The sequence below is a fragment of the Pholcus phalangioides genome, unplaced genomic scaffold (genome assembly GCF_987345545.1).
Source record: "Pholcus phalangioides strain wild (caught in Gottingen) unplaced genomic scaffold, Ppha-v1.0 ptg000011l_1, whole genome shotgun sequence".
NCBI lineage: Eukaryota > Metazoa > Arthropoda > Arachnida > Araneae > Pholcidae > Pholcus > Pholcus phalangioides.
In genome coordinates, this window is record NW_028301604.1 from 30,109,666 (window position 1) to 30,572,276 (window position 462,611).

Consider the following 462,611-nt stretch of genomic DNA (forward strand, 5'->3'; position numbering starts at 1 on the left):
ACAAGCTATTTGAATAACGAGCACGTTGGCAGAAAGAATTAAGCTCGTTAACCAAAGTTCCACTGTATCAGAATTATATGCAAACTGCATAATCATATAAAAATTTAATGTTATAAAATGTACCATGTGATGTAAACTGAGTAAATATTATATGCAATCGAATTTTCAGAGACTCAGCATGCATAGGATTTTCTCAGGGGCAGGGGATTCTGCATTTTTTTTCTTCCTGGGGAAGAGGGGGGGTTCCATTTTCTTGTGGAAAACAGTCTAAAATTGTTGATTTGTGTAGAATAGACAAACACAGCAAACAAAATGGGCAAGCTTGTCCTGTATGCAAGAGGTCCTGGGTTCAATTCCTGGTGGAGTGAAACAACACTTTTCTACTGTTCACCTTGGTATAATATCCAGAAAGCCTATTGATTTCATGTATCTTAACTGAACAAAAAATCCTCATCCAACAGAAAAACAATTTTATATAGATTAATGAACTTATTTCTGATTTTCAAGAGAGAAACATTCATTTTCTCATTTGAATACTAGAAAATGATAGTAATTGAGTATTTATAATAATATGATGAAGAAATTTCAATGTGTTATGGAATTTTTAAATCAGAAGAAAAAATCGCTTTGCCAGCTGGTCTTCTACATACAGTCAAATCTCACTGCAACAATATGCATATAACGATAAAATTAATTGTTATATCGAGATTTCAGATAAATCATTCTACAATATTTTTTGAAATCTTGTTTGTAATTGTCTTTAGTCTAATTTTAAACTCCTCCAGATACAATGATGTCATTTACTGCAATAAAATCCCCCCCAAAATGTCAGTTGTCTCCTTCTAAAATAAAGCTCTGGCACAGACAGTTACGTATTTATGGGGGTATTTAGTAGGCTGTAGCTCAGGGTGACAGGTTCAGAGGGGTGGCAAATTTGAGGAATGAGTGGATAAGAAAACTAATAGAATGGGAGAAGGGCGAAAAATTTTGCTGAAACATGAAATAAGTCCGCCTATGCTATGACAGTAAGGGATTAGGTCAGTGAGTGACCAAAAGGACCTAGACAGTTTGCAAGCATGTGAATGACCAAAAGCTTGAGGTAAACTGGCACAATTCTAGTTACGGTTTCATCTGCTGAAAGGTCATTCAACAAGCTGGGAAATTTATTAAAAACATGGCAAAGAATTACAACAAGTCAAGAACGACTCAACAACTTGGCAATAATGTGCATTGGAAATGAATTTGTCATGCATACTGATTTTTCTAAAGTAATTGATAAGTTTGCAAACGCAAAAGTTAGAAAGCATAACATATGAATTTTATTTATTATGTGTGCATAAATACTGTATATATATATTTATATTACTTGTTGCATTATTTACAATCTTGAAAATTTGATTAGGATATGAATTTAATAATTACGGTATAATACTTGAAAAAATGTCAAATTATTCATAATTTTCATAGTATCTCATTATTTATAATTTTGATATATTGTATACTATTGCACGCGCGCACACACACACACTATAGCTCTTGAAAACATTTATTGGCATCGTCACCAAAAATGTGCCTTAATGGAATGTAGCAATAATATAGCAATGAATAATCAGAATAAACTATGTCTTTTATCATATATTTTGTTTCATAAGTAAACCTAAACAGATTCAAACCAGGGCTTAATGAATCCCAGGTGGCAGATCACCATGGTGACTAGAAAATCTGTATCGGCCTCTGAAATTTCATACGTGTGATTGTGTAATTTGGAGTCCAAGAATAACAGTTTTCTGATTTCTTTCCAGTGTGTCTTTCCACATATGAAGAGGCCATAAGGTGCCAGAAATGTAAAAAAAAAAATATTTAGGAATTTTTTTCACAAGTAAAAATCATGCTTATCTCCTAGGAAATTCCGCTGGTGTCTAAATATTTTCTCGATTTGTCAAGCCCTGATGTAAACTACTTTTTATTTTATTTAACTATATTACTATATTATGTTCTCCTCCTGCAAAGGGATAAAGGATTGTGAGTAGGGGTGGGAGGAGGTGAATGCAAAAAATCCTGGCCTGGGGGCCCGGCACTAGCATGTGGGGGCCATGCTTTTCTGCCTGACATGTTAAAGCTAGAACTATCAAGAATAGTGCAGCAAGCGAAGTCACGGTTTGATTGCTATTGCCAATATTATAGCAAAAAAGCTGCGGGTCATGAGATTTTCGGTCTTCCTCGTTATCATTGTGAGCTCAGTGGCGGATCCGGGGGGGGGCGATGGGGGCGATCGCCCCCCCCCCAAGAGCCTTTAAACAATAGGTGAAGGGGCGATCGCCCCTCCCAAGAGCCTTCAAGCAAACATAACTCCAGTTACCTCACTTTTTTTCTTTATTAATCCTTAATTTTTTTAATTAATTTCCTTTTTTTCTCAAAGTTCCTTTCCCTAAAATTTGTTCCCCAAGTTCCACCTTGAGATTTCTTCTGCTGGTAAGGTCGAAAAAATAAAGAAGTCATAGACAGAGGAGGGTCAATTGTATTCCCACCAAGGTTCTACAGGGATTCCATACGATTCGGCTGTCACACTACCTTTTCGCTTACCCCCTAGCGCCTAAGGGCTCGTGTAGAGAGGCAAAAAAATTTACACCCTTCAGTTTCTTTTTTTTAAAATTCAGTCCTGAAACCCGCAAGCTTGACGTGGATCAAAAAATGACCATGTCTTCGAAAAAAACTGTTTTCAGTAAGCAAAAATTTTAAAATTTTAAAATAAATGGATGTTAAGAAAATTAATTCTATTACTTTTTGTAGCACATCTGGGGTTTTCCCAGAGAATGAAGCTGCATTCGCTTACGGATTCACTGATAATGACATTAACGGGGGGTTCCCCCACAGGGTGAGGATAACAGGGCTCAGGACGATTCTTATCATTTTTTGATTTTCACTCTACAAATTCACTATAGTGGGGCCTAAAAGTATGAAAAATCTCAGCAAAGCCCCCCCCCCTCCTCGAAAACGTAGCTCAAAAGCCCTGCGCCAGAAGGTGAGCATTTGAACACACATAGCTTCTCTATAATATCTATGAAAATATAGGCCTCGGCCCCATCTAATAATTAAAGCCTTTGTAATTTGAAATAAGTACCTGGATTAAACATTATAAGTGGATCGCGCGTATAATGCTTTTCCAAAAACCGCCATAAAATCGTTTTAAGCGGAAAAATGCTTTGAACGGGAAATATTAATATTTCCCGTTTAATGACTGAACAAGCACGGTTTACTTCACGCCGGCTGTTATTTTTGCGGTTTATGTCCGACAAAGACTTTTATTAACTTTAATTATCTTACCCAGCGTCCCCTAGCAAACTCTCGTGGGACGGACCTTTTAGTCATTTACATGTTTGCACCCTGTTTTGGTCACACACGTGTTTGACGCTGGTTTTGGTAATTGTTTCGTTACTTACACGCGCTCTAGACAGCGGAAAAACGCTTTGAACGGGAAATATTAATATTTCCCGTTCAAAGTGTTTTTCCGCTTGCAACGTCTCTATGGTCTGAGCATTAGTTGAAGATGGAACCACGAAAATGAATCGCACTAAGCGGGAAAAGGTTCTAAGAGCAGTGCCGCAACCAGATGCTTGGTCAGCATCTTGGTGTCCCTTGTAATGTTAAAGGGCAGGTAAAAGGTTGAAATTCACGCGCCCCCCCCCCTCCGGTCCAGCGCCTGGGGCACCAAACCTACCTCCTCTTCCCATGTTTCGGCCTTCAGGAACGTTATAAGTGGAATCCATTATATAAAATTGATTGTGTGGTGTCGGATGTTCTGCGGGAATTAAATTTAACCACCATCTTTTCAGACGAAAAATCTGAAAATTAATATTGTGCACTTGATAATCATAATTAAATAATAATGAAAATCATTCCAATTTGCATGAAAGTAAGCTTTTGCTATTTAACGTATCTGTGGCGAAAAACTGTTTTTGAATAGGTTTTTGACAACCATATAGTCTGCACAAAATTGAATAAGAAATTTATTATTTTAAATCGCGCAATATTAGAATTTCATTAGGAAGTTTTTTTACTCTTAAATTTTTCTTAATTATGCGGACAAATTAGTACCCACATATTTTATTGAAATATGCGTCAATTATTTCTTGTTATCGAAAATAATGTATACGCCCTGGGCTATAGCCCATTTAGTTCTGTAAATAGGACATTGTCTTCAGTAACAGGGCATGAGGATGGTTAAAATCAGTGTTGCAAAAAAAAAAAAATTGAGGGGAAAAACTGAAAAATTACCAGCAAAAAAGAAAAGGCTGATGGAATTCAATTTGTCTAGAACTAATAGAGATATGAATTATTATTATTTTTTTTTCAATCAGTAGACTCTCGCTAATCTGGCACATATCACACCAGGGTGTACTGGGTTAACGAAATCGCCGAATTACTGCAGATTGATTGAAAAAGTCCATTTAAATAACAAACTTCTGCTCATAAACATGTGCGCACTATGTTTTCCTCTTCTATGCTCGGAGAAAACCAGCCTAAAAACACCGGATTACTGGAGGGATTATTGAAAGTGACTCTATACGTAGTAGGATGGGAAACTTTATTTGAAGACAAAAATGGGTTTCAGACGCAAAATATTTTCATAAATCGGGTATACAAAGCTGGAAATTTGTAATTTTTTAAATTTTATCGTCTCGTTTGAAAATTATAAGTGATAAATGAGGAAGTTAAAGGTATTATTTGTAAATACAGACATGTCATAAATGGGTGTTTTATTGTGTGTGTTACTTATTTTCATTTTAAGAAAGGATACAAGTTTGGTGTGCTATAAAATTGTTCACAGAAAGAAAAATTAACTGTCTAGAACGTGAGTAACTAAAAGAAGACTGCTTAATGTTCTCTACACCAATCGCCAAGTCCTCGAAGCGTATACGTGAACACGAAAAGTTGCTGGAGTGAGTGTAGCTCGGCTTTTGATGCTTGAGTTTCCAGCAGTGGTTCCGAACCTTTTCAGTGCATACGCCAAGCAGATCATGAGTAAATACTAAACAAGGTATTGAGCGAAGCAAGAGGGACCACCTTAGGGACCCCATGGATGGAAACAAAGTCCCTTTGGTCGGGTCCAGTGCCGAGTGGGGAGTACTGAGCTGATATGAATTAGTACGAGACAAGCAGAGCCAGTTGAGGGCCCCACATGGATCTGCCGGCAAATAGATAGAATTCTCTATCGAACGAGACAGACCACAGAGGGCTCACCTGGAATCACTGATGTAAACAAAGCTCATTTGGCCGATCCCATCACCGGCATTCAAAATCTGAACAGGGAAAACATCTACCCTGTGCTGTACTGAAACCGAAACTGCCTTATCACGGACCCTACATATGAGAGGACAAAAGCTGCGCCGCATAGGTTCAGCTTTTTATCTGAAGCCATGAAGTCATTTAAAGTTTGAGCGGTCACAAGAATTTTTCGCAAGCTCGGTGCGACCCGTTACGAGTAAGGGGGCTGTCGGTGTGCGCGTAGTAGCCTACCTATTTATTTGATAACTACTTTGTTGTTGTGCGTTAAGTTCATGCTCCCAAGGGTGGAGCTGACAGGGCCGGGGACGATTCTCATCATTTTTTTTGTTTTTTTAAGCTATAAATTAACTATAAAGGGGCCCATGAAAAGTCTGGTCTGGGGGCCCACTAAAGGCTTTGGCCTAGGGGCCCGCTCTAGGATGTGGAGGCCATGGTCAGGGCTTTAGATAATTTTTTTTTCCTTCAAATGTTCAAGGATCGTCTCTCTTAAACGAGGTTTCTTGTATCCAAGTTAGCTTAGAATTCATTTCCTCTGGTTGACCGAGATCCTTATTTTATTCATATTAATTTGCCTAATTGTTATCATAACGTCACAAAGAGAAACGTTTAATACTTTCACAGGGATCAAAAAAATTAAATTTAAACGGAAAGTATCTCTGTACTTTGACTTGAAAAGCTGGAAAAAAGCATTTATCGAATACATTCGGATGAATTTTTATTTGTGCGCATTGTTTTGTCCGGTTAACTGTGAGCCTTAATTTTTAATTTTTATCAAGCGAAGGAGGAAGAAGTAGTATTCTAGGAACATTTTAAAATACCAATTCTTCATACGCTTTTCATATTCTGCTCTCTTTTCATCTGCAAAGTTTTTATTTATTTGTACAATTGCTCATGATACTGTTAATAAAAAAACATTTTTAACTGGTAATGTGCATCAGAATTCCTTACAATGTTTATAAATATAACACACATTATTCAGTCTGCACCTCAAACTTTTTTTTCGTACGGTATTTTTTGCGAGGGTAGCCGGCACAAACGTTCAAATTTATTATCAAAAACAGCTTATTCATAAATTGTAACACCAGTTGCTGCAAGCAAGTTTTTAAATAAGTATGCTGCATATTGAAAAAATATAATTTTTATAAATATAAATTTTAATTTAGATTTAATTTTTAACTGCCTTCAATTTTTAATTAATTTTTATTTTCAATTAAAATTTAATCGTAATTAATTTTAATGTTAATTGTAATTAATTTTTTAAATGAAAATTAATTGAAAGTTTTAAATAATTTTAATTCTTAATTAATTTTTTATTAGTTTTTTTATTTTAAGTACGTTTGGCACCTGCGGACACTAGGTTGGGTCTCACCGATCGACATCTTCATTGTGAAAAATCGCCCCCCCCCCCAACACATCACCCTGGATCCGCGCCTGTGTGAGCTCAACCCCATAGAATTGATATTGAGTAAAGTAAAAAAGAAGGAACAAAGAAAAATACCACTTTCAAATTAAAAGATGTGAAAAATCTCGTTCATCTAGCCTTGGAAGAAATTTTCCCTTCCCTTTGGCAACAAGCACATTGTTGAAAAAGAAGAGGAATTTTGGATTGTAGATAGCCTGATAAAAGGCATGTTGGAGCAACAACAACAATTAATAATTAATAGAGAATCTGATAGTTTTACAACTTTAAGTGAGGATTCCATAGAATAAGAATCCGTAACAAAAGACTACATCATGCAAACAAGTGGCATCGACATATACCATTCGGGTGGGTGAACGACAGAAATTTCGGCAAGAAAAGTAAGTAAAAGAATTATAAATTTTTCTATATCATTATTTGGTGCCATTCCAGTATTAAAACGTGAAAACTAGATTAATAGGAGTTAATCTGCTTGTTGTTAAATCATTTTTTTGATTGGCTTAAAAAATTTTATTTAAAATCAATTTTTCCATATAAATTGAGAAAAAAAACAAAATCCCTGAGTTTTTGAGAGCCATGATTAATATACAATATTTTGAAAATATACGTTGCTTTCATATTATTGTTTGGAATTGTTTTTTATAAATAAATTTCAGCTGAGAAAAGGGAAATATTGCAGAAAAATATTACTATGTTTTTGAAATTTTTAGCATTACATACGGCACACCAATGAAGAGTAAGTGACACACTGATATAAGAGTTATTTTTTCTATATTTTAAAACACTTTTCCAATTAAAATAGTAATATTTAAAAAAAATCATGCTTTAATTTCTAAAAGTATCAACAGTTTTTTTTTTTCATTATTTAATTATTACTAACTTACTGTACAATTTTCTTACATGTATTACATTACACATAAAAAAAAAAATTTCAGTGAGACTGGTGGGAATCAGTCATACCTTACCAACGCTACATCAATCAATAGGTCATACCTTACCAACGCTACATCAATCAATAGGTCATACCTTACCAAGGCATCAATACATTGGTTGAGGCTTGTGTTACCATAGTTAAATCTATATTTTTATAAGTTCTGGTCCAACCTTCTGTTTCTACGTGTAAAACAAAAACTAAAAACTTTTAATGTGAATTTTCATTATAGTACCTTTCCAAAATAGATGGTTACTTGTTAAATCAAACTTTCTCGTAATTCACCACTTTCGCCCCTTTATAAAGTTATTTTTTTTATTCTGTCCTTAGAGGTGATGTTACACCTCGTGTGTGACTATCATGCTATCATTTTGTGAAGGAACAAAAAGTAAAAGTTGTCTTCACACACAGTAAGATTGTTAGATAATAAGATATTTGCATTAAAATAAGGAGTGGATACTTGAAGAATAAAACCATGAATTTCTATTAAATTTTCTCTCGCAGTTGAATAATTTTTCACAGTAATCAAAACATCACTGAATATTTTTATAAAATACGAAAATAGATATTTGCATACTTTTCTGCATTTTTTTTGCACATTTTTTGCCAGAAATGGAAATGAAAGTTGATTTGAATTGATATTGTACAACTTAACAAAAACATTCATTGTGTTCAATAAGTTATTTGGTGATATTGCCTAAAATGTGTTTCGTAAAATTCACTGGAAACAATCCTTTCTGCATACTTCCATCTTTATAACCCATCAGCCAACCATCTTCCTAAAAATTGAAATAAAAATCTCATGTAAAATACATTTACTATTTTTCTCCACTCCAATGCATATACATACGGAACATGCTGGAAAATTTCTAGATATAGGTGTTTGAGCTTGTGCTGGCATCTCGGCCCCAAGATCAAACATACATAAAAGGATAAACTTCACAACTATTAATGGTATATTAAAAATAAAAAGAATATACAGTAATACCTCAGCTTGCAAATTTTTCGGCTATCAAAGACAGTTTTTGGAATTTTTCGGCCTCTGCTAATGGTTATTTTTGTTGATATGGATCCATGTGCTAACATAAAACAGCCGCGTTGTGACCTGAATTTTAGCACCAATCATCATCATAATTACTCTGTCACTTGAGACAGATAGTTATTATGTAGTATGATATACTAGATTCATGTCCATCTCAGAATCTTTTTCCAGAAGTACCACCACTTCTGTTCAAGTTTTTGAACCATTTCATATAAAATTAAAGGTTCAGCATTGGAAAAAAAAGAGAAAGAAAAGAAGCATATGTTTCCAGGGCATATGCTTCTTTTCTTTCTCTTTTTTTTCCAATGCTGAATCTTTCATTTTACATTTTAAATTAAGAGCATATGTTTTTAGTGTGTAAATATCTGTTACAAGACGGAGTAAGGGTGCAAGGATCGCCTCAGTTCAGTCATGATCGATCACGTGATAGGAACTTGGATCCTCATGATGAGAGTCCAGCATGCAGCTTTCAATTACTCATATTATATCTAGAACTGGGCATTTCGTATGAGACAGTAACAAGTTTATGGTGAGAGTAAATGAGATGAGTGGGAATACAACATGCAGCAGAATAATTAATCTTGGGTGATCGCTATAAGAGACAGCTCCACTGGATCAAATGTTATCGATATTTAAATCAGATTGCCACCCACCTGAATGAGGAATAGACTGTCTGTATATAGACAATGCAATGCACACTTCACCGTATGAAATTGAGGAGCCGCAAACTCATAAGGGTGACTTCACTGAAAACAAGTCATTGCATTGAGCATTTTTCTAAGTAAGAGTAATGAACTTATAATGGGAATTTCTAGGAGCTATAGTGACAGACAAACACAGTGAACAGACTATCTGCAATTAAGAGTAAATAACAAAATGAATAGTGCTGAAAATATGGTGGAGCCTGCTTGAAACTATGATACAACATGCCAGATTGAAATCGAACAAATTCACTGTGATTTGATTATGGCATAATGCAGAGGCGTCTTAACACATATACACTGCTCAAAACAATTAGGGGAGCAAGCAAAAAAGTGAAGAAAACCGTGCGAGACAGCCACGTATTGGCATACAATGCATAGTACACGCGTATCAATGCGCAATACAGAAAAAAGACGTAAAAAAATTTGGAATTAAGCTTTAATTCTTTGAAAATATGGAAAAAACATGAAAAGATGATTTAGGGCAACAATTTGGTACATGTAAACGATAAAAAAAAGTACTGTTTAGACATGATGCATGAGTTTTAATAGGGCGTGTGGTCTCCTCGAACAGCTAAGACTGCTGCACACCTGTTTGCCATGGATGCGATGAGGTTATCGATCAGACTTTGGGGAATACTGTTCCACTCCTCAAGAAGTGCAATCTGCAAGTCTCGGACAGTAACAGGCAGCCTTGGTCGCGCAGCAATGCGTCGTCAGGATTCAGGTCAGGAGAGCACGCTGGCCATTCCATACGCTGTATTGTTTCAGCTTCAAGCATGTTCTCCACCAGACGAGCTCTATGCGGTCGGGCATTATCAACCTGGAAAACAAAGGAATCTCCAATGGCTCCAGCGTAAGGGATGACATGAGGTCGCAGTATCTCGTCTGCATACCTTCGGGCCGTCAAAGTGCCATTCCGAATGATATGCAGTTCCGTACGTCCGCCTATGCTGATTCCACCCCATACCATCCAACCAGTTCGTCTGTATTGTGACCTGACGAACGAATGCGGGGTTATTTCGAGTGCCCCTGTCCCTCCATACCAGAACACGTCGGGTGTCACACTCCAGACTGAATCGGAAATCGTCTGTAAACAGCACTTGGCTCCAGTCATGTTGCTCCCAATCTCGATGTTCAGCAGCCCATCTTCTTCGGGCCGCACGGTGGCGTGGGGTCAACGGAATGCAGGCCATTGGCCTACGTGCATAGAGCCCTCCCTCATGAAGCCGATTACATGCTGTTTGGCTGGACACCCTTCGTCCTGTTGCCAAGAGCTACCGTCTTTGCAGCTGCATAGCATTCTCTGTTCTGTTTCGACGGGCTGTTAACTGTACATACCGGTCATCAGTTGCTGTAGTGGCGCGTGACTGACCATGCCCTGGTCGACGTCTAACATTTCCTGTTTCTTGGAATCGATTCCACAGCCTTGCAACAACACTTCTGGCGACTCCAACAGCGTCCGCGACACTACGTTGTGTTTGCCCGGATTCCAGTCTGCCTATAACACGCCATGCCATGGGTTCCGGTAAATCACGTTGTTGAGACATCCTCAAGTCACCTTGTCTCAAAAAAAAATACTGCGCAATCGAATTTCACAGTTACGGCAGTAAAACAGACGTTTCTGCAACATTCCGATTTCTGCCCTTATCTCCTTTTTCTGGTTTTTGACGTCATGAACTTTGATTTGCATATGAAGTTTTCTTCTTCCGTTTCCTGCTAGGCTTTAAATTATGGATGATTCATTTTATGTTACTTATCGGTATACATCTTTGCGTAATTTTGTTAAAACCATGTGCTCCCCTAATTGTTTTGAGCAGTGTACTTGACTCGAGAAGAAATAACTATGGAATTTTTTTGCCCAATGGTCAAATAAAGTTGTTCTAAGAAAAAAAGCCTCTGATATTTCGCTCCCATACATTTTATCACATTGAAAACATTTGCTTTGATTGATTTGAAAAAGACGATTAGTATAAATGTAAGTTTTTGAAATTCTTTGGAAAATAAATAATTTTCCCATCACTTTGTAGATGGGAAATGTATGAAGAACGTACTTTATGAACCCAGGGTCTAGACTAGGGGTCTTCAACCCGTGGCCCGCCATCGCCATTTTGGTGGCCCGCCAAAACATTTGGATCGATTGACGCAACGTTCAAAAATAAGGTAAAATGCAGATTTCAACCAAAAAAAAGTGACCCAGCTTCATGTAGACTTATAACAAGGGCAGACTGATCAGTGTACAGTATTTAGCTTTTTAATAAAGCCTTTAATGCAAAAGAAACCACACCATACACTTCTTCACCATAAATAACTTTGAGTACATCCTATCCACCTTGAGTGGGAGAAAGCAGAAATGAACCGAATTTCCATGGTATCATATTTCTCGGGTGCATGGTTGGGAAAGGAGCAGATGAATGTTCTTGATTGGTTGGAAGAAGGATTTGTACAATATTGGTGCAATGAATGAATGAATACCAGAACTTTACCACTGGACTTATGCCGTTGCCGAGATCTCTTCTAGCCCAGCTTCGTGGCAGAGTCTGGAACACTTTATTTTGTGTCAAAAAAAACAAAAAAAAATAAAACATACAAACTTTTACAACATATTTTCCTCAAACAATTGGGTACTGTCGCGATTAACAAATTTTGTGGTGATTACAGACGAGATGGAATTAAGAGTTGGAGAAGTTTCGGGGTTTAGTTAAGATGAATGTACATATATTAGGATGGAGGTATGTTTTAAAAGCAATTGAGCCCCCCCCCCCTCCCCCATGCCATCTCATCTGTTATCTTACACTTGCCATACTATATACACAGGATACAAAAAGAAAAAGAAATGAGAATCTTATTGTGAAATAAGAAAAAAAATATATATATATATATATATATATATATATCCATCGGAGCGAGTCATCTAGCTTAACACCTTATTGGTGAGCAGATGGGTTTGATAACACAATATTGGTACAGTTAATTTACTTGTGTTTTTGGTCTTTGAAGTCTTTTAGTTTTTAAACGAGTGCATGATGGCGAACCGTGATAGCAAAAAAAAAAAAGTTGAAGAAAAAGTGAAATTTTTTCAGGAAAAGTGGTCATCCCTTTATTTTTTCGTCAAACACAAGGCTAAAGCAGTTTGTCTCGTTTGCAATGAGAGCGTAGCCATGATGAAAGAATACATTATTAAGAGACATTACGATACCAAGCATAGTGAAAAATACTGTGGATTGAAAGGACATTTCCGAAGTGAAAAATTTGATGAACTGAAATCGCAACTGAACTGTCAACAGTCACTATTCTTCAGAAGAAATGAACTGTCTGAAAATTGTGTTCGTGTTAGTTATATAACAGCAATAAAAATTGCGAGACGTGGGAATCCCTTCGTTGGTGGAGAATTCGTTAAAGAATGTCTTCAGTCTGCAGTTGATGTGCTTTTCCCATCACAGGCTCAAGCTGTTTCAAACATTGTTTGTCTGGTGTGACAGTAGCAAGACGCGTGGAGGATCTGTCAGCAGATGTATTCAAGACCTTCTAATCCAAATGTGGGGAATTTTTGTTTTACTCAGTAGCTATGGATTAATCGATGGATGCAACAGATACCACACAAGCAGCCATTTTCATTCGTGGTATTGACAAAAACTTCAAAATTGTTGAGGAGTTAGCTAATGTCGTTGCACTTAAGGATACCAAACGAAGTTTTGACTTATATTCAAGTTTGGCAAAAACATTGGCCAAATATGAGTTGGACTTAGGGAACATATCTGCCATAACTACAGATGGCACTCACTGTATGACCGATCAGAAGAGACAGGGGTAATCACATTGTCAGATGACGAAAAATTAATGCTTCAGCGCCTGTTTTCCTTGAAGTAGGAAATTGATGAATTCATGAAACCCAAAGGAAAACTTATTGGAGAGTTTCAAGATTAAAAAGTGGGTGAGAGATTGCGCATTTCTTGTTGATGTTACTGGTCATCTGAATGATCTAAACTACCATTTACTGGGAAAAGACCTACTTGTCCATAATCTTTATGACAACGCAAAAGCGTTCAAAACTAAATTAGTCCTTTGGGAACGTCAATTGCAAAACAAAAACTGCATACATTTTTCTAAATTATTGAAGTTGGTAAGTACTTCTGCAACTTGGAAACTGGACGATTATGTACAGTGCATTTCAAATCTGAGAATGGAATTTTGGAAGCAGATTTTCCAACTTCCGAGAGAACGAAATTACTATGAAAATGTTTTTCTCACCATTCTCAGTCGATATCGAAAGTGTTCTACCAGAGCTACTATTAGAATTTTCAGATTTGCAATGTGACTCTGCAGTTAAATGCAAGTTTTTTGAAATTCCTTCATTAATTGATTTTTATTCTAAGTATATGTGTCCTAAGAAAAGTATCCAGAAATATGCAAACATGCATTGTTCACGTCTTCTATATTTGGCAGTATATGTGAACAGTTGTTTAGTCGAATGAATTATACAAAATCAAAAACTAGAACATGTCCCTGACTGATCGCATTTGGAGGATACTTTCCGAATAGCGACAACCAAATTTACCGAAAATTGAAGTTTTAGTCAAGCAAAAACAACGTCAAGTTTCACATAAATTTAAAAATTAAAAGATACTAACCCCGGCCCTGCGAACATAGTTCGCCATACGGGGTTCCCCAAAGGGAGCATTTATTTTCTCCACAAAAAAAATCAACTTTACATCTTACTCCAGGGAGCAACGATTAATTTAGAAATTACATCCACTCGCATTCGTAATGTAAGTAACAAAAGACTTTTTTTGATTTGGTGCATAATTAATTCAGCATATACATGTATAAACAAAAATCATCCATTTTCATTCTGTTTCATACAATATAAAAATACCTAAAATAATTGTTCTTACTCCAATTCAGCTTAATTTTTTAAAAACGAAAATGCTACGTAATGGAATCACAAAATATGTAGCGTGCGTCGCATTTTAATTTGTCGTATCTGAGCGTACGTAGGATCAACCTTTGGCAGGGGTGCAACAAACTGAGATTGATTGGAGGCACAAGAAATCTCTGAGAAAAATTTAGATTTAACAACTTTCGAAAGTATTTCAAGTAACAGAAATGTATTAATGTAAAAGCCATTTTTGACACTATAATTTGAAATGTTTTTAAATCATTCAAAAAATTGATATTTGTTAAAATTAATTGAATGTTTAATTTTTTAAAATATTTTGAAATATATTTAGTTTGTGACATATCTGGGGGAGCCCCCCTACGCCATTAATGAGTGGCCCGCAGAACGTGACAAATTTTTTTTGTGGCCCTCGAGCGCAAAACATTGAAGACCCCTAATCTAGACATTCTAGGAGCTTAGCTTTTTTATCTGCATGTTTGAGACATAGAAACACAAATAGGACAACATTGACTTGAAGCTTGCCAGTAGTGGTGAATATTTAGCTTTGCCATGCCCCCCCCCCCCCAGGACAACATAATCATGATACAATATTTAAAAAAAAGTCTCAAAATCTTATTTTTTCATTTTTATCATCTTATTTTTTAATTCAAAGTTCATTAAATACAGCACCTTATAGGCACTGAACCTAGAGGGCTCAGGCCACCAAGTCCCTTAACTCTTTAACTACCAGAGGGGTGAAAATCTATGGACCATAGAATTTCAGAGAACTTCTTCGAGACAAATTTCTTACCCCCATATTTATTTCTCCTATTCTTCTACTACACATTGTAGAACCTTTCTCGACAATGACCGGATTACTGGTAGAAAGCAAAGTATTTCAACACCCTCTTCTCTGACCAAACAAAGCAACAGAGTATGGAAAGAAGATTCATATGTCTTAACACAGTAAATTCCCTGTGATGCCAAGTTTTGGCTACTTATGCTATTTGCCATCACCAACTTCGCCATCAACAACATTTTGTGACAGCAGAAATTGGATTAAACTTAATAATCGATAAAGTTTTATGAATCTGAGTGTACAAAATACTTTAGAAAGAAGATCTCTACAAAATATTCTTCGACCTACTCTTTTTTTAAACAGAATATGTATCAAGACAAGATGGCGAAAATGAGAGAAATTGTAAAGCTTAAAAATAATCCCTAAACTAATCACTTTCAGAATAGTGTGGACATTATCTATTCAAGAAGATTGCAGATAACTAGTAGCATGTCTGTTAGTAGAAGACAGAGTTTAGACTATAAAACATCCCACAAATATTTTATCCTTATTTATCGCACAATGGAACTCAATACCAGACGCATTGGTGGTAAAAAAAAAGTGCCCTGGGAAATACACGAGAATGAAGGAAGATTTTCTCTAATTCAACACCTTTGCATTTCTCAACAAAGTACTAATAAAGATGTTTAAATTACATGCCACTTGGGGTCGGCTAACTTTTCAGTCCAAGGAGCCCCAAACTGTCCTTCACAATAACTCAAAACTTATTCAGGAGCCAAAAAGTTCTTTTTCTTTTTTTTACAAATAAACTACACTGTATTATTCTTTTTTTAGATTTACTAAAGAGCCACGTGTACATACCCACAGAGCCGTAGTTCTCCACCCCAATCTATGAATCAATAAAAAATAATCCTCTTTTTTGAAAAGAATTTCAAATGCTGTGTTTTCAGATAAGTAAGAACCTCCCAAATTCCAATCGCAGTAGGAAATCATTCAAATCACGTTGAAGCCAAATCTTTCTATTTTCAAGAAGTCTTTCTTTTGCAAAGTCCTGCTCAGGGGCGAATATTCTCCTCGATCCAGCCCCACTGGTTTTGATACAAACAGAATGAGAGCTAAAAATGAAAAAAAGATATCCAAACACGCCACAAAGCAACAGGGTAACAAACAGCACACCTATGTGAGAGCCACAACCCAAATTCTGCTATTGTTATAAGCATATATGTATTTGGATAGTATAGGTCAGGCTAATTTTTCTTGGAACTCACCTGTATAAAAGCCCTTACTTATCTTCTCATACATCTATCGCCCACTTTGTGATAGTGAATTCTTCAAGCATCTCAACCTCTCTGTTAAGTGGATCAGAGGCTGAAAATGTTGGAGACAAGGAGTGGTGTTTATCAAAATCTATTGTAGTTTTCTTATCACTAATTTTAAGCCAGCAGGGCAGTGTTTCTCAAAGTGGACGTTGTGGCTGCTAGGGGTGTTGCCAACCTTTTGTGAGGGGCGTCACGATGAGCTGGAAATACAGATGTGTATGTGTGTGCATATTTATGCTTTGAAGTGGTTCTTTTATGGATGTACAATATCTATACTAAACTATTTTGAGAGCCACAGATGAACTATGAACAGGGCAAGGGAGGCACGAGCATGACCCCCACAAGGGTAGAGCTGACAGGGCACCAGCCTTGGCGTCCGGGATGATTCTTAATTTTTTTTTTCACGCATAAATTCATCATAAGAAGGCCTGTGAATTTCTTGGTGTGCCTATGTTTTGCTAGAAAAACACAAACAGCTAGAAAAAATATGGAAAGATCGAACTTCGGTAATCTTAGTTTTAGAAATCATTTGAAATTGTACGTAAGTTAATTAACAATAACGACAGTGATGCGCAAATACAATAATATTTAGTTGTCTTTTTTGACATTGATTCCTTCAAAATCTAATGGGTCTGATGTACAGTACATCTGAATTTAGACATTCATTAAGTGTTTCATAAAAGAATGTCTGAAAATAAAATTTTTTTAATTTTTTAATTACAAAAAAAATTAAGATTTTCTGATGTATTAAAATTAATGTTCTTTTTTTCTATTGTACTAAGAAATTCTTCGATTACTAATCAAACCTATAGCTAGATAACAGATCTTTTTACTAGTTTCAAACAAAACGAAATAAACTTTCAACAAAAATCAGAATGTTGGCGAAATTTCAAAAAATAGTAACCACACGATTTTCTAAAAGCTTATCTGAGGTATTGTCATTGTCAATAGTCATTCTTTCAAAGTATAAATGTAGTTGTACAATAATCCTCTTTCTTCGACAAGAACCCAGCGCAGAAGCCGTCAACAACCTGTCACTGCGTCCCGCCCACGGAATAAAAAAGTGTGAAATGCCTATCCCCCCTACTTCAGTCGGCTCGGCCAGATTGGCCGGATATACACTATCTACCAATAAGTATTTGGACACCTATGCAAATGACGATATCTGCGGTCCTGAGATACGTCACGCCCTCTGCCGGTATATATAGTGTAGGAAACAACATCGGCATTAGTCGCATGCAAGATGCCGCACAGTTCGGAGCTCTCTGATTTCGAGAAAGGTATAATTATTGGGTATCACAAAAATGACCGATCCTTAAGGGACATATCTAGCGAGCTGAAGTACCCAAAATCGACAGTGGCCTATGTGATTAAGAAGTGGAAGGTGAGCTGTGATTGTCGGAATTTGCCCGGAGTCGGCAGACCAACAAAACTGAGAGATAGAGACTGCTGTCCAGAGAAATTCAGAAGAACCGCACCCAACCGAGGAGTTTCAACAGGCATTCGGGAGTATTGTTTCAATGATTACCATCTGTAAGGAAGCACATCTGATTGGTTTTCATGGTCGTGCTGCTGCCCATAAGCCTTTGATCACAAAGTCCAACCACGTTGCTCGGTTAATGTGGTGCAAAGCACATTGAAATTGGACCGTAGATCAGTGGAAACTGGTTCTTTGGAGCAACGAATCAAGGTTCACCCTCTACCGTTTGGATAGCAGGGTCTGGGTCTGGCGTCTGCCTGGAGAACGTCTCCTGCCAGAATGCATTGTGCCAACAGTCAAGTTCGGCGGAGGTGGAATTATGGTCTGGGGGTGTTTCTTCTGGTATGGACTAAGACCCTTGGTCCCCATTCATGGTAAGCTCAACGCCGATGCCTACTGCACTATTTTGGATGACAATGTGCTTCCTACGTTGTGGCAGTTTTACAGGGTGGACCCCTGTTACTTCCAGGACGACAATGCCAGCTGTCATACTGCGAGGTTAACCAAGGCTTGGTATGGTGCCAATGGGGTTCATCGAATGGACTGGCCTGCCCAGACCTGAACCCTATCGAGAACCTCTGGGATGAGTTGGATCGCCGAATTAAGGGGTGCCATACCCGTCCAAAATCGGTGAAGGAACTGACGTGTCTTTTCCAAGCCGAGTGGAAGAAAATACCACTAGCCGTCACACAAGGACTTGTGGAAAGTATGCCCCGGAGGGTTCACGCTGTAATTGCCTCTCGTGGAGGCTCTACCAACTATTGATTTTGAATAAAGTTAGTTTTTCTTTTCTATCACAGGTGTCCAAATACTTATTGGTAGATAGTGTAGTAGGGAAAGAGTTAATAATTCATGAATATGCAATGAAACCCCAACCTGCATATACCCTTGGGGGCTGTGTATACAGACGTCTTGCAACCCTAGACCTCTCCATCCCCATTTTCTTCATATCAGAGCTTCTACAGGACCTGCGATAAAATATCCTTTCCGAAACAAGTTCCACGCTTAGAGAAGGTAGAGGCTTCTGTACCTCCTCTAAGGTTCTGCAAGCTAAGCAAATGACGCTGGGTCCAGACCCACCATGCTGAGAGAGAGAACCACTCAAAAACTTATTTTTAGCACACAGCACTAGGCGATTTTGAGAGAAAAAATGTTTTTGCACATTTGGACAAAGAGTAGATCAGCGGGTTTAGACCTGGCTTTACAGATTACCTTCAGTGCACAGACAAGACAGATTGGTTCAGATTTGTTCTTCTCTCAAACTTTTTCACATGGCTATACGAATTCATCGTTATAGTAAAGATCCATGCAATTTTAAAAAAATACGTAAAATACCACAAGAAACAATGTTTTTTAAGACTGATTTCCGTAGTATAGAATGCATCTCCCGCAGCTTCATAGTTTATTGCGGCCATCCGTAAAAACCACGGACGATTCGTAGCAGTTGGCAACTCTGCAAATGGATCATCTACAAACTCTAATGGGTTGTGTCCATAGGTGCAAATTTATTATAAATTATAATATATTTATAAATTATACAGCTGACTGGAATTACTTTAATGACGCAAACATATACAAATATACACAACATGACACAAACATATACAAATATACACAACATGACACAAACATATACAAATATACACAACATGACAGATACATGGAAAACAGGTACTATCATAACGATGTGGCGCGAACTGACTAAACGCCCATAGCAGTGATAAAATAAAATAGCATAGAAGTGCCATCTACATATCAGACATAAACTTCACCACATATACATGACATCTCCTTCCTTTCTTAGCATTACAAATGTCACATAACCGAAGTCGGCCTGAAGGTTTTCTTTTTCTGGTGGATATACAAAGAACGCAATGGGTGAGTAGTGTCAGCTTAACACATGATGGTACACCCCATCAGTCTCATCCATCTTGTTCCCAGCCATGTATGGCCGTTCCTCCACTCCAGGTTGGCTGTCAATACTAGTGTGAGAACTTGAAAAACAAAACTGATCATTATTATTATGAGTAGCAATAGACTTTTCTTTCATTCAAACTGATCAAAACTCAGGTCTATCGCCATCTATGGGCAATTTATTACCTAGTGAGTTCTGCCAGAAGTGTAACTGTGTGTGTATCTAACAGTCTGAGTGCGTATGTAGTGTTGTGTTTGATTTTTCAGTGCTGCCATCTATATTTCAGAAGTGAAGTGAGTAATGTGTTATGATTGAATTACATTTGTACTGTTTGTAGGTCTGTTAAGAGAATTTTTTAAAGGGGAGATCGGCTCACATTAGCGCCGTCACTATGACCACTTAACCAGCAGCGGTAGCAATAGACAGGTCTCCCAAAAAGGCAACAAGAGGCAGCACATCTGGAATATTCTCTAGTTCGTCCTCTTGTGACAGCTTCTCCACATTTCCAGATTTGGTCAACATGGTGTCTCCAGATTTCAAGTCCCACTTGCATGCTGTATGACTGGAACTGTACTGAACAGAGATGGTACCCTAACTTCCATTTTTCAACACCACAATAGTTCCTAACACAGCAAATTTTTCTCCCGCTTAAAGGGTAAGTCCAATCTGGTGCGAATCTCTATTTTCCAAAACAACATACTTTGCTTTTCACCAGTTAATGAGTGTGGTGTAATTCTGTACATCTGTAAGAATTGTTACAATCTGCTATGAAGATCCAATTCTGTACGTAAGGTCGATTTTATTGAATGGCTTGATCATTCTTTCAGCTTGACCTGGGCCGGATTTAGAAATGTTGAGACTCAGTGCAAAAAAATATTTGCGCCCCCTACAAAAAAATTTTATGTAGTCTCTCCCTGATTTATAAACTTTTTGAGTTAAGAACATAAATCTTGAAGGGGAAAATATTGTTCAGAAAGAATTAATTTTACTACATTCATTTGTTTATTATTTCAGGAACGCATTGACAGTTGGGGTCATAATCAATAGAGCCCGGAAGTTTAGGTACTAAAAATGATCAAAATAGGCAGGCAAAAGGGCACTAAAAGTACCTAAAATAGGCATTTATAATTTGTGGAAGCAAGGAAATATAACTACAAACTAAGGTATTAAGGGTCAAAAAACTAGCTGAAAAATTGGTTTGCACTTAATCCGCATACTGCTTCAATTAAAGTTTATAATAACTGCATTATTATCCAGGTTAAACTGGTTTCAAGCCCAAAATAAAGTATTTGAGGTCGGTCGGGTCAATTCCAGGACTATCGTTACCAAACCTGGAGACCGTAAAGGAAATTATCTGTGGGACTCCTTCGAGATGGGAATAATTCTTATTCATTCAATGTATTATTTGAAAAACCACTACAGTTGAAACATAGCTACCTTGTTTTATTGATGTAAAAAAAATTGACTTGTTTTTATATTACCACATATGTGGGACTCCTTCAAGCATGGGGCCCTGCGTGGCTGCATCTGCACACCCCTAAAGTGACTCTAGTTAATTTAATCGAATATCAAAAAAATAAATGTATGTAAAATAAATAGCCATGGTTGTTTGCAGTGCATTTTATGGTGTAAAAAAAAAATCAAACAACGTGGAGGCCCCCAGAGCTTTATCTTCTCCTACCTCACCCTGTGCGAGTCGTGATGTCAACTGATGACCTCTTGGGACAGTCAACAGCATGGCCCCCCACATGGGGGCTGACAGGGCCCCAGCTCTGGGACCCGGAAGTCAAGTGGGGCATGCATAAAATATGCATAAGTGAGAGAAGCATATAATGAATAGCATTATATTATATCTTTGACCAGGAGTGTGAAGAAAACCCTCTTATAACCGAGAGAAAAGTGAGAGGGTGTATTGGTAAGAGATCACTGTACCTAGCTCAAATTGTTTGAAGGATTGTTCTATAAATATTGAAATTACTCCGAAAGGAAAAATATTGATTTTTCTAGTTAAGTAAATTTTTCTAAATTTTTTTTTATAAAATTTCATTATTTCCAACAATATTGCAGAATAGTATGAGTATACTTGCTTGATGAGCTTCAAAGAAACTGATAAGATGTGGTAGATATCTTATCTGAGAGAAACTAAGGATAAATTTGACACTGTGTATATTCATAATAAAACTAAGTGAAATCTTGATATAACGATATTCTGTGGATGAAGAAAAATATATCATAGTAGAGCTGTTATCATTAAATTGAAAGACTTTGACATTGAATACTGACCACCAGGGCCACAACTAGATGCTTGATCATCTGAGGCAAACACACATTTTATCACCCCAATTTAATGTTCAACGAGAGGTTAAAAGGTGAGATTTGCACCCACTTATAGCCCTATGACCATGGACCACCAGAAACTTCCATACTATAAAATGATTTACTGCACAGCCCTTTTGTGTACTACACAGAAAGTAGCTTCGTGGCAACTTAATAAACACTTTCGAAAGGTAGATAGCGCAAAATACCAATACTTATCAAACACGATCGAAAGAACAAAAACTGTAGAAGAATTAAAAAATATATAGCAGGGGAATTTCGAGCAAAATATTAAAAAATATATCTTTGTATACTGGTTTCAAATTTTATAAAACAATATCGTTATAGAGGGCATTTATTGTAATGAAGGATATCGCTGTATCGATAGTTGAACATTATACTTGACAATTCAAAAAAAGATTTACAAAATATCATTGTAAATGTATTTATCATCGAGTATCGTTGTAGCGAGGTTTTACTGTATATACGAACTCTGTAGCGTACGTAGGATTTTATCATCAGGGGACCATAGGCGTAATAGACTTCGAAGTCTGGGGGGGGGTGGAGGCCTGATGATACTGTCAATTCATATATACATACATTAGATCAGTCGACTCTACCTTTGATGCTAGGGGAGCAATGACCTCCCCCATATCTCCGCCCATGGGGGGAGAACATTCACTCAGCATTTTTTCCTTTTCGAACGAGGTTTCGTTTTTTTTACTGCAAAAATAAACCATAACTCAGCTCCAGGGGGGGGGGGGGCTGATGGGGATGAACATTTTTTGGAGGGTGAGGGGGCCTGGGGGCCCAGCACTAACATGTGGGGGCCATGGTCGTCAATCAGATGTATATACACAACGCAGTCCAATGCCTCAGCGAGACATATAATGTGAAACGTGTGGAGAAACAAATTTCCAATTTTCTTCTGCTTTTCTGATATGGGCTGCGTTCATCTGAAACAAAGTCATTCATGTCTATTACCATCTGGTCAAAGCAATGTTAATGCATGGCAACACCAAAAAAATTCTCTATTTTTCAGATCAATTATTTGCATTAAAATGGGGAATGCTTTCTGATTAAAATTAAAACTGAGAGTTGGAAAATTTTTTAAATAATCATTTCTTTTGTTCTCAATGCTCTAAATATCCAAGTTTGCATATTCTGGCCTCTGAAATGCACCAATAAATTTGAAGCTGTGTAAAAAAATAGGTATTTATGGCAGAAAAAGTTTTTTTATGACAGATTTATTATGACTTTGTTTTCACTCTCAGAAATTTTTACACACAGTAATAATTTTGAAGGGAAAGCCATGTGAATAAATAAGAGCATGCAGGTTAATATAATACTTTTCAATGTTGAAATGCTCTATTTAACTCTTTGCTATTCAATGCTTAATTCATCTCCACACACCTCCTTTCTTGCACTTCCAAAAAGTGTCACCTATCTATACAAATACAAATGCAACGCCACAACAGGCAAAATGCACAACGAGGTGGCTGATAAAAAGATGCCCATAAAAATATGGATGTCATATGTTTCAAAAATACAGCAACCCAATTAAAAATGCAATTAACACAAATTATAAACAATATATACACATGATAAAATATTATGCAATGCCCATAAAGAATACTTATGGTTGTCTTATTCTAAGAATGGATAGCTTCTCGATTTACCCCAACATGTTTATCGTATTTCTTTTTAAACGTGTCAATTGTGTTACAATTTACTACCTCCGGGGGTAAGCTATTCCATTTATTAACAGCCCTATTAGAGAAAAATTCCCTACGACACCATAACCTTGCATTGTCCCTCACCAATCGATACTGGTGTCCCCTTGTAAAAGCAGTCGATTGGCGGTGTACTAAAAGTTCATGGTCCATCCTATCCATCCCATTGAAAATTTTGAACACTTCGATCATATCTCCTCGACACCTGCGTTCATCCAATGTAAACATATTCAAAAAATGAAGTCTCTCTTCATAACTCAAGCCCTGTGTGCCAATAAGGACACGCGTAGCTCTTCTCTGCACCCCTTCAACCAAGTCTATGTCCCTCTGTAGGTATGGTCTCCAAAACTTTACAGCATACTCCAGTCCAGGACGAACTAAGCCTCGAAAAAACGGAAGAATGACTTTAGGAGAACGCGAAGAGACCTTTTTGAAAATGAGACCAAGCATTCTATTCGCTTTTTTGACAACCGCTGAACAATGTTCAGAAAACTTAAGTCGCTCGTCAATGAGAATTCCCAAATCGGTGACTCTAGTTGCATCCGGGATAGTGACACCATTCAACTCGTAAGAGAACCGTGGGTTGTTCGAACCAAAATGAGCGACCATGCACTTATCTACGCTAAACGTCATGCTCCATTCATTTGCCCATGCTGCAATCTTGTTTAAGTTGGTCTGGAGCAACTCCCTATCGCTTTCATTCCCGATTACCCCCATTAGCTTCACATCATCTGCGAATTTGCTAGTAATTCCATCGATACCCTGATCGAGTTTGTCGATAAAAAGTGAAAAAAGTATGGGGCCAAGGACACTTCCCTGAGGAACTCCACTTGTGACGTCTGTCCAACCAGAGAATTCCCTGTTCACCATAACTCGTTGCGACCTATCTCTTAACCACGATTCTATCCAATTCAGCAAGTTGCCCCCAATTCCAATCTCGTGTAAACGCTTCAAGAGTTTGCCATGTTGGACCCGATCGAATGCCTTCTGGAAATCAAGGTAAACAACGTCGACATTTTTGCTCTTACCCAAAGCCTTAGTCACGTAATCATAGAAACAAAGGAGGTTAGTTACACATGACTTCCCGTTCCTGAACCCATGCTGATTATCCGACAATACATTATTCTCGTCTATCCACTTCACAAACTGCCTTTTGATGATAATTTCCAAAATTTTCAAGAGGAAGCTCGTCAAACTCACTGGACGATAATTAGACACCACTTCTCTACTACCCTTCTTAAATATCGGAACAACGTTAAAAGAGAGACGTTGGAGAAGATGGTTTCTGAAAAAAAATTAGGTTCTTTCTCTTTTTTGTTAGAGATCTTTATACTCTTTATCAACATTTTTCAGAATGACTTTTCTTTCATTAATCTATTCTCCCAGCATTAATTTGGATTACTTGTTCATCTTCCGACAAATGCCTCTTTCAGCTAACACCATAATAGAAGAATCTCTTGTGTGGTGCTGTTTGTCTCCGGAATGTTCTGACTGCTCATTTTTGTATACTTATATACAAGGGCGTCGGAAGTGTTTCGAAACTGTGGGTGCTCGTCTTTAGTTTTGTATCGGAAATTTTAATTTCTGGATCAATTCTGGGGGTGCTTGAGCACCCTCAGCACCCCCGGCTCCGACGCCACTGCTTATATATATGTTCTCTATACCAGGATAAAGTTTCTCACAGAATTCTTGATAGTTACAAGGCTGGTTAGCGGAGCCCTTGATGATAATGAGGCTGTTCTACCGAACTCAAACAAATTTTTGTATTTTTAATCCAAAAAAAAGTGTGTCCCTACTGCTGCCCCATCATAGCCTCAGGGCAAAATGAAAGAGCCCAGGTGGTACCTCTTAATTTACATATTTATTGTCATAAATCATTGTGCGAGATCTTATCGTGGAAGCTCCTATTGAACTGAGTTCCCTGCATCGCCCCCACAGGAGTGGGTCTTGGCAGGGCTCCTGTTGGGGAGGGGGAGCTCAAGATAATTCGCATCAGATGCGATTGTTTTTGTTTTTCACACTACAAATTCATATTGGGGACATCAAAGATCTCAGCCTATGGTCCTACTGCAGAATGTGGGGCCTGTGGGTCTCCATGCCGTTGCCTGGTTGAACTCATTGTTGAGATTCACAAAGTTGGAGACCTGTCAGCCTATTGGGAGGAATATCCACAAATCGAGAGCTTTGATTATAACCATCAGAAAAAAAACAACCACACAAGAACTCTGACATATGGCTTTACTGAAATAATCATGATGCAGAGATGCCACTGAACTTTCGGGACCCAGGTTATTTGAAAAATCTGGGTCCTTTTTGAAAGTGGGTCCCTTTCAAAAAAAAATTTATCTTCAAAAAAATTATGCCCCCCCCACCCCCATAATTCACTGGTATCTCTATGAATTTTCTTCCAGTATGCCCCAGGTTTTTGATCACCCGCTTATATTTCTTTGTTGAGACTGAGCTGTGGGTCATGTTCCGGGTAAGAGAAGAAGGTATCTGTGAATCAAGTATAAAATTCATTTCTAAAAACATGTTCTATCCAAAGGTTCATTTACTTTCATTGTCTACTAGTAGGAAAAAGAAGCTCATTAGCACTGAGAATTTAATGTATGGAATTCCGAACACGTAATAAATCTAAAACAAATATACAGTTGACCCCGCTTATAACATTTCTCCCATTTAGAATGTATGAACTTATTTTCGTGGTCCTAACAATAAGTAATTCTCATTGAGATTTCCTGTTTAAAGTGTTTTCCTATTTATAACGTTTTTATGATGGTTTTTGAAAAACGTTATAAGCAGGGTCCACTTTAATTAACAGTTGAAGGCACACATTTATATATTTACTATTAATCAATGTATAAATTCCCTTCCGATTGATTTTACATTTGATTAAAAATATCTTAGCATTTTCAATATCTTCTGATCAAATTTAAAGCAAATTAGATTCTCTCTCAGACACTTATCTTCTCATTCCCTATTCATACTTTGGTTTCCCTGGTAAAATGATTTTATTTTCCTTCCCCGATGGTCCACCATGCTGATCTGTTGCCATTTAACTGTCACATATTTTAACACCTGAATATGGAAGCTATGTCATATTTGTGTTGGAAAAACTTAACAGTGTGCTTATGTGTGTGTGCCCAGCATTTAGCATGTTTTGTGTCCAGTAGGTGGTGCCATCTATCTAGCGCCGCAACTAGATACTTTCACAAACGGGGCAAGTACACATTTTGGAGGGTGAATTCGGTGCCCCCTATAGGCCAGAGCGCAGGACACTAGGCCCGCCTGCCCTCCCAGTTGCGGCCCCGAATCTATTCTCTAAACTGATAATGCGTGCATTTGAAGTTCAATGTATGCATATTTGTATTGTAGGTCTGTGTGATCGCTGTGGCAACCAGAAGTTTTTTTCAAAGGAATAGCCAACTCAAAATTTGAAATCTTTAGAAAATCACATTTTTAGCCGATTACCATTGCGCAATCTCAAGTTTCAAACACGGATTTTCACCAAAAGGCAAAATTTGGGGGGGGGGTTTATAAGGGGCCTCTTCTTCCCCCCCCCCCAGATCAAAAATTGAAAATATTTTTGTAGAGAATTAAAATATTGGAATAAGATCAGGGCGGCTATATTATAGTACATGGCCTTGGCATCAGCTACTCTGTCGTCTGCATGCTCCGGTTTGAAGGGAAGCGAAAGAAAACACGAGAGAGAGAGTTAAGAGAACATCGGCAAAACGTGCGGCGCACGACACATTTAACTCCTCCAGAAGCAGTGGGCCAATCATGCCCGACGTAAAGAGCTGTCGTGAGGCGTATTGCGCTCTGTAGGAAAAGTCATGCTGCTTTTCTTATCGGTGAATGGACGGCGTGTCACGCTGGGCGAATTACGTTGCGCGCAGCACAGGAAACCTGCTCCTAGGAAACCCCGGCTTTATTCTTCAACAACCCGCGTGTATATCAATACAGTACAGTGTACAAAGTAGTAAAACCAGTTTTTCAAGGTCGCGCGATCATGATACATGGTAAAAAGAAAGGGAAAAAAGTTGGGGAGGTTTTTCTCTCTACTTTTTTCTTCTTAGAACTAGGAAAGAACGGTCCCGAAGGACGCGTGAACAAAATTTTTCCGCGTCCTTTTCCGAAATTCCAGGTATTTGACGCGTTATAACACGTCAATGGCATCTCTGATGATGCTAATCATTGAATCATGGGATGTTCATCTGAGTTGCTGGTGAATATCTCCTGAGTATGAAATCAACCATCTATCCTCAATGATTTAAGTGAGCACTATGACCCCCTACAAGGATAGGAATGGCAGGGCTCTAGCACAGGACCTGGGACAAATCTAATTGTTTTTGTTTTTTTACACTGTATATTCTTTATAGAGGGGGCCTCACCAAAGATCTGTCTTGATTAAGATCACCAAAGATCTCAGTCTTGATCAAGATCACCACAAAGACCACAAACAATGATCAAGAAGTATAATGACTTAATTGGCATACACAAGATCAGCCTTTAGAGGGACACATTCGGTTTGAGGAAGCACAAGGAATCTCTCCCAGAGAAATTCTGAGCTACTAACCTTCAAAAAGCATTTTAAATTAACCAAAATTCATAAAGATAACATACAGTATAAAAGTATTTTCTTTAGATATTTTATTTTTTTACTAAAATATTTGAAAATACATAATTTTAATTTTCGAACGTCTTGGGGAGGGCACGGGTCCCCCATGTTCTCTCCTACGTACTACGCCTATGGTCACAAATGTATAAACTCAAGGCTGTTCCTTCGCTAGAATATTTTGCTGCAACGTGTAAATAAAAAGGTAGGAAAAACTTATCTTTATACTTTATGCGTGTATAGCAGGCCATTTTATAAGAAATTTAAACTGGTTGGGCACTAGAAAAAAAGGCACTCGAAGTGGAGTAAGCTCCAGTGTCTTCGTACAAATGACATAGCAGGCAAAAATTTCAAACTTTGATAAAATAATTATTAATTAAAAATATTAATGAATTATTAATTAATAAAAGTATTAATTATAACTTCCTGCAGAACAGGGAGGACAGCGATGTGCAAACTTAAAAAAAAACAGCAAGAAATCTATCAGAAGTTTGCAGAGCCTGCTGCAATCAAAAATTATAACATGAAAAAACATGCAAGGTAGAAAATTATTACATGTAAAAAATGAAGCAAGGTGAAATTGTATGCAGAACATTGGAGTATAACATTTGCCAAAATAGATACATGAAGGTACGCAAAAAATGCACTAAATAGGCAAAAACAAGAATGTGTGTGGCATGACCAGAGAGGGTTGCGTGGTGCTGGCATTGATTGAAAAAAATATAAAAAACATAAGCGAGGTAGAAAATTATTGCATGTACAAAAGGATGCAAGGTGAAATTGTACAACACATGCAGAAAAATTATAACGTCTTTCAAAAATAGATTCATCTCTTTATAGAAAACAACTAGAAACCGAACAAGCAGAATTAATTTTAATCATTATTTGGATGATCATAAGTCTCGCATTTCCCGGAATATTCCTGTATTTTCACTTGATTTAATAATAGACTACTACTATTACTAGTATACAGGAAATTTCTTTGAAAAAGACAAACAACTAGCAACTAGATGGTTATTTTTCCATCCAATGGCCAAGAAAAGGGTCTGATCTAGTTGGAAAAAGTTGTCAACACTGTTCTAGCTTGAGCAGGCACTAAAGAAACACATGCAAACACTGAAACTTTAGAATGGAAAATAAAAACAAGAAAAATTTCTACTTTTTTTCTGATGTTAAAAAAATGTAGAAGTTGATTTCTATCTATCCTTTTTCAACGATAAGAAAAAATTCAAAAAGAATACAACAAGAGATGAAAAACAAATATTCAATAAAAAAAAAATATATATATGAACAAAAAGTAATTTTCAAGGAAACAGTTATTTTCCGGATATTATGCTGAGGTGAACTCAGAAAAAAAAGTCATCATGCCTCTGCTGGGATACGAAACCAGGCCCTCTTGCATACCGGGCAAGCATGCTACCGTCTACACCACTGGAGACATGACCCTGCCTTCCTTATTTCACGCACTGTGGCGTGAGGCGCTGAAGTAGAGACATTAGTAGCCTCTCTTGTGTAACACATTTGCGAATAATAAATTCTCAACATGAAATTCCCGGTTATAATCTCTCAAATTTCATCTTTTACATAACACAGCTTCGGCTAAAAAGGCGTTGGCATATGATACCCCAGGTCTTAATTGATATTTTTTTTATGGTTTGTTATTACTATATGGCCCTGCTTGAGAGAGACCATTGACTAGCTTCATCACAAAGAGATACTGTCACCGACACATCCTCCAAAGACAGACAAAATGCCATTCTTTCCTTCCCCCCACCCAGTGGCGGATTAAAGTGAGTCGAGGCCCCAGGCGCAAAAGAAAACATTGGGCCCCTTAAATTAGAAAAAAATTGAATTTTGTGTTTTTTCGGGGCCCTTTAGAAGTTGGGGCGCCCGGTGTGCCCGCCGTTAAATCTGCCTCTGCCCCCCCCTCTAATTTTTACAAACATTTGAGATTCAATAGTAACAGAATCACTTTTCAAGTATTGTATACTCACATAGTGGGGTTCAGTATACACAGAAACACTGATAAAACCGTAATACAGTGGAACAACTCGTTAATACAACTCTCATTTATACAGCATTTACTCATTCATTATACACGTTTGGCTTCGGTCGCAGTTTATTCCTATACATATTAACGTTAGTATATTTAATTTATCAGATGCACATCAATTAAACGCTGTTTTCATTTCAACTGGAACCCCGAAACTCGGTAAAAGTTTCATTTCTGTTAATAGGATTCAAATTTTTTTTGTAGGTAGCAAAAGACGTCACTGAAATGAATATTTTTACGAATATTATCGCCAGAAAACCCATAATTTTTAGTATGATTGTAAACGGATACATAAATATTCAGCAAGCTGATGACCCCTTTAAACTGGGCTCTAAAATGGTTTGTTTATTGTAAGTTTTTGAGAACTACAGAAACGCGGCGAGCCATAAACAAAATAATTTACATTTGTCATTGTCGAAAGGCAACTATACTCTAGTTCGTTTCAGGTTAACTTTGCAGTGAAGAGAAAGGTAGAGAGTGTATTCTTTCGCCGCAAAATATAGTTTCCATATATCAGAGGTTTACGATTTACCCTTTATACAGAATACTTCAATTTTTTCTATGATTTTGGAAAAAATATTGAAAAAATATCATTTTGAACTGATGTTTATTCGTTTAAAATTTTTAAATTAGAAAAAATATTGGTTACCATTATCAAAAATCCATCACAATGCCAACAACATTCTGGCGCGATATCCTAGAAATTTTCTCCGCCAATATATCACGTCGTGTTTTTTTTTCGTTACACAATTATATACCATATATATATCTTTTATATCGTTATTTGGTTGGATTTTCCATATAACGATACAATTTTTCTTTCAGTTTTACATGCAGTTATAGGCTTACATAAACACCTTGTGATAAGCTATGTTGAGCTCTCCCTATAAATTTTGTGCTGAGCCCCCAACCCATATTCACGAATATACACAATACCATACACCATTCCTCCTTTTTGGACGACTAGGGATTTCAGCCCCCTCAATATTTTTTTCATGTCAAACTGAATGATCATGGGCAAGGTCATAGAATGCCGTCTTGGGGGCCCCATTGAAAGGTTGCAAAATAAGTATACATATTTACAGGCCCGATTATGCACCTTTTTCTATCCTGAGCCTCACCCGTGGGCTATCAGAGCAGGGGTTTTTATGTTGTTCTCTGAAGTAAATTTTTGTATAATATTATGTATATTTTATATGAATTATATTTTCATGTAAAAATTAAACAATTATTGAATTTTGTCATGACAGAATTCAAAATCATTGTGTCCCCCTTTCCCCGAATGCAAGGGGACATGCTTAAAATTGTTTAAAGTATGTGCGTAATAGATCAAATATGAACACGGAAATTTATTTGAAATCTGTATACTATATACCTATTTGAAATTTTACATGCTATGAGTTGACTGAAACTTGACTAAAACTTCAACACAATGATAATTGGCTGTATAAAAAATATCGCTCTTTGGTCTTGGCACACTATTCTATACAGTGTTAAAATATTTCATCAATAACAATGTAACTCCTTTTGTCACATTCCTTACTCTCTAGGTCACTCATGCTTGCACACTCTATGTTGCTCTTTTTTTTGCCTCACAGCCTAGTTCATTGCTCTTTAAGCCAATCCCATGCTTATACACTCTAACAAACCTGATCCCTCTTCTCTATAGATATCACTTTTTCATTATTTGCATGCTTGCACACTCTCTAGGTTATTCTATTCATCCCTTGCTCACTCATTTAGTTACTCACTGACTTTTTTTTCCTTATTTTCGGAGTCACTCCCATGCTGGCATACTCTCAAGATAAATAATTTTCAGAGTTGTTATTTTTTTTAAATCAATTTATTTGATTTAAATCAGATTTTTTTGGTTTAAATCACAATTTTTTTTTGATTTTATTGATTTTTCAAACAAAATATATAAAATATATATATTACTAAAACATTAGTCATTAATTTATGCTTTCTTTAAAGAATATAAAATTAAAGAAATTTAAACTTACACAAAAGAGTTATAGATATACTGCCCCGAAAATAATGAACCAATACCATGCAACTAATCGCACAAATAATAACAAGATCCAATCACAATATATTTATTCTCAACAAACAATAGTTTAGAATCTATGCTACAACAATAATGGATCATAAAACAACAATTACAATAATTCATTCTAAAGACATCAATAATATAACCATTCCTGTAATTAATTTAAAAATACATGTGAATACATACTGTTCGTGAATTCTGTGTTCGTCAACTAACTGATTTTATATGTTTGGATCTAAATATATGTATATTTTCTTTGTTCAGATTAAAAATATCTAAAAATATAGGCCTATATATGATATTATAAAATATTAACCAATTAGTACTTTAACAAGGCTGTTGCATAATTGAATTAACTCTCTAATTTAACATATATTGACCCACTGGAAGGACTATCAGTCCCTTGGGGTCACAGTGTTTGTATCATCATAATGTTACTTTTCGTGGAGTTTATTGTTTTGTGTTTTTCTCAGTTTAATTGTATGTTTTATGTGTTGTGTTCAGTCCAATAAAAAAAAAAAAAAAAACAATGACTACTTAAAAAATATTTGCAAACTAAAGGTAAAGAATTATATACGTGTGAGATATTTCGGAACATTTTATTAAGAAAAGGGGAAAAAACACTTCTTGAATAGATAGATATCTTACATCAAGTATTAAATAATTTAACCCTGCGTGAATATTATTGTTCATTTGTTTTAGTAGAAACAGTAGTTTGAATGCTTTGTCTACTCTTAATCTGTTTCGCTATTTGGAATGAACTGCACCCTGAAAAAATCCTTCAACACAGGCATCAATGATTTGGCTGTAGTTAGCATGTTTACAGAACGCATATCACTCTCTGTAATTGTATCTTTACCTAAAACATTATAAAAACTATTCCATCACTCAAAATCAGACATTGTATCAACAAACTTAAAGTTAAAAAAAAAAATTTTTATCGGGAAATGGTTCCGAATTTCCCAAAAACTTCAATGTGATTGCCAAGGAACTAGAGCCACATTTACAGAGGGGTTTATCATAGTATAAGATATTGTTGTGCCAAGAGAAGTTGAAAATTAGACTATAAATCTTGATTCCAAACAAGATTTTTAAAAATATCGTTATTGAGGGGATTTATTATGTTGAGTATCTTTGACAAAAGGTTTCACTGCTGTTATGATCAAAGTCATAACATACTTTATGTAAATTATATTATAAACTGAAGAGCCAAAAAAACTGGTACACCTGCCTAATATTGTGTAGGGCCCCCGCGAGCCCGCAGAAGTGTCGCAACACCACGCGGCATGGACTCGACTAATGTCTGAAGTAGTGCTGGAGGTAATTGACACCATGAATCCTGCAGGGCTGTCCATAAATCCATAGGAGTAAGAGGGAGTGGAGATCTTTTCTGAACAGCACGTTGCAAGGCATCCCAGATATGTTCAATAATGTTCATGTCTGGGGATTTAGGTGGTCAGCGGAAGTGTCTAAAATCAGAAGAGTGTTCCTGGAGCCACTTTGTAGCAATTCTGGACGTGTGGGATGTTGCATTGTCCTGCTGAAATTGTCCAAGTCCGTCGGAATGTACAATGGACATGAATGGGTGCAGGTGATCAGAGAGGATGCTTACGTACCTGTCACCTGTCAGAGTCGTATCTAGACGTATCAGGGGTCCCATATCACGCCAACTGCACACGCCCCATACCATCACAGAGCCTCCACCAGCTTGAACAGTCCCCTGTTGACATGTAGGGTCCATGGATTCATGAGGTTGTCTCCATACCCGTACACGTCCATCAGCTCGAAGCAATTGGAACCGAGAGTCGTCAGACCAGGCAACGTGTTTCCAGTCCTCAACAGTCCAATGTCGGTGTTGTCGGGCCCAAGCGAGGCGTAAAGCTTTGTGTCGTGCAGTCATCAAGGGTACACAAGTGGAGCCTTTAATGATTTGCGTCAGTCATCGTTGGTCCCGTTCTTGCATGATCTTTTTCCGGCCGCAGCGATGTCATAGATTTAATTTTTTACCGGATTCCCGGTATTCACGGTACACTCGTGAAATGGTCATACGTGAAAATCCAAATTTCATCGCTACCATGTCCCATCTCTCGTGCGCAGACTATAACACCACGTTCAAACTCACTTAAATCTCGATAACCTGCCATTGTAGCAGCAGTAACCGATCTAACAACTATGCCAAACACTTGTTGTGTTATATAGGCGTTGCCGACCACAGCGCCGTACTCTGATTGGTTCCATATCTCTTTATTTGCATACGCATGCCTGTACCAGTTTTTTTGGCTCTTCAGTTTAGATATATTAATATGTATATATACATAATATATATATTATAATGTTATAAAAATATTTGAAAATATAATATTTAAATTGATAATTAAAATAATTTTATTCAATTACAACAGATAATTTTTCATATCTGAAAAAAATTGATTCAAATCAGTGATTTAAAACAAATCAGTTGATTTAAACTGCTGATTTAAAGCACTACAACCCTGATCATTTTGTCACACACTCACCCGATTTCTTGCTCTCTCCAGGTCACTCCCATACTCACACCCTCTAAATCACACTTTTTGTTACTCCTATGCTTGCACACTCTTTTTGCTTCATAGAGACTTAGTTCCATAATCTCTTGGTAGAGTGGGAAGGGACTCCCAGTTGACTACTTGACCAGTCATTCCTTAAATTTGCAGCCCCTTTGAAATTTTCGCCCTGAGCTACAGCCCACTTAGCCTCTTTGTGAATACGCCATTTGGAGGTACCTTACCAAAGATTCCTGTCTAGGGACCATCTTCAAGATGTAAACAGAGGGGCATGCCTACTTGGTGATGTTGAAAATATTTATTAGCCCATTAATAGCCTCTGATATACTAATCTGGACCCATAATCGCTCAGGGCAGGATTTTTTATGTGGTTCTGTGTAGTATATTTCTAATGTAAGTGAACAGTGATTACATTCTTTGTCAGCTCCCCTTTCCACTCTATATGCAAGGGGCTATGATTAAAATTGTTCAAAGTATGTACATGAAATATTAATAAGCAAATGTATACTTTGACATTTTTATACTACATGTACCTATTTGAAATTTTTCTAGGAGTTAAACATGACACAGTGAAACTGTGATACAATGATGATTTCCTATATAATGATACTACTTTGCTGTCATGTCGCACTATTTCACCAATAAATCATGCGCAACGGTAAGTATTTTTCTCTCTTTGAATACCATTAAATTGGAATTTTACCTTTTATGATATTTTATTATTTTAAATAAAAATTGTATCAGAAAAAAAGAAATCAACATGCATTCTAATCTGTTGGAAACTGATGTTCAACTGCCACAGGGGAAAATGCGGTTAAAATGGTAAACTTGTATAATACAATCTTGAAAAAGAGTGAAAATTAATTATCAAATATTTTTAGTATAGACAATTCCTACAATAATGATGGCCTTGCTTTGCTGAAATAATCTATATTTTCACAGTTCATAAAACCTTGACATGAAAAGTCCAAGCATAGGTCTCCATACACAACTAACAAAAAATAAAAATAATTTGAATTCTACACAAAATGTTTTCGAAGTGGTGCATTTTTTTTATAGTTTATGTGTACAATTACAGACTATTTATATCATTTGCAATAAAATAAGTGTTAAGACACCAACGACCAGACCACCAAGAATAAGGCATGAAAAATACAAAAATTTGTACTTTTTGTGTATTTGCCTTATTCATTGGTGTCTTCTTAATATACTTGGGCAAAGTTGATCAACTCTTCCAAATAAAATAAGTACAACATTTGAATATTGATTAAAACCTGTTTTGTTAGGTCACAAATAAGAAAGATTGAATTTTATGTGGAACTTCTATAAGCTTCCTTGCTATAGTATAAATAAGGCACCTACTCAAATTTCAGGATACAATTTAAAGAATATTCATTAGTACAGTATAAATGTGGTTTTTTTTTAAATTAGTTTTTCCTGTTGCAACTGTGCTTAGGTTTTTGAAAATGTTATTGTGGAGACTTGAGCAAAAATTAGTGGAGCTTCTGCATTAATTTTCATTTCAAAAAACCATGTTTTGAAAGATTTAGAGTGAAAATTAATTATCAAATAATATTTTTAGTATAGACAATTCCTACAACCTGAAAATTAGTTTATCAAATGAACAGAACATTGCTTTAAATCTTGACCTCTACACGAGATCAAGATTTAAACCAAGATTTGAATACATTATTGTATGTGCACACACACACGCACAGTTTGTAATTTTTTACTACATTTTGAATTATTTTCATTCTATAAAACTGAATTTTGTTCGGCTAAGAATCATCCAGTAAATTTCGGCCACTGTTTAGAAAGTCCAAATCAATCCAGAAATCAGATTTTTTTAACGTGAAGCTCAAGATGAACACCCGCTGATGCAAAACATTTTCAACATACTCATAAAATATATTTCTCTAATCTAGGCTACTATCAAAATATTCTCAATGTTCAATAAATTAAAAGAAATGTATTTTCAATGTTTTATAGATTTTGTCTGAAACATAAAATATTGCTGAAAATTTTTGCTGGCATGAAGCACCCTATTCCATCTGAAATAGTGTGTCTGTATTTAAAAAAAAATTATCAATATTTGAAAATATCTCTTTAAGAACTTGTATATGGAGCAATATTAAATCATGTCTAATAATTCTATTTGTGCTTGCTTTATCTTTGCTCTCTTCATTTAATCCCCAGAAAACTGGAACCAGTTTTATTTGAACACGTCATATAAAATGCTTTTAAAATTATTGGTGGTGTGTTCAAATGGCCTGAATTTCTAGGATTCTGTACATACATAGTGTGAGGTAAGTACACCAGTAATAGGCTTCTTTTTTCAAGTTTTAAGAAATATATTAAAAAAAATATGAGAAAACTCTGTGGCTTTTTTTACCATATACCAAGCTATATTCTTTCAGTTGCCGTTTGGTGTCCAAGCTGGTTTTGAAAAAAAACCAGGTGGAAAAAGGATGCCAATAATCAGTCAAAGCAACACATTTCATTTTGCACTAAGAGTAATAATTTCATATTTTAAATACAAAATCAATTGTGCTTTAAAGACATTAAACAAATTGCACATGAAGTTGAAAGGGTGGCCTACTCTAGGGTCAATCATTTTCACATTATTCAAATTCTATGACATGTGACATTGTAATCAGGCCTACCAATCTTGCTGAAGTGATACCCTCCTCTGTGAACAATCTTAAATACATTTTTGCCTTCAAACATACTACATCTTTTAAGAGAATTCTTTTCTATCTACATACAGATATTAAGACAAAAAAAAGAATGAGACAAAATTCCTGCAGAAGCAACTTCTTGAATGCTTAAATATAAAAAAAATGAAGCTTAGAGGAAAACAGAACAAGCAAGAATTGGAAAAGGATAAATAAAACAACTGAAAATAAAAATTAAAGTAGTTTCATGTGTGTGTTTGCGTCCCTTTTAAATGTAAAAACAAAAGCTCTCTCAAAAATACATATAATTATATGTGTGTTTCAAGAAATAAAAGAAAAATAATTGCTCAAGGTTTCTGAGATCGACAGGAAATAATAGGCGTTTTGTTCATGTGCAAAATTATGTGTATACGTAATACGTCCAAATATTATTGCATTATTTCCACAGTTGACATCGAAAGAGCAGCACATTGTTTATTCTTTGGATTAAAAAAATCACCTGTGAAAGAATGCAAAGTGGTCAAATTGTCATTTTAAATTATTATAGCAGAGACCTATTCCACTTATAATATTTTTCAGTGATGTTTCTTTTTACAGTTTTGTCAAGCCTATTGCATATTTTTCATTGTTTTCATTCATAACTGGGTGGCCATTTACTACTATATGGACTGTAAATATTATTTTATTTATATAATTCTTAGAAGTCAAAATTTTATCTAGTAACAATAGCAGATGAGTTTGAATTATAATAAAAAATTATTATACAAATAATTATTTCAAATATTAAAAATAACATTAAATATTCTGAACTGGCTCACTATTGTTACATTTACTTTTTGTAACAGTAAGTTCTATTTTTTACATTCAGAACACATAAGAGTTTTGTATAGTAGTATTATAGAAACTGAATTCTGAACTTAACTAGAACTTATGCATCAGAGTTTTTCAACTAGTGTGCTACATGAGAATTGTAGTTGTGCCATAAAAATTTTTTAAGGAAATTATCAGATTATTTTTAAAAGAAGTCTGAAAAAAAAGCCACAGATATTGATTATACAGTATCTAAGTACTTAAGTGCGAGGAATTTAATTCTTTTTTTCAAATTAGATGTATGCGTAAAAGGGGAAACTGGGCAATTGAGAGAAAAAAATCGTTTTTTTTTTTTTTAAATATTGGCCATGGTTCATTTCTGTTATCACTTAATGGAAAAATTTTCAAGAATTGCACAAAAAAAAAAAGGCATATAGAAATACTTCTGTTCTCGTTATCATACGTTATTATATTTGTGGAAAGCAATCTTTTCTGCATTTCATTTGATACTATGGAACACAGAAATCTATTACAAATAATAAATCTCACAAGAAGATATTTAAACCTATCCCTGCACAACATTAAACCTAGCAAAAGTAGACATTGTAAACTGTATTAACTTACTTTGATTTAACTTAATTAAATTAACAGCAGAATGGCTGAGTTTTTGAATTTTAATTTATTTTTTGTGACCGATTATAGTAAATAGTTATTTAAACAAATTTTATGACAATCATAACAAAAATTTTTTTTTCTATTTTATTTGAATTCAAGTGTGCCGCAGGATGAAGAAAGGGCAGACTTGTCGAAATAGAAATGTGTCAACATGTTTTATATTGTAATAACATAAATCATAGATAACGTAATCGTAAACAGCAAACTATGTCGACAAATGTATGGCATTTTTTGTGTCACATATACTTCGACGCCGGGTTCGCTACGTCGAACTTTACAGACAAATATATGCCATTTTTACGCAGAACGACATTGGTAAACGACGTCGAGCGGTATCAAAATCTCTACGTCATTCTATATTGATGTGCTACTGGGGATGGTTTCAGGTCCTACTTTTTTTAATTATTTATGTTTTACCATGTTCATGGTCTCCAGTAGTGGTTTCCGATCACAGAGAGTGTTGACACGAGTCTCGTCTTCTACTCACAGCAGGGGCCACCTGTTTCTCCAGATGCCCCTTACCTTCTAGTGTCCTATAAATAAGTGGGTTTAGGCTTTCATGTTTTATGTGACAGTTGTATCTTTCTTTTCACCGGAGATAGTCATGCTAAAACGTTCTCTGCTCTTCCATTCCTGAATACTATATTTTTGGTTTTTGAGTACTCGCTGTAAACAAAACTGGATAAGAATCATCCATAATAACCATGAGCAGCCCATCAACCACAACAAAAGGCTAAAACTGTCATGAAAACAAGTGGCATCGACGTATATCGTTCGGGGGAGGGGGGTGAGCGACGGAAATTTCGGTAAGAAAAAAAAAGAGTAAAAAATTCTAAACTTTTCTGTATCATTATTATTATTTGGTGCTATTCTTGCATTTACATGTGAAAACAGAGTTAATCTGATTTTTCTCAATTTTTTTTTTGATTGGCCCCAAAAATTTTACTTAACGTCATTCTTTTCCACATCAATTGAAAAAAAAATTAAAAATCCCCAAGTTTTTTCGAGAGTTATGGTTAATATACAGTATTTTAAAATTATACGTTGCTTTCATATTTATTGTTTGTAATTTTTTTTATAAATTTCAGCTGATGGAAAAAAATATTGCAGAAAAATATTACTACGTTTTTCAAAATTTTTAGTGTTACTTACGGCACATCAATGAAGAGTAAGTGACACGCTGATGTACGATAATTATTTTTTCTAAATTTTAAAGCATTTCTAATCAAAAAAAACAAATGATTTCAAAATCCTCACTTTAATTTCTCAAAGTACCGGCAGTGCTTTTTTTTTTTTTATTTCTATAATTATTACTAATTTACTGTGCAATTTTTTATACACTCATTAGTTACACGTGAAAAAAGATTTTTCTCAGTGAGATTGGCGAGAATTGGCCATACCTTACCAAGGCCGCGCATCGATAGATTGGTTAAGAGGCTTTTTGTTCCCATAGCAACTAGTGATGCGGTTCCCTCGTAGCTTCCCCTTCACTGCAAAGTTAACTTGAAAACAGACCATACTTCTTCTTCGCGTACTACATGTTCCTTCTGAGTTTTTGCCATTGTGTTAGTGCTTCGTTTCCCAGTGTTATTCCTGAAGCATTTGCGACTGGTCTGCTGGTGAGAAACAAGTACAACATATGAGTTCGTTCTTTTTCATTTCCAGTAGAATTTCCTTTGGTTTTGGTATCTTGCTAGCTAGCTGGCTGTGTAGAATCAGCTTTTATCAATTTCAGAAAAAAATAAAGCCCCCCTTCTCTCTTGAACGTAAAAAATGAAAATTTCGACAAAAAAATTCTGGATCTATGAAAGAGTGAAAATTGTGAAGAAATTAAATACGTCAAATTACTTTTGGAGACTTGCAAAAAAAAAATATATATATATAATACAAATTAATCCGTAAATAATTGTTCACAGAAAATCTTACAAATATGTTTTAATGTTCTTCTTTTTTGTCATTTGTAAAATAATTGTACGAATCCTGAAGAGAGATTAAAGTAAAGGCAAAGTCATCATTTGGATTAAATTTATCAAAAAATCATAATTTCATGATCTTTCTTTGTTTTCCTCATATTCAAATAACTTTTAAGCATAATCCGAAAGTTAAATAAAAATTATGAGAGAATCAGGGCTAAATAAAAACTATGCCATGATCTGGTCTCTCGAAAGTCGTATAAAACGGGGTTCTCTCTCTCCAACTGTATTTCTTCATTCCCCTCTCTTCGGATCTGGAGAGCACCCAATGTCCGAATTTGAATGGACTTGTGCTACTACACTGATGTTTATCTATCTATATTGCTCACAAAAATAGAATGTTTTAACCCCTGCATCTGATGACAACCCGGTAACTTTAGATCCTTTCTACTCCCAGGTTTATATAACTAAATCGTTTTCACTTTAATGAGCATAAAAAATCAATCAATGGTCATATCCTTCGCTTCGGCCATTTTTCACCTGTTCTTTGTCTGACTTTTCATGAGAGCAAAAGACCTATTCCAGAGAAGTCGGTCCCGAGAAATCTTATCGTTACAGTTGAACTTTCCTTTTCCTTCTTGAAAGAAAAGACAAGTCATAAAAAATCAGTCTCGCGAAATCCAATGGTGAAATCTTTTTGTGTGAGTTTTTTCTTCGACTCCCTTCATATTAGTAGAGTTTGAAGTTGAAGCTGCTTCAGGAAAACAAGAAAAAGGCTTTGCCCCACCAGTGGTCATTTTTTATCTTCACTAGTGGGGCAAAATCTCCACCAGTTAACATGTAAAAAAAAGGCTTGGTGTATAGGAAGCATATAAGCAACATAACGCGGAGAATGACAATTTTAAAAACTAAGAAATGAGAATGATTCTAGGATTTTCAGTAAATAAATTTTCTTTGGATTCAGAATGAATATATTAATTTATTAATTTTGATGTTATCTCATAAAAATTATAGAAAACATTTATGATACTTGTGATTGAATAAAACTTTTCTTCAAATTATTTTCAGTAAATTTTACATAGAATTTTAATGTGTTATATGATATATATGTGCTAATTAACTCATTTAATCCTTTGAAGGGCAGACATTTTTCGAAAACCCATAGGAAAAAATGGAAACAGGTGCATCTGTAACGTATCGTGATCCGATACCTCTATGTTAATGGTGATCTTGTTATGTGGGAAATTCCTCCTTATTTTAGACCCCCAAGGACCTCTCAGCTACCGGAAACCACCCGAGGACCCACTGGCATACTGGTAAGGGCCAGAGTGTTCGCTTAGTTTGGCAGGTGGGGTCTTTCGGCTGTCCAACGAGAACGGGCCGGAGGTCAAGCTGCTGATGTCCTATATAAATAAATTTCCCTCATTACGGCAATGTCACTATTCTGATGGAGAGATCTGGTTCCAATTCCCGTATAGTTGGGACGAAGGTTTGTCTTAAAATATTTTATTATTTTTCATTAAGGAACCTCCCAGGGGTGGTACTACAATGTCTCGTTGCGTGGAAAACTTAGTTGTGCTCATTTGTTTTTGGCGGGGGCTGCAGACCTCTGTCGGAACACTTCATATATTTTTCAGTATTGTTTATTCAATGTTGACAAAGTCGGGAGAGTCTGATCAGCTCTCCAGATTGCGTCATGTTGCTAGGTTTCCGATATAATATTTTCTTTGTGTGTTGTTTATTTTTGAAAATGCATGAATATGCAAACGTGATGTTTTTGTGGAGGCGGAAAGGCCTTACGAGGATGTGTGGTCCTAAATTTTTATAAAATTTATGTGTATAAATTCTTCCGTCTTTGGTTAGTCATCTCTCTGCCTTTGTAATACTCATTCAAATAAAATCCTCTAGTTGGGCGATGGTCCATTATACAACCACTTCATTCAGCCTTAGGCTGGGAAAATTATCCAATAGTTTGATCATTAGGGGCTGTTCAAGTATTACGTAAGCAAATTTTTTGCCATTTTCGACCCCCTTCCCCCCCCCCGTCAGCAAAAGTAAGCAAAACGCTGACCCCCTCCCTCCTCTTGTCAGCAAAATTTCGTCATCAGCTCTGCCCCTCTGAATCCTAACTCATATTTTCATAAAGGGTGGTTGATGACGTAAGCATTATCCAAACCTCCCCCTTTTGTCATCAAAAGTCAGCAAATCGGAAACCCCCCATCGATGATGATGCAATACTTGAATGACCCCTTATGTGATAGTTCAATTGTCTAAATCTGTTTCCCAGCAGGTCCAAAATCGAAAAATTGTTTTATTTCATAGATGCAAAATCTTGTCGAAATGATGCCAGACGAAAAATAAGAAAGGAGCTGTCCTTGTCAAGGGTATGTACAATAACGTTTCATTTTGTTGATCCAGCCCTCAACTGAGAGGCCCCCTTGGTATTGACTCAGCCCTCAACCAAGAGGCATAGGCATAAACTTGTATCCGGCCCATGGGCCCGAGCCCACCCCCCCCAACATTTTTGAAGAGCCAGCTTGGTCCCCCCACCCCAAAAAAAATTCGAGTGGATATGTTTCTCACACTTGGCTCAGAAAAAACTTCTAGACAAAAAATTTCGGTAAACAGTAGAAATCATCTGCTCGAAATTTTATTTTTTACTTTTCTTTCTTTAGAATCTCAATGCACTTGTTCTGTGACAATAGTAGTATTATCTCGGAATCACCCCGGCATCCATCCATCCTAAATTGCATCCTCCCAGAGTGCTGTCTGAAGGTACCTCTAGAGGTAACTTGAGGGAATCCTTTCTCTTGTTTGTACTGTCGGTAAACTCAAGAGCATCTCATCTTCTTTTGTTGAGTGTGACCCTTGGGGATGGCGACATGCGACAACAGAAAAAAAGAAGAAAAAAAAGGGAGGAGGTAAAGTGAACAACGATTAAGACATGAAGAAATTAACATTGGGTGGGGAGAGAGCGCTGAAAGTTGCAGGCCATCCCATATATAAGGGACTGAAGCGCATACGCAGGAAACGGGACGCACTGCATTGTTTTTCTAAAAATTATTGGAGGGAGGCTCAGCCCTCCTTACAAAATTTATTGGGGGGTGGGGGATCAAATATCCTACACTCCTAGGTTCCAGTGCCTTTGATGAGGAATCAAATAAATAATAGTAAAATTAAATTAAAACACTAAAAAAGAAAATAAGAAATTAATGGGAAATTTCAAAGCCCATGAGTCGGGTACCATTGCAGTCTAATACTAGGAATATGAAATTTCCTCCTTACAAATCAGGAATTCCCAAACTCTGTTAACAGCACTCTTAGAAATTTTAAATATTTGAAGTAATGTTGAAGGGAGGTTAAAGAGTGAAATTTGCGCCCCCCCCTCCTGGACACTTGACCCCCAGTTGCAGCCCTGTCTCCAGTACCCTAACACTTAGGTAGCCATGGCCGGAACTAGGGAAGTAGGCAGTTTTCACAGGCGGAAATATTGAGGGGGCTGCTAATTCTGGGGGGGGGGGGGGGATGGGCAAAAAAATACCGTTTCGATCGATTTTTTCAGTTGGAGAGGGTGAAAAAATCACATATTCTTCCCTCCACGACTAAAATGATCCTGTTCCCGTTGGACCGAGTTTTTGGACTGAGATCTTTCGTGAGGGCAACGATTTTTCTCAGGGAAGTACTTGGAACCTGTCATAGGCGTAAACTTGTACATATTGGGCGAATAGGATCAAGACCCCCCCCCCCTATTAATTTTGGAGAGTTGGTTCAACTCCCCCCCCCCCAACAAAAAAAATCGCATGGATACGTTTTCCACACCTAGACTCGGAATAATCATGTCACGGCAGTATAGTGTGTTTCGGCCTTTATGCGAAGCTGTGACGTAAAAAGTGGCGATTTTTCCACAAAAACTTTTTCCTGGCCATCTTTCAGGATGTGACTTATTTATCGGAAATTACTGTAATTTTTTCTATGTGCCATTGTAAATTAAATTGGGGAATTTCTAAAAAGTATGTAGTACTTCTTAGTTATATTATTCAAAATTGTGTTTATTTCAAAATGAAGAATTATTCTCAACGTTTAAATAGGGTTCCTCTTTTCCCGGTCAATTCATTTTTAAGTATTATAAACACATAAAATTTTATAACATTTTATATGTATGAGGGGGGGGGGATAATTTTTTAAAAAGGCTGTTATATTCACTTCGACTTATACATAAAACGTTTTATAAAACGTTTTGACTCTGCCTCTTGAACGTCGTATAAACGACTGTAACAGAATTGTAAAGTTGCTCAGTTGAATAGATGAAGTGAACATAAATATTTAAATTATTTCAGTTCAATTTTTCAGGCCAGTGCTTCAACCAAGGCCAATGAAAACAGTTTTCAGTATTATTACTTTAACTCTTTGATTCACTAAATTTATTTATTCTTTTTACACCGCTGTAGTGAATCGCCTGGCATAACGGAATCGCTTCGTTTTATCAAAAAAATCATTGCATGGAATAACTTCACGTTAGATCAGGGTGTCAAAACTTTTCTCACCTGAGGCGCCCTTTTCCCCTATTCAATTCTTATCCGCGAGCTCCACCGGCTCTCCAGAGCTGTTTAACAAAGAATATTTCCGAAAACCTCACACCATGACAAAGGTTGGAGCTGCACAGTTTGAGAACACGTGTGTTATAGGAATAATCTTTGATGTTCTAAACTGAAGTTAAACGTTTGGATAGAAATTTTGTTTTGTGTAAAACACGTTTCAAACTGGTTCGTCATGTGTAAAGATTCTACAGTAGTTTCATTTGGTGTAGTATACTTGCTTGCTTGGTGAACAACGAAACTATAGAGATGCGGTGGATATCTTATCTGAGAGAAAAAATTTGATACTGTGCATATATATCTATATATATAATTGATTTGCTGTCTGTGTGTATGTTCTCTATACAAATCCACAATTTTAGATCGATCATCACCAAAATTTGGATACATACCAAACAGGGCCTGGAACGGACGATAGGCTACTTTAAAAGTTCGTCAGAGAAGGGCAGATACCCGAAATGGACGAAAAATCGTCGGGCAAAGCGACTTTTTTTTTTTTAAGCACGCAGAAGTGCCGCAACACGACGTGGCATGGACTCGACTAATGTCTGAAGTAGTGCTGGAGGTAATTGACACCATGAATCCTGCAGGGCTGTCCAGAAATCCGTAGGAGTAAGACGGGGTGGAGATCTCTTCTGAACAGCACGTTGCAAGGCATCCCAGATATGTTCAATAATGTTCATGTCTGGGGATTTTGGTGGCCAGCGGAAGTGTCTAAAGTCAGAAGAGTGTTCCTGGAGCCACTTTGTAGCAATTCTGTACGTATGGGGTGTCGCATTGTCCTGCTGAAATTGTCCAAGTCCGTCGGAATGTACAATGGACATGAATGGATGCAGGTGATCAGACAGGATGCTTACGTACCTGTCAGAGTCGTATCTAGACGTATCAGGGGTCCCATATCACGCCAACTGCACACGCCCCATACCATCACAGAGCCTCCACCAGCTTGAACAGTCCCCTGTTGACATGTAGGGTCCATGGATTCGTGAGGTTGTCTCCATACCCGTACACGTCCATCAGCTCGAAGCACTTGGAACCGAGACTCGTCGGACCAGGCAACGTGTTTCCAGTCCTCAACAGTCTGTGGCGCTGCTTGTCTTGTACAATTTTTATATTTTTATTATATTTTTTATGCCACTCACTAGCTAGGCATTATCTAGCGTGTTCTTGTATTGGAGTACAGTCTGGCTCCAACTGTCGACCGAACATGTCGTAAAAAGCTCTCTCTCTCTCTCTTCTATTAAATAACTAAAAAAAAAAAAGGAGTCATGACTATGTTTCCGAAATAACAACCAGACACATCCACCAGCACTAGCATCACCATAGTACTGGTGACCCGCGTTAAAGCAGATGTTTGACAGCCACGAACGCGAAGACGAAAACAAGTACTCTTTCTCGCTTTGTAATATGTGACTTGCTGCATTTTTTTCCCCTGCGTGTGGTGCGTTTGCTGACTGATTGAGGGGGCATCTCCTTAATTCTCTTCCTGGATTGTGCTGAACTTTTTTTGGATATGCCGAACGCTACCGAAGAAACAGGTATGTCTTCTGAATTAGAACTTTCGCGTGTTTCTTTTCGCGCGCCTTCGATTTGGAAATCCGATGTCGATCTTTGGTTTCTTCAGATTGAATCAAACTTTAAAATAGCCGGAATTACTGATCCTAAAATGCAATTTCACTGTGTTGTGACAGCTCTAGATGTCAAAGTGTTGTCATATGTTAGTGATTTGATCAGTTCTCCTGTTACGGATGATTCTTACAACCAGTTAAAAACACGCATTTGTCAACAGTTTTCACTGTCGGAAACTTCCCGCTTATGAGTTCTACTCCAAGAGCTCACTCTTGGGGATAAGCGACCTTCTCAGTTGTTGCATGAGATGCATACATTAGCTGACAAGAAAATTTCAGATGAGGTGCTTAAAACCCTTTGGTTACAACGTTTGCCTATCCATACACAGCAGATACTTTCTGTTAGTAAGGATACATTGCCGGATTTAGCAGAAATGGCAGATAAAATTACCAAAGTCACTGGGCACACACCGACTATTTCTGAGGTCAGTCGTAACGAAACCATCAGCTTGCAATCACTTCAAAGTCAAATTTCGACTTTGACCGTTGTTGTTGACCGCTTATCCCGCTATAGAGAGAAAAATTTTAGTAAGAAGGAAAGAGTTCGTTCAAATTCTCGGTCTAGAGAGAGGTCTGGTAGTGATGGTACACCCAAACGTAAACCTTATTGTTGGTATCATTTCAAGTTTGGTCGAAAAGCATCAAAATGCATTAAACCCTGTGATTGGTCAAAAAACTAACTGGCCCATCTGTTTTGGTGACAGCAGGTGATGGCCGGCATTTAGTTCGCCTTTTTGTTCATGATCGAAAATCCGGTACTGGTTTTTTTTTAGTGGACACAGGCGCTAGCATTTTGGTTTTCCCACGAGATACACAGGTACATAAAGCAGCAGATACAAACTTTTCGCTATACGCAGCTAATGATACTAAAATTTCTACGCATGGTTGCAAATCTTTATCAGTGGATTTAGGGTTACGCAGACTGTTTAGATGGTCCTTCGTTAAAGCTGATGTTAATCGCCCGATATTAGGTGCTGATTTTTTAGAACATTATGGTCTATTAGTTGACGTAAAAAAGACTCGTTTGATTGATAGTTTGACTTCACTTGCAATCAAATGTAGCAATGCCAGTTGCACTACATTAGGCTTAAAGACCATTTGTGGAGATTCGCCCTACTTGAAAATTTTATCTAAATTTCCTAATCTAACGAATCCATCTATGCTTAGAGCTACTTCTAAAAAACACTGCGTTACACATTGCATTTCTACTAAAGGTTCTCCTGTCTTTACCAAAGCCAGCAGACTTTCTCCAGAAAAACTTGCTATTGCAAAGCGTGAAGTTCAAACGCTAATGGATCAGGGTATACTGAGACCTTCAAAAAGTCCATGGGCAAGCCCGATACACATTGTTCCTAAACGTAATGGAGAATAACGGTTATGTGGGGATTACAGAAAACTTAATTCTATAACGTGTCCAGACAGATATCCTATACCACATGTTCATGATTTCAGTTAAGGTCTGCAGGGAAAAAACATTTTTTCTAAATTGGACTTGGTTAAGGCTTATCATCAGATACCTTCAGATTCTGAGTCTGTTGAAAAAACTGCCATTGTTACCCCATTCGGACTTTATGAGTACTTATATATGTGTCTTGGATTGTCTAATGCGGCACAATCATTTCAACGGTTCATAGATATTGTCTTAAGAGACTTGAACTGTTATGCATATTTAGATGACCTACTAGTTGCATCAACAACAGAAGAAGAACATCTTAGAGATCTAGAATTAGTTTTTGAACGTTTAAACAGTTTTGGTATAATTCTTAATCCTGATAAATGCATATTTGGGAAATCTGAGATAGAGTTCTTAAGATTTTTGGTTAACAGCAACAGCATTTCTCCTTTGCCAGAAAAAGTCGAACCACTCTCATTTTTTTCTCGAAAGTTAACGACAACTGAAAAGAACTATAGTACTTATGATCGTGAGTTGCTTGCTGTTTATAGTTCTATTAAACATTTCAGACACATGTTAGAAGGCAGACCATTTACGATCTACAGCGATCATAGGCCTCTAACTTATGCTTTTCACAAAGTCAATGATAACAGCTCTCCCAGACAACGTCGTCATTTAGAGTATATATCACAATTTTCTACGGACATTCGTTACATTCAGGGTGAGCGAAATATTGTACCGGATGCTTTTTCCAGATTGTCTGAAATTAATTTACCTGACTCGATTGATTACGCAGCTATTGCTACTTCACAGAGTACAGACGCCGAATTAGCGGCCCTCCGACAACCAGGTGGGGTGCTCGATATAAAACCTATAAAATTCTGTCCTCAGGGTACAGAACTTTTTTGTGACTTATCCACTGGAACTATCCGTCCCTACGTACCAGAAAAGCACCAATATCACGTGTTTACGGTCCTTCATAACCTCGCCCATCCAGGCATTAAATCAACTGTAGACCTTATTCGTCAACGATTTGTGTGGAGTTCAATTCGCAAGGATGTCACACGATGGACCAGGGCGTGCATCGAGTGTCAACGTTCAAAAGTGCATCGCCACACTCGATCTCCCATCGGTGCATACCCTTTGCCTCAATGCAGATTCACGCACATTAACATCAACATTGTTGGTCCTCTTCCTCCTTCTCGGGGTTTCACCTACTGCCTTACCTGTGTGGATCGATACACCAGGCAGGTGGGTAGAGGCTTTCCCGATGGAAAACCAAAAAGCAGAAACTGTCGTAGAGACATTCTACTCTGGCTGGATCAGCAGATTCCGAGTTCCGGAATCGGTTACCACCGATCAAGGGAGACAATTCGAAAGTGATTTGTTTCGCGCATTCGTTCGTTTTCTTGGAACACAGAAAACATGCACGACAGCGTATCATCCGGCCTCCAATGGCATCGTTGAAAGGTTCCACCAGCAGCTCAAAGGTGCCATACGCTGCCATGCCACGGAACGTTGGACTGAAGTGTTACTTACCATACTTCTGTCCATCCAAGCCAGCATCAAACCGGACATCAACACTTCTGCTGCTGAGATGGTTTACGGATCACCATTGCGCTTACCTGGTGAATTCTTCCGTAGTTCCGATCCTCAGCCAACACAGCCGGAATTTCTACGTGCTCTATGAGATTACATAAACACTTTACGTCCGATCCAAACTTCAAGGCATGGGACTCACAACGTTTTCGTTCATAAAGAACTTGCTGTTTCTTCACATGTGTTCGTGTGGCTGGACACCGTACGAAAGCCCCTTCAACAACCATATTTGGGGCCATATGAAGTGATTGAACGATCTCCAAAAGTATATACAGTGAACATGAAAGGCAAACTAACGAAAATCTCAATAGACAGATTGAAACCAGCATTTTTGCTTGATAGCACTTTTAATGAGTAATCATCGTTCACTGAACCAAAACAGCCTTATGTAACTTGATCAGGGCGTACGGTTTGTATAAGAATTCCTTGATATTATTCGTATTTGCATATTTTTTGAAATTAATATTATTATTTTCTTGCAACATTTTTTGAAAATGAATATTATGTTTTGTAAAATTTTCATTTTTCAATTTTCTTATATGTATATACGTCTATTATCTATTCTAGTAATCGTTTTTGCATATATGTACATTTACTAATTTTTTTACCATTCGTAATTAATTTTTTGCTCGACTATTAATTTGTGCATATGAATATTTCATTACTTTAAAAAAAAATTTCGTATTGCGTATTTTTTGCAATTTTCGAACAAATTTTTTTTTGCACATGTCAATGCTATATTAGTTGCCATAACTATATTGTCATATCTTCGTAACTATTCAATCACACAGATGTCACTTAGTTTATCCTTTGAATTTTTCACCTAAGTGACTATCTAGCAGTCTTGCAGGAAATTGATAAATTTTCCAAGTTTATTTCTCACCATCCTATTTTCATTGAAATCATTCATTTCCATACACAAACTGTCTTTGAATATTTTGTGTATAATAATATCAGGAGTCTGAAGATAGCAGTTCCTTGAGACAAATCGGTGGGCCATGATCTGGTTAAGAGGAGGAGATAGCAGTCATTCTGAAGATTCATTACTCTGGAGATGTTTTCCACTTGTCAAAATTAGCCATTTTTGGGAACTGGCTGACGATTTTAACAGACCAATTTTTGGGGTCAAAAAATCAAGCTTATTTTCTATACTTTTTATTCTTTATCACTTGAAGAAAGGTGTTCGTTATCAATATTCAATTCAAGAATCCCACAAAGTTATTTTCTTTTCGTTGTAAAATAATGTTATATTTGTCTCTTGATATTTCAATTATGATTGCCTGATGTACCAGTATAAAACTTATAAAAACATAATGCAAACATGTAAATATTTTTAGAATAAAAATTCAGTTTACATATATTGGTATAATTCTTTACAGAGGCGTCAATTTTGTTTGTTTGTTTGTTTGTGTGTGCATGCGAAAAGTTATTATGTATTCTGAATAAGCAATACTTTCTGAGGATATGCTTATCACATATTACATATCAGTTGTAGGCCTATATTTGTTGAACTAAGGTCCATGGTTACATTTTCTGTTTGTGTGGTTTCTTGCAACATATTTTAATATACCAATCTTGTATCATGTTACTATCTTACAACTACTTAGAGACTTTTTTTAAAAAATTAAACAGAAGCTTTCATGCATTAAAAAAAAAAAAGACTATTGTAAACCATCTTCAGCTGTAAAATCACAGATATTATCAGAGTTTAGTGATGGAAAGGCGATGAGGGGCCAATAATTTAAATAAGGGGCCATAGTCATCCCAATCCAATTCTCATGGATAAAATTGAGCGCACAAACTTTTTCTGGACTCCTGGCAATTTTTTCAAGGGTGAGACTGGATGGATTATCGATTTGACATGATAGTAGCACTTCTCAAAAAAACTTGTCTTGAAGTAAAGTTAAAAATGAAATGATTTTGGATTGAAATTTTCATTTGAATGAAAAAAAAATCTTTTTAGTGCTTGCAAAGTATGAAATACACACATAGTTTGCCCGTAAGTTTCCCCCCCCCCCCAATACAGTACTATGCTTTGCAGTAGTCAAATTATTTTTCAAGGTCATGAAATACTGCAACTATGGAAGATGGTGGGAAGGGAAGACGTTGTGCTGAAATATAGAGAGGTTTTTGAAAAACATGATCTCTTGGAAAGAATTTTGTGGCAAAGGGGAATAAAATTTTTTGGCATCCTTTTCTGAAATTCCAGGAATTTGAAATGTTGAGCACGTCATTAGTAACACTGATACATACAAGGTAAGTATAAAAATATTTTAAAGAGCTTCAAGTAGGTAAAAATAATAATAAATACAAACAAGAGATATTTTGTACAGAAAAATAAAAATATAAAAATACACCTTTGGAGTAAACTTTTTGAAATAATTTTAAAAAATTTGATTTTTGATCGTTTAACAGTCTTGTATCCTCTGGATGAAAAATTACTGACACAAGTTATTCAAAATAATAGTATAACTAAAAATTATAATTTGAAAATCAATAATTATAAACCTAAATGAATTATCAACATGCTTAAAACTCAATTTCAAATGTAAGGGGCCCATTCAAGTATTACATCATCATTGATGGGGGAGGGGTTTCCGATTTGCTGACTTTTGATGACAAGGGGGGGAGGGGGGTTGGATAATGCTTACGTCATCAATCACCCTTCATGAAAATATGAAATATTCTTAATTTCATCTTACTCGGTGCACCAAAAACGAGAGAAACCTTTCGGTAGTTTGTGGGCACTTGAAATAACATTCTCCCCTATTGATAAGTGCCCTACACAGCCACTTTAGTAATCTCCAACTATCCCACAGATTCTTCAAGTAATCTGGAAATGTGTCCGGGCCACGCATTGTTGTGCCATGCATCACTCAAGTGATTCGTAATTATATGCCACGGATCACTTAAATAATCTGAGAATGTGCCGCGGGTAACTTGAGTAATGTAGAACCGCACTGGGAGCCGCTTAAGTGCTCTAAAATCTAAAGTCACAGATCGCTTAAGTGTTCTGGAACTGTGTCCTGGGTCATTTAAATGATCTGAAAATGTGCCACAGGCCGCTTAAATGTTCTGGAATTGTACCACGGGACACTTAACCCTCTGACTGATCAATTTGTGGACCGAAATTGCTTCAAAAATTGTGTAATTTTTTTTCACTCAAAAAGTGAAGTTTGAGCGGTAATACCACGTGCCTTCAAATGCCGCAATTTAGTGGACAACTAACAACATCTGTTGGCCGAAACGTCTAATACTGTATATAATTTATTTCAGTGGTTAAACGGGGAAAAAACGGGATGCGCTCCTCAATAAAGGAAGAAAAACACATGCCCGAGGAAATCACGGGATGAGCAGATTTTGCTACATTTGAGTTGCCCGTGGAAATCGCGGGATGAGCAGCCAGAGGGTTAAACAATCTGTAGATGTGTCACTTAGTTCATTTTTTTTTAAAATTAGGTTTGAGGAAAGCAGGCCACATCAGATAACCCTCACGGCCATATTTGGTCTGCGGGCAAGGGCCTTTATGCGATTTATCATTGTATGGCTTAGAGGGTAGGTCAAGGGGAGAGGTGGTCACAAATGGCTAAAAAATTGCTTACATAATACTTGAATGACCCCTAACCGAAAAACAAAAAGTGTAACTAAAACTAACTTTCTGCTCAGGATCATCAAAGTCAGTAACATTTATAATATCACCGGGCTCAAAAGATAACTCATCTGCATCTTCAGCAGTGTACTGGAAAGTAGCTTCTACCTAAAACGAATACATATATTTTATTTCTTTCATGTTCAAAATGGCATGAAAAAACTGCATAAACATGTTCGAAAGAGAAAATTTCTTTACATTTACAATAATCCCATTCACAGAAAATTTATGTAACTCCTTGTGATAGAAACCAATGATGAAACCCATCAAATTAAAAAGAATTCAATGCTTAACTGCATATGGACCTGCAAAGTTTTGGATAAATCATACAATAATGATTACATAAAAAAGACAGTGCCACATAAAAACATATACAGGGTGCATAGGTAAGAGGGAATATGACATTTTACAGGCACACCGTTGGTCCTTGAAGCATAATTTCAATTACAAAAGTTATTCAAATAATGTAATTACTTAGATAGTAGAGTAGAAATGGCATTAATAAGTCAGGGGGTTGTATAGTTAATAAAATAAAATAAAATAAAAATAACTTCTTATACCGTCCCCGTGTGCCCAAAAACCCAACTGCAAAGTTGTTGCCATATTTTTCTCCTAATGACAATAAAAAAAAATCCACATTTCCAAGTGCAATATCTACTGAGATATTCAAATTCAAAAAATGGAGGAAAGTTGGGAAAAAAACAGCATTAAATGCAGGTGAAATGGTTTTCCTGCATTTAATGCTGTTTTTCCCTCAACTTTCCTCCGTTTTTAGAATAGGAATATCTCAGTAGATATTGCACTTGGAAATGTGGAATTTTTTTATTGGCATTAGGAGAGAGAGGGCAACAACTTTGTAATTGGTTTCTTGAGCACAGGGTGTCTGTATAAAAAGTTAACATTTTTATATAATAACTGTAGAACTCCTTGCAATATGAACAGCATATCCGAATACTATACATTATTTGGATGCTTTTTTCAATTGGAAGTATGTCTCTAGCACCAATGATTCACCAGTAGAATACGATATGCCCTGTTACCTATATATTCCTTATATATTATTATTACACCTTATATATTCTAGTGTTATGTCACATTATTAACTTTAGTCTTAAGATACATTTTATCAAATGCTCTGAAAAATTAAACAAATTAAGTTTAAAAAAACAACAAATTTATGCTTTGGAAAAACTATACAAAAACCATGTAATGTTATGAAAATTAGTATCTTTAAAAATATGACATTATATTATACATATTATATTCAGGGCTCCCACTCCAAAAATTAGAAAAAGTAGGATGAGGGAGGGTACCCTCAGACCACATAAGCATATTATAATTTAAAAAAAAAAAAATTTGAAAAATTTATAAATTAAATTTTTTCCCCCATAGCACCATTTCAGTATCCTGTAAGATTGGCTCGAGGCAAAGCAAAATGACAGAAATGATTTGGTAAAAAAACAATTTTTGGCCAAAATAGGGCATTAGCAAGCACACATAATTCTTTTCTGTCTCTCCTCACAATACACAGTATATTACATTATTTTTCTGGAGTCTGCCACAGTCAAGTCTGTCAACTCTCTTCAACAATGCACACAGCAAATTATGAAGACATGTTTTTTAAGAATGACCCTCTTTGAGACCACTTCCAAAAACACAGTGCAAAATGTGTAAATGGCAATGTCTGATATAAATCAAAGTGGACTAGATGGTTTTTCTGCATTGTTCATCCCTTTTTTTCAAAAGGATTTGTTTAAATTTTAGTGTTCAATGTCAGTGTCATTTCAATGTCAACTTCATTTTTGACAAATGAAGCACTTTCATTTCTAGCTCTTTGCTGCGCATTGTTTATACCTCTGCACATGTCCTAAAAATACATAAGACAACTGAATGCTATTGGGTATCATCAGAGTCACAAAACCTTGAATAGGTCTATGTATCCAACTGCTTTGTTACGCAAACTGTTGTTTCACCTATACACAAAATGTGCACCATAATTTTGAACGATGAATATTAGTTGCTGTAGTTGCATGAAGTAGTAAATATTTTTTTTTTCACCCAGGCGGAAGTTTTTAATCACTACTCTACTTATTGAACCTCAAACTAAGAAAAATTAATAAAACACCAAATGGTCCACATACACTGCCAAATAAGCTGAAAAACGATACAATTTCTGCTCTGGCAGAATCATTAATTGAAATCTACTACATTTGTATTATTTGGCAGTATATTGATAATTCCCTCCTCAATTAAAATCAATTATAAGAATTTTTTTCATATGTTTTGGTAAAAAAATAGGATAAAAACTAGAAAGAGTAAGACAAAACTGAGAGAGTAGGACATTTTACCAAAAAGTAGGAAAAGTAGAATGAGTGGGAGCCCTGTACATTGTATGACATTATATTGAAAATATGACATGCAAATAAAAATATGAATACCACGCCACAACAGGCAAAATGCCATATACACATGATAAAATATTATTCAATGCCCATAAAGAATGCTTATGATTGTCTGACAAGAATGAACTGTATGAACAGCTTCTCGCTTTACCCCAACATGTTTATCGTATTTCATTTTAAACATATCAATTGTGTTAGAACAACCTATTAAAGAAAAATTCCCTGCGACACCATAACCTCACATTGTCCCTTACCAAAAAAGCAGTCGATTGGCGGTGTACTAAAAGTTCATGTGGTCCATCTTATCCATCCCGTTGAAAATTTTGAACACTTCGATCATATCTCCTCAACACCTGCGTTCATCCAATGTAAACATATTCACAAAATGAAGTCTTTCTTCATAAATGTGCCAATAAGGACACACGTAGCTTTTCTCTGCACCCCTTCAACCAAGTCTATGTCCCTCTGCAGCTATGGTCTCCAAAACCTTACAGCATCCTCCAGTCCAGGACGAACTGAGCCTCGAAAAAGCGGAAGAATGACATCGTTAAGAGAACGCGAAGAGACCTTTTTGAAAATTAAACCAAGCATTCTATTCATTTTTTTCACCACCGCTGAACAATGTTCCGAAAACCTGAGCTGCTCGTCAATGAGAATTCCCAAATCGGTGACCCTAGTTGCATTCAATTCTCCTGATGATGCCAACCACAAGTGTTGGGGAAACGTTGAGAACTTTAACGGACGACGGTCTTCGAACCCGAACAAACAATTTTCATCATAGGACATTTTGTTTATGAACTTAACGTAAGGCCCCGCATCTGCTGCACATTTCTGATATAAAATTTATTAAATGTTTATTTTTAATTTCGGAAATACTTGATAAATGCTCAATTATGCTTATCAAATGACTACCAATTTTAAAAATGATATGTGGTTAATAGACAGTTGATTATCATGTGATGGAGTAGGCCAATCTCTTGGAAATTGTGTTTTTTGAAACGAAAATGAACATACGCATCGTATCTCTCTCAGTGTAAGTACCACCAGTCTCTAAAATCACGTTTTTCAAAATGTAGACAATGCGATACTTGTTCCATGAAATAAGGGGATTAATATAACATAGCAATTAAAATACTGTGTATATGTAAAAAGCACCACATGTCCATTTTCGTCAATATTGAGATAACGCTATTAATTTGCTGTCTTTTCGTTACACTATACACATAGGTATAGAACAAGTTTTATTTCAATAAATAACAGATATTCACTTTAAAAACACTTTAAATGGCTCTCTTGTAAAATTTCCCTTTTGGCATATGGTGCCAATTATCTCAGATGTACAGAAATAATTGAAACTGCAAATGTAAAATGTAAACTGTTCACCTGTCGTGTTTGTTACTCATCTGAAAAACAAGTAAGACAGGACAATATAAAGATTGCAGAGAAAACATGATTTAATTGTTGTCCCGGTACTTAGACCAGGATGTGAGTCTACTTCATGTGGTTTTGCACTCAAAATGAAACTAAAATACAATAAATATTCCTTTTTTACTTTAATTTCTTAAACGAGCACTAGCTCAAACGTTTTCAATTTATCGATGTACGTAGTATCGTATAAAAAAATATGAGTCTTAGCCTCATTAAATACAAGTATAACAGAAGATTCAAAACTACCTAAGATTTAATTTTGGCAATTGTTCATAAATTATCAGTAAAAAAAACTCACAAACTACAAAACGTATGAACTTATCAGAAATGAGTAGCTATATTTGATATTCACTTACTTTGTTTTCGTCAGGAAAGTGTAGAATGAAGAGGAGTTTTTTCCAGTTTTGTTGGTAATCCTGCGTTTATAATCGAATGTAATTTTTGTAATACTGTATACAATTCATAAAAATGTGGGTTCTGCCAAGCGCCACATTTGTCCCCCCCCCCCTTTTTTTAAGGAAAACGTCATGAGGAGAACTGTTCTTATAGAAATTAAACAGAATCGCGTGACCCACCAACCATTCTGTACCATGATTTCTTTATATTCCAATTAGTGACTGCAAAAAGATGTTGTTCTGGATTGACCAGCTTCATCCTATTTCGATTCTCAAACAAATTAAAAAAATCATATTGTAATCAAATTCTTTTATTCGATTTATAGCACTGTTTCTATCATCCAGATGGTCAATCATAGCCCAAAGACTCTCACCAAAGTCCCGACCAGTGCCAATAAAAGCATCTTTGTTGCAGAAGATTCTCATATGGTGGGCGTCGTTGAAATCAGTAGAATGTTCTGTCTTTTTACTTTCAAAGAGAGCCGAAATTGAGCTATTGAAATGTTCATTGTGTTATCCAACTATGGATAGCTTCTCAGTTTACCCCAACATGTTTATTGCATTTCTTTTTAAACATGTCAATTGTTAAAATTGATTATTCCACGGGGTAAGCTATTTATTTATTCACAACCCTATTAGAGAAAAACTCCCTGCTACACCACAACCTAGAATTGTCCCTTACCAATCTATAATGGTGTCCCCTTGTAAAAGCAGTCGATTGACAGTGTATGTATAATTCTTATTCATCCCACCCTGTTCATCCTGTTGTAAATTTTGAACACTTCAATCATATACACCCCCCCCCCCCCGGACACTTACACTTTACATTCTTCTAATGCAAAAATCTTCAAAAAATGAGGTCTCTCTTCATGACTCAAGCATCGTGTGTCAATAAAGACATGTGTAACTCTTCTCTGCACTCCTTCAACCAAGTCTATGTCCCTCTGTAGGTATGGTCTCCAAAACCAAGCACAGTCCAGTCCAGGATAAACTAAGCCTCGGAAAAAGCGGAAGAATGACTTTAGGAGAATGTGAGTAGACCTCTTTGAAAATAAGACCGTGCATTCTATGCTTTGTTGACCACTGCTGAACAATGTTTAGAAAACCTAAGCTGCTTATCAATGAGAATGACCAAATCTGTGACCCTAGTTGCATATAGGAAGCGACACCATTAAAGTCTTAAAAGAAACGCGGGTTGTTCAAACCAAAATAAGCAACCATGCACTTGTCAATGCTAAACGTCATGCTCCATTTATTTGCCTATGCTCCAATCCTGTTTAAGTTGGTCTGGAGCAACTCCCTATTGCTGTGATTGCCAACTACCTCCATTAGCTTCACGTCATCTGCAAATTTGCTAGCAATCCCATCGATACCCTGATTGAGTTTATCGATAAAAAGTAAAAAAGTACGGGGGCCAATGTCACTTCCATGAGGAACACCTTTTGTGATGCCTGACCAACCAGAGAATTCCCTGTTCACCATAAGTCGTTGTGACCTATCTCTTAACCACGATTCTATCCAATTCAGCAAGTTGCCCCCAATCCCAATCTCGTGTAAAAACGCTTCAATAGTTTACCATGTTGGACCTGATTGAATGCCTTCTGGAAATCAAGTAAAACAACATCTACATTTTTGCCCTTACCCAAAGCCTTAGTCATGTGATCATACAAGCAAAGGAGGTTAGTTGCACATGACTTTCTCTTCCCAAAACCCATGCTAATTATCCGAGAATACATTATATACAATGTATATTCTCGTCTATCCACTTCACCAATTGCCTCTTGATAATACTTTCCAAAATTTTGGAGAGGGAGCTTGTCAAGCTCACTGGACGATAATTGGACACAGCTTCTCTACTACCCATTTTAAATATCAGAACAACATTAGCAAGCTTCCAATCCCTTGGGACGATACCCTCAGCAACACAACTCTTGTAGATCTGTGTGACTGGCCCTAACAATTCATTAGCACATTCCACGAAGAGGACCCTGGGATACATATCATTTGGTCCTTATGCTTTGCTTGCATGTACATTTTGGGTTTTACAAGATTTAGGGTTAGGGTTAGATTTAGGGTTTTTACAAGATTTAGGATTTCCACATCTTCTACTTGAATTTCATTAAGGATTTTGCTACCCTATGCAACACCCATATGTTGAGTATCATTTTCTCTATTAAAAACAAACATGAAAAATTCATTGAAAACACTACACGTACATACATTGCTCTCTACCCTATATCCTCCTATTGAGAGGGGGGCCAATTGTCCCCTTACATCCATTATTGACATATCTGAAAAATGATTTTGGGTCAGAGCCAATGTTAACTGCCCACCTACCTAGATTCAACTTCCTTTTTACTATCCCTTATTAATTTCTTCAATGTCATTCTTTTATCATTAAACAAAGACAGGTCACCTCCCCCACTTTTATACTCTCTGAATACTTTATTTTCAAGATAAAGGTTATGCATGCTATCCTTGAACCATAAGGGGCACGATGTACAAACACAATTGTTTCGAACAAAGGGTATGACGTTGTGCAAAACAGAGGACAGCTATGTACTAAATTCTTCCCATTGACTTAATACCCCAACTGATTCCAACCAGTTTTTGAAAACTGATGCTAACCTTCCTCTCAAAACACCAAAGTTAGTTCTCCGAAAACAAGGAACTAGTCTTTTGTTATCAACCTTACCCGAAGAAAAGTTACAGTGAAAACTGATGACATGATGATCACTGGAAGAAAACTCGTCACCCACCAAAACATGTTCAACAAGATCCTCAGAACTAGTAAGAACCAAATCCAAAATAGCAGTACCCCTAGTGGCTTCTGATACATGCTGATGCTAAAAATTATCGAGCACCAACTTAAGAAAGGGATTTTCTTAAGTTGGAAATATTTATCTCCAGCTGAAAGATTCTTCGAATCTATACCCAGGTAATTGAAATCCCCAAGTATTACAACCCTTACACTTACACATGTAGGAAATTTCATCATGAAGTTTGGTGATGTAGTTTGGATCCCTATTCAGCGTGGATTGTAACAAACCCCAACAATAAGTTTATGACGTGTTTTGATTTAAAACTCAACCCATATAGTTTAAATATCACTTCTCTTCTCTGCACGTTACACTCTCTAGCCTTCAAACATGATTTCACGTATATCAACACTCCACCCCCTTTCCTATCAGATCTATTTCTCAAAAAGTATCGTATCTTGAGATGTGCAAGAAAGATTCATCCCTATCTTTTGCCCAAGATTCTATAATGGCTATAAGATGCAGGCCCTCCACAGCTATCATAGTTTCTGAAAAATCTTTCTTATTACCCAAGCTCCTGGCATTTATTAGCACACATTTTGAAAAAACTCGGAAAGAACATGTAGTATGCAAAGTATGGTCTGTACATCTAGTACAGTTGCTTTTCGACAAATGTAAATTATTTTGTTTATGGCTCACAGCGTTTCTGTAGTTCACAAAAACTTACAATAAACAAACCATTTTAGAGCCCACTTTAAAGGGGTCATCAGCTTGCTGAATGTTTATGTATCTGTTTAAAATCATACTACTAAACCAGACATGCACCTCGTCCATATTCCTCAGTGGAACCTCTCACAAATTGGTACATGTTTGAATGTGTGTGTATGTACAGTGAACCTTCTGTGAAGTTTGTTTCCGTGTAATGCTTGTTATGGGTAGTGCTGCCATCCAATGTTGAACTATATCAGACCCGACACCATTCGATATCATTTACCGATACCTTTCAACGTAAAAATGGCATACATTTATCGACATAGTTTGAGGTTCTCGATTACGTTATCTGTGATTTACGTTATTAGAATGTAAAACATGTCGACACAGTTCTATTTCGAGAAGTCTGTCCTTTCTTCATCCTGCGGCACACTTGAATTCAAATAAAATAGAAAAAAAAATTTTTGTTATGATTGTCATAAAATTTGTTTAAATAACTATTTACTATAATCGGTCACAAAAAATAAATTAAAATTCAAAAACTCAGCCATTCTGCTGTTAATTTAATTTAACGTTAAATCTGAATAAGTTAATACAGTTTACAATGTCTGCTTTTGCTGGGTTGAATTTTGGGCAGGGAGAGGTTTAAATATCTTCTTGTAAGATTTATTATTTGTAATAGATTTCTGTATTCCATAGTATCAAATGCAGAAAAGATTGCTTTTCATAAATATAATAACGTATTATAACAAGAACAGAAGTATTTCTATATGCCTTTTTTTTGTGTATAATTCTTGAAAATTCTTCCATTAAGTGATAACAGAAATGAACCATGACCAATATTTTAATTATTGTTTTCTCTCAATTGTTCAGTTTCCCCTCTTACACATACATCTAATTTGAAAAAAAAATTAAATTCCTCGCACTTAAGTACTCAGATACTGTATAATCAATATCTGCGGTTTCAACATAACATGGTGCGTGAAGTGTAATAAATGAATAATTATACCATTGTATGCCTGTTGCTCTCTGCGGCGAGACTTTTTAACGGGAGATCGGTTCACATTTGCACCTCGAAGTTTGGAACAGCAGAAAACCAACTTCAGCTGATCACCACTGCAGCAACGGTGGGGTTTGAACCTGGATCCTCGCGATACGAGTCCATCACTATGACCACTCGACCAGCACAGTGACCATTTACAATCATACTAAAAATTATGACTTTTCTTGCAATAATAATGTTATGAAGTATAGATATTTGAAAAGGCTTGGTTAACTCATGCAAGGTTCGCGTGGCATGTGATTGTAATAATAGAAGAACGAGATTCTAAACGGATTTCGACAGTAGAAGTCGAAGAGAGAAGGGATATGTTTGGAAGGCTGCTCTACTTTTAGCAGCACTTTTAGTTCATGTAAATAAAGGCGGTTATTTGTTCTCAAATCCTTGTTTCTGTGAGTGCCTACCCATATTCAAGTCCTCGGCGAAGAACCTGGGAGAGATCCGCGAGACGGGACGAATCTGCTGACAAAAGGTTCGATGAGCAGGCCCGTCATTTAGGGGGGGGGATACACTAAAAATGGTGTATATATATATACAAATATATATATACATTGAGTACATGTGTTTTGTCCCTTTCCCCCTGGAAAAAGTTGAAATGACAGCCCTGTGTGTGTGTGTGTGTGTCGATGAGTGACCAGGAGGTGCGACGTGATGCAACAATATTCATAAAAACATTCATTTCAGTGACATCTTTTGCTACCTGCAAAAAAAAATTTAAATCCAATTGACAGAAATGAAACTTATACCGAGTTTCGTGGTTCCAGTTGAAATGAAAACGCAGTGTAATTGATGTATCTATGCAACGTTTGCCTTGCATTCCCCGGTTCTTTATCAATTTTACCCCAGTGATCATTGAATGGATGAAATAATGAATGTAACAAGACTTTACTAAATTCTAAATTTTTATTCTATTAACTATTAGTATAACTTTAACAAAACAATTATCATAATTAGCCCTTTCTCTGAGACATTACAATGAGATAACAAAAACAGAACGCTCTCACGGCTATGTCCAGGTATTCGCATATTAGTTCACATCGTCCGGAGGACAGTCCAAGATGTCTCAGCCAATCAGTGGCCTTCTCTACATCACGGCAGGAGATACTGCGACACCAGGTTCAGACGATCATGCGTTGAGGCTACAGGTCAGCCACTGCGTAGGAAACTGGAGGCGGACGTCCAGGGGTAACCAGTCTGGCCACTAATCAATTCGTAGGTGACAGGATCACGACGAGGTTAGACTATCACATGAAGTTAAGGGATGAGACGAGGGAGGTGCCAAAGGCACACCTTCCCAAATTTAACACATTGTTTTAACTGAGAGACAATCTGACTCACACCTCAACTGGGCGTGATGCCTGAGTGATGAAGACAGGAGGTTAGTCGGAAGAAGTAGTAGGTGTTCGTGCAGATCTGTCTGGTTTTTATACAGGAGCATTCCCACAATGCTTCATGAAAGAACCAATCACAAGGTCGAAGGTGCGGTATTGAGCTTGCGTCCAATTTACATAACTTCATGAGAGAGAAGGAAATATAGTAAAAAATATAACACAGAATCTGGCAACCAAATATAACAAATTGGAGATCTGGCCAGGATCCACAACTCTTAGGCCTATTGCACATTGTATAAGCTCATGACATTAGAGACCGTGAGATGGTCCTAGGACCCGACGAAGGAGTGGAGGTAAAATATATTGCACATTTATATAACACTTTGCTGAACATTTACATTATATTGCACAATTTATTCGATATTGAGTTTGATGACGACTCGACGCAGTTCCCACCGATGAGCCATGGGAACCCCCCAGAGGGAAAGAGAAGGTAACTAGACGAGTTATTGGGATCTCTGACATGGATGTAAACCGAAATTTATATGGGATGTTGGCAGCCCGACCTCTGACCCCATTCTCGCCCGACGGCCAGGATACCCCACTGCCCAACCATCAGACTAAGCGAACTAACTGGCTCGAACCGGATCGCCAGCGGAAGTCTCGGGTGGTTTCCGGTAGCCAACGAACTCTGGTGCCTAAACAAGATTAGATGAACATTGAGATTGTAAGAGTTCCCAGGTCATTATGTTACATCTAATAAATTAAATATTTTAACATTAATATGTATAGGAATAAAGTGCGACCGAAGCTAAACATGCATAATGAATGAATAAATGAGTAAGTGTCATATAAATGAGAGCTGTATTAATGAATGTTCCACTGTACTGTGGTTTTATGAGTGTTTCTGTGTATACTGAACCCGACTATATGAGCATACAATAGTTGAAGAGTGATTCCGTCACTATGGAATCTCAAATGTTTGTAAAAATTAGAGGTGGGGAAAGGGGAGAATGGCATGGCATCTGTCTTAGGGGGTGTGTTGGTGACAGTATCTCTTTGTGATAAAGCTAGCCAATGGCCACTCTCAAGCGGGACCATACAGTAATAACAAACCATAAAAAAATACGAAGACATGGGGTATCATATGTCAACGTTTTTTTAGGGGAAGCTGTGTTTCATATGATGAAATTTGAGATGATTATAACCAGGAATTTCATGTTGAGAATTTATTATTTACAAATGTGGACTTGTGTAAAATTACATTTTGTTCAGATTTTTTTAAATTGAATATTTGTTTTTCATCTCTTGTTGTGTTCTTTTTGGATTGTTTTCTTGGTATCAATGAAAAAGGATAGAAATAAACATCTACATTTTAACATTGGGGAAAAAAGATAGAATTGTTTCTTTTTATTTTCCATTCTAAAGTTTCAGTGTTTGCACGTGTTTCTTTAGTGTCTGCTCAAGCTAGAACAGTGTTGACAACTTAGTTATATTCCAACTAGATCAGGCCTTTTTCTTGGCCATTTTGATGGAAAAAATACCCATCTAGTTGCTAGTTGTTTGTCCTTTTTAAAAAATTTCCTGTGTACTAATAGTCTATTATTAAATCGAGAGAAAATACAGGTGTGTTCTGGGAAAAAAAGAGACGTATGATCATCCAAATAATGATTAAAATTAATTATGGTTGTTCTAGTTTCTAGTTGCTTTCGATAGAGATGAATCTCTTTTATGAAAAATTTATAATTTTACAACGCTATACAATGTAATCTTGCTTCCTTTTGTACTTGCAAAAATTTTCTACCTCGCATATGTTTTTATATTGTTTTAATCAATGCCAGCACCATGCAACCCGCTCCGATTATGCCGCACACTCTCTCGTTTTTGTCTATTTAGTGCATGTTTTGCGAACCTTCATTTATCTATTTTTGCAAATGTTATACACTCCTGTTCTGCACATGCTATACAACTTCAGCATGCATCGTTTTGTACACGCAATAATTTTCTACCTCGCACATGTTTTTTAGATTGTTTTGAATCAATGACAACACATTGTGTCATCATCCCCATTGTGCGTAATTTTTGATTGGAGCTCGTTCTGTAAACTTCTGATAGATTTCTTGCTATGCTTTTTTCCAAGTTTGTAATGTTATGCATTGACACAGAGATATAATTAATAATTGTATTAATTAATAATTGTATTAATTAATAATTGTATTAATTAATAATTGTATTAATTAATAATTTATTACTAATTAATTAAAATGTTAATTTTATTAAAATTTGAAATTTTCACCTGCAATGTCATTTGTACAAACACAACAGAGTTTACTCCGCTTCCAGTGCCCTTTCTTTCTAGTGCCCCACCAGTTAAAATTTCTTATAAAATGGCCTGCATGAAACTATTTTAATTTTTATTTTGAGTTGTTTTATTTTTATTTATTCTCATTTTTTTTCCAATTCTTGCTTGTTCTGTTTTCTAAGCTTTATTGTCTCTTTATTTTATATTTAAGCATTTGAGAAGTTGCTTCTGCAGAAATTTAGTCTCATTTTTTTTTTGTCTTAATATCTGCATAAGTGGATAGAAAAGAATTCTCTGAAAAGATATAGTATGTTTGAAGCCAAAAATGTATTTAAGATTGTTCACAGAGGAAAATACCACTCTAGCAAGATTGGTAGGCATGATTGGAATAATGCCACGTCATACAATTTGAATAATGTGCCGCTGTAGTGGTCGAGTGGTCATAATGACGGACTCGCATCGCGGGGACCCGGATTCAAGCCCCACTGTCACCACAGTGGTGGTCGGCTGAAGTTGGTTTTCTGTGGTTCCCAACTTCAAGGAGCAAATGCGAGCCGGTCTCCCCATTAAAAAGTCTCGCCACAGAGAGCAACAGTCCTACAAACAGTACAAATATTCAGTCACTACACATCACTCACTTCACTTCTGAGATATAGATGGCAGCACTGAAAAATCATACACAACACTAGATACGCACTCAGACTGTTAGGTACACGCACTTACACTTCCGGCACAACTCACTAGGTAGTAAATTGCTTATGGCAATAGACCTGAGTTGTGCTCGGTTTGAAAAAAAAAAAAAAAAATTTGAATAATGTGAAAATGATTGAGCATAGGAGCACCAAACGGCAACTGAAAAGAATATGGCTTAGTATATGGTACAAAAAGGCTACAGAGTTCTCTCAAAACTATTGAAATATATTTTTTAAAACCTGAAAAAGGAAACCTATTACTGGTGTATTAACCTCACACTAAATACGTACAGGATCCTGGAAATTCAAGCCATTTGAACACACCACCAATAATTTAGAATGCATTTTATATGACCTGTTCAAATAAAACTGGTTCCAGTTTTCTGGGGATTAAATGAAGAGAGCAAAGATAAAGCAAGCACAAATAGAATTATTAGACATGATTTAATATTGCTCCATATACAAGTTCTTATTTTCAAATATTGATAAATTTTTTTAATATAGCTGCAAGTAAGATGACAAGACTTTTTATTGCAGATGGAATTGCCTGCCTCATGCCAGCAAGAAGTTTCAGCCATCTTTTATGTTTCAGACAAAACCTATAAAACATTGAAAATACATTTCTTTTAATTTATTGAATATTGAGAACATTTTGATAGTAGCCTACATTAGAGAAATAATATTTTATGAGTATGAATCACAGGTTTCACTGACTCAAGCCCCTCTTCCAACAATATTTCAAGAAATCTTGATAATTTTGAATAAGTATATATTGAAATGTTGAGCTGGTGTCCCACCAATATCTTTGATAACTTTATGCCTATGGTGTGAAAAATGCACATTCTCTAACATCAAAATAATTTCATAGACCAATCTCGTGAATACCACAAAAAATAATAGCTACTGATATATTTGCACTGGAACAGGGATGTTGGAAATGTTATGCATCAGCGAGCTTCATGTTAAAGGAATCTGATTTCTGGATTGATTTGGACTTTCTAAACAGTGGCCGAAATTTACTGGATGATTCTTAGCCGAACAAAATTCAGTTTTATAGAATGAAAATAATTCAAAATGTAGTAAAAAATTACAAACTGTGCGTGTGTGTGTGCACATACAATAATGTATTCAAATCTTGGTTTAAATCTTGATCTCGTGTAGAGGTCAAGATTTAAAGCAATGTTCTGTTCATTTGATAAACTAATTTTCAGGTTGTAGGAATTGTCTATACTAAAAATATTATTTGATAATTAATTTTCACTCTAAATCTTTCAAAACATGGTTTTTTGAAATGAAAATTAATGCAGAAGCTCCACTAATTTTTGCTCAAGTCTCCACAATAACATTTTCAAAAACGTAAGCACAGCTGCAGCAGGAAAAACTAACTTAAAAAAACACATTTAAACTGTGCTTATGAATATTCTTTAAATTGTATCTTCTTTATTGTGACCTAACAAAAAGGGTTTTAATCAATACTCAAATGTTGTACTTATTCTATTTGGAAGAGTTGATCAACTTTGCTCAAGAATATTAAGAAGACACCAATGAATAAGGCAAATTTTTGTATTTTTCATGTATTTGCCTTATTCTTGATGTCTGGTCGTTGGTGTCTTCTTAATACTTATTTTATTGTAAATTATATAAATAGTCTGCCATTGTACACATAAACTACAAACAAATGCACCACTTTGAAAACATTTTGTGTGGAATCCAAATTATTTTTATTTTTTGTTAGTTGTGTATGGAGACCTATGCTTGGACTTTTCATGTCAAGGTTTTATGAACTGTGAAAACATAGATTATTTCAATGTTTCATGGCCATATATATGATATGAGGGTTATTCCACAACTCGGCAATATTTCCTTCTTGGCAACCTTGTATAGCAATCAGCTGCACAATCACACTCAGAGGTTAATCTTTCAATGCATGAACTTCATATATACTGTGCATCTAAATTATATTATGAATTATATAAAATTACCATCATTATTGTAGGAATTGTCTATACTAAAAATATTATTTTATAACTAAAATTTTCACTCTAAATTTTTCAAGGTTGTATTATACAAGTCAACCATTTTAATCACATTTGCACCCATAGTAGTTGAACATCAGTTTCCAACAGATTAAAACTCATATTGATCCCTTTTTTTCTGATTTTAATCAAGTGTAATGATCACTTATTGCACGATTATTGATGATTATGATTAGTCTAATCCAAGGAACAACTTCTGACTAGTTCATAACTAATTATATGGAAAGGTTATCAATCACATTTCTAATTGTTTCAATTTATTTAGAATTTTATTTAAAATAAGAAAATATCATAAAAGGTAAAATTCCAATTTAATGGTATTCAAAGAAAGAGAAAAATACTTATCATTGCACACGATTTATTGGTGGAATAGTGTGAGACAACAGCAGAGTAGTAACACTATATAGGCAATTTTTTTTCATTGTATCGAAGTTTCACTGTGTCATGTGTAACTCCTAGAAAAATTTCAAATAGGTATATGTGGTATAAAAATTTCAAATTATACATTTGCTTATTAATATTTCACGTACATACTTTGAACAATTTTAATCATAGCCCCTTGCATGTAGAATGGAAAGGGGAGCTGACAGTGAATGTAATCACTGTTCACTTACATTAAAAATATACTACACAGAACCCCATAAGAAATCCTGCCCTGAGAGACAATGATCAGAGGCCATGATCTATATATAGTTAATGGGCTAATAAATGTGGCCAGTGAGAGACAAAAAGAGTTCATTGTTATTGATGAAATATTTTAACACTGTATAGAAGACTGTGCCAAGACCGAAGAGCGATATTTTTATATAGCCAATTATCATTGTGTTGAAGTTTCAGTCAAGTTTAACTCATAGCATGTAAAATTTCAAATGGGTATATAGTATACAGATTTCAAATAATAAATTTCCATATTCATATTTGATCTATCTATTACGTACATACTTTAAACAATTTTAAGCATGTCCCCTTGCATTCTGGGAAAGGGGGGGCACAATGATTGAATGAATTCTCTGTCATGATATAATTTAATAATTGTTCAATTTTTACATAAAAATATAACTCATATATATACTTACATAAAAATATAATTCATATAAAATATACATAGTCTTATAAAAAAATTCACTTCAGTGAACCACATAAAAATCCCTGCCCTGATAGCCCATGGGTGAGGCTTAGGATGCAAAAAGGTGTAGCTGGGGCAAATGGGGCCTCACAAAAAAATATGCATACTCATTTTGCAACCTTTTAAAGGGCACGCCCAAGAAGGCACGCTACGACCTTGCCTATGATTGTTTAGTTTATATATATAGGCTAATAAATATTTTTTCACCATCACCAAGTAGGCATGTCCCCTCCCCCCCCACATCATGAAGCTGAGTCCCTCTGCCAGAATTTTTGGTAGGGACCCAGCTGAAACTGGGTAGCAGAAGTGCCAACATGACATGACAAAAATATTTAGGGGCTGAAAATCCCTATTCATCCTGTACGCAGCAGGAATGGTGTGTGGTATTGTGTATATTTGTGAATTATATGGGTTGGGGGCTCAGCACAAAATTTATAGGGAGAGCTCAACATGGCTCACCACAAGGGTGGGGCTGATAGGGCCCGGAACAAATACCATCATTTTTGATTTTTCCATGCTATGAATTCACTATAGAAGGGCCCTACCCAAGGATGTGGGTCATAGGAGCTTAAATAACCTCAGCTCCCAGGTTCCGGCATATATGGCTCAAGCACCGTGACACAACCCTTATTTACCTTTTTTTTCACACTGTAAATTCACTACAGAGGGGCCCATTTTAACCTGGCCTAAGGGCCCGCCAAAGATCACAGCCGAGCAGGAGGGAACAGATTTATGAATTTAAATAACAAAACAATAATAATGGTAAAAAAAAACATTGACAATATCTTAGAAAATTTATTCTCTAGTTCAATATAGCAATACTAAAATAATGCTTACCTTTTCTCTAAATGCTGTCTTCAACGTCAACTATTTTGGAATTGCCGGCCATCGCAGCTTGTAATTAACGCTGTGCTTTCCTCTCTTCCAAAATGGCCGTCTTTGTTAACACTCACTGACAGGGAAGACAGGGGAGAGAGGGAAACACATCGTGAGGGCCTATACCGTTCTTGGTTGTTGTCTGTCATTATAAATGGCAAGTGAGACGTGATGATGGGCAAAAAATTTGGATTATTTCAAAAGAAACTAATTATTGTATAAAATATTCTCCTGCGAAACGAAATGCTGTAAAAATGAAAGTAAAACTATTTTAGAGAAAAAATGAAGATATTTTGGCATATATTGAGTGAATACATTTTTACTATACCGTTCGGTAAAGGACACGTAAAAATTTCCGACCTCTTTCCAACGCTCGGTATTCATTTGATGATCCGACGCTTTGACGATACCGTTGTACTACTGGGGGTATTCAATAACACTAAAATAATAGGGCCCAAATGAAAAAAAAAATTAGAGAGTACCCGGGAAAAGGTATACACTGTTTGCTAACACTAACGCCCAAAAAACCCATGAAATTATATCAAAGAAGCGGGAAACAAAGAATGAAATATTTCCTCCTAAACGAACACATGAGCAAAGAAATTGATTATCGACAAAGAAACAACGGTCACAAACCTGACAAAAGTACAATGAAAATGAAATGAGAGCAAGAAATTAAAATTTAAGTTGATCAAAAATACACAATGGAAAATAAAATAGTTGAGAGTAATAAAAAACACTTACCTTGCAAATCCAGCAATGGAAGTCATTCTAAAAAACCAGTGACAAAATAAAACTAAAGAGAATAATTAAACTCACAGACATGCCACAATTGGCTTAAAGCTTGTCAGTTGTGATGAATGTTCAGTTTTGCCATGGGAGGGGTACTCCCAGGACAACATAACCATAGTACAAAAAAAGTAGTCACTCTAAAACTTGTTTTTTTAAATTTTAATTCAAAGTTCATTAAATTCAGCACCTCACTGGAACTTAGAGGACTCAGACCACGTGAGCCCCCATCCCGAAGCAACGTTCCGAGGTTGCAGAGTTACTTAGTAATTCATGAATATTCAATGCAATCTCAATCTACATCTGCGCCGCCCTTGTGAGCCATATATACGGATGTCTAGCAACCCTAGACCCCAATCCCTGTTTCTTTGAATCAGAGCTCCCACGTCACCTATGACAAAACATTCTTTCCGACACAAGTTCCATGAGCTCAACCATGCACTATGCAAATGAAGCTGGGTCTACACCCGCCATGCTGAACCATTTAAAAACTTGGTTTTAGCCCACAGCGTGTGGCGGTTTTGACAGAAAACAGGTTTTTGCACATTTGGGCATCGAGCAGAGCGGCAGCGGGTTAGACATGGCTTTACAGATTGTCTTCAGCGTACAGACAAAACAGATCGACTCAGAGTTTGTCTTCTCTCACATGCATATACGAGTTCATCGTTATGGTAAAGATCGATGTAATTTCATAAAAATAATAAAAATAAGTAAAACACCACAACAAACTCAAAGATCAAATTTTTTAAACTGATTTCCGTAGTACTGAGAGTGTTTCCCATATAGCTCCGTAGTTCATTGCGGTCATCCGTAGAAACCACAGACAATCCGTAACAGTTGGCAACACTCCGAACTCACAAACTAGAAAAATAAAGAAAACGCCACAGAGTATGACCCAAAAAATAAAGAAACACGCTAATTAAAATTCACGAGAAAGAAGAAAAACACAATGTCGCAACCAACATGACAGATAATTCGTCGGTAATCCCTTGGCAACGGTTCTGGATAAAACTACTGCTATTGGTCAGTGAGCGGAGTACAATAAAAGAACACCCAATCCCTACCGCAGTCAAGATGACAATGTTTTAGTAGTTAAATATTTTATGAGATGAACAATAATCATGATCTAAGGAAGTCATAATAAAAACAGTTTAAAATGCTAGTAATTACAGTGGCCACATGATTTTACAAACCTACACAAATTATCACTTGACATTTTTTTTGAAAACTAGTCCTACAGCCCGAAAAATACCCCCTTTTTTGTCTTTCTCATTCCCAGTTTGTAAAAATGAGTGACCACTGTATAATGTATTTATGAATTTTTATAAAAATGATACTGTAGTAAAATATTTGTATTAACAAATCTGAGATTATTAATTTTTTGTCTGAGGAATGTAACTGAATAAGCTACTTTATTTTTCACATTTTTCATTTTTAACAAGTGTTACATTTTCTGGCATAATGTGGTGGTGCATTCACCACTGTACGGGTGTCCCTTGCTTTAAGTGATTAATTGATTCCATAAGACAAAATCATGTAAAGTGAGTTGAAATTTAACATAGGTAACATAAGGATAGTAGTGTTTCTTCAGAAGGAAGAAAAAAATAAACTCTATTCTCAGAAGCAAAAAATTTTATGAAAGAGAGAATTCATTAAACTTCTGAAGTTTGTTGATTTTCTATATGAATGAATTTAATTAATCATCCGCTGTGGTGGTCGAGTGGTTATAGTGATGGACTCGTGATGCGAGGATCCGGGTTCGAACCCCACAGTGGTGGTCGGCTGAAGTTGATTTTCTGTGGTTCCCAACTTCAAGGCGCAAATGCGAGCCGATCTCCCCGTTAAAAAGTCTCGCCACAGAGAGCAACAGGCGTACAAACAGTACAAATATTCAGTCACTACACATCACTCACTTCACTTCTGAGATATAGATGGCAGCACTGAAAAATCATACACAACACTAGACACAATTATTTAAAAATTTTAAATATTTAAAATTATTTTTAATATTTATTTTTAAAATGTTTAACCTTTTAATTTTTTTAAAACTTTTATGTGGTGGGTTGTGGCGGGTTGGTAAGTGTAGGTAAGCGTAGTTGGTAACGTGTAGTGGTGGGTTGGTAAGATACGGGGTTAGAGATGGGAAGAGTTCAGGGTACATGGGTTCAAACCTGCCCTCCTACAAGTAATTACAAGTTGCCGCTGTGGTGGTCGAGTGGTTATAGTGACGGACTCGCGATGCGAGGATCCGGGTTCGAACCCCACAGTGGTGGTCGGCTGAAGTTGGTTTTCTGTGGTTCCCAACTTCAAGGAGCAAATGCGAGCCGATCTCCCCGTTAAAAAGTCTCGCCACAGAGAGCAACAGTCCTACAACGATAAATCATTCAATCATAACACTTCACTCATAGTTAGAAAAACTGGTGGCAGATGGCAGCACTACACATAACAAGCATTACAGAGAAACAAAAAAACTTCACGTCAGGTTTCACTACACGTACACGCACATTCCCGCATGTACCGATTCGTTGGGGGTTCCGCGGGGGGGGGGTGCATGTGTGGTGTAGCAGTATTGGGTAGGGCCTCCAAAAAATGGCTCAGGGATCCATGATGTTCTTAAGTCAGCCACCTCGTTGGGCAATCTGCCTGTTGTGGCATTGTATTTGTATTTTAAACTTCTGACGCTCCTCAATCAGATGCTGGATTAACTATTCCTGGTAAGTATAGATTTTTGCTCTCCTGAAGAGCATGGGGTGATGATATGCTGATAGTTCTTTTACTGAAACAGCCAAGATTCAGCTGACTGACAGCAATTTTCATTTTGGCTATAAAGATTGTAGCAAGACAGAGAACCCTGAATATACTTACAAATGTAAAAATTCTAGTCTCATCTACATCTTCAAATCTAACTGGTTTTTACATGACTTTAATTTGAAACCTTGTTTCAGATTGAAAATCATTAGAATCAAACTCCACACCAAATCTCACAGGTTTTGAGATTTTTTAAATTTCAAAACAAAATTATGTTAAGCATATTCATACGAAGCAAAGGATATCCATTTTTAAAAAAAATTTCAATCCTATGACATATCTCATTCCTAGCGAGTTTGATCTGTTTGAACCCTTTAATTATTTCATGTTACCTAATAAATAATGGAATCAGCAGGTGAGATCATATCTAATGCTTGTTCTAAAGCAAGTCATATTTGATTTTAAGTTTTATCTGGATCTCTCCAAAGCGAATATGCTGAAATCTGTGACGTACGAACAATCAGTGCTACTGCAGAAAAATCTGGTAGAATTTTAAGGAAAAGTATAGAAACACTATTACTTAATATATTGGGAATTTTTACCACAGAACATTTCCAGTCAGCCAAGAGCTTGTTACAGAACAATGTAAAACATTCTGCTTTGGGGATCTGAACATAAATTTATCCTAATTTGCTGATAAAACCATTTACATAACACCAGGAGTCTGTCTAGCCTTTTTTCTAAGGGTTCTGTTTTTTTTTTTTTTTTAAATGTCCAAAATAACAGCTAACGTAATACTGACTAAACTGTGCCACCTCATTTTATCAATAATTTACCAACTTATAAGAAAAGAAACCAACATGTGCTATCATGAAACAACTCTGCATTTTTTTATTTTATATAAATTTTGAAATAAGATTATATTTTAAATTATATGCCAAGGAATAAAATCAAGAATCGCTATGTTCACTGAAAAATATATCAACATTGCTATTTTTTTTTTAGTCTATTCCAGTTCTTAGTCTTTTCAATTCATCTGAAATCCTAATCCTGAATTGTTCCTTACCAATCTCAATACTGGTATTACCTCGTAAAAGCACTGGTTTGACAATGTGTTAACAACTAATAGTCCATCCTATTCATCCCACTAAAACACTTCAATAACTCCATGACACTCGCAACCTTTCAATAATAATTTTTAAAATATTTTATCTCTCCTCATCAAACAAGTTCTGTGTACCAGCAAGCGTCTCTCTCTATACCTCTCCATTGCACCGCCCTTGACTAAGTCTATATCTCTCTGTAGGCATGGCCTTCAAAACAGTATGGCATATTCTAGGCCAGTATGAACTAAGCTACAGATAAGGAGAACTTTGTGAGGATGTAAATCGACCCTTTCAAGTATCAAACCAAGCATTTTATTTGCTTTTCTGACAACCACCAAACAATGTTTAGAAAACCTAAGTCACACATTAATGAGGGGGAATTTAAAAATCAGTTTACTTCCATACGAAATAATTTTACCACCCAGCTCGCAGATGTAATCTTATTCATAATTATTATTACTATTATAATTCAAATAGGTTATTCAAACCAAAGTGAGTAACTACGCACTTGTCAATGCTGAAAGACCCGATTGATTTATTTGTCCATACTGAAATAATATTCAAGTTGGTCAAAGCAGTGATTCTCAACCTTTGTTTTGCCATGTCCCCCAAGCATCATGTAAAATCCTGAAACCCCCTTCAAGAGACATGGGAGGAAATTGGCCCATGCAATTCTCCCTCCCCCACAAATGACAGAAAATTAAAGAAAATTTGAACAAAAATTTAAATATTGGAAAAATCCTCTAAATGCTGTTTCCATCAATTTCTATAAATTTAAAATACCTTTTGAAGGTTAAAACTCAAAATTTCCTTGGAGATATTTTCTATGCTCCTCTCAAACCTCAAATTTAACCTGTGTGCCCCTAAAAAAAGTAGGTCCCGCATGTGCTTGTTCCCCCTTCCACAACATAGTTCTTATTATTCAAAAAGAGAACATCTATCCATGTGCAGCAAGCTCAAAAGACAGTTAAATTAGTCTAAAACAAAGGTTTTAAATCTTTCAGACATTGCAGGCCAGAACAATTTCCACAAAGCTAATAAGTGATACTCTGGTATCTTGATTCACAGAATGGCATATTAACAGGGAAACCTAATGAAGCCCAGGGTTCCGAGTCAAACAGAATATTCTGCAGCACATAATTATTAGAGAATTTTATTTATTTTGAGACTTTTCACCAAATATGGATTTTCATTAACTCTGAGAAATTATTTTTTCATCAAATGCCCCATTAAAACTCAAATTTCCTCTTCTAAATCAAAGACCCCCTCCCTGTGGGGCATGGGCCCCATGTTGGGAACCACGGTCTAGCGCACAACTCCCTATAAATCAAATTCTTGACTACGCTCATCAGTTTTACATAATTCACAAACACTCAGACATGCCAACTTTGCATGAAGTCTCTCAGTAGTGATGAATGCTGAGCTTCATATTCATAGTAAAATTGAATATGATGTGGAACTAGTACATGTTCTACTAATATCTCTGTTAGCAGTTCTAGATCTACTCTTGATGACTCCAATAAAAAAATGTGATTTTTGAATTTTAATTGAAATTTCATATAAATAAAGCCCCTATTAAGCACTGGAACCTAGGAACTCCGGTCAAAAATGAGCTCCTCCTCTCTTTTCTCCAAACAACTTTCCGAGGTCGTTGAGTTCCTTATATAGTAATTCATAATTATTCAATGTGTATACATGGACGTCTAGCAACCCAAGACACCCTTAATCCAAATACTTGACTAATAATCTGTTGCCAGATACCAAAAAGAGAAATAAATAAATCTATAGTTTGTCCATATAATATATATATATATATATTATATATTTACATATTAATTTTCATTTAAAAAATTGTTTATAAATTGTTTATAATATTGTTTGTTAATTTAAAAAAGTTGTGTGAAAAATAAACATGAAAGCAAAATGTAAACAAATTAAGTTTTTATTGAAATTTTAACAAGTTTCTTTGTACACTTAATTTTTTTAATTGCGTCTGAATGAGGAACAGAATAAGGTGCCTTATTATATTTCGCTCCCCTGATGAAAACCTGGTTACGCCACTGATTCTAACACTCTGGGATTGTAGTTATATATTTTTAGATAATGTCTACTTGTGGAACTTGCAATGTATCTGAGAACACGTTTGGCTTTCACCCAATCTTGTTTTAAAGGATTCTCTAGCTTACGTGATAAAATTCCTACACCGCATGCTAGGTCAGGTCTGGTGCCTTCTTTCTTTTTCTTTCTTTCAAACCGAGCACAACTCAGGTCTATTGCCATAGGCAATTTACTACCTCGTGAGTTGTGCCGGAAGTGTAAGTGCGTGTACCTAACTGTCTGAATGCGTATCTAGTGCTGTGTATGATTTTTCAGTGCTGCCATCTATATCTAAGAAGTGAAGTGAGTGATGTGTAGTGACTGAATATTTGTACTGTTTGTAGGACTGTTGCTCTCTGTGGCGAGACTTTTTAACGGGGAGATCGGCTCGCATTTGCGCCTTGAAGTTGGGAACCACAGAAAACCAACTTCAGCCGACCACCACTGTGGTGACGGTGGGGCTCGAACCCGGGTTCCCGCGATGCGAGTCCGTCATTATGACCACTCGACCACCACAGCGGCTAGGTCTGGTGCCTACCATAAGATACACGATAACTACAACTACTTGTCTGTAAGGAAATGATTCATCTGCTTGTGATTCAAGACCATTTTCTTTTAACGGCTCTTTCAAAATAGGTGTATGAACTGGTCTACAATTTTCTCCACAAAATTTCTTCAACATCTTCTTTGCATATGTTTGCTGGCTAATTTTGATGTTTCCATTGGAAAACTTATTAATTTTCAATCCTAAGAAGTATGTTGTGGTTTACTAGCGACTTTAAATTTCATTTTCAACTGTTTAATGAATTCCTCAGCTTCTTGATCAGTAGCTGCGACTAGGCCATCATCAACATATAGAGCTACAAGTAATTTTCTGTTATTATGAACTCTAATGTACAAACAATGATCAGCTTCACTTGCTTTTTGAATCAGAGTTTCAACAAAAAAATCTCCAAAACAATTGTTCCAGCAGCAAGGAGCTTGCTTAACACTGCACTTGAGTCTTCACACATTGTTTGTCCCATCATTATAACCTTCAGGTTATTGCATATAGATGGTTTCTTCTAGATCACCACATAAAAATGCTGTAGAGACATCAAACTGAGTCAAATGCTATTTCTAACTTGATATGATTATCGAGCGTATTGTTCTCAACTTGGTTACCAGACTGAAAGCTTGATTGTAATCAATACCATGACATTGATTGAATCTTTTGATTACAAGTCTTGCTGCCTTGCTTTATATTTGTCAATGCCACCATCTGAATTCTTATTGATACGAAACACCCACTTACAAGGTACAGCTTTCTATCTTTTAGGTAATGGCTGTAGAATCCATGCACAATTTTCTCTTAAGGAATTGGTTTCAGAGTCCATGGCTTTGTTGCACAATGTACTGTCTGCACAATTGACTAAATCTTGGTAAGTTTCTGATTCATTTGCATCAGTTATGAAGACATCTGCCAACATAACATAGTCTTCAAATATTTAAGGCTCTTTTAACTCGCTTGTTTCTGAGCTGTCTTTCAGCTTCCTCATTTTCATCTTCTATGCTACAGCTGTTTTTCTCTGATTCTTCATCATGGGTATGCTTTCCCTCATTTGAAAGTTCTTGATCATTTCCTTCAATTGAAAGTGTCACTGTATTTTCAATCTGTAAGGGCTTCTCTTGAAATACCACATCACGACAGCAAATTACACACTGCCTTCCTTTGATATAGATGTGATATTTTTCATCTCCATTGTATCCAATAAGATATTTATTTTTTTCCCTTTTTATCTATCTTCTTTTTTCTTTGAGTTGGGATACGAGCATAGCAGACTGACCCACCGATACACATTATGCCTTATTTGAGGCTTCTTTTTCATCCATAGCTCAAATGGACTAAAACTGTGTGAACCAAATATTTTCCAGTCTTGTTCAAAATATAAGCTGAAATGTTGATAAACTCAGCCCATAGGAAAGTGGGAAAGCTCATTTCCTTGTTAAAGTACTTTTGAGAGTTCTTGCCATCTCAACAAGAGTTCTGTTCTCTCGTTCACTACTTCAATTTAATTCAGGAATATAAGGTGCAGTCAATCTGTGAATAATTCTATTCTTCTTGAGAATTCTTTGGACTGCTTGGTTGTCTCTCAATACTTGAGAGACCATTTCACACCACATATGGGTGACCATTTCACACCGCATTACTCCTGCAATGATTTCTTGCATATTCACACCCAAATGTGGTGTGAATATGCAAGAAATAATTGCAGAGCAATTTTCAGATGACCAAATTCATGCGAGTGAAGCCGCGGGTTACAGCTACTATACCAATAATCACAATTCACTTCTGCAGCAAAAACATCATCTATGGCTAAGAGAGTCATACTAACAGCAGCAGCGGTATTGCCATTCTTACTTTGATATATTATGGAACAACTTGTACTGGGTTTCTGTGGTTTACCATCTGCAATCTATTTTTGACAGCTCTTGACCCAATGTCCTTTCTGATGACAGTACTTACACCTACTGTATTTCTTATTTAAAGTTGTGCTTTTTCTTTTCTCTGCTGATGATGTTGGGTATTCTTCTATTTGAAACTTGCAACTATAGTGCTTCGTGACCTGATTCACTTTCACTGATGTGTGTCTGTCCTTAATTCCAGCTCAGGAGAACATAGTTGTCGTTAAATCATCAGCAGTTCTTTTTTCTTCACTCAGGAGTAACCAATTTGATTTGAAAGTATGATAACTTTGAGGAAGAGCATCAAGTATCTTTCACATCAGCAGCATCTGCGGAAGCCTGGTTTCTTGTTTACTTTCTAAACCTTTGTTAAGCTCATTCCACAAATTCTTTAATTTGGATAAGTTTGCTACCATGTCCTCAGTTGATGACCACTGGAAGAACTCTAAACAAATGTTGTACAGTTGATTTTCAGATGTGGCTTCAAATAGCTTGTGTAACTATAATACGCTGTTGCTAAAAAAAAATATCAACAGAGAACTCCTTATGGATCTGTTGTAAGGACATTCATGTCCCTGGAGGTCAAAAGTGTGTGTTGTATATACTTGTATAAATACTTTTGTATGTGTTATATAGGTTTGTATATAGTATAGATGTGTATACATGATGATGTACATACTTCGTATTTGTGTAATTAAAATAATAATAAAAAATTAAAAAAAAAAAGCTCTAGCCATACATCCCTAGCGCAGTCAAATCCCATCACTTTATGTAATGTGTCCTCTGCCATTGACTTTGTTAGAACCATCATAGCACAGCTATTTGCTTTATTGTACTCCAGCAATTCAACATTGTACTGACTTACAATATCTGCTGATAGTCTTCTCTGGTAGTTGAATTTTCTCATTGACTACATCTAAGGCCTCACCATAGAAACTTAATGCAAATTTTATCCTATACTTCCTTAGTGTCCAGTCTCCTTTGCCACTCAATGACTTGACTTAAAGCCAGCTTCTATCCTTAGGAACTACTTCACTTGTAGGCTTCTTGACTGGAGTTGAGCTTAGGAAATCACTGTTCACTCACTGACACACAGCAGATCAGAATGCAGTAGCCCATAACCTGATAAAATCATAACCTGTTGGGATTATAACCCACTGGTGTTTCCTTTTCACTAATGATGTGCGGGAGAGTAAATAATCTTAACTAGAATAATCAATTGTAATGAGACACGTTTATGAGAGATTTAAAGACCAAAAATAAGAGACAACATTTGTTTTTGTTTACACCTTGAAAAGCCATGTTACTTGTACTGTTGCCAAAACTCTGAATCTAAATACTTAACCAATAATCTGTTGCCAGATACAAAAAACAAAAATAAACGAAAAATGTTTGTCCATTAACATAATATTCTAACAATAAAGACCTATAAACAACTAATGCGACTGAAACACTCAAAAAGACACTATGTGATTCTATTGGTTGGTTCAGAAACTTGGCAGAGGGCAAAAATCATCTTTTTCAAAAACTGGCAAAGTTGTCTCATTGATAGTAGTAATCTTTTTCTACATGGTCATGTTGTGGTCATTTTTGTTGTACCTCCATGCAAATAACTATCTAATTGGTGCTGAGGTACTTTTTGCATTATTTAGTAGTTATTTACACTAAAACAACTAATGTATTATATAATTCTATATATTTAATATTTAACTTGAAAACAAACTGTACAATAAAAGATCAATTTCAATCAATTTAAAATTATCTAACAATTCAATCAATTTAAAATTATCTAACAATTCAATCAATTTAAAATTATCTAACAATTCAATCAATTTAAAATTATCTAACAATTCAATCAATTTAAAATTATCTAACAATTCAATCAATTTAAAATTATCTAACAATTCAATCAATTTAAAATTATCTAACAATTCAATCAATTTAAAATTATCTAACAATTCAATCAATTTAAAATTATCTAACAATTCAATCAATTTAAAATTATCTAACAATTCAATCAATTTAAAATTATCGATAATTTTATTTTGAATTGGAAACGAGAAAACCAATTTCATTTATAATTGTAATCAATTTTAAGAAAAGCTGGTATTTGGCTACAAAATTAACCAAACATTCAGTATTTAGTTATTCAGCTAAATCACTATTCATTCCATCTCTAATATCCATCAATGTGTAAAAATGAATTGTTTCCCCTCATGCCCAAGTTTCTGTAATTGCTATGAGATTTAAGTACTTTGCAGCAATCATGGCTTCTAAAAAGTCTTTTTATTAGCCACATGCGTCTTGCTTACCCAAGCTGTTAATTTGAATACACATTTTAGTTTGTCATGTGGTGTGTTGTTGAACAAGATATCCAAATCAGAATTCAGCAAAATCCCCTAAATTTGCTCAGTCATTCAAGTCAGTATTATATATTTCCCCAGTTTTACTCTCATCATTTTCAACAATTACTCCAAATTCTTTTCCAACTGGTCTGGGAGTAGAAACATAACCTGAGCCAGTCACAAATATCTCACACAATCTACCTGTTTTAGTGAACCTCATCCCAATGAAGCAACCTATGAAACAAAAAAGCTCCAAAAAGGTGCCCTAAAGAGAAAAATATATTTCAGACCTGCACTGAACTAACAAATCCTTCCCCTAGACAGTTTTGGAGTCACTGCCAGAAAACAGCCCCATCTCCATCTGAGTAGATGTCTAATTGTCTGTATTCCAACAGATTTGGCAAGATCTGCCCCTATCAGATTTTTTCCAACTCACTAAACTACTTCCCCCTATAACCTAAGTGAAAAACGTTTCCAATGGTTCTCTGCTATCTTTTCCCCAGGAAGACTACAGTGCTCGAAACCCCAGAAATCCCTAAGCCCCTTGTTACCCAGTTCCCTGACTATAGAATCCCAGATAATTACATCCCTAGCATCATTATAGTCATCCCTATTAACCTTATCAATCACCAAATGTGGTTCAATTTCAAACAAAATCAGTATAATATAAATAATTTAACATTAAATTGAAAATAATTTTAAATATTAAGTAAAAAAAAAAAAATCGTTGAACACAGTGATATATCAATTAAAAAAAAATATCATTACAGTCAGGTTTCACTGCATGTGCATTTGTTCCACTGAGTTTAACTCAGTGGAACAAATTCTTTAAGAAAAAGAATATTATTAATTAAACAGTTACCTGATAAAAAACTCCAGATGGTAATTGAATTTTACATGTTTCTCCAAATGAGGAAGGCAACTCTATTTCTCCTGCTGCATTATTCCTCACTGGATTCGATACCTTAAATAAGAAAGAAAGAAAAAAACTAACTTCAACTACTCATCAAGTACTTCATCTTAATTTGAAACATAGGCGGAGATGGACTTGCAAGTCTGGGGAAGCACGGTCATTGCTGGGGGGCACGATGATGATGTCAGTTCATATATACACAGACATGCCAACTTTTGAAATCCAGAAATCCGGAGATTCTCCTGAGAGGGGTACCCCCCCCCCCGACACTCATAGACTCAATAAGAAAAAAAGTTCATAAAAAAATTTTTTTTTTAATAAATTAAGAAAAAGTTACATTCTCTCCCCCCCCCCCCTCAAGAGAAGAATTTAATCGCATGTCAGTCTTTCCATGCAGAATAGAGAAATCACATCTACATAATGTTCATAAAGTATAAGTTTCCTTTCGTGGATGCTATCAGTGATTGATAATCTTGGGTATATGAATTCTTAAAAGCTTTATATTTAGCTACATATAGCTTAAAGTTTTATATTTTCTTTCCAAAGATGTTTAATCGGAAGAAACTATTAAAAAAAATTCAAATTACAAAGCTGCAGATGAAAAAATGTGTTTACCGCATGGCTGTTAATGCAATACAATAACGATTATACAGGAATTTCGGCAACCAAGGTCATGCCCCTGATAAATGATTGCGCTAAAACGCTACGGAAACGAAGTCGCATCTTTGCCAGTTGCTTAAATGCGGTCACAGAGACTTTTTTTTACGGCTGCTCGATGGAAATGACTACGGCTGTTCTCTATGGCTGTTTTCCCTAACGACGACGGTAATCATTGATGCCATGACAACGTGAAAGCTAGCGTAAAATCTAATTTTCTGCCAAAATCCGGAGGAAGGATGAAAAATCCAGAGTCTCCCGCCTAAATCGGGAGAGTTGGCACGTCTGTATACATTAGATCAGTCGACTCCACCTTTGACGCTGGGAGGCATTGCCCCCCCCCCCCCATATCCCTACCCATGATTTGAAAATAAAAGGAAAGGTCGTAAAAAACACCACAATTACTTTAAACAGGTTCATATGCAGTATTTATCATGTCCTGGCTAAAAATGTGTGTCTCAGATACAAAAATCTTGTAGTTGTAGGCCACAGAGTACAAGTTTGAGTGAAGACAGAATGGTTCGAAAATTGTCTTCGATGCAAAAAATTACCTTGGATGAAATTACAAAAACTGCTGGAATGAAAATTTTAAAAGATATAGTTCATAGAAAGATCAGTGAAGGAGGATATTTGATTCATAAAGGAATGACCAAGAAACTGCCTATCACAAGAAAGCAGACTGAAATGGGAGAGAAATTGTGTGTGTTACAGCGGTTTTTGTACACCAAGATTTCACTGTATTTTGTCTTCTAAACAAGCTATGCAAAAACACATTATTAAATACAGATTTTGAGCATTTTCCTCAAACAAACTTTTGGCATCCACTGTATACCTTTAACCCTTTGAAGGGTAAAGCATTTTTCCAAAACACATAGAAAACAATGCAAACTAAAAAACTACCTAAAAACGAGAGAATGACTCTTAAAGTCATTCTCTCGTTTTTCCGAGGCTTAGTTCATCTTGGACAGGAGTATGCTGTAAGGTTTTGCAGACCATACCTAGAGGTACATAGACTTGGTTGAAGGGGTACAGAGAAGAGCTACGCATGTCCTTTTTGGCACATGGGGCTTGAGTTGTGAAGAGAGACTTTTTTGATTTTTACATTGAAAGAATGCAGGTGTCGGGGGATATGGTCAAATTCTTTAAAATTTTCAACAGGATGGATAGGATGGACCATGAATTATAAATACAACATCAATCAACTTAAAAAACAAGGGGACACCAGCATGGCCCCCACATCCTGGAGCAGGGCCCCCTAGGCTGGGATCATTTGAGGGCCCCAGTCAGGCTTCTCACAGGCCCTTCTATAGTTAATTCATAGCATAAAAAAGCAAAATATGATGAGAAATGCCCCAGGGCTAGAGCCCTGTCAGCCCCACCCTTGTGGGGGCCATGGACACCAGTATAGATTGGTAAGGGACAATTCTAGGTTGTGGTGTAGCAGGGAGTTTTTCTCTAATAGGGTTGTGAATAAATAAATAGCTTACCCCGAGGAGTAGTCAATTCTAACACAATTGACATGTTTAAAACGAAATGCAATAAACATGTTGGGGTAAACTGAGAAGCTATCCATAGTTGGATAACACAACCATAAATATTTTTTATGGGCATTGTATTATATTTTATCATTTATATATATTCTTTAGTTTTTATAATTGCATTTTTAATTGGGGGGGGGTTGCTTTTTTTAGAAGTATATGTCATCCATATTTGTTATGGACACCTTTTTCTCATCCACCTTGTTGGGCATTTTGCCTGTTGTGGCTTTGTATTTGTATCAAATATGGATATTTGATACAAATCAAATATCCAATACTCAATTTCGAATTGAGATAAACTATTTGAATACTCTTGTGTGGCAAGGTTATTAGTTAATATATCTATATTTAAATCACCTATATTATGCTATCAGATTTCAAATTTTTTAGCAACGATTCTAACTCAATATTAAAGTTCAATATTGTAGAATTATGGGAGTGGTAAATTGATAGTAATGCAATTTTCAAATATTTTGAATATAAAACAATGTTTACCACAGTTAACAAAGGTGCATTAGTTGCTAACTGCATAAAATATGACGATTTACACATATATGCAACTATACCTCCTCATCTATCATTTTCTTGGCAACAGAAAAATGAATCAAAGCCCTCAATTTGATATTGATAAATATGTTATTAGATATCCAGATTTCTGACAACACCAGTATTGATATTTGATTTATATAAGACAACAAAGCTATTAAATTATCAAAGTTTGCACCCATACTCTGAATATTAACATGAAAAATATTATAATTGCACTTACAGATTGTTGACTGGGTTGTTGAAAAAACTTTCAAATCACCTAGGGCAATGGTTCTCAACCTTTTTTGACTCGCAGAGCCCTCTTTAGTAAAAAATTCTATGGCGGAGCCCCGTAGGCTCATTTTTTAATTATCCATCAAAGTTACTGATTTATTTTTAATATTTAAAAATATTTATAATTTTTTTTTTTTTTTTTTACTGTTTTTTTTATTTTCCTAGAGTGGCCGCGGAGCCCCTGGGGAATGCTCAAGGAGCCCCAAGGGCTCCACGGAACACCGGTTGAGAACCGCTGATCCAGGGTATTAATAGTAACACAAGTGGATTGAGAAGAGTCAACAATGTCTCTCGGTCAGTACATCAATAACTGTAACTCCTCCTCAGATGTTAATTGAAAAATCCTGGGTGCGTTATCAGCTCTCAAAAAGTTCTTTTCTCCTAAGTGCAGCAGTATTTTAAGTTGTGATCAAACTTGAATTTTCGCGAGCAAAAAAAAGTACACAAGGGTGTCTAGAAATCTCATACTTAGCTCAGAGGTGTTGATTTAGCAATCTTTCAATTTGTTTAGTATGTTGATTTCACAATCTTTGAATTTCTTTAGTATGCTGATTTAGCAATCCTCCAATTTTTTTAGTATGTTGTCTTGGGTGACTTTAGATGTAAGCTGAATGAGAGATTATGGGTTTAGATCTCTCTTTGTTGAAAGTGGGTACTCGATGAGCGGCTACTGTATTATCGACAATGTTGGTGTTTGCTAAAGCATCCATTTTTGCAAAAACTTGATGTATATTTTAATCTTTTAATTCAGATACATTTGAAATTTATATGTTTATATGTTCATCCACCATGCTTCAGTTCAATCGTATCCTGGCATAAATATTGCAATTCTTTTTTTAATTCAAAATTTTTGGCTGTGAGAATATTGTTTTCAGAAATCAAGTCCTTATTGATATCTTGAAGAGATTTGACTAGTTTTTTCAGCTCACATATAGTATCATTATTGAAATCAATAATTTTCTGAATTTCTCAATCTGACTTGAAACAAACTTCTTCTCTTTGTTCTGTTGCACAATTATCTTGAGAATATTGTGAGATGATTCCACTTAGCCATTATAAGGTTTTGTTGTTATGGTAGTCTCCTGGAGGCAGCTCACGCATGTTCATTTTTTGCCTAATGCCATGTTCATGTTTTCAAAACCTAGTCACTGATGCCACCGCATAAGAAATGGTACTCTGGTTTACACTTCGAGCACTGCATTTGATTGGAAGGTACCACAATGTCTTCTGAGCATGCCTTGCAAAGCATAGTTTATAAATGATAATTACGATTTAATCAAAGCAAATAAATTATGATTACAGTAGACACTTGTTAATTCAGCACATATCAGACTAGCCTGGTTATTGAAATCGTGGGATTACTGGAAGTCAATTGAAAAAAAGACAATTTAAATAACATTAACTACTACGTACAGATACAGAGTGATATGTTTTCTCTCTCCTATGCTCAAAGAAAATCTCCCCTAAAAAATGCCGGATTACTGGATGGGCTGGATTATCTAGAGACTACTGTATTTGCCTCAAACTTAGACTTTAAGAGAGGCAATAAATAAAATCAAAATTTATTTTGCCCCCCCCCCCCCTGCTTGAAGGAAATCAAAAATTAAAAACGTATTTGTAAAAATAAATGTTAAAAAAAACACAAACATATTTTTTGGTATAAATTCTGTATACCATGGGTGGCTTGAGCCTCGGGGCAAAAGTCTCACCATGCGAGACGACATTGGTTACGCGTCACTATGGCGTATAAGCCGCTTCAGTGAAGTGATCCCAAAAATTCGCAACTGTGTTCCTAGCTAGATAAAATGCATAAAAAATTACTTTTCTCCGAGAGTCATTAATGCGCTATAGTTCGAGTGTTTTTACAGACATGAAACTCATTCTCTCTCTCTCTCTCTATAAACTTTTCTGCAATTATATTTCTATTTACTCCTGATTTAACACTTCCCTAAAGCAGTAAGAAGCCATCCCTGTTTATATGCTGCTACAATATTATACAAATACAAATACAAATACAAATACAACGCCACAACAGGCAAAATGCCCAACGAGGTGGCTGATAAAAAGATGCCCATAAAAATATGGTTGTCATATGTTTCAAAAATACAGCAACCCAATTAAAAATGCAATTAACACAAATTACAAACAATATATACACATGATAAAATATTATACGATGCCCATAAAGATTACTTATGGTTGTCTTATTCTAAGAATGGATAGCTTCTCGATTTACCCCAACATGTTTATCGTATTTCTTTTTAAACGTGTCAATTGTGTTACAATTTACTACCTCCGGGGGTAAGCTATTCCATTTATTAACAACCCTATTGGAGAAAAATTCCCTGCGACACCATAACCTTGCATTGTCCCTCACCAATCGATACTGGTGTCCCCTTGTAAAAGCAGTCGATTGGCGGTGTACTAAAAGTTCATGGTCCATCCTATCCATCCCATTGAAAATTTTGAACACTTCGATCATATCTCCTCGACACCTGCGTTCATCCAATGTAAACATATTCAAAAAATGAAGTCTTTCTTCATAACTCAAGCCCTGTGTGCCAATAAGGACACGCGTAGCTCTTCTCTGCACCCCTTCAACCAAGTCTATGTCCCTCTGTAGGTATGGTCTCCAAAACCTTACAGCATACTCCAGTCCAGGACGAACTAAGCCTCGAAAAAGAGGAAGAATGACTTTAGGAGAACGCGAAGAGACCTTTTTGAAAATGAGACCAAGCATTCTATTCGATTTTTTGACAACCGCTGAACAATGTTCAGAAAACTTAAGTCGCTCGTCAATGAGAATTCCCAAATCGGTGACTCTAGTTGCATCCGGGATAGTGACACCATTCAACTCGTAAGAGAACCGTTGGTTGTTCGAACCAAAATGAGCGACCATGCACTTATCTACGCTAAACGTCATGCTCCATTCATTTGCCCATGCTGCAATCTTGTTTAAGTTGGTCTGGAGCAACTCCCTATCGCTTTCATTCCCGATTACCCCCATTAGCTTCACATCATCTGCGAATTTGCTAGTAATTCCATCGATACCCTGATCGAGTTTATCGATAAAAAGTGAAAAAAGTATGGGGCCAAGGACACTTCCCTGAGGAACTCCACTTGTGACGTCTGTCCAACCAGAGAATTCCCCGTTCACCATAACTCGTTGCGACCTATCTCTTAACCACGATTCTATCCAATTCAGCAAGTTGCCCCCTATTCCAATCTCGTGTAAACGCTTCAAGAGTTTGCCATGTTGGACCCGATCGAATGCCTTCTGGAAATCAAGGTAAACAACGTCGACATTTTTGCTCTTACCCAAAGCCTTAGTCACGTAATCATAGAAGCAAAGGAGGTTAGTTACACATGACTTCCCCTTCCTGAACCCATGCTGATTATCCGACAATACATTATTCTCGTCTATCCACTTCACAAACTGCCTTTTGATGATAATTTCCAAAATTTTCGAGAGGGAGCTCGTCAAACTCACTGGACGATAATTAGACACCACTTCTCTACTACCCTTCTTAAATATCGGAACAACGTTAGCCAGTTTCCAATCTCTCGGGACGATACCCTCAGCAACACTACTCCTGTATATCTGTGCGACTGGCCCCAACAATTCATTAGCACCTTCCCTGAGAACCCTGGGATAGATATCATCTGGTCCTGGTGCTTTGCTTGCACATACATTTCTTAGAAGATTTAGGACCTCCACGTCTTCCACTTGAATATCGTTGAGCGTTTTATTACCCCATGCAACACCCGTATATCGAATATCATTATCTCCATTAAAAACCGACGCGAAAAAGTCATTGAAAGCACTACACATGCCTACATTGCTCTCTACTTTTGAGCCTCCTATCGAGAGGGGGGCCAACTGTCCCCTTACATCCATTATTGACGTATCGAAAAAATGATTTTGGGTCAGAGCCAATGTTATCTGCCAACCTAGATTCAACTTGCTTTTTACTATCCCTTATCGCTTTCTTCAACAGTCTTCTTTTATCAGTAAACAATGATAGGTCACCTCGTCCACTTTTATACTCTCTGAATGCTCTTTTCTTTTCAAGATAAAGGTTCCGCACGCTATCCGTGAACCATAGAGGGTGTGATGTACAAACACGCTTTTTTCGAACAAAGGGTATGACGTCGTGCAAAACAGAGGACAGCTTCGTACTAAATTCTTCCCATTGACTTACCACCCCTACTGATTCCAACCGGTCTTTGAAAACTTCCGCTAACCTTCTTCGCAAAACATCAAAGTTAGTTCTCCGAAAACAAGGAACCAATCTTTTGTTATCAACCTTACCCGAGGAAAAGTTACAGTGAAATCTGACGATACGATGATCACTGGAAGAAAACTCTTCCCCCACCGAAACATGTTCAACTAGATCCTCAGAACTAGTAAGAACTAAATCCAAAATAGCAGTACCCCTAGTGGCTTCTGATACATGCTGATACAAAAAATTTTCGAGCACCAACTTAAGAAAGTCTCTTTCATACTGATTTCCAGATGAAAGGTTCTCCCAATCAATACCCGGGTAATTGAAATCCCCTAGTATGAGAACCCTCTTTCGCTTACACATGTAGGAAATTTCATCGTGCATTTTGGCGATGTAGTTTTGATCCCTATTCGGTGGATTGTAACAAACCCCAACAATAAGCTTATGACGTCTTTTGTTCTCAAGTTCAACCCATATGGTTTCAATATCACTTCTCTGTACGTTACACTCTCTAGCCTTCAAACATGATTTCACGTATATCAACACTCCACCCCCTTTCCTATCAGATCTATTTCTCAAAAAAGTATCGTATCCGGAGATGTGTAAGAAAGATTCATCCCCATCGTTTGCCCAAGATTCTGTAATGGCTATAAGATCCAAGTCCTCCACAACTATCATAGTTTCTAAAAAATCTTTCTTGTTACCCAAGCTCCTGGCATTTATTAACACACATTTTAATTTGCCCGGTGGTTTGTTGTCAATCGAGAAGCCATCCAAGTCAGAGGTGGGTAATTCCCCGTCAGTACTGTTGTGATTATCATTAACTAACCCGCATTCCCGACTACGTGGTCTGGGAGTAAAAAACCTGACCTAAGACTATCGTAAACCTCCCAGACCCCTCTCTTATTTAGATGGATCCCATCCGAACGAAGCCACCTATCGGTAAATGCGGGAAGCTCCAAGAACGTGACCCCAAGTGAGGAGCAAATGTCCTTCAGGCCTATATTGAATTGGTGGATCCTACTCCTATATCCCCTACTACCCCTTGGCAGCACTGGAATCACTGCCACATCTGAACCCCCCTCCCTAGCGGATAATAGTAAATCCCGGTACTCTGACAGAGACTCACTAATATTCGCTCCTACCTGATTTGTTCCCACCCACAGAATCACCCGCAAGGGCAACTTTCGGCGATGAAAAACGTCTCGAACGTTGCCAATCTTCCCCCCAGGAAGACAACAGCGCTCGAAACCCCGAAAATCCCTACACACTCGGTTCCCAAGTTCCCTAACCATAGAATCGCCGATGATTAAACCCCTATCACTATCCCCCTCTACCTCATCCACGACCACCCATTCGCCCTCTAAAATGTCGTTGTTCGTGGAGATTGCTTCTTCATCAACAGGTGGCTCGACGACCAGAGGGTCCGTTATAACCGGACCCTCTAGCACCCTAACTTTTTCCCGTAAAGCTTCGACCTCGTGTTCCAGCCTTTTTCTATCCAAGCACCCCTTACAATTGAAACTATCAGCTACTATACCCCTAGACCAGGGAAACCTCCCGTCGCAAGCTCTACACAACACTAGTCGAGGTCGAGGCATACTAACACTATTGCTAAAGCTAGATAATAATAATAATACTTAACAATACGAAAATGAGAAACGTTAACTGGAAATTAAAATAATGTAAAATACATTACTATGCAAAATATACGTAAGAGATTATACGAAAAAATTACGTAAAGTAGAATGCTCAGCACTAAATCACGAAGAATAAAATAAATATGTATATAAAGAATACAACACCCTCTAAAAAAAGTATTAAGCTACGAAGTACAATTTATACTTATTAGAATTACAACTCTAACTAACTATCGACTCTAACTAACTAACAACTTAGCTAACTATCTCAAAACACTAACACTACAACAATAGGCCCAAATGGAAGGAAAACAACGTTATTGAGAGTACCCGGGAAAAAGTATACACTGTTTGCTAACACTAACGTCCAAAACCTACGAACTTATATCAAAGAAGCGAGCGAACCTGGCGAAAAAACAACGAAAATGAAATGCGAACGAGAAAAATAAATATAAGTCGATCGAAAATACACAACGAAAATTTAAAAAAAAATGAGAGCAATATAAAAAAAAAAACCACTTATCTCACAATCCAACGTGCGCTAAAAAAAAAAGAAAATCACCGCAGAATATGACCCAAAAATAAACAACACGCTAAGTAAAACTCACGAGAACGAAGAAAAACACAAAGAAAGACACAAAATGGCGCACTGGCGTGTCGGTGAGCGGAGCGCGATAATAGCACGTCCGTTCCCAACGACGGCGAAGACGATTAGGGATTTAGGGAGACGATTATATCTCTCATCTATTTACTTTTCGGCTCCAGTACTTAATAAATTAAGTTTTTATTTCTCGTGATAAGATACTTTAGTAATAATTTCTAATAATTCATTATTGGAATGTTATATACACAAGAGTCATAGTTTTTCTTTATAATTAGTTTTGCTACAAGCCTAATCTATGAAAATATTTTATTACGTAAATCTTTGAATTTTTATACAAAATGTTTTTAATGGTTACTTGCATTTAATTATGATAGGGTAAGGTAATTAACCAGTCAGATGACCAATTAATTTCCCCTTTTTAAAAGTTTGAAGCTAATAAAATGAATTTTCCTGATTAAAATTTTTTATGAATACATTTAAACTGACTTCCTCATTTTTTTAAAATCACCAACCAAAAAAATTATGAGAATTTTAATAATTACTAATTAATTTTCAAAAATTGAAATAATTAGATTAAATATTGGCGCAACGGCATATGCTGTCATAACCATCTGACTGGTTAAGGTAGATGGATACTTTCGGAATAGCATACAATAATTACAACCTGAAAGTGTTGACTGTGAAGAGGCCAACTAAAATTAGGGTCTTTAAGCAGACAGTCGAGCCATCGAAGAGTAAATTAAATTTCAAATAATTTGGCAAGCACCAACCAAATTTATTGTGGAGCTAATCATAACCAATTGAATTAGTATTTAGTCATGCCAGAGCACTGGTTATAAATTTTTTCTACAATTGAGGGAGGGGGAACAACAATTAAAATGAATTTTTTTTTCAGTGGCAGCTCAAATGAGGTGTGACTCATGCAGACCCATGGAGCCACAGAAGGGGCACCACATCAGAGTTCAGGAAAAAAATAATTAGAGTTTGAAAATTTTTCCTAAGGATGCAATGAAAAAGAGGTTTGGCTGTTCTAGAAATTTTCACGCAGTCAGGTGCACCAACTTCAGGATAGTAACTAGCTTGGGCACCGAATACATCATTAATTTATCATCATGAAAATTTATACCGCAGTAAAATATTTCATTTCGTACTTTGAACAGGGCCGTAACTAGGGGAGAGCAACTGCCCCGGGCGCAGTTTTAGGTGGGAACAAAAAAAAACATTACAAAATTATCGAATTTTAAAGTTGTGGGGGCGGCAAATATCCTAGTTACGGTCCTGCTTTGAATAGTGATAAAACAATTGAAATACATATAAGGAAATCGTCGGGGAAAATGAATTTCACATGCAATATAGAATTATTAGCATTTTACATAACCTTTTCTCGTCAAACTTCATTGGATTCAGCTTACGCACTGCTTATTTTTCAAATAATAGGATTAATAATTAAAATTAGAATACACAAACTCACCCTGATGTATTTTCATCGAAGAAAAACTTTTCTTACACACTCAAACACAACATTTTCATCTGTAAATCTATCGATTCAAGTCCGGTAATTAAGAGAAATAACACTCTGCCGTTAAGTTTCGAAACAAGATCCTATGAGAAACAGTTTCTGTACGAAAAATCTACAAAGATATCGCTGATAACAGTTTCGTTTAACATCAAATTATATATATGAATCTTACCACTAGCTAGTGAATTTGCCTGTTGGAAAATCCAAATAAAAAATGCCTAGATCTTCGATAGAGTAATTATGTTTGTACTTCATCTTCACTGTTCACACCAATGGTTTTCAAATTGTGCATTGCGGCTACTAGGGGCACCGCGCTGAGCCATCGATATTTATGAGCAGCGGTTCGGTGCTTTGAAGTGATTCTTTGTTAGACTATTGTGGGGAGCTGCGAAAGGGGCAATGCCACTATATTGGCAATCATTCTGGCCAGCAGTAAACATAGGTAGTGCTGTACTTTTACTCGCTATCTAACATGCAAAAAAAGACGACAACGACTAAGGCAATTAGCACAATGCCGTTGTGTAGGCACAACCATGCAAATAACATCCTAATAACATAAAGAATTGGCCATTGGCAAAATCGGACAACCAAAAAAATCTCACAAGCTTCTACAGCTGGTTGTCGGCAAACTTCAATGATCGTTTAATAGCATTTTTAACGTTGGGGAAAAATAAAAGAACTTCGGAAAAAAAAGAAAGAGGAATATCAATGGTTTCAAAATCTTTATTACCTTTCCTTCCTTGGAGTACATACCATTTACCCCACACTAATATATCCGCTGCTACTTCTGCACCCAAGGGGATGTCGGTCAAACTGAAAAACCCTGTCTTTGCATATGCTCTTTGGAATTCCTTCACTAATTGTAATAGCCACGAGCACTTTCTGATGTTATCAGGGTTTGAAACTGGAAGCTGTTACTTCTCCCATGAAATGTAAGTTTAAGGAGGGAAAAAAAATGTTTCCCATTTCAGAAGAAAATTATTTCTTTTACGAAATGATTTCTTTTACGGCCCCCTAAATTATGCGGCCAGGTGCGACCGTACCTTTCGCAACTGCCTAGGTCTGGTCTGCTTCAACAAAATGGAAAGTGAAAAAACAAATTTGCTATACATTAATGTAACGAAGTTTATTTACATAAACAAATTGAGATATAAAGTTTAGATGGTTCTAAAAAGTGCACGTTGCGGTTCCTAGTCGGTGTCACTGTGACTTTGCAACATTGATACACGCCTGTTTCGTGCTCTAAATTGATTTCTTTCAGTACTTATAAAAGGCAGAGGAGAAACGATGGCTAGGACCAGGGCCCCCACAAGGGTGGGGCTGACAGGGCTGCAGCTCTGAGCCCGGGACGATTCTCGTCATTTTTTTAATTTTATTTTTTGTTTTTCACGCTATAAATTCATTATATAGGGGCCCGTGAATGTCAGGTTGTGGCCACCCGCAAAAGATACCATTCTAGGGGCTGGCATCTTTTGCGCCTTCACAATCTCATGGCCTCCACATCCTGGAGGGGCCATGCACGAGGGAGCCGTGGTTGGCAAACCACTTGATATAGTATAATTGGAGCTATTGCTTACCTAGCTGCTTCAAATGAAAGAAGGTCCAAACACTCAGAAGACTTGCCTTGATGAACAGTCTAAAGCAGCGGATCTTAACCTTTATCTACTCGCAGCCCTTTTTAGAATATAATTTCTATGACGGAGCTCCGTAGATTTGTCCCTTTTATTTATCAAATTTACTGATTTATTATATTTTTTTTCGAGTGACTACGGAGCCCTTCCCAAAGTGTACATGGAGCCCCAAGGACTCCGCGGAGCACCGGTTGAGAACCGCTGGTCTAAGGAAATAAATGCACGCACAATTGCACCACTGTCAAGACCTTATAAGCAAATTATCCCATATTTGCCGGCATAGGCGTATGCTGAATTTTCTCGAGGGGGGGGGTTCAGATTTTTTTCCCTTCAGGGAGGTTTTTTCCTGCAAAATAACACTATAATCTTAGCATGGGGGAGGGGGTTTATAACCTGAACCCCCCCCCCCCGCCTTGCATACGCCAATGTCTGCCGGTATCAGTCATAAACAAGGAGACAAATTTTCCTTAAAAAATCTTTGCAGGCATTCATTTATTCGATTCAAACGTGTGTCTGGATCGCCCCATCAATGCAGAATTTCATTTATTGTAAAATACTTTTCCCTGAGATAAAGGAAGTACGCCTGCATGCAGGGCCGCAACTTTGTCACCCAGGGCAAGCTGGAATTTTGATACCCCCTTGCATGTAGAGAAAACAGTTAAAGAATGAATTCGGCGCCCCTCCTGGTTCAGCACCCGGGGCACCAGTTCCGCCTGCTCCCCCTAGTTGCATCCCTGCTTGCGTGGACAGAATCGTTAAAAAAAAAGCGGGTGTGGGCTCCAAAAATACCCATCGTAGGTGCCTGAAAAGGTGTGTCACAAATAACCACGGCCGGGCTTAGGAATATCGCGGCCCGGTGCAAAAAAAAGAAAAAAATTGCGGCTCCTTTAAAAGAAATATATAATTACTCCCCAATTTAAGAACTTCCCGAGTTGTGAACCGAAGTATTTTGGCAGTCTTGGTGTTACAGCATGCAACGAAAATTGTACAGCCAGTGTGATGGAGATCAAAATCAGGATGTTGAAGGGAAAACAATGTTGACAAAAAACTTTTTATTTTTATCATTATATTCCTTTTCATTATGTACTAGAAAAGGGATCTGGTGTCCCGGGTGCCAGATCAGAGAGACCACAAATTTCACCCTTTAACCTCTCAATATTAGAGAGGAGAGCCAAAATGCGAGCTTCCCCCAGTTGGCCAAACATCTAGTTGGGGCCCTCATTGGAAATATTGGGAGGGTTCAAAAATATTATATATTAAGGTGAGGGGTTTGATCTCAATACAAGTTTACGCATATGCTCTTCGGAATTCCTCCACTAACTGTAATGGCTATCAGCGCTTTGATGTTATTGGGGTTGAAACTGGAAGCTGTTTCTTTTCCCAACAAATGTAAGTTTCACGGGAAAAAATTAAATTTTTTTCACAAATATTTCCCATTCCAGAAGAAAAAGAGTTTCTTTCAGGGAAAATTTCGCCCCCTCCTAAATTTTGCGCACCTGCCTAAGTCCGGGCCTGCAAATAACCACTGCATAAGTAGAGCAACATGACAGAACAAGACGTATAAGATTAAGAAAAAAATATTTTTTCATTTTTTGATAGGTTTTTGTTTATGGGAAAACACTGGGTGCTCAAGCAGCAGCAGCCCCCGGTTCTGACGTCCACACCAAAACATATGCATCTGGATACCCTCCATCCCTTAGGAAAAACAGGGAAAAGAGACAGAAGCAGAAATGTGAGAAAGTTGGGGGAAGAGATGTGTGGGAGCACTACAAGTAAAATGTTTGCTGTATCGGCGCCTAAAAGCTCTATCAATTGTGATGGCAACGGGGACTCCAGCAAGATTCAAGACTCATAGAGAGAAAACAGGCAGTTTTTCCTTTAATTTTTTTTTTTTGTGTTTGATATTTACGGGAAAAAAAAATCAGAAATCTATATAGGAGATTTTTATTCCTGAATCAATTCTGTGGGTGCTCTGCCCCGTTCTACAAGAGAGTGTGGGTGCTCGAGCACCCACAGCACCCCCGGCTCCGACGCCACTGTCTGTATATATTGGTCTTATAATAAAAAAATCTTCTATTCTTCAGATATCTTATAAGAACAACTCTTTTGAACATGATTGAATGAAGCAAATTGAGAATGGTTTCTTAATGGCCATGGTCGCAACTAGGGAGAAGCAGGCAGCAAGTCCCAATTTCCATATAGGCAACATAGGCATTTAACCAGGGCCCATGTTTTAAGATGGCCTCCCAAATTTATAATAGTATATATTTTACAAGGATGACGTCACTCTCCGTGTAACAATAGTTGGGCACCTTTGGGGAATTCGCACACCTGCCTTTATCTCTTATTTTTGGGACATGTTTATATAGTTGTAATTGTATAATTTTTAATAGAATTTATGTTTTCTTACCTTTTATAACAGTGCACGGTTGATTAAATTAGTCTGTGATATTTTCATTGCTCATAGTCTGGAAAAATGTGAGATCCTGATCACATCGCCATTTTAAATTTTTGTTGCCATTTTTATTTTGTGAAAGTTCCTATAAAAAATCTATTGTCATTTCTTTATGCAAATTGGATGTTGTATTTTCCTATTGGTTGTGCTCTGATGTGTATTTTTCTGAGATGGTCGGTCCCAGGAGTTGGATCGTTCTGCACTTCCTTTTTAGGTGTAAATACCCGGAGTCACTTCACATTCTCTCGCATTCAATCTCGTTTTCAACTCAGTATACATCACTTAAGGTGAAGGTGGTCGCCTTTTGGTGAATCGTCCATAGTATGAAATAACTCGTCTCACTGGTGCTCGGCACATCGCCGGCTGGTTCCGGATCTTATCATGCTTCCTCTCTAGTCATCCGTTGCCACTGCCATCGTCCCGGTTCCTGTCATCGCTGGTCCATCATTTGGCTTGGCATCGATCATCTCTTCCGACCGCTTGATCGTCACCTCGGCTCTAGCTGTTGAGCCTGCATTTCTCGCTGCCACGTGGAGTCTCTGCTCGTGACCTTCGCTCCCATCAAGGTCAATGACATCATGGGTCGTGAAAATTCCAGATCGTCAAACTTCAGTTGCCGGACTATATTAATGAGTCAACAGACTTGCATAGAGATTTGTATGAATTAGAGAAATAATTTTGTTCTATTAATTGTAACCTAGTTAATTGTTAAAAGTATTAATAATTTTACTCATGTTAAAATCTAGAAATTCTCTTGAAATCATTTGTCTCTCTTTTATAGTGTATCGATTGCACCGATTTCGCCAAATCAGAATCCTGGGTAGTTATGCTGGGTTGTCACATCCGCTACCATACGAAGGTTTTAACAACTGGCTGTTGCAAAGATATATTTTGGAAATAGAGAAAATTCAACTGCCCCTGTGGGGAATCCACGTCCTTTCACTTTCCGGGTGAACGCCCTAGACCAGCGATTCTCAACCTTTAGAAATCCACAGCCCGGTTGAATTCTTTATTTTGAGGGGAATGCCCGGTCACAAACATAACTAATAGTAAATAAATTGGGAAAAATGAAACGATGAATCACTCACGGCCTGGTTTGACTGATGCGAGGGCCCGGTATTGGGCCGCAGCCCGATGGTACAGAAACACTGACCTATACACACATAAAGCATATGTTCTATAGGTCAGTGATTCTCAACCTTTGGAAACCCGCGGCCCGGTTGAGTATTTTTTTTCGAGTGGAAGGACCTGTAATAAACAAGACAAATGGGAAATAAATATGGAAAAATTAAACGATGAATCACTCACGGTCCGGTTTGACTGATGCCAGCACCAGCGCCCGGTACCGGGCCGCGACCCGGCGGTTGAGAAACACTGGCCTAGACCACTAGACACCGAATCTCTCAATCGGTCGCAATCGATCTCTGTAGTCTAGTGGTCTAGGGCATTCACCTGGAAAGTGAAAGGACGTGGGTTCGATTCCCCACAGGGGTAGTTGAATTTTCTCTCTTCCCAAAATATATCTTCGCAACAGCCAGTGTTAAAACCTTCGTATGGTAGTGGAGAGTGACGTCATCCTTGTATAAGTCGGCATCTGGTGACAGCGTCAGCAGTTGTGAGCTTGGCCCGAGTCTGGTCCGGCCATCCATGTACGGTCCCTTTCAGTGTACACAAGCTCCAAGGAAAGATTGAGATATTTGGTGACTCTGTAGTCTAGTGCGTTCACCCGGAAAGTGAAAGGACGTGGGTTCGATTCCCCACAGGGGCAGTTGAATTTTCTCTCTTTCCAAAATATATCCTTGCAACAGCCAGTTGTTAAAACCTTCGTATAGTACATATTTTACTCAAATTTTTATAAATTTTATTACATCATATTATTTCCGAAGTACCTATTATTAGCACACCTACCCTATTAAAAATACAATGCACCTATTGGAACAATTAACTCTATGACAAAAAATATGTTTTAATGTATCATAGTCAGGTCCTTGGTTTAAAGAGCAATTTAAAGAATAAATAGACAGAAAATAAACCATGTTTACCACCAGGTACATCCCAAGCATCCACAGCACCATGGGAGATGATTCGTGCATCCTTCGCCCAGGATGTGGTCAACAACTAGAATACTACGTTCATAAATTGGAGTTAATAAAAGCTAGTGGAGGCAAAGAAATGTAGATTGTCTGAGAAGAAATGTAGATAATAAATACCAACACCTGCTGTGATGCCACCTGGGAATATGATTGTCAATAGAAAATGAATTACTGTTTGGGTTAGATAAGACAATTGAACAAACAACATTATTTGAACCCAAAATTGTTGTGGTTCTTTTGCAATTTTGGGTTCAAATAATGTTGGTTGTTCAAATGATTGTTAAAGTTGCATCCTAATGATAACTGATTCCTGACAGATTTTGACTATCAAATAATCATTGACAATTCAAGTAGATGATTAAAAAATTAGCTAATTAACAATTCAATCAGCATGACAGGATGCTTTGCTATCATGGACAGAACTTTAGTCCGACAGAACATTTGCAGAACTTTATGCACATCTGATCTTGCAAACACTTCCATTCGAACTGTAACAATTTCCATCCTTGATCAAGGTTGGTGACACAATGACACAAATGTTAAATAATACTAGAGCTTTAGAAGAGACATTTCTAAATGTTAAGACAGCATCATTGACATTATATTACCAATATCGAACTGTTCTAGAGAAATATCATTCTTCTTATTAAAAAGGATAAAATCATCAGTTCGCTCAAGTTTTTTACAAGAAAAACTGTCACCTGTCCTTATGTATCTGATCTTGCAAACACTTTCAGACAAACTGTAACAATTTTCATCCTTGGTCAAGGTTGGTGACACAATAACACAAATGTTAAATAATACTAGAGTTTTAGAAGAGACATTTCTAAATGTTGAGACAGCATCATCGACAACATATTAGGGGCCATTCAAGTATTACATCAGCATCGAGGGGGGGGGTTTGGATTTGCTGACTTTTGATGACAAGGGGGAAGGGGGTTTGAAGGTTGCTTACGTCATCAACCACCCTTTTTGAAGATATGAAAAAATATTCTAAGCTGCTGACAAAATTTTGCTGACAAGGGGGGGGGGGGTCAAAAAAGGCTAAAAATCTTCTTACATAATACTAGAATGGAGCCTTACCAATATCAAACTGTTTTGGAGAAATATCATTCTTCTTATTAAAAAGGCTAAAATTATCAGTTCGCTCAAGTATTTATAAGAAAAACTGTCATCTCTACCTTTATTGTGTATTGAAGCTGAGATAACTCAAAAATCTAATTTTTATGACATTATCAATGATTTTGCTCATATGAGTGTGTGTAAAAAGCATTTATTGTAAGATATTTCATGGAGAATTTTACATTACATTTTTCATTTAAAAAATAGTGCATATTCTTTTTTTGTTGTGTTTACAAAAAAACATGCACTGCATTTCATGACGTACCAAACCTCTTCAACCACAGTTGAGGGGGGGGGGCAATATCTCTTTGCCAGGGGCCCCATAAAATCAAAGTCAAGCTCTGCAAACAAACATCTATGACATATGCAAGAAATGTTCAATATGTTGTTCAATTTTTTCAATTTCAATTTCAAATTTATTTTACAATTTGTGTGAATACATGTTATATGATATTATTGGCAACCAAAGAGACAAATGTCCCATACTGGTTGTTACAATGAATAGGTTTAAAAAATATAATACAGTGATATTATTTTCAGATATATGATGGGAAAAAAATATAAAAAAGATAGTAGTTACAGATAAAAATAGTACAATTAACAAAAAATAAATATGTTAAAAAATTGCAATATAAATAATAAAGGATATTCTCATGCAACGGCGGAGGTGCTAAAAATTACATATGAATAATATCAACATGAGTTCTTAATGTAGACTTAATATTGACCCGAAATACACAAAAGAAAAAAAAATGTAAACAACATATTAACGATATACATAATAAATATGGAGCCAACACATGAATTTGTACAGGATTATGGGAGGCGATTTAAAGATATGATTTAATTAAGCATAATGTTAGAGGATGTAATCAGAAATGGGACTCAATGTTAATGAGTTCGAGCAGGTAAAGTTTGAGTCGTTTTTTAAAGGAAGTAAATGCAGTAGTGTCAGTGATTTCTATGTTGTCCATCATGTTCTACTAGGAGGTGGAAGTGGGAAACTGCATGTTCAATAACAGACCCAAATTGTGTCGGTGCATCTTGATACACAACTTGTGTGTTGTGCTATCCACACACTGATGCTGTTGAAGTGCTGAAATGATGTGGTTGTGCAAAAGAGATAATGCTGGCCAGTGACAGAGCCTACAGGACCAATCTACTAAAAAAAAGGGGGGAGGGGCAACAATAAATTCTGTGATCACAACAAGCAGTAATCTTTGCAGATTGAAGAGGTAATGGTTGCAGTGGAAATGGATTCTCTTTAGCCCATATTCTGTAATTATTTTTTTTTTATTTGCAAAAACAAACACAAAATACATATAAAAGACAGAACAAAAGCACATAGAAAGAACAACACATGAACACAATAAATAGTCATATTGGACCCCAAGGGACATAACGTCCTTCCAGGCAGCCCTATGGATTAAATTATTATATTTTGCCGCCGTTTTTTTTTTCTAAGTACCGTACGTTATGTTAATAAATGTTATGTAATAGTATATGAATATTTCAAAAATTTATGCACACTAAAAATTTGAATTGTGAGATCTGAAATTGTTGAATCACGATATTTCTTGTATAAATAATTAGTCTATGAAATGAATTTTCCTTTTCATTTCACAAAACCTTCATATATACACATACATACTCACATGACTACGTACATGCTCATAGAGATACACATATACATATATATTACACACATATACATATATATTACACACATATACATATATATTACACACATATACATATATATTACACACATATACATATATATTACACACATATCCTTTTTATTTATTTTTATTTTCTTATTATTTATCTTATTTTATTTTTGTATCATGACATCATAATAAATGTTTGTTTATTTCAGCTATGATTAAATTATTCCAATATTTCCCATTGATGTCACTATTTATATTGTATTTTATGAAAACAATCTTAAAATATATTTTCGTAATTTTGTACACTTTTTGCGTACATGAAAGCATCATATTTATTGTTACAATTATGAGCTGTCGACTGAAATGAATTCATTATTTTTGGAGCAGTAAACAAGAAACATTTTTGAAAAAGGTGTTTATTTGTTTTTGGGACTTCAAATTCATGTTTGATTCTTGCCGAAGTTCTGTTTGTTTTCTTCTTTAACCAGTTATTGTTTTTGAACACAAAATTTATAAGTCTGTAAATATATACCTGTCTAATGTCCAATGTATGGCAATTGATATTGTTATCGTGCGTGTTACATGTTTGTATTATTAGTGTTCTTGCTTTGTTGTAAGTGTTATTTAATGTTGTAATATTGGTTAGGTAAGCCCCACCCCAGGCACATAATCCATAGGTTATAATTGAATAAATCCATGCGTAAAAAATGTCTTTTAAAAAATCTCCATCTATTAAATATTTTAATTTATAAAGTAAAACTATATAAAATCGGATTTTATTAGTTAATTTATCACATTGCAAGTTCCATTTTAAATCGTCCTGTATAATAACTCCTAGGTATTCATATTGGTGCACTCTTTCTATTTCATGACAATTGCAGTTCTGTTGTGTTTGTTGTTGGCAAGTGTGAATTTTAATGGAGATCTCGAAATTGGAGTTTATGTTTCTTGTTTTAATGCATTGATACTGGGTTTTGTGTACGTTTAATTCGAGTTTGTTTTCGGTCATCCATTGATTAATATATCTTGACAGCACCTTGCAGATAGAAATCTTCTTTGTCTTCCACATAATGTTAATTTGCCCTGGTTGAATATTGTAATCATTCTGCGAACGAATTCTCCCATGGTTGATGAGTACAGAGCAGTCTATCAATACATTTTTAAGTTGTTTTGTTTTTTTCCTTCACCAAACAAAACTTCAATGCTTCAGCAGTATTCATGCACATTTACAAGTCATTCTGACCAGTGGTTCTTATTTTGGAGCAATTTGAAATCAGAACTTAATTATAATCTCTTGTGTATATATTATCTTTAAAGTGCATGATTCAGTTTCTTCATAGAATAAGGCCCTCCTCACACGGGGAAACTAAAGTTCGGCAACTGATAAGAGAAACCGTCTCCTGAAGACCAGTACGTATATCGCTCTAGACGCCCTCAAACGAGGAAATTAGCGTCTTGGCGACAAAATATCGAACGCGACTCAGTCACTTGGCGACTGGCATGCTAGTCGCCGCCAACTTTTGTTGAAGAAACTAGAAACTGCCTTTAGCATTCCTTCATATTTCCGTCATGCGAGTTTGGACTCATATTGAAAAACAATCCAGAGTATATATATATATAATGAATTATCAGTTGAAAGGATATAATGAAATTTCTTCAGAATTTCAGTTCACAGGTAAATACAAGATTTCTTTATTTAAATTGATATTATTTTGAAATTATAATGAAATCAGGGGCGTCGGAATTGTTTCGAAACTGTGGGTGCTCGTCTTTAGTTTTATATCGGAAAGTTTAATTTCTTAATCAATTCTGGGGTGCTCGGATCCATGCCACAAATTACCGTGGGTGCTTGAGTTTGCACCCCTGGCTCTGACGCCACTGAATGAAATGGTAAACCAGGACTGTCATTTCAACTTTTTTCGGGGGGGGGGGTGCAAAGAACATATACTCACTGTATGTACGTATATATACTATTTATAGTGTATTTTTGAAAGCCGGGGGGCAATAGCCCCCTGATCCCCTAGATGACGGGTCAGTGGTAAACACATGGGCCCACCCGGGCACTCCCCCGCGGGGACGATTTCAAAAGAAGATGGAGCATCACAAAAATTATATCTGGTAAAAAATTTCAGGAATAACCAAAAGAATTTGCCAAGTAGGATCTCAGAAAAAAAAAATACCTGGCTGGGAGCCCCCATGTTGCTCTTAAGACGGCCCTGGATAAGAACCTGCAGAAAATACTGTCTACTTTTACATGTACCTAAACAAGCACGTGTTCCACAGGGATGGTCCCTGATTTTCCCCCTTGCTTGGAATGTCTGTAATCTAGGTCACGTACACGCACATCTGTGTGTGGGAGTATTCGGGGAAAATCATTCCCTGAAACATAAACAATTCATGTGTTGTTTGTCTCTAGTTTTGCCTATAGTTTATTTTTTGCTTCTGGGAACCAGCTTTCGTCGTTTCATCTCATGAAACTACTTAAAATTCTGCGTGACAATATTTTAACTAATAAACAATAAAAATATATTAAATCCAACATATATAGGTACTGAAAGGCACATTTATAGAGGGAAAAACAGACGATTTTTTTTCCAAATGAAAAGAAATTATACTAAAAAATTATCTAATTTTTACCATTTTATTGTCATTTCAAAATGATATCAATTTAAGTAATGAAATTTTGTATTTACCTGTGAACTGAAATTCTGTAGCAATTTCACATTTAATATAAATTATTTTTTTTATTTATTTGTTTCGATTTTTCCTAACCCGGTTAACAAGATAGTACCGGAAGATAAGAAGGGAAACTACAGACTGTGCTGTTTTTACTCAGTTTCCCGGGCTTTGAATATTTTTTTAGTTGCGCCGTGTGAGGGAGAACGGGCAACTCGACTCGTTCTAGTCAACTCAACTCTCAAGTTGAAGCAACTCGAGCTCGATTTTAGTTTCCCCGTGTGAGGAGGGCCTAACTAATTGAAGTGTGAATCACTTGTTCATTCAAAAATATATATAGCTGATTATTTTTCACACATCACTTACTACACACAAAGAGTCTCAACTAACTTGAGGTAATGGTGATAGTATAACAAAAATTAAGGGAATATTAAATCTGATGGTGATACAATAGATGCGCTGCTGCTTATAGAAAAAAAAGGAAAATGTCTGCAAAGTAATGAAGTACCCTATACTGGTCTTTGTCCTGTAAAGCAGTGGTTCTCTTGGCGGGCCACGGGATATTCCAGGGGGACCACAGATGGAAATCTCGCAAAAGGGGAGCCACAGCTGCTTATAGGGGGGCCACAAAGAAATGTGGAAAATGTGTGTCTAAAAACATTTCATTTCCAACAAAAAAAATACATAGAATATTTTTCCCATTACTTCTTTCCCTGTTAAAGTAACATTAACACGAGGTGGGAGGGGGGGAAAGAAAAAGTTTTGCATGTATCTGGGTGGTTTTACAACATACGTTATGGGGGCTGAAACAATGTACCAAGGCACAAACAATAAAAGTAGCTTTGCACGAAAAGTGTCTTCCTTTTTGGGAGGCTTTGCTTCAGAGGCCTTTGCTCATGAAATCATTTAATAAAATGGAATTTCAGAACCCCCAGAATAACTGTAAAGAAAGGAAATTCTCCAGAGACTTTTCATACAAAGAAGCTGCCATTTGAAAGGCAAATAAAGATTTTTTGACCATTCATTGACATTCTTTTGGGTGCTGGTTTTATGGTGATTGCGTAGTAAATGTAATCCTGGAAGAAGAGGGGTAAAAAATAAAAGTTTGTCAATATGAGGGGATATTATGGAACATCTTTTCCAAGCAATTACAGACAGATAGCTGTAAGCATAGATCTAGCATAGGACAAACTCTCCCCAGCCAGACACTGGGTAGTCTGTTGGAGTCAGAAAATCAAATAAAGAATGACTGCTATATGCGTGTTTTTTTAAAAAATGAATTTTGAGTATGGGTGCCAATCCATTGCCTCTGCCAAAACTGCAGAAAAGAAATAGTGGTATACTATGAAAGCCAAAGAAATCGAATTCCCGTTACCGTAATAAGAAAAATAAAAGGAGGAGGAATGGTGCCACCTGTCTTTAAGGGATATTTGTTCAAACCCCCTCCCCCATACCCGCTAACGTACCTAGGCTAGCCAATATGGTCCTTAAGGCAGAGTCATAAATACAACACAAAGAAATAAAAATAATTAATTTGGACCTGTGATTGGGTGGCAGGATAGTTCAACGCCTACTATAAGAATTTGAGTAGTTAAAGATGAAATTTAGTACTTGAGCAAGTCTCAGATAATCTTATTAGTTTAACGAAAACAAGCAAATAGTGATTTGTGTGTGTGTGTTTATGTGATTTGTCATAAACTCATAAGAGATTGTGCAACATCATTATAAGATTTCGAGACGAATGTATATGTGTATATATATATATATGGTGTAATTCTATTGAATATGACATCTGCAATCTAAAAGAAGGTAAGACATTCTTGTATTGCTTTTTTCTCAATTTTAATTTAAAATACGAAATAAGGACTTTAACGGAAATAGTCCTGGAATTAACAAATTTTCAACTTGACAGATAAATCTCTGGTGCTAGGTTGCCACAGTGACTAGAAAATCGGTATTGGCGCCTAAAATTTTCTGTATGTGATTGATAAATTTGAGTTATGAATGACACCATTTTTTTCTGATTTCATGACAAGTTTATCTTTTACGATAGGGATGGGTCATTAAGTTCTAGCAAAATGAAAAAAACAATTTAGTACCATTTTTTTGAATAAAATATTATACTTCACTCTTAAGAAAGTTGGCTGCACCGAAATTATTTTTTTATTTGCCAAGCCCTGGTTATTTAGTTAGTAGAAATAAAAATTTAAAAAATAGTTACACACTTTGCTTTTTGGATTTGCCATGATAAATTAATTAATGTGTGTTTGTTCAGAGCCTGATCAAGTTCGCGTGGAGTGTGGAGCTTGACAATATAATTTGGGAACTATTCACCTCTATACTTATACGCGAAATACTCATCAACGTGAAAAATATGTATATCCAGTGGCATAGCCGGGGGGGGGGAGCGATTGCTCCCCCAATCAATATTATGTATTATGCCTACATTGGAGCCCATTCTTATAAATGACTTTTGATCTTTAAAAAAACTTGAAAAATATTGACTTTTTCATTTTCTACCTTCATTGACTAAAATGATGAGTAAGGAAAAAATCTACATTTATATTTGTGCCTCTTGCAGTTTCACAGTGATTGGGTTTGTGCTAATCCTTAAGAGAAGGAAAAAACAGTGGAGGTTTTCATTACCATTTTTGACAATTGCTCTCAAGCTCTTCATATGGAAGCATGTTCAGATCAGCCTCTGTTCCCCACCATTATTAAAGGGCAGAATCTTGCCCACTTCTTTTTTTTATTGCTATTGGTCGTTCTTGATAGAGTTCCTAGAAATACCTCTCATAGGTATGAGGATATGACGTTCACGAAATGCTCATTCTGTTCTGAAGGGCCACCAAGAGCATTGACTAAGGTGCCTTTTGAAGAAATTAGAAACGGGAACCTATATTGGACAGAACATTGAACCTATGAAGTAATGGCTAAGATTCAAGCTCCAAGAAGTATCACCTTTTCTTTGGGCACCTTAAGTAGATCTTGAGTTCCTAGAGTTTCTAGGCTAGAAATATCACTTTGTGAATGGGGGACTTAGCTAGGTTCATAACGCCTAGAAATGCCACGTTATCTGCAGGTAGTCTGCCTTAGCAAGAGCTACTAGCTTGTGTATAGGGCAGTGTCAAAGACTGAAAAAAAGTGGAAAACAGCTATGAGCTTTGGAGCCTTAAAAAACCCAAGATTTTGGAGCACAAAAGGGGTTTCTGGAGGAGTTTTTCTTGAAAATGGGTTAATAAAAAACCTATAATCTTGGGCCAATAGCGCTCTGATATGTAGAGAAAATTATTCTTCTATATCTGTACGACAATATATTGTACTATATTATATATGGTGATAGTACATAGTTTTATGTTAAAATGTGACTTTTTCAGAAACATTGCCCTTTTTCATGGTGTAGTTTCTCATTTCCAAGAATCACTGTTTGTTTCATCATTATGCATATACAGCAGTGTGTCGAATCGGCGAAATTATTCCCTGCAAAAATAGCAGGTGTGTTTGTTAACTCATGACATGTCTCCCCTCCAATTAATCGCAGTATTTCTTAAACTTTTGGCATCCGTGGCCCTCCTCCCGACTTCGTCATCATTTATCTGTGACTGCCCAGAATAGCCTGACGCAGGGGTTCTCAAACTTTTTCCACACGAGGTGCCCTTTTCCCCCATTCAATGCTTATCCGCAAGCTCCGCCTGCTCCCTAGAGCTGTTTAACAAAAAATATCTTCGAAAAACCTTTGTACGAAGATTGGAGGCGCACAAGGGTGTCGCGGTGCACAGTTTGAGAACCCCTTGGCGTAATGTAAAAAAAAACCCCCACTACAAAGAACTGAATGAGCACGCATCAATACACCAACACGTTGAGACGTTCCTCAAAAAAGGGTGACGATGAGCCACAAGCACATACACTTTGAGAATCCGTTGAATATCTCATAAATAAAATAATAAAGACGCACTATGTGTATACTCATCGCTTTTTAAAGCAGAATTCCGGGCGTTATTTGTTTCTTTATTTCCCACAACAACACATTGGTGGTCTACGCAGGGCCGTCTTACGACCATCAAAGTGACTTTAAGGCCCTCTACCTGTTCAGAAATTCCTGCCTAACAGTTCACTCTCGAAAATTTTAACTGGATCTCATCCTCATGAAGTCTCTTTTGCACTTGGACTGGGCTTGGAATTGTCTACGTATTATGAGGAAAGTTTAAAAGTAACTGAAGATACATACTTATACTATTTCAGAAAAACAGAAAGTGTCAACGAAACGTTGAGAGTCTACTCTTAAAAAATTATCTACTGTTTTTCAATTAGTGCTTATCCGAGGGCTTACGATACTTTCTAATATGAACTATGGCATCGTGAGATTTGCCTACTTACCCGAAGGCCCTCTGGTCAAATTACGAGGGGGAAAATCCAAGAACTTATTAGTCCAGAGGGTTTTCAAACTGTGCGTCACCAACCTTTGTCGGGGGCACCGCGGAGCATCCCGAAGGTTTTTCAAAGAGAATCTTTGTTAAACTGCTCTGGGGAGCCGCGGCCAAGCATTGATTAAAGAAACGGGGCACCGCGGATGGAAAAAGTTTGGGAACCCTTGCGCTAGTCTGTACCATTCATTACTAGACATATTTCCATTCGTCTGATTTGTTATAAAAAATATGGAATGAATTTATTTCACTAGAAATAAATATACATATACTATGCGCAATGCCTTTTTAAGTTCAACTTCGAGCTGAGAGAGAGAGAGAGAACTCCCCTTTAAATAGTATCTCCAAAGGAAGCCGGTAGATAATAAAGCATAAAAATATTTCAATCGATTCATACACCTGCCATTTTCACTTCGATTCAGAAGATGAGCAGTGGCATTACAAACACGCCTCAGAGATACTTAAACAGATTACGGACACATACGACAATTTCTGGCGCACACTGATTAGTTTGAAGCAGTGGTTCCTAAACCTTTTTGGATTCAGGCCCCCCTCTGTGCTTCTGCAATCTAGTAGTATGTGATAACCACTGCGATCATGTGGGCATCATGGTGGATTCACCCCAGTTTGAACCCCACTACTGGCACATTGGCGGTGACCAGAGTAAGTCTTTTTTTTTTTTTTTTTTCAATTTCTAGGTATGAATGCTAACCATTTTTCCTTCCTCTTTGAATCTCAATATATAGCATCTCATTTCACTAGGATGTTTTTTTGAATACACGTTTCTATGTCTGTATTTGTTTATTTAAACTTATGTTGAGCTTGGAATTTTAATTTTGATAATAGCACTGGAATAAACAATTCTGCAGTCTGATTTTTTTTTGCGGTATAAACTTAGATAACAAAGCTGTCATTATTGCATTTATTTATTTATTTTTTATTTTACAAGTTTTATTTTCTCAGCAACTTTTTTTTTTGTATTTTTTAACTACATTGATAAGACTATTGACTAATGCCTTTTAACCCTTTACACTGCAGAATAGCAATAAGCTTCGTTATGATTTTCAGCAGTAAATGAGTATATATAAAGTAATGAAAAAGTAATGGGTATAGAGCAGTTTTTTCAAAGTGTGCGTCACTGTTTCTAGAGGCATCTCCAGCCTGTATGTGGGGTGTCATGGTGACATGGGCGGAGATACAGAGGGGCGTGGGGGCATTCAGTGCCATCTTAAGGCATGGGCCCACCCGGGCACAACCCGGGGGCCTCACAAAAAGGAGATTCGGTTGAAATTTTCTAGAATTCACGAGGTAGGGCCTTAGGAAAACCAATTGACCTGGGGGCCCATGATGGTCTTAAGACGGCCCTGGGGGCATTGACCCCCCAGCATCAAAGGTGGAGTCGACTGATCTCATGTATAAATGTATATATGAATTGACATCATCATCATCGTGGTCCCCCCAGACTTCCAAGTCTATCTCTGCCTATGTGTGGCGAGCTTGAGATATTGATTTGTGCACCTATTTATTTTTTGAAGACGTTCTTTTATACGGGAAAATATCTATTAATCTATCCTGAAGAGCCGGTGACGAATCATGAATTAGGCAAGGAGCAATGGTTGACAAAAATTTGTGAACTATTGGCATAGGGAAAAGTGTTCCACTGAGAGAGGGATTAACTTTACAAAATATTTGGGCTTGCCAATGCTAAAATAAGGAGGCAAGATATCTTGTTAATGCCACTCAAAGGGTTGAGATCCGTCTGAAATCAGCGATAAAATGTACTGTCTCAAGTCTGTTGCTGTGACTACCATTGTAGTATTGAGATTCTATGATGCTGATTTTATACTCATGCTTAATGGACATATAGAATGTATGGGAAAGTCCCTTGGACCTGAAATGACTTGCAAATAAAAAGAAAGAGCTACAGCAATGCAACTCCTTACCATGGGCGGAGATACAGGGAGGGGGGAGCAAGCCCCTCAGTGTCAAATGTGGAGTGGGCAGATCTAATGTATATGTGTATATATGAATTGACATCATCGTGCCCCCCCCCCCCCAGACATCCAAGTCTATCTCCGCCTATGCTCCTTACACGGAAAGGGTCCCACTGATGTCTTCAAAAATTATAATTTAAGAAAATCGCTTTCAGTGCAATATTTGAGCTATGTTAAAATGGTGATTGGTATGATTGGTATTGTGCTGAGCAATACCATTCAAATGATTGGTATTGCTTTAGCAACATGAGCAAATATGTTCTGGCTTCCCTGTATCTCGTAAGAGGCTATCAAACCTTGTCATTTACAATCGATTTCAGAGAAAACATTGTTTTCACTGTCGATCTGGTTTCAAATTTATCTCTCAATTCTTGAAAATACTGTAATGATTTACTCTTCTTGTCTTTATGAGACGATTCCAAATGCTTCTGCAACTTACACGGACACATGCTTTCATTGGAAAGCGTGTTAATACATAATAAATGCATAGGAAATGTTTTTTCTTGTGGTGATGGAATGAATCCATAGCCAAGATACTCGACTGAGTATTGTTAAAAAATTTTTTTGCTGAGGAAGCCATGGGTAATCTAAAAAAAATTATTCACTCAATATAAACTAATTTTTAGTTTGTCTGAAACCACAAAATGAAACAAGGAATTTCATTTTGAAAACCGAAACCAGTGAAGCTAAGAAACCTTCCTCTCACCCAATTTTCTGTGATTTGGGATGTTTGTCGACTTCTTCGAAAAACTTTTAACCCATTACCATTTTTGATTCTTATTATTTTAGAAAAATGGGAAAAAAATTCCCTTTTTAATTTAGTGCATATAAAAAAGGAACGGTTGTTTTTTGTAACAAAAAAAATTAAAAACTGCAATTCCTTAATTAAATAATCACTACATAATTTCATTTTGACTTGTGAAAATTATTGGACCTAATTTTTAGTTGAGCAGGGGTCTTCAACCTTTCAGACATGGCGGGCCAAATCGAAACTTCCCACAAAGCCTGTGGACCACCAACTCGTAATTTAATGCTATCTGATTAGAAGTGGCAAATTAGGTCCCAAGTTAAAGAGGGTCAAAAATAATTGAAGATTATTCATTTATTCTAAAATTATTTATTTTATCATTTAATTCTTATTAATTATTCTGAAGTCTTTGATTAATTACTGTTTCAACTAACTTATTCTGAGATTAATTTCAAGTTGAAATCATTTTAAATGATTATGTAATTATTTATTTCAATAATTCAAAAATTATTTTCCTTCTCAATATTTTTTGAAATTATTTCTTTCAAGAATTACACAATTATTCTTTTATTGATTGTGAAACAATTGATATCAAATTACGAAATTATTTCTCTCATTGATTTACAAGTTATTTTTTTTTCACACATTTCGAAATTATTTGTTTCATCAATTCTAAAGTTATTTCTTTCAGTAATTATATTAATATTAATTAATATTTCTTCAGTAAACGGTATCAATAATAGGCCAGTATTGAACAGTATCGGTTCTTTCTTTTAGAAAACCATTAAAAAGCTGCTGGTGTTAATCTTAGAGGAGGTCTCAATACATCGTATCTGCATTATAGAAACCAATCTGCAAAACAAACAAAAGTAAGACCTTTTTAAATGATAAATGTGCTTGAAATTATTTTATTTATTTTTATATTTTCATTGAGATATATATATATGAGGTGAGGGGGTGGGGATAGTAACTTTCAAATAAGTTTCAGGTGTGTGATTTTCACATTTGTGCAGCTAACTGTTTTGCGGCCTCTTCAACGTCGTATGAATGAGGTTCCACTGTATTGATTAATAGTTTACTAACAAGCAAATACAAAAATAAATAAATAAATGCAATAATGACAGCTTTGTTATCTAAGTTTATACAGCAAAAAAAAATCAGACTGCAGAATTGTTTATTCCAGTGCTATTATCAAAATTAAAATTCCAAGCTCAACATAAGTTTAAATAAACAAATACAGACATAGAAACGTGTATTCAAAAAAACATCCTAGTGAAATGAGATGCTATATATTGAGATTCAAAGAGGAAGGAAAAATGGTTCGACGTTTGTTTTTCCATTTTTCCCGACTTCTGGCAGTGTGAGGGATAATTTGTGAAAAAAAATACATAAATGACTTCAAATAAAAAGAAAATATACACAACGTTTTAATTATCGCCATGAAGTTATCATCTAAAACAGTGTTTCTCAATCGCCGGGCCACGGCCCGGTACTGTGCTGTGACATCAATTGTACCAGGCCGTGAGAATATATTCATTACCCTTTCATTTTTCAAACATTTCCACGAATAACTAATTAGTTTATTTCACTATTATGGTACATATTATTTTAATTTTTCAGCCTAAAAATCATACAAGGGGAAAGATGAAAAACCCTCCCAGAACAAAGGCTTTCAGCCGCAAATGTAAATTATAAGAATTCAGAGGATCCCTCTTCCCTTGAAAATCTTTATCGCACTAAAAATCCTTCATTTTGTTGAAAGGCCCAAAGGAAGGGAAACATGTCTCTGGTCCTCCCTTCCACCTCGAAACTAGTATTTTAATTGTTTTTTTTTTCTTTTCGTATTTTTGAGTATCCGTCTTCATGAGACCCAAACAATACAGCAGGGGTGGGAAATGCTTTTCCATACTCTCCGTCCCTTTTCCCCGAAAATATTCTACTGCTTTAGGGCTCTCTATGTTGACAACCAGATGACCCTGTTGTTTGCGCGTTCACGGTTTGCCATTGTCTGCACCACAGAAAATGACCTGAAGACAATAATGCCATGAGAAAACTTGTTATCCCACGTTCCTTGGAGACTAGTAAAACATCTGTGCTACTCGCCAAGCTGCTGAACTTCAAAGGGGAATAAGCTTCTTTTTTTTCCTCGGAACCAAATATTTCTATAGGGAGAGGAAAAAGTTGTTTTGCAGACCCATTCAACACATGCGTTCACTTAACAATATTGAAGCTGTTGGTCTCTTTTTACTCAGCGAAAAGAGAGCCGCTGATAGCATACAATTAGTGTGCGGCTAAAATTCCCTGGCTGTTCTCTTGAACAGATATACAGTATACCTACCACATGAGGGGGAAAAACAGCAAGTGTACAGCAATACGAATTCCTATGGTCTCCCGGGGCAAGCGCACATTTTGAGGCCTCCTTGTAATGTTGAAGGCGAGGTTTCAGAATGAAGTTTGCGCCCCCCCCCCTCAGGTCTAGCACCTGGGGCACGAACCCGTCTGCTCCCCCTGGTTGTGGCCCTGGCTGGACTTCCTATGGTGTGTAATTTTTTTTTCTGCTCAAAATGTCAGTCGGATGACCAGCCGCATGTAGAGAATCGAACCATTCCTTGCCATTCGTGTAAGATTGAAATATTTATGTCAGATAGCAGTAATAACAAATTTGCTCTATTGGAATAATGAAACGCTCCCATGTGAGCAAAAAAAAAAAAAGCTTGAGATTTGTTTTTTGCAAAGTTCAAAGATTTCAGAAGGACATATTGATGAACTAGATTCTACCCCATGTAAGTTTGCTTTTATCTAAATTACATTTTTTTTTTCTTTTGTGTAATTAACTGTAGAAAACCCATCCGCTGTCGTTTAAACTGGGAATGTTGCCAATAATTTTCAAGTTCAACCCCTAAATTTGGTAAAATTGTTGTGCAGACGTCGACGCCCGATTTCCGTATGGTCAAGTTCGGCATTTGACCCCACAAGCGTAGGACGGACATGGGAACAGCCCAGGGCCTGGGACAATTACCATAATTTTTTGGGGTTGTTTTCAAGGTGTAAATTCACTACATAAGGGCCAGTGAAAAGTTATGCTTGTGGGGGGGGGGGGGGGCAGATGCGAGTAAAAGTCAGTTGAGGCCTCGGGCGCAAAAGTAAATACTGGACCCCCCTTAAATTAGAAAAGGTGTAACATTTGGGTTTTACGTGGCCTAAGGTGTGCGCCTACCCTTAAATCCGCTTCTGCTTGGGGCCGTCAAAAATCTCAGCCAGCGGGAGGTGATGTGAGCACCGTGCTTTGTGGGCCCCTGCACTCACAGTAAACTATTGGAGGCTTTCATGAATTCCGAAATTACTTCTTGCATTAATTCTGAAGTTTCATCAATTCTGGAATTATTTCTGTCGAAAATTTTGAAATTCCCCCCCCCCGGTAAATTCTGAATTTTTATTTGTGCAGGAATTATTTCTTTCAATTATTTTTGATCCATCAAGTCCAAAATTTTTATCAGTTTCAGGATTTTATTTTCTCTCATTAGTTTAAAATTACCTTCAGTGCTGAATTTTCGCCAGTTTTTGTGTTAATTTATTTAATTGTGTATTTAACAATTTTTGTATGGATATCTCAGAGCATTTTTGTATATTTTGAAATAATGGATACCGATCCCTTCCCCCCCCCCCCAAATATATAAAATCGGGTGAACATTTTTCGTGTCCGAAACTATTGAGACGCACCGGGCCCCTTAGGTAAGTGCAAGAGTGCCATCAAAAAGAATGGGGCCCACCCAGGCACAGCTCGGGGGTTCAAGAGAAGAGGAGCCTCACAAAAATTAGATCTGGCTGAAACTTTCGATAATTTGCCTAATAGGGCCTCAGAAAAATCACTTGACCTGGGGGCCCGTCAAAGATCTTAACTCAGGCAGCGTTGGAGGATGTGTGGGGGGCCACTTATCTCAAACTTTTTCCACCCGCGGCATCTCTTTTCCTAATCACGCTTATCTGCTGCTCCTCAGAGCAGTTTAACAGTCTCTTCGGAAAATCTTTGCAGGGTGCCGCGGCACACAGTTCGAGAAACCCTGCATTATGTAATTGTTCTTTCTGTTTTCAATGTAAGCTCCCCCAATATTCTGAAAGATTATACTCATATGACCAGCAACGTTACTGTGTGGTGATGGTTGTCAATTTAAATTATCGGAGAACTTGAAACGTGAATTCAATCAACAAAAAATCCAATCCAATCATTGATTAAAAACTGTAAAATGCATACGATAGAACTATTCGATTTCAGAATACGCATTAGCGTGGTTTTAAAGAATTGATGATCAAAACCATCATTGATTGATGATTGAACTCATTTTCCACCACTTTATCGGTTTATAATAGATTTTCAAAGTTTTATGTGAATATTATGAGGAGGCCACAGGGCATCTGTCCCAGAGACATTTCGAATTCATTACCTTCAGAAAACATTTTAAATTAACAGAAATTGAAAAATATAGCAAGTAAAGATATTTTCTTTCAATATTTTAATTTATTCAAAAAAATAATTTTAATTTTTGATTGTCTTGGGCAAGGCTGTCTTTAGAGCATCATGGGCCCCAGGGCCAAGCGATTTTTTCGAGATTCCACCTGACACATTCTCGAAAATTTTAACTGGTTCTCATTTTTGTGAGGTCCGCATTCTCTTGAGGCACAGGTGGTATTGACGGCACTTGACGGCATGCACTGTTCTTGGGGCAGACACGGGACCCCTATACCCCCCTCCTGCATAGGTTTGTTACATTTTGCTGTAGTAAAAATCTTACCACTACTACTAAAGTAGGTTGAAGAATGGGTCATCGCTAAAATCAGATTCGAAAAAAAAACGGGACACCCTACTTCAAAAAAGGGATGTATGGTCAGACAAATATATATGCAAATATTATGGCCTGTACAGAGAAATGACTCACATATACTTTGAGCAACACCAATCATTTCTGACTTCCGGAGTCCCTGACTAGATATCACAACTGATAGCCAAGGAAAACAAACCTCACACTATTGGGGAATCCCTGATTTTGACAGCAGTGTTGGTGGTAATTAAAACTGTCATGAACCAAAATGCTCATGAAGTTATTGAATCCATCCCTTTGAGCAATTCAACAGTGTCAAACATAGGCGGAGATTGACTTGGAAGCCTGAGGGGGGGGGGCAAGGTCATTATTCATGGGGGGGCACGATGATGATGTCAATTCATATATACATATATTTGCATATATACAGGATCAGTCGACTCCACATTTGACGCTGGGAGGGGGGGGGGGCAATGCCCTCCTCCGTATCTCCGCCTATGGTGTCAAAACGAATTAATGAAATGGCAGAAGATGTAGAAAACCAACTTGTCTCCCAGTTGAAAACCATGAAATTTGCTTTGCAAATTAATGATGAATCAACATTACCAGGTCACACAGCAATACTGATGGCCAATGTTAGGTATTTGCATCATAACAAATTGATAGTTTAATGAAATCAACAAAAACCGTAAATACTTTTTGGCATTTTCTACTTAAAATTTTTCGTAGTACAGTATCCAGGGTGAAGATAACATCCAAAGTCGAGTAACTCTGTCTAAAGCCAGTCTGAAATTCCGAGACAATATTCCGATCCTGAAGCCACTCTGTTAAACGTTTATATAAAATAAAAGCACAGTTCTTAGAACAAGATGAGAGCAAAGAAAGATTGCGATAATTGGATGGTTCAGATTTTGAGCTCTTTTTATATAGGGGGGATACCAGGTTCATTTTCCAGTCAGGATCAACTGGACAACCGTTGAAGTATGCGCTAAATAAAGACAACAAATTGGGCAATAAGCAATGTGTTTAAAAAAAATTCACCAGGGACACTATCAATTCCAAAAAATCTCAAAAAGGAGATTTTCCCTTATGCAATGAATCTAGGGCATCTATAATCTCGAACTCCCCCTCTCTAAGATATAATCACTCCAAACCTGACATGACTTAAATATTCTATATCCAAGATCCTCGCCACGTCTGCAAAAGAGTGCAGAAAAGTAACTTACCCAGTTTAAGTAAAAAGGTACAGCATTATTCTCTCTAAATCTGAAACTATCAATAAATTTCCAAAAAAGTCTAGTATCAGACAATACAGCTGGGTCATTCAAAATCTGATCCAAAAAATCCTTTTTTTTTTTTTTTTTTGCCAGGTTTCTTCGTGAATTAAATTCGATGATGGCCTCACTCGAGTTAGAAGTGTGCATAATGTTTAAGGCATGATTGCGATCTTTGAGGGCCCCCAATCACTCTTCATCAAACCATGCAAATTATGAATTTTTTCGAGAAACCATTCCGAAACTCTCCGCGAAATATGTGATCGCGTGTTTGAGCCTATCCCACCCAGCAACTCCACTGTCAACACTGGGGAGAAACAGTTTTAAGTGACCAATGTACTGGTCAGGCACCTCTTTACTCCAGAAATAACGCGGCCTCCAGAAAAATTTAGATTTCCCTTCTCCCTGTTCTCTGGAACAACTCCAATAGTAATGGAAAATGATCCAATTCCGATAAATCATGAGCTTTAAAAGATTTTACCATGTGTTTGTTTGCATCCCTTATTCTCAGCATCAATATACATAGTTTTTATTTTTTTTGCATCATATTCTCTGCATCAAGATACTCTCTATAAATATTTCATATAGCTGTTCTTGTGGACACCAAGCATTGTGCCTGGCTGTTTAGCTATATTTTCTGCCTCATGTCATGTTGAGGGAGTGCTTGACTGGTGAGGGAGGACTTGTTCTGTCTTGTCACCGACTGGAATTTTTCCAGACACAACCACGTTGTTGTTTTCCCGACACAACCACGTTGTTGTTTTCCCAACACAACCACCATGTTGAGGGAGTGCTTGACTGGTGAGGGAGGACTTGTTCTGCCTTGTCACCGACTGGAATTTTTCCCAACACAACCACGTCCTTCGGGAAACTATGCCAAAATAACTTCGGTGTAAGAGCCTGGTAGTGTTTGATTTACTTTATACAAAAATTGCCACGTTTTTAAGACAAATAAATTCAATTGGTCGAATGGTCGACGCGTTTCGGCTCTTCAATGGAGAGCCGTCATCAGGACCTCGTGGTCAGAACTCACACGAATGAAGAGTGATGTTCTGACCACGAGGTCCTGATGACGGCTCTCCATTGAAGAGCCGAAACGCGTCGACCATTCGACCAATTGAATTTATTTGTCTTAAAAACGTGGCAATTTTTGTATAAATTAAAACCAGGCAAAGTTACTCATTTTTTGTGATAATATTTGATTTACTTGTTTAATTCTCCTCCCCTGTATTGTATGTGTATCACGTTTACTATACTTTTATTATATACCATTATTTTCATAAATAAAAAAAAAAAATCAAACATGTTTACAAGCAAAACATTTGAACAGCTATTTTCTAACGGGTAAAGTGGGGGGGGGGGGGTAGAGAGATGAATTATTGTCATAAGGGGCCACAGAAGTGCAAAAATGTTGAAAGGGGGCCATGGGCAAAATAAGGTTAAGAACCATTGCTGTAAAGCCTGTTTACATGAGTTAAGTAATTAAGTAAACTAAATTTTGTCATCAAGTACTTTAGTACCTATGTCCCTATTAAGTACCTATTAAGGCCCATTTACACAGGTCAAGTTGGTAAGTGATTAAGTGGTTAAATAGACAAGCAGGATAGAATCCAGTTCATTTTTTTTATAAGTAGGCACTCAGGGCCAGATTAACCCAAACGAAGGCACTAAGCACTCAAGTAATTTTGGTGCCCCCGTCCCTTTCACTTTTTATCTTAATGCATGGCACCTTACGACAGTTATATCTGTTCACAATTTTTGTGTGCAAATAGGCTATTTGGAAAGCAGGTATTTTAAGGTGGGGTAGGGTGGCTGGGTGTTTAGACAAAGTGAAAAATTTTTTGCACAAAGCTTACGGTGGCATGGCTCGGGAGCCTGAAGTGTCTTAAAGGCCCCATAGCAATTTGATCTGGTTAAAATTTTGGGGAGAGTGAGTATGCATATTGGGGGAGCCAGATATTTACAGCTGTGTTGGGGGGGGGGGAGGAGGGGGAGGCTGAGAAAAATTTGTTTTACCCGGGGGGCCTATGATGCTGTTGACAGCTCTGGGCTTACTTTATAGAAATAAAGCGAAATCTCAATCGAAAAACTAAGCATTAATGTGAATTCTTGTTTGCAATTAACTCAGTTTCTCTGCTTATGTGTCACTCGCAGGTTCATAACTAGAAACAAAAATGTACTTGACATCACTTAGAGCAGGGGGGTCTGTACCCATTTTGGCATCCCCTCCTCGTGATTTTTAACAGAAAGAGAGTAAACTTGACGCCCTTTTTAGTCCAGTGCCCGGGGGACAACCCCACTTCCGATTAAAAACCTTCAATTATACATGTTCCTAAAATTTTAGAATTTCTACTGGATGGTTAAAGCTGGAAAAAAAATATTTAAAAACAATGTAGGATTGTACATTTAAAGGGAGATGAAGAATTATACATTTAGAAACAATGATTGGATCATTTTTGTGATGCACCCCATTCTCCTGATGCCCTAAGCAGGTGCTTATTTTGTTTAATGCATAATACGGCCCTGTAGGCACTATGCACATGTGCCAGAGGGTTGCCTTGTATTATCCAATGATCGTTACAACTTAATTACTTACGCTGGGACAGACTAAAATTTAGTTAACTACTTAATCACTAACTTGTGTAAACAGGCCTTTAGGGGCAGCTGCTGTCTTTATCGAAAAATAAAACCACCTGCCTTTAGCAGGTGAAATGATGAAGTCACTGCCAGGGCCGGTCTTAGAGCTAGCGGCGCCCGGTGCAAAATCAGTAGTCAGCGCCCCCCCCCCTCCCCCAGGTGCGGATCCAGAGTGATGTGTCGGAGGAGGCAATTTTTGCTAGTCATTATTGTCAGGGGCGGTCTTAGGGCAGTGCGACCAGTGCAATTGCACCGGGCGCCAAATGAGAAGGGATGCCGAAACACGTTAAATATACATTAATAGATACATTTTTATTTTAAAAAAATAACTATACATGAATAATGAACAAGATAAGAATTTTTTTTTTTTAAAAACAAAAAGGTTTGAGTGTATATAATATTACGGTTAGTTTTCGAAAAGAAAATAATTGATGGGCAGTACAATAGCGATTTTGGTCAGATAAAAATACTCTCTCTCTCTCTCTCTCGAGCTCTTTTTGTTTACCCCTGCAGGAGTAAACACTGCCCACTGTAAGAGGGGCGCCAAGTCTGAGGTAGACAAGGCGAAAAAAATTAGGGGTAATGATTTCTGTCCCCTTCTAGTAGGAGCGCCAAATCCGGCATAAAAGGGTGAAAGAAATTACAGAAAATTATTTCTGCTCGCTTTAGGAGGGTCGTTATATCCGAAGTGGAAACGCAAAAAAAAAAAATTAAGAAAACTTATTTCTCTGCCCTCTTTAGGAGGGGCGCCAAATCCAAGGTAAAAGGCCAAAAGAAATTCAACATGATATGTTATGACATAAAATATCACTGCTCCTTTGAACGCATCAAAACGAAGGGATTGAAACAAACATGTTTTTTCTTCTAATTGGGGAGGTCAGGGGGCCCAAAAATAGGTCTCACTTTGGTAAAGATTTTGTTTCGAGCCACCCCTGAGTGCAACGTATATGTGTATCGAAAATTTCAATAAACAGTAAATATACACAACTGAACATCTTTTCGGAGTTTCATGGATCTTGTTCTAGATACCCGGTAAGTAACGGTAAAGCCTCCTATGAGAGAGTATCTCTGTCTAGGAGGCCTTGGTAAGGTGTGGCCGCAATGGGACTCTAAAAAAGACATCTTTTCTCTTTCAAGAAACTAATGTGGAACACTTCCTTGGCCCCATACTTTTTTCACTTTTTATCAATAAACTCGATCAGGGTATTGATTGGGATGATGTGAAGCTAATGGGGGTAATCGGGAATCAAAATGATAGGGTGTTGCTCCAGACCAACTTAAACAGGATTGCACCATGGGCAAATGAATGGAGCATGACGTTTAGCGTTGATAAGTGCATGGTCGCTCATTTTGGTTCAAACAACCCACGGTTTTCTTACGTGTTGAATGGTGTCACTATCCGGATGCAACTAGAATCACGGATTTGGGAATTCTCATTGACGAGCGGCTTAGGTTTTCTGAACAATGTTCAGCGGTGGTCAAAAAAGCGAATAGAATGCTTGGTATCATTTTTAAAAAGGTCTCTTCGCGTTCTCCTAGAGTCATTCTTTCGCTTTTTCGAGGCTTAGTTCGTCCTAGACTGGAGCATGCTGTAAGGCTTTGGAGACCATACCTACAGAGGGACATAGACTTGGTTGAAGGGATGCAGAGAAGAGCTACGCGTGTCCTTATTGGCACATGGGGCTTGAGTTATGAAGACAGACTTCATTTTTTGAATATGTTTACATTGGATGAACGCAGGTGTCGAGGAGATATTATCGAAGTGTTCAAAATTTTCAATGGGATGGATAGGATGGACCATGAACTTATAGTACACCACCCAATCGACTGCTTTTACAGGGGACAACAGTATCGATTGGTGAGGGACAATGCAAGGCTATGGTGTCGCAGGGAATTTTTCTCTAATAGGGTTGTTAATAAATGGAATAGCTTACCCCCGGAGGTAGTAAATTGTAACACAATTGACACGTTTAAAAAGAAATACGATAAACATTTGGGGTAAATCGAGAAGCTATTGTACTTAGAATAAGACAACCATAAGTATTCTTTATGGGCATTGTATAATATTTTATCATGTGTATATATTGTTTACAATTTTTGTTAATTGCATTTTTAATTGGGTTGCTATATTTTTGAAATATATGACATCCATATTTTCATGGGCATCTTTTTCTCAGCCACCTCGTCGGGCATTTTGCCTGTTGTGGCGTTGTATTTGTATTTGTATGTTGAAAATTCAATTTGATTTTTTTTTTCAAACCGACTTTCAAGAAGGGCCAAAAACCTCAATATATCAATATAAATTCAATCAAAATGAAAATCTGGCAATCCTAGTGAAATTTTCGATTTTAATATTTGTTGTGTTAGTTTTCCATAAGATTTATAAGAATTTTAATCATCTTAAAGTCATTTTCAAGGTAAGTCATTTCCTCGACGTTAATCTTAAATAAGAATTAAACAAACCCTATCGAATTTTGCTGCTTATAATCCGCAGATGCAAACTTTGCTAGTTTGAGGAAAAAAAGACACCATGTATAATCCGCAGCGGTATATCACCCACATGAGAAAATTTCATTTATCAGTATAAAATCGCTCTCGAGGAGGTGGGGGGTGTTGTTTAACACGGTTTTGTAGAGAAAATGTCAATTTTTGTACTGGCATCTACCCAATCTATAAATATAAAAAACAATTTTTTGTTAATAAATTTTTAACGTAATAATAACTAATGAAACCTCTCTCTCGAAAAAAAATAAAGCCGCGGATAAGACACAATGGTTTATCCCCACTAAGGACGCTTCAAAGTTAAGACTCTTCTCATGCAACTTCGATGAAATTCATTACCAACGTTTTGTTTTTATTTCAACGTAATTTCTTTTTAAACGTATAATCTACGGACTATACGCAGCAGAATAGGTAGGTTAATTGGGAATATAGGTCAATATATATATCCATGGAAATATGGAAATAAAGTAGTGTACCTTACATATCCAAAACAAGGAGGGGAGGCAGCGGCAAATCCATTTTGCATAAGAAAAATTTTGGATATGTATCTTCTTATATTTGAAATGGTTTTTTTGAAGCTGATGAAATATAGAGTTAAATGCATATTACGGTAGATGCATTGAATCGGTAAAGCATAATCACCAATCGCCTCGGTAAGTTTGATAAATTTTGCAACATTTATCACTTTTACCGGCGATTATGCATAACCCTTGAAAAAGAAGCAAACCTCACACGTTTATGCATACAGGATCTAACCCTGTATGCGCAAACGTGCGAGTTGCTTCTTTTCACTTTAGATATTGTTTTTTTAACATCAGGGATGTTCAGCCCAAACTTCAAGAATTGTGCATTATTGTTGAAATTAAAGCTGAAGTCCCCGAGGTTAAAAAAAAAATCTACAGAGAAAAAAAAAACCCTTTCCAATGCCGTCTTAATGCTCCACCTGAGAGCGGCCCTGAAACCTCAAGTCGTCACGAAAATGAGATCTAGTTAAAAATTTCTAGAATTTACTAGGTAGGGCCTCAGAAAACCACATGGCCCAGGGGCCCATGATGCTCTTCCCTGCCCCTTCCCCAGGTCTGTTCCTCGGGAGCAGTCTTTTCTTGGAGTCTCCTTGAAATGGTTATGCTCAGAAAAAGGAGGAGATACAAGCGCCTTCCCCAATTCAGCTGGTTGCACCGCCCAAGTTGCCTCAGAATAGTTACAGGCTTTATTAGTTATAATTACGTTAACAATTTAATTACAAAAACATATATTTTTTAAATATTTATAGATGGGGTCGATGCCAGTACAAAAATTGACATTTTCTCTACAAAACTGTGTTAAACTACCCCCCCCCCTCTTGAGAGTGATTTTATATTGATAAATGAAATCCGCTGTGGACTATACATGGTGCCTTTTTTTCCCCACACTAGCAAAGTTTGCATCTACGGATTATAAGCATCAAAATTTGATAGGTTTTGTTCAATTCTTATTCAAGATTAACAGAAAAAGATGACTTGCCTTTTCGAAATGACTTTCTTCAAGATGATTAAAATTCTTAAAAATCTTATAGAAAACTAATGCAACAAAAATTAAAATTGAAAATTTTACTAGGATCACCAGATTTTTATTTCGATCAAATTTATATTGAAGTTTTTGATCCTTCTTGAAAGTCGGTTGGCATACCTTGTCAAGCGATCTCAACATTGATTTGTGATTACGACCTTCCAGCATCCTTCATTGGCTGACCGATCACTCCAAAGCAGGGCTCTGTCACCAAAATATCCCCTCGAAAATCCTATCACCCCCCCCCTCCCTATTTAAGAATTTGAAGTGTCAACAGTCTCTCACAATACGTATATACTATTATACGTATATTCACTATTGTTCTTTGTTTTTTTTTTAATTTAAACGTCAATCAATATGGCCCAACCCCACATGAAAAAGTTATAAAAAAACGGGAAATAACAATCGTTTTATATTCCTATCTTCTGACTCGACAGACATGCCTGTGTCCAGTTTCCTATAGTATTGGTTCTAACTCTATGATTACTGTCGACTTCAGGGCCGCTACTAGATATATTGTCACTCGGGGCAAGCCGGCATTTTGGCGCCCCTTGTAATGTAAAAGAAGCAGTGTGAATTCGGCACCCCCTTCTGGTTCAACACCCGGGACACCAGACCCGCCTGCCCCCCCCCCCAGTTGCGGCCCTGGTCGACTTCTCCACTTCTACAGAGCGAACTGTTCCAAAAAAAAGAGTTAGATCCATGGTTCTATTATTTTGAATTTGCTCAGTTAATCGTAACTCTGGTCGACTTCTCCACTTCTACAGAGCGAACTGTTCCAAAAAAAAGAGTTAGATCCATGGTTCTATTATTTTGAATTTGCTCAGTTAATCGTAACTTCCAACTGTTCTTTCTACATCTCCTTTTAATGGCAACAGAAGACCCCTCAATCTGCTTCTGGAAAATCTCACATTTTTCTCTTTCATATATTGTCTTTCCATTTCCTAAAACATGGTCATAAAAATCCCTCTGGTTCCCGAACTTCTTTTTTTCTTGTTGCCAATCCAAATGTTTTCCAATGTGTTTTGTATCAAATATGTTTTCCACTGCACCTCAAATTGTAATATATAAGTTTAACTTATAAGTACTGGCAGCTAGATTAAGTTCACACAATGATTCGTATTCCAAAATAATATATAACATAGTGGAAAAATTGCATGTTTTAATAAACTGGCACACTATTTAATTAATACAAATACAAATACAACGCCACAACAGGCAAATTGCCCAACGAGGTGGCTGACTCAAGAACATCATGGATCCCCGAGCCATTTTTTTTGGAAGCCCTACCTACTACTGCTACATCACACATGCACCCCCCCCCCCCCCGCGGAACCCCCCAACGAATCGGTACATGCGGGAATGTGCGTGTACGTGTAGTGCAACCTGACGTAAAGTTTGTTTCTGTGTAATGCTTGTTATGTGTAGTGCTGTCATCTGCCCCCAGTTTTTCTAACTATGAGTGAAGTGTTATGGTTGAATGATTTACCGTTGTAGGACTGTTGCTCTCTGTGGCGAGACTTTTTAACGGGGAGATCGGCTCGCATTTGCGCCTTGAAGTTGGGAACCACAGAAAACCAACTTCAGCCGACCACCACTGTGGGGTTCGAACCCGGATCCTCGCATCACGAGTCCGGCACTATAACCACTCGACCACCACAGCGGCTAATAAATCTATTTGGTGAGACATACCATCGTTCTTCCACCTAGTACCTTACCAAGGTGCAAAATAATGCTGTGAAGCATATTTTAGGGACAACGATCGCAATGGAATAAAGCAATACATATTTTGCACCTCAAAACTTTTTTCTCAGTTTCAAAAACAGAATTGGGGGGGGGGGGGGAGGTCATGATTATGGAATCTGATTTACAAAGCTGTTTAAAAAAATCAAATTGAATTTCCAACATACGTTCCTCATTAGTTTCTTGAATGGGAAAAGACGTCTTTTTAAAGTCCCGTCATACTGTCTAGGAGCCTCATAGGAGGCTTTGCCGTTACTCACAGGGTATCTGTAACAAGATCCATGAAACTCCGAAAAGATGTTCAGTTGTGTATGTACAGTTTGTTACAATTTTCAAGTCCACACACGTTCCACTCAGGGGCGCCTCGAGACTAAATCTCTACAAGAGCGGGACCTATTTCTGGGCACCCTGACCTCCCCCAATTAAAAAAAAACTTTTGTTTCAATCGCTTTGTTTGATGCGTTCAAAGGAACAGCGATATTTTGTCAGAACATATGTCAAATTTTTTTGCCCTTTTACCTCGGACTTGACGCCCAAGGCCATAGTGAGGGGGAGGACTTGGGGGGGTCTGGTACGCCTCTGAAATTTGAACAAATGACCAAAAGAAGGGAAAAAGATGGCCAAATCTATTGTTCTATCACTTTGGTTCTCCCCCCCCCCCCCGAACGAAATTTCTGTCAGTTCTCTCTAACAGTGGCCTGTTGACGCCACTGCTAGAGAGGGCACAAATAAGTTTTCCTAATTTTTTTTGTGTTTCCACTTCGGATATGACGCCTTTCTAGAGCACACGCAGTACCATCGAGCTGCCCCTGGTTGAACTAATAGCAAAGTCTGGAGTTTCGTTTGAGTCGGGAGACTGGCCCGTGATTGGGGGTGCCAAAGTGCATGGGTTTTCTCGTGTGAGCACATTTTTGTTTCTCCTGGCAGGTAGGAATGAGGTCCAAGTACAGGATCCCTATTTAAAATAGTCAGCACATTATAGGTTTTAATTCATTAATTTTTTAAATATTTATTCCACATTTTTTTTTAAATACAGTACTGTGTTGGCGATTCAATTCTGCGTTTTTAATACAAGTCTGGAAAAGAGAGGCATGAATGGCCTTCAGCTCAAAATCTTTCCCGCATGAAAAGACACCTTCAATTCCTGTAATACTCCCCACAACACAGGAAAACACTTTTGCTCTCGTTAGTAGAAAAATTGGGTGACCGAGGGCGATTCCTGCATTATTTTTATTTTTACAGCACGACAAAAGAGAAAGAAATTGCATCTTCCCCGAAATCTCTTTCAGAGGCAAACGAAAAGAGTTCAAGAGAGAGAGTGTATGTGTATTTTTATCTGACCAAAATCGCTATGTACTGTACGTATATAGGTGCACTGCCCACCAATTCTTTTCTTTTCGAACAATAACCGTAATTATGCTTTCAAACTTCCAATTTTTTTCTGATCTCTGTCATTTTTCATGTATATTTTAGTTATTTTTTTAAATACGTATCTTAAAGATGTTTTTCTAATAAAGTATATCTAACGTGTTTCGCACCACTTCTCATTAGGCACTGCCCTAAGACCGCCCCTGGTCACTGCTGTTTCTTCTATGCGGAAAATCAAAAGTGCATATAAAGGTGTGATGCAATAATCATTCATGACCTTGCTGAAGAGAGAGCATCAGAAAATATCCCAAGGTTTAAAAATGTGGTAGGAATGAGAAATTTTGGCTAAAAAAACCCACTTGGTTTAAACCAAACCCTGCTATAAATAAAATAACCATGCTAGCATAAGTACCATAATTTTCTGCTTTTGATCTGCAAGAGTGTAATCAGCTCATGCAAATTATCTTTCTTTCGAACCGAGCATGACTTCTATCTATATAGAGTCGGCCCCCCGTATTCGCGGTTTCCATATTTGTGGTTTCCGTATTCGCGGTTTTTTTCCTTCATTGGAAATTTTTTTTTGGAAACACTCAGCAATCGTCATTCACGTGTTTTGTTTACAAAATTTGAGTTGTGTGTGTTTAGGATGGCTCATTTTTCAAGTGTATTGATAATGCTTCGGAAAGACAAAAAAAAGTGAAAGGTTTACAAGAATAATTGGATATATTGACTATGCTTGGCGAAAGTAGGTCAATCGCTGCTGCTGTGGCCCACCATTACGGAATCTACGGTGAGATATATCAAGAAAAAGGAATCTGAAATTCGTTCAACCGTGGATGTAGCTACACCTGAGGCAGACAAAACTTTGCATCACCTACTGGATCCATGTGTTTCTCGTACAGAAAATGTTGTTTTTTGTGCGTACAAGACTGCTACAAAAAAGGTATTCCAATTGATTGTAATATAACAGAAAAGGCAATAATATTTTACGCTTCTATAAAGGGAAGGACTGGTAAAACGTCTATTTCATCAGAATTTTATGCAAGTAAAAGTTAGTTTTGATAGGTTTAAGAAACGATTCAAATTACCTAATTATTGCTGGCGATCAAGCCTGTGCCGACCAGGAGGCAGCTAGAAAATTTCTAAAGACTTTGCAGAAAATTATTGAAGAAAAAAGTTATGCAACTCAGCAGGTGTTTAACGTTGACGAAACTGTACTATTTTGGAAAAAAATGCAGCAAGAACATTTATCAATCAAGAAGAAAAGAGAGCGCCTGGTTTGAAGATAGACTTACTATGACTTCAAGATAGACTTACTATGTTGTTTTGTGCAAATGTGTATGGGTACATGGTAAAGCCCACCGTAATTTTCAAATCTGCGAATTCGCGAGCATTGAAGAGAAAGGATGTCAAAGCTTCTAGTATTTTGGATGAACAATAAAAGGGCTTGGACTACGAAAGCACTTTTCCTGGATTGGTTTAAACTGTGTTTTGTTCCGGAAGTCAGGAGGTACCTTGCGAGTGGAGACATGTCATTCAAAGTTCTTTTGATACTGGATAATGCTCTTGGACAACAAGATGTCAATGTGTTCAAAGCTGATGGTGTGGAACCCCTTTATATGCCTCCTAATTAACATCTATCATTCAGTCCCTTGATTAGGGGGTAAAGCGAACATTCAAGGTTCACTATACACGCCACTCAATGGAGATGATTGTACATGCAATAGAAGATGCAAATCCATAAAATGTCTTGAAGGTATGGAAGAATTACACCATCACTAATGCCATTACTGTCATAACTAGAGCCGTGGCAGCTATTAAGTAGAAGACAAGTTCACCGATGCCTTTATGGTACGTCCTTCATATGCAGAAAAATTAATAGAGGAAGCCTTGTCAACATATTCCAACATACTTGATGATATGAAGAAGAAACATCAAACAGAAATCACAATATCCTTTCAGAAAGCATCGCCAACAACCGCTGCACCCTCTTTTACATTTCCCTTCTACCTCTGCGTCACCCTGCTCTTCTCATGATGTTCAATAAACGAGGTAAACAAAAAAAAAACTCTATGGTTTCCGTTATTCGTGAATTTCCATATTTGCCGTCACCCCAGGAATGTAACCCCAGCGAATACGGGGGGGGGGGGGGGCGACTGTATATCGTCACAGATAATTTACTACTGAGTGAGTTGTGCTGGAAGTGTGAGAGTACCCAACAGTCTGAGTGCATATCTAGTGTTGTGCATGAATTTTTTAGCACTGCCATCTATATTTAAAATTGTGAGTGAATTGTAATAATTAAATATTTGTACCATTGCATATCTGTTGCTCTCGGTGGCCATACTTTTAATGAAGAAATCAACTTGAATTCTCGCCTCAATGATTGGAACTATGGAAAAAAAGTAAAAGTTGTAAACTTCAGTCTACCATCACTATGCTACCTGTAGGAACTGAACCTAAGTCCTTATAGTGCAAGCCCATCATATTACCACACAGTGGCACATGAAAACTACTGGAAGCTATCTGTCTGGGCAATAAGTCCGTAGAAACTTCAAAAATTCATAAAAACTGGAAAATAATCGAAATAAAAAATTGTTTGCAGGGTTCGCATTGCTAGGTCACAGGAATTTTTTTAAGAAAGGAAAAAAAAACTAAAAAAACAGCCAATAGGTGGCGCTGATGTACACAAGTCAAAGAAAAGATACACAAATAATGAACAGAATGCCCCAAATTGTTTATTACAGCACTATGTGTTCCACATGATCACCACAACAGAAAATAACACATTGCAGGTGAGTCACAAATCCAGCAACGGCAGAGTGCAGCAGGTCCAGATGTATACATGACACCTCTCGTCATATTTCAGTTCTGACAGAATGGATAGACCGGATCGATACATCCGGGATTTCAAATATATCCATAACCAGAAGACCGCTGGTGTCAAATCTGGATACCGAGGAGGCCATGGGAACCTGCAATACCTGTTGAAAGAAGAAGAAGTGTCCTATGATGAACGAACCTGCGAACCTACACCACACTGCCACTTTCGGGGAATGCAATGGTTTCTGCGTGTACTCATGTGGATTAGACATCGCCCAGATGTGACAGTTATGGGTATTAATGTCGCCATGAAGCAAAAAATGAGCTTTATCTGTCCACAAGATGTTAAAGACCCAGGTGGGATTCTGTTCGATTTTGGAGAAAGCCCATCTCATAAATGCTTCCCTCTGTACGGTATCCGCTGGAAAAAATCCATGGCACGACTGCAGTATGTACGGGTACAGGTCAAGGATTTCATGAATAATATTGCATACTGAGAATGGTGGTAAGCCTAAGCCTCTGGCAGTTTCATGAGCACTGCTGCTCCCTGTAGCTGATTTGAACGCTAAAGCTTCCATTTCAGCCAACACGTGGTGAACGTTGCCTTCTTTAAACATGGTCGTCCGGCTCTTACACGATCCTCCAGTGTTCCAGTTTCCTCAAACACCGCTGAACAAGCTTTATGAGGCCTGTCACTGTTATAGGCTTTTTTCCTGCCCTCACATTCTTCTGAACCCGAATTTATACAAGGCAATGGTCGCTGATTCTTGGTGCACGCAAATCAACTTCACCAACAAAGCTTTATCCTTTGCACACAGCATCCTTGTTCACATACACGGTTTATAACAGTAAACTGGTTATGGACTAGGAGTGCAAGTTCTTATGTGTGTATATAACCATCTTATTTGCATATTTCCACCAAAGTTGCTCGTACCAGCGCCACCTATTGGCTGTTTTTCAGTTATTTTTCCTCCTGTCTTAAAAGAATTCCTGTGACCAAGCGATGCTAACCATGAAAACCGTTTTTTATTTCAGTTATTTTTCAAATTTTTATGGACTTTTTGCCCACCCTGTATTGTATCATTGCCTAGCCGAAACCACTAAAGCTATGAATATCAAATTTGGTCAAAAGTTTTGTTTCATGCCGTAAAGACTCACTAAGAAGGGGTTTTTTGTAATTCGACCCCTGGGGGGGGGCAAAAAAGGGTTCAAAATTATAATAAGAAAATCATGCCAAGCCAAAACTGCTGAAGCTATATTCATGAAATTTGGTCAGAATTTTTATTTCATAACGTAGAGATCAACTAAGAAGGGTTTCAAGGAAATACTTTCTGGACATAATGCTGAGGTGAACTTGGAAAGGAAAGTCATCTTGTCTCCGCCGTGACTCTCGAACCCAGGCCCTCTCGCATACCAGGAAAGCATGCTACCATCTACCCCACTGGAGACACGACCTTGCCTTCTATTTCCTGAAGTTAAGAGAGGCTACTAATGTCTCTACTTCAGCGCCTCACACCACAGTGGGTGAAATAAGGAAGGCAGGGTCGTGTCTCCAGTGGTGTAGATGGTAGCATTCTTGCCTGGTATGCAAGAGGGCTTGGGTTCAAGTCCCAGTGGAGACAAGATGACTTTTCTTTCTGAGTTCACCTCAGCATAATATCCAGAAAATAAATGTTTTCTTGATATATCTTGGGCTGAGAAAGAGCCATCTATCTCTCTTTAAGAAAGGTTTTTCTGTCTACCCCTAAGGCGGCCATAAGGGAGATCAAAAGTAACATAAGGAAATCATGCAGAGCCAAAACCACCGAATTCATGAAAGTTTTCCAGAAATTTCATTTCATAACAAAGACCAACTAAGAAATGGTTTTCTGAAGTTTGCCCCCTAAGGGGTTCACAGGGGGGTTCAAAGGTAGCATAGAGAAATAATGCTGAGCCGAAACCGGTGAAACTACCATCATCAAATCTGGTCAGAATTTTACTTCATAACGTAAAGATCAACTAAGAAGGGGTTTTCAAACATTCGGCCCCTAAGAGGGTCATAAGGGGGTTCAAAGGTAACATAAAACAATCATGTGAAGCCAAAACCGCTGAATTCATGAAATTTGGTTAGAAGTTTTATTTTATAACGTAAAGACTAACTGAGACGGGTTGTTTTCTAAATTTGGCTGCAGGGAAGGGGGTGTCATAAATGGAGTTCTGAGGTAGCACTGAGAAATCACGCCAAGCCAAAACTGCTTAATCTATAGTCGTTAAATTTGGTCGAAAGTTTTATTTTATAATGTAAAGACCAACTAAGATGTTTTCCAAAATTCAACAACTAAGGGGTTCAAATTTAACATATAGAGATCATGCCAAGCTGAAACGGCTGAAGCTATTCGTGAAATTTGGTCAGAAAATTTGTTTCACAATGTAAAGACCAACAATGAAGGGTTTTTCAGAAATTCGACCCCTAACCGGGTCATAAAGGGGTTAAAAAATAACAGATATCACGCCGAGCCAAAACCTCAGAAGCTATTATCATGAAATCTGTCAGAAGTTCAGTTTCATGATGTAAAGACTTACTAAGAAGGGTTTTTTTAAAATTTGACACCTAAACATTTGACCCTCTAAGGGTGTCATAAAAAGGGAGTTTCAAAGCTAACGTAGAAATCATGTCAAGCCAAAACCACTGAAGCTATTAATGAAATTTATTTGAAGTTTATTTCATGATTCTTAATTTCTGGAATTCGACCCTTGAAGGGTCTTTAAATGTGTCATTTTTGGAATTTGGCCAGAAATTTAATTTTATGACTTAGACACCAACTAAGAAGTGGTTTTTCGAAATTCGACACCTAACGAGGTCATAAGAGATTTCAAAGGTAACAGAGAAATCATGTAGAGCAGAAACAACTCAAGCCATATTCATGAAATTTGATCAGTGGCTTTATTTCATGACGTAAAGACTGATTAAGAATTGGTTAATTGAAATTGGACCCCTAAGGGTGTCATAAGGTAGTTCAATAAAGGAGAGGGTCGTATTCAAAAATCCTGTGGAACCGAAATAGCTGAAGCCATAATTATGAAATGTGGTCAGTACATTTGTATTGTAATGTAGAGACTCATAGAGAAGGGATTTCTGAAAATTCATCCTCAAGGGAGGGACGAGGGCTTCAAATGTTATATGGAGAGGAATCATCGGCAAGTAATTTTCAGATTATGAAATGCACACAAATGAAGCCGTGGGTAACAGCTACTATATATATATTTGAGCACAAATATTTTAAATCAGATCAAAGAATTTTTCAAAATAAAAACATGCAAATAATATATATATATACACATATAGAAAAATGTACATTATGAAAAATTTATTTTTGTTGAAATATATATATATATATTTCTTGTATATTACAATAAAACAAGTAAAAATATAATAAAAACTATAAAATTTAAGAAAAAGGTTCAGAATTTTCAGAAATACTCAGCCACAAATACAACGCCAATACAGCTAAAGTTTTGTAAATTATCCTTCAATTTTACAGGCCAATGTTAAGGGGGTGTGTTTAATAGCTAAGTATGTCATATAACCAAAAGTGCACTGCATGTATAAATCCACCATCTGTTGTTTAACTCAGTGACATGCATCACCTCCTCAATATAAAAAGTTCAATAAAAATAATTGCTTGTTATTCTTAGTTTTATTTAATGTTTGCAATCATTTCATTCATTTCCATAAACTGTCAAATGAACTCAAAATTTAGGATAAGTGATAGTAAATAAATTAAAAAAAATAAATACTTCTATATCAGCTTCTTGACCTTGACTTTCTTCATGGGAAATACATGTAGAACTGTCAATTACATTATCATGGCATGCTAGAGCCTCAGAAGAAAGATACTCGCTAGATGAGGATCTATTAGCTAGAAATTGTAATAAATATGATACACTGTTTAAAAAAAAAATACTGTAAAAACATAAATTGTTAAAAACATTATGTAAATACTGTATATATTCATTTACAAGATGATTTATTTCCTCTGCTTAAGGATCTCCAAAATAGAAAAAAATTAAAAGCCTATGTATAAGCTGGCATAAAAAAAAATACAAAAATTTAAGAAAAAAATATATAGTTCTAAGATGTAAAACTTCAGTTTAGGAGTGTTTTGCAAGATGTATGATTTTTTCCTACTGGGACAAACGTGATTTTGTACCTCCGGCAACTTTAAAAATCCAATAAATTTTAACGGTGTTCTTCATTTCCAGCTAAAACTGTGCTGTCCCCTAAATTTTTCCACCTCAGACAGTTGCCCCGCCTTCCTCTAGTTCCCAGCCCTGGCAAGATAAGCAAATTTTTGAATAAATTTTGACTCGAAATAGCAATATCTCGCAGCACTCTAGAGGATAACTTGTCCATGAGAGGTTTTGTGTATTTATGTTGAGTGCGAGTGTCATATGATCACAACTAAAAAAAAATCTGATGGTGCACTCTTTCTCTCAATGCGGGAAAGGCCACTTCAACAAGTTCAATGATGGGATTAAGCATTTAGCTGGGCTCCTTTTAAAATTTCAATTCATGAAAGACCAATAAAAATATATGTATATCTGTATTAATAAAAACCTTCAATAGTTTAAGGGCCCTTGTTTGACATGGGGCCCCTTTCCAAGTCACATAGGCACAAGCCTAGAAAGACTGTCTTTCCCTTTTGATGTGCATTAATGCCAACAGGCATTTCAAAGTGAAGCCGCTGCTGTTTTATATCATTCTGAAATTACTCAAGCATTCAATATAAAATAACTTAAAATGGGCTCTTTTTATCATTTCAATTCATGAAAGACCAATAAAAAAATATATGCATATCTGTATTAACCCATTTGCATCATAAGCGCATATTTGTGCGGAATTTTCCTGGCCATTATCACCAAAGTGCATATATACATGCTAGTTTTTTATGCATAAGAACAAAACACTAATACAATTCAAATACAATGCCACAACAGGCAAAATGCCCAACGAGGTGAATGAGAAAAAGATGCTCATAATAAATATGGATGTCATATACTTCAAAAATACAGCAACCCAATTAAAAATGCAATTACAAACAATATATATACATGACAAAATATTATACAATGCCCATAAGAATATTTATGGTTGTCTTACTCTAAGTATGGATAGCTTCTTGATTTACTCAAACACATGCTTATCATATTTCTTTTTGAACGTGCCGATTGTGTTACAATTTACTACCTCCGGGGTAAGCAATTCCATTTATTAACAACCCTATTAGAGAAAAATTCCCTGCGACACCATAAATTTTCATTGTCCCTTACCAATCGATACTAGTGTCCCCTTGTAAAAGCAGTTGCTTGATGGTGTACTAAAAGTTCATGGTCCATCCTATCCATCCCACTGAAAATTTTGAACACTTCGATCATGTTTCCCCGACACCTGCGTTCATCTAATGTAAACATATTCAAAACATGAAGTCTCTCTTCATAACTGAAGCCCTGTGTGCCAATAAGGACACGCGTAGCTCTTCTCTGCATCTATTCAACCAAGTCAATGTCCCTCTGTACGTATGGTCTCCAAAACCTTACAGCATACTCCAGTCCAGGACGAACAAAGCCTCGAAAAAGCAGAAGAATGACTTTAGGAGAACATGAAGAGACCTTTTTGAAAATGACACCAAGCATACTATTCGCTTTTTTGACCACTGCTGAACGATGTACAGAAAACCTAAGCCACTCGTCAATGAGAATTCCCAAATTGGTCACCGTGGGTTGTCGAACCGTGGCCAAACCAAAATGAACAACCATGCACTTGTCAACGCTAAACATGAAGATCGATTCATTTGCCCATGCTGCAATCCTGTTTAAGTTTGTCTAGAGCAACTCCCTATCGCTTTCATTCCCAATTACCACATTAGCTTCACATCATCTGCAAATTTTCTAGCTACCCCCAACGATCGAGTTTATGAATAAAAAGTGAAAAAAATATGGGGCCAAGGACACTTGCTTGAGGAACTCCCCTTGTGATGCCAGTCCAACCAGAGAATTTCCTGTTCACTTAACTCATTGTGAGCTATCTCTTCACCATGATTCTATCCAATTCAGTAAGTTGCCTCCAATTCCAATCTCATGTAAAAGCTTCAAGACTTTACCATGTTGGACCCAATCGCATGCCTTCCGGAAATCAAGGTAAACGATATCTACATTTTTTCCCTTACCCAAAGCCCTCTTCCTGAACCCATGCTGATTATCCGACAATACATTATTCTCATCTATCCACTTTGCCACCTACCTTTTGATAATAATTTCCAAAATTTGAGAGGAAGCTCATCAAACGCACTGGACGATAATTGGACACAGCTTCTCTACTACCCCTCTTAAATATCAGAACAACATCATCAAGTTTCCAATCCCTTGGGAGGATATCCTCAGCAACACTACTCCTGTATATCCATGCAACTGGCCCCAAAAATTCATTAGCACATTCCCTGAGGACCCTGGGATAGATATCTCCTGGTGCTTTGCTTGCACATACATTTTTAAGAAGATTTAGGACTTCCACTTGAATATTCTTGAGGATTTTATTACCCCATACAACACCCATATATCGAATATCATTATCTCCATTAAAAACTGACACAAAAAGTCATTGAAAGCACTACACATGCCTAAATTGCTCTCTAACCTAGAGCTTCCTATCGAGAGCGGGCCAACTGTGCCCTTATATCCATTATTGACGTATCAAAAAAATGATTTTGGATCAGAGCCAATGTTATCGGCCAACCTAGATTCAACTTCCTTTTTACCATCCCTTATCGCTTTCTTCCACACTCTTTTTTTATCAATAAACAATATGTCACCTCATCCACTTTTATACTCACTGAATGCTCTTTTATTTTCTGATAAAGGTTACGCACGCTATCCGTGAACCATAGAGGGTGCTTTTTTCTAACAAAGGGTATGACGTTGTGCAAAACAGAGGACAGCTTCGTACTAAATTCTTCCCATTGACGTACAACCCCAACTGATTCCAACCAGTTTTTGAAAACTGATGCTAACCTTCCTCTCAAAACACCAAAGTTAGTTCTCCGAAAACAAGGAACCAGTCTTTTGTTATCGACCTTACCCAAAGAAAAGCTAGAAAAAACTGACCACACAATGATCACTGAAAGAAAACTCGTCCCCCACCGAAACATGTTCAACAAGATCCTCAGAACTAGTAAGAACCAAATCCAAAATAGCAGTACCCCTAGTGGCTTCTGATACATGCTGATGCAAAAAAGTATAGAGCACCAACTTAAGGAAGTCCCTTTCGTATTGATCTCTAGCTGAAAGACTCTCCCTATCTATTCCCGAGTAATTGAAATCCCCAAGTATTACAACCCTCTTACGCTTAGACATGTAGGAAACTGACCAGTACTTATTATATAGTTTGGAATCAAAACTTCAATTATAATCACCCTGTATATAGCTGATTATTTTTCATAAATCTGTTACTACTACTATACAGTAGAAACCCAATTAACTGGGCCTAACAGTGAAAGTATATAAAAAAACTATTGAATATTAAGACTGGGAGATATATAGGAGATGTGCTACTTCTTATGGGAAAGAAAATGAAAATGTATGTGAGGTAATGTAACTACTAGTACACTAGTCTTTGTCCTTTAGGGACAGCTGGTGTCTTTATTGGATTATAGGACCACCTGTGTGTGCCCCTAGCATGATGGTGTCACTACTGTTGCTGCTTCTTTGTGAAGGAAAAAAGAAACCCTGTGACATAATACACCACTACATTTAGATGTGTGATGCAATCCTTATTCATGAATTTGCTAAAGATAGAGCATTAGAATGTAGCCAAAGGTTAGAAAATGTGGTAAGAATGAGAAATTTTGGCTTCTGTATATAATAACTTTAAATAACTAAGATACTTCATATAAAAAAAATATATATTTTCAGGCCACTTTTATGAGACTTTTTGAAAAAACCTACTTATGGCAATGTTTTTAAAGACAATTGGCAACGTCCCTTATTTTATAGTAATTAGGTCATTTGAATGTTTTTTCCCCCATCAAATTTTTGTCCACTTTGATTTGTAGCTACCTTTTATTTCCCCACCCTTCATCCCTTTTTGCATTAATTAACAAATTTATCATAAATAGCATTTTTGGGCTGCAAATTACAGATATCCCGTATTTAGGGAATGCGCGAAATTATCTCAATTTCGCGCATTTTCCTTGACGAGGTATAATGAATCTAAGTATGAAATTACAATTTTTATTTGCGAATCCATATGGATATTAATATAATATCAATTACAACAATTGAATAATTTTCTATCCAATTAAAACTGAATTATCAAGCCTGCCTGTGAACCCACCTACGCCATTGTTGCGGACCAGAGGTTGAGAAATGCTGTTATAGATATACATCTTTCAAGTTCTTTAAAAATTTTAAGCCTAAATAATCAGAGATTCCCTTATACATGTTAAAATATCTAATTATTAAAATTTCATGATTGTTTTCTAACCTGATGTATTTTCATTGCCAACTGCTTACATTATAACACAAAAGGAATATTATTTTTGATAACATAACTTTTCAATTAGGTTCAAATATGAAATTCTCTTAGTTATTTTTTTAATGTTGAATATAATGACCTTCCAATATAATGTCTGTTTTCTGTGGAAAAATGAGGGTCATTATAACGAATGTGGACTGTGTATGTATGTATGTATATATATTACATGATGTGATAAATCTGTGATTATGCTTTGTAGTTAAATTTTCCCAAATTTAACACTTTTACCAATGATTGTGCATAATTCCTACTTGAAGTTGGTAAGTATGATGAATATGGAAGAAATCATGTGGAAATATCACTTAAATTCAACCATTTATCAAATTCTCTCGTACGTGATGTGTGCACCACACATCTTTTGCCATAAAAATTTAATTAAATGAAAATAAGTGTTATATAAAGATAACAATGCATAAATTATTATCAGCATTGTAATGTTAGCTTTCTTCACATTTATCAATATTTTAATCAACATCACTGATTGAATCCATCATCCTAGACTGAAGTTTGAGCAAAATGTTCAGTAAATTTAATTAACTGACAATTTATCGTATTTACCAATATCAGCAGGAAATTATACATAATCATATGCTCAAAATGCTAAGTAATTATGGGTAATATAACAGGCAATTATGAATAATAACTGTATTTATCATATTAACATATTATAATATTTTAAGAGAAAGAATGATTTCTGTAGTATTGACAGTATTTCCCTCAGCTCCGTAGTTGAATGCGGCTTATCCATAGAAACTATGGACAGTTCATAGAGTCGTCGTTGCGAGATTGGTCACAGCAGGTAATGGTGAATGAGGAATTTTCTGATTGGACAGGTGTTAAGGGTGGAGCCCCTCAGAGAGGTATCCTTGATCCCATTATTTTTCCACTTTTTGTCAATAAGCTCGATCGGATATTTATAGGTTTGTGAGCAGGTTAGCAGATGACATGAAGGTTATGGGGATAGTTGGAATCAAGGAAAGAGGGAGAGGCTCCAGACGAGCTTGAATGTGATTGTAGAGCGAGCTAATGGTTGGAGCATGACCTTTAGCATTGACGAGTGCATGTTCGCTCTTTTTGGTGCAAACGACCCACGTTCCACTTGCAAGTTGAATGGTGGTGTCATTCTGGTGGCAACTGGGATCACTGATTTGGGAGTCCCCATTGATAAGTGGCATGGGTTTACTGGACATTGTTCAGCAGTAGTTAAAAAAAGCATACAGAATGCTCAGTGTCATTGTGAATTTACAAACTAAAAAAAATATGATAAGAAATCAATTTTAATCTTTCCCAACTTTGGTGGGGCATGATGAGGATATCAATACACATATATTGTAATTTATGTTTTTATGCAATATGTATGCATTGTAATATATGTTAAGGTGAAATCTGAAATAGATTTAATGAAGTTGATGTTGAGTCAGCATCGATGGGTGGGGGAGGGGGTTTCGGGTTTGCCGACTTTTGATGACAAGTGGGGGAGGGGGATTGTGTGATGCTTATATATCAACCACCCTTTATAAAAATATGAAATATTTTTAACTGCATCTTACTTGGTGTTCCAAAAATGTGGAAAAGCCTTTCGCTAGTTTGTGGGCACTTGAACCAACATTCTCCCTATTGATAAGTCCTCTACAAAGCCACTTTAGTGACCTCTAAATGTTCCATGGATCTTTTAAGTGATCTGGAAATATGTTCCAGCTGCTTAAGTGCTTTGGAAAACTGTCCTGTGCATCACTCAAGTGATCCGTAATTATGCTGCGGATCACTTAAGTAATCTAGGAATGTGCCGCGGGTAACTTTAGTGATGTAGAACAGCACTGGGGGCCACTTAAGAGCTCTAAAACTGTGCCACAGACTGCTTAAGTGTTCTGAAAATGTGCAACAGGCTGCTGGCTGCTTAAATGTTCGGGAATTGTGCCACAAGTCACTTAAGTGTTGTGTAAATGTGCCATTTAGTTCATTTTTACAAAATTAGGTTCGTGATGGCTGGCCACATCAGACAACTCTGAGGGCTACATTTTGTCCACGATTTGGCATGGGAAGGGTCGAAATGAATATTTTTTATAAATAAATTTTGAGTTCTTAGTCTTTGAATAGCATTGAAATTAACAGAAATTGATAATTATAACATAACGGTATTTCCTTTCAAAATTAAAATTTTTTCTTAAAATATTTTTTGCAGAAAAAAAATGTTTATCATGGGGGGCACGAGTCCCCTATCCCCTCTCCCCGTACATCTCTTATTCTTATCCCAATATGTGTTGCGAGGTGGAGGGGCAGAGCTAACAAAATTTTGCTGACAAGGGTTTTGCTGACAGAGGGGTTGCGGGGGATCGAAATGGCTAAAAATCTGCTGACGCAATACTTAAACAGCCCCTAAGCAACTCCATTTAATGACGTTCAACTGTATTCATTTGCAATTCGTTCATTTTTGCAGCACCACAGTCGTTTTATGGTCACAATGGTTTATTCAAATGAGGTCTAGTAAAACCAATAACAAATGAGAATTAGAACCCAGTCTTCAGTGATGTCAAAGCTGGGATGCTGTGGGTGACCAAACACCAATAGTAACTTGTGATATGGGTCTCCGCACTCCCAGAATCGATTCAAAAGTTTAATTTCCTATATAATGCTCAAGATGAGCACTCACAGGTTCGAAACACTTCCAATGTCCCTGCCAGTCCTGTTGAACTGAACATGTTCATACATGTAATAGCCACCTTAGCCGTTAGACATTCATTCATACATAGTGCATATAAACCAATAAAATTCAATTTTTTGGAATAGTTTTAAAATATTTCTCAGGTCAGCATCAATTTTCTTACTTTTGGGTAACCATCAGGCTGTTAAGACCAGACGTGATCCAGGCTCTGTAGTAACCACCAGGCTGGTCATTTAAAGTGATTAGATAAAATAAAGTTCTATTTGGCACAACTGTGTACATAAATGGTAACAATAACATTTGCTGATGATAGTCATTATTTATAGTGCTTAAGACGACCAAACTTTGACTAATACAATTAATCAAGATTTAATTGAAATGCGCAACTGGTTTTCAGCTAATAAATTAACTATTAATGTACCCAAAACTAAATTTATCTCTATTTTCCATTGCTTAATAACCCTCTACATAATATTGATATTGTTTTCCATGATTCCAACTGCTCCCTTAACGTTTGTCATTGTAATCCTCTTGAACAAGTACATTCTATATTATATCTTGGTATTTATGTTGACTAACTTTAAATGGAATTCTCATATCACAAAACTTCACAGCAAACTTCGTTATTTGTTGTACAATTTATTCTACCTCAAATTTTTATGTCAATTCCTCTTTCCTTTTAGTTTTGTACTACTCATTTTTTCACTCTCAACTACTTTATGGTTTAACTGCCTGGGCCAGTGACTATATTATTAACTTATATCCTTTGATCACTTTGCACAAAAGAATAATTAGACAGATAACTATATAACAATTATAGTACTCTATCAATAGAACTTTTCTGATATAAATAGAAAAGTTCTAATAATTTTTTAAGAGGTGTTAACAACTTTAAAAGTTCTCTCTAAATATTTTACCACTTCGACATCTCTATTTCTTCAAATCAAGTTATTTTATTTAAAAAACAACATTCTTTACCTCTGAACACTTTTCATTCTTCTGCAAGAGTCAGCTCCACCTATTTCAATAAATAATATTGAAGAGTTTTTAAGGATAAAAAATTTCCCTTCTATAACTTCCTTCTTCTCCCTTACTAGATTTCGACTTACTTTACATTTTAAATGAAATTTCTTTTTTTTCTACAATCTGAATATTATCACCACATGTCTGCGACCACAATGACCCATCAATTCATATTGTGTTTAGTTGATTTTTTTCTTCCTTTCTGTTCACACATGTTGCGTTAATTTTTTCTATCTTTTTATTTATTTATTTAAATGCTTTACATGCTTACATGATTTATACCAAATTGTAATTTGTGATTGCCAGTAAGGGCCACATTTGGCTTCTTGGTAATTTTTTTTCCCCATATTTCTCTGTATTCCACATTTCTCACTAATAAAGTATTGTATTGCTTTGTAAATAAAATTGTGATTCACACGGTCAAATGAAATACTGTACCAAATGCTCTCTTGTTTTCTGGTATTAGATGCAACACATTTAAATAGTTCAGCATAAATCACACTCAGCACAAACTGTACACATCAAAGTTGTAACTGCCCTACTTTATATAAAGTCTTTTCTTGAAAATACCTTGGAATATATGTTGACTCAAATTGCAAATAGAAAACCCATATTGTACATCTAACTGAAAAGCTTAGATATTACCTACATAGGTTTCATCACATACAAAATCTCGTTAATATTTCTTTTCGACATTCCATATACTATGCTTGGGTTCAATCATTACTACTGAACAACACATGCACTTCATCCATATTCCTCTGCTGAATTGAAAAAAGAATTGGTACATGTTATGAATCTAATGTGATGTATGTTTCTCTGTAATCCTTGTTATAGTGCAGCCATGTATTTTTTGAACTACAAGTGAAATATAATGATTGAAGATTTGTACCATTGTAGGCCTGTTACTCTCTGTGGTGAGACTTTTTAATAGGGAGGGTGGCTTACATTAACCCCTCAAAGTTGGGAACCAGTTCAATCACTGCTACTATTGAACAGTACATGAACTTCATACACATTTCTCTATGGAATTTTTAACGAATTCGTACATGCTGGAATCTGTGTGTACGTATTGTGAACCCAACGTGAAGTTTGTTTTGGTGTAATGCTTGTTATGTGTAGTGCTGCCATAAATTTTTCTAACTATGGGTGAAGTGTAATTGAATAAGTGTTCTGTTGCATGTCTATTGTTCCCTGTGGCGAGATTTTTCAATGGAGAGATCGGCTTGCATTCGCCCCTTGAAGTTGGGAACCACAGAAAACCTGTTCAATCACCACTGCAATATGGAATAAATATTTGGGGATGCAACTATAAAACCAATCTACTTCAAATCAAGGCCGAAACTAGGGGGAGCAGACAGGTCTGGTGCCCCGGAGTGTCAGACCAGAACAAAAAGGGGCACAAATTTCACCCTTTAACCTCTCTTTCAACATTACAAGGAGCACCAAAATGAGTACTTGTTCCAGCTGACCAAGCATCTAGTTGCAGCCCTGCTTCCAATCAGGCAGTGGTGTAGCCAGGTTTCGATCCATGGTGGAGGGAAATTGTGAAGGGCGCCATTTTTTTGTTCGTGCTCAAGGCGCAAAGTTAAAATTATGCATTAGTGGAAAGAACTTTAAATTTCCCAATTTAAAAAAAACAAATTTATTTTGTTTTTAGTTGTTTTTTTCAAATTAAATTACCTTTCAATTGATTAATGTATTTTAATTTTTTAATTAATTTAAAAAAATGTAAATTCCATTTTATGTACTTATACAAATGCAAACACCAAAAACCACTGGGAAGTCACCCTAAAAGGTAGTTTGGAAAAAATTTAGATTAAAATATAAAAAAAAAATGATAGAATAAAATAAAAAGGGGGAAAAAATATTTTCTCTCTATCTAAAATTATTCCAAGATATTAAAGTACAGAGAAATCTTCATGCTTCCATTTAATCACTTTTATCATGTTACACTCTTATTGTAAGCACGTATCACATGTACACTACTTCTACTCAATCATGCATGTACTTCCAAGAAATTTCTTTTATGGAATTTCTAACAAATTAATGCATGCTGGGAAGTTCTTTCTTATATTATGCGTGACCATAATGTATATATGATGTTATAGTTATGTATGATTTCAGTTAGAGAAGTTTTGCCCTTTGCCTTCCATATTAGAAATAAAACTGGCAGATGCCTGAAGTTTCGTGTTATGCAAATACCACAGTAAAAGTCTGCCTGCTCTCTGCGGGAAGGCTTTCCAAACAAAAGATCGGTTAGCATTCGTACCTAGAAATTGAAAGGAAAAAAAAAAAAAAAGACTCACTCCAGTCAACCACCACTGTGCCACTAGTGGGGTTCAAACTGGGATGATGCCCACACGATCGCAGTTGTTATCACATACTACTAGATTGCAGATGGACAAGCAGAGGGTGGCCTGAATCCAAAAAGGTTTAGGAACCACTGCTTCAAACGAATTAGTGTGCACCAGAAATTGTTTTATGTGTCTGTAATCTATTTAAGTATCTATGAGGCGTGTTTGTAATGCCACTGATCATCTTCCGAATTGAAGTGAAAGTGGCAGGTGTATGAATCGATTGAAATATTTTTTGTTTTATTATCTACTGGCTTCCTTCCTTTGGAGATACTGTTTAAAGGGGAATTCAGCTCGAAGTTGAAAAATTTAAAAAGGCATTGCGCATAGTATATGCATATTTATTTCCAGTGAAACAAATTCATGCAATGACATTTTATAACAAATCAGAGAAGAATAGAAATATGTCGAGTGATTAATGGTTCAGACTAGCGAAGGGGTTCTCAAACTTTTTCCATCCGCGGTGCCCCGTTACTTTAATCGATGCTTGCCCGTGGCTCCCCACACAGAGCAGTTTAACAAAGAATCTCTTTGAAAAACCTTAGGGATGCTCCGCAGTGCCAAAGGTTGGTGATGCACAGTTTGAGAACCCTCTGGACTAATAAGTTCTTGGATTTTGCCCCTCGTAATTTGACCAGAGGGCCTTCAGCAAACCTCACGATGCCATAGTTCATATTGGAAAGTATCGTAAGCCTTCGAATAAGCGCTAATTGGAAAACACTAGATAATCTTTTAAGAGCAGACTCAACATTTCGTGGACACTTTTTGTTTTTCTGAAATAATATGTGTGTGTATCTTCAGTTACTTTTAAACTTTCCTCGTAATACATGGACAATTCCACGCTCAGTCCAGGTGCCTCAAGTGCAAAAGGGACTTCATGAAGATGAGATCCAGTTAACATTTTTGAGAGTGAACTATTAGGCAGGAATTTCTGAAGAGGTAGAGGGCCTTACAAAAGTGCCTTTGATGGTTGTAAGACGCCCTGCTTAGACCACCTATGTGTTGTTGTGGGAAATAAAGAAACAAATAACGTCTGGAATTCTGCTTTAAAAAGCGATGAGTATATATATAGTGCATTTATATTATTTTATTTCGGAAATATTCAACGGATTCTCAAAGTGTGTGTGCTCGTGGCTCATCGCCACACTTTCTTGAGAGATGTCTCAACGCGTTGGTGTATTGATGCGTGCTCATTCAGTTCTTTGTAGAGGGGTTTTTTTTAATTAATTAATTTATTTATTTAAATACCAAGCTACAGAAAACCATCCAATTACAGCAAGGTTGACCTAAATATTGTAAATATAATAAAATCAAACAGAAATGAATACCAATACACAGATATAAAATACATAAAACTGAAACAAACACTAGTCAATACCAAATAAGTAAAATTAAGGCTATATAAAATCACCAGATCAATTAAAAATGAATATAAATAAATAAAAACACATGGTGATTAAAAATAAAATGAAAAATGAATAAACAAAGAAAAAGGAAATATTTTAACAGTCAAATACAAGATATCATTTAAAGAAAAAAAAATTGCTGATCATTCGGAGAGAAGCTCTTTGAATTTACCAATAGGTGTTGCAAATATATCAAATTTGTCAGGTAAACTATTATACAAAATACAAAATCTGTTTATAGCACAAGACAGACCAATCAATGTCCTAAAGTGAGCTACATGAAATAATTTATTTGACCTGGTGTTGTACCGTGTGACCAAGAATCCTATTTTAGATAACAGAAAAGAACAATCGATATTACCATTAACTAACCTCCAGAAAAATTTCAAAAGAATGAAATTTCTTCTCTTTTGGAGATTGGTAATTAAAAAAGTTTGTCTGAGAAAAGTTGTTGAAATTGTAATGTCATATGCTCTAAATTTCTTAAAATACAAATATGGCATAAATGAATTTTGCATAATTTCAATATCATCAATAGCATTATTGTAATGAGGATTCCAAACAACAGATGCATATTGAAGTTTTGATAGAGTTGAAAAGAACAATCATTGTATCCAAATTGGTGAAATCTTTAGTTATTCTTTTAAGCCAACCGAGTTTGCGATATGAATTACTACAAATGTCGTTACTCGATACACCAGTGGTAAATGTGGGTTAATTTATCTTGAACAATAGAACAAGATTCAAAATTTACAATAAAATCAAATATTTTAAAATCATCAGCAAATAATGAACAATTATGAACAGCAGCCGAAAGGTCATTAATAAAAATGAGAAACAATAGAGGTTCAAGAACAGACCCCTGAGGGACTCCAGATGTTGCACAAAATCTATCACTAAGAGACGAGCCAAAAGATACAAAAATCAATCTGTTTTTTAGATACGAAGCAAATAAATTGCAAGTATCATCGCAGAAACCAATTTTTTTTAGTTTGTACATTAATATAGAGTGGCTAATACAATCAAATGCTTTTGCGAAATCTGTGTAAATTAAATCGAGTTAACTTTTATTAGCTATGGCTTCAACAATATGGGTATTGAGGGAAAGAAGATTGGTAACCGTAGATCTATTTCTAACGAAACCATGCGGATTTGGGGAGATACAGGTCTTAATTTGAGCATATATTTTATCATATAAAATAGACTCAAATATTTTAGATTATATTTAATATTTTTTGATAGACAATTTTATGTCTATCACCTTTTTAAGAATTGGAACGATTCTTGCTTTCTTCCATTCATCTGGAAAGATCCCATTTTTAATAGACATATTAAAAATTAATAAAAGTGGATACAGCAAATGCTCAGCACACGCCTTAATAAAATATGGAGGTATACATCAATACTTCTGGAGCTACTCCCCTTCAATCTTTTTATACTACAAGGAGATAAAAAGAATATTGACATCATCAGAAGAAACAGGGAAGTCGTTGTTTAAAGCAGAAAAATGATTGTGATCATCTTCAGAAGTTGTGAAATTCGATACAAAAAACTTGGTGAAACCATGAGCAATCAAGGTGTCTGTTGATAAAACATTGTTTTCGAAATACATATACTTAGGTGCATTCTTATTTTTTTTTGTTACAATAAGACCAAAATTGTTTTGGGTTGAATCTGAGAGCTGCTTCAATATTATCGATATATTTTTTATGAGCTTGTGTTACATAAAGTTTAACCTTAGCTCTATAACATTCATATTTTACTAGATCAGAGATAGTATTAGTCATCAAATACCTTTTACGAAATTTCTCCTTACGTTTGATATTGTAAATAATACTCCTATCACACCAGGGAGGATATTTTAGAGTAAAATTCTTTCTTAATGGTACACTCGTATCAAAGATTGTAAAAATGTAGAAGTAAAACATATGAACAGCCTCATTGACATTAGTGCACAAATGTAAAAAATTCCAATCAAAGTGACAAAAAAAATTATACAAGGAATGAAAGTCAGCTTTTTTAAAATCATAATTAAAATCCTTAACTCCCTTGATAGGATGACGCTGAACAGAAAGTTTATCTAAAGATATCAATAATGCTGGATGGTGGGTGTCCTCTTTTATAAGTGAAAATTCCTCCCTGTTGACTGACACAGAAAAATAAGGCATTGATACCAGAACCAGATCCAATATCCTTCCAAATGAGTTAGAGATAAAATTACATTGAATAAAGGAATATTGTTGCATGAAGTTGAAAAGACTAGAAACATATCTCGATCGACCATCATGCAAATCATCGAAACTAATACCCCAATTAATTCCAGGAATGTTAAAATCCCCAATTATAATTAAATTGTGCTTATCATCATTGTAAAATTTATCAAAGATATTATACAATTCACAATAATACTGAAAGCTACAAGTTGGCGAACAATAAACACAGCACAAATATAAGATTCTGCCACCATTGCAAAATATCTTAACACAAGTTATCTCCAAGATACAATCAAGAGCAATAGAACTAACTTTAAATTTATTTTTTGCTGCGATAAGACCACCACCACCTCTCGAGCAATTTAGATTACTGCATGATCGGTCACAGCGAAATACACAGTATCTATCATCAAATATTTCACTATCACATATATCTGATATAAGCCAAGTTTCTGTTAGACATATAAAATCATGGTTGCTGGAAAGAACTGAATTTTTAAAAGATGATAATTTAGTTCTAAGGCCTCGTACATTTTGATAATAAACATATCTTCTCTAGTCAATTATTATCGTTTGATCTCTGTTCCAAGTCTGAATTAGTGTCCACATTGGCCGACTTTTCAATTTGAGATGCATGTACTTTCCCATAAAAGGCAGAAATAATGGAACCTTCAGGCCAGAGCTCACCATTTAATAAAATGTTAATGTCATCTTCATTAGCTTCAATATGGAAGGAGGCGTATGATTTATATTTCGTTTTCATCTTGGTGCATAAGAAATTATTAAGGTTATTAGAGAATTCAAGAATCGAACAATATCCTCGGTTGTACTATCGGGACTTAATCTGGATAAAAACACAACTGATTTCTTAGAACGATTAACCACTCCTTTAAGAATCGAACTTTTACTATTTAAAATTGGCTTGTTAGCTCGAGGTGTATTATCAACACCAGAAGCTACCTTAGGCTGAGTTGAATTGTTCCGATTAAATGTTGAGGCATCAGCTTGTTGTCTATTCCATAGTGTGTGGCCGGAAGTAGCATAACCAGGTACAGAGGTTATATCTTGTAACGATTGCGGCGACACTTTCTTTGAAAAAGTCTTAGAGAGAGTCAGACCCAAGGAAGATCCACCAGTCACTTCAGTATTGGATGACAATTTTGCAACTTCCATTTGAACCGTTGGAATGATTTCAGTAAGTTGTTCAACTTTGCTCAGTCGGTTCTCAATTCTAAGAAAACAACTTTTGATTAAGTTCGATAAAGCAAGAAAATTAGAGCTGACATCAGCAGGAAAATTACCACCACTATTAGCAGAAAAAAAGATTGATTTTTCCGATAAATGCGCATCTTCATACATCTTACTCCGATTCGGCACACTGCTGTATATGCATAATGATGAAACAAACAGTGATTCATAGAAAAGAGAAACTACACCATGAAAAAGACAATGTTCCTGAAAAAGTCATATTTCAACATAAAGTTATGCATTATCGCCATATAATATAGTACAAATATAGACGACTATAATTTCATCTCCCATTCTCTACATATCAGAGCTCTATTGACCTAAGATTTCAAGTTTTTTATTTACCCACCTTTAAGAAAAACTCTTCCAGAACCCCCTTTTGTGCCCCAAAATCTTGGGTTTTTTAGGGCTCAAAAGCTCATATCTGTTTTCCACCTTTTCCTAGTCTTTGACACTACCCTATACACAAGCTAGTAGCTCTTACCAAGGCACCTGCAGATAACATGGCATTTCTAGGCACTATGAATCTATCTAAGTCCCCCAATATATAAAGTGGTATTTCTAAAAGTTGAAGCTGTACCTAAGGTGACCATGGAAAAGGCGATACTTCTTGGAACTTGAATCCTAGCCATTACTTCATAGGTTCAGTGCTCTGTCCATAATAGGTTCCTGTGCCTAATTTCTTCAAAAGGGACCTTAGTGAATGCTCTTGGTGGCCCTTCAGAACAGAATGAGTATTTCATGAATGCCATATCTTCATACCTATGAAAGGTATTTCAAGGAACTCTACCGAGAATGCCCAATGGCAAGAAAAAGTGAAAAAGGTTGACGGCCCCCTGGCCTAGGGCATTCACCGGAAAGTGAGAGAATGTGGGTTCGATTCCTCGCAAAAGGCAGCTGAATTTTCTCCCTTTCCAAAAATTCATCTTTGCAACAGCCAGTTGTTAAAAACCTTTGTATGGATAGCGGAGAGTGACATCATGCTTTCATAAGTCGCCATCTGGTGGTTCTATCAAAGTTCACAACTGCTGATGCTGCAGTTGTGAACTTGGCCAGAGTCAGGTCTGGCTGCCCATGTACAGTACCTTTCAGTGCCCATGAGCTCCAAGGAAAAATTGAGAGATTCGTTGCCTTTATAGTCTAGGGCAGTGGTGCGCAAAGCGCGGGTCACGAGGGGTCGTGAGAGATTCTCCAAAATAAAAATTTCTAAATAAGAAATTCATTTTTATTTTAAAATACGTCAAAACTATAGAATGCCTTTATTTAGCCGAGCTAATTACCATGTAATAGACAATGTAATTTTAACAAATTCTAACTGTGCAATGATCAACATTCTTGGCTCTGTCATGCCAAACCCCAATAGCACAATGGTGATGGAATACCAATCATTAGAAAGAGGTCAGAAATTTCTACGTGTCCGATATCGAATGATATAGTAAAAATGTATTTAATAAATGCCAAAATATATTGATTTTTTCTCTAAAATAGTTTTACTCTCATTTTTACAGCATTTCGTTTCGTAGGAGAATTTCCTATAACTAGTTTCTTTTGAAATAATCCAAATTTTTGCCCATCATAACGTCTCACTTGCCATTTATAATGACCAAGAACGGTATAGGACACGATGTGTTTTCCCTCTCCCCTGTCAGTGAGTGTTAAAGCCACTTGAAAGTTAATGCAGCTTTGGTGAGCGTCAACAAAGATGACTATTTTGGAAGAGAGAAAGGCACTGCATTAGTTACAAGCTGCGAAGGCTGGCGATTTTATTGTTTTTAAATAAATTATAATGTTAAAAATAAGGATTAATATTAAAATATAGAGACGTGAGATCTGAAAGACCAAATAGTTGACACTGAAGACAGCATTTAGAAAAAAGGTAAGCATTATTTTGCTATTGAACTAGAGCAGTATTTCTCAAACACTGGGCCCTGCCATCATTCATTCCGGGCCACGAGTGATTGGTAGTTTCCTTTCTCCCCCCCCCCCTTATTCATTTGTCGATAGTGGTGTTTGACCAGGCTTTTTCCTTCAAAAAAAAAATGAAACCGGGCAGCTGGCTTCCAAAGGTTGAGAACAGTTGAACTAGAGGATAAATTTTCCAAGATATTGTCAATGTTTGTTTTTTTACAGTCGTTTTTTTGTTATTTAAATTTATAAATCTGTTCCCTCCTGCTGGGCTGTGATCTCCTTAGGTCAGGTTAAAATGGGCCCCTCTGTAGTAAATTTACAGTGTGAAAAAAAGGTAAATAAGGGTTTTCACGGCGCTTGAACAGTATGTGCCAGAACTTGGGAGCTGAGGCTATAAACTAAACAATCATGGGCAAGGTCGTAGCGTGCCTTCTTGGGCATGCCCTTTATAAGATTGCTAATTAAGTATATATATTTTTTATGAAGCCCCATTTGGCTCAGTGCCTCTGCCTATTTTCAGTCCCGATTATGCACCTTTTTGCATCCTAAGCCTCACCCATGGGCTATCAGGGAAGGGGACTTTATGTGATTCTCTGAAGTAAATTTTTGTATAAGACTGTATATTTTACATGAATTATATTTTTATGTAAAAATTGAACAATGAATTTTGTCATGACAGAGAATTCAATCATTGTGCCCTCCTTCCCCAAATGCAAGGACATGCTTAAAATTGTTTAAAGTATGTACGTAATGAATCAAATATGAAAATGGAAATGTATTATTTAAAATCTATATACTATATTACCTATTTGAAATTTTACATGCTATGAGTTAAACTTGACTGAAACTTCAATACAATGTGATAACTGGCTATATAAAAATATTGTTCTTCGGTCTTGGCACACTTAGTGTTAAAATATTTCATTAATAACAATGTAATATTCCTTTTGTCTCTCACTGTCCTCATTCCTAACTCTCTAGGTCACTCTCCATGCTTGCACACTCTCTAAGTTGCTTTTTTTTTTCCTCACAACCTAGTTCATTTGCTCTTTAGGTCACTCCCATGCTTATACACTCTAACAAACTAACCTGATCCATAGGCAGAGATAGACTTGGGAGTCTGGGGGGGGGGGACGCACGATCATGATGTCAATTCATATATACATTAGATCGATGGAAAGTTCAAGCATAGGTCTCCATAAAAAACTTACAAAAAAATAAAAATTTGAATTCTACACAAAATATTTTCAAAATGGTGCATTTGTTTGTAGTTTATGTGTACAATTACAGATTATTTATATAATTTACAATAAAATAAGTATTAAGAAGACACCAACGACCAGACCACCAAGAATAAGGCAAATACACAAAAAATACAAAAATGTGTACTTTTCGTGTATTTTCCTTATTCATTGGTTCGTTATTGCATGTGACGCATCAGAAATGGGAATCTGGGCTTCCCTGGGGCAAAGAAACACTGAAGGGAGTATTATGCCTATCACTTTTGCAAGCCAGAAATTGACCCCTACTCAAAGTCGCAGGGCAGCAATTGAATGAGAGGCATATGCAGTTATTTGGGCATTAAAGAAATTTCAGACATGCATATTTGGTTCCACCATCCAAGTCTACAGTGATCATAACCTGTTAAGATATATAACAGAGTGTGCTCCACACAATGCCAAATTGCAAAGGTGGTTATTAGCATAGAATGTTTCAACCTGGGAGCATATATATCTGCTTCCATAGCTTAGATGGTAGAGCACTTGTCCAGCAAGCGAGAGACCGGGGTTCGAGTCCCTGTGGGGGCAGTGATGAATTTTCTTCCTTGTAATCTTCATCTCCACAAATAACCAGTCTCTCAATGAATCTTGTATTGACAAGTGGAGAGGAAATTTCTATATGCATAACCATGATGGTTATGAAATGTGGAATGGTATTAGCATATATTATTATTATTTGTATTATGTATCCTATATATATTTTTTTTGAAGGAAAATAATTGCATTATGTTGTACTTGCACATAGTATGTTCATATTGGAATGAGTGATGAGCATTACATTGTGTAAATCTTTCATGTGATGGCTCGACTCCTGTCGATGGTTTGTAGGGCCAATAGTGGTTGGCATGAACCCTCAGTGTTAAATAATTTGGACACAGATAAGGGATTTGTTCCACTAGAACTTGAAAGGAACTATCTTGGAGGTTCTGTCAAAGGGACACTGATCACTGCTACATGTCATCAAAGTTGATTTGTTGGTGGGTGTTTAACCGAGCCGACAAAATTTGGGATGGGGGTGTCACGTACTGGGATGCACCCCTCCCCATTTCATGACATTGTCTTTCCCACGAGAAAGAAACCTCACAGATGGCTAAGGGGCCAAGGTCAAGACGGGGGACCGGAGAGCGGGGGTGGAAGAGAAATGAAAGAGAAAGGAAAAGAAGAGAGAGAAGATGCTTGATTGCAGTGGTCAGAGAAGGATACAAAAGATGAGCTCTCAAGGAGAGAAAGTACAGTTATGTAAGATGTGATGAAAGGATACTGATTAAATATTAGACATTATTAAACTACATCGGATTTTTTATTTAAATGAACCAACACCGGCATTGGTGAAAAAGATGTCCGGCACATTTTCATTCTATAAAACTGAATTTGTTCGGCTAAGAAGAATCCTGTGAATTTCGGTCACTGTTTAGAAAGTCCAAATCAATCCAAAAATCAAATATTTTTTAACATGAAGCTCAAGATGAACACCCACTGATGCAAAATATTTCCACATCCCTATTCCAGTGCAATTGTATCAGTAGCTATTATCTTTTGCGGTATTCATGTGATTGGTTAGATTATTTTGATGTTAGAGAATGTACATTTTTCACACCATAGGCATAAAGTTATCAAAAATATTGGTGGGACGCCAGCTCAACATTTCAGTATACACCTATTTAAAATTATCAAGATTTCATGAAATATTGTTGGGAGGGAGGCTTGAGTTAGTGAAAAGTTGCACCTGTGATTCATACTCAGTAACCTATATTAGAGAAATATATTTTATATCAAAATATTCTCAATATTCAATAAATTAAAAGAAATGTATTTTCAATGTTTTGTAGGTTTTGTCTGAAACATAAAAGATGGCTGAAATTTTTTGCTGGCATGACGCACGCAATTCCATCTGCAATAAAAAGTCTTGTCATCTTACCTGCAGCTATATTAAAAAAAATTATCAATATGTGAAAATATCTCTTTAAGAACTTGTATATGGAGCAATATTAAATCATGTCTAATAATTATATTTGTGCTTGCTTTATCTTTGCTCTCTTAATTTAATCCCCAGAAAACTGGAACCAGTTTTATTTGAACAGGTCATATAAAATACATTTAAAATTATTGGTGGTGTGTTCAAATGGCCTGAATTTCCAGGATCCTGTACGTACTATATAGTGTGAGGTAAGTACACCAGTAATAGGCTTCCTTTTTCAAGTTTTAAAAAATATATTTCAAAAGTTATGAGAAAACTCTGTAGACTTTTTGTACCATATACTAAGCCATATTCTTTCAGTTGCCCTTTGGTGTCCAGCTGGTTTTGGAAAAAAAAAACACACAAAAAAAAAAAAAAACAGTTGGAAAAGGATGCCAATTATCAGTCAAAGCAACACATTTCATTTTGCACTAAAGAGTAATAATTTCATAGGATGATATTCTAAATACAAAATTGATTGTGCTTCAAAGACATCGCACATGAAGTTGAAAGGGTGGCCTATTCTAAACTCAATCATTTTCACGTTATTCAAATTGTATGACGTGCCATTGTTGCAATCAAGCCTAGCAATCTTGTTAGAGTGGTATTTGCCTCTGTGAACAATCTTAAATACATTTTTGCCTTTAATCATATATACTACATCTTTTAAGAGAATTCTTTTCTATCCACATATGAAGATATTAAGACAAAAAAAGAATGAGACTAAATTTCTGCAGAAGCAAATTCTCAAATGCTTAGATATAAAATAAAGAGACAATGAAGCTTAGAAAACAGAACAAGCAAGAATTGGAAAAAAATAAAAAAATAAAAAAAATATAACTCAAAATAAAAATTAAAGTAGTTTCATGTGTTTGTGTCACTTTTAAATGTAAAAAAAAGCACTCTCAAAAATACATATCACTATATGCATGTTTCAAGAAATAAAAGAAAAATAATTGCTCAAGGTTTGAGACTGACAAGAAATAATAGGTGTTTTGTTCATGTATAAAATTATGTGTTCTGCATAATATGTCCAGATATTATTGCATTATTTCCACATTTCAAATTGGAAGAGGGGAACCTTATTTATTCCTTGGATAAAAAAAAAAATCACCTGTGACAGAACGCAAGAAAGTCAAATTTTCATTTTAAATTATAGCATACCACTTATTGTAATATTTTGCATTGATGTTTCTTTTTTACAGTTTTGTCAAGCCTATTACATATATTTCATTGTTTTTATTTAATATCTGGGTGGCCCCTCACAGGTATATGGACTGTAATATTATTTTATTTATAGCTTAGCAGTCAAAATTTGATCTAGTAACAATAACAGATGAGTTTGAATTATAATAAAAAAAATTATTATACAAATAATTACTTTAAATATTAAAAATAACTGATTAAATACTTTGAACTGGCTCACTATTGTTACATTTGCCTTTGTAACAGTAAAGTTCTATTTTTACGTTCAGAACACATAAGTGTTTTGTATAGTAGCATTAATAAACTGAATTCTCAACTCAACTAGAACTTATGCATCAGAGTTTTTCAACTAGTGTGCTACATGAGAATTGTAGTTGTGCCATAAAAATTTTTTAAGGAAATTATCAGATTAATTTTTAAAAGAAGTCTGAAGCCGCAGATATTGATTATACAGTATCTGAGTACTTAAGTGCGAGGAATTTAATTTTTTTTTCAAATTAGATGCATCTGTAAGAGGTGAAACTGAGCAATTGAGAGAAAACAATAGTTAAAATATTGGCCATGGTTCATTTCTATTATCATTTAATGGAAGAATTTTCAAGAATTGCACAAAAAAAGAAATACCTCTGTTCTCGTTATCATACCTTATTATATTTGTGGAAAACAATCTTTTCTGCATTTCATTTGATACTATGGAATACAGAAATCTATTACAAATAATAAATCTTACAAGAAGATATTTAAACCTATCCCTGCCCGAAATTCAACCTAGCAAAAGCAGATATTGTAAACTGTATTAACTTACTCGGATTCAACATTAAATTAAATTAACAGCATAATGGCTGAGTTTTTGAATTTTAATTAATTTTTTTGTGACCGATTATAGTAAATAGTTATTTAAAACAAATTTTGTGACAATCATAACAAAAAATCATTTTTCTATTCTATTTGAATTCAAGTGTGCCGCAGGATGAAGAAAGGGTAGACTTCTCGAAATAGGAATGTGTCGACATGTTTTACATTGTAATAACATAAATCATAGATAATGTAATCATAAACATCAAACTACATCGACAAATGTTTACATCGAACAGTGTAGGGTCAGATATAGTTCAACGTTGGATTCGCTACGTCAAACTGCGTCGATAAATGTATGCCATTTTTACGTTGAACAATGTTGGGACAGATATAGTTCGACGTTGGATTCGCTACGTCGAAACGGTATCAAAATCTCTACGTGGTTCTATATTGATATGCTACTGGGGACCACCAATAGACAGTGCCTTCATTTCCAGCCCATCTCATTAATGGCAGTAAATTGCAATATAGGGATATGGCCAGAGTTGGTGCTTGGTGAAGTAGTATATCCAAAACTAAATAAGATATGTAGAACTTAGAGATTCACTTTTGCAACTTACCTAAAAGAAATTAGTGATCAAGATCCAGTTGATTTGCAGTTTTGTTATTGAGTCCATATGAAATAAATAAAATAAGCAAGAGATATGTACAAATTTTATGTTGAATGGAAAAATCAAAGTTTATTAGCACTGTGATGAAGCTCTTTATAAGTCGTTAATTTGAATTAGCTGATAACATGTTCCCATGTTCAGGGTCAAACCATTTTTGTTGTCAGGAGAGGTTCTAGAAGTACCTTTACTGCCTTTGCCTCCCCAAGACTACTGATGCCCCATAACATGGTGTCCCTGAACATCATTCCCCACTTTGTGCCCTACTGGTTACTCTTGAGGGATTTGCTGAACTTCCTTTCAATGTGAAGGGAAAGGTAAGTTATGATGATTTGGAAAGAAGGTAGGAAATGACCTACAGAGCATCCACAGGTAAATCAGAGGGACTGGGAGATAATAAATATGTTGATCTGACTATTGCTCTTTTTACCCTCCACCCACACAGCAACAGTGGTGGAGGGTAAAAAGAGCAATAGTCAGACCAACATATTTATTATCTCCCATCCCCAACCCATTCCCTCAGCACATTAGAGAGACTCTGTATCTTGTCAAGATCTCTGGGACCTTTAACAGTGACTGAAGTTGCATCTTAGTGCATGGGTAGGGGAAAAAAAGCAAAAGCCAATACATGTATTTATTAGCCCCACCCAAGAAGAACCATCAGAGTACTTTCATGTAGGCCATTATGGGGGCAAATTGTTCCAGGAAAACACCCTTCCCATACAAGAGTTGAATGTTTCAAGTAGACGCTTGCACCCATCCCACTAGAAAACTTGTGGGGCAACCAGGGGCTTTGTACTATGCAATGCTACCCCCCAAACCCATCCTACAAGGAAGGAAAAACAGCTGTATAACAAGTATGCATGAATCAAGATCAACTGGAATTTTTTTCCCTCTCCACTATCAACCCAAAACAGCTATCACCTGACACCATTCTTTTTTTTTTTTTTAATTCTTAGGGAAAAAAGCAGCAGGATTTTTATCTTTTATTGTGTGCCCAAACCTTTCAGCGGATTTTTCAGTGACAAGAAAAAAATAGAAACTTAGAAAAGTTTTTCTAACAGAGATTTAAGATCCTCCTGGATTTATTTACATATATCTGATGTATAAAAACGGCTTCCATAATATTGGGGGTTCTTTCCTTCACTCCATAGTTTAGTAAGTTCAACCGTAGAAACTGTGGACAAACCATAGCAGTTGGCAACTCAAGAGCCCAAAAAAACCCAACATAAAACACAAAAGAGGTTATGGAAGAATTTTTCTTAAAGGTGGGGGAAATAATAAAACCTCTAATTTAGGATAAATAGCACTCTGAAATGCAGAGAATGAGGGAGGAAATTACAGTCATCTTTATTGTATGATAATATATTGTAATATATTATAAGTTGATAATGCATAATTTTGGTTTGAAAATGTAACTTTCCCAGAATCATCACCTTTTTTTTGTTGTTACTCTTTTCTTTGAATCACTGTGTGTTTGTCTCATCATTATGCATATATAGTAGTATGCTAAGTCTGAAAAATTATTCCGTGGAAAAAGTTATGACCTGTAAGTTTGTCACAACTCATGACACATATATTATATCCCCCTTCCAATTAATCCAGTATTTATTGAACTTTTGGCACCCATGCCCCCAACTTTGTCATCATTTATCACTGGCTCCCTGGAATAGCCTAATGTAAAAAAGAACCGCTTCAAAGGACTAAATAAGCACACATCTCAATATACTAATGCATGGTGACGCCCCTCAAAATAGGTTGGTGATCAACCCAGGTGCTATCAGCATGATGCAAACTTTGAGGATCCATTGAATATTTCCAAAATAAAATATAAATGCACTATATATACTCATCACTTTTTAAAACAGAATTGTGGTCGTTATTTGTTTTTTTATTTGCCACAAAAACACATCAGTGGCCTACACAGGGCCATCTTACAAGCATCCAAGTGATTTTTCTGAGTCGTCCCCTATCTGTTTAGAAATACCTGCTTAAAAATACACTCAAAAATTTTAATAGGTTCTTTCCACGGCATTTGGAATCTTAATGAAGCCTTTTTTGCACTTGAGGCACATGGACCAGGCCCGGGTGTGCAAATGAATTATGTGTGAAATTTATAAGTAGCTGAAGATGCATATGTATACTGTTTCAGAAAAACAAAAAGTGTCACTGAAATGTTGAGTCTACTCTTAAAAAATTACCTAGATCAGCGTTTTTCAATTAGCTCTTATATAAGGTCTTATGATACTCACTAATATGGACTTTACTGCCGTGCAGTGTGCCAGCGCTTACCCAAAGGTCCTATGGTCAAACAAATGTAACATGAGGGACCTGCAAATTGGAGGCAGTATAATGGGGGTCTACAGATTGCTGGTAGGAACAACGCAGAGAGTCGCCATCTACCTCAGATATTGTGACAATTGTGCAATATAATTTTCATTTAGAAATGTTTGTAAATATAATTATACCTGAAAAGAGCAATATTTACTTCCATGCCGTTGGTGAGCCATGGCTCACTTTTACGGTCAATAGCCTAATATCATGAGATTCTTCATATTACAATAGGCCATATGTTGTAGACTCCAGCCAGGTCTTCAATGTTCCCGTTTTTAGTGTTTCCAGATTCCATATGTAATAGTTGTGCCATAATATTTTATTCCGTCTAAATATGCAAATGAGAAGTTGTCTGTCAAAAGATTGTTAATTTCACAGTGCTGCTGATCCTACATCCTGATTCACGATGATGGATGATGGGAAAGAGCTCCCTCAAATACCAGCAGTGCTGGGAACAATCGCATTCAATTCATCTCAGTATAACGTAGTCTTTCTAACCTAGTTCTTTCCTAAGGCACTTCGTTCTGCGAGAGCTGTGCTCTGAGTCACACTTCTTCTGTCACCATGTACTGCTGATCTAGTGACATACTTCAGCACCATTCCAGTTGTCTGGCCTTTCTTCCTGTTCACCCCCTCACTGCTGGTCTGGATTTTTCTTCATGTGAAAGTAAGAAGCGATACATTCTCCTCGTCGAAGCGTGCTCGCTGGTAGCATCAGATTCTACAGCATCGCTCCTGGACTCGCCAGGGCGCCATATGTGCTGGACTAAACTCCCTTGATCTGATCATGAAAAGCTAGTTGTAACGGATCAGGATGCATCCTTCTCCATTACTTAGTTTTGTTATATGGAAGACAATCGAATGTTCAGACCCAAGGTGTAATATGACGACCTAGGATGCTTCACAAATTCCAGATTCTCATTAAATTTCCAGTTTAAATCCCAGGGACTGCTCAGCAACTGGAAACCACCCGAGTTAATCATTGGCATTCCAACTCGGGACAACTAAGTTTGCTAAGTCTGGCAGTCGGGGTGGAGTCTCCCGGCTGTGGGGTAAGAATGAGACCAGAGGTTGGGCTGCCGATGTCACATCTAAATTCCGTTAACACCTGTGTGGGGATCCTGGAGGCTTGTCTTGTTACTTTCTTCTCCCGATTGTAGGGTCCCATGGATTTACTGTTGGAGACCCCACAGAGTCATCGTCTAACTCAAGGAAAATGTGCAATGTAAATTTAAATTATGTTTTTTGCAAATATTTTATACGTGCAATAATTCTACCTTCACGCTGTTAGTGGGCTATGAACCACCTTGCGTTCAATAACATCATGAATTCTTCAATGAGCAATACGCTCAGTATTATAGACTCTGGCCAGGTCTCCAATGTTTTCATTTTGAGCCGCTGTGGTGGTCGAGTGGTCTAATGATGGACTCTCATTGCGAGGTCCTGGGTTTGAACCCCACCGTCACCACAGTGGTGGTCGGTGAAGTTGGTTTTCTGTGGTTCCCAACTTCAAGGCGCGAATGTGAGCCGATCTCCCCTTTAAAAAGTCTTGCCACAGAGTGCAACAGACCTACAAACAGCACAAATTCAATCATAACACATCACTCACTTCACTTCTGAAATATAGATGGCGGCACTGAAAAATCAAACAACACTACATACGCATTCCATAGCTGCCAACTTTTGAAAATGAAAATTCGGGAGATTTTCGCGCAAACCCGTATTTTATGCTAAAACCACTCCCTAATAAATACAATAGGGATTTTTCCAAATAAAATAGGGATTTTCCAAACATAAAAGTTAAAGCGTAGGGAATAAAATCCCTACTGAAGTCAAATTGAAATAGGGATTTTTTTACACACATGGAAGTTAAACCCTTGGGAATAAAATTCCTAAGCAAAAAAACAAGTGAAATTGGAGGCCAAAACTTCAATGATGTAAAAATAAATATTGTGTTCAATCAGAAACGCCGTGAACGAACATTCTGCGCGAATGGCCCCAAAATCATCGGAAGATGAAGGAAAACACCGTCAATTTTTGAAGAACACTGACTTTTTGTGACACTTGCTTTTTTCATTTCACGAGTGATGATGGCAGTCTTTCCATGACCGATGTTTATGTCCGTAACACAACTTGTACGAAAAGGAAAAGTCGGCCCTCTTCTGGAACGTTTGATGAAAGGAAATTTATCGGAATAATTATCTTTAAAATTGATTAAATATGTTTTTGCTTATCATTATGCATGCTTTGTTATATCGCACGTACGTACTTCAACAAAAGAAATTTTGACCATATGCGCGTCACTAGAATCTTCAATTATTATCCAGGACTATTGGCTGCTAAGCCATTTCCCTGCACGATAAGACAAACAACTTTCTTGTTACCATCAGAGGGTTTGTAAAACTTCCTTAAAAAGGGAATTTCCCCATTTACGACGTGTGACGTCATTTCGAAAGGGGAAAAAAAAAGATGCTTCATGCCCCACAAGAAATTCCTTAGGGATTTTTTTTATAAGCGGGGATTTTTTTTAATGAAGTAGGGAATTTTAAGGGACAATTAGGGATTTTTGTGATTTTCGTAAAAATTCGGGAGATTTAAGAACTTTTCGGGAGGTCGAGCGATGAAGCTAAAATTCGGGAGATTCCCGAAAAATTCGGGAGACTTGGCAGCTATGGCATTCAGACTGTTAGGTACACACACAATTCACTAGGTAGTAAATCGCCCATAGATGGTGATAGACCTGAGTTGTGCTCAGTTTGAAAGAAAGAAAAAGAAAGTTTTTATTTTGAGTTATTGCCAGATTCCATATGGCATTATTGTACAATATTATTTGACGCTGTATGATTATGCAAAAAATTATTTTTCTGTATGAATATTTTAGTTTTTACAGGGCAGCCAATCCCACTTTCTGATTGGTTGTTCTGACAAAGGATGCTGGGAAAAATTTCCTTCAAATACCAGCGGAACACTGGAAACAGTCACACGAATCGGTTCAAACAACTATTTCAATTTACTAAGGTGCTTTGCCCAGTAAGGTGTACGCTAGGTAGCACCTCTTCCCTCACCATGTATTGTTGATTTCGGTAAAAATGTATCAGCACCGCTTGGGTCGTTTGACTTGTACATCTGGCTGTTGCATCATTGCCTGACTGGAACAGGATCATGCGTCCTCCTGTGTATGGTGAGAACTTGCCGCTGACAACCAGGTCCTACCGATGTTGTTCCTGGGATCGTTCATATTGAATAGACGCCAAAGAAGCATCGCCAGGAGATGCTCAACCTGGACATTTGTGACTGGAAGTTGTGGTTCCTGTGATGTAGGAACAGTAAAAGGTGTCTAGACGGACTGCACCGGTGAGAGCCAGAGATGTGTTATAGTGCGTCAAATATCCGGAATTTCCGAAAAAGGACAGATAAAAATTTGGTTCATGCTTCCTCCAGGATGCCTTCTTTCCTAGTTCCAAGAAGAAAAATGCAGAGAAAAAACCTCCCCAACTTTTTTTGCCCTTCTTTTTACCGTCTATCGTGATTGCACAACCTTAAAAAAATGGTTTGACTACTTTGTATAATGTACTGTATTGATATACACGTGGGTTGTTAAAGAATAAGATGAATACCTAGTTGCTTCCCTGAATGAGGGGCTGTGTACAGAAGTTTAAAATTTCAGAGTTCTTATTCCCCTGCAGATTTTCTCCCCCCTGGTTACATACCGGAAATTACAGTACTTTCGCGGATATCTGCCGGCATTCAAAGACGGCGTCTATACGGCGTAAATTCGCCTTGTTCTTACAAGATTGCGAACGCACATTTTTTGAAAAAACAAAATTTAAACAGGCATTCCAAATCCTTTAAAACATTTTCCGAGAGATCGTTCAGAAAAAAAAACTGAATCTGCAAAACTCTCCCTTGAATATCCACAGTTTTGTCATCTAGCTGCTATGTGGTAGTCACCATTTCGCATCGCAAAATTCACAGGCGTGCACTCAGAATCCGCTTTTTGAGGGGCACAAGGATCTAATTCTTCACAGAAAGTTCGGGTCACTTACACTCAGAAACAATTTTTATTAAAATATAGTATAAGAACATATATTTTTTCCAATATTTTAATTTTCTACAAAAATATTTTTAACTTTTGATTTTCTGATCAATCTATAAATTCCTTCTGATTGATTTTTCCATTTCATTAAAAAATCTTAGCTCTTTCAATATCTTTTGATTCCCTATTCATATAAATCCTTGCAAACCAAGAATCCATTTCTTGGGGAGCATAGATTCTTGGTTAGCAAGGATTTATATGACTACGAAATCCAAAAATATTGAAAGAGCTAAGATTTTTTTAACGAAATGGAAAATCAATCAGAAGGAATTTATAAATTGATTTATTAGTAAATGCATAAATGTGTGCCTCTAACTTATAATTATACAAATACAACGCCACAACAGACAAAATGCCCAACGAGGTGGCTGATAAAAAGATGCCCATAAAAATATGAATGTCATATATTTCAAAAATACAGCAACCCAATTAAAAATGCAATTAACAAAAATATTTTTAACCTATAATCCTTATCCTACTTATAATGTTCTTCAAAAACATTGTAAGCATGAAAACACCTTAAACGCGAAATCTTAATGAGAATTACTTGAAGTTGGGACTGAAAATAAGTTGTACTAAAACATTCTAAATGGGAATGTTATAAGTGGGATCGACTGTATATCTGTTTTAGATTTATTACATTTGTTAAATTCCATATGTTAAATTCTCAATGTTCGCCTTGAATGGCTTCCTTGCAAGCTTTTCCTACAAGCAGACAATCAAAGTAAATGAACCTTTGGATAGAACATGTTTTTAGAAATTAATTATTTATTTGAATCACAAAGATACCTCCTGCTCCCACCCAAAACATGGCTCACTGCTCTGTCTCAATGAAGAGATATAAGTAAGTGATCAAATATCTGGTTCATGTTGGAAAAAAATCATAGATATACAAGTGAATTATGAGGGATGAACCATACTTTTTTCCTCAGATAATTTTTTTCAAGAGAGACCCACTTTCACTTAGGACCCAGATTTTTCAAAGGGACCCAGGTATCCCAGGACCCAGCATCGTAAATTAGAGTACAGTGGCATCTCTGGAGAACCAACCATTTTGTTGAATCTTTTGTTGTTAAAAAAAATTTAACATAATACTGTGATAACCGAATTAATGAAATGCTTTTGTGTGAAGAAAAAGCTTAACTTAAGATAACTGAATAAATGTTTATAGGTGGGAAAACAGTCTATTTCATTTTTGTCATTCCTTTGATGGAATATATGTTATGAAATAGAAAAATAAACTGGGTATGCAAATGGGTTGTTGCATAAATTTGGGGGCTCAACCGATCCCAACTCATTTTTGTGGATGACAATTGTGAAATTCCACTTGTTAACTTAAATTTGAATTTCTGATCGCATTGCAAATTTAAGAATTGAATCTCTTTTTAACGAAAATGATCACAGGTATTCCCTTTTGAAAAATGTGTTGTTGGTCAAGGCGAATGTTCAGATGAGTCTAATCTGAACTTAATTTTTTATTGTACTTGTTTAATGCCGGTTATAAGGACTTTTCCACGGTTTTACGATCTTTTACGTGAGGGGGGCGTGCCTGTCAAAATTATTGTATTTAATGTGTATTTTGGGGGTAGGAATTGTATTTCATGTATTTTTTGGAGGGAATAGTAGTGCATTTCATGTATTTTTTGGAGGGAATAGTAATGCGTTTCATGTATTTTAAGGGATTGAGATTTTTGATATATTTGTAATAGTTAATGTGATATTTTGTGATATTGAGATTTTTTGTGTAGTAGTAGGGCAGGGGGTGAACTATCTCTGCAGTCCTTAGTAACTACTAGTCCTAATGAACGGTCGGAGGACTGAAGCTAAGGACCGCTTCAACTACTAGTAGTTAAACGGTACTATGAACTACCAGTCCTTAAGGTCACGTGACATGAAACAGTAGTTAGAGGGGGGAGGAAATTTTTGGTTTCGAGAGTAACAGATCTCTAACCAATCGGGATGCCGTTTAAAGCCTACAACTACTACTAATTATTTAACAATCGTTTTTCCGCAGTGGGTGGTGGCAGTGATTTCATGTTTACAACTGATTGTAAACAAACTTTTTTTTCCGAGGGACTCCATACATTTTTTGTCACCCGTGCTTTGCAATTTTTCTACTCTAATATCGCTAGCTAGTTTAATTATTTTGTAAACGTATCAGGACGTTGCATTTTTCATCTTGTGACTTTTTTTAGAATAAGATTCAGTATTTTTCTTGTCCGAGGTCATGGACCCCACTTTTGGATACTTGAAAAAACGAGTATCTGGGACCCCAACAGAATATAAGTGGGTACTGATAAAACCATCATCTGAAAAAAAAATTCTTACAACAAAATGTAATATTTTAAATTAAGGTTACCATCACTAGTTGAGCCTATGGTCGTAGTGTCTTTTCGGGGCAGACTTTCCCTCTTTTTTTTGAATGGGGGGGGGGCTCATATTGAAAGGGTTATTATGCAAAATTGTAGATTTTTGGGCCCCCATTCGACTCGGGGGCCCTACTTGAGGCCCCAGCTGAATACTATTTTTAATATTGAGTGCCACTTTTTTTTAAAGACCAATTTGTTAAACGATTTTTTATTATCCATTTTTATTCCTTTTAAATTCATTAAAACAATGAATTGCAAATTCTTTTTGGAGCAACTAAAATATTAAATTATTGATAATTTATAATTAAAAGAATTAACTGCCTATTTTATACTACTGCATATTGTAGTTCTGTATTTTAAACTAAGGGTTTTTCCTCAGTATTGAAAAATATTATCAGAACATGATTTTCTATGAATGAGCACTTACCTGTTAATGCACACAAGTGAATACTTCAATATTTAAAATATATATACGTCTATATTAAAAATCTTTCAATTTATCTCTTTCATATTTAGCTTCCAACAAATAATTTCACCTGATAACTTTTATTTGACAGTATATTTCATTTGAGTTGATTAGAAGATGAATGATTGAAGTTGATTAATAGAAACATGAATTAAATAACAACTGGCACATATGATTTGTCATACAAAAACATTTTATTTCAAACATGTTCATAGAGAGTTATCATAATCACAATTTATTGGTTCTTTTCTTAGAAATCGCACTTTTCAAGAATATAGTTTTTTGAGATTCATAAATTTTCATCTGCATCTTCAAATGTTGATTTACCTGAAATTAGAAAGAGGAAGAAAAAAAACCCTTTTATTATGCTTATCAATCTTTAAATGTACTGTATATTTTATTTCAAATTATAACACAGTCTTTATTTGTATAAGTAGAGATAATTCATACGCGCGCACACACACACACACACACAATAGCACTTTGTCGACATTGAGTCGACTCACCACCATTTTATCACAGTAGGATCCAAAATGTATCAACTGTGTTTTGCAAGGGAGGCCTGGCATTGCACACATATGCACATGTTCATGTCCAGATGTATTTACCTAGGGCTTGGCAAATCTTAAGAGCCAACATTGCAAAAAAAAATTCATACTGACACCTAAAATTTCTTATGCAGATCATAAAATATTTGGAGTTTATGTCTGAATCTTCCAACATGTGAAGATCATCACTAAGTGCTGAAAAAGTTTAATATAATTTTTTTTACTTTGGATTATTTCTCCTAAAAATATGCTTGGCTGCCAAAAAATTTGGCCGGCGCCTAAAATGTTTTTCAATTTTCGAGCCATGTTTCTACCCTAAAATTTTGGTCAGACAGATGAAGTGAAAAAACCTATTGTCACGCAGCTTACTTATATTTTCACTCTACTTTCAGCTTTGCTCTAAAACACATCCTTAGCAACCTCTTGAGGATCGGGGAACCCCTATTTAAATTAACATAGAAATTTTGCAGAGTTGTATGCTCTCGCTAGTTAAAAAGTATGATATTATTTGTCGTCAAGTATATTAATTGTTTTAATATTTCCATTCACAAAATTTGCTCATCAGTAAATATGATAATAACTTTTTCAAAGAATTAATATTTCTTTTCAGTTAGCAAAGCTTCTAAAGGTTTTTTTAAGTCCTCCCTCTCATTTATATAGCCAAGACAAGTTTTTTAACAGTACATGTTTCTACTTGCACTGGTCGAATTTTGAGTGGTACAGGTAGCCATTAAGAAATCGTCTAACTTAATTTGCTCAATTCAATTATGTCAAAAAGAGTTGTTCTTTCAATAGTATCTGAAAAAATTATTATAAAGATAATTACTCATAGCAAGATATTTCTCGAGAGAAACCAATATGGTATGGACTAAAAACAATGCCACCTTCCCCCCCCCCCTCTTGCTTATTTTGTTTTTGCACATATAAAATGTGTCGCTGAAATTACAATAATTTCAGAGGGAAGTATGTTTCTGTTAAGTTTTATATTGAGAAATATTCAAGTGATTGTACAGTTTACAATTTTTATGAATTTTCTCAACTTAAAATTGAATGTGTATAAAATAGGTTATTTTTTAATCATGGTGCAACATAAATAAGACACTGAAATACAACATTTCATAATAAACATGTGAATTTGTGTAATACAGCCTCCCCAAACACTATTATGACTATAATCTAATATAACGTCAAAATTCTATGGGTGGGATGGTGGTGTTAAATCGGAGTTCGACTGTATTTGTTCCACTAGGGTTGTTGATACAAATGAAATCAGTGAAAATGATGATTGTTAAAATTTATGTCATTAAATCATGCATGGAAATATTTTATTTTACATGAAAATAATAATAGAAACTGTTGCTCAAAGTCAAATACAAAGAATTAAAATTACCTTTGTTTGCTCTGGTAGAATTGTTTGGTAACCTTGAAAACCTTCACATAACTTCGTAGGATCGTAGCTACCTACAGCCAAGTTCCTGGGAAACAAAATTTTTCAAGAGTTAGGAAAGTCTCACAAATGTATATACAATATATCAGCTGTTTACTAACATTGTTAAAAAATAAATGCTTGTTAAAAGTTTAAAATATAACATTTTGAGATGTTATGGAACTGAAAGTTCTTAAATATTCGACATGGGAATTTTTTTTCTGTGTTTACCTGTACACAAAATCAAAAACAATTTTTGGCAAAAAATTAAATTTGAACACACACAGCAAGGCCATAACCCAAATACTGAAGTGGTAATACGTTTCGAACACTAATCTGCTTCCTCTCATTATAATGTATATACCTCAATAAAAACTGTGCCTGAAATTCCAACTTTGTTTTTTAGTCCCATTGTATGAATTTCATTTTTTATATCAACAAAACAATATAATGATTCCTTATTAAATATTCCTCATCTCAGAGCGAGTTACAGAGTGCAATTTTTCAAGAAGTGGCACATGATTTTTTTCTGAAAATTCAACTTCCACTAAGTATTACAATATTGTTCATTTGAACAGTTCAAAATATCAAATCTATATTTTAATCCTTTACACTAAATTTAGTGCATGAGTTTTACAAAATTTAATATTTAACATTACTGCCAATTTTTACCATGCTTTATTTCAATTTCACCATTACTCATCACAAAAAAATAATTACAATTTTTGTCATTTAGGTGCTATAATTAATTATCAATGAATTGTAGCGCATTAGTTACTTTGTGCATTGAAGGGAGGTTGATCTAAAACACAAATTTTAAATTTCCTTATTTATAGGCGATTATTTATAGCATAGTCATCCAAGCACAATTTTTATTGTGCCAACAATATTCAAATTATTAATTTACACACATGCTCAATTTATTTAGACATAATTTTTCATTAAAAAAATTAATACAGCAAAAAAAATAGAATGTAAAATTTCAATCTGATATTATGGTCATTGCAGATTCATGTTTCATTTGCCATGTAAATATTTTCAATACAATCCAAAATATACATGGGGTATTTGATATTTTCCAGCATTACCAAGTGGGATCCACTGCCCTGTTGATTGTGTGACATTATGTCCATTTATATTTTTAAATAACCCATTTACCGAGCCAAAAAATTTTAAGACTATTTCTAAACACTTTTCTTATATAGTGCGATAGCAATAAAATAATTCTTACCTCAGTAATGAACATGCTAGCACTTCGTCGTGGCTTCGATCGCTGATGTCAACATACACGTATACCATAGGTTTTGGAGGATATAACGATGAATCACTTCAACTTTGATGACACCGATGATATAATCTAAGTGTTATTTGTCATTATTATCGTATAAAATTGTTTAATTCGAAAAAAAAACAGCATATTTCATCGCTAAATATCACAGCGAGAGCTCGCGGCCAGGGGCGAAATTTCCTCTTTTCCAAGATGGCTGCCGTAAACTACTTTTCTTGCTGCTTTACGACTGGTGCTAGGCAGTCCTTAACAGCGGTCCTAAGTAACTACTAAAAAAAGTCCTTAGCTTAGAGATAGTATCGAAAAGTTGAACTACTGGCCAGCTAAGGACAAATCGGCGCTTAACTACGTTTTTTCGGCTAAGGACCGCAGAGATAGTTCACCCCCAGGTTCCTAAGAGAGTATATTTTCCTGTGATAAATGTATTTCATGAGGGAATCAATAATTTTAGTGTAGTTCATGAGGGATTATTTATTTAGTATATTTCATGCTTTTTTGGCAGGTTTTTCCTCCTCTTGGGGGTATTTAGATTGTTAGGAAAAAAAAAGGATTGTTCTACAAATTCTTCTTTTGTTGGCTTGGGGTAAATGTAATATTGCTATTAGTCCCCTGCGGAAATAGTCCTTGATCTAGTCATTTTATATATTTTTGATTTTATTCTCTCACCTTTATTTTGTCTCCAGGATTGATCTGTGAGATTGCATGCTGCCGATTGGCCGTCATGTTTACATTCTGAGTATTGCTAGGTTTCATGTCATAATATGCAATATTTTTCAGTATGCAAATTAGTCTTATTTCACTGTCGGCAATGTTATTTGCCGCTGGGATGGTGCACCATCGAGATGGGTTTCCCTCAAATAACAGCGCTGTGCTGGAGATGATCTCACTTCGTAGACCCCAGGGACCACTCAGCAACAAGAAACCACCCAGAAGTCTTACTTGTTGGTATTAAGAGCGCACAAGCGCATGCAAATTGAACTCGTCAGATGACATCATATTTTTCTGTTTATATATATCTTGTTTTTGTGAAGACAAATGTTGGTTGTTATGATAATATGATGTGATGATGATCTGTTAAGCACGGATGTTTTTCATCGAATAAATGTTCCTAGACTTTTAATCATTGATGAATGTTTTCTTTAACCACGACCTCATTACTGGCATACCATCACGAGCCAGAAGTCTGCATAGTATTACGGCCGTAGGGTGGAGTCTTGTGGTTATTTAATGAGGATGGGACCAAGGTCAGGCAGCTGATGTCCCATCTAAATTCATTTCCCATGTAGCATTTCATTTGTTGTTATTTTTTCTTTGAAGGGTTCTCCCGCGGGAAATATCGCATGGTCTTGTTGAATTTTGTTCTAAATGTTATAGTTACTTGCTTTCGGCGGTTGGCTGCAGACTTCCGTCTCTCAGAGTAGTTGTTTTTATATTTTTCTTATTCAATATATATTATCTTGAATGGCATAATTGGGGAGCCTGGACAACTCACAATTACATTTTTATTTAGCCATCTTGAAAAATTGTTTTACTTCAGAAAAACTGTTTTGTATGTAAATTATGTGATTGTGATGTCAGAGTTTTTATCGGGAGACAAAGTGTTTCCAGTGGACAACTGGTCTTAGAAAAAGACTGCTTTAAAGTGCATAAATACTCTTCTCTTGCTCTCATTAATCACAGCTAGTTTAACTATTTCTCATACTACTAGGACTCACACTGCTACTTAGGTAGCTTAACATATCATTCCAGACTTAGGACATTTAACTAATAATATAATATGTATATATAATATATATAACATTATGTTATAAGAGTTAGTTTTTTTATTTCCAGCGCGGGTCTGGTTGAATTTATCTTAAATGAAAGTCTGATAACCTTGTATCAAGTCTGGGCTGCTATTTCCCAGTGAATTTGTGGTGACAAAATACGAGAGGTTTCCCGATGAAGTTATCAACATGTCGCTGACCGAGGTGTCCAGTTCTCATCCATCATCTGGCGTTGATCTGACTAAGCTAACGAGTGCCTTTAATCGATGATCGCAGGGAAATCTACCTGAAACCGGATGTTAATGATTTGCCTTGAACAATGGGACTCAATTCCTTGATTTGTTCAACCAACGTGGCTGGATCTCCACTGTGTTCACAACTAGAACACCGCCTTGGTTTACGACTGGAAATGTGATATTCTGCTGCATATAGACTTCCATTGGTGACACCCACCCACTTCTACTTACACAAATTTTTGACTTGATAACTTAAATGTAAAATTGTTTTTTAACAAAAAATTCAGAGTTAAATTGTTAATGTACAATTACCAAACTGTCAAATGTAATAAAGTAATCAATGTGAAAAGAAACTTGTTTCTATTTCCTTCTTGTTGTCTACTTTAAAACTAAAGTTATTTTGAACTGGGCATGTAACCCGGAAGACGTAAAAGGCGCCTTGATGGGCTGCACTGGTGAGATCAAACTTTTTTGCTGAAATTTTTCGTGCTGATAACTTAAAAAAAAAAAAACTTTCCGTGATAAATCAAGTTTCAAAAATGTTGCGTTGTGTAAAAATCTACATCGAATACATTTTCTTTGAATAAATGTTATAAGTGGAAAACAAAGTCGTCATTCATTATTGTCGTCCGCTAATGAATAAATGTTGGGTAAAAAAAAACCGATAAGGTACTGAAATGGTACACAATGAGGGGAAAAACCAAGAACTCTGTAGTCTAGGGGTTATAAACTGTGCACCGCCAACTTTTGTCAGGGACACTGCAGAGCAATGTCACACGACAAAGGTTTTTCGAAGAGATTCTTTGTTAAACTGCTCTGGGGAGCTGTGGATGGAAAAAGTTTGAGAACCGAGAACCCTTGTGCAGTTTGTATATACCATTCAACTCGCTTGATATATTTTCATTCCATGATTTGTTATAAAACACTACCCATGAATTTATTTCACTAAAAATAAATAAATATACGGGGTGATTATAAAAAAACTATCCCGACACATGGGCCCCTAACTATCATACCATTCACAGAAACTGAATGAAATTTTGGCATGAGGTATTTTGAGGTATGCGCTCAAGAATGATATGGAAAACAACAGTGTCACTCAAACAGTTACGGTTACAGTGAGAAAATTTCGAAAATATCAAATGGCAACACCAAGTTTTTTGTATTGGAATGCGATCTCCATACTGAAAAACACTAAATAGCGTTGGAATGGCACCTGTAGCACGAAAATCCCCGGAGCTAGGTAAGGAAAAAGTAAAAAGGACTTTGCCGTGCACCAGAGCATTAATGTTCGTTTCATTCGTCACACCGTTTCTTCAGCTGAGATCCCAGCCTGATTAGTCCTCCACAAAACGAGAAGAAACCAAGAAATGCAAATTTCGGGTTCTACGTAAGACACAGTCATGACTGACGTCGTCACGCTAGGTGAAAGAAAAGGCACTGCAAAATGCGAGCCACGTATGTTGCTTTCTGCCATTCCGAACAAGATGTCGCTTTCAGGGAAAGAACGTGGGGAAATCATAAAGATTTATTACCTGAATGGACAAAATGCCACAGAGACATTGCGTGTTTACTGCAGAAACCATGGATTACGGCGAGGCCCGTGCACTGTCAAAGCTATACGGGACTTGATTCATAAATTTGAAGAAACTGGTTGCACATGCGATCGACCTCGGTCTGGACGACGTTCCGTTCCCGTGGAAGCTGTTGCAGAAGTTCATCAGACGATAAGCACAGTTCGTCCCGCAAGTGCACGTGGTGTTTCACGTGTTCTGAATCTGCCGAATTCAACTGTCCGCAAGATTCTGCGCTCTGTTCTAAACATGTTTCTGTATCGATTTCAGCGTGTCCAGATGTTGGAAGCGGGAGACTATCAATTATGGCTGGATTTTGCGAATCAATTCCTTATCAGGTACGATGAAGATAGCAGCTGGCCTTTACACATTCTGTGGACAGATGAAGCGCATTTATCGTTAACTGGTAACGTGAATTCGAAAAATCGTGTGCACTGGGCAGACAATAATCCACATGATGTGCTTGCACGTCCATTACACGAGGAAAAAGTGACTGTGTGGTGTGGTATAACGAGTACGTTCATCCTCGGCCCTTACTTTTTTGAAGAGGTTACTGCCGGTGATCTGCAAACATATACAGTAACGAGTGCTCGCTATCTGGACATGTTAACTCGTTACGCGATTCCCGCATTGCAACAGCAAAATGCTCTATCTGAAGTTGTGTGGATGCAAGATGGCGCTCCTCCACACGTAGGGTCTTCAGTCAAACGTGTCTTAAGTCAACAGTTTGGTGACAGAGTTATCTCCCGTCATTTCCCATTTCCGTGGCCACCAAGGTCTCCTGATCTCACACCAATGGATTTCTGGCTGTGGGGATATCTGAAATCCAAAGTGTATCAGTTTCGTCCGCAAACTGCATCTGATTTGAAAGATGCCATCAGAACTGCGATTCAATAGATTCCTATTGCCATGGTACGTGCTGCAGTGCTATCCACCATCATAGCAAAGTGTCATCGTGTGTGAAGGAGGTCATGTGGAAAATTTGTGAAACACAATAAAATGCTTTATTTTATGCTGCTTCTCTGTCCTTATTGGTTGTCCTCACTTTTAGCCTATCTACCGCCGGTGATTTTCATGCTAAAGTTGCCGTTCGAACGCTATTTAGGGTTTTTCACAATGGAGATCACATTCTGATACAAAAAACTTGGTGTTGCCATTTGATATTTTCGAAATTTTCTCACTGTAACCGTAATTGTTAGAGTGACACTGTTGTTTTCCATATCATTCTTGAGCACATACCTCAAAATACCTTATGCCAAAATTTCATTCAGTTTCTTTGAATGGTATGATGGTTAGGGGCCCATATGTCGGGATAGTTTTTTTATAATCACCCTGTATATACTGTGCGCAATGACTACTTAAGTTTTTCAACTTCGAGAAGTACCTTCCTTTAAACAGTTTCTAGAAAGGAAGCCAGCAGACCAGAAAACAAAAATTATTTCAATCAATTCATCACCTGCCACTTTCACTCTGATTCAGAAGATGGGCAGTGACATTTTAAACACCTAATATGCCTCAGAGACATACTTAAATACATTATGAGCACATATGACAATTTCTGGAACACACCAATTCGTTTGAAATTACTAAGCAGTGGTTCCTAAACCTTTTTGGATTCATGGCACCTTTTACTTGTGTGTCTGCAACCTGGTAGCATGTGATAGCCACTGTGCGATTGTTTGGGCATCATGATGAACTAATATCACAATGAACCAGGTTTGGACCCTACCAGCAGCACATTGGTAGTTGGAGTGAGTTTTTTTTTTTCAGTTTTCCAACTTTGAGGCATGAATGCTATAACTGGTCTTTCATTTAAAAACTTTTCTTGTAAAAAGTAGGCAGGCTTTTAACATTGTATTTACGTAACACAAAAAACTTCAGGCATCTGCCACTTTTACTTCTAATATGGACAACCAGATGGCAAAAACCTCTCAAATACAAAAAACACATAACTTTGACATCATAAATATGTTATGCATACTATAAGAAAGAACTCTCTGACATACACCAATTTGTTGAGTGAGGGAGTAAGCTACTGAGTGAGTGACCGACCGAGCTACTTAGCAAGTGATTAAGTGAGTGAGTGAATGATATAGTGAGTGAGTGATCCTAAATATATGGCAGAAAGTTTTAATAATGACTTGATTAGAAGAAATTTGTATGATACGGAAGAAATTGCTGTTGCACAATACAAGAGAGTATATTCAACAATTCCATTAACTCTATGTTTTACTCAGAAACTTCTAATGAAACATTAAAAGGAATAATAACAGAATTAAAAGATAATAAAGTAAGGGGATACACGATAAATTAACCTCCTAAAAAATGCTTAAAATAATTTCCTGTTATCACATTGATATTATAAAAAATGATATTGTGATCATCAGTAACCAATGGATTTTTTTTTTTATGAACTAGCTGTTATCCGCGACTTCACTGGTGTGGATTCTGCAATCTCAAATTTACTCAGTGATAATTCCCCCCTATACCACTTGAACACCACCTCGTGATCCCCATGGGTGATGAACTTTCAGAAATCCTGTCTTGGTGTGTATCTACGTACATCTATATATTGTATATAAAATAACATGTTCGGACTGATTCATCATCGCCGAGCCAAAACCACTGAAGCTATAAATATCAAATTTTGTGAATAGTTTTGTTTCACGACAGATTCACTTTCTTAGTGAGTTTTTCCATATTCCACCCCTTAGGGGTGGAATGGGTCAAAGGTTCAAAGGTTATATGAAGCAATCATCACTGAGCCGAAGTTGCTTAAGCTGCATAAATATGAAATTTAGTTAGTACTATATTTTATAATGTAGATACACACTAAGACGGGATTTCTGAAAATTCATCAGTGCCATCTTAACGCATGGGCGGCACGGCCCTGGGGCTTCAAAAGAGGGGCCTCACAAAAATGAGATGCGGTTGAAATTTTCTAGAATTTACCAGGTTGCCTCAGAAAAACCACTTGGCCCGAGGGCCCATGATGCTCTCAAGATGGCCCTGGGGGTCATGAGGTGTTTAAGTGTTACGCGGGGAATCATCGCTGAGAGTAATTTTGAGATTGCAAAATCCACACAAACGAAGCCGCGGGTAACAACTGGTTATAAAATATAATACTTATACTAAATTTCATATTTACGGCTTTAGCGATTTCGGCTCAGTGATGATTGCTCTATATAACCTTTGAACCCCCCCCCCCTCTCCCCAGAGGAATGAATTTTGAAATTTGACAATTACAGTTTTCTTAGACTTAAAACTAACATTCGATAATGCTGATTAAAATATTCTAACAAATAAAAACACTTCTGAGCAGGCATACAAGGTAATGTTACTATGTTGGTTTAAAACATATTGCTACAACAGGAAACAAACTGCCATAATAAATGGTATAACACGGATCGGTCCTTGGGCCATTATTATTTCCAGTTTATATTAATGATTTATGTAAAATGAAGTAGAACGGTAAAAAAATTAATCAAATAATTACATAGTAACTAACTCACATATTCACTAGGTCACAGACTCAGTAGCTCACTCCCTCATGGTCTGACTTACTCGCTTCTTGAATCAGTAACTCAATCGCTCACTCCCTCACTACTGACTCACATGGAACTGTTGTCAGTGAATTTTCCAGACACAGGATAAAATATATTTTAAAAAATGTTTTTTTCCTGAAAATCATTTATAGTTTGAATTTTACTGACACATAGGTGCCGGAACCTGGTGGCTCAGACCATTTCAACTCCTCAAATAAATTTTGTGGAGGGGATAAGCGCGCCACCCCCCCCCCAACTAATAATTAATAAATATAAAATGTGTGTAAAGCATTGGCAACTTTCAATCCCCAAAATGTTTATTTCATGTTGGGGTGCCTCTGACACATTTTCGAAGTTTTTCTGCTTAGAAAAATTTCAAATTCTCCTTTTCCTTGATTTAGTGCCCGAGCTGCCCTTGCCCAGAAAGTTACATTTATGGATAGCAAAAAGGTTCCAAAGTATTTTTGCATAAAGAATTTTAGATATCAGTGGTTCTCAAAGTGTGCATCGTGGTTCCTAGGGGTGTCGCTGTGAGTTTGTAACATTGAGACATGTGAGTACCGTTCTGTAAAAAAAATTGTTTGTCTTTTTCTGAACTGTTCTAGAAGGCCACGGAGAAATGATGGCTAGGACAAACAGGGTTGACAAACTTTTGAGAACTACTTGATATGGTATAAATGGAATTATTGCTTACCTAGTTGCTTTTCAAAAAGATGGTCCAAACATGCAGAAGAAGTCTTATCTTGAACAGTTTAAAGGAAATGAATGGCATAAATGAAGAAGCCGCTCTGTCAAGATCCATAAGCAAATTATCCCATATATCTGTCAGTATCAGTCACAAACAAGAGAAATTTTTCTTAACAAAAATCTTGCATTTTCTTTGGGCATTCAATTGGTCTTCTCAAATATGCTTCTCAATCTCCCCGTCAATGCTGAATTTCACTTATTGTAAAACACACTTTTTCCCTGAGGCAAAGTAGGGACTTCTACGAGACACAAACAAGAAAAAAAAGAGGATGTGTGTGTGTGTGCGCTCCCTCTTTCTCTACAAAAAACCTTCATAGGTGCTTGACCATGAAAATAACTATGTGATACGTGCATAGACAGAACAAGCCAGACTGAACAAGATGTATAAGTAAAAGAAAAATTTTTTTTAGTTGTTTTACGAAAGCAATCAGTAAAAGCTTTCCGTTTAATGTGGGTGCTCAAAGCAGCCACAGCACCCTCGGTTTCCAATGCCACTGCTAAAAGATATGGTGTCTGGATACCCTCCATCCCTTAACACTAGGTTTACCAACATTTCTTATATACCTATCTCTACGAACAAGGGTCAATTTGAACCATGACAAAATCACACATTTTCTTTAAAAAACAAGCTATATACTACTATATAAACGTACAATTATAAACGAAACTATGAGATATGTGTACATAAAATATATAATACTTAACATTATATTACATTAATTCTGCATATGTTTTATAGATGTACTTAATTTCGCTTACACATTTTCTGCAAACAGTCTTTTTACATTCTGTACAGGTGTTGTTGGTTTTGTTTCTGTTGCACTATCAGATTTGGTAAGCCTTTCGTCCTTGCTTTCCTGATGCTTATCTCTTTTCTGCATCAGGGTTTTTCAACACAAACACATAGTACATAAACAGAGCCAATTTCCTGGCATTAATGCTTATTTTACTAATGTGTCAAATTGGCCCGTATCGGTAGAGATAGGTACACACACTACATAGAAAACTTCAAAATTAGAAGGCTTTCAAAAGGCAAATTTGGATACGTACTCATTTTGTTGAATGAATAGAAGTCAGTACAAGTGACAGCAAAAAATCTAAATGGTTTCTATAATTTCACTCATGAAATTTGAAATGGGTCAAAATGATCCAGCTAGTAAACATGGTGTTGAGCAAAACCTGAGAATACAAGCAAAAATTGTGAGAAAAAAGGGTGGGGCCTCCTTTATTGGTGCCTAAAGGCTATATCAGTTATTTTGAAACCAGAGGCTTTAAGATTTCAATATGCATAAGAGGGAAAAAGGCAGTTTTTTTTTTTAATTTTTTTTCTTTTTCATGTTTGATATAAGGTAAAAAATGAGAAATCTATGTATGAGATTTTTATTTCTGAATCAATTCTGTGGGTGCTATGTCCTTTCTACAAAACAATGTGGGTTCTCGAGCACCCACAGTACCCATGGCTCTGACACCACTGTTCTTCACATTATAAATTCAGTACAGAGCGCCCCCCCCCCACCATGAAAACTCTGGCTTGGGGACCCACCAAAGATCGCACAGCCTATAGGCCCTGGGGCATATTTCACAAATGCACAGCTATTCCATGATTACATGTTTTGTTTTCAGTGAAGAGCCTTATTCAGCCAATGACATTGCTTCTTGGTTTACGATAATTCCCACTATCATAATATTGCATCATCTGTTGTGCTTTCTGTCAAAAGGCTTCCTATTAACATTATAACTTTGATTAACACTCTGTATGCCACACAAAAATTGTTTAATTTGTCTAAAGGAAAAATAAAAATTCCGTAGTTGATGGAACTGAGTAATGGAAGTAGTAATACATTTCAAAAAAGGTAAAATTTTTATCCTGCAGTGGACTTCACTAAAATTCTAGCACAGGAAATAGCAGGCCAACGCATGTGCCATGTTGGCCTTTTTGTAGCGCTGCTCACTGTTATTCTACTGTAGGCTCCCTTTGGACTCTTCCTTTTTTATTATTAGAGTGCTTTGAGTCACTTTTCTGTCTTTCTTTTTTTAAAATAACTAAAAATAGCTTGTTTTTTTTTCAGAAAGTTAAAATTCAGATAAAAACAATTTCCAGCATAAAAATTGATGCAAGAAATGGATCAAGAACTGCCTTAGGGCCATGTTCTCACCAAGAAATGGAGTTTGCCTGTGAGAAGTGAAATTTAATTATTTGTGTGAATTTTTTCAAAATCATATTTGTGATAATGTTTTAAATAAGAACAAGAACTAAATGAAAAAATGAAAATAAAAAAATCAGTGAGAAATAATAGCACATGACATCTGGCGCCATTTTTTTGTGTTCTGTTTAAGCATAAAAGTTAGTGATTTTAAAATATGAAACACTCCTTTCTTTAATGTTTGCTTTAGAAGAGATGATACATAAGTAGAGGATTTCTGATTAACAGAACTAGTTGAATCTTGAATTAATTGTGAATTAATTCTGAAACATTTCTGATAGCTCACATTTTCTGACCCAAGTTTGGCGAGTTATTGCTATATTGTAGATATTGCTATAGCTGTTTTATTGATGTAATCATAATTTATTTTATGTATTGGGGGAAAATAACATGTTTAAATCACAAAAATGTTCATTTTATTATTTTTAACTAATACAAGGTGAATTCAAATTAACTGAAAAAATCGGCTCTTAAATCATGCTTAATTTCTTTTGTGAGCTTTGGTGACTTATCGCTTATATATTGAGAGTAATTGGCTCAAATTACATCTTCATTAAAAACAATTCTAGTGGAATTATAACCAAAATACCCAGTATTAAAGTATATATCACCAAAAAAAAAAAATGTTTTATATGTTTAGACATGCAGAATGAATTAAATTGCACAGTATGGTAAAAAAATGTACCATTGATGCCACTCTTCATATGCTTAAGAAAAGCTCAAGTTTGTTCTTTTGCTCATCATTTCTTATTTGTTCACTTGGGGGAGGGAAGAAATCTTGGTTGGTTGGGCGATGACTACAGACAAAAATATATATGTTAAAAGGAATCTTGGTGTATTGTTTTCATGAATATTTATTGTAATATAGTTATACTTTTATACATTTATTTAGAGATTCCAAAGGTTAGTTTACAGACCTGCCAACCTTGAAAATGCAAAAGTTCAGTAATTTTCTTACAAAAATCCTGTAATTTCCTACAAAAAATCCCACAATTTTTCCAAAAATTCTGCAATTTCCTACAAAAAATCCCACAATTTTTTCCAAAAATCCTGCAGGCTTACCGTAATTTCCTGAGCATAATATGTGGAGAGAACTACTAAATGTAAAATTAGCAAAATATGTGTATATTTTTTATAAAATAACAGACTGTGTGGATGGATGCAACATTTAGTAAAAGCAACATTTTCTCTTAAAATCACAAAATTTTCCCCCAAATTTCTCAAGATTTCACTATAAAGGAGGGAATAAAATTTACTCACGCAGAGATTACAGGACATTTTTTTTATTCTCATTTTTCAATGCTTTAAAGTAAAATGCCAAAGTGCAACTTATTGCAGCTATGTACTTTCATTCTTGAACATGCATACTTATTGGCAATTTCACTGTCTGGAAACATTTCCTTAAAAAGCACACTGGCATGCTCTGCACAAGATAATGATAAATTATGTTCCATAATGGATGATGTAAATAAACACACTGCATGGATAAAAGCATCAGCAAAATTAAATTTTTTGTTACTTTCAGGGATCTTACAACTTTCCACGTGCTTCTGTGTATAAACACGTTTTATACAACATTCACTTTGCCCCTTAGTGTGCTACAGAAAAATCACAAATGGAGCAGAAAGCAAACTGCTGGACCTTCCTTGATTCGATTATGCAAGGATAATCTACCGTGAAATATTTCTTGAAAACACACCGATTATTTTCGACCAGTCATTATGAGATCTAAAGCCAGGTTTTCCCAGGATTGGGTTTTCTGTGCCACACAACGTGATTCGCCTAGCATGACATGCTGTCCACTCACTGATAAAAACAATAAGGAAAGCAGTATGACTGTTTTCCAACAGAGTGCAATACAGCTTTAAGTCAGATGTGATTGGTCTACTGCTTCTGGAGGAGTCAAATGCGGCATGTGCGTTTTGCCGATCTCTTTATTTTTTGGTGTTTTCTTTCCCTTCACTTCAAAGCGAAGTATGCAGACGACAGAGTAGCTGATGCGAGGGCCATATATTATATAGCTGCCCTGAGCCGATGGGCCCAGCTAGGAAGACACAAATGCATAACGTGATTATGTAACATGTTTTTGCCAATGCGAAATGGTCCAATTCGGTTCTCATGTGGTGCAAATACCTACTCCTAGGAAAACCCAGCTTTACACACCATAATAATAATGGAAAAACAATGATTCCAATTGAGTTAACAGGTTTGAGCGTGTGTGCGTGACCATGCTTCAAAATATCACCATAAAGGTACCCTGGAGCACAGGGTACCTGTACCGGGTACCTTCACAGGGTCTTAGACCTAGTAGCGCCTGGTGCAAAAACAGTAGTCAATGCCCACCCCCCCCCCATCAGGCGCAAATCCAGAGTGATGTGTCAGAAGTGGCAATTTTTGCTAGTCATTTTTGCTACTATCCCATAAAATACGGGACAGATTCATTCTACCATATTATCAGACTCTAGGTGTGGTGATCGTCCCCATCCCCACCACTTGGTTGGATATTAAGGGATGAAGAAGTTGGAAAAGCTTCTTCTAGAGAATGGGATTACTGCTATTTAACTAGTAAACAAGCATAAAACCCAAACTTGTTTGATTTAATTATGAGATTTAAAAAACATTAAAAAAGCAAAATGTGACATGTTCATGCAGGATACTCATCACAAAGGATTTATCTTCATCATACTTATTTGAATTTAAATTTATTATATAATTGATGTAGTGCACGTGCAACTTCCCTTGTGGGAGTTGCTTGCCCGGTTCAAAATATCCAGTAATAAGGTGGCAAACGACAAGTGGAAAATGATTGCAAGTAAACTTTTGCATGAAATATTTATTAAATTCAATATAAAGTTGGTCAATTTTAACAGTAGACTAGTACAACATGGAGCCCTCTATTTGGCATTAATAGAAAGATTCTGGCTCACCAATTGATGATCATCAACAGTCAAACTTTTATGCTGATCAGACATTCTATGTTGTTAGTCACTTCGACGTAGCTTTTCCCCGCATGTATTAGTGAAGGTCTCTCGGTTGAGAGCCAGATCGTTTCGATCAGCACCAGGGGGCCTCTCGGTTGAGAGTCAGATCTATTTCAGAAGTGGCCTCTCGGTTGAGGGCCGGACCACCTTGATCAGCTCCAGGGGGGCCTCTCGGTTGAGGGCCAGACTACTTTGATCAGCTCCAAGGGGCCTCTCGGTTGAGGGCCAGACCACTTTGGTGTCACTTACTATATGTAGCCTTGACAAGGCCAGCTGCTACGTCTATCATCAGCAATGAAGAATTTTGACTATGAAGATTAATTTATGCTTTCGATTCCGGACCTGCCGGGAAACAAATTCAAATACTGCAAACTATTTCATTTCAACTAATTATCAGCTTATTTTCCCAGCCCTAGGCCAATGGATACGGCAGCACGACGGTGAACCGTCCTACTAGAGGGCTTCAGTTGAAAAGAACAAACAAAGGATGAACGCGGTGTGAGAGACAAAGAGGGAGGAATTTATACTCCCATTTCACAAGAAGTTTGGGACCACATGTCCTTGCAAGGCCTTTTCGCCTCAACAAAAATATCGGATTTACATATTCATGCGTCACTATATTATAAACATTACAATTGAATTATTACATAGGAATCTGGCAACATGACACAATCCGGAGAGCTGATCAGACTCTCCCAACTATGTAAACAATAACCAAACAAGACAAAAAGAAATGAAATGTTCCAACGGAGGTCTGCAGCCCCCCGCCAAAAACGAGTACAACTCTATGTTTTCCATACAACGAGACTTGTAATAACTCCCCTGGGAGGTTCTTTAATAAAAAATAAAAATATCTTACCGGACAAACCCTTAAGCCTCGCCCAACTATACAGAATCTGAACCAGACCCCTCCACGAAAATAGCGACATCGCCGTCATGTGGGAAATTAATTTATGTGGGACATCAGTAGCCAGACCTCTGGCCCGTTCTCGTTTGACAGCCGAAAGACCCAACCCGCCGACTGCCGAACTAAGCAAACATTCTGGCCCTTACCGGTTTGCCAGCGGGTCCTCGGGTGGTTTCCGGTAACTGAGAGGTGCCTGGGGTCTAAAATAAGAAGGAATTTCTCACATAACGACAAGATCACCATTAACGTAGAGGGATCGGATCCCGATACGTTACACACGCATCACGTACGGGAAAGCAGATAATAAAAGTGGTTAAATTTAAGTGAAATTATGTATGATTTCTTCATTTGAAATTATCCCTTTCAAACCCAGTACTAAGAAACAGAAGCACCGGGCCCTGCAACTTGGGCATGCCTGTAACTATTCTGAGGTAACTTGGACGGTGCCCCGAGATGAATGGGAGGGGAAGGGCGGGCTTGTAACTCCTCTTTTTTCTGAGCATAACTATTTCGAGGAGACTCCAAGAAAAGACTGCTCCCGAGAAAGCACGCTGCAGCCCTTGGAAGGGGCAGGGCCGTCTTAGGAGTATCATGCCCCCCCCCTCCCCCACAAGCCAAGTCGTTTTTCTGAGCCCCTACCTGGTAAATTCTAGAAAATTTTAACTAGATCTCATTTTCGTGAGACCCTCTACTCTTGAGGATTCCGGGCTGCTCCCGGGTGGGCACCATGCGTTAAGACGGCACTGGGAAAGGGTTGTTTTTTTTTCTCTGTAGATTTTTTTTTTAACCTCGGGGACTTAGTCTTTAATTTCAACGATAATGCACAATTCTTGAAGTTTGGGCTGAACATCCCTGATGTTAAAAAAAGAATATCTAAAGTGAAAAGAAGCAACTCGCACGTTTGTGCATACAGGGTCTAAAAAGATTGTATGATCACCGGTAAAAGTGACAAATGCTGCAAAATTTACTAAACTTACCGAGAAGATTGGTGTTTGTGAGACTTGTACAGAGCGGACTATTCTGAAAAAGAAGTTCGATCTATGGTTCTATTATTTCGAATTCGCTCAGCTAATCTAACTTCCAACTATTCTTCCTACATCTTTTAATGGCAACGAAAGACCACTCAATATGCTCCTGGAAAATCTCGCATTTCTCTCTTTTCAGATGTTATCTTTCAATTTCCTAAGAACTTTTAGTTCCAGAACTTCTTTTTTTCTTGTTTCACGGCGCCAATCCAAATGTTTTCCAATATTTTTTGTATCCATTATGTTTCCCAAATGTTTTCCACTGTGCCTCAAATCGTAATTAATATATAAGCTTACCTTACAGTTACAGGCAGCTAGATTAAGTTCACACTATGATTCGTATTCCATTCGTAGTGGAAAAATTTCATGTTTTAATAAACTGGCACACTATTTAATTAATAAATCTATATGGTGAAACATACCATCGCTCTTACACCTAGTACCTTACCAAGGTGCAAAACAATGATGTGAAGCATATCTTAGGGACAACGATAGCAATGGAATAAAACAATACATATTTTACGCCTCAAACTTTTTTCTTAGTTTCAAAAACAGAAGTGGGGGATCATGATTATGGAATCTGATTTATAAAGCTGTTTAAAAAAATCAAATTGAATTTCCAACATACGTTCCTCATTAGTTTCTTGAAAGAGAAAAGATGTCTTTTTAGAGTCCCGCTGTGGCCACACCTTACCAAGGCCTCCTACACGGAGATACTATCTAGGAGGCTTTACCATTACTCACCGGGTATCTGGAACAAGATCCATGAAACTCTGAAAAGATGTTCAGTTGTGTATGTATGGTTTGTTACAATTTTCAACACAAACATACATTGTACTCAGGGGTGGGTCGAGACAAAATCTCTACCCGAGCGGGACATAATTTTGGGCCCCTGACCTCCCCAATTAAAAAAAAAACAACAACAATTGCTTTTTATACCAGATCTGGTGCTCCTACTGGAGGGGGCAGAAATCATTTCTAACTTTTTTATGCCTTGTCTACCTCAGATTCGGCGCCCTTCTTACAGTGGGCACAAATAATTTTTCCCAATATTTTTTGCCCTTTCATTTCGGATTAGACGCCCTTCTAGAGCAATAGCCAGCGAGCTGCCCCTGGTGGAACTAATACAAAAGTCTGGCGAGTCGGGAGACTGGCCAGAGTGCATGGGTTTTCTCATGAGCACATTTTTCTTTCTCCCCGTGTGACAGGTAGAAACAAGGCCCAAGTGCAGGATCCCTATTTAAAATGGTCAGCAAATCATAGGTTTTAATTCACACACACACACATTCATTGGTTTTTTATATATATATATATATATATTTTTTTTTCGAAATACTGTACTGTATTGGCAATTAGCTTCTGCGTTTTTAACAAAAGTAACACAAGTCAGGAAAAAAGAGCCATGAAAGGCCTCTTTGGCTCAAAATCTTTCCCACATCATAAGACGCCTTCAATTCTTGTAATACTCCTCACAACACAGGAAAATACTTTGGCTCTCGTTAGTAGAAAAATTGGGTGACCACAAGGGTGATTCCTCCATTATTTTTATTTTTTACTGCACAACAAAAGAGAAAGAAATTGCTTCTCCCCCAAAATCTCCCGCAGGGGTAAACGAAAAGAGCTCAAGAGAGAGAGAAAAAAAGAATGTGTATTTTTATCTGACCAAAATCGCTATGTACTGTACATATATAGGTGCACTGCCCATCGATTTTCTTTTTTTTTTGAAAAATAACCGTAATATTATATGCACACATACCTCCAATTTTTTCTCATCTTGGTCATTTTTCATGTATATTTTATAGTTATTTTTTTAAATAAGTACCTTAAAAATATTTTTCTAGTAATGTATATTTAATGCATTTCGGCGCCCCTTCTCATTTCGCGCCCGGTGCAACTGCACCAGTCGCATTGCCGTAAGACCGCCCCTGCTGGAGCACAGCCGACCCTGGAGTAAGGATTGTAAGACATCTCATAAGCACCCCTATTCTGGTATTGCAATTAAAGTGTGGATAACAAAGATTCCTGTAGAAAAAAGAAAAAAACTGTGTTCGAAGATTCGTTTACCGAAAAATATTTTGATTATTTAATAAAAATTTCTATTATTTAACCCAAAAAATATTTTTATTTTTCTTCGATTTTTTCCCTCTTCATCAAACCCGGCAATATGTAATTAAAATCTGGAAACCCTGTAAAATTTTAAAAAATCTGGCATTGCCAGACCAAATCCAGAGAGTTGGCAGGTCTGAGTTAATTAAAGGCCTATTAAGAAAGTCTCGGATGAATAATTATGGGTATTTAATAACCATGCATTCATTATTTTTTGCCACAACTGTAGTTGTAATTTTCTCAATTTACAGTTTTTTTTATTTTTTTATGGCTCATCCAAAGTGTTAATTTTAAATATATATTCATTTTATTTCATTTTCTTCCAGATAAATCACTGTTGAATCACACAGCTAGGAGAAAAGAGCTATACATTATTGTTTATGTTCATATCAGCAACTTGTTTGCAATAAAAAGTGGTCAAATAAAATTCATAATTTCCTGATCTGTTATTGAAATTCAAATTTTAAATCGTCACGCATCAGCTTAGTTGTTGAATACATTGTATCAAACTATATGTATTGTTATGAATATGATAGTTGTTAAGGATTGCTTTCATGAGTTGTGTGTATTATGTTAGCATAATTTGTTTAAAAAATAAATTTATTTATTGAGTTTATGGCTTGAAATAATTGAGCCTATTTGTTTGTGTGCATTATTCAGCAGTTGAAATATATTGAAGAAAATTCTAGTGAAATTACAGAATCATATAAGCTAAAATTTTCATGGAATGGCAGAAATAAATTTCTAATATATAGAGGCATAGATGGTTGTCTCAAAGTTATTAATTACTTTTTCCCATCTATGCATTTTTAATGACTCCAAAGTTATTTCTTTCATTTAATACAGTAGTACATAAAGTAGAAACTAGAGCATAGTTTCCCAACCTTTTTTGTCCCATTGCCCCCCACCACAATCTAACCCATAGGATCCTATGTTATACCTCCATAGCTTCTACCACCCCCTGGAACATTCCACTGCCCCCAGGGGGTGTTAACGCCCACTTTGAGAATCAGAGCTAGAGGATCTTATGGGTTTGCTTGGGGGGAGCAATGCGAGAAAAAAACTTGAAAAGGGAGTGATGGACCAAAGTTAGGAAACTAGAATTTAATCTAAATTTTCATTTCTGTAATCATGTCTTTTTTGGATGTCAACTCACTCCCCCCCCCCCCCCCCCCCACCTTTTAATTAGGAATCAAAAAGTTTTTTTATACTTATATATTTCAGCATTCTATCATTTTTGCTAAAATTTGTTTAAATTCAAAAGCAATACAAAACATTATTGCTTAGGAGTGTTTATTGAATTTTACATCGTAATTGCAAAAACTGCATTGCCCCCTCGAGACAACAGTTTTAAAATATTTTAAAAACATAATTAATTTTTCAAATTCTTTTTATTTTTCTAAATATCTTTCATATATATAAGCATATTTTTTTTTCACAGGAAATTCTGCTAGGTTGCCATGTTAAGTTTCAGACGCAATGTTTTTTTGCTACTTGGCATCATTTATGAGGCAGTAATCAGTGCAACAACCCTATAGGATCCCAGCGAAAGAACAAAATGGCTGCAGACTCGAGCCTGCTATCCCTATTCTAGTTGCCTTAACTAAAATTATGCTTTAGGTAGGTAGCAGTCTTAGCCCCTGATCTGATAACTGAGTTGGTGTAAGTGATACTGACCATGAACCTGAAGACCAAAGTTTAAGTCCAGCTCATTCATTTAAAGTATATTTTTTTCCCTCCTTGTCTGAAAATGATTTAAATCTTTTATTTTTTTAGCTGATACATTACAATATATTTTGCTGTAACTTAAAATTTTAGCATATAATTAAATCAATTAAATATTATCACAATAACATTTAGAAAAAATTATTAAGACCAGTATTCTAAAATATTCTGATATTTTAAATAGATGTTCAAATATTTTATAGCTGTATATGATTATTAACATGCATGCAGGGCAGTAGCGTACCTTTTCTGGACCTCCTTGAAAGGGTTATTATGAAAAAATAAATGTATATGTTTGTGGGGGCCTCATTCAGTTTGGGGCCAGAATTGCCCCAACCTAGTTATAGCCCTGCATGCACAATATATTTTCTCATACTATAATTTATCTGTTTATTTTCAGTTGATTTGCTATCAAAAAATGCATTGATAAATTGGAAACATTTTTTACTAAGATTTGCAAAGATTTTCTATTACATTTTCAGAAATTTGAAACCGTGATCTGCCTTTAGCGGTTTGAATATTTCAGTTTCTGTTCTCCACACACAATGTTTAAATTTGTTCATTTAAAAAATAAAATGTTTTATATTACACTGAAAATAGTGTGATTGCACATTTTAAATGTCTCGTGGAACAGTGATTGAAATATCTACATTGTTTGCACTACTGTTTTTCTGCGATCAGATATGAAAATTAAAATATAGTAGAGTTATGCAAATTATTGCAGAGGCCGAAGCAACAGGATTGGCTGTGTTGTGGAAAAAATCATGTAACTGCGGAATAACGGGGCATTTACTAAAGATGCGGCATAGGAATCATATCCTTTCACTGGAAATCAATACTGTTCCCAAGAGAACTTTCGACTGCAGTGGTTGGGATACTGTGAAAGGTCTGGACAAGCAAAGAAAAAAAAGAAGAAATTTTTTGTTCATCCAGTCTAAATAGCTTTTTCTCCCCACCCATATAATGTTTGCCCCCAGTGTAGGCTGGCTACACATTGATACATAACATTGTTCTTTCCTGTTGCTACTCATGCATATATCGCTTCCCCCCCCCCATCAAGTAGAAAAGAAAAAAAGAAAGAGAAAAAAAATATTGAATTCCACACCTTCTTAAAGCCTAGATTTTAGGGGAGGGAAGGTCTCTAAAGAATCCTAAAAAATCTGTGACCTTTCCTCAAATTGTGCGACTCTTTCGTGAATTCTGCAACCTTTTTCTCATTCCGTGACTTTCCCGTGATGGTAGACTGTAAATAGTTGGGAACTCATATGGAATTTGCCAAATCCTCCTCTATTGTTAAATTTTTTGAACATGTTATATATTTGCATTTGTGTGTTTTTATAATAGAATTTGTCATACATTGTCCTCTTACCTTTTATAAGACGTGCACAATTGCAATCACTTATCTCATTATTTACAGACTAAGAAATATGCGATCTTGATCCCATCACCATTTTGATCATTGTTGTTGCCATTTTAGTTTTGTGAAATCGCTATAAAATTCAATATCATTGTTTCAATAGGTAAAATGGGTGTTCTGCTTTTCTATTGGTCACATTTTATTATGATTTTTTTTTAAGATAGTCTTTCCTTGGAGTTGGATAGTGCCGTATTTGTTATTTCAGGTATAAACACCTGGAGATCTGATGATCACTTTTACGTGTCTTCCGTCCATAACCGCTCTAATGCTTAGCTGATTAGCTCTTGGTGAACTGCCCAACCAACAAAATTCCATTGAAATAATAATCACCAAACTTCACTTCTGCTAGGCACATCCCCTAGCCATCTTATCTTCTTGCGCTCATTAGCTATGGTTCTAGTCATCCGCTGTTCTACTTGTTGTTAACTGTCATCCCAGCTCCACTGTTTCATGTATTATTTAACTTTGGAAACAAATAAAATATTTGGAAAAAAATTTGCAGGTCTACTGGTTCCCCGTTTCGCTACACCCACCTATAATACTGAGCCTCACCAGATCGTCACCTTGTCCATAGCTTAATATAAAAAACTCCCCAAAACAAAATAGCACTATTTCAGTATCCTATAAGATTAACACAATTCAAAGCAAAATGACAAAAAAAAATACTTGGTAACAAAAACAATTTTTGGCCAAAACAATGTACTAGCAACCACAGATAATTCTTTTCTGTCTCTCCTCACAATATATCTATGTCAGAGGTAAAGGACCCATGTCGCAAAAGAGCAGTTTAAAGTTTGTAGTTTTTGTTATGTTTCTTTATTTACAGCTTGCTTATTTATGAATATTTTTCAATAATCCTTTGTACACTTATTCTTTAGACTATTGACTTTCAAATTATAATACTTTAGATTTTTGGGTGTCTTAACTTTTTAATTTAAAAAAATGTTTAAAAGAAAGCGTATGGACATGGTGCCGTCTACCTCAAAGTTAAAAATTAAAAGAACTAATACCTGTGACATAGTGCCTTATGCTTCTATGTTTGATTGTTGAATAAAAATGCATTCTATCATATGAAAAATTGATTTATTCCATTCTCACAACAAATAATATTCATTAAATAATATTAATAACACCAATGCTTAAAAAATGTTGATTGGTATTAAAAAAAAGTTTTTACATCAGTCAAAAACCCAAAAAAAACTTAATTTTCCTGAACACCCGAGTAATCTCGAGCGTTGGTAGATGTTGGTAAATTCTTATAGAAACCATGACACACAAAAGGTAGAAATTGCAACAATATCAAATCTTCATATTTTTGCCCAGGCCCATAACTAGGCTGAGGAGACTGGGGTACTGCCCCAGGGTCCTTAAAAAAATATACATTTATTTTGCATAATAATAACCCTTTTGGGGGGGGGGGGACCAAGAAAATGTCTGCCCTGGGAAGGCACGTCAATTCCGTTTTTGCCTAGAAATTGGTAACAAGTCATTAGTGATGGATAGTAAAGCTTCAGGCCATCTAATGAATACTTCTGTGGGATCTTATTAAATCAAATTCTTTGAAGTCATCATCCAAAGAAGTTTTAAAAAACAACTTTCCAATATCATCTTGACGCAGTGCTGTCTTAACGCACGGGCCCACCCGGACGCGGGGGGTCTCAAGTACAGAGGGAACCTCGTGAAAAATTAGATCTAAAACTTTTGGGAGTAAGCATGTATATTTTGGTAAGCAAGCATTTCTAACCAGGTACGGCCACACAAAAATCTCCATGCCCGAGGGTCCATGATGCTCTTGAGACAGCAGTGTCTTGCTGCAACTGAAGATGAATACATTTAAACATTAAAATATGTGTTTGTCAGTATAATTATTTATCAGCTGATAAACAATGAGTTTAGTTGCTTGGAAGTCTTGGAGTTCCACATTGTGTACTGTGTATTTGGTAGATGTTTAGCATCAAGTTATTACGAATCCTAAGGTATCTGTATTGTCATGTATGATGGGATTTTTTTACCCTTTTCTTTCTATTCGACCATGAACCATGTCAGTTTACATATGGGTGTGGCTCTTTATGAAAACCTTTTGATCTATTCATTGAATCTGTGGGTAGGTTTTCCAAATCTGAAAAAAAAACTAACAAGATACTTATTCTTATTATACCCATAACAATTATCTGTCCATATGATAATTTCTTGAATGATAGACTAAGTTATCACACTATTTTCCCTTTTTAACAGACACAAAGTCATTGCTCTTCTGTCATGAGTTTCTTTACTATCAACCCACATGATGCAATGTGCTGATGAATTAGAGGAATCATAAATAGTAAAATTTCAGCATGGGGAAGTGAGGCATTTGCCCACCCCCACCTCGATTATTGGGCCCAACAGTTGAATAACATATTCACTGACTAAATAAATGTCTTTGACCCAGGTTACAGATGCCTCCTTCCTCTTATGTTTAACTTGGACCCTGACATACACGCACAAACTTTTCAGTTCGCGTGGGCCATATCATAATGAAAAAAAGTGATAAAATTGATGCTGGAATAATTTCTGCATAGTTACGGGGCCTCAAACAATAGTGCATAGTTATATCTACAAACAATGTATGACAATTTTTCCAGATGATGCTGTATCCTTTGTAAGTATACATAGAGATATGAGGCTTCAAGCGTACTTGGTACCCTTTGTCTCTAAGAAAAATGTGACATGATGCCTTTTATGAAGTAAATATGTCTGGAATTTTTTATTGGAATAGAACTTAACATCCTATACCTATGTGTAGAGTAACGAAAGTACAGCAAATAAATAGTGATATCTCAATTTTGTAAAAAAGTACATGGTGCCCTTTATCTCTGGCATAGAGATATATTACACATTCTTTTTTTTAAATCTTCCAAATTTCAGTCTGTCAACTATCTCAATAATGCACAGCAAATTATAAAAAGACATAAGTTTTTTAATAATGATGCTCTTTCGAGACCACTTTCAAAAAGCACAGTGCAAACTTTGTAAATTACAAGGTACAATGTAAATAAATTAAGGTGAACCAGACGGTTTTAATCTATTGTCCATCCTTTTTTCAAAGCGATTTGTTTACACTTTACTGTTCTCAATATGCCAGTATAATTGTTTTCAACAAATGAAGTACTTTCATTTCTACCTCTTTGCTGAACATTGTAAATATTGTTTATGCCTCTACATGCTCTAAAAATAAAGACGACAACTGAATGCTATTGGGTAGCATCAGAATCATCAAACCTAGAATAAGGATATGTATCCCAGTGCTTTGTTATGCAAACTGTTATATATATATATACACACAAAATCTGCACCATAATTTTGAATGATGAATGTTACTGTTCAAGACCATGAAGCAGTAAATAAAAAATTGTTTTTTCCATCCAGACAGAAGTTTTAATGACTACTCTACTTATTGAACCCGCTAACTAAGGAAAAGAAAAATTGAAGCAAATGGTACAAATACAACCCCTAAATAACCTGAAAAACCATACAATTTTTGATTTGGCAGAATCCATAGGCACTGAACCCTAGGGACTGAGGCTCTTCAACCCCACCCCCCAGTAATTTCTGAAAAAAATACGCAATGCACCTTCTCTCCCCTGCATATGCATTTGAGTCCTGTATATACAGGATGACCAGCAACTTCAGAGCCCCTCCCCCCAATATTTTCATGTCTGCACCTTTGGCACAATCATTAATTGCAATCTATTAAATTTGTATTATTTGGCAATATACTGATATGTAGCCAAGTGGGCAATCACCTCATGGGATATAATAAATGCCCCGTTGTGTGCTATAGCATTTTTAGGAGGTTTGAAACAAAAGTTTTTAGTAGGTATATCTATGGCTGTTAGATTAAACTTTTTGAGAATCAGCTTGATCTTAAGTGAGACCATTGAGTAGAAAATTCAGGAAACCAGCAAGAGAAATCACTTTGGAAAATATTACTGAGAGGCCCCTCAATGAAAATGTAGTTATACCATACGATCCAATGGTCTCACTTAAGATCAAGCCGATTCTCAAAATGTTTAACCTACAGTCATAGATGTGCCTACTAAAAACTTTTATTTCAAACCTTCTAAAGATGCTATACCACAGAATAAACAATGTGTGTGGGGCAATAATTTTATTCCATGCTACGATTGCCTGCTTGGCTACATAGGACAAACAAGGAAACCCATAAAAACTAGATTAAATAAATATGCTTGATGTGTTAAAAATCAAGAATTTGAAAAATCTACCATCGCCACTCACTGCTGGCAAGAGGGCGATAAATTAAAATTTCAGGAAGCGAGATTTTTCCACAAAGTAAAGTCCACGGCAGATTTAGACTTCTACGAAGGCACATAAATTCAGACCTTCAAAAATAAATTAGTAAACTACAATAAATCAACTCCATTGATTGCTAAGCCACTGCTTAAATTCATTATGAGCGGGAATTTAAAGAAAATTTGAATAGACCAATCGGATAGCTCCATTTCGCAAGCAACCAATCAGGTTGTGGCAAAACACTTATACACAGGTGCTTTACTTCATTCTTACCACAGCGTTTGACTTAAACGGACGTACAGTTTTTTGTTCCGCTGAACAACCAAGATTGAAGATTTGGTAATGAATCCAAGTTGGATACTCGGTCTGCGCAATATTCTTAACCTCTGAAGAGGACATCCATAGCATATCAAAATGCATAAGGAGTTTTTTAGTATTTCTTGGTATTTGCCTTATTCGTTGACGATTTTTTGAGAATATATTCATTATTCCCTCCTCAATTAAAATCAATTGCATGAATCTTGTTGATAGGATTTGATAGAAAAGTAGAACAAAAACCTAGAAAAAATGACAACAGTAGGACATTTTACAAATAAATAGGAAAAGTAACACAAGTGGAAGCCTTGTATTATTTCATTTATTATGACAGATCTGTAGCAAATTTTATAGAAACTTACATATATATTCAATAAATAATTACCTTCATTACCACCTGTTTCCTGGGGTGGATCAGACACTGCTATGGCTAAATCACTAAACACATAAAAAGAAAAAGCAGGAAATAATTTAAAATAATCATACAGTTCATACAGGATGTTATGTAACAAAACAGTGAATGAACTTTAAATGATGAATTCAACAACAATACAGAGATACTGCCATTAACAAATACCTCGGCTAACAAATTTTTCGACTAATGAAGATTTTTTAGCAGTTTCTCTGCCTTGTCTAACAAATATGGATTTGGCTATTGAACATTTCTGTTGATATCAATGCAAAGGCTAACTTTAAACTGCGGTGTCGCGAGTCAAATGTGCGCATGAATTAAAATGAACCCAATGAATTACTGCCACTCAAGCTAGATTAATTCATGCCTTTCCAGAAGATCCTATGTTTCTTTTTTAAGACAAGAGAAAATGCATTCAGATAAAAAACAGGAGGGGAGCCTAAACTTGAATGTTTTCAGTACATACAATAAGACATTTGATGCCAAACTAAATGGTCTGAACAATTCTAGGAGCTTATCTTTTCCATCTGTATATATGAGAGAAATGAATTGACAAACTACCCCAAACTTTTTGTTCACCAATATTTTTGAAACCTACAGAAAATTTTTGACTATACTTGAGACAAACTATAAACTTAAAATGTAACAATTTAGTATTCAATGAGATATGGGCAATCTAAGCAAATGACAATCTAATTACAGTCTTCACTGTAACTTTTCTTCGGGTAAAATTGATAACAGAAGACTGGTTCCTTGTTTTTGGAGAACTAACTTTGATGTTTTGAGAGGAAGATTAGCTGAATTTTTCATAGACTGATTGGAATCAATCGGGATGGTAAGTCAATGGGAAGAATTTAGTACGAAGCTGTCCTGTTTTGCACTATGTCATACCCTTTGTTCGAAAAAAGCGTATTTGTACATCGCACCCTCTATGGTTCACGGATAGCGTGCACAACCTTTATCTTGAAAAGAAAAGAGCATTCAGTGAGTATAAAAGTGGACGAGATGACATATTATTTGTTTACTGATAAAAGAGTGCTGAAGAAAGCAATAAGGGATAGTAAAAAGGAAGTTGAATTTAGGTTGGCAGATAACATAGGCTCTGACCCAAAATCATTTTTAGATACGTCAATAATGGATGCAAGGGGACAGTTGGCCCCCTGTCGATAGGAGGGTCATGGCTAGAGAGCAATGTAGGCATGTGTAGTGCTTTCAATGACTTTTTCGTGTTGGTTTTTAATGGAGATAATGATATTCAATATACGGGTGTTGCATTTTGTAATAAAATCCTCAACGATATTCAAGGAGAAAACGTGAAGGTCTTAAATATTCTAAGAAATGTATGTGCAAGCAAAGCACCAGATGATATACATCCCAGGGTCCTCAGGGAATGTACTAATGAATTGTTGGAGCCAGTCGCAAAAATATACAGGAGTAGTGTTGCTGAGGGTATCGTCCCAAGAGATTGGAAACTTGCCAATGAGGTTCCGATATTTAAAAAGCGTTGTAAAGAAGCTGTGTTTAATTATCGTCCAGAGAGTTTCATGAGCTCTATCCCAAAAATTTTGGGAATTATTAAAATTCAATTGGTGAAGTGGATAAACAAAAATATATATGTATATAATGTATTACCAGATAATCTCACCATGGGTTCAGGGAGGGGAAGTCATGTGTAACTAACCACCTTTGCTTCGGTGATCATGTGACAGACTTTGGGTAAGGCTAAAAATGTAGATGTTGTTTGCCTTGATTTCCAGAAGGTATTCGATCGTGTCCAACATGGTAAACTCATGAAGCGTTTACATGAGATTGGAATTGGAGGCAAATTGCTGAAATGGATAGAATCATGGTTAAGAGATAGGTCACAACGAATTATAGTGAACAGGGAATTCTTTGATTGGACAAGCATCACAAGTGAAGTTCCTCAAGGAAGTGCCCTTAGCCCCATACTTTTATCAGTTTTTATCGATAAACTCGATCAGGGTATCAATGGGATTGCTAGCAAATTTGAAGATGACGTGAAGCTAATGGGGGGTAATCGGGAATCAAAGCAATAGGGAGTTGCTCCAGACCAACTTAAACATGATTGCAGCATGGGTAAATGAATAGAGCATAATGTTTAGCATTGACAATGCATGGTTGCTCATTTTGGTTCGAACAACCCTGGTTCTCTTACAAGTTGAATAATGTCACTATCCCGGATGCAACTAGGGTCACCGATTGGAGAATTCTCATTGATGAGTGGCTTTTTTAGGTTTTCTGAACATTGCTCAGCGGTTGTCAAAAAAGCGAATAGAATGCTTGGTCTCATTTTCAAAAAGGTCTCTTTGCGTTCTCCTAAAGTCATTCTTCCGCTTTTCCAATGTCTACTTCGTCCTGAGGTTTTGGAGACCATACTTACAGAGGGACCTGACTTAGTTGAAGGGGTACACAGAAGAGCTACGCATGTCCTTATTGGCACACAGGGCTTGACTTCATTTTTTGAATATGTTTACATTGGATGAACGCGGTTGTCACGGAGATATGATCAAAGTGTTCAAAATTTTCAACGGGATGGATAGGATGGACCATGAATTAATAATACACCGTTAATTGACTGCTTTTACAAGGGGACACCAGTATCGATTGGTGAGGGACAATGCAAGGTTATGGTGTCGCAGGGAATTTTTCTCCAATAGGGCTGTTAATAAATGGAATAGCTTACCTCCGGAGCTGGTAAATTCTAACACAACTGACACGTTTAAAAAGAAATACGATAAACATGTCAGGGTAAATCGAGAAGCTATCCATACATATAATTAGACAGCCATAAGTATTCTTTACGGGCATTGTATAATATTTCATCATGTATATATATTGTTTGTAATTGCATTTTTAATTGTGTTGCTATATTTTTGTTATGGCCATCTTTTTCTCAGCCACCTTGTTGGGCCACTCGCCTGTTGTGGCATTGTATTTGTAAAAGCATTTATAACTTAATTTATCTCGCACTCTCAGCTGTTCGCAATGAGCTCATGTATGTGTCTTTATACATATATCATGTGTGGCGTCACAAGTGGAGTTCCTCAAGGAAGTGTCCTTGGCCTCCTTACTTTTTTGACTTTTTATCAATAAACTTGATCAAGGTATCAATGGGATTGTCAGCATATTCGCAGATGATGTGAAGCTGATGAGAGTTGCCTGGAATCAAAGCGATAGGGAGTTAAAACAGGATTGCAGCATGGGCAAATGAATGGAATAGCATTGACAAGTGCATGGTCGCTCCTTTTGGTTTGAACCACAACCACGTTTCTTTTACTAGTTTAATGGTGTCGCTATCCCATATGCAACTGGGGTCACCGATTTGGCAATTCTCATTGACGAGCGGCTTAAGTTTTCTGAACATTGTTCAGCGGTGGTCAAAAAGGTAAATAGAATGCTTGGTCTCATTTTCAAAAAGGTCTCATTGCATACTTTTAAAGTCATTCTTCCGTTTTTCCGAGGCTTAGTTCATCCTGGACTGGAGTATGCTGTAAAGTTTTGGAGACCATACCTACAGAGGGACATAGACTTGGTTGAAGGGGTGCAGAGAAGAGCTACGCATGTCCTTATTGGCACACAGGGCTTGAGTTATGAAAAGACTTCATTTTTGAATATGTTTACATTAGATAAACGCAGGTGCCTGGGAGATATGATCGAAGTGTTAAAATTTTTTGATAGGATGGACCATGAATTATTAGTACACCAAGGGCATAGCGAGGGGGGGGACTTGGGGTCTGTCTCCCCCCCCCCAGAAATATGAGAAAATGATCGAAAAAAAGGGAAAAGATGGCAAAATCTATTGTTTTATCATTTTGGTCCCCAAACAAAGTTTCTGGCTACACCCCTGTAGCACACCGTCAATTGACTGCTTTTACAAGGGGGCACCAGTATCGCTTGGCAAGGGACAATGTGAGGTTATGGTGTTACAGGGAATTTTTCTCTAATAGGGTTGTTAATAAATAGAATTTACCCCCAAAGCATAATGTTTTGTGATGTTCTGCAAGGAGCCCTCAGCTGACTGAAAATGTTCTGCGTTAAAAATTCACATATACATAATAGCGTTTTTCTACACTCTTCTTAAAATTCTTCCAGATTGTTCTGCAACAGCACTGGCTGTTCTGCAACGTACGTCGCACATTTCGACATATTCTGCTTTGGGGAAATTTACTACCTTCAGGGGTAAGCTATTCCAACACAATTGGCACGTTTAAAAATAAAAAATATGATAAGCATGTAGGGGTAAATCGAGAAGTTATCCATACTTAGATTAAGACACCCATAAGAATTCTTATGGGGCATTGTATAATATTTCATCATGTATATATATTGTTTGTGATTGCATTTTCAATTGGGTTGCTGTATTTTTGAAATATATGACATCCATTCTCAGCCACTTTGTTGGGCGTTGTGACGTTTTATTTGTATGATTTTTAATAACACATACAAAGGAAATATAAATTTTATTTTTTCATAATTTGGTTGTCAAATATATAGTGCAACTTATATAAAAAATTCCAGTTTTTAATCTTTCAAAAAATCCTTTATAAATACTAAAAAGCACTAAGAAAAGACAAATACCGGCTGAAGGTGGAAATGATCAACATCATAGTTTGATAGAGAATTTACAGAAAGATGAGAAACTGAATAACTTTTATTTTACATTATATACACAACCCAGCTGGGTTCCTAGGTGTTCTCTATGATGTAGACATATCATTTCAGTGTCTCACACTCACGCGGATGGGAAAGGAATCTCCTAGAATGTCTAGACCACTCAGTTTGATGCTACGAGTCTTGCACCGAAAGAACGTATGCACTTGAGCATCCAAGTATAGGTTTTTTTTCTCCTTTTAATGCATTTTTTGTTTAATTCATTTAATCACTCATTTCACACAAAATGGCTCAAAAGCTTTCTGGAAGAGAAATAAAGGTACAGGTGGAAAGTGATTTTCAGGCAGACATAAATTTATCAAGCTAGTGAGATGATGATGCATGAAAATTCAGCTTACAATGGTTGCACGTTTTCTGAGTGCATGCATCCACATGAACTAAAATATTCATTAGCTAACGTAAAAGTATCACAGAAAATATCTTCATCAGCAAAAAAAATTTGCAAGGGGAAACATTACTGTATGTGTCATACCACTTGTGTTTTAGACCTGTTGAGTCTTGGTTTGAGCTTTTTTTTCTGAAAGACAATTTATTATCACTTTTTACTCATAGCTCAAGCCTTGTGTGCCCACAAGAGCATCCACAGCTCTTCTCTGCACCACCTCAACCAACTCTATAGGTATGGTCTCCAGAACTTTACAGCATACTCCAGTCCAGAACAAACTAGGCCTCTAAAAGTGGAAGAATGAATTCAAAAGAATGCGAAGTGACCTTTTTTGAAAATGAAACCAAGCACTCTATTCGCTTTTCTTAACTACTGCTGAACAGTGCTCAGAAAACCTAAGCCGTTCATAAATAAGAATATCCAGATCGATGAACCTAGTTGTAACAGGAATAATAACACCATTCCGCTCATAAGTCAAACGTGTGTTGTTCTAACCAGAATGAGTGACCATGCACTTGTCAATGCTAAATGTCGTACTCCGTTCATTTGCCGGTGTGACAATCCTAATCAAGTTGGTCTGGATTGGTCCTTATCGCTTTGATTCCAGACAACCCTCATCAGTTTCACATCTGTGAATCTGCTAACAATCCCATTGATACCTTGGTCACGTTTATTGATAGAAAGTCAAAAAAAGTATGGGGCCAAGGACACTTCCTTGAGGAACTCCACTTGTGATGCTTGTCCAATCAAAGAACTCCCTGTTCACTATAACTTGTTGTGACCTATCTCTTAACCACGATTCCATCCAATTCAGCAAGTTGCCTCCAATTCCAATCTTGTGTAAACGCTTCATGAGTTTACCATGTTGGACACGATCGAATACCTTCTGGAAATCAAGGCAAACAACATCTACATTTTTAGCTTTACCCAAAGTCTGTCACATGATCACCGAAGCAAAGGTGGTTAGTTACACATGACTTCCCCCTGCCTGAACCCATGGTAAGATTATCTGGCAATACATTATATACATATATATTTTTGTTTATCCACTTCACCTAGATTGCCTTTAAATAATAATTTCCAAAATTTTTGAGAAAGAGCTCATGAAACTCTCTGGACAACAATTAAACACAGCTTCTCTACAACGCTTTTTAAATATCGGAACTACATTGGCAAGCTTCCAATCCCTTGGGATGATACCCCTCAGCAACACTTCTCTTGTAAATCTGGGCCACTGGCACCAACAGTTCATTAGCACATTCCCAGACGCCCCTCCTAGGATAGATATCATCTGGTCCTGCTGCTTTGCTTGCACATACATTTTTTAAAAGACACAAGACCTCCACATGTTCCACTTGAATATCGTCGAGGATTTCATTATCTCATGCAACACTCGTACACTGAATATTGTTCTCTCTATTAAAACCTGAGACAAAAAAAAATCATTGAATGCACTCTAGACATACTTGCTTAACTCTCTACCCTGGACCTTTTTAATGAGAGGGGGCCAAATCTTCCCTTTATGTCCACTATTGATGTACCTGATAAATGAGTTTAAGTCAGTGCCATCGTTATCTATCAACTTAGATTCAATTTGTTTTTTACTATCCCTTTCTTCAATGCCCTTTTTTTAACAGTAAACGATGACAGGTCACCTCGTCCACTTTTATATTTCCTGTGAATGCTTTTTCCTTTTCAAGATAACGATTATGAAGATCAAAGACAATATAAGTATATGATTTTCCAAGGGACTTATATTCATCCAGTGCAGATCCATGAAAATCATACTAATGTTTTCTTGTATTATTAATCATTTTATATATATGTGTGTTTGTACACATACGGCATATATTGGTTTGCTCCCATGGTTTTCAAGCATGTGGTTATTTGCTTCTCTCAATAATATATAACTTTATATATTATTAATAATATTCATATTTTCCATATATGTTTTAACCAGAGTTTTTCACTTTGAAGTTTTTTCTTGTGTGAATCCAAGGTATTGCAAATTTTTGGTCACAAATAGATGAATTGCTTTTTTTTATTACAGTTTTACGATGAAGAATGATTTGAGACTGGGTTCCATTATATCTAATATTTCTTTGAATTTGTCTTATCTTAAACCAATCTGTATTTCTGAATAGAAAGAGTAGTAGTCTATAAACATGTTTTACGGACATTGAATATATAGTCATTTATTTGGATATTTAATGAATGAGTATTATGTGTGATTATATTTATAATCAAAACTAGGGCGGTGCGACCGGTGCAATTGCACCGGGCAGAAAATAATAGGGGGCGCCGAAAGAAGGTAGAAAAATTATATTCACATAAATAGAAAATCTTTAAAGTATTTAAAAACAAAAATTATTGTACAAAATATATAACCCAGTAGCACAATGATATAGTACAATATGTGGACCATATCGTTATAGATCGAAACGTCAGAGGAATATCAGATGTCATAACTATGATATAGAACGATCTCGTCCTATATGGTGCAAATTATTTATGATATTAATTGATCAAGTCTTTAATTTTTCAGTTGAATAGGCATTTGATTCCATGTGAATAATCTTTACTTTGAAGGACAACAACTTGGAATAATAAAATATTTTGATATAGTTTGAAATACATAGATGTATATCGTGAACCTGACAAAGATCACGATATCAGATTCACAATATCAACCTGATATAGATTTATCTTAGGAGACATAGCTCTATATCCTGAACCTGACAGATCTATATCATGAACCTGACAAAGATATATATCAGACACACAATACGCTAATATATCAACATATTTTGTGTGCCTTCAAATAAAAATATTGCCTTCAAATAAAAATATTGCCTTTGAATAAAAATTTGGAGAAAATTTAGTAAGTATATAATTTTTTGTTTGAATGGAAATTAAAGTTTGAATGAACAATTGTTCATATGAAATTTTGATTTTAATAGGATTAATTATGTTTGATACATCAAAATCATTTCATCAGTTTTTTTATGGGCATCTTTTTATCAGCCGCCTCGTTGGGCATTTTGCCTGTTGTGGCGTTGTATTTGTATTTGTAATTGAATCCTTACTGTGCATGTTTTACATTGAAGATGTTGGTATTTTAGAAGCAAGAACTTATCCCCCGTAGCTTTAATTGCCACTTTATAATTGCACATAATTTTTAATTTAGAAAAATTTGCTCTTGTTTTTGTTGTGTTTTTCTTAAATTTTTTTTTTTTTTTCGTTTTCATTTTTTACCATACTTTCAGGATTTTAACTTTTTGTGTTGCGTATTTTTATTTTTTTTATTTTTTATTCTATTAGTATAAAAATTAATGATTTTAAATAAATTAATATATTACATAATACATTAATTTGTCTTTCTTGTGTTTTTTGTATTATAAATAAAATTTCCTTAATTATAATATAATTTTTTCAATTATCTGCCTCTAGATGATAAATATGTCTCACATTTTTTTCTTTTGTAATTTTTGTGCATACATGAAAATGATAATTTGATTGGAAATACAAGTAAAAAAACCATTACTTGTGAATTAATGTTATAATAATAATTTCCAGTCAGTGCTATTGTGGTGGATTGGTAAGATATGGAGTAAGTACTTGGGTTCGAACCCACCCACCTATAGGACGACTACAGATTTTATTTCATTTGAAAGGGTGCCATCTATCGTAAAAAATTAGAAGTATTTGCATATATCACATTCACGATATATATCTATTTATCTCTGACTTTGCCTTTTTTAGCCAGAATGATATCGTAGCCCGATATAGATCTATATTGGAAACTGAAATTTTATGATACAGATCTATATCTTTGTGCTACTTGGGCATAGAAAATAACAGTGAGAGAAAAGTTGAAGGTTCAAGTGTACAGGGTGGGCAAGGGCGTAGCCAGAAATTTCATTCGAGGGGATGACCAAAGTGATAGAATAGATTTGGCCATCATTTTCCCTTTTTTTTGGTCATTTCGGGGAATGCCAGACTCCCAAGCCCCATCCTCGCTCCGGCCTTGAGGGTGGGCAAAAAGTCCATAGAAACTTTAAAAATTCATAAAAACCGGAAAAATAACCGAAATAAAAAACAGTTTGCAGGGTTAGCATGGCTAGGTCACTGAAATTTTTTTTTTAAGACAAGGAAAAATAATTCAAATAACAGCCGATAGGTGGCGCTGGCATACACAAGTCAAAGAAAATATACGCAAATAACAAATAGAATGCCTCCAAATCATTTATTACAGCAGTAAGTGCTCCACATGACCACCACCACAAGGGATAACACATTGCAGGCCAGTCACAAATCCAGCAACATCAGAGTGCAGCAGGTCCATATACACGGTTTAAAACAGTGAACTGGTTGAGGATTAAGAGCACAAGTTCTTATAACCGTCTCATTTGCATATTTCCATCGAAGTCACTTGTACCAGTGCCATCCATCAGCTGTTTTTTGAGTTATTTTTCCATTGTCTTAAAAAACATTCCTGTAACCTAGCAATGCTAACTCTGAAAACTGTTTTTTATTTCAGTTATTTTTCCAGTTTTTATTCATTTTTTGTTTCATTCATTCAGTTTTTATTCATTTTTTGTTTCATTCATTCAGTTTTTATTCATTTTTTGTTTCATTCATTCAGTTTTTATTCATTTTTTTTCATTCATTCAGTTTTTATTCATTTTTTTTTCATTCATTCAGTTTTTATTCATTTTTTCTTTGTTTCTACAGACTTTTTGCACACCCTGCATATGCTATATAAAGACGATTTAAAAGAAAAAGAATCTATGATAGCAGTGCACATGGGGGGGGGGGGTGTGTGCGTTCAACCATTCCAGCATCTACTGTATACCAATTTTAGTCAAGAGAGAGTTCTGTGTTTTTTCTCTTGAGATATATGTGTGTGTATATATATATATATATATATTTCTTTTTTTTTTTGAGGTGATGGCCAGACAGGCTGGGTTGTCCAGGAGTTGTTTACCCCATCCCTTCCCCCTTAAAATTATAGAATTCAATTGCCAACACAGTATATTTTTTAAATACTGACATAAGAAATACTTTTTCAAAAATGAATGAGAATAAAAGTAATTATTTGTAGAGGGATCTTGTGCTTGGGCGTCGTTTTTCTAGCTGTCTCATATTGGCAAATCATGCATTTTGTTGTCCCAAATTACTTAGGACTGCTGGTATGTCTCCTGGATCACTAGATTTTCCTAGGGCATGCACGGCATGTACATGGGCAGAAAAATTATAACAAACCACACATTCGCAACTGAACATGTTTCAGAGTTGCATAGACAGAAGTTCCAGATACCCAGGCCCAGAATTAATCTGGTGTCTAAGCAATGCCACAACAAGGAAGGAAAGTTTACTCTGTTGCCTGAGGCCAGGTTTCATTTTAGCAACCCACTGAAAGTAATTTTTAATGGGAGAAAGTGCTACTCAGTGCTTTTAGTTGTCCAGTGCCCAGGGTGCTAGATGCCCCTGTGCCTAAGTTGTTGCCATACTGGGCCTGAAAAATAAAATTCCTCTTTTTTCTATGAAGAAACATATGAGAAATTTTTGCTAAAAATCGAATTTGATTTTTTTTGTAAAAGCTGCGTTTGGAAGCCAGATTCCAAATTACAAACCCCTTCCCAATTCTGTTTATGAACAAAGGAAGAAGTCTGAGGTGAAAAATAGCGCTTCATAGAATAGTTGTTCCAAAACTATGCTCCACGGCATTATTCTGCTCTTTGGTAAGCTGAAGTGGAGGTGTACGATACGTCTCACCAAATAGATTTATTAATTTAATTGTGTGACAATTTATTAAAACGTGTATTTTTTCTCCCATGTAATGCATATTGACTTGAAATTAATCAAGCTTCATTGTAGTTTGTTAGGTAGGCTTATGTTGTAAATTGAGGCACCATGGTAAACATTTTCATACACAAAGGGTATCACGGACCAAAAAGAAGTTTGGGAACTGAGGCGATTTTTACGACCGTGTTTTAGGAAATGGAAACACATAATAGATAAACTATAAAGATAATATCTCAAAGAAATGAAGGACTTTCAGGAGAAGATTGGGTGGTCTTTTATTGCCATTAGAAGGAGATGTAACACAGTTGGAAGTTACAATTAGCTCAGCTTTGTATGAATGCCCATAGATCGAACTCCCTTTTCAATACTAATCATGTTGAGGGCTGCGCGAAAGTTGACAATAGAAGTCATTTTTCCTTCAAAAGTGAGGGAGAGGTTGATAACCATCGGTTTAGAACAATACTATAGTGAGATAGAGATACAGCTATGCTGAAAGGCAAGGGCGTAGTGGGGGGGGGGGCAGACTTCTGAGTCCCCCCCCCAGAAATGTGAAAAAATGACTGAAAAAAGGGAAAAAGATGGCCAAATCTATTGTTCTATCACTTTGGTCCGCCCCCCCCCCTGAACGAAATTTCTGGCTATGCCCCTGCTGAAAGATAAGAGTTAAAAATGATTGTAGTGTCCTATTTGTTGTGACTTTGAAGTGGGGTTGGGCTATTGTTCGCTGTTCATATACCAAAAAAAAAGTGCTATGTATCCATTATAAGAGACCAATTTCTCTACCATTGGCACTTTAAACTCATAAATGGGGGGGGGGGGGGAAGACACTTTTGAGGGGAAGTTTTGTGACAGCCCTGTTGGGGTGGTCAGCCAATGATTTTTTAAGTGTCATGGTAAACACAAAGCAATGCATTACAAATTCTTGACCAAGACTTATGGTTGCTTAAAAAAAATATATCAACCACCTTTTTCAGGAGGGGCATAATGGTTTAACATGAATTCAATGGATGTGAAAATCTGGTGCTCAGTGGTCATTGTGAAATTTTCATTTTTATCATTGTTGTATTAGTTTTCTAAGAGTTTAAAGCTTTTTTAGCATCTTTTGAAAAAGGATTGGACCCATCACAATTAGACTCAAAACAATGGTTCATTACAATGAACCAGACCAGAGAGTTCCAATGGTTAAGCTATCGCAGAGCCTTTGATGACTACAAGACTTCCTCTGAAACCAAAATCACCTCATATCACTAGATGGTTTTTGTGTAAACATCAATAAAAACTTTTACAGCTTATGATATTCTGGAACTAGAGAACGCTAGAGAAGCTCTCACAGAGTCCTATATAGAAACTAACAGACGTCTAAAAAAAGGTAAGTTTTTCGTTTTTTATCTTCCCTTGATGTGAATCTTGAATATGAATTAAACTGAACTACCGTATTTTCTTGCGTATAACCCGCAGATGCAAATTTTGCTAGTTTGAGGGGAAGGAAATACTGTGAAGTCTGTAGCGGGGCATATATCCTGCATGAGAAAAAAAATTCTATTCATCAATTTAATCTTGAGGTATAGAAGGGGTTGTTTGTATCGTTTTCGTAAAAAGCAAAAATGTCTATTTTTCTATTTATAACTATACGCTATAGATAAATATTTAAATTAATTTCAAAAATATTTATTTCAATTCCAACTTCTAAGAAAAATATTCGACAGATAAAAACGGTATAGTAACGGTATACAATCTGCAATAAGAAATTCCGTAAAAAGAAATTTTTAACGTAAATAAAAATAAAAAATCTGCGTAAGAGAAATTTCAGGTATAAGTATCTTCTTAGAGGTGAAATGAGGTATTTTAAAGCTGATCAATTTTATAATAAAATATTGTGGTAAATGTGATAAATCGGTTATTATAAAACTGCCCCACCCCTTAAATTTTGCTGCCCAAGGAAGTTGCCCCTCTAGTTCTGTCACTGGCAGAACATGTAGCTGTGGCCCCAATAGCTGATCACAGTGCATCACTTAGAGAAAAATTTCTTAAATCTTAAAAAATGTTTTGTCAATTTTGTCTTTTTTAATGATAACATTTTTTTTGACAGGGAATACATCCTACCTTTTGATTTCTGGCAACAAGCTTGAGTTGTGTGAGCTTTATGAAAAACATTGTTCACAAAAAATTCAATAACATTGGAAGTATAATTTATTCATAAATGAATGATGTTGCTTTCATTCAAAGCATAAAGCGAAGCATGTGATAAATAGTAATTGAATTTGCGCTAACGCATGTCCATAACTTGAATGTGGCAGTGACGATCGTAGGGCGGCCAGACTAGTGACATTTGGCACAGCACGCCAAATGTCAGGGGGGGCGTCGAAATAAGTTGAGAAAATCATGCACCCCAAGTTATTTATTCAACAGCATGAACCACCTACAAGGGTGGGCTAACAGGGCTCCAGTGTCGAGACGATTCTTTCAATTTTTTTCTTTTCGCAATATAAATTAACTATAAAGGGAAACCGTAAAAAGTTTGTTCTGGGGACCTTGCTGCTGAATGCGGGAGGGGCATGGGTTACAGCTGCGGTTTTAGGGCAGTGCAACCGGTTTAATTGCACAGGGTACCAAGTGATAGTGGCGATAAAACGCATTGAAAATTTCAAAATAACAAATGTTTGAAAATTGATTTTATTGTTCAAGAAATTATCATGAAGAGAAATAAGAAAATAATAAAAAGAGTGAAAAAGGAAGAAATTAAAAGTTCACCTGTATTTTACATCAATATTAAAAGAGAATTTCCTCCACTTTGTGCATATTGCAGATCCCGGTAGCTATAAAGTTAACCGTTTAAAGGCTGAACTATGAACAAAGTCACTTATTGTTTTAAAATTTGAAATTTGAGGTCCTTTTGCGTGCCTATGCATAGACTAACTTTGAAATTTGAAGAAAAAAATTTTTCTTTGTTTTTCACGATGTTCCATAAATGGAACATTGGCACTTGGGCAGAGGTGAAAGCGTAAACTGGTATCCCCTGTATTCTAACGATTATTTACTTCTGGAGTACAGTTATCACACGAAATTTTCTACTACAAATTCAAATTCGCAACACATACTGGTTGTTTTAACATAAAAATGTGTGTGTGCTGAAAATTCAAATTTTTTTCTAATGTCCGTGATAAAAGAAAAAAAACATTTGATGGACCCGTTTGTCACATTGGTAGCATTTAAACGGAGTGTTTTTTCGGCAAACCGCACACCATCCTTTCGTTGCAGACAATATGATGGCCATCAGATGACCTGACATCTTTTTTTCAGTTGACAACGTGAACCTGGATAAATAATTAACCCCTCCTTCATTTGTAGAAGGTTTAATTCTCACTTCTCTTCAAAATTCCATATGTGAAATACAATCCGCTTCTCGCAACTCTGAATGAATTATCCAATGTGCTGTAATGGTCATATGGCAAATTTTTTCCAATGGAATCCAAAGAAGAGATTTTGATTGGATTCTAGAAAGAATTTTTTTTATCCCATGTAATAATTTTTTTTTTCTGATCGCTCAAAACTGTCTTGCCTTTTCTTAAAACCTGAGGGTTGCACTTGCGTTTTGCTCCTTTTTTCCGCCCTACATCTTTTGAAGAACACATTTCAGGAGTTTTCTAACACCTCATCCTCGTTGTTGCAAAATTACATAGCATTTCACATGCAATAGTTTGAACAGTTGATACTACTGTAGATCATTTTCAACAATATCATCTTCATCCATGATGTTCCCATTTTCATTAGCACGTAATTGACATATATCTGCATCCTGTAATTCGGAATCTGAAAGAGTTTCTTAATATCCTACAGCTTCTTCTAATGTAAGATACCTTTTTGATATGGTTACACTCAGCTGAACACAACAAGACTATCTAAGATTGTCAAACTTGGTTCGATTAGTCTGAAGTTTGCAAAAATATACATTTCTAAGAATTCAAGAATAAAAAAGTACTCACCCAATATAAACAATCCACCCCAGAAAGCACATTCCTCTGTCATATTACCCAGAATTAGTCCCTATACACATGACAAATGATGACAACCACCCTGGGGTTATAACGGGCAAATCGAAGCAGCACACTGCACATTAGATATCCCTAGAATCCTGCTCTCTTGAAAGGCCAATGTTCCATAAATGAAACATGCATTTTTGAATGCGCATAGCTCTTTAACGTTTAACAGTACAAAGAAACTAATTGATTTACTTTAATTTATACATTAAGTGGTAGAAACCCACAAAATAATTTACAATTCACTTCAAAATTGAAATTTTGGCAAATTTTTATCGAAATGGCAAAAAAATGCCCAAAAAATGTCAAATTTCAAAATTCTGTCAAAAATGTTTATATCAACCCAAAAATTCCGAATTTATTTCAAAAATACTTTGAACTCTCGTCTATATACGATAAAAAACCTGAAATGTTTGAATCAATTTTTATCTTTTTGTAAATAAAAAATATGTTCCATTTATGGAACATTGGCCTTTAAACGGTTAATTCAACATGGCCCTGCATGAAGTTTGAAATTAATTTAAAAACATTATTCCAGATTTAATGAAAACCATTTCCATAATTAATGGAAAATGATTCCAGTATTGAAGAAAAAAAATTCTAAAATTAAGGTGAAATAAAATGAATATTAATGATAGAAATGATTCGAAGATTAATTAAAATTTAGACTTGAAAAGAGTGAAATTTTTCATAATTTATAACAAATTTAGGGGTCCCTGTTTAATTTGGGTCTTTGGGAGCAGGCCCTGTTGTCCCACTTGTTTAAAAGATATGGACTGGTAATAATGATGTCGAAAACTAAACATTTTTTTAATCAGAAATATTTAATAAATGATTTTTATATTTGTCAATTTGACCAGTTGGTCGCAAAGTTGATAGTGTTGTAAATTTTTACTCGTTAAGGTTTTTGGGTCGGAAAAATTTGAGAGAGAATCCTTGTCTTAACAATATGCTGAGATGATTTGAACCTATGTGGTGCATAGGGAAATATTTTTTATGATTGATGTTGGGCACCCTACAGAGCCGTGAATCCAAAGATCTGCAACGAGAAAACCACAATAAGTCTTGAGCTATCTGGTGAATAATAAACTATTTTGGTAATAACTGAAAGCAGTGAACATACAACTAGTAATTTGGAAGTAGAATCTCAAATAGAAGTAGATTCAAGATAAAGGGGCCAACAGGCTCCTATACCATAATATATAAGTAATACACATTGTATAATTTATGACGTGGAATCAAGGACATCTGCGTGTTAGATATTTTTGAAAGTAAGGATTAGTATCCTCACACACCCTATTTTAAAGGTGACAAACTCAGCGACCTTGTCGTAAACAACTGGAAGAATAATAACCCGTTTTGGTATATACACTTGCATAGCATGTTAATAATATTGTAACCTTAAATATAATGTAAATAATACATATGAGTAATTCAAATGTGAATGCCCAGCACTGTGAACGAAGGTTCTGTTTGATTAGATTATTAATGTCGCAGTGGAAGCTCTGTGAGTTTTCACCTGTGTGTGTGTGTATCGCATATTCAGTAAAAAGAAAGGGAATCAAAACTGTCCAGCCAGTGCTGGGCAGTTGTGGTTTTTTCGTTTTATATATTTTTTTCGCTTCCTGCCACAATGGAGGTGCTGTATACAGGGTGATTCAGAAAACATGGGAAAAACTTTAAGAGGTGATAGTACACACCAATACAAACAATTATCATCAAAGAATGCATGGTCTAACATGAAACGGCCACTCTGCAAACATTAAAAAAGGATTCCTTTTGAAATTTATTGAGAGGAAAAGATCACCATGCACGCAAATGTAACCTTGGGAACACAAAACCATATGCAAATCTGCATCACAGTGAATACAGAGCACAGATGCCAGCCCTGTGAAGTTATTCCGGAATCCAATCGCGTCAGGACCGCAACTAAATGTTTGGTCACCCGGGGCAAGTACGCATTTCGGTGCCTCCTTGTAATGTTGTTGGAGAGGTTTGAGAATAAAATTTGCACCCCTCTGGTCCAGCACCCGGGGCACGAGACTCCCCCCCCCCCCAGTTGCGGCACTGGCAATCGTTGTAACAGTTGTAACGTACGAGATAATGGCGCACTTTAGTAATACTGAAAATACAGACATGCATTGCATTTATGGAGCTGCAAACAGAAATACCTCTGTGGTACTTATATTTTTTATATATTGTGTATCTAGACCAGTGAGTGGTTCCCTACCTTTTCCCATCCTGCACCCCCAGAGCAATGCGACTTACCTTCCCACACCCCCTTGGATAATGCATTTTTTATCTGTTAGAATATTTAGCTTTTTCTTCTGTAATTGATAACATGAATTACCCAATAATTTATTTCTATGCATTTGTTTATATATTGCTTAGTGTCTTTTCTGCTCTGTGTGTGGCTAATATTTAATTGACTTAATTTTTTTTAATTTATTCAAAAACAAAACTAAAAAACTCACTATTTAAAATTTTTTTTTTGAGATTTAGAAAAAACAGATTAATTGAACAGTTCTTCACCCATTGATTCCATCTGCAACAACTATAAACTAATGTTTCTTTGACACTTAAAGGAATTTTTTGACGTTTTTCCTGAGTTGTGTTCACGGCGGTATCAAATCTAAGCACAGCATGCTAATAACACGAGTTACTAATGTAAACAGACCGCGAAATAGTTTAGGTAAATAATGCTATTTTTCTCAACCGAAATTGGAAAACAAGTACAATAGCTAATCGAAAAAGAAACTTTTATAACACAAAATTTGTATGACACATTACTGTTAGCAGAACTCTGAAGATCAGGCATTAAAATATTGGTATGATTCATATTTTATTACGATATGAAAAATTCAATTTTTATCATAATTTTAATTTTTCGGAATAATCAGTCAACATGCAATTTTTTTTCCATCTCGTAACCCCAAAAATGCTCTCCTGCACCCCCGGTTAAGAACCACTGATTTAGACCATTCCCAAATCTCTTCCACTTCAACATGCCATCTTCTTCTTGCTCCACAAGTCTTCACTTTTTTTGAAATCCCAGGATGTAGTCTCCGGCCCTTACATGCCAATGGGAGCACGTGTAATTTTTCTCCCTAGTCATTGGGTTCAGCTATCCATTTTAGTCAAATGACTTATACGTTACATCGAGTAAATAGCTGTCTTCATGGAAAGAACGACACGAGTGATTCAATACTTGCGAGCCTGGGGCAAGGAGGGCACTATTATAAATCTATGCTAACTTTTTCCAACACAACCCTGCTTCTTTTGAGGTAATGCTGTAAGAAATGCTGAGTTTACTCTTTTGTCGATAAAAATTAAGGGGGCACCAAAAGTGAAACAGACCCTCAAGTGACGAAGTAAATTTTCGTTTCAAGTTGCGGCTTTGAGGGTGATGCAAAAGTTAATTGCTAACAAGCACTTGCGTTAATGCTCAGTTTTTAGGTTGATATCTCACTAAATTTTTATAAAGTAAGCAATGAGCCATTTGAACAGTATCAAAGGCTACCGGGCAAAACAAATTTTTCTGAGGTCTTCCCTATCTAGCTATAAATACCTGTCTACCAATTTGCATACTTACTCCCTGAAAAATTTTTATCGGATCAATTGTCACGAGGCCTGCCCGGCCACCTGCCTCTCGAGCTGCGGCATCACTGGTTTTCGAGCAAAATGGTTTTTCTGAATCCCCTCCTCCTTTTCCACCTAAAAATGCATGCTTATTAATATGCTTACTTACTTTCGAAAATTGTAAGCACATCTAATTATCATGAGGCCCCAGGCCATGCGTTAGTTACAGGGACACCAAAATTACTTGAGTGCCAAGGGCCTTCATATGGATTAATCCGGCCCTGCCATTAACTGATCAACATCTTTGGAATTTAGAAAAACCATGGTGAAGAAAACAAAAGCTCAATGCTCTGTACTTTGCAACAATTAGCAATATATGGCGATCTATAGTTCTTTCATTAATGAAGTAATTACTAAACTTGAATTACTTAACCTAGTAACTACTTAACTTTACTTAAATTACTTAAGCTAGTAATTAATAAACTTGAAACACAAGCTAAAAATATAGTGTGTTCAGTCTATATAAATCATGTGAAAAGTACTTCATGTTCATACATAGCAAAGTTCACTACAACAGCGTGAAACTACCTATGTATATCCTTGAAAGACAATCCCATTCGGGGGGGGGGGGGGGAGAGGGCTACGTGGATCAATCTTTGGAAGGCCACAAAGGGCTTGGGTCACAATGAATTTCTTGAACAAATTTTGAATTCTTAGCCTTCAAATAGTAATGGCATTAACAGAAATTAATTATAGTAACAAGGACTAGGATTTCTATGCCCTAAAGACGAACCATCATTTCTAATAGGTTATCATGTATCAGCATATACATATCAGCAATGACGTTTCATCTTTAGGTCACAAAAATCTAAGCCCTAATAATAAAAAATAAAGATATTTGAATTTTTTTTTTTAAAAAAGTATTTTTTTGCATAAAAATTTCTTTTTGGACCATATGGAGGGGGTGGTGGGAGGTGGCTTGTACCCCTCCCCATGTACGTCTTAGATCCAAAGCATTGGGATGCCAGGGGGGCAAAAATTGCTAAAAACTTGCTGGCATAATACTTGAAAGACACCCCTTGGGCTGGGTTTTTTTTTCAGAAAAAAATGTGGTGCTTTCAGATTAAAGTTTCATTTTAAAATTTGTGTATTTAAAAAATTGCTGCACATTTAAGTGCTTTAAAAATGCATATTTTGAAGTGATTTTAAATAATTTTTTTTAGCAAAAATGTGATACCAGAGTAAATAATTTCTTTGAATCGCAAACACACACTTTTACCTCTAGTCGCCGAAAAAATAGGAACACCCTGCTACTTACCACTAATATCATGTGGGACATCCTCTGGTTTGATGGCAGCAGACATTCTTCCAAGCATGAACTCTAAAAGTTGCTGAAACCTTTGAGGCGGAATATTAGCACATGTTAAGGAAATGGCAGCTCTTAATTTCCTCAGATTAGAAGGTGGTGTTTCAAAGCTTTTAACAGACCTTTCAACCGCATCCCACAAATGCTCAATTGGGTTGAGATCGAATGACTGGGGGGCCATTGAAGCAATTGAAGCTCTGAATCATGTTCCTCAAAACAATCGAAGATAATTCCAGCCACGTTGGTGGGTGCATTGTCTTGCTGAAAATGGCCATGATCATCAGGATATTGCGCCACACACGAATCCTTATGGCCATAAATGGGTGCCCGTGGTCAACAACAATGTGAAGCTAGGCACTGGCACATTGAGGGGATGTTTCAATGGAAATAAGCATGCCAAGAAAATGCACCTCAGACTGATTCCACCGCCACCAGCTTGAACAGTTGTCATGTAGCATGCCGGAGCCATGGCTTCAGGTTGCTTATGCTACACACGAATCCTGCCATCAAAATCATGGAGAAGAAATTTTGACTCATCAGACCAGCATGGGCAGAGATACAGGGGGGGGGGGGTCCAGTGTGAAAGAGAGTGGGCAGATCTAATGTATATGTTGTGTAGGAATTAACATCATCATCATCGAGCCCCCCCCCAGCAATAATGACCTTGCCCCCCCCCCAGACTTCTGAGTCTATCTCCGCCTATGCAGACCAGACAACCTTCTTCCATTTATCAAGTGTCCCAATTCTGGAGTTCTCTAGCCCACAAAAGCTGTTTTCTTCCAATTTGCAGCAAAGGGACTGTTGTTGGTCACCGGCTATTAAAGCCAATTCATTTTAAGATCCATCTTGTAGAGCATACGGATATGCTTTGCAATGATCATGAGTTGTATTATGCTGCAATTAGTTGTATTGTGCTGCAATTAGTTGTGTTGTGCTGCAATTAGTTGTGTTGTGCTGCAATTGGTTGTATTGTGCTGCAATTTGTTGCATTGTAGCTCTTCTCTTGCTGCACACAATGTGGGTCAGTCACCTGGCACCTCTTTCGTTCACAAGCCATTTCCACCCACTATTCTGCATTTTGCGTGAATTTTTTTGGCTTGGTTGCCATTCATTGAAGACTCGAGAGATACTGTTGTACGAGAAAAGCCAAGAAAGTTAAGAGACTTCTGAGATACTGGAAATGCCCCTTCTGGTACCCACAATAACGTCGCGTTCAAAGTCACTCAAATCTTGTTTCCCCCCATAAACAGGCGAATTGCAACATTAACTCATGCTTCTGACTAAGAGAAAGCTTTTTATCAGTAAATCTGGTTTATGGTTTATTATGTCAGTGCAAGTGCTGCACAGACGAGTCAAAGTTTAAGTGAGGGGTGCTCCTAATTTTTTGGCCACTGAGTGTATAATGCTTATCTACTTTTTTTTAAATACAAGTATTGAAATACAAGATTCACAAATTTAAATGTATTGCAAGAAAACACAATTAAAAATATTACCATGGACATTAATTAGTTTAAAAATGTTCCTAATATAAAGGATATGTATCCTCTTCAAGCCTGAGCCAAAACTAACCATTAAAAGAAATTTTTTCGATTAATTTATGTTTATTGCATGGCAAAATGCTCTTTAAAAATAAAAAAAAATTTTGAAGAAAAAAATTAATTTGGGTTGATATCTTTGACCATTTGAGTTAGGTGCCCTTATGCAAACCTGAAGTCTTAACTTGAAAAAAGAATCATTAAAAAACCATTTAAAACAAAAGTACATGTATGTGTACCTCTGGAAGCTAACAGTATACATAATATGCAATAAGTATATACATAAAACTTTTATATTAATTATGTACAATACAGATTAATTTATCGATTAATTATGCATAATACAGATAGGATTAATTTTTGAAACCCTTGTGTGATGAAGCCTCTGTAATGAAGTGAACCAATGTATGAAAACTTAATTTTTATTCAAAATATGTTTATTTAAAATTATTATTTTGTAAGTTCCATATAGGTACATTAGACTTTCGTTAATTCAAATAGAAGGAACATTGGAAAAATAAAATAACCTCATAATGAAAGGGAAAATAACTTTGTGGGAGTCCTGAATTGAACATTAAAAGTAACACATATATTTATTCCTTCACTGGATTTTTCAGGACGCACATATAATATAAGCCCACCCCCATCGTTTCTACATTTAACACGGGGAGAAACTAAAAATGTGCGCTCTCTCTCACGAGAAAACCCATGCACTTTGCCACCCCTGATCGCTGGTAAGTCTCCAGACTTTCCTGGTAGTGGAATCAAGGCCAGCTCGGTCATACTGGGTGTGCTCTAGAAGAGCGGCAAATGCAAAGTGAAAGGGCAAAAGAAATTACAGGAAATGATTTCTGCCCACTTTAGGAAAAGCATCATATCTGAAGTGGAAAACACGAAAAAAAAAATTAGGAAAACTTATTCGTGCCTGCTCTAGAAGGGGTGCCAGTTCCGAGGTAAAGAGGGTGAAAAAATTGAAAAATGATTTCTGCCAGCTCGAGGAGGAGCGTCAAATCCAAGGTAGAAGGGCAAAAAAAATTCTACATGATATTGTTATGACATAAAATACCGCTGTTCCTTTGAACGCATCAAAACAAAGCGATTGAAACAACTTTTTAATTGGGGGAGGTCAGGCAGGCCCGTAGCCAGAAATTTTGTTTGGAGGAGGACCACTTGCATTTCGGGGGGGGGGGGGGGACCAAGTGGATGAACAATATTTGGCCACCTTTTCCCCTTTTTCAGTAATTTTCTCACATTTCGGGGGGGGGACTACACCCTCAAGTCCCCCCTCTCTACAGCCTTGAGGTTGTGGTCAGGGGCACAAAAATAGATTCTGCTCAGGTAGAGATTTTGTCTCGAGCCACCCCCGAGTGCTACGTATGTATGTGAACTTAAAAATTGTAACAAACCATACATACATACACAACTGAACATCTTTTTGGAGTTTCATGGATCTTGTTCCAGACACCAGGTGAGTAATGGTAAAGCCTCCTATGAAACTTCTGGACAGTATCTCCATCTCTGAGGCCTTGGTAAAGTGTGGTCACAATGGGACTCTAAGAAGACCTCTTTTCCCTTTAAAGAAACTAATGAGGAACTTACGTTGAAAAAAATTCAATTTGCTTTTTATTTTTAAACAACTTTGTAAACCAGATTCCACAATCTCATGACTTTCCTCTCCCTAATTCTGTTTTTGAAACTAAGAAAAAAAGTTTGAGGTGCAAAATATATATTGCTTTATTCCATTGGGATCGTTGTCTCTAAATATGCTTCACTGCACTTTTTTACACCTTGGTCAGGTGCTAGGTGGAAGAGCGATAATACATCTCACCAAATAGATTTATTAATTAAATAGTATGCCAGTTTATTAAAACATAATTTTTTCACTACGCTATATATTATTTGGGAATACGAAAGAATGTGTGAACTAAATCAATCTAGTTGCCTGCAACTGTAAGGCAGGATTATGTATTACAATTTGAGGCACAATGGAAAACATTTGGATACATAAAGAGCACCGCGAACCAAAAAAAAAGGTTCAGGAACTAGAGTGATTTTTATGACCATGTTTTAGGAAATTGAAAGATAATATCAGAGAGAGAGAGAGAGAAATGTGAGATTTTCCAGGAGCAGATTATTGGGTGGTCTTTTGTTACCATTAAAAGGAGATGTAGAACAGTTAGAAGTTACGATTAGCTGAGCTTTGCATGCCCCCAAAGATCGAACTTCCTTTTCATAATCGTTTGCTCTGTAGAAGTGGAAAAGTAAAAAAGTTTTCTTTCTTTCAAAACTGGAGGTGGTTGATAATCATCGATTTAGAACCAATACTATAGGAAGCTGGACACTACCATGTCTGTCGAGTCAGAAGATAGGAATGTAAAATGATAGTTATTTCCCCATTTCTTATGACTTTTCAAGTGGAGTTGGGTCATCGATTGCCGTTCAAATCTAAAAAACAATAGTGTGTATATACATATCCCGACAGGCTGTTGGCACTTCAAATTCATAAATGGGGGGATGGGGGGGGGGGCTGGGTGATAGAACTTTCGAGGGAATATTTTGGTGACAGCCATGCTTTGGGGTGGTTGGTCAGCCAATGAAGTATGCAGGAAGGGCGTAATCACAAATCAATGTCGAGATTGTCTGACAAGATATGCCAACCAACTTTCAATTCAAGAAGAGCCAAAAACCTCGATATAAATTCGATCAAAATGAAAATCGGGTGACCCTAGTGAAATTTTTGATTTTAATTTTTGTTGTACTAGTTTTCTATAAGTTGTAAGAATTTTAATCATCCTAAAGAAAGTCATTTTGAAGATAAGTCGTTTCTTTGCTTTTCTCTCTCCTCCATGTGAATCTTGAATAAGAAATAAACAAAACCTATCGAATTTTCCTTCTCATAATCTGCTGATGCAAACTTCACTAATTTGAGAATAAAAGGCATGATATAGTCCACAGCATGAACCGCATGAGAAAATATAATTTATCAATATAAAATCTCTCTCAAGGAGGAGGTATGTCTGTTGGTTTTGTAAAGAAAATGTGTTTTTTTGTACTGGCATCTATCCTATCTACATTAGTGTATTTACAGGGGAACTAAGCAGACTATAGCCCAGGGCGGCAAATTTTGGAAAGAGGGGGAGAAAAAAACCCTTTTTTAAAATTCACATTTAGTAAATATGTGGAAGTGCCATATATCATTTCTATCATAAATAATATATAATTATTAAACCATATTGTTTATTTTTTGCTTTTTCCACACAGACTGTCGTTGAAGTAAAAAATATATTCTTGTCTAACCTTTCTATTTACATTGTTATTCACCGCCTTCCCAAATAGTATTGTCACAAGTAGAGGTGGGAGGGTAAGTAGGCATCCAGCAAAGCAGCACTCATTTTAGATTACTGAAGGTGTAGGAAAAAAGACAAGAGTTCCGTCGACATCCCCTAGAAGAACAGGGGTTCTTGACCTTTTCAGCCGCGACCTAAAATCAGCAACAAGATCAGCTTCACGACCCTTGTGACTTTGTTTTTCAAAATTAGTGAAAAAAGAGGCGCAATAAGTGCATTTATAACAGGACTGTACGTGGATTTGTACCGACTCATCACGAAAGCCCCTGCAAATCACATTTGGGTCGTCATCCATAATCTCAAGAGCCCCTGGCTGTTAGTGGATTTGTACAACACATCTTGCAAGTCCCTACACAACAACTTACGGACATCACTCATAGCTCAAGAATCCCTGGCTGTAAGTGAATTTGTTCGACCCACCTCGGAAGCCCCTGGCAAGCAAGTCCTGGTAGTGATCTACCACTCAAGATCCCCTATCTGTTAGTGGGTTTTTGATCACCTCAGAAACTCCTGCCAATCAAGTCTGGGTTGTGACCCATAGCTCGAGTCCCTGGCTTAGTGGATTCGTACGACCCCTCTCAGGGACACCCCTGCAAATTACGTTTCAGTCGGGACCTCATAGCTCAGAGTCCTTGGTTGTTAATGGATTTGGACAATGACCCATCTTGGGAGCCTGGCAACCCAAGTTTGGGTCGCGACCCCTAGGTTAAGAACACCTGCCCTAGAAAGAGGGGGTTATCTTCTTTGGAGGGCTATCTATGGAGAGGTTGGTGCAGTGGTGAGGAAGAAAAAAAAGTAAGAGGGATCTTTCTGTGACTGGAAGCTGCTGCCCCCTTCCCAGCTGACCACAAAGAACCTTTCAACAGCTCAATTTTGGCTCTCTTTGAAAGTAAAATGACAGAACATTCTACTGATTTTAACGACACCCATCATATGAAAAAGAATCTTCTGCAACAAAGACGCTTTTATTGGTGCTGGTCTGGGCTTTGTTGAGTTTTTGGGCTAAGGTTGACCATCTGGGGAAACAGGCTGGGGGGGGGGGAATAGAAACAGTGTTGACTGGCTATAAATCGAATGGATGAATTTGATTACAATACAATTTTTTTAAACACTTGTTTAGGAACCGAAATGGGATGAAGCTGGTCAATCCAGAACAATATCCGTTTGCAGTCACTAATTGGAATATAAAGAAATCATGGTACAGAATGGTAAGCGGGGTCATGCGATTCCGTTCACTGATCCTATAAGGACAGCTCTGCTCATGTGACGTTTCCCAGAAAACAAGGGAAAAAAAAAGAACAAACGTGGAGTTGCAGAACCCACATTTTTATGTGTGTGTGAGAATTGTATACAAAACTACATTCAGTTATAAACGCAGGATTACCAACAAGAAAAATGGAAAAAAAGCTCCTCTTCATTATACATTTTCCTGACAAAGCAAATATCAAATACAGCTATTCATTTCTCGTAAGTTCACACATTTTGTATGTTGTGAGAGTTTTCTTTAATGATAATTTATGAACGATCACCACAATTCAATCTTAGATAATTTGTAATACTTGTATTCAATAAGGTGTATATATATAACACGCATATTTTTTTTATACGATACATCGATAAAATGAAAAAAAAATTGAGATAGAGCTCATTTAAGAAATTAAAGTAAAAAAGGAATATTTATTGCATTTTAGTTTTATTTTGGGTGCAAAGCTACATGAAGTTGACTCATATCCTGGTATTAATACAGGGACAACAATTCATGTTTTCTCTGCAATCTACTACAGTCGAATTTCGTTTTAACGAATACCGTTATAACAAAAATCTTGTTTTAACGAATACCGTTATAGCAAAAATCTTGTTTTAATGAACACTTTTCTAATCACCCAGATAAGTTTGCATAGGAACAATGAGAGACCTGGAATTCCTTTATAACGAAATTTCTTTTTAACAGTGAATTCTCGTGTCCCTTGGAGTTTGTTATAACAGGATTCGACTGTATATTAGGGGGAGGAAGGGAGGCTTCTGACCCATGGACCCTATATAAGTTTTTGCCTATGGTAATTTGTAGTATAAATAATGTGAGTCCTATTGGCCTATAAAACACTTGCTAATTTTTTGCCTAGTCTTAATCTTGAAAAAAAAATGTATATAAGTTATATATATTTCGTGTAATGCAATATTTTTCTATGAATTGGGACTAATAAAGAGGCAAAGGGCAGTAACCTAGTGTTTCAGAAGGTACCAAACTGACAGTAACTCTTGCTGTCAGTCAGCTACAGTAAACTCTTAATCATTTTATTAAATGTACGAGTACATCAGTATTTTGGTAAACGTGAAGGATCGATACATGCTGAGGGAATGCACTGGATGTTAATGACGAAAAGTAAAAATAGTAAAAATAATTTATGATCTAATTTTCGGTAGAGCTACTTACAATTGTATAAATAAAACTTCCACGACATTTTTCTATTTAATGCCCTCAAAACCCCTTATGTTAGCTCTTCTAGGGCTCTTTCAGGGTTCATACAAAATTTTCAAAATGAAAAGTAAGGAGTTTTTAAGGAGTTTCAAGCAGTTTTTAAGGAGTCGTGGCAAACTTCGTAACTTACAAGTTTTACAGCAAAAAAAAAATGGGCGGGGCACATATGCAAATTTATTTTTAATTTGCAAACAAACTTTCCCTCTTCTCAAAAATATAGATGTAGAAGTGGTTCAAAAATTACAAGTTTTGATTTGTTACCCGACATCATAAGAATTCATAAAATAATCAATCCACGTACATGCTTTCTGTCATCACCAAAGTGTTCTAAAACCTTCAAGTGTTAGTCAAAAATATAACTCATAACAGCATCACATAAATTATAAAAATTCTAAAAGTGATATTCATTCCCCCTCCAATTATTCAAAATAAAAACCACAGCTGACAAAGATTTTTCTTCAAGAGAACACAAATTTGAACAGTAACAGAGCATTATGATCAAGATTAGGTATTGAGAAGTGCAGTAAGAAAGAAGAGAGAGAGTTGCAGTAGTAGATAGTATTAAAATGATTTAAAGAAATTGGAAGTGATGTACTGAGTTTGCAATAAATTTTGTTTTTATCTTGCTTGAGCGGTGGCCACTTCTGCCAGAGAGAGATACAAATACAACGCCACAACAGGCAAAATGTCCAACGAGGTGGCTAAGAAAAAGATGCCCATAAAAATATGGATGTCATATTTCAAAAATACAGCAACCCAATTAAAAATGCAATAATCTGCAGCATAATCACGGATCACTTATATGATGCGCGGCACAGCTCCAGAGCATTTGGATCCGCTAAGTATTTGAAGATCACTAGAGTGGCTCTGTAGGGGACTCAATAGGAAGAATGTTAGTTCAGGTGCCCACAAACTAGTGAAAAGTTTTACTCGTTTTTCGCGCACCGAGTAAGACGCCATAAAGAATATTTCATATTTTTTATAAAGGGTGGTTGATGACGTAAGAATCATCCAACCCCCCCCCCCCTCCACGTCATCAAGTCAGCAAATCGAAAATCCCCCATCCATGCTGACGTAATACTTGAATGACCCTTAACATAAAGATACCTGAAAGTTATTTTCTGAAGGTTAAAAGGTTAAAAAAAATGGGTTCAGCTATAGCGGCTGATCGGCTCGTCCTCCCCCCTCCCCCCTCCTGCAAAACCAGACGTGGCTCGGGCTGTCACTTTTAAAAGCCGGGTTTTACTAGCAGGTTTTCTATGCCGAGCGCAACGTGAATCACCCAGCGCAACACGCCGTCTATTCATCAATATGAAAAGCAGTACGACTGTTTTCCTACAGAGCACAATACGGCTCACGACAGCGCTTTACATCGGGCGTGATTGGCAGACTGCTTCTAGAGGAGTTAAGCGTCGTGTGCCGCGCATTTCAGCGATCTTCCCTTCATTTTCGTGTTGTGTCTCTTCCCTTTAAACCGGAGCATGCAGCCGATAGAGTAGATGACGCCAGGGTCATATACTATATAGCCATCCTGAGCCGATGCGCCCCGCTTGGAAAATGCAAATGCGTAACGCCATTATGTAACTCATTTCTGTCGACACGAAATGAGCCAGTTAGGTTCACGCGGCGCAAAAAGCCTACTCCTAGGAAAACCTGGTTTCAGATCCCAGGAGAGATAAACCAATTTTCTCTCTCATGGAATCTCTTGTGTGTGGATAGAGCCTGTTCCTCTTTTTTTTTTTTTTTTTGCCTTTTTATTTACGGCAACCAATCTGTGAAACAGATTTGCTTTCCCCACTGGACTTCAGTTTTTAGCATTTTAAGGCGCGGCGGCGAAAAGATACGCTTTTCGTCGTCCCTTAACTCAAATTTTTTTTTTTCCTTTCTTCTTTTTCAGTAGCGAGTTGTAATGTGAATAAAACACGTCAAAAAAACTGCAGAAAGCAGTGACATTTTGCGGTTTCTCGGAATTTTCGTAGTGAGATATTGGCTGTAAGCAAATAGGAAGGAGGGATAAAATAGGAACAGTAGGAGAGAATTGCGGTAAAAAAAAAGACGATTGCGGCGAAAGTAGGAAAATAGTGGGATAAATAGGAAAGCTGCGAGGTCTGCACTCAGTATACTGCGTAATATAGGAGGTTCGAGACATCGTTTCGCCGCATAAGTAAAAACTTGAAAAAACTTTCTCACCACTGGGCATGGGGAAATTTTCGGCTACTGGTTCAGCGGAGTGATGTCGTTCTACGGACCATCGATTTCCAACGCTGACCAGTTTGCGACATAGGCAGGAAAACACGTCAAAACTAGCTATTCGGTAAAAAATCACATTTTTAGAAGCAAAATCGTATAATCGTATTAATTTACTAAATACGACAAAATCGTAATGGTTGGCAGGTATGCACAACCATTGGATGTTCCAATCCCATCCCCTGCTTTCACATTTCCTATTATAAAGGGGGAGCGCGTTTTTTTTTCTCTTTTCTTCCTCTTTATATTCGGGGGAAGCTTCCTCTTATTTTTCTATGCAATGCTATTCATCACCATGGGGAATGCCTATTCTAAGAAAGATCATCCCTTCAGAGAAAAAAAAAAAAAAGACTTTTTCAGGCGTGGCTGCAAAAAGTAAGGAGTTATAAGGGCCCTTCCAGAGGGAAATGAAAAGTTAGGAGTTTTTAAGGAGTTTGTAAGGATGTGCGAACCCTGTCTATGGAGGTCATGGCCCATGTTGTTATATAGCAGGGGTGCACAAACCTTTCAAGTTCACAGGCCAGATAGGCGGCGATATGGTTTTCCCCTCATAAGCAAGAAACTGGTGTAGCTATTGCGTTGTGTGTATTGATAACTTTCTTCAGGAACCCCTTGGTGGGACACATAAGGCTTGCGACCGGAGGACGAGCACCCCTTGTTATATATCAATCATTATGAATCGGAATAGGATACGAATACAGGACAGAAAATTAAAATTTAGGCGCAACAATATACAGTACTGCTTTTTGTCTTTGTTTACGATTTATTAGTAATGGCATGAGAGGGGTAAGAAGTTAGACTGAAATGGGAGGGGGCGGCAAAATTTGTATAGCCCAAAGGCGGCAAAAACATACATACGGACCAGCTTAAATAGGGGGCAGAGCTGACAAGGACGGGTCAGAGTTTTGCTGACAGGGGTCGGGGCAAAAATGGCTAAAAATCCACTGACCTAATACTTGAATAACCCCTTATCTCAGCAAAAAATAAATTTTGAGTTAGTTCTATTGCTCTTGATGGTAACTTGGAGATTACTTGAGTTAAGAATTTTTGCAATGGTGATAAAATTTTATATGTATTGCGTTTATTGTTCACCAACTTGTAGCTTCCGCATTATTGTGAATAGTACAATTGAATGGAGAAGTAGTTTCAATGATCTTTAGAAAAACTTCTGTCAAGTGTCATCCTACCACAAAAGTTAAGGATTTTAATTATAATTTTAAAAAAGCTGCCTTTATTCCTTGCATAACATTTTCCTTGCTTTGATTGAAATTTTTTACATTTGTGTACTAATGTCAATGAGGCTGTTCAAATATGCTTTACTTCTACACTAATACAATTTTTGATATGTACTTCACTATGGTAGGTACATACCAATTTTTGATATGTTTGACTCGAGCCAAAGCAAAATGACAGATATGGCTTGGTTATGAAAACAATTTTCGGCTAAAACCGTGTACTAGAAACAACAGGTAATTCTTTTCTGTCTTTCCTCACAATATATATATAGTGAAACCTGTCCAAGATGGACACTGTACGATGTACGAGACGAAAACCTGTCTTAAACGGAACAAATATATAGTCTTGTGAATAATTAATGCCTTTTCAATCATAGGAAACCTCTTTAAGATGGAAACTGCCTAATGTGGAAATGGAAGGAATATTTAGTCTGTAGGTACAAAACCTGCTAAAATAGAAAGAATTTTTGGCCAAGTACAAGTTTTTGATCTTTGGATGGGAAGAAAAATTAATCGTTCTTTTCCCCCTTTTGTTAGATGAACTCTTTTACTTCTTGCAAAAACAATAAATGCTTATTATATATCTGAACTGGTTCTGGGGGTTGGGCTTGAGAGGAAGCAGATTTACTACTCAAAATTTAGTAAAAGTTTGTTTAGCATTTCATTTAAAATGGAAATGGTGACTTTTTTAAAAACACTCCTATTTCTTGGAAAAAATTGATAATTTTGGGAGAGTAATAAGCAAGGGAGACCGCTTAGTCCTATGGCCATAGGGTGGGGTCATGTGGTCGTTTGACGAGGACGGAACCAAGGTCGGGCGGCTGATGTCCCACCAAAATTTATTTCTCATGTAACATAACATTAATTATTATTTTGTGTGGGGATTCTCCCGGGGTAGATGTCACATGGTCTCATTGAATTGTTATTATATTTTTTACTTATCTGTTTCGGCAGTTGGCTGCAGATTTCTGCCGGAATAGTTATTTTGTTATGTTTTTTTTTTATGACATGAATGTCGCTCTCCACTTGTTAATACAAGATATACAGAAGACTGGATGTTGTGAAGATATTTATTATTAGAGATGTTAATTTTTTTTTTTTAAGGAAGGAAAAAACTCATCTCTGCCTCTACCAGGAGTCGAACCTGGGTCCCTCGATTGCCGGACAAGTGCTCTGACCACTAAGCTACAGAGGAGATAGAGATTTTCCTTCGCTAGAGCGTATATATGGCGTATATAGAGGCAGAGATGAGTTTTTTCCTTCCTTAAAAAAAAATTAACATCTCTAATAATAAATATCTTCACAACATCCAGTCTTCTGTATATCTTGTATGTTTTTTTTTTGTTTAATGTGTTTAATATGAAAGGTGTGATCATAGAGCCTGGCCAGTTTGTCCGATTACATTTTGTGTTGCCATTTAGAATCTTGAAACTTGTTTTTGTATGCAAATTATTTTCTGTGCGATGTTAGAATTTTTATAGAGAGACGGAGTGTTGCTGGTGGATGAATGGTCCCAAATTAATACCAGTTTGAGTTGTATAAATACGCCCCTTTTGTTTTCACTAATTGCATTTTAACTCCAATAACTTCGTGTTTGTTAGCTCAGAACGATCAGTTGAGGTCATTAAACTAAAAAAAGTCATGTTATAACTTGAATAACTCTTGTTCTGTATTTCCCGGCTGGTTCGGTGAAATCAGTTTTATCACGAAAGGTTTCGTAATGAAAGTCTAACAACTTTTACGAGTTTTACGGCATCAATCAGCTCATTATCGGCCTGCTCTGGATGATGAAACCCTGAATGGATTATTGGTGAAGGAGTCGACCTACACCAATTTACTAATTTCCAAGGACTTTCATCTCTAATCTCTGGGAGACCTTCGCCTGGTGCTGGCTGCCTGTGATTTGCTATAAACTCCGGAACTTTGTTCTTCAATTAGCAGTACTAACTTGGATGGATCTGCATCATGTCTACCCTGGTCTGTGACCGGAAGGTGATGTTCAGCAGAACATGGACTTCCCACGGTGAGAGCGAACCATATCTACTAAATTCAAATTTCTGAACTGAAAGACAAAACTTAAATGTAAAATTGTTATTAATGAAAAATTGAAGGTTAGCCTGTTAATGTAAATTTACAAAATAAATCTAGGTGTAATAAAGCAATTGAAGCAATACAAAACAAAACTTGTTTGTTTATTTTCTGCTTGTTGTCTGCTTTAACTGGATAATTCGAACCAGGCATATAACCCAATTAAGGTTTGTTACACAGTGAATAAATACATAAAAGCGCATTTTCTGATGGTATTAATAATGTTGATGTAAAAAAGATGAAAACAAAAGCATAAATTTGATTACACGTAATGATAATTTTGTCACTCGATATAACGGTAATCTACAACAATATTTTTTCTTAGTCTGCAGAATATTGATATATCGAAAAGTTTCATTGAATTAAAAAACTTTCATGTTTGACAAAAGTGTTCATTCTATTCCTATTCAGGAGAACATTTTATATTGAAGTTTAAAGCGCATTAAATATGACATTTCAAATGTAGAGTTATTTGAGACAGCAAACATGAAAAACATAATATGCATGTCTCTGTTTAACACTCGTTGGTTTATAGAAGTTAGGGTAATGTTCTCAAAACTTGATTTTTGTAAACGATAGAAATAAATCCCTGAATATATTTTTATGTGCACCTCGATAAAATGGAAACCTGTCTGAAATAGAAAATAATTTCAGTCTCTTGACCTTCCATTTTATATAGGTTTCACTGTATTACATTCTTTTGTTGAAGTCTTTCAAAGTGCAGAGTCTGTGAACTATTTGACAATGCACAGCAAATTATGAAGATGTACGTTTTTTAAGAATGACACTCTTTCAAGACCAGTTTTCATAGCACAGTGCAAAATTTATAAATTACAAGGTCCAATGCAAATAAGTCAAGGTGATCTGAAAAATTCACCAACGAAAAAGGCAAATAAAGGAAATTACGAAAATTCCTTATGCATTTTGACATGCTATGGGTGTCGTCTTCAGAGGATAAACTCTCACAAAATTGGGGAGATGGCCATTTATATATGGATAAGTTTGAGAGTATTGAACGTCGTGCCATTCTTATTTTATCGAAGATATGTGGACGATACGTTCATACTTTGGGATGGTTCCAAAGGTGATTTAGAACAATTATTACTCATTATGAATGACATAGACCCTCACGTTCAGTTTACAGCTGATTTTGAAACAAACAATGAACTTTCTTTCTTGGATGTATTAGTGACTAAACAGAAATCACATTTCCGAACTTCTGTATATCACAAACCTTTCTCGATCTCACTACCACCTCATTCTAGATCGTCTCATCCCATGCAACAGAAACTCTCTGCATTTTGCACATATGAGATCATTATGCACAGAGCATTTAACACCTACTCAGATCGGAACACACTAGACTGTGAACTAGAAACCATAAGAGCGATTGCTAAAGACAGAGGGTTTAACACTAAAATCATTGACAAAATGAATAGAAAATTCATGAGACCTACAAGAGGAACTACTTTAGAAAATATCACAAAGCGACCACTTAAAGAAAGTGTAGTTGTACCATAGGATCCAACAGTGTCACTCAAGATCAAACCAATTCCCAAAAAGTTTAACCTATTTACCATAAATGCACCTACTAAAAACTTTAGTTTAAAAATCCCCCAAAGATGCTATACCACAGAATAAACAATGGGGCATTTATTACATTCCATGCGGTGATTGTCCTCTGGGTTATATCGGACAGACAAGGAGACCCATAAAAACTAGATTAAATGAGCACACTCGTTGTGTTAAAAATCAAGAATGTGAAAAATCCACCATCGCCGGCAAGAGAGCCATTGATTCAAATTTCAGGAAGCAGTAGTTTTCCATAAAGTAAAGTACACGACTGATTTAGACTTCTATGAAGGTACATATATTCAAGCCTTCAAAAATATATTGGTAGACGACAATAAATCAACATCCCCGATCATGGCTAAAGTTCATTATGAGCAAGAATTGTAAGAAAATTCAAATAGACCAATCAAATAGCTCCATTTCACAAGCAGCCAATCAGGACAGTAGAGAAGACCTACAAGCAGATGCTCAGCTTCATTTTGATCACGACGTTTGATGTGAGCAGTCGTATATTTTTTGTTCCACTGAGCAACGGAGAGTTAAGGTTTGGTACTCAATCCAAGCATGATCCTCGGTCAGGGAGAGAGTTTATCCTCTGAAGACAACACTCATAGCATGTTGAAATACATAAGAAGTTTTCGTAATTTCCTTTATTTGCATTTTTCGTTGGTGAATTTTTCTGAGTATTATATTAAGCAAAGTTTATCTATTCTTCCATAAGTCAAGGTGAACCGGACGGTTTTACTGCATTATCCATCCTTTTCTTAAAGTGATTTGCTTACATTTTAATGTTCAATACCAGTGCAATCGTTTTTGGCAAATGAAGCACTCATTGCTAGCTCTTTTCTGAGCATGGTAAATATTGTTTATGCCTCTTCCTGCATTAAAAGTACAGAAGACTATTGGGTAGTATCAGAATCACCAAACCTAGAATAGACCTATGTAACCAACTGCTTTGTAATGCAAACTGTTATTTCACCTATATACCAAATGTATATAATTTTGTATGATGAATGTTAGTTACTGTCCAAGACCATGAAGTAGTAAATACAAAATTATTTTTTCACTCCAGACAGAAGTTTTTAATGACTAGGCTACTCATTGAACACTCAAACTAAGCAAATGAAAAATTAATATACCACATACACCCCCCTCCAAATAACCTTTAAAGCAATACAATTTCTGCTTTGGCAGAATCATTAATTGCAACCTACAAAATTTGCAATATTTGGCAACATACAGATGATTCCCTGCTTAATTGAAATCAATTACATGAATTTTGTTGATAGGATTTAATAAAAAAATTAAAAAAAGCAGGACAAAACTAGAAAGTAGGACATTTCACCAAAAAGTAGGATGAGTGGGAGCCCTGTATCCACTTTTATTAATTTCTAATATGTCTGTTAAAAAATTTGATTTTTCCAGATAAATGAAAGAAAGCAAGAAATCGTTCCCATTCTTAAAAAAGTTGATAAACATTATATTGAAAATTATAGAGTATTGGTTATATATTATAGTGGCCATTCCATGTCACCCTTAGCTAAAATTTTTGAATTTATTGTATATTATAAAATCTATGATCAAAATTAATACCTGCATCTCCCCAAATCAGCACGATTTCATTAGAAATATATCTGCAGCTAGAAAACATAGTACTAGTAACTATATAATACTAATTGATGCTATAAAAATATGTTCAACTCATTTTCACGTATCTATTGACTGAATAGATGTAAGGATGTAAGCAAATATAGAAAGAGATTAAGAAATGAAGGCCACTCACTTTAATCTATTTAATATGCTGAATATACTTTTCATATTCTGGAGTTTCTCGACTTGTACTCGGTAGTTTTTTGTATTTTTTTTAATCAGTTATTTTAGGTTAGTCCGTGATTTCGAAACTAATTTCTGATTTCCATACATTTTTTTTTCTCCCATTGAAACTGTTCTTAAATAGTAGTATGGGGCGGAGTAAAGAAGCTGATGTTTACTAGAAAAAAAAAGTACTGTTCACAGTGGAGACAATAAATTTAGGTCTTGTCTTCCAAAACTTCCATAAAACTCAATTTGAAGCTTAAATCATTACTAGTTTTCATTGAATCCAATGGTGAAGAATTTAACCAAAATATTGATTCAAATATTTTTACATATGCTCACTTATTTGAAATGTTATGAATAGGAACATAATTTATATGACATTCAATCAATTTAGTTGAATAAATAGAGTTAAATTGTGAACCTGTAATAAAAATTTTAATCAAATTTTGATCAGATTGACTCAACTAAAATTTTAAACTACAATTAACAACTGATTGATTAACCAACCCGATTAATCAGACCCACTCCATTTGTTATATCTTTCACCCATATGAAACATCATATCTAACAATAATATATACAGGGTGGGCAAAAAGTCCTACAGCAGTATGTGTTCAAAAAGTATTACAGCAGTATGTGTTCCACATGACCACCATCACAGGGGATAAGACATTGCAGGCGAGTAAAAAATTCAGCAACGGCAGAGTGCAGCAGGTCCACATAGTGCACCAGGTTTACAATGGTGAACTGGTTGTGAATTAGGAGTGCAAGTTTTTATAACCATCTCATTTGCATATTCCCACCAGTCACTCATACCAGCGCCACCTACCAGCTGTTTTAAAGTTTCTACAGACTTTTTGTGTGTGCCCACCCTGTATAACTTATAACATTGGCACTGATATTTTACAGAGAAGATATTCTGCTACTGACCTGGGTGTAATTTATAGCTCTGATTTTACATTTCATGATCATATTAATGACATTTGCTTAAATTCATATCACAAACTTGGCTGGCTTAAAAGAATAACCAAAGATTTCAACAATTTAGATAAAATGATTGTTGTTTTCAATTCTATAATATGATCAAACCTTGAACATGCATCAGTTATTTATAATCCTCATAACAGTAATTTATATCAATGATATTGAAATTAAACAAAATGCATTTATGCGATATTTGTATTTTAATAAATTTATAGAACATATGATATTACAATTTCAGCAACTTTTCTCCAACAAACTTTTATAGTTGCCAGTCTCCAAAAAGAGAAGAAATTTCATTTTTTGACATTTTTCTGGTAGTTAATGGTAATATGGATTGCTATTTTTTCTATTGTCTTAACTAGGATTCTTGGCCACACAGTACAACAGGTCAAATAAATTATTTCATATAGCTAACTTAAGGACTTTGATTGACCTTTCTTGTGCAAAAAACAGATTTTGTATTTTATATAATAGTTTACCTGAGGAATTTGATACATTTGCAACACCTATTGGTAAATTCACAAAGAGCTTCTTCTCTCCATTTGATGAGGGATTTTTTCTTCTGTAAATGACTTGTCCTATGTGATTTTGTTAACCATTTTGTTTTTTATTTATTTATTTTTATGTTATTCTAATAGACATGTTTTTATTTTATACAAAAATTGCCACGTTTTTAAGACAAATAAATTCAATTGGTCGAATGGTCGACACGTTTCGGTTCTTCTCTTCAATGGAGAGCCGTCATCAGGACCTCGTGGTCAGAATTCACACGAATCAGTCGTGGAGGGGTGATGTTTACATCTGGTCGTCCGACCAATTGAATTTATTTGTCTTAAAAACGTGGCAATTTTTGTATAAATTAAAACCAGGCAAAGTTTCTCATTTTTGTGATAATGTTTTTATTATTTTTTTTTTTATTGGTCTGGTGATTTTATACATCTTCATAATTTTTCATTTCTTATTTTTTATTAACTTGTGTGTTTGTTTTTATTTATTATATTTTATATCTGTGTACTTTCGTTTTATCTCATATGATTTCATTGTATTTACATTTACACCTTACTGTCATTAGCTTGTTTTCTCAAGCTTGGCATATTCAAATAAATAAATAAGGCAAGCTAATAGGGGCTAAAGCACTGAGGCTGATAGGAATGTTATTTTTTCACACTATAATGTACTACAGAAGAGCAGCCAGTGAAAAATTCTGGTCTAGGAGTCCTTTGAAGACCTCAGCCTAAGGACCAAAAAGGCCTCTGCAAACTGAAATTACTTGCATTGGTAGAAAAATTGAATCAAAACCTGTTCTTGGCGCAAAAAAAAAACCAGACCTCTTGAGAGGGAATTTTGAAAAATTCCAGAAACTTGGATTATTTGAAACCTCAGAATTTTGAGACAAATTATTGAGCCTCTACTGTAATAAGCATATATATGTATTAAATATACTGGTTGTATGAACTAATATTTCTGATGCATTGTTGTAGCAATCATGTATTTTAACAGTGCGAAGTCCAAGGACAGTTATTAACTGATTCAGGTTAAATTTTTATAAGTAAATTCATTCCATTTGATAATTACTGAAATTCTAAAATATTCCTTCCTAATAACAAATATTGACTTAAATGAACCATGATCACATTAAAATTATGATTACCTTTGCTGTATCAGTTTCTTGGATGAATAAACACCTTTCTCATTTTCAGCAGCCAATGCTTCTACAGCATCATTCAAATAACCAAATATTTTAGATACTTCATTATGGAATGTTGCTTCAGCAATAAAAAGGCATTGTAGATTTGACGCTAGAAATGATATTCGGCTGTAAATATAAAAAAAATAAAAACTATGTGAATCTAGAGAAAACATGTCCAAGGATGCTAAATTTCAGGGAGGATAAGCTTAATTCTTCACCTTGAATAGCTTAAAATATGGCGCACAACCACCTCAAAATAATTCCCTTGAGCAACGATTCACACATTTGCCAGCACTCATACAACTTATGAAATCCATCTTCACATTCACCCATTTATACCTTGTAGGTGTCAATGTAATAAAGGCATGTTACGTCACCACACCTCGTATTTAAAAATGTGGTTAACTACTCACTATCTGCTTTTTGCTTATACCAGTGATGGGCAACAAAGCAGGTCTTACACCAAGTGACACCCTGTGCAAAGCCAACAGTCTGCAGCCCCCACCCTCTCTGCACAGATCCAGAGTGATGTGTCAGAGGAGGCGATCTATTGCTAGTCATTACTGTTCTATAAAATACACGAATGGAATACGTTCTCTCATATTATTAGGCTCTTTGTGGAGTGATCGCTCTCATCCCCCCACCCCCACTGGATCCACTCCTGCCCCCACTTCTTCCTGGTTGGCTACAAAGGGACAAAGAAGTAGATAAAACTTTCTTCCTAGAAAGAGATAACTGTAACTGTAAAAGCATAAAAACTAAGTTATACTCATTTTTAATTAAGAGATTTAGAAACATTTAAAAAACAAAACACATTTACATAGGATAAGAATACTCATCACAAAGAATCTATCTACTTCACACTTATTTAAATTTAATTTTTATGGCAAAATATGTGTAGTGCATGAATCAGCTACAGGCTAAATTGATAAGTGGTAAAATTAAAGTAACATTTAGGTATAATTTTTCATATTTATCGAACTTATCTTCATTTGGGAATTATTGCTTTCAGACCCAGTACAAAGGTGGGAAATGTTTTTTCTCCTGTAGATATTTTTTGTTTAACATCAGGAACTATAGCCTTAACTTCAATCATATCACTATCACACACAATCCTTGAAATCAGGGCTGAATGTCTGAAATTAAAAAATATCTATAGTGAAAAAAAAGCAACCTGCACGTTTGTGCATACTGGATATGAAAGGATGTGCATTCCACATCAGCTGGTGCAACCATTGATGTTCTTTGAGATCTTTGTGACTCATGGTATTCCAGATGTCATTGTCTCTAACAATGGAGGCCAGTTTGTTTCTTCAGATTATACACTTTTCGTGCAGGAAATACTATATGACAATTGCTGATTTTTCCCAGAAAGCCTTCCAGTAATGGTCAAGCTGAGCAAACCCTCAAAAATTCCCTTCGATTAAAATCATGAGTGGAACCTAAAAGAAAAGATTGGCAAGCTTCTTGTTTCAACAGCATGTGACACTAATAACATCCATTGGGGTGCAAGTCCTTTCGAGTTGCTCATGGGAACATAACTAAAGACTGTCTTGGATAACCTACATCCAGACCTGACTTCCTAGAGGAAAGACAAACAGGAAATTGATACTGCTAAGAAAAATGGAAATCGTTTTTTGCCAGCCTTTGTTGCAGGTGAACCTGTGTCGGTGAAAAATTATAGACATGGTCCAAAGTGGGTTCCTGCAACTGTGTCAGAACCAATGGGTCCTGTGCCACATCGTGCAGTTACTGAGGACTGCAATCTCGTAAGGTGACATGTAAACCAGATGTTGCAGCGTGCATCTGCCATGGAACCTTCAAATGGAAATCCAGCGGAAGAATCAACAGTGCCTATAAAAAAATGTACTGGTCCTCCAGCTGATGTTCCCGAATCTGTCATACTTGCAGAAAGTGTCAAGACAGCTCCCCCATCCAGTGGATCCATGCCCGTGCCCAAGTGGCGCAGTGGTAAGATGCTCATCTTCCAGTATAAAGGTTATCGTCAAGGTCCAAAGGTTCAAATCCAGGCAAAAACATAAGAAACAAGTTCTCTACGTGTTGACAGTGCCATCTTAATGCATGGCCCGGGGGACTAAAAAGAAGAGGGGCCTCAGTAAAATGAGTAGTCGAATATTTCAAGAATTTGCTAGGTAGGGCCTCAGAAAAATCACTTGGCCTGGAGGCTCCATGATGCTCTTAAGACAGCCCTGCACGTTGAGCCTGGGGTAACCACTGATAGATAGAGCCTTCTTTTCCCACCCAACTCTGCTGGTTGGAAATTGACATATGGCAATATATGGCTGGAGATGGTGTGCAGTAAAATAAAATAGCAGTGTGGTTCCAGACCCTCCGATAGTGACTGTGTCAAGTGAAAGACCCAAAAGAAAAATAGTCTAAAGTGGTTGAAGGAATTTGTCACACTAAGGGAAGGGGTGTTGCGATCTGGCAACACTCCCAACTAATTTGCATATCAACATATCTGCAGCTACTGCCACATTCACCTTGAATCATATATATTATAGTCAAATGTGAATACTTCTGCTCAATTACCTAACTTAACTATACACTTGTTATCATGTTAATCACATAATAAATTCTAGTCAATGGCCAGCAGGCCCTTGCTGTGTTTTGACCATTCCCCCACTACAGTAATTTCCAACTGTTGTGTACCTCCTTTTAATGCAACAAAAGACAACCCAATGTGCTCCTGAAAAATCTTGCATTTCTCTCTCTATATCAGATGTTATCTTTCCATTTCCTAAACAAGGTCATAGAATAACCCTAATTCTCCTGAAGTTTTTTTTTTGTTTGCGGCACTCTTTCTGCATCAAAATGTTTAACACAGTGCCTCAAATCCCAACATAAGCCTACCTTACAGTTGGAGTACAGCTAGATTGATCAAGTTCAACACAATGATTCAAATACAAGTACAAGGACACAACAGGCAAAATGCCCAACGAGGTGGATGAGAAAAAGATGCCCATAACAAATACGTATGTCATATATTTCTAAAATAAAAAATACAATTACAAAAACTAAACAATATATATACATGATAAAATATTATACAATGCCCATAAAATGTGTTTATGGTTGTCTTATTCGAAGTATGGATAACTTCTCGATTTACCCAAACATCTTTATCGTATTTATTATTGAACAACTCAATTGTGTTAGAATATACTACCCCGAGGGTACGATATTCCATTTATTAACAACCATATTAGAGAAAAATTCCCTGTGACACAATAACCTAGAATTGTCCCTTACCAAACGATACTGGTATTCCCTTGCAAAAGCAGTTGATTGATGGCGAATTAATAAATCATGGTCCATCCTATCCATACTGTTGAAAATTTTGAACACTTCGATCATATCTCCCCAACACCTGCGTTCATCCAATGTTAACATATTCAAAAATGAAGTCTCTCTTCATAACTCAAGCCGTGTGTGCCTACGAGGATATGCGTAACTCTTCTCTGCCTCCCTTCAACTGAGTATATGTCCCTCCGCAAGTATGGTCTCCAAAATCTTACAGCATACTCAGCGAACTAAGCCTCAGAAGAGCAAAAGAATAACTTTAGGAGAATGTGAAGACACCTTTTTAAAATAAACCCAAGCATTTTATTTGCTTTTTTATCACAGCTGAACAATGTTCAGAAAACCTAAGCCCACCCGTCAATGAGAGAATTCCCAAATTCGTCACCCTAGTTGCATCCGGGATAGTGACACCATTCAATTCGTAAGAGAAACGTGGGTTGTTCGAACCAAAATGTGCGACCAGGCACTTGTCTACACTAAACTTCATGCTCCATTCATTTGCCCATGTTCCAATCCTGTTTAAGTGGGTCTGAAGCAACTCCCCATCACTTTGATTCCTGACTACCCTCATTAGCTTCACGTCACCTGCAAATCTGCTAACAATCCCATTGATACCCTGATCGAGTTTATCGATAAAAAGTTATGGGTCAAGGACACTTCCTTGAGGAACTCCACTTGTGACGCCTGTCTGATCAGAGAATTGCCCGTTCACCATAACCCGTTGTGACCTATCTCTCACAACCACGATTCTATTCAATTCAGCAAGTTGTCCTAATCTCGTGTAAATGCTTTAAAAGTTTACCATGTTGAACATGATAGAATGCCTTCTGGAAATCAAGGTAAATAACATCTACATTTTTAGCCTTACCCAAAGTCTTAGTCACATGATCATCAGGTTAGTTACACATGACTTCCCCTTCCTGAACCCATGCTTATCATCTGACAATACAATATATATATTTTCGTCTATTCACTTCACCCCCCCCCCCAAATGCCTTTTAATAATAATTACCAAAATTTTTGAGAAACAGCTCGTCAAACTCACTGAACAATAATTGGACACCAACTTTCTACTATCATTTTTAAATATCGCAACATTAGCAAGCTTCCAATTTCTTAGGATGGTACCTTCAGCAACGCTACTCCAGTAAATCGGCGTGACTGGCCCCAACAATTCATTAGCAACATTTAAATTATCAAACAATATCATACGGAAAAATAACATTTTAATAAACTGCCACACTACTGAAGTAATAAATCTATTTGATGAGATGTATCATGCTCCTTTACCCAGTAGCTCACCAAGGTGCAAAATAACTCTGTGAACCAATGTTTTGGGAACCAGGGTTGGTAAAAAAAGTGTTTTTTGAAAAAAAACCAAAAAACCCGGTTTTTTGTTTTAAATAGTATTACATTAAAAACAATAAAATTTATGAAAAATCATTCAAACTTCTAACAATTAAAATAAAATGTTAATTAATGTAATTAATGCTATTCTCATATTAATCAATCAATAAATATTTCTTACATTTTAACAAAAACCAGCTTTTGCAATTTAATTATTTTTTGCTTAACTCAATAGATTACTTATGTTTGAAAAAATTCTTTTGATGTTATTATTAATCATATATACAGATGTTTTCTCCAGTTAATTTCAGTATGCTTAATTAGGAAGCTATTTTGCAAAAACTATAATAAAAATTAGGTGAATATAATGTATTTAATGAAGCATAAATAATGCAGATTAATTAGCGATGATTTACGATATACAGAGTGATTATAATTAAGGTTCTGATTTCAAAACATTATAAAAAAAGAATGATTGTCAGAATGACTTGAAAATTGACATGAATATTCCTGAAGAAATGGAATTTTATTAAGTAAAGTTGAAAAAAATACTTAAAAATATAAAATTAATGACATCCAACACGTGGGAAATTTCTTACAGAATGGAAACGATAGCCAGTCATGGCAAAATGATAACTTAATTATAGCATTACACGATTACATAATTCACGAAAACATCACAAAAAAGTGAAGTAATCAAGCAAATAACTATAACTTACTCAAGAAATGTTAAATATGTTGTCCACAGCGTTCTGCCTATGAGGTGAAAGCACAAAAATTCTTGTTCAACAACAGATCAGAGTATGCCATGGTCATGATGTGGATGCACTTGCAATTAACCTTTATTAAACCAAACGCGCCCCCACGTTATTATTCCTGAGGAACTTCTAACATGTAGGTGATGCGCTGAAGCTTGCAATTCACCAAAGTTTGCAATCTGACCACTGTTCATAACATTTTGAGGTACCCCCCACAGCCAGAAGTTGCAAGGGTTACAGTCAAGTGAACTGACGGCCGGCCAGGTGTCATGCCATCCTGTTATTGTCAAAATGGGTTTTCAGCAGCTGCTTTGCTGGTATTGCAATGTGCATCTTGATAGAAAATGTTCTATCCACACACTGATGCTGTGGAAGTGCCGAAATGATGTGGTTGCACAAAATAGATTATACTGCTGGCCAAGTATAGCATCATCTACTTACACATTTTGCACTTTTTTTCTTTTATGAAAGAAATTTCCATTGCTTCAGGAGTACCCATGCAAATTTTCAAGTCATTCTGACCAGTACTTATTGTATAGTTTTGGAATCAAAACTTTAATTATAATCACCCTATATATAGCTGATTATTTTTCATAAATCTGTTACTGCTATACAGTAGAACCTTGATTAACTAGGCTTAACCATGAAAGTATAAAAAAAAACTGTTGAATATTAAGGCTGGGTGATATACGGTGTGAGATGTGCTAATTCTTATGGGAAAGAAAATTAAAATGTCTGTGAGGTAATGTAACTACTAGTACACTAGTCTTTGTCTTCTATGGGACAGCTGGTGTTTTTATTGGATTATAGGACCACCTGCAACTAACATGATGGTGTCACTACTGTTGCTGCTTCTTTGTGAAGGGAAAAAGAAACCCTGTGAGCAGAGGCGGTCTTAGGGCAAAGCGACCGGTGCAATTGGAAAAATAATGGGGGGGGGGCGAAATGAGGTAGAAAAATTAGATTCACATAAATGGAAAATAATCTTTAAGGTATTTAAAAAAGAAGAATTATTGTACAAAATATACATGGAAACCAACAGCGAGGAAAAAGAAAGAAGAATCTGAGCAGTGCACATGGGGGGGGGGGGGTGTTCAACTATTCCAGCGTCTACTGTATACCAATTTCGGTGAAGATAAGATTACACAACACTCGTTTTTTCTTCAAGCCCCTCCTGGAGATACTGGACAGTTTGTTTCCTCTTTTGTTGTCCCTGTACTCATGGAAAAAATAAAAGAGAATGGAGTCGTATCCCTCCATCACCCCATTTTTCTGCTAACGAGAAAGAGTTTCCCCCTCCTCAATGGTTTCTTGTGTTGCAAGGAGTCGAGAAAGTTGTGGGTTTTTTTCCCTCTTGAGAGAGATTTTTTTTGTTTTTGAGGTAATGGCCAGACAGGCTGGACCATCTGGAAAAAAGTTCTCCCAATTACGCAATCCAATTGTGAACACAGTATCTTTTTTAAATATTGACTTAAGAAATATTTTTTAAAAATGAATGAGAATAAAAATAATTATTTGTAGGCCCTGTTTGAATATAGGGATTTTGCGCTGGGCGCCGTTTTTCTGCCCGTCTCACAAGAACAAATTAGAAAAAAAATGTCTCACGTTAGGAAATCATGCATTTTTGCATCGCAAATTACTTAGGACTCCTGGTATGTCTCCAGGCTTACCAGACTTTCTTAGTGGATCAGGGCATGTACGTGGACAGAAAAATTATAACATACCACACATTCACAGCTGAACATCCTTTGGAGTTTCATAGACCGAAGTTCCAGGCACCCAGGCCCAGAATTATCTGGTGCGTAAGCAGGGCCGCAACTAGGAAGGAAAGTTAACTCTGTCGCCCGGGGCCAGGTTTCATTTTAGCGCCCCACTCAATATAATTTTTAACAGAAAAAAGTGTGACTCAGGGCCCTTAGTTGTCCATCGCCCAGGGTGCCAAACGCCCCTGCTCTCACTTGATTGCGGCCCTGTGCGTAAGTTGTGGTTATACCGGGCCTCAAAAATTAAATTCCTCTCTTTTCTTTCAAGAAACTAATGAGGTAGTTTTGTTAAAAATCCAATTTGATTTTTTTTAATAGCTGTGTTTGGAAACCAGATTCCAAATTAATAACCCCTTCCCAATTCCGTTTATAAACAAAGGAAGAAGTTTGAAGTGAAGAATAGCGCTTAACAGGATATTTGTTCCAAAACGATGCTCCACGGCATTATTCTGCGCTTAAGTAAGCTGGGAGGGGTGTATACGATATGTCTCACCAAATAGATTTATTAATTTAATTGTGTGACGATTTATTAAAACATGTATTTTCCTCACATGTAATGTATATTGCTTTGAAATTAATCAAGCTGCACTGTAGTTGTTAGGTAGGCTTATGTTGTGAATTGAGGCACCATGGTAAATTTTTTCATACTTTTCACAAAGGGCACCACGGACCAAAAAAAAAAAAAAATTGGGAACTGGGGCGATTTTTATGGCCGTGCATTAGGAAATGGAAACACGTAATAGATAAACAATAAAGATAATATCTGAAAGAAATGCAGGATTTTCAGGAGAAGATTGGGTGGTCTTTTATTGCCATTAGAAGGAAATGTAAAACAGTTGAAAGTTACAATCAGCCCAGCTTTGTATAAAGGGCCATAGATTGAACTCCCTTTTCAATACCCATCATGTTGAGGGCTGTGCAAAAGTCAGTAATAAAAGTTATTTTCCCTTCAAACGTGAGGGGGGAGGTTGAAAACCATCAGTTTAGAACAAATACTATAGGGAGCTAGATACAGCTATGCTGGAAGGCAGGAATCGAAAACGATTGCAGTGTCCCATTTTTTATGACTTTCAAGTGGGGTTGGGCTATTGTTCGCTGTTCAAATGCCAAAAAAAGTGTTACGTATTCCATTGTAAGAGACTAATTTCTCTACTATAAGCACTTTAAATTCGTAAAAGGGGGGAATACACTTTCGAGGGGATGTTTTGCGACAGCCCTGTTGGAGTGGTCAGCCAATGATTTTTTAAGCGTCGTGGTAAACACAAATCACGCAGTTCAAATTCTTGACCAAGACTTGGGATTGCTTGAAAAAAAATATTTTTTGGGGGGCCGAATTGTTCAACATGAATTCGTTGGATTTGAAAATCTGGTGCTCAATGATCGTAGTGAAATTTCCAATTTTATCGTTGTTATATCAGTTTTCTGAGTTATAAGCTTTTTTTAGCATCTGTTGAAAAAAAATGATCGGACCTTTACAATTAGAAATTAGACCAGAGACAATGGTCCGATGCAATTGACCAGACTAGAGAGTTCTACGGTTAAGTTAACGCGGAACCTTTGATGTCTACAAGACTTTTCTTCGGATACCAAAAATCGCCTGATATCACTCTAATATATGTAGATGGTTTTTGTATCAACATCAATGAAAAATTTTACAGCTTATGACATTCTGGAACTCTAGAGAAGCTCTCACAAAGACCTTATTGGAAACTAACAGACGTCTGAAAAAAGGTAAGTCCATTTTTTATGTTTTTTATCTTCCCTTGATGTGAGTCTTAAATAAGAATTAAACTAAACTACCGTATTTTCTTGCGTATAATCAGCAGATGCGAATTTTGCTAGTTTGAGGATGGAAAAAGTACTGCGAAGTTCGTAGCAGGGGGTATATCCCCCAGGAAAAAAAATTCCATTCACCAATTTAATCTTGAGGTATAGAAGGGGTTGTTTGTATCGTTTTTGCAAAAAACAAAAATGTCGATTTTCCTATTTATACGCCATAGATAAATTTTCAAATTAATTTTAAAAATATTTACTTCAATTCAAACTTCTAAGAAAAATATTCGGCAGATACAAACGTAACGGTATATAGTGTCCTCGATAAGAAATGAATTTTTAAACGTATATAAAAAATAAATCCGTATATAATATATGCAGAAAAATACGGTAAGTTTATATTGTTATTTCCATGGAAAACAGAACATAAAGTAGTACCTCACATATTTGAAACAAAAGAAAGAGTGGCAAATCCGTTTCGAACAAGATAAATTTCAGATATAAGTATCATTGTAGAGGTGAAATGAGGTATTTTAAAGCTGATAAAATTCATAATAAAATAACTTTATTTGGAGTCCTCCAGAGAGTATATACAGTTTTTTCAGCTTCTGTGCATCGGTGGTGTTCTTCAGAAACATGTAAAAACACTCACTGTTAAACCTCTGAGTGAAACACGATGGGAGAGTCACACTGACAGCGTCAAAGCTGTCCGATTTCAGACGAAAGAGGTATATCAGGTGCTGATGGAGATATTGGAAATATCTGATCCAGGTATGCGGCATGAAGCCTGCTGTCTAGTCGAACAAGTTTCAGATTTCCAATCTTTGGTTTCGCTTTGCGTATGGTATGATATACTGTTTAAAATACACGGCATAAGCAAAACTTTCAAATCAAAAAACATCAACTTAGCTGTAGTCAATACCTTGATTGAAGGAACATTAACTAGCATTTCGTCTTACAGAGAAGACGGATATGCTGAAGCAAGAAAAAAGGCTGACGAGATAGCAGAATCTTTAGAAATAGAAGCAAAATTCTTTGAAGACGTACGAGTTAGGAAGAAAAAGTTGTTTGATTATGAATCACCAGACCAGGGAGCAGTGAAAACTCCAGAAGATAAATTTAAACATGAATTCTTTTACCCCACATTAGATAAAACTTTTGTATCCTTACAAGAGCGCTTTATGCTATTGAAAGAACATTATGCCTTGTGGGGATTCCTTTATGACAGTTTCTGACAAATGAAAATTTAACTACCCGCTGTAGAGCATTTCATTTAGCTTTGCAAGGGGACAACGATGACATTAGTGGAACAGAGTTGGAGCACGAACTCAGAGAATTGAAACATTTTATTTGTCCGGGTTTGCCTATCCAAGTTCTCCAATTCATCAAGGAATCCAATCTTCAGGATTGCTTTCCCAATATGTGGGTCGCATTGCGGATTTTATTGACCATTCCAGTGACCGTGGCAAGTGCCGAAAGGAGTTTTTCTAAACTGAAACTCATAAAGACCTATCTGCGTTCGACGATGACAGATGATAGTCTGTCTTCTTTAGCAATTCTGTCTATTGAGAACTCTATTACACATAACTTGGACTTTTCAGTGTTGCTAAAAAAATTCGCCGAAGCAAACGCTCGTAAAGTAGCTTTTCTTTGAGTTCGTATTATATAATTATTTTTTTACTTTGTATTATATAATTATTTTTTTACTATGTATTATACATTATTTTTTACTTTGTATTATATATTTTTTACAATAATTTAATTGCATATTTCATTATGTATTTTAGTTGTTTATTTCATTGAGTACCTTAATTTTATATTTATTATGCAGTTATATTTTTGTATTCCATTTATGAAGTTGTTTAGTAGGTTAATCGAGTTTTAACTTTTCCTAAACTAAGCACAATCTATTTTCGGGAATCAGAATTAAAAAAAGTAATTACAGCCTTTGTGATTAATTATTGTGTATATTTTGCGTAAATGTGTCTTTTTAAAATATTTATATATATTTGTTAATACTAGATTAGTACATTTTCAATTTTACTAAATCTCCTAATTAATTAAGTATCACTTAGTTTTAATGGTTGCTAAAAAGTTAATTACAGGAATCCTTGTATAAGAAGAGGGCTTGACCAACTTCGTCCCTGTAACTGGAGGGGGGGGGGGGAGCGCCAACAGTAGATTTTGCACCAGGCACCACTTGGTCTAAGACCAGCCCCGCATGTGAGATAATACACCACTACATTTAGATGTATGATACAATCCTTATTCATGAATTTGGTAAAGATAGAGCAGCAGAATGTAGCCAAAGGTAAGAAAATGTGGTAAGAATGAGAAATTTTGGCTTCTGTGTATAACTTTAAATAACTAAGATACTTCATATGAAAAAAATATATATTCTGGCCACTTTTATGAGACTTTTTGAAAAAAACCACTTATACCATCTTATGCCATTTAAAGATATACCATCAAAATGTACCCCAAGAATATAAAATATGGTAAAAATGAAATATTTTGGCTAATAATGAACCAATATTATATTTTTCAAGGAAAAAAAAATATATATTTAGGCCACTTTTATTTAATTTTTTGAAAAAAAACCATTCGGTTTTAACCAAGGTTTAAAAAGTTTAAATCACATTGGTTTAAATTGGTTTAAACCAAACAACCCTGGAACAATGATTCTATCGAAATAAAGCAATATATTTTTTTCCTCAAACTTTTTCCTTTATTTAACAAACAGAATTGGGGGTGTTGTAATTAGAATCTGGCTTACAAAGTTATTTAAAGAAAAATCAAATTTTATTTTCAACATAAATTCCTCATTGGTTTCTGAAAGGAAAAACATGTATTTTTTGTGGTCTGGTATGGCCACACCTCGTAGCTGGTCAATTTGTCACATTAAACTCGTCGGGCCTCAGTTTGTCGTGGTACAAATTTGTCGCAGTACAAATTTGTCATAGCTCCAATTCATCACGATACAAGTTTGTCACATTGTCATTTCGTTGTGACGTCAGTTTATCACAGAATCAATTCGTGGAAAAGTTAATTCTTCACTGTACATGTTCTACGCGATCTTTTATTACGTGAAATTAAAAAAATTAACAAAAATATACACGCAGTTTACTAAAAATAATTATTTTTTGTCATTGTGGAAAGGTCATCGAAATTAAAATTTCAATTGATGTTAATATTCTATTATTTAGTTATTGTAATTACCATATCAATTACATTTAAAAATTTAACTGTACATAAAAATTTAATTATATTTCAAAATTTTGTTATTAAAAATAATTTTATATGTTAAATACACTCATGTCCATAAATTAAGGATAATTCAGAATCACACGGAAATCGAAATCTAAAGTAAAAATTTCACCTGTAGAATTCACACACACATCTGCAAGAATGATATGCAAATTTCAGGAAGCCACCAGATGATGCCGATAGTACCTCACAATGACGAGAGTGTAAGAGGGGGGTATATAAGGATTGGTGGCAAAGAAGTAAAATTGTTTACAAGAGTTCTGTAAGGCGCTCAGTGTCATAAGCGAATAGTTATGACACAGAGGACGCATGTGGATGATTTTTTTCGTGGTAGAATTATCGGCCGCCTGGAATGTGGGCGTACTCAGATGGAAGTATCCGAGGAACTTGGAATTGCCCAAAGTGTCATCTCTAGGCTTTGGCAATGATTCCAAGATAACGGAAATGTCAGTAGACGTTACAGTACAGGTCGCCCCCGAGTTACAATGCCGAATGAAGACCGGTATTTTGCAGTAACTGCCAAAAGAAGCAGACGGAGCACAGCATCCGACCTGTCTCGTCAGCTATCTGCAGCCACAGGTACCACAGTTTCAAGGCAAACCGTGTACAGACGTTTGGGAGATATTGGTCTATATGCTGGCAAGCCTGTCAGATGTGTTCCGCTCACGGCAACTCACTGTCAGCAGCGATTAGCCTGGAGTAGAGAACATGCAATGTGGACATCGTCACAGTGGGCTTGTGTGATGCTTTCCGACGAGTCCAGGCTTAGCTTGCAGTCTGATTCCCGTCTGACTTTCATATGGAGAACGCCAGGTACCCGTTACCACCAAGACAACATCATTGAACGACACCATTACGGTGGTGCAGCATTACTCGTTTGGGGTGGAATTATACTGGGTTCTAGAACAGATCTGCATGTTCAAACCGGAACCGTGAAAGCCCAAATTTATCGGGACATCATTCTGGAACAACATGTATGTTTGTTTAGGGGTACCATGGGAGCAGAATTTGTGTTTATGGATGACAACGCCCGTCCTCACCGAGCAAACATTGTAAACGAATGCCTTGAATCTGAGGATACAACCCGTATGGAATGACCAGCATTCTCACCTGACTTGAATCCGATAGAGCATGTGTGGGACATGCTTGGCCGACGAGTTGCAGCCTGTCAACCACCTAATACAAGTGCACCGGAACTTCGGAGAGCATTGCTTGCTGAGTGGAGTGATCTTCCCCAAGATCAGATCGATAATTTGATACTCAGCATGCCTAGGCGTTGTACGGACTGTATTTCATCGCATGGCATACAATGTATTAACCATCATACCAACCATGTAATAGTAAGTTTTTGTAAAGGAGATATTTTTTACAATTGCTCCAGGGAGCAAAAATCGTAGTTTTTATGAATGGTATCATACATACACCATCGTTTTTGTTCTTTATCTTTTGTTTAATAAATGGGCTTTATGAATAAGTAACGTTTGTTTTGTTTCTGAACCTTTATTTGCCGGAGCTGGCATTATCCTCAATTTATGGATATGAGTGTAATTGATTTTTGCTATGATAAAATTTGAATATTATGTGAAAAAATTTCGATGTTTATGATATTCCCCAAATAACATTGGAGCCTCCCTTTAACTGTAAACTCTATTCGCCCCATTAGCCTTAGAGTTTCTGCCCCCCCCACTTCTGAGAATCACCAACATTTACCAATACAGTATCTCCATAAGAGCCTGAAATATTTAATTAATATTTCAATTCAATTAACATTTAATTTTCACCGTATAAGCTGCACTTTCCACTTCCTGTCAGGATTTCCATTTCTCGCGGCAAAGGGTGTTGGCGAGCACTCCAAGATAATTAATTGGGATTAAATAAATTTTGAAAATGTAACTTTCACCAAATAATCCGCACTTCCCACTTTTTGTTGGGAGTTCTAGTTCTAGCAGCGAAAAGAGTTGAGCGCAGATCAAGGGTAGAAATGTACAGTGCTTATGAATGGCGATTTGATGAAGCTTTCATAAGGCTCACAAAATGAGCACGGACAAAAGCCATGTAATCGCCAATAAGAACGACAACTATAGGTCAGTCGCATATCTTTGGCTGGCTTATTTGAATATTTTCCACATAGTTTTCATTGCCGTCTAAGTATTTGGTAGTGAAGGTTGGTGTGCTTGGTTGAATTTTGCAGGGGCGGTTGAATTTTCTGTCATTCCTAAATATATCTTTGCATCAGCTAGCTATTAACACTAGATTGCCCAAGGAAGTCATTTTGACTGCTTTTTAATTTCAATTAGAAAACCAATTATGTATATAATGACACAATTTCTTAGAATTTTGTGACTTTTTGTACAACATATAAATGCGTTTATCAATAATTGTAGTTACCTCCCCCCCCTTCATTTCCGGTATATATATAATTTTAATAAATATTTATTAAAATTAATAATAAATATAAATGTTTATTATTTTAATAATAAACATATTTTTCTGTTGGCAAAAATATGGAACATTGCAAAACCGAACTTGGAAATGATATACTGGTTTGTGTGTGATTCAAAGTTTTTCCAGAGTAATTCATGTTCGAAAATTATAAAAACTTTTAATGCAATTGAATGAATTAGCCTTTTATTAGCCGTCATCCTTGGCCAGTCAAAGGTGCAGACATAAAGAAAATATTGAGGGGGGGGGCTGAAAATTGTCATTTATTCTGTATATAAAGGATTCAAACCCGTACGCAGGAGGAGGAATGGTTCATTGCATTGTATATTCATGAGTTATTAGGGTGGGGAGCTCAAATGGCATCAGCCCCCAGGTTCTGGCGCCTATGGCCGGAATGTTTGAATAGTATTTCGGCATAATAATACAAGGTGATTTGCAATGTACATTCTATTGCAAAAAAATAATTTAAAAATAAGACTTCGCAGCTGTTATCCTAAAACTTAGATACATTGTCGATAAAAAATTCCTCAAAGATGCATTGATATATTCAATAGTGATTTATGGAAATTGTGCTGCGAGGGGGGCCACATTGATCGCAATTTATTAACTTGATGTACGCCCCCTTGCGGCAAGAAATGAAAATCACCACAGAAAGCGTGAAGCGTGACTTATATGGAAATTACATTTTCGAAATTTATTTGAACCCAACTTTTAATCTTGGTGTGCCTCCCTAACATCCCTCGCTGTGAGAAATAGAAATACTGACAGAAAGCGGAAATGCGGCTTATACAGTGAAAATTAAATTTTAAAATTCTATTTGATCCTATTTATTATCATGGTATGCTACGCAATGCCCCTCACTGCTAGAAATGGAAATCCTGACCGGAAGCGGCAGACGCGGCTTATATGGTGAATATTAAATTTTCAAAATTTATTGAATCACAAGTCATTTTCTTGGTGTACATTCCAATGTCCCTCGATGACTTCAATTAATACTTTTCTTCATTTGTTAAAAATGAAAATAGAGATGGGAGGAGAAACATTTCCAATAAATGAGAAAAAAAATTAGTTCCATTTTTTACCTCTAAAGCAAATACCCTATTTATAAGATCACGACAAACATTTGAATTTTAAAGCAATTCAAATTTTTTGCAACGAACTTACATCGCCACTAAATGGCTCTGCGAAAAATCTGCACTGCGACAGAATGAGTCTACGACAAATTTGTACCGCGACGAGTTTGTAGCACAACCAATTGATGCAGTGACAAATTGAATGCAACAAATTTTCACGAGACAAGTTGAGCACGACAAATTGACCTAGACCTGCTACACCTTACCAAAGCCTCTTATGTAGATACTCTATGCAGCTTAGGTAGTATCTAGGAGGCTTTGTCATTTCACACCTACACCTGCTTAATTCTGGGCCTGGGTATCTGGGACTTACATTCACACAATTTTTCTTTTCCTTTCCACATCGGCTTTGGTGCCTCTCGTAGAGTATAGGCAGAAATCATTTCTCCTTTTTTTTCCCCCTTCCATCTTGGATATGGCGCCCCTTCTAGAGTGAGCAGAAATCATTTTCCTTAATTTTTTTTGTTGAATGAAGATTACACTGTATTTATGCCCTTAACCTCAAATTTGGTCGTGATTTCTAGGTGAACACCCTAGACTACAAAGGGAAAGAATATCTCAATCTTTCGTTGGAGCTCGTGTGCACTGAACAGGGCCGTACATGGACGGTCGGACCTAACTCATGCAAAAGCTCACAACTGTTGAAAATGCCACCAGATGGCGATTTATACGAGGATGATGTCACTCTCCGCTAAGTGAAAGGATGTGGGTTCGATTCCCTGCAGGGGCGGTTGAATTTTCTGTCATTCCTAAATATGTCTTTGCATCAGCCAGCTATTAACACTAGATTGCCCAAGGAAGTCATTTTGACTGCTTTTTAATTTCAATTAGAAAACCAATTATGTATATAATGACACAATTTCTTAGAATTTTGTGACTTTTTGTACAACATATAAATGCGTTTATCAATAATTGTAGTTACCTCCCCCCCCCCCCTTCATTTCCGGTATATATATAAATGTTATACCTATATTGCCCAAAAGCAGTATTTTGACTGCTTGGGAAATTTTAAATAATCAAATGACTCTTATTATTAAATTGATTAAATTTCTTATATGACCAGTTCGGCTCTGTATTGAAATAAAAGTTTTCATTTTGTTTCGATTACCGTCACATGATAACATACAAGTACATGATAAATTGTCGATACTTGATAAGTTGCAGTTGCTCAATAAGCTAAACTAGTACTTGTTATTCAAATCTTTATGCAGTGATACTTGTTCTAATAAGTTGTTTATTTTATTTCTTTTGCGTCCTAAATTCATGAAAGAAATGTCGAATAGAACTGAGTTATTGGAAAAGCTAACTAACATAAGTGAAGAGTGCTCTGATATAGAATCAGATGCAACAAATTCTGAACTATCATCTGAAGCGGATTATATTCAAAGTGAAACATCTGACACTGAAGATAGCGATGAAGAGACGATCACCAATGATGAAAATGAAAGTGTCATCAATATGCCCAGGAAAAGGTGTAGGTAAGACTCTAAGTAGTTCAGACTCTGATGAAGAAACTGAAAACACCTTTCAGGAGACCGAAATAGCTGCCGATGGTACTGTGTGGTCGAAATTTGACGAAGGTGGTATTCCTGGAAGGTTACCATCTACTTGTATTTTCAAGGGTGTGAAAGGGCCAACAGGCTACGCATAAAGGAATATTATGGCAGATAATCTTCGTTCATTCTCGTTGATAATAGATAACTATATTATCAAACATTTACTCCCTAGAATCTATAAAACGATTGGTAAGAAACATTTTTCATATCTTATCCCTAAATTCTATAACTCTTTGCCTGATCAACTCCTTAACAATAATACTTCATTATTAATTTTTAAAAAAAAATTAAAATGCTACCTGTTTTCAATAAATAATATTGAAGAGTTTTTTTAGGGTGAATTTCCCACCTATAACATCTTTCCCTTAAATGGAAGGAAAAAATGGAAAAAAAATTTTCCCCTTATTACATTTCTTTACATTCTTTTTTTTCAAATTAACTTCTTCCCCCTTACTTAGTATTTTTCTTTTTCTTTGCAATCAAAATATTATCACCACATGCCTGCGGCCACCATGACCTTATCATGTTATATTGTGCTTAGTTTTTTTTTGTTTTCTTTTCTTTTTACTTTCTGTTCACTCATGTTCTGTCAATTATTTTTTATTTATTTATTTTTATGTTTATAAGTTTCGTATCAAATTTTAAATTGTGATTGCCAGTAAGGGCCATTTGGCTCCTTGGTAATTTTTTTTTCCTCTTTTTTTCTGTATTCCTCATTTCTGACTAATAAAGTATTGCATAATATAAAAAAAAAAAAAAAAAAGTGCACAGAAGAAGAAGGCCGCTGAATTTTGAGGAACGATTGGACAACATTACCGGAAATATGTGCATTTATTGGGATTTTATATGCTCGTGGAGCCTACGAGGCAAAAAATTTAAAACTGAGTTACTTATGGTCAGCAAAGTGGGGTTCCGAATTTTTTAGAAAAACTATGGCCAGAGAAAAGTTCAAGCAAATCCTACGATTTATTCGTTTTGACAAAAGAACTGAAAGAAGTAGGCACCTACAAACAAATAAGTTTGCCTTGGTTTCGGAAATATGGGACAAGTTCATTGAAAATAGTCAAGCTTGCTATCAACCAGGGCAAAATATAACAGTTGACGAGCAATTATTTCCGTCAAAAGCCAGGTGCAGGTTTACACAGTATATGCCTAATAAACCCATCAAATTTGGCATCAAATTCTGGCTTGCATCAGATGTTGGTAGCAAATATGTTTTGAATGGTTTTCCTTATTTGGGGAAAGATGAACAATGACCATCGTCAATGCTTCTCAGTGAACACGTTGTTCTGAAACTTGTCGAGCCATACACAGGCTGTGGAAGAAATATCACGACCGATAACTTTTTCACTAGCATGTCACTCGCGACAAAATTATTGGCCAAACAAACAACTCTAGTTGGAACTATAAGAGGAAACAAAAGAGAACTACCCAAAGCAGCCAAACAAACGAAGGATAACATGCCTCGTTTTTCCACTCTGCCATATAAATCAGAGAATTGTGTTCTTACAATATATAAAAGCAAACCAAATAAAAAAAGTAGCTGTTCTAAGTTCTGAACATAAATTTGTGAAAATTGATAAAAGTAATAAAACAATGTTACCGGAATCTATTCAATTTTATAACAGCACAAAATTTGGAGTTGATATGGCGGATCAAATGGCCAGAAAATATACAGTAAAAGATAGTTCTCGTAGATGGCCCCTCCAAATATTTTTCAATATTTTAGATTTGGCTGCTATAAATGCTTGGATCCTTTACAAAGAAACGACAGGAATACAAATACAACGAAAAGAGTTCTTGTTTCAATTAGCAGAACAGCTTTCCACCGAATACAGAGCTGCAAGACAGAAAAATTCATCAGAACATGAAGACCCGCAAAGATCAACTGCAACATCATCAAATGCAACCCATTCTAACAAACGCAAAATTTGTCAAGTACGACTTTGCCACAACAACAAAACAAATAATATATGTTAAAAATGTCAAAAGTATGTTTGCGGAAGATGTACACATAAAAAGATTTCCACTTTCATTTGCATAAAATGTACAAATAATAATGCATAAATAATTTTTTTTTTCCAAGTGAAGTAAACTTTTTTTATTGTTAATACTTACTAATAACTTGTTATATAACTGTAAATAATATAAAAAATATTAAAAATTAAATTTAAACAAATTTCTTTACACATTAGTTATTCTTTCACAATGCAGTCATTTTGACTGCTTTTGGGCAATATAGGTATATACTAAGTTTCAGTCTTTCTAGTGTTAAAAACCTTTGTAATATAATTTATTAAAATTAGTTTGTTACGCTTAGATTTATAGATATTCCACCGAATATCTAAGCATTATTTGGCCGTGTCGAATAGGCCAAATATTCGTCCCATCTCTAGTTTGTTAGTTAGTTTATTCATTAATGCTGAATGAAATTTGAGAAATAAGGTGAAAAATATGTATTCTCAATGATTAACAAGATTTGCTTTAATTTATAAGCAGCCAATTTAAATTTAAAAAATTTGTTTTTCTTATTTTTTTTTTCAGTTTCAAATGAACTGGAGTAGTGATTTTGGAGTCAGACAAAAAGTTTTTATCACCATGTGGTACCAACAATTTCATATTTCCTTCACACCATATCCATGATGGTACAAAAAATGGTAACCACAGAAAGCTAGTAGGAGAAACTGTTACACCTTGAGAGGAGTAAACCTTTAAACACTTGAAATAGTTTTTTAACTGTACTCAAATTCTTTTATCGCACTGACCATTTAGCATTTTGCATGGTGACGACAATTTATATAATATAAAGATTCAAAAAAATTGGAAATAAAAATTCTAAAAATTCAATATTAGAATTTAAAAAATTAAATATAAAAATTCCAAAAAATTCAATAATTAAATTCTGAAAAATTCAATAATTAAATTCTAAAAAATTCAATAATTAAATTCTAAAAAATTCAACAATGATATTCAAAAATTTCGAACATTCAATATACAGGGTGTCCAATAACTGTTAGCACGGCCTTTATCTCATCAAGCATCTATCATAGAGGTAGGATGCTAATTTAAAAAATGCTCAACAGGTATTCCAAAATTACCCTGTACCAGTTTTGAGAGTGTAACAAAATAGAAAAATCTAAATTTTTAAATGGATCCCCTGTGCAATGACCTCCAATTAAGAAGTTGATACCATGCTTCTCCTGATACCAAAAAAAAAAAAAAAATTCCCATGCTTGTAAGTGCAACATTCACGGAGATGAATAACAGTGTTAAACGTGGGTAAAATGATTTTTCCGCATTTATACATCAGTTCTCTCCTTAATTTCCCCCATTTTATTATCATCCATTAGGTCGATGATTCACAAAAAAAAGCATTTGACGAATGTTTAGAAATTCAGCTACTTGAAAGGGCTTTTGGAGGGTGATGCAGCGGCATTGATCAAACACATACCAGTGTCAGTGGCCACATACATAGAGGCGTGGGAAAAATTATTGCTTTGTTATCAACAAGAGAACCAATGAAAAACAAGTTCACTTAGCGTCATATTCAAAATAAAGATAACGTCAAGGTAAAAGGGAAGGAAAAAAAGAAGAGAAAAAATCTCTATCGCCGCTCAACATGAGCAGAACAGCATGATGCGTGATCATGCAAAAAGAAAACTGTCTAACAATTGCCCTCTCTCTCATGATCACAAAAATATAAGTTCATAATCAAAATATAAGAGCACCTTTTTTTTTAACATTCAAATTCAACAATATTCAATGCAAAAACATAAAAAAATAGATATGTAAAAAAAAATATTTTACGAAAATTCAAATGACCGTTCGTTCTTTTGAACATAATATTTAAAGTAATGAAAATGTTATCAACAAACTTTTTCAATCCATATTTACACAAAGGTTTCGTAAAAATATCGGCTAGGTTATTTTCACTATTAATGTGATATAAATAAAATTTTCATTTTCATGCATAAGATTTCTTAAAAAATGATATTTTATATCTATGTGCTTGGTTCTGTTATTTTCAATGGGAGAAATTGAAAAATCAATCACTGCTTCATTGTCGCACAGTTCATTTTTCAATTCGAAGGAAGTTTAAATAAATTCAGATCATTATATTCATTCATTATTTGAACAATCCGCATCAGTTCTTTTATGGCTTCAGTCAATGTGATGTACTCGGCTTCCATTGTTTAAAGACTAACACACTTCTGTTTAAATGTCCTCCACATGATAAATACATGATCTAGTAACAAAATGATACCACCCAGGGAAACACTATCATCTCTGTTAGCGGCAAAGTCGGAATCACTGTAATATGTGACATTCAAATTTTCAATTTTAGACAAGTCGTTTCAAGTGCTTTGTATTTCCCACATAGCCTAATAATTTCATTAGACAGTCCCAATGCACCAATCTAGGATTTTCTTGAAATTAAAAGAGGATATTAACGGCAAAACTAATATCCAGCCTTGTACAACCAGTTATATACGATAAATATTGTATCACATTTCTATATGGCAACTTTGCCATTTCTCTGGTCTCTGCTTTAGAGTTGGGATAGCTTAATTTGGACAGCAAAGTTCCCTTAGCGATTGGCAAAGATGATATAGGATATTTAAATTTTCTAAAAATATCACACGTTTTACCGATATAATCTATCTGATGAATAAAAAAAACCACCCTTCAGTTTCCTTTAAATTGACACCTAGGAGTTTCCTAGTTTCCCCATATTGTTAAATCAAAGTTTGATTCATATCGGTGGCAACACGACAGCAGGGAGGACGCATGCATGTTGTTATGCTCCGGAAATTTATTTAATTTCCCATTTATTTATTAATTATTTTTTAAAAATATTCAAGTTGCTTGCGTGTGATAGAAAAGTATTTATTTCTTAGTATGTCAATGAATTAAAATTAATCCATAGACATTAGGTGATCTCTTTGCGAATGACGTAAACAGAGTTCTTGATATTTATGTTAATATATCTGTTTTGATCAATCATAACAATGGTGGATGCATGTTCAATTTGTGAAGGCGAAGTACTGGAAGGGAAGGATGTATTTTCATGTTCTGGTTGTGAATACTTATTCATCTGAAATGTGTTGGAATCACAGACTCGAATTTTAAAAAAATGTCTGCTGAAATGAAACAAAAATGGCGGTATACTGACTGCATAATATCAGCAAAGATCGAAAAAAAGGAAAAATTGGGGCTTGAAAAAATACATATTATTCATGAAGAATGTCAAATTATGACTAAACAAATGGAAAAAAAATTCTCTGAAAAATGCAGTGTGTTTAAATCCGAAAAGATGGAATTAAGAAAATCAATTGAGTTCAATAATGAAACACTCAAGGACATGAAAGCTGAACTATCGGAGGTAAAGAAAGAATTACAGGCAATGAAGAGATCGAATGAAAAGTTGTGAAGTGAAAATAATGTTTTGAAAGAAAAAAATCAAGAACATTTACGATGAACTGGATAAAATTGAGTTACAATCGAAATCAAGCAATATAGAGATACAAGGAATGCTGGAGGAAAAGGGGGAGGATGTGATGAAAATAGTGACTGAAATTGTTAAAACTTTATACGTGTATAAACTGAATGATATAATGAAGCTATATAGGGTAAATTCGGTAAACAAAAATAAGATAAGGCCAATTATTGTCCGATTTAGAGACTCCGGGGTGTGAGATGAATGGATTGAAGCTAGCCGAAGCAAGAAAGGACTAAATGCAAGTGAAATCGATGAACGTTATGGTGATTCAAAGCTATTCATAAATGAACATCTTACTAAGACTCTCAATTTTATCATGTTCAGAAGTTCAAGAAGGATAACGATTTTGACTTTGTGTGGGTGAGAGACGGCAAGGTCTTGCTGAGGAAAACGCAGGGTGAAAAACTTTATCATATTCATAACGTAAATGACTTGGATAAAATTAATCAACAGGAGAATTCTCAGGAATAAATAATGTAAGTATCAATTCACCTTGCCTTGAAACATTCGATGGTTTAGTGAGTTTTTCAAACAGTCCTGAAACTTCCAATATACTGCACGTAAATATTAGAAGCACCCGTGAAAATTTTAACAATTTATTATTGAATTTAGAAAGGTTAGTAGTTCTATACCAATGAGTTCAGATCAATTATTAGCAATTTAAGGTATAAAAATATTATCTATATTGGAGATATTAATATGGATATACTGAAGTCGGACACGGACAGTGATGAGTACACTGTAGTATATTCCTTAAAAAATATTATATCTCCTCAGTTTATCCATACACTTTATTTTGCTTGGTTCTACTCACTTATTCAGTAAGCTATATGTGTTTATGGAGGTGATTATGAGTCCAATTTAAATGTATAAATATGTGCTTTGGAAAAAACTATAAATATTATTTCCTCTTGTAACCCTACACCCTCTGCCTATAATTATAAATCAGACTATAGATTAAATATTGAAAAACTGTATATATACCGAAGTCTAATGTTTATTTATAAAAATCCTACTTGGTTTTGAAATCAAGCAATGCGCAACAAACATACGTCTCCGTCGAGGTTTTCAATATAATATTATACAACCTAAAAAAACATTAACCCAAAAGCAATTCATATATTTGGCTCCATTATATTTTAATAACCTGCCAAATGAAATAAAATATGAAAATGAGTTAAGAGCTTTCAAAAAACTAATTATCAATTATATTAACATTTTACTACAATAGAAAGGTACTTCTCGGCCCCCAGTATACAGTGTTGTCATACCGAGGCGTTTGTAATATTTGTCTATTTGTATACTTGTATTTTGTTTAGTACTTGTTAGTATATGAAAGTGTTTGCCACCACAGAAAAATTTATGTTTACATACTCTGGACGGATCAAGCGATCCCTTGAGTAGAATACTGTATTTATATATATTTTTTCTTTCTTTCTTAATATAAACTATTTATATATATTTATTTATATAATCTAGATAGTCTCTTCAGTATCGCCATTTTCTTTGCCAAAAACAACAATATCATCCACATAAAGTAATATTATTTTGCCATCATAAGTGCATATGCACAATTACACCAATTCAATTTTTTAAAGTTCAATTTTTCTAAAACACTGTGAATCTTGAAAACCCCTCTCAGCCACTTTGGCGTAGTCCATAAATATATTTATTCAACTTAGACATAATCTGGGTACTTATTGTAGGTAAAACCTTGCGGTTGATGAATAAAGATTTCTTCATTGAGATTAGCATATAAATATGCACAATTCACATCAAGTTGACAGTGAGTCCAGCCAAGCAAGCAGACTAATAAAGTGAAAAATAATCATATTATTGAAAAGTGCACTACAGGGCTAAAAACTTCTTTGCACGTTTCCCCTTTATGCAGCGGGGCTGTAGTGTGCCTTCTCGTGGTCCCGGCGCAGACTTTTCCTTCGGCCCCTCTTGAAAGAGTTATTATTGCAAAACAAGTGCAAACTTTTGTGGGGCCCCAGTTGCCCCAGCCTAGTTACGGCCCTGTTACACTGTCTGAAGCCCTGAGCAAAGACAGGCCTTACACCGTACTATTTATTGTTTTCCATTTTTCTTCATGTATAGACCTACCTGATACCCACAATAGGGATATGATCGGATTTTGTTACTAAATTCCAGACATTTGTATTCGACACTATTTGCATTTCCTCTACCATGGCTTTATGCCACTGCTCCTTTTGCAGGGATCTTGATGCAGCATTATAATTTTTCGGGATATTAATGTTAATAAAATATGCTTCTGGTATAATATTAGAATCAATATCATTTTTCACTACATCTAAATATGTATTTTTCCCACTGAAATTAAAAAAGTTTTTATTATATTTGATTTTATGAGACTTGCAATACACCTCTGCATCTTTATGCCCTCCTCACATGGGGAAACTAAAATTGAGTTCAAGTTGACTTGAACGAGTCTAGTTGCCCGGACTCCCTCATACGGCGCTAAAAAATATTCAAAGACCAAGAAACTCTATAGTTCTCCTTATCTTTCAGTATTATCTTGTTAACTGGGATAGGAAAAATTGAAATTTATCAAAAACAAATAAAAATTGTTACAAAGAAATAAGTAAAATAATTTCTATAATATGTGAAATCGCTACAGAATTTCAGCTCACAGGTAAATACACAATTTCTTTATTTAAATTGATATCATTTTGAAATGACAATAAAATGGTAAAATATAAGATAATATATAATATAAACTGAAGAGCCACAGAAAACTGGTACAGGCATGCGTATGCAAATAAAGAGATAGGGAACCAATCAGAGTACGGAGCTGTGATCAGCAACGCCTATATAACACAACAAGTGTTTGACATAATTGTTAGATCGGTTACTGCTGCTACAATGGCAGGTTATCGAGATTTAAGTGAGTTTGAACATGGTGTTATAGTCGGCGCACGAGAGATGGGACATAGCATCTCTGAGGTAGCGATGAAATTTGGATTTTCATGTACGACCATTTCACGAGTGTACCGTGAATATCGGGAATCCGGTAAAAAATTAATTCTACAACATCGCTGCAGCCGGAAAAAGATCATGCAAGAACGGAACTGACGAGAATCATTAAACGTGACAGACGTGCAACCCCTCTGCCAATTGCTGCAGATTTCAATGCTGGGCCATCAACAAGTGTCAGCATGCGAACCATTCCACGAAACATCATCGATATGGGTTTTCGGAGCCGAAGGCCCACTCGTGTACCCTTGATGACTGCACGACACAAAGCTTTACGCCTCGCCTGGGCCCGACAACACAGACATTGGGCTGTTGAGGACTGGAAGACTGGAAACACGTTGCCTGGTCTGACGAGTCTCGCTTCCAATTGCTTCGAGCTGATGGACGTGTACGGGTATGGAGACAACCTCATGAATCCATGGATCCTACATGTCAACAGGGGACTGTTCAAGCTGGTGGAGGCTCTGTGATGGTATGGGGTGTGTGCAGTTGGCGTGATATGGGACCCCTGATAGGTCTAGATACGACTCTGACAGGTGAAAGGTACGTAAGCATCCTGTCTGATCACCTGCACCCATTCATGCCCATTGTGCATTCCGACGGACTTGGACAATTTCAGCAGGACAATGCGACACCCAACACGTCCAGAATTGCTACAAAGTGGCTCCAGGAACACTCTTCTGACTTTAGACACTTCCGCTGGCCACCAAAATCCCCAGACATGAACATTATTGAACATATCTGGGATGCCTTGCAACGTACTGTTCAGAAGAGATCTCCACCCCCTCTTACTCGTATGGATTTATGGACAGCCCTGCAGGATTCATGGTGTCAATTACCTCCAGCATTACTTCAGACATTAGTCGGGTCCATGCCACGTCGTGTTGCGGCACTTCTGCGTGCTCGCAGAGGCCCTACATGATATTAGGCAGGTGTACCAGTTTTTTTGGCTCTTCAGTGTATATATACAATTTTTTAACATAATTTCATTTGTTTTAAGTGATCTCAATGGAAAATAAATTCTCAATAAAATGTCTGTTTTTCGTGAATACATATGCCTCTCAGTACGTATATGTTGTGGATTTATTATATTTTTATTGTTTATTAGGTAAAGTATTGTCACGTAAGGATTTTGAGTAGTTTCATGAGATGAAACGGTGAAAGCTATGGCTCTGAGACACAAAAAAATAAACTGTAGGCAAAACTAGAGACAAACAACATGTGAATTGTTATTTATGTTTAAGGGAATGATTTTCCCCGAATACTCCTACACACAGATATGCTTGTGCAATACCTAAATTACAGACATTCCAAGCAAAGAGGAAAATCAGGGAACATCCCTATAGAACATGTATTTGTTTAGGTACATGTTGTGATAGTAGACCGTAATTTGAAAACTTCTATAGGTGCTTACCCAGGGCTGTCAAGAGAATCATGGGCCCCTGAGCCATGTGCTTTTTCCAAGGCCCTACTTAGCAAATGCACTTGGTTACTCCTGAAATTTTCACCAGATTTAATTTTTGTGATGCTATCTTCTTCTGAAACTCCCCGGATGGACCCATGTGTTTACCATAGACATGTCATTTGGGGAAATAAGGGGACAGTGAGTATATGTTCTTTGCCCCCACCCCTGGAAAAAGTTGAGATGACAGGCCTGGTTTACCATTTGATTCAGTGGCATCAGAGCCGGTAGTGATCAAGCAGCCACGGTAATTTGTAGCATGGATCCGAGTACCCAAAAGCAATTGTTTGAAACAATTCCGACGCAGCCGATTTCATTATAATTTCAAAATAATATCAATTTAAATAAAGAAATTGTATATTTACCTGTGAGCTGAACCTCTGTCAAAATTTCATTAAATGCTTTTTCTGTGATCTCTTTTTTTGAATATCCTTTCAACTGATAATTATTTACTCTGGATTGCTTTTGAATTTCCGAAACGGATTTTAAATTTAACGCTGGGTCACCCATCGACCCCAACCGACGAAAATATGAAGGAATGGTAGGCGGTTTTTGCAACAAAAGTTGGCAGCAACTAGCATGCTAGTGGCTAAGTGACAGAGTCGCATTCCATATTTTGTTACCAATAAGCCAATTTCCTCAAGCGAGGGCTTCCACAGCGATATACGTGTTTGTCTTCAGGAAATTGTTTCTCTTATCAGTTGCCAGACTTTTAGTTCCCTATGTGAGGAGGGCTTTAATCTCAAATTAGTTCCTTCAATCCTGTAGTATATGTCGATGTGAGAGCCATCTTTTCTAGGTATAGCCTTTCTCACACAAAGACGTGCAGTGTCTTGATTGAATGTTTAAGGATTGTCAAAATTGGATTTAGATTCTCTCTTCACAATATTGGACTCCTTAGATTCCGGACTGGGATCAGATTCGCACTTTCTATATCATCCACCTCCTTGGGTTCCTGATCACACAGGGAGTCACTTTCAAAAGATCACTTTCAGATTCACTTTTAATGTGGATAAATGTTGGGCTCGTGTCCAGGACAGATTCTCGATCACAGTTCTTGAAGGTTACATTTATTGTTTCAATTGTACGATTCTCATCGGGTATCCAGATAAGATAGCCACGAGTGTATAAAGCGTAACCCACCCAGGGCCATGTTTATGTTTTTGCCGCCCCCTCCCATTTCAGTCTAACTTATTACCCCCCCCCCCCTCCCACGCCATCACTAATAAATCATAAACAAACAAAAGACGAAATAGTGGTACTGTATATAGTTGCGTCTAAATTTTACTTTTTTGTCCTGTATTCATATCCTACTCCAATCCATAATGATTGCCATACAATGGAAGGGGGCACTCAACCTCCGGCACGCAGGCGTCTACACATAAATGAAAAACACTGAAAGATTTAATTCGAATCATGGTGCATACATTCCAATATGAAAGCATCTTGGCACCAATCAATGGTGCCAAGATACTTTCTAGGTACTTGGTTATAGTCTAGCAACAAAATCAATAATGCATTACATAACATCTGTACCTATTATTCTTAACCGCACGTCCTAAAGTGTATTTTGAAATAATGAAATACTTTTTCAAAATTGTTTTGTGGACAGATTAAAATTCTGGACGAAACTTGCCAGTGGTTTGTGCACTCATGAGATTTAAATTCTTGCATTACTTGAATATACAGAGTGTCCCACAACCGCCTAACGGTTTTCAAAATGGGACTAGCAAGGAAACGGTGACAGATGTTAGTCATTCTTACGGAATGTAAATGTGCGAAGTCAGGAATTTCAGCTACATCATTCATGTTTCAAGGGTTATATAGTTATTAAAATAAAATTAAAAAAATTGACTTTTTATATGGACAACCTGTGCCCAAAAACCGCATTAAAAAGTTGTTGTCCTGTCTCTTCAGATGCCAACGAAGAAATTTCCATGTTTCTAAGTGCAATATTCGCAGACACACCTGAATTCAAAAATTTGAGAAAAGTTGGGAAAGAAGCGTTGTTCATTAGTTTTCGTTGGCTTTTTTTTCCAACTTGCCTCCGATATTCGAATTCAAATATCTCAGTAAATACTTAGAAACAAGGAAATTCTTATTAAATAAACTGTTTTTGTCCTTTTCCTTATGCTACTTTTATATTGAAAGCTACATAATAAAAAAATATAATATTATAGATCAGTGGTTCTCAACCTTTCTTGACCCACGAAGCCCTTTCTGGTATATAATTTCTATGGCGGAGCCCTGTAGGCCTATTTTTGATTTATTGACTAAAATTACTGATTTATTTTTATTATTCAAAAATATTAATTTACTGCGTTTTTTTCCTTGAGTGGCCGCAGAGCTCCTGGGAGTTCGCACAGGGAACGCACGGTTGAGAACTGCTGGTATAAATTGTGTAAAAAATTCTTTGAAAAGATTTGATTTCGTTAATTAAGTATTTAAAAAGTTAGAATAATATACTTGACATGTTGATCAGTTTCCAGGCAATTTTCCAAAATTTCAATTCTACAGGTCTGAATAATAAAATTTACTATACAAAATGCGCAATAACTAACATAAATTTCATTGTGGTCTTTTGTTTCTGTATTTGATTACGTATATTTTTTATTGAGGTACATGTAGTTTAATACAGTACCACATTTCTTGGAAAAATCACCACATGAACGTATGCGTCGCTGTATCGGAAAAAAACCCATCAATATGACATTTTTTATCAACTTAATATAAGGCCCCGCATCCGCTGCACATTTCTGTTATAAAATTTATTAAATGCATAGGGCTCATTCAAGTATTACGTCAGCATCGATAGGGGGGAGGGATTTCCGATTTGCTGACTTTTGATGACAAGGGGGAGGGGGGGGATTTGGATGATGCTTGCATCATCAACCATCTTATTCGGTGCGCCAAAAATGTAAAAAACCTTTCGACAGTTATTGGGCACCTGAACCAACATTCTACCTATTGATAAGTCCCCTAGAGAGCCACTTCAGTGATCTCTAAATGTTTCACGGATCCTTCCAGTGCTCTGGAAATGTTTCCAGGCCGCTCAAGTGCTCTAAAACTGTGCCACATGTCACTCAAGAGATCTCTAAATGTGCCACAGATCGTTTAAGTGTTCTGTAACTGTGTTGCGGGTTACTTAGGTGATCTTTGAGGCCTACTTCAGTGATCTGAAAATGTGCCACAGGCCACTTAAATGGTCTGGAATTGTGCCACTGGTCATTTAAGCGATTTGTAAATGTGCTGCTTAATTCATTTTTACAAAATTAGGTTTGAGGGGGGCAAGCCACATCAGATAAACTTTAGGGACACATTTGGTGTCCGCGGGTCAAGGGTTTACCATATCTGGCTTAAAGGGTGAGTCGGAATGCATTTCTTAAAGAAATATTTTGAGTTCTTACCCTTCAAATAGCATTGCAATTAACAAAAAATAGATTATAATAACACATATAAATTTATACAAAAATTGCCACGTTTTTAAGACAAATAAATTCAATTGGTCGAATGGTTGACGCGTTTCGGCTCTTCAATGGAGAGCCGTCATCAGGACTTCGTGGTCAGAATTCACACGAATGAATCGTGGAAGAGTGATGTTTACGTCTGGTCATCCGAAGAGTATACATACATTTTTTTTTAAACATCACTCTTCCACGATTCATTCGTGTGAATTCTGACCACGAAGTCCTGATGACGGCTCTCCATTGAAGAGCCGAAACGCATCGACCATTCGACCAATTGAATTTATTTGTCTTAAAAACGTCGCAATTTTTGTATAAATTAAAACCAGGCAAAGTTACTCATTTTTTGTGATAAAACACATATAAAGATATTTTCTGTCGAAATTTTAATTACAAATTTTTTTTGCATTAAAAAAAATAATTTTTTTTTGTCTGGGGGGGGGGGGGCACACAAGCCCCCAATGCCCCCCCCCCTCCAGAGTACGTTTCTGATCCCAAAAATATTCGTTAGGAGGTAGGGGGCAGTGATGACGAAATTTTGTTGACAAGGGGGAAGGGGGTCAAAAATAGATAAAAATTTGCTTACGTAATACTTGAACAGCCCCATATTTTTAATTTCGGAAATACTTGCTAAATTCTCAGTAATGCTTGTCAAATGCTTACCAATTTTAAGAATGCTACTCGGTTAGTTGACAGTTGAATATCATGTGATTCAGTAGGCCAATCTCTTGGAAATTGTGTTTTTTGAAACGAAACTGAACATACGCATTACATCTGTTAGTGTAAATAACAACAGTGAAATGTGTTAGTGTAAATAATGCCTGATAGATGGCAGCATTTGTAACACATGTTGTTATACCCTGTTCGGTATACTGGTGTCCCCCTTTTTCCTCTTGTAACCATCGACGTTGTGTAGTTTGTAGTAATGTTTCTGCAATAAAACTATATCTTAATTGTTCCACAGACTCATCGTAACAGGTTATGGAGCCTGCCGCGTAAGTTTTTTTTGGGACTAAAAACCCACGAGTTCCGATGTTTTTTAACAATCTTTCTCATGCCGATTAGTTTTTTCTCCAACATGGCGACAGCTGAAGAATACGAAGCCTTGAGGCGGGAATTGGAAACTCTGAGACTTTCGATGTCTATGACTTCCAGGACTGTGACAACCAGTTTTGCTGTAGGCATGTTGCCGGAATCGAAACACCTCGAAGGTCAAAAAAATTTCACCGATTGGAAATTTGCCATGAAAAATTTCCTAATTGACTGTGGTTTGTGGAGTTGTATTGTGCCGGGAACCGAACCAGCCGACAACGTATTGGATCGCCGAGCTCTCGCGAAAATCAACTTGTCTCTCAAGCCTGCAACTGGAACGATCACGCGGAAATGTGAAACTGCCAAAGAAGCATGGGACTTGCTCAATGACACCTTCGAAGATAAAGGTATTGTTCGCGTGGTAGGCCTATATCAGAGTTTTCTGGATATTCGTTTTCATGATTGCCGTACAGTAGACGAATACCTGAATAAATTCACGATCGTCGCAGAACAACTCGAAAGCGTCAGCAAGCCGTTGGACGACCACGTCATCTGTGGTTTCATTCTCGCGAAATTACCAGACTATTACAAGCCTCTCGCCCTGGGTATTCACAGATCTGGACAAGAAATCGTGACTTCATTCGTGAAAAGCCTGCTGCTGGAAGACGCAACCAAAGTTCCGAAACCGCTATCGAACCAAACCCAAAAAGGAAAAATTGCCAGAAAACTGCAAGTAAGTGTTCTGCTAATGCAGTTTGCTCTGAAAAAGAAATTTCTTCTAGGGCAACTGTTTCTTCCGTCTTTTCTGCCGCAGTTTTCTCTGATAAACATGAATGGTTCATAGACTCTGGTGCATCAACTCATCTCAGTTGTTCATTGCCAATTTCACATGATGTATCATCCGAAGAAGAGGTCCGTCTAGCCAATGGCGAAAAATTGCCAGTTACAGAGCACAGGGACGTAGCCATAGGGCTCAGCTCTTCCAAAATACTACATGCTAAAGATGTTAAGTCTGTGCCTACGCTCGCGCTGAATTTGTTAAGTGTTAGCAAACTTGTACACAGTCAGCCTAAGCTATCAGTCATCTTTGATGAGACCGGGTGCAAGATATTAAAAGAGAAACCCATGGTTGACAGCTCATTTGTTTTGGCAACTGCAACAGAGGTGAATGGACTGTATCGTCTTGATAATGAAACAAACTTTGTTTGTACCACTTCAATGAAGCAAGACACCTGTCAGATATAGCACAGGAGACTGGGTCACCTTAATTTTCGTTCCCTAAGAGAGCTGCAAAAATCATTTTATTTCAAATGTGATTTAAAATCTGATTTTGAGGATTGTGATGTTTGTGTTCGTGCAAAATCACACCGCCAATCCTTTCCAAAATCAAGCAAGACACGTGCAGGAAATCTTCTGGAACGTGTTCACTCAGATCTCTGTGGCCCCATGCAAATTTCATCAAAAGGTGGAGCTCGTTATTTTCTTACTTTCATTGATGATTTCTCATAAAAATACTTTGTATACTTCCTGAAGTCTAAAGATCAAGTTTTTGACAAATTTGTTGAATTCCAGACATTTGTGGAAAACCAGATGGATAGAAAAATCAAAGCCTTACATTCTGACAATGGTGGAGAATATGTCTCTGGAAAAATGGGAAATTTTCTGAAAGATGCTGGAATATTGAATCAGCGAACTGCGCCACATACACCCGAGCTGAATGCCTAAACTGCACTTTGATGGAAGCTGCACGTGCTATGCTTTTCAACTCTAATTTGGACATTGTGTTTTGGGCAGAGGCTGTCTTGACATCTGCCTACATTCGCAACCGATGTCCTACACAAGCTCTGAAAAATCGCACTCCCCAAGTACTGTGGTCTGGACGAAAACCCAGCATATTGCATCTTCGCATTTTTGGATGTCGAGCCATGGTTCATATTCCCCAGTGTAAAAGAAAGAAGTTGCATCGTAAAGCTTGGGATGGTATCCTTCTTGGCTAACAGTGACAAAAGCAAGGGTTATCGCATTTACAACCCCCAAACAGAAGAGGTGCAAATTGTTAGAGATGTGAATTTTTTTGAAAACCAGTTTCCATTTGGCAAAACGGATTCACCGAGTCATGATCCATTTCCGTCGCCTGAAAATGCAGCTGATACACAGTTTTCAACCATTACTATCTTCGAGCCATCTCTAGAGACTGAAACATCATTGGAAAGCAATTCAGAACAGTCTTCTTCTTGCCATAATGTGAGGACACCTGACGTTTTGCCAAATGTTCCAATTAGATCTGATTGCTATCCTCAACATACACGACAACAGAACAATCGTATCTTCAATGATAATTTTGTATCCTTCCTAGCTTCATTGTGTGAATGTACACCTGAATCATTAACTGAAGCTCTGAACAGCCAGGATGCTGAACATTGGAAACGGGCCATTAACAAGGAACTGAAATCGCATGCTGATAATCAAACATTGATTCCAGCTGAACTTCCTCCAGGTTGGAAAGCCATTTCCATGAAATGGGTATTCAAGATTAAGCAGACTGTTGATGGTTCTATTGAAAGGTACAAAGCCCGTTTGGTTGCTTGTGGATGCTCTCAAAGCAATTATACTCATTCCTTATTTCATCATAATCATGCCTTGATTGTGTGGATTTCCTGAACCACTACAAGCTGACAGTGGATATCGGCTACAATCAGTTGATCGACTCAATATCAGGAATGTCACCAAAAGGTAAGCAAGTGGACTTACAATTCCCACCTGTCTTGTCTGTGTCCGGGAATCCTGAATTTTACTCGCTTTTGAAAAAATTCCTGTCACTTACCCGACCATTCAACCCGAAAGTCGACAAACCCAAACACGACGTCCTTCATTACATCAACACTCAAGAAAATCCCCCAGTGCAATGCTAGTCTAGATGGCTCACTCCTGAACAGTATGAGTTCATCAAAACGAGTTGGCCAGATGGCTTGATCTTGGTATCATTCAACCTAGCAACTCGCAGTATGCATCACCGATCCATGTTGTGAAAAAGAAAGATCCCAACTCTTTTCATCTCACCTGTGACTGTCACATGCTGAATCGCAATACGACATCACAACTGTACCCCATACCGCACATACAGGATGTAAACAACTAGATAGCGGCTGCACAATTTTTTCAAAATTGGATATGACTCACGCGTATTTTCAAATCCCGATATATGGCCCTCATCAACACAAAAATGCAATTGTGCAATGCCCATTTAGGCAAATCCCGATATATGGCCCTCATCAACACAAAAATGCAATTGTGCAATGCCCCTTAGGCAAATATGAATTTGCCTGCTTCAATTTCGAGATGCAAGGTGCCGCATCATCGTACCAGATGTTTATGGACACTGTGCTACCTGGTCTACCCTTCACATTTTGCTATCTCGACGACATCTTGGTTTAAAGTGCCTCACCTGACGACCACAAACGTCACCTGCAAGACCTATAACATTTGCAAAAATAGATACATGAAGGTATGCAAAAAATGCACTAAATAGGCAAAAACAAGAGTGTGTGCAGCATGATTGGAGAGGGTTGGCGTTGATTAAAAAATTGTAGCGTTTTTCAAAATTTCATTTTACGTAACACAGCTTCTTTTAAAAAGGCGCTGACATATAATACCCCAGATCTTGATTGGTATTTTTTTATGGTTTGTTATTACTGTATGGCCCCAATTGAGAGTAACTCTAGGCTAGCTTCATCACAAGTCACCAACACATCTCCCAAAGACAGACGCCATGCCATTCTCTCCTTCCCCACCTCTCTAATTTTCACAAACATTTGAGATTCAATACAAATACAAATACAACGCCACAACAGGCAAATTGCCCAACGAGGTGGCTGACTTAAGAACATCATGGATCCCCGAGCCATTTTTTGGAGGCCCCACCTACTACTGCTACACCACACATGCACCCCCCCCAACGAATCGGTACATGCGGGAATGTGCGTGTACGTGTAGTGCAACCTGACGTAAAGTTTGTTTCTGTGTAATGCTTGTTATGTGTAGTGCTGCCATCTGCCCTCAGTTTTTCTAACTATGAGTGAAGGGTTATGATTGAATGATTTACCGTTGTAGGACTGTTGCTCTCTGTGGCGAGACTTTTTTTTAACGGGGAGATCGGCTCGCATTTGCGCCTTGAAGTTGGGAACCACAGAAAACCAACTTCAGCCGACCACCACTGTGGGGTTCGAACCCGGATCCTCGCATCACGAGTCCGGCACTATAACCACTCGACCACCACAGACTGAATTACTCTTCAAATATTGTATACTCACCGAAACTCATAAAACTATACATATTAATGTTAAAATATTTAATTTATTAGATGCACAACATTAATTACACAGCGTTTTAATTTCAACTGGAACTGAGAAACTCAATAAAAGTTTCATTTCTGTCAATAGGATTTAAATTTTTTTTGTAGGTAGCAAAAGACGTCACTGAAATTAATATGTTTACAAACATTATTGCCAGAAAAGCCATAATTTTTTGTATGATTCTAAACGGATACATAAACATTCAGTAAGCTGATGACTCCTTTAAAGTGGGCTGTAAAATGGTTTATTTATTGTAAGTTTTTGAGAACTATTAAAATGCAGCGACACATAAACAAAATAATTTATATTTGTCGAAAGGCAACTATACTAGATGTGCCGACCATGCTTCTTCTCCGCATACTACATGTTCCTTCTGAGTTTTTTCCATTTTGTTAGTGCTTCATTTCCTAGTGTTATTCCTGAAGATTTGCAACTGGTTTGCTGGTGAGAAACAAGTACAATATATGAGTTCGCTCTTTCATTTCCAGTAGAATTTCCTTTGGTTGTGGTATCTTGCTTGCTAACTGGCTGTGTGGAATCAGCTTTTCTTAATTTCTGGAAAAAAGAAATGCCCCCTTCTCCTTTTCTCTTGAACATAAAATGAAAATTTTTACAAAAAACATCTGGATCTATGAAAAAGTGAAACTTGTAAAGAAATTAAATATGCCGAGTTACTTTTGGAGACAGTTGCAAAAAATATATAAAATGAGAATAAATCTGTTAATATATAAACAGTATTGTTCGCAGAAAATCTTACAATTTTGTTTTTAATTTCCTTTTTTTTCATTTGTGAAATAATCGTAAGAATCCTGAAGAGAGATTAAAGTAAAGACAGTCATCATTGGATAAAATTTATCAAAAAATCATAATCTCATGACCTTTCTTTGTTTTTTTCATATACAGATTATTTTTAAGCATAATCGGAAAGTTAAATAAAAATTATGGGAGAATCACGGCTAAGTAAAAACTATGCCATAATTTGGTCTCTCGAAAGTCGTGTAAACGGGATTCTCTCTCTCCACTGTATTTTTTTATTTTTTTCTTCTTCATTCCCCTTTCTTCAGATCTGAAGACTACCCAATGTCTGAATTTGAATGGTTTTGTGCTTCTACACTGATGTTTACCTATCTATATTGCTCTAAAATAGAATGTTTAACCCCGGCAAAATCCCCACCAGTTAACATATAAAAAAAGGCTTGCTTTAACCACCTCATTCCCTCTACATGATGAATCATTGAAAATTGTGTCAGGGGCCGTTCAAGTATTACGTAAACAAATTTTTAGTCATTTTTGACTCCCTTTCCCCCCCCCCCCTGTCAGCAAAAGTAAGTAAAACTCTAACCGCCTCCCCCCCCCTTGTCAGCAAAATTTTGTCAGCACTTCACCTTACCTCCTAACGCATATTGGGGGGATCAGAAACGTACGCGGGAGGGGGGCGCATAGGGGGCTCGTGCGACTCCCTCCCCCCCCAGGCGAAAAAAAAAAAATTTTAATGCAAAAAAAATGCTTTTAAAAAAATTAAAATTTCAAAAGAAAATACCTTTATGTTATTATAATCGATTTCTGTTAATTTCAATGCTATTTGAAGGGTAAGAACTCAAAATTTTTCTTTAAGAAATGCATTCCGACTTAAGCCAGTTTAAGCTCCGTTTAAGCTAGATATGGTACACCCTTTACCCGCAAACACCAAATGTGTCCCTGAAGTTTATCTGATGTGGCTTGCCCCCTCAAACCTAATTTTGTAAAAATGAATTAAGCGGCACATTTACAAATTGCTTAAATGACCAGTGGCACAATTCCAGACCATTTAAGTGGCCTGTGGCATATTTTCAGATCACTGAGGTAGGTCTCAAAGATCACCTATGTAACCCATGACACAGTTACAGAACACTTAAACGATCCGTGGCACATTTAGAGATCTCTTGAGTGACATGTGGCACAGTTTTAGAGCACTTAAGCGGCCCCTCTGTGCGGTTCTACATATCCCTCAAGTTACCCGCGGAACATTCCCACATTACTTAAGTGATCCGTGGCACAGTTCCAGAGCACTTAAGCACCTGGATACATTTCCAGAGCACTTGAAAGATCCGTGAAACATTTAGAGATCATTAACCCTCTGACTGCTCAATTTGTGGACCGAAATTACTTCAAAAATTTTGTAATTTTTTTCACTCAAAAAGTGAAGTGTGAGCGATAATACCACGTGCCTTCAAATGCCGCAATTTAGTGGACAACTAACGACATCTGTTGGCCAAAGCGTAAATGAAACGTCTAATACTGTACATAATTTATTTCAGTGGTTAAACGGGGAAAAAACGGGATGCGCTTCTCAATAAAGGAAGAAAAACACATGCCTGCGGAAAACGCGGGATGAGCAGATTTTGCTACATTTGAGTTGCCCGTGGATATCGCGGGATAAGCAGCCAGAGGGTTAAAGTGGCTCCGTAGGGCAGGGTTTTCCAACGTGAAAGCCCACGCTGAAACCTTGATGGTAACGAGGGTATTCCGCGGAACCCTAACAAATTTGAATATTTTTTCAATATACAGGGTGTCCTAAAAGTCTGCATTCCCTCTGCGAAACAAGAATCCTCACTTGCAGTAGATAAAAATGTCAAAATATATATATATATTTGTGAATTACACATAGTGTGACCATATGGTCCATATTTTATGGGGCATAATTATTTTCCATAATATTCAGTTATTTAATCATTTTAATAAAAATGTTAATTTTGTCAAGCTTTTTAAAAAAACTCACTTTGAAGCTTTTAAATCTTGAATTCATTATTTTTCCATGAGCTATGGATCAATGGAAATGCCCGTTTTCTTTGTTTTTTTCATATGGTTATCCTAGTTATGCCCATAACTTTAGGATAATGAAAAACATGCTGGTCAAATGATGGTCATTCGTGGGAAATTTCCCTTACGCTTTTCTTTCAACATTAAACAAAAGAATCGTAAAAAAAAAAACTCAGGTCAAATGTCAATACCTTTCTCGAGACCTTCTTCCGAGAATGATCATTTCTATACATTGAATCGATGTAATTATTGTGGATTACAAAAATGTATCACTATAATTGTTTTTCATTGCATATTGGCACCTAAAAAGCCCTAAACTTTGATGATCAACATGCATTAAGGAGACCCCCCCCCTTTTAATGTTGGCGGAGAAGTTAAAGAGTGAAATTTTCACCCCCTGTGGTATGGTGCCCTGGTCACCAGAACTCCCAAGTTCCTCTCTGGTTACAGCCTTACTCAGAATAGTTGAAAAAAACATCCTTTTAAAGCACTGAACAGGCAATCAGCAATGTTGATAGCTTACCGCGACACCCTTGAAAAAGGTTGGCGATGCCCGAGAGACTTTGAGAAACACTGATATCCTTTATTTCGGTTCTTCTTTTTTTAGGCAACTTTTAGAGAATTGGACTCGATGTCCAACTATTATCTGCTTTGCTTAGATATGGAAAACCAAACTTTTTCAAAAAAAGTGAAAAGTTACGGTTTTTTTTTTCCAAACCTTCAGAAGGACAATATAAGAATACTCGGGATTTAAGGAATAAGGAACGGTGATGAAATGCGAATTAGTTATTCAAGTAATTTATAATACTGTTTTGAAAAATTTAATATTATGGCTAATTTTTCTCAAGAATTATTATATAACAAACAAAATGCAATTGAAACCATTTAATTTTTGCGATATTTTCTGTGAGGTCTATGGGATGGGGGGGGGGTCATTTTCAAAGAAGTTTCAAGTATACGATTTTCACCCTTATGCGACGTTTTGACGTGGCCTCTTGAACATTGTGTAAACAAGGTTCCATTAGTGGTAACGAATCTGTAGCATGGGAGAATCTGGTGGGGGCACAGAATGCAAAGGAAAAATTTAATACTTCCGAATCTTTGAAGGAAGACCCTCATAAAAATCCTCATGTAGATCTTGAGAGTTTTGGGAATACCAATTTCCAGGAGATCATCTTGACTGTTGTTGTCTGAAGGACTTGTGTGCGAGAATAAAAAGAAAGAAAGGAGCCAACAAGAATATTGTTTGTCTTCTACTGGTCATTTATCCAATATTTTCTCTGAATTATTTTAGAGAGCCCATTCTCAACAGAAAAAAAAAAAAAAATGCTTCAGGTGAAACAGTAACAAGAAAATTTTTGAAGCTACCAGGGTTCCGGGATTTTGGGGTTCCGTCCCTTTTGAATCCACGGAACCCCAAAAAAGCTCTCATGGAACCCAAGGCTTCTGCAAAACACTGGTTGGAAAACCCTGCTGTAGGGGACTTATCAATAGGTAGAATGTTAGTTCAGGTGCCCAATAACTATAGAAAGGTTTTTCCGATTTTGGCGCTCCGAATAACATGCTATTAAGAATATTTAATATCTTCATAAAAGGGGGTTGATTATGTAAGCGTCATCCAAATTCCCCCTTCCCCCCCCCCTTGTCATCAAAAGTCAGCAAATCGGAACCCCCCCCACCACCCATTGATGCTGATCAAGCAGTAAAGATTAGAACTTCATTGGCATAAGCAAAGGCGGGGGGGGGGGGTGGTTCTAACCCCTCCGGCCAAGATTATAGTATTAATTTTCAGGAAAAAATGTAGACCCCTCTCAGAAAGGGAAAAATCTGACCCCCCCCCCCCGAGAAAATTCTGTGCATGCCTATGTAGAACTTAATGGCTGTAATGCTGGGATATCTGAATTATTCAATCTATTGATGAGCTCTATTAGATAAATAGAGAAGAGGGTCGGCAATATATAGACTGTCACCCTGCAATACTCCTATCTTAATTATGATATTTTTGGTATATCCATATTATGTATGAATTTTCACTACTAAACCACACATGCACCTTGTCCACATTCCTCTGCAGAATTTCTAACACATTGGTACGTTGGAATATGTGTGCATATGTGTTGTGAAGTTTTTTAATGTGTAATGCTTGTTATGTGTAGTGCTGCCATCAATTTTTCTAATTATGAGTGAAGTGCAATGATTGAATAATTGTACTGATGTAGGCCTGTTGCTCTCTGTGGCAGGGGCGGCTTAGGGTGCAAGGGGTACAGTGCACCCTGGCAGCAGGTTGTAAGGGGCGGCAGCTTAGGCTTTCGTTATATAGAAAATTTTTTGGAAGTTTCCAAAAGTAAAAATTCACATGACATCATGATTTTGAGCCATATACACTGATAATGGAGATGTTGAGCAAACTTGAGAAAAAGACAGGGTCCAGGAACGTAATATCAGAAACAAATACACTTTACAATACGCCAAATACAAATACACTTTATCACAAGTGGCAAGTATGCATTTTGGTGCTCTCAAACAGTAATTTTTCCAGAACAGCCAAACAAACGCAAAAGAAATAATTCGGCTTCTAACTTGCCCGGTCCCAGGAGCACCAGAAACGCACTTTGAAATTAATTTCTTAATAAAAATTGCCTCATCATCTTTACAGGATATAACTTTAAGTAATAATAGCTAATAAATAAGTGCTGTTTTGTGGATTGAATTATCTGGCATAATCAAAAATGGTAAAATAATTATGGACAAGAAAAAAAATAATTGTACTGTGAAAACGAAACATTTTCTTCAAAAACAGGATGCAAGAGCAGGAACAAGTCACTCACATTTTCTTGATATACAATGGTGTGCGGGTACCTTCTAAAAACAAAATAGGTTTATGTCACGGTCCTCTAGGCTTTTGTCCTATCATCCTTCTGCCGGGTAATCTTTAAGGGCAGCACATGAGGCTTTGCACACGGACAGCGGTTAAACTCGAGTCGCCCCTGCTCTGTGGCGAGTCTTTTTAAAAGGGAGAGTGGCTCGCATTCACGCCTCAAAGTTGGTATAACCACAGAAAACCACCTTCAGCCGAACACCACTGTGGAGACTGGGGTGAATTTTCACTGCAGTTTTTGTCCAAAATACAATACATGTCCACAAGAAGAAATATAATTTTTTTCCTTCTACCAAGAGAAGCAATAACTCTCCAATGTATGCCATGATCAAGGCTATCAAATGCAGTTTTGAAATAGACGAAGAACACATATAAACATTCTCCTGCTCTGGGAAGTTCACGCCAAAAATCTGGTTTGCACACGAGTATCTTTAATCTAAAGCCGCCTTGTTCTTGGGGTATGATATTTCTTATATGCATCCATGAGTTTAGTCTTTTTGATAAAATAGTAGTGAGCAATTTAACAAAAACCAAAACAAGCAAAATAGAGCAGTAGTTACTAGGGTTTGAGGAGTCTCCTTTCTTTTCAAGATAGGATTTAAAATTATCTCCATGATTTGTCAGGGATCTTACTCTGTCATCCAGTATTTTATTATAAACAGTAGTCAAGCTTGTTTTACTTTGATTGCTAAGGAATTTAGGAATTCATTTTTCAGTAGGTCTGCTCCAAGGGATTTACCCAATTTCAGTCCTTCAATTGCTGACTTGATCTTGTTTATAGTAATGGCATCATCCACCACAGAGGCTTGAGAATCACTGACAAAGTTCATATCGATAGGTGTGCTATCAGTGTCACCAATATCAAAATGCGATTTGTAGTGTCTAAACCAGGCAACTTGTTGAATATTGCTTACTGAAAAATCAGCGTTTTGAACCAAAAATAGCTCAGTAATTTTCAGGGTCTTTATTGAGGGTTAAAACATCATTCAACATTTCAAAATATTTTGCCCTCTTCAGTTTACATAGTTTTTTTTAATTGACCTCGGCTTTCTCTGTATTTTTGTTGATTGGTAATGCCAGTTTTTGTGTAGCTTACGAAAAAGGTTTTGGACATAAGATCTTTTCGGCCTGCATTCCAGAATTTTGTAAGATATTAGTGAGGCTCACTGCATCATTACACAAAATGAGTTCAGCTAAGTTTAATCTGAATGTTTCCGCCGAATCATCCGACCATCTTACCCTCCACCTACCCATCTAAGTAACGTTATTTTGGGGGTCAGAACCAGATAAAAGAAAAACTAAGCTTACTGGTAAATGATCAGATTTATGGGATTCCAAATAGATCAGATTTATAGGATTTCATTTTTAGTATACGAAAAACTAACCTCTTACAGTTTACCCCTTCTGAGTATAGTTTAGAGATATCAAGTGAGAAAAATAAAAATTTGATTATTTTTCTCCACCAAAAATGGGCGATTTTATAGAAATAAATTTACGCATAAGTGCTACAATAAATGAAATTTTTGTTTTCTACATTAAAACACACTGCACTTATAGATTGATATTGCACTAAACTCAGGGCCAGGCTTAGGAATTTTGTGGCCAAGTACAAAAAAATTGTTGCGGCCCCCTACAAAAAAAATGTATGCAGTCGCTCTCCCAACTTATAAATTTTTCGACTTATGAATTTAAATCTTGAAGCAGAAAAAATTGTTCAGAAAAGAAAACTAATTTTATTACACTCATTTTTTTATTGTTTCCGGAATGCATTGATAGTTGAGATGATAATCAGTACAGCCTGGAAGTTTAGGCACTGAAAATGGTTGAAATAGGTACTAAAAAAGACATAATTTATGGAAGGAAGGAAGAAATAACTAATAACTAAGGTATTATACGGGTCCAAAAACTAGCTGAAAATTTGATTGCACTTATAATCCGTCTACTGTTTCAATTAGATTAATAATAACTCCATTATTATCCAAGTTAAATTGATTTCAAGCCCAAAATAAAGTATTTGAGGTCCCTCAGGTCAATTCCAGGGCCATCATTAACAGACGCAGAGCCAGAAGAGAAAATGGTCTGTGGGACTCCGAGTTGCGAATGATTCCTGCTTATTTGTAATAATACTTTAAAGGATACTTTAATAATCACTATCATTTCTACAGTTCAAACATAGCTACCTTGTTCTATTGTTGAAAAAAAATTTACTTTTTATAAATATTCCCATATATGCGGGACTCCTCCAAGCAAGGGGCCCTGTGTGATACATCTGTCGCACACTCCTTAAGGCGATTCTGGTCAAATTAATCGAATACCCGAAAAATACATATGTAAAATAAATAGCCATGGTTGTTTGCAGTGCATTTATGGTGTAAAAACACTCAAATTCAAAACCAGAGGAGGCTAGAGCTCACCTGCAGCCCAGGTGAAAAAGCTTCATGTGCCGCCCCTAAAGACAACCCTGTTAGGAGGCTAAAAAGGCTCTAGACTAGGGTACTCTGGGATAAATCTGATTTTTATTATCCGTCCAAAGCCACAGCCAATCTTTACCCAACAAAATACCCTTACCATACGTCCCACTTTTGAAGAAAAATTTATTTCTTTTTGGTCCACAATCATTTTATTTCATCGTTCAATTATTAGAGATAACAATTGCCACATTGCAGCTCTTATTGATGAGCTGTCGCATTCTTCTTCCTTTCAGGGTTGAATTTTTCAATTAATCAAAAATCTCTAACAGTTGTTAGTTGATAACAAAGTTGAACTTTGTTATCGTCAAAATACCTACTCTAAGCTCTTCAGGGTAGAAACTAGGGAAGTGAGAGGGGTTTCTGGTGCCCCAGGCCTTGTACTAGTGAGAATCCTAATTATTCTGTTACTCCTGAAAAATTATTGGGTGGGGCATCAAAATGTGCACTTATACCCTGTGTGAGAGAATCCATCCTTGTTTCTGGTGTTACAGCCCTTGGCCAATATCTCCTACATAGCTTGTATGTAATATCACGGAAATATTACCCAGGCCTTATCTGTTTTTTCAACATCTTTGTTGTCAAGGTATGGCTCAAAAAAAGAGTAACAGCGCATGATATTTTGTGAATTTTTATTATAACAAAATTTTAAAAACTTATGTGTCTAAACTAACCTCTTGGAACAGTCATCAGTCAGCTACACATACACAATGCAATCCAATGACTGAGCGAGACACATAATATGAAGCATGTGGAGAAGAAAAAAATTATAATTTTCCTCTGCTTTTCTAGCATGAGCTGGGTGCATATGGAACACCATATCTAACACCTATTGTCCCTACAAGGGTGGGGCTGACAGGGCTCCAGTTGGGCCAATTCTTACCTTTTTTTTGTTTTTTCATGCAATAAATTCACTACTTTAGGGAATGTGAAGCATTTGACAAAAAGGCCCGCCACGGACCTTTCTGCAGGATTTGGAGGCCAAGCTAACACCATCCGGTCAAAGTGAAGAAAACTCATGGCAACACCAAGTTCCCTATCTCTCAGATCACTTATTCACGTTTAAATGGAGCTGGAAAGGGGGAGAACGTTCTGATGAAAATTAATACTGAGAGTTGTAAAATTTTTTAAAAAACATTTCTTTTGTTTCTCAATGCTCAAAATTCCAAGTTTTACATATTATGGCCTCTGAAATACACCAATCAACTTAAAGCTACGCTGGTGTAAGAAATTAAGATAATTTGCAGACCTGGTCGATTATCTCTAGAACTACTGTACCGATTTTAATGAAATTTGATATGTACATACATTGATACAATGCAAAACAAATAACCATTCAATAATTGTAATACACACGCATGATCATGCGTAACACTCGTTGGAGTCGGAAGGTATGAAACAGCGGTTGCAGAATAAACAAAAAAATGGGTTAATAGATGAGTTAATAGGGGGTATGGTCTCCTCTTACAGATATACAGGTCTTGCAGCGTGATTTCATACTTGAAATAAGGCAGTTTATCATTTCCTGTGGCAATTGGTCCCACTCGTTCAGCAACGCTGTTTTCATTCCCTGGATGGTTCCCGGAGGGGGGTTGCGAGTTGCAATTGCCCTTCCCAGAGCATCCCAGACATGCTCTATAGGGTTAAGGTCTGGAGATCTGGCTGGCCAATGTATCCGGCGAATATCCTCACTCTCTAGAAAATCGTCGAGCAGAAGAGTTCTATGTGGCCTCAGGTTATTGTCCATTAAAATGAACTCAGGGCCAACTGCACCCCTGAAAAGGCGAACATAGGGCTCCAAGACCTCATACCTCACACCAGTCACAGTGCCACTTTCAAAGACATGGAGAAGTGTGCGGCCATCCAACATGATGCCTGCCCAGACCATTAAACCTCCTCCGCCATAATGGTTGATTTCATTGCCATTAATGGTTGATTGACATTGGAGGGTAGGTAGCGGGTCTCTGGTTCTCTCCATATGAGCGTACGGCGAGAATCGGTGCTTAGGCTGAACCGGGACTCATCAGTGAAGAGAACGGTCGCCCATTGATCCATACTCCAATCTGTATGCTCTCTGCACTATGATAAACGGATTCTCCTGTCCGTAGAAGTGAGCTGGACGCAAACAGTAGGTCTTCTTGCAAACAACCCTCTCTCATGAAGTCTTTTGGAAACAGTCACCCTTGATACACAGGTTCCTGTGGCTGCATACAAGACACGAGAGAGCTGTAGCACTCCTGTTACGCCTCACTATAATCAACAAATGGCGATCTTCTCTGGCCGTCGTGGCTCTTAGACAACCTTGCCCAGGCTTTCTCTCAATGGATCCGGTATCCTGGAACTGTTCCCATAAGTTACACACGACACTGGGCGTTAAATTGAACTCTCTACAAATCTGGACTTGAGATTGGCTTGCTTCTAGCCTCCCCACAATTCGCCACCTCATTCCATCATCTAAACGTTGGTGGTTACTCATTTTTACTATCACAATTTGAAATTAACCGATTGCCGCAAAATAACACCAAGAAATTCGGTGAGGTGTGCTAGCCAACGAAATGCGTCTTAACTTAAGCATGCTTATAAAGCCTGTTTCTCTACTGGCTCCGCCTACACACACGTGTACGCTTACGTATTTGACGTACGAGATTTGCATTTTTGTCTAGAAGCAGTGGTTTTACATTCAGTTCAGTTCTTTTCATGAAATTCGATAAAATATGCAAATTCTCTTCATTTATTTCACCAGTGTATATTAAAATAGGCAGAAAAAGTTCAAAAAAGGCATTTTTACAGAAAAGCTTGAAAATAGGCAAAAAAAGGCATTTATCGCATTTTGCCAGAACTTCCAGGCTCCAGTAATCAAACACAATCCATTGAGAGGCAATTGCATTTCAATAAATTTGGAAAAATTTATAAATGATTAATAGTAATTAGCATGGGTCTACCTGCTTACACTCCATCGTGGCTTGAATCATATTGAACCGACATACATTTGTAACATACTTTTAAAGCGTTTCATCATCTTTATCAAATATATGTTGCAATTCGATAACTTTGATTATTTTTCTAATCTTTTATTGCTGTTTTTGCTTAATGTAGTAAATAGAAGTAAAAGAATCAAATACTGGAATTCCCAAAAATAAAGAAAAACATCCTGAAACACGTTAGAACTGTACGTATTTTAAAATGTAGATGAATCTAAAATTACTACAGTATATTTCGCTTAGCGTTCCTACTTAAAAAGTTTTCTCGATTAGTATGACTTATTCTCATAATCATAACTTTTACTAACACTAATTGAAATTTTCCGTTTAAGGCTGGCATTACAGTGTAAAATTTTGATAAAAGTTCTTTTATCAAACTCGAAAAATGCAACCAATAAGCCCATCAGTTACATTCGAACAAATGCAACCGGTGATCTTATTGGTGGAATTTTTCAAATTTTATAAAATATATTTTATCAAACTTTTATAGCGCAATCCCAGCCTAAGGCCTTTTCTAGCCTACAACGCTTTTTTATGACGAATTTTTGGAAAACGCTTCACGTAGCTTTCATGTAGGACTTGCTGTATATGAGCTCTTCAATGTTATTGTTTAAAACCCAAGAGTTTCTTGCCACATATAAAATCCAAGATCGCAATCTCAGCATTTAAATATTCATATTCAAATTCCAAAAGACGCCCTGATATATATAGGTTGTCAAATATTGAAAACACTAACTGCAATCAGCCTAAACCTCAGATACAATTTATTTAATAGTAGGCAAACACATTGTCTTATCAGAGAATGAACTACCAAGCAACCTAGCTTACATCCTAAATTTTTGAATACTTAATGAGTAATTAGATTGAGGAAAAAAATCAGAGAGAAACGTCTTACCTTTTGTTTTCGGTAGTTCAGTAGTAAAAATTGTCGAAGTTTAGAATTTATACATTACATATCTATCTTTTAGAATATATGAGAGAATGATACAGATGGTGGTGTTGGAAAATTTCGAAGAAATTCTCAAGCCTCCTTAGGGAAACATGACAGTTCAGAGGTTCCGGAGGTAAACTGAAAGCCTCTTTTCAAACTATAAGGGGCAATTCAAGTATTACGTCAGCATCGATGGGGTTTCCGATTTGCTGACTTTTGATGACAAGGGGGGAGGGGGTTTGGATGATGCTTACGTAATCAACAACCCTTTAAGAAGATATGAAATATTCTTAATAGCATCTAATTCGGAGCACCAAAAACGGAAAACCCTTTCGATAGTTATTGGGCACCTGGGGCTGAACTTTCCCCTTGTCCTGAAAAACCGCTCGTTAAGTTGTTGTCCTTAACTAAGGAGCTGCGCTATGGATAGCGTGGAGGACAATGTCCCAAGATGCACTCTCCCCTTCTCCTTAGCCAGGATCACATGACGGGTTACAGAGACAAAACCGGTCTTTCAGTTCTTCGGTTCAGTTCATCCTTTGACCAATCAACGTAAAGCAAAAATTTTACAACTACACTAAGTATCAAAAAAACAATATTTCTTCTACATTAATGGCAACAATTGCTTTATTTACATTATTTTCGCGCATATTTTTTCCCTCCCTCATTTTTTTTAAATATTAGCATGCGCATTTGCTCTTACTTTTATATGTATTAATTTGCACGTTTTATCTGAATATGTAGGTTTTTTTTCAGAGACGGTTTTTTTATTAAATATCTTAAATTGCAACAATTTTTTTTCTGAAAATTATATATTTTTTATTTTCTTTAAATATTAACTAGGTTATGTAAGAAAAATTAAATGCCCATGGAAATACCTAAATTTTTAAATTATTCAATTTTTTTTCATAAAAAATTTTCAATATAGAGATTGTTAGGGTAAATAGATCAATTACTTGGATTTTTTTAATATCAGAATGCTGAGTTTCTTTTATGACGCAAAAACCTTACAGGCGGCATGAGGTAATTAATAAAAGGGTGTAATAAGGGAGGGGTATGATATATCTCCTCTAAGGCCAGTATTACACTATAAGTGTTTGATAAAATTCCTCTTAAATATATAAAACTAAAAAATCCAAAAAATAAAGCTCATAGGTCACATTCGAGCAGAGCATGTGCTTATTGGTTGAGTTTTTCATGTTTTATATAAAATGACTTTTATAAAACTTGAAAAATGCAACCAATAGTCCCATTGGTTGTATTTTTGAAGTTTTGTAAAATATCTTTTATTAAACACTTTTATAGTGTGATTCTGGCCTAAAGTAAAATCTCAAGGGAATCAACAATATACCTAAATTATATTGATAAAAAAAAGTTACATAATATATTACATACATAATTACATACATAACTACTTAGAGGTTGATGCAGCATTTGCTATGCTTAGTGACAGGGGGAAGATATGTTGAACATTCACCAAGTCTATGAATTTAATGTCAATGTTAGAGATATATTCGGACTTACTTCTCATATTCCTTAACAAATGCCAAGTACATTGGATCCCACTTAATAGGTTTATCAATTAGAGCCCTTGCAATATTCAGTTGGGAAAAAAACTATATTCTTCGGTGAGTGATCTCTCACTCAGGGAAATGTATTTCGCAGAGATTTCTTAGGAAAGATCCCACTGTACTGCAACATAGCAAACAAGTTATCAACTATTTAATTACATATGTTATAGTGTAGTATTTGTGCACAGGTTATTACAATAAGGTTATGAATTTTCTATCCAACTGATTCTCACTCCAAATTCACTACAACAAAAAAACTGCAATAATGTAACATCCACACACATTGTTTTTAATTACAGATTGCAATCACAAACAAAGAACACCCATTTACTGCTCATGAATAAATTTATTAGATACATGTGTGTACAGTATTATCAAAAGCATTTCACATGCACAATTGCACATATATTATCGTGCTGTATATGAATATAGGCCTAAGTGCTGATCAATAAACTCGTTGAAAATGAACAACTTTGAGTCAGCACTGATAGGTCATCACTTGTCATTTCATTCAGCAATTTAACCTGAAATGGACGGGGGAAGGGGGGGGGGGTGTAAACTAAAAATTATAATGAATATTGTGAACTTTGCGTGTGTGTGTGTGTGTCATAAAAATGCCATAATTGAAAATGAAAAAGGTTCAACTTGCTTGAGAAATTAATGGATGAAATTCATCTGTACACTTCATGAGCACCAAGTTCTACATCGTCAACAAGAATGTAATGCCTTCCTTTTTATAACTCTCATTTCAGCAAAGAACCTAAAAAATATTTTATAAATAGTTATCAATAATATTTCAATGTATCCACAGTGATGAAACACTACTAGTACTACCACTTATCCGTACATGCACTTTGCACACATTCTTCACACATTTTCCTAATACACACTTTCCAGAAATTGTTCATTTGTTGATTAGTTCGAAAAATTTTACAAAATTGCTCACTTGTGTTTCAATAATTGTTTTTTTCAACGTTTATTCAACAATTTGTTTATGTGTCAAAGATTCTCTCTCACATCTTTGGGTAAGGTGAATGATTTCCGAAACTTTTGAGCAGGAGATGTTTGGTAAAGCTAGACCAAAATGTTTCAAGTGAGAAGAGGAAAGTTTTGCTTATTTTTGACAATTGCACTGCTCATTCAGAAATAAAAGATCTCCCGGCAATCAAAATATGCTTTTTCTGCCTAATTCAAGAAATTTACAATAAAGAAAATTTTCATAGAAAATTGAAGATCAAATGATTTTATGAATTTGTAAATAATGTAATGTGAAATATTTTAACTACACACAGGTATATATACATATACAGTTTTTAAAAATCATTGAATATGAGGTAAAATAAAACCTTGCTAATTGGACACCTGCTTAAGTGGACATTTTTCTTGACCCTATAAGGGTATCGAGTTATTGATGTTTCACAATACTACTGAACCATATATATATACGTTATACATATTTCTCTAGGGAATTTATCATGATTGGCACGTCTTGGAAAGTGTTATGTACAAACACGTATGAATAATATTTTTGTGTCCCGAAAAACTAAAATTCCTACACTGGAATGCATTGGTCATGTTCAGAAGATGGTTGGTGCACGTTTAAGTTGACTAAAAAAAACCATGGAAAGGACTGAGTGGTAAAGGAAAATTAACCGATTAATTTATTGATAAACTACAAAATTACTATGGTATTGCTATTCGTAGCAATGTGGGAAATTTATGCTGAAAAAACAACTGCATTTTTTCATTGTTGCTGCAGTGATAAGAACATGCACGTGCAATGCGAAAGAGGACCCGACAGTTGGTGTAAGTATCATAAAGCTCCACATGAATGACAAAAAATTACTTCTAGCCTCTCTAGCAACAACATAAATATAATAATAAGCCAACATACATGAGTCTGTGCACAATCCCTGTTTCAAAGTGCTTGCACAATATGATGCAGAGGTCCAACAAAATCTTCAAGTGTGATTTGGATAATTTACCCTAACGGCACTTTTATCAAACTGCAAACAATTCTGTTGGAGACCCATATTGCAATTCTGATTTTTAATTCTGGCTATGTAAGCATATTGCCTGTACTTGAAAACGTAGGAATCCCAGTTGATGAAGCACTAGAGACTATTTACTCTGGGTTGATGTTTAGTGTGTGAGATGTTTGAGATACCATGTAACACTGATGGCAAAAATAGCCAGAAAAAAAAGGAGCAAGAAAGAGAAATTTGAAACGAAGAAAGGTCTGATGTATGGATGTGAAGAATTCTGAATGTTAAAAGTGTGTATGTGAAACTATTTTTTAGTGAAATCTTTAGATGCATTTTCTGAGAAACTGCTTTTTGTCTATGCCAAACTTGATCTTTACAAAACTTTACAAGATATCACTTCTTTTTTTTCAGTGGGTTCTATATGGCTATGACAATGCAATGAACTAGGATCTGAGCAATAGCTTTGAAACTTTTTGATGATTTACATGATTTTGAATTCAAAATATTAAGTTTTTTAAATGAGAAATGTAGTTTTTTCACATAAACAGCCATATCTCAAAAATTTTTCACAGTATTTCAAAACTTCTAGTTCATTGCACAGAACAATATTATAGCAGCATTCTGTGTGAAAAACAAGTTGATATAAGCAGTTGAATAAGCAGTAGTATTTCATGTACATTGTTTTGCATAAACACTGAAATTATGTTTAGACATATAATTGGCAATATAAATTTTTCATGTCAAAATATTCATGAAACATTTCGTTTCTTAATTTTATTCTACATTCTAAAAACACACGCATTTCACCCAAAATGACAAAAAGTACCCGCACTTATTCAATTGTCTAAATGCATGCTTCTCAAATAAAATAAACATTATTCCACCAACTAAATTACACTTAACATAACAATGTTATTTCCTATGTGATTTCAATGTTACAAAATTATAAATGGTCGGAAATATAAGAAAATTTCAATTAAAATTTTCATAAATCAGACTTACCTTTATAGAAATTTGCAAAAATCCTACAAGATCTCTGGTTGCCATCTCTTCAAGAATAAATCAAACTCTCAATATTCTGTAGTATAAAAATATTAACATTAATACCGAAACTGAATTTTTACTCATTAAAATTAATTATTCATGCAATACATTAATAAAGTGCTTAATAAGCTATGTAATACATGCAACCATTAAAAAAAATCAAAATCATGATACAAGTAGAAGCTGCAAAAATTAAGGAAAATATGCTAATACAGAATTTAGCACCCCTTTTGCATTCAATTAAAAACTGCATTTTAAACAAAAATATGCAGAGGGGTCTGAATGGGTGGCATGTAGTTTTTTAAGGATGCATTATATTTTTAAGCGTTTTTGCACATTGCAAGTGTGTGTATCACGTTTGCATGTCAACTTTTACCCCCAAAATATACCCTTGGCATTTTCATGAGGCTTAGAAAGCCTTGAGCTAATTTACGTCATTAAGACAGCTCAAAAATAAGCATTAATAACACAAATATAAGATGTAGCATTATCGATAGGCCAAACATAATATATTTTTACTGTAATACATGTTATTTCTATAATGAGGGAATTTATTATTAACGATTATATATAGCTTATATACATAGATCATCTTGCGATCAGCAGGATTTCTTTTTCTCCCGAAAACCTCGACTTATTTAATGCACATTAACATGCAAAGTGCGTGAAATTTAATTTAAGAGAAATAAAAAAAGAAATTTGATTTTTCATCACGTTAACTTACCTTCCGCTCTACAGCAAGTCTTGTCTTCATCTCGGCTTCAACTCCTTGCATGGCCGCCTTACTGTACTTTTTCGTTAACCTAAATTCCTTTCAGCATCTTAAATGCCTATATCAAGCATTAATAGAATCTGAAAACACGAAAATAATTTTTTGAATCGACGATATCTTCCATCGGAGCACACATCGTCGCCGCCATTACAGAAAATGTGGTTGTCCTCAAGCTTAACGAGAGGGTCTTCCAACTCCTTAACTAGCGCCACCTTTGTCCTTAACTAAGGAAGCAAAGTGTTCCTTAGTTAAGGAAAGGCAAGCAGAAAGTACAGAATTTTTCCCTCTTTCCTTAACTAAGGACAAGGGGAAAGTTCAGCCCTTGAACTAACATTCTACCTATTGATAAGTCCCTTACAGCAGGGTTTCCCAACTGGTGTTCCACGAAACCCGTGGGTTCCACGAAAGCTTTTTTGGGGTTCTGCTGAATCAAAAGGGATGGAACCCCAAAATCCCGGAACCCTGGTAGCTTGAAAAATTTTCTTGTTACTGTTTCACCTAAAGCAATTTCTTATTTTTATTTCTGTTGAGAACGGGTACCCGTTACTCTAAAATAATTCAGAGAAAATATTGGATAATCGACCAGTAGAAGACAAACAATATTCTCGCACACATGTCCTTCAGACAACAACAGTCAAGATGACTTCCTGGGAATTGGTATTCCCAAAACTCTCAAGAGACCTACATGAGCACAAGCTTTCACGTTGGAAAACTCTGCCCTACAGAGCCACTTTAATGATCTCTAAATGTTTCACGGATCCTTCAAGTGCTCTGGAAATGTTTCCGGGACGCTTAAGTGCTCTGGAACTGTGCCACACATCACTCAAGTGATTCTTAATTATGCCACGGATAACTTAAGTAATCTTTGAATGTTCGGTGGGTAACTTGAGAGATATGTAGAACCACACTGGGGGCCGCTTAAGTGCTCTAAAACTGTGCCACATGTCACTCAAGAGATCTCTAAATGTGCCACGGATCGTTTAAGTGTTCTGTAACTGTGTCATGGGTTACATAGGTGATCTTTGAGACCTACCTCAGTGATCTGAAAATATGCCACAGGCCACTTAAATGGTCTGGAATTGTGCCACTGGTCATTTAAGCAATTTGTAAATGTGCCGCTTAATTCATTTTTACAAAATTAGGTTTGAGGGGGCAAGCCACATCAGATAAACTTCAGGGACACATTTGGTGTCCGCGGGTCAAGGGTTTACCATATCTGGCTTAAACGGCGAGTCGAAATGCATTTCTTAAAGAAAAATTTTTAGTTGTTACCCTTCAAATAGCATTGAAATTAACAGAAATCGATTATAATAACATATAAAGGTATTTTCTTTCAAAATTTAAATTTAAAAAAAATATTTTTTGCATTAGAATTTTTTTTTTTTTCGTTTGGGGGGAGGGAGGTGCACGAGCCCCCTATGCCCCTCCTCCCACGTAAGTTTCTAATACCAATATGCGTTAATAGGTGGGGGAAGTGATGACAAAATTTTGCTGACAATGTGGGGGGAAGGGGTTCAAAAATTTCTAAAAATTTGCTTACGTAATACTTGAACAGCCCCTAAACAGTTTAATGGGAAAAAAATTAAATTTTAATCAAAAATTTCCAAAACATCTGCTGAGAAAGGAAAACGTTTCTTTTGAAAAAATTGCAAAATTGCAGCCCCCTGAAATTTTGCAGACCAGTGCAATTTCACCTCTCGCACCCCCCTTAAGTCCACCCCTGCCTAAACTAACACAGCTGCAGATATGCAAAAATTCTTTATTTCCGGTTCTCTGAAAATTTTGAGAAATGAATTTAAATACGTGTCTGATAAGAAAAATACAGTTTATATGTTTAAAAAAAAATTGAGTTTTCAATGCAAATACATTTATATGTTAAACCAATGCAACTAATGGTTTTTAATAAAAATGTTTGTTTTCAATATGAAAAAAGTTTTTTTTTTTTTGAAACTGGTCTATTAGTTATTCAAATAAACTCTCTTATACTCAAGAAAGAGTTACTATATTTAGACTTGCTTTCGTTTTCTCTTTTTTGGTGTTAGTTTACATGTTTATTTCAAAAACTAGAATTCAAGAGTTCAAATTCCTAAAAATTCAAGAGTTTGTTTATGAAATGCTCAAGTTCGAAAGTCATTAACATTATGGTTGTAATTTGAATTTTCATCTTCTTGAGCAAAAAATTGCATAAATTAGATTAAATGCACCCTGAAATACCAAATTACTTTTTCCTCTTTGTTCCAAAAAATTATTAACACCCTGAAAAGTTTTTTAAAAAATTAGAACATCTGACTGAAACGGTTTATGACATGAATATTTTCATGCAAATTTACAACAACTTGATAGAGTAAGTGTTGTATGTCTGGTTATGTATGTAAACCAAGCCTATCTTAGCAATACAGATAGAAAAAAATTGGGAAATTTCTGCAAACGCAAAATTACATCTGCATTTGCTTGGACAGTATGAGAAAACGTGTGCTGATGTCATACAAATACATTGTACTGTGGCCATCTTTGACCTTGACCATGGATTTATACATCAAGACATTGAATTGATAAGTCTCTGGCACACATCTGGATTGGACCTAAACCATGAATCCATCATCACTACTTTAGAACCAATAGCAGATGGTTTTTTTAAGCCTGACTCCACAATCTCTTGATAGGATCAGCATCAGGTACCATGAAATCACACAAAGTATTGATGATATTTGACGGCCATTTGCCGAATTCTTGATTCAATCTATGCTTCCCATCTTCAAACAAAGTCTTAAGCTGCTGGAACCAAAAAATAGAGGTCAATGAACCAGAAAACCTCTGAATGGAGGTGTACATTAGGCTCTCTACCTTTAGATTCTACAAGTTGAAAACATGTATTGAGATGGAAATTTCATTCTTAGATGTTATCAAAATCTAGATAGGAAATGAAATTTCTATCTCCGTACAAGTTGAAGACTTGTATGGAGATTGAATAATAGAAATGAAAATAGAATTCCACATAAATCTGTGTTTTTTTCAACTGACACTCTGTCCTAACATTCTGCTATACTAGTTGTTAAAGGTCAAAATGATTTTGAAAGAAAATAACGCAAGAAACTCAAATGAACATATAAAAAAAATTCCAGAAGAAAAAAAACATTTCTATATTATCAAGAGTATATATATTATTTTGCTTAGATAAGTGCAGCCATCTGAAAAAACTATAGAAAATCCGCACCTGTGGCATCCGTGAAAATTATACTTGTAATTTCCCATCCATGCCAGTGGAAATCCATACTTATAACTCATCTTACTGAACTTAAGCTTCATGTCATAATTTAAACTATATAAGTACGGGTAATAAAAATCTTATAGCTCTCTCACCTGTCATGTAAAGCAGGTAATTCTTGTAACAGTTCCGAATTGATCACTTCATACAAATTACGTTTTTCAGCCAATTGTTCTCTAGCCTGGAAAATATGAAAAAACAGAACAAATCACAATGATTACAGTGATATTACTTTTGAAAGGGGGCAGTTTGATTAATCATACTGTTAAGCAGAAATGCTCATTTTATTTTCCCATGATTACATACCTTTTATTCATCTGCTCATGTCGAACAATAACGATTTTTCTTTTACCCTTTTTATTTCTTCCCTCTGAGATGCTAACAGTATCTTTATTTTGCATATGGCACTGAGTGAGCATGTTTTCATTGGTTGTATTCTTTGCAGCGTGGATGGGCAGATTATTTACGTTATATATAGACTGACTGATGTTTATTATTTGTACTTTGTGTTTTGAAGTCATGCTTGCCATGAATAAAAAAGGCTTTGATGCGTATAGCATTTTTAACCTCGTGGCCTGACTCGGATTCGATTCCTCGTAATTTTCACACACAATTTCAATCAGGATATATATAGTAACAAGTCCTGATTGATTCATCATCGCCAAGCCAAAACTGCTGAAGCTATAAATATCAAATTTTGTCAATAGTTTTGTTTCATGACGTAAAAACTCACAAGAAGGGGTTTTTCGAAATTTTACCTAAGGGGGTTCAAATTTAATATAGAGAAATCACACCGAGCTGAATCCGCTGAGGCTCTATTCATGAAATTTGGTCAAATGTCTTGTTTCATAACGTAAGAATGGTTTTTTCAAAATTCAACCCCCTAATGAGGGGGGGATTCAAAGGTTATATCGAGCAATGAAATCTAGTCAGTATTATATTTCATAATGTACGCAGGGCTGGACATAGGCAGTAGCAAAGGGTGGGATCACACCAAAATGTTAAGGGCCATAAAACTGAATCTTATTACATTGATTATGTATGTATTACATTCAATTATAACTCCTTCAAAAAAAACCAGAATTTGAAGTTCTGTCAACCTATTGATTAAAAATGTGTTGATTTATTAAGACACACACACATCGGTCTACGATAGTGAATCCGCGTGGCTCTCACATCATCCTCGAATGGGGGTGTTCATTTTTGACCAGTCAACAGAATAAGATATCTTGGTGATTCCTTATGCCGATTTTGAAGAAAATTTATGGATTTAAATATTGAGAAATTTTAAGACCAATACTCAAGGCCTCCAGAGACCATTCAGCCTTTACCCATGCGGGGAGCACAGTATCATGAGGCTTCCTATTCACCTGAACTACCCAGTGGGGCCATTAAGATGGCCCTGCACTCTGAAACTTCCTTGGAAAGGTTTTTTACAAATACAACGCCACAACAGGCAAAATGCCCAATGAGGTGGCTGAGAAAAAGATGCCCATAATAAATATGGATGTCATACATTTAAAAAATACAGAAACCCAATTAAAAATACAATTACAAACAATATATATACATGATGAAATATTATACAATGCCCATAAGAATACTTACGATTAGCTTATTCTAAGTATGGATAGCTTCTCGATTTACACCAACATGTTTATCATATTTCGTTTTAAACAAGTCAACTATGTTACTACCTCCGGGGCTAAGCTATTCCATTTATTAACAACCCTATTAGAGAAAAATTCCCTGCGACACGATAACCTTGCATTGTCCCTTACTAATCGATACTGGTGTCCCCTTGTAAAAGCAGTAGATTGACAGTGTACTAATAATTCATGGTCCATCCTATTCATCCCATTGAAAATTTTGAACACTTCGATCATATCTCCCCGACAGCTGCATTCATCCAATGTAAACATATTAAAAAATTAAGTCTCTCTTCATAACTCAAGCCCTGTGTGCCAATAAAGACACGTGTAGCTCTTCTATGCACCCCTTGAACCAAGTCTATGTCCATCTGTAGGTATGATCTCCACAACCTTACAGCATACTCCAGTCCACGGCAAACTAAACCTCTGTAATTTATTCCCTGAAGCTGAGAAAAAATTTAAAATTTTGGGCCCTCACTTCGATAAAGGGGGATCTACTTTCATTGGCAAAGAAAGATAAAATTGAAATAATTTCATGAACTAGGAAGAAATTATTTGTAGCAAATAAAGAAAAGTCTTTGTTGCTTGTAAACACACATGTCTCAATGACTCAAAGCCCTAAGTTCATCCCCCTAAGTTTAAGGTAACGTAAAGGAATGGCATAAAAAATACTGTCATATTAATTTGAAGTACATCTCGCAGACAAGTCAGTCTGGAAACATTCTGGGCATTCCTGCTCTAAAAAATGAGAATCAAAATTGTGAGGATTGAAAGTTGGGGAAATTGAGAAGAAAATCCTTCAAGCCCATATCAAAAGTTAAATCATCCAAACAGTCGGAACTTTTGAATATGGATGTTTGTGGGTCCCTCCCTACAATTTCTAATAGGGAAGTCCAGTATTTTTTGACTATCTCAGATGCCTTTTTCTGCAAGGTTGCAGTGAATGCTATGAAAAAAGTCTGAGGCGTTGAACTGTTTCAAAAAATTTCAAACGCGGGCAGAGATTTTTAAATTTCAAAATCATAAATATCTGAATTGACAATGGGATGAAGTTGACAAATAATGAATTTTGTGAGTTTCTACACTCTCAAGGCAATCAAAGCTGAAAGCATGAATACCTACTTGTCCAAGCAAAACAGTGTTAGTAAAAGCTTTAATTATATAGCTTTGGATGCAATCAAAATCATGCTGAAATATGCTGCTCTAAATAACATTTTTTGGGCGGAAGCTCTATTGTGCTTCACTGAAACTTGGAACCATGGCCAACGCCAGGAATGAGGCAACACGATTACAGGGGCAGCATTTTTTATGACGGTGTTTGAATGCTCTAAAGCAGTGGTTCTCAACCTTCTCTGACTCGCAGAACACTTTTCAGTGTATAATTTCTATGGCGGCGCCCTGTTCAACACGAGGAGCCCTTTTTAGTATATTATCTATATGGCGGTACCCTTTAGGCCTATTATTTTGTTTGTTTATCAAATTTATTGATTTATTTTATTATCGTCAAGTGTCCGCGGAGCCCCAAGGGCTCCACGGAGCACTGGTTGAGAACCGTTGCTCTAAAGTTAAAATTTTCTAGCATGGTTTCCACAGATGATGCTTTGACTGTAGTTGGATTGCTTACGACACTAAAAGTTATTAATTCAAAAAAAGGGAAAAAAAGATGGGTAACGTGGTTACCATTAAAAAAAGGTTGGTTAAGGAAAAAGCAACAATATTCGCAGGTTAAATTATCATTAGAGGGATTGAGATTTGCACCTAAAGATTGGCATGGTTTACTCAGAATGGATAAATATTCCTACTCAAGGCTGTCTCAGTTACTCTTCTACTCATCTTTTTTATGTGTATTGTTGGAAGTACATTCCAGATTTAGAGTATAACCTGCATAAGTAACTTGTTTTAGAATTGAAAAAAAAGCTTTGTAAATTTGTATCCGTGACTATCTGAATATTAAGAGAGAAGGAGAAAGAAAAGGTGTCACAGATAAGTGTGCACCGCTTTAGTTAATAAACCATTTCTGAATTCTCTTGGCACACATTGTAAATAAAACTCCCCCAGAACTAAGTAGCTCCACCAATACTAACACTCTCCAGTGAAATACACTGGTGTAAGAAATTAAGATAATTTGCAGACTTGGTCGATTATCTCTAGAACTACTGTACCGATTTTAATGAAATTTGATATGTACATACATTGATACAATGCAAAACAAATAACCATTCAATAATTGTAATACACACGCATGATCATGCGTAACACTCGTTGGAGTCGGAAGGTATGAAACAGCGGTTGCAGAATAAACAAAAAAATGGGTTAATAGATGGGTTAATAGGGGGTATGGTCTCCTCTTACAGATATACAGGTCTTGCAGCGTGATTTCATACTTGAAATAAGGCAGTTTATCATTTCCTGTGGCAATTGGTCCCACTCGTTCAGCAACGCTGTTTTCATTCCCTGGATGATTCCCGGAGGAGGGTTGCGAGTTGCAATTGCCCTTCCCAGAGCATCCCAGACATGCTCTATAGGGTTAAGGTCTGGAGATCTGGCTGGCCAATGTATCCGGCGAATATCCTCACTCTCTAGAAAATCGTCGAGCAGAAGAGTTCTATGTGGCCTCAGGTTATTGTCCATTAAAATGAACTCAGGGCCAACTGCACCCCTGAAAAGGCGAACATAGGGCTCCAAGACCTCATACCTCACACCAGTCACAGTGCCACTTTCAAAGACATGGAGAAGTGTGCGGCCATCCAACATGATGCCTGCCCAGACCATTAAACCTCCTCCGCCATAATGGTTGATTTCATTGCCATTAATGGTTGATTGACATTGGAGGGTAGGTAGCGGGTCTCTGGTTCTCTCCATATGAGCGTACGGCGAGAATCGGTGCTTAGGCTGAACCGGGACTCATCAGTGAAGAGAACGGTCGCCCATTGATCCATACTCCAATCTGTATGCTCTCTGCACTATGATAAACGGATTCTCCTGTCCGTAGAAGTGAGGTGGATGCAAACAGCAGGTCTTCTTGCAAACAACCCTCTCTCATGAAGTCTTTTGGAAACAGTCACCCTTGATACACAGGTTCCTGTGGCTGCATACAAGTCACGAGAGAGCTGTAGCACTCCTGTTACGCCTCACTATAATCAACAAATGGTGATCTTCTCTGGCTCTTGGACGACCTTGCCCAGGCTTTCTCTCCATGGATCCGGTATCCTGGAACTGTTTCCATAAGTTACACACGACGCTGGGCGTTAAATTGAACTCTCTACAAATCTGGACTTGAGATTGGCCTGCTTCTAGCCTCCCCACAATTCGCCACCTCATTCCATCATCTAAACGTTGGTGGTTACTCATTTTTACTGTTACAATTTGAAATTAACCGATTGCTGCAAAATAACACCAAGAAATTCGGCGAGGTGTGCTAGCCAACGAAATGCGTCTTAACTTACGAGTGCTTGTAAAGCCTGTTTCTCTACTGGCTCCGCCTACACACACGTGTACGCTTACGTATTTGACGTATAAGATTTGCATTTTTGTCTAGAAGCAGTAGTTTTATATTCAGTTCAGTTCTTTTCATGAAATTCGATAAAATATACAAATTCTCTTAATTTATTTCACCAGTGTAGGAACTGAATTCTTCTATTCATTTACTTATCCATTAAGACTATACAGCACGTATTGTAAAAATAACTGAAATTTTCTTATCAGTTGATCTGAGAGTTGGGTGTTTTTTTGGTGGTTTTTTGTTGTCAGCAGAGTACTTTTTAAGCATTCTTTACTTATTATTATAAGAGCATTTTGCTTTATATTTTAGTGCACTGGATCTTAGTCTTTTTTTTTCAATCATGGACTGGAAATTATAATTAATAAATCAGGGGTTTCTTATCCCTTTTGAGTTTCACAGACCCTTTGTGCCAATAAAATAAAGGTGACAGTATAACACTATCAATATAAGACCACCAATAATATTCAGTACATAGGCTATGCAAAAACAATGAGTTAATTGCTTTTTACATTCTAGATCACGTGGATCCCCTTAAAATCTCTCCTAAGACCCACTGGTTAAGAACCTCTTCTATAAATAATTAATAAACAATTAATTGCAATAGTGAATTATTTGAATATAGAGTTTATATCTGTTTTGGTGCATAATTTCAGGCAAATTTATTGGAAATAGAGTGATTTTAGAAACAAAAGTGCGAATTTGAAAAATTGCGAATGGTCGAAATATTTCTAAAATTTTATTTCGATTTTTTATTCAATATGATATTGTAAAAAAAAAATCTTGAAAATTACACTGTTAGAAAAATTTCTTCTAATTAAAAGGCAATCCGTCTCTACAACAAATTACTCAGTTACCATTGTTCAACTTGATCATCAATAACAAAGTAGAATATATATAAGAAAGAGAAAAAAACTGTGCAGTTATACCTAATGGCTCTTACACATGCTCAGTTATACCTGCGCAGGTATAACCGTAGTTATACAAAATGAAAAACCCTTCTCTTCAGGTAGGTCACCTGTGCAGGTCAACTGATGACCCCTACACATGCTCAGTTATACCTGTACCGGCTAATTGTGCAGGCATGTGTAGGGGCCTTAATGCTTTTCAGTGCTGAAATGCTATTCAACTCTTTGCTATGCTATTCAATGCTTAATTCATCTCAACACACTTCCTTTCTTGCAATTAAATAAGTGTCACCTATCTCTAGGGTTCTTGAAAAAAAATTAGGTACCTCCTATTTCTTGTTAAGGATCTTTTTGCTCTTTTTCAACATTTTTCCAATTGAGTTCCCTTACTTTAGGCAATTGCCCCCAGTGTAAGTTTCAATTCCTTGTTCATGCTCTGACAAGTGCCTCTCTCAACCAACACCATAATAGAAGAATCTCTACTGTAGTGCTGTTTGGCTCAATAATGTTCCGAGAGAGAGAGAGACTGCCCATTTCTGTATACCTATCTGTTTTTTATGCCAGGGTAAAGCTTAAAGCGGAATCCTTGATAGTTACAAGGCTGGTCCACGGAACCCTCGATATTGAGGCTGTTCTAGACCTAAAAAAATTTTTTGTATATTTAATCCTAAAAAAGGTTGTCCTTACTGCCAACCCAATAACATCATAGCCCCAGGGCAAAATGTAAGACGACCTAGGCAGCACCTCTTAATTTACATGTTTATTGTCATAAATCATTGTCCAGATCTTATTGTGGAAGCTCCTGTTCAACCAAGGTTCCTGCATGGCCCCCACAAAAGTTCAGGGGCCCCCAAGATGATTCTCATCAGATGTAAATCTATTTTTGCTTTTCACACTACAAATTCGTGTATTAGAGGTGGCCCGTGAAGAGAGTGAAATAGAACTCACCAAAGATCTCAGCCTAGAGCCCTACTGCGGGATGTGGGACCATGGGTTTCAGTGCTGTGCCTGATTGAACTCAGAATATCAAGAGCTCTGATTATAACCATCACCAGAGAAAGAGAGATCGCTTTCACTTTATTTTTCATTTGATTCTTCGATTTACATAATTTTAATTATGATGCACTATATGTAAACTTTGGCGGATCAATAAATTCTGGTTTTGCCAGACATGCTCGAGTGCCTATGTTGCTTCTTGTGACAGAGCCTGGGGGGTCTTGTGCTTTCCCCAGTTTCTCCATCACCCGCACAAGAACTCTAATATATAGGTTTAACTGAAATAATCATGATACTAATCATTAAATCATAGGGTGTTCGTCAGAGTTATCTGTGAATATATATATAAATTTATATACAGCCAAACCACTCTATCTCTTGAAAAATAAAAAAAATCTCTTGCATTTGCTGTACTAAATCAATGTATTTTCACCTCTCAGTCTCGAAGTATTTTTTGAAAACTCTATTTTTTTGAATACCAAGCCCAATTGATAGTAAAAAGAAAATACAGAAATTCCTTTTCTTTCACGCAAATCTGTCTTTCCTCTGGTGATGAAAGAAACTGATAAGAACGGATCATTCCTATTGCATGTAGTATGCAAAGAAGTTTGGTCTGTACATCTAGTATAGTTGCCTTTCGGCAAATGTAAATTATTTTGTTTATTGCTCGCCGCTTTCTGTATTTCTCAAAAACTTACAATAAACAAACCATTTTAGAGACAAATTTAAAGGGATCATCAGCTTGCTGAATGTTTATGTATCCGTTTACACCCATACTAAAAATTTTGCTTTTTTTTTTTGGAGATATTTGTTAAAATATTCATTTCAGTGACGTTTCAACTTTTGCTACCTACAAAAAAAAATTTAAATCCTATTAACAGAAATGAACTTTTACAGAGTTTCGCGGTTCCAGTTGAAATGAAAATGCTGTGTAATTGAGGTTGTGCGTCTAATCCAGTGTTTCCCAAACTTATTCAGCCCATCGCCCCCTTTTCAAAAACAAAATTTCTCATCGTCCCCCTGGAAGAGATGTTAAAAACCCACATATTAAAAAGTTGAAAGATGCAGTGGCGAATTTTCGATTTTTTTGCATAAATGTTTTCCTGAAACATTTCTGGTATAAAAAGGGTTAGAAATTCTAAAATAATTACAATTAAGAAAATTACAGTAAACTTCACTGCAAAACAAAAAAAATTAAATTTGTGAATTATAAAATTATAAACATATGCATATAACACAAAACATGCATTTAGTTGCATTTATTGTGGTCAAAGTAATATTCACATCACACAAAAAATTTTCCATTAATGAGCAAAACTACAATTGTTACTTAGTTTTAATAAAAATAATTTTATTATTAATAGATGTTTTCTAAGTGTGATGATTGTCGCTTGGTTTTACTATGCAGTGTTCTCAAATCCTCACAACTGAATATCTGTAGGTGATTTTGATTTCTGTCGAAAGATTTGTGAGTGCATTGAAACGTGTCGCACATGAAAAATGTTCAGCTACATTAGAACCTTTCAATAACGGACACTCATGGTAGGGCCATCTTAAGAGCATTATCGACCCCCCGTCAAGTGATTTTTCTGAGGCCCTATCTGGGAACTACTACAACTATTCAACTACTTCTCGTTTTTCTGAGCCCCTTCTTTTCTTCAGGAGCCCATGCGTTAAGACGGCACTGACTCACGGGACCGAAAATTTTCGCCGCTAACGAGGAGTGTCCGTTAATGGATGGTAAAATAATCAGTCTCAACGGGAGTCCGGAGTCCCATTGACATAATTCAAAAACTGTTTGATAACTGGAGGTGTCCGTAAAAACAGGGAGTGTCTGTTAAGGGAGATTCCTCTGTATATCCCCATAAATTCCAGGCACGGTATTTGCTTTTACAGAAAGAAAAATTAATAGCCATGTTCAAATTTGAACGTCACACCGTCTTTTAATGTTATTTCTGCCAATTTTTCTTGTAAATGTGATAATTGATATTGTTGGAGATTGAAAAGAAAAGTATCGAAAATTTTTATTTTTTTCATTCAGTACAGATTATTTATTTCATTGCAGATTGTAAGGATCTCTTGGGAATACGTGATGATCAGAGAGGTTACATAAAAAAAAAATATATTATTTTAATCTCCCTCTCCCCATTGTCAACTGCACCTTACACATTCCTGAAACAATTTAAACTACATTTAACATGTGTTACGTACTCCTATGAAATCGCGTATCCAGAAATTTTATTTTATACAAAATTATTCGCACCAACGCATGTTGGAGTTCAGTGTTCTACTTTGACAGGGAACACAAAATAAGTTCCAGTGAATGCATAAAACTTCATTAATGATAAAATTCAGCCAATCCTTATTATTCAAGTTCGAACAAAGCCACTTGCAACACAGCTTAATTAGAAATTATATATTTATTTAATATGGAATTGATGCAAACTACTCGGCGGTTTCGATTTTACAGTGACTGTCTTAGAAATATGCGCACATGGCTATCCAATTAGAATTAGTGTTGTTGTAACGAACTAAATACGCAATCGTGTTCACACTCTCTAAAGCATGGGTCGGCAACCAAATTTACCTGGCAATCTACTGCTTTGACTTTTCCCCTTCAAAGTTTTAAAATTTGATCATTTTTGTCGCACCACGGTCATTTTCTGCACACGAGGGCTAATTAGACCGGGACCTACAATTTATCGCCGATTCCGAACGGCAGGCTTATTTTTTATACTCATCGAGAGGTTGGTGCGCTAACCCCTCGATGGGGGACTCCCTGCGGTAGTAATTTTTTGCTGCGGTCAAGTCACCGTTTTTTGTTGTCCCCCTGTGTCAGGGAAGTTTTTCTGACAAGGACGAACCGGGTATCGAACTCGCAACACCTCTAAACATCCTTTGGTACTTTAGGTGAGTATCTCATCGACCTGGGCTACAGCGCCCGTTTCAAAATTTAATTGTTAAAATAAATTCATTTTTGAAATTACCGATCTTGGGAGCTCATGAGACATTAGTTGGTGTTTTTGGTTTGTTAACCAAGTAAATTCTGAAACAAACTCGAACGCGAGTATTTTTTGTTATATTACCTTATTTTTTCTGTCATGTTATTTCGGGTGTGAACAGTTCCTTAGGAGAAAATGAAGTTTCTCACCAAGGAAGATAATGAACGAATAAAAAAAAAGAAGACATCTGATATTTAATTTAGATAATTTCCTATACAAAACATTTTCCCGGCATTATATTCGCTGGGTAAACAAAATATTTGGACTCAAGTCACAGAGGCCCTAATTCCTGCCTTGCCCAGGACCTCTTCGTGTCTAAGTCGGACTCCAGCTAGCTGCCATTTATTTTTCAAATCGCCAGAGTTACTGCGATATTATATAGGTCCATATTTTAAGAAAATGTAATTTTACATTATTTCAAGCGCAGGTCTCTCACTTCTTTCTTGATTAAATCTGACAAGCATCAGGGGACTACAATTGACTCTCTCCCTCTTTGGTTTCTTCTACATATAATTCTGAATAACAATCATTCTAAATATTTACCATTGTTTTATGAATATATCTGAAAGCTCGTTAGATTGCAATGAATTTCAACCCTTTCAGCTCAAACATATTAAAAGGAAAAAGATTCGGATTTGGATGAAACTACGCTAATTAAACGTAAAAATACAATAAAAAATACTTTCAGAGAGATATGATTGATAATATAATTATATATCCTAAAGTAATACTATCACTATAGAGCGCAAAAAACCAACGATGTTCACTAAAAATACCCGGAAATTCATTGGTGCTTATTTCCGTGTATTTTTAACGAATATTGATGGTGTTTTGCATTCTACATTGCTAAAAAGGTAATTTCATCATACTATTAATATACTACGATGCTTAAGAATGAGTCAATTTCAAATTGAGTAAAATCACTCTTGAAAGGTCGTATGACAATGCATCGTTTTCTTTCAAGGAAAAACACTACATAAGTCACCGTAAAAAAAAAAATTCAAGTCAAAAAAATAAATTTTTATAAATTTTCTACTAAACCGACACCATTGCGAGAAGAAATTTCTATCATCCGATGCTGAAGGAGGGTGTATCTCCCCCCCCCCATATTCTTTGCAATATTCGAACGAGAAACTATGCTTGTTTGCGGAGATAGTACCAAAATTTCCCTTTTATCCTTATTGTCATAATCAGTGCGGTTACGGATAGCGCTCTTGATAAGCATTAATAGATAGTATAGGCACTGAAACCTATGAGCTGAGGCCCTTTGCGCCCCCCTCCCCCAATAAAATTTTTAAGGGGTACTGCCCCCCCCCCCCCCGCAATTAATTTCTAAAAATAAAATGCAATGCACGTTCTCTCTGTGCTGCGTACACGCTTGTCTCGTGTATATGGGACGACAAGCAACTTTATGCCTTTCCCCCTCCCAGTGGCGTCGGAGCCAGGGGTGCTGTGGGTGCTCGAGCACCCACGGAAGTTTGTAGAATGGGTCCGAGCACCCACAGAATTGATTCAAAAATCGAAATTTCTTACATGAATCTCAAGACGGCACCCACAGGTTCGAAACACTTCCGACGCCCTGCCCCCTCCAATATTTTTTTCATGTTGGCGCCTCTGATAGATAGTACTGCCCAAGTGTTTTACATAAGTCATGAAAATCGGTCAATATAAGAGGATTTAGTAACATCAAAATTTTGATTTAAAAAAATACATTATTGTACTTACGGTGTGGATTCAACAAACATTTTCCGCATTACATTCATTTCTTTTCGGACACCATCGAAATTACAAATAGAAACACAAAGGCCCCAAGAGGCAAATTGTCCAACAAGGTGGCTGAAGCTGATATGCATGTTTGAACCATGAAATAGAGGTCCATCCTTCAGTGCCGTCTTAACGCATGGGCCTACCCGGGCCTCACAAAAGTGAGATTTGGTTGAAATTTTCTATAATTTACGTGGTAGGGCCTCAGAAAAACCACTTGGCCGGGGGGCCCATGGTGCTCTTAAGACAGCCCTGCCATCTGTTGTGTAACAAACACTTTAGGTATGTGACTTTTTTACACGAAAATTCAAGCCTGTTCATCTGTAATTCATAATTTGGTACTTCCACACACGTTATCTTTGGGTTTAAGTAATTCAGGAACTTGAACGAATACATTACAAAAAGTTTCTATTACGGCAGTTGCTCAAAGTGAGCGTCGGGGTTCCTAGTGGGTGTCGTGACGAGCTGTTGACCATTGATGTTTGTGTCTGTTCCCAAGCAGTTCTTTTATAAAAAAAAAAAACCAGAATGCAAAAAAGCCATAGCCGTAGGTGAATGAACAAGGATGCTAAAATCATGCCCCCCACCTTGCCGCAGGGTCCCGAGGCTAGGCTCTTTGGTCGGCCACAATCTGTATTGAATTGATAAGGTGAAAAAAAAATAATAACGAGAATCGTCTCGAGGCCCTGAAACCAGAACACCAATACCAGCTGCACTTTTTTGGGGGACGATAGCTCCAATAATGAATAGTCATTAGCAAAACCAGTCATTCCCAGATGGTGTTGAAATCTGCGACAGAAGGCTTTATTGATCAATTACAGCAGATGAAACATGTACAACTACTGTGTGCAAATATTAGTTGTTTTTTTTTCGCCCATAGGCATGGATATTTACGAAGGCTTTCTTCGGAAAAGGATCCCAGTTTTCGAAAACTTATTTTTTCCTCTCGTCCTCCCATCGCCCCCTTATGCTCATTCGTTCGTAGCCTCCCAATCGTGTCTGTAGCTAGTATCGCCCCCTTGAATAGTCCCATCGCCCCCTGGGGGGCGATATCGCCCACTTTGGGAAACACTGGTCTGATGAATTAAATATTTTAACATTAATATGTATAGGAATAAATTGAGACCAAAACCAAATGTGTATATTGAATGAGTAAAACTCATAGAAATGAGAGTCGTATTAATGAGTGTTCCACTGTATTGTGGCTTTATGAGTGTTTCTGTGTATGCTGAACCCCACTATGTGAGTATACAATACTTGAAGAGTGATTCCGTCACTATTGAATCTCAAATGTTTGTAAAAATTAGAGAGGTGGGGAAGGAGAGAATGGCATGCTATTTGTCTTTGGGGGATATGTTGGTGACAGTATCTCTTTGTGATGAAGCTAGCCAATGGTCACTCTCAAGCGGGGCCATACAGTAATAACAAACCATAAAAAAATACCAATTAAGACCTGGGGTATTATATGTCAATGCCTCTTTAGAAGCTGTATAACATAAGATGAAATTTGAGATGATTATAACCAGGAATTTCATGTTGAGAATTTATTATTCGCAAATGCGGACTTGTGTAAAATTACTTTCTGCTCGGATTTTTTTTTCAGATTGAATATTTGTTTTTTTATCTCTTGTTGTGTTCTTTTTGGATTATTTTCTCGACATCATTGAATTTTTTAGTTGTAGTATCGTAGAGTTGTGTAAAGAATTGTAGAAGTATCGTTAGTTTTTTTAGTTAATCGTAGAATTTTTTTCTTGTTTTTATATTCCATTCTAAAATTTGAGAGTTTGCATGTGTTTCTTTAGTGCCTGCTCAAACTAGCAGTGTTGACAACTTAGTTATTTTCCAACTAGATCAGGTCTTTTTCTTGGCCATTTGGATGGAAAAAATATCCATCTAGTTGCTAAATGTTTGACCTTTTCAAAAAAATTTCCTGTGTACCTATTATTATTATTAAATCACGTGAAAATACAAGGATGTTCTGGGAAATACGAGACGTATGGTCATCCAAATAATGATTAAAATTAATTCTGGTTGTTTTAAGCCTGATTTCTAGTTGTTTTCGATAGAGATGAATCTTTTTTTGAAAAACGTTATAATTTTACAATGCAGTACAATGTCATCGTACTTCCAATAATTTTCTACCTCGCATGTGTTTTTTATGTTGTTTTTAATCAATGCCAACACCACACAACACTCTCCAACCATGCCAAACTCTCTGATTTTGCCTATTTAGTGCATTATTTGTTTACCTTCATTTATCTATTTTTGCAAATGTTATACACTTCTGTTCTGCATATGTTATACAATTTCACTTTGCATCCTTTTGTACATGCAATAATTTTCTACCTCGCATATTTCTTAATATTGTTTTGAATCAATGCCAACACAATGTGTCATTATCCCCACTGTGCACAATTTTTGATTGCAGCTCGCTCTGTAAACCTCTGATAGATTTCTTGCAATGTTTTTTTCAACTTTGTACATGCCCACCCTGTTTTGCATATGTTATGCATTAACACACAGTTATAATTGATGAGTTTTAACTAATTAAATTATTAATTATTACTCTTATTAATTAATTATTACTCTTATTAATTAATTACTTTTATTAATTAATTACTTTTATTAATTAATTACTTTTATTAATTAATTACTTTTATTAATTAATTACTTTTATTAATTAATTACTTTTATTAATTATTAATTTTGATTAATATTTTTATTAATTAATAATTTTATTGAAATTTTCTCCTGCTATGTCATTTATATGAACACACTGGAGCTTACTCTGCTTCGATGGCCCCACCAGTTTAAATTTTTTATAAAATGGCCTGAGATAGTGGGCACATTGCCTTTTATTTCACCTGCACAGACCTGTTTCCTTTGCTCACAGAATTTTGATATCTGTACGGAATGATAAAATAAAAGGATTCCTTATACAATATGGGGGATATTTTTTTCTGCACAGCAAAAAAAAACTCTGTTTACATGGAAGCATTCTCAGACTCTAAATGTCCATATTCTGTAAACTTATTGAAAGTTTTCACATTTCACCATTTTTCATCATGAAAAAATGGTGCCTTTCTTAAGCACTTTTGTTCATAACCAAAAAATGGGTAAAAATAAAATTTCATCAGTAAACATGCCTTTTAGAAAATGTTGAAAACAATTATACAGTACGGTATTATATTACATGCGAGAAACATCTATTACCTAGAACCCCTTCTGCCACTTATCAAATAAAACTGTTACAATTCTTTGATTAAAGAACAACTGGATTTTGATTAATGTGCTGCATGAAAAAAGCAATATATTATGATATTAGTTAATATTTTATAAGCAATAATATAAGTTAGATTATCAACTTTGCTTCAAATTTTAACAGTTGTTATTTGTCAGGGATGCAAGTGCCCCTCGCCACCAAACTTTCATTTTGGACCATTAAACTTTCATTTTTGGAGCAGAAATTTTGAAAATTGAGCAGGATCAAAAACGAACTATACCTGCAATGCAAGGAGTAATTTTTCTGTGAAAAGGCAAAATTTTGACAAAAATGGCTAGAACAGATAATTAATAAATAAATTTTCTTCACAAATTAAAGTCCATTTAAATTTTTTCTGAAGTATCTTTGCTGTCACTGCTAAAGCTAAACAAAAAATCTTATTCATCCTGCTATAGCAAAAAGTGCAGAATGTAATAAGAGTTCTATGAAAAAAGTTAGCTTCTCACATAATTCGAAGAAATAATTAAATTTAAAAATTTAAGACAAAAAAAAAAGAAATATAAATACCTTATTTACTTAAACAAGTTCTCAACATAATAGCATGTTAATAGATTAAAGGTGTTTTTTTTCTGTTTTCTCAGCCTGAAGCCTGTTACAATATTTTCAATAGGAATCATGGGTCACTCTCAGAAGTTCAGCATCTCAATGATAACTTCTTTCAAATCTTGAACATAAGATTTTGTGTCTTATTCCATTAATGTAAGGGCTGGACAGATTTTTACACTGTTCAAGCAGACTTTTTTTGTGAACACTGAACTCTCTTACTGTCTGCGTTACCATGTGCTAAAGATAAAAAAAGCCTTCAACAAAACTGGCAAAATTTTGCACTTTGGGCTGCTTTTAAGGTTACAACACACAGATCACCTTTTTATAATGAACTATATTTTTTCGATATTTGCGTGCCTGATGTACGCAGCAGGAAGGGGGAGGGGGGTTAGATCCACTGAGCCAAGATCATGTTTTTATGAAGTGAAAAATTAACTCCTCCCCAGGAAAGGAAAAAATTATGAACTCACCCACTCTTCCCAAGAAAATCCTGTGTATGTCACTGTTTGTATTTTTAAAATTTTCTTATGTTTGGAACACATTTTATTGCACATTTTTGTATAGAAAATATCAATGTCAGTTGTATCAGCTGTTTCTCAATCCTTTAGCATCCATCTAATAAATTTTTATCTTTTCTGTCTGCCTCCTCCCACCTTATTCCTGAGGCCACATAGTCTATTCCAGTCCTTTTTTCTTCGTCGGTCTGGGTAGCTTTGACACCTGGAAGTGTCTTATTTTTTGCTGAATATGCTATAAAATGAAAATAAAGACATGAATTTATGAGATGCTGCTTTTTTTCATTTAATTAATTAATGTTGCGCTTTGAATCTTAGCAAACCATTCAATTTATATTTTCTCAGAAGAAAATAACTTTTGCAATATATTTTCTGAAAATATAATTTAAAAAGGGGAATGCCTCTTGTTTTGTCAATAAAGCCATAGAATCAACACAGTGGTGGTTTAATAAATTTTTACTACAGTTCTGTTTTTTTTATATGGCTTTTTGCACTATTTGTGTGGTATATCATTTTTCTAAATAATAATATATTTAGGAGAAAGTGGATTAGAGAAAGTATTATTCAGAACAGATTTTGTTTAGCGGACCACTCATGATGTCTGCAGACCATTAAGTTCTTGTATTCACTAATCCGTGGAACCAGTGACTTTTATTTTTTGATCCTAACAATGGTCTAGAATACATATATCATAAAAAAATTGAAAAAAAAAAAACCCCTGCTTGATTGTTGCTAGGTAGCGTGCTCATTTACAGCATGTTCTGTGGGTGTGTGCGTGCACTTGCTAGGACCAATTCTTAGAAGCATACATAATTTTTTTTGTATGTGCCACCCACCATACTTGATGAGTAACAAGAAATTATGGCTTTTGAGGAGACTATGCTTTGTTGAAATTGATATTGCTTATCAAAAAGTGTAATCGTTCGTAAAGTCGAATGGAAACTTAATACTATTTTGGAGCTAACAGACTTTATATTTTGCTGCCCCCCTTATGAAATCAGTGCATTTAACACTAGAACTGTGGCACTTTTGGTATACCTAGAACTGCGGACTGAGTCAAATTGAACCAAACTGTGAAGAAACTGTGTTCCATCACAAAAGTGGAAATTTTTATTTTCAGCTCCTTTGTTTTCCCCTACTCATATTTAACTTTGTTTACTTGTGTATTCAATAATGGAAAATTATATTTGTGTTTATGAATATAAAATGGGCTTGAAAATTAGCTAAAAAAAAGATGTAATTCAGTAAAATGATTTTGTATGCAGTATTTACACTATTCAATACAAAAACTTCTTTTACACAAACCCATAATATGACAAAGATGTAAAAGCGTGTAAAATTAATTGCCAAATTAAGTTTGTAATATGATTCAGTTGATTAAGCATTGATTTCTTACCGATAAATGAAATTTATGAGGAGAAGTGTGGATCAATTCATTTTTTTTTTTGTGATTCTTGTACATTTACCACATGTTGAAGACCCACGCAAAAATTAAGTTTTGTTCCCATATTTTGATGTTACCTAACATTGAACTTGTTTCATTTTTTTTTTATAGCTCAAGAACAGTTGCATGATCAGGAGCGCATGATTGTTTACTTTTTGTGCAAGGGCGACATGTATGATGAACATAGTTCTTCAATAAGATTTTAGAGATACTGCGTCCAAAAAAGTTTTGCCATTCTGTATAAAATCCAGGAATTTATTATAGCGACATCTAGGATGTTGTAGAAAACATGGGCAGCCCACCTCCTTGATGCTACCTTCAGCAAATATTTTTTGGCCATTTGATCGGCTACATTTACAACAAATTTTGTTGAATTGTAGCGTGAAAGTTTTCAAAGCTTTTTGGGGCTATTACTGTCAATATAGACTGTCAGATGAAACGTGCTGACTTACATTTATATCTTTCTTTCCCTGATAAGTTTTCAATGTGCCATCATTGTTTTACAGTAGTGATGTTTCACACAACTGTAGTTTCACTATATTTATTGCATGAGGTACTTCTCTTCAATTTCATCTTACCATCCCTACTAAGATCATAATTTTGACTTCTAGCATTTGAGTCAGCTTCAATGCAATGAAAAAATTTGTCAGTTGTGACATTTCTGCCCTTGTTCTCAAATGGCTTGATCAATTGCATCACTACGCCTTCTGAAAGAGAGATTTGTTGGACACTAATCCTTCCCAAGGTTAGGAAATATGTTCAAAACGTACTTGGTGTCAATCTCAACTGCAAGCCGGAATTTATTCCTTTTTTGTGGCACCTTTTTATACAAAAAATTTCAGCTCCACTTTTTTTCTACAGTTGAGTTTTTACTTTGCCAAAACCTTACTAAGGCTCATCAGAATAACAGGTATTCAAGTTCACAAAAGAAAAAATGTTTAGCTCTACTTGCAGTTCCTTCATTGAAAAAAAGATAATCTCAGACAATACATTGGCCTTGAGAGACCTGTATTTTTCACTATCTTAATTTAGAAATACATTTTAGGGGGGGGGGACCAATTCCATTAAAATTGTGCATCCCTTTTTTCTTATAGAATAGTATGATAGCTCAAAATGGCCCAAACTGCGGTTCTAGATATAAGTAGCTCTGGATTACAAAATGTGAAGAGAATAAAATTTTTGTAAATTAATATTCACATATGATACAATGAAAAGACAATTTTTTTTATCATCTGAGAGATTTTTTATAATTTTTGAGATAAATGAAAACAAATTTTAATTTGGGTCGAATTGACCCATTCCGCAGTTCTAGTGTTAATCAAATCATGATGAATTGAGTTTTTAAACTGGTAGTCCAGAACGCTTAGAACTTAAATATTCTTGTTTTTCATAAATTCTTATATATTTTGAAATGCATTTTTGCTTAAAAATTTATTTTCTGAATGGTAAATGTATATTCCATGAACATTCACTGTTGCAATCCAGAATAATAAAATTAAAATTTGTTCCCCATCATCCCATCAAACTGTTGTCACTCAATTTATGTGTTACAAATCTTCTACACTCTTGCTGTTGATACAGAATAAATTTTACCTTTTGAAACAGGGGTACCACGTTAAATTTGTTTGTGTAATGAAAAGTGTGGATCATGAAAAACTTGATAACTTGAAAACCATAAAAGATACAGGAATGAATGATATCACATTTGAAAGAGCATGTCATGTAATAAGCACTCATTGACATCGAGCTGACATCAACTGCTGCAACAGTGCTGCCAATTTAGGAAACCAAAATTGAGGTTCCACGCAGCTAATAATTTGAGTAGCTCTGGACTGAATTGTGCTATCACATCCTGTGAGGTGACGTTGGATTTGTTCTAGAAGTTCTACAAGTGTAAGAAAGAGAAAAAAGCAAATAGCGATCATGTGCAGAACTGTGGAGCGTAGAAATTAAGAAATCTTTTGTCCACAACATGTCTGATATATGACTAATAAATCCAAATGGCTTTGAAGTTCTCCATTTTCTTTGTGAAATTGTCCATGCATTTTAAGATAGATTTAACTGATTTTGAATTCAGCCCTTGTCTATCTCTCCGGATCCTTGCATACACTGCACCCAGAATTTTTCATTGTATTAATTTACAGAAGGCGCCAATCCAAAAACAACAGCAAGTTTCAAGTTCATTTCTCTTATAGATGGTGACTTTATATTTCTTTGTTCAGCATATTTGTTTCAGCCATTACTTACATTTACTTATTTTTTTGTGTATTATTATAACTAAAATTATATTACTAAAATATATTTACCAACTCATACTCCTGCAACTTTATATACATGAATGAATGAACGCCAGAACTTTGCCACTGGACTTATCCCGTTGCCGAGATCTCTTCCAGCCCAGCTTCGTGGCAGAGTATGGAACACTTTATTTAGTGTCAAAAAAAAAAACAACATACATACAAACTTTTTTACAACATATTTTCCCCGGACAATTGGGTACTGTCGCGATTAACAAATTTTGTGGTGATTACAGACGAGATGGGATTAGGAGTTAAAGAAGTTTCGGGGTTTAGTTAAGATGAATGTACACATATTAGGATGGAGGTATGTTTTAAAAGCAATTCAACTTTATATACAGAGTATTTCATCCATACGAAACTTATATTTAGAAATATTTTGCAATAGCTGTGTGAAAAAAAGTTTGTAAACATCAATGGCCTGTTGCCATTTTTTTGTACAAGAAATTTGTTTACTTGAGGATGCTGAAAAAGAATGGCTTCCATTCTTCTGTATTAGACATTCATATTTGAATATATGCAGTGAAATCAGAAATCCCCTAAAATTATCACCCTATTATGCTTACACATGTAGGGAATTTCATCATGAAGGTTGGAGATATGGTTTGAGAGAGAGAATCCCTATTTGGTGAGTTAGAGCCAATTCCTACTATAAGTTTATGGTGCTTTTTGTGTTCAAGCTCAACCCATGCAGTTTCGACATAATGGCTCTGTTCATTACACTCTCTAGCATGCAAATATAATTTCATGTGTGAATCATGAAGATTCTTTCCGCCTTTCCTACCAGATATACAATAAACCCCCCCCCCTCTAACGCCCACCTCCAAACAACAGTAATCTCAGAACAACAGTCACATTTTGTTGGAACCGAACGTGTTCCATAGACTTAACATTACAAGAAACTTCCGAGCTACGATTTCTGAATAACGGCCACTTTGGACATGGAGTCTGAAAAAAAAAAAAAAATACACATATCGCGATGAGAAAAATAATTTTCAAGCAGATTTTTAAGGGAGTTTTCCCGCTCCCCAAACTTTATAGGAGAAGGAAGATTATGTATGCTTTATTTTCCTGGGTATAAATGCTAGATGGGTGTATTAAAGGCAGTGGAGAGCGAAAAAACTTGAAGGGATAATATATAGGGGACAACAGAAGAGACCTGTTGTCAGCACTCTAATTCAATCACTAGAAATAAGTAATTTCAATTAGTTCTCAATCTCTAGAGGGATATGCAAGTTATCCGATTATTAGAAACCCTATGTTTATTTAGCACTCCCTACTCCAAGGGATGGTCCCGTATAAAAAAATGGTGCTCGCAAATAGGAATAGAAATGTCCAGGGTATTTTTGGACAGTACGGTAAAAACCATAGTATAATTTTTTGAGAAGGATGTGACAATCTTTGTTTTTTAACAAGAATGTATGTCAGTGCCTATGTCTTCAGCTATCGGATTGAACTTAAGAACACCTTGGAAAGAAGGTCTGGTTGAAGGTCCAGTGTGAACAAAAAACTAGTTGGGGTTGCTGGTACACAGTCTTGGTCCATATCAGTTTTTCTCACTTGTTTTGTTCTACCTCAGCACTGCAAATCTGAATTTAGGATGTCATAATAGTGCTGTAGATCAATAAATAAATTTTTATAATATTATCAAAATACAATGATATATTTTAATGTAACAATTATTTAACTATCATAATCAGTTACAGAATGAATTGTCATTTCACATGCTATGTACGTGGATCTCAAATTTTAGTTGTTTTTTCCAGAAATAAAACTACCGTTCCCAATAATGGCCACCTCCCAATAGCGGCCACATTTTTATGGTCCTGTTAGTGGCCGTTGTTGGAAGATTTTGATGTATTTCAAAAGAATCACATCCAGAGATGTATAAAAATGATTCATCCCTATCTGTTCCCCTAACCATAAAATTGCTGATAAACATACCAATATCATATAGCCCCCCCCCCTCCTTTATCTCATCTACAACCAACTATTCCTTTCTGAACTGTCTATGTTCATAATCATTACTATTTTATGAGCAGATCCCTCGATTATTCCTAGGCTCTACAGAACCCTAACTTTCTCCCGTAATGCATTAACCTCAAGCTTCAACCTAGCTCTATCTGAACACCCCTCACACTTGAAACAATCTGGTACTACACCACTAAACCAAGGAAAGCGTCACACACAATCACACTTTACTAAGTGAAGCCAAGACATACTAACAGTAATGCTAAAGTTACACAAAAGAAAAAAGATAAACTTGTACTTATAAAACTAAGAGAAGACATTTTTCAAAACTAAGAAATCATTACTAGAAAACAAAAATAACCAGAGACAATACAAAATCTACATATAAAATTATATGACACTATTAATTATAATTCTAAATGGTGATTTATGAAAAATTATTAAATATATTCAATGCCTTGAAATGTTTCAGGATATTAAAAAAGAAAGTCTTACTATCTGCTATCAATACGTAACCAAACAGTTAAGAATGTGGCACACACACATCTACTGTATTTCAATTTCTTTCAAATTAATTACCTTATTTATTTTTGATTCTTCCTTCTTTTTAGGATTTTGTTCCAAGTTTTGGATTATGTGACGACAATTGTCATAATCAAGCAACTTTCTTCTACGTTTCAAAACTTTTTGCTGAAAAGATAATCAAAGAATTATTTTTTTGTACCTCAAACTACTCACATTTTACAATGATTTATTGAACCATTCGCAGTAGAAATTTAGAAAATTTTAATACAGGTTCCTTGCTCTAAATTAACACTTTTATATTATACACTGAAACCTGTAGGAAATGGAACATCAAGAGATTGAAATTATTTACCGTTCCAGACCGGTTTCTGTTTTACAAAGGTGCACACAAAAATATATGCAGTGATTTATTTCTATCATTTCGCAAAACTTAAACTTTGACAATTTCACTTTAACTACTATAAACCAACAAGTATTAAACAGAAACATGGATATTATTATTTTGAATTTTTTCATGTCTGCTGTTTCAAATTACAATACATTTGAAATTTCATATTTAATGTGCCAGTAGTTAAACTTCAATATAAAATGTGCTCCTGACATAGGCGGAGATTGACTTGGAAGTCTGGGGGGGGGGGGCAAGGTCATTATTGCTGGGAGGGGCACGATGATGATGTCAACTCATATATACATTAGATCAGTTGAGTCCACCTGTGACGCTGGGGGGGGGGGGGGCATTGCCCCCCCCACGCCCCCCGTAACACCGCCCATGGCTCCTGAATAGTAATAGAATGAACACTTACCTTTGTCAAAAGTGAAAAATTTTTAATATTTAAAATATAAAAAATTGTGTACTTAAAAATAGTGACGAGATCAACAACCAATAACATTTGTGAAAGAATTTACACCTCTGTAACGCATAAATATTACTTTTGTTTGCCTCTATGAATTCAATTTTTGTGTTAAAATTCAATACATGTTTCTTGTGGCTGGTGGCGATCTCTACAATGAATGAAAATCTCTGCAGTAGCCAAAACATGCAAATAATATATCAGTCTCTCTTAAATGGAAATTACAATATTTTTCTAAGAAAAAGAAGTGTTTTCTAACAAAAGCCACCATTTCCATCATAGATGCAATGTTAAATGAGCTTTTACCAAATTTTGAATAGCAAATCTGCTTCCACCCAAGCCCAATCCCTTACTTCCAAAACCAGTTGAGATAGATAATAAGCATTTATAGTTTTTCCAAAAAGTGAAAGTGTTTCTTAATGAGGGGGGGGGGATCAGTATAACTTAACTTCCTCCAATCCAAAAGACTAAAACTTACACTTGGCCAAAAATTCTTTGTTTCAGCAGGTTTTTTAGCTGAAAAATTTATCTGGCAAAATATGCCTTCCATTTCCGCATTAAACAGTTTCTGTCTTAAAGAGGTTCCCCATAGTTGAAAAAGCATTAATTATCCACTAGACTATTTTTCTATGCTGTTCAAGACTAGTAGGTTTGACTGTATGTAAAGAATTAAATCTAAATCTTCTTGCAATCTAGATGTATAGTAAAACTTCTCTAATCCAGATACTCATAATCTGGATGGATCCATATTCCACAAACACATCTACCAATAATTTTATTCCCTCAACCAGGGACATTGTTTTTTCATTACCAGAATTCTCTTTCTGCCTATTTTTATTACATCAGCCATTTTCTATCTTTTTGTACCACATTTCCTTGATGTATTGTTGGTGTCCTCTGCAGCTTTTAAACTTCTAAGAAAGTGAGAACAACATTGCCACTTGCATGTCACAATAAATGTGATTAGTCAGAAATACCAGCTTTGGTCAAAAGAACTTTTCTTTCTTCAATCAGGCTTTCCCCTCTGTTTTCTCTTCCGATCCCCCCAATACTCTTTTTCCAACTCCCTTCATAAGTCCAGTCTAATTTTTTTTTTCTCTAAAGATAGCCTCTCAAATCTATTAAAAAATTGAAATCACATTCCACTGGCTTAGATGTGGTCCCAAACCATATATTCTCAAATTTTGTGCAGATGAAATTTTCAACTATCTTTTACTCATTTCAATGTCTCATTGAATACCTTCTGCTAGCCCTCTGACTGGAAAATTAATTTTACTTATTCATAAATCAGGTCCACTCTTCAAACCCCTAAATTTTAGACCAATCGCCTTCAACTCTACCTGCTGTAAGTTTTTTGAGCACATAGTTGCCAAGGAAATCCATTCACACCTTGACTCAATTAACTTTTTTTTTCCTTAACCAACATGGCTTTAGATCATCTCATTAGCTGTTTCCAAATAGTACCAATTAGCCCTTTTCATTAAAAACTTGACTAATAGTATTGACAACAATCTACAAACTGATATCATATACTTGGATTTTTCCAAAGCATTTGACAGGGGGCCCCCCAAAGTAAACTTGTTCTCAAAATCCAAAACCTTGGTCTATGTTGAATTACTGAAATGGGTGGCGGCCTTGTTTGTTGATCGCAGTCAGTTTGTCTGTTTCAAGGACCAAAACTCCTCATACCTCAGAATCAAAACTGGCATGCCTGAAGGATCGATCCTCTTCTCTTTATTATTTCTAATTTATATTAATGACCTACCAATATCAATCAATAGCTCCATCAGACTTTTTGTCAATGATTTCATTATTTACCAAACAATTTGCAACAGATCTGACCAAGATTCTCTCCAGCACAACCTTAACACTACATATGAATGGTGCTCATCTTGGCAACTACTCCTAAACATCTCTAAAACAGTCTTCATGAAACTTACCTGCAAAAGATCTCCTCTGGAATTCCCTTACTTAAAAATGTTAAAAATACAATGTGAGAAAAATACATACACAGCTTCAGATTAATCTGTTTAATACAATTAGGCATAGCCACCTTTCAGAAATGCTTACACTTTTCGAACCATGCGTGGGGTTGCCCCGATGAAGACCCACTGCATAGGTTCAATTTCCCACTCAAAAAATTCAATTTTTTCTTCCTTTTTATTAAAATAATTCTTTTTTTGTGTATATATATATATATAATTTTTTTTTTTTTTTAAAAAGAACAAGTGAGCAGCACTAGCACTTTTGTGATTCAAAAGATACTTTTTCACTACCTCTTCATTTCTCTTGTATTTTATCCTACTATACATTATGAGTTCATTGTTCTAGCAGCCTAGAGCGCTAACAAGTATATTCATATATATATTTTTTTTCTTTCACACACCATTGAGTTCCTCTTTTGATGTAGCCCAACAAATAACATTTTTGACACAATATTACTTAAAAAACTAAACAAGAACACAAAAGATATAACTTCAATGGAATCAGGTCTGTCGAGAGCTCAAACAAGGGGCCCTGAGGTTGATCTTGCTTGGGGGACTATCTTGGTTAATAAGCTACCAGAGAAAATATTTTCTTGTTGTAATAACAAAAGATGTAAAATCTGCCCAGTAACTAACAGAGCACAAATAAAAGAAGGGGAGCAAATCTTTTGCAAAAGTAAAAATGTTGTATATATGATAACATATTCAAATTGTAAAATTAAGTACATTGGACATGAAAGAAATAGTCTCAACATTCATATAAATCTACACAGATCTGATATCAAGAACTTTGGGCCACACCAAAAGAAAGACAGAGTTTCTTCATTTTCAAAAACACTCATTAGAAAACATTGAAATTTCAATTCTTGGCACAGAAAAGAATCTGGAAAAAAGACTTGCACTTGAAAACCTATTCATATGCAAATACAAAACCCTTTATCCATATGGATTAAACAGTCTCTTTAATGGGGAAAACACCGTCAACAAAAAAAAAACACATGCATATACAGCATCTTGAACTATATACACAATGGAAAATGCAAATACTACTGAGGATGCAGGTGCAGCAAGAAAGACAATCAATATCTTTTAAACATCATTCTCAAACACAATCATAAATATATAAACGTGGACTTAATTCACAACATAAAAACAGACATTTTTTCAGCCAAAAACAAGAGTATCATTTGGTTCATTAAAAATAAACTTGATAAATTCACATTCCACACACACAACGACAATATCAAAGATATAATTCTTGATCTTTTCAAATACAAACTCAACATCACCTCTCTCAGTTTCAACAAGATTACTCAAAAGCCAATAGAAAACTTTGTTATCACACTCAACAATAAACGCTTCAACTCTATTGGCTTCAGGTCTATTCTCTGCAGAAACAGCCAGTTCTTCCCTCTTCACAAGGAATTTGATATAAGTATCTCTTTCAAATATGTAAAAACACTAAAAAGTACTACTTGCAACTGTAATCACTACAGCCAGAATCTCAATCTCATCAATGAGGAAGACTGTCAATGCAGTAGACAAGAATTCAAAGAATTTGTAAATAGCTTTCATGACATATGATTACAGGCAACCTTGATATCATAAAAAATAGTAAACTCAAAGAAATCGTGTCAAAAGGAGCAAAATTCAGACTTGAAAACTATTTTACTGTGAACACAATTATTGACCATCTCTCAAAAGAAATAAATATCTTCATCTTGAAAATTGCTAGGAAATATAGCTGGCCTATTCAAGGCTTCAGAGAATGGAAAATCAAGTTCTTGAAGGATGTAAAAAGCCTCCTTTTTGAAACACAACAACACACACGAACAAAAATTCTTCATGAATGCATCCCTGCGTTCAAGCATAAGAAACTCAAACAGCCATTTTCATGCACTACAGTTGATAACGCTAATAATAACTTTAGCATCATATGCAAATTTTTCTTCAAAAAACTATTTCTACAGGAATATACAAATACCAACACCTATTCTCTCATAAACAATAGCTCTAACATAATCAAAAAAAGAATTCTTGCATTTGACAAAAAACTTGGAACTAAACATGACTCTCTCACATTTCTATATCTTTTTGCCACAGTTAAATTCCATAAGCAACCAATAAAATTCAGATTTGTAACATGTGGGACAGAAAGCTACAACAATGCTGCAGGAAAAATGTTTTCTAAAGTGCTAAACAATATACACTCACTCATCGAAGAAGACATTATCATTAACAACAACTATAAGGTTCTTGACTATATCAACAATAAAATTTCTCACATTTGCACATATGATTTCAAAAACCTCTTCACCAGCATACCACACATTAAACTCATTGACGTATGTTTTCATCTCTTTCAAAAATATGGGAGAGAAGGCTCCCTTAAATTTAATTTCACACACTGGGAAAACCTTGTTAACTTCTGCATTCTTGAAAACTTTCTTTACAATGGAATACATATCCACAAGCAGATTAAAGGAATACCAATAGAAACCTGCTATTTGAGCGCCCTTGCCAACCTTTTTCTACACTGCTATGAACAAAAATCCAAACTGCAATACAACTTCGTTGGCTTTCGTTACATTGACGATCTAATCATTTTCAACAAATGCAATTTTAACAGCATTTTCCCCAACATCTATACTGAAGAGCTTTCTCTGAAGGAAACCACAAAAGACGACATAATAATGTTCCTGGATATAAAAATATACAAAAATAACAATAAATGAAAAACAGGTGTTTATGACAAAAGAAACTTAGATTTTTAAAAATCAATTTAAAAAAATGAAAAATAGATTTAACTTTGATTTTTCTGTTAACAGTTTAAGCCACTGGCATTCAAACATCAACACCAAAATATTCAGAAACACTCTTTTCTCAAATTTGTAGATTCTGACACATTTGTAATAATAAACAGGAATTCAATATAGTACTCCTCAATTTTTTTTCAAAATTGCATCTGGCAACAGTATTCCAACCGCCTTCTCAACGACATTTCCAGAAAAATCATCAAAACAACTGTCTCCCCATTCTTGAGGTATGTCAGGTGATTTTTTTTACTACATTTTTGGAATTTTTAATTTATTTTTGACTTTTTACATAATCCTTGTAAAATATTCACTGTAATGATATTCCTGTAACTTCGTACATATTTTTTTCATGCTTCTTTGAGCTTATAATCTGAAGCTCTGTATATATTTTTTCTAATATTGTATTTTTAACATTTCTTCATTATATTTTTTTTTCGTCCAACATGTTTTTGAGAAGGCAGGCGTCGGGGAACAAGGGTTGGTATTTTTAATGCAATTAGGCATAGCCACCCTTCAGAAATGCCTGCACTTTTCGAACCATGCATGGGGTTCCACCTGATGATGACCCACTGCATAGGTTCTATTTCACTATAAAAAAATTCAATTTTTTTCCCATTTTTCCTAAAATAATTATTTTTGTATGTATATATTTTTGAAAGAACAAGTGAGCAGCACTAGCGCTTTTGTCATTCAAAAAATACTTTTTCACTACCTCTTCCTTTTTTTATCTTCATTTCTCTTGTATTTTATCCTAATATATATATATATTATATTATGAAAAGGCGAAAGATGAGAAGTTATTGAAAAATTGTAAAAAGGAAAAATATGGATCAATGAGGAGGTCGTTCTCAAGGGGGAACCCCCCACATTGCTCCAAACTGCAAAAATGTTTCTAATGATGGTAAGCCTAATAGGCATAAAATTACCATCAGTTCCCCCGACATTTTTGCGATAAACAAGCTTTGGAAGTCAAACAGCAAAAATGACAATATACAATTAGAATCAAAATACGAAATAACAAATGAGTTGAGAACACAAAAATAAATATACACAAAGTGTGTTAAAAATTGAAAAATGAGAAAACTTGAAGAAAAACATACCAAAAGTAAGACTATTTTTAAAGCGTGCCGCCTGAATTGACTATAAGAAATGTGTGGGTGAAATTTTGAAACCCAGAAAAGAAGATGGAAATCCGTTGCCACTCAAGATATTTAAAAATTCAGAATGCTTCTAAATAATCCTTATATCCATTATAATCCTAAATATCTAATTTTCGAAAATGCAAAACTTTACTAGATTATTCCAGGAGTTTTTTTCCAAGTTAATAATGTTTTTGTATTTCACAAATAAATTATCACAGATATTTATGATGTTTTTATGAGGAATATTATTAAATAAGTTTTCAAAATCAAAAGTTTCAATTCTCGCAATTTTTGCATTTTTTAAAAAATTGATCACTTTTTGATTATTTTTTATAATAAATGTGTCTTCATCCATCTCTATTTTGACAAGAATATTTTTTAGGATATTGAAAAATATTGAAAAGGATATTGAAAAAAGCACGCTTTAAAAATAGTCTTACTTTTAGTATGTTTTTCTTCAAGTTTTCTCATTTTTCAATTTTTAACACACTTTGTGTATATTTATTTTTGTGTTCTCAACTCATTTGTTATTTCGTATTTTGATTCTAATTGTATATTGTCATTTTTGCTGTTTGACTTCCAAAGCTTGTTTATCGCAAAAATGTCGGGGGAACTGATGGTAATTTTATGCCTATTAGGCTTACCATCATTAGAAACATTTTTGCAGTTTGGAGCAATGTGGGGGGGTTCCCCCTTGAGAACGACCTCCTCATTGATCCATATTTTTCCTTTTTACAATTTTTCAATAACTTCTCATCTTTTACCTTTTCATAATATTTAATTTTGGCTTATGTGTATAAAGCAGCCTTTTGTGGCGCGATACTCTTAACTTTTGAAATTTTTCATTGAAAGCTGATTTTGTTACTTTTCTCTTTGATGCATACTATATATATATATATACATACACTAATGTGAAATATTTGAATAGTTTAAGGATCCTTGTTTGATTTGGGCAAATTCATCAAAAAGTCACTGACTATGGGTGTGGCATTCACAGCCCAAACACATGAAAAACAGTGTCATCCTCTTGTTACGTGATCATGAAAGATTTCAACATGAAACCCAATGCTCTTCTATATCATTCCAGAAATATTAGACCCTAACACAAAATGAGTCACACACACAAATACATAAAAATACAATAATTCCAAGTAAATCAACTTGCACTTATCCTTTGAAAAAGATCATCACTGGTGCGAAGAATGGTGAGAAAAATAATTTGAGTTTCCATTATTTTCTATGTGGACCTATGATTCAATACATGAATGCTTGAATTACGAACACTTTCATGCAACAAATTTAGCTATCAAACCGAAGTTACACTGTATCGTGAAAACGCCACCTATGTGTGTTTCAGAATTTTATGACATTTCTTTCTACAGTAGCATAGAAAACAAAAATACCAAAAAGGTTTTTTTGTCTTAATTTTTTTTGGTAACATGTAAAATATGTCATAACAAAAAAAAAAAAAAAAAAAAAAAAAAAAAAAAACACAACTAAATAAAAACACATTTAAAAAGTTCTGGAACTTTTTTATCTATAAAGCAAAAGTATAGATACTACATGTTTATACAGTGTTTCCTTCCAATTAGATAGATCCATAAAACTTTTTTTTATTACTACATCTTCCAGTACCTCCCTCTCTCTGCTTGTTGACCTGTGGAACTTGAGAAGAGTAATTCTTAAAGCAATGGGGAACTCTCACAACTAGCATATTTTCACACTTTTTTCTCTACACTTCTACACACACATATAGTGTAGATGAAAATCTGTTTCTTTTATTTAAAAGGACATAACTCACTTGCATGTCCGGAAACTGTTCAGAATATGCAAGCAATGGCTTGATAACTTGTTCCTCTACTGTTTCATGATAGTCTTCAAACTTTTTTTCAAGGGCCTGATAAAACAAAATGTAACAATCATGAGAAATCTTTTTATTAATGTTAACATTTAAAACATTTTGAAGTTTGAAAATAAAAAGAATAATATAGGTGAATCCAATCCAGGGATGTATTGGCTTTAACCTCAGATAACTAAAACCACCTTTAGCTTTCTTAGTTATCATCAGTTTAGACCACTTCCAACTAGTCAAAACTTATTGTAAAACAAAAGTATTGTGGGTAAATTTGATAAATAATTGAAATTAATCATCTTTATCTGTGATTATGCAAATACCCCACTGTAATTAATGAATTTCACAAACATGAAAACAATTTTAAATGGGTCTAGTATGTGTGATGAATAGTGAACAGTGGGACCATGATAAAATGATAACAAATTTTACTATTGTACAATGATACAACACAAGAATGAATTATCATGGCTAATACATCATATAGTACGATTTATCACGTTTATCAATGGTACAAAGCTTGGGTATTATGCATAATTGTTGGTAAAATTAATTAAAGAAATTTAACAAATTTACCAATGATGCATGGGTACTATGCATAATCACCGGCAGAAGTGCTAAATATAGAGAAATTTATCCGACTTATCACAATGCTCAGTGATTATGTATAACAACCAAATTTATCACATTTACAGATAAATACAGTGAAACCTGTGTGAAACAAAATGTCAAGAGACTGAAATTATTTTCCGACCTATACGGGTTTCTGTTCTATAAAGGTATATACAAAATATATGGAGAAATTTGTTTCTATCGTTGTCGTATATGAAACTTAAATTTTTTAATATCACCATTCGTATTAAACAGAGACATGCATGTTTTGAAATTTTTCATGTTTATTATTTCAAATTACTACATTTTATACAATTAAACTTAGTTATAAAATGATCTCCCAGAGATGTGAAATTCGAGAATAATCTTAAGGAAAATTATTCTCAAGAATATTTTTCAGAATATTCTCATCAAGGAGAATAATCTTTGGAAGGACTACTATTACAAATAACTTGACAATATTCTCGTATATTCTTGATAAGAATATTCTCCTGTTATTTATAATATATGTTTTATATAATATCCTTGAGAATATTCTCTTCGATGAGAACATTTTTCAGTTATAGAAGTCTTTCCAGAGAATATTCTCAAGAATATTTGTTATAACATGTATTACTAAATAATAATCCCTATAAATAACTTGAGAATAATTCTTATTATTTTCGTTAACATTCTTCAGTAATTTATAATAGTAGTTCTTCAAGATAATTTATTCTCAAGAACATTCTCTGTCTCCATCAAGAAGATGGCAATATTGAAGTTTGAAAGCAAAAAAATTAAACCAACGTTGCTGAATCACGCAACTTTTAAAGAAATATGAGTGATACAGAATTTAAGTGTTAGTACATAGAAGAAAATAACAGTTCTGTATCATCTTAGAATGAAGGTGATTATATAAGAATAACTTCTCTTTTATCAATCAATTTTGGTTTAATTTTTTGTTTTGAAATTATTTCTGAAAATTTATATAATTAAAAAATTTTTTTCTCAAGGTTTCAAGCTTCAGGTTTCTATAATCTTCATAAAAAATCTTTCAAAACTTCTCATCATGACCAAGAGAATCAAACTAAAAGTTGTCATTGGGGGGCGATTATGCCAAAAATTGTTTTGTTTTACATGTTTCAGGCAATGAAAACCAATTTATATTTCATAATATAAACAAAATTAGTTTAAAAAAATTGATTATTTAAAAGAAAAATGAATACTGTCAATTATTTTCAAATTTTTACATCCAGGAGAATATTGTCACCTCGCATCTCTACATTCTCCTGAATAGCAATAGAACGAACACTTACTTTTGTCAAAAATGAAAGCTTTTTTTTAATATTTGAAATAAAGAATAGAAAATTCTGTACCTTTCAAAAATATAACAAGGAAATCAGCAACTTATAAGGTTTGTGAATTTCTGGTTGCATTTTTCTAAGAAAAAGGAGTGTTTTCTAACAAAACTACTATTTCCATCACAAATGAAATGCTAAACAGGCTTTAACTAAATTTTGAATAGTAAATTTGCTTCAACCCAAGCCCCCTTAACTTTAAGCATTCATAATTTTTTGAAGTAGTAAAAGATAGAAACAGAAAAAACAGAAAAACAGAAATCAGTACAACTTAACTTACTCCCACTTAAAGACCTTCACTTGGCCAATAATTTATCCCGTTTTAGGAGTTTTTTTAATGTAAAAAAAGACCAAATATGCTTTCTGTTTCCATGTTGGACCCCTTCTGTCTTAGAGAATGGTTTCTCATGATTGGAAAGCATTATCCTACTAGTGCACAGGTTTGATCTCACCCACACATACTGAATATAACATAAAATATTTACATAATTTTTTAGCATTTTGATATCGCTGTACTGTTTTACAGTAAACTAGTTGTTACCCGTGGCTTCACTCATATGAATTCGGTAATCTGAAAATTGCTTAGAGATGATTTCCCCTATATAACCAACCTCTCATGAACCTCTTGGGGTAAAATTTCCGAAATCTTGTCTTAGTGATTCCCTATATTATAAAATATAATACTGACCAAATTTTTTATTTATAGCTTCAGCGATTTGGCTCAGATATGATTGATTGCCCCATATAACCTTTGAACCCCCAATAAGGGTTGAAATTTCGAAAAACTTTTTAGTTAGTCTTAAACATCATGAAATGAAACTGCTGATAAAATTTTATATTTATAGCTTCAGCGATATTAGCTCAGCCATGATTGATTGCGTCATACATCCTTTGAATCGTTTTAGGGGTTGAATTTTGAGAAACCCTTTCTTAGAGTGAGTCTTTGCATCACAAAGTGACACTACCAATAAAATTTCATATTTATATTTTCAGCAGTTTTGGCTCAGCATGATTAGTATGAAAAAACAATGATGGTGGTTGTCCCGGGCTCTCAGCTTTGTCAACCCCATCCTTATGGGGGCCAGGTGAAAAGGCATCAATCCCCCCCCCCCTGAAAGTTTCTTTTTAAAATTATTATTTTTTTAATCGTGTCAATCTTTACCGACTAGCTATAGCAAATGCTAAAATCGTACAGTATACACATGCACCAAAACGAGAGAGTAAAGAGAAGACGAGCATTGGACTCATTCGCCATTATTTGTGTTGTGACACAGCATGTAGACCAAATTTAAAATTTCATATTTATATTTTCAGCAGTTTTGGCTCAGCATGATTTCTCTAGATAATCTTTGAACCTTTTTAGGGGAAAAAAAATCTATGATCCTTTTAGGGGTTAAATTTTGAAAAACCCATTCTTGATGAGTCTTTACATCATAAAATGAAACGTTTTTTCCTAGCGCGGGAAAAACATTTCTTTCTTAGATTTGACAACTGCTTAAGATTGTCCACAGTTTCAATAGATGACTGTACTCAACTACAGATCTACAGAAGATACTCTCAATATCATGGCAATTATTTTTTCTTTTCCCTCAGTTATTATTTCTATTTGAAAAAATCATTTTTTAGATTCCTGCATTACTTTATTTATTATCATTATATATAGGGTGGCCATATTTTTTGGAGGGAAATACAGGAAATTTGGTTTGGAAATACAGGAAAATATGGCATATTGCCAACCGCAGCAAAATAGCCAATTATGGCATAAAATTAACTGAAACTCTCTAAAATACCACAAAAAGCTGTTTTCAATCCCCAAGTTGGAAAAGAGTTCGCTTGTGGTAATTAGAGAAATCTGAAAATTTTGTTTCTCATTAAAAGATTCAAATTTATTTTTTCCATTTCCCCCCTTCCCTAACATTTTTCCCTCAAGTGAAGTAAAAAGACTACTCAGAACATTTTCACATATTTATTTACATTTTCACTTTGTGCTCTGAATGTGTTTACCCTGCAAACTACAGTTAAAAAAAAGATTTTGAAATTCAGAGGATATATCCACATTTGAAAAATCAATATTAACCTTATATACTCTGATGATACTCTCAACATCTCAATGCATAAGATGTTGAATAAAATCTATCAAATGGGTGAACTTGATCACAGCTGCCTATCAAATGTGAAAAGCAACAGGCTTCTGACAAAAAAAAAACCATAATATTCTGTATGCTTTATGTATAGTAAGAAATATTGCCCACTAAATATTCCTATATTTTTTTACTTACTTTTTATCAAAGTACAATGCAACAAGGGAAAAACAGTAATAAATGTTTGATAATTTAAAAAATTGTGGCACTTTTTGAACACACTGAATGATGTCATTTCATCTTCCATGAGCAACAGAATCATGAGATCCACTATGTGTATACATTACTTTCAACCAATCATTATGAATACCATCCAGTTTACTGAAATCTAGCTGTTTCTGGAGCAGAACTACATATACGATACACACAACCGAATCACAAACTACATATACGTTTTTGTCCAAATTTTAATACAGTGAAAATATTTCTGGTACTCAATTATCTCCATAAATTACTAGAATCATTGCAACTGAAAGCTCTTTCCCTACTATGTTTAGATCAGCTGTTACACACTGCTTCACTCGTGTGGATTCGGTAATTACTCTGCTACGATTCCCCCTGCCTTATGACGAGGATGAATTTTGGAAAATCCCTTCTCAGTCAGTCTCTTTACATTATAAAATAAAAAAACTAACCAAATAGCTAACCATTTATAGCTTCAGTAGTTTTGCCACAGTGTGATTTTTATGACTCCCCTTAAGGATTAAATTTCAAAAAAACCCTTTCTTAGTTAGTCTTTACATCATGAAATAAAACTAGTCAACAAATTTCATAATTATAACTGCAGTGGTTTCAGCTCGCCGAGATTCCTTTATGTAACCTTTAAAGCTCCTTATGACTCCCTTAAGGATCAAATTTCAAAAATCCCTTCTTAGCTTTAAGTCTTTACATCATGAAATAAAACTAAAAGGGTGTCTACCAAAAGCAAAATACAGTGACTTTTTGTTGACTTTTTCTCATTCGACAAAATGAACCATGCTAGACTTTTCTGATATCAGTGGTTCTCAAACTATGAATAACAACCACCTACAGGGTTTAGATTAATAAAATGGGGTCTCCTAATGAAAGGGGAACGCAAGTGAATTTACAAAAAAAAAAACTCAATTTTTTTTTATTTTTTAAAACTTTTGAATTTAAAGTTGATTTAAATACAACACTCCATAGGAACAGGACCATAAGGGCTTAAGCCACAAAAAACCCCTCTCTCATCCTGCAAATGCATAAGTAGATACAGGTAGTTTCTCAAACGGGAGGGGGACAAATGTCCACCACCTTCTGCTCATGGCAATTTTTTTTAAATCATTGGAGGAGGCCAATTTTTCCTATTGAAACGTTACCATTTAGACCCTGCCGGAAATGGTCCTTTTCTAGTCATTTTTATATTTTATTACCTTTAATTCTGGGATCGATCATCGAGATCGTGTGCCCCCCAATCGGCCGCCATGTTAAGATCTTTTGCACTGCCAGATGCCGATTGTCATGCAATATTTTTTAGTTCATGTGAATATGTAAATTTCTCAAATGTTACGTCCATTCTAGTGCTGCAGAGTCTCGATACAGATTGGTTCCGGTAAGGCGAGATAGGGAAATTTTCCCTTATATGCCGGTAGTGTGCAACGAACTGACACATTGGTCGTTGATCGTTGGTCCTTGGACGTTACATTTAATTTCATCCCGCCTCATTCCAGCCATGAGTTGATAATCTAGCAGGGTGCATCGGCACCGATCGATCCGTTGATCGTCCTCTTCGTCTAGTCAGAAATCGCTCATCCTGTGTTGAAGTGTCTACGAGATGTCGGCTCTCATCCGTTAAGGTTTATTCGTCGGGTTCACCTCTTCAGATGCCTGATGCTGTTGCAATGGAGCCTCCCCCTCTCCAGGAGACCGCACAGATAAATCAAGAAGTGAACTGTTCGTGTTCTTGTGATAGTGACATCCCGAAGGCTGTAATCGATGGACCGATCGGGTGAGAACGTTTGAAATTTGTGATATGTAAACGCTAAAACTCTAAAGCAAATTTACTGTTGGCTTAAAATGTTGTAAAATATAAAGATTAACGCCGAATTAAAAGTCTTAAGAAAACGAAATAGTTGTTGAATCATTGTTGTCATCTGTCTAGCGAAATTATTTTGGAAGATAAAAATAGAATCAGGGAAGTAAAGTTACAACGTTACACTATCACCCCCTACCCATGAATTCAATAAGCTCTCAGTAGATCGTGAATATTCAATGTAATCCATCCTTGCATACGCCCTTGCGGGTCATATATACGGATGTGTGGCAACCTTAGACCCCTCCCCCAATCAATGTTTTTGCCGTGCCTCAGTTCCTTCGGCACCTACAACAAAACTTTCTAAAACAAGCTATACGGCGCACCCACACACATTGAAAATGTGTCCTGCGAATCCAAAACTATTTAACAACTATTTATTAATATTAAGCAGAGTGCACAACAGCTGTGAAGCGCTGAGAGGCATACAAATACTGGACTCAAAACAGAGCAAAAGAGGTAAACAATGTTGAATGGAGCAAGATGTAAGTAACTGAGCAGTTTGTTCTATCGGTTCAACGATTGGCGCAGACTGTTGAAATCAGCAGTTTGCTGTCGGAATCGACGCACATCGCCAGACAGCGATGCACATCAGAAGAAAACACCATCTAAATCGAATGTGCACGAATCAGCCCATCTTTCTACTGATTGCATTACAGCGCACAGACAAAACATATCGGAACAGGTAAAATTTAAAAAAAAATAAAAGAAGCATTTCCTGTATGTATGTGTGTGTATATTTATATATAAAACAGCCAAAAGCATTATTGTAAGGGGTACAAATATAGTTCGGCTGATTTTCCAATTCGCAAAGAAATACAGTAGGGGCTGAGAGGGTTCCAGCCAGGAGATCCGAGATAATTCTCAAATTTTTTTTCACACTATAAATACAATATACTGGGGCCCTTGAAAAATCAAGCATGAGCCCGCCGAAGATCTCAGCTTAAGGGCCCTACTGCAGGATGTGGGGCCACCAGACCAGTGGTTTTCCACCTTTGGAATCCCACGGCATGGTTGATTTCTTTTCTTGATTGGAAGGCCCAGCCATACAAACGATGAATGGGAAATAAATGGGCAAAAATGAAACAATAAACCATCCGGTTTGGCCGCAACAATAAACCAACCAAGGGCCCTTCCAAAGGACAGATTTCACATATTCCTTTTCTATTCCTATTTTTTGAAGTCCTATATTAGACATTTGTTATTTCCTCTATTGTCATGCTTTGGTGTCAGTCTAGATCACAAGCTTGTCACCGTTTTCTAATGGTTCTCTTTTTCTCCTTTGCCTCCCTTGCATAATTCATGGTTTATCGGTGGCACCCAAGAAAGTTTGGCAGATATTTTTCCATATAAAAGAACCACTTCAAAGCATAAATCAGTATTTTTAGCTTGCCACAACGCTCCTAGGAGCTGTGATGCACAGTTTCAGAAACAAAGTGGTTACAGTCATCTATTGTCTACAGTCTCTACAGTTGAGTACAGTCATCTATTGAAACTGTGGACAATCTTAAGCAGTTGTCAAATCTAAGAAAGAAATGTTTTTCCCGCGCTAGGAAAAAACGTTTCATTTTATGATGTAAGGACTCATCAAGAAGGGGTTTTTCAAAATTTAACCCCTAAAAGGATCATAGATTTTTTTTTCCCCTAAAAAGGTTCAAAGATTATCTAGAGAAATCATGCTGAGCCAAAACTGCTGAAAATATAAATATGAAATTTTAAATTTGGTCTACATGCTGTGTCACAACACAAATAATGGCGAATGAGTCCAATGCTCGTCTTCTCTTTACTCTCTCGTTTTGGTGCATGTGTATACTGTACGATTTTAGCATTTGCTATAGCTAGTCGGTAAAGATTGACACGATTAAAAAAATAATAATTTTAAAAAGAAACTTTCAGGGGGGGGATTGATGCCTTTTCACCTGGCCCCCATAAGGATGGGGTTGACAAAGCTGAGAGCCCGGGACAACCACCATCATTGTTTTTTCATACTATAAATTCACTAGACCCCCCTCCCCGTGAAAACTGGCTTGTGAACCTGCCAAAGATCCAACAGCCTATGGGCCCTGCTTCATGATGTGGGGGGGGGGGGGTCATGTCCTTTCTAAGGAAAACCAATATTGTTCCCAAGAGGACTCCCTACTGCCGTGGTCAATCCGTCCTGCACTGCTTTAGGGGAATATTACAAATATTGGAAGGTCCAGACAAATAAAGAAAAGTTCTTTTTTTTCATCCACGCTAAATAGTTTTTTTGCCCCATCCATATAATGTATGCCCCAATGTAGGGTGGCAACACATTGACATTGTTCTTTTCTGTTGCTACTCACCCATCCATCTCTCCAGGGCAAAAAAAAAAAGGAGAAAAGAAACATGAGAGAGAAGAAAAAAATATTGAATGCCACAGCTTCTCTAAAGCCTAGATTTTAGAGGAAAAAAAGATCTCTAGAGAATCAAAAAAATTCATTACCTTCACTCAAATTTTGTGACTTTTTTGGGACTTCCGTGACTTTTTTTTCATTCCATGACTCTACTGACCAAATTTTATAAATATAGCTTCAGAGCGGTCTCAGTTTGGCGATGATGAATGAGTCAGGTCATGTATAGATTTCAAATTAACAGTTCGGGATAACTCATAACATCATTTTAAAGCAGAAACTCAATGATAGAATTTTTTTTAAATATATGTGAAATAAACCTTATAATATGAAAATATAAACATTCATGTATCTCATTTGTCCTTTTAAAATAACTGTATCAATTAACAATGAAAAAGAAATATTGTTGACTGCACGGGTTGTGTGTGTGTCTCACAGGTAGGACGTAGTTGTAGGTAGATCATGCATACAGCAGGTCTTACAAAAGCACAGTTTAATGCTCAAAATATTGAGGTTTTTTTACCTGGCAGCACATGTGGCTCTGATCTCAAACCTATAGAGAATTTTCGAGGCATTTTACCTGGAGGTTTATGGAAAAAAATCAATAGTTATTTGTCTGTAAAAGATCTTAAGAGTTTTCTTTGAGAGTTACTGACATAGTTTGGAGCCACAGATAATGAAAAATTTAATTTATTCAATGGAAACCTGCATAAATAAACTTATTATGGAGAAGGGATATCAAACCAGATTTTTAATAATTTTTACTTTGCTTAAAATTGGACTTTTTCATCGATTGTTTATATGCTATTTGTTTATTTTGTAATTATGTTGTCTTAAAAGAGTGTATAGTCTAATTTCATTGCTTTGAAAATAAAGTACATGTTCATCCTAATATGTGGTAATTAACTGGAGGTTTTACAATTAGTAGTCTTCAGATAATGTGTGATTTCAACTAGTGTCTGAACTTTTGTGGTGCACTGTATATATATTTAGATTTTACTGAGATTTTGTTGTCATATTGGCATTAAAATCAACAAACAGTAGTCTTACATCAGCTTGCACTTGAATCTTGTCAAAATCAATCCAGTTTGGCTCATATATATCACATATGACATCAGTTAATGCTTTACTTGCTGCTTGGAGAGCTGGAAACAAATAATGAGTAAAAAGTGAATTATTTAAAAAAAAATGGAACATTCGATCCTGGAATCAATAAATTGTTAAGAAACTATTATACATGTGGATGTAGATGACTGTGGAACAAATCAACTGTCATAAAAGTTGATCAACTGATTTTTTTTTCACCACAGCTATGTTAGGCTCATGGTCAGTCAGATCATGCGATTTGACCTTCAATACCACACAGGTGAAAATTATCTGATTAGATGCAACAAATACAGGATTTTTTTTTCGTCTTCAAAATAAAGTTTTGAGATAGGTTCTACAATATTTTCTTGGCAGCTTACAAAGACATTGTTTCACAGTTTCTATTCCTTATGACAAATTTGAGAAAAAGCATCCAAATTAATACCTTTTTCTTTTTTTTTGGTGCACAAAGCAATTTAAAAATCTATCCACATCCCAGTAAATAGCCATAATAGCTAAGGATGATATATTTTCAATAGCTATAACATGATAAACAGTTGTAATCATTTAAAACTATTCAGCTGTTATTATCTTTAAATGAATTAGATTGTCAGTCATATGTATTATATTTTTATTTCATTGAACTACAGTGGTTTATAAGGCTAGGTGAAGAATGATGATTATAATTATCTTGTATTAATAGTACAGATTTTCAAAATTGGCACAAGAAGCATTACCAATAAAATTCATTCTTTCGAATCCATTTTGGTAGCTCATAATCCCAATTTTTCTGCTGTCACAGAAACCTGGTTATATAGAAATATCAGCAATTCCGAATTCTTACCTCCTAACTACCTTGCATTTAGTAAACATAGAACCAACCGGGGAGGGGCGTTACCCTCATCTTTAACAGCTCCATTCCTCTTCTTGAAATTTCTTGGGATATAAATCTTGAAATTGTTGGTGCTGAGTGGCGTTGCCCGAACTGCACTCCTATTGCAATATTTTCTCTTCATTTACCTCCCTGCCCCAGATCTTCACTGTTTTATCAAATTGGAATCAATTTAAGATAAATTTTTTAATTTACACCTCCTCATCGTAGCTGGTGACTGGAACCTACATGGAATTGACTGGCACAAATTAGAGTCCCTCTTGGGTAACCATTTTATTAATAATAGAGTTATTTTCCTTAAGTTTAATCTCGTTCAAACTATTCTAGAACCCACAAGAATCTCGAACCACTCAAGCTCTACATTAGACCTAATTACTGTTTCAAATAAAATCCAGATTCCTGTTTTTCAAGTTTCTGATGGCATTTCCGACCACAAAATGTTTTTTGTAAATTTTTTTTTTCACCACATTCTCCCTTCCTTTAAGCATTCTGCAAAACTCAGTTTTAACAAGGCCAACTTTGCCCTTTTGCAAAATATCCTTCGCACCCATTTCCCCGATTTCATTTCATCATCTTTCTCAAATGATGTTCATATTATCTGGAGTAAATTCAAAGCTGTTATCGAAAAATGCAAAAAGCCTCTCTGTTCCCATCAAAAATACTTCTTAAAAATGTATCTTTAACCTCTGGATCAATCATGATATTATCCATTTAAAAAGAAAAATTCCCAGAAATGTCTACGAACTTAAATTCAATAACTCTCTCTCTCTCTGTCAGAAATAAGATCTTAGTCTCTACATGTGACCTTAAAGATCTCATTCTTCACCAAGAAACAAATTACCTAACTAACTCTTTACCTCAATAACTTGTAACTAACCCCTCAAAATTTTGAAATTTTCTTCGCCCTAAATCAGCTGGCCCATCTTATCTTAAAATTGATAACATTGACCTTACTTCTCACCTTGTTATCGCCACAGAATTGAATCAGGCTTTTTCCTCTGATCCCACTCCTTCTCAGTACTCCTTTTCCAATTCATTATTTAACACTAGTCCTGTCTTCTTCTCTAAAGCAGACCTTTTGAAAATTTAAAAAAACTGAGACCCAACTCCCCTGGCCCCGATGGGATCCCAAATCATATTCTCAAATTTTGCACTGATGAAATTTCTAATTATCTTTTAATTATCTTCAACATCTCATTAAACTCATCAACCTTGCCATCTGACTGGAAAATTAATAAGATTATCCCAATTCATATATAAATCAGGTTCTCTTTCAAATCCCCTTAATTTCACACCATCGCTATCACCTCTACTTGCTGCAAGCTTTTTGAGCACATAGTTGCCAAGCAAATCTGCTCAACACACCTTGATTCAATAAACTTCTTTTTCTCAAATCAACACGGCTTTCGATCATCTTTATCAGTAACTACCCAATTAGCTCTTTTCATACATGATTTATCAAGCAGTATCAACAAAAACGTCCAAACTGATATAATTTTCTTGGATTCCTCTAAAGCTTTTGACAGGGTGACCCACAATAAACTTCTACTTAAACTCCAAAACCTTGGCCTATGTGATCAACTGTTTAAATGGGTGGAAGCCTTCCTTACCAACACAGTCAGTTTGTCTCCTTCAAGGGTCAGAACTCCCCATTTCTCCAAGTCTGGCACGCCCCCTTGCCATTATTGCTTTTGATTTATATTAACGATATCCCTAATTCCATCAACTGTCATATCAGACTCTTTGCAAATGATCGCATCATATACCAAATGGTGCACAATGAATCCGACCAAGCATCTCTCCAAAATAACCTCTACATTGTCTCTGAATGGTGCTCATCCTGGAAATTACCCGTCAATTCTTCAAAAACAGTTTTTATGAAAATTACTCGCAAAAGACTTCCCTTCGATTTTTCTTACACTATCAATAACTCAATAATCACAGAAGTCTAATTATAAATATCTAAGTGTAATTATTTCTGCCGACTTCCGTTGGAATCTCCATGTTGATTAAGTCTTTCATAAGTAAGTGTCTCCAAAAACCTTTTTTTTCCTTCGCCGGAACCTCAAAAACTCTACCCGGCACCTCAGACATCTCTGCTTCCAAACTTACATCATTCCTGTACGCTCATGCCTGTGAAATCTGGGACCTCCATACTCTCTCAAACATAGACAAATTAGAATATATATTCAAAATAAATCATCCCGCTTCATTCTTAACTGTTGGCCATCTCCTGCCAAGTGCCAACTCAATACGCAACTGCTTTCTAACCATAGATAATCTCTCGATTATTTTTCCTTCTCAAAATCCTTCATGTCCATTTTTATATCGACACTCCAAATTTTCTAACTCCAGCTTCATACCTTTCAAAAAGAATTAACCATTCACAAAATTTGAAACCCATCTCTGCATCCACAGATTGTTTCAAATTTAGTTTCTTTCCTCAAACAATAAACGACTGGAACAATCTCCCGTCAAACATTATTGATTGTACAACAGTTTCTAGTTTCCTTTATAACATCAATCATCTCTGTCAAACTTCACCACAGCATTCCCTTGCATAGTCCTCGGCCAAGCAATATTGAATAAATAAAGTAATACATAGAATTTTATTTTAAAAAAATTCAGAAATAGGGAATGTGATGAGAAATAATATTTGAAAAACTCATTAGGACATTCAGAAGAACAATGAAAAAAGCAAATAAAATAAAAATCACAATTCCTAATGCGATTCACTATGGGTGCTATCTTCTGAGGATAAGTGTAACTATATACTATCACACTGACTGGGATCCCACTACCGTTGGTTACCAAATTATTGGAATGTAATATGGGCAAATTTTTTTTCACTTCTTGAATTTCAAAAGTGTAACACTGGCATTTTAACTGAGGCTTTTAAAAATTTATACTTCTCATTGATTTTAGAGGTGTTGCATCATGCAGCGTTTCAAAAAATTTTTTACTCCACCATTTTAAATTTACTGAAAAAGCCCAAATGTGCCATTTTTGGCACATCATAATTCTGAACTATTTATAAACCATTTATTGTGCACTTTTAATTTGACAAACATGACAGAATAAAGGGGGGTAGAAATTGGAATAGCTTGGTGAAATATTAAAATGACACTGGTATATTTAGCATCACTGGTAGAGGGCGCTGGTACTTTTCAAATGTGAAGCCAGTTTATATTATCGTGAGCCTCACCAATATGAACAGAAATTTTAGACATTATATGATAAATGTTCGAAGTACATGTTGAACACACGTCCTTAGGTTTATATATGTTTCAATTAGAAAATAATTAACTGATAAACAACATTGTGATAAAATTCACGAAACCTGACTTGGATAAAGGAAGGAATGTTGCATGCAATAACTACAAGATTCTGAATTATTAGCTGGAGGAAATGCAATCATTCAAATCAATCAATCATTCAAATTCAAAAATATGACCCTCACTGCTCATCAACAAAAGTCTTGACTCATTTCCAGTACAATGCACCAAAGTGTACAGGTAGGTAATGTAGGACACACACAGAAAGCCTAAAAAAGTAGTAACTTACATTGAAATGAAATAATTAAGCTTGTGTTTTTCTATCATATGGCCCAGGAAATAATTGGTGAAAACAAGTTGTAAGCGGTGAACAGCTGCAAAATGTTTTCTACAATATAAACTATGTGGAATACACACTTTGTGTTCTTATACAGAGAATGAATACATACTAAAATAAGTAACAGATTAAATTACGAAAAAACTTGCCTAGAGGGAGGAAAAATGAATTGCACCCTGAACAATAGGAAACAATCGTAATCATGAACTAAAGCCAATAGAAAAAGACAGCATTCAAAAGGCTATTATTGGTATTCCAGCAGATGTGTAAAAATTTATTGTGATTCTGTGAAATAAAATCATGCAATCGTGCATAACTGGAAACTGATCAAAATAAGAAAACTTAGTAACTATTTCTACAATATAACTCTTTTGAGTTATGGTGCAGAATTAAAAACGGAACTGCACATTTAGTCTGCAGCTGTGAGGCTGATATCTTCAGAGAACACCAGCATGGCCCCCACATGGGGGGGGGCTGACGGGGCCCGGGAGTCAGGGGGGCCCGTGGAAAGATCTTTTTGATTTTTTTCTTTCAGGTATGTCCCATAGGAAAATAGACAGGACTCTTTAATATCAATCATATCAATTTGTACTCGTATGGACGGATATTTTGAACTACGTACCTTAGATCTCATTGAAATTCTTTTTAACTATACACATGTACAAGTAAACGAAAAAAAACCCGGAAACGAAGAAAAGAACATTGTACAAGCCCCCCCCCCCCCGGCTCTCATAGCAGTCGTTCTCCTAGGAAGGAAGAAAAGACATTGTGATGGTCATGGCTACTGAGACATCAAGGACACCAGCATTTTGTGTGACCTCAGGGCTATAGCCACTAGAATAATCCTTATCTAGTCGTCGAGTGTGTGAGGGACCTACAGGGCTACCGCACGACCCCTGCTGTTTCAGTTCATAGAAGGCCATAATGTCTCGATAGAATGAAAATTGGAGTAAACAGACGTCCTATTCCACAGTGAAATTGCCTCTGGGTGCCGATAAAGCACATGAACCCCTCCCCCAACATCCTGGAACAGGGGCCCGTAGGCTGCGCTCTTCAGCAGACCCCCCCTCTATAGTGAACTAATAGTGTGGAAAAAGACAAAAAAATGACAAGAATGGTCCAGGCCCCAGGCCTGAAGCTCCGCCAGCCCCCCACCCTCTCGTGGGCGGGTTACGATACTGAGACAGCTTTGCTGCAAGCTTTTGTATACAGTAGATCCCGCATTACTTTTTCCTCCTTGGGTCCTGCGACTCTCTGGTGCCAACTCTTATTACTGATACTCATTGAGATTTCTCGTTTAAAGCGTTTTCCCGCAAAATGTATTGTATGAAATGGCTGTAATAACGTGTGTACTGAATCACGTGATTTCACTCACGGCCCCTCTAGTAACCACCTCCCTCTCCCAGTCCGAACAAATCAAGGGGTTTTTTCCTTGCTTCTGAAAAAAAGGCTACATTCCACATCGGCCTTTTTTATTCGCTGTACTGTCTTGAGTGAGGACACATCTCCCCTCAAAATACATTTTAAACAACAATACAACAAATACATTTTAATGTTAAAATATTTCATTCATTTATTTAACGTAAAACCTCAATTATTCGACGTTTTCACTTCGACTAAAACTCGGGAACTTTTGAAAAAAGAAAAACGTAATTTATATCCATCAAATGCGCACAAAATTTTTGTATGCAGTGAAAAAGCGTTGCTGCAACAGTTCTAGCATATTGTCACAGCAAAAGACAGAAATTTTAGGGTGATTGCTGACGTATACGAAAATTGCCAGTGAGATGGCTGATGACCATTTAGAGTGGACACTTAGGTGATTTGTTTATTGCCTCTTTCTGAGAATACGCAGATGTGGAGAGTCCCGAAGAAATGGGGTTCAATTGTTTTGACGGCCATATGACCTTTCAGAATTTTTTCTCTCCCTGTGTTTTCAACGTTATCCCGAGAGGGTGAGAAAGTCTACTGTAAGCGTATGGGGGGTACAGGTCTGCCGAAAATAGGTACACATGCACAGCAAGTTCTTTCGATCATTTCCTGTAGAACTTTCTTTCGATGTGGTGCTTTGCTTGCTGACAGGGCCGTCTTAAGAGCATCATGGGCCTCCGGGCCAATTGATTTTTCTGAGGCCCAACCTAGAGAATTCTCGAAAATTTCAATTACTTCCCATTTTTGTGAGACCCCCAGGTCGTGATCGGGTGGGCCCCATGCGTTCGGACGGCACTGCTTGCTGACTGTGTCAAATTCGTTGTTCGTAATGTCGGAAAAACAAAAAACGCTCTCTCTAAAAAAATGGAAATTTTGGAAGAATTCATTCAACAAGAATTTTAAATTGATAACGAAAGTTCATCTTGCAAACAGGCCCCCCCCCCTGGCTTTTGAAAATACACTAAAAATGGTATATATATATACAAATATATATATATATATACATTGAGTACATGTGTTCTGACCCCCGTGGAAAAATTTTGCCGCGCCCCCCCCCCTGGAAAAAGTTGAAATAACAGCCCTGCTTGCAAACCAGTTGAATATGTTCGTTTCAACTTTTTGAAACGATTATAAAGTAGAGAAACAACCAAAGAGCAAGCTCCTGATTGAAAATCATCTACTGCCAAAAAAAAAAGTCCAAGATGGGGAAATTTTCGCAAGTCGAGAAGATTTTGTTGCAATTTTGTACCCAATGTCATGCCCCAAAGGTAATGTGTGTTGTGCTAAATTTTATTTCTTTAAATGACTTGAAATGTGATTTAATTTCCTCTCAAGTATGAAATGATATTTTTTAAGAACAGAATTGGAATGCAATTAAACACATAAAATTTTATAACATTTTATATGTATGGGGGGGGGGGGGATAATTTTTTAAAAAGGCTGTTATATTCACTTCGACTTATACATAAAACGTTTTGACTCGGCCTCTTGAACGTCGTATAAACGACTGTAACAGAATTGTAAAGTTGCTCAGTTAAATAGATGAAGTGAACATAAATATTTGTATTATTTCAGTTCTCACACACAATTTTTCAGGCCGGTGCTTCAACCAAGGCCAGTGAAAATAGTTTTCAGTATTATTACTTTAACTTATATCTTTAATTCACTAAATTAACTGTGGGCCTCGGCCAAACAATATTGTATAAATAAAAAATAAATAATAATAAATCAAAAATTTATTTATTCTTTTTGCACGCCTGTAGGGAATCGCCTGCCATAATGGAATCACTTCCTTTTATCAAAAAAATCATTGCATGAAATAACTTCACGTTAGAGCAGGGCGTCTCAAACTTTTTCCACACGAGGCGTCCTTTCCCACTATTCAATGCTTATCCACGAGCTCCACCGGCTCTCCAGAGCTGTTTAACAAAGAATATTTTCGAAAACCTCACACAATGACAAAGGTTGGAGGTGCACAGTTTGAGAACCCTTGCGTTATAGGAATAATCTTTGATGTTCTAAATTGAAGTTAAACGTTTGGATAGAAATTTTGTTTTGTGTAAAACACGTTTCAAACTGGTTCGTCATGTGTAGAGATTCTACAGTAGTTTCATTTGGTGTAGTACGAGTATACTTGCTTGCTTGGTGAACAACGAAACTATAGAGATATGGTGGATATCTTATCTGAGAGAAACTAAGGATAAATTTGATACTGTGCTATATATAATTGATTTTCTGTCTGTGTGTATGTTCTCTATACAAATCCACAATTTTAGATCGATCGTCGCCAAAATTTGGATATATACCAAACAGGGCCCGGATTGAACGATAGGCTACTTTAAAAGTTCGTCAGAGAAGGGCATATACCCAAAATGGACGAAAAATCGTCGGACAACAATGGTTTCTGGACCTCAACAATCACTTTCGGAATGTTTACTTTGGTTACCGTGGTTCCCTAGTAATGCGTTTTACACGTGCCTTTACAATGGCTTGTCACTTCTTTAATCCTGCCAGTATTATATATTTATTCCTTTGTAATGGTTTGTCACTTTTCCAATCCTCCCAATAAATGAAGAAAACACGGGCAGCACCGGGTATTGTAGCTAGTATTATGCATGATAAAACTGCAGTGAAATCTCGATATAACGATATTCTGCGGACGAAGAAAAATACCATAATAGAGGTATTATCGTTAATCGAGAGACTTTGACATTGAACACTAGCCATCAGGGCCGCAACTAAATGCTTGATGAGCTGAGGTAAGCACATATTTTGACATCGCCCCCTCCCCCTGTAATTTTGAAGAAGAGGCTATAAAAGGTGAATTTTGCGTACTCTTCTGGTCCTGGGCAAGAAAGATACCTGCTTGTCCCCCCCCCCAGTTGCGGCGCTGCCGACCATGGATCACGATCACCATTGGTGTATGCAAAGGGGGTCTAGGGTTCTAACCCCCCTCCCCAGAGCCGAGATTATAGGGAAAATTATTATAAAATTATTTCAGGAAAAAAGAACGTAACCCCCACCCTCGTGAAAATTGCATTACGCCTATGCCAATCACAAGTTTCTATGGGAAAACCATATCGCCTAACCAATTCGTTCTTTTAACTGGCCCATAGGGGAGCTCTATTGTATTGCGTAAAATTATATACAAATCACATAATCATATCTCGAAATGTGATAATATTTATCACACACACAATTATATTTTATTATTTAGTTTAAATATACAGTGAAACCTCGATATAATAATATTCTACGGACCAAAAAAAAAATATATTGTGGTAAAGGAATTAAAGAGGTAACATTATCCTCCCGTGTGATCAAATTTATGCTACTGTCATTTTTTCTATATCGGCATTGTTAATATCATCGGAAAATACGCTTTTATGTATTTATTCTTTACAAAAAATTGTAATTGATTAGTTTATTTATAAAATTCACTTAGATGTGTATTGTCCCTGTACAGAAGCTTACCGCATAGCGCTTTTGGGTCGTACACAGAGTGCAGCAATACAAATAACATTAGCTTTCGGTGATCATTTAGTACAAAATATTGATGTCATCAGACGTCTTCAAAACAACGAGAACAAGTGGCGAAGTTAAAATTAAATTCAAAACGATTTTGAACAAAATATAAAAAATATTGTTGTAGCGATTTCAAAATTCTCCTAAAAATATCGGGTTATAGAGGCGTTTATCATAGTAGATGATGTCGTTGTACTGAGAGTTTAACATTAAGCCAGGCAATTCCAAACAAGATTTGAAAAAAATATCATTGTAGATGTATTTATTATCGATTATCATTGTAGCGATGTTTTGCTGCATATACAAATGTCATATCATATGCAGGATTTTCTAATGGGGGGGGGGGGCATTCAACATTTTCTTCTTCCCGAAAGGGGTTTCTTTCTTTTTTTTTTATTGAAAAAATACACCATAATCTTTTCTCAAGGGAGGTGCACAAAAATTTTTTTTTTGGGGGGGGGGGGGGAGTAGGGGGCCCGCGAAAAATCATGGCCTGGGGGCCCGCCACTAGCATGTGGGGGCCATGAACACCAGTACTCAAGAGAATTGTAAGGTTACAAAATGACTCCAGTCATGAAACTGCATGCTTTTTACTGTTCACATGCGACAAATGAAATTTTAATTTTTTTCTCATTCGGAAATAGATTTCTTTGGATTTTTTTCACCACAAATATTCTTATATAAAAAATACAAAATTGTATATTTAAAAAATGTGAAATATCCCCAGTTGATCGACTACTCAGTAGAACTTCTCAAATCCACTCTCCTTGGGAGTGGGTAGAAATTGACCCAGATTTTAAAAAACATATTGTAGAGCAGGAAGCAGGGATTTTGTCCAGTTTGTCAACTCTATTTAATTTTGTGTAATTATGCTGCCAATAACTAAATCTTAGATATTTTTATGCATATGAAATAGCCCCCAAAATTAGATAAATAATACAATATAAATAAACGTATTCATAACCCTTGTGAAAAGAATTGCGAAATAGTCCTAATTCTTTTCAATGATAAAGTGCAGGTTTATAATTACAGTAAAACCCCAATTATCTGAAGACATCGGGACCGAAGAGTGTTTGGAAAAGTGAAATTATCAGAAAATCCATTTTGAAACTATGTAATTCGATAATGCAAAGGAATAGATTGAAATTCAGCAACAAATGATACCACCCCCACACCTGGCGAAACCGTGATAAGAAGTTTTTTGATAAGGTTTTCATAGCCATCATTTGATGAAAATTGTTCATTCGGGTTCAAAGGCCGTCGTCCGTTTTCAAACACCAGTGGTTGGCATCATCAGGAGAATTGATAAAACTGGATCAAAACTCAAGTTTTCCGGAGACTCAGGTTGTATTTATGTACATGAGTGGCGTGACATTCACTATTGTTTTGCGATTGGTCAGTTGATCCTATAGGTGGCAGTGAAATGAAAACATTTCTTATGCCGGGAGAACCTGATTGGCCGAGAGATGTGGAGTTCAATTATTTCATCTGATTGGCTGTTGTCGTCATTCTGTTGCTGGATCTTGAAGGTTCTCGTTCTTCTGAGAGCTGGGGTACAGGATCTTCTGTTCTATTATAGCTGTTTTTGTGCTTGTATATTTCAATAGCCTCTCTGTAGATTCGTGGGGAGAAGTGGTCAACATTAGGTATTACCTGTGTTTTGCTGAATTATACGCCGTGGTTTTCGTTAAGTGCATGCTCCGCCACCGCCAAATTTTCTGTTTGGTCCATTCTGCAGCATTGCTCATGCTCTTTTTTTTCATGGCCACAGATCTTTTTGTGGTTCCAATGTATACCAGGCCACAGGTGCACAGTATTTGGTAGATCTACGGTGTTGATAGAGGGTCACAGTGGTCTTTTGCTGATTGCAGCATTTCAGATATTTTTCTGGTCGGTTTGAAAATGGTCTTTATAAGAAGTTTTTTCATGACTTTGCCAATTCTTGCCGCCATTTCAGGGATAAAGGGCTGCACAGCTTTTCCAATTAATTGTGACTCCTCATTTTTCACTGGTGATTGCTTGATAGAGTGTAAGGCTTTTCCGATGTCATCTTTTGTGTACCCATTAGAGCGGAAAGCTAATTTTAAATGCTCAATTTCTTTACTCAGATCTTTTTCTTTACACATTCTTCTTGCCCTCTCGATCAAGGTTTTTAGTATGCCTCGTTTTTGGCGAGGATGATGATTGGAGAGCTTATGAACATATCTGTTGGTGTGAGTGGGCTTGCGATAGATGCTGTCGCCTAAGCAGTGACCCTGACGGCTGACCAGAATGTCCAAGAATGGCAGCTGTCCTTTCTCTATTTCCATAATGAACTTGATGCTTTCATGAATTCCTTTGAGATGGTCCAAGAATTGGTGAAGATTTTTTTCTCCAAATAATGAAAGTATTATCAACATAGCGAAGCCAAATTGTTGGTTGGAGAGGCGCTGTTGTTACTGCCTGCTCCTCGAATTTTTCCATAAAGAAGTTGGCAACTACTTGGACTCAAGGGACTTCCCATAGCTCCTCCAGCCATCTGTTCATAGATGATGTTGTTTCAGGTGAAGTAGGTTGTAGTAAGGCAAAGCTGAAAAGGCCTATTATATCTTTTTGGAATATTTCATCAAGTTGTGATAAGACATCCCACAGCGGCACTCTGGTGAACAATGATACAACGTAAGTAAAGAGACAAAGATCTAAGTAAAGAGACAAAGATCTAAGTAAAGAGACAAAGATCTAAGTAAAGAGACAAATTGACAACAGCCTTCGAACCTGAACAAACAATTTTCATCAAGAACATTTTGTTGTCAAGAAGACACACTCCTCCCTCTCATTAATGCACACCCATAGGATTAAGATGACTGTCAGATGAAAAAAAAAATGGTTGGCAGCTAAATCTACTCTTATTCAACCACTTGTTTGATTGTCAATAGCTTATAATAACATAAACTGTACCCGCATCCACCCCCTGCTTACATATATAGCTCACAGGTACAGTATGTATTGTTTGGAAGTGGATTATTGTACAATAGAAGGAAGGTATCGAGTTGGGAGATATGAGGATTCAAGTTCCTACAGAAAACTGAAAATGAGTTAAATTGAAAAGTTGAAAAGGTGTTCGGTTGACAGGGTTGTTCATTTGATGTTCGGATAAACGAGGTTCTACTGTAATTCATTTTATATCATTATACATTTTGTTTTCAAGGCACATGCAGGCTTGCCAATATTTGGATGAAGGCTGTCAGTAGCAATTCATGTTGACTGGCCAGCCGGGTAAGAGGGGAGAGGTCACACAGTCGACATATCACCCCCTTCTTCAACTAACTTTTTTTTTGTGAATTACAATATTATTCCAATTTAATTTTGAATTCGGTTCCCATGAATGCTGAAAATATAGTTAAATTATTCTAAAATGAGTATTTGTCATTTTGCATGGCTTTTTCAGTCATAATGAAAAACATTCAGACATAATGAATTTCAGAGTTGTCATAATGAAAAACAACATAACTTATATTGCTTTTTAAGTATGACACTTTCGCTACTATAAAGGGGAAAGTCATGTTAATGAACATAACATTTGATTCAACTTAATTAGCAATAAGTGCAGTAATACAATCTGGCTTTAATTGAAGTTTTCTTAGTGATCAAGTTCATTCATCTGCTAAATCCAATTCATGAAATCTCAGAAAACAAAATAGGAACACATAAAACTTAAGTTGATTAAAAGTTGATCAAGATCCAGTTGATTTACAGTTTTATGTTATTAAATCCATCACGTACACGCACATTCCCGCATGTACCGATTTGTTGGGAGGTTCCGCGGGGGGGGGGGGGGGGGGTGCATGTGTGGTGTAGCAGTAGTAGGTAGGGCCTCCAACAAATGGCTCGGGGATCCATGATGTTCTTAAGTCAGCCACCTCGTCGGGCAATTTGCCTGTTGTGGCGTTGTATTTGTATTTGTGTATGAAAAAAATAGAATAAGTGAGGAATATGTACAAATTTTGAGTTGAATGGAAAAATCCAAGTTTACCAGCATTAATAAAGCTCTTTATAGGAAGCACTTTTACAGGTCTGCAATTCAAATTCACTGAACGTTTTCTGACATGTTTCCATATTCAGTTTTTCTATTAACACACTTTTAATGGGACAAACTCTTTTTGGTGTCAGGAGAGGTTCTAGAAGTATCTTTTATTGCCTTTGCCTCTTCAACACTGTTGATTCCCCATAACATGATGTCCTTGGACAACATCTCCTCACAGTGCCCTACTGGTTGCTCTCGAGGGATTTGCTGAGCTCCCTTTCAATGTGAAAAGAATGTTAAGTTATGGTGATGTAGGAAAAAGGTAGGAAATGACCTACAAAGCATCCCAAGGTATCAGTAAATCAGAGGGACTTGCATACCTCCTCCTCTGTGATCTTGTACATTGGCTGGAGAAGCAACTTGCTGTGTGGGTGGAGGATAAAAAAGAAGTCAGACCAACATATTTATTACCCCCCAACCTGTTTCCTCAGCACATCAGAGAGACTTGGAACCTTGAACAGTGGCTGTAGTTGCATCTTGGTGCATGGGTGGGGGAAAAAGTAAAAGCGTGGTGCATGGATATACTACTGGGTGTGCATTTGTATTACTGGTCTGCTGATCGCTATGGCAACATTTATTTATTTTCTTAGAGAATAACGGAATTGAAATTGAAAAAAAAACAAAGTTGTATTTAGCCAACCACTACTGGGAAGTATGCAGGTGTCAAGTTGCACCTTAAAAAGTCCTGAAAAGGCTGCAGATTTTCCCCCACTCACAATATATTGATATATCCTACATTTTATTCTGTTAGAATTATATTACAGAATCATTGCATTTTAAATAGTTAAAACTTTAACGACAATTTTTTGCCACACTTTTTCACAATCATTTTCTTTATTCACTCAAGATTCGGCCCCACTCATACAGTAGTGCCTACCTGTGCAGCAGATAGCCCTTAAGCTGCCCCTGTTGACAAGGAGTGAATGAGTATGGTATTGAAACCATAAAACCTGAAATTTTCTTCTGTAAATTAGGTAGTGTTGATATGCTCAAGAGGTGCTACTACTTATGTTGAAAATCGGATGAATATAAACAATTGGTTCAGAAATAAACAAATTAAGAAAAAAAAAATATTGCAAACTGGGAGAACAAAAGAATCAACATGATGTTTGGCGATTTAACACTCTTTATTTGAAGAAATAGCCAAATTAGTATTCATGATTTGGCGGGCTTGCTATTTTACTCACAGAGTGAAAATTTTTTTCACGAAACATCTGGATTTGACGCAATGACAATGGACCACAGTAATTTCTGCTGCTTGCAGTGGTGACTTTTTTCTTTCCTTTTTCTGAAAATGGAAAATGACTCGCATTTGCACTTTAAAGTTGAAAGAACATTATAAACCAGTGTTTCCCAAAGTGGGTGATGGGACTCTTCAGGGGGATGATACCAGCTTCACACATGATAGGGGGATATGAGTGGACATAAGAAGGCGATGGGAGGACTAGACGAAAAAAATAAGTTTTCAAAAACTCACTTTTTCCAAGGGAGCCTTCATAAATATCTGTGCCTATGGGCAAAAAAACCCCCCCAAAAAACAAAGAACATTGCATACAGTAGCTGCACTTGTTTCATCTGTTAAAGAAACAGAGCTAAAGTGTTTTTCCCCCTTTGAATATGTGCTATACATTCCAGATGTAACTGTAATTGACCAATAAAGCCTACTGTCCCAGATTTCAAAATTATCTGGGGATAAGAGGTCCAGCATCCCCATGGGACTGGTTTTGCTAATGACTAAGTCATTATTGGAGCCATGCCCCCCCCCCCCCTCACAAAGATGGGTTGGTTCTGGTTTCAGCGCCAGAGATGATTCTCTTTCTTTTTCACGTTATAAATTCACTACAGCAGTGGACTGTCAAAGAGCCTAGCCTTGGGACCCTGCAGCAGGATGTGTGGGGAGGGAGCACAATGATTTTAGCATCACTGATCATTTACCTACAGCTATGTTTTTTTTGTATGTTGTTTTTTTATACATAATGACATTTGTCGTCATCACTGTATGCAATGGTCGTCAAACTCTTGTCATTCATATTTCCCTTTACCCTAGGCTCCTAGTAATGGTTATTATCTGCAGCTTTCAGGAAAAGCATAGTAGATATTGTGCATTTATAAAAGAAGCGCTTATGCACAGAGGCAAACATCAATGGTCAACAGCTTGTAGCGACACTCCTGATAAAGGTAGGTGATGTCCCTAGGAGCCACGAAGCTCACTTTGAGGAACACTGCCATAATGGAAACATTTTTTAATGAAATCGTGCACGTTTGTGAATTACTCAAACCCAAGGAAGTGCCAAATATGAATAACAGACGAGTAATATTGAAATTTTGTGCTAAAAAGTCTCCTATTGAAAGAGGTTTTGACACAACAGATGGTTCAAACATAGATAAATTTAAGCCACCTCATTGTGCAATTTGCCTGTTGTGGCCTTTGTGTTTGTATTTGTAATTTCGATGGTGTCTGAAAAGAAATGAAATTAATGCAGAAGATGTTTGTTGAAATCACACCATAAGCACAATGTTTTTTACTTTTTTTCAAATTTTTGATGTTAACTAAATCCTTTCATATTGACAAACTTTCATGACTTGAGTAAGATAATTGGGTGGTACTATCTCTTCATGCTTATCAAGAACATATCAGCACTGATTACAACAATATAAGGACAAAAGTGAAATTTTGGTAATATCTCCGAAAATAAGCATCGTTTCTCCTCCTAATATTCTGAGGAATACATGGACAGGGGATACACTTTCCTTCAGCATCAGATGATCACAATTTCTTCTCGCGATGACGTCGGTTTAGTAAAAAAATTTATTTCTTGAATTGAAAATTTTTTACGGTGACTTATTTAAGTAGTGTTTTTTCTTGAAAGAAAATGATGCATGTTCAAGGATGGATTCCACCCAATTTGAAATCGTCAGATTATTAAGTATCATAGTATAATAATAGTATTACTCAATGATATAACAATATTATCAATCATATCTCTCTCAAAGAGTTTTTTTATGTTTTTTGGAGTTTAATTAGTGTGGTTTCATCTGAATTTTTTTCTTTCAATGTTTGAGATGAAAGTGGAAATTTGTTGCAATCTAACAAGAGTTTTGATGTGTTCATAAAACAATGGTAATAATCAATTGAAATGATTCTTCCCCCCCCCCCCACATTGATGCTCGCCAGTTTTAATCAAGAAAGAAGTGAGAGTCCTGCACGTTTTAAATTCTGCAAAATTCCATTTTTTTAAATTTGGACCTAAATAATATTGCAGTAGTACTGGTGCTTTGAAAGATAGATGACAGATAGCCAGAGTTTGACCTAGACACAAGGATGTAATGGGCAAGAAAGGAATTTGAGCCTCTCTGACTTGCATCCAAATATTTTCGTTATCTCATGAATAATATGAATAATGCCTGGATAATGTGTTGGATAGGAAATTAATAAAATAAAATAGACTTTTTTTTTTTTTTTTTTTGTTCATTATCTTGTTACATTGCTTCCCAAAAAACTATTTTTTTCTGTGGAACCATTCACACCCGAAATATCATGACAGAAAATAAAGCAATATAATAAGAAAATGTTTGCGTCAAATTCCTTTTAGAATATACTTAAAATAACAATGAATGTCTCACGAGCAGCTCGATTGATAATTTCCAAAAACTAATTTATTTTAACGATTGAATTTTGATTTTTTTCTCAAAAACTTTATTGCTGAACATTGAGTTCAAGTCATTTATTAGTGCTACTGCTAATCAAAATGAATTACTATGTATGACAGTTCATTAAATAACCAATTTTGCTTATACGAGAAAAGTAGGCAGTGGCCAGATTGCCCATGCAAAAGTTTGCCTTTATCATTGGTTCCTTCTTTGATTTGCCAGGGGAATGGATTATTACTATTCTTAGTTATAAATGTATTTAATTGCACACACACAAGATTAGTAAAAATCCAATCGACAATTGAATCAACAGTCTAAAGACAAAAATGAAATAATCTTTTGGCAGTATTCTAATGATTAAGAAGAAAAAACGACAAACAAAAAAAAAATAGCTTGGACTCGTGTCCATCAGAGTCGATCTCTGATAAGGTGAAAAAGTCATAAAGCAGCAGATTGACAGGTAAATTTAGTTGCCAACCCATGTTTCAGAGAGTGTGAACACTATTGCGTATCTAGTGTGTTACAACACCACTAATTCTAATAGGACATTACCTAATAATAAATTCACCAAATCTCAACTCATCTCAACACCTTACTCTGTATGTGTACTCCATGCAGGGTTGATAGAACAACAGTTTTTTTTTTGAAAAAACCAAAAAACCAGGTTTTTTTGTTTTAAATAGTATTAACATTAAAAAAATAAAATTTCAGAAAAATCATTCAAACTTCTAATTAATTAAAATAAAATGTTTATTAATATAATTAACACTATTCCCATATTTAATTAATCAATAAATATTTCTTATATTTTAACAAAAACCAACTTTTGCAATTTAGTTATTTTTTGGTTAACTCAATGGATTACTTCGTTTAAAAAAAAATTATTTTAATGTTATTATTAATCATATAATATAAAGATGATTTCTCCAGTTACTTTCAGTATGCTTAATTAGGAAGCTATTTTGCAAAAACTATAATAAAAATTAGATGAATATAATGTATTTAATGAAGCATAAATAATGCAGATTAATTAGCGATGATTTACGATATACTGGGTGATTATAACTAAGGTTCTGATTTCAAAACACTAAAAAAAGAACGATTGTCAGAATGACTTGAAAATTGATATGAAAATATTCCTGAAGAATACAATTTTATTAAGTAAAGGGGGAAAAAAAAGACTTTTAATGACATCATCTAACACATGGGAAATTTGCTTGCAGAATGGAAACAATAGCCAGTCATGGCAAAATGATAACTTAATTATAGCATTACACGATTTCATAGTTCATGGAAACATCACAAAAAGAGAGTGAGTGAAGTAATTGAACAAATAACTACAACTTACTCAAGAAATGTTAAATATGTTGTCCACCGTGTTCTGGCTATGAGGTGAAAGCACAAAAATTCTTGTTTAACAACAGATCAGAATATGCCATGGTCACCGGGACGCCGGAAGTCAAAAATGATTGGTGTTGCTCAAAGTTTATGGGACATTACACAGTACGGAGGGTCATAACATATTTCCTATTGACCATACGTCCCTTTTTGAACTAGAGAGACCCGTTTATTTTCCTCAATCTTTATTTGATTTCAGCAGTAACGGGTAATTTAACCTACTTTTGTGGAAAAAGATTTTCGCCTCAGTAAAATATGGTAAATCTATGGATGTCTGCCTCAAGATGATCAAAAATTTTGAGTATTTTTTCAATAAATTAAAATATCGACAGAAGTTGCATATAGCATTTATATGCATTTTCTTTCTATTTCGGTTTGTTTTAAATTCTTTTTAAAGGTTAACGATTCAAATTTTTTCTGGGAGAGATACCCCAGTCTCTCCCACAAAATTTGGTTCTGCGTACGTCCCTGAGCCTGTGTATAATATATGTAGGTCTATTAATGTTATACACACGCTCAAATACATGAGTGTATACATATACATGAGCAGGGCTTGACAAATCAAAAAAAAAAATTACGTGCCAACAAAATATTATAGGCGCCAAGATTTTTTCCCCCACAAAATCCGTCCAAAAATGTGTATTCTGACTTGTCCAGGACCCATTTCATGCTGGCAGACAAGTTGATGCAATTTCCGATAAATCTGTACTGTCCTCAGACTTCAATAAATTAACAGTTATCATACATAAAAATATTAGGCGTCAAAGACAATTTCTTAGTCGCCATGATGACCTAGTGCCTGGGATTTCTCAAGCCCTGTATTTTTCCATCAGATTATTTTGAACAGAAATTTTTTGACAAAGAATTTTGGAATTTTTTGCACCTAATTTTATAAATTACTATTATGCAAGAAGACACTCTCTGAAATAAAAAAAGCGTGTTTTTTTCTCTCCAAAAAGCTTAACGACGTCTTATCCATCGCTTAGAAATAAAATTTAAGTTGACTGAATTTAGTACTGATAAAAGGATACAAAAATTCATGATAATAAAATAATAAGAAATAAAAAAAAATAATAGATAATAATAATAAATAACTGAATTGATAACATTTGAGAAATACCATGAGGGAACATCGGCAGGCCACGACAAAAAGCTTCGAGGACCAAATCTGGCTATGCGTTGAAAACCCCAGGATTACAGGGAGTCTTGGCTATACGTAATACGGAAGGCTTTAGCCAGGGGTCTTCAACGCATGGCCAGATTTGGCCCTCAAAGCTTTTTGTCGTGACCCGCCGATGATTTTCAGAAAATGGTTGTCATTGGAAAACATTGAAAAACGATTGATTCTAGAATTGAAAGAAACAATTTCGGAATTAATTAAAAATAATAATTTCTGATAGAAATCATTTCACAATCAACAAAAGTATAATTGCATAGTTATTGAAAAAGAAATAATTTCAAGATTTTTGAGAAGGAAAATAATTTTTAAATTACCACAATAAATAATTAAAGAATAATTTAAATTGTTTTCAGATTAAAATTAATCTCATAATGAATTAATTTAATCAGCAATTAATCATTCCCTTTCATACGGCAATGTATATACGGGACAACCAGCGACTTTCAGCACCTCCAATGTTTTCTTCATGCCGACGCCTCTGGCTGATATATAGGTAATAACATGCTAGTCTATTATTCTACCACTTCCCCCCCCAAAATAAATTTCTGGCTACGGTGCTGACTTCAATAATATAATACCTTTTCTAATCACCAAATTTCTCCCTCCTCGATTGTTACCCTACAACTTACGTTATTCTAAGGAACAATTTTTTTTCTTGGCACTCTTTTACCTCCCGTGAGAAGTTTAAAAATTTTCGTATTCCGGTAAATCCATCTCCTGTTATAATCCACCCCCGGATAATTGAAGTTCTATTGAATTTTAATTAAATTTTGTAACAAACGATACATATACAGTACATCGTAAGAACTGTGTTAATAAAAATAATGATTGTCTTAGCTATTACAGTACTGTTGTGATAGCGAATCAACTTAAATAGACAGAAGCCATAGCTCCCCAAGGCAGAGGCATATGCAGGATCAGAGCCGCAACTGGGGGAAGCAGGCGGATCTCGTGCCCAGGGTGCTGAACCAGAGGGGGTGTAAATTTTATTCTGAAACCTCTCCTTTAACATTACAAGGGGGCGCCAAAATAGGCACTTGCCCCAGGTGACCAAATATCCAGTTGCGGTCCTGCACAGGACCGACTTTCAAAGGGGGGCATAAGGAATTTTTTTAAAGAAAAATTTTGATTTACCAACCCTCAAAAAACATTTAAATTAACTTAAAGAGGTTTAAATAGCATATTTGAATATCTGGCCAGCGTGGAGGATTACGCTTACAAAACCCTCTAAAAAAAGAAATATGAACTCTGTCAAATAGCAGCATATAAAAAGTATTTCTTTCGATATTTTAATTACGATAATATGTTCAATTTTTCCAAATTTTTTTATCAGCTTGGGGGAAGCCCCTTCACCAACCCAATTCCTTCATATGCATCTGCCCCAGAGCAATGTGATGTACAATCTGGTTACCTCTGGTATTGCACAAATTTGACTATACATTGTTAAAAAGAAAATATGGTTAGCTTGCAGACGATAGCTAACACTAAGTTAGTCATAAAAAAAAGGAAAGTTCTGATAAAACTTGTTTATATAAAAGTGAACTTACATGAGGTGTGACCCGCTTCTTGATAAAAGGTGATATGAAATTTCTTTGAGGAAAAAAATTGTAACTTTTTCTTTCAGCTCTGTGCGAGAATGTTTCATATTACAAATAATGCATGCTACTGGACAGGGAAAGTCCAAACAAAATAAAGGAACATGTTTTCAACAATAGCAGCAATGAAGGTTTTTTTTTTTGCTATACAGTCACCAAATATTTCCAAGAAAATAAGCAGGATATATGAGCAACAGTCACCAATCCTGTACTGATCAGCGGCACTCTTTTTACTTTGTAAAAAATGGCATTACAATACAATTACTGAGTTCAAATATTCCATGATGCCGACCTAGGGGCGAGTGTGTCACCTGCTGTGCAAGAAAGACACTTGTCACCAATTGGGGTTTGGGTGTATGCTTTTGTGTGCATGGATAGCCGTCGGCAAAAGACAATCACGGACAGCAGCTGCAAGGCCGTGGCGAGAGGGGAACTGGGAGGTCCGGTATCGCCCCCAACATATTAGAAAAAGGCGAAGAAAACAATCAATTGTTCTGTCACTTCAAACCTCCTCCGAAAGAATTTCTGTCAATAGCTCTGATAAGCTCCTTCGAATTGAATACATTTGTTCAGAAAATTTGTTCACTTGTTTAAGAAATTAAAATGTAAGGCTTCACACAGGATAGTAATTTTTTAAACCTATAAAATTTTATGATTAAAGTAAAATAGGAAAGCAAAAATGTTAAAATAGGCACCAAGAAAAAATTATTTATAAATAAAGGAAAAAAATGAAAACCTAAAATCAAGGATTTAGAAACTGACAAGAAAAACTAAATATCACTCTTATGCCACATACTATCAAGTGCCGTAGCCAGAAATGCCTTTCATGAGGGGACGACCATAGAATCAGAATAGAATTAACTGTCATCCTGTACATATCAGTCATTTTCTTATATTGCAGGGAAAGGTGGATCCCAAGTCCCCACCGGGTTCTCTCTCCAGGGATCCAGTTTTTCCGCGATCCCGCACGTAGAATTCAACCGGAAATTTCCCTGGAATCTGAACTCATTTCCCAGGATCCCGGAAGTAGAATAAGGTTGAAGAACATCACATTTCCGTACTGAATTTGACATGTCTAAGAAATTTTCATCACTATAGAAGCATGCATTTTATAAACTGTAACCATTCGCGTATGCAAAGGGAGGGGGACCCCCCCCCCTGCGAGCCAAGATTATAGTGTTATTTTGCAGGGAAAAAAATAAACCCCCCTCAGAAGGAAAAAAATCTGAACCCCCCCCCCTCGAGAAAATTCTACTACAATTAATAGTATTAATAGATTAATTATTAAAATAATGAAATACACACCGTATATTTAACCCTTTAAGCAGAATTAACAAAATATCTCGTCAATCTCTCGCCTCTAATTTTAGCCTTTACAAGACCAGACATTTTGTAAAGTTGATCTCTCTCAAAAACTTCTCAATTTACATTATTATTTGTTAGGTTCATCTAATTTTTTTAAACTCCCAAAAGTGTTTTTATAACTCCAAAAATAACTTTAAAAAAATCCATTAATGTCTGCTTAAGAGTGGGGATTAAACACCCCCTCCCCCACTCGAATTGACATTTGGAGGGGGCAGAAAAGGAGCGCAAGGAATTTCTTCCAGAAAAATTCAGAGTTACTAACTTTCAAAAAGCATTTAAATTAAACAAAAAAAAAATTAAGAATTTTCCTGTGTCCCCAGGTTGGAGCCTCCCAACCTGACCCTCGTAGAGGCCATGGTTTCGTTATTTGAACAGTGCAAATTTGTGATTACTTCATAATTCATTAATTTCATAATTTATCTATCTATGAGACAAAAAGAATTGAACAAGAACGGCAATAAAAGGTCCATGCTATATACAGCTGGGTTGGACTTGAAATTATCAAGGACGAGTTGAAAAATTTGCCACACCATAGCTTCTAGTCTAAATTTTTGGTAAGTATTTATATGCTCCCCACATCCTGAAGCAGGGGCCCTCTTAAACTGAAATATTTGGCGGGCCCCCATAGTGAATTTATAGCATGGAAACAAAAAACAATGTTAATTATCTTGGGCCCCAGGACTGGATGTGACTGTATAGGACGCTTGTGGGGGGGGGGGGCAGGATTATTGGTGTTGCTGTACTGTAGAAACGTGTTTTTTTTCATGTGGAAAATATACTGTATATCATTTTAGAAAAAACAACCACGAACCATTGACAACAGGCATCCCTCATTGTTTGCTTATATCAGCAGCCTTTTGCACTGAGTAAAAAAGACTGATGGATTCAATTATTGCTAATTGCATGTGCTCAGGGAAAACAGCCTGGAAAACCATCTAGAGCAGTGGTTCTCAACCGGGGGCCATATGGCCCCAGGTGGGCCCTAGGATATTCCAGGGGGGCCACGGATGAAAATCTCGCAAAAGGGGAGCCACAGCTACTGATACGGGGGCCACGAAGAAGTTTATGAAATTAAATTTTTTTAGTCACTGATTAAAAAAATTTAATTGCAAACAAAATGCATAGAATAGCATATATATAGAATATCTTTTTCGCAAATTTTCCCCTATTCAAGTAACATTAACATGAGGAAGGAAATAAAAAAAAAAAATTGTTCATGTAATCTCGGTGGTTTTACGACTTGGGAGTGACAGTAGACCCTGACACAAACTATAGAAGAGGTTTAAGCAAAATGGAATAACTGTAAAGACAGAAAATTATGTGTTCGAAGACTTTTCATTCAAAGAGGGCTGCCATAAAGACAAAGCAAACAAAGATTTGTTGACCATTCATTGACATTCTTTTGAGTGCTGATAGTAAATGCAATCCAATAAGTCGATGAGTGAAAAATGAAAGCTTGTAAAAAAACCCATCGTTTTCATGCAATTACAGACGGATAGCCATCTAGTTTAACGCAAAGCTATCTACAGCAGTGGTCTGATGGGGAATATATTTATAAAAATCGAATAACGAATGATTGCTCTGGGGTATTTTTTTATGAATTTTGAGGGGGAAGGCAATTCATTGCCTTTACTGAAAACAAATAAAGTCGAATTCAGTTACAACAAACTCCAAGAGACCAAATCATACATGAGAAAATATACCCGCGAAATTTAATTTTTAAAAACTACATTGCTGTATAACTCAAGAAACTGTAATTGCATGAAATAACTGTTGTTTCAATCGCAAGTGTTCATATGTCATTTGCTGATTGGTGTCTATATGCAATCCAAGAAGATAACGTATTGGGACTTCATCTAAGATAGACACTACACCTTTAAAGTTTTTTAATCGATACTGCAATGCTTCCTATTAATTAACTGACCTACTACTTAAGCCTGCTGCTGGCCTACTACTGGCCTTTGAAGACCAACAAAACCCGCTTCCCATCTCATTGAGATATCGAAGCATTCCCGGAGGATGGGTATGTCTGGAAATTTTATTAGATATCTTCAGGATAATAAATAAAAATATTACATCTGGATTGCACATATAAATTCACACATAATCAATGTTCGTCAATGGACGGAGCATAATATACGGACAAAAAAAAAATCAACTATAAAATCTACATCATAATCTTCCGAAAGTTCTTGATTCCATCCGAAGATGAACACTAGCGTCCATGCGCTCTAAACAGCGTCCCTTGACACTGTGGTCATAGCCTTGTTGAGGTATAATATATATATAATCTCAATTTTTACAAGTTCATCAGACATTCATCAGTACGGAATGTCGATAGGCGCCTACTACTGGCCTGCAACACACATCTCAAATAATTTCAATGCAATTTTCCTATCCTGCAAGAACAATGTTGTGGACATTATAAAAAAAATTCTTAAAGGGCATATGATCACATTTAAAGCAATTTAAATCCGTTTATTTGAGACTCACTGCGTCTGCTGATTTCTCAGAAAAGTGCAATAAATTCTCACGTAAGTCTTCACTTTGAAATGTCCGTAACCGGCTGGATTCATCTCTTTGTATCTGTCAACCTAAAATTTATGGTTTTTAGTGTTGCTTAATATGCATGCAAAACCAATTCAGTGACGCATTTTCACAATCTGCAAAAACTGCGTGGATTTGATAGTTTGAAATGATGTCTAAATGCCAAAGATTTGGAGTTCCAATAAAAATGAAAATGTGTCAAATAATTGAAATTGTGCTTCGTATAAATGAAATATTTTAATATTGAAAGCTATATATATATATATATATATACACACACACATTAATCGTGACCGTAGTCAAACGTCTCATAAATGGGAAATTTTGTCATAAAACTGAGCGTGAGGCGCGAATCCCCTCCCTTGCTCACAAGTGGAATTTCGAGACATTTACGCACAACCGAGCCCCTCTTGGTCATTTTTCTTTTTTTCTCTCCACCCTTTCTTCCTTTTGTTTCCTTCCTAACTTTAAAAAAGTAAAAAGGACATAATCATTATAAAAAGGACTGTTTTCAGATCAAATTGCCGAAGTTCAATTACTTAAGTGCAAAAATGTCAGATTTTTTTGGGGGGAAATACAGTCAAACCACATTATAATGAACTCCAAGAGAACGGAGAAATCACTTCGTAATAACGATATTTCGTTACAAAGGAATTCCAGATTTTTATATTGTTCCTATGTAAACTTACCCGGGGATTAGAAAAGTTTTCGTTAAAACGATATTTTTTTTCCCCGTTATAACGGTATTCATTAAAACGAGAGTCGACTTTATTTCGTCCCAAGCTATTTTTTTATATTATTGTATATGCAGGCTGCATGGGTAACAGGGCGTATGACACTTTACTGACGGGCCGTTAGTCTTAGAGACATACCCAACGAGAAAAAGTATCCAAATCACATGTCCAACTCAGATATGTCATTCATGTTGTAAGGGGTTGTATAGTTATAAAGTAAAAAAAAACTTTTTATACCGTCCCCGTGTGCCAAAGAACCCAATTAAGACGTTGTTGCTATGTCTTTCCCAATACCAACTAAAATAATTTCACGTTTCTAAGTGCAATGTTCACTGAGATATGCGAATTCGAAAAACTGAGGAAATTTGGGAAAAAACAGAAACGCATAAAATGGTTTCCCCATATTTAATGCTGTTTTTTTTCTTCCAACTTTCTTCGAATATATCAGTGAATATTGCACTTAGAAACGTTGAATTTTTTTGTTGGAGACCGGGAAACAACTTTCACATTGGGTTTTGGACACAGGGTGTCCGCATAAAGAGTTAACATTTTTATTTTAATAACCATGTAACCCCTGGCAACATGAATCAAATATCTGAGTACTACACATTATTTGGGTACTTTTTATAACTGGAAGTATGCTTCTAGGACCAATGGTTTGCCAGTAAAATGTCATATGCCCCATTACCTATGTGCCCTGTATATTAAATATAGTACGGACTGTTATGTGATATATTGTACTGTGTTTAAACCAACTAGCACGTTGCTTCGTTCGCCTGCGAGAGAGCGGTCACATTATGAACCGAAAAGCCACTTGAAGGTAGCTTGTCATCCAATAAAATATCAGATTTTCACCGTATCGAAATTGAAGTCAACAAACTGATAATTTTCGTATTTGAAAATCTGATTATTTATATTTTCCGATGGGCTTGAAATCCTGATAATGAATCATTATTATGTTCACACGAACAGTTTTGTCACTGCGTACATGATTTCTCTGGAATGAATGGTTCAAATAAATATTAAAAAGTTTCACACGTATTTTAGTTCATTTTCTTAAATTCATAGTAGGGCTACAACATGAACCTATATCCTTGATACATGTATTATTGTTGAAAACGATGTGAAAGGTTGAACTTTTCAATTGTGATTCATTTGTGTGACTACTCCCTCATTACTACTTTTATCCACATGAAAACTAATTTGGAAATAATACAAATTTCATCCAGTACAGTAACTTGATGACATTATGCCGTCTTCAAGCGCAGAGTTGCATTGTTACATTGATTGAAAATAATTTTTTCAATTTTTTACTGTATTCTATTATGTTTGTTCTGCTTTTTTAATAATTTTCATAAATTAAAAATTAATCAAATTAAATTCAAACATATTTATACTTCAGACAATTTTTGAATAACTACCTTCTAATGGGAAAACAGGGAGGGGGGAGAAGGAAGGGGGAGTAGAAAATTATTCATGTTCGCAAGGGGGGCCACAGGAATGAGAAATGGGTGAAAGGGGGGCCATGGACAAAAAAAGGTTGAGAACCACTGATCTAGAGTGCCTAGTGCCCGCGGGGGCTTCACACTGGACACCGCGGTATTTCTTTTCCTACAATTTCAACAACAGGATGCAAATCCCTGGGGGGAAAGATGAATACAAGAAATATCGGGAAGTAGATGACAATGGCATTCGGTTACGGATGCCTTTTTAGCCAAATACTGTTTTGTCATCCCCAGGGCTAATGAGCTAGTGCTAGACATGTTTAGATATGCAAGGTTTTCATCAATTGATAGGTTCCAGGGGAGGAGCAAAGCCTCCTAGAAGTATCTAGGAGGCTTTGGGAAGAGGGGGAGAATGGTAGCTGTTGGTAGTGCGTAAAAGAGGCGAAAAAATCACTGAAATTAATAGCGATTTAAAATTTCTTTTTTTTCACGCAAACATAGAAAAGCGCTTTCAGTGTAATATATGAGCTATTTTTAAATGATCTGGTAGAGCCCGGAAATTTAGGCACTAAAAATTGTCGAAATAGGCAAGGAAAAAATTCACTAAAATGCCTAAAATAGGCACATTTATAATTTTTTGGAAAGAAGAAAAATTATTATAAAAACCAATATATTAAGGATCCAAAAACTAGCTGAAAAATTGGTTGCACTTAATCCGTCCATTGTTTTAATTATAGTTTGTAATAACTGCATTATTATCTAAATTAAATTGATTTCAAGCCCAAAATAAAACGTTAGTAGATCCTCAGGATTAGGGTAATTCCAGAACCCACATTACTAGATGTGGAGCTGGTAGAGAAAATAATCTGTGGGGCTCCTTCGAGTTGTGAATAATTCTCATTTATTTGCTTAATTATTGGGAATAATCATTATCACCTTTACAGTTGAAACATTGCTATCGTATTTTTTTTTCAAAAATAGAACTACTTTTTTTTAAATATTACCACCACTATACGCCTATACAGGCATAGGCGTACGCAGTATTTTTTGGGGGGGGGGTTCAGATTTTTTTTTCTTTCTGTGTGGGGGGGGGGGGGTTAGTTTTTCCTGAAAAATAACACTATAATCTGGGCTGGGGTTTTTCCCCTGCGTGTGGTGCGTTTGCTGACTGATTGAGGGGGCATCTCCTTAATTCTCTTCCTGGATTGTGCTGAACTTTTTTTTGGATATGCCGAACGCTACTGAAGAAACAGGTATGTCTTCTGAATTAGAACTTTCGCGTGTTTCTTTTCGCGCGCCTTCGATTTGGAAATCCGATGTCGATCTTTGGCTTCTTCAGATTGAATCGAACTTTAAAATTGCCGGAATTAGTGATCCTAAAACGCAATTTCACTGTGTTGTGACCGCTCTCGATGTTGAAGTGTTATCATATGTTAGTGATTTGATCATAGCTCCTGTTACAGACGATTCTTACAACCAGTTAAAAACACGCATTTGTCAACAGTTTTCACTGTAGGAAACTTCACGCTTACGAGTTCTACTCCAAGAGCTCACTCTTGGGGATAAGCGACCTTCTCAGTTGTTGCATGAGATGCATACATTAGCTGGCAAGAAAATTTCAGATGAGGTGCTTAAAACCCTTTGGTTACAACGTTTGCCTATCCATACACAGCAGATACTTTCTGTTAGTAAGGATACATTGCCGGATTTAGCAGAAATGGCAGATAAAATTACCGAAGTCACTGGGCACACACCGACTATTTCTGAGGTCAGCCGTAATGAATAATCAGCTTGCAATCACTTCAAAGTCAAATTTCGACTTTGACCGTTGCTGTTGACCGCTTATCCCGCTATAGAGAGAAAAATTTTAACAAAAAGGGAAGAGTTCGTTCAAATTCTCGGTCTAGAGAGAGGTCTAGTGGTGATGGTACACTCAAACGTAAACCTTATTGTTGGTACCATTTCAAATTCGGTCAAAAAGCATCAAAATGCATTAAACCCTGTGATTGGTCGGAAAACTAACTGGCAAATCTGTTTTGGCGCCAGCAGGTGAAGGCCGGCGTTTAGTTCGCCTTTTTGTTCATGATCGAAAATCCGGTACTGATTTTTTAGTGGACACAGGCGCTAGCATTTCGGTTTTCCCACGAGATACACAGGTACATAAAGCAGCAGATACAAACTTTTCGCTATACGCAGCTAATGATACTAAAATTTCTACGTATGGTTGCAAATCTTTATCAGTAGATTTAGGGTTACGCAGACTATTTAGATGGTCCGTCGTTATAGCTGATGTTAATCGCCCGATATTAGGTGCTGATTTCTTAGAACATTATGGTCTATTAGTTGACGTAAAAAAGTCTCGTTTGATTGACAGTTTGACTTCACTTTCAATCAAATGTAGCAATGCCAGTTGCCCTACATTAGGCTTAAAGACCATTAGTGGAGATTCGCCCTACTTGAAAATTTTATCTAAATTTCCTAATCTAACGAATCCTTCTATACAAATACAAATACAAATACAAATACAACGCCACAACAGGCAAATTGCCCAACGAGGTGGCTGACTTAAGAACATCATGGATCCCCGAGCCATTTTTTGGAGGCCCCACCTACTACTGCTACACCGCACATGCACCCCCCCCCCCGCGGAACCCCCCAACGAATCGGTACATGCGGGAATGTGCGTGTACGTGTAGTGCAACCTGACGTAAAGTTTGTTTCTGTGTAATGCTTGTTATGTGTAGTGCTGTCATCTGCCCCCAGTTTTTCCAACTATGAGTGAAGTGTTATGGTTGAATGATTTACCGTTGTAGGACTGTTGCTCTCTGTGGCGAGACTTTTTAACGGGGAGATCGGCTCGCATTTGCGCCTTGAAGTTGGGAACCACAGAAAACCAACTTCCGCCGACCACCACTGTGGGGTTCGAACCCGGATCCTCGCATCACGAGTCCGGCACTATAACCACTCGACCACCACAGCGGCTTGCTTAGAGCTACTTCTAAAAAACACTGCGTTACACATTGCATTACTACTAAAGGTTCTCCTGTCTTTACCAAAGCCCACAGACTTTCTCCAGAGAAACTTGCTATTGCAAAGCGTGAAGTTCAAACGCTAATGGATCAGGGCATACTGAGACCTTCAAAAAGTCCATGGGCAAGCCCGATACACATTGTTCCTAAACGTAATGGAGAATACCGTTTATGTGGGGATTACAGAAAACTTAATTCTATAACGTGTCCAGACAGATATCCTATACCACATGTTCATGATTTCAGTTAAGGTCTGCAGGGAAAAAACATTTTTTCTAAATTGGACTTGGTTAAGGCTTATTATCAGATACCTTTAGATTCTGAGTCTGTTGAAAAAACTGCCATTATTACCCCATTCGGACTTTATGAGTACTTATATATGTGTTTTGGATTGTCTAATGCGGCACAATCATTTCAATGGTTCATAGATATTGTCTTAAGAGACTTGAACTGTTATGCATATTTAGATGACCTACTAGTTGCATCAACAACAGAAGAAGAACATCTTAGAGATCTAGAATTAGTTTTTGAACGTTTAAACAGTTTTGGTATAATTCTTAATCCTGATAAATGCATATTTGGGAAATCTGAGATAGAGTTCTTAGGATTTTTGGTTAATAGCAACGGCATTTCTCCCTTGCCAGAAAAAGTCGACATTCTTCGTAATTATCCGCAACCAAAAACGGTTGATGAACTTCGAAGATTTCTAGCAATTCTCAACTTTTACCACTGTTTTTTAAAAAACGCAGCAGCTGACCAGGCTCCCTTACACGATTTGTGCAGAGAAGAAAAAAGATAAATCTCTCATCGCCTGGTCGGGGGAAACTATGAACTAAAAAAAAAAGGAAAACTAAAAAACTCTACCTTATTACCAATGCAACACTTTTGGCTCATCCTAAACATGATGCTCATCTTTCGTTGACAGTCGAAGCATCAGATTTCGCTCTCGGAGCTGTTTTACAACAAACTTCCGATGGTGTTGTCGAACCACTCTCATTTTTTTCTCGAAAGTTAACGACAACTGAAAAGAACTATAGTACTTATAATCGCGAGTTGCTTGCGGTTTATAGTTCTTTTAAACATTTCAGACACATGTTAGAAGGCAGACCATTTACAATCTACAGTGATCATAGGCCTCTAACTTATGTTTTTCACAAAGTTAATGATAACAGCTCTCCCAGACAACGACGTCATTTAGAGTATATATCACAATTTTCTACGGACATTCGTTACATTCAGGGTGAGCGAAATGTTGTAGCGGATGCTTTTTCCAGATTATCCGAAATTAATTTACCTGACTCGATTGATTACGCAGCTATTGCTACTTCACAGAGTACAGACGCTGAATTAACAGCCCTCCGACAACCAGGTGGGGTGCTCGATATAAAACCTATCAAATTCGGTCCTCAGGGTACAGAACTTTTTTTGTGATTTATCTACTGGAATTATCCGTCCCTACGTACCAGAAAAACACTGATATCACGTGTTTACGGTCCTTCATAACCTCGCCCATCCAGGTGTTAAATCAACTGTATACCTTATTCGTCAACGATTTGTGTGGAGTTCAATACACAAGGATGTCACACGATGGACCAGGGCGTGCATCGAGTGCCAACGCTCAAAAGTGCATCGCCACACTCAATCTTCCATCGGTGCATACCCTTTGCGCCAATGCAGATTCTCACACATTAACATCGACATTGTTGGTCCTCTTCCTCCTTCTCGGGGTTTCACCTACTGCCTTACCTGTGTGGATCGATACACCAGGTGGGTAGAGGCTTTCCCGATGGAAAACCAAAAAGCCGAAACTGTTGTAGAGACATTCTACTCTGGTTGGATCAGCAGATTCGGAGTTCCGGAATCGGTTATCACCGATCAAGGGAGACAATTCGAAAGTGATTTGTTTCGCGCATTCATTCGGTTTCTTGGAACTCAGAAAACACGCACGACAGCGTATCATCCGTCCTCCAATAGCATCGTTGAAAGATTCCACCGGCAGCTCAAAGGTGCCATACGCTGCCATGCCACGGAACGTTGGACTGAAATGTTACCTACCATACTTCTGTCCATCCGAGCCAGCATCAAACCGGACATCAACACTTCTGCTGCCGAGATGGTTTACGGATCACCATTGCGCCTACCTGGTGAATTCTTCCGTAGTTCCAACCCTCAGCCAACACAGCCAGAATTTCTGCGTGCTCTACAAGATCACAAACACTTTACGTCCGATCCAAACTTCAAGGCATGGGACTCACAACGTTTTCGTTCATAAAGAACTTGCTGTTTCTTCCCATGTGTTCGTGCGGCTGGACACCGTATGAAAGCCCCTTCAACAACCATATTTGGGGCCATATGAAGTGATTGAACGATCTCCAAAAGTATATACAGTGAACATGAAAGGCAAACTAACGAAAATCTCAATAGACAGATTGAAACCAGCATTTTTGCTTGATTGCACTTTTAATGAGCAATCACCGTTCAATGAACCGAAACAGCCTTATGTAACTCAATCAGGGCGTACGGTTCGTATAAGAATTCCTTGATATTATTCTTATTTGCATATTTTTTCAAATGAATAACATTATTTTTGTTTTTTTTGCAACATTTTTTGAAAATTAGTATTATGTTTTGCAAAAAATTTTCATTTTTCAATGTTCATTTGTAATTTATTTTCTGCTCGACTATTAATTTGTGCATATGAATATTTCATTACTTTTGAAAAAAATTTTCGTACTGCGTATTTTTTGAATTTTTCGAACAATATCTTTTTTTTGCACATGTCAATGCCATATTAGTTGCCGTAACTATATTGTCAATTCGTCGTAACTATATTATCATATTTTGTACATTGTGCCATATGCCGTCCTTCAGACTCGTGGGGGAGTACTGTGGTGCTACTTGTCTTGTACAATTTTTATATTTTTATTATATTTTTTATGCCACTCACTAGCTAGGCATTATCTAGTGTGTTCTTGTATTGGAGTTCAGTCTGGCTCCAACTGTCGACCGAACATGTCCTAAAAGTCTCTCTCTCTTCTATTAAATAACTAAAAAAAGAAAGGAGTCATGACTGTATGTTTCCGAAATAACAACCAGACACATCCACCAGCATCACCATAATATGAAAAATGAAATTCATACAATGGGACTAAAAAATAGAGCTGGAATTTCAGGCACAGTTTTTATTCAGGTATATACATTATAACTAGAGGAAGCAGATTAGTGTTCGAAACGTATTACTACTTCAGTATTTGGGTTATGGCCTTGCTGTGTGTGTTCAAATTTAATTTTCTGCCAAAAATTATTTTTGATTTTGTGTGTATGGGTAAACACAGAAAACAAATTTCCATGTCGAATATTTAAGAACTTTAAAATATAACATTTTGAGATGTTATGGAAGTGAAACTTTTAACAAGCATTTATTTTTTAACAATGTTGTTAGTAAACAGCTGAGAGATTATATATATATATTAGTGTATATACATTTGTGAGACTTTTCTAACTCCGAAAAATTTTGTTTCCCAGGAACTTGGCTGTAGTTAGCTACGAAGTAATGTGAAGGTTTTCAAGGTTACCAAACAATTCTCCCAGAGCAAACAAAGGTAATTTTAATTCTTTGTATTTGACTTTGAGCAACAGTTTCCATTATTATTTTCATGTAAAATGAAATATTTCCATGCATGATTTAATGACATAAATTTTAACAATCATCATTTTCACTGATTTCATTTGTATCAACAACCCTAGTGGAACAAATACAGTCGAACCCGATTTAACACCACCATCCTACCCACAGAATTTTGACGTTGTATCAGATCATAATCATAATAGCGTTTCGGAGAGGCTGTATTACATAAATTCACATGTTTATTAAGAAATGTTGTATTTCAGTGTCTTATTTATATTGCACCATGAATAAAATAACCTATTTATACACATTCAATTTTAAGTTGAGAAAATTCATAAAAATTGTAAACTGTACAATCACTTGAATATTTCTCAATATAAAACTCAACAGAAACATACTTCCCTCTGAAATTATTGTAATTTCAGCGACACATTTTATATGTGCAAAAACAAAATAAGCAAGGGGGAAAGGTGGCATTGTTTTAAGTCCATACCATATTGGTTTCTCTCGAGAAATATCTTGCTATGAGTAATTATCTTTATAATAATTTTTTCATATACTATTGAAAGAACAACTGTTTTTGACATAATTGAATTGAGGAAATTAAGATAGACGATTTCTTAATGGCTACCTATACCACTCAAAATTTGACCAGTGCAAGTAAAAACATGTACTGTTGAAAAACTTGTCTTGGCTATATAAATGAGAGGGAGGACATTAAAAAAAAACTTTTAGAAGCTTTACTAACTGAAAAGCAATATTAATTCTTTGAAAAACGTGTTATATTTACTGATGAGCAAATTTTGTGAATGGAAATATTAAAACAATATACTTGACGACAAATAATATCATACTTTTTAACTAGTGAGACCATACAACACTGCAAAATTTCTATGTTAATTTAAATAGGGGTTCCCCGATCCACAAGAAAATATCAATTGATAATAAAATTTTATTTTTATTAAAACTAAGCTACAATTGTAATGTGCGTGTTTAAAAAAAAATTGTTATTAATAAACATATTTTAACTCTCAAAAAATTTTGTTTCCTAGGAACTTGGCTGCAGCTAGCTGCAAAGTTATGTGAAGGTTGTTATGAAGCAATTCAAGAGTGCCAAAAAAATTCATATAAAGTGAACAAAGGTAATTTTAATTCTATGGTATTTGCCTTTTATATATATATATACACTGAAGCCAAAAAAACTGGCACACCTGCCTAATATCGTGTAGGGCCCCCGCGAGCCCGCAGAAGTACCGCAACATGACGTGGCATGGACTCGACTAATGTCTGAAGTAGTGCTGGAGGTAATTGACACCATTAAATCCTGCAGGGCTGTCCATAAATCCGTGGGAGTAAGAGGGGGTGGAGATCTCTTCTGAACAGCACGTTGCAAGGCATCCCAGATATGTTCAATAATGTTCATGTCTGGGGATTTAGGTGGCCAGCGGAAGTGTCTAAAGTGAGAAGAGTGTTCCTGGAGCCACTTTGTAGCAATTCTGGACGTGTGGGGTGTCGCATTGTCCTGCTGAAATTGTCCAAGTCCGTCGAAATGCACAATGGACAGGATGTTTACGTACCTGTCACCTGTCAGTCATATCTAGGCATATCAGGGGTCTCATATCACGCCAACTGCACACGCCCCATACCATCACAGAGCCTCCATCAGCATCAACAGTCCCCTGTTGACATGTAGGGTCCATGGATTCATGAGGTTGTCTACATACCCGTACACGTCCATCAGCTCGAAGCAATTGGAACCGAGACTCATCAGACCAGGCAACGTGTTTCCAGTCCTCAACAGTCCAATGTCAGTGTTGTCTGGCCCAGGCGAGGCGTAAAGCTTTGTATCGTGCAGTCATCAAGGGTACACGAGTTGGCCTTCGGCTCCAAAAGGTGGAGCCGAAGGCCAACTCGTTTCCAACCAACTATTTCCAAAAGGTGGAGCCGAAGCCCATATCGATGATGTTTCATTGAATGGTTCACACGCTGACACTTGTTGATGGCCCAGCATTGAAATCTGCAGCAATTTACGGAAGGGTTGCACGTCTGTCACGTTTAATGATTCTCGTCAGTCGTCGTTGGTCCCGTTTTTGCATGATCTTTTTCCGGTCGCAGCGATGTCGTAGATTTAATTTTTCACCGGATTCCCGATATTCACGGTACATGCGTGAAATGGTCGTACGCGAAAATCCAAATTTCATCGCTACCTCGGAGATGCTATGTCCCATCTCTCATGCGCCGACTATAACACCATGTTCAAACTCACTTAAATCTCAATAACCTGCCATTGTAGTAGCAGTAACCGATCTAACAACTATGCCAGACACTTGTTGTGTTATATAGGCGTTGCTGATCACAGCTCCGTACTCTGATTGGTTCCCTATCTCTTTATTTGCATACGCATGCCTGTACCAGTTTTTTTTGGCTCTTCAGTGTATATAAGCAATAGTTTCCATTATTATTTTCATGCAAAATAAAATACTTCATGCATGATTAAATATTATGATTTCATTTGTATCAACAACCCCAGTGGAGAGGAAGGACATTAAAAAAACCTTACATTTTTGCTAACTGAAAAACAATATTACTTCCTGGAAAAAAATTATATTCACTGATGAACAAATTTTGCAAATGGGAATATTAAAACAATTAATATTACTTAACAAATAATATTGCACCTTTTAACTACAGTGACACCATACAATACTGCAAAATTTCTATGTTGACTTAAATGGGGACCCACAAGAGATTGCTAAGGATGTGTTTTAGAGTGAAGCTAAAATTAGGAAGAAAATAAAAAGTTAGGTGCTTGCCGATAGAGTTTTCATTTCATTAGTATGTGGCCAATATTTTAGTAGGTGGAAACAGGGCTTAAAAAATTGTAAAAAATTTTAGGTGTCAGCCAAATTTCTTGGCAGCCAAGCATATCTTTAGGAAAAATATTAAAAAAATTGAGTTTTCCAGCATTTCATGCATTTTCTAACATGAGGACGATCATTGACATAAATTTCCTAAAATTTTGTGATCATGAATAGAAATTTTTAGGTGCCAATATGAATTTTTTTACCATAACTTGGTGCCAGGGATTTTTCAAGCCCTAGGTAAACATATTTAGACATGAACACATGTATCTGAGGAGCAATGCCAGGCCTCCCTTACAAAACACAGTTGATGCATCTTGGTTCTTACTGTGGTAGTGAGTCGCCTCAATGTTAACAAAGTGCTATTGTGCACTACGCTTCCAAAATTGACCGCTGGAAAATTCACAGACAACACTTCGCCGGCATTCGTTAAACTGAAAAAACATGACAAATACTAGGTCATTCATTCTATCACTAGGTCACCCACTCACTCCCTCTATCTCTAGGTCGCTCGATCTGTCACTCGCTAGTCTGCTCACTCATCAACACTAACCAGTATTTCACTCACTCACTAACTACTGTACCATTCACTGATTCATTGTCTTTCCTTTTTCACTCACTTGCATCAAACTGTTGTCGTGAATTTTCTGGCAATGAATTTTTTGTAAGTCATTTACGAAGCCATTTTAACCTTCTTAGTGTGTTGCAATGTAGTATACACCTAAGGTGTTCGGGTCAAAAATGACCCTCAGTGTAATTTTCAATGTTATTGAATTATGGTCACATTTTATCAATGTTATTGACATAACTGTTTATTTAGCTATCATTTATGTGCCTTTTTCTGTATTTGTATATCATTTAACGTTGTCTTACAGGTAAGTTTTCGTAACCATAAGGAAGTATGTATATGCATTTAATAAACCACTCTGTACTTGTGAAATAAAAATGAAGTAATTCTTTCATCGCTGAACATCACACTGCAAACTCTCAAATACAAATACAACACCACAACAGGCAAATTGCCCAACGAGGTGGCTGACTTAAGAACATCATGGATCCCCGAGCCCTTTTTTACCCTACCTACGAGCCCTACCTACTACTGCTACACCACACATGCACCCCGCCCACAACCCCCCGCGGAACCCCCAACGAATCGGTACATGCGGGAATGTGCGTGTACGTGTATTGAAACCTGACGTGAAGTTTTTTTGTTTCTCTGTAATGCTTGTTATGTGTAGTGCTGCCATCTGCCACCAGTTTTTCAAACTATAAGTGAAGTGTTATGATTGAATGATTTTTCGTTGTAGGACTGTTGCTCTCTGTGGCGAGACGATCTCTGGGAGATCGGCTCGCATTTGCGCCTTGAAGTTGGGAACCACAGAAAACCAACTTCAGCCGACCACCACTGTGGGGTTCGAACCCGGATCCTCGCATCGCGAGTCCGTCACTATAACCACTCGACCACCACAGCGGCAAGAGACAATACAATACAATACAATGTAGGATGTATTTTATTACATATATTTACATTTGCATTAAATGGATAGAACAATATTAGCAAAAGAAAAGTTACGAAAGTGACAAAATATTTCTTACATTTGGGCGTTTGACAGTCAATGAAAGGAAGTAATAGAAAATTTGTTCATTCTTTAGTCAGTAAGTTGTTCCATTCATATACAATTGTTGCCCACTTGGATGAAATGTTTCTTAAAAATGAGCTGTCCACATTTGAAGCACTTTATAGAACTTTTTTGGTCAGTCTGTGGGCACAAGCGGCATCTTCCCCCTTTTGCTATTAATTGCTACACTTCCAGATGTTTCAGGTCGGGGTTCGTGTTGTCCTGAGTTTCGAATACTAACTACCGATTGTCAGGTAGCCCTTGCTCTTGTCAAATTTTTGCTTCAATATGTTGGGGGTAACCAAAGTCATGCCAAGTTACACAATGAAGATTCTCCTTTTATGAAATGAGTTAATTTTCCATTCTGGATTGACCTTGATGAACATTATGTATGCATTATAAACGGAAATGTCTAGGATGTTGAAGAAAACTATGATGGGCCATCTGTGTTTGTCTTCCTGCGACAGGAATAGTGAGAGGCAAGTTTATCTAAAGTGTCTACTCCTCCTTTGGTGCGGTTATAATCCAGAATAATTTGAGGTTTCTTTGTTTCTGTATCTGCTATATTTCTATCATGGTGAAGCGTACTCTGGAGTACTGCGCACTTGCCTCTTTTATGAATGTACGATACAAGAGCTGTATCCTTTATAAATAAAAATGTTGAGGTGTACTTTGGGGCCCCTTTTGCAAGCAATTGCAGAGGAATTGTTGGCTTATTATTTCTGATTGTTCCAATCATTGTCAGTTTTTTTTTCAGAAGAATTTGCCGAAGTTCACACGACATGAAAAAGTTATCGCATGTTACATTATGTCCTTTCAAGCCTTGAACAAGATCATTGACCACCCTAAGAATGTGGTTCTTGTGCAGAACCAGGCTGCTTTCAAAGGTACAGCTGTATATTCCAGACATAACTGGTAACATTGTCCCAAAATACCCAAAATTTGATGTCGTACTTGGCTGGTTTGCTGGGCATGTACTGACGGAATATGCATTTTCCTCAGAAAGCTATCAGTTGTTCACAGAGTAACATGTATTTCAGGGTTATACAGCATCGGTAAAATTTTCACCCACTTGTCTCAAAGTTCTTTTATGGCGGCAAATTTGTAAGTTTCCCCGTCTTCTTGGTCAAGTTTGCATGTCATCAAATCGAAGAACCCTCTATATCATTTTGAATTTTTCTAAGGACATAGTCACCCTCACGATATTCCGTCAGATTGTAGCATCACACAAGCTCTCTGTGGACTCGTTATGAGATTTATACACCCCAGACAGCAGCAACAACAAAACCTAGGCCCTGGAGGCATATTCACAACATTTTCTGCCTCACGCCTTCCACATGAGGCTTGTGGTTCTGATTTTCATACAGTTTTACCATATTTGCTAAGTGGAGTCGCCGTCAGACTTGTTGACCGATCAGATTTGTCACCTGTGTCATCATCGGATGATAGTTCATTTTCAGAGATGTGATCATTGATTTCTGAAACTTCGTCTGACAATTCAAGCAACAATTGCTCAATTTCTTTATCAGCAGGCCCATTATTAGCTATATCGCAGCGTCCACACTCTCGAAAGCGGGAAAATAAATGCGGAAAGCCAATATGGTAACATAAACTAGCAAATGCTGACAACAGTACAACTCTATCATCACCATCTATTGTGTCAACAGAGAAAGAAATACATACCGGAAAAGAAAGTGAGTACGAATTCGTTGTCACAGCTATAATAATTGAATAATATATTGGAAATTGCAGTTATCTTCCTATGCACTGAAAATTCTACACTAGTCAAAATTTACCCGAACGACTTGTGTAACTATTTTTACTGTAAAAAAACTACCGTTTCAAATATTCATTCATTATGAAAAAAAAAACAAAGTCACAAAATATTTTTTAAGAATTCCCAAAAATATAGTAGATCTACATGAAATAAAATTGAAAAGGGGCAAAAAAGACCCTAACACCCTAGGAAGGTTAAGTAAAACCACATTTACGCTTTTCTTGTCCTAAAAGAACATTGTTGCAGACATTAGAAAAGAAATTCTAAAAGGGCACATGACTACATTTCATGCAAATTAAATCCCAGAGATGCCATTCACGTGCTATAGCACGTCAAATACCTGAAATTTCGGAAAAGGACACAAAAATTTGGTTCACGCATCCTCCAGGATGCATCCTTTCCTAGTTCCAAGAAGAAAAAAAAAGTAAGGAAAAACTCCCCAACTTCCTTTTTTTTAATTGTTTTCAGTCCATAACGATCGCACAACCTTGATAAAGTGGCTTTATTACTTTGTATACTGTACTGTATTGATATATACAAATGGGTTGTTGAAGATATTTGGTGTTGCTTCCCTTAATCATGGGTTGTGTACAGAATTTTCAAATTTTGCAGTTTCTATTTCCATGCGGATTTCCTCCCTTCCGGTTACATACCGGAAATTACAGTACTTTCGCAGCTATCTGCCGACATTCAAAGACAGCGTATAGACAGCTCAAATTCTCCTTGTTCCTACAAAATTGCGAATGCATTTTTCGAAAAATCACAAAGGATTTGGAAAGCCTATTCAAAGTGTAAAACATTTTCCGAGATCGTTCAAAAAAAACAAAAAAAAACCATGAATCTGTAGAAACTCTACCTTGAATATCCATAGTTTTGTCATCTACACTATCTACCATTAAGTATTTGGACACCTGTGATAGAAAAGAAAAACTAACTTTATTCAAAATCAATAGTTGGTAGAGCCTCCACGAGAGGCAATTACAGCGTGAACCCTCCGGGACATACTTTCCACAAGTCCTTGTGTGACGGCTAGTGGTATTTTCTTCCACTCGGCTTGGAGAAGACATGTCAGTTCCTTCACCGATTTTGGACGGGTAGGGCACCCCTTAATTCGGCAATCCAACTCGTCCCAGAGGTTCTCGATAGGGTTCAGGTCTGGGCTCTGGGCAGGCCAGTCCATTCGATGAACCCCATTGGCACCATACCAAGCCTTGGTTAACCTCGCAGTATGACAGCTGGCATTGTCGTCCTGGAAGTAATAGGGGTCCACCCCGTAAAACTGCCACAACGTAGGAAGCATATTGTCATCCAAAATAGTGCAGTAGGCATCGGCGTTGAGCTTACCATGAATGGGGACCAAGGGTCCCAGTCCATACCAGGAGAAACACCCCCAGACCATAATTCCACCTCCGCCGAACTTGACTGTTGGCACAATGCATTCTGGCAGGAGACGTTCTCCAGGCAGACGCCAGACCCAGACCCTGCCATCCGAACGGTAGAGGGTGAACCTTGATTCGTTGCTCCAAAGAACCAGTTTCCACTGATCTACGGTCCAATTTCGATGTGCTTTGCACCACATTAACCGAGCGACACGGTTGGACTTTGTGATCAAAGGCTTATGGGCAGCAGCACGACCATGAAAACCAATCAGATGTGCTTCCTTACGGATGGTAATCATTGAAATAATACTCCCGGATGCCTGTTGAAACTCCTCGGTTGGGTGCGGTTCTTCCGAATTTCTCTGGACAGCACCCGTCGGTCTCTATCTCCCAGTTTCGTTGGTCTGCCGACTCTGGGCAAATTCCGACAATCACAGCTCACCTTCCACTTCTTAATCACATAGGCCACTGTCGATTTTGGGTACTTCAGCTCGCTAGATATGTCCCTTAAGAATCGGTCATTTTTGTGATACTCGATAATTATACTTTCTCGAAATCAGAGAGCTCCGAACTGCGCGGCATCTTGCATGCGACTAATGCTGATGTTGTTTCCTACATGATATATACTGGCGGAGGGCGTGACGTATCTCAGGACCACAGATATCGTCATTTGCATAGGTGTCCAAATACTTATTGGTAGATAGTGTACAGCTGCTATGCTGTAGTCACCGTTTCGCATCGTGAAAATCATGCGTGTGTACGCCGAATTGGCTTTTGCAGGGACACAAGTATGTGTCCCGATGTGATGCGTCTGCTGATTTCATAGAAAAGTGCAGTAAATTCTCACGCAAGTCTTCACTTTGAAACAGGGTTGGTAAAAAAACCAAAAAACTGGGTTTTTTTGGTTTAAACCAAGTTTTTTTGGTTTAAACCGGTTTTTTTGTTTTAAATAGTATTAACATTAAAAACAATGAAATTTCTGAAAAATCATTCAAACTTCCAATAATTAACAAAAATAAAATGTTTATTAATGTAATTAACACTATTCCTATGCTAATTAATCAATAAATATTTATTAAATTTTAACAAAAACCAACTTTTGCCATTTAATTATTTTTTGCTTAACTCAATGGATTACTGTGTGTTTGAAAATTCTTTTAATGTTGTTATTAATCATATAATATATAAAGGTTTTTCTCCAGTTACTTTCAGTACACTTAATTACGAAGCTATTTTGCAAAAAGTAATAAAAATTAGGTGAATATAATGCATTTAATGATGCATAAATAATGCAGATTAATTAACGATGATTTACGATATACAGGGTGGTTATAACTAAGGTTTTGATTTCAAAACACTAAAAAAAGAGAGATTGTCAGAATGACTTGAAAATTGACATGAATATTCCGGAAAAAATTCAATTTTATTTGATAAAGGGGAAAAAATACTTAAAAATGTAAAATTAATGACATCATCCAACATGTGGGAAATTTTCTCACAGAATGGAAATGATAGCCAGTCAAGGCAAAATGATACCTTAATTATAGCATTGCACGATTTCATAATTCACGGAAACATCACAAAAAAAAAATGAAGTAATTGAACAAATAACTACAACTTACTCAAAAAATGTTAAATATGTTCCACCGCGTGTTCTGGCTATGAGGTTGAAAGCACAAAAATTCTTGTTCAACAGCAGAATCGGAATATGCCATGGTCATAATGTGGATGTGCTTGCAATTCAGCTTTATTAAACCAAACGCGCCCCCCTTTCCCCCGTTCATATTCCTGAGGAATAAGGAACTTCTAACATATAGGGAATGTGCTGGAGATTACAATTCATCAAAGTTTGCAATCTGACCACTGTTTATAACATTTTGAGGTACCCCCACAGCCAATAGTTGCAAGGGTTAAGGTGCATCCTGTCAAAATGGGTCTTCAGCAGCTGCTTTGCTGGTATTGCAATGTGCATCTTGATAGAAGTTCTATCCACACACTGATGCTGTGGAAGTGCCGAAATGATGTGGTTGCACAAAATAGATTATACTGCTGGCCAAGTACAGCATCATCTACTTGCACATTTTGCACTTTTTTCTTTTGCGAAAGAAACGTCCATTGCTTCAGGAGTATCCATGCAAATTTTCAGGTCATTCCGATCAGTACTTATTGTATAGTTTTGAAATCAAAACTTAAATTATAATCACCCTGCATATAGCTGATTATTTTTTATAAATCTGTTACTACTATACAGTAGAACCTTGATTAACTGGGCTTAACAGTGTGTGTGTGTGAAAGTATAAAAAAACAACTATTGAATATTAAGACTGGGAGATATACAGTAGGAGATGTGCCTAAGACTTCTTATGGGAATGAAAATGTATGTGAGGTAATGTAACAACTAGTACACTAGTCTTTGTCCTTTAAGGACAGCTGGTGTCTTTATTGGATTATAGGACCACCTGCCCCTAGCATGATGGTGTCACTACTGTAGCTGCTTCTTTGTGAAGGGAAAAAGAAACCATGTGAGATAATACACCACTACATTTAGATGTGTGATGCAATCCTTATTCATGAATTTGCTTAAGATAGAGAGAGCGTCAGAATGTAGCCAAAGGTTAGAAAATGTTGTATGAATGAGAAATTTTGGCTTTTATATATAACTTTAAATGACTAAGATACTTCATATGAAAAATATATATATATTCTGGCCACTTTTATGAGGCTTTTTGAAAAAAACCACTTATAAAATCTTATGTCATTTAAAGATATACCGTCAGAATGTACCCCAAGGATATAAAATGAGGTAAAAATGAAACATTTTGGCTAATAATGAACAAATATGATATTTTTCAAGGAAAAAAATGATATTTAGGTCACTTTTATCGGATTTTTTGAAAAAAACCAAAGTGGTTTTTTTAAAAAAACCAGTTGGTTAAAACCAAGGTTTAAACCAAACAACCCTGCTTTGAAATGTCCATAACAAGCTCAATGCGTCTCTTTGTATCTGTCGAGCTAAAATTTATTGTATTTAATGTTGATAATACGCAGTCAAAATGAAAATGTCAAATAATTAAAATTGTGCATCACATACATGAAATATTTTAATAGTGAAAGCTATATACGGGGATTAATCGTGACTGTAGTCAAACGTCTCTTTTTTTTTTTTTGGAAAACGATATGGAAATTTTCACATAAATGTGAAAGTTTCCCATAAAACTAAGAGACTTATTCACTGAGGCACAAATTCCCTTGCACAGAAGTGGAATTTGGAGTCATTCACGCACAACCGAGCAACTCTTGGCCATTTTTCTTTTTTCCCCCCCACCCTTTCTTAATTTTGTTCCCTTCCTAAAATTTATAAAAGGGACTGTTCTCAGAGTCAAATTACTGAAGTTCAACTAATTTAGTGCAAAAATGTCAGGACTTTTTTTGAGGGGGAATACAGTCAAATCACATTAAAACAAATTTGAAAAGACCAAAGAAATCTCTTCATTAAAACGAAATTTTGTTGCAAAGAAATTTCAGATTGTATTGTTCCTTTGTAAACTTATACGGGAGATTAGCGAAGTTTCCATTAAAATGGGAGTCGACTTGTTGTGTGTGTATAGAAACTCAAACCCTTTTTTTCCATGTATATACAGGGTACATAGGTAACAGAGCGTATGGCACTTTACTAGCGAGCCATTGGTCTTAGAAGCATACTTCCAATTAGAAAAAGGTATCAAAATCCAGTGTCTAACTCAGATATGTCCTTATTGCAAGGGGTTGTATAGTTATCAACATAAAAAAAATCATTTTTTTATATCGTCCCCATGTGCCAAAGAACCCAATTAAAAAGTTGTTGCTCTGTCTCTTCTGATGCCAAACAAAAAAACTTTCACATTTCCAAGTGCAATATTTACTGAGATATTAGAATTCAAAAAATAGAGGAAATTTGAGAAAAAAGCAGCCTTATAATTGTGGGTAAAACGGGTTTCCAGAATTTAATGCTGTTTTTTCTCAACTTTCTTTGAATATCTTAGTGAATATTGCACTTAGAAACATTGAATTTTTTTTGTTGGCATCAGAAGAGACAAGGCAACAACTTTCCAATAGGGTTTTGGTGCACAGGGTGTTCATATACAAATACAAATACAAATACAACGCCACAACAGGCAAAATGCCCAACGAGGTGGCTGATAAAAAGATGCCCATAAAAATATGGTTGTCATATGTTTCAAAAATACAGCAACCCAATTAAAAATGCAATTAACACAAATTACAAACAATATATACACATGATAAAATATTATACGATGCCCATAAAGATTACTTATGGTTGTCTTATTCTAAGAATGGATAGCTTCTCGATTTACCCCAACATGTTTATCGTATTTCTTTTTAAACGTGTCAATTGTGTTACAATTTACTACCTCCGGGGGTAAGCTATTCCATTTATTAACAACCCTATTGGAGAAAAATTCCCTGCGACACCATAACCTTGCATTGTCCCTCACCAATCGATACTGGTGTCCCCTTGTAAAAGCAGTCGATTGGCAGTGTACTAAAAGTTCATGGTCCATCCTATCCATCCCATTGAAAATTTTGAACACTTCGATCATATCTCCTCGACACCTGCGTTCATCCAATGTAAACATATTCAAAAAATGAAGTCTTTCTTCATAACTCAAGCCCTGTGTGCCAATAAGGACACGCGTAGCTCTTCTCTGCACCCCTTCAACCAAGTCTATGTCCCTCTGTAGGTATGGTCTCCAAAACCTTACAGCATACTCCAGTCCAGGACGAACTAAGCCTCGAAAAAGAGGAAGAATGACTTTAGGAGAACGCGAAGAGACCTTTTTGAAAATGAGACCAAGCATTCTATTCGATTTTTTGACAACCGCTGAACAATGTTCAGAAAACTTAAGTCGCTCGTCAATGAGAATTCCCAAATCGGTGACTCTAGTTGCATCCGGGATAGTGACACCATTCAACTCGTAAGAGAACCGTGGGTTGTTCGAACCAAAATGAGCGACCATGCACTTATCTACGCTAAACGTCATGCTCCATTCATTTGCCCATGCTGCAATCTTGTTTAAGTTGGTCTGGAGCAACTCCCTATCGCTTTCATTCCCGATTACCCCCATTAGCTTCACATCATCTGCGAATTTGCTAGTAATTCCATCGATACCCTGATCGAGTTTATCGATAAAAAGTGAAAAAAGTATGGGGCCAAGGACACTTCCCTGAGGAACTCCACTTGTGACGTCTGTCCAACCAGAGAATTCCCCGTTCACCATAACTCGTTGCGACCTATCTCTTAACCACGATTCTATCCAATTCAGCAAGTTGCCCCCTATTCCAATCTCGTGTAAACGCTTCAAGAGTTTGCCATGTTGGACCCGATCGAATGCCTTCTGGAAGTTAACATTAAAAAGTTAACATTTTTATTTTTATAACTATGAAACCCCTTGAAAAAATGAATGAAATATCTAGGTACACACATCATTCGGGTACTTTTTCTAACTGGAAGTATGCCTCTAGGACCAACAGTTCGCCAGTAAAATGTCATATGCCCCGTTACCTATGTGCACCCTGTATGTTAAATACAATATGGACTATTATGCAAAATATTGTATTGTGTTTAAGCCAACTTGAACGTTGCTTCGTTTGCCTGCAAGAGAGCAGCCACATTATGAACTAAAAAGCCACTTGAAGGTAGACTGTCATCCAACGAAATATCACATTTTCCCTGTATTGAAATTGAAGTCAACAAACCAGTGTTGGTAAAAAAAAAAGTTTTTTTGGGAAAAAAAAAAACCAGTTTTTTTGGTTTAAACAACATTTGCATTAAAAACAATAAAATTTCTGAAAAATCATTCAAACTTCTAATAATTAGAATAAGATGTTTATTAATGTAATTAACACAATTCCCATGTTAATTAATCTAAATATTTCTTACATTTTAATAAAAACAAGCTTTTGCAATTTAGTTATTCATAGCTTAACTTGAAATATTTTGTGATTGAGAATTAATGTGTTAATTGAAATAATAAATTATTTATTAATAAATAATAATTAACTCTTAATGTTATTAACCATATAATAAAGATGTTTTCCTTAGTTACTCTTTCAATTTGCTTAATTATGACTACAGTCTGCCCCGTGCATTCATGGTTTTTTTTCCTTCATTGAAATTTTTTTTTGACAACACTCAGCAATCATCTCATTCATGTGTTTTTTTTACAAAATTTGAGTTGTGCTTGTTTAATATGGCTCATTCTTCTAGTGCTATTGATGCTTTGTAAAAGTAAATAAAAGTGAAAACTTCATAAGAAAAATTGGATACACTGACTATGCTTGGCGAAAGTAAGTCAATAGCTGATGTGGTCCGCCATTACGGAATTAATGAATCTACAGTGAGATATATCAAGAAAAAGGAATCTGACATTCATTCAGCTGTAGCTGCACCCATGGCAGTCAAAACTTTGCAGCGCCTACGGGATCCATGTGTTTCTCATACAGAAAATGCTGTTTTTGTGGGTACAAGACTGATACAAAAAGGTATTCTGTGTAATAATCATCATCACCAGCCAAAGAATTGGGCAGTCAAAGCCGTCCGCATGGGAAGGGGAACTGACAAGCAATGTATATGCTCTGTGTGTGTTTGTGTATGTAATGTTTTTCTTGATTAAAATAAAGTGATAATACAACATGGTGGCAGTGGTAAAAGGCCATAACAACAAAGTAGCAGCAGAGAAAACAAAAATGTTCTGATACACATCAAGTAGATGAAAATCAGTACTTGCATGGAACTTTCAATCTGAAAAGTAAACATGGCTGATCCAGAGTACTTTCCTTTTGCCATTCCAGCAATACAGATGAACCAGCCAGACAATTTTACATTTTCAACACCTGCAAACTGGTCAAGATGGATAACTCGCTTCCAGAGATTCCGTATAGCTTCTGGGCTCTCCACCAAGACGGGAGGAAGAGAAGGTAAACTCGCTGATTTATATTATGGGTGAGTAAGCCGATGACATTTACACTTCTTTCAAGTTGGCTGACACTGAAAGGGGAAACTATGAAGAATTTGTTGTGAAGAAGTTTAGTGATCATTTCATTGTTAAAAAGAATACAATTTTTGAACGAGCACAGTTCAACAAATGTGTGCAGCAAGAAGGAGAATCAGTAAACAACTTCATTACTACTTTATACAGCCTTGCTGAACATTGTGATTATGGAGAATTGCATGATCAACTCATAGGTGATCGTATTGTTGTTGGTATTCAGGATAAACCTCTGAGTGAAAGGTTGCAACTGGATGCTGAACTTACACTAACAAAAGCTGTAGAACAAGTTAGGCTTAATGAATCAATCAAGCAGCAATAACATAAGCTCAATGAAATGGAAACTGTTGTTCCTATACATGCAACGTCTTCAAGAAAATCTGATCACTTTCAATATCAAAAGTCTGGTGTGAAAAATAAACCAAAGAGCAAGAACTTTTCAGATTCCCAACATTCGGAGACATACAAATGGTGTGGCAAGCAGAAACATGAGAGAAGATTATGTCCAGCTAGAGATGCCAAATGTTTTAAATGTTTGAAACTGGGACATTTCGGAAATGTTTGTTTAGCAAAGAAATAAAACCAGCATTCAAAAATTTCGTTCTTGGATCATATTCAAGACAACACAAACCAGGATTGGGCAGTTTTTGTCAGTATTATGAATAAGAAATTAAAATTTTGACTAGATAGCGGAGCAGATCATACAGTAATACCTGCAACTTTATATCACAAGATGTTTCAGAAATTGAATTTGAAACCAGCTGATAGAACTCTCTGTAGTCCAGATAACACTCCATTAAAAGTGCTGGGCATGTTTGAAGCACCTCTGAGCTATGTAAACACGAAATGCACAGAAGAAATCTATGTCATCGATGGCTTGAAAAACTGTCTTCTTGGGAAACCAGCTTCGATATCCTTTGGTTTAGGATCCAATATCAGTGCTGTTCAATGGATTACTACAATAGATCCGAAAAAAGAGTTTCCTGAACTTTTCGAAGGACTTGGACTCATGAAGGAATGCTATTCCATACAACTCAAGCCTGATGCTATTCCATGTGCAGTAACATCGCCAAGACGAGTACCTATACCTCTTTTGAAAAAGACAGAAATCAAGATAAAAAGGATGGTCCAACAAAAAGTCATAACTCCAGTCACCGAGCCAACAGAGTGGTGCTCTCCTGTTGTCATAGTGCCCAAAAGTGATGGAAAGGTGAGAATTTGTGTGGATCTGATTGAGCTGAACAAAAATGTTCTACGGGAATTACATCCCTTATCCAAAGTGGAATACAAACTAAATCCCTTATCTGGTGCTAAAGTGTTCTCAAAACTGGATGCAAATTCAGGATTCTGGCAAATCCCATTGGATGAAAAATCATCTTATCTTACAACATTTATTACTCTGTTTGGAAGATTCGGATTTCTTAGACTGCCCTTTGGAATCTCTTCTGCTCCAGAACATTTCCAAAGAAGAATGATACAAATTCTGGAAAACACAAGTGGAACAGTTTGTCCCATGGATGACATACTAGTGTGGGGGTCTACTCAAGAAGAGCATGATATGAGGTTGAGAGAAGTTTGCCAGAAACTGAAGAACGTTCATTTGACTTTGTATCTTCTCAACAAGCAAAATTAAATTTCTTGGTAACATCATTGATAGCCAAGGAATTCACCCAGATGATGAGAAAATCATTGCTATCAAGGAGTATAAGTCACCAACAAATAAGAAGGAACTGAAACAGATGTTGGGCATGGCGAATTACTTGGCTCGTTTTGTTCCAAATTATGCAGAAGTGCTTTCTCCTCTAACTATGCTTCTCAGTAACAAAATAGATTTTGTCTGGGATATACCTCAGCAAAATGCTTTTCTCAAATAGATACTGTCATCTGATCCTGTTTTGAAAATCTTCAATCCCAACCAGGAATCTATAGTTACTGTCGATGCATCTTCATATGGCTTGGGAGCCACCTTACGCCAAAAGCAAGATGATGGTCAGATTGGTGTTATTGCCTATGGTTCCAGAACTTTAACCACAGCTGAGACTCGATACGCCCAAATCGAAAAGGAAGCCTTAGCTATTGCATGGGGTTGTGAGAAATTTAAGGATTACCTAACAGGAACTCATTTCAAGATAGTGATCATAAACCTCTGATTCCTATCTTCTCCAGAAAACATTTGGACGACTTGTCACCAAGGCTACAAAGGATCAAATTAAGGATGATGCGATACTCTTATGACATAGTTCACATTCCAGGAAAGGAGCTGTATGCAGCAGACTCTTTATCCAGGAGTCCTCAAATGTATCCAAACAAGACAAATGAATTGGAAAACGAAATAGATGCATATGTTCAAATGGTTAAAGAGACTCTACCAGCTTCATCGAAAAGACTGGAAGAACTAAAAGAAGCACAACTTGCTGACGAAGTTTGTCAGAAACTTTCATCATATACAACGACAGGATGACCTGCAAAGAAAGATGTCGATTCCTTTTGTCTACCTTTCTGGCGACATCGTTACAAAATATCCATTCAAGATATGATAGTGATGAGAGGCTGTAGAATCATCATTTCTCGATCACATAAAAGGGAAGTTCTAAATCAGATTCACAAAGGTCACCTTGAAATTACAAAATGCAGAGCTAGAACCAGATGTTCCGTCTATTGGCCTGGAATAAGTAAAGAAAAGGTAAAAAATTGTACGATTGTATCCAAGAATCTAAGTACAGGCACCAACCCTCTCATTCCAACACCATTTCCTGAGAGACCATGGGAGATGATTGGTATGAACTTGTTCAAGTACAAGAATTTGTGGTATCTTCTTTTAGCTGACTACTATTCTCGTTTTCCTGAAATTGCAAAACTTGATAAACTGACAGCTGCTGAAATGTTAAACCATTGCAAGTCCATATACGCTCGACATGGCATTCCAGATATTGTTTGAGCAGACAATGGGCCTCAGTTTGATCCAGTGCGAACATTGGAATTTCAAACATTTTCTAAAAGGTATGGATTCACACACATTTCTAGTAGCCCAAAGTTTCCTCAAAGTAATGGACTGGTTGAGTCAGCAGTTAAAACAGTTAAAATGCTGATTAAGAAGTCGGAAGATCCATACATTGCTTTGATGGCATATCGAGCAACTCACCTAGAAAACGGATTCAGTCCAGCAGAGTTATTGATGGGTAGAAGGATTAAAACAACTTTGCCAATAGCTAAAGGTCAATTGCAACCACAAGCAGTGGATAGAAAAACCATCGAGGTCAAGGAAGAAATGAGAGTTGAAAAACAGTGCCAAAACTACAACCAAAGACATGGGGTGAGAGATCTAAAGGAATTACAGGAAGGAGAAGTAGTATGGATAACTGACAGAAGAGCTAATGGTGTAGTACTAAAAAGACTTCAATTCCAAGATCTTATCTGATTAAGTCGGGAAATAACATCTATAGAAGAAATTTTAGGGGACATCTAATCCCATCACTAAATTTCTACCCAGAGAAAGAAGAGTAATTGGATTTTCCTTCATTAGAACACTGTCCTGCAGCAACTCCATCGAATTCAAGTGACAACTCAGCTGTCAGGGCACCTTATGTCACTAGAAGTGGGAGGATTGTTCATCCCCCTAATAGGTTCAACCTATGAAAAAAAAGAGGGGGGGAGACGTGTAACAATCATCATCACCAGCCAAAGAATTGGGCAGTCAAAGCCGTCCACATGAGAAGGGGAACTGACAAGCAATGTATATGCTGTGTGTGTGTTTGTGTATATAATGTTTTTCTTGATTAAAATAAAGTGATAATAAACTGAAGAGCCAAAAAAACTGGTACAGGCATGCGTATGTAAATAAAGAGATATGGAACCAATCAGAGTACGGTGCTGCGGTCGGCAACGCCTATGTAACACAACAAGTGTCTGGCATAGTTGTTAGATCGGTTACTGCTACTACAATGGCAGGTTATCAAGATTTAAGTGAGTTTGAACATGGTGTTATAGTCGGCGAACGAGAGATGGGACATAGCATCTCCGAGGTAGCGATAAAATTTGGATTTTCACGTACGACCATTTCACACGTGTACTGTGAATATCGGGAATCTGGTGAAAAATTAAATCTATGACATCGCTGCGGCCGGAAAAAGATCATGCAAGAACGGGACAACTGACGAGAATCATTAAACGTGACAGATGTGCAACCCTTCTGCAAATTGCTGCAGATTTCAATGCTGGGCCGTCAACAAGTGTCAGCGTGTGAACCATTCAACGAAACATCGATATAGGCTTTCGGAGCCGAAGGCCAACTCGTGTACCCTTGATGACTGCACGATACAAAGCTTTACGCCTCGCCTGGGCCAGACAACACTGACATTGGACTGTTGAGGACTGGAAACACGTTGCCTGGTCTGACGAGTCTCGGTTCGAATTGCTTCGAGCTGATGGACGTGTACGGGTATGTAGACAACCTCATGAATCCATGGACTCTACATGTCAACAGGGGACTGTTCAAGCTGGTGGAGGCTCTGTGATGGTATGGGGCGTGTGCAGTTGGTGTGATACGAGACCCCTGATATGCCTAGATACAACTCTGACAGGTGACAGGTACGTAAACATCCTGTCCATTGTGCATTTCGACGGACTTGGACAATTTCAGCAGGACAATGCGACACCCCACACGTCCAGAATTGCTACAAAGTGGCTCCAGGAACACTCTTCTCACTTTAGACACTTCCGCTGGCCACCTAAATCCCCAGACATGAACATTATTGAACATATCTGGGATGCCTTGCAACGTGTTGTTCAGAAGAGATCTCCACCCCCTCTTACTCCCACGGATTTATGGACAGCCCTGCAGGATTTAATGGTGTCAATTACCTCCAGCACTGTACTTCAGACATTAGTTGAGTCCATGCCACGTCGTGTTGTGGTACTTCTGCGGGCTCGCGGGGGCCCTACACGATATTAGGCAGGTGTACCAGTTTTTTTGGCTCTTCAGTGTACAACAATTGATTGTAATATTTTAACACAGAAGGCGAAAAATGTAACTCGTCCATAAGAAAAGGGCTGGTGAAACATCTATTTCATCAGAATTTTATGCAAGTAAAGGTTAGTTTTATAGATTTAAGAAACGATTCGGATCACACAATTTAAAAATCACCGGCAATCAAGCCTCTGCCGACCATGAATGAATGGCGACCAGAAGGCAGCTATAAAATTTCCAAAGACTTCGTCGAAAATTATTGAAGAAAAGTGTTATGCACCTCACCAGGTGTTTAATGCTGATGAAACTAAACTATTTTGGAAGAAAATGCAGCAAAGAAGTTAAGCAAGAGAAGAACAGTTAGCTCCAGGATTGGAGGTAAGTAGAGATAGACTTACTATGTTTTTTTGCGCAAATGCATATGGGTAGCATGATAAAGCCCACTATCATTTTCAAATCTGCGAATCCATGAGCATTGAAGGGAAGGATAAGCCAAAGCTCACAGTATTTGGACGAACAATAAAAAGGTTGGACTGTGAAAACACTTTTCCTGGATTGGTTTAAACAGTGTTTCGTTCCGGATGGCGGGAAGTACGTTGTTAGTGAATACATGCTATTCAAATTTCTTTTGCTACTGGATTGACCGAGGAGGAATTAATGCAACTGACTGGTCATGAAACTGAAGCGGTACCAGATGAAGACAATCAAGAAAAAGAAGTGGAAGATAAGTTCATCATGTGTAACATAGCAGAAGGGCTTCGCAAGCTCAAATCAGCAATAGATTATTTTCATGACATAGATCCCTCTATTTTACCTTGTTCGCCCATGTAGAAGAATTAGTTGAGGAAGCCTTGTCAACATACTCCAACATACTTGATGATATGAAAAAGAGAAGAAACGGCAAACAGAAAAAATCACAACGTTCTTTCGGAAAACATCCCCAACAATCCCTTCACCCTCTTTTATATTCTCTTCTACCTCTGCATCATCCTGCTCTTTCTCATGATGTTGAATAAACGAGATATACAAGAAAAAAAAACGATGGTTTCGGTTATTCATTGATTTCCGTATTCGTGGTCACCCCCGGAACATAACCCCTGCAAATACGGGGGGGCCGACGGTATTTTGAAAAATCTATGATAAAAACTAAACAATTACAGTGTGTTGAATATTAATATTGAAAGCGTAACTAATGCAATTTACAATGATTTACAATATACAAGGTGAATATAAATAAAGTTTTGATTTCAAAATGCTGTAAAATAAAAACCACTGGTCAGAATGACTTGAAAATTTGTATGAATGTTCCTGAGGCAATGGAATTTATAGAAGAAATAAGAGACATCTAATCCCATCACCGAATTTCCACCCAGAGAAAGAATAATAATTGGATTTTCCTTCATTAGAACACTGTCCTGCAGCAACTCCAGTGTGAATTCGAGTGACAACTCAGCTATGAGGGCACCTTATGTCACTAGCAGTGGGAGGATTGTTCATCCCCCCAATAGGTTCAACCTATGAAAAAAAAAGAGGGGGAGACGTGTAATAATCATCATCAGCAGCCAAAGAATTGGGCAGTCAAAGCTGTCCGCATGAGAAGGGGAACTGACAAGCAATGTATATGCTCTGTGTGTGTTTGTGTATGTAATGTTTTTCTTGATTAAAATAAAGTGATAATAAACTGAAGAGCCAAAAAAACTGGTGGTACAGGCATGCGTATGCAAATAAAGAGATATGGAACCAATCAGAGTAGGGCGCTGCGGTCGGCAATACCTATATAACACAACCAGGGGTGGGAAGTGACTCAGTCCATTTCGGAGCAGCCTTGGAGCAGCAAAATTCAGGATTCGGAGCAGTTTTGGAGCAGCAAATTCATGATTTGGAGCAGTTTTGGAGCAGCAAATTCGGGATTTGGTGCAATTTTGGAGCAACAAAATATGGGATTCGGAGCAGATATTTATAAATTGGAGCAGTGAAATTAACAAGAATATTTTCGTTAACCCTCAACCCATTTCAAAATAAAACTGCACTGTCTTTTGTTATCAAATATCTATTCATCAGCTTGATTTTTGTTTTTAGTGTTTTAGGCTTTTGACACCTTGTTTGAAAGAGCGGCTGTCATAAAACTTTTTGCACCCGCCTATTTAAGATGATTTTTGCTTACTGAGGGCACTATTTGCTGCCTTGAACAGCAGCACTTCAAATGAGCTAGAAAAATTTTATAAGTTTTCAATTTTTTTATACTTGGAAAGAAATTGTTGCAAAATGGGAGAGAATTTCGGAAGAATCAACTCGATGTTTGGTGATTCAGCACTCATTATGGCGAGAGCACTCACTGGCGAGATTGGCGATCTGACACTCGTTATTTGGCGATATTGACGATTTAACACTAGTTATTCGACAACATTGGTGATTTAACGTTCGTTATTCGGCAAAGTTTCTAAACTAACATTCGTAATTGGGCGGACATGCGCTTTTTACTTCCGGAATGAAAATTTTTTTACGAAACATCGGGATTTAACACAATGACATTCGACTACGGTAATTTCTGCTGCTTCCAGTGACGGCTTTTTTTTTAAACGGAAACACTCAAATTTGCACTTTAAAGCTGAAAGGCATTGCAAACCATCTTCAGTTCCACGATCACGGACAATATCGGGGTTTCGCGATGGAAAGCCCGATCAGGGGCTGATAGTTTAAGTATAGTGGGATAAAACACGCTCTTCTCGTAAAGAAACGTTTCATGGCTAGCAGGAACAAAAATTTTTTGGCGTCCTTTCCGATATTCCGGGCATACTGAAGCGAAATTCGCTATTTGGCACAGAAAAATGCAAAAATACGCTATTGGAGCAGGATGGCGCAAGATATTAGTTTTGGCGCAGTGCAGCGCAATTGGCGCAGAGTTCCCACCCCTGCACAACAAGTGTCTGGCATAGTTGTTAGGCGAAGAGGAAAAAATACTTTAAAATCTGAGTTAGATGACACTGCACTCATCCAGCACATGGGAAATTTGCTTGCAGAATGGATATGACAGCCAATCAAGGCAAAATGATAATGCAATTAGCATGGCGCAATTCCGTAATTCATGTAAACATCACAAAAATATGAAGCCATTTAAACAAACAACTACAACTTACACAAATGTTAAATATGTTGTCCACTGTGTTCTGGCTGTGAGGTGGAAGAACAAAAGTGCTTGTGCAACAACGGATCGGATTAGGTCTACGCCATGGTAATGATGTGGACGTGCTTTCAATTCACCAAAGTTTGTAATCCGACCACTGCACATAACATTTTGGGGTATTCCCAAAGCCAAAAGTTCCAAGGGTTATCGTTGCCAGGTGTCGTCATGTTATTGTCAAAATGGTTCTTCAGTAGCTGCTTCCCTGGTGTCGTAATGCGCATCTTGATAGAAGTTGTGCTGCCCACCAGGGTTGGACAAATCGAAAAAAAAATTAGGTGAATTCAAACTGTTCAAGAGCGAAGCATGTTTTTTCCCAAGAAAAACAGTCCCGAGTAATGGTTTTTTTTTCTCTTTTCCGGGACTTCATGACCCATTCTCATGTTGGAAGACACATTATTACAAAATCAAAAAAAAATAGTCTCATACTGATTTTTTAGTCACCCAGGCATCTGAGATTGTCCAGCCTTGCTATCCACACACTGATGCCGTTGAAGTGCCGGAATGATGTGGTTGCATAAAATAAATTATACCGCTGGCCAAGTACAGCATCAGTGCACAGCAACACTTGTACATTAAAAAAATTTTTTTTTTCTTTCACCAAAGAAAATCCCATTGCTTCACGCAATGGACCCATGCAAATTTTCAAGCCATTCTGACCAGTTCTTATTCATGTTTTAGAATCAGAACTTTAATTATAATCCCCCTGTATATAGCTGATTATTTTTCATAAATCACTTACTACTATATATCCTAACCAAATGATGACCCAGTCCATACTCCAAGGAATTTCTAACTGAAAATTTTTTTGGACAGGGATCATTGGCCACTTCACGAATTGGCCAATTTCGGACTTTCACTACTGTACAGAACCTTGATGAACTGGGGGTAATGTTGAAAATATGTAAAAATAATAATTCAATATTAAGCCTGGTGGTGATATACAGCACGAGATGTGCTGCTATGTCTATAAGGTGTCTATAAGGTAATGTAAGTACTAGTACACTGATCTTTATCCTTAAGGAGCAGCTGGTCTAATTTTGGATAATAAGACCACCTGCCCTTAGCATGCCAATGAAGTCACTACTGTTGTTGCTTCTTTGTGAAGGAAAAAAAAAGAAGTCTATTATATTATCTCACAGAATAATATACCATCACCACATATGTGTGATGCAATCCTCATTCACTTACTTCTCACGGGCAAGCTCAGTTTCTCGGTGAGAACTTCGCGCTAATGTAGTTCATGATCCATTTCTTGCATCGATGTTTATCATGCTGGAAATCTTTTTTATCCAAATTTAATTTTTCCAGAATCAAACAAGGAATTTTAGAATTTATTTCAAAAAAAAAAAATTACAACAAAGAAAGACTCAAAATGCTGTAATAATAATAATAAAGGAAAAATTTGGAGAGTGCCTATAGTGGGATAACAGTGAGCATCCCTACAAAAAGGTACAAAATGGTGGATGCGTCGGCCTGCTATTTAAAGTGGCTATAGTTCGTGTATCGCTGTGAAGCTTCAATCATCTGATCTTACTGTGATAATTCATCCGACTTGCAAGAGGACTGGTATAAAATTTGAGAAGTCCTTTTATTGTTAATCGTAATCCAGATAACTCGTGTTGTAGTTGTTAATAAATGTTTTGTTAAAATTCAAAATCTTTCTCAAATTATTTGACCATCTGTGTACATCCATGCACCAAATTTTACGGTTCAGAACCTGGGTCGAAGGCAGGAACGTAGCACACTACGGCCCATTTCACAAGCAACGGTTTTGCTGTTTCGTCCAGAAACCGTGTCATCCATTGGTACCTTTCACACTCCCCAATTTCCTGCCAGATGATTTGTTTGTTTGCAGGAAGAAATTTGTTTTTTTTTCCATTAGTTTTTAGTTCCACCATGGTTCTATCAATCTTATGTGATTTATGAATATTAATTTTATGATTGTAATTTTAATATATATATTTGATGACTCTTCTGATATTCCAATTGTTTTTTTTTTTGTAAAAAAATATTCAGTATAACATTTAAAATTGGAAATTACTAACAAATTGTATTTTCAATCTGATCTATGACAGGGGTCTTAAATCTTTCAGAGATGGCGGGCCAAATTGAAATTTCCCACAAAGCCCACGGGCAACTAACTGATGTAATTTGGTGAAATCTAACAGAAGGAAAGTCTATGGAGCCCAGAGTCAATTAGGGAGAGAAATAATTGAAGCCTTTTATTAATTCTGATACTATTTTTTTTACTAACTGTTAATTTTGATTAGTTCTGAAACTAATCACACATTTGGCTTGGAGGGCCAAATGTGGCCCACGGGTTATGCAATAAAGACCCCCCTGCCATATGGTATTAAAATCCCCTTTCAGTTCTGCACAAACTTCTTTCCATGCCTTTCTTGTGGCATTTCGGTTCTCATAAATACCTAGGGATTTATCCCATAGCACTGGTCTATAACTTCTATCAGAGAAATCATGAATTCCACATCGATATGTTCATTCATTTTCAGTACTATGGACGACAGACGGCAACAAGTACGTACTCGTCCATCAACACAGTAACGACACGATGCCGTCCATTGTCAGTCGTTGGGGCGACTGCATCAGCATTTTCGGACAACAAAAAGTCGTTCACCGTGCTACGTGAAATGACCCCCATTCTTTCTTCACTTGACTGCTCTCCCCCACAACAAAATGGCTGCCAGAAATTTTCTTGGACGACCAAGATCATTGCTTGTGAAAGAAGCCTAACACTAAAAAAAATTTTTTTTAATGAACAGATAGTGTGAAATTTTTGAAGAAAGGAAAAAAATAGAAACTACTAACAGAGAAAAACGATGATTGCTGCTTTTAACTTGTGTGACCTTTTTTTTTCTACTTCTGTCGCATCAGAGTCACCATCAGGTTTTGCCAACAACCTGGGTCTCAGGATAATTAAAATTAGAATAGAGTAGCATCTTGGGTCTGCATTGTTGCACATTGCTAGAGATGGATCCAGGTTACATGCATCACAAGGATGTCGCATAAGCTATAGTAAACAATTAATTTTCCAGCCTCCCTGCAGAATTTTAAGTTCAGTGGTTAGAAAGGTTTCTAAAGTTTTGCTGCAAAAGACAAGTTTTATCTGAATCAAGAAACCCCCCCCCCCCTTTTTTTTCTTGGGGGAAAAAAGTCAGTGCCTTCTATCTTATGTGAACCTATATTTCATCAGTAAGTACTTTCGAACTGTCCCCACTCTGTTCCAGTACTCCTGCAGAAAATAATATCGCCTATTGCCTGCGCTTTGGGAAAAACTATGCTTTCTGAGAATCTTAAACAGCTGAAATGTCTTAATTATCATAGAAAGAGAAAGAAAAATATTTATTTGTTCATCCAGCTAAATAACTGTTTGCCCACTGATGATGTCTACATGATGTCTATGTTTATACACACATATGGACTCATAACTTTCTTTTGATTGTGTTGCTACTCACTAATCTATTTCCAGCAAAAAAAGGAAACGATTTAGAGAAAAGCATGCAGGGGTGGGAACTTGGAGATGAATATAGGTTGGGCTGCAACTTTAAAATAGCCAAGATAAAGCAACCCCCCATCATTTTAGGAATGAAATGAAGCCCAGAAATCTGCCTGGAAAAAAATGAAAGTCAAATTTTAAAAAAACTGATGTGTCATTTTTTGTGACTTTCCTGACTTCCGTGTAACTTTTTTCATTTTATATGACTTTTTCTTGACACTTTACCCATTTCTCATTTTGATCATTGTACACAGAAAAATTGTAAAATATTTTTGCTTGTGATAGAAGGTCTTGTAATCTTTGTTTATAAATACACAGTATCTAACTTGAAACTATGTTAACATCAATAATTAGTAAATTAGCTTTCACTATGAAAGGTATAATCTCACCTTTCACAGAATTCTGATAGTTCTTAATCTCTTTTGTTAGCCTTGCTGTAGCACACTAGAAAAAGAATGAACATAATAGAAATATCAGTTTCATAGTAATGATATAGTTCTATATGTTTGAATGTGTTTACAAGCACTACAGTGGTACCTCAACTTTGAAGCAATCCAAATTATGAACAAAATGAATTCACTAACACTGTGTTAACTTAAGAGCAAATATCTAACAATTAAGCATGAAAAATCTCAATCCCAACACTAAACTTGAAGTGCTTTAAAAAAGTTCAGACTGTACTGTATTTGTTCTGTAAACATAAATATGTAATTTTACATGAAAAACATAATTTCATACTGTAAATATGCTCATTGACCACAAAGCAGAATGTTTTGCTCTGCAATGAGCCCTCAGCTGAGTGAAAATGTTTCAAAGTAAGAACTCCCATAATGGTATTTTCCACACAAAAGAGTTATTTTCTTGGAATTCTTCCCAAGATTGTGCTGCAACAGGACTGACTGTTCTGCATCATACATCAGTTTTCAGCAAATTCTGCCTTGGGCTCTCTCTCATTCATATGAAAGTACAGTAGAACCAGGATTATCCGAGCTAATGTAGACTGAACTTACCTTAGGTAATACAGATTTTTACGAATTTCAACATTAAATGAAATAAAGCCATAAATAATGGAAATTATATGAATACAAAATTTATTTTTAATTCCTGTACAAAGCAATTAAAAAAAATCAAATGAATATAGCATACAGTTACTTGAAATGCTGTGATGTATTTACAGTTTACATGATTTTGAAGATTACTTTACAGACGAATAATACTTTTAAAAATAGTCTTTTAATGTCTTCGTCAAGCACTTTAAAATACTTCAAGGGGCACTATGGTGCTTGCAAGGTTTAAGACATTTATCTAAGTCTTCTAAATTAATTTTTCTCATTAGCGTCTCTTGATGATAATTACTAAAAATTATTTACAATAAGAATGATTAAAAATGTTTCTAAGCAGTTGAATTGGCTGTCACTACCAATGTCTCCTTACTTTAGCTTAATTGCATAAGTCTGTCAATTGGGAAAGTCTGTCAACCACGATTCCTAAAATGATCTTGTATTTTTTATTACACAAAATGTGACCCTCTTTACAGGTACACACTGTAAAATAATTTGAAAAATATGCTAAGCATCTGAAACTAGTGGAGAGAGTTGATCATAAATTTTCTGAAGTTCTCAACACTATAATGATAGATACTGTATAATCAGATAACTGTCGAGGAATTAGATGTCCAAAAAACAGCAGTTGTTACACCCTTTGGAGCGTTTGAATTTAAATATGTGCCTTTTGTGTGGGTTGCGTAACGCTGCAAATACATTTCAAAGGTTTATACATGAAGTTTTAAGCGGACTTGATTACTGCTTTCCATATTTAGATGATATATTGGTAGCATCTGAAAATGAAAAAATTCATTGTGAAAATCTTTGTACAGTTTTTCAACGACTGAAACAGTATGGGTTAAGTCATAAATGTTGACAAATGCACTTTTGGTGCTCACGAATTACCATTTCTTGGTTATTTGGTCAAAGCATCAGGTTTTTCACCATTACCCGAAAAAGTTTCAGCTATCGTTAATTTTCCAAAACCCAACACTGTCAAAGAATTACGTTGATTTTTGGCAGTTCTAAATTTTTATCACAGATTTATACCAAAAGCCGCAGAAATTCAAATTCCGCTATATCAATTCATAAAAGCTAAAAAGAAAAATGATAAAACTGTAATTAATTGGACAGATGCAGCTCTTAACGCTTTTCAAAAAGTGTAAAGAATCTTTAGCGACATCTACATTGTTGGCTCACCCGGTAGTTGATGCAGAAATTTCACTAATGGTTAGCGCTTCTTCTATCTCTGTAGGCGCAGTTTTACAGCAGGTAGTGGATAAAAATGTGCAAACTCTAGCATATTTTTCCCGTAAACTAACACCTGCAGAAGCAAAATGTAGTGGTTACGATCGTGAATTGCTTGCTGCCTATTCTGCTGTGCGACATTTTCGTTATTTCTTAGAAGGCAGGAATTTTGCAATATTCACGGATCAAAAATCCCTAACGCTTGCTTTCCAACAGAGATTGAAGAAATGTTCTCCCCGACAGCAAAGACACCTCGAATATTTAGGGCAATTTACAACAGATATATGTTATATATCTGGTAATGAAAATGTTGTAGCAGATTCCCTTTCACGAATTTCAAGTATTTATTTTCCTAATGAAATTAATTATGAACAGCTCGCAAAAGAGCAAATTAACGATCAGGAATTGGGGGTGTTGCGCAGTCCCGACTCTGGTCTCGAGATTAAAGACTTGATTTTTTCACCTACAAACGTTTCGGTTGCATGTGACGTATCTACTACTACTAAACCACACATGTACCTCGTTCATATTCCTCCGTGGAACCTCTAACGAATTGGTACATGCGGGAATGTGTGTGTACGTGTAGTGAAACCTGACGTAAAGTTTGTTTCTGTGTAATGCTTGTTATGTGTAGTGCTGCCATCAGCCACCAGTTTTTCTAAATACGAGTGAAGTGTAATGATTGAATAATTAATCGTTGTAGGCCTGTTGCTCTCTGTGGCGAGACTTTTTAATGGAGAGATCGGCTCGCATTTGCGCCTCGAAGTTGAGAACCACAGGAAACCAACTTCAGCCGACCGCCACTATGGCGACGGTGGGGTTCGAACCCGGATCCTCGCGATGCGAGTCCGTCATTATGACCACTCGACCACCACAGCAGCTACGTATCTACTGACGTAGTTAGGCCATATGTTCCAGCAGTATTTCGGCGAATGCCGTTCAATGTCGTGCATAGACTCTCACATCCAGGAGTATGTGCTACAGTTCATCTCATGACGCAGAAATTTGTGTGGAAAGGACCTAAAAAAGATTGTGCTACCTGGACACGTTCATGTATTTTGTGTCAAAAATAAAAAAACCAGCGACACGCGCGTGCCCAGTTGGAAAGTTTCCTCTGGTGGACGAAAGATTCCAGATAGTGCACATCGATTTGATCGGTCCGTTGCCAACTTCACAAGACTGCCATTATTGCCTGACATGCGTGGACAGATGGACAAAATGGGCAGAGGTTCTCCCGATCACCGACCAGACAGCAGAAACTGGCCAGTGCCTTCGTCACTGGTTGGATATCCAGATTTGGCTGCCCACAGACGCTCGTGTCTGATCAGGGAGCCCAGTTTGAGTCTCGGTTGATCAGCCAGCTTGCGAAAGTGCTCGACATAGAAAAAAGGCGCACAACTGCTTACCATCCTGCTGCAAATGGAATGGTAGAGTGGTTTCATCGAAACCTCAAGTCATCTATTCGTTGCCATGCTAATGAAAGATGGGTCGAGACAATTCCATTGGTACTTTTGGGATTACGCTCAAGTCTACATGAGGATATCGGCAGTTCTGTGGCGGAACTCGTTTACGGGACTACTCTTTGCTTGGCAGGGGAATTTTTTTGCTCCGAACAGCAAGTGTCATCGTGTAACTTGCACGAGTTCGTTTCCCCTTTTACGAGAGAAGATGAACAATCTTCGAGCTGTTCCAGCGAGCCGCCATAATCAGTCAGCCACCTTCATTCATAAAGACATGAATCAGTGCACGCACGTCTTTTTGCGTACCGATTCAGTGAGACGACCACTACAGACACAGTATGAAGACCCCTACCGTGTGCTCCAAAGAAAGGACAGAACATTTCTCTTAGAGGTGAAAGGTAAAAAGATCAATGTCTCGACTGACCATGTCAAACCCGCCTTTACATTAGAATCAAAACCTGCTGGTGTGCTACATCCAGTGCAGACTGAAGTGAAATCCACAGTGCCCACCAAAGACACATTCACCGAAGTGGCAGAAGAGTCCGATTTGTGCTTCCACCTACTTCTTAACGGGAGGGGGGGGGGAGTATTGTGGCAACACTTTGTGCGACGTATGGCGTCAGCCACCAAGAGTATATATAGCTATATAATACTCACTCGTTCTTCCCTTTTGCCTGTTCTAATTTTTAGTTTACGCGCAGGCAAGTTGCGTGTAGCAAATTTCAGAATTAATCATGTTGTATTTCTAAAAATAAATACTTAAGTGTCAATGCATCGCTGGGAATTTATTCCGTAGTGCTGAACAAAAAATAAATTCTAAGCAGCTCGTGACTGCTTAAAGCTAACAGACTTCCGGTCGACCCACGTGACTTCTGACAACTTCCGTAAAGCGGGGTGAAAATGCTTGTCCATGTGAACGGGTTTTAGCAAAAGTCCTTGAGGCCCATTTTAACCACACTTTTTCTATTTCCCATGTGAATGAGGTTATGGAACCAAAAATTCTCCCTCATTCATCTAAATTCGCTATCGATCGATTATTTACCCTTGATGGTTCCTTGGATTCAAAAGTGTTTTATCAGATGTTACGAACCTTTGTTAAAATAAACTCTGAGCCCCATGAGATGACAGATTTCACATATATTCCTTATACTTTTCAGTCCAGACATTGGACACTTGATATTTGTTTTATTGTCATAGGCTGGTGTCTGATTGGATCATGAGGTTGTCACTGTAATGCTTTAAATTTGGCCCAATTGTTGTATCGCAACACTCTTGATGACAAACGATATGCCAATTTGATAGACCCTTTTCTAGTAAGGGTATGTCTTCCCTGGAACACACTCATTCTGTCACATGTATGTAAATTTGTTCCAGAACCACTACCAAGAGTCTGTCCAGACGTTTTTTGTAGGGTTCTGTTTTTGCGGAAATTTTCCTTATTTTTGTGAAAAAAAATCAAATTTTGTAAAAAATAATTTTATGAGAAGCAAAGTAATCTAGTTAATCTATCACAAAAAAAGAAATGAAATTCCGAATTTATGGTTCCATTAATTTTTATTTTATGAAAGGTCCATTTTTTCAGGTCTAGAATTTTGTGAAGGGTAAATTTTTTTTAGATTCTTTTTGCGAAGGGTCCAGAAAATGGACCCAAATTTTGGCTGGACAAACCCACGACTACATCCAGATATCAGTATTGATGTTACAGATCATCCATATCTGCATATAGACTATATTGCATTATATTACACTCAAAATTTGATAGAACTATATGCCAACTACAGCCGATCCTAGTTTTTCAAGCAACCGTAACTAAAAATGCTATAAGTGCAAAAACGTTTTAAGCGGGAAATGTCTAAAAATTATATCACAGTTTTACTCCGACCATAGCTTTTTTGTCGTGTTTAATTTATTAGCAAACATTACAGTACACATAAAGATTTACTAAGAAGCAATTATTTGTTATTTCATCCAATTTTTATGTATAAATACAGGATATAGTTTTCAGGGAAAAAAAGAACACGAAATATATACATTGGAAGAAAAGAAATCTTAACATTTGGATTGATGTATAATGCCACTCTGAATCTGGGTTTTCTTTATCAAAAAATCTATCATAGATGTGTTTTTTTTCCTCTTGCTATAATAAAATGTCTGTAAATGGCACATTTTCTTACCTTTCCACAAAATATCGAAAATTTTCCAGTCCTTTAATTGCTTCTGCAAACAATGCAACTTGTGGTGACTGTGGTTATCATCTGCAAATTTAAAAATTTTTATTTTTCCTCTACACTTTGAGCTTTTCTTTTTAACTTGCTCCGAGACATATCGACTTGGACTATGCTCGGCAAAATCGAATGCTTTTACTGCTTCATTTTCCTAAATTTCAAGTGATGAAAGCATGTTATTGGCGGTTTTGTGAAGGATTAAATTAAAGTATAGTTGAAAAATCCAATTTTTTTTCTGATAAAGCTGCTTTCAATTGCTACCTGATGCTGACGTCTGATAATTTGTCAAATTGTTTATGTTTTGTGTCCATGTCATTCAGCTTGATTTCGTAGAATAGATTCAGAAATGGATGAGAAAGACCCCAGTTTATTTCTTTGTAATATGCAGTTGTCTATAACAGTGATTCTCAACCTTTGGAAGCCAGCGGCCGTTTCATGAATTTTTGTTACTGGAAGACCCAGTAAAACATATGAATAGTGGAAAATAAATTGAAGAAAAGAAAACATGCAATCACTCACGGCTCAGTATGAATGATGTCAGGGCCGAGGTGAACTAAAAAAAAAGGCATCTGGTATCTGCAGAGATTTGAAAACCAAGCCCTCTTGCATTCTGGGCAAGCATGCTACCATCTACACCAGTGGTTCTCAACCTTTTTTTGTCCATGGCCCCCCTTTCAACCATTCAGGGTTCATACAAAATTTTCAAAATGAAAAGTAAGGAGTTTGTAAGGACTTTTTAAGGAGTTTCAAGCAGTTTTTAAGGAGTCGTGGCAAACTTCATAACTTACAAGTTTTACAGTAAAAAAAGGGGGCGGGGCATATAAGCAAATTTATTTTTAATTTGTAAACAATCTTTCCCTCTTCTCAAAAATATAGATTTAGAAATGGTTCAAAAATTACAAGTTTTGATGATTTGTTACCCGACATCATAAGAATTCATAAAATAATCAATCCACATACATGCTTTCTGTCGTCACCAAAGTGTTCTAAAACCTTCAAGTATTAGTCAAAAATATAACTCGTAACAGCATCACATAAATTATAAAATTTCTAAAAGTGATACTCATTCCCCCTCCAATTATTCAAAGTAAAAACCACAGCCGACAAAGATTTTTCTTACAAAATTATTTATATTTGCAGCAACTCTTCAGGGTTCATACAAAATTTTCAAAATGAAAAGTAAGGAGTTTTTAAGGTGTCATGGGGCCACGCCCCCTCCGAGAAAAAAAAAATTGCACCACTAGACAATAAAAGAAGCCCACATGTGAATTGATTTTCATTTAAATGTCTTTTTTCTTTAATTTCTATTTCAATGTTTCCAAGACTTCAACTTTTAGAATAAATGGTATGATGGGTAGGAATTTCAGCTGAAAAGGAAGAGATATGCAGTGACTGTATGCGCGAGTAACAAGCGACAAGAGAACACAAATTCGAACAGTAACAGCGCATGATGATCAAGATTAGGTATTGAGAAGTGTAGTAAGAAAGAAGAGAGAGTTGCGGTAGTAGATAGTATTAAAATGATTTAAAGAAATCGGAAGTGATGTACTGAGTTTGCAATAAATTTTGTTTTTATCTTGCTTGAGCTGTGGCCACTTCTGCCAGAGAGAGATACAAATACAACACCACAAAAGGCAAAATGCCCAACGAGGTGGCTAAGAAAAAGATGCCCATAAAAATATGGATGTCATATTTCAAAAATACAGCAACCCAATTAAAAATGCAATGATCTGCGGCATAATCACGGATCACTTATATGACGCACGGCACAGCTCGTCAGCATAGGATCCGCTATATACTTAGCATTTGGATCCACTAAGTATTTGAAGATCACTAGAGTGGCTCTGTAGGGGACTCAATAGGGAGAATGTTAGTTCAGGTGCCCACAAACTCGTTTTTCGCGCACCGAGTAAGACGCCATTAAGAATATGAAATATTCATATTTTTTATAAAGGGTGGTTGATGACGTAAGAATCATCCAACCCCCCCCCCCCCCGTCATCAAGTCAGCAAATCGAAAATCCCCCATCCATGCTGACGTAATACTTGAATGACCCTTAACATAAAGATATCTGAAAGTTATTTTCTGAAGGTTAAAAGGTTAAAAAAAGTGGGTTCAGCCATAGCGGCTGATCGGCTCGTCCTCCCCCCTCCCCCCTCCTGTAAAACCAGACGTGGCTCGAGCTGTCACTTTTAAAAGCCGGGTTTTACTAGCAGGTTTTCTATGCCGAGCGCAACGTGAATCACCCAGAGCGACACGCCGTCTATTCATCAATATGAAAAGCAGTACAACTGTTTTCCTACAGAGCGCAATACAGCTCACAACAACGCTTTACGTCGGGCGTGATTGGCAGACTGCTTCTAGAGGAGTTAAGCGTCGTGTGCCGTGCGTTTCAGCGATCTTCCCTTCATTTTCGTGTTGTGTCTCTTCCCTTTAAACCGGAGCATGCAGCCGATAGAGTAGATGACGCCAGGGTCATATACTATATAGCCATCCTGAGCCGATGCGCCACGCTTGGAAAACGCAAATGCGTAACGTCATTATGTAACTCATTACTGTCGACACGAAATGATCCAGTTAGGTTCACGCGGCGCAAAAAGCCTACTCCTAGGGAAACCTGGCTTCAGATCCCAGGAGAGATAAACCCATTGTCTCTCATGGAAACTCTTGTGTGTGGATAGAGCCTGTTTCTCTTTTTCTTTGCCTCTTTATTTACGGTAACCAATCTGCGAAACATATTCGCTTTCCCCACTGGACTGCAGTTTTTAGCATTTCAAGGCGCGGCGGCGAAAAGATACGCTTGTCATCGTCCCTTACTCCAGTGGAACTGAAATTTTTTTTCCTTTCTTCTTTATCAGTAGCGAGTTGTAATGTGAATAAAACACGTCAAAAAACTGCGGAAAGCAGTGACATTTTGCGGTTTCTCGGAATTTTCGAAGTGAGATATTGGCTGTAAGCAAATGGGAAGGAGGGATAAAATAGGAACAGTAGGAGAGAATTGCGGTAAAAAAAAAGACGATTGCGGCGAAAGTAGGAAAAATAGGAAAGCTGTGAGGTCTGCACTCGGTATACTGCGTAATATAGGAGGTTCAAGACATCGTTTCGCCGCATAAGTAAAAACTTGAAAAAACTTTATCACCACTGGGCATGGGGGAATTTTCGGCTACTGGTTCAGCGGAGTGACGTCGTTCTACGGACCATCGATTTCCAACGCTGACCAGTTTGCGACAAAGGCAGGAAAACACGTCAAAACTAGCGATTCTGTAAAAAATCATATTTTTAGAAGCAAAAGCGTATAATCGTATTAATTTACTAAATACGACAAAATCGTAATGGTTGGCAGGTATGCACAACCATTGGATGTTCCAATCCCATCCCCTGCTTTCACATTTCCTATTATAAAGGGAGAGAGCATTTTTTTTCTCTTTTCTTCCTCTTTATATTCGGGGGAAGCTTCCTCTTATTTTTCTATGCAATGCTATTCATCACCATGGGGAATGCCTATTCTAAGAAAGATCATCCCTTCAGAGAGAAAAAAAAAAAGGACTTTTTCAGGCGTGGCTACAAAAAGTAAGGAGTTATAAGGGCCCTTCTAGAGGGAAATGAAATGTTAGGAGTTTTTAAGGAGTTTGTAAGGATGTGCGAACCCTGTTTCATTTTGAACACAAAGCTACTTTGACATGCGATTACACCTAAATGGCTAATCTCAGAATATTTAAATTTTATTACTTTCGACATCATGACATTTTGATTTCCTAGAATATAATCAATCCATGTCAGGGTTCATACAAAATTTTCAAAATGAAAAGTAAGGAGTTTTTAAGGACTTTTTAAGGAGTTTCAAGCAGTTTTTAAGGAGTCATGGCAAACTTCATAACTTACAAGTTTTACAGCAAAAAAGGGGGCGGGGCACATATGCAAATTTATTTTTAATTTGTAAACAATCTTTCCCTCTTCTCAAAAATATAGATTTAGAAATGGTTCAAAAATTACAAGTTTTGATGATTTGTTACCCGACATCATAAGAATTCATAAAATAATCAATCCACATACATGCTTTCTGTCGTCACCAAAGTGATCTAAAACCTTCAAGTGTTAGTGAAAAATATAACTCATAACAGCATCATATAAATTATAAAAATTCTAAAAGTAATATTCATTCCCCCTCCAATTATTCAAAATAAAAACCACAGCCGACAAAGATTTTTCTTACAAAATTATTTATATTTGCAGCAACTCTTCAGGGTTCATACAAAATTTTCAAAATGAAAAGTAAGAAGCTTTTAAGGTGTCATGGGGCCAAGCCCCCTCCGAAAAAATTGCACCACTAGACAATAAAAGAAACCCACAGAAAAACAAAAGAACCCCACATGTGAATTGATTTTCATTTAAAAGTCTTTTTTCTTTAATTTCTATTTCAATGTTTCCAAGATTTCAACTTTCAGAATAAAGGGTATGATGGGTAGGAATTTCAGCTGAAAAGGAAGAGATATGCCATGACTGTATGCGCGAGTACCAAGCGAGTAACAAGCGACAAGAGAACACAAATTTGAACAGTAACAGCGTATGATGATCAAGATTAGGTATTGAGAAGTGTAGTAAGAAAGAAGAGAGAGTTGTGGTAGTATATAGTATTAAAATGATTTAAACAAATTGGAAGTGATGTACTGAGTTTGCAATAAATTTTGTTTTTATCTTGCTTGAGCTGTGGCCACTTCTGCCAGAGAGAGATACAAATACAACGCCACAAAAGGCAAAATGCCCAACGAGGTGGCTGAGAAAAAGATGCACATAAAAATATGGATGTCATATATTTCAAAAATACAGCAACCCAATTAAAAATGCAATTAATAAAAATTATAAACAATATATACACTTGATAAAATATTATATAATGCCCATAAAGAATGGGCAGATGTTAACCAAATAAGAGTTAAATCACTGCAAACTGTTTATGAAAATATGCTCATAAGCTACAAAATAACAACCAAATCCTTTCTATACATTGTTTTTTTTTTTCCAAAAAAACCACAAAAAGGAATTCTAAGAAAACTCGTCCAGTTTTTTCTTCTATAAGTCATGACAGCTTCACATGATCTGCATTTGTGAATGAGTCAAAAATTTTTATTAAAAATTAAATATTGGGGAAAGTTTATGAACATAGCTATACTGGGAGGAGGGGCAAAGCCTTCCTGCACCCTTTGGCGGCAACACCTTTTTCTCTTCACATCATATCTCGTTTATTTCGTCCCACTTCATCAGAGTGATATGAAAAGTGACATTGGAAAACACCAGCTTACTGAGGAATTTTATAATCTTAAAGCAACAAAAAAACCAATGAGATTCATCAAGCACCCTTTCAAAATGGGTCAACTTCCCTCATGAGGGTCCCCAGCCTGGAGTCCCCACCCCATGAGTACCACAAAAAATTTTAATTCATATTCATTTTACCAACGACTAAAATCCAAGAGCCTCCAACCAATGAGCGGGAAGTCAATATGCAGATTTTTTTTATGGGCCCGATAAATTGATTTATAGCAAACTTTTACTGCTAAAATTACAAAAGGCTGAAGCTGGTTTTCTGTGGTTCCCAACTTCAAGGAGCGAATGCGAGCAGATCTCCACTTTAAAAAGTCTCTCCATAGAGAGCAAGAGACCTACAAAGGAGTACAAATGTAATTCAATCATAACACATCACTAACTTCACTTCTGAAATATAGATGGCAGCACTGAAAAATCAAACACTACATATGCACTCAGACTGTTAGGCACACACACTTCCAGCACAAGTCCCTAGATAGTAAATTGCCCATAGATGGTAACAGACCTGAGTTGTGCTTGGTTTGAAAGAAAGAAAGCCCTTCCCCTCCCCCCGGAAATCACTCACTCAAATAATCTGGGAATGTGCCGCGGGCTGCTCAATTGAAGCAAGAATTTGCCACAAGCCACTTAATTCATCTGTAAGTGTACCGGCGCCACTTGAGGCCACATTTAGGCCATGTGTTGAGCACATGTATGCTTTAAAATAAGGGGCTGTTCAAGTATTACGTCAGCAAATTTTCAGCAATTTTTGACTCACCCCTCTTGTCAGAAAAAGTCAGCAAAACTCTCACCCTCCCCCTGTCAGCGCTCGACCCTACTAATGCTAGTCCTCCTAATGCTTATTGGTGGAATCTGAATCTGAATTAGGGGCTTCCCCCCAGATGATCAAAAATTTATTTTTTTAATCCACAAAATATTTTTTAAAAGAATTATAAAAATATTTTTTACAATTTCGAAACAAAATATCTTTATATGTTATTATAATCAATTTTTGTTAATTTCAATGCTTTTTGAAGGCTAAGAACCCAAAATTGCTCAAGAAATTCATTGCGACCCTACCTTTCTAAGCCCTTGGTAACCCTTGACCCGCGGTTAACATTCGGCCTGTGCGGACCAAATGTGGCCCTGGCATTATGTGGCCTGTCCCTAAATCTATTTTTGTAACAATGAACCAAGTGACACATTTACAAATCGCTTAAGTGACTCGTGGAACAATTCCAGACCATTTAAGCGATCTGTGGCACATTAAGCGATCCCTTGAGCATTGGTCCTGCCACCAGTGCGGTTCTACATCTCTCAAGTTATCCGCGGCACATTCCCAGATTACTTAAGTGATCTGCGGCATAATCACGGATCACTTATATGAAGCGCGGCACAGCTCCAGAGCATTTGGATCCACTAAGTATTTGAAGATCACTAGAGTGGCTCTGTAGGGGACTCAATAGGGAGAATGTTAGTTCAGGTGCCCACAAACTCGTTTTTCGCGCACCGAGTAAGACGCCATTAAGAATATGAAATATTCATATTTTTTATAAAGGGTGGTTGATGACGTAAGAATCATCCAACCCCCCCCCCCCCCGTCATCAAGTCAGCAAATCGAAAATCCCCCATCCATGCTGACGTAATACTTGAATGACCCTTAACATAAAGATACCTGAAAGTTATTTTCTGAAGGTTAAAAGGTTAAAAAAAGTGGGTTCAGCCATAGCGGCTGATCGGCTCGTCCTCCCCCTCCTGTAAAACCAGACGTGGCTCGAGCTGTCACTTTTAAAAGCCGGGTTTTACTAGCAGGTTTTCTATGCCGCGCACAACGTGAATCACCCAGAGCGACACGCCGTCTATTCATCAATATGAAAAGCAGTACAACTGTTTTCCTACAGAGCGCAATACGCTCACGACAGCGCTTTACGTCGGGCGTGATTGGCAGACTGCTTCTGGAGGAGTTAAGCGCCGCGTGCCGCCCGTTTCACACACACAGCGATCTTCCCTTCATTTTTGTGTTGTGTCTCTTCCCTTTAAACCAGAGCATGCAGCCGATATAGTAGATGACGCCAGGGTCATATACTATATAGCCGTCCTGAGCCGATGCGCCATGCTTGGAAAACGCAAATGCGTAACATCATTATGTAACTCATTTCTGCCGACACGAAATGATCCAGTTAGGTTCACGGGACGCAAAAAGCCTACTCCCAGGAAAACCTGGCTTCAGGGATGAACGCTCGTTACGGGATCCCAGGAGAGATAAACCCATTGTCTCTCATAGAATCTCTTGTGTGTGGATAGAGCCTGTTCCTTTTTTTTTTCTTCTTTTTCTTGTCTTTTTATTTACGGCAACCAATCGCTTTCCCCACTGGACTGCAGTTTTTAGCACTTTAAGGCGCCGCGGCGAAAAGATACGCTTGTCATCGTCCCTTACTCCAGTGGAACTGAAATTTTTTTTCCTTTCTTCTTTTTCAGTAGCGAGTTGTAATGTGAATAAAACACATAAAACACATAAAAAAAAACTGTGGAAAGCAGTGACATTTTGCGGTTTCTTGGAATTTTCGTAGTGAGATATTGGCTGTAAGCAAATGGGAAGGAGGGATAAAATAGGAATAGTAGGAGAGAATTGTGGTAAAAAAAAGAGACGATTGCGGCGAAAGTAGGAAAATAGTAGGAAAAATAGGAAAGCTGCGATGTCTGCAATCAGTATACTGCGTAATATAGGAGGTTCGAGACATTGTTTCGCCACATTAAGTAAAAACTTAAAAAAACTTTCTCACCACTGGGCATGGGGGAATTTTCGGCTACTAGTTCAGCGGAGTGATGTCGTTCTACGGACCATCGCACAACCATTGGATGTTCCAATCCCATCCCCTGCTTTCACATTTCCTATTACAAAGGGAGAGAGCGTTTTTTTTTCCTCTATTCTTCCTCTTTATATTCGGGGGAAGCTTCCTCTTATTTTTCTATGCAATGCTATTCATCACCATGGGGAATGCCTATTCTAAGAAAGATCATCCCTTCAGAGAAAAAAAAAAGGACTTTTTCAGGCGTGGCTGCAAAAAGTAAGGAGTTATAAGGGCCCTTCCAGGGGAAAATGAAAAGTTAGGAGTTTTTAAGGATGTGCGAACCCTGCAGGTTTCTTAGTTAAGTTGAAAAATTTAATTCCACTTAGAAAGATGGTAGCAGTCATTTTGACCGCTATAAAGATTTTGCATTAATATAATTACAAAAAATCCTGAAATAGTATTTTCTCTTATGCGGCCACAAATATTAGAAGAATAAATATTTTACCATGTTGTTTGCTAATTTTTTGGTATATATTTTGTACCAATCACAGATACAGTTATTCAATCAATAATAGGGCATCTATTGGATTTTGCTGCTTTTATTGCATTGGTACAAGTATCACCATTTTTGTGTTCGCCTGGAACATAAAAAAAAGACATTCACAGGATGAAGAGGCTAATTTTTTACTATTTTGTCAGGCATTAGCTAACTCATTATGCTCACCAATATGCTGCTGAGTTACCTTTCTTGTTTTAAAATTGTAGGTATATTTATTAACTAATGAGAACATCAAACCTGGTGGACAACTGTTGAGATGTATGTTGCTGGTTATTCAGTACATGGTGAATAATCTGCGAAAAATGAGCTTGTCAGCTGCTGATTTTGAAACAATTCATATCCTATATTGTTGGTAAGCAGAGAAAATTGATGTCTGCAGTATCAGGCACAAATGAGTTGAAAACTGCTGACATGGCAAATAATTATGACCAATATGTGTGTGTAGATGCTTTTGACTAAAAAAATTACCTATGCACAACAGGATTGTCATCAAAAACTGTCTAATGTATATGTATACTCTACAAAGTTAGGGATTTGACAGCTGTTTCCAATATTTCATTCTACAAATGCAATCTCTTCACAAATTCCTCAACTGTAACATATTTCAAACCTTGTCAGTAGACTGCCAAGTGAAAATAAAGCTGCGTATTACAAGAGTTCAAAAAATCATGATCAAAACTCATTCTACAGAAGCAAAACACACAAGCTTAGTCTTTGTCATAACAAACCATTTTGTCCAAAATTCAAAAAAAAATTGTACATGAACAAGAGTTTATTGCAAAAAATAAGTTGAAGAGAATAAATACAGTGCTCGGCAAAAGTTTAGACATGGATGAAATTTGCTACTAAAATTTAAAAAAAAATTACTTCTTAAATAATAAGGATTAACAGATACTTATGCCTCTGAAAATATTTTTAGAACATTTGCATATCAAAAGCATTGCTGTTATTCATAGTAAATATAAATTTTGGTGAAAAGAGTGAAATTAGTGTTTGCAAAAGTTTAGACACAATGAAAAATTTGCTATTGATTGTTGGAATATGCAAATTCACTACAAATGATGTCATTACTATTCAGTATTTACGTTCTTCCCAAGAGATAGAATCAGTTGTTTGAGATTCTGTGAGCTACAAAAAACAGTTCTGTTGCAGTAAGCCTAATATGGAAGTCAAAATGAGAAGGGAAGACTGTTTCGGAAATTGCAGATATCTTACAATATTCTAAAATGTTTATCTACTGAGTATCATAGGTGTAAGTTATTAAGGTGGTCATAGGTGTAAAGTTATTAAGCGTTTGGGGAGGGAGTCTCAGGCTCAATAATATGAGACCTTGTTTACACAAAGCATCATATAAATATGAAAATTGTAAAACAAACATTTGAAAAAATGATTCTCCCACCATCCTCTTGCCATGAACCTTTTCTAAACAATTTTTTTTTCAAAAATTCAGTGGGTTTAATTCAAAATCACTGGTTTCTATTTCTGAGAAGAAAAGCAGATACGCTGAGTAGTTTTTTATAACGACCACCATACACGCCTTCGACTTCCATATCCTTGGCGGTGCTGTGTAAAGTGAACAGTGCATTCAGAGATCTTTTGAGGCGGGCCTTGATTAAGATACTACACTGTTACCTAATTTCATCTCTTTTAAGAGTCTGAAGACTTTCCATTCCGCCTGAGCATCCACTAGTCAGTGACAGCCACAAGTTGCATTTTGAGACCAAGTTTTTTTGCCGGACAGTCCAGTCTTTAAACACTTTAACTGCAGCCTCTCTCGAACATTTCACAAATGCTAGTTTCGCTAACACTTGCTCCATAGCTCCTACAATTATCCCATGTTCAAAAAAAGATTGTCAAATCATGTTCCCCGCCACATCTTAACAAACAATTCACCAATACTACCGTCTTAGGAAATATTAAGTTTTCTTTTTTCATTAGCATAGCCCTCTAGCGACAACAGTGTGATACCATAGCTCATTTGCTTAAAACTGTCAAGTAGTCCTAATAATGATGAACTACATTAAATGTTTGTCGGAGCTGGGCGAGTGCCCAAAATGAGCGAAAAACTGTTAGGAAACAATGGTTCCTGGGCTTCAACAATGACTTTTGGAATGTTTACCGTCGTTCCCAAACAGTGCTTTTCAGACATGTATATGCCTTTACAATGTTTAGTCACTTCTTTAATGTAGCCAGTATATGTATAAGAATTTATTCCTTTACAATGGTTAGTTACTTTTTCAATTGAATAAAACCCAGGCAGCACTGGGTATTATATATAGCTAGCACCAGGGCTTAAGCTATGGTCGCATTTTGTGAAAAATGCGAAAGAAAATCGTAGAATGCGAAAGAATTAGTAGCCACTTTCGCAAAAATGCGTACAGGAGGTACGAAATGAGTAGACATACCAACCATTAATCATTACATTAGCATTGTAGCATTTTGCTAAATCTTTTCCCCCCATTTTCGCTTTTTTGCGAAAGGAATTTTTTATCCAGCTTAAACCCTGGCTAGTACCCTATAAATGAGGGCAGTACCTGCAAAGCATCTTAATCCAGAAGCCTTGGATGATGTGAGAGGAGCTGCGAGAAATATTGCCAATAAAATTATATTGAATGTACTGTATTTATGGGGCTATGATTCCCAATCAGTTTGTCACAGCTCTTAGTTACTGCCCTACTCGTGGCACCCAAAAAAGAGTGTAGATCATAGTTGTCGAGTAGGGGGACTGAAACAAATGTAATTTTGCTACCTCTCCCCTGTAAAAGTCTATGATTTTGAATGGTAGTTTTTATTTCCCTTGAAAATTCTGCCTTTTCAACAGTGCCGTCTTAATGCATGGGCTTACCCGGGTACCTCAAGAGAAGAGGGGGCCTCACAAAAATTAGATCTCAATGAAATTTCCCAGGTAGGGCCTCAAAAAAATCACTTGGCCCGGGGACCCATGGTAATCTTAAGATGGCCCTGCCAATCAAAATTGCCACCTAGGATTAAAAGTTTTTGTGGAAACATAGCAATGTTTTACACACTACAGCTTTGTACAAGTTACACATTTTTTTGCAATGACTGATGAAACACAAATTTTAAATAAAAATTTTGTGCATTGGGCTGACGGAGGCCAGCCCATGGACTCCCAAACCTTTTAAAATTTTCTCATTTGTTTTTAATTTAATTTAATTTTTTTTTCTTTTTAAATGTTATGCTGTAAAGCCTCACTACAATGACACTTGATATAACAATAAATCCTTCTACAACATTTTTCCAAATCTTGTTTGGAATCACCTATAGTCTCCAAAGCAAAATATGCCAAAATCTGCAAAGTACATGGCAGAACAATTAGTGCTACTGCAGAATAATCTGGAAGAATTTTAAGAAAAAGCACAGAAAACGCTATTATGGGGATTTTTACCGTAGAACATTTCCAGTCAGCTGAGGGCTCATCGCAGAACAATGCAAAAAATTCTACTTTGGGGCCTATAGTCTACTGTTAAACTCTTCTCAATACAACAATATCCTTTACTACAATAAACCCCTCTGTAATATCATTACACTGTAATATCATTACTTCTGTTTTTTTTCCCATCTTTCGCTCAAAATATTTGTTGGTATATTTTTAAACTTGTCACATATTTTAATTCCAGGGACGACTAATATTATTTGCACAGGCGGATTTAATGACGGTAGCAGCAGGCATGCATCCTGTGTAACGCATTACCCCTTGGGCTCTCTTCATACTTGTATTACCATTGTCATGCCACCAATAACCCCCTAGTTAACTAACACTATGTTATTTCCCCGGGAGAAAACCCACTTGAGTCATTAAGGATCATCACTAATTATTTAGTGTAGTATGTTGTATTATTTAGTATCATGTTGTATAAATTCTGATATAGAAATTATGTAAATAATTATATTTTGTAAAAGACCTTGTTTCACTGGTGGAGGGTGTCCACAAACTTCCGTTGGTGCCAATGATTCTTCTTTGATCTCACCCGTAATAGTCTTGTTGACATTGTGGGGAAGTTCAGCCAGCTTCCTCCATTTTGTTTGAACCGCTGCCATCCAAAAAGCAGTAATACTTGAAATAATTATTAATACATGTCACTATGCAAATCAGGATGAATAATGTCATAGTTTTCCTCGTGCTGCGAAGGTAACGAGTTCTGCAATTGGGCCGAGAACAAACCAGTTCTACATAGCCATGGGTGGAGATACGGGGGAGGGGGGCGCCCCAGCGTCAAAGATGGAGTCGACTGATCTATCGTATATATGAGCTGACATCATCATCATCGTGCCCCCCAGCAATAATGACCTTGCCCCCCCTCCCCCGGACTTCCAAGTCAATCTCCGCCTATGTACAAAGCTATAAATACCCTTGGAGATAACCGAACGATAGCATTTCTTTCACGCTTTCGGTCATTGCAGCAGATGACCTGCTAATTATTAATAACTCTAGTTGTTTTTTGAAATACTCTGATGTGTAAATAATTTCCTTGGGTTGAACACAGTTTAGCTACTCCAGCTGGTCCAGGTAGTTGTTTTATTGTTTTTCTAGTCAACTAAAATTTACTACATATTCTAGTCACAATGAATGTTCCAGAAAAATTTGGATGACCGATGAAATGATCGTGAGTTGTACCAACATAGAAGTCCTAGAATATGTTGTTTCTCTGGGTATAACTTCACGTGTTAGTGATTATCTTCATGAGTGGTCGTTGGATGTGATCCGGTACGTTCATCGAATTCTACAATAACTGGTGGCGTTCTCCATTACCGATCGTGTTCCTGAGATGAATTTTCCTCGATGATTGTGAACTGTCTCAAGTGAGTGATTGGATACTCAGTGATCGTCATAGCCGCAATGGACATAAGGGTGTCTTACTGAAAGAGTAGATTGTCTGTGGCTGTATCGGGTGATATCACTCTTATTTTTTTCATGAGATTTTCAGGTATTATGTAATTTAAAATACGAAATTGGAATTAATTTAATCTGTGATATTTGAGATCTAAAATGTAATTGTGTCAATGTAATTCTGTTTAATAATGTTTTGACTTGAAACTTGCCTTTGTTTCTATCAATATTGCCCGATGAATATGGGATTGGGAACTACGGGACTGTAGCTCCTAGTATGCTACACCTGGTCTCCAACCTCTGAAGGGCACTAGAAAACCTCAACTTTAGACTTTTTTAATTTAAGGGGCCCAATATTTTCTTCGGTGGTCGAGAACTCAACTGACCTTGACCACCTCTGGGTATTTGGTACCACTGATCACTGTTTGTGATGTTTTCAGTATTACTACTTTTTGTGTGATACACCAGTTTATTACAATAAACCACTTTACAAGGGTCATACAATAAACTGAATTTTATTTATCATTTTAAAATTTTTTGCGGTGAATAAATACTCAAAAGCACATTTTTTGGTGGTACTAATAATACAGATTCAGAAAATATGCCAATAGCAACATAAATTTGAGGGCACGTAATGATTGTCTCTAGATATAAGGACAATTCCTTGACAACTGTGGTATATTTTTTCTTGTTCAACAGAGTATTGTGACATCAAGGTTTCGCTGCATTCTATTTACAGACGTGCCAACTTTTGGAATCCAGAAATCTGGAGATTCTCCCGAAAGGGCCCCTCCCCCCGGCACTCGCATAGACTCGATCAAAAAAAAAAAAAAAAATACACAAAAAATTTGTTTCAAATTTTTTTTTCATCAATTAAGAAAAAGTTCGATTCCCCCACCCAAGGCAGGTTCTGTATTGCAACCCCCCGCCCCGAGCAGAATATAATTTCATGTCAGTCTTTCCATGCAGCATAGAGAAATAACATCTACATACACTGTTCATAAAACATAAGTTTCTTTTCGTGGATGCTATTCGCGATTGATAATCTCGGATATAAAATGTACTCTTAAAAGCTCTATATTTAGCTTTATATGGCTTAAAGTTTTATATTTTCTTTCTGAAGGCATATTTAATCGGTGGAAGCAATTTAAAAACTTCAAAATACAAAGCTGATGACAAAAAAAACTTGTGTTTACTGCACGGCTGTTAATGGGATACAATAAAGATTATACAGGAATTTCAGCAACCAGGGTCATGCCCCTGATAAATGATTGCTGATAAACGCTACGCAAACAAAGTCACGTCTTTGCCAGTTGCTTAAATGCGGTCACCAGGACTTTTTTACTGCTGCTCGATGGAAATGACCACGGCTGTCTTCTATGGTTGTTTTCCCTAACAACAACGGCAGTCATTGACGTCACAACAACGTGAAAGCTCGAGTAAAATCTAATTTTCTGCCAAAATCATGAGAAATTAAAACGAATCTGGAGAGCAGGAACAAGGATGAAAAATTCGGAGTCTCCCGCCTAAATCCGGAGAGTTGGCAGGTCTGTATTTAGCTATTTTTTATTTGTTTTGGTTTTAATTAGTCATAAAGTATTTTGTTGTAGAAATGTTTTGGCCCCAAACTTCTGAACTGGATACGTAAAATATGACTCATACTTTTACTTATTTCGGTTTCAATTATTAGGCCAGGATTATACTTAAAAGTTTTTATAAAACTTGAAAATATAATCGATAAAGGTGTAACATGACGACCTGGGATCCTTCACAATTTCTTAATTCTTAAATCTTTGTTTAAACCCCAGGGATCACTTGGCTACTGGAAACCACCAGAGCCCGTTCGGTCCATTTAGTTCGATAAGTCTGGCAGTCGGGGGGTGGGGTCTCCTGACTGACAGACAAGAACGGGACCAGAGGTGGGGCAGCCAAGGTCCCACATAAATTCTGTTTACACCGTGCCAGAGATCCCGGAGATTCATCCTGTTACCTTTCTCTTTCCATTGTGGGGTCCCGTGGCTCATTGGTGGGAACTGTGCCAAGCCATCAGCAAACTCAGAGAAAGTGATGAATTATTTGTGCAATGTAAGATATTAGTGTTTCGTAAATATGGTTATACATAAATATGCAATATTTTATCTTCAGGTCGTCTGTGGGCCATGAACCACTTTACAGCTTCATGAAATTCTTCATTGCGCAATAGGCCTAATATTGTGGACAATGGATAGGTCTTCAATTGTTTGTATTTGTATTGTTGCCAGATTCCGTGTATATTATTTTACAATATTATTCTCCCTGTGATATTATGTAAATGAGAAATTGTTGTTGCGTTTTATGCTAATTTCAATGTCAATGATTCATTCTTGTGATTGGATCCTGTCATGATATATGATATATATGGGTGTTATCAGATAAATAATGGAGTTGCAGCGAGATGCCCCACTATTCCAGCTCCTTCAAAACAGCTAGCTAATCCTTAAGGTATTTCGCACATTGAAGCATACGCCCAGGTGATCTCTCATTGATAGTGATGTACTGAAAGTCGTAAAGCGTGCCTCTGCACCGCTCGGGTCTCATCGCCCGCCCTATGGTTTGACCAGTGGCTTGGCCAGATAACACTAGGTGTGCTTCAACGTTGTCCTGGTTCCATCGTCTGCTCCATAGTTAGACCAGTAGCTTGACCGGATACCCCTTGGTGTGCTTCAACGTCGCCCTGGTTCCGTCGTCTGCTCCATGGATACTGCCTTGGTCTTGTAATCTGCTCTATGGTTAGACCGGTAGCATGACCGGATAACTCTTGGTGTGTTTCAATGCTACCCTGGTTCTGGTGTCTCTCCAACTGTTTGACACTCAATGGATTAACCGATCTAATGTCATGAACGTCCCTGGACTGTCTCCATTTGGACTGTAATCCCACTGATACAGGATTTATAACGATATGATATATGTGATAAATGCTCTCTGAGTCACCTCACAAATGATTCGATTGTTCTGGTTATTGATTTATTTAATTGTTATGTTTGAGAAAAATTAATTTATTGTGATAACTAACAGAGTAGTGTATTTACAGGGGGGCTAACGGGCAGCCCAGGGCGGCAAATTTTGGTGTATATAAAAAGAGAGGGAAAAAACCATTTTTTTATTCACGTTTTGATAAACATGTGGAAGTGTCATATGCGTCACTGTCATCATAAATAATATATAACTATTAATACATATTGATAAATTTTGTTTATTTTTTGTGTTTTTTTCACACATAGTGCCGTTGAAGTAAACATATATATGATTGTCTAACCTTCCTATTTACAGTGTGCGGCCTTCCCAAATAGTATTGACACAAGTAGAGGTGGGAGGGTGAGTAAGCATCCAGCGAAGCAAAGCAGCACTCATTTCAGATTACTGAAGGTATTGGAAAAAAGACAAGAGTTCAGCCGACATCCCCTAAAGAAGAGGGTATCTTCGGAAAGCTATCTATGAAGGGTGTTAATACAGTGGTTAGGACAAAAGAAGTTCTTTCCGTGACTGGAGGCTGCTGCACCTTTCTCAAATGACCACAAAGAACATTTCAATAGCTCAATTTCCGGCTCTCTTTGAAGGTAAAAAGACAGAACATTCCACTGATTTTAATGACGCCCGCCATAGATTCTTCTGCAACAAAGATGCTTTTATTGGCTCCAGTTGGGGCTTTGGTGAAAGTCTTTAAGAATGGGCTATGGTTGACCATCTGGGGGGATAGAAACAATGCTATAAATCAAATGGAAGAATTTGATTACAATATGATTCTTTTAACTTGTGTGAGAATCGAAATGGGATGAAGCTGGTCAATCCAGAACAACATCTGTTTGCAGTCACTAATTGGAATATAAAGAAATCATGGTACAGAATGGTAGGCGGGGTCACGCGATTCTGTTTACTGGTCCTATAAGGACAGCTCTCCTCATATGACGTTTTCCTGAAAAAAAAGGGGGACAAATGGAGCTTGGCAGAACCCACATTTTCATTAGTTGTATATACAGTATAACAAAACTACATTCGGTTATAAACGCAGGATTACCAACAAAACGGGAAAAGTGTACATTTTACACTTTTCCGAAGAAAACAAAGTAAATATCAAACACAGCTAATCATTTCTGATAAGTTCACACATTTTGTATTTTGTGAGAGTTTTCTTTAATGATAATTTATGAACAAACGGAACAATTTAATCTTAGAAAATTTAAATTTGGAATCCTCTGAAAGGGTGTGAACATAGTGCTTCAGTATTTCCGATTCTGGAAACAAGATGTTCATTTGTTTCAAAAAACAATTTCCAAGAGATTGGCCTATTGAATCACATGATATGTAACAATATTCATAGATCCTCGGCAGAAAACAGTCCTATTCTAATCATTTTTATATACAAGTTGTCTTACCTTCGAGTTCACGGTTGATTAAATTTGTCTGTGATATTTTCATTGTTCATAAGCCAAAAAAATGTGTGATCCTGATCACGTCGCCATTTTGAATTATTGTTGTTGCCAATTTTATTTTGCGAAAAAGTTGCTATAAAAATCTGTTTCACTATGCAAATTGGAGATGTTTATATTTTCCTATTGGTCATACTCTGATGTATATTTCTTTGAGATGGTCGGTCCCAGGAGTTGGATCGTACTGCACTTCCTTTTTAGGTATAAATATCCGGAGTCACGATCGTCACTTCGCCTCGCTTCTCAATTCTGCATTCGCCACTACTTCACTTGAGGTGGTCGCCTCTTGGTAAATCGTCTAATTTTTTCAGTTCGTAGAATGAATTAACTTGTCTCACTGGTGCTCATCACGTCGCTGGCTGGTTCCAGATCTCATCATGCCTCCGCTCTAGTCATTCGTTGTCACCACTGTCGTCCTGGTTCCTGCCATCACTTGTCCATCGTATGGCTTGGCATCGAACAAAGCTTCCGGCCGCCCGATCATCACCTCAGCTTCAGCCGTTGAATTTGCAGCACTCGCCGCCACGTGAAGCCTCGTCTCGGGTTGTGACCTTCGCTTGTTCCCGTCAAAATCGATGACGTCACGGCTCGTGTAATTCACGATCGTCAAATTTCTGTCGCCAGACTATATTGATGAGTCAACGGACTTGCATGGGGATTGGTATGAATTAGGGAAATAATTTTCTGATAATTATGTTAATCGTAACCTACGTAACTGTTAAAAGTGTTAATAAATTTACTTATGTTAAAACCTGGAATTTCTCTTGAAATCATTTGCTCTCTCTTACTGTGTATCGATTGCACCGATTTTGCCAGATCACAATCCTGGGTTGTTATGCAGGGATCTCGCAAGCTATGTTGTTTCCTTTTTTTTTTTTGTCGTAATGATATCGTTGACAACGTTGTTGCCTCTTGACTCGATATTTTACCTGTTTTAGGAGCTCTTCTGGCAAACTGACTCCCTCCCAGAAGGGAAGATCCATCTCCCAATCAAACGGTAGAGTCTGGGGTATGATTCTCACTTCGGCTGCGAGCAAGAGGTCCCGGGTTCAGACCCCGGTCGAGCCCCCAATTTATAGCGTATTGTTAAGCTACATTCCCGTGATTCAATGATCATTGATCATTTTTGTCGCACCATGGTAATTTTCTGCACACGAGGGCTAATTAGACTGAGACCTACAATTTATTGCCCATTCCGAACGGCAGGCTTGTTTTTTATACTCATCGAGAGGTTGGTGCGCTAACCCTTTAATAGGGGACTCCCTGCAGTAGCAATTTTTTGGTGCGGTTAAGTCGCCGTTTTTTGTTGTACCCCTGTGTCAGGAAAGTTTTCTGACAAGGACAAACTGGGTATCGAACTCGCGACATCTCTAAACATCCTTTGGTACTTTAGGCGAGCATCTTATTGACCGGGCTACCGCGCCCGTGAGTCAATGATCCGACAATTCAACAGGCAATAAGTGAAATAGGCAAGTTCCAGATCCAAACATTTATTGTTACAAATACTTAGAATAAGTTATACGTTAGAGTTCAATAGGAACTATTTCAGATACTCTGTATTTCTGGTTGGCAACAGTTCGATAACCGTGAATGAAGCCAGCCGGACTTTACCCACGATATCAGCAAAGCTTTTGAGGATGAGACCAAGACAATGGACTGCACATAATCAGCGGAAGTCTGTGGCTCTCCGCTAACTAAACAAGGTAATTGAAAATAATATTTCTTTACAAAGAATAATAACTTACATTGAACATAATCATCAAAAGTCATTGGCACAACCGGATCCTCGCCCGGGGGGAAGGACCTAGTGTTAGCTGGGGGAGGGGGATTATTGGGACATCGGTACATGTAACGGGAGTTCCAAAGGGGCGACACGTTACACCGCTTTCAAGTAAAATGCCTCGCAATGCTCCAGGTGGATGTGCTGGGCTGGTTGGAATCTGAATTCACTCTTTGGCTACTAAATCAACATTGCAAGAGAATCTGCTAGAATATAATATATTCTGGGCAACAAGTTGACCAAATATCTAATTGCAGATCTGTTGCGTATTACATTTATTTTGCATATGTATTGTGGGTTCAGATTGGATTCTGTGTATGCAATGTTTGGCAGAGATAGATTGTATTTTTATTGGCATGTGCACACACATGGTGGACTTGAGAAAATGCGTTCATACCCATGGTCGCAACTAAGGCAGTTCAGGGAGTCTGGTGCTCTGGGCATTAGACCATAGTGTTGAATTCACTCTTTTTTTGTTAAAAATTATGGGGGACTGGGACACCAAAATGACCCTACTTCTACTTTACCGCACACCAACTCCGGTCATATATCGCCATATGGCAATTTCCAACCAGTGGAGTTGGGTGGGAAATGAAGGTTCCATCCATCGGTGGTCGCCCCAGGCTTGGTGGGTAAAGAACTTGCTTGCGACGCTCTATGCCCGGATTCGTACCCATGGACCTTCATGGTAACCTTCATAATGGACGACAAGCATCTTTACCATTGCGCCACTCTGTCACACCAAAATGGCACTGTCCCCAAACAACAGAGTAAATTCCCTTTTCCAGTTACGAGTCGCAAGTTGCTAAGAACCGGGTAGCAGTCACACTGGACCGTAAAACAGGATTAAAGTTTATGATAATTCTCATTTAAATTATTTCATTTGTATTAACACATTGCAAGAGTAAGGATACGAGACCTCAGTTTAACCTCCTCTGACTCGTGGGCAGATATACTAGGCATTTCCACCCATGTTGAGGGCACCGCCTCCCCCCACATCAAAGGCGGAGCCAACTGATCTAATGAATATGCATATATATGAATTTACATTATCGTCATCGTGCCCCCAGACTTTCAAGTCTATCTCCACCTATGGTCTGACTAGAATTTAAAACTTGTTCTTCAGCTGCAGAAAGTTACCAACTATAGAATTCGTTGTTATATTCTGAAGACGATGGAGGGGGAGACTTGTGTTCGATATTTTCCCCTTCTTTTCTCTGTCCAATTCAAGATGGTAAAAATATAATACTGGGAAAAACAAAAACGAGATGACAGTGATAGGATATCGCGCCTACAAGAAAGGATTAAACAGTTTCACTATTATAGCTGAAAATCACCCATGTGAGAAGTGTTAATTTGATTACATATTTTGTTTTACAAGGTTTTTAACAGCTGGCTGATGTGAAGATGAATTTCGGGAAAAAGAGAAAATTCAGCTGCGCTTGTAGGAATCTATAGCCCACGTTCTCTCACTTTCTGGGTGAGAGTCCTAGATGTCCTGTCATCTATGACACTATCAGGTTGGAAACATTTGTAAATAAGATGACAAAGGCTAATGCTATACGGTTGCTGCTAGCTGGTGAGACAGTTCAAAAGTTTACTCCCAGGGTGACAGGGTAAACCAAACAAACATAGTCTACGATCTTTACTGAATAGGTAAAGGATGTGGAAGTTTTGGATTTGAGGATACTTTCTTCAGAGATTCAGTAAAACAACAGTGAGGGAGTAAAAGAAATGTGATGAAAGAACATGTGTCCATACTTAGAATAAGACAACCATAAGTATTCTTGTGGGCATTGTATAATATTTCATCACGTACATATATTGTTTGTAATTGCATTTTTACTAGGTTGCTGTATTTTTGAAATATATGACATCCATATTTATTATGGGCATCTTTTTCTCAGCCACCTCATTTGGCATTTTGCCTGTTGTGGCTTTATATTTGTACAGTACTTGCTATAAAGAAAGAACAAATCCCGGATAATACAGATTAAGGAATTGAATGATCTGGTATTTCAATTTCTGCATAAGATACAGTGAAGCCTCGACATACATAATGATACTGAACCAAGAAAATATATCTTTGTAGAGGAATTATCATTAAATCGACATTCAAAATTACTGCTGTTGGCAACTTTTCTAAATTGACATTTTCAGTATCAACAAAAAATGCACCTTTCTAGATGTGTATTGCTCCTATAAAGGGGTTCATCACAATACACTTTGATGTATCGCACAATAAAATAGTGATGCCGAACAATTTTGGTGATTAGGTGATGCCCAACACCAATATTATTAGACGTCCTCAGAAGAATTGAAACATGTGACACGAGTTAAAAAATATACTGAAGGATATTTTGAACGAAAAATAATAAAAGTTGTAGCGGTTTCAAAATCCTAAAAATATTGTTATAGAGAGTTTATCATAGTAAAGGATATCGTTTGTATCGAGAGAAGTTTAACATTACAGACTATAGGTTGCTCCAAGCAATATTTGAAAAAATACTGTTGTAGAGGGATTTATCGTTGTAGTGAGGTTTCACTGTATATATCTCTTTTGTGGGCATTGTATGTAAATTGAGCACAAGATTCTTTTGTGACATTTAAATTTAAAACCATCATTTTGACATGCCCCCTTAAAATGTGCTTTTCCTGTCATACAACCTCTTCGGCGGTCACCTCCACAGACGGTTACGTTGTTTTTATGGAACGCTGAGTGGCCATCTTAGAGGAGTTTCACTGTATTTGTATGTGATGCCATACGAAGCACGTGTATTACGCTTTCTTAACAATAACTTGTAATTTTTTAAATGTATGTTTATTACTGATTAGAATTCCGTACACATAAATTAAAATACCTATTTTTAAAATTCCTTGAACATGTTATTTCAATAATCAATGAAATATGCACTTAAAAATTCTTAAATTCTGTTGTAAACTAAAAAAAGGTGGAAGAAAATGGATCTTGCTATATCCTTCAGCTGGGAACCCAGGTCGGCATTTCTTACGGCCCCCTTCTAAGGTAAATTTATAGTGTAAAAGACATGAGGGTAACTAGGCTCATACCGGTCTGCAGTGGTACAATCCTCTTAGTACTAAGCCCCTTCCCTCATGTGTTGTGTTGCCAGGGTGGCCATTACTGGACGCGTGGCCCGGTAAGAAAATAATGGGCAAGATTCATCTCAACAATTACGGGGCACCAAAAATGTTTAGGACTCCCATCGTCTCCATTTTATATATATTTTTAGGGGGAGGATAAATCAGCATCTATTATTCCAGAATGTATAGGAATGCTGAGAAATATCTATAAAAAATGTAAGCACACAATTAAATGTAAATTAACACAAAATTTGATGAAAATTCAGCACAGAAGATAAATTAGAATAATGAGAGAAACAATTCTTGAAACTAATGGAATTTTTAGGTGATGAATCAAAAAAATAAAGAAATAATTCCAGCACCACCAATGAAAATTAAGAATTTATGAAAGAAATATTCCATAATGAAGGTAAAATCAAAATCAACGGTAGAAAATAATTGCAAAATTGATGGCAACTCAGAATTAATGGAAGAAATAATTTCAGAATTGGTGAAAGCCTCCAATAATTTACAGTGAGTTTAGACAGCACCACCTACCTTCTATAGGTGGTGTTGGTTCAGGGCTCCATAAAGCGAGGGGCACAGTGCGATTGCAACTGTCACAAACCCCTAAGGGCGCTTCTGGTACGGGCTATTTTTTCCAGCATGGCCCGTAGCCGGTCAATTTGTCGCACTCAACTTTTCGTGCTCAATTTGTTGCTGTACAAATTCGTTGCAGTGCCAATTCGTCATGGTACGAGTTTGTCGCAGTGTCAGTTCGTCTTGTTACAAGTTTGTCGCAGCTCTGATTCGTAGCTGTACAAGTTTGCCGCCATGTCAATTCATAGTGAAGTTAATTTATATATTGTAGCGCAGAATCAATTTTTTTTTCCCCTTGAACCATCGATTCTTCACTGTACCTGTTCCACGCGAGCTTGTATGTAGGTTTTTGTCTTACACATGAAATAAAAAACATGAACAAAAGTGTACATCCAGTTAATGGAAAGTTCATCAAAATTAAAATTACAATATCAATTACATTTAAAAATTTAACTGCATTTAAAAATTTAATTATATTTGAAAATTAAGTTATAAAAATTTGAAATGTTAAGTAATTGATTTTTGCTGTGATAAAATTTTAGTATCTCCATAAGGACCTGAAATATTTAATTAATTAATAATTAATTAAATTAATATTTAATTTTCACCGTATAAGCTGCACTTCCCGCTTTTGTTGAGATTTCTATTTCTCACAGCAAAGGGAGTTGGGCACAGATCAAGGGTAGAAATGTACAGTGCTTATGAATGACGATTCTATGAAGTTTTCATATTGCCCACAGGATGAGCACAGACAAAGACTATGTAATCACCAATAAGAAAGACGATTATTGGTCAGTCGCATAGATATAATATAACCATTAATTGTATGTCTGATCAGTCGTATATCTTTGGCTGGCTTGTTTGAATATTTTCAAACAAGCGTCTAAGTTTTTGGTACAAGGTTGGTGTGCTTGGTCTACATTTCTCTGTTGGCAAAAAGATGGAATATTGCAAAACCGAATGGAAATGATATGTTGGTTTGCGTGTGTGTTTAAAAGTTTTTCCCCATAATTCATGTTTCAAAATTAAAAAAACTTTTAATGCAATTGAATGAATTAGCCTATAATTAATTTTCTTTATTTGAGTTTAATGTTGTATCATAATATAGAGATACAGATTATACAGATGACAAAAAATAATGTAGTACTTTTTAAATTAAATTGTTTTAATTCAATTTAAATTGCAATAAATTGAAATCTACATATCGTTAAAAAAAGAAAAAATTTATGGTCGTTTAAAATAGCAAATCATTTATTACTCTATTGATCATCACCCGGTTTTTTATTGCAATATTCACATTAGATAAGTGTTTAAATAAAATGTTACTCAAAGGCACTGAAGATAAATAAAGGTTTAGATATTGTGGATGTGGAGTGTTTATATGTGCGATACAAATTGTTTTTAAAATTAAAATTATCCTGATAAATATAGGCTATAATCAGAAGCGGATTTTATAGTTTTTCCACCTGGGGCTATTCAAACCTTGCCTCCCTTCTCCCTTTGTAATTCATGTTCTTGATCACCAATTACTCAATTTGGTTACGCCCTTTCACTTGAACTTGGGATAAAGCCCGCATTTCCCCTCCCCACCCAGGAAATATACCTCTGAATACAATCTTATATTGCCTGTTGATGTTAATTCACTTGTGTTGTGAGAGGAAATTGTTACTAATCATTGGCTGGAGCCATATGAGGTTCGTGTACATGAAGTTACATACAATAGGCTAATTAAAAGTCTGATTTCATTATTTTTACTTGAGAGTTACTTTAGAGTTGAAAAAAAAAATCAAAAATCGATTGACATTTGCAGTGGTGTTAGAGACGGATGCTGTGGGTGCCCACGGTATTTTATGGAATAGGTATGAGCACCCAGAGAAATAATTCAGAAATCAAAATTTACTACTTCAAGATCAAGACAAGAACCCACAAGTTCCAAACACTTCCGGCATCCTTGGCCAATGAAAGCTGCCAACATGAAGGAAACATTGAGGAAGGAGGGAGGAAGGGCTGAAAATCTCTATTCATTCCGTATATAAGGAATGGAAAAAAACCCGTACTCAGGAGGCGAAATGGTGCATTGTATATTCATGAGTTATTGGAGTTGGGGGCTCAAATGACATCAGCAACCAGTTTGAAATTGTGCAGGGGTGGGGGGCGGCACCTCGATCGCAATTTATTATCTCGATATGCACCCCCGACACTCCTCACTGCAAGAAATGGAAATCCCTACAGAAAGCAGGAAGCACGGCCTATATGATGGAAACTAAATTTTCAAAATTTATTTGATCCCAAGGTATTATCTTGGTGTGCTCCTCAACGCCCATCACTGCATAAAATGGATGTCAATATGAAGTCAACAATCAGTATCGTGAAGATGCTCTAAATTAAGTTACAGCCAGAAGCGGATAAAGGTCAGTTGAAAATTAGGAAAAAAAATGTAAAGTAGGGGCCAAGGGCGTGCTTGGCATACCCACCGTTAAATCCGCCTCTATTTATGGCTCGAATGTACGTTAACTGAGTTTTTATCAGCCTGATGACCAATTTTCATCCGATTTGAAAACCATTGTGTTAAACTAAACATTGAATTGCAGGATTCTGCGATCTTTTCATAAATAGTTCACCTTTCGATCATATTTGGGGCTACGGTTTCTTGCTGAGAACATCAATCGGATGATTTTTTTTCAAAATAAATTTTTTTTTGTTCTAAGTAAATTCAAAATACCTGCACACTTCTTTAACCTTGGCCAGCTACAAGAGTATTTTCCCGCTGCACGCAAGTTAGTTTACACACGGGCCCTCTTAAATCATTTCAAATAACATTTTAAATAAATTAACAAAAGCAATGATAAAAAAAATCAACAAAAGTAACGATAGAACAAACAAATGTAACATGAGCAATGCTCTAAGAAAGGAATTCAGCCCTTAGGACTAAAACAAGGTGAAAATGAAAGAATGGGTGAGTATGTGGAAAAATAAGAATGAATGGTAGTAGAGGAAGGGAAATTTTTTTTTTTTGTAGTATGTCCTGTCATGCTAGTTTGTTTCCGACTGGCTTTTCCATAAAATGATGACTCATTAACCAAGAGGCTGTCATTCTAAGCGCCTTGAAATTATGTTATGCTGATATCATACAGTATACTCCTGAAAAGGGAGCTAACAATAGTAGTACAATGAAGGGAGGGAGCAAAACAGCGACTTTGTGAAATGATAAAGTTCCTCCTTAGAAACACAGACAGCAGAAAAGCGTGAGAGACTGAGATCATGGTGTTTTGCTAAAACAACTGTAAAAAGTGACCTGGGCCTGAAAATGTATATATATAAAATTGATTTTCTGTGTGTTTATGTTCTCTATACAAATCTACAATTTTAGATCGATCGTCGCCAAATTTAGCATATATACCAAATGGGACCCGACTTGAACGATAGGCTACTTTAAAATTTCGCCAGACCAGGGCAAATGCCCTAAACGGGCAAAAAACTGTCCGGCAACAATGGTTTTTGGGCCTCAACAATCACTTTCCAAACGTTTACTTTGGTTACCGTGGTTCCCTAGCAATGCGTTTCAGACGTGTATATGCCTTTACAACGGTTTGTCACTTCTTTAATCCTGTTAGTATATGTATAATAGTTTATGCCTTTATAATGGTTTGCCACATTTTCAATATACTCTCAGTAATGAGGCTTTTTGAATAGACGTCATAATCATCATCACTTCGAGAGTCAGGAAAAGGGTGATCCTCATAGAAATCAGTGCTAAAATTGTCGATTTTACTGTAGAAATGCGGAAATTAGTGGGATTTTCCGCCCCATCAATAATTTTAAAAATTGTATTTAATTCTCGATTTTTGAAATATTCAGTTCGCTTAGAGATATACGAAGCCCAGGAGATTAAATATGAAGTAATTAGCCAAACCTATACTTTTGAGTTGGATATTCGAGCAATATCATTGATTTCATTTATATCTTCTCAAGTATGAAAATTAATGTCTCCATATTGTCTCTTTTGATATTTATTTGCATAAATTCATGTGGGTTAGGATATTTTAAAATTAGTTATGAGCCCGTGAAAAGTGCATCGAAAAAATTCCACAGCTTTAACTAAGGATTTTTGATTTTTGGAAGCTGGAACAGACAGATGGATAACTTGAAGTTCAGGGGGGGGGGGAATCGAAATACCTAGCGCCCCTTAAAAAAAAAATTATATTCATTTCTACGTTTCTGTGTAAATCTATATTTGTTTATTTCATGAATCGCGCAGGTCGCCATATTGGTTAACTTGGACACAGTTTGTATGTCCCTCAAGAAAAAGAGAGGGAGATATCACGTGATCCAAAAAAGCCTCATTGAAGAAAACCCGGGCAGTGCCGGGTATTATAGCTAGTAAGTAATAAAAGTGACCAGCTTCTAAAAAAGTGATTTTTAGAGGAAAAAGGGGCACATGCTGAGCCATGCACTTATAACAAGGAGCTCATTTCCAGCAAAAATGCTTGTTAAATTCAGTCATTTTGCTAAATCTGTATTCAAGTGAAAAACAAATGCAATTTCAGAGAGAAATTAAGCTCTTATAGCAAGTCTATATACAGGATGCATAGGTAACAGGGTGTATGGCATTTTGCATTTGGCAAAGTGTCCGTATAAAAAGTTACTTTTTTTATATTTTAATAACTATATCATCCCTTGCTACATGAACAATATATCTGAGCATTACATGCTATACTTTTTCTAAATAGAAGTATGCCTCTAGAATCAACAGTTCACCAGTAAAATGCTTATGCCCTGTTACCTATGCACCTTGTATCATGGTATGGATATTAAGCATATGAAATATTTATTCCACCATTTTCTAGGAACTTTATAAATTTCTATTTTATCTTTGACAGTTAAAACTTTGCATTTTGAACATTTTGTTTCCTAAAAAAATAAACAGAACAACACATGGGAAAGGAAAACTTGAAAGGGAAAATATTGAGTATAAGGATGTACTCAGTCCAACACATGGAGTGTGTACTGGAAGTTGAGCAGGAGCTGAATCAGAAATTTTTCAAAATTCTTATTGGTCTGCTTCTTATCTTCACACATACACATTTCCCATCCTCACCCTTCCCTTCCACTGAAGTGTTCCTGTTCCTCTACACTGACAACAAACCTTATGGGGGGTGATAGGCCTTTTGTTGAATTATTTGACTGAATTTATGTCTCGTCAAATGTATTATGAGAGGCACAAGAAACTCAAACAATTCTGTGGTTCTTTCATTTACTCTTTTAATTTTTTCTCATTTTCATGTTTTTTGAAGTTTCTTTTTCTGAGCTACAGTGACAACCTGCTCGTTAAAAACAACAGAATTGCCATGCAATCAACATTGTACCAAGCAAATTGCATTAATTTGCTTGTTATATCCAGACTCTCATTAAAAGTCTGTCCGACTGTATATATATTTTGTCATTGCAAAAACCACATTATATTTCAACAGTATTTGAAAGAGACCAGTTATTGAAAGTTACAAGAAGTTACTTACTGATCTCCATATTGTCAAGCTGGAGCAAAGAAAATATGAAATAAAAATTCTGAATCGATACTTTGAATATTAATATAATTTGGATTTCTAATACTGTATAACTATTATTATTGTACAATGCAATACTAATATAGCCCAACATGGCTAGTAAATAATTTTACATGCAGAATTTACAGAATGGCATGGGCCTTCATAAAACTTTTATAGTTAAAAAAAATACATATATTTGTTAGACTAGTTTAACCTTTTAACGGCCAATGTTCCCAATTGGGAACATCTGTTTTAATAATTAGGAAAACATATTTTTCATTCATAAAAGAACTTAATTTTTTTTCCCTTGAAAAGGTGTGCAATTTCAAACTTAAAAAATTTAAAAAAAAAACAAAAACTTAAATTTCAATGTTGTTTCTATGTTTTTGTCGATATTTCTGAACTAAAAGATCAGGAGCAATAAAAGGAAAAATAATGACAATCAATCTAAATCTGAATTCGGCCATTAAAAGGTTAAAATAAGATCATATGTGTGAGATGGAACAATCTTATTTTTGTATGAAGAAATCAAAACCAGAAGTTTAATACCAGGTGTTTCACGAAGGACCCCAACTTTGAAAATGAATAACTCGGAAACTGTGATGGATAGAAGCATGAAACTAGTGGTATATTTATTTTAAAAAAAACCTAAGAATCTGATACAGAAATATCAAAATTTTGGTTACAAATTGTGCCGATAGATGGCGCCACTGGCAGCATTATACATCTCTGTAAAGAGAGCTCAGATGCCAAGAACGATCAGTCATTGAAGATTTCGCCATTGAAACGTGACCGCTATTAGCAGAGAAAGACATTCCAGAAGTGATGTATTCCACGGAGGAATATGTGTTTATTGTGTTGGGGAGTACCACCGATTAAATCACAGCCCTACTGCCACAAGAAGTTTTCAAACGCGATTTCAAGTTGCAAAAGGCCCAGATAGGAAAACAATTTGTGACCTATTCAAAAAATTTCAACAGACTGGCAACATGCCTGATGCGTTAGTTGAAAATGTGGGTCCCACCTACTCCGTCACTACACCTGAAAATGCAACCACCTTGCTGCAGATATTGAGCGTCATTCGAATAAATCTGTCAGCAGACTTGCAGTTGAATCCAGAATCATGTCATCCAGCATGTACAGAATCTTGTGGAAGACATTAAACATGTTTCCATACAAGATTCAATGCCGGCACGCCATACCAGTTAGAGCTGAACGACAATGAGAGGATTTCACTAACAAGATGCTCAACATGATTGATGGTTCTGGTTCTGATGTTGACTGAATATGGTTTACAAACGAGGTACATTTTCATCTGGATGGTGTCGTTGAGAGACACAACTGGCGATTTTGGGGTACCGAAAACCCACATTTGTCTCACATACGACTACTCCATTGCCCAAAACTTACCGTTTGGGCTGCAATCTCCTGCAAAGGCATCATTGGGCCCTTTTTCTTGCGAGAAACAGTGATGACTGACCAGTATATTGCGCTTTTGAAACAATTTGTCGCCACTCAACCGGCGTTGGATGATCGACCGTGGAACAGGTACAGTGAAGAATCGATGGTTCAAGGGGAAAAAAAAATTGATTCTGCGCTACAATATATAAATTAACTTCACTATGAATTGACATGGCGGCAAACTTGTACAGCTACGAATCAGAGCTGCGACAAACTTGTAACACGACGAACTGACACTGCGACAAACTCGTACCATGACGAATTGGCACTGCAACGAATTTGTACAGCAACAAATTGAGCACGAAAAGTTGAGTGCGACAAATTGACCGGCTACGGGCCATGCTGGAAAAAATAGCCCGTACCAGAAGCGCCCTTAGGGGTTTGTGACAGTTGCAATCGCACTGTGCCCCTCGCTTTATGGAGCCCTGAACCAACACCACCTATAGAAGGTAGGTGGTGCTGTCTAAACTCACTGTAAATTATTGGAGGCTTTCACCAATTCTGAAATTATTTCTTCCATTAATTCTGAGTTGCCATCAATTTTGCAATTATTTTCTACCGTTGATTTTGATTTTACCTTCATTATGGAATATTTCTTTCATAAATTCTTAATTTTCATTGGTGGTGCTGGAATTATTTCTTTATTTTTTTGATTCATCACCTAAAAATTCCATTAGTTTCAAGAATTGTTTCTCTCATTATTCTAATTTATCTTCTGTGCTGAATTTTCATCAAATTTTGTGTTAATTTACATTTAATTGTGTGTTTACATTTTTTATAGATATTTCTCAGCATTCCTATACATTCTGGAATAATAGATGCTGATTTATCCTCCCCCTAAAAATATATATAAAATGGAGACGATGGGAGTCCTAAACATTTTTGGTGCCCCGTAATTGTTGAGATGAATCTTGCCCATTATTTTCTTACCGGGCCACACGTCCAGTAATGGCCACCTTGGCAACACATGGGGAAGGGGCTTAGTACTAAGAGGATTGTACCTTCTCTGTGAGAAATAGAAATCCCAACAAAAAGCGGGAAGTGTGGCTTACGGTGAAATTAAATAATAATTTAATTTAATGATTAATTAAATATTTCAGGTTCTTATGGAGATACTGTAGGGGGGGGGGGGAAACTATCGAGCCCATGGGGCAGATAGAAGTTTACAGTTAAAGATAGGCTCACTGTAATTTGGGGAATATCATACAAACCGAAATTTTTCCACATGATATTGAAATTTTATCACAGCAAAAACCAATTATTTAACATTTCTAATTTTTATAACTGAATTTTCAAATATAATTAACCGTTTATATGCAGTTATTGCAAAGTTATTGCAGTTATGTTTAAATGTAATTGATATTGTAATTTTAATTTTGATGACCTTTCCGCAATGACAAAAAATAATTATTTTCAGTAAACTGGATGTACACTTTTTTTTCATGTTTCTTATTTCACATGCAAGACAAAAACCTACATACAAGCTCGCGTAGAACATGTACAGTGAAGAATCAACGGTTTGACGAATTGATTCTGCGCTGTAATACATTAGGTTAGGGAAAAAGAAATCCATTATGTTTGCGTGAACTTCAAGACTTTATTTAACATATTTTGGATTACCAATTTTGGTCAATATGCACCGTTTTGTTCTATAATTTGTTGCTATTTTAAAGGTAGCTTCATAATGCCTCTCTCATTGAAGTCTTAGTCCCTATGGGCGAAAAACTCTAGTAATCAATCAGAATCTTCTCTTGTTGCCAATTTCTTATCACTAAGGAAGTTTTGCAATGCAAGAAAAACATGGTAATCGCTTGGTGCCAGGTCCATACTGTATGGTGGATGCATCAAAACTTTTCAACCAAGCTCCCGGAGTTTCTGGTGAGTCACTATAGATGTGTGTGGCCTGGCATTGACAACTTACTCAACCGTTTGAAGCTAGCGATTGACCAGAAACATTGGCCAGGCCACACACGTCTATAGTGACTCGCCAGAAACTCAGGGAGCTTGGTTGGAAAATTTTGATGCATTCACCGGAACAGCTTCGATATAGGGGACACGCCAAGTTGGCGACCTTTTGTCGGCGATAAGTTGCCATCGTTGGCGCGCTCTGGTTTGTTGTTGTTCTGCTGGGTTGTCGTTGTTCCAGAATATTCGAAGAATTCTGCGAGGCAGTGGCGCTGGTTGTTGTTTTTCCGTGTTCCTAGTGTCCTAGCTCGTCTTTCAAATGGGTTTTACTGCCATTTTAAAACTGGTTTTCTCTTTTTTCCATTCTATTCTCTCTCTTTTTTTCTTCCAAATGACGTCACCTTATAGCCGCGGCGTTTTGAAAAACCGTTGGGATAGTTCTTCATATTTTCTCTTCCTTCCGTATATACGATGTAGTGTGTGTGACGGATTAATTGGAATTATTTTGGATATATTTTCCCTCAGGTTGTTGTTCCCTTTAATATTTTCCAGTATTTATTCTTTTCTACATGCAGGATGCCCCTGCATCGTTATTATTTTATTTATTTTACCGTTGTTTATTTATAAGAACCCGGATTCCCGAAAAGAGAGTCCGGGTTTTAATTTATAATACATAGAGTATACTTATTTATACTACATGCAGGACCGTTATTTATTTATAAGAACCCGGATTCCCGAAAAAAAGAGTCCGGGTTTTCATTTATAATTATTTTTTTTATTATAATTATGCTTGTTGGTTTTAGCATTTTTATGCTCGCTCAATTCAGCTGTTATTTACGTTTCCATTTCTCTTGTGTTTCATGACATTTTCATATTGTTTTCTATGCTGGCGATATTTTTTTTCGGCGCTCGTAATGTGTCTAACGGCCTTGGCGACTTTTGATGGAGTCGTCGGACATATTTGGCGCCGAAAAAAAAAGTCGCCGAAAATCGCCAACCTGTCCCCTATACCGAAGCTGTTCCCATTCACCATATAGTCCGGACCTGGCACCAAGCGTTTACCATATTTTTTTTGCATTGCAAAACTTCCTTAATGATAAGAAATTGGCATCAAGAGAAGATTGTGAAAATCGATTACTAGATTTTTTCGCCAATAGGGACCAAGACTTCTATGAGAGAGGCATTATGAAGCTACCTTTAAAATGACAACAAATTATAAAACAAAACGGTGCATATTTGACGAAAATTGATAATCCGAAATATGTTAAATCAAGTCTTGAAGTTCACGTAACCATAATGCATTTTTTTCCCCAACCTAATATAAATTGATGTCACGACAAATTGACACGGCGACAAACTTGTACAGCCATGAATTGGAGCTACGACAAATTTGTACCACAACAAATTGACACTGCGACAAACTCATACCGCGATGAATTTGTACCGCGACAAATTGACAAGTTGCACAACAAGTTGAGACACTACAGAGAGTCACTGACAATTTCATTCTTTGTTTGTGACGTGTGTTGTGTGATAGGTGCACATTTTGAATCGCTTTTGATGTGAATGCAATGAAGGCTGCTTGCATTATCCACTATGTATAGCCTACTTATGGTAACGTCGCCCGCAAAGCCATCTATTGGCGCAATTTGTAACTAAAATTTTGAGGTTTCTGTATCAGATTCATAAGGTTTTTTTTAATAAACATACCACTGGTTTCGTGCTTCTATCTATCACCGTTTCGGAATTATTTATTTTCAAAGTTGGAGGTCCTTCGTGAAACACCCGGTAAAAATACAAATACAATGCCACAACAGGCAAAATGCCCAACGAGGTGGCTGAGAAAAATTCTAATGCTAAGAAGTCGCATACCTGCTGTTTGGCAAAATTCTTTGCATATTCATCAATTTCTTCATCAGTTGTTCTGTCAGCTTTTCCAAGATTCTGGCGGAACTATACAATAATAAAAATGTGATTTATAACTAACATACTGCTAATATGATTAAATTCAGAATCCAAAATCAGTCTAGAAAAACTAGTGTTCATTGGATTCACAGAAAACATTTAGACAGGCTCCCACTCGAAAAATTAGACCAGAGGGCGGGGGATAACCCCCTCAGATAACAATCATCTATACGTATAAAATAACATGTCCTGACTGACATAATTTTTGCCGAAACCACTGAAGCTACAAATATGAAATTCGGACAGTAATTTTATTTCATGACATAAAGACGCACTGAAAAAAAGTTTTTCAAAATTTGACCTCTTAGGGGGTCCAAGGGTTACATACCGAAATCACGCTGAACCAAAATTGCTGAAGCTACAAATATGAAAAATGGAGCAAATTTGACAACCCTGCTTTAAACAGTACATAAAAGTCTACTACAGAGATGATAGTAGCAGGAACGAGACATGCAGAACAGGAAGACCCAGCCAAGATAGTAGTAGCAGGAACGAGAGATGCCGAGATGATAGTAGCAATAACGAGACATGCATAGATGATAGTAGCAGGAACGAGGCATGCAGAACAGGAAGATGATGCCAAGATACCAGTAGAAGGAATGAGAGATGGTATTTTACAATCATATTATTTTCTTTGCATAGCATAGTCACTTTAAACATTACATGGAATTAATGTGTACATTTCCAATGGGAATTTTTATTTTGAAAAGCAATATTTTTAGGTATTTGACAACGGTTTTTGACGGAGGGTTTTGACGTGATGGTTTAAACCAGTGGTTCTCAACCGGGAGCCATATGGCCCCCTAGTGGTACTGGGATACTTCAAAGGGGCCACAGAAGAAAATAAATAAAAGGGGCCATGACAGGTGGTTTGGAGGGCTGCAGAGAACTGATAAGAAAAATTAAGGTGTGAAGAAATAAAGCTTTTGTATTAGTGACTATACACTTTTACAGAATCCAAAAAACCACCCATAAAACCAGGGCCTCATCGCCTACATTTTGCAGCAGGTTCCCTAGGGTGGGGTTTTTCGCAGACCCCCGGCTACATTTTTCAGACCCCTTGACTATATCAAATATAGTGTGAAAAACAAAAATGATGAAAACCACATCACGCCCCGGCGGCAGCTCTGTCAGTCCCACTCTTATGAGGGGTCTTGCCCGGGGTCTCATGTTCATACGTGAACCTCACCTTAAATTTTGTATAGTACAATAAATTTTGAAAATAAGTAGGAAATATATAGGCTGTTTATTTCCAAATATGGGATTTATTTTTCTAAATATGGGACTACCATAGCATCACTTTGCCTAGGGCACCAATGATGTTGAGATGGCCCTGACTAAAACTCGAACTAGCGGGAAGCTCAAATTATAGACCAGTGGTCTGGAGGTTAATCATATTTGCAAAATTTTCGTTCGGTATACATTCACTGAAAAAAATCAATTCAATACGAATAAAGGATCTTGCTCCTACATGAGGGCCGAAAACTCTGGGTAAGACAGGGGAGCCACGAGAAAAAAATATGGTTCAAAGGGGGCCACGAGCAAAAAAAGGTTAAGAAACACTGGTTTAAACCATCAAAAACTGCCATGTTTTTGACACATGGCCAACCCTGGTTATGGTGTCAGTATATGTGGTAACTCTGCCCATGCCCAGAACCTGCATGAACTCTGGAAAGAATCTTTAGCTATTGCTTTAATTAAGTCAAAATGTTACTCACACAATGTAACTTAATAAAGAATTTTTATTCCGTTTTGCGGCCCCTAGAATTTAGCGGCCCAGTGCGGATGCTACTTTCGCACCTGCCTAAGTCCGGCCCTGATCAACGTGTTGCGGTTAATAACAGCATTTGACTTGGCTCTACATCAGATATTACAACTTTTAACGGTAAAGAATCTCGAAAGACATATTTTACATGAAAATTTTTTGATGGGATTTAATCATACTGCTAATACTTTATTAAGATTCCATTTTTTTTAAATTTTATGAACACCCAGCTCAAGGAATTGGTACACTTACTTTTATGTCTCTATACAGGTTGAGACTGACCGCTTAAAACACAAAGTAAAAAAAAAAAAAAAAAAAAGGATTTACCAATTCTTTTGCCCGTCCAGCATGCTTTTGAAAATTTTTGGCCAGAGTTGCGGCTCGATTTACGTCAGCCATAGCAAAAACTTATCTACACTTTACTGCTGCTGATGTCCTAGTTCATAATGTAAATAATAGATTCTTCTTCTTCAATTATACAGGGCTTTATGCTAGAGATGTGCGATCCGCTCATGAACCGTCCAGAAGAGCGGCTCTTTTCAAAGAGTGAGTGAGCCACGGTTCTTGAAAAAAGAACCGCGGCTCTTACACTTCCATCGCATACAAGAAACTACCAAGAACAAGCAGGCTTTTGAAAACGTTGTGAAAAGAACCGTGACGGCTGACGGCTCATATTGCCGTCTCCTATTGGCTACAAATGAACCGTGACAAGCCGAGAGCCGCAGAAATAGGCTGACCATATTTCCTCGAGAGAAATACGGGACATTGGGATTCAAATACGGGAAAATACGGGACATCGCCAATTATCACCAAAAACGACGCCAAAACCACACAAAGTTGCCAAATATTGTTGAAATTACGGATACATCACAATGGCGGGAAATGATGCATTACTGCAAATTGCAGTGGATTAAAATGTATTCCACGAAAAAAAAAACGTTGACCAAGGCAAATGTGGGAGATTAGTATTCTCATATATAGATGTAATTATCATAAAATAATTTATGAGTTGAAAAATAATGTCAATCTTTGACTTCAATAAAGAATAAAAATTCAACTAGGCTTCGTGTAAAATACGGGAAAAACCGGGACACTTTTGCCGAAAAGTCGGGACGGCCAAAAAAACAGAAAATACCGGGACTGTCCCGGGAAATACGGGACGTATGGTCACCCTACGCAGAAATGAAAGTGAACCGTTTCCCGTTGAAACGCTTCTTGTAAATGGTCAGAAATGACCCGTGAATCGCTTCTTTTTTCGCCTGTGTTGCCTGCTCCTATTGGCTACAGATGAACCGTGAAGAGCCGTGAGCCGCAGAAATGAAAGTGAACCGTTGCCCGTTAAAACGCCTCCTGTAATTGGTCGAAAATGAGCCGTGAATCGCTTCTTTTTTCGCTTGTGTTGCCTGCTCCTATTGGCTGCAAATGAACCGTGGAAATTCAAATGAGCTGTGTCTTGTTAAAAGGCCTTCTGTAATTGTTAGAACTGGTTTCTTCCCATGTCCCACACCTTCCCCTCTAAGAAGTAAGAACGCGTTGGCCACTCTTTCTCCACCCCCCCCCCCTTTTGCTTGTTACATTTTTATTTTTTTACGTTTTTCTTTTTTTGCTCTTTCACCTCGGACTGGGTGCACCTGCGTTGGAGAAGGGACGGAATTATTTTCCTTATTATTATTGTTATTTTAATTGTTAACCAGTGCAGTCTTGTGAGGTGATCCCCGGAGGATCTCAGATGTAGAGGCCTCGTGAGAATGAGATAATAAAATTTGCAAAAGTTTTGCGGAATTTTTAGCCCGATAGAGCCGGGCCGCAACTAGGCGGAAGGGGGGGGGGGGTAGGTGGGTCTGGTGCCCGGGTGCTGGACTAGTGAGGGAGGCGATTGCATCCTTTTAACTGCTCCTTCTACATTACGCGGGGGCGCAGAAATGCGAGCTTGACCCGGCTCAAAAAGTTCTAATTGCGTCCCTGGATTGGGGTTGGGGTCCCAGATTGCTGTGAATACGGCCCTTCTGTTCACCTCGTATTTGTTACCCTTCTTGAGCTGATAGAAATCATTTTCCCCAATTTTTCTCCCTTTTGATCAATATTAATTTTTTTTTTTTAGCCCTTCCACCTCGGATTTGGCGCCCATCCTCGAAAGGATAGAAATAATTTTCTTTAAATTTTTCTTTCTTTGGTAATTTAAAATTTTTTTTCTCGCCTTCTCACCTCGGAGAGATGTGGCCTTTCTCCTAGAGCGGAGTGAATCCATTTTCCCTAACTTTTCTTTGAATAATAAGAATTTCTTTATTTTCCCCTATCTCTCATCACGGATTTTTCGCCCCTGAAAAAGTCATTTCCCTAATTTTTTTCGACTTTTTCACTTCCGATTTGATACCTTTCCTAAGAACAGACGGAAATCGTTTTCCTTCATTTTTTGTGGTTCTTTAATTTTTTTTCCCATTCTTCCACCTCGGTTTTGTTTCCCCCCCAGCCCCCCCCCCCTACAGCGGACAGAACGCATTTCCCCAAATTTTTTGCGTCGTTCTTTAAAATTTCACCCTTGCACCTCGGATTTGGTGCCCCTCCTAAGCGGACAGAAACAATTTTTCCTAATTTTTTTTTCCAGTCAATAAACTTTTTTTTGCCCTTTCTTCACGATTTCAGCGCCCCTCCTAGAGTGGACAGAGATCATTTTCATTTTCTTTTTTTTTTATATTCCCACTTTCACCTTGGATATTGTGCGCCTCTTGGAGGGGACACAAAATCATTTTCCTTATTATTATTTGCCTATTCACCAGTGCAGTCTTACGCACGGGCCTACCCGGGCACGTCCCCGAGGGGGGGGGGGTGTTCGTGAGGTCCCTCAGAGGAAGTCTCATGAAAATTAGATGTTACATTTTTTAAGAGTAAGCGTAGGCAAGAGGTAGGCATAAATTTTTAGCCAGATGGAGAAGGGCCGCAACAAAGGGAAGGGGGAGTAGGTGGGTGTGGTGCCCGGGTGCAAGATTAGTGGGGAAGCCGAATCCACCTTTTAACTGCTCCTTCTACATTACACGGAGGCACAGAAATGTGAGCTTGTCCCGGCTCAAAAGGTATCTACAGTAGTTACTGCTCTGCATTGGGGTGGGAGTACCAAGATGCTCTCAAAACGGCCCTGCTCTTCACCTCGGATTTGTTGCCCCTCTTAGAGAACTGACAGAAATCGTTTTCCCTAATTTTTCTCTTGATCAATATAATTTTTTTTCGCTCTTTCACCTCTGATTTGGCGTCCTCTTAGAGCGGCGCCTCCTGTGGTCGTACGGTTGTGCAACACAGCGGCCCTTGCATAATTTTTAATTGAAATTTGAATCGTGATTTTTTTAATTGAAATTTCACATGTATATATATAATTTGTATTATAATTTCATACTCATAATTTTTTTAGTCACAATTCCATATAAAATTTTCATTGAAATTTCTGTCATTGTCTTCAAGTTTCATGCTTAATTATACTTATATTTCACTCACAATTTTTAAAATTACAGTTTTACACAATATCCCATTTCACCCCTACAATATCTCACATATTTGTTTTTTTCTATTGAAATTTCCCTCATAACTTGAATTTTACTCCATTTTACGTCGTCAAATCATTTTAAGTCGTCAAATCATTCAGAATTTGTTTTTACAGTGGATCCCGCTTATAACGTTTTTCAAAAAACCGTCATGAGAAAACGTTGTAAGTGAAGAAACGCTTTAAACAGGAAAAATCTTCACGAGAATTACTTAATGTTGATACCACGAAAATAAGTCGTACGAAGCGGTAGAAAATTGTAAGTTGGAATGGTATAAGTGGGATCGACTGCATTTTTTTATTTTTCAGGAATTTTTCCGCAGATTCATTCTATGTTTTTATATTCTTATTTTTGTTGGCATTTTTGACCAGTTTCTCCATGAGTGGGTGATATCCCCTTCCCATGAAGTGACGGGGGTGGGGGGTTATGAAACTTATCAGTGGGGCGTTCATAGCTACGAATACAATATAGCATTATTTCTCAACCTCTGGTCCGCGATGATGGCATAAGTGGTCAGCATGGACACTCGATAAAATTATTCACCCTTTGAAATAGACATTAATAATAACAATACGGCTTCAAATAAAATTATACTTTCGTACCGAGATTCCCCCACATCATCGAGGGAGAATGCAAAAAAATTGCAATCATGAACACGGGATATCACTACATTTAGTCGAAAATTCCAATTCATTGCTTCAAATGTAATTTGCTAATTACTGCTAAAATTGCTGAATGGTGTGGAAATAAAGGGCTACTGCAAATCACAGTAAACAAAAATGTATTTCACGAAAAAATATTCAAATATGACCTGATGATCATATTTCATTGAGAAAAATAAAATTCGGTATAAACTGGCATCTTAAGTAATAATCTGTACGAAACGGGACATCATCAATGGCCATCAGAAACATTGTCCGAAGTAGGCACAATCATCGATCGTAATTAAAATTCCAAAAAAATTGCTACAAAAAATTAAACCTGATTTATGTCGGCATCACACTATAAAGGTTTTGTAAAAGTGCTTGTATAAAACTTGAAAAATACAACGAATAAGCTGATCGATTACATTCGAGCAAATGCAATCGATCAGTTTATTGGTTGTATGTTTCAAGTTTTATACAAGCACTTTGACAAAACTTTTATAGTGTAATACTGGCCTTTTATGTATAAACCTGACAAATATGCCAGATAAATATTTACAAGTTTTTTCCATAATTATCGTAATGTAGTGTAATATAATGAAAACACTGTGTGTGTGTAATACGGGACACAATTGGTCCGTAAATTTGTTTCGGACATTTTACTGGTCCTTGTTTTCAGGAAGGTTGAAAAAAACTGCGATGGAGAATATTTTCTGTGGGATCGTTCCAAACGTTTCAGACCTAACCAGAATGAAATTTTGCCTCCCGGTACTGGCCCTTACGGGTCAACTGTGGGCTTACAAATTGTAGCCTCGTGGAGACTACGTGTGAGGAGAAAGGCAAGTGAGTATTTGCGTGTGTGTAAATGAGAAAAATTTTGTCAAATCCGGGTAACTGTCTGGTACTGTCACTTTTTAACACAATTTTGCAGATAAAACGCTCCACAACCTTCTGTTAAAAATGTTTACACTTGGAAGAGAATAAAGAAAAAAAGCTGTCGAAAAGACAATTGAAGACAGTTTCCATCATTTACTCACTAATGCCAGCTTCAACAAGTTTTTTTTTCTGGTCATTTTCAGGAAATAGAAGAAAAAGTGAGAGGTGGGTGAATATATAGGAGGAAAATTTGGTTAGTTATTGTTAGTGGGGGAAGATGATGTCAAGGGAGGGGGTGAACATTTTGACAGTGACAAATCAAAAGTAACAAAAAATTATGCGCTTTTTCTTCAAAAATATTTAATGAAGTAGCAATTTATGATATCATGGTTCAATGATATCGGCCTTTTGGGGCAATATTGTTGTTGGCACAATAAAAAATTTTATATACGTGTTGAGCAAAGTTCAACAAATTCCTGGGTAAAATAATTTCAATCTTGATTAAGCATATATTTACAATAGGAGAGAAATGTTTCTCATTCTGCAGCGCCCTCTGACGCGGAAGAGTGCTTGAATTGTTGGTCTCGGTGGGAGAGCCATCCACGGATGACAACATTACAACTTAAGCCTTTTTTGGTGCATCGAGAGAAAGCCATCGATACTATTGTTGTACTGTAAACTAATAATAATAAATTTGTCTCTGCGATCCGATCATCCGCGCCCTTTGTTGAGGAAGAATTCATGGGCGATGATCCGCTGACAACGAGTGAAGTGCTATTCTCCTGTTGTCAGCAAGTGCGTTACTTTTTTGTTATTATTATTTCTTTAAATGGATTTTTTTTTTCAAACATTTCGTACCTTCAGTTGGGGCTTTTTATATGTAGACAGCTGTTTTTGTTGGTCTTCCTCTTTTTGTTAGAGCAGCGTTTCTCAACCGGTGCTCCGCGGTGACTCAAAGAAAATAAAATAAATCAGTAAATTAGATTGATACATGAAAAAAAGAGGCATAAAGGGTTCCGCCATAAAAATTATATATAAATCTGGCTCCTCAAGTCATACAGGGCTCCGCAATAAAAATTATATACTGAGAAGGGCTCCGCAAGTCAAAAAAAGGCTGAGAACCCCCTGTGTTAGAGGGTTGGCGATTAAAAGAATTGTTTTTGTTTGATTAAAAATGTATTTCTTGGTTGAACACATTTATTTGCAATTTTGTGTTCAGTGGAACTGAATTAGAGTTCGTTCCAAGGGAGGTCCAAAATTTGTTTGGGCCTTCGAAATTTCCAAATCTCATCATGTCGTAGTCCACAACGTCTCTTATATGTTGGTGTTGTGAGTTGCCCATTCTGTCAAATTGATTGAGGTTTAATTCTTGTACGTATGACCAAATATGGGAGAGTTGAAGGCCCGTTCATATGTTGATGTAACGAAGGAACCAAAGTGCTTTTGTTAGCTGTCGAAGGATTTTATTTTGTCTCACTTGCAGGGTTTTTATATTTAGTTTGCGTTCGTGGGCGAACACCGATGAGACGTAAAGCATTGTGGGTCGAAAATATGGAATTGTATAGAATTATTTTTTATAGTGAATTTCGCTCTGTGAGAAGTTTCAGGATCAGTGAGAAAAGTTTTCTCTCTGAGACGAGGGCGGTAAAAGAAAAAACGTGGGGAGACTATGCTGAAGCAATTGACAATCATACCAACTTACCACGGAAGGAAATGTAATGTGCGTCACTTATTTTTGATTTTTCAGGTGACTAAAAGAAAAACGAATCATTTGCTGAAGGCAGTGGTTCTAAAAGCTGGTGTGCTATTGATGTGTACTTGTTAAGTGCTTCGAAGCGATTCTCAGACTGCTTTGAGAAGTCACGGATAGACACTGAGTCTAAGGGAGTCGAAGGTGAAAAAAAGCTTTAGAGAACCACTGGCTTAAGGGTTTTATATAGACGTTGCTTGGATCGCAAAAAGAAATTCTTCAGAAGTTTTCTTTACTGTTTAATTCCACCTTCCCCCCACAAGAATTTCATTGATGACTCCCTTTTAGTCCCCCCATGGTCTTTGCCTCCTGCTAAAATCTACTTCGAAATGAAACAGTGACTCACTTGCCACTGTTGCCTACTAGTTGCTTAATATTTTGATTATTTCTAAGTATGCGTGTACTGAGTACACTGTATTGATTGTTGTTGATGTAGAATTCTAATATATTCCATCCGTGCTAAATAGGAACGTTTAAAGTTAAAATATTACAGTATGTATGTGTTACGGTGAATGTGATAAATTCGCAATAAATGTTTGAACGAAATTTATCAAACTTATCAAAATAGTCGGCGATTATGCATAATCAACGGATAGATGAAATTTACCCTAACAGACACTGCATATTGGTTTAATGTATTTTTTACTTAGGGACAGATGAGCTTAAATTTCTGATCAAGACGTTTATATTTTGGGAATTCTCTCGCGACAAGTTAATCGACGCAACCCCTTGGGGAACCGACCAGACTTCAAACTCGAAGCCTTTTTTAAAAATCAAAAACTGGCTTCAAAGAGGGAAAGTGCATAGGAATGGTCCCTGGTACGGAGCCATTGTAAATATTTTCTTTTGTCCTACCTTCAGTAGTTCTTTATCTATCCTATCGAGGTTTTAACATGGGGTGCTTGTCTAGATGCCGACTGAGGGACGCTAGTCTAGACTAATGAAAGGTTCTCAGGGATTTGTTAACTATTGTGATGAGATACTTGACACAGTATATTTAACTACTTATGTGGGGACGAAGAAAATGACATGAAAGCTCTCCGGCTTATTGTGGGAATGTAACGACGCAAAGAAGATGCATATTCATATGGCGAATGAGTGCACAAAAACACGGGTGGCAGGCACAGAAGAGCGGTTTTTTTTTTTCTTTTTTGACACCTTTCCGTTTCCATGCGTCTGGTTTTGTGTCCGAGAAATACCACAATCACATATCCCGCGATAGATGTAGTGAACAAACAACATCGTTCGTGTATTTCGGGCAATTGAAACTGTTGTTAAGCACTGAATGGTTCTGTTGCTGTCGTGGTGAACTGCAAAAAACCTAACAAAAAACATAGAGACCTGCAAACAAAAAGCTACTCTTTCTTTCTACACTCTATAAGCTACACAAAAGAACTGGTTACGCACTTTTTGTGCGCAAAATAAAGCAGCGTTTCTCTTTCCTTTTTTTGCCCGTGGCCCCCTTTGAATATTTTTTTTCTCGTGGCTCCCCTGAGTCTTCGACCCTCATCTAGAAGCAAGATCCTTTATACGTATTGAATTGATTTTTTCAGTGAATTTATACTGAATGAAAATTTTTGCAAATAAAATTGGCCTCCAGACCACTGGCCTAGAATTTATTGAGCTGCCCACTAATCCGAATTCTATTCAGGACTGTCTCAACATCATGGGCCCCTCAGGCAAAGTGATGCTATGGTATTCCTATACTTAGCAGGAAATAAACAGCCTACATATTTCCTATTTATTTTAAAAATTTATTGCACTATGCAAAATATCATAAGGTGGAGTCACTTGTGGACATGAGACCCCCGGGCATGACCCCTCACAAGAGTGGGACTGACAGAGCTGCATCCCAGGGCCTGATATGGTTTTCATCATTTTTTGTTTTTCCCACTAAATTTAATATAGAGGAGGGGGTCTGTGAAAAATCTAGCCGGGGGCCTGCGAAAAACCCCATCCTAGGGAACCTGCTGCAAAATGTGGGCGGTGAGGCCCGGGTGAGTCCATGCCCTAAGACGGCCCTGGTTTCGTTGGATTCTGCAAGTGTATAGTCAATATAAAAGCATTATTTCTTCACACCTTAATTTTTCTTCTCAGCTCGCTGCAGCCCTCCAAACCACCTGTCACGGCCCCTTTCTAAATTTATTGCATCTCCGTGATTCCTAAATTTCTACACAAATATTGAGTTTTGAACACCCCTCCCCAACCACTATTTACTGCTCCCGACATTTCCTATTATTTTACGCCTATGATGATGTCGTACTGACTTAAATTCTTCACGGTTGTAATCGCAACAAAATGTATAATGCATAACATGATTCTATTCCGAACACATTATTCGACCTCACTTGGTAATGCATAATTTCTCAAATTATAATATTTTGTTTCGAAATTCATGGGTACATTTTTTTCAAGTGAGCCAGATTAGTTCGCAAGCAGGGGTTTGTTCCTCCATGTATTTCATTTCATTTTTATGTATTTTTTATTTATGAATTATGTGAAAAAAGTTTGCCGATTGCCCACAACTTCTGCAAATAAATGTATAGAAAAAAAAGGCTATGGAATGTGTGTGTGTTGTGTTTTCGTTGGTGTTCACATTTTTCTAATGATTGGCCAATTTTTCATGTACCAAAACAAGACTCAACTTGAAAGATAGAATTGCCGAAAATGTCAAAAAAGTAATAATAATAATGCAGCATAGTATGCAAGGGCGTAGCGAGGGGGGGGGGGACTTGGGGGGTCTGGTCCCCCCCCCCGAAATGTGAGAAAATGACCGAAAAAAGGGAAAAAGATGCCAAATCCATTGTTCTGTCACTTTGGTCCCCCCCCCCCCCGAACGAAATTTCTGGCTACGCCCCTGATAGTATGCTTATTATCTTGGTTTTAACAATGGCTTTCCGCACATTTTATGTCAGTTACATGGTTTTCACATGGTCGTCGCGTTATTGATTTTAAAATTATTATTATTATATATTATAAAAATGATAGCATGATATATTAGGAATTATAAAGGCGTGGTTCATTAAAAACTTTGGCTATTCTAACTTTCCAGGATGCCTGTACTCGTTAACAGGGCCGGCCGTCTTAAGAGCTTCATGGGACCCTGGGCCAAGTGGTTTTTCTGAGGCCCAACATAATTAAGGGGCTCTGGGCAAACCCTCTCGTCAATGCAGAAATCGGCCCAGACCAAAAGAAGTTTCAGACACGAATTATACGTATTCATCAAATGGGCTTCAAAACTGGGAGATCGGAAGTATGAAAAGATTTGGGAAAAAAGGGTGTCAAAAACCATAAATCTGTCTATCATCATGACCCCCCCCCATCCTGTAGCAAGCCCCCCGACCGGGACTTTTCAAGGCCCCCTCTATAGTTAATTTATAGTGTTAGAAAGTAGAAAACTAAGAATCAGGGCCGTAACTAGGATTTATGCCGTCCGGGGCAAACATCATTTTCGGTGCCCCACAACGATTTATAATGATAAAATTCGACTATCTTGTAATGGTGTTCTTTGTACCCCCGCCTAAAACTACTGCCCCCTAAATTCTGCCGCCCGGGACCGTCACCCTCCACCCTGCCCCCCTCTAGTTACAGGTCTGGGTAAGAATAACTGCGAACTCAGCCCTCCCCCAGTGGGGGAGTATCGCTCTGATTTTAAATATTTGTTAAACTGATGTGTGACTGCTCATGAACGAACTTTTCGCTCGTATTGCAGGCTCCTTTCAGCTACAAATGAACCGTGACAAGCCGAGAGCCGCAGAAATGAAAGTGAACCGTTGCCTGTTAAAACGCCTCCTGTAATTGGTCGGAAATGAGCCGTGAATCGCTTCTTTTTTTCGCTTGTGTTGCCTCCTCCTATTGGCTACAAATGAACCGTGAAGAGCCGTGAGCCGCAGAAATGAAAGTGAACCGTTGCCTGTTAAAACGCCTCCTGTAATTGGTCGAAATTGAGCCGTGAATCGCTTCTTTTTTCGCTTGTGTTGCTTGCTCCTATTGGCTACAAATGAACCGTGACGAGCCGCGAGCTGCAGAAATTCAAGTGAGCCGTGTCCTTTTAAAAGGCCTCCGGGAGCCGCTTCGCTTGCCACTGTTCTGTAGAACTTAACAACTAGTCTCTACCCAAGTCCCCACCCTCCCTTCTAAGAAGACGTTGGCCACGCTTTCTTTTTTCCCCCTTTTGCAAGGGTTTTTTTTGCACAAAAGGCTTTTACAATCCCCCTTTCGCTGCGTTCTTTTTTATTTACTATTATTTTTTTCTCTTTTACCTCGGATTGAATGCATCTCATTCTCGTTGTTATTATTATTGTTATTTGGTCTACTCACCAGTGCAGTCTTACGCATGGGCACGTCCGCGGGGAGGTGCAGAAGAGGCAGATCTCCTGAAAATAAGATGTTCAAATTTCCAAGATTCGGAGTACTTTGAATTGATAGGCAGTAATTTTTAGCCAGATAGAGAAGAGCCGCAACTGGGGGGGGGGGGTCTGGGGCTCGGGCGCTGGACTAGTGGGGGAAGCGAATGCACCTCTTTTAACTGCTCCTTCTACATTATACGGGGCACAGAAATGAAAGTTTGTTCCGGCTTAAAAAGTATCTAGGTGCGTATCCCTGGATTGGGGGGGAGGGGGGTGCTCTCATTACGGCTCTGCTCTTCAGCTCGGATTTGTTGCTCCTCCTAGAGATGACAGAAATCGTTTTCCCTGATTTTTCTTTTCTTGACCAGTATACATTTTTTTTAGCTCTTCAACGTCGGATTTGGCTTCCAGCAAAAATAATTTTCCCCAATTGTTTTTTTGGTCAATAAATCTTTTCTGCCCTATCGTGACAAATTTGCCCCAACCCTTTGCTACAGTGGAAATCATGTCCCCTAATTTTTTTTCGACTTTTCACTTCAGATTTGATGCCTTTTCTACGAGCAGACAAATCATTTACACTAATTTTTTTTGGTCAATAATATTTGTTTTTGCCCTTTCATCATGGATTTAGCACCCCACCTAGAGCGGACAGACACCATTTCTTCATTAATGTTTTTGGGTACATAAGATTTTTTTTTTGCTTTTTAATCTCTCTAACAGCGATATCCCATGTGAACGTACGGATCCCGCGGCTGAACAGTCGCCCCTACATTCATAATTTTCAACCGCAATGTAATTTGTTGTTTCAGTTGTGATTTTTCAATTAAAATTTCGTATGTAATTTCAGTCGTTATTATAATGAATAAAAGAAGGGGGGGGGGGACGATTGTCCACCTCTTCCTTTGCGACTATACCAGTGATTCCCAACGTGGGCGATGGAATGTTCCGGGGGCGGTAGAAGCTACGGGTATAACATAGGATCCTATGGCTTAGATTGCGTTGGGGGGGGGGGGGGGAATGGGAGAACAAAATTTCTGAAGAAGGGGCCGTTGGGACAAAAAAAGGTTGGGAACAATGGCCTATACGAATACATTTTTTTGTGAACTGGAGGGGTACTTGTTATCACTCAAGTTTATCAACGTAACCCCTTGGGAACCCAACCCGCACTCTCGAAGTATTTTTTCCTAATGTGTCGTAGTCTACACCTTTATACCTAGCTAGGTATAAAGGTGCTGTATGAAGGCTGTATTCCGTACGAGAACCTTTCGCGACTCCTTACAAAATGACTTTTGTGCGAGAGAAAAAAAAACGGTGATTGTTTATTTTTATGTGATATGTCTCGAAACTACATCTATCTACATCAAAAATCTATATCTACATCAAAAGCTGTCCGGCGTATTAAAAAAGACGACCATAGGCAGAGATGGACTTGGAAGTCTGGGGGGTGGGCATGATGATGATGATGATGTCAATTCACATATACATTTATACATTAGATCAGTCGACTCTATCTTTGATGCTGGGGGAGGGCAATGGCCCCCCCCACGCCTCCCGTATCTTCGCCCATGAAGACGACACAGAAGATGAAAACAAATTGTTTATCGATTGTAACGTAAATGAGAACATGGATGTTCATGCAAATACAGTAATATGGAGATTTTTTCCTCACCATCTTCAGGGCCATCTTAAGAGCAACATGGGCCCCCGGGCCAAATGACTTTTCTGAGGCCCTTTTTTTCCTGAGACCCCCCCCCCCGGGCCATGCCTTAAGACGGCACTGACCATCTTACGTGTCTGGTTTAGTGCACAAAACCATCTTCTATAAGGGGCCATTCAAGTATTACGTAAGCAGATTTTCAGCCATTTTTGACCCCCCCCCCCATTTGTTAGCAAAAGTCGCAAAACACTGACCCCCCCCCCATATCTTCAGAAACGGGTGGTTGATGACGTAAGCAACCTTCAAAACCCCCTCCCCCCCCCATTGTCATCAAAAGTCAGCAAATCCGAACCCCCCCCCCCTCCCCGATGCTGATGTTATACTTGAATGACCCCTAAGCGAAAAAGTTTATTTTTATTATTTTTGGAATGAGAGAGAGAGAGAGAAAAAAAAAAGCTTGATTTTTTGCATATTTCTCTGGTTGATTTTTTAATTGAAATGCAACGTGTGTCCATCAACTAAAGCGTGCTCAGTGTGCTGTAATTTGAAAAAAAAATCTTGATATTGTTTGTGGGGAAGGAGGGGGTAAATCTCACAAGAGTTTACAAAACTCTTCGCTAGATGGAGCTCTTGATCAACTCTTCAAAAGAGCGGAAGAGCCGTGAAAGAGCTGCGGTTCATTTTGGTCAGCGAGCGGTTCAGAGCCGCTCACGGAAAAGAACCGTTTTGCCCATCACTACTTTATGCCTAAAAACAATAGAGATGGACGATCCGCTCATGAACCGTCTAGAGGAGCGGCTCTTTTCAAAGAGTGAGTGAGCCACGGTTCTTGAAAAAAGAACCGCGGCTTACACTTCCATCGCATACAGTGATGGTAACTCGTGGGAAATTTCCCATATTCGTGGGAAAAATCCACCCAAGTGGGAAATTTCTCAGCATTTGTGGGAAAAATCCACCCAAGTGGGAAATTTCTCAGCATTTGTGGAAAATTTTGAGAGTTCATCAAACAAAAGAATTTTCGCAAAAAATGAAAAAATTAATGCAATGCAATACATTTCTATTGAAAATTCTTGATTATGTATATCCCCCGCTAGATGGCAGCACATTTTTCTGAATGGGTGGGAAAAATTTAGTCAAAAGTGAAATTTTGCTGGAAGAGGTTACCAAACGAAGGTTTTAACAACTGGATGTTGCGAAGATATATTTCGGAAAGAGAGAAAATTCAACTGCCCCTACGGGGAATCGAACCCACGTCCTTTCACTTTCCGGGTGAACGCCCTAGACCACTAGACTACAGAGGCACCGAATCTCTCAATCTTTCCTTGGAGCTCGTGTACACTGAAAGGGACCATACATACTAGACGAAGTGAAGAAGGACTTGAGTGAAATCAAAAGTATTGCAGTTAGTATAGATGCATCGAACAGGCAGAACATAAAACTTTTTCCTATCATTGTGAGGTATTTCCTACCTACTCGGGGAGTTCAAATCAAAATAATGGACTTTTCCTCCTTACCTGGTGAAACATCTGACTTGCAGAGTGCCATGTTAAAAGAGTTCATTGATAAATTTGGCTTGGAAAACAAAATTGTTGCTTTGTGTGCAGATAACTGCAACACCAACTTTGGCGGATGCAGAAGACAAGGGAAGAATTATGTTTGGCGGAAATTCGAAGAAATATTGAAGCGGCAAATCATTGGCATTGGTTGTGGTGCACATATTGTGCACAATTGCTTCCAGAGTGCTATTGACTGCCTACCTGTAGCTGTCGAATACCTTGCTGTGAAAATATATAACTATTTTCATGTGTATAAAGTCAGAGTAGAAGAGCTGAAAAATTTCTGTGAGTTTGTAGAAAACCACTACACTAAATTATTAGAACATGGACACACAAGATTCTTGTCCCTGGGACCATCAATAGAGAAAATATTGAAAATGTTTGATGGGCTTCGTTCATATTTTCTATTTCAAGAGAAATGTCCTGTTATGCTGCGAAAACTGTTTGAAGATCCTTGTCTGAAGTTGTGGTTGACTTTCGTAAAAGATCAAATTGTAACATTCCAAACATGCATAAATTGCATTGAAAAAGAAGACATTTCAGCTACAGAAGTGGCGTTACAAATTGAAGAGCTCGTCTGCAACTTAGAGCTAAGAAAAAATGAATCATTTGTAACAAGTGATGTAAAAAAACAGCTGAAAATATTAGTAAACACTGGAGAAATTAATGAAGATTATTTCTTCGAAATTGTTCGAGATTTCTATCAAACAAGTTTGGAATGCATCAGAAAATGGGAAGAGAGTTTTGGCAACTCAGAGAAGTTTAAGTGGGTGCTATTAAACCAGGTACCTGAATGGAAAGATATACAGGACAGTCTGAATGAGGAATTCTTATCGCGCACTGAAACAGATGAAGCTCGTGTATTTGATCAATGGATTGTTATAAGATGTATAATTGTGAGGGAACTAAATGCATGGAATGAAAAAAACATTTCTTTACCTGATAGATGGGTACACATTTTTTCTGAATTGAAAACAAAAAATATTTATTATGAAGACTTCAATAACATTATTGAATTTATTCTTTGTCTTCCTGGGAGTACAGCTCCCGTGGAACGAGTATTTTCACTTATGAATAATTTGTGGTCAAAGGAGAAATCTAGATTCGGTGTGGATACAATGCGGGCTCTGCTTATTGTTAGGCAAAACTGTAACATGGAATGCGAGAAGTTTTATGATAAGGTGTTGAAAGATAAAAGTTTGCTTTTAAGGGTAGCTTCATCAGATAAATATCCATGGTATAACAATGCAGAGGCTCCCTTATTCTAATTTTTTGTAAAAATTTACAATGTTTCAGTTTATGTCTTGTTTTTTTTTACAATTTTATATTTATTCGGACACAGCGTATTTATTTGGAAGTTGTGAACGTGTAATAAAATATTTATTACCATTTTTGTCTTTGTTGTTGCATTGCGCTTGGATAAGAGGTGAGTTGAAAATTTTTAAAATACTCAGTGAGACAGTAATTCTCAATATAAACAATACCATACAGAATATTAAGCTTTTGAAATTTTTTTCATTATCAGAAGTGTGTTGCTTTTCAGCAGGGGCGTCGGAAGTGTTTCGAACCTGTGGGTGCTCGTCTTGAGTTCCATATAGGAAATTTCGATTTCTGAATCAATTCTGTGGGTGCTCGGACCTGTTTTACAAATTTTCGTGGGTGCTCGAGCACCCACAGCACCCCCGGCTCCGACGCCACTGCTTTTCAGATTTGACAGGCAGCTGTGAACGAAAATTAATTTAACAGATTTTATTCAACATAGGATAGTAACTCATTTTTTTTCAACAAAACGTGGATACTGCCTATGAATTTCATAGAATATATACATATTTTTATTATATATAGCACGAAGTAATTTTAAATATGTGAAAATGTTCTGCTATAGCAATCTTTTTTCCTTCACTTCAGGGAGAAAAGTAGAGTGAAGTATCGAAAAAATGCATTTGAATCGAGATTACTGAGAAACAAAATATTCTGAATTCTTCGAATCAACACTAAAGAACTCATTCCGAGTCTTTCAAACTTGGGGGATTAAAAACCGCTGTGTTTTCCTGGTATTTTAGAAAATTTTGTGCCATAATTGGTGATTTAGCCGTAATTTGGCGGCAGTTTGGCAATAATTGGCGCTATCCCGTATTTTCTCGTATTGGTGAACCGAATGTCCCGTATTTTCGTCGAGAAAATATGGTCACCCTAGGCCTTCTGTAATTGTTGGAACTGGAACTCACGACTCATGGTCTCTTCCGAAGTCCTACACCTTCCCTTCTACGAAGTAAGAACGCGTTGGCCACTCTTTCTTCCCCCCCCCCCCCCCGCCGCTTTAGCTTGTTATTTTTTTTTTATTTTTACGTTTTTCTTTTTTTGCTCTTTCACCTCGGATTGGGTGCACCTGTTGGAGAGGGGACGAAATTATTTTCCTTATTATTATTGTTATTTTCAGTGTTAACCAGTGCAGTCTTATGCATAGGGCGATCGTTGGGGGATCTCAGGTGCAGAGGAGGCCTCGTGAAAATGAGATAATAAAATTTGCAAAAGTAAGACTCTAAAGTGGTAGGTAGGAATTTTTAGCCCGATAGAGCCGGGGGTGGCCGCGTATAAACAAATCCAACTCTTCTAGCAACAGTATATAAATTTTGCGCATCGTGATTGGTCGAAGTTAGCATGTGCCATTACGTCACTTATAGTAAAATACTTGGCGAAATTCAAATTTGGCAAAGTCGAGAGCGGTGGTTTTTTTCTCTATCGTTTCATTTTCGCGCGTGGTTTCAAGCGGTTCTTTCGATACCTTAAATTTCATTGTTTCATTTTATTAATTTCGAAAAGGCTTAAATTATATTATTTATTATATTTAGAAATACGTAAATTTCGCAACAAAAAAAAAGTTTTAAAATCAGAAATTTCGCATTTATTCGCAATAAGGAATTCCAAATGGAAAAATTTCACATTCGTTCACAAAAAAAAAACTCGAATCAATAAAACAGTTCAAATCAAAAATTTCGCATTTAAAAAAAAGCGGCCATATATTACTAGAAAGTGTTAAAATACTTGATTGAAATCTAACATTGTAGTACAGTCGAATCCCGTTATGACGAACTTCAAGAGACCGGAGAAATCTCTTCGCTATAACGAAATTTCGTTATAAAGGAATTCAAGGTTTTTCCATTGTTCCTACGTAAAGTTATGTGGGGGATTAGAAAAGTGTTCGTCAAAACGAGATTTTCGCTGTAACAGTATTCGTTAAAACGGGATTCGACTGTAATTCTACTTTTCCCTAATTTAACCTCATATTTTTCAAATATTTTTTTTTTTTTTAATTTGCAAAAACAAACACAAAATACATATAAAAGACAGAACAAAAGCACATAGAAAGAACAACACGTGAACACAATAAATAGTCATATTGGACCCCAAGGGACATAACGTCCTTCCAGGCAGCCCTATGGATTAAATTATTATATTTTGCCGCCATTTTCTAAGTACCGTACGTTATGTTAATAAATGTTATGTAATAGTATATGAATATTTCAAAAATTTATGCACACTAAAAATTTGAATTGTGAGATCTGAAATTGTTGAATCACGATATTTCTTGTATAAATAATTAGTCTATGAAATAAATTTTCCTTTTCGTTTCACAAAACCTTCGTATATACACATACATACTCACATGACTACGTACATGCTCATAGAGATACACATATACATATATATTACACACATATACATATATATTACACACATATCCTTTTTACTATTTTTATTTTCTTATTATTTATCTTATTTTATTTTTGTATCATGACATCATAATAAATGTTTGTTTATTTCAGCTATGATTAAATTATTCCAATATTTCCCATTGATGTCACTATTTATATTGTATTTTATGAAAACAATCTTAAAATATATTTTCGTAATTTTGTACACTTTTTGCGTACATGAAAGCATCATATTTATTGTTACAATTATGAGCTGTCGACTGAAATGAATTCATTATTTTTGGAGCAGTAAACAAGAAACATTTTTGAAAAAGGTGTTTATTTGTTTTTGGGACTTCAAATTCATGTTTGATTCTTGCCGAAGTTCTGTTTGTTTTCTTCTTTAACCAGTTATTGTTTTTGAACACAAAATTTATAAGTCTGTAAATGTATACCTGTCTAATGTCCAATGTATGGCAATTGATATTGTTATCGTACGTGTTACATGTTTGTATTATTAGTGTTCTTGCTTTGTTGTAAGTGTTATTTAATGTTGTAATATTGGTTAGGTAAGCCCCACCCCAGGCACATAATCCATAGGTTATAATTGAATAAATCCATGCATAAAAAATGTCTTTTAAAAAATCTCCATCTATTAAATATTTTAATTTATAAAGTAAAACTATATAAAATCGGATTTTATTAGTTAATTTATCACATTGCAAGTTCCATTTTAAATCGTCCTGTATAATAACTCCTAGGTATTCATATTGGTGCACTCTTTCTATTTCATGACAATTGCAGTTCTGTTGTGTTTGTTGTTGGCAAGTGTGAATTTTAATCGAGATCTCGAAATTGGAGTTTATGTTTCTTGTTTTAATGCATTGATACTGGGTTTTGTGTACGTTTAATTCGAGTTTGTTTTCGGTCATCCATTGATTAATATATCTGAGGTCTCTTTTTGTTTTTTCTATAAGGTTCTCAAAGTTGTCATCTTCCACGTAAAGAGCTGTATCATCAGCGAATGATACAAGTTTTCCATTTAGATTCAGCAAACAGAAGTCATTAATATAAATCAAAAATAATGTAGGGCCCAAAACTGATCCCTGAGGGACACCCTTTTGAACCTGTAGGTATTCGCTTATTTGCTTATTGATGACGACTGCCTGTTGCCTTCTAGAATAATAAGTTTTGAACCATTCCAGAATACTTCCTCGAACACCAGCTTTATGCAACTTTTGTGTTAATATATTTAGATCAACATTATCAAACGCTTGTTTTAAATCCAGGTAGATTATCATAGAATATTTATTATTATTGTATCCTGTATTCATGTATTGACAAAGTTTAATTATTGCCATGTTTGTATTTTTCTTCTGTTGAAATCCATACTGATTTGGTGCAAAAAAATTATTATGATTTAGAAAATTTACAACTTGTTTGTTCATATGTTTCTCTATTACTTTAGAAAAAATCGGGAGAACTGAAATTGGTCTGTAATTATTCATATTATTAGGATCTCCTTTTTTGTAAATTGGGTAAACAAGGGAATATTTCATTTCGTCATAGAAGTAATTTTCTTTGATTGACAAGTCAATTAGATGTTTTAATACTTCAATGTGATAGAATGAAATTATTTTTAGCATTTTCGATGTTAAGCCATCATAACCAATTGCTTTAAAATCATCTAAATCATTTATTAATTTTTTTTTAAGTAGGTATATCAATATCTATAATTGCTATTGAGTTTACAATATTGTATATACTTTCATGTTGACGTGTGTATCCTATAGTATTGGTATTCAAGTTTCTATCAATGAATTCCTTATTAAAGTCATTTGCTAAATTTTTAGGATCATAATGGATTGGGAGTATTTGTTTTCTGTTATTTTTATTGAGTATAAAAGTATTTATACAATTCCATTGTTTTCGTTTGTCTCTATTGCATTCAATAAATTTGTTTTTTAGATGTTCTTGTTTAGCTTTTTTTATTTGAAATTTTAACATTTTATCATAATTCTTATATTCATTTTTATATGCAAGTTTTTATTTATTTTTTCGAAATTCCAAAAAGTTGCATATACAGTCCAGTACACTTATAACATAACCCGCATATAGCATAAATCGTGGATATAACATAGATTGTGTAATCCTTAGAATTTGGCCCCATTCATACCAGACTAGACCAGAATTGAACGTCTTCGTCGGCTAGACTTTGCAGGCTGTCTTCCGATCTAGGATTGGCATATGAAGTAAAAGACAAGTTGTACGTGCGTGTCAGTAGTGTAGTGAGTGTATGTTTAGAGAAATAAATTTCAATGTCAAGCCAAGGGGATAATTTACAGATCTTCGAATTCAGAGTACTCATCACAAGAAATATTTACTATATTCTGAATGAACATTTGTCATTGGGGGGGGGGGGGGAGGAAGAGTAGCTAATGTTGTGTTACTCAAAAAATCTCCCCACGGATAATGCGACATAATTGATAGATGCTAATCAGAGATTTATGTTAACAGAGCATGAGTAATTTTTTTTTAAATATCGTTCATTTATACGTTATATTGTCCATTTATCGTTCATTTGTACGATAATTATACACTTTTCATGGTTGTATGGTCTGTGAACACCTCTCAGTAATCAATTCGGTTATATGTTGTTACCAAATTGCCGACCTTGCAATATTTTACGTATACATTCATAACTATACAAGCAAAACTAATACCGTTAACATAATGAATATCAAAAACTGAAAATTATAATAATTGCAATATACGACTTTGATCACTATACACCAATGTCCACAAAATAAAAATAAGTGTTCTAACTTATGAATATGCGAAAAGGAATAAATGAAAATATATGGGTTAACATGAGTAACATGGGATTAAATGTGATTACATATTCAAATAAATGCGAGTTACCATATTTCAACAGCGTACTGAGATATAGTAAATTTTTTTTTCATTCAAGTTCAAAGCTAGTTCATTGTCCAGGTGACACCTAACACATCCATAGGTTTGGGATGCTTCGTGGGAACCCAATGGCCCATTCATAGTCTACATATTTTTACCTCTGTTATAACATACCCTGCTTAAAAATACATTGTGGGTATAACAAACCAAAATAATGGTCTTAACCAAGAAAATGATCCGGATACAGTCGAATCTCGTTTTAACGAACACTTTTCTAATCCCACAAATAAGTTTACATAGGAACAATGATAGATAACCTAGAATTTTTTTATAACGAAATTTAGTTTTAACGAAGTGATTTCTCTTGTCTCTTGGCGTTAGTTATAAAGGGATTCGACTAAATAACATACTGCCAAAAAAAAACTCCAGAAAAATAGTCAAAAAACAGACTTTTTTGTACATTTATTTGGGTGATATCTTGAGTAGGTCTTTATATTTTTATTCATTTGTTCTTGTGGTGATATCTTGACGTTTTCTCATAAAAAGACCTGAATTTTTTTCAATAAATTAACATTGCCAGAATAGTTACATTTATCATCAACTGATGGCAATAAACAATTTTTTAGACAGATGTCGCAACTCTTGCACGCTATTGTACTTTTTCTAACAACGGTTCTGGACTTAGTCCCAATAGAATCATTCGCAGACTTAATGGAGTGTCCTGGTTATGCCGAAATGTCCAACGATCTGGCTTATGTGCAACTCTTTCACACTGCCACATAGGAGGAGATGGACTTGAAAGTCTGGGGGGTACGATGATTGCTGGGGGAAGGGCATGATGATGATGATGATGTCAATTCATATATACAGAAGTTCATATATACATCAGTAGGCTTTACCTTTGACGCTGGGACATCCCCCCTCCCATATCTCCGCCCATGTTCGGTAGGATGAGTTTTCATCGGAACGTCTCTCCATCCTCCGACTCCCATTTGCGGTAGAGCACGCCATCTCTCATCTCCAGGGAGTCCCATAGCACCAAGTATCTTATGGTCGTCAGACTGGAAAAAGCGATGTCTTGCCATGTTGGTTTATTCCTGGTGGATTCCTTCAAGTAGATTATTGGTCATATGTCTGGATCTTCTAGCTGGGCCTTCCAGGTGTTCTCGTCACTCCAAGGATCGTCACTTGAGACTCGAGATGCTGCTTGTCTCACTACAGGGTTCACTGGCCTGTACTCTTCTTCAGCTTTAAGGCAATGGCGACAGTTTTCTGGGCACTGTCTTATCTGTAACCTTATACTTTTTTCACTTTTTATCCGTAAACTCGATCAGGGTATCGATGGGATTTTGAAATCGAATTCTGATCGAAATTTGCAGATGACATGAAGCTAATGGGGGTGGTCGGGAATCAGAGCGATAGGAAGTTGCTCCAGAGGGTAGTTACATTTATCATCAACAGATGACAGTAAACAATTTTTTAAGCTTAGCGCCATCTTTCGAAGAAAAATGTAACTATTTTAGTAATAAAATTTTTGATATTTAATAAAATCCTATCTTTCTGTGTAAAACTGTATCGTCTATGCTTTTCGAATTATTGAATTTTTACTTGTTTTTATTACTTTGTGTTATTGGGGACGATGATGGAAGAACAATTGTTGCAAATCAACTCGGTTACTTGAAATGCTCTGCTAATGCAAGAGTGTTGGTGTGACGTGTATATAAAATTCAGTAAACATCGCGGTTTTTTTCTGAATTTTTAAATTGTACACTGCTGTCAACTTCAAAGGGGAAAACCGTTAATATATAATCTAAAAAGAAATCACTAAAATTTCCAAAAATGTCTGCATTTTGTTGCATATCTCGTTTTCTAGTAAATTTCTAAAACTTTTCAAGAATCAATCAAAAACTATATTCATACTACATTATATTTCAATTAGGTGCTGCATAAGCTTATTTTGTCCACGACAAGAGGGGGGAGCATCGCTGTGATTTTAAGTATTTGTTAAACTGATGTGTGACTGCTCATGAGCGGAATACGAACTTTTCGCAGATATTGCAGGCTCCTTTCGGCTACAAATGAACCGTGAAGAGCCGTGAGCCGCAGAAATGAAAGTGAATCGTTTCCCGTTAAAACGCCTCCTGTAAATTGTCGGAAATGAGCCGTGAACCGCTGCCCTTTTTCGCATGTGTTGCCTGCTCCTATTGGCTACAAATGAGCCGCGAGCCGCATAAATTCAAGTGAGCCGTGTCCTGTTAGAAGGCCTCCGCGCGTGAGCTGCTTCCCTGTTCTTCTATTCTTGCCATGGCCCACTTCTAAGTGTGGTAGAATGGCCTGAGATGCCATGGGGCCACCGTAGATACGCTATACAGGTCAGATTCAGGTTTGCTGTTTTTCAGAAAGCTGTTTTTCCCAAGTCCCTACCCTCCCTTCTAAGAAGGCGTTGGCCACGCTTGCTTCCTCCCCCCCTTTTGCAAGGTTTTTTTGCAAAATGTTTTTAAACCCCCCTTTTGCTTGTTTCTGTTTTATTTTTACTTTTTTTTTGCTCTTCTACCTGGGATTGAATGAACCTCTTGAAGGGAAGGAATTTTATTTTCGTTATTTTTATTATTTGGTCTACTCACCAGTGCAGTTTTACGCATGGGCATGGGCACATCCCCGGGGGGGGGGGCAGATGCAGAAGAGCCCTCCTGAAAATGAGGTGTTCAAATTTCCAAGAGGCGGACTACTTTGAATTGATAGGCAGGAATTTGAGTAAGATAGAGAAAGGCCGCAACTAAGGGGGGAGTAGGTGGGTCTGGTGCCCGGGCGCTGGACTAGTGGGAGAGCCGAATGGACCTTTAACTGCTCTTTCTACATTACACGGGGCACAGAAATGCAAGCTTGTTCCTGCTCAAAAAGTATCTAGTTGCATCCCTGGATTGGGGGGGGGGGGGTCCCAGGATGCTCTCAAGACGGTTCTGCTCTTCACCTCTAGGGGATTTGTTGCCCCTCATATATATGATATGAGGGATATTCCAACTCAGCAATATTTTCTTCATGACAACCCTGTATAGCAATGAGCTGCACAATCACACTCAGAGAATAATCGTTCAATGCATTAACTTCATATATACTGTACATCTAAATTATATTACAAATTATACGAAATTACCATCATTATTGTAGGAATTGTCTATACTAAAAGTATTTGATAATTAATTTTCACTATTTTCAAGGTTGTATTATACAAGTTTACCATTTTAACCACATTTGCCCCCCATGGCAGTTTGATATCATGAACAAATCCATGCTGTGTTTTTTATCGCAATTCTATCAATAGCCATAATGCAAACATCATATTTTATCCATTTCATATCCTTAAAATCCCTTTAATCATATAATCTGCACCCTGCCGTTAAAAAAGCATAATATTTATTGTTTCAAACAGTTTTCAAGAATATGCAACGAATTTCAAGGCGAGTAAATAGTTTTGACCACGTTTTTCGCAAAACGCACCACTGTGCGTCGGGACAAAAAGGTTGGGAAACTATGGCCTATACCAATACACAGTTCTTTTTGTGAACTGGGGGCATGGGCGGAGATACGGGGGGGGAAGCATTGCCCCCCCCCCCCCAGCGTCAAAGGTGGAGTCGACTGATCTAATGTATATATGAGCTGACATCATCATCATCGTGCCTCCTCCCAGCAATAATGACCTTGCCCCCCCCCCAGACTTCCAAGTCAATCACCGCCTATGACTGGGGGGGGGGGAGAGAGACTTGTTACCTCCTCAAGTTTACCAACGTAAACCCCTTGGGAACCCAACCCGCACTCTCGAAGCCTTGTTCCCCAATGTCGTAGCAGGGTTTAAGCTACGGTCGCATTTTTCGGAAAATGCGAAAAAAAATCGTAGAATGCGAAAAACGTAGTAGCCACTTTTACAAAAATGCGTACAGGAGGTACGATACGAGTAGACATCCAACCATCAATCATTACATTAGCACTGTAGCATTTTGCTAAACCTTCCCCCCCCCCCATTTTCGCTTTTTTGCGAAAGGAATTTTTTATCCTGCTTAAACCGTGTCGTAGTCTACACCTTTATATTCTAGATACCTAGGTTTGTACGGCAGCTGTTTTCTTTAGGGGAACCTTTCACGGCCGAAAAGAATGGCTGTAGTACAAGAGGAAAAAAACTTTGATTGTCTATTTATGTGAGATATCTCGGGAAACTACATCAAAAGCTGTCTGGCGTATTGCTGAAATAAGATGACACAGAAGATGAATACAAATCGTTTATCGATTGTTACGTAAATGAGCGATCGAAAACATGGGTATTCATGCAAATACGTATTGTGGAATTTTTTCCTCGTCATCTTCTTGCGTGTCTGTGTACGAGATCCATCTTCCATAAGGGAAAAAGTTTATTATTATTATTTTTGGAATGAAAAGCTTGATTTTTGCATATTTCTCTAGTTGATTTTTTAATTGAAATGTAACGTTTGTCCATCAACCAAATCGTAAACGCAGTGCTGTAATTTAAGGCCCGTTTACATGACGCAAGCGCTTTAGTTGGTAACTTAATTTTTAGTTGCCAAGTACGATACGATGTATGCAGACGATAAGGGCCGTTTACACGGCTTTAGTTGACAAGTGCGCAAGTGCAGAAGTGATTTAGTTGGTAAGTCAGATAAGAACGGTTCTATTTTTTCCGGTTAAGTAGACGTATGCGCATGCGCCAGTGGGCGTGACCTGCCGCGCTGGAGGGGTCATTTTGCTCTCTCACGGAGGGATTTATTTTGATCTCAAGCGTGAACCTGTTCATACTCCGTCGTCTCCTGAAGTTTCGCCAGAATTCCGCGGAAATATTGGATGGTGAGGTGGCCAGAGGACACAACCTTCAAGTTTGTTGAAAAATATCTTCGCCATGAATGTTTATTGAACTATAGAAATGAAAATTACCTTAACAAACAAGCTAAAAATTATTCGATGTTGGAAAAAGCTATAGAATATTCTGTCGACGTGATGTCAGGAGTGGAAAAAAATTGAAGATTCAAAAATATATATCGGGTGGGGAGGATTTATATATTAAAAACTGGAGGGGGTTTCGAATATTTCTCTCGTCCAGAACGAATTTGCTGCCATCTGTTGTAAAAATACATGATCAAATATTTAACATAAAGATGTCATCTCTATAGATTAAATTAAAAAATAATAATGATTTCGAAAATTTGGAAATAATTTTTGTTTAATGAATTTTTATTATTTAATTTTTAACCCTTAGAATTTCCTACGAATGCCAAGAATCTTCTCCCGTATTTTCGGCTTCCATAATTCATAATTTATCTCCTCTTCAACTTCGATTAAAATATCATATAATCGATATTTACAACTTGGACGAGAAATAGAGAAATCTTATATTTCTTCTCGATGACTTACATAAGTTTATAATATGTTGTGTATTCTTTTTTCCCCTGTGGCGTCATCTCTCGCCCCCCTTACGTGGGTGCAGAGGCGAAAAAAGGGGACAAGCGAAATGTTTCCCTTGCGTGACCTACTTCTTGCTCAGTGTGTTGCTCTCGTGCAAGTGAGAAAAAGTTTCCCCTTT

General features: G+C 36.4%; 1 protein-coding gene and 3 non-coding genes across 7 annotated transcripts; 2 read left to right on the plus strand and 2 right to left on the minus strand.

Annotated features, from left to right (window-relative positions):
• Positions 1-8,170: 8,170 nt before the first annotated feature.
• On the minus strand, positions 8,171-436,573 carry LOC149080327 (bridging integrator 2-like). 4 transcript variants are annotated; one of them, XM_089239463.1, is made up of 14 exons: positions 436,379-436,569; positions 434,194-434,274; positions 428,926-428,944; positions 394,395-394,449; positions 333,526-333,620; positions 323,913-324,008; positions 315,372-315,482; positions 293,011-293,096; positions 236,013-236,177; positions 197,163-197,215; positions 135,892-136,013; positions 83,533-83,634; positions 54,029-54,130; positions 8,171-8,416 (listed from the first exon to the last, which is right to left on the minus strand). In XM_089239463.1, the coding sequence occupies exons 1-14, from the start codon at positions 436,399-436,401 to the stop codon at positions 8,318-8,320; spliced, it is 1,209 nt and encodes a 402-aa protein (XP_089095589.1). In that variant the 5' UTR covers positions 436,402-436,569; the 3' UTR covers positions 8,171-8,317. The 4 variants fall into 4 exon arrangements, with proteins under 4 accessions (XP_089095589.1, XP_089095590.1, XP_089095588.1 ...); XM_089239464.1 differs by lacking the exon at positions 436,379-436,569 and adding an exon at positions 436,005-436,226; XM_089239462.1 differs by lacking the exon at positions 428,926-428,944 and having other exon boundaries at positions 436,379-436,570.
• On the plus strand, positions 133,663-133,736 carry TRNAT-GGU (transfer RNA threonine (anticodon GGU)). Its single transcript has one exon. It is a non-coding gene; the product is annotated as a tRNA-Thr (tRNA).
• On the plus strand, positions 155,237-155,308 carry TRNAA-AGC (transfer RNA alanine (anticodon AGC)). Its single transcript has one exon. It is a non-coding gene; the product is annotated as a tRNA-Ala (tRNA).
• A 13,514-nt stretch (positions 436,574-450,087) lies between the features above and the next one.
• Positions 450,088-450,161, minus strand: TRNAS-GGA (transfer RNA serine (anticodon GGA)). Its single transcript has one exon. It is a non-coding gene; the product is annotated as a tRNA-Ser (tRNA).
• Between the last annotated feature and the right edge of the window lie 12,450 nt (positions 450,162-462,611).

Coding starts and splice junctions, on each gene's coding strand:
- LOC149080327 (XM_089239462.1), bottom strand. CDS start 436,450: ATGGCTGACGTAAATCGAGCCGCAACTCTGGCCAAAAATTTTCAAAAG. Junction 394,450..434,193: donor AGAATTTTGCCAAACAGCAG/GTATGCGACTTC, acceptor TTCTTTTTCTAG/TGTGCTACAGCAAGGCTAAC. Junction 333,621..394,394: donor CTATCAGAATTCTGTGAAAG/GTGAGATTATAC, acceptor ATTTGTTTCCAG/CTCTCCAAGCAGCAAGTAAA.